General features: G+C 42.6%; 2 protein-coding genes across 7 annotated transcripts; both read right to left on the bottom strand.

Annotated features, from left to right (window-relative positions):
- Positions 1-38,837: 38,837 nt before the first annotated feature.
- On the bottom strand, positions 38,838-327,969 carry ERG (ETS transcription factor ERG). 6 transcript variants are annotated; one of them, XM_075593742.1, is made up of 12 exons: positions 327,593-327,969; positions 271,628-271,787; positions 218,921-219,009; positions 83,448-83,665; positions 68,966-69,117; positions 61,790-61,993; positions 59,722-59,802; positions 58,287-58,358; positions 55,768-55,830; positions 54,740-54,793; positions 52,665-52,712; positions 38,838-43,379 (listed from the first exon to the last, which is right to left on the bottom strand). In XM_075593742.1, exons 3-12 carry the CDS (start codon positions 218,957-218,959, stop codon positions 42,859-42,861), a joined length of 1,452 nt encoding a protein of 483 aa, XP_075449857.1. In that variant the 5' UTR covers positions 218,960-219,009; positions 271,628-271,787; positions 327,593-327,969; the 3' UTR covers positions 38,838-42,858. The 6 variants fall into 6 exon arrangements, with proteins under 6 accessions (XP_075449857.1, XP_075449856.1, XP_075449858.1 ...); XM_075593741.1 differs by lacking the exon at positions 271,628-271,787; XM_075593743.1 differs by lacking the exons at positions 218,921-219,009; positions 271,628-271,787; positions 327,593-327,969 and adding an exon at positions 129,631-129,860.
- A 119,081-nt stretch (positions 327,970-447,050) lies between these two features.
- LOC142490621 (uncharacterized) lies at positions 447,051-474,781 on the bottom strand. The gene is made up of 4 exons (XM_075593038.1): positions 474,645-474,781; positions 473,954-474,099; positions 448,466-448,543; positions 447,051-448,102 (listed from the first exon to the last, which is right to left on the bottom strand). Exons 1-4 carry the CDS (start codon positions 474,779-474,781, stop codon positions 447,051-447,053), a joined length of 1,413 nt encoding a protein of 470 aa, XP_075449153.1.
- Positions 474,782-523,998: the final 49,217 nt, after the last annotated feature.

Genomic DNA, 523,998 nt, shown 5'->3' with positions numbered 1-523,998 from the left:
GAGAGCAGCACGGGGCATGTGGAGGGGGGGAGAGCAGCACGGGGCATGTGGAGGGGGGGAGAGCAGCACGGGGCATGTGGAGGGGGGAGGGGGGAGAGCAGCATGGGGCATGTGGAGGGGGGAGAGCAGCACGGGGCATGTGGAGGGGGGAGGGGGGAGAGCAGCACGGGGCATGTGGAGGGGGGAGGGGGGAGAGCAGCACGGGGCATGTGGAGGGGGGAGAGCAGCACGGGGCATGTGGAGGGGGGAGGGGGAGAGCAGCACGGGGCATGTGGAGGGGGGAGGGGGGAGAGCAGCACGGGGCATGTGGAGGGGGGGAGAGCAGCACGGGGCATGTGGAGGGGGGGAGAGCAGCACGGGGCATGTGGAGGGGGGGAGAGCAGCACGGGGCATGTGGAGGGGGGGAGAGCAGCACGGGGCATGTGGAGGGGGGGAGAGCAGCACGGGGCATGTGGAGGGGGGGAGAGCAGCACGGGGCATGTGGGGGGGGTGAGCAGCACGGGGCATGTGGGGGGGGGTGAGCAGCACGGGGCATGTGGAGGGGGGTGAGCAGCACGGGGCATGTGGAGGGTCCCTCCTGCAAGGCTGGCGGGAGCCCCCCCCGCTGGCCTCCGCCTCGAGGTGAGGCAGCGGTGCCGAGGAGCGTTGCAGGCGGCGCCGGGTAGGCTGGGCTTTGCTGTGAGGGGGGGTGGGAGAGGTGAGGCGGTGCTGAGGGGGCCGAAGGGCAGGGCCGGGGGGGAAGGGCATGCCTGAGGGGGGTGGGGGGTGAAGGGCATGGCCAGGGGGGGTGAAGGGCATGGCCGGGGGGGGGGGGTGAAGGGCATGGCCAGGGGGGGGGTGAAGGGCATGGCTGGGGGGGGGGTGAAAGGCATGGCTGGGGGGGGGTGAAGGGCATGGCTGGGGGGGGGGTGAAGGGCATGGCTGGGGGGGGGGGGTGAAGGGCATGGCTGGGGGGGTGAAGGGCATGGCTGGGGGGGGGGTGAAGGGCATTGCTGGGGTGGGGGGGGGGGTGAAGGGCATGGCCGGGGGGGGGGGGGTGAAGGGCATGGCCAGGGGGGGTGAAGGGCATGGCCGGGGGGGGGGTGAAGGGCATGCCCGGGGGGGGGGTGAAGGGCATGGCCAGGGGGGGGGGTGAAGGGCATGGCCGGGGGGGGGGGGTGAAGGGCATGGCCAGGGGGGGGGGGTGAAGGGCATGGCTGGGGGGGGGTGAAGGGCATGGCCGGGGGGGGGGGGTGAAGGGCATGGCCGGGGGGGGGGGGTGAAGGGCATGGCTGGGGGGGGGTGAAGGGCATGGGTGGGGGGTGGGGGATGAAGGGCATGGCCAGGGGGGGGTGAAGGGCATGGCCAGGGGGGGGGGGGTGAAGGGCATGGCAGGGGGGGGGGGGTGAAGGGCATGGCCAGGGGGGGGGGTGAAGGGCATGGCCAGGGGGGGGGGGTGAAGGGCATGGCCAGGGGGGGGAGGGTGAAGGGCATGGCCAGGGGGGGGGGTGAAGGGCATGGCCAGGGGGGGGGTGAAGGGCATGGCCAGGGGGGGGTGTGAAGGGCCTGGCCAGGGGGGGGGTGAAGGGCCTGGCCGGGGGGGGGGGTGAAGGGCCGGGCCGGGTCAGGTGAAGGGCCAGGCCGGGGGGGGTGAATCGCTGGTCCGGGTGAAGCGCCAGGCTGGGGGGGGGGGTGAAGGACCGGGCCGGGTGAAGGACCGGGCCGGGTGAAGGGCCGGGGGGGGTGAAGGGCCGGGCCGGGGTGAAAGATCCCTTCCCCTGCGGTTACTTACCTCGCACCGGGCCGCGCTCCTCCTCCTCCTCCTCGGGTTCCTCGGCGGTCTCCGTTCCCCCCGGCGAGGCGGAGCTGAGACGCTCAGGTGAGGGGGGTGTATGGGCCGCGGCCCGTGCAGCTCCCGACAGAGACAGCTAGGCCTGAGAGAGCCGGAGCAGCGCGCGCGGGGATGGGGAGCTGGGGGCGCTGCCTCTAGGCCTGAAGGTGAGAGCGTGCTCTGCGGGGGGGGGGGAGCACCGGGGGAGAGAGGGAGCACCGGGAGAGAGGGTGATGTTGAGGTCCCGCGGAGTGGTGATAGGGGGGGTTCCGTTGTTGCGGGCCAGCCGCCGGGAAAGGCGGGGGGGTCAAGGTCGGGCAGCCGTTAGGAGGGTGGAGTGTGTGTGTGTGTGTGTGTTGAGGAGGGTGGAGTGTGTGTGTGTTGAGGAGGGTGTGTGTGTGTGTGTGTGTGTGTGTGTGTGTGTGTGTGTGTGTGTGTGTGTCCGTTGAGGTGTGTGTGTGTGTGTTGAGGAGTGTGTGTGTGTGTGTGTGTGTGTTGAGGAGTGTGTGTGTGTGCGTTGAGGAGTGTGTGTGTGTGTGTGTGCGCGTTGAGGAGTGTGTGTGTGTGTGTCCGCCCCTTTGGCCCGTCACTCCGCCTCAGGCCAATGAGAAGTGTGCGGGGGCGGCCCAAGGGACCAATGAGATTTCCCCTAGGGACACCGGACATCCAGGCAGGCAGGCAGGCATGCATGCAGGCAGGCAGGCAGGTATACAGTGCTTTCACTAATATAGTATAAGATATATTTATATATATATATATATATTGTTTTTTTGTGCATGTTTTGTCAAATATAATTCATGTTTAATGAGTCTGGTCCAAACCCTTAATTATACCTTCATGCAAGAAAATTCATTATTTAAAATTAATTATACATATTCTATAAGAAATAATATGAATTATGAATTCGTTCTTTGGGATTTTAAATTGATATACAATACAATATTGTGCAGTGTTCCTGATTAGTCAGAAATATGTATAAAAACATACAGTAACTGAGGCCACTTTCAGTAGCATGGAGTGAGATTGGTAACTTATTATCTACTGAACCAGAGTTTAGTACAGCTGGAAGGTTGCACGTTATAGATGTCATTAGAATGAGAGACGTGTCAATCTGTCCCAGTTTGGTGCATAAATGATTCTGTGAATTATTTATAAATGTATTCAAAGGAGAAAAGTTTAGGCAGATTTGTACAGTCGCAAAAGCTTACTTTGGATTTTTTTTTCTTGTCCGCATAAACACTTTCAGAGAATTATTGAATTTTATCAAAAATTTCGTGAAAATGTATAAATATGTATTTGCAACCATTTCTAATGATTACATGTCTCCTTATCACCAGCGAAAACCAAAGGTACATGCTGCACACCTCTATAAACAGAAAAAAGGGTTTGATACAATTACCGGTGCTCCATGCGAGTAGATGATAGCCTGCAGCATACCCAGGAACATGTAAAAGGAAGAAATCGCAGAGCACTGACAGATTTTCTCATTCTGATTTATTAAAGCCAAAAACAAACAACATTTCAACCTAGTTGTCTTTCTCAAGTGATATTGTGGCAGCTTATCACCAGCTACAGTACTACAGCTTCACTTTCTTGGGAAAATAAATTAAATATTGCATGAAACATCCTTTAACCAGCGGTGCGCAAAGTGGGGGGCACTAGATTTTTTATGGGGGGGGCGCGGGTGCTTGCAGAGGCCCTACGCTGTTCTCCGAGGCTTTTAAATTAAATGCCGGGAGATCGAAGAATAAACTTACCTTGATTGTGACGCTGTGACCCGTTGCCATGGCAACGCAGCTTCAAATGACGCCGGAGTGTCATGCGGAGTGACGTCACACGCCCGGCTCCATGGTAGTGAGCTCACGTCACCCCGCGGCATCATTTAACGCCGCCAACGAAGGTAAGGGTGGCGTGATACGGAGGGGGAGCAGGCAGGGGGGCGCTGCTCAAAAAGTTTGCACTCCCCTGCTTTAACCAGTCTCTTCATCTACTGATATTTTCTGACCACTATTTTTGGCTAACTATTATAGTTCTCTATTCATTATTTCTTGCTCATATTTAGCATTATTGTCACCCCTGTTGGTAACTAATTACATTATATGTGACATGCCACCAAGTGGAAAAAATGGACCACTCGCTTCTCCCAGGTTCTGAGCAGCACCTTCTCCTGGAGATGATCACGTTTATTTCCGAGGGCATACTGTAGGTTCTTTGCTTCTGTGTGTAATCCCCTGTGTAACACACTGTCATGCTGCCCCCTGGAGGTTTCTCTCCAATGTGCTCAGGACATGTGACTGTGATGGACATGAGAGCAGCCAATAATAACAGCTGTGGAAGAGGAGGGACTATGAGGGAGGAAAGCCTTGCGGAAGAGGGGCGGCCATGTTTGATCAGATCTGTGCGGAACTAATTGCTATCAGGTCTGATCAAGGTCTGCAGAGCGTGCACGTGGAAGCTGGAGAGAGAGAGAGAGCTACAGTTCCAAACATGCAGTTTTCCCTTTATCTTTGTGTCAAATAAACCCACCATGTCTGTGGTGGCTAAAAGGTAAGAAACGAGATTAACACATACAGTAGGGACATGCAAACAGTTTTCACAGGTTCACAAATCTGACAAAATGGCAACATTTTGCTCATTTTTTAACCAATGTGAGTTTTTCAAAAACTTTTTAACTTTCAAAAAAAAAAAAAGGGAAATTCTGGTAAAATTAACTAAAATGTGTGCAAACTACAGTACAATTGCTAACATTCCTACATTTATATTAACAAAATTAATGCACATGCTGCTTTTGGATAGAAATGCTTGCTCTGTATTTTGGATGCAAGTTGCAAGTTACTTTCTGATAAATATCCTACTAGGGTTCAAAGGAAAACTTCCAAAGGATTAAAAGGCATTCCTGCGCAGTGTAGTATTGTATGGCCCTTATTTTCTAAAATATCAAGCGTGATGCACAAAAAGCCCCTAAGTCAGGGCTATCACGATTTATAGAATAAAAATGTGTCTGAATGGCACCTTCCTGATTACTAATCCAACACCCACTTGTGTCTGGAAAAAAAAACCCAGGAGTGTTGAAGTTTCAATTTGATGCTGTTTTTTTCTGCTATTTCCCAGTTATCAAAAAAACACTGGAATTATTTTCTGTGTGCTTTAAAAAACTAGGAACGTGACACATAGCATGAAGCCATCCACTGCAAAACACTTGGATAAAAAACAATGAAGACAAAAATGGGTTATATACTCAGCATCCCGTAAATTGAATGATGGAGGGTTCAGGACCCCTGAATCTCCAAAAACCAGATGTTCCAAACCTGATCTGTCCGGGACACTCATAGCTCCAGACTGTGCAGCATCACCCCTGGCCAGTCCAGATGTCGGGTTCAACTTATGCATCCTCCCACAGGATCAACTGGGCACTGGAAGCATCCCCACCAAGGTAAAATTTGTGTTGGTGGTATTGGGTGTGAGGAGGGGTATTGAGCATGAGGAATCGGGAGGGGAAATTGAGTGATGGGAAGGGGGGATTGAGTGTAAGGAAGGAAGGAAGCAGCAGCAGCAAGTGAATCTAGGTCTTTAAGTTAGGGTACCTGGTCTCAACATGTTTCTTAAATTCTTTACATTTTAACATGGAGGGTAAGGATTAGAGCTGGGTGAACCACTCAAAGTCCGTTCCCCGGAATGTGGATTTGGTACTAAAAAAGCCAGGTGGATTCATTCAAATCAGTCATTGAATACAATCCAGAGGCTTTCAATTTAGTTTTGCCTCCAGGTGTATGTAAAGTATATACTCCCAAACCCAGCTGGGAGATATGCTAATATATATTCAAAGTATATTTAAATGTCCCATCCCTTACTTCCTAAAAGGATTTCCATAACTATATAGAGTTGATAAGCATAAAGTAATGACCTAATAATTGAAATGGTCTACTGGTGTCAGACCCAACAGGATTAAAACCCACAACTGCTGCTTTTCTATGCACACACAGCTCTAGCAGTGTGAGCTAAACCAGCTGATGTTTAGCACCACTATCTACTACTAGCATACATCCAAGGTATATCGATGTCACTCTCTGTCTTTGGAAAAAAACTACAAAAAGGGGGATTGGCGTTTTTGAGGCTGATCAGCGGACCAAAGTAACCGGCCAAATATAGAAAACATTTTCTCTCAACTCTACTGAGGATGAGGGTGCAGTCAAATTTTTGTTGTTGCTGTTGCTGTGCCATTGTGAGGCCTCCCGGGACCACCTAATATTAACCTGGATTGTGTGAGTGCCCTATTTCCACTCTCTGCCTGCCTCCCTGTCCTCTTCTCACTCTTCTCCCCTCCATCTCTTCTGCCCCCTTGACTCTTCTGTCCCCTTGACTCTTCTGCCCCTGACTCTTCTGCCCCTGACTCTTCTGCCCCCCGACTCTTCTGCCCTCCGACTCTTCTGCTCCCCGACTCTTCTGCCCTCCGTCTCGTCTGACCTATGTCTCATTTGACCTCTGACCTCCTCTCCCCTCCGTCTCCTCTCCCCTCCGTCTCCTCTCCCCTCTGTCTCCTCTCCCCTCCCCTCGTCTCTCCTCCCCTCCATCTCTTCAGTACATTAAAAAAATATATATGGGGGGCGCATGCGCGAAGGATCGGAGTATGGAGGCATAAAAGACTAGCTCCGTCCCGCGCGATCAAAAGAGAACGTATAACACTACCTCAAAATAAAATCGGAGTTTCAAACACCTAACCGGAGCACTACTAACATCCCAGGATGGCGCCGAAGAAATCAGGAGGGCAAAAAAAAAAAAAACTGGCAGATGTAAGGACATATTTCGGTGGAGCAGCTGAAAGTGCCCCAACAAGAGAAATGGCCGACACGGACACCGAAATGGAAGGGGATGATGAGGATACAAATAATCAATCCCAACTCCCAGTCAGACGCTGTGACTTTGAGCGACTTTATATGGACCTAAAAAAACTGCTCCAAGCAGATATTAAAGAGCTCAAACGTGAACATACAAAACTGGGGACACGCACAGACGATCTGGAAACTAAGGTGGATCTTACGATTAAAGCAGGGAGAAAAACAGATAAAAAAATGACTGACTTACAACAACAGATTGACGACCTCAAAGAAAGACAAGAAGATGCAGAAAACCGCGATAGAAGGAACAACATTAGGATCCGCGGAGTCCCAGAAGAGGTAGGAGACTGTGAGGCCTTTACCGAAAGATGGTTGGAGTCCCTCATGCCGGACAGCCCAAAGGAAAAACTTCTAATGGACCGATGTCACCGGGCCCTACGATCGCGTCCGACACAGAACGAGCAGCCGAGGGGTATAATTCTCAGGCTGCACTATTACTCTACCCGTGAAGCGATACTGCGGTTAACAAGAGGAATGCCAGTAGTAGAATTTGAGGCCATTAAACTGCAAATCTTTCAAGACCTATCTCCCCTTACCTTAGCGAGGCGTCGCACCCTGTTCCCTGTTACTAAAGTGCTCCGGGAATCAAACACACGCTACCGTTGGATGTTCCCGTTTGGACTCCAAGTTACGCAAAACGGGAGATCCCTTGTGCTAAAAAATATTGGAGAGGGCCCAGGGTTTCTGAAAGCACTAGGCCTCCACAGCCCCCCGCTGGGAGCAGCAGAGGAAGAATCAGCCCTGGAACCGGAATGGTCCGGCGGACCTTCCACTCCAAAACCACAGCGCACGAAATGATGCCCGGAATAAAACACAAGTGTATGTCACTTAGAATACATTGTTCAGAGTTCTCCCAAGTTTACTGTTAAAATACCACGTTGTGCCAAGGGTGGTACTGAATAGAAGCAGACCTACACCCACACAGTGACTGCGGACCCCAAGCAGAGTACCTCCAACAAACCCTTGGAATAAAATCTAAGTCTTCTCGTCATATCCGCCCAAGAAAGAGCCAAGTTCCAGTGAAAAAAACCAAGATACTCACTTTTTGGCGTCCGCCATGCGGGCAGGAGAAGATGGCTGTCATGCTGGAGCTTCTTGCACCCCACCGTGAAGCGCAAGGGTAGGAAATGGCCGGCGCGCGGGAGCAGCGATCAGCACATCCTACACGAACCAGCCAAGGATCCAAAATGGCCGCCGCCGGAAACCGGAAGCGGATGACACCACACGGAAGACACCCACGCCATTTTGGAGGTGGCAGAGCTGCCCGGAACGACCACAAGCCGCGAAAGCCCCCGCAGGCAGGAGAGGACACCTAAAGGGCACCGACTCATATGCCCGATGAGAGTCGGGGATCCGACAGGTCCCGAACTAAAACACTGTACACAGTGCGGAGGCAGAGAGACACGGGCACTTAACATAACAAAAGAAATAGCACCATGCCCACACACACTTAGATAAAGATACAAGAGGGAGTAGACGGAAAGGGCTACCATTAAGCTACAGATAGTCACTTCTGAGATGTCACCCACACGAGGCCCCGCAGCACTGCTCATAAGAGGGATATAGAGAGAAGGAAGCTAAGGGAGAGCCACAGATACACCTATGAGAATAGTTAAAAGAACACCACGGGTCTGCAAAATAAGCTATAAGAGGGAAAAAGGCACAACATGAGTTACAATTATAGGTTAATGTTACAGGGCCTCATGCAGAGAGCATAGAATTTTAAAAATGGCGAATTTCATAAAAAGTAGCTTTTTTGGAGAGTTTTATTCTCCATATGCAGAAAAGTGCGAATTCTGCTATGTTTAACATGGATGCGTGTGGCGAGTTTAAATTGGCGAGATGCGCGCTTCAGAAACGTGTAAAAACAAATTCGCGCCTTTTTTTTCCCCTTTACTATAGGCGGCGAGCGCCATCTTGCCATATTTTCGTGGCGCGGCAAAAATGCGAGAATCGCGCCTTTTTTTGGCGCGAACAGCCGCAACTTGCCGTTCGCACCTCTCTGCATTTGGAGAGTTTTAAAAATGGCGCGATGGAGGTTCTCGCCAGCCGCGAGGCGAGTTTTAAACATAGAAATAAAAAAATGGCGCGTTTTTCGCAACTCGCCATTTTATGCCGTTTTCTGAGGGAAATTGAACAAAAAATGGCGAGTTTTGAAATAACGATGCTCTCTGCATGAGGCCCACAGTTACTTACAGCTACACAGAAGTTAAAGTTATGGTCTAGATAGACCTTCAGTTGGTAGTTAGCAAAAGAGCGCGGGCCGGAGGGTAGGAGGGAGCTCTATACCCCGAGGTAGGCATGTGCCTTGGACAGGACCTGGGATGGAGGATCTCCCAGAACCCTGTCAAAGTCCTTTGGGGAGGGAAGGAGGGTAGAGGCCCTAAGGGAATGGGGCCACACTCCCCGAAGGCGCTGGACTCTATATCAGGACTGGGGAGTCTTGATGGGGAGCCCATGCTGTTTGAATATGTTCATTTAAACAGTGTTTTTTTTGTCATGTTATGTCTGTACCTACCCTCTCGTGTCTTGCCCTCCTCCCCCCCCCCCCCCACCTCACATCCCAGCGACTGCGGTCATCAACGAGGCGGAAGACTCGGCCCTACCAGACCGAAAAAGGAGAAGGACTTCGCAGAAGGAGCCCAACCAGATGTTACAAGCCACTGGGAAGAAGCCACCAGACGCTGATCCAAATGGGTAGAGAGATATGTTGCCTTTCCCATAATGTAAAGAGACTGAATCACCCAGCTAAACGTAAGTTAGCCTTTAAAGACTATAAGAGACATAGAGCTGACATCCTCTTCCTTCAAGAGACCCATTTCTCCAAAAAAAGCTACCCCAAATATATAGACAAAGAGTATCCCACAATATATCTAGCCTCCGCCCCAACAAAAAAGAGGGGGGTGGCCATTATATTCCACAAGAACATACTGTTCGAACTAGAAAAGAAAGTTATAGATCCTGAGGGCAGATACATTATCTTAATAGGCTCCATCCAGGGTCAAGCTATCACATTAGTCTCGCTGTACGCCCCATGCGAACAAGCAACAGAATTCTTTACTCTTTTTTTTAGGCGCGTACAGAGGGAAGCAAAGGGCCAAATCATATTAGCAGGCGACCTGAACAGAGCGTTAAACTCAAAGCTGGATAGATGTACAGCCCCTAATCAGTCCAACAAACGAGACATACTAACAATCTCCCACGGACTTCGGGACTGTCAGTTAGTAGACATCTGGAGGGAGCAACATCCACAGACCAAGGACTATACTTTTTACTCCCACCCACATGACAGATATAGCCGGATAGATTACTTCCTTGTATCCAACAGACTGGTCCCAATGGTCTCCCACACGGGCATACACGACATTTCGTGGTCAGACCATGCACCGATAGAGCTGCGGTGCGAGCTACAGTTGCGGGATAGACCGGGAGCGAATTGGAGAATAAATGAACTACTGCTAAAAATCCCTAAATTTGATTTCGAAATTGCAGACAAAATCAGAGAATACTTTAAAGAGAACGAGGGAAGTGTATCCTCACCTGCCACTTTATGGGAGGCCCATCAAGCTACCCTCTGCGGATCTCTCATGTGCCTAGCTGCTAGACGCAAGAGAGAACAAGAGAGTCAGATCAAGGAACTGAAGGGGAAACTGGCCTCCCTGACAGCAATACATAAAACCTCAAAAAGCGAGGCAATCTTGACTCAGATCCAAGATACCAAAAAACAACTAAATCTAAAACTGACTTCTCACGCTGAAAAAGAAATGAGCTGGACGAAACGCCGATTCTTCGAGAAAGCGAACAAGCCAGACACGCTTTTAGCGACTAAACTTCGAAACAAACAACCAAATTACCAAATACAATCAATTCGCACGCAGGGAGGGGAACTTACCTCTAATCCTACGCGAATCGTAGAGGAATTTAAGCGCTACTACGAGTCGCTGTACGATGGGGGTAAGGTTATCCATAATCAAAAAACAAACAAAAATCTCCGAGAATTCCTGACAGAGGCAAATTTGCCCAAATTGAGTAGAGTGGAAAGAGAGGCACTACAGGCAGACTTCTCTTCCGATGAGTTGACGGATGTCGTAAAGTCTCTTAAGCCAGCCAAGGCGCCTGGCCCAGATGGGTACTCCAACCTCTATTACAAAAAATACATAAAACTTCTAGCCCCATACTTATTGAAACTCTTTAATTCGGTATTGCAAGGAGCTTCCTTCCCGGCGCAGATGCTCCAGGCGTCTATTTCACTGATCTACAAAGCTGGAAAGGACCCGGCAGACTGTAAGAGCTACCGGCCCATCTCTTTAATCAATACAGACATTAAAATTTTCTCAAAACTCATAGCTAATAGAGTGGGTATCGTCCTTCCAAAGCTGATACATCCAGATCAGGTGGGGTTCATTAGTGGCAGAAAGGTGGCAGACAACACCAGACGAATAATTGACGTTATCGATCTGGCCCAAAAGCAAAATATTCCTTCGATGGTGCTTAGTCTGGACGCTGAAAAAGCGTTTGATCGGATTGATTGGCCCTACCTGAAAGAGACGCTGGGGGCGTTTGGCTTCGGAGGAGGCTTATTGGAGGCCATCATGGCACTGTACGAGGGGCCGGCAGCTAGAGTGAGACATCAGGGATTCCCTTCAGAGCTTTTTCAGATTCATAGTGGCACGAGACAGGGATGCCCGTTGTCCCCCTTGCTGTTCGCTCTATGTATAGAACCCTTGGCGGCACAAATTAGGTCTAGCCCGGATGTCAAGGGCATAACTTTTAAAGAGCAATCACATAAGGTTGCCCTGTACACAGATGATGTGATCCTGACATTATCGCAGCCTCTTACCTCTCTGCCCAATGTGTTCTCAATTCTGGGGAGATTCCATCAAATCTCGGGTTTCAAAATTAATCAGGCCAAATCAGAAGCTCTCAATCTCAATCTGCCTAAATCAACCGAAAAACTAATTGGACTCAATTTCAATTTTAAATGGCAGCCCTCTACGATTAAATATTTAGGGGTTAACCTCACCAAAGATTATAAAACCTTATATAAGGCAAATTACCCACAGTTGTTCAAGACACTAAAGGAGGATCTACGGAGATGGGCAGAATATAGCATCTCGTGGATAGGCAGGATACAAAGCGTAAAAATGAATCTTCTCCCACGAGTGCTATATCTCTTTCAGACCCTCCCGATTCCCCTGCCAAGAGAAGAGATCCTCTCTTTACAGTCCGCGATAACAAAATTCATTTGGAATAAAAAAAGGCCCAGAATTAAACAAGATATCTTGAGGAGGCCGACCTCAAGAGGGGGGCTGGGCGTGCCGTGCTTGTTTGCTTACTACGAAGCAGCTCAATTAACGCAGATTCTGCAGTGGCACACAGACCCAACCCTTAGGAGATGGGTGGCACTGGAGAGGGAGTGCTGCGCCCCGGTGGATCTGAAGAACCTGATATGGCTACCCAAGAGTAGTCATGTACGGATGTCCACACCACTGCAGGCCATGAGAAATTCCCTGAAGGTATGGGGGGCCACTAAATTTAGATGTTCTCTTACATCACAGCAGTCATTGATGACCCCCATATGGGGCAACCCGGATTTCGCTCCTGGTTTAGACAGCGCTCAGTTCACAAAGTGGATCCTAGCAGGCTACCTCCGATTGTATGATCTTGGCAGCAAGGGTGTAATTAAATCCTTCGCTCATGTAAAAGAGGAAAAAAACATTCCGAATACTGAATTATTTAGATACTTACAGATCAGGGCCTTCTATACCAAGACCCCAATTCGGCCACGGAGAACAAATTTTGAGCAGCTGTGCGCCAGACAAACGGACACACGGGGACTAACCTCTCGAATGTACAGGGAAGTGATTTGTCCGGAGACAACTGACACACCTAGACTTAATTATATGAGGCAATGGGAAGCTGACTTAGGGGACACACTAGAGGACGACGACTGGGATAGGATCCTACAGGCAGCAGCAAAGAGCTCTATCTGTACCACGCTAAAGGAGAACGCCTATAAGGTCCTCATACGTTGGTACTATACCCCAACAAAACTCTCGAAATTTGTCAGAGGCTACTCCCCGCTCTGCCCCAAACAGTGCGGGGAGAGAGCGGACATGCTCCACATGCTGTGGTCGTGCACAAAAGTGGCCCCGATTTGGGAGGAGGTACAGGAGTGGCTACAACGACTGTTGGGGATCGGGGTCCCCTTGGATCCGTGGCTGTTCCTGTTAGGCCGGCGGGTTCAGGGGTTCTCGAATGCAACACACAGACTAGTGGCACATTTTGCCACTGCCACCAGATGCGAGATCGCAGCACTGTGGAAGCAACCACAGATTCCAATTATACCCAAAATCAGAAATCGAATTTGGTTCGTCTGCCGGATGGAACAGTTGACAAGTCTGGTCAACGACACCGGCACAAATTTTCTAAAAGTGTGGTCACCTTGGCTGACACAGACAGACATCCCGGGGGTTGACCATACCAACATACTGCAATGATAGCTAGCAAAGGCGTTCTCCGGTAGCGAAATGGATCCTAGACACTAGGCCCTGAGATAAGCGACGTAAAAAGGGGAGATTTAGTTAAAGGATATCCCGAACCGATAGAGGAAAGTAGGCCCACAGCCACATACAGAGTTGCGATCCCGGACCTATTTGGGAAAGCCTAAACTAGCACGGCCCAAAAACCGCCAGTGTCGCTCACCACCCCCCCCACCCCCTTCCTCCCCCCCCCTTCTTTCCTTTCCCCGGTTCCTTTGTCCGTCCGGTATGCCATGTTTTGTATGTTGTTTGGAGAAGAAGTATGAAAACAAAGTGACGCATTGTAAGCCAATGGATGGTGTTAACATGTCTGTATTGCCTCACCTAATAAAATGAAAGTTAAAAAAAAAAAATATATATATGAAAGGAGCTAAAACTGTACAGATAATTAGAAAAAAAAATTATACAATTAAAACAAAACTAACATAAAAAAAACCTTCTAATTACTACTAGCAAAAAAAAAGACAAAACATCTCTGACGGAGCAATGTTATAGGTAATGAGGGTGTGCATAATAAGATGTTCCTTAAAGCCATGGGGCATTCAAAGGGTTATTTATTTTTTATTTTTAAGAGAAAGGGAGGGTACATTCCTCTGCTAATTTGAAGTTATTGGAAATCCAGCTCAAAATGAAATGCCGTGCACGTACTAATCAATGCCAAAAGAGCTAAAGGGGTTCTCATACCCGACCAGGTTTTCAAACTAAACAATTGATATAATAACACCAGTTGGAGGACCTAATTTTTCTAAGGATAGCATATTGATTTGACGCCCAAGAAACTTGGCCTGGATCAGGGCGCTTAGATTTGAGAACCACTGAGCTAAGAAAAGGGACTTCCTCGAATTAGTGAGTTTGTAAAACCCGATGCTACCAGCAGCATTGGAATTGTAAACAGGCCTTTTGGCAGCAAGTGAGTTAAAGCCACGTAGTACAGTACATATGAGAGAAAAATGGCCCTCGGCTATTTTTCCAGCAATAAAATCATCCTAACTGCAAATAGATTCATGTAAACAGCATTTTTGTTTTATGTTACAAAGTCAATATTTCATAAACTGCAAAAATGTCTTTGAAATATGAGATGTAGGGAAATAACAGGATTCCTTCAAATATTTCAGTGGAAATGTAAATAAACAACATCTCAAAATGTTGCTTCACTGCAGTGATCATGAAACATCAAAAAATAAATGTAACGCTCTGTAAAATGCACGCAGCACTCACTCACACTGCCCCTGTCAGACTCCTCTCCAGTGTGCACTGAGCATGAGACTCTTGATGGACATAGCAGCAGCCAATGACAAAGGATATTAGAGAGGAGGGACTAATGAGAGAGAAGTCTTTAAGAGGGGCTGGCGAAGCATGCAGGGGCAGAACCGCTACAGTCTGAGGGATCTCAGTGTTGACGGTTGGTGACCGAAAGCCAGCAATCTGCTAGAGTTAGCGGACGCTGGCTGGAGAGAGTGCGGGCAACCACACGACGGGGCCCAGTGGAGCACCCAACGGAGAGCAGTCAGTGGAACGGACACTATAAGAGGGGATCCTCCATGGAAGCAAAGCTTAGGGGGTACCAAAGCGTTTTGCGAAATACAGGCCTACTTGCTACAATCACTACACTGTTATAGTAGATAACAGCTCCAACTGTGTCCGGCACCATTAGACAGGCCTACAGACCCCGGATTGTGTGGCCATAGGGAAAGACAATGCTATACACCCATGCAGCATTTATTGGGGAGTGTTAGGTTTTCTATGTAATGTGATTGCTTTTAATGATCCTTCTGTTGAAGATCATAAGGTACCTGAGTATCCATTTCTATTTACTTTATAAGCACCCTTGAAATATAAACATTGCTGTAGTCTGCCCCCATTTTTGTTTAACCTAGGACCACAGGGGGGAATAACATTTAGAAGGAGAAGCACTCAGGCCCCCAACTCAGCAGTAGGTGTCAGTCTGAGGCAAATAAGAGGGGTTACATAAATATAAATGATATTGTAACACGTGCTAAATGCCCTTTCTTATGACATCACTTGGTTGGTAAATAAACCTTTTGCCACTAAACTCCAATATCTAGAGATATCGGACTACCACCCAAAAATATGGCCAAATGTGATCACTTAATTCGGGCTGTTGTTATGCCTACCTATGCATTTAATAGCACCTAGCATTAGATAAAACAGGATTAGCCAACTGAGAAGGCAGCCCAGTATTGCCAGGTATCGGAGTTTAGTGAGAAGCATGCAAATTTATTAGCCAATTATTACTCATTAAAATAAAACTGGCATATCGCTGCAGTACAAATCCCTTTATTGCTGCTTTAACACTTGTGATATGGCTTTAGTGAATAGGACGATAAATTGGCAATACATACAGATAACGCAACTTTTTCTTCATTTATTGACCTTTAGTGTATTTCCCGTATTTAGATATCTGTGGGAAAAGTTCTCCCAAAGTGATATGTGAGCTGCCAAGAAATGTTACTTGCAAATAAGGCCTTCCCAGCAATCAACAATATACTCTGATTAATTTAGGCACACCCTACCTGGAAGTAATGTTCCCATTTCATCAACAATGGGCCAGGTGCACTAAGAAGGGGGTTGGGGGGGACAGGGAGAGAGGGACATAAGGTGTCTCTCAGCACTGGTACTGGTGTGGTGCTGCTTAGTAAATATGGGCCTGGGGAAAAAGAGCAGCTGTCTATCCAGTCCTGGAAGTCAGGAGAATCACCTACTGTAGCTTGACAGAAAGGAGATGTATTCAAAGATCTGCAGCATATGTCCCTCCAACATGCCTTACCCTACCGGTGATAAAAATATTTACACAGAGATGGGCAAAACTGGGTGTGGGAAATCAGAACTTACCAGAACCTTACATTCCAAGACCAAAAGGAAAATCAAAAACTTTAGGATATTTACAACCAAAACGGAAAAAAAATCCTCAAATTATTTGGAACCAAAACCAGAAACACCAGGCAAAGTGGCCATCTCTAAGTGGAAAATGTTGGTGCCATAGCAATAAAAGATAGTAATAATAATAAAGTGCCCACACTTCGTTGACACTATAGAAGGCCACAAGCAAATGTGCTACAGATGTAACAAACCTTAAAGTTTGTGCGTCTTCGGCCCCTCACGCGTACGCGACGGTTGCGACCTGGATGGATTAATGCTGCAGGGGGGTCCGATCCGAAAGTATGGACCCCCCCACTGCGTGACCGCGGCAGACGCTCTTCCCAGAGCTTTGACTGTTTGCTTTTTTGGCCATGATGTTGGGGGCAGTAAGGTTTGCTACATCTGCAGTGTCAAGCTTCTTTAAATACAACTTTAGTTTTTTGAAAGATCATGTTTCATAAGCCTTTTATTAACTACATTGCCTGCTAATGAAAAACTACTACAGGCACGTGACATATGACATATTCATAGCCAACTGAGAAGGTAGCCCAATATTGCCAGGTATTGGAGTTTAGTGAAAAGCATGTGAATTTATTAGCCAATTATTACTCATTAAAATAACACTGGCATTATTGCTGCAGTAAAAATCCCTTTTTTGCTGCTTTAACGCTTGTGATATGGCTTTAGTGAATATGATGATTGTAAGAGATGTGTGCAGAGGCACATATAATGGAGAATGGAGAAAGGGACTGCCTAACTGCATTCTCTTTTGATGTCAGAGGGATACTGTTTATGATCTCAGGTGCTCAGGGGGGGTCTGCCTCTCTGTGCCAAGGGTACTGCATCCTACACTGGGTGAGAGGGCCTTTTCATGTGCAGCTTCAGAGGTCTGGAACTCACTACCGCCAGAGCTCAGGTGTATATCAATTTTACCACTGTTTTGGGCATGCTGTAAGACTTAGTTCTTCCTTCTGGCTTTTCCCGTGTAACAAAATTAATTGCATATAATTTGAGTTTGTTCTTAAACTGACTGTAAAGTATTACGGTGCTCCCTTAAGTGGAGACGTGCTCTAGACCCCCAGCTAGTTGAGCTAAACTTCTGATGATGGTGGGAGAGACCACATAGTAGAAGGAGCAGATGCATGGCCATGCTCAGAGACAGAGGGCAATGAGGAATGGCAACAAGTGCTAGTACAACCAGTTCTATTCTTCATGCCCTAAAAAGAGATTAGGCCATCCATGAGATTAAAATATGATTCTCCCGGGGTATCAACTGAAGTCCCAGTGACTAGTATAGATAAAGGAGTGATCCCCATGACGATTGACCAGGGTGAACCTTTTAGATATGGTACCTGGTGATCTCGCTATTTTGACATTGCCAGTATATACCATCACCTGCTTCTATGTTTGATTACCTAGATAGGAAATAGACGTTAAAAACAAATGTTTGTCTCTTATTATGTTGTTATTGCTATGTATGACACCACTGTGGAATTGATGATCACATCAACATTTCTAGCAGGGGTAGAGCGTAACACCCTTAAGTATACATCATGCCCTGTCCCCTCCTCAAAGGGGATTTAAGGAGATAACCTGCTCTGCATACCACAGTGTTGTGTATTGATGGCCATACTCTCCGGCCAATGGCTAAAAGAAGAAAGGAAAAAGTCAATTGGATCATGAGGACCTGAGATGTCATGGCATGGGAGTGTGGATATATACAGGTAGAGAGGAGTGAGCCGAGAGGGAGACCCACATGAGAAATAAGAGAGAGGACCCATCTTGAGGAGCCCAGTGGACAAGACAGCGAGGTTGCAGAGCCTAAAAGAACAGCAGGGACAGCAACAAGAGATAAAGAGAACCTGTGCAAGCTGTGGTTCAAGCTGTGGTTCAAAAGTTGTGTCATAAAGCCAGAAAGCAGCTAGGAGATCGCTCCTACAAACACACTAGTATCCTTTCTAAGGGGCCTAGATATGATACCTATTGTAAATTAACAGACCTGCAACCATTTCAACTACAGTATATAACACTACACCTGCTCCAACGCTGCGCCGGCACCTCCAGTGGCCCTATTAGATAGCACAGAGGCCACCGGGTGAACAAGTGACTGTGGGACATTTGCACAGTCAGGTTGTTACTATATTGTATGTAACTTGCCTTGAACGTTGTCTGTGGTCTCCTGATTTTGAAGACCACTGCATGTGATTTCTGTGTTCCCTACCTATCAAGTACTATTATTTATAAGCTATATTTCCCACTATGTTGTCTGACCCAGCCTGGTTCTTTGCAGGCTGAATACTTTCTCTAACGAATAGGGGATTTGGACTCAGGACCCCACCCTAGTATATATATATATATATATATATATATATATATATATATATATATATATATATATATATTCATGCATACTGTACAGGGAAACAAAGAGAGGTTACACAAATCAGGAGGAGATGGACCCAGCCGCAAACAAGGAGCAGCACTGCTCTGTTGCTAGCTTCATCAGACACTACAGCGGCACCACAGGAGAGAGCCCACATGTTACCCACTAAATCCTATGTGACCTACTCAATCCTATGTCACCCAATCCTTCCCATGTTATCCACTTGTTTCCACGATACCCACTTCTTCCCATGTCACTTACTCCCCACCCCCATGTCACTCTCTCACTTTCCCCCTCCTGTCACTCTCTCCCTCTATGTCAGCCAATCTCTCTCTTCCTTATGTCACTCTCCCCCTATGTCTCCCACTCTATCTAATGTCACTTTCTCCTCTGCCAAGTCACTAACTCCCGGCCCCTAAGTCCCTCATTCTCTCCCCCAATCACCCACTCTGCAGGGAGGAATGTCTTTGGTTGGCCTTTTTGCAGAGGAGGATGCTTCCTCCCCCAATGACCACCACATACCTCCTACCTTATCTTCCCTCCCAAGTCACAGGGAGGCATTGGATGTCAGTGGTGGGTGGAGACGACTGGAACAAAATCTAGAGGCAGAAACAACATTTTTGTTTAGAAACATCCTCCGGTTTGGATTTATAGATCTGAGCTGCGGTTTGGATTAAACTGAACTGCAAAAGCCTCAAACTATCGGACTTGGGCAATCCGACTCCCCAGTTCTGCGGGTTTGAATTTCAGAGCTCTCAAACTGCCTATCCTAAATTACAGCAAATAAAAATACCACTTGTGGTACATTTGCATGTTAGAAAGTTAGAAAGCAAAATGTATACATGTGCATGCTTACAGTGAGGTTGTTCAATGTTTTACATTCAGGTACAATACTAAAAAAAAGTGAAAGTGTCAGTGACAGACATTGTAAATGATTAAGCAACTTATCAACACAAATGGCTTATGTAGAATATTTAATGACCTCTAAAATAAAACATGTACTTGTAGATATAGGTACAAGAGTTTACAAACAATCTTATCAGGACAGAGAGAAAGTACAGATCATAAAACCCTCTCAAGCTATTCGTTACTATAATTATATGTTATGCAATTACATGTCAGTCCTGACCACAGGCACTTAATGGTATCTTTTCCATGTCTGCCTTCTCTCCATGCAAGGTAGACATACAGAAGGTACAGTATAAGGAGTAATGCAGCCTATTGGTAAAGGTACAAAATTACTTCTTTATAAATAAAAACAGGGGTATAACTCACAAAACTGTTAGTTCATTGAAATTCAGAGCCAGCTAGAGAAGATCTCTGGAATATAAAGAGAGAAAAAACACATATAAGGAAAATACCGTCTCGTTTATAACCCAATATAATACCGTAAATAAGAAAACGGAGAAAACTCTGAGAAAATATCATCATATTTTACAACAGGATCCCTTTCTAAAGGATCATATTACAGATAAACCAAGAATAATATATACAAGAGTGGAGAATGTAAAAAACATGGATAGCACCTACTATTCCACATGTTAAGGAACCAGGTGGTAACTGGATAACAAATAAGGTACCAGTGGGGTTCTTTAAATGTGGGAAATGTACATACTGTAAATATAGATTAACAGTTAAAGAATTTAAATCCCATTTTACAGGAGAAAATTTCAATATAAAAAAAGTTTAGCAATTGTAACAGCAAAGGTGTTATTTATTTGATATCCTGCCCGTGCGGCCTACAATATGTGTGCGGCACCAAAAGGTGCTTAAAACAGTGAATTAGTGAACATTGCAGAAACATTTTAAATGGGTTGGAGACACATACAGTAGCGTCTCCAATTATTTTAAGAGGTTCCATAGCGTGAAACGCGTTGAGGGGGAGATCGTGGTGTAGCCTTGTGTGTGTAATGTAAAAACAACAAAGAAAGGTAGCGCTAACCAATAAATGATGATAATAATAACACAATGTGTAGTACCCTATGTATAGACAATAAATCACACATAGGGGGCTGCCTGGTGATACAAAAAACTGACCCCCTGGTCAGAACTAGTGCATGGAAGGAAATATGTATCTGGTGGCACCTAAGATGACAATAAATAATAAAGGATATATAAAAACCAAGCCTGTTGGAAGGTCGAACGTGGCTCCTCACGGTGTGCTTAAAAAAAAGGAGAAAGCACAACACATAGCATAATACTGTTGGTGAATAGACAAACAACACTAAAGACAACATATATCAGCTGAGAATTAGAAGGTGAAAATTAACAATAAAAGCATTTAATAACAATTCATAGCATACATAGACATAACAACAATATGGACAGAATAAAATAGATAATGATTGAAGCACTCTGCAGCACCGGTGGTATCAGATGCAATGCCCACTCACCAGATGGAAAAAGTAAGCAGGCAGCGGATATATTAGAGAGTATCCCCTCTCGATGCTGTGAGCTGCTTCCTGCTCGCGGGCGTCTCCATTGATGCGTGCACATCAGCCGGCGTGCAGAATCTCACACGGCACACTGGAGGGGACGCCCAGATGGTCTGGGACGGCAGAAGCTGATTCGGCTCCCCGTCACGAGCGGCAAGTTAACTGGATAGCAGCAAACGCAGATTCATCAAATTCGTGGAGGGAAATCGCCAAAACACAGCGGTGCTGAGGTGCTAGAATCGCCACCCTACGCGTTTCGAAAGCTCTCTGCTTTCTTCCTCAGGGGTATATGATGTAAAAGTCCATCAGAGTCCCTTAAATAGAGCGTTTGTAATTACTTGAAATAATTTCACCTGCAGTCTGATGCACATGCGCAATGGGCAAATGAAGTAGTTCTTGGGCATAGTTATGCGATCAGGCACATGCGCAGTAAGATGGTTCATGTTGGTATTGCATTGTGCTGCTGCAAGTCTGTATACTCAGCTGATACACGAACAAAACATACAAAAGACTAAAACATGACTAACTGATACTAAACAACAATGAACTATAAGAATCTAGTGACTAGAACATAGATATTTAATATTAGTATAATGTGGCTATTTAAAAATAAATAATCAACCTATAAGTGTGTCTACTTAAATTAAACAGTGCTTAACACTTTAGATACTCTAAGTGTTAAATGAAACATGGGCTATGCAATAGCTAATAAACTTAGTGTACTTATATATTCACATTATTTTGCATTCATCTTGGTATTGCTCGCGCATGCGCAGTACAGTCGCGCATGTGCAGGGCAGTGTTTTCTGTTGTGGCGGCCATCTTGGGACTCCTCGTGCATCCGCAGTGCAAACGCAAATGGCAGCAATTACAGAAGGACTCCGCAGGGGACTACAACCCCCAGCATCCCCAAGGGCTTCAGCCATCTGATCCCAAACAGCCAATCGGACTGCTGCATTCCCCTGCAGCCAGGAATTTATACTTTTGGCGCATCTGGGACCACGCCAGTTGGAAGAGGGACACGACAGGCTGAAGGCTCCCCACGTAGCGATTAAGAGTGGGTAAGCGAGGCTCGGAGGACACAGTCGGAACCACCGGCAGAGGAGTAGGTGGAGTGGGAGCAGCGGTAGCGGTGCAGAAGTGGGAAGGAGGGTCTTTAATTGGTCGGAGATGGTGCGTTGGAGCAGTTCCATTTGCTGATTGTTTTGGTAGAGACAAGCCTCTACTTGTTTGAACAAGCCGTCATGTTCGTGTAAGCGACGACCCACCTCAGCGTGGTCCAGGTTTGTTGGGCTGAGCATAATGTCACGCGTGCTCACCACGAACCGGACTGGACTGCGAGGCCGAGGTGGGGATGTATGAAAACCACCACCATACAGCCGCGATGGCGGGTCCGGTAAGCAGAGTCGGTGTGGGTAGCCGGGTCAAGGTAGGAGAGAGTGGGATCGTAGAGGTACTTAGCCAAGTCAGGATTGGAGAGGTCAAGAGTGGTCAGAGTCCAAAGCCGAGGTCCTCCCCACTGGAGGGGCGCGTGAGAGCTCCAACGGCTTGCAGGAGGTAAGGGACCCCTTACACATACTGCTCCATGCAGACAGTGGACATAATCATGGTCTATTCAAAGGTATACCTCATTGGCAGTATATCCGTTTACGCTGCAATTGTTCCAATTTAGAAGATTTCCATTCAAGAGCGATGGAGCTGACCGATCGCTTTATATCTAGAGGATACAATCGAAAGATTTTACTAGAAGCATTTCAGAATGCTCTGAATCAGAATAGAGTTGAATTGATATTCAGACCTCCGAGTCTAAGGGACATAGGAGAGCCGGACAAAGTGTATATACAGTATGTCTGATCTAGACCCTCCATATTTTATCACACAATTTAGCAACCAAGCCTATGCCATAAAAAAAGATCATAAATAAACATTGGTCAATCCTTTCAATTGATCCTTTGCTAAGAGACATCACTGAAGTCAATCCCAAATTTCTATTTAGGAAATCTCAGACTCTAGGAAATATTATCTGTCCTAGCATGATCAAAAGTGACAAAAGTCACATCAAGAGAGAATTTTTTCCTAAACTAATTGGATGTTATTCCTGCGGTCGCTGTAAGATCTACAAATATGTGCTTAAGGCAAAAACTTTTTTCTAATATGGAGAGTAGCAGATCATACAATATTGTTACATTCATAGATTGCAATACTGAATTTGTTATCTATATGCTGATATGTGGGTGTAATAAAAGATACATCGGTTTGACCACTAGAATGTTTAAACTCCGTATCATGGAGCATATGAGACTAATTTTGAAAAAAGACCTTATGCATCCAGTCTCTAAGCATTTCAGTGAATGCCAAGATGGATCTCTTGTTAACGTTAAATGTATAGCTATTGCACACATCCAGGTCCATATCAGAGAAGGTGATAGAACGAATGCTTTGTACAAGAGAAAAGCTCATTGGATCTTCTCTTTTGATACCTTGATCCCCAAAGGGTTAAACACTGAGTGGGATCTTAAACACTTCCTCTGATTATATTGCTCATAACTCATGATCATTTCCATTTGTGTCAGGACATTCATAGATCTGTGAAATCTTCATTTTGGACGCTTAAGTTTAATATCTTTAGTATATGCTGGTTAATTCTGCTATATCTGATGTAACACATTGGATATTTCAACATGTGGATTTGGTTGTGTGTGGGTGTATGTATAGATGTACTCAATATGATGTTGATGCCCTTGTTACATTCTAGAGGCTTAGGTTCACTAGAGTGATTTGTTCATGTACATATACACACACACTCTTTCCCAATATGTCGTCTTTGCAGCTTATAGAATATCTGATATATGTATTTATTTGATATATCCATTGCTATGATGATATATTACTTTTTCAAGTAATTTAGTTTTACATTGTGATTGGAAATCAGTCGTGTTTGTAATGCTAACTATTATGTTGACTAATGTCTTTATTTAGATCAGTGTAGGTCCATCTATGTTATGTAAACATCTAATGATACGTGATATCAGTATAGCCTAGGCTTTATTTGTTAGAAACTATATCGACACATATAGATATCATCTTTATATGAACTACTACTATTTTTACTAAAAATATGTCTAACAAAATGGAAATCAATAAGATAATTAACTCATGATTTAGACATACAATAATATTTTTAGGTTTACTCAATATCAATAACCAAGCATTTGGGTTCATTCATATTTTTTAGAATCCAATATAATGTTTGGTTTATATATACATTATCCAATGCTCATTTTACTTTACAATGAAATTGCGTTGACAGAGTTTAATATAACAAGTGATATTCTCACTAGAATTAAAGTCTACGCTATACTGATTGATGCCATGACTGGATAATTGTAGTCAAGTACTTTCAGATGTGTTTGAGTTCAAAGGAGGGGCTATATAATTTACCTTTAATCTTGCCCCATTATACTCCTTGAGAAAGGGCTGCATAGCCTGAAACGCGTGGGAGAATTCCCTTGTTTTGTCCTTAGTTTGCTTTTTTTAACCCTGTAGTCCAATAAAAGTTTTTTATTTTTTCATCTACCCGGTGAGTTGATTTGTGCCTTCCACTGGGTTTTGCTGTTTCAACCAATCTTTTGTTGCATATCCTTCTCTGCTGATTGGAGTGACGCACAACTGCTGTGCAGGTTTGCCTTGCTGGATTTCCACCTATGATCACTAGAGAACGCCATCACACGGTGAGCAGTTCCACACTGAACCAGGAAATCCAGGTGATGGATGGAGCGTTCCCGGACGGACCGGAGCTTCGCGGCAGTTTTGCTAGCTTCGGCACTCGGGAGCTCCACATTTCAGCGATCAGGAGGACGGCATTTCTTCCGAAGAGCAAAAGGCAGCAACGGGACATTGCAGTGACGGATAGAGAACTTCTCGTTTTGAACGAGGATACAGATGTAAACTATCTGTTCTCTGTATTATATATCCCCACAAGTTCTCATATATATAGTCCGCCTTCTCTAACCCTGCCTGTCTACACCTCACTATCCAGTGTGGGTCCCACGTTTCATCGATTTCTATATCTGCTATAACACAGCGACTGTATACCCAGATTTAATGACCATTTACTATGGACACAAAACATGAAACATGGGACTACTGTATGTGAAGTTCCAGTTTTCCCACGTGTGCTATTTTTTCTGCAGCTATAAGTAGTCCAATTTTGACAGATCTGTGAACACCTGAAGGGGGGCGTTTTCAAAACTTAATTGGTTGGGGCTCCTCGTGGCAGTTGTAAAAACTTCCTTCGTCTCAAAATAGTGGGACCTGGTGGTCTAATCCTTAGCGCCCTGTGGCACCTGTCTAGTCGAAGGGATTCTGTATTGGCTGTTTTAAATGGATAATATTTGTTTAGATTATTTTTGGATTATAATCCCAACTAGAGAACCGGTGGGGTATCCTAAAGTCTGTACACAGATTTCCAAAAACTGGGGGAATGTAGCTTGATGCATTGATATAATATAGCTATATTTGCATTCAAATGACTTGATACATATAAACTTCATCCCCACTATATGCTAAATAAAGTATACAAACCAGTTTTGGAGCTACGGCTCATAAAACTTGTCTTTTGTACAGTAGATATTACTGCCACCTGGCAAAAATTCAAGACACGTGCAGAGATGTTTAGATGCTGGCGACAGAGATCATGATGAGCTTGCTCTAATGAAAATACAAAACAATACTGTATTGCGCTGAAGGTTTTACTGATGGATTGCTGTACCTGTAATCTCTTTGATCTGTGATTTGACTCAGAATGGGATGTCATACTAATGTACTGGCCAATGGGTGTGGTGATACTAGTCACTTGGCAGAGGTTAGCTAGTTGTTGAAATATTTTCTCAGGAGAAATACTAAATTGGCTACAGGCTTTTGGAGCCTGGTGGCGAGCAGAGGAGGAAAAATGGGCGCCAGGGACACTTGTTAAAAATAAAAAATTATATTCTTTATTGTGGAATTTTAAAAGCAACAATGATTTCTTAAGGCAGCATTAACTTCTCCCAGCGGGTGAGAACCAGGACTCAACCAGAGGTGGCAATTTACTTAAGGAGCTTAGAAGGTCTATACCAGAAGTGGTTTCTGCTAGGCTTGGACCAGGGTGTACCTCTTCAGTTGAGATAAGGAGACCTCTTAGAATCCTCAGAGTCCTGTTGCCAATCCTCTCAATGCTCTTGTTGTCTTCTGGCTACTTGCACTAACTAGCCCACAAGGGAAATTATCTAGAAGCTCATGCCCAGGGCCACCAACAGGGGGGGACAAAGGGCACTGGTGTCCTGGGCCCCGTGGGTCAGGGGGTCCCGGCCACGGCGATTCCCTGCGGTCCCGGCACGCATGCGCAGGGCAAGCAGGGCCCGCTCCCCCCCTCGCTCCCAATGCGCATGTGCAGGGCAAGCAGGGCCCGCCCCCCCCATCCCAGCTCCCAATGTGGGACGGAGGGGGAAGTACCGGCAGCCAGCTCCTCCTGCGACCCGCTCCCCCCCCTCCCACGCTCGCAAAATGGGACGGAGGGGGAAGTACTGGCAGCCAGCTCCCCCTGCGGCCCGCTCCCCCCCCCACGCTCCCCCCCCCCACGCTCCCAACGTGGGACGGAGGGGGAAGTACCGGCAGCCATCTCCCCCTGCGGCCCGCTCCCCCCACACTCCAACGTGTGATGGAGGGGGAAGTACCGGCAAGCTCCTCCTGCGGCCCGCAACCCCCCCATGGCCAGCTTCCCGCGCACCCCCGCGCACCCACCTCCCGTGCCCCGCCCGAGTCCACCTTCCGTGCCCCCCCTCCCGAGTCCACCTCCCACGCCCCCTCCCCCAAGCCCACCTCCCGTCCCGGGCAGCTGCCGCGGGGATATTGGGGGCAGGAGGGGCAAGCGTCTGGCGGCAAGCTGCACCCACCCTGTCATGGTAAGTTACCCCACCCAGTCACTGTCACCCACTGTCACTGTCACCCACCTAGTCACTGTCCCCCACCTAGTCACTGTCTCCCACTGTCACTTTCACCCACTGTCACTGTCACCCACCGTCACTGTCACCCACCGTCACTGTCACCCACCATCACTGTCACCCACCCAGTCACTGTCTCCCACTGTCACTGTCTCCCACCCACCCAGTCACTGTCTCCCACTGTCACTGTCTCCCACCCACCCAGTCACTGTCACCCACCCAGTCACTGTCAAGTCACTGTCACCCACCCACCCTGTCACTGTCATTCACCCACCCACTGTCATTCACCCACCCACCCACTATCATTCACCCAACCACCCACTGTCATTCACCCACCCACCCACTGTCATTCACCCACCCACCCTCACACCCACCCACTGTCATTCACTCAACAGTCATACACCCACCCATAGTCATTGTGCGCTAAAATATATTTTTTCGTGGTAGGTGCGCTATGGGTTTAGGGGGGGGGTGCGCTATGGGTTCGGGGGGGGGCTGCTCCTTTCATTTGTCCCGGGCCCAATGATTTCTGTTGGCAGCCCTGCTCATGTCACCGGTTTTACCGTCAAAGATCCGGATACGTCGAACTCTGATAGATAAAATTGCGTTAATAACGCACCTGGTTAAAAAAAAAAGCATCTTAGTACCGCAATTTTAAGATGGTATACGTCAGTATTGCGGTAAGAATTTACCAGGTGCGATATTTTTCCAAAAGTCGCGATGCTGGAATTAATGTGACTGTTAATAATGTGGTAATTAACACATCACGCTCACTTTCATAATATTTCTATCATAAGTTTCAGTAATAACTATTATTACAGAACCCTTTGGTAGGAATAACATTATCCCCTTTGAGACGAAGCGCCAGCAGAGCGTGAAACGCGTAGAGGAGGACGCTGTGCTGCAGCCTGCTGTTTTACCCGTGTGTGTTCAATAAAGCTACTGTGTTCAACCTTGGATCTGATGTAATTTGGCTGTTTGCTGTCGCACCCGATCCTTCCTTTCATTTCCCCTTTGATGCCTGAGGTTACCAAGGTATACCACAGGTGTGATAGAGGTAATTACAATTAAAAAAAACCTATACTACCTACATCCTTGGCTCCATAGTGGCTAATAAAGTATTGTCATGCCACGCTTTATTGACTGCTAAGGTAGCCCAGGGGTTAACCCCTACTGCCACCCCCTGGGAGGCCTCACCACCCTCCAAAAATTGGATTGCTTACCCTAGCCGGGATGATGGCCATCCTCATCTTCATGGCTGAAGCCACCAGGAACAAATCGAATAAAAGGGCCACTGTCCAACCATAAAAAAAAAAACCCAAACACAACCCCAAGCCCGATGGCTTTAGCAAAAAAAACAACCAAAACCCATACAAAAGAAATCCAGACCTGATACCTATTCTTATTTCATAGCCATTATGGTTCAACGACGTTGCACTCTCAACTTGCCACGAATTTCTCGATCCTCAATTCTACAAGAGTCTTGGCTGAGTATTTATTTCTTGGGTATGTAGTATAATTTTATATTAACACTTTTTTTTAGCCGTTTGTGCTCAGCTAGCCCGGGAAAACCATGACTAGTAGCCTCACTTGGGCTACAAAGGGGTTAATATTTACTGTAATGTTTTGAAGTAATATTTTATCACCTATGCCATACTGGTTTATCTTATCTTACCTATGTACTGTATATAATGGGCAATAATTATATTGTCCATTATATACATTGGCAGGGTAGGGCTAATGTCAGCTTCTGGTACTGTAGGTGATAAAAAAAACTGCAATATTTCTGCCGTTAATATAAATATCGAATAAATAAATATCGAAATGTGATGTACTGTATGGGCGATAATGCCAAAATATGCGATATAGACCTATTTTTTACCGGATCTGATCACATCAATCTTTAATTTTTGCGGTGCTGCAATGATCTACTGCACTATAACAATAACATATTCTTTGCTTATCGCAGCTTGATTTATCAGGTCCAAATATTTAAGGTTCCTATAGGACAGTTACAGGGCTGACTAGTTACGATACATAATAGCAGCAGAACTGAGACTACTGAGGGAACTGGACTTTACTGTATATACCATGGGATCTAAACTACTACTATGCTACAGTGCATACAGGGAGAAGCAATGTCCCTATTTATTTGTTTAACCCCTTAGTAGCCAGCACAGGGGGCTACATATATTGCTTGATGTTTCCTCTTGCTTTATTAAGCGGACGTGATGACACGGTTGGGCGCCAAAACTCTAATCAAAGAAAAAATGATTTCTATTTAAATTATGGTTAATAATCCGGGTTTGAATGAGGAAATTTAGTAGGGGAACCATTTGTCCTCTACAAGTCAGTATTCTGGCAGCATTTCTAAGAAATAGCCTTGATTTTGCATATTGGTGATTGTTAAAGAAAATTATTGGGATCATCTTTGGAATTTTAGCACCATCTTGTGGCAAGAACAAGTATTATTTAGTACATTGTGCACATTTGGACACTATACAGGAGGGGGCAGTGTTGTAACATTCCACTATGTATTAAATTGAACATATCAACTAACCTTGGATGAATATATTTTGATTATAAGAAATATCAAATGTGCATTCCGAGAAAAACGACTCTAAGTTATTCTTTGTATTATTTACACTAGAAGTGGTTTCTACCATTAACAAATATGGCAACATTTTTGCACTAGTGAGTGAATATTTCATCATGTTTTGACACCCAATCTCATATTTAAAAAAAAAAAAATCAAATGTCATATTATGCAATTCTGACAAAAGAGTGTCAGGTTGTGACACATTTTCCAGATATGTAAGCTCTTCGGAGCAGGGACTCAACTTCCACAATGTTACTCTTATGTCTGAAGCAGGTATTCCCATGATCTGTTATTTGTATTATTTGTTATTTATGATTGTCACGTGTTTTACTACTGTGACGCGCTATGTACATTAACGGCGCTATATAAATAAAGACATTCATACATTCATACATACATACATACTTACATACATACATACATACTTACATACATTCATACATATATACATACTTACTTACATACTTACATACATTCATACATACATACATACTTACATACATATGTTTTATTGACAAAAAATAAGCACGACAAATGACTACTGAAAATGCCTTTGTTTCATAATGTGATATTTAACCAACATTGGGTTACACAAATACAGTATTGTATAATAAATCTATGTTTGTTCTACAGAAAGGAATAATTTGATCATTTCTAGGGTACACTAAATTGCAGTTTAGTGAGTCACTTCTCCAGAATTCCCAAACAGAAGATCATATAATTTGTGTGTCGCTTTGTCTGCTTACTGTAGATTTCTCTGCAATTCTACATGACAAAATACCACTTGTGAGCACATTCACGTTTCAGAGAGGTCTGCAACCCTGTCTTTCCCCTATTATCTCTTAGTGCTTCCACTGCAGCAAGGGATTCTGGGTAATGACATGCAAATGGGCACTCAGTTTGTCACCTTTTGCTTCTTACCCATTTTAACATGGAGCCCTATAAGCTTATGCCTGCCGCATTACACAGCTTTTCAGCACAGCCTGGGTTAAAGAAGTGCATAGCCAGTAACCTTGCTCACAGACAGCTGTTTCGACCTTTTGGGTCTCATCAGTGTGAAGCTGTTTCTTCACCTCTGCAATTCTAAGAATTGAAAACTATCCCAGCGACATGGCCGCTCGTGCCTTTCTGGTTATTTGATGTGGAACAGACAACCATATTGAGAATGATGTACTGTAACAAGCATTCAATTTGCTCTGTTATTTGAAGCCGACTAAAAAATCCAATGGAAGTTTGTATTTTTGCAGTCCCAGCCTGTTCAACAATGTGTATAGAATTTAAGCGCTTTCAGCCATGCTACATTGAAAGGGGCAGTCACTCCTATGAGCAAAGTTACAAATGGCAATTACATGTTTAAGGGGTTACTTCAGCATGATGGATGCTAAAATCTAATACCTATAAGTATTATTTGAATCATTTTTAAAGATGGTTTGTAAACATGGTTAGCTGGGAATTGGGAGGGGTGTGATTTCACCTGGCTGCTCCCTTTTGGTAGATGTCATTCTGTTTCCAACAAGAGTTTGCATAGGCTAACTACCACTCCTCCCCCGCCCCCTTATCAGCCCTCTGATAACGACAGGGTGTGATAAGAGTAAAGAAAAACTTGCTTGACAAACGCTCTCCTATTCAGAGGTCCCTAACATAGGCAATTGGAATTAATTTCCAAAGAACAGAAGCAGAGAAATAATTTTTATAAGCATGATTGCATTTGTGTATGGAGGCTGATTACATTGTTACATTGTTAACAAAGGGTTGTTTTTTTTTTAGTGGGATTGCATCTTCAATCCACAATTAATTCCATTTTTTTATTATTCAAAAACACCCTCTGTTAAGGGCAGAACCAAAAGGGTTAGAACTTAGAACCACTTAGAACAAAGTCTATCTTCTAGTGTTGCATTTTGGCATCTGTGGAAGTCGCCAGTGCAGATACAAGGTGTGGGAATGCAATTTTGGTGAGAAGAATTGGTAGTAGCTGTCTTCTGACATGCAGTATTTTCCCGAAACCAAGCAGCTGACTTGGAAGAGCAAGGCTTTGGGAGTATCTCCAGGAGCAGATTTAAAGGACTATCTATCTATCTATCTATCTATCTATCTATCTATCTATCTATCTATCTATCTATCTATCATCTATCTATCTATCTATCTATCTATCTATCTATCTATCTATCTATCTATCTCAATGTCTTGTACAACACATACACAGATCGAACCCTGCTCCAATTCGCTTTTTAAAAACCCCAAAGGTGGAGCGAATAATCAACCGAGGTTCGGAAAGGATACTTCAAAGAGCCACGTCTTGATCTGTTTTCTGGTAAGTTGGATGGTCTTTGATGTTTCTCATGGATATGGGGAGGGCATTCTATTCCATGGCTTCCTGTACATAGGGGCACGGCCAGCTCGTCTACTGCATTTGAATCTTGGGACTTTTATAAGTTGAAGATTTTGGCATCATAGATTCAAGGTGGGTCTGTGGAACTTACATTTCTTAGAGGGGCCCTGGGTCATGGAGCACCCAGTGTACCTTAGTGAGGATACATACAGAAAGCCAGTTCGAGCTCTAGGACAGACACTAATGTAGTGACTATTACAATGTCCAAAATTGTGGTATATATATATAAAGATCGGGTACTATCCGGAAGTGTAAATACTGCGTAGATCTGTTGTACTGTTGTATGTAAGTATATGGCCAAGTATGTTGAATGATGGAGAGAAAAGAAAAGCTGTACACTCAAGGGGTAACGTATACAGACAGTATTGGTAGTCGAGAGAGAATAAATACGTTACCTCTGTGTCCAAACCGGGTTTGGAATTTGATCCCCGTGCCTCCTTTCATCACGGTGAAGAGTTTCTCCTACTCCTTGAGAAAGTGCCTTTCTGGAGTGAAACGCGTGGGAGGAGATTTTTGTCCTGTTTGTATTTTTGTTTTGTGTTTTTTTAACACGGAATTAATAAATCTTTTTTCTTTTTCCAACACCCCGGTGAGTTTCCGATATTTTTTCATGAGTTCGCAGTCCCACTAATCTCTTGCTTTTTTGTTCTACCTTAGTGAGGAGTTTAAATGTTGCTCTTTGCTTCTTGAGCAACTAGTGAAGTTTTCTCAAATCAGGAGAGATATGGTTGAACTGCCTGGTTCTACTTATGTCTGGCTGCGGAGTTCAGGATCACTTAGAGAGTAGAGAAAAGATAGGTTGGCATTCCTACGTAGAGAGTTATTACTGTCCAGTCCAGAAAGGACCAGGGTGACTGTGGATAACTACTACATCTCGTAGTTGTTTTTTTGTAATGCAATGTTGTTACCTATCGAAGGGTGGAGTCCCTGAGCTCTTGCAATTTGTCCATTGGTAGGGTGGCCCTTTGCTTGTAGATTCATTATTTCAGTCTCATCAGGGTTAAGTTGAAGTAGGTTAGAAATCATCCATTCTTGGATGTCATCGAGTAAGCAAATTGGCTTGTTCCCTATGATTATTGGATGCTCCAATGTATATCTGTGTCATCGGCATAAAGATGGGATCTATGTTCTTTTGTTCTAATGCGGTCTGCCATACATTGTCTCTCTCACACATGGTTATGAGAGAGACAGTGTATGTAGCTATAGACAGTCCCAGCAGTGGAACCAATCTGTCATACTCCCCCCCCCCCAATATACTGTAGACTTAGGCAGGAGGTATGTAAAACAGGGGCTTCTTTACTATAGCCACTGCAGATGGTATTACAGCGGATACATTCTTCTGTATCAGGTCCCAGACCTCTAGATGGTACCTAGACCCGCTATCAGACTTGAGGCCTTTCAAGCTACCTGGTTTTTATCATAGCCCTCTAAGGGGCTGAAGGAGACGTCTCAAGCCCAAGAGGGCGAGACTCAGAATGACTACATTTAGATCTGCCTCTTCCTTAGTGCAGAAGCGGAGGGCACCAGGTCTTCACCCAGGATTGGGTAATCACAGGCCAAGTCCCACCTCCACTCCTACCACTCATGGAAGCTGCATGAGATGGGGTAAACCTAAGATGGGGGCCTGACACAGCCTGCAGCTACCAAGATTTATGTGACAGGGGGTGGGGAGCAGAAGGATAGCCAGATTAGCCATGCTACACCTATAATAGTAATAATCCCTTCAGAACAGGGCATTATTGGCCAGTAATATCCTGTTCTTTGAGATTATTACGTAAATAATAGAAAAAACAGCATCATAAGAAAAAGTGAATTGACACAAAATTCCTACAGCAAATGGCATCACAACGTTGGCGTTCAGTACCCCTGTCAATTCACTTTTTTCTGTTGAAGGTATTTTTGTATTATTATTGAATTTAGCATACATTTACTTGTTGATTTTTACATTTTTGAGTGCCGATCCAACACACTTCTTGTAATAATTAGAAAGTATCAAATACTGTTGATTGAGAAAATAATTAAATAAATATCAAACCCAAACTGGTGGTGTCTAGAGTTTAATTACACCTATGAAAAACCTTTAAAAAAAACCTCTGGAAAACTTTAAAAAAAAAACTTAAAACCGCATTAGTAGCTCTGATAAGTTTTATGAGTATCAGGAAAAACGTGTGGACAGGCAAATTAATAAGAAGTAGAGAGGAAAAAGGGAGAATAATTAGCACATGTTAGATCAGCCAACCAAGAACCATGATGAAATGTCTAAATATCTGGTCCCTCCCACAGAAGTCAATTCTTCAAATAAAAGTGCCATTCAGCATGCTGCGAACTGTCTTCTTCAACAAAAAAAAAATTAGATTTGAAATTTGGAAGAAAAGGTGTTTGCATCATTATAAACTCCTGTATCCTCAATATATGCCAAATAACTAGAACTCACCAACATGATGGTGTAATCATTCAATTGTCAATGTGGGTGCTCTTGGCTATACACCTGCAGGGTGTAAAACAACATATGGATCCCAGGAAATTGGTGGTAAAAATACGACGATGATGACGACTTGTAGTTTAGAAGTGTCTCCAGTTGTATATATCCCTTCAGACGTTTCTCCAAATAAAGTAGGGAGACATGCCTGCGCTGAAAAAGGAGCACTCCTGAGGTACCTGGCTGCGAGATATTTAAATATACTTTGTATAGACATTAAAATGAGTCTCATCCCACACTTCCTAAAAGGGTTTCCATATCAACATAGTGTTGATAAGTCTAAGATAGCAACCTAATGACTGGAATGGTGTCAGACCCGAAAGGACTAGAACTAACAACCAATGCTTGTCTAAGCCACAGCTCTAGCCGTGTGAGCTAAACCAGCTGATGGGTAGTATCACCATCACATCCTACTTTTGAGCTGCTCACTGCTCATGCTCACACATGTAGCTAATCTACTGTAGCTATGCGCATATCTTACAGGTACTGTGTTGTACTATTTATAATTGCTCAAAGAATGCAATCCTTCCGAAACATATATGACTTCTCTGCAGGTGGGTTTAATAACTGATGTAAACTTCTGGAATTCAGGAATCTTCCCATTTGATAGTAGACACGTGGATTTCCCCAGGCTCGGACAAAATAGACAAGAAACTGAAAACATGGTGAAACCTGAAATGGATTTCACTAGGCCAATATCTAGAAACTGGCTGTGAAGGATGTCTATATTTTTGTGAATGTAATTTTAAACTCACTTGTTTTTTTCCTGCAGCACATGAAAAAACAGTTATTTTGGTAGATATTGCACCTATAAAAGGTTACTTATTTAAATTACAATTATAATTCACCTTCAGATTTCCCTAAATTTAAACTTCCGACATACTGTACTTATCTTCAAACTATAAATTCACTGTCTCAAATACAAGTACTCAGTGCAATAGAAAAAAAAGTGAATTGACACAAAATTCCTACAGCAAATGGCATCACAACGTTGGCGTTCAGTACCCCTGTCAATTCACTTTTTTCTGTTGAAGGTATTTTTGTATTATTATTGAATTTAGCATACATTTACTTGTTGATTTTTACATTTTTGAGTGCCGATCCAACACACTTCTTGTAATAATTAGAAAGTATCAAATACTGTTGATTGAGAAAATAATTAAATAAATATCAAACCCAAACTGGTGGTGTCTAGAGTTTAATTACACCTATGAAAAACCTTTAAAAAAAACCTCTGAAAAACTTTTAAAAAAAAACTTAAAACCGCATTAGTAGCTCTGATAAGTTTTATGAGTATCAGGAAAAACGTGTGGACAGGCAAATTAATAAGAAGTAGAGAGGAAAAAGGGAGAATAATTAGCACATGTTAGATCAGCCAACCAAGAACCATGATGAAATGTCTAAATATCTGGTCCCTCCCACAGAAGTCAATTCTTCAAATAAAAGTGCCATTCAGCATGCTGCGAACTGTCTTCTTCAACAAAAAAAAAATTAGATTTGAAATTTGGAAGAAAAGGTGTTTGCATCATTATAAACTCCTGTATCCTCAATATATGCCAAATAACTAGAACTCACCAACATGATGGTGTAATCATTCAATTGTCAATGTGGGTGCTCTTGGCTATACACCTGCAGGGTGTAAAACAACATATGGATCCCAGGAAATTGGTGGTAAAAATACGACGATGATGACGACTTGTAGTTTAGAAGTGTCTCCAGTTGTATATATCCCTTCAGACGTTTCTCCAAATAAATTAGGGAGACATGCCTGCGCTGAAAAAGGAGCACTCCTGAGGTACCTGGCTGCGAGATATTTAAATATACTTTGTATAGACATTAAAATGAGTCTCATCCCACACTTCCTAAAAGGGTTTCCATATCAACATAGTGTTGATAAGTCTAAGATAGCAACCTAATGACTGGAATGGTGTCAGACCCGAAAGGACTAGAACTAACAACCAATGCTTGTCTAAGCCACAGCTCTAGCCGTGTGAGCTAAACCAGCTGATGGGTAGTATCACCATCACATCCTACTTTTGAGCTGCTCACTGCTCATGCTCACACATGTAGCTAATCTACTGTAGCTATGCGCATATCTTACAGGTACTGTGTTGTACTATTTATAATTGCTCAAAGAATGCAATCCTTCCGAAACATATATGACTTCTCTGCAGGTGGGTTTAATAACTGATGTAAACTTCTGGAATTCAGGAATCTTCCCATTTGATAGTAGACACGTGGATTTCCCCAGGCTCGGACAAAATAGACAAGAAACTGAAAACATGGTGAAACCTGAAATGGATTTCACTAGGCCAATATCTAGAAACTGGCTGTGAAGGATGTCTATATTTTTGTGAATGTAATTTTAAACTCACTTGTTTTTTTCCTGCAGCACATGAAAAAACAGTTATTTTGGTAGATATTGCACCAATAAAAGGTTACTTATTTAAATTACAATTATAATTCACCTTCAGATTTCCCTAAATTTAAACTTCCGACATACTGTACTTATCTTCAAACTATAAATTCACTGTCTCAAATACAAGTACTCAGTGCAATAGAAAATCATGTGATTTGTATAAACCATAGAAAGATATCTACTCACAAAGGTTACCAACTTGATGTTATGTGAATTATTCACTGTGTTTGGCATTGGAGTCATTTTACAATCACAATTCAGCAATTAAAATTGACATTGCCTCTCTGTAAAGGTGCATGCCTTCATTCTACCCTTAAATGAATAACATCACGTGTACTCAATACACCAACATGCAATACCATAGAATAGCATAGAACGTAATAGAATAGAATAAGGAAACAGAGAAAAAAAGCTACTCTCTCGCTCCATTTAAAAGACAATACAAAAGAAAGCCCTGACATATATAGGGGAAGGGTGGCAGTATTGCAGTTTCAAGCTCCCCCTCCTTCTCTTTCTCCCCCTTCTCCCAATGGGGCCATACTCTCCCCCTCCTTACTGGGTCACTGCCCCTGGTACCTGGTATTGCTAGGGCCCCATTTATCTGGCCTGAGGGGGTATGAATGGGTTAATATCCTGCAAGTGAGGTTGCTGGTGGTAGGCTGTCGAGGGGGCAGGGGCAGGGGCAGGGGCTGTGGAGGGGATAGGAGGAGGAAGTGTCCGGGGAGCTCAGCCACCTGCTCCCAGGCTAGTCAGACTTTCCCACCCACTCATGCCTTTTGGACAAAAGTAGTTTGGTATCAGTTAAAAAAAAAAGAAACAAAAAAATAGTAAAAGAATGTTATAATGCTTTGAAATGGTTTTATTTGTATTGTCACAGCGGCCATGTTTTAGTACATCATGTGGGATAAAATCCTATCAGAGTTAGAAAGAGGAGAAATATGATAGAAACTTTCAACTATATCAAGGGTTTAACAAGGTACAGGAGGGAAGATATTTGAGAAAAACAAGAGGTTGTACTCTGAAGCTGGATGGTGGCAGGCTCTGGGGAAAAGTGAGGAAGTACTTCTTCACTGAAAAGGTCTAATACAGTAAGGGAAGTCACATAAGGCTTTCCCAATTATAAAATATAGCAAATAAAAATATCGCTTGTGCGCACATTCATATGCTCAGCTCAAAAGTATGATGGGACAGTGGTGCTACCCATCAGCTGGTTTAGCTCACACTGCTAGAGCTGTTGCCTAGAAAAGCAGTTGTTGTGGGGTCTGCCACCATTGCAGTCACTAGGTGCCATACGCTTGTCAACTCTATATAGTTGGCATGGAAATCCTTTTAGGAAGTGTGGGGATGGGACTAATTTAAATCTTCTTTTGATAGGCATTAGCGTATCTCCCAGGGTACCTCTGGTGTACTCCTTTATCAGCAGAGGCATCTCTCCCTAATTTATTTGAAGGGAGGTTTGAGGGGCTATATATACAACTGAAGACACTACTAAATTTAAGGTCCCCTCTCTCCCTCCCTCTCATGTAGCTTTTGGATTTAATATGTAGTTCAGAGTCTTCTAAATCTGTCTGGGTTGTAGCTAATGGCAGATTCAGATTAATCTGCTTGAATTTTTAGTACCCAATCTGCAGACAGATTTTCGTGTAGGGAATGGATTTGGTCTAAAAATTCCAGAAACTAATTTTGACCGGTTCGCCCCTCTCTAGTAATAACGTCTGCTACATCTGTATAAAAAAGGAAGGTATAGGGTTGTTAATGTGCAGGTATAGTGAATGTAGAGCAACTGCATGTTCCAATATCAGCATTGCTCCTGGAGAAATGTACTTTGTATTTGTTGTAGGTTATGAAACCTTTTAAGGAACCAACATGAACATTCTTCATAGATGAACTTTCTTTTGAAAGACCAAAGTTGGCTTCTACAAGTGCTCTGCGCACAGTGAAAGCTAAACATCAAACCTGGGAAGCCTTCTGGCCTACCCTATCCCACATGGACTGTATTTTGAAATAAAATGAACACAAAGCAGAAAAGGTTATGCTGATGATTTTATTGGTTTACATATTTCAATTACTTAAATAATAATTAGTACTGCTGCTTTAGACAAACTTTTCGCTGAAACGTCTAACAAGCCGCCTTGGATGCAACAATTCTCAGATTAGTGTTAGGTTTCAGTTAAAAAAAAAATTAACTAAACCATGTTACATAGTAAGTACAAATGTAGTGGTCTATAAAAACAGAGAAGGTACACTTTGTTTCTTGCACATACTTAATCCAGAGGACAGTGATGTTCTACTGTACCTGTGCACATTTTTCTTCAATTACACCAACATGTATCTTTTAGCTGAAATTATAAACTACAACTGTAAAAAATTTTGCCTACTGGAATAGGAAGCCAGATATGTTTTTTTTTTACTTCATTAAAAAATGTCATACATTCCAGGCATGCATATATGGAAAGCTGATGTCGCCAATGGAACTGCCTAGACATTATTCGGGGAATCATAGGGGTTCATCTTTAAAAAAAAACAATGAATCTCTCACCATTAATAGGATTATATTTGGCTAACACTAATAGGCAGTTATTGAAGTACATTGTTATAAGGCTGGTATTATAATTGGCTCTTGTTATGAAAGAATATTTTGAACTAAAACCTTCACCCAGACTCCTCCAGAAAAAGCGTGATTGTTATTTTGGAATTACTTCTACGATTAACTCCATCTCGTGGTTACAGTACTAAACTCCGAAGCCAGAATTTTTAACTGATACTTTGCTCACTTTGGCCCAGGTGTAAGCGAGAGATAAAGCTTAGCACCCTTTTATGGATCGGAGTCTTTATTTACTAAGGATAAAAAAGCTTTTTGGACAGAATTGTTTTTGAGTTTATATTTTTTTAATGTAATATATGCAAATTTATTTAAACACATTGTGGCTGTATTCCCTAAACTTTGCTTATTCTCTTGTTGGTAAGAAAGAAAGCTTGTGATTTATTGGTGCAATTACTTGCACAAAATGTGCACTTTGATTGCCATATCTTCTACTCTTTTTATACGTGTTAAATTAGACTTTTGCTTCGTGCATTATGATTGCCTGGTACAAATCTGAACAGTACAGCATACAGTACACATTAAAGTAACTATTTCTACTGTGGATGCAAAGCAAAAAAAAAAACCATGGGAATGACTGAACTGAGATAAGAACATAAATTGGAATCTTTTCAGATCTAGATTAAAGTTTACAGTATGTAATAAATTGAGAAACGGATGAATGTATCTTCCAAAGTTTTGTTTTCATTATTACATTGTGACTGCCTGAATACATCATGTATTTCAACAATGAATAACTACATGACTGCCAGATTTTAGCATTTGGGGGATTTCTTATATTTTGTGTTGTCTATCACATAAAAAAAAAGGATACAAATTATTTTCATTAAATACAATGATATTTGCTGGGGAAAAAAATACTGGCCTTTATCATAAGAACACGTTGAACAATAGTTTGAAAGAGATATACAGGCATACCCCGGTTTAAGGACACTCACTTTAAGTACACTCGTGAGTAAGGACATAGCGCCAAATAGGCAAACGGCAGCTCACGCATGCGCCGGTCAGCACGTCCTGAACAGCAATATCGGCTCCCTACCTGTACCGAAGCTGTGCGCAAGCGGGAAGACTATACAGGCTGTTACAAATGCGTTATTTACATCAGTTCTGCACGTATATGACGTATATGACGTATATGACGATGCAGTACAGTACATGCATTGATAAGTGGGGAAAAAGGCAGTACTTAACTTTAAGTACATTTTCACTTTACATACATGCTCTGGACCCATTGCGTACGTTAATGTGGGGTATGTCTGTACATGTTTAGTGAATATAGCCATTTGGTTGATTCATTTGCACACAATGTTTTGTTTTGAAAACGTTTGTTGTGTCATATTAGGAGCCGTAGGGTGAAGCGTTTTGTCCTTATAGGCAGCTTATGTGGAGTTGTGAAAAATATCTATTTTTTACAGTTTGGAGAGCAAAAATGTGATCAGAAATACCCAAATGCCACAGATATATGTTTTAAAAAAAAATTGAGGTGGGCACCTTGTTCACTGATAAATGTATAATGCAGACTACGCTCTAAATCTGAATTGCCCTGCGAGGCCAAGCTTATTGTATTGCATACAAACTGCATCCTAAGTACTAATAGTTCATATTGTAAACATTAAGCATACAGAGTTTAAATTCAAGGCCACAATGTTTTTGATTGTCCCTTCTTTGTTTCTTTGGCTGGCCGAGCTCAACTCGTAGTGTATAAATGCATAACTTATATAATTATATAAAAAAAGAAAAATACCATTGACTTGTATACTTCAATCTGACGAACGCACAGCGTTCGCGGCTCAAATAAAACTGGCGCCTGTTTATAAACAACAACAAAAAAAACACATATGACAAGAATTCAGGTTTTTATCAGGGAGGAAGCTTATTTTAAGGTCAATCCAAACTCCCTCTAATACAAGGGTGACAAACTCCAGTCCTCAAGGGCCACGCGCAGGTCAGGTTTTAAGAATATTATTGCTTCAGCACAGATGGCGCAATCAGTGGCTCAGTCAATGACTGATTGAGCCACCTGTGCTGAAGCAGGGACATCCTTAAAACCTGACCTGTTGGCAGCACTTGAGGACTGGAGTTTGTCACCCTCGCTCTAATAGAAAAAAAGCATCACATACAAATTCCACCCTGAGAGCATTGGCAGTGAAAATGGAGAAGGCCTCAATTGGTTCTCACCGATATTTTTATTGCTGCAACCATCGGTATCAGTGCTGTATTAATTTAATCTGATGCCTCGGACAACACATATTTAAAATATGACATGTCTGTTATATTGAGGGCTGCAATACAGGCAGCATGATTATTCCACTGCACCCACATGGTATCAAAGTACCATTCTGTGTCCTAAGAATAAAAATACTAGAATGTACAGTATGAAAGTACTTGGTCCCAAACATTACTAAATATGTGTACAAAAATGTGAGATTAGAGGTTTTTTTTCTCCTTCTCTCACGCAAGCCATGCTTCAATTTGAAGAAAGTGTAGGATACTGCATGTTTTATAAATGAGGCCCTGAATGTTCATTTTAAATATCAGACAATTCCAGTTTCATAATATCCTTATAGAAACATATTCTAAGCTATACTATTTTCCCTTTCTTCACTTTTTTTTTTCTTCCAGGTGAAGGATCATTCCTTTTATAACACTGATTGTGGTCCTGCATAATACTGTTGCAATATTTCTCGAACAAATCTCACAAACAATTCTTCATAATCCCCTTGTCGCCAAGTCTTCCATCTCTTCAATAGCTTTCAGTAAAAAAAAAAGTCTCTTTTCTGTATTTTTCACTTTTTGCCTTTTCGCATTCTGTATTTGTGTCCAAACCTTTTATTATACACATCCGTTTAAGCACATTCTTATTTCCATGTATGGCTCATAGTTCTTATTCTGTTATATCAAGAATTGTGGGTAGTCTTCACAGTTTGAAAAGATCTGATACTTTTCTATTAAGTAAAAATTTTTTGTAAGAAGTTAGCCATGATAATGTGTGATGCACATTAGCTTTTAATGAAATGAGTATTTTTATATTTTTTCCTTTTTAAATACAGGTAGTTTTTTTGCTCAGGAATGCAAATACTTGTGGTTTATGTGGTAATTGTTGTATATTGTTTCAATTGTTGACATATTTGCAAGGGTGGACAACTGCTAATATTCATTTTAACACAATTTACAGAAAATCCTTTACAGTCTTCTACTAATAACAGTCTTAAACTTATTGGTCCAAAGCCTTGATGCCATCCTATATTACATCTTTAGCATCTGAACTTCGTTAGTAATAAATTCTTTTCATCCCTACGCTACAATAAGTCTATTTGGTATATGTTCCCCTTTTTCATGCACCTACTATAGAAGGCACTTGTAACTAATCATGATCTCTAATCAGAGTAGTTTTCAATGTATAGGGGACTGTATTCCACTGTTAAGTCTTTTTAATCACTTGATTTAGTAGTAGCTTCCAAGATGAGAAGACATATGGCTAGCCGGAAGCCTGGTGTTTGGATAAATACTTCCAGTTGGTGAATTCCAGTATGGGTTTGGAGCTGCAAAGAAACTGGATGATGTCACAGGTAAAGCTGGAGGATGAGGAGAAACAAAGTTCATCTTCTGAGGGTGTGCATGGTATGAGCTCATATAGGGAAGTTCTGATGGGTACTTGTACATAGTTGATTCTGGGGGATGAGGCTGAAGGGCTTGAGCAATTCCATGAAAGTCAAACTTGTAGGCATAGCGCTTGCCATGTACTTTAGTCATAATATTTTTGTCATAGTAGTAACGGAGTGCCCGACTGAGCTTGTCATAGTTCATGTTGGGTTTGCTTTTCCTTTCCCCCCAACGCCTTGCCACCTCATCTGGGTCAGTCATCTTAAATTCTCCATTGGTACCTTCCCAGGTAATACAGTTGGAGTTTGAGCTGTCCGATAGGAGCTCCAAAAGAAATTGCCAGAGCTGAATTTGTCCACTGCCTAAAAAAGGAGAGTAAAATAAAACATTAGTGGAGGATACCGAGACTGAAAGTCAGTACTTTTATGAATACAAAAACAATCTGGAATTCCATATTTATCAAAGATTCCATCGCATGCCATGGTTTATATGCAAAGATGGTAACTCTAATCCCTGGTACATTATTAAAAGTGGTGATAAGAGACCGGCGAAACTGTCAAAATCCGTTTCCCAGAATTTCCATTCAATACTGTTCCGCGGTGTAAAATCCATCAATGGATTGTTCAAGTTTCTATCCGTGTGGATCAAAAACTACAATTCAATACAATCCGCACGGATTTTTAAGAATCCAAGCCGCGAATTCCGCAATCCGTTTGCGGATTGTTAGCAATTCGCCAACAGATTCCTGAATCCGTGGATTGGATTCTTAAATCTCCGCCAACGGATTGTGGGATAAGACATGTGGATTGTCAGGGATTAAAAAAAATCCGGACAAGATGAATCGCCCTTTTTGAGACTGATTCACAGAAATCCGCGAACCAAAGGAACCCGCCAAATCTGAGGCAGATCCAAATCATTTTTGCCCATCTCTAATGTTGATATACTATTTAACAGGGAAGCATGACTATTGCACACATGATAAAAATAGAAACCCAATACCAAATGTCTGTCCAGTGATATCTTAGAAGGTGATATCTTCATGACTTAAAATAGCAGTATTAATCATTTGCAGTATATACAGGGTTAATTGTCCTTGTTGATTATTCTTATTTATGTAGAGAATTGCTCAAGAGTAAAAGATGTTCATTCTTATTTGTATGGTGGCCAACATACAATATACTGCAGCGCTGTACAATGTGGATGGGAGTGTCACTGTAGACCAAGACAATATAAACAGGGTCACAAACACCAGACAAAATCAAGACGTTAACTAAAACAAGTTTATTTCGACCGTAGTCAACAGGCACAACACAGTACAAGGTTAAAGGCACAAACAGCAAAAATTGGGGTTACCGGGGAATCCTAACTTGCTAGATACTGGGCCCACCTTCGGTAGGTTTACCCAGGATGTCTTCCACACGCCGTGAGTCTCTAGGCACCACAATATCATAGGGATGCTAGTTGCATCCTTGCAAGTTTAAACGTCCCACATCTATGCAGTCGAATCTTGTTCTGGATCTGTGTGTGTTTCCGGCAAAAACTTTGGAGTAACACACAAACTGTGTCCCAGACTATGAGTCTGGATCTAGTCTAACTAACTGTGATTGACAGGGGATTACATAGTTTACCGGTCTCCATCTAAAAGCATGGAGGATGACCGGGTGCGACCAATCAGAGTACAGATTCTACGTGCTTGTCAATCACAGCACAGATGCTTTGTCGGCCAATCACAGCACGGATGCAATGTTGGCCAATTACAAAGTGAGGGCTAAACTGTGATGGGCCAACCAGGGCTGTGGGGGTGAGAATACTTAGGAACATCCCATAGAGGTGGGCTTAATGATAGTGGGAAATTCAAACTCACCACTGGGACCACCCATATTTACATTGCAGGTCCTGATTCCTTTCACAAAGAAGTCCTTCGAATAGATGACATTATATATGCATGGAAGAGGAAGCTGTTACAGGGCACACAGTATCACACATGTCAGTCATTTTGGCAAAAATAAGATGGTACAATATGCCAGAAGATGGTACAATATGCCAGAAACTTGGTATCCGTCTTGAGTGGTAGGAGCAATGGCTGGGCTTAACCTCTAATATGCTGGCCACATTGTTCCTACCATCAAACCTCCCCCTCAAGATGAGAGCTCTGGAGTATAGACCCCTATGGTTGATCACCGAGATTGAGGACAGTCTTAGCTCTTGTCCAGGCTGGGATCATTCTCTCCCGACATCCAGATCAGGGGGCTGTGATCAGTGACCACCGAAAATGTCCCACTATACACATAGGCTCGTAGCCTTCTCAATGCCCACACACCCTTTCCTGGTATAGGCGGCCCCCTGGAAAATCTCAGCACTGATGCCATAGATAGAGGCATGAGGCTGCACCATGAACCACTCCATGCAGTCAGGGCCCACCAGGATCGGAGTGCTGGCTAAGTATCTTTTAGGGCTGAGAATGCAGTCATACATTCGGGGTACCAGATCAGCAAGCAGGAAGCTGATTAGTCAGTCGGTCGGTGGTTGGGCCAGGGCACTGTAGCGTGCAACGAAACTTTGGTAATACTGGGCTGTCCCTTAAAAAGCTAACACTTGCTTCTGGATCTGTTGGATCTGTCCACTGCAGGATAGCTTCCACCTTGACCGGCTCAGGTTTGAGCGACTCACCACCTACCCTGATCTGGTCTATTACCGCCGTTATAGGGGTCAGAGGGGACCCCTAGGAATGGCCAATAACAGCCAGATCGCCTAGGCAAGCCCTATTCATAACCCTGAACTCCCTCCAGAAACCGGCCAACCAGGTGCCAGATGGTAGGTGGTGCCATGGCGACGCGTCTAAGAAGCCGCCGGAGGTAAGTGAGGTTTACAGAGGCCTTCGCCGCTTCCCCGGTACTTAATTTAAGTGCCTTCGGGAAGCATGCGGGACCTCTGTAAACCCAGCGCCCCCCGCATACAGTCTCGCGCCCCCCAGTTTACGCACCGCTGATCTATGGGGTGGAGTCGAGCCATCATGAATTCGTTTACCATCTTGGCGGCCTGCTTGTAAGTGATCGGTTTGCGGCCCATGACTGGGCTTAACATGAGTGGGATATGAAAACTGACCACTGGGAATTAAGTCAGTTGGGGCCTCAGATTCCAGTTTCAGCCTGATCCTCCCAGCAGAGGTAGATGCCTCAAAGTCTGGGGTTAACAATAGCTCCTCTCTTAGAGTCACGGTTCCACAGACCTGAGTAAACATCCCCCCCACTCTAACAGTGTCCTAAGCACTTCACTCACCCACATTTATACAGCAGGACCTTATTCCTTTGTGTGCTGGCTGGCTAAGTGAAGTATTCGCCTCAGCACAGAAAGGAGTGATTTGAATACATTACATTATATATGCATGGAAGAAGAAGCTGTCACAGGACACACAGTATCACACATGTTAGCCATTTTGGTCCCAATAAGATGTACAATATGCCAGAAACTTGGCATCCATCCTGACTGGTAGGAGCAATGGCTGGGCTTAACCTCGAATATGCTGGCCACATTACTCCTACCACCAGAGGGAGGGCAATAACATTGTATTACGAAAGAGTAAAAATGGGGGACAAACGGAGACAATAGGAAGGAGATCCCAACCCCAAGTAAAAAAAGTTGAAAATACCAACCTACAATGCATAAAACAGAAACGTAAGAACAGGGAGATACACCCAAACAGACACAGAAAAACTAATGTATCATTGTTGGTACACTAGGAATGAATCTCATTAATTATCTACCTCACTCCAGGACTAGTAAGGCTTCAGGAACATTGGACTAATTTTTAAAGATGTTTAATGATACTGTATATTACTACAGTATGCATGCATTACATTTTATTTTAACAATCATTATTTTTAATCAAATCTGCAATGCAAGTGTTAACTAGCAACTAACCAACTTTACTTTGAGATAATAGCCAATAATTTTGTGTGCAGATGTGAGCCGGCTTTCATTTTAATGAATACCAATTCTTTTCAAACTGTCACATCAGGTTAAAGTTACACATGCAATGCATTAAGAATTGCTGTGCTTTGGCACATCTGATATCTTTATTGTTTCAAATGACATTCCTTAAAACTGCTTTTAATAAATGCCTTCTGTTGTAGATAATTTTGGTATTAATTAAGCAAAAAGGAGCAAGAGGAAAAAGTGGAAATACCTATGGCAATATATATAGTTTACATAGGCATGATCAACATAGTAATAACAAAGAATCGATATCTATGGGCGCCAAGCATATATTTGTAGCCAGGTCCCTTTTTCCTACCTGCTGCCCCGCGACCCCTACCTCGGTTCTTCCGCTGCCGCGGGTCACTCGATGGACCCGCCGGCACGTCTGGAAGGTGGGGGCCAGTGCAGGGAGCGCTTTGGCGCTTCGGCGGTCCCCGGCGGCTCCCGAGCAGGGCGCCGCCATCTTACTATAGATCGCGAATGCGCAGTGAGTCCCGACGGCGCTGCCGAGTTGCGCATGCGCGAGGATAGCGCGAGGGGAGCCCGCGAAACCCTAGCCTACCAGGGAAGGCTCTTGGAAGGGACTACAAGTCCCGTGAGCCTCAGCAGCGCCCCATGTGATGCCAGGGAGACAACAGGGCTGGAGGGTGGCCCTGCAGGAGAGAAGAGATACAGTTCACGGGCTTGGAGCACGTTTGTCAGTTGGAGCCTGGAGAAGCTAGGGGAAGGAGGTAGGGTGCAGGAGTCAGTGACTCCCTGCACTAGGCCAGCAGCCCCCAAGGCCCCAGCTAGCCCTGAGTCACCCTGAAGTGTAAGTTGTGTCAGGGACAGCCCCCAGGTTAGGGACCCTGCCACTTATTATCTAGAGCTAGTTAGGGACACAGCAGAAGCTGCGCTTCCGTTCCGAGGTTTGGGCTCAGACCCTTGCTGTTGCTGCATCAGCCATCCGGGTGGGATCGCCCCGGACGGTAGTTCCGGTGTACAGTTGACGTCGGGATCCATTGTGAAGTTCCTTGGCAGGTCCGGGCACCGGAGTGCCCGGCAGGAATCCTACAAGTGCACCAACGATTACTATCATATTCACAAGGGACATAGTGGCTGCGCAGTCACACATATCATTCTCACTTGAGGGTGGGGGTAATACAGTGTGGGGTTAAGGGACACTGGGTGGGATCATCCAGTGGAGGTGGAGGTAGCGTCCTGCGCAATGCCGTGTATAAGTCTCCTCTAGGGAGGGACACCGGTTGATATATATATGTGTATATGCTCAAGGTTATTCATGCAAGTAAAGTCATTGAATGTTTTACCTACGTTGTGGAGTGATATATGTATATTTCCTGCGAGGAACCACTCCCCCTCTGGTGGGAACCATCACAGGTGGAGGTGCTGCACCCAATATAGTATTGCGCGAGTAACCCCAGGCTCTCCGTGGCAGAGACTTAGGCCCTGTGAGCCTACAGGTGACACAGCACAGCGATAGGAAGCAGGGTTACATATTAACAAGAAAAAAGGATATATATAACCAGGACTGGTAGATGTGCAGATCCCAGGATATCTCCAAATGGTGAAATAGGTGCTTAAAGATAACAAATGAAATACATAGCATAATACTGTAAGGTGAACATGACACACAAAACAGCTGAGATGTCAGACAGGTGAACAAATTACATAAACATTTAATTAAAGGACATTAAAAAATTACACAGAATATGACGTGAAATAAGTCAGACTGAAGGTATAGCCGCAATGGTTAAAGTGCCCACTCACCAGACGGATGGTAAGGGCAGGCAGTGGATAATTCTGAGAGTATCCCCTCTCATCTGTGGCCTGGAACCGCTGGTTGCGGTGATCCTGTTTGTGGTCAGCGTCCCACGCATCGGCTGATGTTTTCGGGAGGAGCGCCCCCCATGACACGTTACTCCGGATGCGTTCTTAGCCAGGGATCCACAGCAGCAGATTCGCCAAAGATGGAATGAAAAATCATGCGAACTGCAACAGCAGATTCGTACTCAGCAAGCCACGATGGGGATAGGTAAAAACGGCAGTACAAACAGTAAGACCACCCTACGCGTTTCAGAAGCGCTGCTTCCTTCTTCAGGGGTATAGGCATAGTGTCCCGAATTGTCCCTTATATAGGTAGTGAATTAAAAATCATTGTTACACCTGAATAAAGTCTTTGACATGCGCAGTCGCACGTAGACAAATCCTGCACATGCGCAATCGCAGATTTATGACTGTTGGTAAATCTCAACTGGTCAAACATACATAGAAAATACAACGTAAAAACAATCACATTTAGACAAAAAATACATAGTGAATATAAAGGTATTATAGGTGTGTGGTGTACCTTGACTAATTGATAATATATAATTCTAGCGTTAAGAGGATTAAATACTTCCTATAACTACTTAGGACTTTTTGACCTATATTTAACTTCGTGTGAACATAAGTGTGTGATTAACTAAGCTATATAGTGAATATCCAATTGTGACTGACCTAAGATATCTAGGTATATTTATATATATATATTTTATTTAATTCTACATATACATATTTATATCGTACCCTGGTGATAGAGCTTAAATATGCAAACATTATTATTACCAAAATATATATTAAAGTGTTATTATACAATATGTATCTATCATAATTTTGGAAAAACCACCTAAGAGAAAAATGATCAACGTTTAGAACCAAACTGTACCCAATATAAATTTTAGTGCACCGTTTATGTGCCAACCAAAAAGGATTTCAAGTCAAATTCAAAATTGAGACCTTGTGGGGATAGGGTACGAAGTTCGTAAATCCAAAAGGATTCTCTCCTCCCCAAAAGGCCTACAACATTGCCCCCTCTCCAATGAGGAGTAAGGGCCTCTATGGCCATACAGGTGAGTCCTATGGGATTCTGCTCGTGCACTTGAAGAAAGTGATTGGATACACTATGGGTAGTTAGACCTTTCTTTATATTGTATATATGTTCATAAAGGCGTCGTTTAACTGTTCTGGTGGTCATACCCACATACTTCAGACCACAGGGACATTCAAGGAGATATATGACATGCGTGCTATTACAATTAATATTTTTTAATGATGTAGGATTTAGATGTGTTATTAGACTGAAACGAAAGACTTTTTAGACTGTATTTACAGGCAGTACATCTATTGCAAGGGTAATATCCCTTGCACATGATGTTAGTATTACGAAGAGGTCGCATCAAAGGACAGCTTGGAGCCAGTCTTTGTCTTATGTTTGAGGCTCTAGTAAATATGATTTTGGGGTTAACTGGTAGTATATCCACCAGTTCCTTGTCTTTTCTAAGAATGGGCCAGTATTTGTTAATGGTCTTACGTATACGTATGATATTACCCTTGCAATAGATGTACTGCCTGTAAATACAGTCTAAAAAGTCTTTCGTTTCAGTCTAATAACACATCTAAATCCTACGTCATTAAACAACATATTAATTGTAATAAGCCTGACACCATTTCCACGTATTTAAAAATGCAACAAAAAAAAATCTATGTAGATCACAGCTCCACCTTTTATGTATCCAGGACAAAAAAAACTACAGTACATCACTTTCATTAAATTATATGACGCATGTCATATATCTCCTTGAATGTCCCTGTGATCTGCAGTATGTGGGTATGACCACCAGAACAGTTAAACGACGCCTTTATGAACATATATACAATATAAAGAAAGGTCTAACTACCCATAGTGTATCCAATCACTTTCCTCAAGAGCACAAGCAGAATCCCATAGGACTAACCTGTATGGCCATAGAGGCCCTTACTCCTCATTTGAGGGGTGGGGGGAAATGTTGTAGGCCTTTTGGGGAGGAGAGAATCCTTTTGGATTTACGAACTTCGTACCCTATCCCCACAAGGTCTCAATATTGAATTTGACTTGAAATCCTTTTTGGTTGGCACATAAACTGTGCACTAATATTTATATTGGGTACAGTTTGGTTCTAAACGTTGATCATTTTTCTTAGGTGGTTTTTCCAAAATGATGATATATACATGTTGTATAATAACACTTTAATATATATTTTGGTAATAATAATGTTTGCATATTTAAGCTCTATCACCAGGGTACGATATAAATATGTATATGTAGAATTAAATAAAATATATATACTATAAATGTACCTAGATATCTTAGGTCAGTCACAATTGGATATTCACTATATAGCTTAGTTAATCACAAACTTATGTTCACACGAAGTTAAATATAGGTTAAAGAGTCCTAAGTAGTTATAGGAAGTATTTAATCCTCTTAACACTAGAATTATATATTATCAAATAGTCAAGGTACACCACACACCTATAATACCTTTATATTCACTATGTATTTTTTGTCTAAATGTGTTTGTTTTTACGTTGTATTTTCTATGTATGTTTGACCAGTTGAGATTTACCAACAGTCATAAATCTGCGATTGCGCATGTGCAGGATTTGTCTACGTGCGACTGCGCATGTCAAAGACTTTATTCAGGTGCAATGATGATTTTTCATTCACTACCTATATGAGGGACAATTCGGGACACTATCCCTATATATCCCTGAAGAAGGAAGCAGTGCTTCTGAAACGCGTAGGGTGGTCTTACTGTTTGTACTGCCGTTTTTACCTATCCCCATCGTGGCTTGCTGAGCTTCCATCTTTGGCGAATCTGCTGCTGTGGATCCCTGGCTAAGAACGCATCCGGAGTAACGTGTAAAGGGGGGCGCTCCGCCCGAAAACACCAGCCGATGCGTGGGACGCTGACCACAAACAGGATCACCGCAACCAGCGATTCCAGGCCACAGATGAGAGGGGATACTCTCTGAATTATCCACTGCCTGCCCTTACCATCCGTCTGGTGAGTGGGCACTATAACCATTGCGGCTAAACTTTCGGTTTGACTTATTTATTCCATGTCAAATTCTGTGTAATTTTTTTAATGTCCTTTAATTAAATGTTTATGTAATTTGTTCACCTGTCTGACATCTCAGCTGTTTGTTATATGTTTTGTGTGTCATGTTCACCTTACAGCATTATGCTATGTATTTAATTTGTTTTCTTTAAGCACCTATTTCACCATTTGGAGATATCCTGGGATCTGCACATCTACCACTCCTGGTTATATATATCCTTTTTTCTTGTTAATATATGCTTGGCGCCGTAGATATCGATTCTTTGTTATTACAGTGTTTTTCTGACCAGGGGCTCAGAGTGATATCATAGGCAGCCACCTATATCTTTTCTCACGCAAGATATTGGGTTATTGTATTATATTATATATATTTATACAGCAAGTTCAGTTAGCGCTACCTATCCTGTTTTTTCATGATCAACATAGACATTACTAGAATGTATGATTACACTATTCGGCATATGTTTTAATGTAAGAACATCTGTTATTTCCAATACAATATATGTGCATATACAAATACATAATGGAAGTCAACATGTTTTTAATGGAAGAATGATAACAATATTATTTAAATACAGTATGTAAAATGTGTGAAAGATTCGCATTTGGAAGACTTCAGGATTGCTTCATATTTGTACCGTATGTATGTGTGATCTATACTATCTTCTATATGAAGAGATTAAAAAAACATCCGAAACATTGGTACTTAATTCTGGACAACAAATCCTCTAATAATGTTTAGTATTTTACCTGGATTTGCAAGACGGCTGCTGGTTGGCCCAAGAATCTGATACGGATCTAAAAACAATCATAATAAAAATATTGAACATATCTCTATCAATTATTGTTCCAAAAATAATAATTTTATGTACTGAATCCATTTGTCTGCTCAACTTTGCTAATGTATCATCTCCCGAAACTAGACAGGTACAGTACATTGTAAAAACAAAATATTGTACTATTTAAAATATGTGATATCAAAAAGAAGGCGTCGATATGGAAAATATACTTCACAAAATAACCTGGAAAATATCTATAATTATAGAGAGGTTTTATAAACCTGGCGAAAGATCGAGAAGTAGAAAGAGGATTTTTTTTTACCGTCCCTCAAGGGACCTTATTCAGGAGATAGTGATATCATTATCATCATTTATGTTTGACGCGCCAATAGATTCCGCACTGCGGTACAAAGGAGTACAGTTATGTATATTACAAAAACATAAACAGTTACATACAGGTGAGGACAAACATGCACAAACAGATACAAAGAGGTAATGGGGTCCCTGATCATGAGAGTTTACAATCTAAAGGGAATGAAGGACAATGTTGAAACAAGGAGGTAAGGTGGCTGCTCATTCTAGCATGTGTTGCTCAGATACAAATATGGCCCAGGCTGAAGCCATTAAGGTTTTTTTTTGGGGGGGGGGAGGTGAGGGGGGAGATGTTACATAGAGAAGATTGGTCCAGCTACACAGATGGTCCCAATGGGGTTGGAAGGGGAGTTGGATGTTAGAGGTATGACGAGTTGGCTTTCTTGAAAAGGTGATTTTTCAAAGAGTTTTTAAAAAACACCTGAAAGCTGTGGGAGAGACCTATTTGTTACTACATAGGGAATTCCAGAGAGTGGTGGCAGCACGGGAGACGTCTTGCAGGTGGGAGTAAGAGGAGGTAATAAAGTGGGCGAAAGGCAGATATCATGGGCAGAACGAATGGATGAGGGCTGAGATGTACTAAATGGTTGGGCAGTGTTGTTGGAACCTTTGTAAACCCGTACTAAGGTTTTAAATGTTTCTAGTGGCTATGGAGAGCCACTGTAAGGGGCATAGTGGAGCACTAGAAATGGAGCGGTGAGTGAGGTAGGTGAGACTAGCGGCAGCATTTTGGATGGACTGATGTTGAGAGAGGCGGACCAAGGGAATGCCTGTAATCGAGGGAGAGTATTGGCATAGCTGTGGCAGTGGAAAAGGGAAAGAATATGATTTCTGTTTTGGAGATGTTAGCTTCAGGTAGCGGTGAGACATCCAAGAGGAGATTGCAAAGAAAGACAGGGGCATAAAGATTATATTGAAATCCAAAAGATTGTACTAGTTCACCAAGAGAAGAGGTGTGAATGAATACAAGGGGTGAATTAGACACAGTATGTGTAGCTAATACCCAGCATGGAAAGGCACTGGCAGGAGATTGGCTAATTCAGAAAACCTCTGCAGTGCACTTGTGGTATTAGGGCCTTAATTATATAGTTCAATGAGGCGTTCTGACAGTTTTCAGCCCCAAATCTCCCTTGAAGTCAATAGGGATTTTCGTCTGAGTATTGCCCCAATGGATGCGTTGGATTATATGGAATTACTCCCTTAGATCGACTTTCAGCCTACTCTGCCAGATTAACAAAACCATTCAAGCAGTGTCGCTCGCACACTTGCGATTGCAGTAGAAAAGAAGATGCAGGTTAGAGAGTGTTGCTGATTGTGTTTGCCAAAGAGAAAAAGGACTGCTTATTACATTTCCTGTAGAGAAATATGTTAGAATGGTGTAGTTTGTGGTTATTAAGGTCGAGTAGGTTTTTGTTTTTAAAGAAACACAAACCGTAACTTCTGTTACCCAAACTAGTCTTCACAGACAAGTTGACCCTATATGTTTTCGATATCCTATGTGTGAGTCAGATAGCAGATAAAAAAAAGAAGTACCAGGTGTCATGAGCACCCTATACAGGTACAACATTGAATAAAGCCTTTGGCTAATGCCATGGACTTGAACGATAAACCTATTAAAATATTTTAGATAAGTACCATTTGAAAACGTAACAATTAAGACAATTAAAATGTTACCTAGCTGGGGTCGTGGATCCTCTGTTTTGGGCACTGTTGTAGGTGGCTGAGATGCTGAAATAAGACAGTGAGTTATTTGTAACATGCTTTACAAGTAGGGAAATACACTTACAGCTAACACTAACAAACTAAAATTGATGATACCAACATCAGGGAAGAAAGCTTGTTAGGAAACAATCAGTGTATAATATTTGAGTTGCTCATAAAAGGAGCCATTTATAAGGAAGAAGTGATGCAAATACAGATTTGATACAATTTGTGCCATGTCAAATTATACAGCTAACATTTCATCATTTTTGGATACGCTACATAGAATTAACCCTTTATGAAATATCTATGCAGAAATCACAACACTTTGCAACGTACTGTAAATATAGTAAAAGCAAAGCAAACTGGCATACATTGTCAAGCCAAATACCATCACCCCATAATATTTCCAGTTTCGAAGGTCTTGAGGAAAGGACCATGTTTGGGCTAGTGACTTAATAGCATTACCAATTCTTCTATCTCTTGTACTCCAAAAAGTGTTATTGTATTTCTAAGGCAGTGTTTCCCAACTCCAGTCCTCGGGGAACCCCAGCAGGTCAGGTCTTAAGGATAATCCCTGCTCCAGCACAGGATGTGATTGACCCACCTGCGCTGGAGCAGGGATACCCTTAAGACCTGACCTGTTGGGGTTCCCTGAGGACTGGAGTTGGGAAACACTGTTCTAAGGTAATGATAGCATGTCCATGTTACTAAAGAAACTATCAACATTACTTAAAATACCCTATTTTATTTTTAGATTCTCAAACAATTCGCCTAGTTGAATTGTCAGCGATATGAACTTCCAATTTACTATTATTTGGACCTTTGAGTAATGCAGGAGTCACGGTGCATGTATTGTTATCATTATTATGTAATAATGGATGTTAATTAATTGAAATGAAAACAAGACGGAATCTGAAATCTGCAGTTGAAGAATAGAATACAACACTTCTCATTATTCTTATCAGTTCAGTATAGAATTAAATGTGCTGGAACAATACCTTTAGATTGGGGTGCCGGGTGGTTTGTCCAAGCAGACCTTCTTGATGGCTCATATGGTAAATCTGTAGGGAAATATGAATTTGCCAGTGTCACACTCACCTCACAAAGTCAAAACCAAATCAGACATCCTGTAAAATGTGTTCAGACATAAAAGACATTTGAATATACATTTATTTCTGAATTAACTCTTAGATCTGCTGTCCTGTCTTAGGAGAAGCTGATGACACCGGTCATGAAAATAGTAGCAGATTATTGTGTGTGCGTGTGCATGTGCAGATACCTTGCATCTGAACGCTATATTCATTGGTTATTATATAAGCCTGTCAGGCTCAGGATCACCTGGAATAGGTTTTGGGATACTTGGTAAAAAGAACATATGATCTATCAGAAAACATTAGATGTTTCCTCAAGATGTAATGGCACACTTTGTTATTGCAATTTCTTGGGCGAGTGGTAACTTCTCATATTCCCTTTCACGTTTATCCAATGAAAAGATTAGAATTTTCAACTTTTAAACAGACGCATTTATGTCATTATGTTTTAAATACTTATAAATAGTTAAGAGTCTAATTATTAGAGAGGGGCGAATCCGCCCCAAATCCATTTCCCGGATTTTCTGTCATTTTCCCCCCCAAATCCATTTCACGGTGTAAAATTGGCAAACGGATTTGGCCGGTTTTAATCTGTGCGGATTCATTAAAAACCGCCATTGGATACAACCCTCTCAAAAATCCACCAGCAGATCGCCGAATCCGCGGATTGAATTCTACAAATCGGTCAGTGGGTTTGCGGAATCCGCGGAGTGTATTGGCAATAATAATACAAAAAAATCCGCCAAACGCCAGTTCCCTTTGTGAGATTGATCCTCTGAAATCCACGAATCAAAGGAACTGGACGATCCCCTGCGAATACATATCCGCCAAACAAAGTCGTTCATCTCTACTGATTATCTGAGGACCCCGAGAGTTTGTCAGGCTTCACCCCCGGATGACATCCATGTGTAAGATCAGCAACAGAAATGTTTGGACCTGGGTTAACTGTAAAGAACAAGAGTGTCAATGTCCCTTTTGTGGGGGGGGGGGTTGGAGACTTGGGCAGGCCAATGTTTCAAACACCTACAGTATGAACACTGATAGATGAGTATAGAGAAAAGGAAAAGGGCGAAAAGAAGTGGGGACTTAGAATGAAGGAAAATGTCAGTGAGGGGGGAAAGAAATGGAATAGGCTAAAGGGGAAGAAGCGTACATTGTTATAGTTGAAGGGTGCTGGGTAGAGAGAGTAAGTGTTAAAGAGAAATGGGAAATTGTTAAGAAGGATGGGGAAGAGTTTATGGGTAAAGAGGAAGCTTGACAAAGAAAGAGTGAGAAGGGTTGAAAGTGAAGGGGAATTGGACAAATAAAATGGTTAAAGGGTCTCTAATTCAGTGGAAAGTGGTTTGTGATTCATTTCTAGACCAGGAGTAGCCAACTCCAGTCCTCAAGGGCCACCTAAAAGGTCAGGTTTTAAGGATTTCCCTGCTTCAGCACAGGTGACTTAATCAGTGGCCCAGTCATCAACTATGCCACTGCTTGAGTCACATGTGCCGACGCAGATATATTCTTAAAACCTGACCTGTTAGTGGCCCTTAAGGACTGAAGTTGGCTACTCCTGTTCTAGGCGATAAGAGTCACTGGTGTCATGAAAGCCTCATGATTCTCTCCTGACATGTCAAAGAAACAAAGACGGGGCAAACTTGGACACTGAATAAATGCCTCCCCGATGCTGCTGTCCTGGGCCCGAGACCCTTGGTTCATCATGTCACTACAGCAGCTCCAGTCATACTTCACTGTTAGTGGCTCTGTCCACTGGGGACAGAATCCAAACTTCCAAATGTCTCGGATGAATGATCTCATCAGAATTGGCCACTCTCTTACACTTCTGTGTTCTATTCTGAATTGGCATAGTACCCACAAGTTGTTTCATGCAGGTACTTTTTTTTCTCACAATGTGCCAGAAGTATACTGTATCATTAGTTCAGTTAGCTATCTGTGTTTATATTATAATCCTAACTGCCCTCCTTTGTACAATGTCTAATTTCATCCACAAATAATAATAATAATAATAATAATAATAATAATAATAATAATAGCATGTTCTTGTATAGCGCTGCTAGCTATACGCAGCGCTTTACAGAGATATTTTGCAGGCACAGGTCCCTGCCCTGTGGAGCTGACAATCTATGTTTTTGGTGCCTGAGGCACAAGGAGATAAAGTGACTTGCCCAAGGTCACAAGGAGCCGACACCGGGAATTGAACCAAGCTCCCCTGCTGGTGCCAGTCAGTGTCGTTACTCACTCAGCCACTCCATCTATCTCATTAAGACTAATGGGAACACATATTGTAAAGACACAAAACAATCATTTTTTTAACACCTCTGCTGCCACAGGGTGTTTATAACCTACAGTATTACTAGCCCCTGTGGCAGTAAAAGGGAGAGAAATATGTAAAAGGAAATAATATGAAAATAGTGAATTCATACCTGGCCTGTTCGAAATTCTTTGAGTTGTTTCAGGATATACAGATGTATTTGGAAAAATAAACGTTGCACCTCCTATATACAAAGAAAAAATGAATAACATGTTTTTCATATCATTTGTCATTTATGTCCCCATACTTTAGATAATTGATCAAATAACCAACTGAAGGTGGAAGTCTTGCACAATCACATATTAGGATTTGCCATTATAAGACACACATGCTCTTAAAATTTGAAATGGCTATTTGTTTCAATGTCTCAGCTGAAAGGATCTGAAATGTATTCCAATAGTTGGAATGCTAAACCTGAATTTACACTGCAATATGTTTACTCTAAGGGCAGATTAGCACCTTGTAAAGACATGCATGTTAGACTGGCTCAAAAACACTTCATTAACAACGTTGCTAGAAAGGCTACCGCTGACGGATGGTAGGAGCGCTCTCTAGCAACAAAAAGGTTAAACAGATATCCAGACCAAGAGTAGCCAACTCAAGTCCTCAAGGCCCCCAACAGGACAGGTTTTCAGGCTATACCTGCTTCAGCACAGGTGCCTCAATCAGTGGCTCAAAGACTGAGCCACTGATTGAGCCACCTATGCTGAAGCAGGGATATCCTGAAAACCTGACCTGTTGGGGGGCAAGGACTGGAGTTGGCTACCCCTGATCCAGACCATCAAGTAAATCTTTTCTTTATGTATCTGATCTGAACAGATAAATGGGAACACTAAGGACAATAAGTATCGGATACGATTGGAGTTACATATTACCTGGTGAAATAACATATTTTTTTTCACAGGAGACAAATAAGTACGAAATGCACATTAAGGGTGGCTGCATCTTACTAAAGGAACCAGTTAAATATTGTCAGACCACGCAACATGCTCAATGCCCTTTACTTAAAATATTCAGCATACTCAATCCCAGAAGTACAAATTTACCTCCCATCATTAGGGAGTTAAAACCATGTCCTTGCTAAGTATAGTACGTCCTGCAATTTGTCACGTTTACATCGAAATCACTGATGTTTAATTGAAAGTTATAAAATGGCTGGGAGAAATCCAAGTGCAAATTTCAGTTTGTGAAGTTGATGGCGTAATTAAGACTTAATTACTGGGTGCATGCCTATTCATACACAGCATATGTTGATTGTTGAGGCATTAAACAATGGCAACTCTTTTCAGAACATTTCTCCTAACTGGAAGTATGTATCTTTTCTGTCAACATTGTTAAACATGGCGTGAAGCGTTAGAGGTATAAATAAATGCAGTACGTTTTTATTACATTAAAAATGACTGAATGTAATTAAACTAATTGCCTTGGTAAGTGTGGCTATAAATCAAATTCTTTGTGCAACTAATGCACCATTCAAAAGTAGCTATTTTTTTTTTAAACTTCAGTATTGTTGAGTCTTGAAGAGATGGGAGTAGTGCCAGCATTACCTGTGTTTCTAGCATGCATTAACCGTGGAGAGTTTTGTAAGGCCTTATCAACATCATCTGAAGTCAAATGTGGAAGAGGAGCTACAAAACAAAACAAAGCAACAACCAAATTGAAAAAAGAAAATCTTGAAAGAGTCTTGTTGTCTTTAAAGAAATTGATTTTGTAGAGGGTCAAAATCACTATGTTTCATAAACTAAATACCAGAGGATAGATGGCAGCAAAGCATTTGCCGGTAAATGGGAAATGCTAAAAGGCCATTCGATCTAGCTGATTTTGGAAAGTTTGCAGAAAATCTGCAAAAGAGAAAAAAAAATTGTTTAAACCAACCCAAGTTATGCTATAACATAAATTCATGAAAGAAGCACTAGAAGATCATCAGGAATTACCAATGAAAAAATCCCATATTCAATTGGAAACCAACAGTGGTTTGCATATCTTTTATAGACGCAGAGTTTTGGTCACCCAATTAGTAGGGTAGCAAATGCGATATGTTTTTCATCTGGACAATTTAGGGCTGGAGTAGTTCAGTGGTAATGTCTTTGAAGCAGGTGAGCCTACTTGGAATCCCAATGTCAGAAACTTCTTGTGACCTTGGACAAGTCACTTTAACCTCTGTGTCTTAGGGGAATTACATTTTAAGATCTTTGGGATGACTCATTGTGCTGGAAAAATGATATGTGCAGTGCTGTGTACATCAGTGCTATATTAAAATAACATATTATATATTGTTGACTATGGGTATATGTGTGAGTTAGTGCAGTACTCCCAAGTGGTGCTGTGATTAATCTTTTACTTATTTTTTCGTTCATTGTATTTAATGTACTAAAAAGAATGCCAATAGAAATGAATAGGACGCCCAGTGGGATTATTCAGATTACTATGCATACGTGGTCTTTGGAGATCCCAAAGATCCTTTCTTTGCATAATTATCTGAATTGTAAATATAAAGAAGAGATTTATTGGTGTCTATTGGAAATTATCTTGTTGATCCAATAATACAATCAGAAGCTAAAAAATATATATCTTTTTTGTAATTTTTTAATAAGAAATCCCTTTTAGGTTTCATTAAAAGATCCCAATATGGGACGAGTCAAGCACCAGAAGGGTTACAATAAAAAAGGTGTTCTCCCATTTTAGAGCCATTTTAGTTACATGGTTTTGTGTGTGGTTCATGCATGGAATTTAACAAGTGAAGCCAAAGCAACATACAGTACTGTGGTAGGAAATGCAGTAAAGTGACAGCTGTAAGTCATGAGATACATTCTCTATGATTGGTAATGTTTGTTTTATTATTTTAAATATGTCAACTAGTTCTGCAAGCTGAGGCAGAATGGCTGGGAAGAGTACAATCATACATTTCCCATAACATACAATACATGTTGATTTTATGAGGGATAATTGGCGACTCACGTCTAAGAAAATTAAGTGGTCATGAAGTGTACAATTCCAAAGTTACACCGGCAAATTATTTATTCGTGGGATTTATTTATTTCAAAAACGTTTGTCAGCACGAGTGAGATAATAATCTATTGTTTTTAAGATTCATTTTCTGGGACAAAAGCTGAGTTACAAATCTGAAATATGTATTCAGGGTGGAAAAGGCTAAAAGTAATATGTATGATTATTTATGGACCAAGCAAAAAAAAAAATACTTTTTAAATACTAATACATGTGCAGCTGGGAAGGCACCAGATAAAGGTAAAAGAAAAAGTGTTCTAAATCTGATCAGTGATTAGCGATAAATTTGCCATTGGTTTATGTATGCAGCTCCTCCTCAATCATTTAACAATAGGGCAATTGTTCAGACATAACATTAAATATGTATATTCTATATAAAATGACTTGCACTGTTGCATGAGAATTGTGTAAAACATGCTATTAAACAAAGAACTGAAAACTATTAATAGCAAACAATCTATACAATAACATACTGAAATATATAAATGTTTCTCAACAATTAAAAAAAGGTGATAAGGACATTTTCCCCATTCCCATGTGCAATCACGGAAATGATGGGACAATAACTAATGTAGATGGAACAGTTATTTGAAAAGGTCATTGTCTTACTTTCTCTGAGGTAGTGAAGATGTGAGAGGAGGATATCCGCATTATAACTTGGGGTAAGTCTGTGGAAGTCTTCTTTGGTCATTTTGCATAGTTCCTTCCCATCAATGTTTTGAAACAGCAGAATGTCAACATCTGGCAGGCCATATTCTTTCACTGCCCACTCCAACCACTGTCGTACATGGTCTGTGCTCCATAAGGTAGGATCTGAAATAGCCAGAATGTTATTGGCTTCAATGATACAGGCAGCCGGAAGACACGCAATTAAAAACCGTGTTACAAGTAACGATTTTAGTATATTCACAAGTATAGCGAGCTGAATATTAGGGGACAAATGCAGATATTCTGCCCCAATTACAATTTAATTATAATCTAGGAATCAGATTTGGCAAATGTCTCAGAAAGCAAGAAAGCCTCTGTATGACACGTAGTCCCCTCTCCTTAAATAACAGCAAAAATAGTTATCTTATTCAACATGTGGTAACAAGCAAATACGGTCATATCTCACACAGACCATTTCTTCCCCAAAAATGCATGCAAATGTTTGTTTTTCTTGCAATATATTTATGTAAATCATTCTTCTTGAATACTACAGCTCCAGATTTGTATTACTACTAACAATTTCTCTCATAGTTATAACATATATTCTCCCTCTCCCTCTCCCTCTCTCTCTCTCCAACATGAGCTAATCTATTCTACTTTTTTCATTTTTATACTAGATTACCTTATTGCACTGACTTGCAAAGAAGAAAAGAAACTGTCACCAAATAAAACACCTTTTCAACAATCTATAAATCTGACTCTCGTACTATTATATAAAAAAAATACTTTTAAAAACATTTGCATGTTATAAAATAGTGCCGAATAATACACAATACTACTTCCACGTTATACACACACATATAAAAAAAAAGAATTTGATGCGCAAAACTATACACCTCCCAATTACATGTAGATGTATGTACAGTATCATGTAATGTGTTCCTATAAATAGCAGCTATCATTTCTCTGGTCCCACACAAAAACCACAGGGAAAGCTAGAAGAGAAAAATGACATAAGCGCAGATAAAGGAAAACATATATCAAATTCAAATATATCAATGTGGCTAGATCTAATATGGCTAACTAGACACTGCACAAATAGTTTGCAAATTGAGTTAAGTGGGTAACCTGCTGAGCTGCCTGATGGACGCTATTGATACTATTCAGCTACTAGTATCCAAGAACTAGCAACCGCGAACACACACTCATTCGTGCAGTTTTTTCACCTGAGTATACATCCCATGTCCCTGACGATATCGGCTGGTGACGAGTGAGCGGGTTGGATCTCCGGAGTCTGCTGAACAGCTGGTACAGTTGTCCTCAAGCGTGGGGGTCTCAGACGCCCAGCTTCACAGTGATTGTGGTGCGGGGCTATCATCCCACAATGCTGGTTTACATTGCCATATTGTAAGTGGCTTGTCACCAGTTTACGTTGATAAACCTTTTATACAGCACTTCACTATTTTGTGATCCCTCCCCCCCCCCCCAACGTTGCAGGATCGTACTCTTCATCAACATTCACATGGGACATTTAGAAGTATATGTTACAATTTGCAAACTATTTGTGATGTGTTTAGTTAGCCATATTGATATATTTGAATTTGATATATTAGTTCCTTTGTCTGCGCTTATGTCATTTTTCTCATATATATATATATATATATACACACACACACACACACACACACACACACACACACACATCCAAAGTAGGCTCTAGCACACTATAATAGATAGAAACACGTAGATAGTTTCAGAATAAGCCACAAATTTAATAGCGTAAATAATATAAATGTACTAAATTGGAACTGCTCACTGATTCATTTAGCAAAGTATACAGCTCTAATTATCAGACTATGGGGGGGGGGGGGGAGGGGGGAGGGGAGATACAAAGGGAAAGGAAGTGTGGGGTACAAATGAGGGTATGGGGAACAGAAAAACATAAAGACACTGGGGTAGGGTAAGAGGGGCAACGTTTCAGGGTAGGAACCCTTTCTTCTGGCCCATTCCCTTGGGTCCACAGGAACCTCAAGGTACTTCCCTTGACCCCTATCCCCCCTCTAGGACACAAGAATGAAAGCTTAAGCAAACTAGCTCTGTCGTGAACAACCACCCGCAATAAAGGTAAGTATATCAGAGTAAAGCAAACCGTCCTTATTCTCCGTGTTCACAGGCAACTAACAAGGGCTTCAGGTACTTTTCTACTCTCTAACTGAAGCTATATATATATGTACACACACACACACACACACACACACACACACACACACACACACGCGCGCTATATATCTTTATATACTGTCTATACTTGATATATAAGGTAAATAATATTGTAATTTTAAAATCATGTATGAATATGCTGACCCCACTTTCCACCTTCTCTAATCCATCCAAACACCAACAGAATGATGTATCGTGCAGAAAATGGTCAAATCTAACTTTCATCTAGTTTGATGCTCTAGAAACCATCTATGAAAGGCTGGGAGTGGCCATAAAATACTAAGCATTATCATACCAAGAATTTCCAGGAGAACGAGGGTACAAACTTTTCCTTACATATATATAGCATCATTTTATCTCTACATTGAAAAAATTCCATCTGGAGCTCATAACCACACAGATACAAAAACTGAACCATGATGCTGATAGCTATTGTAGTCTGCAACTGTAGCCCACTTTTGACCCTGCTTTGCAACTACCAACGACCTGCTGCTACAGTCTTGAAAAGATTAGTAAAATGCACAGCTCAGAAACTCTAAAGACAATCTGGACAATTAGCTATTCAGGAAAATATGTGCTTGGCTTTGCTTGCAACACCATCCTGTGCTGAACAAGCAGAATGCAGCAGTTAAGTCGAGTTAAAAACACCTGGAAATCAGACAGCTGAGTTCTGCCCAAGTATTTCTAAAACATTTATAACAAAATGTCTGTTTGTCATTAGGAGCAAAAATATATCTAACATGTTGTTTAAAACCCTCAAAAGAAAACACATTAACTTATTTTATGGTAATGACACTGGGATTCATATGCTTCATTGTGTCTTTTTCTTGACGTGACAATGAACCCTTGATATACTTAATCAATGTAATGTAATGCTTGCTGGCCAAGCATTTCACTTTTCACTACCTGGACAATATACTACTGTAACAGTAGTAGTAGCTGGCATCACAAAACTGGGGTGAATCCCAGCTAGCTACCCCCAAATCCATGTAACTTGGCCATGTAAGGCTTATTTCGGCTAAATGTACTTTGTCTGGGGAAGAAACAAGGAGTATAACCAATATATGACATACAATGTCTTATGTCTGTAAATATTCTATGTAAAGCACTTTATTCCCTCTTAATGCAATCCCCCAGTCTAGTGAGCAAGCAATATGAAGTAAAGTGTTTTTTAATCTATATGTAAGCACTACAATGTATTTGTGAGGGTCAGCCCTGTACATGTGGATTGTATGTAATAATTTCTAAGCTAGCAGACTTGTAATGTGATTTGCGTTTGTACATTTTTATGGAGGGGACTCTGTGATTTAATTAGCCGAAGTACCTGCATAGAAATATGGATTGAGACAAAGGTGTCAAGACATTTGGTGAGTGTTAAAGAGTTGACAATCAGGTCTGGGGATGGGCTCTCAGGAAGCAGAGCCTTTGTTCCATGCAGACTCTGTGGCTTCTATCCAGTGGGAGGTCTTGTGTGCCTTAGCATGCCCCCTCCTCTGGCTGTGGTGTCACCAACTCAATCCGTGCTCTGGTTGGCCAGCAGCCCCTGTCCCATGTAAAGGATAGCCACTGAGGGCTATATAAGGGGTGCTGCTGATCAGAGCACTAGACTATCCGAGAGACATTCTGTGAAGGGGTTTGGATCTTGACTGTGACCAGCTAAAGATACATGTCAGAGTGGCTACTGTGAATCAGCACTCTGATATCCTGGATGACAAGCAGACAGGGCAAGCCTACTGGAAGCAGGCCCCTGCACCTAGCGAGGCTAGAGACTACTCCCCAGGTCCCCAGTTGGTATAGTATCTTGTTTTGTGCATCTTTGTTTTGTCTGCTGGCTTGCTAGAATAAACCAAATCTTATACAACAACTTTGTCCTGTCTGGTGCTAGTGATCCTGGTGGTTTTGGTGTAAAAGTACTGGTCTCCAGTGACAACTACTAATTTATCAGACAGAAGGGCATGGCATGGGAACTAAAATACATCAGTATTTTGGACCCAGCACATGTTCACGGAAGGGGTCTACAACCTAATTCACCCCTCCATCTGCACACCTCACACTAATACTTAAGGCAATATCCCTGTCTCAGAATACTTATCCTTTCATCACTTTATCCATGGTTAAACACAGCAGAGGACCATGCCTCTAACCTCTACAGTATACTAAACTTCTGAACATCTCACTCACAGAAGAAGACCCTTGCTGTGATTAACCTAATGCGCTATATATTTAAGTCTCTCCTCTTTAGTTTAGAGATCACATCTGATGGAGACATCTACAGCTGGAGTATCCAAACAGTGAAGCCAAGTATATGTGACATACCCAACACCCATAATCATATGACTTAAAAAAATAAGAATTGATGACATATAAATAAATTAGGATTTTTTTTCTGTCAAAGTATCTGCAAACTAATTGACCCTAAAGTAAATGTATCCTAAAATGTTATATAGTCAGCTTTCCTTTTACATATGCACATACCTGTAGCATGTCTATTGCATACAGTATGTATATTCTCTGGGTTTCTTTACCATTGGAAAGGGGTTCCTGGGTCTCAGCAGGTCGTTTGGGTCAGGCAGACATGCAAGTGAATAATGAACAATTCCACGATATTGTGTAATTGACAAATGTAAGAAATGTAGCTTGTTTTTTTGATGCAAAGATGAATACGCGGGCATAAGCAGGCTTAGGTGGGCACCCATATCTAAATATTTTTTCACATTTAAAAAAATAACAATAAAGTGACCTCTTTCTGGTACCTGTAAATGTGTCTCTTCTACCAAGTGACTCTGCGCCACTCAAAGGATTAATCGTAAATATACTTATTTTTTTTAGTGTAGGTTAATACCACACCTACAGTATATCATTCATAGGAGTGGAAATGTAAATTTACCAAACCATATTTTATCTTAATTTGGTCAAAAATGTTAATAGCCTTTGTGTTAACACCCATAAAGATGTTATATTATGTGTACTCCCTTTTCTCCCATATGTAGAAGTTTTTACTCTCAGAACCTGGAGTGGATTCTGGATTTCTTTGAAAAAAGGTAAGTATTTTGCATATCTTTGAACTTCCTCCAAAAGTTTTACAAATACATTTTCCAGCCCGGAATGTGTCTTTAAACATTATATTCTCTTTCAACGGGTCATATGGATTAAACAGTTCCTTTTCCAACCAAAGGTTTGTAAACATGCCCTTTTCAGGAGATGTGGATGTAAATAATGAAACCATAGTGAATATTTTGGAAAAGTTATTCCCCCAAACTGTTTGGAAAGACATATTCTATCTGTGTGTAGTCTGTGTTTTCTACTGTGTCAAACACAATGTGCACTTTCTCCCTATAATTTTGTGTATGTCACGCTCCGACAGTGTGAAAGGAGACTTTGCATAGGCAGGCCGGACTTTGACCTTCTCAGACCCAAAGCCAGGGGCGCACAAACTTTTTTGTTTGCGCCCCCTGCCTGCTCTGTCCGCCTGCTCGCCCCTCCCCCCTACCTTCTCTCCGGCGTCACGTGATGTTACAATGTCACGTTGCTTTTGACCCAGCGGCATCATGGCAATGCAGCGCCAGAACCCGCCGGAGAGCAGGTAAGAGGCTGTTGCAGAGGCCTTGCGCACTCCACTGGCATTTTATTTAAATGCTGTGGGGAAGGTCACGGGGCCTCTGTAAGCGCCACCCCCCCCCCCCCTAGTTTGCACACCCCTGCCCTAAGCTATGTCAAGTTTAAGAGGCCTCAAAAATGAGAAATAGATGTATTATTCTGACCGAAGGCACCATTGAAAATATAAACATGAAACTGAAATGAATGAAAGCATTATACTAGCATTGTTATATACATAGAAGACGGTGTAAAGCTAAAATGAAAAGTGTTTGCACATCACATTAATTTTATTAGTAAAACATTTTCTTTCGTGATTTTTGGAGAGCAAAGTCATCGTCTCTATTTGTCATCCGATTTTGAGAAAACTTGAAATGCATTAACTTTTTTCTATTTTTGAGGATACCCATATTGTGAGGCCCTTAACTGCAGCTTAGTGAGTTAATACATACTGTAAATCCGGCATTGTGCATAGGATATATAAACATAGGAAATATTATGGCCTTAATTACTGCACATCTACCTAAGTTAAGATTTCCCCAAATTGTAAGATCTTTCTGGACTTTATCCATCTTTCATCTACAGTTCAGAAACTCCTTGTGACTGTGGTCAAGTCCCTCTATCTCAGACCCTAAAATTAGATTGTAAGTTTTATGTGGCCAGGGCTCATTGCGCCTGCAAAATGTTCTGTACAGTGCTGTGTACGCTGTCAGCACTGTGGGTCTTATTCTATGTCTGCCAAAGTGGCGGATCAGGCAATTTTCAGATCAAATTCCATATATTAGAGTCGATGGAGAATTTCTGCTAAAAACGACCTGATTGGCAACTGGGGTGGATCTAGAATAAGCCACTGTGTAAGAAAAAATAGTATTACTAAGTCCAAAAAGCTTGTCTGGTTCTGGGCCCTGTTTGAGAGAATTTAACTATAGAATTTCTTCCTAGATGTCACTGTAGCCCACAAACTGATGCAGATCATGTTTTCAGACTGGTAACACATTTCCCCACAGTACTCATAAGATATGCTTATGATATGAAATCATCTGCAGACTACCCTACCTACAGTGCAGAAAGCAGACAAGGACTATACGGCATACCCTAGCAAAACTGGAAGTATACAGCAAGCCAAGTTCTACCATCCAACTGGACGTACTTCAGATTCCTATATTCTATGAATAAAAGCTTGTTGTAGAAAACAATTAACAGCCGCCTTTTTGTTGATGTCAATAATTTATTTAAATAATGGGTAGGCTTAAAAAAAAAACCCAATTCTTTTGGAAGCTCTTGACAATCTCTTGGCCGACTTCTAGTTGTAAATGATCTTACCGGCAGGGACAATGACTCTTCGTTCATTGGTTGTCATATTTGGAGGAGGAATGTGTTTCTCTTCTATGTAGCTGCCATAATTCATGCCGACATTCTCTGGTCCTCCACCCATCTTCCCTCCTTTTGCAATACTGCAGTCATCCGGGGAATTCCTAGGAGAAGAAGAGGCTATTGTCTGATAAATGCTTTAGCTACAGTAGTGCCGGATAAAGAATATACTGTTAAAGAATACATGTGTTCTACAGTAGAGATGGGTGAGGTTTTTTTTTAGCAGATTTGAATCCTCAGCGGATCGGCCGGTTCCTGTGGTCTGCGGATTTCGGCGGATCAATGTTAAAAAGGGCGATTCGCCGTTTGCTAATTTTTTTAGTATTATTACCAAAACACTTCGCGGCTTCCACAGCCTGGGGACGGATCTGTAGAATCCAATCTGCGGATTCAGGAAACCGTTTGACGGATTCTTAAAAGTCTGCCAACGGATCGCTGAATCCGCAGATTGGATTATTCTAATTCGTCCCCGGGTTGTTTTGGATGAATCCGCGCGGATTAAAGCCGTGTGCGGATTTTACAATGCAAAATGGATTTTGGGTTGAAAATGAAAATCCAGGAAACGGATTTTGGGCGAATTTGCCCATCTTTATTCTACAGTAGGTTACGTTTCTGTACGGGATAAAATGTTTCACAGCCTTCACAGTGTACACATTTTAAACAGGATGTCAGCTTTAGAAGAATTCATGCAGATTCATCCTAGAAGTAATTATTTTAACTAAAAGACCAGTCATTTAAAAAAAAAAAAAAATAACTATACAAGTATTGAAGTTATCACGCATGAAGTGTTTTTATGAATATATTTGAGCAAGTTTGGAATTAATAATACCAATAATTAAATGCTGCAAGATATCAGTGTCACATTGAACTGCGCTAGGCTTCCAGATGTTAATGGTATGTACTGTAAAGAATGTTCCTCTGTGCCAAAAAAATTAGAAAGTGTGTAAAGGTCAGCCGCCAACTTCAACTAGGCGTAACCCCTAAAGAGTCTCCTAATAGTGTTCACGCATAATTAAGTTACTAGGTGCCATTAAATAATATTACACTCAATGGATATTGACTAATAATAGCTTAAAAAAAATATATATACATAATTCTGTTTTAGTTTATATTGTATCAATCAGGTATTAAGCATGATGCAATGTGTCAAAATGTATTTAAAACAACACATTATATGTTTGAAGCCTCCCTACAAAGTACGCACATTTTATGAAAGTTTGTCCTACTTATTAGCATTAAAATATACACACTTTTCTGTCTGGAGGACGCTCCGACGTCTTGGTGCGTGGTGAGACAGGCAGATCCTGCTGGTTTACACCCTGACCTGAAGGAATAGGTAACCTTGCCCGAGGTAACTACAGTCTGCTCCCCTCTGCCTAAGCAGGTCTGATCACACCTTTGTATGGAATGTATTCTGTATATACCGTGTTCGTTCTCTATTGGAGCCAAAAAACTCCATCTTTACTGTACATTCAGTACCAGTTCCTGCGTCCTGTCCGTCCTTCACCCGCTTACAATCTTTCATCAAATAAGATGTGAAACACAGGTGGTGTTAATATTATAATATTAATATGAATTGTCCATAAATTGTCTGTAAATATTTACAAAGCAGTCTTCTGCCATAAGACATCCTCTTGTGCTTGAGGATACTGTACCTTACGGCCCATTCAAGAGCTGTAAGTTATTTTCCAGTGTCGAAAAGTGCCTTATGGCAGAAGACTGTGAAGTAAAAAAGGGCCAAAGTGCTTTATTGCGTCATTTATTAAATCCGGGCCAAAGTATTTTCAGGTGCATGTTAGTAGTTCAAAGTTAGGCTGAGTCCCCGGTGGTCACTGCGGCGCACGCTACAGCGTGCGCGCCACACACCACAGCCACAGCCTATGGGGCAGGCCCCCATTGGTTGTGTGTGTGTGGGCGCGCAGAGCGCTGTGATGCGTACGCTAGCAGGGAAGACAAGAATTTTGTCTTCACGTACCGGAACGCGGTCACATGGTCAGCGCGCAGCCAATGGCAGGGCAGATATGCCCCATCACGGCCGCACCCCCATCATAGCCCCGCCCCACGCACTCCCCTACAGACCGCCGATCGTGGCTGTAGTCTCTTGCACGCGCTGCCATGCCGCCAGGCGCGCGTGCAGCAGGGAGGACTGGGGCCGTAGCCAATAGTAGATGTAATGGTTGTGAAGAAGGTCATTTAATTGTAAGTTGTGATAACTTGCAGGGGATTCACACGAGAGCTCTTCATACTAAAGATGAAATTACGGTCTTATGTGGGTCTCTGGCAACCTACATCAGGTATATTTAAAAGCAGGCGTTAGCGAGGAGAGACAACGTTTGTGAGAAATAATTAATTTCAGTCCAATAATCTGGGCATCAAACATATTCTCCCTACTGCTTACACATGAAGTTTCACCTCCACCTGTTACTCTGAGCCCCGGACCACAAACTATAACATTATTTGTAGTATCTGCATTTGTCCCGTAGACTTTGAATCTTCCTGTTCTTTCCAGCATAGTAAATCTTGTCATAGACTACTGTACATACAGTATCTTTTTGAAAATATGGATAAAACGCCCTTCTCCTCTGTATGAAGTGTACATTAAATTACAAGTTCTGCAGAAGAAATAACAGTTTGAGGGCAAGCATACCGTGCCCTAAATAGATGGAGCACAGTAAGCTACTTTTTGATCGCCACCAATTGTATCCAAACGAAGGAATGTAATATCATAGACAGTAGCAAAGGTATTAACCTCTGGTCACCGCCCAGTTTTAATGCAAGGGATTTGCCTCACTGAAGTCAAAATAAAATGTAAATATAGATCGCAAAGGGAAAGTACAACCGGCGGTTTAATGTGGAAAAAAGCTGTCTGCAGATTAGGATATTTTTTTCCATTTGGCAAATTGTTCTGAAATGCAACATCAATGTTCACTGGTGTTTCATTTTTCCATATTGTTTTTTTTAAAATAACACATTTATTTGTGTGTGTGTGTGTGTGTGTGTGTGTGTGTGTGTGTGTGTGTGTGTGTGTGTATATGTATATATGTATATATATTATTATGTATATTATGTATATATATATTACTCTGTGCCCTAGAAATTGATCTATGAAAAACGCTGATGTGGGTTTGATAATAGGTATCACACCCAACATGTAATCTGTAAAAGTGCCGAACCATTTGGAAATTTCAGTTATAAAATTAACCATGTATTAATAATTATTACATAGTAAATATGAGCCGCTATACCAGGATTATGAAACATTATGCCTATGCAGGCAAATACAGATCATTTTTCACACATCATAACATACAGTATACATAGAGAAGATGAATATGATTGACATTTTCAAAACTAGATTAAACGTTGTCAGGATGCTATCCCGTCATCTTTGGGTTCATAATCCTAAATCCTTTTATGAAATCCCTAGGACTGTAAGATTCAGGAATTCTGTAGGTAAAAGGATTTGTCTCTTAGTCTAGTTGGCTCTCAATTTCACAATATGCTGATCACACGCCAACCTACTGTATGAGAGTCTTATTGTAGAAGTGCCTTGGAGATGCAGCACAATTTAGCCAACCTTACCCTTTTGTATATACAGTAGATCACATACTTGTATGTACGTATTTTGTATGTATGTATGTCTTTATTTATATAGCACTATTAATGTACATAGCGCTTCACAGCAGTAATACGTGACAATCATATAAATAATAAATTATATAAATAACACATAGGGTAGAAGTGCTTCAGACATAAAAGTAACATTTAGGAAAAGGAGTCCCTTTAGAGCTAAAGTAAGCTCCTTAGAGCTTACACTCTAATTTTGTTCGTAGGAAGAACGTACAGAGAAAGTAGGAGGGCAATGTACTTCAATGTGAAATTCTCAAATAGCTTTCTATTTCAGATAAATATGGCTTAAACACATTTTTTGTATCAATTTCAATCATATATTATTACAATTTATGAACTATGCAAATGCTGCTACATTCTTTCCCTGGTATTGTAGAATGACTTAATATTACTTTCTATATTCCATGCCCTTCTCCTCAGTACTCGACTAGCACCCTCTCTATCCACCTTTAACACCCACCTTAAGACACACTTGCTTAAAGAAGCATATGAATAGCACTGTGGATATTGTGAACACATGATACATAAAGCTTGGCCCCCTGCAGATGCACTTACCAGAACTCCCTCCTACTGTCTCTGCACATTCTCCCTACCTACCAATTAGACTGTAAGCTCCTCGGGGCAGGGACTCCTCTTCCTTAATGTTACTTTTATGTCTAAAGCACTTATTCCCATGATCTGTTATTTATATTATCTGTTATTTATTTGATTACCACATGTATTACTACTGTGAAGCGCTATGTACATTAATGGCGCTATATAAATAAAGACATACAATACAATACAGTAAGTCTGTGCTCCTTCAGCTATTTTATCTTTAACAAGAAGATACAGTAGTAATAACTTATATTTGTATAGTGCCTTTCCATTTCAGAGCATGTTATAGTTCTTCTTCAGAGATTTTGTTGAAAAAAAATTGATTGTAGTTGAACAGACCTTTATCCAGCAACTATTTGGGGAATCCTCAAAAGACAAGGGGTCGTGTTTACTACGCAGACTTCTGCCATGAAGCACGTTCTGCTGCTGGAAAACACTTGACAGCCCACTGCTTAGTAAACATGGAGCAAAGGGTTATATTTACCAAAAAGCGCTACTTCATAAGGCATATTCCATGGTCAAAGACACCTCATGGCCCCATTCAAGTAAATAAGCCATAAAGGGCCATATTTACTCAGTTCTCTCTGTAAGACACATTGCAGGTTGGAAGACAGCTTACGGCCTATTCACTTTAACTACTTCGTAAATATGTCCGTTTCAGTGCTACGCCATAAGGTCCCCAGCACAGCGGAGTGAAGACGACCATTTGCATCCCATTTAAGTGAATGGGGTGTAAGGTGTCTACTAGCCCTTGAAGATACCTTAAGTTACACTGCTTTGTAAATATGTCCCTTTCTGACTCACTTGAATGGGGCCATACGGTGTCTTCCAGAATGAAAGGCGTCTTATGGCGTAGCACTTCTTAGTACACATGGCCCTAAATCTACCTGTGTCTAAGGCACCGCAAATGAGATTGTAAGCTCTTTGTGGCTGTGACTTCCAAGAGCGTAGGACGGCATAAAAAACAAGAGACAAAATACCATACAAAAAATAGTGCAATACTGTGAGGACACGCTGGTTGAGTATATCACTATCTTGTGGGGTGACTACTCACATTGTCAAAAATAAAATCAGGCATATCACAGGTTCCAGATTCTTCCTTATTAACACAACCAAGTGGATAGGGAGAACCTCCAGAGAGATGGAAGAAGAGGCACAATAGTGTAGAGGGTTACACAAATCTTTATAGTAATCCCAATAAAACCTTAAGATGTTGTACTTACAACAAGCACATTCTTTCGGTGCATGTATAAAAACTATAAAACAATTGGAGTCTAATCCTACATCAATTCTTTTTCCAGCCTCACCACCTCCGCGGACACTGGGGACTCACTATGAAACAGGACTGGTGTCCCAATGTGCGCAAGCAACACTATCTATATCATAGCAGGCCTATTATTATGTCCCTGGTACATTCTCTTTCTCTGTGATAGTAAATGTACTTGTGCTTCAGATTGTAGTGTGAGTAATAGTAATAATCAGGAAAAAAAGTAGAATATGAAAATAATGATAATAATAGTTTAAAAGATTATATAATGCGCCTTCTCCTGTTGACTAAACGTTTCACCGGAACATTGCAGCTCCATGAAGCTCGGTCCGTAAGCCCCTTCTTTTGCTGGACATGCCACTGTGTGCAGATATTGGTATGAGAGTTGCAGGCAGGCGAGTGAGTTTAAATATATGTAAGTTGGACATGTGTCAAGACAAGCTTATTTATATAAGAGCTTGACATTAGTGTCTCTTTATGTATTACTTCTTTATATATCAAGTAACATACTGGTGGAGACAGACTGGTTTTTCTTTTTCCTTTGCAAATATTTTTATTGGTGTAGTTTCAACATGTTTCATGTTGAGCATAGTGCTTATCTGTAGCACATTAAGGGATGAGGTACACGCCTACAAAATGTTACAGCTTTACTATAATACAAAATACTTGAAATAACTTTGTTGCCCAAAATAGATGTATATTAAGATATGTTTATGTATATCTTTATTTATATAGTGCCATCCAGGTACATAGTCTGTCACAGCAGTAATACACGTGACATAATAATATAACACAAAGGGAATCCGCGCTTCAAACATGACAGTAACAATGGGAAAGGGAGTCTACTGCCCCAAAGAGCTTACAATCTAAGTGGCACTTAGGGAGAACTTACAGGGACAGTAGGAGGGTGTTCTGGTAAGTGTGTCCGAGATGTATAGTATCAGCCAGTGGAGATACCCACGTGCTTCGTTAAAGAGGTGTGTTTTTATATAGGTTATGTAAATAAACAGCAACAATGTAGCACTTTTTATACTATGAGGACATTTTTCGCAATAGTGAACAAATTAGAATAATACAGAGCTAATGAAATCACTGCTCCTATAGCATAGTTACAGGGTTACATAGTAGATTAGGTTGAGAAAACACATATGCCCATCAAGTTTAACCTATGTAAAATGTAACTACAATTCCTTCCCGACTCCAGTAACGGCAATCAGATTTCTCTCCGGATCATTTCAACTTCTTTTCTAAGTTTACTTATTCTTTATCCCTGTATAACATTCTTTTTGAAAAAAAAATAAAATTATATATATATATATATATATATATATATATATATATATATATATAATATCTCATGTCTATATAGGAGCTGTCTTGTCCTTTAATAACTGTCCATTAATAAATGTATTCTTCGTGTCTCCTTATCACACAGCACAGTCACTCACCGCGCAGCATCTGCTTTTCCCTGTTCCCTATTGTTTGTTACAGTGTAATATTTTGCCCAGAGGTTGTGAATGACATAACTGAGGTTGTCCATGTGAGGACATCACCTACTAAGTGGCAACTCTAGAAGGCTGAAAACCCAGAAATGCATGACTTTCCCAGCAAATACAAATACCACTCATGGGTACATTTGCATGTCTCAGATAGGTCTGCAACCCTGCCTCTCAACATTATCTTTTAGCATAAGTGCTTCCACGGCAACCAGGGATTCTGGGTAATGGCATGCAAATGAGCACTCACAGTGAGTCACTCTTGACTTCTTATCCAGTTTAGCATGGACCCCTGTAAGTTTATGCCAGCCATATTACCCAGCTTTTCAGCACAGCCTGGGTTAAGGCAGTGCATATTCAAATGTTTCTCGAAATCTACAGTATCTTACATATAGCGTATATATGCTGTAATAACATACAGTAGACAAGCACTTTCTACAGCAGGTTATCACATTTCAATAAACCGTTGTCCTCATACAACATGATCAAAACAAACGAAAATCGCCTTCTGCATTTGCATTTGGTCAGTGATGAATAAATCATAAAGTAAATAGGGACATTTGTAAATGACTATAGTAAAGACAGTGAACAAGCTGCAACAATTAGTAACTAGCCAATTCATCACAAGGATATTCCTGTAACCTGCTGACTCGAGATATGGTTTAGGGAATCTTAACTGTAATGGAAAAGTTCCAATTTAGTTCCTGCCTGACACAGAGAATAAGAAAGACATTCTTAGCAACAAAGGGATTGCCATCAGTTATTTGTATACCAGTAATGTAAATACTATACCAAACTAATGAAGGAAGAGCCACTCAATTATGCCCCAATGGCCCACTTCCCAGAAATGTATTAGGTACAAGTAATTGGCCATATGGCTGCCCACCTTCCTCTGAATACATTCTGATTTTTGGAGCTGTCATTGGGTCTAGATAAAATGAACTTTATGTCTCCATGGCCAAAAGTGTGTGTGTATGTATGTATTTATGTATGTACTGTATCCCCCCCCCCCCCCCCTGAAGAAGTCACATGGTAGTGACGAAACTAGTTGTGACGAGGTGGTGACGTCAGCGCGCGACGGAGAGAGGAGGTGTCTTCTGCCTGTGTGGGGCCCTGTTATTCATGCTGCACACGCGGCTAGCAGCCGGAATCTCCATTGACTGAAGGATTTATACTGCATGTGGATATCAGGCTGATCTACACAGCACAGCGGTGTGTGTCAGGAGCTCCAACAACTGCAACCTACTCAGGCAGAGTATTTACACTGGACCCCGCCCACTCAGCTGACGAACCCATAGAGATTATTCTCTTACATGCTTGTTGTTTTTTAAATCTTGTAAGTGCGATTCCTTGGGACCGCGTGTCATTAAATGGACTCTATTTTGTATACAGTATAACACTAAGGTGCCTGCGCTTCTCTTTGTAGGTACTTTGTGGGTGGCTATACCACATCAAAGGAGCTGCATGAACCATTAGTATCTGGGGTCTGGATATCACCCTAATTTTTACTATCCTCAGTGGACCTGATGGACTACACCTGTGTGAACTTTGAGTGACTTTTTTTATGATTTATGAACACCACTTATAATTAGTTATAACACTAACAACTATTAATAGCACTAGTCTAAATCACTATTATTATAATTAAGTATTCACCTAATTTTTATAGATGTAAGCACGTTTATATTCACACAATTAATTATTAAGCGTTGCTGTCTGTTTGTGTATATATATATATATATATATACCATGCAGCAAGCTTAAGCCTATAGGGAACCATGTTAAAAATGGTTTTTGAAGCAAAAAGTGGCACTGTGTGCTCATTTGCATGTCATTTCCCAGAATCCCTTACTGCAGTGGAAGTGCTGTGTGCTGGGTGATAATGGGGAAAGGCGGGTTGCAGACCTGCCTAAGACATGCAGATGAGCATACAGTTGTATTTACATTTGTGAGTGCTCATTTGCATGTCATTTCCCAGAATCTCTTGCTGCAGTGGAAGCGCTGTATGCTGGGTGACAATGGGGAAAGACAGGGTTGCAGACCTGTCTAAGACATGCAAATGAACATACAGTAATATTTACAGTTGCTATATATATATATATATACATAACTTCAGTATTAGGTGATACCTTTTTTATTTGGACTAACAATGTATGACGTGAGGAAGAGAGGAGAACTCTTGAAAGCTTGTCCTATGACATCAATTGTTAGTCCAAATAATAATAGCATGTTCTTCTATTCAGGCATACCCCGGTTTAAGGACACTCACTTTAAGTACACTCGCAAGTAAGTACATCTCGCTCAATAGGCAAAAGGTAGCTCACGCATGCGCCTGTCGGCACGTCCTGAACAGCAATACCGGCTCCCTACCTGTACCGAAGCTGTGCGCAAGCGGGGAGACTATAGAGCCTGTTAAACATGCGTTCTTTACAACAGTTATACACGTATATGACGATTGCAGTACAGTACATGCATCGATAAGTGGGAAAAAGGCAGTGCTTCACTTTAAGTACATTTTCGCTTTACATACATGCTCCGGTCCCATTGCGTATGTTAATGCGGTGTATGCCTGTATTGCTGCTAGTTTTACAAAGCGCTTTACAGAGGCATTTTACAGGTGTAGGTCCCTGCCCTGTGAAGCTTACAATCTATGTTTTTGGTGCCTGGGGCACAGTGAGATAGGGTAACTTGACCAGGGTCACAAAGAGCCGACACCAGGAATTGAGCCAGGTTCCCCTGCTTCAAACTCAGTGCCAGTCAGTGTCTTTACTCACTGAGCCACTCATGTAGGTACAATGTATGTTTAATGATTGGAAGAGTCCAAAACAAATTGCAGTGTGTTGACCCATCCAAAAACAAAACAAGACACTTAAACATTGCATTATATTATTTGGAATAACAATAACAAGCAATCACCATATGTCTTCTTATACGGTAATACACAAGTGCACATGGCTTCAAATTAATAAATGTTATTTTTTTTCTTGGATCTATAATTCAGGAGAGATGAAGGATCGGGGAGGAACAGAAAAGGACAAGGAAAGAGAATGAGTGAAGGGTTAAAATGGAGAAGAACATGAAGGCTAAGGCATGTACATAGTAGGCGCATAGTAGGCGCGCGCGCTGGAGCACGTGACGTCATGCGCGCCTGTACTTCAAAATATTTGTTGCTCTTCATGTTTTCAGCGATGGGGGCATGGCGAATGTGTGTCGGGGGAGGGGCGAGGGTGTGCCGGTGGGAGCCCTTATTGGCTGAACCGCGCACGTGACCGGCTGTCACGCCGAAAAATCACATTTATTTTGTCTGCCCAAGTTTCTGCAGCGCCATCGCCTAAGTGCACCCGCGCACTATGGCCGTGAACATTGACCGCAGGTACTTTGAATTAGACGCGAGCGCAGTCGCTCGCTCCGTCTCCCCTACTATGGCCGCAGCCTAAGAAGAGTGAAAGATGCACAAGGATAAAGGGTAAAGCTTGCTAACTAAGGAGAGTGATTGAATAAAAAAGATAAAGGCCAAACAATGTTAGGGAACAGAGTTTGAATGAAGTTTTCATCTAATGAATGGAGCATTCTTTTTTTTTTAAATATATGCTGCCTTTGATTACCTTTATTGAAAACTAATTACCTAAACTGCCGATCGATTCATTCTCCTGTGATCGATCAGCAAAGATCCTGCTTCCCAGGGGTTCACTAAATGGCTGCATTTTTGTTTCAATCAATCCTTCAGTCAGTGTAACTGAGCAGCTACAATGTATTCGTATATTACTACGGTAGCATTATCTATTCTTACAGTTTGCAGCTCAAACTGCTGGGAATATCGGCAACAAATGATCACACACTGCAAAGTGTTACAAAGATCTTGCACTGCTGGGGAGGTGGGCTAAAACCTGCTATAGAAATCAAAAGATGCTCAACATATTACAACTCATTTTAATGGCATTAAGAGGTGAATTAAAAAAAATATGTAGAAAGGATTATCTGATTTATTGAAAAAAAATGTAGCATATTGCTTGGATGGCTCCTTTAAGAGCTAGTCAAAGCATGTCATGGTTATTCCAATACACACATTGGTCTCCAGGTTTTTGCAATTACATTTTTGGTCCATTTTCAAATAGAAAAACAACATATTTTAGCGGTACTGATTTCTGGCTTTATTCCGACTCTGACGGGCACATCCATGGATCTTATTTTTACCTGTTTGCCAACCCGACCACCACATCAAACCCCCTGTGAGTGCCAAGGGCAGTAACGCAGCTGAATTCGTTGCTATTTAAAGCTGCTAAAAACCACATGAAAGCTGAGTATGTTTGTGCATTGAGCGCTTTCTCCGCTGTGTATTTATGTTACTGTAGTTCAGCAAATTGGGGGGAGAAAAACAGTCATCTAATAAATGTGTGTACTAACAATACACAATGAGGCAGAGGCAGAGTAACAATACGATAGTACAGCGTATTTGCTTTCAAGCAGACAACCATTAGCAATAAGCTAGGATATGTAAAGATACTTAAAGGGAATCAGACCACAACGACATAGCTCATGTTACACGAACCTCCAGCTCTCAGCTGTGCTCGTTTAAAGCAGCAAGTCGTTCTGCTCATTTAAAAAAAATGTAATCACCTGAACCCGGGGATTCCTTGCTGCCGAACCGCAGGGACACTCCCGCTCTGGAAGGATCTTATGGTATAGCACTGCTTAGGAAATATGGGCCTGGATGCCCGACAAATGTTCCAAACGTTGCATTTCACATTTTTCTTGAGCCTTGTAATACATTTTAATTATTTATTTTTTGCAGCTGAATGAAATAGTTCTGTTGTTGTTTAGCTTCTAGATGCATGGTAGACAATGGAATGACTAGAATAGCCTCAATCTGCTTCTGTTCCCTTGTTGCGTTTAAAGCTGTAAAACATGTAGCACTGGGCAATTGTTATTTTTGAGGATTAAAGCAGGGGGTCTCCTAAGCTGAACCCCATTAATTTCAGCTCCAGCCCCCCCCCCCCCCCTGCTTCCAGAAACACCTCTGTAGCGGGTGCCAGTATCTCTGCTGTCAGGGTGTTTGTGTGCTTAACGGAAATGGCGGTTTAAATATCCCGCATCACGGGCCAATAAGAAGCGGTGACATCATACCTTGCGGCTTCCCTATTGGCCCGCGTGACCTGGACATTAAAACATGATGGAGACACCGGCAGGAGGGGTCTCCCGAGCTGAAATTAACACTGTTCAGCTCAGGAGACCCCCTGCTCCAATCCTTTAAAAAACAAATTGCTCCATGCTACATGTTTTGCTGCTTTAAATAGAGCAACAGCAATGGGCTGATGGGGAGCCAATGAATAAAGATTCTGTCTCTGACTCAGTGTCAGCACCTTGGGCAAGTCACTTTATCTCCCTGTGCCTCAGGTACCAACAAAGTGTGTGTTATCTCCACAGGGCAGGGAGTCAGGACTGCAAACGTTTACAACTCTGCAAACACTGCCAGCGCTATACAATAAAAACACCTTTATTATTAGGGTGCGCTTTTCTGAATTTCAAGGGATCTAAATTCTCATCACAGATTTACGCATCATTTAGCGCCAAAGACAAGGGAAGGAGGGGGGCGTGACCAGGGGGGGACAGGGGGGAAAGTTTGCGCACCGCTGCTGTAGACGGTAATAACTTTGTGTGTTTAATATATCAACAATTTCCAAATAACAGCAACAATCAAACTACCACCTATGGAAAGGGCAAAGTTATGCCTATGACACCTGAAACATTCTGTACCATGAACAGTATTGCCAATGTATCTATAGGGCAGATCCCAGATCTACCCTATAGGATGAATGTCCTCCCTACTGTACGTTCCTACACATGCTCTAGTCCTGAGTTTCTTGGTGAGTGGCGCCTTAGAAAAAATGTGAAATAAATCCCTGTTTTACTTTTTAAATGTTCAAAAACCTTTGCAAAAAAACAGGGGGAAAAACCCAATAAACATTTAAAAAAAAAAAAAGAAGTATACTTAAAATGTGGGGAGTGTTGCCTGCCTTTAAGATGGGGAGGGGTCTTTGCCTTTTATAGAGGATGTCCATGTTATTAGTTACCATTACGAGATCCTTAGCCATAGGATACAGAGCATTCTGTTTTTCTAGAAATACTTTCTCAGATAGTATTATTATTATTATCGTTTTCTTGTAAATCGCCAACATATTCCGCAGCGCGGTACAATGAGGTACAGCGTTATGTATATTACAAAAACTGTTACATATAAGTGAGGACAAACATGCACAAACAGATCCAAACAGGTAGTGAGGGCCCTGCTCGTGTGAGCTTACATCCTAGAGAGAAAATGTTGAAACAAGAAGGTAAGGTGGCTGCTCATTGTAGGGTGGTGTCTATCTCAGGTTGGAATATGGCCCAGTCTGACAGCTGATTTAATGAACGTGTGTGGGAGGGGGTGTTTTATAGGGTGGGGATTGATCCAGCAACACAGCTGGTCCCGATGGGGTTGGAAGGGGTTGGATGTTAGAGGTATGGCAAGTAGGCTCCCTTGAAAAGGTGAGTTTTAAGGGAGTTTTTAAACATCTGAAAGCCGGGGGAGAGTCTGATGGTGCGTGGTAGGGTATTCCGGAAAGAGGGGGCAGCACGGGAGGAAGCCTTGCAGGCGGGAGTGAGAGGCGGTAATAAGGTGGGAGGACAGGCAGATGTCGTGGGCAGAATGTAGGGGGCATTTGTATATGTTTTTGGGGATGAAGGCTGAGATGTAAAGAGGGCAGCGTCGTTGAAACTACAGTAATCTTATATTTATATAGCATGTTTAGAAGTTTCCCTCTTTAATTAAGCTAACATTTTATTCGTTTATTATGATAGTATATTAATGATATCATCATTATAAATGAAAGAAAGGCTCAGAAAGGTAAACCAAGAAATGTTAAAAAAATGAAGATATCCCGATGCTTATGTTACCATTAAGTCATTCCTATACATTAACAATAAGAAAAACAGAGCCCAGGTGTGAATGCTCTTGTACTAGATAGACATTGTAAATTGTTGTTTTTTCCATTGTACATTGTTGTGTTACTTAATCCCATTTTGTATATATACTGTAGGGCTTGTAAAAGTTTCACAACAAGAAACAAGAGGAAATTATATTCTCCGTATAACCATAATTCAGGTACTGAGTGAAGATTAGAATCATGTTGACACTCTAATTAAATACATTTGTTGAAGGTAAACAAGTACTTTTGTCTCAATGTTTACCTATGTTTATTTATTATTATACAAGAATATACTAAAACATGCCAATATAAGAATGTATTCACAGGAAAAGGTTTTAAGAAATCACCTACAGCTTTGGTGTTTGCAAGACTTGATTCCAACGTTGTCTATAATGTTAAGAATAAACGGCATTAATACATGAAGCATATATACCAGAGGGTCTACTTCTTGTAGTAAAGACAGAAACATCTCGCTTTACCTGGATCCGTTCACCTGATTTGGGTTACATTCCATCTTGATGGTTACTCGAGATGACGGCTGTGATAACCAGTCTTGTTGAGGGACGCGCGGACTCATTTTCGAAGTTTGCCCATATTCACTGGAGGACGATGCAGTCATCTCTGTCTTAGCGAGGTGCGGAGTCCCGTAGGCACACTCAAACAAGGACTGATCTTCACTCACCACTGATAATGCTTCCTGCAACCAAAAGGGGAAATACAAAAAGATTACATTAAGTTAAGCGTACATGTACTGTAAAGTTAAACTGTACAGAAATTCTACTGATATGTCCCATACAGGCCATTGAATTATTATTAATTTTGTTATTATCATTTATTTATAAACTGCCAACATATTCTGTAGTATAGTACAGTGGGGAAGAGTATTTAAATTAATTAGAATGACAAAAAAAATAAGAACAAAGAAAAGCAAAACAATAAAAAAGTTATGGTGGGCCCTGCTCGTGAGAGCTTACAATATAGAGGAAATAAGGCCCAACGTTGAAACAAAGGGCTGTTCATTGTAAGACTGAGTTTGCCTGAAGGTGGAGTCTGGTCCAGCTGCAGAGTTGGTCCTGTTTGGGGAGTGTGAATGTGAGGGGGCTTCCTTTGATGGTTACTTTTCATGGAGCTTTTAAAGCTGGGGAAAGTCTGATGGTGAGTGGAAGGGAACTCAAGCGAAATGCTGCAGGGATGTTGTGTACTGTATAAAGGAATGAACGAGAGGAGGTAATAACTGATCACAAGAGGTGTAGGTCATGGGTAGAATGGAGGGGGTATTTAGGAGAGTATTTGGAGATGAAGGCAAAGATGTAAGAGGGTGCACATCATTGAGGAATTTGTATGTCGGAGCTAGGATATTGACTTACATTATAGAGGACATGGGATGTCATAGTGCAGGGGTGGCGAACACCAGTCCTCAAGGGCCACTAACAAGTCTGGTTTGAAGGATATCCCTGCTTCAGCACAAGTGGCTCAATCTAGATTGCTGTTAAATGTTATACTATGGCCACTGACAGATACATTCTTGCATTTATAATGTAATGAAGGTAACTCCATGTTTATTATAAGTTACGAATATTGGCCTGCATATTATAGTATGTGATATATTTCCATTTATGCCGAGTGCTTGTTTATCTTTATCAAAGGACATTGCCTTGTTGAAATGACGTTAAAATGCATCAGAATAGCCATGCTAATTACTTTACAAAAGAGGAAGCCTATTTGCATGCATCAAGGCAATCTGGTGGTTTAAAGAAGCAATCCAAGCATTATAAAAAACACATTTAATTAAAAAACTAATTACTTAAGCTGCAGATCGATTGGTTCTCCAGTGAGCGATCAGCAAAATCCTGTTTCCCAGGGTTCACTAAATGGCTTCCTATCAGTTTCAAATTAATCCTTCAGTCAGTGTAACTCAGCAGCTACCATGTATTCTTATATTACTAAAGTAACATTACCCATTATTACAGTTTGCAGCTGAAACTGCTGGGAAAGTATTACAAAGATCTTCTACTGCTGGGGAGGTGTACTAATGCCTGCTATAGAAATATAAAGATGCTCAGTATATTAAAATTCATTAAAAATGGCATTGAGTTGAATTTTAAAATAAAGAAAAGGTAGTAAGTATCATCTCATACTACAGAACTGAAACCCCACGTGTAGGATGTTGCATGGTTTGCCCCATTAACATATTGCAAACTATTTCACACTGCTACATTTAAGGTGGTTTGTACTGCTGAAGTAGTAACTTCTCTCTTTTGTATCAGCTTTCACAAGTTGGCACAGTAACATGTTGCAATTGCATCACTTACTGGAAAGTGTTATTATTAGACAACTTATATAGTGCAATAGAAGGAGTTACTTGATACATATACTTGCTACATATAATAACGCCACATGTGCACTTTCTACCTCTCTGTGAGTCATATAGTTCATTACAACAATGAGTCTGTTTTAACCTCCTTTAAGATTGATGCAAACGCAACCGGAAGGTATTATTAGGGGTGCAGCTATAGCCCGGGTAAAGCCCGTGCTCATGGGGGCCCACTATCCCCCCCCCGCTGTCCGTGGCCCTGTTGACCATCTCCCTCTCTTCTCCCCCAGATAGAGGCAGGCGGGGGGAGATGATGGTATGCGGCGGCGGGCCGCCAGAGTGAAGCAGAGGAGCAGCCGGCGAGGAGTTATGGAGTTGCACGGAGGCAGAGCAGGACGGCCTTGGAGGAGCGCAACTCCTAACTCCTCTGCCGCTTGCTCCTCTGCTTAACTCTGGCGGCCAACCGCATACCATCATCTCCCCTTGCCTGCCTCTATTACCAACATGTCCCACAGGTAGGTATGAAGGAGGAGAGAGCTGGAGGAGGGGGAGAGAGATGAGGAGGGATGCTGAGGAGGGATAATGAGCAGAGATATCCTCCAATTTAAAATCGAGCCAAATTTGTCTCTTGAATCTACAGAATACCTTCACTTATAATGGGGTCCAGAATCTTTTTTTGACCCGGGACCCACGCATGTCTAGCTATTCCAATGGGTTATATATAATTTACACTTAACTTACAGATGTTGCAGGGGTTATTGCACCCGTGGGCGCGTTATGGTGAAATATTCTGCATGACCAATGCCATTGAATCCTACGGAAAATCTGAGACATTCTGCGATATAACGCAATATTCTGCATCAGGAACGAGCGCAATAACCCTTCTTCTGGAAATCTCCTAGTGGGGGCAATATTGTCCTTGATTTTTTTTTTAAGAAAATGAATATCCTTGAAAGCAATAGGCGTTTCCTTTGATTAATCAGTCACAATTATTTTGCACAAGACTGCCACAGTTTTGCAGTTTATGAGATTTTGATAAATTAACCTCTTCACGTTTTATCCATACAGTTTTAGCAATATGTTGCAATCCTAAGTGTGAATCTTCCACAAGAAGTACAGACAGCTTCAATCCATCAGTCCAACAGTTTGCAGCCAACGATATCAACCCCAGTAGAATGAAGCAAAGCAATAGTTGACTTTTTCACAGGTATTGTAGAAATCCCATAGACCAGTGGTTCCCAACTCCAGTCCTCAAGGACCACTAACAGTGTAGGTTTTAAGGCAATCCTCTCATTAGCACAGGTGGCCCAATCGTGACTGATTGCTCAAGCTGGGGTATCCTTAAAACCTGGACTGTTACTGGTCCTTGAGGACTGGGGTTGGGAACCACTGCCGTAGACCAAGGGTTCTCAACACCAGTCCTTAGCATCCCCACCCCCCAACAGTTCATGTTTTAAGGATATCCCTGCTTCTGCACAGGTGGCTCCACCAGATTCAGCCAGCTGTGCTAAAGCAGGGATATCCTAAAAACCTGACCTGTTGGAGAGGTCTTGAGTACTGCAGTTGAGAACCCCTGCCATAGACTGATAATTCACATTACTGACATTGAACATAGTTGCTCAAAGAATGAACCCTCTTATTCAGATGTAGTCAAAAGTAAACTGGAGATCACTTGCTATTTATGTAACATTACCGTTCTAAATCAGCTATAAAAATAGGGAGTTGGAAACATTTTCCTGAAAAATCACCTTAATTAAAAAGAATTGAAGTATGGAATCTTTTGAATGTCATGAAGTGGAAACAGCATATCTGTTTCATATAAACATATAACATGCCATCTATGTACCACGTATGTCACATAAGGTATTTCAGAGCGTGTGCATTCTACATGCGGTAACATATATTATGTTAAATGATATATATATATATATATATACTGTGTGCTCATTTGCATATCATTTCCCAGAATCCCTTGCTGCAGTGGAAGTGCTGTATGCTGGGTGATAATGGTGAACGGTGGGGTTGCAGACCTGCCTAAGACATGCAGATGAGCATACAGTTGTATTTGCATATTTGCTTTCCTGTGGAGGGTTTTTGTCACTTTTTTTACTCACCATAACTTAACTCAGTATGATGGTATACCCTATCCCATAGCTTCTTTGCATACCCAGTTAATCAACCCCACACTGATGAGACCCATTAAGGTCGAAACAGCTGTCTGTGGGTGGTTTTCTGGGTATGCACCTTAACCCTGGCTGTGCTCAAAGCTGTGACCATGCAGCAAGCTTAAGCCTATAGGGAACCATGTTAAAAATGGTTTTTGAAGCAAAAAGTGGCACTGCATGCTCATTTGCATGTCATTTCCCAGAATCCCTTGCTGCAGTGGAAGTGCTATATGCTGGGTGATAATGGTGAAAGGTGGGGTTGCAGACCTGCCTAAGACATGCAGATGAGCATACAGTTGTATTTGCATATATATATATATATAAATATATATATATATATGGGAACAAAAAGAAAAATATAAAGTAGCGCCAATAAATGATGTTAAACTATGTGGATGACAACTAGGAAAATTAAAAGATTATTCTTATAAAAATTGTATAAATATACTGTGATTATGTGCTCAATAGTGAACAATTTAAACTATACAACACATCAAATTAAAAATGCGGCCCGTCATGCACATGCGTGGTGACGCAATACCGCTCCCTTAGGTCTGCATCGAGCGCAGATCAACATTGCGGACAGCTGCTATAGGAGACACTGGTTGTACTCCAAAAGACTGGATTTGTTTGCCGAAAGGAGCCTCCGGAGTCCTGCACCAGTTACCATCTTCCTGCAGCTTCAAGTGAGAGTTGTACTGCGGATCCTGGATGCTGACTGACCAGAGTGGCGGTGATATATATCACAAATTGCCTGTTTTATATTTACCTTTGTGAGTGAATTTTCACCCCCCCCTCCCTCCCCTTTCCCCTCCTTTCCAATAAATGTACTATTTTACGCCATGGGGCGTGCGCTCTCTCTTCTTTTTTCTATATTATATATATATATATATATATATATATATGGGAGGAGTGGCTCAGTGAGTAAAGACACTGACTGACACTGAGATTGCTGCAGGGGATAACAAAAGAGGGAACCCCCGCAACTGTCTAAATGTAAATGTGTCGGTGCTCCCTAGGTAAGTGCATATAACAACAGACCGGAGAGAAAGAACCTAGTAAGGGCACTCTAAACACATAGGTGGTATGGTGAACTCTTTAAAACATAGAATTTATTCAAATAATTTTAAAATAATGGGTGATAAAATAAGAATTAAACGTTTAGATCCTTCATATGAACAATGAATGGGGTGTTCTGGATCAATGAATGCTGACTGCAAATATCCTCTATTCATGTATGTTGCAGTTTGGACCAGTGAGTATGGTGAGTCACTGTCCAGATGAACCAAAGCACCCTAAATGTCGCTGCTGTAGCAGTATGTGCCAGTATAAACAAACCCTAATACGCAGAATATACAGCACTCTAGCATACAAAAGGAACCCTAGGCAGGTCTGCCGAAAAAACAGTGAGGTAGTGTGACTGGCTGAATGAGTGGGATCCTGGCTAATAATATATCTAGTACAGAGTTAGGAATACTGTAGATAGATGATAGAATATAGAGTTTGTATATAATCAGCTCAATATCACTGGCTATGAATATAACCCTAGGAGAAGTGATTATGAGTCTAGGGAGCAAAGCAATAAGTCCCTAACCACAGTGTGGGTATAACATACTAGGCTCACATACATAGTAACAACGGTAGGGCTGACTCAGATCAGGTAGGTATAAAGTCTGTTCAGCGTCTCTCAGGTAGGTGGTGTGTATGATAACCAATCTATCTATAAGGTGGTAAACAGTACTGACCCAACACCAACTCTGTTGTCAGAGTTGATCTCTAAAGGATCAGTACTCAGTGAGAGGTAGGAGATACATACATGGTAATGCTGAAATAAATAAACAGATTACTGCTACCGTGTGACAGCAGGGAGAAGGGATCGTGGTTCGTGTGGGCTCCCTATAGATCATCCGATCGCAGGGAAGCACCTCATTTGAAAAATAGCGCGCTGCAGTTGTTGACGAACACTGCCGTCAGCTGACTCATGTGTGTGAAGGTGTCCTGCGCGTGCACCCATCTACCTCATTGTTTTTTGGCAGACCTGGCTAGGGTTCCTTATGTATGCTAGAGTGCTGTATATTCTGCGTATTAGGGTTTGTTTATACTGGCACATACTGTTACAACAGTGACATTTAGGGTGCCTTGGTTCATCTGGACAGTGACTCACCATACTCACTGGTCCAAACTGCAACATACATTAATAGAGGATATTTGCAGTCAGCATTCATTGATCCAGAACACCACATTCAGTGTTCATATGAAGGATCTAAACGTTTAATTCTTATTTTATCACCCATTATTTTAAAATTATTTGAATAAAGTGTATGTTTTAAAGTGTTCACCATACCACCTGTGTGTTTAGAGTGCCATTACTGCAAGGGAGCCTGGTTCAATTCCCGGTGTTGGCTCCTTGTGACCTTGGGCAAGTCACTTTATCTCCCTGTGTCTCGGGCACCAAAAAATAGATTGTAAGCTCCACGGGGCAGGGACCTGTGCCTGCAAAATGTCTCTGTAAAGCGTTGCGTACAATTAGCAGCGCTATACAAGAACATGCTATTATTATTATTATTATTATTATATACAGACAATGTAATAAAAACGATTGCTTACATTACATTAATGGCATACATTTTATATATACTGTCATCTCACATTGATCACGTGAAGCAGCAATACTTCTCCCCCACCCCTTTTTATTTTTTGCTTTTTTCCCCCTTATTTTTATACGTTAAACATGTGACAATGTATAATTCTACATTGTTACCTAAACTGACAAGCAATAAATCTGTACAAATCCTTCTTGTGTGCCTAATGGAATGGCCGCCTTTCAGTTTCAACCAATCCTTCAGTCAGTGTAACTCGGCAGCTACAGTACAATGTATCCTTATGTTACTAAGTGAACATTATCTATTGTTACAGTTTGCAGCTCCAACTGCTGGGAACATTTGCAACATATGATCACAAACAGGAAAGTGTTGCAAAGATGCTTGGGACCGGAGGTGGGCTAAAACCTGATTTAGAAATCAAAGGATACTTTAAAACCCATTAAAAGTTGAATAAAAAATAAAAAAAACAGTGACTATTATCTAATACTACAAAACTGATTTAAAAAAAATATAAGATTTTACGTTTTGCTACATTAACCCAAATCTTAGCACTTTCATCAAACCTCAATTTTACAATATAACCCAAAAATTGCCAAATTGTGTGATTGAACTAAACAATAAGGGACAGATGCATAAGATGATGTAATTAGCAATTACTTTATGAATTTGTTTAATACCTTCTGTGCCAAAAGGTCCTACTGAATGTTTATGTATCAATGTTTTAATTTTTCCCACGGAGGTTAAAATGTGTTATTAAAGTGCTTGAAAATATTACTTTTTCTGTAAGGGGAGACAAGATTTCTATATTTAATGACATCCCAGGTGAACGTTCTTTGCAGGAAATGTGAGAAAACGGCTGCCAAGAAAATATAAAAAATAGTAACATACTAAATGATCAGATGATTGCTGACATACAGTATATTGCATTACAGTCACATACTCTATAAGAAGTGAAATGGTGCACGCTAAGGTTTGATTCACATGTACGCTGTTGATACGGATATTGACATTTATTGAAATTCCCTAAAGCAGGAGCGGCCAACTCCAGCCCTCAAGGGCCAGCAACGGGCCAGTTTTTACAGAAATCCCTGCTTCAGCACAGGTGGATGGACTTTTTTTTTTTTTTTTTTTTGAGGCGGTTGCATTCTGGCCCCGTAAGTCCGAGCAGTATGATAGAAACAGCTCAAACTCGCAATTTTGAGGGTCCCTGTTAAAATGGATAAGAAGTAAAGAGTGACACGCTGTGTTCATTTGCATGTCATTACCCAGAATCCCTGGCTGCAGTCGAAGCACTGTTCGCTAAGCGATAATAGAGAGAGCCAGGGATGCAGGCCTGTCAGACACGCAAATGCATCCACAAGTGGTACTTTTATTCACAGACAAACTCGCTGGAATCTGCTAACTCAAAAAGGTTAAACTGCTTCAAATAAATTGCAGGTTTTGTCTCTGCTGAGCATGCACTTACTGTACTTTGTTTATATGCCTAAATAACTATTATATCCTAATTGCTGCCCTTCTACACTACTGTCTAACACATACCAGTAATGTACATTGGTGCAAACATTTTTACCCGTATATAAATATAATTGCACACACAAATCTATACTGATTAAAAGGCACCGTGCCTAACTAGCTGACTGTTTAAATTAAACCATCATTTATTAAACAAAGCTAGGAAGCACTTTCTGTTGTTGCACATTTTTTTTACAAAACAAAATAGTTTTTTGCAAATTATAAAACAAACGCAGATTATTTTCTGAAATATTTATTTCAAACGTGCTATTTACAGTCTTTACATATTTATTTGTAACCCCTTTTGGGTTGACGTTGGCAACGTTATGTTAATTCTGCTTCAAAACACAGCAGCGCAAGTCGTGCGGATTGGCTGTCTCACCACACGGAATGTCTATTTTACCGCGGTGTAAATGATACCATTTGTGCAACGGAATATGGCTGGTTGTCCATTGTTATTCCGCTGCTTATGACCATGTCAAACCGTGCGGTATGACAATGAGAAACTGGCAGCTGCGAGAATATCCCCCGATACTCACTATGCCGGGAGTTCTCAACACCAGTCCTCAAGACCCCCCAAAAGGTCAGATTTTAAGGAAAAACCTGGTTCAGCACAAGTGGCTCAATCAGTGGCTCAGTCGAAGCCGGGATATCCTGAAAACCTGATGTGTTGGGGGGTTTTGAGGATTGATGTTGAGAACCCCTAAACGGAGCAGTTCTGCCTTAAGACACCTTCTTGCGCTGGAAGACCCCTTGCTTAAGGTATCATCCAGTATCAGAAGAGCATTTAACAATTACGACCTCCTATGCCACTGAGATTTCACATTTGAAAATTGTTGATAACAATGGCAGACTATCAAATTGACCCGATGCCAGGTAGAAATTAAGCCGCAAGCAAGTTCCCCAGCATGTTGGAAAGGAAAGATTACTATAATATTTACAGTACTTTAAGTAAACGGCTGCAAACCTGCTCCGAAAACTAACTGATAACAACACAAGGGGGAAAAAATGACAGATTACTAATTACTTTTACAGCAATGTGTAATCTACAGGGCCTGCAATGGAACAGATAGCATTAGTGGTAGGAGTAAGAGCTGGAAAAGTTAGCTCTAGAGGTTGAGTTCCCATGAGGCTAAAAAAAAAAAAAATCTCTCTCTCATGAGCTTTCCATGAGACCAATAAATATTTTCCGTTCAATCATGTAGGGCTGTTTTATTGTAGTTGTATCTCCACTGATTCATCGTAACCCCCAATGTGTGAGAACTGAGGATTTCCCATACACAGTATTCAGAGGCAGACTAATGTTGCGTTTAATGGAGAAGACCGATTATTGTAATCTAATTTAGAAAAAAAAAATAACTGACCGTCTACAAAAAATAATAATGCTGTTCCATGCTTTCCCTTTTGCTGGCAGGAGGGACAGCCACGTATTGTGCTGCAATGGGTAAGCAGGGGTGGCCAACTCCAGTTCTTAAGGGCCCCCAACGGGTCAGGTTTTCAGGATATCCCTGCTTCAGCACAGATGGCTCAATCAGTGGCTCAGTCATAGACTGAGCCATTGATTGAGCCACCTGTGCTGAAGCTGGAATATCCTTAAAACCTGACTTGTTGGGGGTCTCGAGTACTGGAGTTGAGAACCCCTGGAATAACGTATAACAGAAAGAAATAACTCACATGGGTAAACGATTCCGTTCTGCCGAATTTCAATTGCTGCATCTTTCCAGAAACCGTTACACAGAGATTCTCATGCTTTTTGTTCTCTCCTTTTCCAAAAGAATCCCGCCCGAGTTGTAAGATCACATTTAGCAGCAGAATCAATTAACAGATTGAGTTGCTTATGCTTCCTATGGACCAATTTATGGCTAGACAATAGAAATAAATACGACTTCTACAAGTTGCTCAAACAGACCTTCGAGATATATCTTTCTTGATCTTCTATCACTCTTTTCCTGGCCTGAAGAATGACAGTTTAGCTCTCAAAAGGTTGCCAAAAATTAATTGAGTCCAACCTGGCTTGGCGAACAGAGCGAAAATGTGTTGATTTGCATTTTTTTGAGTACACTACGTATTTTGTGAAACAGGGTTTGCTTTCCGACAAAACATGAAGGTTCTTTCATGCCTTCAGTAGCCGATCCTTTGCAGCTATTGCATGAAGAGGATATTGTGAAACTCCACTGGGAAGTGTATATCTTCCAGTGATTGAAGTGTCCGCATCAGGAACTTACACAATTTGCCTCTTGGTTTCTTTAACCTAAGATACTGCATCTCAAATTCCTGTTTTGTTTCCTCTGCCCTTTGACACTACATTGTATTGTCAAACAAACCCATTCATAAAACAAGGGCCAGGAGAATTTGTTTAAATTTTAATATGTGACCGCCCCCCACAGAACACTATAATTACCAGAGCTTTTTCTTGGACATTTATATATAAGTTAGCTCAGTGGTGGGAACATTTCATCTCTAAAAAGACCCTTTCAGCTGCAGCCGGGGCATTGGATGTGAAGAAACAAGTCAACAAATTGATCACTGCAAATTGCATATTATGCAATACTTTGTATGCTCATTACTGCTCACAATACCTAATGAGTAAATAAACCACCAAAAAATAGCTTGGAGATATTTTACCAGACGAGTGGACTAATATATTTCCTGTTGAGGTGTAACTACAACATAGCAAATCTTCTTAAAAGATCAGGCTCTTTGGGATATGTTTGGTAAGCTATATATATCTCAATAAGAGAACTAAAGATATGCATGACTCCACTGGTATCCATTGCATTGAATATTCTGTTTTAATACACTTCACTTACATGGCAGTTTAATGTTATTTATTGTGGGACATTCAGCTAATGGTTTTCACATTGCTTTGAAAGTTTAGTCTTTCTGCTTTTACTTGCATATTTTAACATAAGCCAACTGGAACTAAAAGACAGAATCTGCCTTGGAAAGTTCTCAATTAACTCATGGGCACTATGAGTGCTTTGTGTATGGTTTTTGGCTTCCTTTTAAAAATATTTTAAGTTTATTTTGTTCTTCGATTTCTTCTCTTAAATCCAGCCTTGGCATCAATTAGGCAATTGGCATATTATATTGGCATACACGGAAAAATAATAATCAGGTTAGTCCTTGATGTAGTGTAGTTCTAACAGTTCTATTTAGTGTTTTAAAAGAGAGTAATCCAATATGGTTTCACTAAACCAAATAAGTCCTGTGAAACTTAAATATTTCACTACACCTTTTACTAAAAATGTGAACAACACTTGACTTAATGATATATTTAAACATATATTAAGGCCGAGATCCACAAATCTCTGTTAAGTCAGGGCTCACAACGTCATGTTAACAAAATCTGTAAGGAACGTTACGTTCCCTGAGGTTAATAGGTATCCACAAAGCTAAATATATGCAAAAACCACAGTTGTTAGTTATCTCATTGGCATACGCTTAACGCCATGTGAAGTTAGTGCCGCCTTGCGTTAGCTTCAAATAACATTGCGTTGAGCCTGGCTTACCTCAAGGTGGCGTTACTTCCATCAGGTCCCTGAATAGGTGTTTAATTAAAGTTGAAAAAGAGGAGAGCCCTATAAATAACAATATGATAGTTAAATCAGACCTATCTGTGGTCTTACACTCATCGAGAGCCTGTAACAGACCTAGCTCAGGGTCTGGATGTGAGTAACGCCACCTTTAGCTCTGTCCTAACTAATGTAGCGATTAATCCCTGGGTCACTATAACAGAGCTCTGAGGATCTGCAATGTTAGAGGGAACAGCTCTTTGACATATAATTAGCACCAAAGTCTGTTATAGTAACACGAGGGCTCGTTACTGCTGAAAACAGCACTTAACGTATCGTTACTGAGCTTGGAAGATACTCGTTAGGATTTAACAATGTGTTAACGTAAATTAGTGCATAGTTAATACTTAGTTTTTCACACATGGCTTTATTTTTGTTAAATAAATCATGACACGGTGTAATATGTCGTGTTGTTGTACATCTGAGGTTGTATTTACCTAATTTTAAGACCTGCTAAGGAACAGATGAGTGTTATTATTATGTCCTGATATGTAAAACCATAGAATTCAAAGAGGGTGTACTTTCTTTTTCACACCACTGTGTGGAGCAGTTGCAACCTGATACAAATTGAATTTTTGCTCCGTTAAGATGGAGCAAACGTCTCAATCATTGCCAGGGTGCACATTTTCACACTCAGAGCACCACTCCTTTTTAATGTACACATTTATCATTTAATTTTCTCTTTAAAGAAAATGGCTTTATTTTGGAAAGATTCCCCCTTTGTAAAGCCTACATATTGCCAGGATGTTTTTCAAATACAGATGAAGGAGCTGTGCCCCAATGTTTAAGATTTGTGGATATTGTTATATTAGAGAAGCAGGTAGGGGTGCTAGGTGTCCAGTACTGAAACAAACTGTCCTGCATTTAGACGCTCTGTCCAGTAAAAAATGAGAGGTAATACTGGGCGTGTATTTGTCCGGTATTACCTTTCTGAACATACTGATGCAGTGGCCGTTATGTGAGCACTTCATGCGTCACGTACATCGGAAAACCGTGGGATGAATTCCAGCCTTTCTGCATTAAGATGCGAGCGCGGCGAGAGCAGAAAAACGAATTTTAGTGTTCTGGCTTTTAAAAACATGAAATTGACACAGTAGCACAGTAGAACAGTACTGTACACATTACAATTGATCTATTTTATTGCAAACGAAGAAACAGAATCCATGAAATTCAAACAAAACATCCGCAATAAGCGCGGGTGCCTGGGGCGATTGCCGCGTTCATGCTGCGTGGGGAACAGCAGAGAACTCAAAATCGGCGCAGAGATGTGTTCTAATAATGGCCTCTTTATCAGTAGTGCCCTGACTTGCTTGGGGGCCGCGGGATTTCCCCGAGCAGGGCTGTTGCTAGGAGGCTGGGCAGCTTCCTGATTAGTTGCTGCTGGGTAATACAGCCAATCAGGAGGAGGTGTCAGGAGCCTGAGCGTTCGGCCAAGGAGAGGAGGAAACAGCATGGAATGGAGAGAGGTAAGATGTGTGTGTTTTCCCCTTTGTGCCCAGTATTTTTGCAGAAGCCACCTGGCAACTCTAGAAGCAGGTTGGGGATCTGTGCACTTAATCAAAACATGGCGGCTCAAAAAGTTGCTGGGTGTTTTACAGACACAGTCACTGCATCTGTGTGCAATCCACAAAATAAAAATGGAAGACTCCAGTTCTAAAAATAAAGGCGGAATGTATTAAAGCTGCAACAAACTGACACAGTTATAATACATTTGGCATTTTATTTTTGTGATTGGAGTGCCACTGCATTTTTCATTTCTTTTTATATTAGACACAGTGTGGCACTACTTTTTTTAAGCCACCTTGACCATTAGTTATAGAGCATTAGACATAATATAAAATAAGATCACAGCTTACTCTGTATTACAAATGTTTAAGAAATCCGCCAATGTATATATATCACCAAGAAAAGAAAAACAATTAGAAGTGATTCTTTGATTGTTTTCTTCTACATAGCCCCTTTCTCACATGCTATTCCCATATCTCCCGTGCCCTGTCCAACTTCCCAGAATAACAACAGGAAAACAAAGTGCGAACTCAGGACGACCATTTCCATAGAACAATACACTCAGCTAGAAGACGAAAAACAAATGAGAAGGTATTGCCAAGGGGATTTGAGGAATAAAGGAAGGATCAACTTAAGAAGCCGCTTTCAGGAAAGTTTTCTAACTGTACATATAACACGGGCAAAAATCCAACTATTTCACTGTAGTGAAGACTTGAACAGTAGTTGGAAGTCATAGCTGAGGTTCACTGTGGTTTTTTTGAAGTCTCTGGTAGAACGAGTACAGATTAAATTTAAACCTGTGTAATGGTGCGTGTACAAATGAGATTACTCTGCACAGCAGTGCAGTCTCACATGGCGACATATACTTGACAGTGAAAGCACTTGCACATGCAGCACCACTGCTAACATTTTCAACCATTGTTTCATTTTTTTAAGATACAGAATATAATAGCATAGCAACAGAATGATCTCGCTCTCTTGCACAATCTACCCCACACCCACCCTCTTCAGAACCCTCTGCTGACTTCCCTATTAAATAATGGACTTTTCTTCAAAGAATATCAATATCACCCAAACTCCCACCGGACCAATCCCCACATTCTAATGGTCATTAAACCATCCAGTGTTAGGGGGGCTCTGCAACCCATAGCTGAGTAGAGTGTTGCAGCCTTTGTGGGAGCAAAGAGGTTAGATAAAATACAAATTATTGATTACAATAATTGTACAAACTAAGTGTCCTGTGTCTGTTTATGTGTATCCATCAGCAGAACTTACTGCCAACAATACGCCGGTCCTTAGAGGTCTGTTAAATCTGAGCTACTAACGGGATGTTACCTAATTAGGCAACATCCATTATTTGTCCTCAGTTTGATGGGTATCCACAAAGCAAAAACAACGTCCGTTCGGCACACTAGCATCGTTACGTTTAGCTGTATTAACGGGGATTTTTGTTGTGCCGAGACGCATTAACCAATACACTGCACATGCGCATTAGTAAAAAATATAACGTGTGTTCGCACTTAACGCGCAGGCGTTACAGACACGTTACTAGGGGGCTTAGTGAGCCTCGCAGTCCTGCTCCAAAAAAGGAGGAGGAGATCATTTCTGGTAAATAGTTTTGATGATATTTTCCCGGTTAATTATTTCTGAATTTATTTTTCACACACATTAAAGTAACTTATGTGTGAATAAAAGTTTTGTTCCCAACTTCTGTCTCTTGGTAATTATTGTTATAATATGTAGACACATTGTACACCCATACATAATGCAGTAAAGATGATATACCATATTAGGTCAGACAAACATATCCTACAGATGCAGCCACGAGTATCTGAACACTTGCCGTTTAGAGGTGGCCGAATCCCCCGAAATCCGTTTCCCGGATTTTCGCTGATGCTACCCCTAAAATCCGATTGGTGGTGTAAAATCCACGAATGGATTTGGTCGGTTTCAATCCGCGCGGTTTCATCAACATCCGCCATTGGATACAAACCCCGTGGTCGGATTTGTAGAATCCAAACCGCGGATTCAGCAATCCGTTGGCAGATTTTTAAGAATCCAACATTGGTTCCTACAAACGACGGGTTGCGGAATCCGCAGAGTATTTTGGTAATAATAATTTAAAAAACAGCAAAACGCGAATCACCCTTTTTTACATCGATCTGCTGAAATCTGCGGTTCCAAATTTGCAAAAATAATTCACCCATCTCTACATATATTCACTTTAATCACTGGAAACCATAGTATGGTTTATTACATGAACTTCATGATACAGTATCAGATGCATCTCATTTATATGATCCATATATGACACATGTAATGAAAGGGTTAAGTCCTATACTCAGAACAATCATTTGGGTACCACTTTAGACCTGCCCTTTTTGGCTTGTAGGCTATTCCCAGAAATAACGCTATGACGATCATGGTCAGGATGTGAGTAATGGCAGGTTCTGGGGTGACCTCATTATCGCAACCTTCTATCCTTGCACTAATATTAATGGAGGTTTATGGTTATGCGACATCTGTTAAACGTTAGCATCTCAATATTTTATCTGCTTAACCTGAGGGAACCGTCATGCTAATCATCTTTGTGGATAGGCATTACGACTATCGATACATTCAATTAGTGTAACGTCACTAAAAATATTTAACGGGCCTCTGATGATCTACCCCTGAGAATTTGTTCTAAATTTAACCCAAAATAAGTTACAGTGAGTAAAAAAAGTGAAAACAACCCTCTCTGTGTACAGCAAATAGAAATACCACGTGTGAGCACATTGACATGTCTGAGACAGGGCGGCAACCCTGCTTTTCCCCATTATCTCTTGGCATACCATGCTTCAACTGCAGCCAGGGATTCTGGGAAAGGACATGCAAATGAGCACTCAGTGTGTCAACTTTTTGCTTCTTGTCCATTTTAACGCGAATCACTATGTGCTTTTACCTGCCCCATTACACAGCTTTTCAGCACAGCCTGGTTTAAAGAAGAGATATAAGTACAGTATATAGCAGGGGCGTAGCTATAGCCCGGCAAAGCCTCTCCTTAGCATTGCAAAGCCCGGCCTTGTCCCCCCTGCCCCCCTGTCGGCAGCCCATCTGTCTCTCTTCAGATAGAGACAGGCTTGGATGGGTAAGAGGAGAACGGAGCTGATCACATAACAGCTGTAGGGAGGAGGGAGGTCTTCCTGCTTAACCACTTCCAGGCAGCAGGTGGCACTGCAGAGCACTCCACAGCTGCTCCACTCTGCATCTCCCGGTTCCGTGTGTCTGTTGGTAAGTGTGTATCTGTGTGCCTGTAGTGGTAAGTGTGTGTGTGTGTGTGTGTGTGTGTGTGTTTGTGTGTGTGTGTGTGTGTGTGTGTGTGTGTGTGTGTGTGTGTGTGTGTGTGTGTGTGTGTGTGTGTGTGTGTGTGTGTGTGTGTGTGTTGGTGAATGTGTGTGTCTGTGTTAGTAAGTGGGTGTGTTTATAAGTGTGTGTTGGTGTGTTTGTATTTGTAATGCATATGTGTGTTTCATGCATTATGTGCATGTATATGTTGTATATTTAGTGGTATTTTTATATGTTGAATATAAATGTGTATTTGTATATGGTATGTGTGTATACGGTATAGTGTTTGTGTGTATATATGGGAGGGGAGGGAGGAGAGATAGGATGGGGGGAGGAGGGAGTAGAGATGATAATGATGATGAGGGGGGAGAAATGAGGGGGAGAGGAGATGATGATGAGGGGGAGAGATGATGAGGGATGATGATAAGGAGGGATGGGGAGAGATGAGGGATGATGAGAGCAGGGAAGCACAATCTTTTTCTCCTGCACCCCCGTGCTGACTGTCCCCCTCACAACGTGCCACCCCCCCCTTACCTTGGTTCTGGGCGTCATGACGTCACGTTGTCATAGAAATGTGACGTTACATTGCCATGGCGACGTGTCTCCAGAACCAAGGTAAGTGAAGTTTACAGAGGCACAGGGCCTCTGTAAACCCCGCGCCCCCCACAGATAATCTCGCGCACCCCCCAGTTTGCGCACCCCTGAGATAGATGACCAGGGAAAGGATGGGAGGGGGAAAAAATTCTAGTCAGTATTAATTTTAATGGGGCCCTGAATTTTTTTTTGCCCGGGCTCACGAATGTCTAACTACGCCACTGGTACATAGCATGATTTAATTTAAAACCCAATTACTTGGATATCTGCCTTATTTGTGGCTAAATATTTTGGCGAAATGAATTAAATTCTTTAAAAGTTGCTAACTTCCTTTTTTAATGTTGCAAAATAGCCAGATTTTCAATATCTTTTCCTAGAAGTTCAATCAAACCAGGCTGCAGCAGCTCCACCCTGTCAGCGCTGTTTGAGAGAGGGAGGGAGCAGGGTAGCCAGCTAGCTGGGTGTTGGAAGGGAGGCACAGGCAGGGTGACAGGAAGGAAGCCAGAGGGAGAGAGAGAGAGAGAGAGCAAGATTGTATTTTTTTGTCATTTTTATTATAATGGAGAGGTGTTCTAGCTGGGGCTTGGAGGATTATTACCCTCCTGTGACACTGAGGAGGGATTTTCCAGCACTGGAAGCTCCATTAGTGCAACAAGGACAACAGCCTCAGCAGCAGTAGATGTACCAGAATCAGCAGCAGTGGTACTGTGGCCGGACCCCTGTTGCCCCAGGAACCTGCAGCTGCTGTTCTGCCCATCTTAGGGGTATAGGTTGTGGCTGAATAGAGTACGGTGGAAATAATAATTCCACCTTCTCCAACCTCACTCTTTGGACGTAGCTCTGTATTAGAGGAAGCAGACTTGCTGGTTTCCTCCATGTTCGAGACTGAGATCTTGCTAGGGCCACGTTTGGCAGCATCAGTCTCATCTATGTCATCATACTCAACTGATTCTGTCACTGTATAATAAGCGTTGATGCTTCCTCGGCCCAAGCACATCTGTTGTTTGGACAGATGTGTTAGCAGGAAATGCAACAACATATGTTTCAGGCGGATGCAGGTCCAGGTGGAGATAGGGATGCTGGATCAGGGCCCAGTTCTATCCTGTTGTGGAACCCCCATAAAAGGTTTTGAATCTGTATCCCTTTCAGCTGCATCACCTGACTCTGCTACTGCTCTAGCTTTGCCTGACAAACCATCTACTGGAAGATGCGACCGCTGGATCGGGTGTGCTAGTTCTTCCTGGAGAAGGTAAGGGATAGAAATGTTGAAGAGCATCCTGGGGAAGGTGACAAAGGAGTGCGGTGGTGCCTCTCCAAACATAACTGTGGTAGGTTCCAGGCTGGTATTCCATCCTGCTCCTAAACCCACAGAAACCATCTCTTTGCCATGCAAATTCTTTGACTCTGTGGTGGTCTATTTTATCCCATGTCATGCAGCAGTGAGTAGGGACAGGAGCGGGTGCCATCTGGGGTGACGACTGCAGTGCAACATCCTTTTCATCGTCACCCTGTAAGCAATTGGCGCAGTTCCAATTTAATTTTCTCTGGCCTACTCTTGTCCTACTCTCACCGCATGTCCCTTACTGTCGGGGCACGGTCACTAGAAAGAACACAGAATTATGTTGACGATCATGATGTGAAGGTGTGTGCTTTTACTGATCCTGGTTGCATCCTGGACATTTTTCAGTTTGTGATTGTGGCCTGATGCATTTATGAATTCATTCTCCAACATACAAATTCTCATGGTTCTTACTTCTGCTGCTTCCTCCATGGCCCCATCCTCTGACATACAGTAGTTAGAACACAGCTGCTTCTGCTGTGTTGCTATTACTGGGCCACTACCCTCCTTTTAGTTTTTTGTCATTTTTGTTTGCTTATTGTTTTAATGATTTTTTTTTGTTTTCTTTTATATATTACATATTCCATTTGATATATTAAATATTACATTTTATATATTACACATTACACTTTATATATTACATCTTGCTATTTTTGCTAAGAGCTAGAAGTATTTTTTTTAATAAACACTTAATTCCAGTTCTTGTCTATGCATTCCAATGCTAGCAGTGAACTAGTTTTCTACTTTCTATGAGGTACAGTAAATCTCATACCATATCTATCCCCCTCTCTCAGCATGTTCTCTATCTCCCTGCCTGCCTGTTTGCTGTGAAAGCACTGACCTGGTGACACACATCTAGCCAGTTACCTTCCTCCCTGCTCCCGTTACCAAACACAGAAGCAGCTTTCTCAGGCTATATCAGGCGTACAGTATGTGTGATGCAGGGCCGTATTAAAAATATTATTGATGAGTCTCAGTGTTTTACAATTATTTATCCCTTGTTATTGCAATAGTATGCACACATCATTTCGCGACCTATTGTGCAACATATTAAAAAGGCAATCAATGCGGGCATTTTTTTCTTTTTTAACATAGGATTAGAGCAGGGGGTGTCTGTAGCTGAACCCCATTCATTTGAGCTATGGGGACTCCCAGCTTCCTGAGATACTTACCTTTGTACGGGGTTGCCAGTACCCACTTAACTTGGCTAGCAGAGTTCCTGTGATGGCGGAATCGGAAAGCTCCCATGCCCTGCGGGCCAATAGGAAGCTGTGACGTCATCAGGTGCGGTTTCCTCTTGGCCTATGTGACGCGGGAGCTTTAAACTTTGCCGAGATACCGGCACCCAATTTGGAGGTACGTATCTCGAAAAAGCAGGGGGTCCCGGGAGCTGAAATTAATAGGGTTCAGCTCTGAAGACCCCCCTGCTTCAATCCTGTGTTAAAAAATAATAATAATTATTATTATTAATTATTATTAATAAAGCATGAATTGCTCCATTAGAGGCAAATACAGTATATGGCCACTAGCACTATCCTTTTTTCAAGTTGTTACTCACAACTTTGATTTTGTTTCACTAAACCCTGCAGCTTCACACGTGTGTTGTGTTTAGGGCCTGTGACAATATAATCTAGAATATATCTTTTTTTTCTAATGCAATGAAATGTTGGTAGAAAGTGTATATACAGAAAGGCTTTAGCAACAGTAAAAATGAAAAGGCTACTATGAAACAAACAAATAAAATACAATAAAGTAAAAGTTAAATACAATTAAAATAAAATTGCACCATCTACTTCCCTCCTCCATTCCATAACTCGCTGGGACCCGAAGGTGTGGTCCAGATATCTAAAGGCTGTGTCCCATGGGGAACACAAAGGGAATTGTGCTCCAGTCCCGGATTTAGAGCTATGTTCTGCTAAGCTTGGTCATGGCTGTCTACTGTACAGGGCTCTGTTATCCCAAGTCCTGCACTCATAACTTGCCGGGGCCCAGGAGTTACTGTACAATGATTCATTCAAGTTTGCCTCAAGCAGCCACAGAGTCTAGTTCACAAGATGTGGACTAGCAATCAGAAGGCTCCGTTCCATTAACGATGCAAAGGGAAGCCACCGGCACCCAGTGGTGATGGAGCCAGCCAAGACTGCGTCCTGGGCCCTGCAATATTAAACAACTCCACTCGTCGGGGCCCAGGCTAAGAACCCGTCACTCCTCAAAAACGGAATTATCACACATGGTAAACAGCGGCACTTACAGATGAAAATTGAGTTACATTATAATATTACACCAAGCTATCCCTCCTCTATCTACTCCAACAACAAGTCCGGTTGCAGTATAAGAGCTAGAAGCTATTCAGCATCCACCTCTCCATGTAAAGTGAAGTATTATGTATATCTAGTACTGGAAGCACTTCCAATGCACAAACACATCACTATCTGTCCCCACACGGTGAGTGTATTTATATTCTCTTTCTGAATCGAATATAGGGAAATGATAACATTTTGAAAGCAAGATTCATCGAAATCAGTATTAGATCGAAGTACTGTAAACTGTTTCGCCAAATCAAAAAGGGGTAAATTTGCAGGTTACTTACGCATGCAAAAATGTCACACGCCAGTGTACAGTATTGCCCAGGTTGGCTAGATAATGACCCCTACATTCTTTAAATCGTAATACAGAACACCCCAAAAATCTGACTGACGACAAGAATTGCAATGAGAGACATGGAAGAATTTGTCAGTGAACGTAGGTAAGGTGAATTTTATGACTTGTGGTCAGTAATTCATTTGTGGTTCCTTTAACATTTATTTATTATAAAATATTTTACCAGGAAGTAATACATTGAGAGTTACCTCTCGTTTTCAAGTATGTCCTGGGCACAGAGATATGATGACAAATAATACATGGTTACATAAGTAAACGGTGTATACATTATATACAAGACATTGCATGCACAGTTAAAGATAATATATATTATGGGCGTATGTAACAGTTACAGACCAGATTAAAATGTGACAGCTTTGGTTTTGAAAGAACTTAAACTGGTGGTGGATGTGAGAGTCTCCGGTAGGTTGTTCCAGTTTTGGGGTGCACGGTAAGAGAAGGAGGAGCGGCCGGATACTTTGCTAAGCCTTGGGACCATGAATAGTCTTTTGGAGTCAGATCTCAGATTTAGACCTAAAACAACCACATATGGAATTTAAATATGGACTAATTGATGCTAATTTCACCAGAACTCGTCAAAAAGTTGCATGATCCATAATCCTATAGTTATCTGCAACCCTAACATCACTAGAATATTTCCTTAACATCACCAGGTAATTAAGTTTGAAAGCCTATTGTGTGTATGTGAATGTAGTTGAAATTCACAATGGGCAGGATTGTTGCTTTAAGCGCGCGTTCTCTGTATATATGTCAATAAAGTGTAATAAACAAGATAATCACATGTCATGCTTCATTGTGTCCCTGCTATATTTTGTCTGTACATCCTGTCTATTAAGAATACAAAGAGAGAAAATGTGCAGCAAGGATTCAGCCCTTCCGGAGTTTGCTTATTAAATACAACTATCTTGGAAGAAACTTGCACGACAAGCTAATGTTTTCTTTGTTTGGGAGGAAATAACATCCTGCACATTTCTACAAATATTTTCATAATTCTTAGTCAAGAGTCAAAACACATCAATAAAAAAAGTGAATAATTTATTGCTAAAAGTTTATTTAAAAATGCAATCCTAACCCAACAATGTTTGTTTTGTTTTTTTACATTTTAAAACTTTCTTGGGTTCCAGGATGATCTCCATTATTTAGAGTAAGGCTTCTAAATTGCTGTCTACCGGGGATAAAACAAGATGGTTGCCAGTGACACTGCTTTCGGGTGAACACTGAATGCATGGACCTTTTCTCTGTAACCTAGCATGTCAACCGTAAGTAGTCAGAAGGTCTAACATTTTATTTCAAATAATTATTTACTCTTTAAAATAAAATGTTTGAAAGGTGAACTTTGTTTTTGATAACGGAGACCACCCTAAAGCTGTGGTCTCTTTTTATCCCAAAATGTCTAAATGTTAAAAGGATTGCACCCTTTAGGGGGAAATATGTCACCGTAAAGAAGTGCGCATAGAAGTTTGTTTTGATGCATTGATCCATTCTCTGCTTGCGTTTCGCGTCAAATATTAGCAATGGTTCCTTACATTTCACACTTTTTTTTAAATGCAAATCCAAGATACAAAGTGATGCTCAGAGACACAGAGACACAGAGACACAGAGTATGATACATCTCATTATAATATAGTATGTGCATCATGTAACTCCTTCCCAATTCCTCCTATTGTCACTTCTGAAATCGCCAGGTGACACAAACAGCGCAAAACATGGGGAAAAAGACCTTGATACTTTGATGGAAAGAGACAAAAGATGGGAAATGATGTAATTAGCCCCATTTGCCTTGATACATCCCCCCCACAGAGTGCAGCAAATGACTGGGCTAAATCCGAGATGATTCCTTTCTAAGTTGCCTTTCAGGGTTGCCAGCCTTAGGCCATGGTGACTCCAGACGTGCAGAGGCGCGCTGAGGCTGAGGGAAAGTGGGTGCTTTCCCGCGTGCCGTCTGGGGGCGTGTCGGGGGGCGGGCCAGTGACGTCACGGAGCTGGTTCGCCCTCATTGGGCGAACCACTCACGTGACCGGCCCTGCTCTCTCGTGAGCAGAGAAACGAAAAAAAATTTAAGAGCCTAAGCGCTGACCATGGACTCAGCCTTATTCTCAAGTGGTTGAAGACATACCAAGTTAAAAAGTTTCTTTATTCCTGTCAGTCTCTGGATTGACACAGTTGTCATAAGATTCTTTGTTACAGAGTCCATTCACGTTCAGCTGTTTTCTCTATCCCAGAAAAAAAAGCCAGCTTTGTAAAAAAAAGTCATTTTTTTTGCAATATTTGCCCTCAAAATCTACAGCCCCGACTTGCAATATTTTATGTTAATTCTAAGATATTGCACCATGAAATACACACTTTGTGATCCGTACAACTTGTTTTCAACAACATCCTTGGAAGTCACAAGAAGCCCCAGCAACTTGCCCAAAAACCCGTGTGTAAGATCCCATAGGTAGGAACTAAACCCACAATCCTTCACATTCAAGACCAATACTTTATTCAACACACCCCCTCCCATTGGCGCCAATAATAAAACTACCACCAAGCCTGACAATTTTTAGGCCATACCCCTTTGCACATAAGAATACAAACTTTTCATTGACCAAGAGCAACACATAACAATAAATTATAAGATCTCATCGTTTAATAATATATGTCACGGCTGCAATATTTATGGAGCATGGTTCAATTCAAAACAGAGCCGTGTACAAAGCATCTGGCCTCAGCCACGTTTGAAAAGCCACAAATGACATGTGTCTTGCAAACCACAATCCAACAATCCCAAACATCAATTCACTCCAAGCACCTGCCACCAACTGTACACAGATATTTCAATAACAGTACAGAACATTTCAATTTCTCAGGTAACAGTGTGAGAAACTGATATCAGCATGGGTCTGTGTGGTATTACTGTATGCCTCTCTCACCTACAAAGTAGAAACATTCTTTATTTTACTAATTACCTACACTATTTTTTTTCTTTCCAAAGTACATACAATACCTCACTGTCAAATATTCCATTACTTTCAGTTACAGAGGAATTTCTATGTGAAAATATTTTTTCAGACATTTTTGTTACACTGTATGTGCTCCATTGTGAATTTTTCTAAGGAATGCCTTATAACTCAGCAACTAATTGAAACGATGCAATAAGCATTGGAGATGTGATACTAGCTGCAAGTTACAAGCCAGAGTGCTTTCACTGTTTCTAATTCAGTATATACATACTGTATTATTCTAAATGATACTGGGACTTTAAAGCAACAGTTCAATGGAAAATGTTTTAACCCACACTGATAGACACACTGAAATCTGTTTTCAGTTTAAAACTATCTGTACTTTTCCAGCCTCAAACAGCTTCTACTCTCTAGAGATATATATATATATCTATATATCTATATATATCTATTATATATATATATATATATATATATATATATATATATATCTTTATATATATATAATCTCAATTCTATAGGGCAAGAATTGACAATTAGGGGAAAAGTTACCAAATGGTGTTAAGTGTTAAACTGCGTTATAATAACTGTAGAACACTTATGTCTCATGCGAAATTTAGTCAGTGGTTTCCAACATTTTTTGTTAAAGGAAAGATTTGCAAAAAAAGATCAGACATGAAAAAAGTTATAGTGAGTAAATAACGGTATAGGACAATTGGCCATGACCAAATCGCCGCCGGCGCTCTACCGATAGTACGACTTACCGTCGGAAATTAAAAATGTGTCCTGTCTGTTGGCAGCCGCCCAGAGTGCCCATGCACGGGCGCACTCACAAATGCTGTCAGAGCAGCGGCCACGTGAAGTGCTGTGGCTGGGGAGGACATTTAAAGATGGTGGCCGTGCGATGTGCCTTGCGGCTGGCCATGAGGACATGTAAAGATGGCGGGCGGGAGGACATGTTAAGATGGTAGCTAGGTGACTGGTGAAAAGACAACCTGCGATGAGTCGGCCGCTCCAGAAAAGGTAAAACACACACTCCCCCACCTCCCTTTCTCTGCTGATCTGGGGGCCTTGCTTCTTGTCTATTTTAACATGGACCAATATCAGCTTAAGCCTGGCGCATTACATGGCTTTTTTAGAAAAAGATCCAAGTACAAAAAATAAAAAAAGGTTTTCATCTAGGTACGAGGAGAATTGGTGTTACAAAACATCAAAACAATTATTTCTAAAGTGACATTATTACACAACTGCTCATTGTTATTGGAATATTCAGGAAATCATAGAACAGTATGTACCCAGCGCAAATTATTGGGACATATCTTCAGAACACTATGCAATCAGCAAATTAACTCTTGAACCAAGGAACCTCATTCACATTCTGACACTGAAACATATTGACCATACTCCTGTCTATCCGTCTATCCCGGCCAGATTTCTTTATTTTAAGAATATCTCAAAGTAAAATCACGCTAGTAAAATGTAACAATGTTTGACCTCTGTCTAATTTCTGAAGGATAATGAATCTGCCACGAAGATTTGCAGAAGATTTACCACTGCACGAATGGGATTGAAAAACATGGATAAATCCACATGAGATTTAGGGGTGAACTTGATGTACTCCAGAGTCAAGGATAATTTTCAGTCGAAAACGTCCTGAAGGACCCTGCTTCAGACAATATAAAATGTACCCTTTAGGACTGATCACGGGAAGTAACATTCAACGCAACAAATACATTATCATGTACTATGCCGCACTCAATATGTCGAGAAGCCATTGGAATTCTCTTCATTCAGGTCAGTATTCCTAAGCAAGGGAAGATAGCTTGAAGGCAAATTGTATAGGGCCCTACAATTCACTGGAGATAGACCATGATGAGGAAAACATACCTGGGACTATTTCATATCAGATGACCGTAGATTAGCCAAACAATCTGAAAAGGATGTAGAGGGAGGATGGTACAATGTATGATACGGGAAGATGTATAACTAGTACTACAGGGGTGGCCAACACCAATCCTCAAGAGCCACCAACAGGTCAGGCTGTAAGGATATCCCTGCTTCAGCACAAGTGGCTCAATCAGTGGCTCAGTCATTGACAGCCACTGATTGAGCCACCTGTGCTGAAGCAGGGTTATCCTTAAGACCTGACCTGTTGGTGGCCCTTGAGGACTGGAGTTGGCCACTCCTGAACTAGTACATCTAAATTTGGGGTAGTTACACAGTAAAGGTCATTGATAAGCTCTAATATTAAGTACGTTGTACAGTTCGGCATGCCACATCCACAGAAGGATATAGGCAGATTAAAGTAAGGCACCTCAATCCTGGAAGGCAGAGATCGATAAGCTACTGGTCCTTCCTACTTGCAAACCAGTGAAGAGCAGCTAAAGAATATGCACTGATGATAATATATTTCTCATTCTGTATATGCTGTATGTTACATTTTCATATTTGTCAAAATAAAATAAAAAAGGTATTGTCACCAGCAAATAATACATGTATACATTCTTACCTACACCTCCTCATTTAGGGGTCATGTTTTAACATATCGACGCTGCTTGTGTTCGTTTGAAACAAGAGCTTTGCACAGGTGAGAAGAAGGGAGCCTGGGTCTCAGTGGGAAATATTTTGCTGTCTCCGTTCTATTTTTCAATACTTATTCATGATATGATGATGTAAAGTCCAGGGAATCTTAAGCGCCTGACATAACACTTACATAATAAAAACAGCACAAATGTATTTCTTAATATTGTAGCCACTAATCATTAAGCAGGTTAATATTTCTAGCAGTATGGTAACCACAGAGTAATCCTGTTGCCTGTGGGGCTACATTTTAAAAAGGGTGCCCCGTCTTTAATGAACATCCCAACATATAAATATGCAGGCAAAAAAGTGTACATTAAAACTTATAGTACTTCATATTAAGATAAAAACAACTCCATCCTGGCGCCTATCTCACATATCAGCATCCATTCAAAGGTTAGTTTTGTAAGTGTTCTATTTATTTTAAACCCATTTGAGGAAACCGTATGCAAGGTGCTATAACACTTCCTGCATCTCATTCAGTGTGGGAAACGGCCCAGTGTTTTTCCCACTAATCAGGTTCTAGCAATTGCATGCACAGACTTTTTACTCTCAGTATGCATTGTTTTATTTTGTTTGAGATTTGTAAGGACGAGAACATGTATAGAAATGCTCCTGGATAAATATAAAACAGAAATAAATAACAGTGGTAGAAATCTACTATTATTTGTTGTCTGCAAATATCCAACAACAAAAGTTTGTGAAATGTCCACAAAGTACAGTAACAAACCACGTTTTGCACCAAAGTTTTATTTAGCCACAGATTATCCAAAGATATAATATTTCATTGTATTCATAGAACATTAACTTTAATATGTTCCCTTTAAGACCTTTGACCCCACAATGCTATGTGTAGTGGGTGCTCTAGTTAAGCCAGTGTGGCATCATGGGCATGATACATTTGTGTTGGGACATTTCTTATATCATATTACAGAATAATGTGCTGCACACGTCTACGGCAACAAATAGTGTCTATGTAAAAAGCATCAACTGCGCTACTGGCTTTATACTGACACTAAGGGACCCGTTCAATATACTCCAAAGTGTGTGTTTTGGCCATTCCTCACGCCCCAAAAATCCCAAAAATGGCTAAATCCCTCTTAACCCGATTTAATCATTGTAAAAAGGTAAAAAGGTAGCTCTAAGAAAAAAAATGAGCATGCCAATTAGTAATTTCCCCGAAATAACTCATTCACATACGGCAATCACAGCCCTCATGGTTGTCATTTTCATTTCCCCAGCGTGGTGATCCGGCCAATTCAGAAATCTACATGGAGTTCTTCATATAGAAAACCTAATTGGACAGTCTGGACTAGGCCATGCAAATGTTCACACATACCGTATGAAATCCTGATACTATAAACACCTTAGTAACCATAGTGGTCACAAGAAGGCATGCATCAAAGCCACTATGGTAACTAAAGAGTTAGAAATCCTGATACCACAACCTCCTCCTATCTACATATTGCATGCCATAGAGGCTTGTAAGGCATTGCCATGCAATGTCTTATTAACCACCAAGCATACACAGGGTTCACTTCTCCCACCTTCCCATCCCCCCCCCCCCCATGGGTACAAAAGAAAAGTGATCCGAGATTGGTTTGCTGCAAATTACATCTCAATGTAAGGACAGAAATAAGAACGGATGACAAAGCAAGCAGCATCAAGAACCTCACGCAGAACAGCAGGGAATTCCACTGAGAGCTGAAAACACTCGTTCGTTGGCTCGAGATGCATGGAGATACCTTCACCAACAAAAGAGGTAAAGAAAAAAGAAAAACAGTTATTGAGTAGAGATGGGCACATTTTTTGAGCGGATTTGGATCCGGCACCGGATCGGCTGCTTCCTTTGGTCCACGGATTTCCACGAATCAAACTCAAAAAGGGTGATCGGCATTTTGCGGATTTTTGTATTATTATTGCCAACACGCTCCGCGATTCGGCAATCCGTTGGCGGATTCTTAGGAATCTTAGGAATTCTAAGGAATCCGCCAATGGATTGTTGGTTCCGCGGAATGGATTAGACAAATGTGTCAATGGATTGCATCCAATGGTGGATTTTGTTTAATCCGCGTCGATTAAAACCAACCAAATCCGTCTGCAAATTTTACACCGCAAAACTAATTTTGGGGGGGGGGGGGGGGAATGTGAAAAAAAACCCGGGAAACGGATTTGGCCGGATTCGCCATCTTTATTATTGAGGAAACAGCAAGAAATGAAGCGACCCCAAGATGCAGGAGTAAAAATTGAATACACAGTATAGAGCTCTGCCAGACGAGGCTCAAGCATGTTACGGAAATTCAAGAAAATGTAAGTAGATGAAGAAGGCTAATAAGATAACAGAAGGTAAAAGAAGCCGTGACTTATGATTGGAAATAAATCACACTCACACACATCACACTCAAACAAGACGATGGATCAAAAATAAAAGACCATGCACATATCATAAAGGAGGTTGAGGACTCGTGTAAGAAATTGTATGAGAACACGTAACACAGCACATAATCAAGCATATGAAGAGCAAGATGAAACCACCACCATCCGCCCTTCCAGAAGAAGTAGCAAAAGCAACACAACCCATTAATTATGGAATAACTACTCAAATCTTGGGAACAAGTAGAGACATTCTTTGCAATTCTTTGTATTGCTTAAAGAACAGGAAAATTCCAGAGCAATGGAGCAATGTAATTGTTATTTTAATCCATAAGAAAGGAGACAAAGAGGAACCCAAGAACTACAGTACAGACCAAGCAATCTACTTCCAATCACTTCCAAGATTTTTACGAAGATACTCACTTATTGACATTGAACTTTGCCCAGCCTACAGAACAAGTGGGATGTTGCAGTGGATTCACTTGATCTCCCTGTGTCTCAGGCCCCAAAAACATAGATTGTAAGCTCCTCTGGGCAGGGACCGTGTCTGTAAAAATTCCTATGTGCTGCGTACCACACGCTATATTGTAATTGTGAAGGGCTTTGAGTCCCATTGGGAGAAAAACGCTATATGAAATAAAGTTATGATTTTTTTATTTCTATACAGCACTTTGTGTTTAATGATCAATCTAGGGAGATAGGAGAGATATGAAGAGTTATGAAGGATGTATCCTTAAAAAGATGTACATTATCCATCCTGTGCCTCTTTTATTCATTTTGAACCATGGTTTGGGCATATATTCATTACAGCCAGGGTTGAGGTGAAACACTTGAGTCCAAAGTATGACATTTGTGAAATGACTTTCATTGGATGCCGATGCTAATGGCATGAATCGAGTTCTCATTGCACCATGCACTTCTGCACCCTAGCATAGGGACCTTGAGGGCACTTAATTCCTCAATGATATCAGGAGAACTATTGGAGCCAGCCAGCTGTCTCAAAGTCCCCATACTGTATGTACAGTATCAAATGGGAATCATGATATTAAGTGAATGCTACAAACATCATGTTCATGTTGCTCTTACTGTACATGTGCCAATGTAAACGGGCCATTTTTTTTGTCACTTTTTTTTCATGTTTTAATATAGGATTGAAGTAGGGGGTATCCGGAGTTGGACCCCATTCATTTCAGCTCTGGGGACCCCCTGCTTCCAGAAATACAGACCTCTGATTGGGGTGCCGGTATCTCCTGCAAGTTAAAAGCCCCTGCGTCACGTGGGCCAATAGCTAGCTAGCTGAGCAGAGTGGCTACCGGCACCTAGTATGGAGCTTAGTATCTCTGGAAAAAGGGGGGACCTCAGAGCTGAAATTAATGGGGTTCAGCTCTGGAGACCCCCTTCATTCCTATGTTACAAAAAAAGTGCCTGCTTGGACTGCCTCTTTTGCACCAAATGCTCTCCACTAGTACATTGGGAGTACATTTAGATGTACCTCAGTCAGAGAAACGTTGCTTGCGGCTGTATTATAGTGGTATGTATAACAGTTATCACCTGTAAATGGGGCAGCTTTCCTTTCTCATTTGCTTATTGAAATCCACCATGTCTAATGTAATATTAACCACTTTGCTGAAAAGATTAGTGTCAGGCGCGTGAAACTCAAATACGTTTCTTACTGCAACACAAATGTGTGCAAATGAAAAACGTTTGTTCCACATTGGTCAGCAACATAACATTATGTTCTTACATCTCCCCTTTCTTTCATGTTCACAGCTATTGGCGTCCACGTGTTGTTGGATTTATAGTCAAATGCAGTTACAGTATAAAGATAATCTACATCCTGATGTTTATGTGATGGTAACTTACACCTGTAGTGCTTTACTGCAACCTGCAACTGAATACAATTATAAATATTATAGACAGAATACAACAAGAATAACGACTACGTGAGGAAGTTGTCTATATTGAGTTATAAACTTGTTAGTGTGAGTGCGGGGAATTTCTTTGTGTCTTTAGTATTTGTAGGAATTTTCAGGGATTCTTTTATTCCCAGCAGCACTGCTTAGAGATTCTGTATATAGATTATACATTGGTGGTGCTGTTTGCAACTGATATAATTGACAAAAAAAAAAACAGTGGTTGTACAGCAATTACAGTATATTAAAATCCTCCATATTACAAAAATTAGGCATAAAAAGCAATTGCTATAGATTTTTATTATTATTAGTGTTGAACTGGATAGGGGCAATTCAAACAATATCATAGATATATATATTTTTTTAATAAATCAGTTCTGTAGTATTAGATGATACTTACTACATTTTGTTACATTTAACTCTTAATGCTATTTTAATGAGTTTTAATTTCCTGTGCATCCTTTGATTTCTATAGAAGTTTTTATCCCACCTCCCAAGCAAAGTTAGATCTTTGCAACACTTTCCTGATTGTGACAATTTGTTGCCAATATTCCCAGCCGTTTCAGCTGCAAATTGTAACAATAGATAATGACCTTAATAAGCATAAGGATACATTGTAGCTGCTGAGTTACACTGACGTAAGGGTTGATTGAAACTGAAAGGCGGCCATTAAGTGAACCGCAAGAAGCAGGATCTTTGCTGTTGATCACCGGAGAATTAATTGAACGGCAGTTTAAGTAATACTTTTTCAATAAAGAGAATCAAAGACTGCATATATTAAAACAAAATATATATAGTCCTTCTTTTAATGTTTATTAGAAGAAGGCACTCAGTGGATTTAATGTATGCACAACCAAAATATTAGGTCCCCCCCACATGAAGCTAACTTATGACTTCAGAAGTTACTGCAAAAAGGAAAATATTTTTCAAAGACAAGAAAACACAAGGAAAATGCATTAAGTTCCCTTTAACTGACTCCCGATTGTTTTAGTTGTTTATCAATCACAGCTTTTCAAATGGCACTGAAATTTACTCTATTCTAAAGATGTTCCCTTGCGATATGATAAACTCTCTTCATTGTTTCACAGAGCAAAAAGGCATTAATAGGCCCTAGGTAATCCACCCTGCTCTTAACGGCTGATGACAGGTCAAATGGCTGAGCAAAAATCAGTTGAAGGAAAGGGAAGTCTTGTCGGAAATGAGATTAATCTTGTAACGAGTGTTCAGGGCTGATAACCCATCCGTGCCTGGAACTGCTTTAACTGGAGAGCAATTAACCTTCACCTGACAAGCTGTGTCCAACCGTTATAAACAACGTTAAAGGTGCAGAATCCTTTTTTCCATGTAGACTAAACATTCACGTTTGAATTCCATGTTGAGTAGACCGTATGCAGTTTGGAGATTATAGTTGGCACATTCCATGTATGTAATTGACAAAGTCGCAGAAAAACAAATTTACGAAAGGAAAACGCAGATGGCTGTTCTAGTGTGGTGTAACTATAACTGCTCTGCCAAATATTAGTATAAGTGACACGGCTATGCAAATATGTAGTAGGTTTGAACCAACATTTTATCAGCTCTTATAATCAGACTCCACAATATATATATATAAATATAATCAAAAACGAATAGACGATACCGTTCTGTGGCTAACTAAATGGTTTTATTTCTCTGAACTTTCGAGATACACTGATCTCTTCTTCCGGCTATGTTATAATGGATAAAGCAAGAAAGGTTTTTACTTAACAACAGTGCAGCCTGGACTGTATCTGACTAAAGCCTATCCCCTCCCCCCTGTGCAGTATGCCATTTATGACTTAAGGTGTTAAATGGTCCCTGAATGTTAGTGATGTAAGAGTATGTGTGTGCAGTATTTGTGTGTGTATGTATGTGTGTAAATATACATTTATAAAGCGCCCACAGTGTATCACAGCTCAGCTAACATGGTACAGATACCTCTACATATATATATATATATATATATATATATATATATATATATATATATATATATATTGCTGTATAAGCACTTCATGAGTTATTGGCATCTATCATATGATGTAGACGTACTCCGCGCTGCGGAATATGTTTACACTTTACAAATAAATGGTAATAATGTGTTTCTGATATCATTTGGAAGATTTGTACCACTTGTGTACTTGCTGTGCCAGATTAAGACTTTGCGAAGCCCTAAACTATGATAAAGCTGAGGCCCCTATAAAAACATAAATATTGTGGGCAGGGCAACTACCGTAAACTGTTTGGAGTACTCCTCACAATTGAAAGGTAATGTGAGAGTCCATTCCTAGAGCTTAAACAGAGGCTGTGGATATGAAGTCGAAGGAAAGAACTAACTAAACCATTATGGTCTTCTGCGAAATGTTGTAGCGTCATGGTGGTCCATCTTTTTTTTTACATGACATAGGTTGAATTTTAACGTACATTCAACTTACTAAAGATTCAAATCACTATTGATTTTATTCTAATTTATTTTTAGTGTGAAGATACTCTATGGATATACAGGACCCCTTAAATATATTATAGGTATTTGGAGAGAAAGAAAAAAATCGTAGTATTTGGAGGTTCCCTCAAATTGCGAGGCCCTAAGCTGAAGCTTATTTAGCTTATACGTAAATCCACCACTGTGTACCTGTGATCTTTTCCCAGGCGTTTGGTGAAAGGGCATTATATACTTTTTGATATACGTAATTCTGAAAAACTCTGTCAACAAATAACCCCACCAAAAACAACTTAATAATTATAGTAACAAAAATATTAACAACATTGAGAAAATGTTGTGGTTTACACCATGTTCACTTTCCTTGGTTAAAAACCAACTGATTCTCATTCATTCTCTCACGTCCATTTATGCTTTGAAGATTTTTTGAAACAATCCTTCAAGAAAAAGCTGCGGATCAAGCTCAGAGTCGTCTTTTATCTACTGTAGCTCATTTATAACCTACCTCCTATCTGCAGTCTCAATCTTAGTGGTTAGATTGTTTGTAATATGAGGGCAACGCTGAAAAGGGCTGAGCCAAAATACTTCCATGTATAATGTTGTTTTCCTATGAAAGGTTAGACCAGGGGTAGCCAACTCCAGTCCAACAGGTCAGGTTGTAAGGATATCTAAATTGCTAGTGCGGGGGTGCTCAGATTCTGTCCTCAGAGCTAGGTTTTCAGGGCATGTATACTGTGCACAGCTAAGTAAGCTGATTCATGTTAGTTATGATAAGGTTTGTGCTAATTGGAGAACCTTGAAAACTTGTCCCTTTGGTTCTCCCACAGCATCAACTCGAGCAAGTTATGAAGAATAGGAATTCTTGACCAAACGATATGTTAAATTAGCCTGGATTTCCCACGTGCAGAATGGACACTGAGGAAAACAATACCAATTGATAATACAGATGAAAATAACAGGGATGTAAATTGATAAGAAGCAGGCGATAGTTGAGGGGATATCACAAGATGCAGTAGGACACTTGTTTTTGTTGTACTGAAAAACCAACACAAATGGACCATAGATTAATTCTGTGCATGATCAATTGATCCCACTACCTTATGCAGGCTCCAATATTAGCAAAGTGCTATTTACAGTAGCCTTTGCAAAGTCGGGACATATACTCAGAGATAAAAAAGAGGCCAAAGCCAATTTGAGCACATTTTTCAGCACATAAGAATAGCTTTAAAAATACACGTACATTTCAACAAGTCAGTCTGAAACTAGGGATTGAAATGCTTTAAACACAAGGGCAGAACATAATAACTCTCATTCTGCGGACTTAAGATAATGAAATAAAAATATTTTGTCCAGCATCGCACAATTGGTTGTTTTACCCACTCTTATGTAGCACATAATTACAACAAACTCTGGTCCAAGTTAAATATATTAAAAAGCTCTGAGCCAAGATGGGATTGGTAAAGAGCCAGACTAAAGACTTGCGGAGCGCCCCCAACCACACACAGGTCCACAGCATTGTCCAAGTGCCACTATCAGTTACACAATGTCTTTGTCTACAAAAGTTCATGTATTTTTCTACACAATAACAAATTCAGCAATGAATCGCCCAATTTTTCAACTACTGTGCAACACATCTTCCCTTTGTGTCTTACTGTGCAACACATCTTTAAATGAGCGCTCTAACAAGTATAATTTTTATATTTTGCATAACTTTAGCTTTGTTTCACCTCTTATTTGGATGCCTTCAAATTAACATCGTTAATTAACACAACAGTTTTAATGACTTTGAATATGTTTTGTCACAATTCAGTGAAAGTAGACATAACTCGCGGGATGTGAGTAAGAAATAGGTTCTTGCGAGATACTGTTCCAGATGAAGAATGTAAACATAATTGATAAAAAGTAGAATTTAATCATTAAGAAAAATCTCATATATATTATTGATTTCACAAATCCAAATATATAGAAATTCTAACAATTAAATCTTTCCAAGTGTGAATATCAGGAGCAGAGAAGAAACGGTATATTTTCATATTCTATTCACTTACTGTAGCTTGGGTAATGAGTTCTACCTACAGGATCCCCCAAAACACAAACCAATGTCCACAAAGTAGGCTGTTCCATGTGTTCTAAATGGGTCTGAATGCAATTATCCCTCACTATTCTTAATTATCTGTACCAACAAGAAATAATGGGATATTACTTATACCTTAGTAAGGTACAGTACTAGAAGAAGTCAATTCTGAACCTGCCAGGCAATACATACACAGTCAGAGCGATCTACTACCTAATGCTCAAGACGAAGCACAATCCAGGAAGAAGATAAGAAAAGGATGCATGAGAGTGCAGGAAAGGAATGTAAAGGCCCAGCAGTGTTTCTAACAATGCAGGAAGCATTAGTACTCAGTCCCTGCAGGATGATAACCATGTTGCACATGGCGCACACAGGAAGGGTGTAAAAGTGTATGGAATTTGGATAGGTACCACTAGTCTTCTATTGGATGTGCCTAATTGGAGAGCATGTCTGTTTTACAAACTTTTAGTGCTAGCAAAAGAACTATAATATAGAGTGTACATAAAACCTAGTTGATTCAATGCCACAAGCACTGATACATTGAACTCTGGGGTTTTCCTACTGTTATAATCAGTCACACTTCTTAGCTGCATGAAGAAGTGCTACACACATCACTAGGGTTCTGTGTGCTATGGAAAGAGTCCCATCATGCATATAAACTCAGCTTTGTTATCACTACTCCATACACATTGGTGAATGAAGACATGAGTGATACCTGGGGGTCCAACATTACATGGATGTAATCCTTCATTCACAGTGATGGGTTATCTATACAAAATAGAGTGGATCAAGCAATAGAGCCAACTGAATAAGTACTTCATATAATGTCTCACGGCGGCCCACTAAAGTTACAAATGGTGATGCTGAATGTGAGGTGTCTTGTTCTAAGCAAGGTTATACTTTGTGTTTGGTAGAGTTGGGCACATTGTTTTGGCCGATTTGGACCCGCTGCGCATCGCCCGGTTTCTTTGATCCGCGGATTTCAGAGGATCTGATAAATGGCCATTCGCGCTTTGCAGATTTTTTTTTTTTAACACCGACAATTCATCCGCATGGATTGCTGAATCCACGGATTGCTGAATCCACGGATTGCTGAATCCACAAATTGCTGAATCTACAGATTGCTGAATCCACAGATTGCTGAATCCACAGATTGCTCAATCCACAGATTGCTCAATCCACGGATTGTATCCAATGGCAATTTTGGATTGATCTGCACGGATATAAACTGTAACAATCCATCTGAGGATTTTACATCGCGGAACAGATTTTGATTGGGAAAATCCGGGGAACGGATTCGGACTGGTCTCACCCATCTCTAGCATTGGGATTATTTATTTTTTATTTATTTTTTTACACTGTAAGACTTGTGTTTTTCTTTTATAGAAAAGATTGTAACTTTAACGTTAGGAAGAACATACAGAATGAACAGTTCTAAACTTCTATTTGTGAGAACAATACTAGTAGCTACTGTAGGAATGTATGTGTGTGTGTGTGTGTGTGTGTGTGTATATATATATATATATATATATATATATATATATACTGTATAACAATCTGTTTCAGTACAATTGTTAAAAGATTCTTAAGTAAAGTAGACATTTAAATGCATAAAAAGAAAGGAAACAGCGCTCCTTAGGAAAAATAACTAAAATGAATATAAATTAAAGGTGCAGAGGAACAGGGGGTGAAAAGGTACTGTAAATAGAAGAAAAAGTTACAGTACGCAAATGAAAAAATATGAGCAAAGACACATAAGATGTGGAAAAATTATAAAACTGTATTAATCAAAAAAACAAAAGACATTTAAAGCAGCAAAATTTGAAAAATCCAATATTTTTTACAACGCTACTGGTCATCCTTTTGTTGCTAAAACAACCATTTAGAAAGTCATATCCACTTCCTCTTTTGAATCAGGCTGGCACACACCTTTTTAAGCTCTGCCCTTTGGCAATAAAGTATCACAAACCGATCTGTTACTTTGTTCCAAACAGCAGACTGTCTAGTACTCTGAAAGCTGTTGCATTTAGTAATATAAAGTTACATATCAGCATTTCACAGACTGCAGCAAAAAGTTAGAAGGCGGCCATTTCGTTACCTAAGAAATATAAGGATACATTGTAGCTGCTGAATTACACTGACTGAATCAAGCATTATGTTAGGCACACAATTAAGATTTTGACAGATTTATTAACAGGAGCACCAAACGATTGCCAGCTTAGACAAGAATGTAGCATTACACATTGTCACATGCTTTACTTATAAAAAGAAGAAGAAAAAAGGGGGGACATAGAATTGCTGCTTTAAATTCAGATATTAAAATCTAATTAATACAAAACTGGGGCAACATTAGGGCAAAAGTTTTCAGTATCAGATTTATCAAGGGAAAACACTGATATTCCCTATAACTGCTTTTTATTTCTCCCTTAGATAAATTCAGGGCTGTTTTTGCAGCAGCCATACACCAATTATGCAATTGGGAAACTTTGAGAACAAACCCCACGTTTTTGTGTCTGCTAACAGAAAACTGAGCCCAAGCGCTAGTCTCCAACAATTAAAACGGAGTTCAGTTTTATGATTTATAGGAAACATGAGGGGTTTTGTGCACTGAAACAGATAACCTTCTTGGACACCAGTCAAACATATGGTTATAAAAGATAAAGGAGTATATGCATGAATCAGGCTGTATCAATGCTGGGCTACATGTGAGTGAAGTCAAGTCGGGCACATTTTACTGTTCTGGTATTATTTAGCCCCAAAACAGGGTTCTTTGATGCTTAATAGTCTATTACAGGGGTGGTCAACTCCAGTTCTGAAGGGCCACCAACAGGCCGGGTATTAGGCATATCCCTGCTTCAGCACAGGTGACTCAATCAGTGGCTCAGTGTGTGTCTTTGACTGAGCCACTGATTGAGCCACCTGTGCTGAAGCAGGGATATCCCTAATACCTGGCCTGTTGGTGGCACTTGAGGACTGGAGTTGACCACTCCTGGCCTATAATGATGCAAAAAGCACTATTTTATTGTGACTTCACTCTGATAATTGATTCTGAAAAGAACCTTAAATCTACCAGAATGTTGGCAATATATCAAAGTTTCTCAGCTGTGGAAAAAAAAGCACCAGGTTTATCAAAGAGAAAAGGAAACATTGCTTCCAAGTGCCTCCTTCTTCCAGAATAGATGTTTTGCTGATTTATACTGCGCTGATGGATCGGTTTTGCTGTCAGGACACTTTGATAAATAGACAAGTGTTGATGCATTTCACTGTGGGTGATTAGCATTATTAGCACCGTGTATGGGAAGCTACAGGAAACCTTAATAGAATTATTATAAACATGAACAATAGTTGGGTTTTAACTGCCTTCACTTTTATTATTGATTTGGACTGGGATCAGCCCTGAAGAAGCCCCAGAGAGATGAGTCAAAACGTTGTGTGTCTGCGAATTGGATACATTCTATTTTTAATTCTATTCCATTTCTCTAAGCAAGTCAGCCACTGTATGTTGTACCTGGTAGGCTATGTATCTGACATGTGACATCATACTGGTGACCTCCTAGTGCACATAGCCTGGTGGCAGATAAGGAGAGTCAGATAGCTACACAGTTTACACAGAAAGCAGACAAAAGCTAGAGAGGAAGTCAGTGGACACGTGAGGAGAAAGTAAGAAAGCTGGAGAACGAGAGAGAGGCGGAAAGAATTGGGGACATTGTAAGGTATTAAAGGAAAAGTGATGGGAGGGAGAGAGAGAGGGGGAAGGCAAGAGATGAGGGGGATGAGATAGAAGAGGGGGAGAGAGAGAAGGTGGTGGTGGGGTGGAGGGGGGATGAGATGGTGGAGGTTGGTGTCTTATATTTCCCAAGTCGGGTACTTTCAGCTTGTTTATTATATGTGGAGTGCGGCTGCATTTTCTGTTTACCTATCCTTATGTGATCCAGTTGTGGTACCTTTAAAACAGATAATCAACAGAATAGTATTAGACAGGAAGTTGCTATTGAAAGAGCTTCCTTTATTGGTCCTCCCTGATTTGGATAGTTATCAGTATGGGAAATTCACAAAGGAAGTATCTGTCTACAGACTTATTATCAGTAAGGTTTATGCTGTGGCAGCACTGTGCTGTGATCAAGGCAGCGAGCACAGCACCACTGCATACATTTGCAAACATTTCAAATATATAGATTATTAGCTTTAGGTATATATAGATTATTAGCTTTAGGTAAGGAATTTATTAGTGATGCTAATTACATTTTGTTTGCTTTTGTCTAATACAATTCTCTGGCAGTTATTTTACAGATACCAATGGGGATTTCGCTCATAGGTTCTAGACCTATGAAAGAAAACATCCTCAATGGAGACTATGGCATTTTGTTCTTTGATCAATCTGATGCCATTTCCAAAAGTTGCCCCTGTCTGCAACTTGGTGACTTTGATAAATAACCCCTTATAGTGCAGAGAAGGCTGGCACAACACTAAGGCCTCGGCCATGTTTGGCGCTTGCTGGCGGAAGCGTGCTGAGGCGCGCTCCCGCTCAGCACTGAGCCCCTACAGCCTCAATTAGAGCTAAGCGCAGGTCTTAGGGGAATTTTAAATTCCCCAGCTTGCCGGCGAGACAGGCCGGTCACGTGAGCGGTTCGCCCAATGAGGGCGAATAAGCTACGTGACGTCACTGGCCCCGCGCCCGCCCCCGGCCCGCCCCCTGACGGTCTGTCCCCCTTCTGCCCCGATCCATGTCTCCTGTGTGTGTGTGTGTCTGTGTGTGCGTGCATGTGTGTGTGTGTGTGTGTGTGTGTGTGTGTGTGTGTGTATGTATATGTGTGTGCATGTGTGTGTGCAATGTGTGTGTGTGTATGTGTATGCATGTGTGTGTGTGTGTATGCATGTGTGTGTGTGTGTGTGTATTCATGTGTGTGTGTATGCATGTGTGTGTATGTATGTGTATGCGTGTGTGTGTGTGTGTGTGTGTGTGTGTGTGTGTGTGTGTGTGTGTGTGTGTGTGTGTGTGTGTGTGTGTGTGTGTGTGTGTGTGTGTGTGTGTGTGTGAGTGTGTGTGTGTGTGTGTGTGTGTGTGTGTGTGTATGCATGTGTATGTGTATGTGTATGCATGTGCACGTGCGTTTGTGCGCGCGTGTGCGTGCGTGAATATATTTATCAAAGTTGCACAATGTTAATAAATAATTTATTCTCACAACATGTCTTTATTTTTAATTTTTAAAATATCATATAATACACACACACACACACACACACACACACACACACACACACACACACACACACACACACACACACACACACACACACACACACACACACACATACACACACACACACACACACACACACACATACACACACACACACAGGTTCCCCAGTGACACACAAACACACAGACCACTTCAAAGTGACACACACACACTGACAGCTACCAAGTGACACACACACACAGTGATACCTGCCTCCCAAGCGCTTGCTGTCTCCTCTGTCAGGACAGCAAAAAGCTCCTGGTAGAGCGAGCGGCAGCAAGCAAGAGCGAGCAGCAGCACCTAAGCGCTTACTATGTCCCAGGCCTAAGAACTACTGTAACAATCATTTCAGGAGTAGGGGTTTTGGGTGGACAGATGTAACTCATATTTAAATGCAATACATTCATTTTCACAGATGGCTGTTACTATCTACGCTACAGTACAAACAAAAGATCATTTAAAATCTTATAGCAATTGGTATACTCATTTGAAAAATCTAGAATAGAAAACCAACATTTCACTTCAGGTTTAAAATCAACATACAGTCATTCAATTCAGTAAAACAAATGAATATGATTCTCCCTCTTCAAAATTTGAAACAAAGAGCAGATCATGCAACAGATTGCAAATGTCCCTTTTATTAAGAGTTTTATTTTTAAATGACAAAATATGCCTTGTACATTTCAATGACGCAATTTCAAGATCTGTCTGGCCTTTCAGATTACCGTTGTTTGTAAGGGAGACATATTTATTTGAAACAAAATATATCTGCACATCAAATACCTCAGTTAACAACCTATTTATTTTTTTAAAGAATTTTGCAATGTGTTTAATTTGCTGAAGCAATAGTTGCATTTGTTCAACTATTTTTCCACTGAAAAATTACAAATAATATGGTTTAGAATATTTATTAGATATATATGGAATGCTAATATAATCTTTTCCTACTTTCCTATTACCCAATATACTGTAGTAAGGAATTGCAACAGGCAGGCTGGGTGACTGAATAATCTTTAGAGCACTTTGCATGGATCCTCAGGTTAGATTCCTCCCTCTCACTGTATTCACGTGTTCACAGAACATCAGTAATTACTGTATCCTTGAGTGAAAGCTGAAGCCCATACTGTATTTACTAAGCAGTCTTCTCCATAAGAGAACTTCCACTCGAAGACACCTTACAGCCCGTGGACTTGAAAGACTTGTGAGGTGTCTTCAAGCTCCAGAAGGCGTCTTTGGGCAGAAAACTGCTTATCTCTTCCTGACCTCTACGGACAGATTTCCTTTGAGAGGAATGAATGCATGACGCGCTGCATCCTAGTATAATTTCCATGATGTGGTATGCACTTCTATCCATTTGTCATTATTGTGGTTACGGTTACATGTACCAGTTACAGCACTCGTATTAATTGCCCCCTCCCCCCCCCCCCCCACACACACACACAGAAAAGGCAGTCTCCAACATGACCAAGCTTTGTAATAACCACAAACCTCAAAATGTCACTTGCACATGAGTTAGCACGCTGAAAGTACACCATCTGTTTAACAGAAAACAGGCGGTTTGCACTGCGCAATATTCGGTCTTTAGTGCCCTCTTGGTGTTAACCTTTTTGCCGCCAGATGAGTGTGAAAACGCATTCGCTGGCAGCGAAAGGGTTAAGCGATGGATATTTTGATTAACTCTTTTCACCTTACATATTCCCCCTATATGACATTGTTCATATACATCAGGGGTGGCCATCTCCACTCCTCAAGGGCCACCAACAGTTCAGGTTTGCAGGATATCACTGCTTCAGCACACGTGGAGCAATCATTAACTCTGTGCCCAGGACATATTTGAAAACGAGAGGTAACTCTCAATGTATTACTTCTTGGTAAAATATTTTATAAATAAATAAATCAGTGGCTCAGTCAACGACTGATCCACTGATTGAGCCACCTGTGCTGAATCAGGGATATCGTGCAAAACCTGACCTGTTGGTGGCCCTTGAGGACTGAAGTTGGCCGCCCCTGATACACATCTTAGTTAGAGACGTGCAAATGTCTTCAAATATGCTTTGTCAAAGTGCTTGTTTGTATGTTACATTTTTGGAAAATTGCTCAACAATGTTGCCAATCTCACTGACTTTCATGGTTGGCACATTTTTTTTTTGGGGGGGGGGGGAGTTTAAAAATATCCATAATTTTATTTTACAAAAAAAGGGGGGCACATTTCATCTGGTCCGCAAATTTTAGTGAAAATTTAGCACTGGTGGTTTCTGGAAGGTTTAAATCCCATATGCAACAAATACATACAGGTAAAGCATACAGTGTAGCCAATGCTAATGCTAATGCCGTTTTATTCATGTTGAAAATAATGTCATTAAAACAAGCAGTCACAGTGTAATGGTCCCAGGCAATAGAATATCACTACTTTTTTTAATCTACAACCCCAGATTACCATTACTGTAATATGTTTAACACCCTCACAACTCCACTGTATTTCTAAAAAAAAATGGCTTTCTCCTTTTCTATTTTTCTAGCATTAATATACTGCATACAGGTTTCTAACATACCGTCCAAAAACTGTTGCCCCAATGTTTCTAGCAGCAAAACATGTGAAATCGTATATATGTTTTGTTTTTAAATAAATCCATTCTGTAGTATTAGATAATATTTTTTTCTTAATTTTTTGTTTTTATTCAACTCCTAAATCCATTTTAATGAGTTGTAAAGCATCCATTGATTTCTAAAGCTGGTTTTATCCCTCCTCCCCAGCAGTGCAAGATCTTTGCAACACTTTCCTGTTTGGGATAATTTGTTGCAAATGTTCCCAGCTGTTTGAGCTGCAAACTGTAACAATAAAGTATATTACCTTAGTAATATAAGGATACATTGTAGATGCTGAGTTACACTGTCTGAAGCAGCCATTATGTTAGGCACAAAATCAGGATTTTAACAGATTTATAACAGGAGCACCAAACAATTGCCAGTTTAGGTAAGAATGTAGAATTATACATTGTCACATGCTTTACATATAAAAATAAAAAAAAATTAAGTTGGAAAGTAGTATTCATCCGTACAGGTTGGGGTTTTTATTTTCCAATCTGACACAGCAACCCTACTAATTAAACCAGCAATGTTGATTGTCAGCAGATGCATTTTAGATCTTGGGAGACCCTGTGGGCCATAATGCCCAGGATTATTTGAAAAACAAAAAAACAAAAACGAATTACTTCCATTTGTTAACAATATTTTGGGTTTCTTATGATGGAACCCGCTGCAATCCAAATATTAGTCATGTGTCTGCATATACTGTGGGAACACAAAACCTTGAAAGCAAAGTGGCATTCCATTTATCACCTAAATATAAAACATTAGCTATGGAAATCGGTTTAGAGACTGGAAATGTTCAGTTGTAATGATGTTACCGCTCCAATTAGCGCTCTGCGCTGCGTTATTGTGAGTGCATTATTTCACCGGAACACCATGGAAAACAATTACAATATACTCATAGGCTTGAGTTACTGAGCACATATTTGCTTCAAGGCCTCACTGTCCAAAAGCTTCTGTTAAGTCAGAACAATAAAAATCTTATCATGACCGGCCAGGCATTGCCAGTAGATATAAATATTATGTTTGCTGGTTTCATTGTTCCCCAGCAGTATACTTTCCATGAACAAACCAACTTACAGTACAAACTATTCATTTATAAGTTGCTTAATGTCCCAAAGTATTGTATGTTTATATTTCAGTACTTTACTTACTTTTCCAACTTTTAAATCACAATGTACATTTGTCTTTCATGGTTATTTTTTTATTTTTTATTGTTTGGCTTTTTTTTTTTACTTTTAAAATGAGCTCACTGTGCATTGGATTCATTTCTTAACCTTTTACGCAACAGTTCTACATTTGTGTCAACGATCTTACTTATGGATGCTAATAATAAAGGAAGCAACACAATCTCTCCCACATACATCAATTTACAGCTCTTCTCTTAAAATTAATTAGAGAAGTAAGAACTTGCAGAGAATCGCTTTGCCTCTGTTTCGCTCAAACGTTTAAGAAGGTAGAAAATTCAAAAAAGTTCCCTCGAACTTTTTGGATCAAAGAATTCTGAAAATCGGGCTGGAATTTGTATAAGTTCTAAAGAAATTGGCTGGAATTTATCTAAGTTTTAGAGAAATAAGGCTTTCTCTCTCTCGCAAAAAAGGTGATGGATTGAGTTGGTCTTTTACTGGGTGAACTACTTTTAAACTTTTAAACTTGTGCACATTTTTCTTGGGCAAAAGAAGAGCAGATTTCGCTTGGTTCACAGCTTGGGCGACAAGCTCACCCAGCTCTGCATACTTTTTATTCTGTTATCCTTTATTCCCCGATTACCACACACTCCATGTGTGCTGGAAATAATGTGATATCCACAAAAAAATGTTCCCACTCCTAATTCAGCAACAGCATGAGCTGCAGCATTACAACAAAGCACTTGATGACATTTTTTTCTTTGGAGGAGGACTGAACAAGTCTCTATAATTTATATAACTATTTTTAAAAAATGGTTTAATTCATCACATTTTGCTTTAACAACAGCAATCCAGCTATGTATCCATAATATCACATATATTATGCATAGATCATGCGTATGCATTAATATCATAATGTTATTATGACAATTGTTACTAAAGATATGTTCATCGTATTTGCCGTTTCCAATCCAGATTATAACATGCCACTTTCTGAAAAATAGATCACAATCATAAATGCAAAGCAAGACAAATGATGAACTTTTCATTGCGTTTCAACCTGCTTTCCAAAATGTTACTTTTCTTCCTCAATAATAAAAAACTGGATCCAACAATGATCAATTAAGCTCATTTACCTGCCAACTCGTATAATAATACATGTGAAAACAGAACATATGTAGCATTATATAACATTCGCAGAACACTTTTTAAGTAACCAAGTCACTGCATCTTTCTCATCGCTCCCATATAATAACCAGCAGATATTGCAAGCACCCTTTGTCTTGTAAAACCTTCCGAACATAGTCCATCTTCAACAAGCAAACGGTCAAGGTACAGCAGATGTGTCGCGAGGGTAATTATTTTCAGCGATGGCTCGTTGTATAAAAACGTCCATGGGACAGTCCAATTTACCGCACCACTCACATCTTAGCGCAGCGTTAAAAGTTTTGGTTTAAAAAATAAAAACGCAAGCAAAACAAAAAATTACATCATTGCATATAAAGTGCACAACATGTACAAGGAATGTCAAAAGAAATACTTTTTTTTTTTTTTTTGCAGAGATTCACGTTTTTAAAGGTGGCGGGGTGGTTGGGATAGGAAAAAGGAAACTTACTAAGCAGTGCAAAGGAAATCTTGTTACCTTCTATTGTTGGCAGCCGGGGGGTGTTGCCCAGCTCAAACTTATCTCTCTAGATTTAAAAAAATGTCAAGAAGAAGTTGAAGTTGAAAGTTTTTCGAAGCACGCAGAACGGATCACCTAAGCCTTACCTTGATGGTGCTTGCCATGATTCCAATCAGGTTTAATCGATGGTTAATTATTGGTATAATAATAATTATAGCTTCGCTCTGACCAGAAAGTAGATTTGATGGGGTTGCTCGAAGCGGATGAGATTGTGCTAACTCTGGGAAATGAAGTCAGCCAATGACAGGAAGAGGCTTCTATTGGTCCTGGCTGCAGCAGCTCGAAGAAACAGGATATTTGGGAGCACTGAGATAAGAGGGCTCAAAAACAATGATGTTTTTCTTGATGATACGTGCTAGGAGATATTGTACTTTTTTTTTGGTGTGTGTGTGTGTGTGTGTGTGTGTGTGTGTGTGTCAAATGCCCATGTCTGCTTGGGCAGGTGTGACAGAATGTAGAGTATAAGTGATATGCAAGTTCAAGCAGGATGCAGATGTCAGGAATAATGGGCCAAATTCTGCCTCGGTTCATTGTAGGGTGTCCCTTGAGAATTTGAGCTTGTTTTGTATTTAACAGAGCAACATTTAATACACTATGTCCATTTTTAAGTATTGTACTTAAACCTCAATTGATCATGACAAAACGCTAACGTCTAGAAATGTTATTGGAAAAAAAAAAAAAAATAACATCCGGATTGTTTTATTCAAGCTGATGATTATGTTTTAATTTCCAAAAGATCTATAATGTATGTGCCAATAATTACAATATTGACATCGCGTCAGTTGAAGACACTTTGGTGGTGTATGTTAAGCATTATTTGTGACTGTGTACGGACCATTCTTCATCTGTCGGAATACTGTACATGCAAAAAGGAATTGAAATACTGTGTTTTCCTTTTACTTTGCCGCCTTCTGACACATCACATATTGTCAGATATGAAATATGATGTAGCTAATCTGATGGCAGATATGAATTACCAATAAGTGCTAATCTTAGAAACGATAAAGTCCAAAAATAAATTGAAAAACAAAAAGTCTAACCGTCTGTTCATTAAAAGCTTCTCTTCCTCGAAAATAGCAATAGTGGAATTTACCCACGAAGAAGAAAAGGCGGAATTACCTTGTGTAAAACATATTTTACCAGAACGATAAACTTAAATGTAAAGCTGAAAGAGAAACTTTTGTAAATTTCCGTTTCCGTCAAGTTCGATTTTTCCGCTTGTAGCAGAAAATAAGATATTACAAATTAAGCAGTTCTGTAACTTCTATTTTTATATAGAAGTATTATTTATTTTGTATGTTGAATAATGCATATCTCACTTTGGAGGGTCACACTGGCATAATCGGAATGGATGGAAATTCACTACTTTTTAATTTAGTTCTGTCCCCCACGTATGGCATCTATTGGGAATTAGAAGCCAGACTAGAGTTTCCTCTCACCATTGAACTAACTGTGACCGACACTGGTCAATGGAAAAGTGCCCCTAGAAAGGCTGGCCAGGTTCTTGGTGGATTAGGTAATGTAATATCCAGTTATGATTCAGAGGGTGGAGTGGATTCTGTGCATTTTATATTTCCACTGAGTAAAGGCTTCGTAGACACAGAAAGATCGAAATCCATGTAATTCAGCCCCTCCCAGAGTTTCACTCAGCTGAGAGCTACTGTATGTAGCCATGCAACGTGGGCATGACATGAACCATGATTGACAACCTCATTCATTATAGCCTAGCTGTGCTCCCTATCCCACCGGCTGTGAAGCTATCAGTTTCAATAGATCTTAAACTTCCCTTCCAAACATTATATCTTATGTATATTTTTATTGAATAGGAACCTGGGTATCAATTATGGGTGGGCACTTTCACTTGTGCTAGGTTTTGGTTCTAAAAAATATTTGTGTTTTGTCTTTGGCTCAATCTGTTTTATATATCAAATTCTGGTAAAAACTTAAAATAAGTGGGATATATGCAGAAATAGCACAATAGAGCCATGAAAAATGCTTAAAATAAGTATAAAACCATATCGACAATTAGGAAACTAAAATAATATAGCTAAAAGCCTTAACATTATTTTACAAAATACCTGACAAGAAACACCTAAATATGTGCACTTAGTTTGGTGTTTTCAGTCTGGTGTCCCGGTCTGGTGTCCGGGTCCGGTGTTCTGGTGTTTGTTTCGGTCTGGTGCTCTGGCCTGGTGTCCCGGTCTGGTGTCCCAGTCTGGTGTTTATTTCGGTCTGGTGCTCTGGCCTGGTGCTCTGGCCTGATGTCCCGGTCTGGTGTCCCGGTCTGGTGTCCCGGGCTGATGTCCCGGTCTGGTGTCCCGGTCTGGTGTCCCGGTCTGGCACTCTGGCCTGGTGCTCTGGCCTGGTGTCCCGGTCGGGTGTCCCGGTCTGGTTTTTGTTTCGGTCTGGTGCTCTAGCCTGGTGTAGGTGTAGAATAAAGTCTTGTCGAGGAGTTAAAGACTAGTGCAGGAGTGGCCAACTCCAGTCCTGACGCAGGGATATCCCTAATACCCGGCCTTTTGGGGGCCCTTCATGACTGGAGTTGACCACACCTTTTATAGACTATTAAGCATCAAAGAACCCTGTTTTGGGGCTACATAATACCAGAACAGTAACATGTGTCCGACTTGTCTTCACTCACATGCATCACAGCATTGATATAGTCTGATTAAGAAGGAGAGGTGTGGATAGGTTCCACTCTGCCCTTAAAATAATCAATAAAGACTTGTCAAGGATTTCAAGGAGTAGTGTAGGGGTGGCCAACTCCAGTCCTCAAGGGCCTCAACAGGTCAGGTTTTAAAGCTATCCCTGACTGAGAAACCTGTGCTGACGCAGGGATATCCTTAAAACCTGACCTGTTGGTGGCCCTCGAGGAGTGGGGTTTGGCCACTCCAGGAGTAGTGCATATTGTAGAGGGAGAAGGAGAAAAACTGGAAGAGCACTACTACCTTGAGAAAGCGCTCTGTGAAGCGTGAAACGTTGGTACGGCTCTCCATTGCCCTGTTTTTTCCATGACCAATAAATAATCTTTTTATGGGATACGCACCCTCTTTTCTACTTTTTTGATACCTACAGTAGTGCTCTTCCAGTTTTTCTCCTTCTCTACTAGCCTACCTCTTGGACGGAAGCACACCTGGGGACCCCTCACCTTTGGATCGCATGGACTGTGCAGCACTCAGAGTGAGTCAATCACTTGCTACATGTTTTCCTGTCCAGGATTTTATTTAGACAATTGGTACGTTATAGTGTGTTATTATGCTCAATCTTCCTGGTGTTATTGTTAACAACAGCGTCACATATATGTGAGCTTACCATCCAGGACTGCAACCCAGTACCTGTCTTCTATCAAGTTTATGTTTAGGGGTCCCCCCTACAAGTATCTGGTTATTCATTCATTCATTTATCCTACTGTTGGGGTCTTTAGCATTACGCAGTCACATGGTCTGCATATTGTAGAGGGAGGCTGAACAAGGGAGTCTAAACCATTGGACACCAAATAATCTCATGGGAGTGTTTATTTTTTAATGTGAAGCGCCACACGTCAGTTTTCTGTACCCAAGCCCCGTGACAGTCATGCATAACAGATGTGTAAACTACAGACTTGTGGCTGCTGGTAGGGAAATAGTTATGATTTATACTCCTGGATGGGTAAATTTGTATTCTTTCGTCTTAAAAGACGCAGTAAGGTTGTATGAATAATCGCACTCTTTCTAGATCTGGGAGGTGCATAATCCAATGCGGAAGGCAGGGCATCCTGTTAAGAAATATATTTTTAATCTAACTGTAAGGCATCATTCTGTTGTTGTTGTTTCTCTAATATTTCAAGATGGAAAAATGTTCATCTTATAGCCAAATGAAATATATTTGATAATTATCCCCTTTTTTACTAGATGAGTCCGATTTCAAAGTAATATTTTAAGCTCCTCTGGCAACAAAAAGGAATATAGCTACTTGCAGGTAACATCAATGCTCAGACAATTATTACATACTCAGACATAGCTATTCTGGTCCTACAATTGTCATTAAAAATATATATATTTTTTAAAGCTTTCGAAACCCACATTGACTTGGCCTAAACATACTGGTAACATCTTGATCGAAGTAATAATAAGAATTCTCACTGATAGGAAAGCTGTTAAAAATATATATCTCTGGACTTTCTGCATGGTTCTCAATTAGTCTCCATTTAGTGATAATGAGGTAAGTGAATCCTAAAATTGGGGTGCAGAATGTAGCTGTTTATACTGTAGTCTCTTAAAGGGAAGATAAGATGTGCATACTGTATGCCCAGTAACATTTAGAATTTTACATTAACATTAGGGATCAGGGCCCCGCAGACAGATTTCCCGGGGCCCAGGACTAGAGTTACGACTGCCCCCCCCCTCCCCCCCATGCCAGCGGTCTTGCGGGCCTTCCCATTTCACATCTCATGAGCCCCTTCCTCTATTCCCCCCCTCTTCCCATGTATTTCTCTCCCTCCGTCTCACTCTTACCCCCTCTTTTCCTCACTCATTACCCCCCTCATCCCCACTCTTACACCCCCCCTCACTCTCCTCCCCCCTCCATCAATTACCCCACTCTCACTAAATCACCCTTCCTCATATTCATTCCCTCCCCACCCACTGGCCCCACACACACAATCTAAATGTAAATACAACTGTATGCTCATCTGCATGTCTTAGGCTAAGGCCCCGCTCCCTCAGTCAGCGCGCCCGCACTGCAGACAGGCGGGGCGCTGGCAGACACAGACCGCGATATGCGGTCTGTAGGGAGCCGGGAGCCGAGGGAGAGGGGCGGGCTCCGATCGTGGTGCCGTCCACCCCCCCACACACATACATATATACACACACACACACTTTGATAACACACAGCTCTTTCCCTGCTCCCCGCCCAAGGCACCTCCCACCTAGCTCCTTCCCTCCCCTCCTCCCCATTGGCTGACTCGCGTACCACGTGATGCGTCAACGACCGAAATTCACAAGATTCTTGCAGCATCGGCCGGCTGACGCGTCACAGTACGTAGCCAGCCCTGTCGGAAGGAGGCAGCGGGGGCAGCCTTAGGCAGGTCTGCAACCCCGCCTTTCACCATTATCACCCAGCACACAGCACATATATATATATATATTCATAAAGCTCTGATGTAGGGCCTGGCATTACCTGCCATTGACTTGAATGGCAGTTCATGCGGGATCAGGTGGGAAACCCCACATTTTTGTATGTATTCGGGGGTGGAGGGGTTTGTATGTATTTGGGGGGTGGGAGGTTGTATGTATTGGGGAATGGGAGGAGTTGTATGTACAGGCAGTCCTTGTTTTACAACGCTTCGTTTTACAAGGAATGGCTTATCCAACGCTGTGCAATGCATACCTATGTTCATTTTTACAACGCCAAAACGGCTTATCCAACGCTCTTACGACGCTTTGCAAAGTTGTTTATGTGTATATAATATATATAATATATTATACTATATAATATGTTTTATTATATATATAATACAGTATATACACTATATCATTTATGTGTGTGCTGCATATCTTATTGCCTGCGTAAAATATTTGGTGTATTTTAGTGTTAAAAATGCCTTCAGGAACGGAACCTTTCATTTAAACAGTGTTCCTATGGGAAAACGTGTTTCGCTTTAAGACGTTTCGCTATCCAATGCCATTTTAAGTAACGCATTGTGTCGGATAACTGAGGACTGCCTATATTTGGGGGGTTGTATGTATTTGGGAGATGGGGGGGTTGTATGTATTTGGGGGTGTTTTTAAATGCATTTGGTTTTTTTATGTATTTGGGAATGAGGGGGGTTGTATGTATTTGGGGGTGTTTTTAAATGCATTTGTTTTTTTTATGTATTTGGGAATGAGGGGGGTTGTATGTATTTGGGGGTGTTATATATATATATATATATATATATATATATATATATAAAAATATATATATATAAACACCCCAAATACATACAGCCCCATATATATATATATATATATATATATATATATATATATATATATATATATATATATATATATGGGGCTGTATGTATTTGGGGTGTTTATATATATATATTTATATATATATATATATATATATATATATATATATATATAACACCCCCAAATACATACAACCCCCTCATTCCCAAATACATAAAAAAAACAAATGCATTTAAAAACACCCCCAAATACATACAACCCCCCCATCTCCCAAATACATACAACCCCCCAAATATAGGCAGTCCTCAGTTATCCGACACAATGCGTTACTTAAAATGGCATTGGATAGCGAAACGTCTTAAAGCGAAACACGTTTTCCCATAGGAACACTGTTTAAATGAAAGGTTCCGTTCCTGAAGGCATTTTTAACACTAAAATACACCAAATATTTTACGCAGGCAATAAGATATGCAGCACACACATAAATGATATAGTGTATACAGGCATACCCCGCTTTAAGTACACTCACTTTAAGTACACTCGCGAGTAAGTACATATCGCCCAATAGGCGAACGGCAGCTCACGCATGCGCCTGTCATCACGTCCTGAACAGCAATACCGTCTCCCTACCTGTACCGAAGCTGTGCGCAAGCAGGGAGACTATAGAGACTGTTACAAATGCGTTATTTACATCAGTTATGCACGTATATAACGATTGCAGTACAGTACATGCATCGATAAGTGGGAAAAGGTACTGCTTCACTTTAAGTACATTTTCGCTTTACATACATGCTCCGGTTCCATTGCGTACGTTAATGCGGGGTATGCCTGTATACTGTATTATATATATAATAAAACATATTATATAGTATAATATATTATATATATTATATACACATAAACAACTTTGCAAAGCGTCGTAAGAGCGTTGGATAAGCCGTTTTGGCGTTGTAAAAATGAACATAGGTATGCATTGCACAGTGTTGGATAAGCCATTCCTTGTAAAACGAAGCGTTGTAAAACAAGGACTGCCTGTACATACAACTCCTCCCATTCCCCAATACATACAACCTCCCACCCCCCAAATACATACAAACCCCTCCACCCCCGAATACATACAAAAATGTGGGGTTTCCCACCTGATCCCGCATGAACTGCCATTCAAGTCAATGGCAGGTAATGCCAGGCCCTACATCAGAGCTTGATGAATCTGCCCCTATGTGTTAGTCACAACCCTATAGATAACATAGCACAGTAGAAGAAGCTCCCCAGGGCTCCATGTAGTCTGTGTCCTGATTCCTCTCACTCTCCTACGGTATTGGCATGGCATCATGGCGCCATGTCCAGCGCTAGACATACAGTAGAGGCAACTCTTATTCGAACAAAAACCAGTGGCAATTCCCCAAAAAACCCAGGAAACACCCAGGTACATTCTGAATACATGCCTTAAACTTTCCTTAAACTAGCCCCAGCATTTCTGCATTGATTAATGGCCTATCAGATTAACAGCGGGGGTCCCTGGCAGTCCCATTCAAACTGAATTGGACTGCCAGGGATCCCTGCTGTGTTAATCCTATGGGTCGTTAGTCAATGCAGAAATGCCTTAAATGTGCCTCAAACTAGCCCAGAACATACCCAGCACATACCCAGCACATACCCAGCACATACCCAGCACATACCCAGCACATACCCAGAATGTAACCCGGTTAGTTTACAGCAAATGTTAGAATAAACGTTGCCTCTACTGTACAAGCTACAGGGTGATTCTACATGTGACGAAACGGCCAATCGGGTCATTTTCAGATGACATTTCTGATTAACTTAAATGGGTAATTTTGTCCGACAACGGCCCGATCGCTGATTCGGCAAAAATAGAATCGGCCCCAATGTATCCAGCGTGTAAAGGTATTTTAAGATAATCTGTTCCATGAAATAATATGCCTTCAATACCCATTTTGTTTCTTTACTAAAGAATGGTCAGATAAGGCAGTTGGCACTTCAATAGGTGCTGGTAAGCCACAGGTGCACGTCCCATATAGAGAATGCACGTCCCATATAGAGAATCCGTTCCAAGGATTGGTAAACAAGAGACAGCACTCAATGTTGAAGATCAAAGTGTATTAGTGAAAGCAAAAATACATCCAGAAACCCAACGTTTCGGTCCTACAGAATGGGACCTTCCTCAGGGGGATACTAAAGAATGAATATGCTTAATAACAGTCCTGTGCTTGGACTTGCACATATTTAATACATTCTTAGGCCTCGGCCAAGCTTCCCGCTAGCGTGCTGAGGCGCGCTGAGGCTCAGGGAAAGCGGGTGCTTTCCCTGGCCTTAGACAGCATGCCGTCAGGGGGCGGGCCAGTGACATCACGGAGCTGGTTCGCCTTCATTGGGCAAACCGTTCACGTGACCGGCCCTGCGCTCCGGCGAGCGCTGAAATTTAAAATTCAGCTACGACCTACGCTTCCGCGCGCTTGCGGAGGCGTAGGCGAGCCCCTACTAAAGCCGCTCTAATTGAGACTGTAGGGGCTCAGTGCTGAGCAGAAGCGCGCCTCCGCCAGCAAGCAATAACCTTGGCCGAGGCCTTACTTCGAAGTGCTATAGTCGTAATAACACATGTTCATAGCACATGAGATAAAGGCCTGGTGATTTGTTTGGGCCTACTGTATATTTCCAAAAAAAGTCAAAAGAAATATAAATACAAGCTGATAAGAGCTTACAGAATAAGTAGTGAATGCATATTTATTTGGACACCGTTTATATTTCAGTAGTCGGACAAAACAGCCACAAGATGCGAGGGAAGGTGTTCATCTGCAGGGTGGGACAAAGTACTCTACCTCTCTTGCGTGGGAGATGGAATCTGCTGGCCTGTCAATAAGTGGTACAACGTTCCCTGTCTAATTACTGGAAAGAGGTTCCTGTGGGGTCACTCTCTGCCCCTGGCAGATCCCTGCAGGACTGAGGTGCTGCACCAGATGAGTTCCCTTGCCTTTCCCCATACCAACGCGGAACCTCAGGCTTCCTGACAGACAACAGGTGAGCCCGTACAGCACCGAGTACACCCATAACAGCCAGATCTCTCTCAGCAGGGGGGCGGGGGGAAGGGGGGTGAAGAAGAGGTGTTACACGGTTAATGTAGCGACTTAACATGATGTTATTTAATGTTAACGGTGCTCAACTCTACTCCCTAAATCCCCCTTCCCCAAATCAGTCCCTGCTTCAGCACAGCTGGCTCACTCAGAGGCAGTGCCACCTGTACGGAAGCTGGGATATCCTGAAAACCTGACCTGTTGGGGGGGGGGGGGGCGGAGGGCTTTAGGACTGGAGTTGAGCACCCCTGATTTAAATCATTGCTAAACGTGATGTTACTCCCATCCAGACCCTGAGATAGGGACTCTGCAGCGTGCAGAAGGGTGTAACAGCACAGTCAGGCATGAGTTAAATAATATAGCATTATTTCCCTCTCCTCTTTCTCTCCACTCAACCAAAATACCTATTTCAGTGTCTGGAAAAAAAGAGTAATGCTAAGACAGGGGAAAATAAAAGTCACGTTATTGGAAGATAATGCAACATTATATATCCTACAACCCTATGCTAATGAGATGTATTTGACATGTTGATTTTGGATCTAATTAACTCTGGGGATACCTTGTTAACTCAGGCAACATAATATCCATTTCTATTTTAAGTAACGTCACGTCCCTTAACAGAGTTTAGAGAATCTGGCCCTAAACCTGCTAAATGGAACCTTATATTATATTACACATACATAGTTTAAAAAAAAAAAAACATCCACAAGTTTATGTAGTAAAATATAAAGCTGTGCGTATATGAAAGCAAAACGGGCATGTTATATTTAAAAAAAATAAGGCGTAAAATACTAGCAGCAATATTATTATTAATTATAATTAATAAATAATAATAATAACTATTATTATTAATGAAATAATGATATTCCCATATTACCCTTGTATGGGTCTTTTTCTAATGTTTGTATATTTGAATAGAGGAGCTATAGGTACACGAGTGCAACACAAGAAATAATCAGCAGTTATGCCGTTTATATTGCCATTCTTGTATTTACTTTGCCAAGTAGCCTTTATCTACAAGATTTAAATAGCAAACCAGAGGATGTGCATGCAGAGGACACATCCTGTCATCTGGGACCAGGACGCAGTGGGGCGAGATAACATCGTATTGTTTTGTCATCATTTCCCTCAACAATAAAAAAAGATGATAATATTGTTTTGCGGCATTTAACCCCTGCCGCACGGGACACAACCCTCTCAGGGGTGCGTGGCGTTAAATGCCACATGAAAAGCCACGCGGAATCACGCAGCAATATTCCTGCGAAGCATGGAAACGCAGAAAAGAAAGCGCAGAGCCATAAGCGGCGTGCGGCATGACCGCAAGGTCCCGGCTCTCCCCTTACCGTGTGAGTGCTAGAGGGGGGGGGGGGGGGGGGTGGTCCGGCTGGGGGTTAGGGGACATAGGCACGCGCTGAGGGGCAGGAAATCCTTCCGTGCCACTCACTGAGTTTTCCCGACCGACGCTTGTTTTAAAAAATAAATAAAAATAAATGTATATTTAATAAAGATTGATTCTATTCCTATTTTGAGGTGTCTGTGGGGGCATTACGTTGCCCCTGTCACGACGGCTGTTTGGGGGGGGGGTGGTGTAAGTGCGGGGTAACCTTGCCAGATGGGGCTCTGTGGTATTGTAATGCCTGGTGGTGGCATGGATTGGTGAGTGGGCAGGGCTCTGTGTGCTTTGGGTACCTGGGGCCCATCTCCCAGCTGACGAGGAGTCGGCTGAGCTGCAGGGACTGTGGACGGTGCCTGGCTTGAGGGGTTTGCGGGCCATGGTTTGAGTGCCATTGGCCTTACCAGTAGGTGGAGCACTCTGGCAGGGTTAGCACTCCTGTTTTGCTGTATTTTAATAAAAGCCCCAATCAGTCTACCTCCAGACCTTAGCAAGAGAAGGTAACCTCGTGAGACCTTTGTGTGTGCTTTATTTATGGGTATGTTTGGGGTGAGGGGCTGGGGGAGCAGCCTCGCGGCCTCTGAGGTCAAGCAAAACAATGCTAAAATGGTATACACCATTACTCTCTTATTTATTTGTGTCTACTACTCTATTTAGCATTGAACAGTCTGAACCAGGGAGTCAGAAACCCTGACTGCAGAAATTCACTGTTATGTAGAGTGCTTGGGCCCAGATTCACAGAGCTCTGCTAATAATGGATGTTATGTGCCCTGAAGTAAACGCAAGTCCACAAAGCTAATTATATTAAAAAAACAACAGCCGTAAGTTATTTAATCATTAGCATTGGCTTCACACCACGTTAACTTAGAACTACCTCATGTTAAGTTAGCACTGGAACGTGTTCAATTAGCACTACCACGTTTTAGCTTCAAATAACATGACTTGCATTAAAGCTGCAGTTCAAGCAATTTCCTACATGTGTGTTTTTTTTTTAATATATCAGTTCTGTACTATGAGAAAATACGTGTAGCATTTAAAATTTAAAAAAAAAAATGTTTTAAAGACATTTTTAATGTTTCTAATGTAGGAAGCATTTCCAAAGTGACAGCCCCCTTCCCCTTCTGATAGGCTCTGGCTCTTGAGCCCCGTCCTCTCTCTAGCAGTGCACCAATTGTACCTAGTAACTGCCCAGTCAATCATATTCCAGAACTACATTACCCACAATACTGTGCAAGAACTGAATTACATAACCTGGAGCAAGCGATCGATTACAGGAGAACGGATCGATCTGCAACTTAGCTAATCACTTGTCAGTGTACAGATTGTATTGATGCACATATTGAATGGGGAAAAAATATTTATATATATATTTTAACTGCAGCTTTAAGTATATCTTACTTAATAGTGGCGTTGGCACCCTCCAAATCCTGAAATATAGGTTAGAGAGAGTGTTTGGAAGGAGCTATGCCACGTTTAGTTATGACCTAACGAACACATTGTTAAAACCCTGCATTAACTATAACGGAGCTCTGTGGAGAGGGGTTGTTAGAGGGAACACATATTTTGCATAACATTAGCACGAATGTCCTGTAGAGTTAACGCAAGGCCCTTTACTGCTGAAAACAGCACTTAACACTGCATTAGTGAGCTGTGAAGATTCCTGTTAGCATTTAACAAGGCATTAACTTCGATTAATCAATCACAGACCTCTGTGGATCTGGGCCATAGACAGCAAATTAGCCTCTTCACGGCCAATGAGAAGCAATGCATTGCCGGTCTCTCTGGTGGGGTCAAGGTGAAAATGACTGATCATTTCACTGGCACGGAGGTTGTTGGTGGTCTTTCTTCGCCATACCAGGGAACACCTACACACAATTAGGTTAACATGGGTAAAAAAAATAACTAATAAAAGCCCCTCCACCATACAAAATGCAACAGACAAAAGCTCTACAGCCCATGTATAATATATAAGAAGCTACAAAAGTGACATGAAATAACAATGGGATACGGTGAATGTAGCCGGTTTCAGGAGCTTGTGGAAGACCGGTAGATACCCTCATGTGTTCTCTGCCTTCTTTGAAATTACACCTTGTAAGTAGACATGGACAACATTTTCAACGGAAGTCAAATCCAATGCGGATCGGCCAGTTCCTTTCATCCACGGATTCCACAAAAGGCAAATTCGGGTTTTTATTCCTATTACTTAAAATCCATCCAACAGATTCGGGATCCGAACCTCCAAACGGAATTCAAATCCATCGCCGGAATTATTATGGGAGGAGGAGTATATAAATATTAATGTGAAGACGTTCCACGGATTCGGATTTTAGTTGAATCAATCAACGGATTCTTTAACATCCGTGCGCCCGACACGCAACGTTGGATTTTGAAGAATCCAGGCGGTCTTTTGATGAAGGAATCTGACAATGGATTTCATTCCGCCGATCGGATTAGTCCTGGCAAGCCCGGGGAAATGCACGGAACAGATCCAGACATGTCCGACCATTTCTACTAGTAAGGACAACATTTATCACATATATCTCTAGACTTACAGGGGACTCGACTCTCCGTGTTCTGTGCTGAAGATGAGATTTTCTACTTTACAATTATTTTTTAATAAATTCATTTGACATAACATGCATTTATTCAGTAAACTGCAAAATTATTACTTGCAATGAGAGAAAGGCTGCAGTTACTGTATTTTACTATTTCAAGAGAGCATCAGCATAAGAAAGGAATGGAAGAATCAGAGTTCAGAACATAAGTAGGATTGATAAATGACTAGGAAAATATGCGCTGAGAATCATGGGTTGCATTTTTAAAAGACTGGATTTCAGACCCTGTACTTACTTAGCAATTCTTGGCTTTAAAAAATATGGCAAAATGCCATTCACTCACCACTGCTGACAAATCAACATTGGAGGTTTCATCAATATTTAGTTAACACCATACACGAGTAGGACTTGACTTACTTTCTACAAATAAGCATGACTAACGCATATCTGTGTTGCTGGATGGAGTTCTATATCTCTGCATGAATATACCCATTACTTGGTGCCTGCAAAACACCTTTAATATTCTCTCCTGTAGTTGAACGCACAATGGAAGTAATACTTATGGGCTGATTCAATAACTTCTGAAGCGGACTGTGAGTAAAGACACTGAATCTTAAATAACGACACTGAGTTTGAATCACGGGAACTGGGTTGAATTCCCGGTATCAGCTCCTTGTGACCTTGGGTAAGTCACTTTATCTCACTGTACACAAAGCCACAGTGAGATAGAGATCGTAAACTCACCTGGGCAGGGATTGTGTCTGGGAAAATACCAAATTTAATGATTCCGCATCACGTGACCGGGACTATTAAACGTGCAGAAGACACCGGCACCCCACCGGGGCCTGTAACTCGGGAAGCAGTGGATCCCCACAGCTGAAATGAATGCGGTTCAGCTGCGGAGACCCCCTGCTTCAATCTTGTAATTAAAATAAAAGCAGGGCGATCGCCTGTTAGAGATGTGCAGAGAGAGTGCCTGATTCTGTCTGCTCTCACTGTGCAGCTCTTCCAGACTGATGCAGCCCGGTAGGATTCAAACAGCGGGAGTCCCAATCAAAAGCAGGGACCCGCACTGTGTTAATCCTGATGGGTTATTAGTCTGGTCGCGGGGATTCCACGAGCAAGCGGGTGTCACGCAGCTGCCGCCTGCGGTTTCCTGGCTGACTACGCCACAAACCAACTGACTGTATCTGTGTGTACTGAGCACTATACTGTAATTGTGAAGCGGTAGGAGTCCCATGGGGAGAAAAGCGCTATATTAAATAAAAGTATTATTGTAATGATTATTAATGTAATTATGAAAATCTGAACCTTTCCATTAAAATGCCAACTTTTGGCAACCTCACTAGTAGAGATGAACGAAACTTTTGCACAAGTTTGCAAACTTTGCACATTTTGGACAGTCACAACTAGCTATTTTTTTAAAAATTTTATTAAAAGAGCATCTTGACACTAACTTAATACCCTTTGCTCGATTGTTTCACCAATTTGCAAATGAAATAGAAAATTGCAGGAACTTTTTCAAAGCAGATTCACACATCTCTGCTCACTGGTATCAGTGCATGGAGATCAATATCTCTGGAACCAGGTTGATATAGTGAGACACCCCCTTCGTTTGTTCCTCACACAATAGCTTATACTGTATGTTACAAGCTGGATGTCTGTGATTTAATATGCAAGTAAAAGTATTCTTTTAGGCAACATTCCTGTGCAAATGTAAGCTGTAAATACACTGACTGTGCATGTGTATCCAACTAATCAGATTCCAGTTTTATGATATTCTTGTTAGACACAGAAAAGGAAACCCTGATCTGATCATACAGTATTATAACAATTCCTTAGTTTTGTCAAGACGGCTGAAAATCCACCCTCCATATAACACTATATATATACCTCCAAATGCTGGGAGAAGAGAATATAGGGTAACATGCTCCATAGGGGCTTGTTTTTTATACTCCAAAAGACAGGATAAAGTGACTGATGGATCATTTGGTCTGATTTGACATAGTCAATTTGTATGCTCTGGCTTTACATCTCAATCCATTAACAACAACAACTCCAAACTCCTAACATTTTATGGAGTGTTTAAAGGTCAAGAACATTGCTTGATTTTCCAGAGCAAACTGGCATCAAAGTGAAGGACTCAAGAGAGAGAACAAAGCTTTTCTTGGCACGTAAGTAATCTCATATGGGAGCGGAGAGTCGAGGAAGCACATTTATGTAAAACCATGCTTATTTTAATACCCTGACATCCTGGCAGTATTTAAAGGGCAATGGTTACATATCACCTCAACAATGCTATGTGTAACCCCTCTTTACCCAGCTTAAAGAGTGTCCCATCAAAGTGTATTTACATTATGTGCAGGCGGTGCTCAGTGTCTCTCATACCTTCTCAGGCTGCTGGCATCCGGGCTGGCTGGTGTAAGCGGTTGGTCGAATACAAGGCGCCAGGAACTTTATTTAGACAAACAGGATTTCTTTATTCTACATCTTGGACATCATACACTCTTCCTCCCTGGGTGCTCATGCAGCTTCCCAGGGAGGCACATGGCTTGTAACCTTTCCATACATTTTGGGTGGATAATTGGCAATCCCATGCAATATTAAACATGAGGCTTTCCAGCCACCTACCGGGACTCAGTGCATGGGTGCAAATTCTATCCAGGATCCCATCTTCCTATCACCCTGCGTATATCCCAGCGAGTCCCTACTTGGGCTGGTGTGCTTGTTGTAGGCAAAGCCCAGGTATGGTCCTCTCTGGGACCCTGATGAAGGAATTCCCTGGCAGGAGTGCCACGCACATCATCTTTAAGGAAGATAGGATGCTCCCAGTCATCATTATTGGCCCGTCCTAGATGAGGGACACTTTTCCCTAATCTGAAAACAATAGAGGTGACCATGCTCACTACATAGAGTTACACATTAACGGCAGACACTATGTACATGAGGCTCCTCCTCTTATCCTTCAGGAACCTCAAGGGACTAGAAGCTTCTGCAGGCGTATTTATACCCCTTCTGTGATGTCACCATCCCTACCCCTGTAACTGGGAAGAATAAAGGTGGGTTTAGCCTATGCTGAGCCACACTAGATCAGGTGACCCTTCCACCCTTCCTATTCTGGAAGCAAGGAGTGGCCAAGCACCTGCCTATACACTTTGTAACATTTACATCCTGACTAACAAGCAACATTTATAAAGGGGCCTTACTGGGATTAACCCCCAAACTCCCTGTTAACCCTTTTAAGTGAAAATAGTAATCCAAAAGAGGGGGGGGGTTACATATAGTATTGGGTATTTACCTAGAAACAGGAGGAAAACATTATTAATATGTCATGTGATTAGTTTTACAAAGAAAACTTTCAGAGAAGAGTATTTGAAGGTACATTAAGTACATAGTCCATTCATATGTTGTACATGTGCAGTATGCAGAAATTAGAAGTGGACGTGTGCACGTACCAGTGACTGACCTTAAACTGGGGGTAATAGAAGATTTTAATCCCTTTCATTTGAATGGAGTTGAATCTGCTTCAGATTTTCCATGGTTTTACTAGTTGGTTTGGTTATTAGTGGACTGCTTTTTTAGCCAATAAATGTTATATGTTTTTTTTTGTACTGTATGTATATATAAACGTATGTACCTCATGTCCTAATATTATGCATAAAGGCATTTTAATATATTTGTATAATAATTATTTTCAGATTTTCATGCATACAATTTAGTGACGGACTCAAGAGAGCAGACAAAGCTTATCATGGCACGTATAGTACGTAAGTAATCTTATATTACACATGTAACATTTTATATGCGGTTGTAATATGTCAGTTCACAATTCCAGTAGCTATATTGGTCCTGAAGAAATACAGATCCCTTGTAGGTTGTGATACCTTTTAGCGCACAAACAGGATTTTTTTTTTATATATGTACTTGAGACCCCATTTTCTCCCCCAATTGTTGTTGTGGGGTGGGAGATGTTGCACCAAGGGAACGCTCCAATAACGGAGGTTCCGCGTAGAGGGAGCCGCCATGTTTAGGTTGGCGCCGGCGCAGACTTGGTCCGGCAGGAGGTTGCGCATGCGCAGAGCAGGGTAACAAAGCCCGTGAAGGGGGAGAGCTCGGGGAGGAGGGGAGTTAGGGGACTACGGGTTCCAGCAGCCCTCGTGGTCCCCCGTGACGCGCCAGAACCAATCAGGTACACGTAGAGGGAGGAAAAGGAAGTGGGGGGGCGCACGAGGAGTCAGAGCTAGCTGTCGGAGGAAGGAGATGGAGCTCCGGTGTAGGGAGGCAGTCCGCCCCTACCTAGGCCGCATGCCCCAGGCCCAGTTAGGCCCTGAACCCCAGTAGTGTGCAGCTGAGCTAGGGACTGGCCATAGTCAGGTTCCGGACCCCCTTCTGTGATACGATCGCTATCGGGACAGTTCTACATAAGCGGGAGGCCTGGGATCAGGCCCCGCCACTAAGCCGCAGCGTGTCTGGGTGGGATCGCCCCGGACACTCACGGGTGACGTCATCTACGCCCACGACGATCCTTTGTGAAGATAGTTGCAGAACCGGGTACAGGAGGGCCCGGCAGGTAAACTCCAAGTGCACCAACGGTACCATTATTCACTCCGGGACACGGTGGCTGCGCAGTCACACACTTATACATCCACTGACTCACAAAGGGTGGGGGAACGTATTCCAAGAGGGAACTGGACACAGGGTGGGATCACCCAGTGAAGGGAGAGGGAGAGTGAGCGTTCGGCAGGACGCTGGTAGTAGTGTCTCCTCTAGGGAGGGACACCTGTTGACTAAACTGATGGTTGCTATAAGTAAAGCATATTGGTTAAGGTATATTGCTGTGTGTGTATGTTCATGTACATAAGTTCCTGCGAAGACCCACTTCCCCTCGGGCGGAAGCTGTCGCAGGTGGAGGGCTGCACCAAGTTATCCGTATTGTGAGCACCCCAGGCTCTCCGTGGCAGAGGCTTAGGCCCTGTGAGCCTAAAGGTTATACAGCACATGGTAGTGGCCTGTGTTCGATAGGAACCAGGGCTACATATACATTGAATTATAGTGTACTTCAGGGTAATTTAATTTATGAATTAATATGTTGGTCCACTAAAAGGTGTGTACTACCTAAAACAAATTAGTCAATGTAAAAAGTGCACAAAATCCAAAATCCACAGTAACACCATTATAGTGATCAACAATCTGTCATTGGCTATTGACACTTTTTCCCTACCCGCTGACACAGTTAATCTGCTAATCATTCGTAGGCATAGCATTCAGGGACATTTCCAGAACTGCTCGGGTAATAGGCAAGTTTAATAGAAAACAGCTACAGATGTAGCAAGACTTACTGTCCCCGGCACCGCAGAGCAAGATGCCGAAATCCGCGGCACCGAAAACAGTACATTTTGCGGGCCGGGAGGATTAAAGCGGGATCCCGCAGCATTAATCCTTCGGGCCAGCCAGTCTGTTAGAGCTGCGCAGAGGAGTCCCAGAGAGAAGAAGTCTCTCTCTGTGTCTCCCAGAGCAGCTTTGAAGTAGTCTCCGTATCTGTCCTGCTCCTTGATGACGTAGATGAAAGAATATGGATATCCACGTCATGAGGGTGGGGGATACTATAGGACCATATTTGGTCATCTATGTCGTCAAAGGGGTTGGACAAGACATTTAAATAATTTAAACGTCCTGTCCAAACCCCTTGATGAAGCAGATACCGATATTCAGTTATCTACGTCAGGGGTGTGCAAACTGGGGGGTGCGGGATTTCTAGGGGGGGGCACGGCGGTTCCAGAGGCCCCGTGCTCTTCCCCCAGGCATGTGGCGTGTGGCCTCTGCAACTTCCCTTACCTCCCTTACCTGCTCTCTTACCAGCTCTTCTGCAACGCGTCGCCATGACAATGCAGGGTCAAATGGCATCACGTGACGTTGTGACATCATGCGACGCCATGAAACCCGAGATCAGGTAAGGAGGGGGGTGCAGGCCAGGGGGAGCGTAGACAGGGGGGCGCGAAAGTTTGCGCACCCCTGATCTACGTCATCAACGGGCAGAACAGACCAGACTAAACTATATTCCCCCTTCACTCACCCCAACAAAACTCCCTCTCCCCCACCTGGACTAATGTCCAATATTCCAAGGTTTGTTTTTTAAACAAAGGAACATATCATACTGTATACTGTAGATGTGTATGTACTGTTTTACCTGCCAGATCAACTTGTTTTATTACATGCAGTGACACTAGAGGGCGCTGTATGCACTTGGAATGCAATTGCAGGGTTCTTGTCAACTTGTCATAAGGCATCTTATGCAAAAGTACTTAATAGGATACAGACAAATGCAATATATTTCATCAGCCTAGATGAAAAAGGCACCTGAGCAGTGGCAGAATGTTCCTCCAAAACTATTAATGTATCTATCCCTCTGTCTCTTTCATCTTGCTGCCAGAAACCAACTAAAAGAATTTTCTGTAATCCACAATCTAACCTAATACTGGACTTTAGAATGAGTAATTCTGCAGATGCCACTGACACAGCAACTAAGATCTCCCCGGTCTTATCAAAGATTTCTCTCCCATATTGAACAAAGCTGTTTTACATTTTCATCACTTTTCACAATGCATGAAAAGCATTAAAGTGTTTTATGCATTAGTCTATTTTACGGCAATATGTTATCAGCATGATGACAACATCTGCACAGCATCCTCTATGCACAGTGTTTCCAAATGTTCATTCTGGATCCATGGTTCTCTTCTCAACCCAACCCGTAGTGAACTCTATCCAGATTATATTTGGGGAATATGACAATGTGTTGTTAATGTGTCAAGAACATACATCCCATTGAATTTGATAATTAATTAGCTATTACTAATCTTGGTTGCTCTTGCCTGCATACACCTACTCAGATTAATGTGCAGTAAATAACACCCATTTATAGAGTTCTTCTTTTCACAGTGTGGAATGGTGCTTCAGGAGAGAAGGAAGGTCTATTTTGTTCTGGTTTTTCTGATTGGCCGAGATTCAAAGACAATCCTACTTGGTTGGAACCAAATAGGACAAAAGAAACCAGACAAACAAATATCAAAATAAACCAATAGCAAGTTTACTGTTAAAGAAAATAAAGTGCACTAAAAATGGAGGGTTAATATACAGAAATCCATATGAGGGGTTACCGACTGAGCAGAGCACCCCGCCTGACACTCACTGGGAGGCAAATTCTGGAACCAACCCAGAGGACTCGGCGTGAATGTACGGAGGAGGAGGAGTAGCGGCTTAGTGAGTAAAGACACTGACTACCTGTTCAATTCCCGGTGTCGGCTCCTTGTGACCTTGAGCAAGTTACTTTTCTCCTGGTGCCTCAGGCACCAAGAACATAGATTGTAAGCTCACCTGGGCAGGGGCTATGTCTGTAAAAATGCATGTGTGCTGCGTACAGAGCACTGTATGTTAATTACAAATTGCTTTGAGTCCCACTGGGAGAAAAGTGCTATAGTATTTGAAATAAAGTTATTATTATTATTATTATTATTTTAGTAAGGTGTGGAATATAATAATACTTTGGCTGGATAATTAAAGAGTATAATCATTTTCCACTGATCTGCATATGGTTAAAGGGATTTATTTATTTTTATCAAGGAAAAAATATAATAAATGATGCATTGTAATGTTGTCAACTTTACTGTGACCAGGACATACTTGAAAACGAGAAATAACTCTCAATATATATCCTGGTAAAAAAAAAAAATATATATATATATATATATATATATATATATATTTATATACAGTCGTGTGAAAAAGAAAGTACACCCTCTTTGAATTCTATGGTTTTACATATTAGGACATAATAGCAATCATGGCTTTATTTTTGTTAAATAAATCATGACACGGTGTAATATGTCATGTGTTGTTATTCATCTGAGGTTGTATTTACCTAATTTTAAGACCTGCTAAGGAACAGATGATTGTTATTATGCCCTGATATGTAAAACCATAGAATTCAAAGAGGGTGTACTTTCTTTTTCACACCACTGTATATATATAAATATAAATAAATAAACATTGTTCAGGTAATAATAAGGAAGTATGTGTAGGAATGATTTACAAGTATGATGGCATTATGGGTTCAATTAATGCCTAGGCCAGCGGTGCGCAAACGGAGGGCACGCCGAGATTGTCTGCGTCGGACGCGGGGTTTACAGAGGCCCCGCGCGCTTCCTGAAGGCACTTTAATTAAGTGCCAGGAAGTGGTGAAAGCCTCTGTAAACTGCACTTACATTGGCTCCGGCTGCTGCTGGAGATGCGTTGACATAGCAACGGCATCAAATGACACCGCAAGGTCATGTGACGTCACGTTGCCACGGCAACGTGATGTCATGACGTAGACGCCAGAGCCGAGGTAAGAGGGGAGGGGGCACGGAGAGAGGGGAACAGCCGGCAGGGGGGCGCAGGGAAAAAAGATTGCGCTGCCCTGACCTAGGCAATACATATTGGGGCAAATGTGATAACTGAGTAAAAGAATGCCTAGGGCAAGCATAACGTGAGACAATGAAGCAAGATAATCAAATAAAATATCATGTACTGAAGGATATAGAGCTTCAGATGATGTTTCAAATAATTATATTTATATACACTACCATAAACATTTATTATACAAATATTGGGCACCATTTAGCACAAATTTCCAGCACACCATCCCGATGAACATTCCCGGGTTCCAAATGTTGATAGATTTGGGGATTTAATATACTTGTATCATGCGTGATGGCTGTGTTATACTAGTGAGTCCTCATTCTATTCAAACAGTAAACTTTTACAAATGTTGGCTTCCCAATCAAAGCCTCACACTCTCTACACTCTCCGAATGCCTTCGGAAACAGAGACAGTGCTTTGTGTGTTTCACCATTCTGCCAAGAAAAGTTAAGTGTTTTATTTAGGACATTTTTTTTAGGACCTTATAATTAAAGCAGAAACCCATAAAATGCATTGCAATTCCCATTGATGGTGATTTCATCAATTGCCGAGGATAAAACACCAGCCATACATTAAGCAGTAACCCCCATACATTCTTAACCTACACAACTTGCTTCAATCAAAGAGACTGACTTTCAGTCCATACAAGAAATACATTCTGTTAATATATATATCTATATATATATATATATATATATACAGTGCTCGACAAATAATGATAACCATTCGCCCGTTGCGAGTGGATTTAGGCCGCTGGCGAGCCGTGCTGCAGCTCTATGAATTCCCCTGCTCCTGCCAAATTTTTTTTTTTTTTTTTTTTTTAATAAATAAATAATCTCCCTCCCTGATTGGGTTAACGCGGGGAAGAGCTCCTTCCCCTGATCTCCTCCCCCTCCTGATCTCCTCCCGTGAGTCAGGGGGAGCCCGGCCGGGTGCCTGTTCATTACATTTTAAAAAAAAGTTAAAAAAAAAATGGCGGCGATTTCCTTGGTCCCGGCGCGCATGCACAGGGCAAGCAGGGTGTCCTGCCCTCTGTGCTGCCTGTGGGCCCTCTGTGCTGCCTGTGGGCCCTCTGTGCTGCCTGTGGGCCCACTGCCTGCCCCCCCCCAGCAACCCAGAATCCCCCGCACCCTCACCCCCCCCCCCCCCGCTCCCCACGTGGGACGGAGGGGGAAGCCCAAAACAAGCGCCGTGCGCAATCTAGACCCCTCCGCTCCCTCCCCCCTCCGCTCCCTACGTGGGACGGAGGGGGAAGCCCAAAGCAAGCGCCGCGCGCAATCTAGCCCCCTCCGCTCCCTACGTGGGACGGAGGGGGAAGCCCAAAGCAAGCCCCGCGCGCAACCCACGTGGGACGGAGGGGGAAGCCCAAAGCAAGCCCCGCGCGCAACCCACGTGGGACGGAGGGGGAAGCCCAAAGCAAGCCCTGCGCGCAACCCACGTGGGACGGAGGGGGAAGCGCCAACCCAGCTTCCCCCGTGCGCGCCTCCTGCGCATGATCTCCCCCTAATCACCTGCCCCCGATCCCCGCTTGGTGTTCGGGGAGCGTGCTTCGGGGGGGGGGGGGAGCGTGCTTCGGGGGGGGGGAGCGTGCTTCGGGGGGGGAGGGGCCTGCTGCCGTGCGGAGGGGCCTGCTGCCTTAAGGAGGGGCCTGCTGCCGTGCGGAGGGGCCTGCTGCCTTAAGGAGGGGCCTGCTGCCGTGCGGAGGGGCCTGCTGCAGTGCGGAGGGGCCTGCTGCCGCGTGCGACCCGGTGAGTGTGTGTGTGAGTGACAGAGTGAGTGTCTGTGAGTGAGTGTCTGTGAGTGAGTGTCTGTGAGTGAGTGTGTCTGTGAGTGAGTGTGTGTGTGCCTGTGTGTGTGTGCCTGTGTGTGTGTGTGTGTCTGTGTGTGTGTGTGTGTGTCAGAGTGAGTGTGTGTCTCTGAGTGAGTGTGTCTCTGAGTGAGTGTGTCTCTGAGTGAGTGTGTCTCTGAGTGAGTGTGTCTCTGCGTGTGTGTGTGTCTGCGTGTGTGTGTCTGAGTGTGTGTCTCTGAGTGTGTCTCTGCGTGAGTGTGTCTCTGCGTGAGTGTGTCTCTGCGTGTCTGTGAGTGTGTGTGTCTGTGAGTGTCACCCTCTCCCTGTGTCGCCCTCGCCTTCTCCCTGTGTCGCCCTCGCCCTCGCATTCTCGCCCTCGCACTCTCTCTGTCTTTGTCTCACATTCTCTCTGTGTGTCTCTCTTTTTCTGTGTGTCTCTCTTTTTCTGTGTGTCTCTCTTTTTCTGTGTCTCTTTCTTTTTCTGTGTCTCTCTCTTTTTCTGTGTCTCTCTCTTTTTCTGTGTCTCTCTCTTTTTCTGTGTCTCTCTCTTTTTCTGTGTCTCTCTCTTTTTCTATGTCTCTCTCTCTCTGGCTCTCTGGCCGAGTCCATAGAAGGACAGGCCGCGCTGAGCCGTGCGGACGCTCCGTGCTGAGCCCCTGCATCCTCAATGAGGATGCCTTGAGAGGGGGCTAACGCGAGCGTCCGCAGGCGTGCTGAGGCGCTGGATTTTTCAGCCGACAGCAAAACTGTTTTTCAGAGCACTGTCGGCTGAAAACATCCAATCAGCGCGGAGCAGCGTCAACGTCACGGCGCCATGACGTTGACGTCGGTGCGTCGCGGGGGATTGGCCCAGCGACGTCACTGCCCCGCCTCCGTCAGTCTCCCCCCGTCTCCCGATCGCGCCCGCTGGCTCGCCTGCATGGGCATGAAATCGCGCAGATTTCAGCAGGCGAGCCTCAGCGTCAGCGCGGTTCCGAACTGCTCACCCCTCTATGGCCCCAGCCTTAGTCTCTCTCTCTCCGTCTCTCTGTCTCTCTGTCTCTCTCTATCCGTCTCTCTGTCTCTCTTTATCCGTCTCTCTGTCTCTCTCTATCCGTCTCTCTGTCTCTCTTTATCCGTCTCTCTGTCTCTCTCTATCCGTCTCTCTGTCTCTCTCTATCCGTCTCTGTCTCTCTATCTGTCTCTCTATCTGTCTCTCTATCTGTCTCTCTCTCCCACCCTCTCTTTCTCTCTCCCACTCCCTCTCTCTCACTCTCTCTCTCCCACTCTCTCTCTCCCACTCTCTCTCTCTCTCCCACTCTCTCTCTCTCTCCCACTCTCTCTCTCCCACTCTCTCTCTCTCTCCCACTCTCTCTCTCTCTCCCACTCTCTCTCTCTCTCCCACTCTCTCTCCCACTCTCTCTCTCTCTCTCCCACTCTCTCTCTCTCTCCCACTCTCTCTCTCTCCCACTCTCTCTCTCTCCCACTCTCCCACTCTCTCTCTCCCACTCTCTCTCTCCCACTCTCTCTCTCCCACTCTCCCACTCTCTCTCTCCCACTCTCTCTCTCCCACTCTCTCTCCCACTCTCTCTCTCCCTCTCCCACTCCCCCTCTCTCTCTCTCTCTCTCTCTCTCTCTCTCTCTCTCTCTCTCTCTCTCCCCCACTCTCTCTCTCTCCCACTCTCTCTCCCCCACTCTCTCTCTCCCACTCTCTCTCTCTCTCCCCACTCTCTCTCTCTCTCTCTCTCTCTCTCCCCCACTCTCTCTCTCTCTCCCCCACTCTCTCTTTCTCTCTCTCCCCCACTCTCTCTCTCTCTCTCCCCCCCACTCTCTCTCTCTCCCCCCCACTCTCTCTCTCTCCCCCCCACTCTCTCTCTCTCTCTCTCCCCCACTCTCTCTCTCTCTCTCCCCCACACTCTCTCTCTCTCCCCCACTCTCTCTCTCTCTCCCCCACTCTCTCTCTCTCCCCCACTCTCTCTCTCTCTCCCCCACACTCTCTCTCTCTCCCCCACACTCTCTCTCTCCCCCACACTCTCTCACACTCGGGATCTGGATATCTTATTTACCCTATATATCTTAACTGCTCTATACTACACTGAAATAACCTATACTGCTTACTTCCAGATCTGACTCAAGCTTCACACTGAAGACATCGGAACTCCCCCCCCCCCCACTCCCCTCCCCTAACCCAGAAGACAGGTAGGGAACACATCCCCTCCAATGTATAACATTGCCGGAATGAGGGTACCTGGACATTGAGGAACTGCGGATCAGGTAAGATCCCAGGCGGGATTGCTGCTTTAAATATTCTGGCTTTTATTTCTAGATTCGACATTTATACACACACACACACACACACACACACACGACTAATTGTAGTATAATGTAATACAATAAATAAACTAATGTCAAAAACGAATGTTCTTACTAGGAATTTGTTTTTTTAAAAATGAGGGACTGGGGGCGGGATTAGAGGCGGGGTTGGGGGCGGGATTAGAGGCGGGACTAGGTGGCGAGTAGATTTTTTGGTTCGGCGAGTAGATTTTTGGGTGATTTGTCAAGCACTGTATATATATATATATATATATATATATCTCTTGAGAAAATACCTTGTGGTCTGAAACGTACGTCGTTCTGGAGCTTGTGTGATTGCCTGATGATTTATTGGTATTAAATTTCCTTTTATCTATTGAGAGTGCTGCAGACTTCCTATTTTTGTGTATCTATTGGATTGGTTGGTGTTCCCCGTCCAACTGCAAGCACCAGGACTACAAATAAGTATATTTTTCATTTTGAAGTATAGTTCTTGTTTGAGTGCACCCAGCATTCTTTTTGTTTACCTACATACACCATTAGCAACCAATAACCTGTACTTATATTTTATATGGGGTGTTTGTTATTAAGAGGTACAGTCTGTAGCTACACCATCATTTTTTCGTCTTCCCATCCCATGTATATTTCTATTTCTGTTACAAATAAGATCCTCTATGTAAAAATGTTGAAACAAATGATTACATATTATGGTATTTTTCCACTTTTTTCTACCAGTCATTTAATTTTTCCTTTTGTTTCACTTTGTTTTTATGGATAATTAAGTAACGAGTTGTTTTGTTTTATTTCAACATTGAGTGGTCATTTAATAAGGAGACTTTATTTATGAGGCTCATCATGTTATTTGTGTAATCTGTTTTTTTAACACACTCTTTAATTATTATAATATTCAGGGCATTCTATCTATATGTGTATGTCAGTCTTGTAAAGATGCTAAGTTTTAGCTTACCATCTTAACTAAACAGCAATAATGATGCAATTATATAAGTCTATGCACATTTGAAGGGTCAAACCCCACAAATTCCTCACACTCCTAACCATCTGATGCCCCCCTGTGTCTTAGGAAGCCATCACAGGTCAGACGAGGGTGAGGAGACCCTTCCCTTCAAATACTGCTCCCCAAACATTTCCCCTCAAGAGTCCCTAGGCATCTAATGACAGAACTGGTGTCAGACCCAACAGGACTAGAACCCACAAGCACTGTTCTGGGAATCAGCTCTTGTAGTATGAGCTAATCCATCTGCTAGGTAGCACCACTGTAACGTCTATAAGCATGTATCGAAAGGACTTCTCGCACAAAATGATATGTACTGAGGCCTATGAGTTACTGAGGCCAGGTGAGATTAAATAAAACACAGGTTTTCTGCCACACAGACATAAAAAGAAGGTATAGCACAGCAAATAAAGCAGATGTAGAGATTCAGTTATATAACAAAGTGATCTGGTGACACAAGTTATAAAGGATAGAGGCAGTGGGGCATATTTACAAAGCAGTGTTCTGCCATAAGACACCTTTGGTCCTGGAATAAATTGCAGCCTATTCAAATAAATGGACTGTAAGACGTCTCATGGCAGAAGATTGCTTATTTGATATGGTTCTCTATCCCAAAAGGGGGTACAATGCTTTGTATAGATATGAGCACTCCGTGAGAAGTAGAGCTCAAACATACTGTATGCCATGACAGTGGTGCTAGCCATCAACTGGTTTAACTCACACTGGTTGAGCTGATACCCAGAATAGCAGAGGTTTTGTGTCTGACACAAGTTCTGTCATTAGATGCCTTAGGCTTGTCAATTTAGTATACTCTAGTTCTTATGGACCGCCTTTTGGGACGTGTGGGATTGGACATTTAAATATACTATGCATAGCCAATAGCATAATTCCCAGAGTACCTCAGGTGTGTTGCTTTTTCAGCACAAGTATCTCTTCCTAATTTATTTGAGGAGATATATATATACAGTACAACTCGAGATGCTACTAATATGGAACTCCCCCACCCGGATTTTTAGTGATCGAGGTAAGGGGCTGATTTTACTTTTTGAGAATGATCTGTGGAATTCCGCAGCTGAATGGAATCCCTACAAGTGGACAGACTGTGATCCTTAATCTAATGGCAGCGTTTAAATGTCCCGCGTCACTGTAGTTCTTATGGACCGCCTTTTAGGAAGTGTGGGATGGGACTCATTTAAATATACTTTGCATAGCCATTAGCTTATCTCCCAGGGTACCTCTGCTGTGCTCCTTTTTCAGAACAGGTATCTCTTCTTAATTTCTTTGGAGGGAGGTTTGAGGGGATAGACATACAACTGGCGACACTACTAGAATGGAACTCTTCCTCCATCATCCTCCGAGTTCGGATTCTTAAATATCCAACCATGGATTGTGAATCCGTTCCGCGGATATGTTAAAATCCAGATTCTGCAGGACGGATTTTCAGCAATATAAAAAAAATCTGGGCGGAATAGATATAATGGTGAATTCATGTGCACCCCCTTGGATTTTTTGGAACCCATTCTGCAGACGGGTTTTGGTGTGGGGAATCGGGTTTGGTCTAAAAAATCCAAGACAATCCGGGAAGGGGTTTCGGACCAGCCAGCCCATCCCAACTCTTTGCTCTCACTATTCCCTGACCTGCAGAACCCGCAGCAAAGCAAAAAAGCATCCCTGAGATACATCTGCATGCCTGGTTGCCTCATACTACTGCTTACACTATGTATGGCCCCTAGGCCGGATTAAAGGGGTACATAAGATCTGATCACCTATCCATTCTCTTAATATTTAAGGACAGTAACTAACATAAAATGGAAAAAGTTGGAGTACCGAAGAAAATACTGACCTGTACTTGATGGAATCAGTGGCTGGATGTGCTGTTAATCCCTATCCCTTTCACAGCTGAAATGTCCTCTAATTAAATGCCAAGACCTCATTCAGCAGCAGAGAGGTTAAAGACCCAATTCTCTCTGAAAATAGCTTTACTTAAGAAGGACGGTTCAAAGTTTTGCAGCTGCACACGTCTTCAAAATAAAAAGGAATTTGGAATCCTTTTGACCTAGGACCCATTGTAATTACAGTGACAGAATTCTTCCGTGTGTTAAGTGCCAAAAAATATGACTTTCTGACATCAGTGTCTAAATCTACAAATAAATATATTCAAAGGTTACAGCTAGGGCTTTACCAAACCACCACGATAAGAAGCTATGTAACAAAAACACTGATGATACATGAGAAATATCTATGTATCAATGCCATTATTCCTGAGAAATTGGTCATCCCAAGCATTTTGCCTCTAGCAACCAGTAGCTCCGTCTCACACATGCAAATAATTGTGTTTGCCATGGCTTGAGTTATTCAGAATTCTCTAAACCATGGCAAACAAAGCTGCCAATTCTTTGGTTGCAACATTTAGTACATTCTCTATTAAAAGCAGATGGTTAACAAGTAGTTGTATGGTATGTAGTGTAGACCTAACATTTTCACCCCACCTTCACAATTGTTAAAAATACATTAAAATACTTGTAAACCTCTTAGGACCTTTTGAAAAATTCATATTAAAATACTCTAAGAAAGTGACAGGTAAAATAGGTCTAATTTCTTTGATAAAGAAGCAAGCTGTAGGTTTTGAGATACAGTAATATCAATGCTGTATTTGTAGGAAATAAACAAAGTTTATTAGGATCAATAGTCATACTGCACGTTATGTTGATTCAGAGGAAAGCAGCAAGTTAAAATTTGTTGTAAAGAATAGATAAATCAAAATATATCTCTCGTATATATCTCCCCCACTGCAATCATATTCTCTAAGCATACAGGAACATTGTATCCACCTTTAGGACCCACCTTAAAACACACCTGCTTAAGGAAGCATATGAGTAGCTCCGTGGCTGATACTTTACACCTCATACATAAACCTTGGCCCCTTGCAGACACACTTACCAGAACGCCCTCCTACTGTCTCTGTACGTTCTTCATACCTAACAATTAGATTGTCAGCACTTCAAAGCAGGGACTCCTTTTCCTGAATGTTACTTTTATGTCTGAAGCGCTTCTTCCCATTATGTGTTATTTGTATTATTTATATGATTGTCACGTGTATTACTGCTGTGAAGCGCTATGTACATTAATGGGGTTATATAAATAAAGATATAATACATACATACATATTGTACATAGATATATTGCATACATACAGTACATACATTGTAATCTCTAACCCGACATTACGAATCTTCCACATCCAGCATTTGGTCTCTATCTACTATGAAATACTTGGTTATTGCAGCTATTGTATTTTGGCCTTTGGATCAAAAATAGTTCAATTGGGTGTTTTTCCCAACTCCCTCAGCACCAGGTTAAATAAGCTATTCAATTCCTGCACAATCATTCTCTGGCTTAAACAAAGTCTGAAAACGATTTACTGTCAAAAGTGAAACAAACAAATGTTCCATTTTGCATGATAGTGTATTTATTTCCCTAGTATACATTTGTTCTGGTGATGATTGATGAAGTCATTTGGTTGTGGAAGAGAAGCAGGTGCTGTTCGGGTTCAGTCATCGCCTCCCCTGCACCCAGAATAAGCCTGTAGTATGTCTCGATTCATACAGTATATCATATTCTTGGATTTGTAACCACACGTTCTTATTGAGAAAACCTCCACCATCAACTTCAATAAAGATCAGTGAGTATGTCAATAAAACTTGGAGCTACATGGCCCTCTTACTCCTATCTGCTGTAAGAAGGCCAGCACTTCCCCATATTCAGAGCATCAATAGATCCATTACTTATTTGGTTTTGTGATTTCTTCGTCTGTGGGTTATATATGATTCACTTTAGAATTGGCTGACTGGAGTTGCTATGATGCCATGTTGACCCACTAGATGTGGCACGCAGGAACCCCCAGGCATAACATGATTGCCATCACCATCACCAGTGTAAAAATCGTTAGTGTCCGGCTTTTACTAATTAATAATAAAGTACTTATCAAAGATTAATGCAATTAAAAAAACAATCAGACGGTAGCAAATGTAAGTTGTTGTTCACGTTGTACCCTTATGGGCTTTTCAAATGTGCACTCTCCCATCTAACCACAAGGCCAAAGGGCTTTCTTAATGTGGGCACCATGAGCTTCTTCCCTACATGTCTTCATAGACTGGCAGCATCTTCTAGTTCCGTACACACCCCACCTGGCTATCATAAGTTAGAGACGTTAACTCGTTTAGGTCATCTTCCCAGCCCTGAATATACTAAAGTGGGTAAGGGAAACATCCAAGCTCTTTAAACCAATCAACTGTTTACTAAACGGACCCCGCTTAATGTATATTAACCCTTTCCCCCCACCCTAAGGGAGATTCGGTTACCATGGTAGTGCTGCTCACCTGTTAGGCTTATAGAATTCTGATTGTCCGCCGGTGTTAGTGGGGATAGACAGGACAGGCTTTCGGATATGTAGCTCTCATCTTTGGTGCAGGGCCTCCATTACAACAGGGCCTATCAGAGATAGGTGCAGTCCCTGCAGGAAAACGTCTTCCCTCCCCCTGAAAGTCTGCAGCCTCAGGCAGGAGTAAAAACATAACGGTGGTCTTTATTCTTGCAGTACACCTCATACAGCAATATTCTTCTCGATGTCCCTGGAGCCAACCCCAAGGGCTTGGGGCCCCAGGAGTCTCTCCTTGTCTCCCACACTCCCTGAGAGAGTATGGGGTATAGCCTCCTTCTACCCTAAGGGGGGATAGAAGGTGAACCAGAGCCCTGGCTCCACACTTCTAACACACAAGAACCTAAATTTGGAAATGCAGACCCTGTTTGTTAACAAGGGAGGGTCCCCAGGTTAGCAAAAGGGAAACCATGGGCGATTACGCGTGCTGCTGTTACCTGTGAGGCTCACAGAAGGCCAAAGCCTCCGCTGGGAACCTGGGACATTATACCGCGCAGTGCAGTGCCTCCACCTATGAGGATCCCAGCATGAGTGGGATGACTCCTCATAGGAACCAATACAAAGCAATTACCACAGCACACACAGCAATAGTAATAACAATATCTTTTACCAGCAGGTCCCTGCTCATAAACACAATTAACAATGAACATACAATAGCAATAGTACCCGTGTGGTAACCAAGTGTCCCTCCTCCAGTCCCAGGGGCAAATCCCACGCCAAAGTATGCAAAGGTAGCGCTACACTCCCTGAAGTGTGGTGGTGCACGGTGGGTACCTTCCTGGCGAACACCTGGGAAATAGAGGGATCCTCCGTTAGCAGAGACGCAACAATGGTCCTATGATGCGGGATCTGCAAAACTCCCCTCATGCCTTACTGCTGGTTGCCAAGTGCGGTCTTGTCGGAAGGCCGCATGTTGCTGCACGGACGTCCGTCCGACTGCGCAGTGGTGTGGGTCATCAGTCTCTACTAGGGAGGGTCCCTATTTAGGGCCTTCGCTACAATACTGGTCTCAGTAGAGATCGGGGCCTAACTGGGGCCAAAGGGCAAAGTCTGGCCTAGTCCAGGGACTTACTCGCTCCCTGGACACGTCTGTCCTCTTTGCTGGCTCCGTGACGACTGACACGCAGGCTCCAAGTCTGCGGAAGGAACATAGACATGCAGTGCCAATCCCAAGAAGGCCGCCGCAACTTCAACCCGATCCTCTTGAACAACAGAGCAGTTTCCCCCTTATAGGAGGTAAGTAGGGGATCCTGCTACATCTAGATAAAATAGTCAATTGCACCTTGATGAAGCATTGTAGTTCTTCACTTTTCTGTATGCATTTGGCTTAACCATTCACAGTCCACACACACACAGTACATGAAATTTACACATTATATACTCGTATGATAAAATGTTGTTTCTCTATCTTTACTAAATAGGGCATAACGTGAAGTGGGTATTTCAGAATCAACTCCTGTACTTGTTTTTTGCTAAAATAATTGCATGCTTTTCATGCCTATACTGCAGTGGTTTTCAATCACTGTCAAATTCTGAAGAACCCCAACCCTCTCTAATAGAGTGTCTGAGATCAGATGTATTGTAAGGAACCCTAAACATCTCTAATAGCGCATCTGAGCTCAGATGCATTGTAAGGAACCCCAACCCTCTCTAATAGTAGTAGTGCGTCTGAGATCAGATACATTGTAAAGTTTCTGTATTTGGTACAATTTTCAAATTACACGTAGCAGGGTCCCCCCTGGCCCTCCTCACCTGTGCAGAGTAGCGGGTACCACCGCACCATGTCAGGCAGTTGCAGGGGCGATCGCGGCTCCCGGCGACATCCGTGATAGGGCGCCACCATCTTGTGCGCGTTCGCGCATGCGCGGTGCGTGTTTGCAGTCGTGGCGGCCATTGCACATAATGCGGGAAAGTGTAGGGAAGCAGGAAGGCCCCCTAGATGTTGCGCATGTGCAGGAAAGTGCACGGCGGCCATTAGTCTAGCGTATTTTCCTGTATGCTGTGTTGCTGATCCAGAGTCTGTCCTTACGGTGGGATGTCTGACTGGACCACATCCCACACAGAGGTACAGATCAGCGCTGGACCAAGCGGCGCCGGTAGACCCATTGCAAAGACACCCAGGTACAGGGACACCTGGGCAGGTATTTACAACCTTCCGCACGTGCACCAACTTTACCTTGCTCCTCACATGTGACAAGCCTGTTCACACACTTGGGTGGGCTTGGACTCTCTGGACACGGGGTTGGAAAGGGGGTGTAAGGATATAGCCCAGTAGGGGCTAAGATGGGTATAGCCCAGTTAGAAGACAGGTAGTTGTGCTTATGAGTGTCATAGGACACTGCCACTGTTATTATTGCTAATGTGTATTGTGTTATGTTTGATGCTGCATATAGTAAAATGTTATACTTATACTTCTGAGTATGTGGTTACTATATGTGGGTCCTGTGTAGGGTACATTCTACACTCCTAGAATCCTACATAGGTGGAGGCGCTGTAAGGAAGATCGTTCCAGAAGATTCACCCCAGGCTCTCACTAGCAGAGGCTCGGGCCTCCTGTGAGCCTGACAGGTATAAAGCACCACACACCTGGTAACACATAGGTTCCCCCTCACATGCACTCTATCTGCGATTGGGGTATACCCGTTACATACATGAACATTTCAAGGAAGCCTTTAGGAATACCAGGGAACCCCCGTTGAAAAGCACTGCTACACTGAATTAATTAACCATTCGTCTTCTAAACCATAACAAATATGTTGGAGGACTTCCTTCACAGTTGAACAATAAAAAAAAGTTAAAGTACTCATCAGAACCAAGTTATATAATATACCACACTGGATACTCCCCAAAAATGCACACTGAAGATAAGGATCATGCAAATCATCTGATCAGAATCCTCTCAAACATACAAAAGGGTTTGAAGATGCTTGCCAGGAGAACATTGTGCCTCAAAGCTATAGTATCAGAAAAAAACACATTCAGTTTAAATTAATATACTTGGCCAGACAACTGTATTAAAATTCTTGAGTTATTTTCTCCCATGATGGTAGCTTGTGGTATGATAGCAAGTCCTCTTCAAAAATCTGTGTAGTTATTGCCTTTCTCTTGCCTTGGGTGCATCATATGTTTCAAATTTTCAGCAAGCTGTATTTGTGCCCTCTTATTAAAAACACTTATGCAAAGTGAAGGACTTCACATGACACAGGGAATTTATAGCTATGGCAAAGGTTATATTCAGTAATAGAATTGAAACCCCATCCACTGCCAGAGAGGCCGGCAAACACATTTACTTTGTGTCCAAAGGATGCAAAGTAAAAATGACTAATTAACACGATTCTTTAGGAGCTCGTAGATTGTCTAGAAGCGTGTAAATCAAATCACAATTCATTGCTTCAGCTAGCCACAATGGAACCACAGTGAATAGCATTATCTGAGTCACATTTAGAGTCACATTTAAATTTAATTGCAAAGACATTAGCAGGTAACTTCTGTAACCACATCTACTGTATAACTAAGGGGACTTTGAAGGGTAGATCCTCAGTGCTCCAGTAATTTTGACCTAATAATGTTACGTTCATGAAATAGGGACCGGACGTTATTTTTCTTATTAACGGGGATCCTCAAAGCGAATGAGATGCAAAAGTAACGTCAGTTCTTTAAAGCAGCTGCGCTATTAACAGTGTGTCTCAGAGACGCGTTCTATAAAACACTGTGCATGCGCATGCGTCAAACTTTAAGCTGCGTTATTAAGGCTGCGCTATTCACGGAGGTTTTCATGTGCGTTACCAAAAGATAATGCAAATCTTGTTATAATATTGAGAAATGTATCATTTTTACTCTTAACTTTTTCACTTAATTATATGGTATAACATGTAATAATGACTATATCATGTATAGGTGTAAAATAATGTATATCCATACATATCCCAACGATATTAATTAATATTTAATTTTTATTAATGTACAATTAAAATGAATGAAGGAAAATCCTCCTTAATTTATTTTAATTGTACATTAATAAAAAATGAAATATTAATTAATATTGTTGAGGTATGTATGGATATACATTATTGTACAACCATACGTTATAGTAATTATTACATTATATACCATTTAGGGTATTCCCAGAAATAATGTAATGATAATCAGGGTCGGGATATGAGTAAGGGCGACTTTTGGAAGGTGCTAAATATGGTAGCGTTATTCCCATGCGCTAACAGTTACGGAGGTCTGAGGGTCTGCGTTGTGAGGTAAACTGCTAATTGCCATAGGATTCGCATATGATGAAGCCTAACGTCCATTAAAATGTATTGAGCTGTTATTTAAAAAAAAACAATATCTGAGCACCTTTGGGGATATGCGTTGCGGATATGGATACGTTAAACTGACATTAACGAAATGTTAAAAAGTTAGCGACCTTCGGAGGATCAATCCCCTCCTCAGATGTTATAATTAAGCAGCATGTAGTTTGGATAATGTCTTACTCTGCATCTCCTCTGTATACTGTATCAGCAGCGTGTAGGTCCTTGTAAGTTACTTTAAGTTGCATAGTTTGTATCTACAGTTCTTTAGCTAGATGTTTATATAATAGACATACTGTTTGGCACGTTAAATTTTTCACTTTTATGTAGGGTGACCATATTTGTCCCGGGACAAATTTTCACGCATGCGCAATCGACGCTTGCCGGGCCGCACAAGCGCGATCGTCGCTTGACGGCCACTCATGCGCATCCACATTCTGCACTTGAGACCTGCGCAAGTGCTGATCGCAAATGCGCAGCCGGCAAGCGAGAAACTATGCCCTGAATACCTAATACTTCAATGGGATTCTTTGCGCATGCGCGGCCAGATCGATCCCAATAAAACAGTTGGGACAGTTACCCAAAAAGTCAGGACCCGGGACACAGTATGAAAAACCGGGACTGTCCTGGCTTAACCAAAACATCTGGTCACCTTACTTTTATGACGTGTAAAGGATGATAAAATCAAGCATTGGCTTTCACCAGCATTGTTATAATGGTATCTATCTCAGATTTGTTTGTAAATGCTGTTATCATTTGTAAAACAGAGAATGCAAGTTCCACAATTCCACAATTCCCATTGAAGTATTATAAAAAAAAATACACGGTAGGTGTACAGTATTCAGGGCATATTTTCTGTATTTTCAATACCTGAAAATGGTTCTGACATTTGTTCAAGGACAATTCACCTTTCTTGAGTTGAGTGAAACTTTACATGTAAATCATAATGGGACTTTTCGGGGAAACATCGAGCCTCTACTGGCTAACTGTCATATTTTCTCAGGTCAAGAAATACTTATTAAGAGGCATAACACAGAAAAAAACGAGAGGCATTTGATGACTGATTTTGCCGTTTGAAAGGTGATCGTTGGTCTCTCGACACAGTCTGAAACAAAGAGGCTCTTGTGTGCAGTTCAGCAAAGTCGTTCTGAAAATAATTGCAGCCTGCAAGCCACATTCTCGGTGCCTGATTTGTTTTTCTCTCTTTTTTTCCACACTCTTCTGGAAATTTGGTTATTTTAAGGATTCTGCACCTGTGCCTCAGTAAATGCAGGAGTTTTGTAATCTTCCATGTATGTTGATTGTTTGGGATGTGTAGAGGAAAGGCAGATATTTTGCCATATACAAAGCTACTGTCTTCAGTTACTTACAACCACGTTGAGTGTGAGATGGAGAGAGAAAATGTTCATTCAAGCCAAATAAGTCACACTTCTGGCTGCCAACCAAGTTTCTTGTGGTTCGAAAGCCAAAATAACCACTGCAAGCAGGAGGCAGCAACTAAGCAATGGAAGCCTTAGTTTTTAATTAATCAGTGCTTTTATCACAGAACAGCAATGGATCAACAGACCCAAATCGAGCCATATGTCTCCAATATTAGCCCACCCTCTGTGTTAATAATATTAATATTCTATGCATGTTATGTGACTTCAACTGCAAAACTTTTGCATATCCAATTTGTGGCAGTTGATCACTTGACTTCTATGAACAACCTCTATGAATGACCACAACTTACATCAACAATATAGTAATAATATTTGTTATATAGCATTGTATCTCTACCTAGAATATTTGGGGGCATACTTAATCCCTTACAATCTCACTTTGGTGCCTGTCACACGGGGAGATACATTGACTTGCCCAAAGTCACAAGGAAAGACCTGATACTGGGATTGTAACTGGGTTTGTCTCTTTCAGTTGTAGAGACATTTCCACTGAGATACACCTTGGGCCAAATATAAAGATATGTTTAACACCACTGTCAGACAGGGCGGCAACACATTGAAGCATGTGCTCTGGGGCAAGTACGGTTACTGGGAATCAAGCAGATGTAGGCTGAGCTACTGGATAGTATTATCAAAACATATTACAGTATTGCTACGTATATTCACCATATGATGCATAGATATTACATATTACTGCAGAATAGCCAGCTGTGCTAGCTATATCTCTATATAAAATAATAGAAAAGGTCGAATACAAGTTCAGGGGAAATGTATCTGCTGGCTACATTCTAGTCTTAAGTACAGTGCAGTGTTTTTCTTATTGCAGTTTGGTCCCTTATTGTCCGGTTTAAGAGAGTCAATTATTCTTTAAGAGAATTAAAAGGTAACACCTACAGTCCTAAGCTATATAGTATGATATATGCAACAGACATATGTATGGAAATACAGTATAGACAACTGTCACGTTCATCAATCACCATCACAGCAGCCCAATTTAGTCAAATGTTTAAGAAATGGCAAAAATATAAATCATTTTTTTTTTTTTTTTGCTATATTTTAACCTTCACCTAGCTGTTTTTGTAGGCCTTTAAATCATACACAAGACTGCATCATGATGAAATCCTATGCCATTTATAACGCCTACATTGGTTCTGCGCATAACTTACTGGAAGGGAGAATGAGAGAAAATTCATTATGGTTGCATTATGGTTGCATTATGGTTGCATTATGGTTGCATTATGGTTGCATTATGGTTGCCGTACATCACTTTGCCTGCAACATACAACAGCAACACATTATTAAACGACAGAATATGTTAGCAGGTTGATGAAGGTGAAACAATGGTCATTTGTACACAAACTCTACTATTTAGACCTTTAAGCAAGACTAACAATGTGTTTGTGAATTTTGATTGGTAAACAATTGTTTGGACGTCTGTGTTCCCTCCTCCCTCATTCCAAGCTTGCCCTGCCCACCTTTAAAGCAGCAGTCCAAGCTGCCGGGTTTTATTTTTTATTTATTTTTCCTGTGATCGATCGGCGAAGATTCGGCTCGGTGGGTTCACTAAATCGCTGTCAGTGCAGCAGAAGAGGACCCAAGATGCAAAGTTCTGTGGGGAAGATCATGCGACCAGACAGTCAAAAGATACAATTGGTGCGCTGCTAGAAAGAGGGTAGGGCTCAAAAAGGGGTGTGCCAGAGCCTGTTTCAGAAGAGGAAGGGGATGTGACTTTGTAAATGGTTGTATTGTATTGTATTGTATGTCTTTATTTATATAGCACCATTAATGTACATAGCGCTTCACAGTAGTAATACATGTGGTAATCGAATAAATAACAGATAATATAAATAACAGATCATGGGAATAAGTGCTTTAGACAAACATAACATTAAGGAAGAGGAGTCCCTGCCCCGAGGAGCTTACAATCTAATTGGTAGGTAGGGAGAACGTACAGAGACAGGAGGAGGGAGTTCTGGTAAGTGCGTCTGCAGGGGGCCAAGCTTTATGTATCATGTGTTCAGAATGTTCACAGTGCTATTCGTATGCTTCTTTAAGCAAGTGTGTCTTAAGGTGGGTCTTAAAGGTGGATAGAGAGGGTGCTAGTCGGGTACTGAGGGGAAGGGCATTCCAGAGGTGTGGGGCAGTCAGTGAAAAAGGTTTAAGGCGGGAGAGGGCTTTAGATAAAAAGGGGGTAGAAAGAAGACATCCTTGAGCAGAACGCAAGAGTCGGGGTGGTGCATAGCGAGAAATTAGGGCTGAGATGTAAGGAGGGGCAGAAGAGTGTAAAGCTTTAAAAGTGAGGAGAAGAATGGAGTGTGAGATGCGGGATTTGATTGGAAGCCAGGAGAGGGATTTCAAGAGGGGAGATGCTGAGACAGATCTAGGAAAGAGTAGAGTGATTCTGGCAGCAGCATTTAGGATAGATTGTAGGGGAGACAGGTGAGATGCAGGAAGGCCGGACAGCAGGAGGTTACAGTAATCAAGACGGTGAGAGAATGAGGGCCTGAGTCAGAGTTTTAGCAGTCGAGCAACAGAGGAAAGGGCGTATCTTTGTTATATTGCGGAGGAAAAAGCGACAAGTTTTAGAAATGTTTTGAATGTGAGGGGCGAATGTGAGAGAGGAGTCGGGTGTGACCCCTAGGCAGCGTGCTTGGGCTACTGGGTGGATGATCGTAGTTCCAACAGTAATGTGGAAGGAGGTAGTAGGGCCAGGTTTGGGAGGAAGTATGAGGAGCTCTGTTTTAGCCATGTTGAGTTTAAGGCGACGGAGGGCCATCCAGGATGATATAGCAGAGAGACATTCAGAAACTTTGGTCTGTATAGCAGGTGTAAGGTCAGGTGTTGAATAGTATATTTGTGTGTCGTCAGCATAGAGGTGATATTTAAACCCAAAAGATGTTATTAGGTCACCAAGAGAGAGTGTGTACAGAGGAAAGAGAAGAGGTCCCAGGACAGAGCCCTGGGGTACCCCTGGGGTACCCCCACAGAGAGATCAATAGAGGAGGAGGAGGTGTTAGCAGAAGAGACACTGAAAGTACGATGGGAGAGGTAGGATGAGATCCAGGATAGAGCTTTGTTCTGAATACTAAGAGTATGGAGAATGTGAAGGAGAAGAGGGTGGTCCACGGTGTCAAATGCTGCAGAGAGGTCGAGTAATATGAGCAGAGTGTAATGACCTCTGTCTTTGGCAGCATGGAGGTCATCAGTTATTTTAGTGAGGGCTGTTTCCGTGGAGTGAGCAGTGCGGAAGCCAGATTGTAGAGGGTCTAGGAGAGAATAGGTGTTGAGAAAAGGGAGCAAGCGAGAGAATACAAGACGTTCAAGGAGTTTAGAGGCAAAAGGCAGGAGGGAGACAGGTCGATAGTTAGAAAGACAGGTAGGGTCAAGCTTGCTGTTTTTGAGTAATGGTGTGACTGTTGCATGTTTGAAGGAGGATGGAAAGGTTCCAGAGCAGAGTGAGGAGTTAAAAATGTGTGTGAGCGTAGGGATTATAGTAGGAGCAAGAGGTTTTAGGAGATGGGAGGGAATGGGGTCAAGAGGGCAAGTGGTAGAGGGAGAAGTGGCGATCAACAGCGACACATCCTCCTCTGAGACAGTGGAAAAAGAGTCAAGGAAGGCAGGAGGAGAGTTAGGAAGAGGTGTAGGATGGGAAGAAGAAACAGAGGGGATGTTCTGACGTATGGATTCCACCTTTTCCTTAAAATAGTCAGCAAAGTCCTGAGCGGAGATGGAGGAAGGAGAGGCAGCTGAGGGTGGTTTGAGTAGAGTATCAAAGACAGAGAACAGTCGGCGTGGGTTAGACCTGTGCATGTTGATTAGTGCAGAAAAGTAGGCTTGTTTAGCTTGCGAGAGGGCAGAGTTGAAGCAGGATAGCATAAATTTGTAGTGAATGAAGTCTGCGAGAGTGTGAGACTTCCTCCAGAGGCGTTCAGAGGAACGAGTGGAGGAATGCAGCATGCGTGTGTGGGAATTTAGCCAGGGTCTAGGGTTAGAAGGGCGAGTGCGGCAGAGAGAAAGTGGGGCATGTAGATCAAGAGAGGAGGACAAGACAGAGTTGTAGTTCCTGACCAGGTTGTCGGGGTCTGTAGCAGAGCTGAGCTGAGAGGGAGGAGCGTAAAGTGGACTCAAAGTCAGGTAAGTGAATAGAGCGCAGGTTTCTGCAGAACCGGAGTGTAGATGGAGGTGGAGAAGGGGAGAAGCGAGATAGAGAGAATGAGATGAGATGATGGTCAGAGAGAGGAAAAGGGGAAATGGAGAAATCGGAGAGAGAGAAGTTCTTAGTGAAAACCAGGTCTAAGTAGTGGCCATCCTTGTGGGTGCTGGCTGCAGTCCACTGTTGAAGGCCAAAAGAAGAGGTTAGAGAAAGAAAGCGGGAAGCCCAAGGGAGAGAGGGGTCATCAATGTGGCAATTGAAGTCCCCAAGGAGAAGAACAGGGGAGTCTGAGGAGAGGAAGAAAGAGAGCCAGGATTCAAAGTGAGAGAGAAAGGCAGAAGGGGGATGAGTAGAGGTAGGTGGGCGATAGATGACCGCCACATGAACAGGGAGAGGAGAGAAAATCTGGACAGTGTGAGCCTCAAAGGAGGGAAAAGCAAGAGAGGGAGGAATAGTAAGGGTTCGGTAACGACAGAGAGAGGAGAGCAGGAGCCCCACGCCTCCACCCCTGCCATCAGTGCGCGGAGTGTGGGAGAAGGAAAGGCCACCGTAGGAGAGGCCAGCTTCCAGAGCAGAGTCAGACTGAGTGAGCCAGGTCTCAGTTATAGCAAAGAGAAGCAGGGAGTGAGAGAGAAAGAAGTCATGCACAGAGAGGAACTTGTTAGAGAGGGAGCGAGCATTCCAAAGGGCACAGGAGAAAGTGAGAGAGGAGGGAGGGTGGCAGGGGATGGGTATGAGGTTGGAGGGGTTGACACCAGAAGGAGTAGAGGTTGCAGTTGGCAGGCGAGGACGAGCACATGTAGGAATAAGACAGGGACCAGGATTGGGAGAGATATCCCCAGAATCAAGGAGGAGAAGCATGGATAGAAAGAGAATGTGTGAGGAGGATTTGTAGGGGTGTGTTTTAGTGCAGGGGATATAGCTGTGTGGTGTCAGAGGACGCAGGTAAGAAAGGAGTTCATGTGAACAGAGAAGTGGTGAAGGAAGGAGAGATGGAGATATATGAATGGAGTTAGAGACATAGTGAGGCTGGTAAAAAGAAGTGCATAATTTGAGAAGAAGTGAAGTCACAGCACATATAAATGGTAAAGGCAGCATCACAGCAGTAATAATGGTTGCTACATAAACAAATAATGCTTGTTACATAATAATACATTCAAAATTTAATTCAGAGGACATCACAGGAATAAAAATCAGTATTATTTCCACTCATTGTATTCCTTCTAGACAAAGCAACAGATCAATTTGATCAAATAATACAAATATTCATCGAATTCATATATCTAATATCGATGATATCTAATTCATTACAAATTAATGACAAATAAGTAACATGCGACGTAACTCCCCTACTTAGGAGAAACATGTATCAACCGCTGCGCACAGTACAATCGTCTAGAGGTTCTAAAAGTCTGTAAATGGCTTTATAATACCAAGGGCTTTCTTTCAGGTCTAACCTGAATGAGGTTGTTGTGGTCTCAACTTCAACTGGGCTATCTGCCTATTATACAAATAATGAGATTCTAGTATCTAGTAAAATGACGTACAGCGTGTTTCATAACACCTGCTCTTAAATGTTGAGTCAAGATTACATACTTACTGTAGTTCACACTTTGTTTGTAACTATTTAATGCCTGAAGGCAGGTGATTATTTTACACTTTAATCAGATTGATACATTAGAGTTCTAGAATCTTTCAGTTCACAAAGATTCCAAATAGCCAGAGTTGGAACAATGCCTAGTTCTGCGTGCTTATCACGTAATTATGGAAAGCCCTTATAATAATAGACAGACATCAGGAATTGCCTTTAAGGAAAAGCCAAGAAATTTCACAATCCATGTTTGTCAGATAGCTTTAGCAGCAATGAAAAAATAACAGTCTGTTAAAATTGATTGAATAACAAGTATGGGGCCAATTACCAGTACTTTTTGATAATGCGGACAAAATGTAAAAGACTCTCTTTGAATTTCACACACATTTCCTTTTAAGTTGTGGGATTCAATAAAATAAATCCATGGTTAAAATACAACACGAGATTGAATATCGTATAGACTAAATATCGTCTCTCTTTCTTGCACTTAAAGAAGCATTTCCTTTTAAGAAAAAAATAATAATTCCCCCCAGCTGAGAAGCAGGGGGTCTCTGGAGCAGAATCGGGTGAATTTTAGCACTGAGTACCCCCTACTTCTGATATACTTACTTACAGTGACAAGAAAAAGTTTGTGAACCAAATGATAATTATGGAAATTGCATAGTTTTTCCGTGATAACCTTCTTGAATCAAAACCAGTTTTTTTTTAAATATCCAATAGAATTATATTGACCAATTCCATGTCTTTTGAAACAAAAGGATGTATGAATTAGACAAACAATGAGTAATTAAGAGTCAGGGTATGTGCAAAAGTAAGTGAAACCCTGGTTTTATCAGCTAAATTAAAGGGATAATTAGAATCAGGTGTTTAAATAATTAGGTAGATCTTGAAGGGTGAATTTGGGAGGCCCCAGCCTATATTAAGATCAGAAACTTTGTGCGTTTGGTCTTCACTATACAGGTGTGGAAACACGTCATGCCACGATCAAAATAAATCTCCGAGGACATCAGAAAAGCTGTTATTGATGCTCATCAGTCTAGAAAGGGTTATACAACCATTTCTAAGGATGTGGGGCTCCACCAAACCACTGTCAGATAGATAGTGTACAAATGGAGAAAGTTAAAGACCACAGTCATTCCACCCAGGAGCGGTCATCCTACCAAAATCTCTCCAAAAGAAAACTGGCAAATCCTCCAGGAAGTCACAAAAACTCCCAGAGTAACATCCAAAGATCTGCAGGCCACTCTCGGCTTTGCTAATGTGAGTATTCATGACTCAACTATCAGGAAAATACTGAACAAAAATAATGTTCATAGAAGGATAGCCAGGAGGAAACAACTGCACTTTAAAAAGAAGATTGGTGCCTGTCTGAAGATCGCCAAAGAGCACCTAGATGATCCACATAACTTCTGGAACAATATTCTCTGGACAGACGAGTCAAAGGTAGAACTTTTTGGCTTCAATGAGAAACGTTATTTTTGGCAAAAAAACAAATGCTTTCGAAGAGAAGAACCTCATCCCAACCGTCAAGCATGGTGGTGGCAGTATGATGGTTTGGTGCTGCTTTGCTATATCACTACCTGGACAGCTTGTCATCATTGACACAACCATGAATTCTGCATTGTATCAAAACTTTCTAGAGGAGAATGTCAGGCCAAGCTGCAGCGAAAGTGGATCATGCAGCAAGACAAAATTCCTAAACATACAAGCAGATCTACAAAAGAATGGATATAGAAGAAGAAATTTCATGTTTTAGTCAAAATCCGGACCTAAACCGCATCAAAATGTTGTGGCAGGATCTGAATCGAGCTGTCCTTGCAAGGAAACCCTCAAATGTCACTGAGTTTAAACAGTTCTGCAAGGAGGAATGGGCCAAAATGCCTCAAATCCGAGGTGAGAGACTGACCAGCAGTTACAGTCATTGCTGCTCAACGGGATGTCACCAGGTAGTAAATCAAAAGGTTTGCATAGTTTTCCACACATGGATATTGAATGTTGAATCATTTGTGGGTAAATAAATGCTGAAAAAGTATCATGTTTTTGTGCCATTTGTTTGATCAGGTTCTGTATCTATTAGAAAAGGAAAAGGAAATCAAAGGATCAAAACATGTGGCTAAATGAACAAGGCCTGTTAACCCCATGAAGGATAGACACCACCTCCATGGGATAACTGCAGCTTGATGTAACCCCTGTCTACTTGGGTCAGGTGTGGAGCAACGCCAGTACTCGCGATTAATCACCGTTTGAACTTTTCAGCCTAAATGCAGCTTGTGATGAACCCGAACTGAAAGGGTAATCCGTGTTCTCCCTATGGCGTCTCTCCGATCCTGGAATGCAGAGCGAAAAAGGTAGTGGATCCGTGAAACTGCCGCCACACATTTTCTGTTTTGAAGATATGTTGAGACACAAACAGTTTTGTTTTCAGGCTGGAAGCGATCAGGCAGGGACTCCTATCAGCAATATAGTGGAAATATGCTGGGCAACTCCAGTGTTTTATTGCATCAACGGTTCTACCCCCCAAATGCAAAATATGTGTGTAAGCACAGATACATTTTAAGGAACCCCAACCCTCTCTAATAGCACGTCTGTGATCAGATGCATTGTAAAGAACCCCAACCCTCTCGAATACCATGTCTGGGATCAGATACTGTTGCGGCAGCTTTTATTCTAACAAATCACCGGTTTTTACCTGGCTTGTTCCTGGAATGTGACGCTCTTCACCTGGCACATGCCGCGTTCATTTTGCGTTCCCAGCCACGGGTCATGCTCGGCTGACGCGTGGTTGATGGGTTTATTGATAATGGTTCGGATTTAATAGGCTGCAATGCTTCGCGTGTCCGCCAGATGGCAGATATTCATGAATTGTAATGCGCATGCGCTTTAGTAATGTGTCGGCTTGCAGGTGTTTCGTTTAAAAAAGATACTGTACCACAGTGTGCCATTGTAACTTGGCCTTGAGGCTGAAGGAAGAGGTTGCAAAAATGTATCAATTTAGGCTTTTCATATTAAAGAAAGACAAAGACCAGTTTCGGTTACAGTATTCTCCCGCCATGAGTGTTCAAGTGCAGCCCGCTTTCCAAAAACCCGACAGAAGTTACGCGTATTTGATATGGGCCGCGATTAATGCAACAGAGGATAAGATGGCAACAGTTGTTCAAATTTATCAGTATTTTATCGAAAACTATGACTTTTACAAATTTTCGCCAACTCCTCATACGTGGAAGCATGCAATAAGGAAAAGGTTATGTAGCGATCCCTGTTTTCATCGTATTGAGCCACAATTTGTTGGAGGGTATTGGTGTGTATCACCGGATTGTTCCGATATCTATGATCATGAAGGCAGCAAAAGGCGAAGGGTCGTGTTAAAAAAACTAAGAAACGACAGTCGCTGCCAAGCAATGCACCAGCAACGGCTTCCAATGACGGTCCCGCCGTCAGTGACAACCCTGAGCCTGAGCCTGAGGCTGAGACGGATTTCGCGTGCAGTTTTGATGAAGCTTGCATGTACCTAAGCAATTGCCAGCCTCACCAGCTGACTACAGGTGGACTAGTCCCGCTGCAAACTATCGACGTGGATGATCAAGAAAGCTGGACTGGCAGTGGACCGGCGCCAGCTGAATGGGAAATTCTATGGTGAGTATTGTTGCCGTATTATTTTCTGTGTATTTTTTATTTTGACAATACTGTATAAATATCGGTGCGATTCCAAAGTCAAGCGATTCTCCTGTAAGCAATATCATTGGCTGAGCGGCTTCTACAGTACTGTACTGCAGATACTGAACAATTGGTGGAACGCTAGGCGCATGCGCATGTGAACAGGAGAAAATTATTGGTGGGGCTGGCTGGGTACTTCTTTAGGGGGCTGACCATTACTGTAAATTAAAACTTTTCTTTTTGTTTTTCCTCAGAAAAGAAAACGGCTAATGGGGGGATTTCGATTGATAATATCGCGTTGTGTGACAATGCCTGCACATTGCTGAATTGGATTTAAAACCCCACGTCTACATTTTTTTTGCCCTTGTTCCGGCCGTACAGTATACTGTGTAATAAACCCGAAAAAATAAAACTATGCATTTATTCTACATGTACAGTATCATTTACATTATGTGTGTTCTACAGTATACAGTGCCAGGTTCCTAACATCTATGTGCAAAATGAATTTTATTTCTAGGTGCCCTAGAACAGAAGTTCCCATGCCAATTGGCCGTGAACTTGACCGAGGCCCTAGTTCCCATGCCAATTGCGCGATTACCCTGACTCCGTTCTGTTGCCACGAGAGGGTCGCTATTTGCCATGTAAGCCTTCCTGAACTAGGACTACATGGTGACCGAATCTGAGCCCTCTAGGTTGAACAGAACCGGAGTTATAGGTTCCAGGTTTCTGCTCATTCTGACTTAGCCGTTTCAAAGCAGCACGGCTTTCTCCGCCATTACGGTCAATGATAGGACCCTCCTCGCCGGCGTGACCCTTTCTCATCGCCATTACTGGTCGGTCCCTGTTGGGGTCAAGTGAGGGGGTTCCTAACATCTATAGGCATCTGAATTTTATTTCTAGGTGCCCTAGAACAGAAGTTCCCATGCCAATTGCCCTAGTTCCCACGCCAATTGCGCGATCATTGCTCTTTTTTGACAATGTTGCCGATCTTGCGGCTTTGCGGTCTGGCAGTAAAAAAACAGTACAGTAAGCCTCGACATTTGTTACACTGTCAAAGGAGCAAATGGAAACAATGTAAGACAAATCAACATGTTCTTTTATTGGTGGATTCAGTACAAAAACATTTATTTACAAATACTGTACAATGTTGAAACATTTTAAGTGCACAGCAATTCAAAACATCAACAGGTGTATGGTTTACTGCTACAGTACATGTGTGAAAACATTTGTCAGTCAGTATGGTTTACAGTCACATGTTTTAAATACAATACAGTACATTATTTTATATGTTTAAAATATAAATATATAAATATATAAATATTATTTAAAATAATCCGTTCTGTGGGTTGAAATTGCACTAGTACAGTCCTAGGGGGCAGAAAACAGGGCAGGTTTTCAGGGCAACCTTGAAAACCGTGCCTGTTTGCGGCCCTCAGGGACTGGAGTCATGCATGTCCTGTGTAAAAAACCACACAACAACGCTTTGCTCATTTTCTACAGTTACTGTAGTCATTGTGTTTTTAATCCGTCCCTAGCCAAGCGTCAATCGGCTGACTGCGCCTGCGTGTACTCTAATCCTTTTAGAGATGGGAGCTTGCTGCTTACAGCGCATGAGTCACCCTACCCTACCAACCCCCTCTCTCCACAGAGTCGTTAATCTTCTGAATATTGCCATTGTGTTCTTAATCCGTCCATAGCCGAGCTACAAAGCCTCAGTGCGCCTGCGTGTAATCACACCATCCCCCCCCAACCCTGGGCCTGGACCACTCTTTTGATTTTGTTTGCGTCCCGTATCATGGGGTACGCTCTGTAATGACAAGGACCCTCTCACTTGACCCCAACAGGGTCCAACCAGTAATGGCGATGAGAAAGGGTCACGCCAGCGAGGAGGGTCCTATCATTGACCGTAATGGCGGAGAAAGCCGTTTCTAACCAGCGCGCTAAGTCAGAATGAGCAGAAGGTATTAGACTTCAAAGACAACAGCTCGCAAACACCCCCATGAGTTTTTACACGGCATTGCAGTATTGCAGACAGCGAGAATAAAATGCTTAAATCACGGCCGTGAAAATAACGCAATTCACTCCGGGCGAAAACGACACAAAACCGCACATAACCGGGATAATCTGAAATTCGCGGAGCTAGCCGAGTTAGAATAAAAGGTGCCGCCACTGTACATTGTAAGGAACCCCAACCCTCTCTAATAGCGCGTCTGAGATCAAATGCATTGTAAGGAACCCCAACCCTCTCTAATAGCGCGTCTGAGATCAAATGCATTGTAAGGAACCCCAACCCTCTCTAATAGCGCGTCTAAGATCAGATACATTGTAAGGAACACCAACCCTCTCTAATAGCGCGTCTGAGTTCAGATGCATTGTAAGGAACCCCAACCCTCTCTAATAGCGCTTCTGAGATCAGATTAATTGTAAATTCTTCTGTATTTGGTACAATTTTCAAATGAGAAAAAGAAGAGAGAGCGCACGCCCCATAGCGTAAAAAAGTACATTTAATGGTAAAAAAGGGGGAGGGAGGGGAAGGAAATTCACTCACAAGGGTAAATTAAAATCAGGCAATTTGTGACTTATATCACCACCAATCTGGTCACTCTGCATCTGTACAGTATTCCACAATCCAATGAACCCTCAGGGCTGTAGAGATGGGGTGGCTGATGCAGGATCCAGAGGTGCCTCAGAGGTGCGCTCCCTCACGTCATTACGTCACTACTACACTACGCATGCGCAAGATGAGGCTGCATCAAGCGCGAAATACTACTGCAGCCAGCTAATGCAGGATACAGTCTCTGGGACTTCAAATAGACTGCTTTTAATCCTTTGAAGGCACCTCTGGATCCCTGCATCAGCCACCCCACTCCTACAGCCCTGAGGGTACATTGGATTGTTTAATTCAGACGCAGAGTGACCAGATTGGTGATCATATATGTCACAAATTGCCTGATTTTAATTTACCCTTGTGAGGTAATTTCCTTCCCCTCCCTCCCCCTTTTTTACCATTAAATGTACTTTTTTACGCTATGGGGCGTGCACTCTCTCCTTTTACTCCTCTAGGTTTCCATTGGATGTGGTTCATCCATTTTGAGAGCAGCCGGAGACCCTCATACCAGCATCAATTGTCGAGCACTTTATGGGCTAATACAAAAGGACTGGTTCTATAACTTTTTTTCTTTAAGTTTTCATTGATTGCACATTCAGCACTATATATATATATATATATATATATATATATATATATATATATATATATATAATCAAAAAATAAATAGATGATACTGTTCTGTGGCTAACGAAATGCTTTTATTTGTGCGAGCTTTCGAGATACACTGATCTCTTCTTCCGGCGATGTTACAATGAATGAAACAAGCAAAAGGTATACTTAAAAACAGTGTCTCTTGGAATGCTATCTGTGCTAGTCCTTCCCCCGGTATGGATGTGTAACCTGCGCAATGCTCTACACAGCGGACACAATACAAATACCACACAGGAATCGGGAATACAAAATCAGAGGAAGGTTCACCTGTTCCTCCAGCAATGTCATGTACCTCATCATGTGCATGAAATGCCCAGGGGGCTGCTACTACATAGGTGAGACAGGGCAGGGACTAAACAAGAGAATGAACCTGCATCGCCACAGCATCATGCGCGGAACAAGAGACAGTCCTGTCGGCGAACATTTCTCTGACTCTGGCCATAAGATGAACGATCTGAGGGTTGCCATACTCAAAGGTAATCTTAAAACACCGAAAGAGAGACGGTTGCATGAATACAAATTTATGCAACTGTTCGGGACACTTAGCGGGGCCTAAACAGAGATCGAAATTTTATGAGTCATTACTGACACAAGTGAACTCTCTTCCCATGAGCGCTATAGGCCATGTCTGTACATACTGTGCTATATGTATGCACACACAGCTGTATCTTACACATATTAATACTCCTTGTTTTTCCATCCCTATATACCTATAGGGACCACATAGTATCCACACACACTTTTAATTGTGCTACAATCTCTCACATTTCCACACCTACCCACACCATTTATATCCACTCCCACTCCACACACACCTTTTTGTAAAGCACTGTATATACTGTGGGCTCTCCATTCATTTATATTCACACAGATACACACACACACACTCTTACATCACTTTCTTTCAGGAACCGTTTAACACCTCTAGCCATAAATCTCATCCACACCGGGGGAAGGACAAGCACAGATAACATTCCAAGAGACACTGTATTTAAGTATTCCCTTTGCTTGCTTCATTCATTGTAACATCGCCGGAAGAAGAGATCAGTGTATCTCAAAAGCTCGCACAAATAAAAGCATTTCGTTAGCCACAGAACGGTATCATCTATTTATTTTTTGATTATTGAAGCCCAGCTAACATGGTACTGATACCTCTACATATATATATATTAGCAACATGGTATACAACAAAGGCTGCCAAATAAACATATACTAATAATAATATGTTGCTGAAGCTAGCAATGGTATCCGGGAAAGTAACAAATACGAACTCCCCCTTCTTACCTCAGAGTTTTGTTCGGTACGCCCGGGCCGTGCTTTCCATCATAGTGCTATGTACTTATGGTATTCGTTACTTTTTCAGATCCCATTGGCATGTTCAGCATCATACCATTGTGATAATATTTACACTGTAGCCAACGTCTATGCTTGTTATCAATGTCTCCATTTGAAAGCCTTTTTCGGATTACGTGTGTGTGTGTACGTTGTCGCAAAAGGTTTGTTAGTTATGGCTCCATTTGTCAACCTTTGTGGCACATGTTAATGATTGAAACAAATGTATGCCTCGTTTACAATATGTTGCTTCTATTTTGATATTTCTCTTTATATTTATTATAAGTGCACATCTGGAAAAACACTACCCACATAGCATTCTGAGGTAGTGGCCATGTCACGACGAGGGGTTGGACAAAATATTTTTTCGTGCCGCTATGCACCTACTGTGGGTTGTGATGATATATATATATATATATATATATATATATATATATATATATATATATATATATATATATATATATATACACATATATATATATGTATATTTGTTGTCCACTATTGTTGTTTATCCTGATGAAAGGTGCTGCAGCAGTACCGAAACATTGATGCAATAAATTATTGCCCAGCAGATATCTACGCTGTACATATACAGTGATACAGACAGCCCACTGAGCTGCCAGCACCTACACAGAGACTGTACAGTATAAACTTACCAGGATTGCGTTCCCACATACCCTGATCACCTATCAGCAACCCAATAAAAGCAGCATATAATGCTTATGTTAGAAAGGGGCACGTTCGGAGGAAAAATCCAATCCCCCCACCCCAGAACTTCCCCCGTTTCAGCCTCCAGTGCAAGAACACACAGAGTCACTTTAACTTCAGGCTCAGAGGAAATACAGAGTCCTGCCTTTCCTCCCAGGTCCTCAGCTGCCTCTCCCCACCCTTCCTGATCACCCAGGAGCTTCTCTCCCACTCCTGATCCCCAGCAGACTACTCCTCCCTCCAGCCAGATCCCAAGCTTCTGCTGCCCAGCAACTTCTCTCCCATCCTGATCACAAGTTTCTCCTCCCCAGAACCCTCACTTCCAGATCTCCATGTCCCCTACTAGACCTGCAAGCTTCGCCCCAAAACCGTGAAGTCTTGCCCCCAGACCGGTAAGCTCTGTTTGCCCAATCCCCCCCCCCATTTGTCCTTCTCTTCACATCACCCGCACATTCATTCCATATCCTCCCCACCAACCTCTTCACGTCACCTCCAATCACCCCAATCCACCATTTAGACATAACCTCATAATCCCTTACACATCCAATCATCACCCCCTGCACATATAATGTGAATATAAAATTATAGAAAAATAAATATATCTTACCTCCACGAGGCCTATCTTAACAGAAGTCAGTGATTAAAGGGAACATTACATTGCCCATCATAGTGACATTGTCATTCATTGACTCACTAGCAGCAATGATTCTGCGGATGAGTATTTTTCACAGAGAAGAATATTTCCCTTGCCAGGGTTACCTCTATACCCCTATTCAATATATCATATAAACTAGTGATGCCAAACGCACACAACTACTCATATGCTTTGTTAAGCAGGTGTGTTTTCAGGTGGGTCTTAAAGGTGGATAGAGAGGGTGCTAGTCCTAGGTATTGAGGCATTCCAGAGGTGTGGGGCATACAGTGAGAAAGGTTTAAGGCGGGAGAGGGCTTTAGATACAAAGGGGGTAGAGAGAAGACATCCTTGAGCGGAATGCCAGAGTCGGGATGGTGCATAGTGAGAAATTAGGGCTGAGATGTAAGGAGGGGCTGAAAAGTGTAAAGCTTTAAAAGTGAGGAGGAGAGTTGAATGTGTGATACAGGATTTGATAGGAAGCCAGGATATGGATTTCAGCAGGGGAGGCGCTGGGACAGATTTAGGAAAGAGTTGAGTGATTCTGGCAGCAGTGTTTAGGATAGATTGTAGGGGAGACAGGTGAGAGGCAGGAAGGCCGGACAGCAGGAGGTTACAGTAATCAAGACGGGAGAGAATGAGGGTCTGTGTCAGAGTTTTAGCAGTCAAGCAACAGAGGAAAGGGAGTATATTTGTGATATTGCAGAGGAAAAAGCGACAGGTTTTAGAGACATTTTGAATGTGAGAGGAGAAAGTGAGAGAGGAGTCGAGTCTGACCCCTAGGCAGTGTGCTTGCGCTACTGGGTGTATGACTGAACTTCCAACAGTAATGTGGAAGGAGGTAGTGGGGCCAGGTTTGGGAGGAAGTATAAGGAGCTCTGTTTATGCCATGTTAAGTTTAAGTCGGCGGAGGGACATCCAGGATGTCATTTGTGATGTCATATGTGATGTGTTCATTTGTGACTTGTTTCCAAACATAGAAACCTGCTCCTTGATCTCAGGAATCATCATGCAAAATAAGGTTATGATATCTTAAGAGGTATCCAAATGCATACTGTAGAATACAAATTAACAGACAAACAACTTTAAAAAAGATGTAGTACAAAAATGGCCCCCTGGGACCCTTGGCATAATGTGTGCGTTCACTAGTTATGTAATATAATGTTTGTGGCAGTTTTCTGAGTATCCCGTCTGTAAGAAGACTGCACAGCACCATCAAAATGACTAGAGGACACAATGGAAATGGAAGAAGTGCAGGGAGTGTAAGTACAATGTCCCCCCCTATTCAATATGTGAGTAGTGGGATCATGCACAGCTAACGCTGCATCGCCTTCCATTTACTTGATGACACAGTCTTAGATCCTACTCAATATAGTGAGAATCTGGGTAATGATGAACAGTTAATGATGCATCAAATCCTATTCACATGAATATACAGTACGCTAATGCACCCCAATACACTATTCACCTGAATGGAAGTTGATGATGGTGGCAGTGAAAGTGCTGCTCTGGTGGCAACTATTTGGAAAAGTACAAAAAATATATATATAATCCAATGCAGGGAGTAGAAATGGGGACATTTTTCTGCCAAAGTTCAAATTTGTAGTCAAAACACCACATTTTCAAATACTTGAAATATCATCTGAGTTCAAAAATAGTTGTCATTGTTGTTTTTATTTGTTTATTTATTTTAAAGCACAAAATAACATTTTGGGAAATGAATGAAACTTTGCTTTTGCTAAATTGCTGATGATACGTGATGTAATAAAGTGTGCACCCTCCTATCAGTTATATTTGGGCTTCCAAAGTATCAGCCACAAAAATACATTTAGCAAAAGTTTTAAAACCCAAAATGTACACTACCAGGACATATAGTGAGAAGGTGTCTGAATATTGCTGTCTAATGCGATTTTTTTTTCATGGACATAGTTAGATCAGGAATACATCCTATTTCCCATTCAAGTGAAAGGGCCTTAAAGCAGCCGTCCAAGATGGTGTTTTTTTTAACCTTTGATATGTGCATCAATACAATCTACACAATGATAAGTAAGTAGCTCAGTTGCTGATAGATCCGTTCTCCTGTGATCGTTTGGCGAAGATTTGGCTCGGGGGTTCACTGAATCGCTGTCAGTGCAGCAGAAGAGGACCTAAGATACAAAGTTCTGTGGGGACGATCATGTGACCAGGCAGTCACTAGATATCATTGGTGTACAGCTAGAGAGGGGGCAGAGCTCAAAAAGGGGTGTGCCAGAGTGTGTTTCAGAAGAGTAAGGGGATGTGACTTTGTAAATGGTTGCTATAGAAACCAAAAATGCTTGCTACATTATAATACATTCAAAAAATGTAACTCAGAGTTGTTTAAAAAAAATGTTACAAGTAGTTTCTCATAGTACAGAATGGATTTAAAACACACGTGCGATATTGCTTGGTTTACAGTTTTATGATGTCTCCCATAGTAGATAAGGTCCTAAGTAAGCTTCATAAACAAAGATAAGACACAGACCCACGCATGTCCTTCCTCACAGAAAGCACCTTTAGAATTACAGGTTGGTCACTATTTTGTGACTGCCAGTAAGCAGTTCTTAATTGGACTACACTTTTAATGGTACCTACTGTACAGATGATGCTTATTAGGTTATTTTTTTCATAGCCGCTGCAGCACTTTTAAAAGTGCAGGAATTTACTCACACCGGCTCAAAGACTAGTGCTTGGGAATACTTGTTATACATAAAAAGTCTGAATGCTGCTTTAAAATGCAATAAGACTGAATCAACCCAAGAATAGAAGGAATATTGACTTATTTGCACAGAGATTAGGAGAGTTTTCTCTGTGAATTCCTACAAAGACGTTCATCAAATGTCCAGACCGTCCAGAGGTGTGCCCAGTAAACGAAATGTCAACGTGTAAATGTGCTCTTAAACAAACTTAAACAGCACAGGGGCCAACTTCAATATATCACCTTTTATGCCGCTTGGCTACAAAACAATGTTTCAGAGTTTCCATACACTTTAAAGAGGCAATCCAAGAGCTTTTATTTTTGTAATACAGGTTCAAGCAATTGGTCTCCGGATTTAAACCCCATTCATTTCCACTAGAGGGACCCCCTGCTTCCAGAGGTACTTACCTCCGTAGTAGGAGCCGGTAGTCACTCCAGGGTTCACATTATGGCTGCTTTTCAAAGCGCCCGAGCCGTGTGGGCCAATAGGAAGACATGATGTCACCCGGTGCAGCTTCCTATTGGCCAGCATGACGCGGGAGCTTTAAACTGCAGAAAACTGCAGGAGGTACCTATCCCCTAAGTATCTCCAGAAGCAGGGGGTCCCCGGAGCTAAGATTAATGAGGTTCAGCTTCGGAGACCCCATGCTTCCATCCTGTATTTAAAAAATGAAGAAAAAAACTACAAGGATAGCTCCTTTAAAGGTTGTCAGTGTCCTGATAGATAAATGGCCCTGGGTGACTGTTCCAAATGTTTCATGTAGCCCTCATTATTCAATTGAGTTAATTCACTAAAGTGCGATAGGGCCGTTTTGGCGCTACTGCACGGATAGTCCCACTGATTTGAATTAGGGCCTTTCATGCGGTATAGGAAGAGAAGATCGATATCGCAGCCATCCAGACACAGGGACTCACCAGGGAAAAAATTAAAATGATGTATTTATTGAAGTTACATTAAAAAAGAGAAGACCCTCAGGACGGACAAAAATAGAAGGACCTCCTCCTAGGTGTTTCGAGCATTTACTGCCCTTTCTCAAGGCGTATAAGGTAAGCCGTGGGAGGGAGTTATTTAAACCTCTCACCGGCTAATGAAATAGATGATTAATACCTTCATGCGGTAGCACAGAAACTGCACTATTGCACTTTACTAGATAAGCCCCAAGGCCACCCAGCTACAAAACTAGGGTAATACTGGTGCAAAAAAGTATCAAACAAAAAGGGTGTGGTAGATATTCCTGGTCTGATTTAGAGTTGGCTAAGAACAGGGGAGAAGTAGCGCTAACTCGCTGCACTAAATGGAGCTTTGTGTCTCGTAAAGAAAGAAAAAAAGGAACCTGATTTAGAGTTGCCTAAAAATAAGCACAAAACACTGTTTACGTTAATCTATCGACTCACCGGGTGAATCGGAAACATGTCTATGCGTAATGTACTGTATTTAAATGAGCTCAAGGTGGGTGTTTACACTTGCACCTATCTTAAATTAGCAGTCAATTTAGAGTTGGCTTAATGGCTGTTCTTAATTTAAGAACACTTCTTACATATACACGGATCGAGACCAAGTTCAAACCTTGCTACACTATTATAACCCACAATTATCAGCTGTGGCTGCAATTGCAGCTTTTCAACCACTGGGACTACTTGGTACTACTTGGTAATGCTTGCTCTTCAGAAAAAAAGACCTACCTGTAGATCAGGGGTGGGTAAATCCAGCCCTCATGGGCCACCAACATGTCAGGATATCCCTGCTTTAGCACAGGTGGCTCAAACAGTGACTCAAACTGAGCCACCTGTGCTGAAGCAGGGATATCCAGAAAACCTGAAGTGTTAGTGGACCTTGAGGACTGTAGTTGTCCACCCCTGCTGTAAATCTGCAGAAGAAGAGAAAGAAAGTTCCTCGACTTCTAAGTAAGGGGCAGCATGACTTAAGGCCGAGGGGCCCCACACCTAAGGTGCTGTGATGTCAGGTCAGGAGGTTAAGTACGGGGTACTTAGGGCAAAGGGGAGGGATCCTAGCTTCCTCTTTCTTCTAGGATCAACTGGAGCGAATTTCAAACCACCCACCCTGTTTTTCAGCAGGAGGGATGTCAGCATTGGAATGAAAGATCAGAATTATGCTATGTTTTTGTCACAACTTGGGGTATGTGTTGGTGGAAGTAATGTTACTCTGGGAGGGGGGCTCAGTATTGTCTCCTGGAGGGAGGTCTCAGATCTTGGAAGTATTTTAGTTGGGGATGGCAGTACCATTCCAGGCTGGGCGGACGGAATGGGGGTGACCTTCCGGATGGAATTTGTGGAAGGCGGTACCATGCCAGACTAGGCTTGGTTGGTGTGGTAGAGACCTTCTGATGTGGGCTCTGTGCGTTCAGACTAAGGTACTGAATGGCTAGATGAGCGTGAAATGAGGGTATCCCTCGAGCTTTGGTAGATGCGAGCGGAGCAATCTGGCTGTGTCCCTAGTTGGGGATAAAGGAGAAATGTATCTGTTCTAATAAATTAAGCTGTGGCCATTAATTTCTTCCAAGAAGTTGTATGGTGTGTTTATTGGGGATGGGAGAGGGGTCCAGCTCGAGGCGTGTGGGTCATGTAGAGTTAGACTTCATGTACTTGACAGGCCTGATGTACTCAATGAGCACTTTGTCTTCCTCTCAATTAAATTAGTGCTTTCCTTTCCTCAGCTACGCAGACTTTTTGCAGATTAAAGGGAGGCCCCCAAAAGTAACATTTTAGAGAGAATTATTTGGTACAAACCCAATGTTTACACACAAGACGTACAATTAATACTTTCTGAAACAGCGATGCCGTGTCACTGCATTCTTTATGACAACACTATATATTTTTTTGCGACTACGCCTAAACTCAAGGGCTATTTTTTCACTCATTTTGTACCAGTTTTGTAATAGGTAGAAATATAATAGTATCATGTCCTAGGCCCCATGAGTTCTGTTGGCGGCCCTGCACCATAGTATTACTGTATGTCCTGAGCCCCATGATTTCTGTTGGCGGCCCTGCACCATAGTATATGCTAACGCTTTATGAACCAAATGGGTCTTCAATGCATTGCTGTACGGGAGCTTATTTACATTTCATCATTTTTTTTCCAGGTACTATGTCCCAAAATGGACATTTACTTTCATGTCAGGTATGTTTTTCCCATTTTTAATGGACGTAATAACTGATCCAAAATCACTCTTTTACAAAATATTAGAATGATTTGTTTCTTAATCGAAGACATGGTTGATACGTTGTCATATTTATGCCAGAGCGTTCAAAAGAGCAGATACAATATGTAATACATTATATGCTCCTTTCAATGAGAGATAGCAATATGTTCAACAGTGACCTTCACAGCCCCCCGAATCTAATTTTTTAATAATTTTGGTGAAAAGTGAAGGCAATTCGAATATTTGGGGTGGATAAGTGTTGCTGTACCTTTAGAGTGTTAGAGTTGTAAGCAGTGAAATCCATTCAACTGCCTTTAGATATTTGGTACAAAATGTGAAGTATGCTTCAAAAATATATTTGCCTTTAAAAAAACAAAAATCGCTTAGATCTTACATTTTGGATAGCACTTTCCAATGCACAAAATATGAGTAATGTCTGATACGTTTAATTTTCCAGTTCATATGCCCTGAAATATTGGAATACAGATTATTCATGGAAAACTCTTTCTCCAGGTTCTGAACGGTGACATTCAGACCCAGATGGCTCAAACACGGGTTGTTTGTCAAATTGTTACAACTATTCTAAAAGCCAAGTTGCTATAAATATGCATAATTATTTATGCCCATGAGCTCCACTTTACAGCAGAACCGTCAGAGCAGAGAGAAGTAAAAGTTAAGTCTGTTGTGCATCATGGAAGCATTTTTATTGATCACACCACTCGATGCTGAATTTGTCTGGTATCTTTAGATCATCATTTCCCTACCTAATAAAATCATATTTTCCTCTAAGTCCCTGCTTCAGGGTTCATCTCAACATCTGGATAACAGAATCAGCTGAGGAACAGATGAGCAACGAATGGAGATGGTATGCCTGCAAAACTCTTAGTTCTACAGAATGACATACCCACTTTCTCGTTTGTATCAATATATAAGCAAGATCTCAGGAAATGGTGTGGTTTCCACATATTTTTGCCCTTTAGCTCTTGGCTTTGACCAGTATGTTCATCAACATTCAAAGTGTGGTTTTCATGATACCGGCACAGCAGGTTCACAATCTGAAAACCGTTCTGAAACATCTGCCATTTTCTGTTGAGAGAAGCTACAGTACCCATGGGCCCAGATACACAAAGCTCTGTTGAGTGGATTAACGTGACAATAATGTCAGGTGAAGCCTAACCATGTATCTTCAAAGGCCCTTAACATTGGTAATAATTGCATGCAAAGTATAGGCAGATGAGGCTAGTCTTGGCATGACTCTGAGACCCTGACAAAGATGTTTAGTGCAAGTTGAGGAGGATAGGGAAATAACATTGGAAATAATGCCATGTTAATTAACTGAGGCTTTACACCCATTCAGACCATGTAAAAGCCTTATTTCAGGGTCTGGATGTGAACAATGCCAAGTTTAGAAATGATATAACCAACGTAGGGTTACAGTAAGTCCCTTTGTTAACCTTAATGAACTATTGTGGATATGCACTGTTATAAAATAAAATCCTCCCACATTGGAGTCAAAACTCAGCCATACCTCACTTTATCTCTGTGAATGATTGCAATCATATGCAGTTGTATCATTCTTTTTTGTATGTGTGGACATTGGTTATCCTATTTTTAATAAATTGACAATATTATTTACACGCATTAGGAGCGTGCGCTCTTTCATTTTCGCCTACAATTGTTATTGGATTAGGTTAATCCTTTCAAGAGCTGCCCATTGCTCCCCAGCTGCTAACACTCCTTCATTCATGGTCTATGTATTTTATATACAGTATTGATACTGGTACAATTGGAACATATTGGTTTGATTTAAAATCACAAATAATTGTTTCCTACACCTTAGCTTAGCACACTTTATAAGCACATACACATTTATTTATTTGGTGTTTATATTTGAACGCTGGTCTTTTTTATATTTGAGCGCTGGTCTTTTTTGTGTATATATATATATATATATATATATATATATATATATATATATATATATAATGATGATACGAACCAATCCAAAGACCAGTAAAGAGACAGCAGACCGCACGGGGTTAATCCAAAAATCTATATTCACAACATGAAATACACGTAAGCCAACGTTTCGGTTCCACAGAGAGACCTTCCTCAGGGCCCTGAGGAAGGTCTCTCTGTGGGACCGAAACGTTGGCTTACGTGTATTTCATGTTGTGAATATAGATTTTTGGATTAACCCCGTGCGGTCTGCTGTCTCTTTACTGGTCTTTGGATTGGTTCGTATCATACTTATTCTCTATGGGACTAGCATCTGCTATTACAACCTTTTCTACTACAGTGTGCTGACTGACCTTCATGTGTATATATATATATATATATATATATATATATATAAAAAATAATGTGTACTTATTTTGAAATGTACTAAAATAGCAAATAGGTAAAAATGTATCAAAAATTCTGGTGCTATCATTAATGGATATTCACATTACATTATAATTGCGCGGTCTTTATCATTTCTTTCAGCTACCATACTGCATTATCTCTGGAAGAGAGTGTTTTAAAGTACACACCTGCTTTGTATTATTTTAATTGTGTATGCAACCAACAGTAGACAGAGGAGGAATGAGACAATGGGAATAGACTTTGGCCTGGGGGCACGTACAGTATGGACTAGGTCTGGAAGAAGTCCCTCCCGAGGCTACAGATGATAGAATATGGAGATGGGGAGGGTGGAGGACACTGACGCAGCAAACAGGTGGAGGTGAGGAGAAGGGAGGTATTTCAAGTGATGGGAGCGGGGGCCTGAGGCCGCCCCCATAATCACAGCCATTTAGCCTCAGAAATATCATGAAAAAGTAGATAACAATATATTTGTGAACTTTTATATACAAATTATTTGTAATATTATGTTATTTTATTTTAAGTCTAAAAATGCTACAGTTGTATTTTTGTCTATTGTTTTTAAAAAAAAAACATAACTAAAAAAGTTAGCCGAGTGGGTTATACAGTTTAGAAAAATATATGACCAGAATAAAACATGCAGTAAAATAAAGATTTTGTTTCAACACACCGTCATAAATACACATAAATATCTAAATGAACTTAATTGAGTAATCTTCAGGTTATATGTAACCAATGCCAAATGGAAAATAAGAAAACTAAACTAAAACACTTTATAATGGAATCCACATACTGCAGCTTGTCAACACTGCAATAGCTCGCACATTAAGCACAATGAACAATGCTGCATAATAATTCAATTCATGTAAGATTATGTGTGCATACACTTTATTTTCCATAATTAAGTTATTAGTCCCAAACATTACAACCAAAAAAAGAAATGCGCTATGTTTGGTCATGTTGTAGGCACAGAGGCGCTGCTTATTTACTTGTGCTGATTATGGAAGCAGTGAGAGACCTGCAGAGTGACATCATCACTGCTCAAGAGATACTTTTCAAGCATGCGTTTGTCTCAGTGCTGAATAGGGGTACAGGTGAAAACACACTCAGACTGTGTACTATATATTCTAAGTGCTGAACTCTCGAATAATATAGAAGGGGGCTCTGTATAAAGATTTTTTTATTTTTTTTAATGAATTGAAAGAGAACATTGCGTTAAAAAAAAAAGACATTTCTCACCTAAAATGATTATTGGCATAGGGTATGTTGGTAGGTAATTCCTCGTGTTCTTATTTTTGCCGCCCATTCTCTTAATCTTTGTATGGTGTGTGTCACGTTCGTACATATAAATACATTAAGAATTGTTTGTTTCCATCTGCTTTTGTCTTTTCCGCCAAGAAAATGTTGACGCAGTTATGTTGCTCAAATACAGTACACTAATTAGGTGTATATGTATGTATGTGTGCATGCATGATGTGTATGTGTGTATATATGTGTGAGCCACTGATTTAACCACCTGTGCTGAAGCAGGGATACCCTTAAAACCTAACCTGTTGGTGGCCCTTGAGGACTGGAGTTGGCCACACCTGGTGAAACGGAAAGAAAAAGATACTGCTTCTAAAAATCTGATTAAGATTGTTTTTTATTAGATTTACTGCCTCTCCCCATACATTTAGCACCCCACAAATTGCTCACTAATACAGCAGACAAAATGACACTGATACAGTACATTGATGCTAAAAGATACAAATTCCAACTGCCCCTAATGTATTGGTGACATAAATCAATGTTGATACACATTCGCCCACATATCTTTTGTTCCAATAGAAATGTATCCTTAGCAGCCTAAACTTCCTGTTCATAAAGTACTTTTACATGTGTATTTTGTGGTTGCTGCTATGTCTCTGAGCTATTATGTTCTTGAAAAAGATAGTTTTCAGCAAATAGATGTAAATGATCTTTTAAGCAGTTAATACGTTTGTCTGAAAGGATTTGTCAGCAGATACTGTGCACCCCATCTGAGGCTGTTAACTTCACATTCCGTCACTGACGCTGTACAGTACTTCCACGCACTCAGACACTTTAAATCTACATACAGATGTGGCAAGACTTAGGCCTCGTCCAGGGTGGCGCTGAGCGGGTGCGCTCACGGTGGCCGCGATGAAACACATTGCGGCAATGTGTGTGGCCAGCGTGAGCAAGCGTCTGCTCGGCGCTCAGAGCAAGCAAATTTGAATTTGCCGCTCGGAAGTGCGTCACGTGAGCGGTTCTCCCAATGAAGGCGAACAGCTCTGTGACATCGTGGCCGCACCCCCAGGCGAGCGCGCGCCTAGCCAGCCACGAATCGCCCGGCCGAGCAGGGCGCAGCACACGAGCGCCAGCGCGCCCGCTCCCTGCCTGGCCGCAGCCTTATTGTCCTCAGTAACAATAAGGCGCGAGATTCCACCCGCTGCGGGGACACTTTGTGCATCGCGTTCCGACTGCGGTACTACTGCGGACAGTCAACGGAATCACATCCCGTGGTTTTGTGGGCTTTATTAATTTAATTGCAATCCAGTATGTGTCCGGCAGATGGCACAGTGACGGTCCATGCCCATGGTGACACTATTGACTATTTCAGTGAGCCTGCTGGGACCCCTCGGAGCATGCCCACATTCCACGGACCGGCAGTTCCCTCGGGAATATTGGGACATGATGGACTGCATATGGATGGTAGTTTTCACTACTAGAGTCAGTGTGAATATGGTACGTGTAGAGCGTTGACCGTTTTACTGCTTCATACTGTATGTACAAAAAAAGATGGTGTGTGCATTAAATTACCTTTGTTTTATTTTAAAGTCGCAGCCACAATTCCGTATTTTACTCCTCCATCGTGAGTAGGTGGAGGAATCCAATTCACCTTATAAGGATCTCCCAACATGGCCACCGAGGCAGGACGTTTGCTTCTACCAACATCGCTGCCGAGGCAGAAAGTCAGCCTCATTCTGGATCTATAAGGATCTCCCAACATGGCCGCCGAGGCAGGGCACCTGCCTCTACCAACATGGCCACCGAGGCAGGACACCTGCCTCTACCAACATGGCCGCCAAGGCAGGAAGTCAGCCTCCTTCTGGATCTATTGCCTGCACCTGTCTGCTCCATTTCTAAGGCTTCATCTCCTCTCTTCCTTGCCTGTGCAAGGTTCTTTTTACCTTGACTCCTGCTGGAAGCGGTGTCCTGCCTGTCTTGTTCCTTGACTGTTGCCGAAATACCAAGCCTTGATGATTCTTCCTTCGGCAGCACTGACGTCGGAACTGTGGCCCGTATACTCTGCCTAGCGGGTCTGTCTCCTGGACAGTACACAGCGACGTAAACGACCGTAACACACCTACCATGTGAAGCCTGACTCTGACCCGTCCTCCAGCTCTGACAAAAGGAAGAGGTACCCACTCAGTCTAGCAAGTCTGCCAGCCAAGAAGAGGGCCCTGTAGTTTAGAGGGAAAGAGGGAGTAAAGGGTAGGTGTGAGTTATGTTTCTAAAATATATTTTGTATAATAAGTAAATATATATATATTTCCTTTGAAAAAGCATAATGCTGAAGTTGTTATGAATAACAAGTAGTAAAACCATAATTTATTGAGTGGGGAATATGTTTTTGTGGAGTGGGGGTGGGGCTAAGGGTGCTGTTGGGGAGGTTGTGAGGGTAAGGGTGGAGTGTGATGTAGCAGGCTGTATTTGTGTGGTTGGGTTGTGGTGGCGTTATTTTTTAATATAATAAAAAATTTATATTTTTGTAATCTGTCTTTTTTTTTAATCTTTTTTTTGGAACATACAATTAATTGAGTGTTCAAGTGTTTACTTGAATTTTCACTATAAAGAAATGTGTTTATAGTATACTAGTCACACAATGCAGTTACTTAGTCTGGAGGTGTTCTGACCTAGTTGATCTCACTGTCTTTAATGTATGTCACAGGTGCACTGTGTTTTGGGTTGTTACCTTGGAAGAACCTGTGACCCGATGTGAAGTATTCTGAAATGTATGGTGCTACTGTCTGTGAAACAATGACCTCCTGGAAGAACTCTTCTGCATCGCTCTTCATCTTTTGCTTCAACGATAGATCAATCCAGCTTCTATGGATGCAATAACCTGCTTAGTGCTGTACCAGTTCCAGCACCAAGGAACCTAAGAACGCACAGGATACTTGCTGAAAATACCAGGTGACCCATAACCCAGCAAAACTTGAGAAAGAACAGAAAACCCAAAACTCCAAAGGGCAAGACTCTAGAACTAATCTGCAAGAAGAAGCAAGTGAGAACCATAGCCATTACACTTCCAAGGAAAGCTGGTTCTGCACAAGGTACCTCAATCACCAATCCACCACTGGCACCCCACTCCAGACCACTCTCACCTCACTTCGGAACCATTGCACCTCACTCCAGACTCAGCTCACCTGCTCATGGACCACAACCCACGGTGGACCCATACCACAGCAATTCAGAGCCAGAACACCCCACTAAGGAGTGAGCTCCAGTCTAAGTTTAACTTATGACTTGCTCAGGGATAGCATGGCATTGTGATGCCGGTATACCTTGCACACCTGTGGCCAGACCTGCTATTGATCCTGCACAGGTACCAGAGGAGGAGCAGAAACTTGACTTAATGGAAAAAATAAATTGACCTTCTGCTAGAGAGGATGGACCATATGGTGAGGCCCATGGATGGTATAAATTCTATTGTGGATAGACTGCTGCAAGAGAGGCCATGACATCTGGAGGAATCCTCTTCTCCCCCGCATGTGTTTCCAAGCAACACCCAGATAGTGGAAGCCCATTAGGTCCGCACATACCATCCTGCTAATTGTGCAATTATTAAATTGTGATGCCCCATGTTACTGAGACTGACCTGCAAGAAATTGGCATCCTGGAGAAGTTACCTGTGCCTATTTGCCACTGAACCAAGGGGGCATAAATGCACCTGTATCCCAGTCAGTGCGGATCCAGTGGATGATATCCCTCTTTCCATAATACCTATGGAAACTTTGGAAAGATATGGTACATGCTGCAGGGGACAGCCACATCGATCTGCCCAAGTAATCTTCCAATATCATGTGCATTTTCAACTTTATGTGGAGTAGACCAGAAATGTGAACTTTGATGGCTCCGTGGTGAGAAGGCTTTACCTAACAATTTGAGGAGAGCTATTTTAGATGCCCTTAGGGAGCAGTATAAATACAATACTTCAGAATTCAAGAACATGAAAGACACAATTAATGAACTATTACAGCATCTGAGGACTGCGAGCTGGAGTAATTAGAGACTGAAACGGATTGAAACATTATTTTTTTAAATAAATATAGTTTATTGTTTAATTACGCCGGGGGTGCAACACAGTATTGTTCAAGTGGAGTAGTTTGCATGTGCTCATTTTAAAATAATGTTGTCGATTTCATGCAATGCTTCACTGATGCCTTTGTTTTAATCCTTGCTTTGCAGATTCTGAAGGTTTCTCAATGTCAACACATTGTTTGTGTCGAAACCCCATCCAGCAATACAGAGCATCAATATTGGCTAATTAAGGTAACAACTGCCTTTTCGGCATCTCTTTGCATTGTACAGCTCCTGCACACATGCACATTAGTTTGATGAAACACACACAGTATGCGTTCTATCCAGTAGGTGTAGAGTGCACATGCGCAGTAATTGAATGGAATGCATACTGTATGCATTCCATTCAATTGGCATATAGCTGTACCACGTATGCGGATATGCATTCCATACAGTATACATAGAGAGCGCATGTGCAGTGGTGTTCTGACAAAGCAGCACAGTGTTTAATGAATGCATCTATTTCTCGATTATCTTACAGGTGAAGCTGTACGAGACAGCCAGAGCATGTTGGTGGAATTAGATTGTATTTGTTCCCCAAGTCTTTGTTTTTTCTGTTATTGTATAAAGCAATAAATATATTAATAAATATTACACCAATGTATAGTACAATATGTTTCTCTAATTTACTTGAACAAATATGTCAGGATTTATAAATGCTGACTGTTTGTTATCTGAAGTTCCCTAGCATTGAAAGAGCGTATAGGAATAAGGGGTGGGTTACATTACAGAGAACAGTACAAAACGTGCATTACTACAGCAATAGCCTTGTAATCCTGTGCATTGGATTTAGGTTAAAGACACACTAGCACCATCTATTTTTACTGCAAAGTACTACTGCAGCCACAAAACACCATTTGGTAGCTGCGTTCACCGGGTCACGACATGCAAAGAAGTGCCAGGAAATGTAACTTGGTTTTGCTCGGTCACGAGAACAGTAAGTCTTGACACATCTGTAAGTGGCCGGGCCTTTGCCCGGAAGAAACACCTCTTCCCAAAATGTGTATTTCCTTAATCTTGCATCTCTGTGCAAGCTTTTTGGCTACATTTTGCAGCTAGAATATCACAATCTTGGTCATTTTCAGTTCGCTTATAATTACTGACTGCTCAGCAAAATATATTGCAGATTTAAACTTTTCACTACATATTCCCGATAGAAGCAAAAGGGTTAACACCTAGAAAAGTTGCTGTCCAGCCAATGGAGATCTTGATAGTCAGATTTGAATGTCTGTGTCTGAACACATAATGGCTGGGACCACACCACTTCATAGCTGGGGCCCTTTGCTGTAAAGCATCAGTTCTATAGTTTAAACCTGACTACTGTACGCCTGTCACAGTATGGAAAAACCGCTATCAACTAATCTAGCAGGACCCTGGCACTGTAAGTACATTTTGAGAAGAGGGATTTCTTTTTGAGCTACAGTATAGAACAGCTACTTGTGCAGATTTTAACTGAAAGGCACTTTGGACTGTATATGAATTTCTAATTGTCACACCTCCAGCCATAGCTTTATTAACTGCATCTGCCTGATAGCTTTTTTTCTCCTTTAATCTGTTTTATCAGTGAATTTCATCCAAAGCATTGTGCTTACAATATGAGGGGGGATATAGTTTGATTTGAAACAAGATGTCCTCAGAAATTCATTATCAGAAGAGGTTTACACTAACAGAAGAGGTGAATAATTCCATGGAAATAGACATTAGTAGCTATAGTTACAGACAGGTTACTTGTTTCTGAAGAGCTTAAGAAACATGTCTGCAAGCAAACAGAAGTTACTAATTGCCAATTAGTTTAGCCTTTGCACCTTTTTAATTCAAGCCTTTGGCTTTCCTCAGATTTATTTACAATGAATAGCCTCGCTTCATTTCAAAATGTATTTTTTTTCCCCACCTTGCTTGGTATTATGCGCCCACCGATGTGTCTGGGAACCAACAATCACTCCTTTCCGAAGACAAGTATTGCCGCCCAGAGCACACTGCTGTCTATGAACAGCCATTCACAATATAATGTATGGCATCTGAAATCTCATGTCAAGTCTTTTAGCAATACATGGTATTTTGTTAGAAAGGACATATGACTATTAAATATGCCGCTAAGGTGATGAAGCTGCGTGTAAATGTATTTGTATTACATAGGATTGAAGCAGGGGGTCTCCGGAGCTGGTATTAATGCGGTTCAGCTCCGGAGACTCCTGGTTTCAATCCAATGCAGTAAAAAATAATAATTTCTTCTAAGTCACATCGCGGATCCCGTCTCCCCGCCCTGGAGGTGGTGAGATCAGAACCTGCGAGTTGCAGCCACGATGTGAATATCGAAGCTACCTGAATAGTGTGATATCTCAAAAAATGCGCGTGTGAGCCTTTTTGGAGGTGCCGCTTGGTTTGAGATTGGGAGAGTGCTACCGCTCGGGGAGGAGCACTTCTCGAGCCAGTTTGGCATGCTATCGAAGCTTTCTGAATAGCTACATATGCCAACTCGTTCGAGCAGTGCTCAAAATGTTCGATAAATTAGTCAACGAACCTACTAGAATAGGCCCCATAGAGTTACAGATGCAGCGGCCGTTATCCGAACATCTCACGGAGCCGTTTTCGTGAACTCTGCTGTGTATTTAAAGATAACTTTCTCAACTTATAAGACTAAACCAGATAACCTGCAGGCCAATATCCTACTACCTCTACAGACAACTGAAATGGCTCCCTTGACAAATCCTTCTAGTCATTTGGGGGATTTTAGTGTCACTTTGTCAGATATTTTTTCACGTGTCAACATTTGTACTCGCATTAGTGGCCTTAAGAAATGTGGCATTCTATTATATATACACAGTACTTAAACTTTCCATGGGAGGCATTCTTAATGCAGAGGTGTGCAACGTGGGGGGCGCGGCACGGCCGTTACAGAGGTCCCGCGCTTCCCCAAAGGCATTTACACTGTAAATTAAATGCCGGGGATCGCACGAGGCCTCTGTAAAGCTCCCCTACCTTCCAACGATGCGTCGTCATGGCAAATAACCCCGCTGCGTCATTTGACGCCGGAGCCATGCAGGGGGAGGGGGGGTGCGATCAGGGGGGGAGACCAGGCAGGGACTGCAGGAAGAAAACTGTGCGCACCCCTGCCTTAATGTACTCTTAGGCCTCGGACATGGTGCAGAGAGTGGCGCTGACCCGTGCTGAGGCGCGCGCATGCTTACCAGTGAGCCCCTGCAGCCGCAATGAGAGTGGCTTTAGCAGGGGCTCGCGCACGCTTACGCACGCTTGCGTAAGCGTGTGTCTTACAAAATCTTTCGTTTCGGTGCTCACGGGAGCGCAGGGCCGGTCACGTGAGCGGTTCGCCCAATGAGGGCGAACCAGCTCTGTGACGTCACTAGCCCGCCCCCCCCAGACACGCACATGGACGGCTCGCGCTCTAAGGCCAGGGAAACTGTGCTTTCCCTCAGCCTCAGCGCGCCTCCACACGGCTTCAGTGTCTATGGACTAAGCCTTATGTTACAAATCCCTCCTACTCACATTTTTTTTTGTTACAGAATCAGATCCGCGGTCGTTTTCTGAAGCTCATCGACCCGATATTTTTATCTCTGTGTCCCCCAAGTTCCTGAGACATTTACCTTTTTTATGTCCTAGTGTTTCAGATCACTTTTGGAAATCGATATGACTACCATTCAAGCCTCACTCAACAGTGCATGATACCGCCGCTTCTAACTAAACAACCCCAGCAGTCATGTCTGATTTTACTTTCATTTAACTGGCATAGAGACAAAAAGAGAACAGCGCAAAAAACCCATTGTGTAGTATATTTAAATAATTTTATAAAGGGTAAGGTGAGTATTGCACGTACATCAAAAAGAAGGGTTAAAAGCAAGACATGTTAGGGACATGTTACCACTCGGCAGGCACAACGGGATACAGGCACCAGGAATTGGACGTCCTCCCTCAGAATGCTGATATCTGGATGCAGAGTATACAGCTCAGCTCGGTTCACAGCGTTGGGGAACCTTCCCGCGCCTTCACGGAACTCGCAGCAGTTGATTTCGGGGGTAGATCACCGCGTCTCTTCCTGCTTAGTCCACGTTGGCGTGTGACGTCATCCGGCAGCGTCTCTCAGCCGGTCGCGTCTTTAGTGCGTCACTCCTTGGCGATTTGCAGTCGGGCAGTATACAGAGTCCCATACAGGTCCCGCAATGGAATAAATATCCCAATATAATGCCGCAATGGGAGTATATGTAAAGAATAAAGGAACGCGCCCTCTCCTACGCGTTTCGTACTTTCGTACTTCGTCAGGGAATTTAACTGGCATGTATAAAAAAGGTAAGTATCTTAGGATCCAGTGGGTTCCGGAATATCGTTATTCATCTCTGGAAGAAACACATGTCCCAATTCTGTAATAAAAATACATTCCAAATATGGGTGGGATGTTGCTTTAAGGGGTTAAAGAAGAGAAACCCCATAAAGCTGGAGCAGACAGTTAAAATATTGGACCAGCATTTCTGAGACAAAGCAAAGATGTATGTAGGTGCTTGCAAACTTCCTAATGGAGCATTGTCACACAGAGCACATGTAGCAGTTGTAACATACGTTTGTGTTGTGAAAACACTCAGCCATACCAATGCATTCTTTACCATTTGTAGCATGCCTGTTATCATTTTCTGTATGTCGTTTCCAGAGGTGGCCAACTCCAGTCCTCAAGGGCCACCAACATGTCAGGTTTTAAGGATATCCCTGCTCCAGCACAGGTGGCTCAGTAAATGACCTTTGCTGAAGCAGGGATATCTTTTAAACCTGATCTGTTGCTGGTCCTTGAGTTGGCCACACCTGGCCTATTCATTTGTATATAAAGGCTTGAAAACCAACAAACGGGAAAATAAATAGAATAATGCCATTATTGTTAATCGCAATTCGTAAAAAAAAAAAATATATACTGTTTATACTGTGGGCTCACCATTCATTCTTATTCACACTGATACACATACACACTCTTTCTTCACTTGCTTTCAGTTACCCTTTGACACCTCTAGCCATAAAACACATCCACACCGGGGGAAGGACAAGCACAGATAACATTCCAAGAGACACTGTTTTTACGTTATCCTTGCTTCATTCATTGTAACATCGCCGGAAGAAGAGATCAGTGTATCTCGAAAGCTCGCACAAATAAAAGCATTTCGTTAGCCACAGAACGGTATCATCTATTTATTTTTTGATTATTGAAGCTCGGCTAACACGGTACTGATACCACTACATGTGTATATATATATATGGATATGGAATTGGAATTGGAATCTATGGGTAATGTTGTTCTGTTTATGATTAAGATCTGTCAGATCTGAATTCATTGTTTTAATTAATGCAATCTTGCTTTTACATGTTGATCATGTTGTGCAATGTATGGTATAGTTATCCACACTTATGTAGAGTGTGAAAACTAATTTTGCTTATATCTTGTAAAATATTTATCTTGTGGATTTTCCTAATGGGAAACCATCAAATACAGTTTGAGAATAATGTTTGGAAATATACATTGCAGTACAATGATTGATGAATTTATGTGGTGTCAAAATGTTTAAATTTTATTGTTAGTGTTAAAAATAATGTCATGATATCCTTTCTGTTCCCATACTATTGTTCATTATTGTTTATTATTGTGTTTTAATCGCACATTTGTAATTATTGTATGTTTATTCCTTAAGTGCATTAGTCCCTATCAGCCCTTAGAAAACCAGTCCCCAATATGATTAGCATCTATGGTATATATTAGCTTTATCTAATACCACTCAGGTTTTATTAATCACCCGATCACGGGTTGCCTGGCAACGGACTGGCTATAAGAGGGCTGGACTTGATTCCTTTCGACATCAGCCCTTTGAGAAAGTTACCGGTCAGGTGACGAAACGCGTTAGGGTACTGAGAGCGCGATCACGTCATCACGACGCCGCCGCGCACGCGCAGCAGCCTACACCAAGCGCGGGAATACGATCGGCGGCCATTGAAAGTGTGAGCTGGAGCTTTGGACTCTGTACAGAGAGCGAACGGAGCCTTCATCATCAGGTCCCTGGTTATCGTGTCTGGCAGCCCTGAAGGAGTCCACGGAGACGTGTTCCAGTATCCAGAACCGGATGGTGGTGATATTATCACAAATTGTCTTTTAACTATTTGCATCCTGTGAGTGCGATTCCTACCCCCCCCACCCTCCATCCCCTTTCCTTGTTTTAATAAATTTTATGCAATATTATGCTATGGGGCGTGCGCTCTCTCTCTTTTTCTGTCTGTAGATATCTGTGGAGGTGGTTTACCCCGTGTGAGAGCAGCCTAAAGACCCCTTTCAACATCAGAAACCTCATCATTATGGACTAACTATTGAAGGACTGGTTGGAGTTTTTTGATTTTTGTGTCTTTCTTTTTCTCTTTTTTTAGTACGTTTATGCACTGTTTTGTTCACTTTTATTGGTTGTGTTATAATAGAATGCACTTAGGTCACATTAGTTGAAGAGATATACTAATATTTTCAAACATTGTTCACTTTACACAACTCTTTATTTATTAATTATAGTTACATTTAATTTAATATATCACAGTTATATTTTTATTTTTTGGCGCCACACTTTTTTGTTTTATATATATATATATATATATATATAAATATTTGACCTGGGCATTAGGTTGCTGACAATATGCTACATTAACATGAACTCCTGCACAGGGTTCACAGGAAATTGCTGGTATTGAACTAATTTCACACTTTCTTTTAGTGCTAAGCAAATACTTTGGCTTAAAAACAGATCCAAATCTTTTATTCTTCATTTGTTTTAAGTTACTCCAGATTTTTGGTCTGAAATCTAACAGATGCTCACTTTCAAATATGACCATTTCTATGCATGCCTGTTCATCTGTGCCATGGAATTAAAGCAACACAGAACTATTGTATATTTGTACAATATGACTTTTTGGAGTTGAACGATGCAAATGTAACCGATTTCAAATGTACTTGGAAACAGATAACATTAATAAGTAATATTAGTATTTTGCTGTCTGCATACTTCTACATCATCAGGCTTAAATCCAGGATTCTGCAAAAAAAAAAAAAAAAAACAACTTTCCAAAAGAACAAGTTCAAGAGAAAATTAATTAGTTTGGTCCTATGGTGTAGGGAAATGTGTGCTCTGACAGACAGATAACTATAAAACAATTCTGCTTGTGGTTGCATCAGATCTGAGAAGCGGCCATATTTGTAGTTTTCGATGTCAAAACCGGCACACAAAAAAACTACAAATATCTCGGGTACTGGAAGGTCCCTGGAGGTCGGGGGAGCATAGGTCACTTCCTGTGGACCCCCAAGTTCAGTTAAGCTAAAACATAATGTTATTGCTGATTTAACTTCTTATCTCCTCCTGCTGGCACTTCCCAAATCACAAGCGGATACACTTTTGCTACAATCGATACTTTTTATGTACAGTATGTATGATACATGCAGAATGAAAATTCTTCTATTTTCAGTTCAATGGAACAAACATAGCTACATAGACACACAGGCACTTACAGTATAATTGTTACCACCGTGAGACAGCAAACATAACTAAACCACTAACAAATGGTTAATAAACTGTTCCTGTTTAGAGGAGCAAACCAAGTGGGCCGTTTCACTTTTTAATTTGCGTTGGGTTGAAGCAGGGGGTCTGTGAGTAGCTGAACCCCATTATTTTCAGCACGGGGGACCCACTCCTTTAAAAGATACGTACCTCCAAGTGGGTGCCTGTATCTCTTGCAAATTTAAAGTCTCATGTCACGTGGACCAATAGGAAGCCACACCGGATGACATCACAGCTTCCTATAGGCCCGCAACACGCAGGTGCTTTGAAAAGCGACCATTACGTGAGCCTCAGCTAGAACGGCGAAGTGTCTACAGGCACCACCTACGGAGGTGAGTATTTCCGGAAGCGGGGGGGTCCCCAGAGTGGAAATTAATGAGGTTCACCTCCGGAGACCCCGTACCTCAATCCTATGTTTTAAAAAAAAAGCCAACTTGAATTGCTGCTTTAACAAATCTGTGAAATTGTATTTTCTTGGCCCTATGGTGATATTACACCAGGTCATTCAGCTGTTAGGTGCGCCATAACTCACAAGGATAAGCCATTTGTAAGTCGGGTCACATTTAGGAAATATTACTTTCCAGGGATCAAACTGACCTTCAAGATTAGTGCAATTTTAAAATGACACCATTCCAGAGTAAATGAAGCCCTTTGCTGCCAGACCGCACGGTACTGCTCGTGGCGGTCTGTTCGATCAAAATATGTAAGAAAACAAAGCTAGAGCAAACAGTATTCCCCATTTAAATAAACTGTTCTGAGTCCTTTGAACGGGTTGGTGGACATTTTAAAAAGGGCATCCCACAAAGTCAATTTGCTACCAGCCCTTGTGACGGCCTGAAACGGCGAGAAGCAGAGCACAGAACAGTGTACAGGCATACCCCGATTTAAGGACACTCACTTTAATTACACTCGCGAGTAAGGACATATCGCCCAATAGGCAAACGGCAGCTCACGCATGCGCCTGTCAGCACGTCCTGAACAGCAACACCAGCTCCCTACCTGTACCGAAGCTGTGTGCAAGCGGGGAGACTATAGAGCCTGTTACACATGTGTTATTTACATCAGTTATGCACGTATATGACGATTGCAGTACAGTACATGCATCGATAAGTGCAGAAAAGGTAGTGCTTCACTTTAAGTACATTTTCGCTTTAAATACATGCTCCGGTCCCATTGCGTACGTTAATGCGGGGTATGCCTGTACGTGTAAATAACATATACAGTAGCAAGCCCAGTGCACTCAATGACAAGATGGAGAAAAGTTGATTGAAAGTAGATACATTAATCATGTTCAGTACTCATAATAACCACAAAATTCAGCATTAAAGTTTTTACCTAATACTCAAACATGAACTGTTTCACTTAAACCAATATAATTACTAAAAACCATGAAGTATTATGCAATGTTGATATACTTTTAAGATGTGTGTGAAATCAGAACCTACCAAAACCGTGCATTCCAAAACCCAATTCAAAACCAAGACCCTTAAAGGAGCAATCTAAGCCATTGACTTTTTGTTTTTTTGTTGCAGAGGATTGAAGCAGAGGGTTTCCGGAGCTGAACCCTGTTAATTTCAGCTCCGGTGACCCCCTGCTTCCCGAGATACAGACCTACGAAGGAAGTGACGGTGCCCCTCTGCTTTTTAAAGCCCCTGCGTCACATGAGCTAACAGGAAGCCGCACTGATGACATCACGGTTTCAAATTGTCCTGCAGGGCGCGGGAGCTTTGAAAAGAGGCCATTACGTGATCCCTGCTAGCCGGGCAGAGTGGCTACCAGCCATTACAGAGGTAATTATTTGTAGAAGCATGGGGTCCCTGGAGCTTAAATGAATGGGGTTCAGCTCTGGAGACCCCTGCTTCAATATAATGTAAAACAAAATTGAAAAAAAAAAAAATCTCCGGCTTCGATTGCCGCTTTAACTTTAATACACAAAATATTTTATGCAAATTATGACAAAAACATTTTACTACGGATAAGTAAAGCAGCTCTTTTCATTAGCTGACACTTTATCTGCAAGGTGCGTAATCAGCAAAAGCCATCCCGGCTAGTACAAAGAAGCAATGTATTAGAATATTTGAGAGAGTGAGCAAGGATGATTCGCATCTACCAATAATTTATGCTGCTCACTATGTAAAAATAACATTAGAACTAAACAAAAGGAGAGTCTGTTGCAAATAAAACCCTGTAGTCTTCAAAGCTGTAGTTTGCATATCAAAGGAAGTGTCCAATTTCATGTTCTAGAGTAAAATGTTTAAATATGGAATCATCAACCAGGGGCTCTGCTTTCCCAGTATCAGTACTGCAGGACTGTATGTAATGAGATGCTGCCAACAGGTTCAATGGAAGAAACCATAATGCAGATTTGAGCCTTTTTGGCCTCCTGACGTTGTAAACAAACATAAATATCTTGGGCGCTGGCACGCTTGCTTTCTTGGAAACTAACCGCTCCAAGAAAACCCATTAGGAGCTAATCTGGAATCTCTAGTCCTCTAAGTTAAGTTCTTAAACTCTTTCCTAACTAAATCTCTTGGAATGATACAGTAATAATAGTGCAGAAATATGTGGGAAAACGCACCAGAATGGGTTGCTGACAGGTGGTGGTTGTATTTTTGCTCAACTACTTGAATTTTTCAGCTAGTGATTTTTTGAAGTCAATAACTAACTTTAGGTTTTAAACCGTTGTTATGTAAATATTATCTGTCCTACAGTGAGGGTGGAATGAGAGAAACGCATAATATCAAAAATCAGATGTGCAGTAAGTAACTCTGCAATTCAGCTGCATAAGAAAATGAACTGCACGGTATTATGTATTTCTGGATCATACAATGTGTGCTTTGTATTTCCTAGGCAAAGTGGATTCACTTACACTGAAAAACGTCCAAGACCTAAATCAGCGTATACAATAGTTGTACAGTTAGTAATAGTCTTGACTTATTTTCATATGTATATTTGTGCCAGTGATAAGTTTATCTGTACTGTGTTATTGTAACGTTTACTTCCAACAGAGCAACCATTTAAAAAACTATTATCATTAACAATAATCACTACCTGGTGTTAAATCTTATATTATACGACACTGGTATTTGTAACATTTACTCCCGTAGTTTATTGGAACATTCCGAACTCGTGACAAAAAAAAATGTTTCTTTCCACTTTAGAAAAAAAACACCACAATTTCTACTATAAACGGCCACTGTGGTCAGGGTAAAAATAATGTCCAAATAACGTATTCTTGGTGGTGAAGGCAATTTACCCCCAGGATGTGCCCAGCGCAGAATTCTCTGTTAGTATAGAGCAGTTTCAGAAAAACACATTGTTGGTAGAGTTACAATTCTATTCACTGAAAATACTGGGAATATAAATCCATCGGGAATGTACACAAGAATATTTTGCTCAATGCATGGGGCACTGGCTTTGATATATATATATATAAATATATACAGCTCAACCCCGTTATAGCGCGGTCCTCTGGGACCATCCGATCCGACCGCGCTATAACCGGGGTCACAATATTTTTTTTTTAAATGGCCGCCGCACGTCCGATCGGGTGGAGGGGGGTGCAGGTAGAGTGAGGTGCTGGCAGCCCTACATGATCTCGAAGCAGCCACCGTACTTCCCCCAGCAGCCCCAGCTACCCCCCAGCAGCCTCACTTCCCCCAGCAGCCGCACTTCCCCCAGCAGCCGCACTTCCCCCAGCAGCCGCACTTCCCCCAGCAGCCACACTTCCCCCAGCAGCCACACTTCTCTCCCAGCAGCTGCACTTCTACCCCAGCAGCCGCATGCCCCCCCAGCTGTCGCACTTCCCCCCCATCAGCCGCACTTCTCCCCCCCAGCAGCAGCCCCGCACCGATCCCCCCCAGCAGCTTCGCACCAATCCCCCCAAGCACCACTGCACCAATTCCCCCCAGCAGCAGCCCCGCACCGATCCCCCCCAGCACCCCTGCACCGATCCCCCCCAGCAGCAGCCCCGAACCGATCCCCCCCCAGCACCCCTGCACCGATCCCCCCCCAGCAGCCCCACGATGCCCCCAGCAGCCATGACTCTAGAGGTAGAGGGATAGGGGAGGGGGCTGTGTGTGTGCTGTGTTTGTGCAGTGTGCTGGTGCTGTGTGTGCAGTGTGCTGTGTGCAGTGTGTGCTGTCTGTGTGCACAGTGTGAAGTGTGTGTGCAGTGTGTGCTGTCTGTGTGCACAGTGTGCAGTGTGTGTGCAGTGTGCAGTGTGTGTGCAAAAAAAAAATATTCGGCGTCCACGCTCAAACCACGTTATAAGCGGATCCGCATTATAGCGGATCGCGCTATAACGGGGTTGAGCTGTAAATATATATAATCACAGACTACTCTTTCTATGCACCTGCAAATACTCTACTGTTTATTTACAATCGATATTTTCCAAACATTCCTTTATAACAGATGTAAATGTACAAAAAATCCATACCTGCAATGAATCCTCAGAGAGACCTTCCATACCCCTGTCTATTCATATTACAACTCCTGCTTCACTTTGCACTATATAGTACTGTACATTGGATGTGCGATGATTAAGGGAAATGAATTTACTCAACATGTAAATCCATTTATAACATTTTGATGTTCAGGTTATAGTCGCCAATCTGTTTCACTGCATTTTAAACTTAATTCCAATTCTGTAACTGTATCAAGCACTTTACAAAATTCCACACAGCACATTGTGGGTTATGTACTTTACCAAGGCAAGTTTGCAGCACAATTGATGCCAACGGGGTAAATTTAATGTACATCTATAACGTACTGTAGTTCGATGTATCCAGAACTTTGCTCCACTTTTTGCCCATATACCCTATATCAGCTTGCTATTTGGGTATGGTTAAAACAAAGTGTTAGGAAGTAGTAACAATTTGCACAGATTACAATGTGATGCATGAAACTGCCCATCTCTATGCGTCTCTCTTTCTCCCATCAATGTGCCTTAAAAATCCAGTACAAAGAAGAAGAAGCAGGCACACGGTCTTACTCAAAAGGAGGTTTAATATGCCATAAAGTCCAACGTTTCGGCAGTCAAATACTGCCTCTCTCAAGGTGAAACTGCCCATCTCTATGCGTCTCTCTTTCTGCCTTAAAAATCCACCAAGTTTAAGGTTGTACAGTACAGTATATAATTTCTGAGTTTTAATAGTCTGTACTGTTTTTTCAAAAACTAGTGCAATGAACACTCTCCTTGCTCCAAAATCCCCTTTATACATAGCCCTTATTAGCCATGTCCAGTTGCTCAGGGGTTGTGGCGCCTGCATCGATGTTAGGAGAGTGCTTCTATATACGGTCCAGCTCTGCTTGTGAGCGAGATTCTGCTTCTTATTTCTCATTAAACAGTATCATGCTTTAGTGCTGCCCTGTGCGCATTTAGTTTCTTCCTTTCATAATTCGTTTATTGCTAAACTTGATTGATACAATTAGATTGTAATTACTTTCAAACAAACTTCGGATAGAAATTTGAATGAGGCAAATAATTGGGCTAAAGGTACAATCCCACTCATTGGTACATTGTTTTTGTTTTATAAACCATTGTTTTACGGTGATACTTTTTCAAATGAAATCCCTCCGCAAGTTTGCTCACTATGAGAAATATGGATACAAAAAACATTTTTACATAAACCTTTAAAATGTTAGAAATATAAAATAAATAGTTAGTCCCCACTGGCCACTGCAGCGCAGGGACAAGATCCGCCCCACAATGGGGCCAGGCCCGCTGCGCTGACAGAAACTCCTGCTCTCAAGAAAATAGAGTCATATGTAGAAGCACATGCACACCGCTGGTAGGTGCTGGAGGGGGGTACTTATCTGCCGGTGCGCTGTATCCAGGGAGGTCCAGACATCCCAGAGGTACTTGAGCAAAGGAATGGAAGCAGGCACACGGTCTTTCTAAAGGTGCAGTTTATTGTGCCACCACAGGTCCAACGTTTCGGCAAATAGATTGCCTTGATAAAGGCAATCTATTTGCCGAAACGTTGGACCTGTGGTGGCACAATAAACTGCACCTTTAGAAAGACCGTGTGCCTGCTTCCATTCCTTTGCTCAAGAAAATAGAGAGAGGAGTCGCAACGGAGCGCTGGGCCAAGCCCCCCGGGCGGTTCAGCCAATGAGGGCGAACCTGCCGGGTGACATCACGGCCGTGCACCCATCACGCCCTCCCCTGTCTTTCCCCCTGCGGCTCTCTGCAGACCGGGGAATTCAGCTGCAGACTCAGATCTACAGAAGGGTGCTAAGCTTTAATAACATGCCTTTACTCCCACATGAACGGGAGCGGAGGCACGGTGAAGCTTAGCACCCTTGTGGGTATCTGGGCCTGAGTGATCACCTGATTTTGTTCTGTTGTGATGCAGGCGCAGCTGTACAAACTGATTAATAAAGCAGCTCTAGGATGTCCATGTTATAAAACGAATAGAAACACACAATTGGACGGGAGATAAGAACCACATGGCCCCACCTTGTCTGCCCAGTAGGAAGCTAAAAGTGACACACAAATTGGGAGCTCATTTGCATATTACTACCCAGAATTCTTGTCTGCAGCTTAACCACATATCACAGTGGCATGAATAAAGCAGGTTTAAAAGCAGATAGAAGACATGCAAACATACTCATGGGTAATCTATCTGTGCCTAAATGATGACAAATTGGAAATACATTATATAGAGAAGGCTATAGAAATTCTGATTGAAATTCTTCTACTGTATATGATTAAGCCAGGCTTGACTTAACCCCTTTCATGCACCACAGCATTGCAGGTCTATGTGACACAGAAGAGGAAGGGATGCTCTCGCCAAGGATATTATATATAGCCAACATGATGGGTAAGATCACACTGCTACTGTATCTGCTAATCACTGTTCTGAAGCCACCACCATTTATACTCCTCAGATGCTTTAGCAAAGAACCAGAAACATGTGCATTGCTAGCAGCCATCCTTATTACATTAGTTTATTGTTTTTGTTTGTGGAAGAAGATGCAAGTCCACTTCTGACTATGATTTTATCAGGTCTGCATTTGCATACAGATGTACAAAATGTGAGTCTTCAGATCTTTTTTGCAATAACAAATGGCCATTCGGAACTTATATACTGTATGTTGCCTTGTCTGGTTCATGTATGCGTAGTATAAGGACACAAATAATAGAAAACAGTAGGACATGAAAAGAATGTCAATCGTGAGTTACTGATCTTCATTTTTGCACATGGTGTATATCAGTGAAAATGATACTTCCATCAAGACAGTATCACTTGCAAAAGATTTACATTGAATGCTAAAATAATGGAGTTCATAAATATTATCACATCACTCCTAGCAAGAGAAAAAGGTAATGTAAGAGTTTGGAGGTCAGGACAAGGTATGCTTCCTATCCAAACTTTCCAGGTTATACGCCAGTTACATTGAATGTGTTGTGATTTTTATTTGTTCAGACATTAGAGGGGGCTGAACCCCCAAATCCGCGCAAACATTGTGTTATTAAAAATTAATGCGAAAACATGCAATTCTGCTGGGACTAAATATTTTATTTATCCAGGTATCTCAGGTGTGCTCCTTTATGTGTGCAGGTGTCTCCCCCCCCCCCCCCCATGTTGTATAAAGCTCTGTTTGGGGTGGTATATAGGTAAGTGTGAATTCTCGAATATTCCCACTTGCGAATAAATGTTTATATATTTGCGGCGAATACTAATTTGAATGAATAATTTGCCCATCTCTCACAGACATGGCATGAAAAAAAGATGAGCATACAATGTTATTGCACCCATTAACGCAATGGTATACATTAAAGCGGATGTGTAATTTAATGTGAGAATTGACTTGGCACCATTGAAAACAATGTAGAGGCGCCACTGGGCCTCATTTAACGCATTTTTATTACATCGTTAACATGTGCAATAATGTGTGATACCTCTGTACGTTATTCTTTATTAATAAAAGACAAAAAGGCCCAGGGCTACATCTATCTTGACATATTATATAGTTACATACTTATCTGTTTATCTTCTCATAAGCAAGGGTCAGTTAGTTCAATTCTTTGGCCAAAGTATTTTAAGCCTACAACCAAGTCACGGAATGGCCCATGTGTAGGTCCTAACAATGCTGCACCGGCAAAAAGCTCCCAGAACCTCTCTAATGGAGGGAGAGCTGTCTTTAATAAACGGTGGGATAAGGGAGCTTGGGAAATGAAAATATATATATAATATACCTATTGCTGGATTTCTTAACCTCTGAAGTGTGGCCTATATTTCTCATAATCTAGTACAGTAATTGGTAAGATTTATACTGTAGTGCTATGGCGACAGATAGCAAATTAAGTTCAAAATCCTCTCTGCAATCTACAAGGCCATTCATGGCCTAGCACTATGTTACTGTACATCTAGGAACGCATCATTCCTTATATCAGCCAACCAGATTACTCAGATCAACAAACAACTCAGTGTTCCTCGATGCAAAACCACCAAAATTGGAAAAAGAGACTCATGCTCTGTAATAACTTCCCTATCGAGGTCTCAATTTCCTACCAGATTGACCCATACTGCAAAACCTCTGGGTAGTCGGCACGTAATAAAAAAACATTGATTGGTTGATGTTGGTCATAAAAAAAGGTGCAACAGGACTTTGAAAATATTCTAAGCTCTGACAACACTGATATATTGAATGCAACATGGCTATGGAGTTATTTTTTATTCAAAAGACTGGCACAGAATGGATACACCTTGGTTTCAATTTTTTTTTTGCATATTAGCACATAATGGATACACTTTTAATAGATGCAGTGGGATTTAAAACGTATTTTGTAATAAGACAATTATCACGTTCTCATAATGAATACTAAAATAGGACAAAGAAGCAGAGCACTACTTCTATGCGGATTAGGAATGATTAGAGAGAAATCTTTCTCATAGCTAAAACAATAACAAATGTATTGGATCATGTAGACAAACAAGGGCAAACAGTCCACACCTACGCGTTTCACGCCGAGGAGCTTTATCAAGAAGATGGTGACATAACAATGTCGACTGGTGAAGGATAATTCCACATACAGGTACATATTTATTTGTGATCGTTAATAAAATAACACTAACATTGCAGTCTTTTATGCCAATATCTCTGATAAATATTGAATAACCTTAATTTCCGATCCTTCACCAACTAACACAGGCATGCACTGGATTGATAGAACTTATTTTGTGGGACAAAACGAAAAACAAATCATATGTTTTTGTTATAGATGGTAGAGTTTGTCAGAATGGTTAGGGATATTTAATGCATTAGGTTCAACAAACAAATCTAAACCTCTAATGCAAAAACATGGAAGTAAACAAATATATACGTATTTCCCAAGGTGCAGACAACATTATAGCTTAACAATAATTGTTTGAAATAGTCAGTATAATAAGCAAATTACTCAGTTCACCATAAAAAATAATTCCTAAGTATTTCAAGACAAACAGTGAGACAAAAACACATAGGGGCCTATGCAGAGAGCAGCGCTATTTCGAAATTCGCCATTTTTTGGAGAAAATCGCGCTGAAAGCAGCAGAAAATGGCGAGTTCCGAAAAACGCGCCAATTTTTCTTTTCTATTTGTAAAACTCGCCTCGCGGCTGGCGAGAACCTCAATCTCGACAGTTTTAAAAATATCCGTATGCAGAGAGGCGCGAACGGCATCTAGCGGCTGTTCGCGCCAATAAAATGGCGCGATTGTCTCCGTTTTGCCTCGCCAAAAAAAACTGCCGCTCGCGGCCATTGCAAAGGGGAAAAAAAAGGCGCGAATTTGTTTTAACACATTTCTGAAGCGCGCATCTCGCCAATTTAAACTCGCCACACGCATCCATGTTAAACATAGCAGAATTCGCACTTTTCTGCATATGGAGATTAAAACTCTCCAAAAAAGCTACTTTTTAATAAATTCGCCAATTTTAAAATTCGCTGCTCTCTGCATAGGCCCCATAGGGACTTATTACATACCCCCCGAAGTGGCTAATATGGTCTTTTTGGCTGAAAATCCCAATGATTTCAGTGGAGAATCTTGGTTGAAAACATCCCAATCAGCAGCTTTGGAGGATATAGAATAAGTCCCTTTGTGTTTTGAACTATAGATTAAGCCTCTGGTTGCTAATTGTACTGACATATAAGAATGAAGATCCATTACTGCCAAATATACATTCTATTCAAAGTACAATAACACTATTACACGCTATACACTGATATGTTTCAGAAGTACTTGGAATCCAAGTAGGGTTGGTTTGGACAAATATTTTTAAACATGCACAGCAAACCCAAAAGTAAATTTTGGATGATTAGAAATTCAGAGTTGTATCCAAAAAAATGAAGAAAAAAAAAGAGGATAGCTTCTAGCAAACTTGATAAAATCCAAAACATTTCCCGTCTGAATTCAAAAAAAGCAAAAGTAGTTCATGGTAGCATTGCCTGTAGATGTGGGGTTTGGCTATTATTGTATGGACTCAAGTTCAAATCCTGCCTCGGGACTGATAATGGAGGAGACAGGTTTATGTAGCAGTTTGATAACAATCACAGTACACCACCCTACTGTATGGTTCAATGACACTTCATAACAAACATTTCCGCAAGCTAATTCAAAAGTAGTACTACAGTCGATCAGGGGAATTTAACTTTTGGAATATACTGTGTGTGTGTGTATGTATATGTGTATATATATATTTATCCTAGCAACAATTCACAAACAGATTATTGAAAACGAATAAACGAATCCAATCAGTTGTACTATATATTATTTTTTTATTGTATGAGTGTTTTGGGTGTTCTTAGAAATAAACTAAATTTCTAAACCACACATTGATTACATATTTTAAAACAACAGACGCAGAACAATGCACTATAAGATAATGGAAAGTACAAATGAGGTATCAATATGTGTTAAGGGTATAGGTCAGGGGGTGGGCAACTCCAGTCTTCAAGGGCCACCAAGTCAGGTTTTCCGGATATCTCTGCTTCAGCACTGGTGGCTCAATCAGTGGCTCAATCACAGACTGATTGAGCCACCTGTGCTGAAGCAGGGATATCCTTAAAACCTGACCTGTTGGTGGCTCTTGAGGACTGGAGTTGCCCGCCTCTGTATAGGTAATTCCTAATTATGTGGACAATGGGGACTGACCACAACAGTGAAGTCTTGGTAAGAAGGGCAGAATGGGAGTAACAAGGAGTAAATAGAGATTTGGGAAATATTTGTGCAAGTTCGTCAGCTTAGCTGCATTGTCCTCTCTGGCGCTTTACGGTAGGGTATGTTGTGTAATTCTGCACCAACACTGCCATTGAAACTTTGTTATATGTTAATTGTTATACATTTCATCCAAGTATACAAACCATGCACCGTTTGCCCTTTTTTGCCCCAAGATTAGCAGTTGTGAAAGTTTGCAAGCAGCTCATCTAGTAAAAGAGGAGCATCATATTCACAACGTTCACAAAAATTTAGAATATTTACTAAGACCCAGAACTATTGGAGAATTTTGCTAATATTTGCATTACAAGCAGTATACATACTTGACCCTGCAAATTGACAATTGCTCTTACTAAAGGTTTTTGTCGGTGCTCTAAATTCTTTCAACAACAACAAAAAAGCAAAAGGAAATCAGGACAGTTTCACACATTGATGATCATAAATATTATTTATAATAGTCGTACTGTAAAATTAGTACATTTGCGCTGTGTCAAATATATGTGTAGGTGTATACATAGCAAGTTCATTCTATACTACCACTATTAGCAGTCGTTTGTATGGTTTAAACCAAGTTAAACTTGCAGGGTGATTTTGACGCACTTTCTCCTTTTTCTGGCACACAGAAACATTCCTTCAGTATGGACATCTGTCAGAACAATGGCGCAGACGGAGACATGTCAGGTTAGTACGGTTCATGGGCACACACAAGCCCATTTTAAGTTGAGATTTCTATGCGCCACAAAAAGCAGTTTGCAACGCTCAGTATATACGCCCCTATGCCTTGGTAATCCATTTAAAATTGAATTCCAATGGTATGGGAGACAGCATAAATGCATGTATATCTTTGTTTAATGTATTTATGGTTGGTCAGTGCTCGGAATGTTTGTGTAGCCCACTCATGGCCGGCTAATATGGGGTTAATTGGTCAGTAATTGGGTAGTAATAGAAGCGGTTCAATTGTGGAGTCCTCAGATACTGCCCCACCTATCAGCTTAGTGATGTCATTATGGAGAGGGAGTTAGTATAAATAGTTGCATCTTTATTCCCATTGTGGTTGTTCGGAGTTATTATGTGTGGATAGTTCTAGACGTTTAAGTGTTTGTTGCTCTGTGAGTTGGCCACCGCAGCATTTTTTAACATTTTTTAGTTCTAGTAATGAAATCCTTTAAGCAGTCAGCACCTTTAGGAAAGCTAACTACTGCAAGCTAGTGCAGGGGATACCTGGACAGAGTAGCAGTATATCCCATAGGCTCCTAAAGGATGGAACTGGTTATATAGGGCGCCACAGAGGGAGGCTCCTGATTCCAAGGAACTCCTCTACCCTAATCAATCGTGGCAAAGATAAGTACCTCCTCTGGGTGATGCCTGTGGATTGGGCCGTCGGGACACTGGGCAAATGCCCATTGGACCGGTGGGTTCATGGGCCGATGCCACAGTGTACCCGCAGCACGTCCGTGGGCATGATGTGGGCCTATGCTGCGCTATGCATCACGTTTACAGAGACCCCGCGCAATTCCCCACAGCAAGGAAACTGATTGTCGGAGGAGGGAGGGAGCGGGCCTCTATAAGAGAGCAGCTCTCCTCCATGGACGTCGCAGTAAGTGAGATGCTTGGCCACCTTTCACTTCCAATCGACCCCTACCTGGAACCCCTAGAAAGCGATTCACCACATTTAGGTTTTATTTTTGCTACGTGTCTTTTTTTTTTAATGTGAGGACTATTTTAATAAACCCTGATTTGTAAAAGTTCCTGGTGAACCTGCTCTTTCATACACGCCTGGCCTCGCAAGAAAAAAAACCACAATCAATTTCTTGCACCTTAGAGACTGAGCATTTTCATAATGTATCTGAGGTGGAGCTGGGATTTAGGGGGTTACACTTCAAATATATAAGATGTTAAAGAGGATGTGTGAATGGACTCCTAAATATTTTTCGATCTTAATTTTCTAAATGGGGAATTGGTTTCTAACTATATATTGTAGGGAAACTTAAAACATCCAGGCAATTCACCAATTTTCTTATACCGTAGCTAGAAAATATTTATCATTATGTGGTTAACTAAAGAAAACAATGTTATTTCTTACCAGTAAAAACATGTGTTGCTACCACCTCAGATTCAAGTTGACGGAGAACTCACTTTGCTAAATGTTTACGGAGGACTGAAATGTAGCAACAAATACTTTCTACTGGCTTTCAAGTTGATGGATGCCAGATACACATTTTCATTGCACCAAAACTCTACAATGCAGGGTTTACAATTTGTACAAGATGTTCTGCTATATACTAATATAGGCTAAAGCTGTTAAATTCCGGGCTCTCTGAATGGATAATGCCCGGAATTTTAACCAATCAGTAATGGCCCGGAATTTTTGGCACCCTGCCAAGTTTTTCAGCCAATCAGCTTTCAGTTCTCATTCACAAAGAGTGAGATCAGCTCTCAGACAGGGGAGGTAATTGGACAGGAGGCACCAGCCAGGCACGACTCCTCCCCCACCCTGCCTGCAGAGAGCTCCGCACAGGAGAGTGAGGGGAAAGGTTTATGTGTCTGTTGTGTGTGTTTTGTGGGTGCAAAGGGGGCAGCAGAGTGTTTTATTGGTGTGTGTGTGTGTGTCTTCTGTTGGTGTGTGTTTTGTGGGTGTAGAGGGGGAGCAGAGTCTGTTTTGTTGATGTGTGTCTGCTGTGTGTGTTATGTGGGTGTAGGAGGGGTGCAGAGTGTTTTCTTGGTGTGTGTGTGTGTGTGTGTGTGTGTGTATGGGTTTACAGGGGGGCTGCAGTGGGTATATGGAGGGGGCTGCTGGTGTGTTTTTTGTGGATGTAGAGGTGGCAGAGTACCATCTGTCAGCGGCCTATCTAGCAACGTTGTTCATAAAGTGTTTTTCAGCCAGTCTAACATGCATGTCTTTACAAGGTGCTAATCTGCCCTTAGAGTAAACATATTGCAGTGTAAATTCAGGTTTAGCATTCCAACTATTGGAATACATTTCAGATCCTTTCAGCTGAGACATTGAAACAAATAGCCATTTCAAATGTTAAGAGCATGGGTGTCTTATAATGGCAAATCCTAATATGTGATTGTGCAAGACTTCCACCTTCAGTCGGTTATTGGATCAATTATCTAAAGTATGGGGACATAAATGACAAATGATATGAAAAACATGTTATTAATTTTTTCTTTGTATATAGGAGGTACAACGTTTATTTTTCCAAATACATCTGTATATCCAGAGTCTGTTTTGTTGTTTTTTGTGTCTCTCTGCAGTGTGTGTTTTGTGAGTGCAAAGGGGGGGCTGCAGTGTGTTTTGTGTGTGTGCCCGGGTTTACAGGGGGCTGCAGTGGGAGTGTCTGCTGGTGTGTGTTTTGTGGAGGTAGAGGGGGGCAGCAGTCTGTTTTGTTAGTGTGTGTGTGTCTGCAGTTTGTGTTGTGGGTGTAGAGGGGGGCTGCAGTATGTGTGTGGGTGGGTGTAGAGGGTGGAGGAGGGCTGCAGAGTGTGTTTTGTGTGTGTGTGTGTGTCTGCAGTTGTGTGTTTGTGGGTGTTGTGAGGGGGCTGCGGTGTGTGTATGTTTTGTGAAGGTGGAGGGGGCTGCAGGGTGTATTGTGGGTGTAGATGAGGGGGGCTGCATGTTGTAGGTGGGACTGCAGAGTGTGTTTGTGTATATAGGGGGGTGCAGAGTGTGTTTGTGTGTTTAGAGGGGGGAGGCTGCATTTTTTTGTGTGTGTGTGTGTGTGTGTACATTTATGGAGGAGGCCGTGTATGTACAATTTCCTTTTAATAAACTTGCAGCAAAAGCATAGGAATGTAGACAATCATGCTGATAAAAATCAATATGACTACAAAAGTGTATCTTTTTTATGAAAATGTTTACAAAAGCCTACATTTAGCCTATAATAGTAATAATCCCCTCAGAACAGGGCATTACTGGCCAATTATGCCCTGGCTGGGTTAAAGTCCCTCGGCTTCGCCTTAGGCCTTCAACTCTTCCAGCCAGGGCATTATTGGCCAGTCTGTAAAAAATCCAGTTCAGTGATAATAACTATATTGTAATATGTATGAATCTGTTATGAAGATAAAATATCAAAGTATACAGTATATTGTCTGATGGTTCTTTCTTTACATACATATTATAGTGAATATTCTTAATTTGGTATATTCTGATAGAATTCAGTTATATTTAGTCATATTGGGAGTGCAGCTGTTCAATATCTCTATAGATTAGCCCTGTTTATGTGACAATTGAGTGATTATGGATGACTGTAGTTAGAGCTGATGCAACTGAAAGAGATTATGACAGAAGCTCCGAGATCTTTCTAGAAGATATGCTATATTAGGTTATTCTCTGTATGGAGGCGTGGGCAGTTCCTTATCAGATTACGTCAATTTAGCTGAAGGACCAAATATGGGAATAGAATTAGATAGCAAGAGCTGACCAAGGGATATTATCTGAATAACTATTTGGCGGGGGGATAGCTGAAGAGAGCGAGAGGCACAGAAGGATTGATTTGAGCAGGAGCGAGAGGCACAGAAGGATTTATTTGACCAGGAGCGAGAGGCACAGAAGGATTAATTTGACCAGGAGCGAGAGGCACAGAAGGATTGATTCCACCAGGGGCGAGACTAACAGAAGGACTCCACCATGGGGAGAGAGACAGGATAACCTCAGAAGATGGAGACAAGTTTTATCATGATATTAAATACAAGGATCCCACTCAGAAACAGGAAACTATGCAATTATCTTTACGAATACCATAACTTCTTTGGAACGTCCTCGCCATTTTGTGCTATTTTTGTATGTGAGTATTTATCTTCAAAATAACCGTTTCTTTTTATGTGATGTGACCAGAATTACTGAGGTCTGTTATGCTGGAATAATTATCACAGAGACGTAAAGGACATTTTACACCATCTAACGTACATACTGTATCTTGCAAAACAGCATAAATATAAGAACACTGCAACTTACTTTGATATAAGCTGATGGATCTGGAACAGTCTGAATCATGTCCTTCCTGCAGTCCAATTTATATGACAGACATTCAATCCCGGGGACCGCTGTATAGCAAAAAAAAATATGCATAAGCATTCTCTGCATTTTTACAAAGAAACAAAAAAACAAACTCTAGAAGAAGCAAAAACATTGCATCACATTCTTTTCTGAAATAAATAGGTTGTTTTTCAGAGAGTAAAAAATGTCAAATCGAAGCACGTCCAAAATATTTCCCTTGGAAGACTGTGCTTGTTAACATTGGATCTGAAATTATTTTAAAGCCCAGTATTAGAGAGGGCATGTTAAGTATTAGATATTGCTCAAAAAAATTCTCTATAAATACTGTAAATGTCATATTTTTGCAAGAAACTAAAATATAAAAATAGAGATAGGATAGGTATATTATTTTTGTTATGGATTGTACAGAGTGACGCATTGGAGAGGGTATCGGAATTTCAGGCAGGTATCATACACATTACATCATTAGTCTTCCATTAAATCATCAAACTAGAGACCTACCGTACTGTATGGCTGTTGATTTTTATATATATATATATATATATATATATATATATATATATATATATATATATATGAGAGAGATGAGAAATGTTACTGTCATCCATAGGTTTTGCAGACAAATAAAGAAAAATGTTTCTTTCCTCTCCCAGTGACCCTTTTCAAGATACAGAGCACAACAAAAAACACACCTGTATATACCCTATGAACACCAAAAAAGGCACAAGAGAACCAGAGGGGAGACTGTGGTGACAGCTATATGGTTGCCAAGCGACCATAGTAAATAGTCACTGCTGCTGCGGACATGAGGTGAGCAGATAATGAAGAAAAACACCAAAAGAAAAAGTGTTAAAGACAATAATAGATAAAATAAAGAAACAGTCACTTTGTATCAAGTAAATTGAACACCATAGCAGACCATTCATTAATCCAGCCCAAATAGATAGTTGTGTCAAACTCTTTTGAAGCTAATGAAACATTTGTATCCACATACAGTAGCAGAGGAAAAAAGTTATGTGTATCAGGCTAAGAGGTAGTGTGGCTGTACCAAATCTAGGGCTTAAAGCTAATGATGTTACATTATCTTGAATCACCGTCTCATTCTAAAGCTTTTCCATAGGTACTGTACGTTATAGCACGGCACAGTAATATGATTGATAATAATAAGAAATTGAATAACAAGTTGTGTTATGTTATTACTACTTTACACCATAGTAGTATTTATACAACAATTGGTTATGTAGTTCTGCTTTGATAACACTTGGATGGTATGCACATCTACATCTACAATCATTTGAGTGCCCGATCTCTGGATATATATATATGCCATTCGCACAAGGGGAGGGCAAAGCATGAACAACGGCGGTTTTAGGAGCATTTGCCCTGATATTTTTACTGGAAAATTTGCCTGGGAAAATCATACTGCAAATAGATTTTTGTTCAAAATACCGTAAATAATTTGTGGCTCGAATTTTGACGCATTCACTCATCTCTACGTGCAACGTTACTAAAGCATAGTGTCAAACATAAAACCATATCTAAAAAATGAAAACAACTGATCAACCTTTTTCTAACAGTTCTAAATCTAAATTCCCTCTGATATACAAATGGGACGGAGCAAGTAGACTGTACAGAGAAGTGCATTAGTAGACAAAACTTAAACAAACAGGTACTGTGCAAGAAATACAGTAACTAAATAAGTTCACAGTGTTTGCGTAACAAAACGGTAATACATCAACTTGCAGATGTTCTCCAACCAGTTTTCCGAAACGGGTGAATGTGCATTTAATGTGTCTCTGACCTTCTTTCCATTCAGAGCTGTCGGTTTCTTTTTCCAGATACTCTAAATTCACTTGATGGTGGAGGACCATGCTCTTTTTTCCAGACACTCTAATTGCACATGACAGTGACATGACAGTGTATTTAATAGTCAGAAGTATAGCTATCTTACCTCTTCAACTATCATAGTTTACATTGTTAGCCCACTGCGAATATGTCTCATGTGAAACATGATGCGGGAAAATGAACTGGACAAACTAACTCTGTATCACTTACAAAATTCTCCTCTGTTTTAAACCAATACACTCTTCTCAGCCCTAATTTCTCGCTACATGCCTGCTAGATTCCTGCGTTCTGCTCAAGGATGTCTTCTGTCTACCTGTGACAAACTTTCCCTAGTTTGTTCAATAATTAAATTCACATGCCAATTTGAAGTTGCCAGTATGTTATTGTTTAGCCAGTATATACCTTTTAACAGGCTTAGGAGTAGAGATGGGTGAATTGTTTTTTTGCGAATTTGGATTCACCTCGAATCCGGATGTTCATTTGATCCGCAGATCACTCTCTAAAAGTGAAATCCACTTTCTAAAAGGATTTCCATATCAACTATATATCGTTGACAATAAGCCTAAGGCATCAACCTAATGACTGGAATCATGTCAGAACCAACAGGACTAGAACGCACAACCACTACTATTCTAGACCTCAGCACTAGCATTGTCAGCTAAACCAGCTGATAGGGAGTATTGTTGTCACATCCTACTTTTGAGTTGCTCACTGCTCATACATGTAGCTAATGTAGCTATTAACGTATCTCAGGTGTGCTCCACAAGGAAGATTAAACTGTCAACCAGTTGATGCCCATATCTAATTAGGAAAAACCCTCCTGCCACAAGGCTAAGGACAAAAAACAAATAATACTAAACAGAAATACATAAATACATTTCTCTTAAGGATTTCTAATAACGTGTCTCCTTGGCTCCTGTCTCTTCCCTGGCTGAGACCAAAATGAGCCTCCTTGTGTTCTCAGAAGCCTATCTATATAGCTCCGGGTGGCTGCAGGTGCTAGCCCTCTGTCTTAATTAGTTGTCTGTAATTTGAAAAGGGGAGTTTCCAGCAGTCAGGCATTATGCCTGACAAACCTTTGTTGTTAGTGATGGGTCTGTAAACTCCATCACATACCTTCCCTCTTAGGGTGTACCTCTGGGACAACTCTACTACATTCACTCCCCTGCCTTCTCTTGACACAAAATCTGCATTCTTATCTTCAACCACTGAGTGATGTTTAACCTCAAAATAATAGGTTTGTAGCTCTAAGTACCATCTTATTTCTAACATTTTTTTACTTTATGGTATTAAGCCACTTTAGGGGGAAATGGTCAGTTATGTGGGTAAAGTGCTATCCCAACAAATAATAACGTAGGGCATCAATAGCCCACTTTATTGCCAAACATTCCTTCTCTATGACTGCATAATCCTTCTCCCTAGGAAGCAACTTCCGACTCCAATATAAAACAGGGTGTTCCTCGCCCTTTATAATTTGAAAAAGAACTACCCCCAGACCTACTTGTGAAGTATCTGTATATATAAAAAAATCTTCTTCAAAATCTGGGCTATGCAGTACTGGCTGACTGCAGAATATAGACTTTTTAAAAAGGCCTTTGTACTGCACATGTTGGTGTCCAAACCACCTGGTTAGGAGCAGCCTTTTTGTGAGGTCAGTTAATGGGGCCGCCAAAGTGGAAAACTGGGGTATAAACTTTCTATAGTAACCTGCCAAACCTCTAACCTGTTTTTGTCTCTGGGGAATTGGGGAGTTAACCAGAGATTGGGACTTTTCTACCAAGTTTTTTACTACTCCATTTCCAAAAATATACACCAGGTACCATGTCTCAGATTTACCCATTGCACATTTTGTGGGATTTGCTGTGAGACCCGCCTCCCTTAGTGACTTTAGTACTGCTGCTGCTCTGTTCAGATGCTCTTCCCATTTAACGCTGTATATGCCCACATTATCTACATACACAGGTACATATTTCCTGTAGGGTTGTAAAACATGGTCCATGAGCCTTTGAAAATTTGCCGGGGTGCCATGCAGACCAAAAGGTAAAGTCCAAAACTGATATAAACCCATGGGTGTGGCAAACAGGTTTTTTTCTCTTGAGGACAGAGTAAGTGGTATTTGCCAATATCCTTTTGTTAAATCTAGAGTTGTAATATACTTGGCTTTACCCAACATGTTCAATAGCTCGTCCATTCTCGGCATGGGATAAGCATCGAACTTTAAAACGGCATTGACTTTCCGAAACTCAATGCAAAACATTCCTGAACCATCCGGTTTTTGCACCAGAACTGGGCTGCACCATTCACTTCATGATGGCTCTATCACTCCTAACTTGAGCATTTTTTTCTACATCATCTTGGACAACCTTTCTCATATTTTCTGGGATAGGGTAGGATCTTTGTCTTACAATTTCATCCTTCTTAGTTTTTATATGATGGGCCAGAAAATGTGTCCTGCCAGGTACTCCTGAGAAAATGTCACTAAAGGTCTCCAACAGCTTTTCTACCTCTTTGACTTGGGGAGGACTTAACTGTTCTCCCAAAAGCACATCTCTCTTTCTCGTGACGTTCCCAGCCTCTGGACCTTAATCAAAGTCCTCTATTCTAGGAGAAATGCACACATTCTCCCCATATTTCCAAAGCTTCAACAAGTTAACATGATACATTTGTTTCTCTTTTCTCCGCCAAGGCTGAACGATTCCATAATCTACATCACCTATTCTTCTTACAACTTCGTATGGACTCTGCTATTTAGTCAATAACTTGCTTTCTGTACTGGGTCAGAGTAACAGTACTTGGTCACCTTGCTGAAACTCCTTAGATCGTGCACCTAGGTTGTAATAGTATGCTTGGGACTATTTGGCCTTATCTACATTTTCCCACAACCTCCAGTCACTCCCTCAACTATATCACATACTGTAGGATGTTTTCATTTGGGTGAGATTGCTCTTCCCAATTTTCTTTCAGCAAATCGAGTGTTCCCCTGGGTTGTCTCCCATATAATAACTCAAAGAGAGAATCCTGTAGAGGATTGGGGTAATTCCCAAATGGAAAATAGCAAATAGGGTAGCATTTTATTCCAATTGTGTTTTTCTGTTACAAATTTATGCAGCATTTGTTTGAGGTTACAGTAGTATTGAACCGTTGCACCAGGTCATCTGTTTGCGGATGGTAAACAGACTTTCTGAGTGACTGTACTTTTAAAAGTGTACAGACTTCCCTCATAAGTCTCGACATAAAACTGGTTCCTTGATCTGTTAACATTTCCTTGATACGGTATACCAACACGTACCAATACCTTAATAAGCTCTATAGCAACTGTTGCTGGAGATGTAAACTCTTAGCCACCCCTACTACTATCAGTGAACTATATCCCTCCATTTCCAGGTTTTCTGTGGCAGTATACCATGGTTTCACATCCCCATGTACACACGTTATGAAAATGGGATCTTGATTACTTAGGTCTCTCTTGTAATAAGATCCTACCGAAGCAGGGTTTTGCAACAACCTGAGTCAACAAAAGCCTTAACCTCCTTACCCTCTATAACTGCAATGGACAAGAAAATCTCATGTGTGTCATTTCCCCTTCATTGCATGTACAACATGTGCCCACATAGCTGCAGTCGTAAAGGTACAGGTTTTTGCTACATGGCCTGCTTCACCACACTTAAAACAAACCATGGTCTTATCTCTTAGCTGGTTTGTATTAACACCTTCCTGACCAGTTTCCTGTCTACTTAACCCCTGATGAAGTCTAGAAAAGATCGGAGCTTTTGGAGGCCTGACATAAAAACCTCCTTTCTTTTCTCATGGGGAAGGAGTCAAGCCTGAACCGGTGTCTGACCATGTCCTCTCTTTTTCCTGTCCTAGTTTGGGAAACCACAGCCACACTACTTTGTACACTTAGGGAAACGTGCAGGTCCTCTGCTTGTAAAAACTCTTGAGCAATGTGTGCAGTGCAATCTAAGTAACTACGTTTATGTCTGCACACCCACATTTCCCTTGGAAGTTTAGTAACAAACTGTTCTAGTATCACCATGTCTAATATTTCAGTTATTGAGTGAACTGTGTGCTTCAGCCACCTATAAGCCAAGTCCTTAAGCTGTTGAGCAAAGGTGTGAGGACGAGTCTTTACTTCAAATTCTTTGGTCCGAAACCTCTTCCTATAACTTTCGGCAGAAATCCCCATACAGGGAAGAATGTCCACTTTCAACATATCATAGTCTATGTAGTCCCCCTCCTCCAAGGCACGATAAGCTGCTTGGGCTTCCCCGTCAGAAATGGAGCTATTCTTACAACCCAGGTACCTTTCACCCACTGGGCCACTGTAGCCAGTCGTTCAAATGTAAACAAGTATGTCTCTGGATCGTCTTCCTGTCCCATCTTGGTCAGCGAGCTCATAAAGGTCTCAGGTACTGTAGACCCCCCTTGGGCTATGGCTGCCTGTTCATCTGTTTGCTTCAAAAGCTGGTCTGAAACTTCTGTTGCATCTGAGCTTGCACTTATGGATTTTGGAGTTGGATCTTTTGTAACAGTTGAGCTTGCTGCTCGCACATCCATTTCACCAGCCGCTCCACAAACATTTTTCTTTGGATAGAGAGGAGGAAGGGGGGGGGAAACCCTAGTGCACACTGATTGTAAACAGGAATCCACCTTGCAGGCCACTATTTGTACCTTACCAACAGTATAAGGAGAACCTGTAGTGTCCACAGATAATATCCACTTGGTATGCTGAGGTACCCACCCCAGCTTTCGAAATGTTAAAGGCATTTTTCCACTCTACGATGCTCAGCCACTTTGGAAGTTTCTGCCAAGGTTGCCTCACTTGTCCAGTGCATGGTTTAGAGTACCCCTGCCACCATATGGGACAAACTTTGCCTAGTTTGTTCAATAATTAAATTCACATGCCAATATGAAGTGGCCAATATTTTATTGTTTAGCTAGCCAATACCTTTTAACAGGCTTAGGAGAAACCCTCCGGCCACAAGCCTAACAAGGAAGAAAAAAAATAATACTAAACAGAAATACATAGAACAAATTTCTCTTAATGATTTCTAATAACTTGCCTCCCTGGCTCCTGTCTGTTCCCTGGCTGAGACCAGAATGAGCCTCCTTGTGCTCTCAGAAGCCTATCTATATAGCTCTTGAGATTGGCTGTAGGTGCTAGCACTGTCTTAATTAGTTGTCTGTCTATTGAAAAGGGGAGTTTCCAGCAGTCAGGCAGCTGCCTGACACCTTTGTTTGTACTGCGTGTTTGTTAGTGATAGGTCTGTAAACCCAATCATACTACCCTTATTCTATCTAAAACCCTCTCCCACCTAAAACCTTTCTCACACTGCCCCACACCTCTGGAATGCCTTTCTCCTCAATATCGGACTGGCACACTCTCTCTCCACCTTTAGGACCTTTCTTAAAACACACCCCTTTAACGAAGCAGGTGGGTAGCTCCACTGTCTGATACTATACATCTCGGATGCACTGACCTTGACCCCTTGCAGATGCACTTACCAGAACACCCTCGTACTGTCTCTGAAAGTTTTTCCCACGTCCCACTTGGATTGTAAGCTCTTCGGGACAGGGACTCCTTTTCCTATTGTTTTATGTCTGTAGCGCTTATTCCCATTATGTGTTATATTATTACCCTATTTCCTCAATTCTAAGACGCACCTTTTTCCCGATTTTCACATGTCTGAAATCGGGGTGCGTCTTAGAATCGATGTATTAAAATAAAATAATAATAAAAACAAGTGTCTTTAGCACTAACCCCCTTATTTTAACTTATGTTTCAGGAGAGGTCCCATGTCAGTGGAGGACGAAGCGGCGGCGGGAATGCGTCGGGTGTGTGGCGGGAGTGGTCCCAAGTCTGCAGGTGAATGAAGATAAGACAGAGGGCGGGTGGTGGCAGGAGATCATAATAGCAGGAGAGCCAAGCAGGAGCAGAGCGGCATGGGGGAACGGCTTGGGAGGTGCACACTGTAACCGGAAGTCAGACACCTAGAAACTTCCGGTGTTACAGTGTGCACCTCCTATGCCGCTCAGCTCCTGCTCAGCTCTCCTGCTATTATGTTCTGCTTCCGCCTCCGCCACCGCACGCCATCCACTGTCTTTTTATCTTCATTCACCTGCAGAATTGGACTTCTCCCGCCGCACTCCAGCCCACTATCCATCTTCAACCATCTGCAGGCGTGGGACCTCTCCATCCGCCACCGCCCGCTTCATCCTCCGCTGACATGGGACCTCTCCTGAAACATGGTAAGTGAAAAAGTAATTTTCCTCGATTGTAAGGGCCAAATCGATGGTGCGTCTTACAATAGATGGTGTCTTACAATCGAGGAAATACGGTATGTCTCATATATTACTGCTGTAAAGCGCTATGTACCTGTTTGGCACAATATAAATAAAGATATACTGTACATACATACAATGTGGTTCTCTCTGACAATACCTGGCAATTTCATTGATTGTATCATCAAAGCAGATAGCTAATGGAATGTCAGATCTAGCTTTTCCAATTATTTACTGTATTTTCCCTAAGATGTTTCCGTTGATGCGTCTGGTACTGTATATATTATACAGTGTATATACACAGTATATTCATTTATGCCTCCACTCATTTACTGATCTGTCTTCACAGAGTATGAGATGTTCCAGCTTAATTACACTGGAAGTCTTCTTTTCAGGCAAAACTACAGAAAAAGATAAAGACCACCTAGACATGTACTAATAGGCTTCAGTGCCGCTTTCATATGGTAATGATTGGTGTCATTACCCCTGGGTGCCAGATGTACCAAATAAAATTGGATCATTTTATATTTTTGGCACTCTCTATTTTCTAACTTTTTAACTTTACACATTTTTCTTGCCAAATTCCAAGTAATATAGCAAAGGAATGTCGTAAAAATTCTACGCGTCTTTCAATTTATTTCTGCGATAGAGTAAGATAGAGACAATATTCCTTATAAAAGAGAATATGTCATCAAGATGGCATTAAATCACTAACTACACTGCAAACCTCATTCTGGACTTGAAGTCTAATGAACGATATTTGTAGTTCTTAAAATATTAACGCCGCCGGTGCTAAAGAGACCTGCAGAGCATTGCAAAGCAGCGTTACAGTCCCATGTCACAGTGATGGGCGTCAGATCCTCAGACGTCCGTTAAATCTGGGCTGCTAAATTTGGGCTGCCTACCTCAATAGGTAACGTCCGGTTGTTGTCCTCAGTTTAACAGGTATCTATAAAGCTAATGATACTCAAAAACAACGTATGCGGAAGAGATCCACCAGTTAGACTATAATAAGAGTCTCAGGAAAACAAGGAAACAGAAACACACATATTGTATAACATACACCTATGCAGGAGATCCATAAACAACTATAGCACCCGAAAGGCAAGAGCGGTAATAGAGATTATGTAAAGGCAATATACACAAAGTAGAGGCAAAAAGATCCAGACTCGTAAACATGACCCAGAGAGTGGAGAACGATATAGGAAAAGGGGACATAACAAACAATACAAACACACAAGGACTAGGTACTGGGGGGGACGGAGGAGATAGGAGAAAGTCGCCGGTGGCGTGACGGTGATAACGCGGTCACAGGAGTTGCTATTAATAACTAACTATTCATTGAATTTACCTTGTATTTCTTGTACAAGTTCTAGGAAGGGAATTGTATTGCAGAGAACGAAATGTTACATTGAAACAATGCTTTGACCAAAGTTTCATAGTTTAGCTTTATATATAATAAAAAGACGAAAGTCATACAAACCTGTAAATGGAAAATAACCTGTTATGACCATGAAATATTGACCATTTATGATCTTAACAAATGTTGATAAATATATGTAATGCAAGGTTTGCAATAAAAAATACTATACAAAAAAAACAACAACGTATGTTCGGCAAACTAGCGTCGTTACATTAGCTGTATTAACATCCGTTCTAATTCACGCACATGCATTACAGCCACGTTATCCAGGGGGCCTAGTGAGCCTGGCAGTTCTGCCACACAGAGAGAGGAGGAGAGGATTCTGTGTACATAGTTTTGTAGTTATGTTCCCTGTGTACATAGTTTTGTAGTTATGTTCCCTGTGTACATTAGTTTTGTAGTTATGTTCCCTGTGTACATAGTTTGTTGTCATTTTCCCAGTTCATTTGTTCTTAATTTATTTTTCACACTCAGTGAAATAACTATGTGTGATTAAAAGCTTTGTTCCCAACTTCTGTCTCTTGGTCATTATTAAAATACGGTTAAACATTATAGTACACCCATACTTAATACAGTCAAGATTATATACTGTACCATGTTAGGCCCGTCAAACATATCCTACATTCACTTTAATCACTAAAAACCATATGATAGTTTATTACATGAACTTTGACACATTATGAGATTTTATTGACAAGATCTCTTGATGTGTTTCCGACATTTATATGATCCACAATATATATCTTTGTATGACATGTAACAAAAGGGTTAATTCCTATACTCAGTGCAATTATTTGGGTACCACTTTAGATGTGGCCTTTTTCCTTGTAGGATATCCCCCAGAAATAACGCTATGATAATCATGGTCTGTTGTAATGGCATGTTTTGATGTGACTTAATTATTGTAATGGTATTTCCATGAGCTAAAAGGAACGGAGGTTTGTGGATATGCGATATTAGGTTAATGTCTAATTAACACACGATTTGCATATGAGTAAGCCAGACGTCCGTTAAAAGTTAGCGGTCCGATATTTCTCTATCGATACGTTAAATGGGTGTAACGTCACGATGAAACATTGAACAGACCTCTGAGGATCTACCTTAGAGATGTCAACCTCGAAGGACCAGAATAAGTGTGATTTGGGTTTTTTGGAACAAAACATTGGATGTTTTTGTTGTATTCAGATTTCATTAAAAGAGTTTTGAGCAAAGTACAATAGCGGTTATGGGTTGCAACATTTATTCAATTACATAGAGATATTGAAAAACATCAATGACCAAACAGTATACAACAGTTGGCGTATGAGGGAGAAAGAAGAGGGGGGGTAAAAATGATGGTCACATTCCAGCGTTTTATTTTAAGTGTAGTATATCCCACTTCACATAAGATTGCACGAGTGAGTCACCTTGAATTCATTTTGTAAGAATAATATCACCCAGAACCACATCTGTTATACAGTCTCCCGCTAGTCATCATGATAAGGTGACCATGTTTTAAGACGGTGGTCTCCAAACTTTTCCATACGAGGGACACATTGTATATTCTACACATTTTCGTGGGTCAAAGGAAAAACATTTATATATATATATATATATATATATATATATATATATATATATATATATATTGTGACAAACGGCTTACTCCGGGGCTCCGCCGTCTGTCCGGGACTGTTAGAACACGGTCTTTTAGGGTAGGTTAAATGATGAGACGTCACGTACTGTTCCTTTAAACAGGCTATGCCTGGTTTATTCAGTCCCAGGCACTGAGACTGCCACAGTTTAAACAGAAAACAAAGCCAAACAAAAAGCTGCTCGTCTGAGCGATAACTTAAACTTAGATGTCCCTGACTCAGAGTTGGAAGTGGCTTGTCCACTTCCACCAACAAAATAAGTACCTTTGCAGTCTTTAGACAAACTAACAGAATGAATGAAGCGATTTGGGAAAGAGGCTTTCTCACCCCTCTGCAGTTCAGCAGCCTTCCAGGCTCTTGGGCGGGGCCCAGAGGAAACAGGTCTTATATACCTGAACTCTAATCAGCATGACAGGTGACAGAAAACAGGCAGCAGACAAACTGTGGAATGGAGTGCCTGTACCACGAGGCTGCCCTGTTCAGCTTAGACAGGACAGAAACTGTTCAGTATCCTGGGAGCCCTGTATATGGAGTTTATTACCAACCCCTGGTTTCTGTCACATATCCTCCCCCCCAGCTCAGACCTCGAGGGGTGAGCGACCATGGATATTAGGGAGTGCATCCTTGACAACCCGTCGGCATTGCCATGTTTGTGCCCCGACCTGTGTTCCACAGAAAATTTAAAGGGCTGTAGGCTTAGGAACCACCTGGTCACCCTAGCGTTCTTCTCCCTATTTTGACACATCCAGGTAAGGGGTGCATGATCTGTGACCAATCGGAACTTTCTCCCCAACAGATAATACTTGAGTGTCTCTACAGCCCACTTTATTGCGAGACACTCTTTCTCGACTATGGAGTAATTTTTCTCCTGGGGATTTAGTTTCCTACTTAAATAAAGGATGGGGTGCTCCTCCCCTTGAGACTCCTGGGAGAGTACCGCCCCCAGCCCTACCTCAGATGCGTCGGTTTGGACTACGAACTCTTTGGAGAAGTCAGGTGTGACCAACACTGGTTGGGCACAGAGAGCTTCTTTCAGGCTTCTAAAGGCCTGTTCGGCTTCGGGGGACCACTTTACCATTAGCGGTCCTCTTGCTTTTGTGAGGTCGGTTAGTGGGGTTGCCTTAGTTGCAAAATTGGGAATAAACCTCCTATAGTAGCCAATTAACCCCAAAAAGGTCCTTACTTGTTTTTTTGTGACTGGCCTTGGCCAATTTTGTATCGCCTCTACTTTGAGTGTTTGTGGTTTGAGTAACCCTCTACCAATAGAATACCCCAGATACTTGGCCTCCTCCAGACCAATAGTGCATTTAGCGGGGTTAGCAGTTAGTCCAGCAGACCGAACTGCGTCGAGCACAGCTTGGACCTTTGGAAGGTGGGACTGCCAATCTTCACTATGGATTACCACATCATCCAGGTAGGCGGCAGCGTACCGAACATGTGGTTTTAAAATTTTATCCATCATTCTTTGGAATGTGGCGGGAGCTCCATGTAAGCCAAAAGGCAGCACCTTATATTGAAAGAGGCCGTCTGGGGTTGAGAAGGCTGTTTTTTCTTTTGCCCTTTCTGTGAGGGGAACCTGCCAGTACCCTTTTGTTAGGTCTAGGGTTGTGAGATATCGGGCTTTGCCCAGTCTCTCTACAAGTTCATCCACCCTGGGCATAGGATAAGTATCAAATTTTGACACCGCGTTTAGTTTCCGGTAGTCATTACAAAACCTTGTTGTACCGTCTGGCTTTGGGACTAAAACTATAGGGCTGTTCCACCCACTTTGGGATTCCTCAATTACGCCTAGTTTTAGCATTTTTTTAACCTCTAAACGTATAGCCTCTCTCTTGGCCTCTGGGATTCGGTACGGTTTAAGGTTAACTCGGACCCCCGGTTCAGAGACTATGTCATGTTTAATTACGTTAGTTTTACCTGGCTGTGTAGAGAAGATTTCTTTGTTCCTTCTCACTAAACAATGGACCTCTCGTTTCTGATGCATGGACAGTGTTTCAGCTATGCTAACCTCTGGGTCAGTTTCTTGATTCTCTGACGGACCCGGGGGTACTAGGGTTAACAAGACCTCTCTATCTTTCCAGGGCTTGAGTAGGTTTATATGGTAAATTTGCTCAGGTTTCCTCCTACCTGGCTGCCTTACCCTATAATTTACTTCTCCCACTCTTTCCAAGACCTCATATGGCCCATGCCATTTAGCAAGGAATTTACTCTCCACGGTGGGAACCAGAACTAGTACCCTATCACCTGGAAAAAAAATTCTGACCCTAGCACCCTTATTATACGTATTCCTTTGTGCTTCTTGAGCTTTCTCCATGTGTTCCCTCACTATGGGTAGGACTGCAGCAATGCGGTCCTGCATTTGGGCAACATGCTCTATTACACTTCTGTAAGGGGTAACCTCGTGTTCCCAAGTTTCTTTGGCTATATCCAGTAAGCCCCTTGGATGTCGGCCATACAATAGTTCAAACGGGGAGAAGCCTGTGGATGACTGGGGAACTTCCCTAATGGCAAATAACAGGTATGGTAACAAACAGTCCCAGTTTTTCCCATCCTTATCGACCGCCCGGCGTAACATGCTCTTTAAGGTTTTATTGAACCTCTCCACTAAACCATCTGTTTGTGGATGATAGACTGAGGTTCTGAGATGCTTGATTTTTAGGAGTTTACATAGCTCTTTTGTTACTTGGGACATAAATGGTGTTCCCTGGTCAGATAAGATCTCTTTAGGAATTCCGACCCGGGAAAACAGAAGTACTAACTCTTTTGCTATGTTTTTAGCAGAGGTGCTACGTAGGGGAACTGCCTCCGGATATCGGGTAGCATAATCTAATATTACCAATATATGCTGATGTCCCCTAGCAGACTTTATTAGGGGTCCTACTAGATCCATAGCAATCCGGTCAAATGGTACCTCTATTATGGGAAGGGGTACCAATGGGCTGTGGTATGCTTTGAACGGGGCGGTGATCTGACATTCTGGGCATGAGGAACAATAGTTTGTAATTTCTGCTAGAACCCCAGGCCAATAAAAGCTTCGGAGAACCTTTTCTTTTGTCTTTTCCACCCCTAGGTGTCCCCCCAATGGATGACTATGTGCGAGGTGTAATACTACGTTACGGAATGTCCGTGGTACCAACAATTGTTTAGTTGTAACTGATTTTCTTTTATCAATCCGATATACTAGGTCGTTCTCTACCTCGAAGTAGGGGTAAGCAAGTGACCTATCTGGTTGGCCATGAGTACTATTCTGGTCCCGTATATTTCCCCTTGCTACCGCTAATGTGGGGTCCTCCCACTGGGCCTTCTTAAAACTCCCAGGACTGACCTCTAGGTCAGCGAGGGTCTTATCCTGTACTGGGGTGGTAAGTGCCTGATCAACATCTTGATTTGGGGTATTCCCTACCAAAGTAGTGATGGGGAAGGGAATTTCACAGCACTCCTCCTTTTCCCCTTTCTTATTTGGGCCCTCGTCAACCTCCATTTCTGAAAAAGGGAAAGGATTTGTTTCTTCTAACACTTCGTTATGGTCTGCTATTGAACTCTGGGCGCTATTCTGAGCTGGGGACCACATTTTTAGAAAATGGGGAAAGTCGGTCCCTATTAACACATCATGTGCCAGTTTGGGTACAACACCCACCTTGAAATCTAAAGAACCAAATTCTGTTTCAAAAAAAACATCAACAGTGGAATATTCATGATTATCCCCATGTATACAACAAATTGCCACTCTTTGTGAACTGTTTACCTGTTTCTTCTTAATGGGCAATAGGTATTCGGACACTAGTGTGACCATACTCCCAGAGTCAAGAAGTGCCCGAACCCTCTTACCATTAACCTTTACAAATGCCCACAGATGGTTATTCAAGGGGTCCTCTGGGCTAGGGCCCATACATTGGGACAACAGCGAATAAGGTTCCACGCTGTTGCATTGCATGGGCTCATCATTTAGTGGGCAGATTTTTGCTGTGTGGCCCCTCTCATGACAATTTACACATTTAGGTACATAGTCTGTGTCCCACTTAGAGCCTTTTCCCGGCTCCCCATGTTGGCTATTGCCCTTAGTGTGCGAACCACTGTTGCTGGTGCTGCGTGAAGGTGGTCGCCGCTCTTCAGCTCCCCTTAACCCCGGTACCCTTTTACCGTCTCTGGAAGAGTCCTGGAACCTCGGGTAGTGGGGTTGCTCCACGACTGTGGGTTGCGGGTGCTCTCCTGCTGCATTGTACCTTTCTACGAGGGCCACAAGCTCATCCGCATTGTGGGGGTCACTCCGACTGACCCAATGGCGTAAGGCAGAGGGAAGTTTCCTCAAGAACTGGTCCATGACCAACCGTTCCACGATGTGGCTTGCTGAGTTGATCTCGGGTTGTAGCCACTTCCGGGCGAGGTGGATGAGGTCATACATCTGGCTTCGGGTGGCTTTATCCATCGTGAAGGACCATGCGTGAAACCTTTGGGCGCGAACAGCCGTGGTTACGCCGAGGCGGGCGAGGATCTCGAACTTCAATTTTGCATAGACGTTAGCTTCGGCTGGCTCTAGATCAAAGTAAGCCTTCTGGGGTTCGCCGCTTAGGAAGGGTGCGATTAGACCAGCCCACTCAGCTTCTGGCCATCCCTCTCTCTGTGCCGTGCGTTCAAACGTGAGAAGATAGGCTTCCACATCATCCGAGGGTCCCATCTTCTGAAGGTAGTGGCTTGCCCTGGTCATTTTCGGAACTGGGGCTGCCGCTGCCAGTGGAAGGTTACTGATAGTCTCCCTCAGGATCTCGAGTTCCTGCTGTAAGCCCTGAGCGAACCGCTGTTGCTCCTCTTTCAGCAAGCGGTTTGTCTCTTGCTGGTTTGCATTTGCCTGTTGCAGGGCTTCATTCGCGTCTCTCTGGACAGCGACATTGCGTACCAGCGCACTCACCACGTCTTCCATCTTGTTTGGAGAGAGAGAAAAAAAAACCTTTTTTTTTTTTTTTCTTTAAAGTTCTTTAACCCCCAGACCTTTTAGTGTTCTGCCCGCATTCTCCACCATATGTGACAAACGGCTTACTCCGGGGCTCCGCCGTCTGTCCGGGACTGTTAGAACACGGTCTTTTAGGGTAGGTTAAATGATGAGACGTCACGTACTGTTCCTTTAAACAGGCTATGCCTGGTTTATTCAGTCCCAGGCACTGAGACTGCCACAGTTTAAACAGAAAACAAAGCCAAACAAAAAGCTGCTCGTCTGAGCGATAACTTAAACTTAGATGTCCCTGACTCAGAGTTGGAAGTGGCTTGTCCACTTCCACCAACAAAATAAGTACCTTTGCAGTCTTTAGACAAACTAACAGAATGAATGAAGCGATTTGGGAAAGAGGCTTTCTCACCCCTCTGCAGTTCAGCAGCCTTCCAGGCTCTTGGGCGGGGCCCAGAGGAAACAGGTCTTATATACCTGAACTCTAATCAGCATGACAGGTGACAGAAAACAGGCAGCAGACAAACTGTGGAATGGAGTGCCTGTACCACGAGGCTGCCCTGTTCAGCTTAGACAGGACAGAAACTGTTCAGTATCCTGGGAGCCCTGTATATGGAGTTTATTACCAACCCCTGGTTTCTGTCACAATATATATATTATAAACGAATGAATAAGTTTGATTTTGATTTTTTGGGGGATAATCAGCATGATATGATTCAGAACAAAAGAGAAATGGGACAATTACAAAGAAAGGACGCCGTGCTTACACTGGGAAATTATATATAATGAGCAAAAATATATATATTTCAAGTTGCTGTGGGCTGGATTAAATCTTGTGTCGGGCCTGATTAAATCTTGTATCGGGCCTGATTAAATCTTGTATCGGGCCTGATTAAATCTTGTATCGGGCCTGATTAAATCTTGTGTCGGGCCTGATTAAATCTTGTGTCGGGCCGGATTAAATCTTGTGTCGGGCCGGATTAAATCTTGTGGCGGGCCTGATTAAATCTTGTGTCGGGCCGGATTAAATCTTGTGTCGGGCCTGATTAAATCTTGTGTCGGGCCGGATTAAATCTTGTATCGGGCCGGATTAAATCTTGTATCGGGCCTGATTAAATCTTGTGTCGGGCCTGATTAAATCTTGTGTCGGGCCGGATTAAATCTTGTGTCGGGCCGGATTAAATCTTGTGGCGGGCCGGATTAAATCTTGTATCGGGCCTGATTAAATCTTGTGTCGGGCCTGATTAAATCTTGTATCGGGCCTGATTAAATCTTGTATCGGGCCTGATTAAATCTTGTGTCGGGCCTGATTAAATCTTGTGTCGGGCCGGATTAAATCTTGTGGCGGGCCTGATTAAATCTTGTATCGGGCCTGATTAAATCTTGTATCGGGCCTGATTAAATCTTGTGTCGGGCCTGATTAAATCTTGTGGCGGGCCGGATGTGGCCCCCGGGCCATAGTTTCGAGACCTCTGTTTTAAGAGATTGCAAAAAACGGGTGTATGAAACCAGAACCTACCACAACCTTACAATCCAAACCCAAAACTATTATTTAGAACTAGAACCAGAACACCAGGCCAGGTGCCCATCTCCACAATGGATTTGAGAACCTGGTGGGGTTATGCTCGATAGTACATCAATTGAATCGAATGGGTGATTCTGTGCATCAGTGTCAGACCGCCACTAATGAGCTTTAGAGCATAACTCCCTTGGAGTGTTTCTCGCCATATATATATATTTTAATTATTTTAGTTTTTTCAGTTACATTATTTTATTTTCCTAATTGTTTTTACGATTTTACACTTGGCATAATAAAGACTTAAAAATGCTTAAACTATTTTAGTATTTTTCTGCTCATTGTTTTTTTTTGCATAATTTGGTTCCAAACCAAAATTTAAAAAAACGGCGTTTTGGCAAATGGTTAGACACAAGTGAAAGGGCCCATCCTTACAAATGTTATAGTATTTTGGGATTTGTTTGTTTTTTTAAGGAGTGGGTACATTTCTCCATTGACCTTATAACATGTCCCATGCCAGCCATTTATCTGTAGCTGTTGGAGAGCCGCGTTTACACGTTTTAGCCAAAATAAAAAAAGATACCAAATGAAAACTGTAGTATACCTTTGGATCTCAGCATCAACAACCAAAGGATGGCCCACTCAGGAAGAAAAGGGACATGGATACCGGAAAGATCTCTGATTTCCCTGAAGATAAAACATTGTAATCAGTGAAACTCCATTGGAGTCTACGAGACTATTGATACTAAAAATAAACAAGACTCCCTCCATATCTATGAGAGTTACAGAGTAACCAAGTCCATTACCAATGCCATTTTTATTTATAAAGCGTCAGCCATGTGCGCAGAGCTTTGCATATATTAGCAAATAAAACATAACATAGGGGAATATAATGCACAGCTGCAGTAGTTTCTGTACATGAAATGTAAAAGGGAACGTGGGCAAATTATTCACCCGAATTTGTATTCGTCGCGAACATGGCCTTTTTTTCCATGTGCGAATATTTGGGAATTAGTCCAGAAAATTTATCCAGAGAGAGATTCTATTTTACCTGTCCAAAAAAAGGAGCACACCTGAGATATCACGTGTGCTCCATTTTGTGCACAGGTGTCTCCCCGCGTGTTGCACAAAGGTGTTTCTGCTGTGGTATTTAAGCTACTTCATACTCTAGATTTTGGACATTATTTAGCAATATACTACATTTGTGGGAGTGTGAATATAACCAATCCATCTTAATTGTCTACAAATACTTCCTCCCCTGTCTGCATTCTAGTTTTGAAAGCCTTCCCTAGCAGTCACCCTTGCATTGGTCCTCATTATTTAGACCTAGAGCTACCTAAGGTCCTGAAAGATAGGCCAATAATAACGGCCGCAGAAATATTTTAGCGCAACCTGTACTCTATTTCCAGTATATTGCTGTTTCATGTCTGTGAGTCTTCCAGATACATTTAGGCCCTAAATCCACCGACAGGAAAACTCATCCTAAATACTGTCACTTCCTTACACTATGAAAACGCGCACAACTCAACAGGCTAAACGTTAGATTTTTTTTTTTTTTTTAGTGGCTGTGGTTTTTTGAAATGACAGAATAGCCAACAATGTTTTTTTTTTTTTTTTAACATTATTTAGACCCAGTACATTTGGCACATTTGCTTAGATCTGTCATCAAAACACAGAATTTGCCTCCTGATCCCATTTGCAGGTCAAAAGTTATAAGCTTCTTAAGTTGTGTGTTTTAATAAAATGCTAGGTTGACAGGTAACGAACACAAAGGGGCCTACGCAATAAGCTTCGATAAGCCACTTATCGCCGCCTTATCGTCAAAAAAGTCTACTGTGATTCGGTATGCCCTGATAAGTCATCGATAAGAGACCTTTTCGGCATATTTTTCCCCGATTAAAAAAGAAATCGCCAAACGAGCGGTGATAAGCCACTTATTGGCAGGTTTTCAAACTTGTGCAAATCTAGTAGCACCGATTAGCTTATCGGGGCTAATCGCGGCTCTAGAATTGAGATTTCCTCTCAAAATCATCCAGCCCGGAAAAGTTGGCAAGAAGGGGGTGAGAATCTGCCGATAAGCGCCGAGACGGGACTTAGGGAAAAAAAAGCATTTCTGCTGCATTGAATTGATGCCGGGAGTCTCCAGAGCTGATATCCCTTAATATCAGCACCGGAGACCCCTGGCTTGAATCCCATGCAATAAAAATGCATTTACAGGCAACTTCATTATTCTAATGGCAAACCGCTAAGGCAATCAAGGGGTTAAGGAACAACAGCAGCTTTATTGGGGGCAGAGATGGTGAGTGAAGTGGCTACTTGGCCCTTCATTCACCCCCTCTGCCCACAATAAACATTACAATATGTACTAACCACCAATACACAACCCACCCCCTGTGCTGTACCCCAACATAAAACCATCATTTATTTTTTAATACACATGATTGATACGAGAGGCCGGGTGGTTCCCGCAGGTGTCCATGGGCCTCCAGGTGGTCCCTGTAGGTGTCTGGGGGCCCTCAAGTGGTCCCCACAGGTGTCAGTGGGCCCTCAGGTGGTCCCGTGGGTGTTTCCTGCGGGTGTCTGGGGGTCCTCAAGTGGGCCCTGTGGGTGTCTGGGGGCCCGAAGGTGGTCCCCATGGGGGTCTGGGGGCCCTCGTGTGGTCCGCCCGGGTGTCCGGGGGTCCTCGGGTAAACCTTTCTACTTTCCCCTGCCATCATGAAGGACGCCCTCATCAGCATACTGCAGGTGCATGTCATCCAATGCCAGCAAGAATAGATTAAAAAATACCATCTAATGGCCCCTAACCTCTTAATCACCTTCGCGGATAATAACCGGATAATAAAGCCCTAGCCAACCAATTAAATACATAAAAGCACAAGACAACCAATCAATGAAATAAATAAAAGCACTAACAAACAAAACAATTAATTGATTTTAACCAATAGCCAACAAATCAATTAATTATTAAACCACTAGGCAACACATTAATTAAAACCATTAACCAACAAAATAAATCATTAAATAAAAACGCTAAACAATTGGAAATGTAAATAAAAACAAGCCATCAAAATTGCAAACAATGTAAGCCAAACAATAAACAGAAAACTAAAATAAAACAAACAATATAAAACAAGAATTTGCCAAAAAATGCATTGGCTATCACTGTATTGATCTGTACCCTAAACGGGCACAGATGAATACATTATCAGGCAATGGGCAATGAAAAACATGAAAATACAAAAATACAATTAAAAAACCTGTAAAAATAACATTACATACATTCAATATTTTTCTTACCTTTAGAAGTGTTGACCCTCCGAATCCCGGCCTCAGGAAGCTCTCGTACCGTGACGTCATCAAAGTCAATCCAACGCCATCCACCTTGAAAATCCGGAACAGTTAACAAACTTCTTTCTTTTATCTTCATCTGTCATTATTTCTTTCTTTTCTGTAATATTCTATCTTCATCTGTTAATCCATAGCCACATGTTAAATCCACAACACGATGTTGTCTCGTCGGCTTCTTGATGTAAAATGAGACGTCAAGGCCTTATATATGGCATGTGATGTCATATTTTTCAGTCAGATGGTACAGCTCCAATCGTATTGGACGCTGTATCATGTGCCCGCCTCTTTTTTTTAATGATGAATGATGTGATGTCATCTCCAAGGGAGGTACGTAATTTTCTCCAAAACACATGGCTATATCACATGGTATTACTGCCAATGGGATTGAAGACAATCCCATTGATTGCTGTACCATGTGATAGGTTACATTAGTTCAAAAGGATGTGACGTCACTTAAAGGGATGATGTCACATCCTTTTGAACTATGCTGATTAAGGGGTTAGGGGCCATTAGATTGTATTTTTTTATGTATTCTTGCTGGCATCGGAGGACATGGACCTGCAGAATGCTGACGAGGACGCTCTTCATGATGGCCGGGGAAAGTAGAAAGGTTTATTTACTTTACATAAGCTGGCTGGCTAATATTTGATATAATAATAGGCAAATTATCTATTATCCATATACGGATAATAGTTATTTTGCCCATTACTGTACTGTATGTGTTGGGAGGTTTGGGGGGGGGTATATTTATTGAAATGTATTCCAAATGTAATTTTTTTTGCAAAAGGATTGGTACCACAGGCCTGCGGGGACCCCCAGACACCACTTGAGGGCCCCCAGACACCCACGGTGACCACCCGTGGACCCCCGGACAACATGGGGACCACCAAAGGACCCCCACCGGTCTCTGGTATCAATCCTATATATCAAAAAATAAATTATGGTTTTATGCGGGGGCACAGCACAGGGGTGGGTGGGTTGTGTATTGGTGGCTAGTACATATTGTAATGTTAATTGGGGGCAGAGGGGGTGAATGAAGGGCCAAGTACCAGCTTCACTCACCCCCTCTGCCCTCAATAAACCTGCTATTGTGCCTTAGCGGCTATCTGCTAAGGTAATGAAACTTCTTTAATGTAATTCTTATGAATAATGTGCAGAAGCAGGGGGTCTCCTGAGAGGAACCGCATTGATTTCAGCCTCAGGGACCCTCAGCTTCCTCAGTTACAGGCCCAAATATGGGGTGCCGGTATCTCCTTCATTATTTAAATCCCCGGTCACGTGATGCAGACGATTTAAATATGGTGGCGATACCGATACTCGATGCCCCATACCAGGGCCTGTAAAACGAGAAGCAGGGGGTCCCTAAGGCAGAAATCAAAGCGGTTCAGCTCACTAGACCCCCTGCTCCCGCACACTATTCATAAAAATTACATTAAAGCAGCTTAATTACCGGGAAAAGGGAGTGGTCAGCTTCATTATCATAGCAGAGAGCCGCTACGGTACCGAATTTGTTTTATTTTTTTATTTGGGTTTTAATACTAGTGTAGATGTGTAGGGGGTCTCCAGAGCAGAACCGAGTTGATTTGAGGTCCGGGGACCCCCTGCTTCCCGAGATACAGGGTTCTGCTCCGGAGACCCCCTGCAACAATACACGAGTATTACATTTTATATTAAAAATGTTTGATCTCTGGTGAAATTTGCGCAGGGACTCACCCTGCAGCAGAAAAAAAATCGCCAGGTGAGCCTTTTCAGAGAGGGGATCAGCACGTCCCCGGCTACTCGTCAGTTGAGCAAATGTTGCTATCACAGGTATTCCGGGCTTTAAGCACACCGTGATAGCAACGCTGTAAAAAAATGCCAATTTAAACCGGGTGGCGATTTTTTTTATCGGTGCTGAGTGCAAAAGCCCCACAGTCTGTTTTATTTTAAATCATTAAGATCCTCATTAAATATTTTCCTTAACTGGATGAGTACATGGGTTGATTCTATGGCTGTTCAATTTTTTCAGATTCAGTGGCAATTTACAACAGGTGATTTTGCTAAAGTATACATTTTTCTATGTAATTCAGTAGTTCAAATGTAGGTATATTTAATCTGTTAACCACTAATGTCCCTTAGACAGCTGCAGGGCATGTTTCAGTGAAAGGGCTGATATATTTGTTGAACAGTAATTGTAGTGTTTTTATTGGAAAATCCAGTGCGTAGTGAAAGATACAGTAGAATAGCCGATGAATTATCCATTGCCGGCATGTTCCAAAACTTGGATTAGCTCAAGAAACTTAACAGTGCAGACGTGGTAATTTTCTTTATTTTTATAAGTTCAGAGCGGGCGATACCCAGCAAAAGTCAGCCACTAGAATTTCATAACTTTAATATATATATATGTATATCTTTTTCATTTAAGGCCATCCGCCAACTCAAAGCTGTTAGCCAGATATATAACACAGTCCCCAGTCATAGATGTAGCATTTTCTCCTTTCCAACAAATAATGTGCGAAACACACTTGAGAACTCTGCATGGAACTGTTAAAATATAAACAAGATTTTGCTGCATGCTAGCAGCTCGCCCACCCAAATTGCCTTTATGTACTTATGATTAAATAGCTCTACATGCAGTAAAAGGGATACAATTGTGGCCCGGTTGCAAAAAATTAATTGGGGTTTCCAGAGCCAAGTTGCTGATATATTAGATCTGACAGACTTTTGGCTTGGCGTGACCTGTCCAGCTACCCATATATCCATTATCACAAGCAGCTTTGTCCTCCTAGCTCAGCTGGAAATGATGACAAAGGATGGTTCAGGTCTATTCCATCCCAAGAAAAGAAGAGAAAAAAAATGTGGACCTCTTTAACTGATTGGCTTCCTTAAAGAATGCGTATTAAAGTGTACATTTGATTAAACAAGTCACTCTGTAAAGTCACAGACACTACATAAATCGGTTTCTTCTGTGTCATGTGCCATGTGTGCTTATTCACGTGCCAGATTAAATGTTAGTTTCTTTTCTCCTAAACCAGACAGCCAAGAAAAATCAAGCAGTGTCCTTCACCTCTCTGCACACGTCATCAAACTATCTTTAAGAACTTTTACAAATCAAATGTCTTCATCTTCAAAGAATGCGGTCCTCCGGGTACCTATTTCGGAATGGTTGTGGGTGTGAAGAGGTTAGGATATAATGCTATGCAAACCTATACTCTATCAGCGGCGGATATAAAAATGCACGGCCCATAGGCACTTAACTTGGTGTCGCACGGGGCCGCCTCATCCTGCAGCGATGCCCTCCTTCTTGACACTGTGACATCACATGATGCCGTGTTTCCATGACAACGCAACACTATGTGATGTCACAGCGTCATTTGATGAGGGTGGCACGAAGGAGAAGGTAAGAACTTTAGAGGCACCACGATCTACCCCGGCAATCTGTGGGGAAGAGAGCGGGGCCTCTGTATATGCGGAAAAAATGGGAAATTTGCAACCCCAAAGTTTTGCCACCCTAGGCCTATTCCCTAAATGGGAAATCCGTCACCTTATTGCTCTACAGCTGTTATCAAAATCATTATTATTTTATCATCAGAATTAGATACAATGTGCCAACCTAGTGTTGCTCCTGTTCCCCCCTCCCACGGGAGATCTGACCACTACATGGGTGATTCTCTGGTGCTGTAGCTCACCTGCGGTTCCAGAAGGTCTGAGTTGCTCCGCATATGTTGTGTGGGAGCGGCAACAAGGCAGGCATTTACTCCTTGGGTACAGTGCCTCCATCCCATGAGGATCCTTCTAGAAGCAGGATGGTCCACACAGGCAATTCTCCTTCACAATGACCACACATTATTGCTGGTGCAATGGGATGTGCATTTGGCATACAGCACGGCATCCTCCAATTCTCCCTGGAGCAGACCCCAGGGGCTTGAGGCCCCAAGAGTCCCTCCTCAGATTCTTTACCCTCTTGCAGGGTATTACACCATACCAAACCTAACACAGTTAGCCTCCTCAATTTGGTGGTGTCAGCTTTTATACCTGTGGGGAAGGGCTTGTAACCCCACCCCATAACAGGGCAGGCATCACACCATATACATGTGACCCAGTCAGTACCCTCCCCAGGTATGACACTCTAACTGCCGGTTTAGGCCTGCCCTGGATATGGCAACATAGTACCCATCCAGACTGCAACTGCAGGCTAGGCCCTGCGCAGGAGTTTAAGCCCAATCCGGGCCGCCAACAGAAATCTTGGGGCCCAGGACAAATGCAAGGAGCAGTCCCTCTTCCCCCCCCATAGCACGCTACCATGAAATTTATTTTTTAGGGTGCAACTTTTACTTAAATGGCAGCGTTGCAAGCCCTATTTCACACCTCGCTAGCCCCCATTTTACACCTCGCGAGCCCCCTCTATTTCCCTCCCTTTTCCCATGTGTTTCTCTCCCCTCTGTCTCACCTCTCGCTCTTCCACCCTCCAGAAATTACCCCACTCTCCCTCAATCCCTGCTCCCCCGCCTCACATGTATTTCTCTCCCCTACTCCCTATTTTCCTCACTTCCTCTCCCCCTCTCTCCTCTTCCCCTTTCGTCAATAACACCACCCTCACTCAATTCCCTCCCCCTCACATAACTCCCTCCACAAAATATATACCAAAAAAACCCCCAAATACATACAAAAAAATCTGCAACCCCCAAATATATACAACTCTCCACCTCCCCAAATATATACAAACCCCCCAAATACATACAAAAAAATCCGCAACCCCCAAATATATACAACTCTCCACCTCCCCAAATATATACAAACCCCCCAAATACATACAAAAAAATCCGCAACCCCCAAATATATACAACACTCCACCTCCCCAAATATATACAAACCCCCCAAATACATACAAAAAAACCACCTCCCCAATACATACTGTATAAAAAAGATAGCCAATGCATATGTAGCCAGGGCTCCCTTAGGTGTCAGCACCCCCCTCACCCGAGCACGATTGTGGGTACCGCCGAGTCTCAGGTCGGCCCCGCGAGCCGATCGCAGGGGTGAGGGCGGTCAGGCTCCGGCTCGGGGGTTGCCGGGGACGCGTGCGGCCGGTTGCCAAGGCCGCGATCGCGTCACCGGGCTCCCGGCGCTCCCGGAGCCGGGCGGTGAGGGCGCTGCCATTGAATGGTGACTCGCGCATGCGCAGTGATCGTGCATGCACAGGTAGGGTCCTAGAGCTAGGGAGAAGTCGCGCGAGCGTAGGAACAGCCCAGGAAAGGTTGCGGCAGCCCCAGATAGCTTGCGCAGGTGCAGGATAGTGGAGAGAAAGCCCGCAAAGCCCTAGCCTACCAGGGAAGGCTCTAGATAGGGACTACGAGTCCCAGGAGCCTTTGCACGGACCACGTGATGCCAGGGAGCCAATAGGGCTTAGGATCTCCAGGCAGGCAAGTAGATACATTTTCGCGGGTTTGCAGCACGCTTGGCAGTTGGAGCCGGGGAGCTGTGAGGGAAGGAAGGGTGCTGGGAGCGAGTGCAGCTCCTGAACCCAGATAGGTACCCACACCCCAGGTAGGCCCCAACTCCACACCAGGTTAGTGGGTAATTGAATAGGGACGGCCCAAGATAGGGACGCGGCCCTTAGTGTCAGTGTGCTGTCTTGTCAGGGTCACGGCTGTCAGTGCTGTGAGGTCTGACAGGCAGGCACAGTGTTAGTGCAGTACATTAGCTGCAGGTAGCGAGTAGGTTGTAGCGCGTTACTGCAAGTGCTGCAAGTGCTAGTAGTTAGTTAGAGTCAGGACCGGGAAGAGCTAGGGGGACGGGATAGGCCATTAACCCCTTAGGTCCCAAGTAGGTCCTCATTCCCCAGCTTGTGGTTCTACAGGGACAGGCCGTAGGTTAGGGACCGTGTCACGTAGTGCCAGTGATAGACAGGGACACAGCGAATGCTGCGCTCCACGAGAGACGACTTGGGCTCAAGTCGGTACCCAGAGACAAGAGACTATCTCCAGGGTAGGATCGCCCCTGGGGGACCCCAAGCAAGGATTCATCGGACCAGATCAGATGGGATCCCAGAACGACTGATCCTTTGCGAAGCTGTTGCAGCTCTGAGCACCGGAGTGCTTGGCAGGTACTATACATACACAAGTGCACCAACGGGCCCTTAGTATAATAGTGACTGCGCAGTCACCCATTGCCTCTCTCTGCCAGAGTGCGGGACATTGGGTGGGGATTCTATGGACACTATGTGGGATCACCTGGTGTTGGGAAAGCGTCCTGCGCGACGCAGTAGTTAGTGTCTCCTCTAGAGAGGGACACCTGTTATTGTGGTATTGATGTTACATGTTTGCTTTGCACGTTAGTAAAAGGTATTGGTTATTATACATACGTGTATGTGATTATTGTATTTGTCCTGCGAGGAACTACTCCCCCTCTGGTGGGAGCCATCGCAGGTGGAGGCGCTGGACCGAGTAAGTGGTTACTCATTATATCATAATTGCCCCAGGTTCCCCATCAGCGGAAGCTCATCCCTCCTGTGAGCCAAAAGGTAACGCACCACACGCTAGTAACACTGTACGTTCTCCGCACCCACACTATAATCTGCGATTGGGTGGGGGAATACCAGTTACATTTGGAGGCGCTGCTGAGATAGACCTGGGGTGCCCTGTTCCATTTTTTTCCAAATTGTCCAATTCATATTTTTCACCATGTCCGTGCCGTCACAGCAAGATGTCAATGACTGGGCCTTAGTGCGACAAGTATCCCCAAGGCGTGTGGTTGCAGTGGCGGGAGTATCCCATGATACGTACTTATCCACACTGCACGCACAAGTAAGAACTTGCCCGGGATTGACCACCGCCCGGGTGATAGACTATAAACTGGATGCTGACGGCCGCGGGGTTACCTTTCTCCTGGTCACCCTGTGTGACATAGGCTTAGAGACTGTTTCCCATGTAATAACTCTACCCGAGCACTCCGCACAGGACTGTCTCATGATCTATTCTGACACACCGGCTTCCGAAAAAGTGTCCACCATGTCTGTAAAATCTGGACACGAGGTCCTCGCCTGGGCCTGAGGATAAATGTTAGCCCCCGTCGTGTGGTGGCCGTAGAAGGCCTCCCCGCCAATATATCAGACAAGGAGGTCGGTGATCACTTGCATAAAATCCCCGGGTGGCAGTACCCCCTTATTCTAGATGTAGATAAAGACCCCACGTCACCAGGGAGCTCGATGCTTTTTGTGGTGACCTACACGTATGATATATGCCCGTCCGAATCACCGTCCACGTTATTTATGCCCGGGTGCCCCCCTGAGGGCTACCCTTTAGTATACGCTGACCCAGCGCCCTGGCAACTTTCCACAAGTGAACAGAGTGCACGTGATACCGCGCTGAAGGCGCAGAATGACTTTGCAGAAAACCGTCCGGGACTGGCGGGAAACCCTAAGCCCAGAGAGTCAGACATAAAATGGCATCTCCCGCCAAAGCAGGAGAGCACACGTGCTGCTGACTGCAAGCCTGCACTAACCTGTGTTGCAGAAATCTGCCCAGGACTGGCGGGAAAACCAGAGCTCCGCCCCCGCAATGTGAGTGACTCAGTGCAGAGCCAGACCCACTCAGTGATAGAGCAAGCCCCTCCTTTAAATTCCACCAGGGGGAGCAAGCACAGTGAACAGCAATCAGCAACCGCTGTTCCCACTAAAGACAGTACAGAATGCAGAGAAACACACCCGCAGTTGTATGGAGCATGGCGGACAAAAGGAGGGAAAATACCCTTTCTTGTGTGCCCGTGCCTACAAAAGGATTTGAGTCTATCTGGTGGTATGGACTTTAACCCCTTTAGGCTACCAATAGAATACCGGGTGGCTGTGGTGGCTGATGATGGATGCATAAGATGTGTTTGTGACCAGTGTGACTTCCCAGGTGGCAAACAGACTTGGGGTCCCAAGTGTACCTGCTGCGGGGCACAGTTTCTAACGCCAGTGCTGCTGTGTGCTACGGAATCCGCAGACAAAGATGCGGCTAACCAACCAAGCGAACCATCGAAGGAGAAGAGCGCGACCGCAGTGGAGGTACCGGAGCATGCCAGCTTCGTACCAACAACCACTGGTTGTATCACAGAAGACCCCGGTGACTCCCTTGTGGAGGATCCGATCGTAATACTCTCCGAGGAAGTCCCATCGGTGGAGATGCGCCTACCGGCGAACCACCCCAGCGGTGACCCAGAGGGGACAGAGGAATCACAGGTTGCAGTGAATCCTGATATGGGCCCGTGTGCCCTACACCGGCCAGTCCGGCCTACAGAGGTACCATCGGTCCCAGGCGTGGGATCAGTACCTGCTAACGAAGACAAGGGTGAGTTGACTGCCCCAGGGGTGTCGGGTGTGAGCCTCCAGGTGACCGCGGAGCACGGTAGCTCCTTAAGTCTGGCCACCCGGGCGAATGGCTTCACTCGACATCGCGTCCTGGCGGAGGTGTCTCTCCTAGAAGGTAGCTGTCCAGTGGTGTGAGTGGACCAGTACCTGTCTGATCGTGTTCCAGATGAAGAGAAGCCCATTGCAAGCCAGCGGAGTGGTGAGGAACCTACTAACTCCCCTCAGGCTCCGATGGAGGTGACCGTGAAAAAGGCCAGAATAAAAGTTCCAGATCTGAGTGAGAGCCCGTGCGCTCCACCCCAAATGGTCTCAGGACTGGGATCCCACGCTCCCGAGTTTCAAGACAGTGAGTGGACTGTCCCAGAAGTGTTGTGGACAGGTCCCAAGACAGCCAAGGTGGGAACTGACAGCGTCCCCGAGGACCTGTTGGCCACCGCGAATCACCGCAGTGGTAAGGTATCTACCCTTTACCCCCTGCAGGGTGAAACAGAGACATTGCCAGTTGCTTGCTTCCCAAGGGAAGATTCACAAGTAAGTAGGGACAAGGACTGTATGGAGAAGGATTTAGGGAAATTTGCCTCCTTTCAGGCCAAAAAGGAGCGGCCCATTCGCCAAGTAGTGGACCGCGGGAAAGGTCCTGGCCTCCTGGTCTACCGCATCCATGCCGCGGATGACCGGGAAAGGCCCGGTTAAAAGACATGCTACTATTCCATCCACCAGGGGGAGGGAATAGCAAGAATCCTGTGACTGTAACCCTCGAGCGTGCTCCCCAAGAAATTTTTCTGGGGGAGGCTCACGGACGCAAAAGTGAGGTACCCCCATCTGATCCGTTAGGGGCACTCCACAAATGGTCTCAGCTAGCGCCGGGTATTATTGGGTGTGATATGTCATGTTTCAGTGAGGTTAAAGTCACCCTGCTGAGTGTACCGTTTATTCAATGCAATTTTTCATTGTGTAAAATTATGTCGCGTAATGTCGTTCCCCAAGCGAGGGTGTTGGGTTTTTCACCAGGGGGAGGATGTAGCCAGGGCTCCCTTAGGTGTCAGCACCCCCCTCACCTCGAGCGCGATTGTGGGTACCGCCGAGTCTCAGGGCGGCCCCGCGAGCTGATCGCAGGGGTGAGGGCGGTCAGGCTCCGGCTCGGTGGTTGCCGGGGACGCGTGTGGCCGGTTGCGTCACCGGGCTCCCGGCTCTCCTGGAGCTGGGCGGTGAGGGCGCCGCCATTGAATGGTGACTCGCACATGCGCAGGTAGGGTCCTAGAGCTAGGGAGAAGTCGCGCGAGCGTAGGAACAGCCCAGGAAAGGTTGAGGCAGCCCCAGATAGCTTGCGTAGGCGCAGGACAGTGGAGAGAAAGCCCGCGAAGCCCTAGCCTACCAGGGAAGGCTCTAGATAGGGACTACGAGTCCCAGGAGCCTTTGCACAGCCCACGTGATGCCAGGGAGCCAAAAGGGCTTAGGATCTCCAGGCAGGCAAGTAGATACATTTTCACGGGTTTGCAGCACGCTTGGCAGTTGGAGCCGGGGAGCTGTGAGGGAAGGAAGGGTGCTGGGAGCGAGTGCAGCTCCTGCACCCAGATAGGTACCCACACCCCAGGTAGGCCCAAACTCCCCATCAGGTTAGTGGGTAATTGAATAGGGACGGCCAAAGATAGGGACGCGGCCCTTAGTGTCAGTGTGCTGTCTTGTCAGGGTCACAGCTGTCAGTGCCGTGAGGTCTGACTGGCAGGCACAGTGTTAGTGCAGTACGCTAGCAAGTAGGTTGTAGCGCGTTACTGCAAGTGCTGCGAGTGCTAGTAGTTAGTTAGAGTCAGGACCGGGAAGAGCTAGGGGGACGGGATAGGCCATTAACCCCTTAGGTCCCAGGTAGGTCCTCATTCCCCAGCTTGTGGTTCTACAGGGACATGCCCTAGGTTAGGGACCATGTCATGTAGTGCCAGTGATAGACAGGGACACAGCGAATGCTGCGCTCCATGAGAGACGACTTGGGCTCAAGTCGGTACCCAGAGACAAGAGACTATCTCGAGGGTGGGATCGCCCCTGGGGGACCCCAAGCAAGGATTCACCGGACCGGATCAGACGGGATCCCAGAACGACTGATCCTTTGCGAAGCTGTTGCGGCTCCGAGCACCGGAGTGCTCGGCAGGTACTATACATACACAAGTGCACCAACGGGCCCTTAGTATAATAGTGACTGCGCAGTCACCCATTGCCTCTCTCTGCCAGAGTGCGGGACATTGGGTGGGGATTCTATGGACACTATGTGGGATCACCTGGTGTTGGGAAAGCGTCCTGCGCGACGCAGTAGTTAGTGTCTCCTCTAGAGAGGGACACCTGTTATTGTGGTATTGATGTTACATGTTTGCTTTGCACGTTAGTAAAAGGTATTGGTTATTATACATACAGTGTATGTGATTATTGTATTTGTCCTGCGAGGAACTACTCCCCCTCTGGTGGGAGCCCCCTCTGGTGGGAGCCACCGCAGGTGGAGGCGCTGCACCGAGTAAGTGGTTACTCATAATATCATAATTGCCCCAGGTTCCCCATCAGCGGAAGCTCAGCCCTCCTGTGAGCCAACAGGTAACGCACCACACACTGGTAACACTGTACGTTCTCCGCACCCACACTATAATCTGCGATTGGGTGGGGGAATACCCGTTACACATATTTAAAAACAAAACAATACATATAAAAACTCCAATGCATGTTAAAAACTCCAATGCATGTTAAAAAAAACAACGCATATAAAAAAAGCCCCAAGACATATAAAAAAAACAATCCCCCCAACACATATAAAAAGACCCCCCAATACATATAAAAAGACCCCCCAATACATATAAAAAGACCCCACTGCCCCCAAATACATATAAAAGACCCCCACTCCCCCAATACATATTAAAAATAAAAACACTCCCCCCAATATATATAAAAAAAAAACACTCAGGGGAAGCTCGGTGTGAGACAGGAAGGTCTGCATCTAATGGAGAGACGGTCGCAGCCGGGCCTGGCCAGAGGTCGGGGCCAATTGCAGCACCGGACGCCGGGCCCCCGCCCCCGCTGAAAGGCAGCCATTTAGTGAACCCTGGGAAACAGGATTTTGCTGATCGATCACGGGAGAACCATTTGATCGGCCACTTAGGTAATTAGCTTTCAATAAAGGTAATCACATGCTGCATATATTAAAACAAAAAAAATATTTTAATATAGCTTTTTTGCTTAATTTTGACAAAAGTTAGTGACGTGTGTGAATTTCGTGGAAACTGGAGAAAATGTTGCGTTTTGGGTGACTTTCTGCAAATAACAAAGAAGTCCAGAGCAACATCCAATGAGACAAAAATACACAGTGAAATACCTATATATCTCTTGTAAAAGGGTAATTAAGTTAGCCCTTTGGCCAAAGCCTATAAGCCTGCGAGCCACTTACAAGCATGACCAGTTCGCAGGTCCTAACACTAACTGATTAAAATCCTTATTTACCTCTAGTGCAGCAGCACTCTTTTTGACACTTATACAGTATACATAAATATGTTGTGGTAATTTTGGGGGGTTTCTGAGAGCTTGCTGGGTATCTGTGTGTTTGTTGACTTTCTGCAAATGCCAGAACTGCATGACTTCTATGAAACTTGCAAGAAAAAGTCACAACAGGGTTAGCGGACAAAACTACAAGAGATACAGTATTGTTCCCCTCTCTAACCAACATTTCAGTGGCAAGCTTCCCTTGTGTTTGGTGAATTGCCTGTTTTTTCATTCTGTGAAGATGTCTTGGCAGAAGCATGAGTTGGGCAGCATAACATGCAAATATTTGAGGTCAGTGATTTTTAAAAAATTGTTTTATCCATCTAAATGCAAATAAAAGAATTTAAATCTCTGTGTGCCTTTACTTTAACCCTTTTAGTACCCCCAAGACGTAGTCTCTATTACATGGCGACCGGTCGCCCCTGGATGTAGTGACTACTGAAAAGGGGTTCCGTTTCCTGCTTTGATCGCGTCTCAAGTTTCCATGGAGCAAAGGACACGATCTTCCAAGGAGTGAAGCGTTTCCCAGGAAATGGTCCCGTGACCGCACTGAGCGCGAAGGGGCCGGGGGCACTCAAGCACCTCCATTCCTCCAGCACTCAAAGGGTTAAGCCAAAATATTGAAGGACCCATCATTAAAATCATGTAAATAGCAATACTGCTAATAACAAACACTTTGGGGCCTATGCAGAGAGCAGCGAATTTTAAAATTGGCGAATTTATTAAAAAGTAGCTTTTTTGGAGAGTTTTAATCTCCATATGCAGAAAAGTGCGAATTCTGCTATGTTTAACATGGATGCGTGTGGCGAGTTTAAATTGGCGAGATGCGCGCTTCAGAAATGTGTTAAAACAAATTCGCGGCTTTTTTTTTCCCTTTGCAATGGTTGCGAGCGGCAGTTTTTTCTGGCGAGTTAAAACTGAGACAATCGCGCCATTTTATTGGCGCGAACAGCCGCTAGATGCCGTTCGCGCCTCTCTGCATACGGATATTTTTAAAACTGGCGAGATTGAGGTTCTCGCCAGCCGCGAGGCGAGTTTTATAACTAGAAAAGAAAAATTGGCGCGTTTTTCGGAACTCGCCATTTTCTGCTGCTTTCTGCGCGATTTTCTCCAAAAAATGGCGAATTTCGAAATAGCGCTGCTCTCTGCATAGGCCCCTTTATTGCATATAGCGCCTTTTTCTCCCAGTGGGTCACAAGAGCGCTTCACAATTACAATGCAGCACGCGGCACACAGCGCTGCACGAATCTTTTTACAGGCGGCGTAAAATATTAAGGAAAAACAGTTCTACAAAGAGGTATTCAATGAATAGCTATATAGTAGATGTAATAGATGGATACTATTGCCGTGGAGTAGGAAAAGTTTATTTTTCTCATTTCTGAAACGTTCTTATGCTTACAGGTGATAAAGCGAGCCAGTGTAAATAGCCTCAGCTCAGGCAATTCACAAGGGTTGGGAGGAATTTATTGAAAGGAGAGTTTAAAATAGAAAGAGATAAATAAAGCGTTCAAAGTGGGAACATATTTTGCGGCTCTCTGAGAAGTCTATATAGCCACATTAACCCTTTGTGTTAGACATTACAGCTCCAGGACCGTATGATTGCCTGTACATTAATCGCATGGTCACTATCTGGTCCCTGAAGTTGGCAATAGAAGAGGAAGTCATCTTCTTCCATTTTGACAATGGCCCACTGAGATCTGTGGTCATTATCTCCTCCACAACTGAGAAAAACTACATAATTCTGGGGAATCACCTACAGACCAAAGTGGAGATGTTTGGCCATAATGCACAGCGCCACGTTTACCGAAAACCAAACACAGCATATCAGCACAAACACCTCATACCAACTGTCAAGCATGGTGGTGGAGGGGTGATGATTTGTGCTTGTTGTTGCAGCCACAGGACCTGGGAACCTTGCAGTCATTGAGTAGACCATGAAAACCTCTGTATACCAAAGTATTCTAGAGTCAAATGTGAGACCATCTGTCCGACAGCTAAAGCTTGGACGAAATTGGGTCATACAACAGGACAAAGATCCCAATCACACCAGCTAATCTACAACAGAATGGCTGAAAAAGAAAAGAATCAAGGTGTTGCAATGGCCCAGTCAAAGTCCAGACCTCAACCCAATTGAAATGCTGCAACGGGACATTAAGAGAGCTGTGCATAAAAAAATGCCCACAAACCTCAATGAACTGAAGCAACGTTGTAAAGAAGAGTGGGACAAAATTCCTCCACAACGATGTGAGAGACTGATAAAGTCATACAGAAAACAATTACTTCAAGTTATTGCTGCTAAAGGTGGTTCAACAAGCTATTGAATCATAAGGTATACTTCGTTTTTCACACATACTGTAGCTTCTCCATTTTGGCTTTATTTTTGTTAAATAAATCATGACACAGAGTAATATGTGATGTGTTGTTGTTCATCTGAGGTTGTATTTACCTAATTTTAAGACCTGCTAAGCAACAGATGATTGTTATTATGTCCTGATATGTAAAACCATAGAATTCGAAGAGGGTGTACTTTCTTTTTCATGTGACTGTATATTAGCTGAGAGCTTGGTTGTTGCTGTCGTTTTTATTGCTCTACGGCTGTCTGCTGCCTTTTTCTCTAAAGAATTAATGTGCTGGTGAGCGCAGAGAGAGGCAGTGTCCCTGTGAGCCGGCCGGGAAGGATTGGAGAGCGGAGGAGAACCAGGAAGAGCTTTCCCCTGATGACACTGTGGTACACAGACTACACGTGGACGCCGACGGGACCATCAGCTGGAGCCCTGCGGCAGAAGCCCAACCAGAGAAACTGGAGACCGGAGGAATTCAACTCAAGGGACTATCCAGACAACCTACAACCAGGTTCCTTATTATACAAAGCGTTTAAAGGATGAATTACATTGTGAGTGGCACTGCTGGTGTCCGTTTTATATGTTTTATTAAATTTTAGTTATCTTGTGAATCTGAACTATGTTTTTCTTTTCTCTCTCTCTTATCATATTGAGACAAATTCCTATTAACTGTATCAACTCACCACCAACTAATGACTACGACAAAGAATATCAGTGCAGTGTGAGTTTTTTTTTTAATCCCAATCAATGTTTGCATTCATGTACACTGAATAAAGGGTGACATTATTTACTAATCACACTGATGGTGATCTTCCCCAATAATCGATACCCAAGTTCATCTCTCCTGTTTGGTGTCTTCAACCAACTGTAGTCTGATTTTTAGCATTTGTCTACTGTCATTCTCTTGTGTAATCGGTGGGTTATCTATCCACCCAAGGAAAATATTGAACAAGTATACAGTATGTTACTATTCACTGTTTTCTTTTCTTTGTTATATATTACACTGGGCACCAATCTAGGAAGAACAGCGCCGAGGAGGACAATTTGTCTCTTTAATCACCAACAAAGGATCTGGACAATCCTTGTGACCTCCTGGCTGCAGGTCTTCCGAATTTTTAAAAAGTGATCGCTGATCACACCAACATTTACTCACGCATTATCATTTGTATATGTGTTGGTTTAATATCACTATTATACGCACGTTTTTATCACAGTATTAGGGATATAGCTCTGAGGTTGTGCTTTTTTCCCCATTTATTCAATACATAAAACACCAAGCATCCCGACGTTTCGGTCCCCAAAGGGACCTTCCTCGAAGAAGGCTCATGTGGGGACCAAAACGCCTGGATACTTGGCGTTTTGTGGATTGAATAAACACAACTTTATTTTCTTCAACATTTGTCAGTGCTGGTACTTAGTGTATATTTTGTTATGCACTTACACCTCTCTGTGCATTACCAGTTTACCTGACACAACAGGTCAGCCTTTAAAGGGAGTTTTTTCTGGATTTTTAAATCTGTCCATAATCTTATGTACAGTGGATCAGACATGGGTTTTGTTGTAGTGGTACTGTATGTGTAATGTAGTGGCTGTGCCTTATGAGGAAGGGTCTTCTGTAATTATGGTTGTATGCTTATTTTAAAAAATGTTCATGCTTTACTTTGGTATTTTTAGCATTTCCTTGCTTATGTTTATTTTTTTCTAGAATTTGGTTAAAAATACAAAACCAAACAAAATTGAGTTTTGCCAAAACTAAAACCATGAACAAAAACACCATTTTTTTTTTAAACCAAAGCCGTGTTTAAAACCAAAACAACTATGAAAGGGCTTACCCTTCATATAAATATTTAAAATGTGCATTACGGGACACAGTTGTGATGATTAAAACGGATTATAGTTTTTACAGTTAATATTATCGTTTATTTGTGAAGCGCTAACATATTCCGTAGCGCGGTACAATGAGGTGCAGTATATTTAAAAAACAGTTAAATAAAAGTGAGGCCAGACATGCACAGACACAAACAGGTAATGAGCGCCCTGCCCGTGAGAGCTAACACTCTAATGGATTACAGTTGAGTTACTCGGATCTAATTCTCCTCCTGCCACAGAATTTATGTAGATCAACTATGTATAATTGTATGTTTTTTGTGATGAAGAATTTATGTAATACAATTAGGAATCAATAAAGGTAAAATAAATATTTTAAAGGAAAGTTAGTGTTAAAGATGAACAATTTTATTACACAACAGATCTACAGTGAAAAATGTATTCTGGCAAATTGCAATAATTCAAATTCAGCTGAACCCTTAGATGTCTGTTTAAAAATAAACATGGTTCCTCTTTTCCTATTTTCTATACAAAAATCTCCTGCAGACAGAGAACAGGACTTCAGTGTGCCGTAAGTCTGCCATGCACAAACTGGGGGGGGGGGGGGGCTGCTGGGGGGGGGCGGGGGCGCAACACAGGATGTTTGCCCACCCCTGCCGTAAGGTGTCTCATGGCAGATACGGCTTAGTAAACATGGCCTCCATGGAGTACAATTTTGGGCACCACTGCTTAGAAAAGACATTCTGGAACTAGAGAGAGTGCAGAGAAGAGCTACCAAATTAATAAAGGGGATGGACATTCTAATTTATGAGGAGAGGCTAGCTAAATTAGATTTATTAACATTAGAAAAGAGCCATCTACGAGGGGATATGATAACTACATACAAATACAAGCTGATAGACCCGGCGTTGCCCGGGATGTAAATGGATAAAATAAATGTATGTTGTTTAAAAGAAAAAAGTACAGTAATTAAATATTATTGTGGTGGAGTGTGGGTAGGGTGGAGTGTGGGTAGGGTGGAGTGTGTGTAGGGTGGAGTGTGTGTAGGGTGGAGTGTAGATTGAGGGGGGAGGTTGTAGGTTGTGTAGTGAAAGGGGAGTGTGGAGGGGAGGGGTAGGGGAGTGTAGAGGGAAGGGGTAGGGTAGTGTAGGGGGATTGGGGGGAGAGGAGGGGGAGGGTGTAGTGTGGGGAGGGTGTAGTGTGTAGAGTGGGTGGAGGTAGGAGGTGTTGTGTGTGAATGCGTAGATGGATGGTATAGAGTTACCGTTTATCCGTGACACGTGAGAGGTGTTGATGTGTGTGACCTGTGAAATTGTGTTAAATTGATTAATTGTGTGGGTGGGAAAGAGTGGGGCGAGGGGAGGGGTGAGGGTTGAGGGGAGGGGGTAGGGTATGGTTGAGTGGAGGGGGGAAGGGGGAGGTGAGGGAGGGGAGAGTGGAGGAGGGGGTGGGTGGGGGGAGGGGAGGAGAGTGGGGGAGGGTGGGGGGGGAGAGTTGGGAGGGTGGAGGGAGAGTGGAGGGGGGTGGGGGGAAAGTGGAGGAGGGGGTGGGGGGAGGGGTGAGAGAGTGGAGGAGAGGGTGGGGGGTGGGGGGAGGGGGAGGAGAGTGGAGGAGGTTGTGGGTGGTGGGGGGAGGGGGGAGAGTAGGGGGGTTGGGTGGAAAGAGTAGGGGGTTGGGGGAAAGAGTAGGGAGGTGGGGGGGTGGAGGAAATAGTAGGGGGTAGGGGAAGGTGGGGGAAAGAGTAGGGGTGGGGGAAAGAGTAGGGGGGTGGAGGAAAGAGTAGGCGGGAAGGGGGGAGGTGGGGGAAAGATTAGGGGGTGGGGGAAAGAGTAGTGGTGGGGGTAGGGGGGAGGTGGGGGAAAGGAAAAGCACCATTTCCCTTTTAAACCATATTTACCTTGTATGGATTATTTTGGGGTGATGTGTATTGTCATTGTGGGGGAAAGAGTAGTGGTGGGGGGTGGGGGGTAAGAGTGGGGGGTGGGGGGTAAGAGTAGGGGGAGGGGGGACTGAGTAAGGAGTCTGAGGAGTAAGAGTAGGGGGTGGGGGAGTAAGAGTAAGGGTGTGGGGGAGAAAGAGTAGGGGGGTGGGGGAAAGAGTAGTGGTGGAGGGGTGGGGGAAAGAGTAGTGGTGGAGGGGTGGGGGAAAGAGTAGTGGTGGGGGGGTGGGGGGAAAGAGTAGTGTTGGGGGGGTGGGGGAAAAGAGTAGGGGGTTTGGGGGGACTGAGTTGGGGGTGTGGGGGAGTAAGAGTAGGGGGGTGGGGGAGTAAGAGTAGGGGGTGTTGGGGGGAAAGAATAAGGGGGGTGGGTGGAAAGGGTAGGGGGTGGGGGAAAGAGTAGGGGGGAAGTAGGGGGGAAGAGTAGGGGGGGAGAGTAGAGGGTGGGGGGAAAGAGTAGGGGAGTGGGGGTGGGGGGAGGGGGGGAGAGTGGAGGAGGGGGTGGGGGTGGGGGGAGGGGGGAGAGTGGAGGGGGAGGCTGGGAGAGTGGAGGAGGGGGGAGGAAGGGGGGGTGGGGAGAAAGTAAAGTGGAGGAGGGGGTGGGGGGAGGGGGGGGAGAGTGGAGGAGGGGGGTGGGGGGAGAGTGGAAAGTGGAGGGTGGAGGGAGGGGGGTGGGGGGAGGCTGGGAGAGTGGAGGAGGGGGGAGGGGGGAGAGTGGAGGAGGGGGGAGGGGGGAGAGTGGAGGAGGGGGGAGGGGGGGAGAGTGGAAGATGTGGGGGGAGGGGGGAGTGGAGAAGGGGGGGTGGGGGGAAAGTGGAGGAGTGGGGGTGGGGGGAAAGTGGAGGGGGGTGGGGGGAAAGTGGAGGGGGGTGGGGGGAAAGTGGAGAAGGGGGGTGGGGGAAAAGTGGATGAGGGGGGTGGGGAAAAGTGGAGGAGGGGGGTGGGGAAAAGTGGAGGAGGGGGGGTGGGGGGAAAGTGGAGGGGGGTGGGGGGAAAGTGGAGAAGGGGGGGTGGGGGGAAAGTGGAGAAGGGGGGGTGGGGGGACAGTGGATGAGGGGGGATGGGGTGAAAGTGAATGAGGGGGGTGGATAGAAAAAGAGGAGGAGGGGTGTGGGGGGAACAAGATGAGGAGGGGTGGGGGGAAAAAGAAGAGGAGGGGGTGGGGGAAAAAGAGGAGATGGGGTGGGGGGAAACAGGAGGGGTGGGGGGAAAGACTGGGGGGTAAGAGTAGGGAGGGGGTGGGGGGTAAAAGTGGGGGGTGGGGGAAAGAGGTGGGGGTGGGGGGAAAGAGTAGGGGGGTAAGAGTAGGGAGGGGGTGGGGGGGTAAGTGTATGGGGGTGGGGGGAAAGAATAGGGGGGGGGAGAAAGAGTAGGGGGTGGAGGGGGTAAGAGTAGGGGGTAGGGGGAAAGAGTAGGGGGTGGGAGGAAAGAGTAGGGAAGGGTAAGAGTAGGGGTGGTGGGGAAAAAGAGTAGGGGGGTTGAGGGTGTAAGAGTGGGGGGTGGGTGGAAGAGTAGGGGGGTGGGGGAAAGAGTAGGGGGGGTGGGGGGAAAGAGTAGGGGGGAGTGGGGGGAAAGAGTAGGGGAGTGGGGGGAAAGAGATGGGGGGGAGTGGGGGGAAAGAGTAGGGGGGGAGTGGGGGGAAAGAGTAGGGGGGGAGTGGGGGGAAAGAGTAGGGGGGAGTGGGGGGAAAGAGTAGGGGGGGTGGGGGAAAGAGTAGGATGGTGGGGGGAACGAGTAAGGGGGGTGGGGGAAAGAGTAGGGGGAGGGTGGGGGGAAAGAGTAGGGGGTTGGGAGAAAGAGTAGGGGGAGGGTGGGGGAAAGAGATGGGGGGGAGAGTAGGGGGGGTGGGGGGAAAGATTAGGGGTGGTGGGGGAAAGAGTAGGGGGTGGGGGAAAGAGTAGGGGGATCGGGGGAAAGAGTAGGGTGGTGGGGGAAAGAGTAGGGGGGTGGGGGAAAATATTAGGGGGGTAGAGGGGTGGGGGAAAGAGTAAGTGGGTGGAGGAAAGAGTAGGGGGGGTAGGGGTGGGGTGGGGAAAGAGTAGGGGGGGTTGGGGAAAGAGTAGTGGTGGGCGGGTGGGGGGAAAGAGTTGGGGGGTGGGGGAGCGAGTAGGGGGCGGTGGGGGAATAAGAGTAGGGGGTTTGGGAGTAAGAGTTGGGGGGGGATTGGGGGGAAAGAGTTGGGGGGAAAGAGTAGGGGGGTGGGTGGAAAGAGTAGGGTGGGTGGGGGGAGTAGGGGGGGGAAAGAGTAGGGGGGGAAGAGTAGGGGGTAGGGGGGAAAGAGTAGGGGGGGTGGGGGGAAAGAGTAGGGGTATAAAAGGTTGTGGGGGTAAAAGTTGTGTGTGTGCTAAAAGGGTGGTGTGTGAAAGAGGATAAAAGGCAGTTGAGGTGAATGGCAGAGGAGGGTATATTTATTATGGGGTAAGAGGGGTGTTCAGTGTGACTGAAATATTTGTGCACAGTTTTACAAAGATTATCCAAGGATGGCAGCGGAGCACAGCTGAAGGATGGGGTCAACACCAGCAATGAAGGGGTAAAAGTATTTCTTTAATGAAACATGGTGCACAACGGGGGGAGACAACAAAAACTCTAACGCGTTTCAGGCTATGCAGCCCTTTTTCAAAGAGTGAAATCGCGTCTCCACTACTCGCAGTTATGAAGGGGAAACCCCGCCCACTTTTCCCAGAGATGCCGTGCGGTTTTCGCGCGGATGCTAGTAGCTCTCTCATTGGTTAAAATAGACCTCCAACTAGGAGCTGAATCGGAGAGGCGTCTCTGGTAGCTGTAAATATCAGCTAGCGTTCTAATTGGTCAGGATTAGTCTCCAATCAGATTACTGATTCGGAGATGCGTCTCTGGTAGTCAGGGTTACCCGTTCGGCCGCGAGAGTGGGAGAAATAACAGAGGGTATAACATACAATTGTGAGTGAAAACAAAAATGTAATAAAATAAAAATCAATGAATACGCAATCAGTTTCCTCATATGGATAGACTCAGGATATGAAATAGCCTATGGCTTATTATTAGTACACAGTGTATGGTTATATCAGAAAAATATACTTAAATCTAGCCCCTAGTTTGTTTAAAATCGATATACAGGGCAAAGAATTATTCATGATAACATTTGGTGATGAACAGATTGTTCCTATTGTATGCAGAGCAATAGATATATGCTAGATCCATAGGGAATGAATACACAAATGTTAGGAAAAGAAAACAGGAGAAGGTGGAAAAATGAATAAGAGGGGGGGGAGGGGGGGGGTTATGGGGGAAACTGGAGAACAAGGGAAAAAAGAATTAGAACATAATGTGCATAAAGAAAACAAATCATTATAATAAATCATTATAATAAATATAATCCATTTTAAACATAGAACATAAGCAAATCAAGTAAGAAAGTGTTTTAATTCCCAGTCCTGGTTCATGCCCCTGGGTGCCATTGTCCCAAGGGCATAAATCCAGAACATCTCTCTGCGGTTGAGCAAAGCTTCTCTATTGCCTCCCCTGACATGAGTCTGAATGTGCTCAAGAGCACTATATGTAAAAGATCTTAATGTTCCTAGAGGGCAGTGATTAAAGTGGCGTGCGACCGGGTATCTGTCATCACGTTTCTTAATACTCCTGATGTGTTCATTAATTCGGACTTTTAACGGTCTTATTGTACGGCCCACATAATAACTCCCACAGGGACAGTTAAGTAGATATATTACAAAGTTGGTGTTACATGTAAGAAATTTCTCAATACGATACAGCTGATTGGTATATATATTTTTGATAGATTTAAGTTCTTTAGCGTATCTACATGTGTTGCAGTTCCCACACTTGAAAAATCCCTTTGGTGTTGTGGGGGTGGGTTCTTTGGTAGAGCAGAACAGACTAGGTGATATATAATTCCCAATGGTCTTGGCCTTTTTAAAGACTATTTTGGGGTTGGATTTAACTAAGCTCTCTAGGTCTCTATCCAATTTTAGGATAGACCAATGTTTTTGAAGAATACACCTAATCTGTTCTGCCTGTTTGGAATAGGTGGTTATGAAGAGTGGTACCTGAGGGGTTGTGTCTCCCTTAATGTTAGTTTCTCCTCTTTTCTTTCTAGTATTTTTTCTATTTTTGTTTAGGAGCTCTGCTCTATCCATTTTGAGTGCGTTATCAAACGCGATCTCTAGGTCCTTCTCTCCATAACCCCGACTCAAAAATCTTTTTTTGAGTTCCTCAGCCTGAAGGAGAAAGGATTGTTCCGTAGAACAAATCCTCCTTAGTCTGAGGAACTGTCCCTTTGGAATACCCCGAATGAGGGATCTCGGGTGAGCACTGTTGGACCTGAGCAGCGAATTTCTAGAATTTGTTTTTCTAAATACATTTGTCTGTATACTTAGATCCGTGTCTATGTATAGGTGTAAATCAAGATAGTCGATCTTAGTTTCATGATAGTTATGAGAAAATTTCAAATTATAAGTATTTGCTTCCAGATATTCAAAAAAGGAGTGTAACGTGTCAATATCACCGTTCCAAATTAATATGAAGTCATCTATAAATCTACGGTAAAACATAATATTGTGCCTAAAAGGATTCCTATCGCCGAAAATGTGAGTGTTCTCCCAGAAGCCCATGAATAGATTCGCGTACGAGGGTGCAAATGATGTGCCCATTGCTGTGCCTTGTGACTGTAAATAATATTGTTTGTCAAACATAAAATAATTATGTTGTAACAAAAACATAAGTGCATCTAGTAAAAAAGTGCTCTGTGCTAGGTTAAGGTTAGAGTGATTAAGGAAGTGACTTATAGCTTTAGTGCCCAAAGTGTGATCAATTATGGTGTACAGTGAGGTCACATCCAATGTGACCCACATGAAAGTATTAGACCATTTTATGTTTTGAATATCTAGAAGCAAATCGGAAGAATCCCTTAGGTAAGAGGGGAGTTCTTTTACAAATGTCTGCAAAAAATAATCAACGTACCTAGATAAACCATCTCCCAAAGATCCAATAATAGAAATAATAGGTCTGCCAGGAGGGCTAACCAAAGATTTATGGATCTTTGGGAGATGGTGAAAAATAGGCACGTTGGGAAATGGGTTGTATAAATAGGCGACTTCTTGTTTTGTGAGAACACCTAATACGCTGCCCAGGTCCAACAGGTCACGAACTTCCACCAAAAAGGCTTGTGTGGGATCTTTATCCAACTTACAATATGATTTAACATCACTAAGCTGTCTGAGGGCTTCTAAATGATAAGCCTCTGAGTGCATCACAATCACTGCACCCCCTTTATCCGCACTCTTTATAACTATATTTGATCTTTTTTTGAGTGTGGAAAGATGTAAATGTTCCTCTTTTGTCATGTTATTAAAGGGGGGTGTGGTAAATGAGTAACCCTTGGCCATAAGTTGTAGGTCTTTCTCAATCAATTTCTCAAATGTCTCTAAATGAGGGCCTTTAGTAAAGTTCGGGCAGAAGATTGACTTATTTCTAAAGGAAGTGTGCTTGGTTCCCATAAGGAATGCCAGTTGTTCTTCCTTATCTATACAGTCTGCAATTTCTTCTTCACCTATAAGGTCAGTAAGATCCTGGATCGCGCCAAACTCTTTGAAAGATAGTCTTTCCCCCCGTGTGTCATCAAACACATGGTGGGGATCAGTAATGGGCACATCATTTGCACCCTCGTACGCGAATCTATTCATGGGCTTCTGGGAGAACACTCACATTTTCGGCGATAGGAATCCTTTTAGGCACAATATTATGTTTTACCGTAGATTTATAGATGACTTAATATTAATTTGGAACGGTGATATTGATACGTTACACTCCTTTTTTGAATATCTGGAAGCAAATACTTATAATTTGAAATTTTCTCATAACTATCATGAAACTAAGATCGACTATCTTGATTTACACCTATACATAGACACGGATCTAAGTATACAGACAAATGTATTTAGAAAAACAAATTCTAGAAATTCGCTGCTCAGGTCCAACAGTGCTCACCCGAGATCCCTCATTCGGGGTATTCCAAAGGGACAGTTCCTCAGACTAAGGAGGATTTGTTCTACGGAACAATCCTTTCTCCTTCAGGCTGAGGAACTCAAAAAAAGATTTTTGAGTCGGGGTTATGGAGAGAAGGACCTAGAGATCGCATTTGATAACGCACTCAAAATGGATAGAGCAGAGCTCCTAAACAAAAATAGAAAAAATACTAGAAAGAAAAGAGGAGAAACTAACATTAAGGGAGACACAACCCCTCAGGTACCACTCTTCATAACCACCTATTCCAAACAGGCAGAACAGATTAGGTGTATTCTTCAAAAACATTGGTCTATCCTAAAATTGGATAGAGACCTAGAGAGCTTAGTTAAATCCAACCCCAAAATAGTCTTTAAAAAGGCCAAGACCATTGGGAATTATATATCACCTAGTCTGTTCTGCTCTACCAAAGAACCCACCCCCACAACACCAAAGGGATTTTTCAAGTGTGGGAACTGCAACACATGTAGATACGCTAAAGAACTTAAATCTATCAAAAATATATATACCAATCAGATGTATCGTATTGAGAAATTTCTTACATGTAACACCAACTTTGTAATATATCTACTTAACTGTCCCTGTGGGAGTAATTATGTGGGCCGTACAATAAGACCGTTAAAAGTCCGAATTAATGAACACATCAGGAGTATTAAGAAACGTGATGACAGATACCCGGTCGCACGCCACTTTAATCATTGCCCTCTAGGAACATTAAGATCTTTTACATATAGTGCTCTTGAGCACATTCAGACTCATGTCAGGGGACGCAATAGAGAAGCTTTGCTCAACCGCAGAGAGATGTTCTGGATTTATGCCCTTGGGACAATGGCACCCAGGGGCATGAACCAGGACTGGGAATTAAAACACTTTCTTACTTGATTTGCTTATGTTCTATGTTTAAAATGGATTATATTTATTATAATGATTTATTATAATGATTTGTTTTCTTTATGCACATTATGTTCTAATTCTTTTTTCCCTTGTTCTCCAGTTTCCCCCATAACCCCACCCCCCCCTCCCCCCCCCCCTCTTATTCATTTTTCCACCTTCTCCTGTTTTCTTTTCCTAACATTTGTGTATTCATTCCCTATGGATCTAGCATATATCTATTGCTCTGCATACAATAGGAACAATCTGTTCATCACCAAATGTTATCATGAATAATTCTTTGCCCTGTATATCGATTTTAAACAAACTAGGGGCTAGATTTAAGTATATTTTTCTGATATAACCATACACTGTGTACTAATAATAAGCCATAGGCTATTTCATATCCTGAGTCTATCCATATGAGGAAACTGATTGCGTATTCATTGATTTTTATTTTATTACATTTTTGTTTTCACTCACAATTGTATGTTATACCCTCTGTTATTTCTCCCACTCTCGCGGCCGAATGGGTAACCCTGACTACCAGAGACGCATCTCCGAATCAGTAATCTGATTGGAGACTAATCCTGACCAATTAGAACGCTAGCTGATATTTACAGCTACCAGAGACGCCTCTCCGATTCAGCTCCTATTTGGAGGTCTATTTTAACCAATGAGAGAGCTACTAGCATCCGCGCGAAAACCGCACGGCATCTCTGGGAAAAGTGGGCGGGGTTTCCCCTTCATAACTGCGAGTAGTGGAGACGCGATTTCACTCTTTGAAAAAGGGCTGCATAGCCTGAAACGCGTTAGAGTTTTTGTTGTCTCCCTCCGTTGTGCACCATGTTTCATTAAAGAAATACTTTTACCCCTTCATTGCTGGTGTTGACCCCATCCTTCAGCTGTGCTCCGCTGCCATCCTTGGATAATCTTTGTATATACTGACTCAGCGTGATGCACGCACAACATGGATCAAGGTTTCCAAGAAGAGTTTTGTTTCTCCCCACCTATGGAGTTGCTGACCAGTAACAGTGCCGCAGGTAAGAGAGTTTTTTTCTAGTCTGGTGATGTGCTTTTCGAGCATTACAAATATACCCTCACCAAAGACAGATTACTCTACCATACCACTTCCTGCTTTATGATGCACTGGGTCCAATACTCTTTATTACTAATTCAAACCTTGTCCCAACTTATTTATTTACATTTTTGAGCAACAATTGCCATTGTACCCCTTTTTTTGCTGTAGCACTGTTTATAGGGAATCTTTCCCTTACCTTCTACTGTGCACAGTTTTAAGCGTGCGGGAAGGCTGAGGGAGTGTTGAGCGCAATTTTAATCGTGTAGCGGCCGACAAGGTGATAATTAGGGAAGGCTGACATTTTGACTGCGGAGCCGCGGCAGTGTGATGATGACGGTAATGATGAAATTTTTAGTGCGGAGCGGGCGGGAAGTGACTGTTGAGAGAGCAGGAAGGGGGACATTTTCAGGCTTGTGATAATGACGGTAATGATGACATTTTCAGTCGGAGCGGGCGGGAAGTGAGTGTTGAGCAGGCGGGAAGGTGTACATTTTCAGGCTGATGATGAGGTGAAGGCGGACATTGTGTGTGGGTAGCGGCGAGAGGGTGGAATTTTTCAGTGGTGAGCGGCCGGGAAGGGAGTGTGTAGCGGGTTGGAAGGTTGCAATTTTCAGGGGGTAGGGTTTGCACAGTTTTAAGCCGGTCAGGAAGTTTGAGGGAGTGTGGAGCGGCATTTGATCGTGTATCGTTTGACATGGTGATGATGAGGGGAAGGGTGACATTTTGAGTGCGGAGCACCGACAGGATGATTATGACGGTAATGCGGACATTTTGAGTGGGAGCTTTCAAAAGAACTATACATCCCACGGGCAGTACAATGGACTCGGGGCATCCCTTAAGTTTGGAGGAAAGGAGATTTCACCAACGACAAAGGAAAGGGTTCTTTACAGTAAGAGCAGTTAAAATGTGGAATTCATTACCCATGGAGACTGTGATGGCAGATACAATAGATTTGTTCAAAAAAAGGTTGGTCATCTTTTTAGAAAGGAAAAGTATACAGGGATATACCAAATAAGTAAACATGGGAAGAATGTTGATCCAGGGAGAAATCCGATTGCCAATTCTTGGAGTCAGGAAGGAATTTATTTTTCCCCTTATGAGATATTATTGGTTGATACAGTATGACACTGGGGTTTTTTGTTTGCCTTCCTCTGGATTAATAAGGAAGTATAAATATAGGATAAAGTATCTGTTGTCTAAATTTAGCATAGGTTCAACTTGATGGGCGTATGTTTTTTCAACCTCATCTACTATGTAACTATCTAAATAAGGGCTTGTCTGAAATATACAGTAAGTGACAGTTTTAGGGCTTGAATGAAACCAACACTGCGGAATACTGTATATCCGGTTTAAAATATAAAGAAATCAAAAGTTGGGGTAATTAAGTAAACCAATTATCTCTTGATTGGGTCCTGTGTGCATGCAATTTTTATAAATAATTCAGTAACGGGCAACTCTCAACTTTTTTGTTTCATTTTGACTTGTGATCGCATGTTTTTTTTATTTTCTCCTCTGCAGATTGCCATATGCCTAGATGAAGTATATCTTGGATTATTTAGCAGAATGGAATGTAATGGAACTATTCCTGATGCTGACATCTGTTTATAAAGGAGCCTAGAATTCCCCAAACAGAGTCTTTACAATCAAAGTCATTTACAAATGTGGTTAGAATAAACAAAATAATTCCTATAGAAGTTTAGGAGACGTGAGTCATGTCTGACACATTTCTAGAAAGAAACTTTTCTTCCCCTTAGTTTCAGTGGCTAGGCACTTTTTACATGTCTTTTTTTTTACTAGTGAGTACAGCAAGCAGTTGGCAAATGGAATAGTGACATTTATGTATGCAAATTCACTCACTTGTATGTATGTTTGTATGTATGTCTGTATGTCTTTATTTATATAGAGCCATTCATGTACATAGTGCTTCACAGCAGTGATACACGTGATAATCATATAAATATCAAATAACACACAATGGGAATAAGCAGTTCATACATAAAAGTGACATTTAGGAAAAGGGGTCCCTGCCCCGAAGAGCTTACAATCTAATTGGTTGGAGGAGCATACAGAGACAGTAGGAGTAGGATAAGTGTGTGTGCAAGGGGCCAAGGTCGATGTTTGAGGTGTATAGTATCAGCCACGGAGCTACTCATATGCTTAGTTAAATAGGTGGGTTTTAAGATGGGTCTTAAAGGTAGACCTACCTAACTTACTCACTTAGATTGTAAGCTCTTTGGGGGCTGGGTCTCCTTTAGCCTTATGTTGTCATTTACCTGTTGCACTTATTTCCATTGTTTGTATGGTATTTACCTCCCATCGTAATGTTTTAAAGTGCAGCGTGCTTTGTTGGCGCCATATAAATACAATTATACATACTTAGTCAGTGCAAAAGCAGATGATTTGTATCCCCAGGGTATGATAAATTGCCCAATTTATTAACATTTTTAGAAATAGGAACAAAGAAATGGTGTTAACATAAAACATCAATTTTCCTTCACTTTTCTAAAGTAATTGGAAATGATGTATACTCCCAGTGACGTACAGTACTGTACATACTAGGGATGTGCTGACCTGACGAGATTTGCTTTGCCGCAGCTAGGATCTTTTGGAGTTTTCCCCTCAGAATCTCCAACGGTGGCAGCAAAAGTTCTATTGAAACGGCCACAAATTGTTCAAATGTCACTAATTAGCTTATTTAAAGTGGCGAAATAGCAGCAAATAGACATCCACAAATATAGATAAACTGTAATGTATTATTAGTAGAGTAAAAAACTCAGAGAGAATAACCAAATAAGTAAAACCTAAAAGAGCAGCGAACTGTAACTAAAGGGGTGGGATCATGACCACAGGGGCCAGGTACAGTGCAAGGTGTGCATGTGTTAAACGTGGAGGTGTAACGTGAAAATAATTAAGGAGGATCCTTGTGGAATAGAGTGATAAGTACTAAGAGCTCAAGTGAAATTGGTGAGTACTGTAGGTGTAAACCACCAAACCATAAAACGTGAAGTCCAAAAAACTCATTCAAACATGAAAACAACACAGTGCTAATGCACCTATCCTACTCAGAAGAGTATAGGTGAAAAGAAGGCAACCTCTGTACTAACCTGTGTAGGATAGATGTATATGGGCTATCTTAGACTAGTGGCTACACCTTAGGGTCCACATCATGGTTATAATAATCTATCTTAGAGTTAGATAAAGATGTTGTCTAAGCCCCATTATGAGTTTCCCACACACTGTGTTCGGTAGCTACAGTACTGAGACCTGCATCTCAGTCGCACTCATGACATCATCACTAACCGACGTGCGTTTCATTCTGCTGAACCCCTGAAGAACGTCTGTTTCCTACTTACGTAACATCACTTTATTTGCCCTGGTTTAGTGTAGCTCTGGATCTGCCACGAAGAATATTAAAAAAAAAACTTCTTACTTTTTCCATTACTTAGTGGGATTTGTATGAAAGTCTCCTGCCTACAAAACTGGAGCAAATAAATACTTCACCAGACTGAAAAAAAGTTAGACGTTGATGCATATCTCCCTTAATACTTCTATTAATCCAAAAGAAGACAGAATAATGTTCTCAGGTCTAATAAAGAGGCTTTTTAATGGGACCATCCTTTTTAATTTGTTTCTCAATCTAAGGATTCGACTCAGCTTTAGAATTTGATAAACCCCTAGCATATTTGCTGTGCATGTTTGTACAGTAAGTATATTTCACAATTTTCTAATGTTACATGCACAAACATGGTGATAAACCATATTTCATTCATTTGAAAGATTTTAGGGGCCATATTTATTATGTGGTGCTACTCTATAAGACAACATCTGGAAGACACCTTACAAACCATTCAAGGGAATGGGCCGGCACACGAAGGTGTCTCATGGGAAGCACCACTTGCTAAATATGAGCGTACGTCTAATACAGTAGCTCCAAATATTATGGCAGTAAGGGACTCTTTGGCCCCTATTACCCTCTAAATACTCTGCCTTTCTACACTTGGATGTGATGGGAAGCAGAATGCAATGTTATTTGGTTCCAATGGCCAAATACTGTAGCTGTTTTTGACCACCCTTGCTTGGGATTCTCTGATAAAAGTCCAAAAAAACCTTCACATAGAGGCCACAGATAGGAAACTCCTCACCTGGATCATCATTTTCAACCTGAAGGTCTCCAAATGTAATTGAAGAATTTGTTGATGTCTAAACCTCTCTGTCAGGATCGGATAAAGGTCCAGCACAGGGGACTTTATTTCAGTATGTTTGTTGTTTGCCCATGAGACCTTGTCCACCGTGTTTTGTATATATGATTTACATTACAGCACATAAGGTCATATGCCCAATTGTTTTCTCTGTGCCCTTTCACCATCACCACCGACATTTACAGTGCTTGTTAAAGCTGTGCCATCCTGAAAGTCAGAGGGACAAGTTATATGTCTTCATTAGAGATGAGCGAATTTTTGGGGCGAATTTGGATCGGCAGTGGATTGTCCGGTTCCTTTGGTCTGCGGATTTGAGTGGATCAATCTCCAAAAGGGCAATTTACGTTTTGCGGATTTTTTTATTATTATTCCTAATACACTCCACGGATTCCACAACCCCTTGGACGGATTTGTAGAGTCCAATCCACAAATTCGGCCAACGGATTGCTGAATCCATGGATTGGATTCTACAAATCTGTCCACGGGTTGTACCTAATGGCGTTTTTTGATGAATTCGCACGGATTAAAACCGCCCAAATCCATTAGTGGATTTTACACTGTGAAACGAATTTTGGTGGGAAAAGGCGAGAAAATTTGGGATACGGATTTTGGCGGATTCGCCTATCTCTAGTCTTCACCTATTTGATAGAGTCTATAAGAGTTTCTGTGTGAAAGTGACCCGATCAGCACTATCTCGCATCCTTTGTTTTCTGCTTATTTAATACCAGGTCCTTCTCAATTGTTCTTATTCTTTCTTCACTTGGATCTCCATTTCTGCATTAAAATCAGATTTTGGCTCTAGAATATTTGTAACTTTTTTTTTAAATTTCCCTAAATCTTTAGATGATTCATTCCTAAAATTAATTAATATTTTCATATGCTCAAATGAGCAATTATCAAGAATTTGATTCCGTCTTAAAAATAAATTCTTCATTTTGTAACCCTAATTTCAAACTTCTTGATACTCTTTCTACCTCTAGATATTTATCTAAACTTGCCGCATTACACCAACGCTTAGCTTCTATCTACACGTTTCTCTCATCTCTTCATTGTATCAAATAAAAATATCACATTCACGTCTGCAACCCTGCTATTCCCCATTATCCCTTGGCAAACAATGCTTCCACTGCAGCCAGGGATTCTGGGTAATGACATGCAAATGAGCACACAGTGTCACCTTTTGCTTCTTATCCATTGTAACATTGACCCCTATAAACTTAAGCCTCCCATATTACATAGCTTTACTGCATAGTCAGTAAACCGATTTTCAAACAGCTGTTTCAGGTCTCATCAGTATGAGAATGATTATACTGGCTATGCAATGTGAAGCTCAAATAGGTTTCAACCACACTTTTAAAAAAAGTTCCAAAACCCCTCTACCATACAGTGTACAGTAAATAAAAATATCACTTGTGAGCACATTCATGTCTCAGACAGGTCTGCAACTCTGTATTTCCTCATTATCTCTTAGCATACAGTGCTTCCACTGCAGCCAGGGATTCTGGGAAATGACCTGCAAATAAGCACAAAGCGTCGCCATTGTATAATACAAAAGTATCTTACCCGTGTCCAAAATACACTAACCGTTTGAGTGCCGGGGGGGCTGCGGTACTATGGTGCAACAGCCCCTCTGACATCACTGATGACGCAAACGAAAGACGAGTTGTCTCCTCTTCCGTTCCTCGCCCGGTCAGATCACGTTCAGCGCTCCACATGATCTGCCCTGGAAAACGAGCAAAAATGACGTCATGAGGCCCCTGGAGTTCCGGACGTCACGACGTGCTTGTTACGTCATGGGGCCCCCATGGGGTTAACCAAAACAAACAAAAACTTCTACATCTTGGCAGCAACGTCAATCAAACTACAAATAGCATACAGCAAATGCCATAAAACGATACACCCGAATATACCAGGGTTCTCACCACTCCGGGCTTGACCTGGAGACTACGCGTTTCGCTAACCAATCTCAGAGCTATGGGTTTACATTTAAAATCTCCAGGGAGAGGTGCGCAAACTGGGGGGGCGGTGGTGGGAGAAGGGGACAGAGGCAGCCATAGGAGTTGGACAGCGGGAGCAAATCATGGCAGCAGAGCAGAGCAGAAGAGGAGGAAGGCCAGGGAGGAGCGCGGCCCAGCGTTCTGACCCGAAAGCCTTTACTGACTTCTCGTGCGGCATCTGCGCCTGCATGCTACCGTCAAAATGGGGGTCACATTGCCATGACAACGGGACGCCACTGCGCCACGCTTCATCACGTTGCCATGACAACGGGACGCGCCTGTGGCGCCGCATTGCTATGACAACATGACGTCTCATGACACAGTGATATCACGTGATATCCCATTGTCATGGCAATGCAATGCCATCTCACGTCGTGGAGCCAATTTGGCGGGAGCATGCAGGGGGAGATGCCGACACCAGAGAAGGTATTGATTCTGAGCTAATTCTTATTTGGCTACTTTGTGTCATGTAGGGGGGGTTAGGGTTAAGGGAAGTACCTTGTGGTTCCATAGGACCCAAGAGGAAAGGGTTGTTACCCTGAAACGTTGCCCCTCTTACCCTCCCCCATTGTCTTATTCTATGTTTATTTGTTTGCAGTTTTTCCTTTAGTGTTTTATCCCCCACTCCCCTTCCCTGTGTCTCTCCCCCCTACTCTTGTGCTTTTTAAGATCCATATATTCTGCATTTATAGTCGTGTAGCATTTCCATATTTGTGTGATACCTATTGTTCTATTATTACCGCTATGACATTTTTGGCTTATTCCGTGACTCTTTCGTTTTCTCTGTTAATCAGTGTGTGCTGGAGCCCTTGTTTTGGTTTATATGATCTTCAGTGGGGTTGTTTGGGCCCACTTTGTTCCGTTTGCACCCTGTACTTCATGATTTTTTATTCATTATTTAGAGTGCTGTCTATAATTGTTTATATATAATTATTTACCCTTTACCATGCACCACACTTGCCTCTGCTAAGGCTTTATTTTCAGTGTGTGCTGCCATTCTGTATGTATGTATATGTATATGTATATATATATATAGGAACAAAAAAACAGAGAGCGCACGCCCCATAGTGTAACACTGTAACATTTAATATGGGGAGGGAATGGTGGAGGGACGTACCTGGCGACATCGCGTCATCACGCTGCGTGCACTCTTTACGGCCGGAGAGTGCAGGATGTAATATCGAGGCCTGCTAAGATACCACATTATATGGAGGACTTTGAGTGATCTTTAACGCTGTCGGGTGCCCTGTTCCAGTTGGTGTTGGACTGCATACCGGTCATCAGATGTTACCTGCCTCGGTGGTGATTATATATCACATATTGCCTTAATTTCACTTATATATTGTGAGTGTTTTTAATCCCCCCACCATTCCCTCCCCATATTAAATGTTACAGTGTTACACTATGGGGCGTGCGCTCTCTGTCTCTTTGTTCTTATAGATTTCACATTGGAACTGGTTCTTCCATTTGAGAGCTGCTGTGGTCCCTTGGATCCTGTACATCATCCTGTTGTCACCTTTTCAGGACTTACCTTAGGGTTTTGGACATTTGCACTTGGACTATTTATTTTTATTTTTATATGTACACATTTTTTGTATTAGAGTGTATATTCTAGTTTGTTATCAATTTATAATTTTTGGGATTATTATTATTTAACTTTTTAGGTTTTTTGAATCAATTTGATATTATCTTATATTTATTATTGTTTCACGATTGGCGCTACTTTTCATATAATATATATATATATATATATATATATATATATATATATATATATATATATATATATATATATAACCCATTAAGGTCGAAACAGCTGTCTGTGGGTGGGTTTACTGGCTATGCATCTTAACCCTGGCTGTGCTTAAAGCTGTGACCATGCAGCAAGCTTAAGCCTATAGGGAACCATGTTTAAAATGGTTTTGAAGCAAAAAGTGGCACTGTGTGCTCATTTGCATGTAATTTCCCAGAATCCCTTGCTGCAGTGGAAGTGCTGTGTGCTGGGTGATAATGGTGAAAGGTGGGGTTGCAGACCTGCCTAAGACATGCAAATGAGCATACAGTAATATTTCCATTTGATATATATATATATATATTATATATATATATATATATATATATATATATATATATAATATTATATATATATATTTAAATAAAATCTGTTTGATTTACTAACATTCACAACACAGTCTATTAATATTCCTTGTTCTCTCACTACATTCATTATCATTAAACAGTATGTCACAAAATACAATTAAGATGGCATTTACTAGTCTATTTGTAAATTTGATACAAGCACAGGGCATTTTCCTATGTACCACAGAACATGCCTTGGCTAAAGCTGTGAATGCTAAAACTCCATATAAATAGCCCCCTATGGACCTTGATCCACAGACCTGCAAAAGCCTCACATCTCTACAGCAGTCCAGAAATCACAAATGACTCATATGTGGTCATATCACCGGAGACACTGTTTCCGTGGGCTGCAGCATATTGTATGAAAGACCAAAACAATAATATTTTTGGTTCATTTTGCAGAATATTTTCTTACATACTGTATGTTAAGAAGCAGCGCAGAAATAGAGGTGCAGGTTCCCAGGGGGGGAAAACCTTTTACTCTAATATTTAATGCTAATATTTACTCAAATATTTTACTCTAATATTTATTTAATATTTGACTATTTCTGTAGTTTCACTGTAACTTTGTGAACCATACTATTTGCAGTATTTCTCAGTAACAAAAATATAGCATACTATAACTGTTGGATCTAAACTATATTTTTACTGTGAAAGTTTTGCTTCACTCTACTTAAGTATAACTCACTACTATAGTATCTGTTCACATGGCCAAGTACCTTTCATCAAATACTTCATCTTACATTTGATGCTATAAGTAGAAAACCCCCGAAACACACACAAAAATAGAAATACAAATGATGCGTCAGTTAAGTAAAACACGGCCACAGGATATAAGTCATACTTCAGAAAGCTTTGATTTCTGACCTTCAGCGTTTGGTTTTAAGAGCATTGGACTAACACCAGATGAGTAATTTAAAAAGTGTCTCTGCGTTTAGCAAGAGCAATTTGTGGGAGGAAATACTTATACATTGCTCCTGCAAAACAAATTCGGAAGAAAGAAAAATGATGGATCATAGTTTACTCATAAGCAGGGGAAAGTACTTCAATGAGAATAGCAACTAATACAGAGGTTCTTTATTTGTAAGATAAACAATTATCATTTATCAGATACAGCACACGGAGGTATGAAGAATTCATTTAAGCCAGTATATAGTGTAATAAGGTGCCCAAATCAGAGCAAATTGACACTACTGTCACTATTGACACCAAAGTTCCGTGCCAATCCATTGCCATCACTAGCTTGTCTAGCAGTGCAGGGGAACGTCCGTTCAGTCCTGACCACAATTCTCAAAATGGAGAACTATGTGCAGGTGTCCTACGCATTTCGTGACGTCACATATATACAGGCATACCCCACATTAACATACGCAATGGGACCAGAGCTTGTATGTAAAGCGAAAATGTACTTAAAGTGAAGCACTACCCATTTCCCACTTATCGATGCATGTACTGTACTACAATCGTCATATATGTGCATAACTGATGTAAATAACGCGTTTGTAACAGGCTCTATAGCCTCCCCGCTTGCATACAGCTTCGGTACAGGTAGGGAGCCGGTATTGCTGTTCAGGACGTGCTGACAGGTGCATGCGCGAGCTGCTGTTTGCCTACTGGGCGATATGTCCTTACTTGCGAGTGTACTTAAAGTGAGTGTCCTTAAAGCGGGGTATGCCTGTATATATATACACACACACACACACACACAATGGGTCCTACTGTACATGTTCCTCGTGCAGTATTTGTACAGCGTTTGTAATACACGTTACATTTGTAAAAACACGTGTATCGCATCAAATATACACACGCACAAAAGTGTCAAATATATGATTCTTACAATAGTCACACAGTTGTTCCCTGTCTAACAAGGTTCATTAAAATAATTGGTGCATTAACCCTTTGCGTGCAACATGACGTAGCCACCACATCATGTGGTCTTGCTCACCAGGGGACACATGATGCAGTGGCTACATCAGGTGGGGGGAGGGAGCAGTTTCTGTCTCCGTTGAAAAAAATTCTTGTTTATCAATAGAGCTTCTGCCCAGTTTACTTCAATCTTGGCTACCTGGTGTTCTTTGGGGGTATGGATGGTTGCTTGGAGGCTCAAAAGTCAGGCGGGTTATATCCAAGTGGAATATTTAATCTTTTGAAGGATGGAAGGCTGCTCGCCTGAAATCTCATTTTTCCATTTTCAGACAGATTATACATTTAATGCTATGTACAGGGCCGCCAACAGCGGGGGACAAAGGGCACTGGCATCCTGGGCCCCGGGCGCCAGTTATTTAAATAAATTTGAAAAAAAAGTTTTAAAAAATGGCGGCGATTCCCCCACGGTTCCGGCGCGCATGCGCAGGGCAAGCAGGGCCCGCTCACCCCTCCCCCCCCGCTCCCAACGTGGGACGGAGGGGGAAGTACCTGTCCTCCTGCGGCCTGCTTCCCCCCTCCCCCCGTGGCCATCTTCCTGTGCGCCCCCCGAGTCCACCTCCCACGCGCCCCCTGAGCCCACCTTCCGTGCCCCCACCCAGGCCCACCCCCTGTGCCCGCCCCCCCCAAGCCCACCTCCCGTCCCGGGCAGCTGCCAGGGGGATATCGGGGGCAGGAGGGGGAAGCGTCCGGCGGCAAACTGCACCCACCTGGTCAAGGTAAGTCACCCCACCCACTGTCACTGTCACCCACTGTCACTGTCACCCACTGTCACCCACTGTCACTGTCACCCACTGTCACTGTCACCCACTGTCACCCACTGTCACTGTCACCCCCTGTCACTGTCACCCCCTGTCACCCACCCAGTCACTGACTGTCACCCACCCATTCACTGACTGTCACCCACCCAGTCACTGTCACCCAGTTTCTCTCTCCCACCCAGTCACTGTCTCCCACCCACCCAGTCACTGTCTCCCACCCACCCAGTCACTGTCTCCCACCCACCGTCATTCACCCACCCACCCACGTCATTCACCCAACGTCATTCACCCACCCACGTCATTCACCCACCCACCCACGTCATTCAACGTCATTCACCCACCCACGTCATTCACCCACCCACCCACGTCATTCACCCACCCACGTCATTCAACGTCATTCACCCACCCACGTTATTCACCCACCCACGTCATTCAACGTCATTCACCCACCCACCCACCGTCATTCATTCACGCACCCACCCACGTCATTCACCCACCCACCCACGTCATTCACCCAACCACCCACGTCATTCAATGTCATTCACCCACTGTCATTCATCCATTCACCCACCCACCCACTATCATTCATTCACCCACCCACTGTCATTCATTCATTCACCCACCCACTGTCATTCATTCACCCACCCACTGTCATTCATTCATTCACCCACCCACCCACTGTCATTCAACCCACCCACCGTCATTCACCCACCCACCCACCGTCATTCACCCACCCACCGTCATTCACCCACCCACCGTCATTCACCCACCCACCATCATTCACCCACCCACCCACCGTCATTCAAACTGTCATTCACCCACCCACTTCAACCACCCACCCACTTTCACCCGCCCATTGTCATTCACCCACCCACCCACTGTCATTCAACCCACCCTCCGTCATTCACCCACCCACCGTCATTCACCCACCCACCGTCATTCACCCACCCACCGTCATTCACCCACCCACCGTCATTCACCCACCCACCCACCGTCATTCAAACTGTCATTCACCCACCCACTTCAACCACCCACCCACTTTCACCCGCCCATTGTCATTCACCCACCCACCCACTGTCATTCAACCCACCCTCCGTCATTCACCCACCCACCGTCATTCACCCACCCACCGTCATTCACCCACCCACCCACCCAACCGTCATTCACCCACCCACCCACTGTCATTCACCCACCCACTTCAACCACCCACCCACTTTCACCCACCCACTGTCATTCACCCACCCAGTCACTGTCATTCACCCACCCACTCACCCACCCAGGCACGCAGTCACATGTCTTTTGTTGAAAATATAAAAATAAACAGGTTGCATTGTAATGTTTTTTTTCTGTATCACAATAAGAAAACAGTAAAGTAAAAGTTGCGCGCTAAAAAATATTTTTTCGTGGTAGTTGCGCTATGGGTTCGGGGGGGGGGCTGCTCCTTTCATTTGTCCCGGGCCCCATGATTTCTGTTGGCGGCCCTGGCTATGTACAACGCACATATTATTTTTGAGACACTGTGTAGCCTAACAGTTATTTAATATCCTCTCCAGGCATGTACATTAAATGTAATAAATGTTTATTATCATTTTGTTACATATGTAGCCAATTATAATTGGCTACTATTGGGGTAAATGGGTCTCAAGTAGTATAAAAAGTTAAAATATTGCAATCATTACTTCCCGTCCCTTCAACCATAAATGTTCTTGAAGAGCGATAAAGGTATAAAAAATCCTGTAATAGGAGAAAATGACAGGTGTATTTAGAGTTCAGTTATAGTGTGTATATATATATTATATATATATATATATATATATATATATATATATATATATATATATATATATAAATGTAGTGGTGTTCCATTACCCCCCCCCCCCCCTCTGTACCTCCGCTGCAGGGGTGATGGTGGGGGCTGAGCAGGGAGCGTTCCGGAGGTTTCGCGGTGGCCCGATAGTACAGGGCGCCGCCATGTTGTGTCTCGCACATGCGCCGTACCAATGCGCGACGGGAGGCCCTGAGGAAGTTCGCGCATGCGCAGTGAATAGCGCGCGAATGCTGGCCAATAGAAGAGAGGCTCTGAGCTGGGACTACAATTCCCATGAGCCTCAGCAGAGACACGTGATGCCGGAGAGCGAATAGGAGAGGAGGATTGTGAGCAGGCAGGAAAGGGAAGCGTGGGGGAGAGACCACGCTAGCAGTGCGCCCCGGGGAAGCAAGGGGAGAGGAAGTGTGTGTTGCAGGGGGTCAGTGACCCACTGCATAGGCCAGAGATTTCCCTTAGGCCCCAGTGCAGACCCTGAGTCACCACCAGCTTGTGGTACTGCAGGGAACAGCCATAGATAGGGACAGCATACCCTTTACTGTACTAGCAGACAGGGACACAGTATTCTTTCTGCGCTGCTGTGCGGTCAGTGGTTTGGGAGCAAGCTGCTGGAGACAAGCAACTACTCGTAGGAGACTACGCTGGATCGCCGGATCCTTTCGAGGCTCATTTACCGACTACGGACGCGATCGGAAGGTATTATAAATAAGTGCACCAACACCGGTGCCTGCAGGCGCTGATCCCTGATTCTTTGGGGACACTGGGTTGAGTGACCAAGGGACTGGTCCAGTACATTGGACACGGTGTGGGGTACACGCGGTGGTGGGAGAAGGGGGATATTGCTCCAGTTGAAGTGTGGCAAGGCCACAGGTGTCTGATTGCTACGTACCAGCTATTCACGCACTGTGTTATATGTGTGATATGTGTATGTTTAGGTTTTGCATTCACTTACTAGTAAAAGGTTACAACGTTGTTGCTTATTATCATTATTCTTGCCAAGGGGAATCTTACTTATTGGGGATCCTGGGCAAGTGGAGGTGCTGCCAAGTACATATTGTTACCCCAGGCTCCCAGTTAGCGGAGGCCCAGATCTCGCTGAGCCAGCAGGTACATACAGCATTAGTAGTCTTTCTATATCAGCAGGAAAGAGGGCTATATATATATATATATATATATATATATATATATATATATATATACGAGCTTGAGACAAAAGGTGGCAATGAGTGCTCATTTGCATGTAATTTCCCAGAATCCTTTGCTGCAGTGGAAGCGCTGTATGCTGGGCGATAATGGGGAAAGACAGGGTTGCAGACCTGTCTAAGACATGCAAATGAACATACAGTAATATTTACAGTTGCTATATATATATATATATATATATATATATATATATATATATATATAGTTCTTAGTTTAAATCCATGGGGTTTATTTCATTAGCTTATTATTTTTTACTTGCTACGTATTTCATGAGTTACAGTATCAGGGATCTGGATGAAGTCTAGCCTACTTAGGTTAGAGCAGGGAGTGCAGACTTTTCCCTCGGCACCCCCTGGGATGCTCTTGTCCCCTGCTAGTTCCCCCTCCTTACCTTGTCTTCGGCGTCTAATGACGCCGCAGGGTTACGTGATGTCGAAACAAGATATGTATGTTATGTCTTTATTTATATAGCGACATTAATGTACATAGCGCTTCACAGCAATAATAGACGTGGCTATCATTAAAAAAAACAAATAATATAAATAACACATAAAGGGGAGAAGTGCTTCAGACATAAAAGTAGCATTTAAGCTTCAGCCATGGAGCTACTCATATGCTTCCTTAAGCAGGTGTGTTTTGAAGTGGGTCTTAAAGGTGGATAGAGAGGGTGCTAGTCAGATATTCAGGGAAAGGGAATTCCAGAGGTATGGGGCAGTCAGTGAGCAAGGTTTAAGGTAGTAGAGGGCTTTAGATACAAAAGGGGTAGAGAGCAGACATCCATGAACAGAATGCAAGAGTCGGGATGGTGTATAGTGAGAAATTAGGGCTTAGATGTAAGGAGGAGCAGAAAAGTGTAAAGCTTTAAAAGTGAGGATGAGAATTGAGTGTGTAATATGGGATTTGAGCTTGGGAGACGCTGAGACAGATTTTGGAAATAGTAGAGTGATTCTGGCAGCAACATTTAGGATATATTGTAGGGGAGATAGGTGAGAGGCAGGGAGGCCAGACAGCAGAAGGTTACAGTAGTCGAGACAGGAGAGAATGAGGGTCTGTGAGTTTTTGCAGTCAAGCAACAGAGAAAAGGGTGTATCTTGGTAATATTGCGGAGGAAAAGAGATGTGAGAAATGTGAGAAGAGAATGTGAGAGTTTGACCCTTAGGCAGCGTGTTTGGGCTACTGGGTGAATGATAGTACTTCCAATAATAATGTGGAAGGAGGTAGAAGGGCCAGGTTTGGGAGGAATTAAGTCGGCGTTTAAGTTTAAGTCGGCGGAGGGCCATCCAAGATGAGACATTCAGAAACTGTGGTGTGTATAGCAGGTGTAAGGTCAGGGGTAGAAAAGTACATTTGTGTGTCATCAGCATAGAAGTGATATTTGAACTCAAGAGATGTGATTAGGTCACCTAGACAGAGTGTGTAAAGAGAAAAGAAAAGAGGTCCCAGGACAGAGCCCTGGGGTACCCCACAGAGAGATCGATAGAGGAGGAGGTGTTAGGAAAAGAGATACCGAAAGTACGATGGGAGAGGTAAGAGGAGATCCAGCATAGAGCTTTGTTACGAATGCCAAGAGTATGGAGAATGTGAAGGAGAAGAGGGCGGTCCACAGTATCAAATAATGCAGAGAGGTCAAGTAATATGAGCAGAGTATAAGCAGAGTATAAGTCTTCTGTCTTTGGCAGCATGGAGGTCATTAGTTATTTTCATTAGTTATTTTAGTGAGGGCTGTTTCAGTCAAGTGAGCAGTGCAGAAGCCAGATTGTAAAGGTTTTAGGAGAGAATAGGTGTTGAGAAAATGGAGCAAGTGAGAAAATACAAGATGTTCAAGGAGTTTAGAGGCAAAAGGCAGGAGGGAACAGGACGATATTTAGAAAGCCAGGTAGGGTCAAGTTTGCTGTTTTTGAGTAATGTATAACTATTGCATGTTTGAAGGAAGAGGGAAAGGTACCAGAGTAGAGGGAGGAGTAAACAATTTGTGTGAGCATTGGGATTATAATAGGTGTAAAAGGTTTTAGGAGATGGGAGGGAATGGAGTCAAGAGGGCAGGTGGTAGAGGGAGAAGAGGAGATATGCAACAACACATCCTCCTCTGTGACAGTGAAAAAAGGGTCAAGGAAGGCAGGAGGAGAATTAGGAAGATGTGTAGGATGGGAAGGGGATACAAAGGGGATGTACTGACGTATAGAGTCCACCTTTTCCTTGAAATAGTCATCAAAGTCCTGAGGTGAGATGGAGGAAGAAGAACAGGCAGCAGAGGGTGGTCTGAATAGGGAGTCAAAGACAGAGCAGAGTCTGCGTGGATTAGACTTGTGCAGGATTGATTATTGAAGAAAAGTAGGTATATTTAGCTTGAGAGAGGTTAGAGTTGAAACAGGATAGCATACATTTGTAGTGAAGGAAGTCTGCGAGAGTGTGAGAGGCGTTCAGAAGAACAAGTGCTTAGAACGCAGCATGCGCATTTGGGAATTTAGCCAGGGTCTGGGGTTAGAAGGGCGAGACTGGCATGTAGTTTAAGAGAGGAGGATAGGGCACATTGTCAGGGTCTGTAGCAGAACTGAGAGAGGAGAGGGAGGAGCGTAAAGTGGAATCAAAACCTGGTACTGTAGATTAATAGAGCACAGGTCTCTGCAGAAACGGGGGTAGATGGAGGTGGAGAAGGGGAGAAGCGAGAGAGAGAAAATGAGATGAGATGATGGTCAAGGAGAGGAAGGGGGGCAATGGAGAAGTCAGAGAGAGAAACTTTTTTAGTGTAAACCAGGTCAAGGTAGTGGCCATCCTTGTGGGTGCTGGCTGCAGTCCTCAGTTGAAGGCCAAAAGAAGAGGTTTGAGAGAGAAAGCGGGAAGCTCTAGGGAGAGATGGTAATCAATGTGGCAGTTGAAGTCCTCAAGGAGAAGAACAGTGGAGTCGGAGGAGAGAAAGAAAGAGAGCCAGGATTCAAGTGAGAGAGAAAGACAGAAAGGGGACTAGTAGAGGTAGGTGAGTGATAGATAACCATCACGTGGACAGAGAGAGGAGAGAAAACCTGGATAGTGGCCTCAAAGGAGGGAAAAGTAAGAGAGGGAGGAATAGGAAGGATACAGTAGCATCAGATAGAGGAGAGCAGGAGCCCCATGCCTCCACCCCTGCCATCAGAGTGCAGAGTGTGGGAGAAAGAAAGGCCACCATAAGAGAGGGCAGCTTCCAGAGCAGTCAGACTGAGTGAGCATCTCAGTTATAGAAAAGAGGAGCAGAGAGTGCGAGAAAAAGAAGTCATACACAGAGATGAACTTGTTAGAAAGGGAGCGTGCATTCCAAAGGGCACAGGAGAAAGGGAGAGAGGAGGGAGGGTGACAGAGGATGGGTATGAGGTTAGAGGGATTGACACTAGAAGGAGTAGAAGTTGCATGTGGAAGGCGAGGACGAGAGCATATAGAAATAAGGCAGGGACTCTAGAGGCCTGGTCAAGATATCAGATATCCTGGTCGGGCAAGATTATATCAGTAAAAATTAACTTACTACCCAGAATACTCTACTTATTCCAAGTGCTTCCAGTAACCGTCCCAATCTATGTAATAAGAGACCTGGATAGAGCGATCACTAAATTCATCTGGAATGGGAGAAAACCCAGAATCAAGAAAAAATTGATGGTCCTCCCCTTGACCCGGGGAAGCCTGGATCAACCAGACATAGCTAAATACTACGAAGCAGCCAGACTAAGCCCACTAATCTATTGGTCCTCAGCCCCAGGAAAACACTGTGGGTGGACATAGAGAGGTCGGAAGCTGGGTGTGAGGAACTCGCATCTCTCCTATGGGTAAATAAGGCAAATAGGCACCCAAACTATAGAAATCATCCAGTCTTACTACACTCCTTGTATATCTGGGATAAAAACTGCAAACACAAGCTAATCTCCTCCATCCCATCGCCCCTAACACCAATCAGATCTAACCCTGACTTCACCCCAGCACATAACTCCAACATCTTTAAACAATGGGATGAGAAAGGACTATCCAAGCTAGGAGACATGCAAAGAGGAGGCAAGATCAAATCATTTATGGGGATAAGAGAAGAATACAATATTTCAAGTACACAAACATTCCAATATATGCAGTTAGCCCACTTTGTCACCTCGATACAGCCCGGAGACACATGGAACAGACCACTCACCAACTTTGAGAGTCTGTTCCAAAGGGGACACAGCAATAGGGGGACGATTGCCCAATTTTACCAAACACTATTGAAACAAAATGAAGGCCAAACAAGCAAAAACATATCGGACTGGGAACACGATATTGGGAACCCCTTAGAAGAAGAACACTGGGAAGAAATATACAAAAGGTTAGCCAGGGCCTCTCGGTGCTCAACAATCTTCGAAACAAATCTGAAGGGCTTACACAGATGGTAATATACCCCAGCGCGCCTCCACTCTTTTTTCCCACTAACCTCCCCCATGTGTTGGCATAACTGTGGCCAAATAGGCACATTTAAGCACATATGGTGGTCTTGCCCTAAGATAATCCTTTTTTGGGGGAGAATCAGGCGGCTAATAGAAGGGGTAACAGGCCTGGACCTACCCTGGAACATAGAAACAGTGCTCCTACTAAAACCCAACGAGGGCCTAGAGAGAAAAATAGACTATTTGATAACACAGATCCTATTAGCAGCCAAAACACTAATAGCAAAACACTGTAAGCAGAACGACCCCCCCTCTATCACCGAGGTTTCACACAAGATAAACTATATAATGACAATGGAGAGACTCACAAGCCTGATTCATGACCGGCACCACACCTTCCTGACAACATGGGATCCGTGGGAGACATACATTTGGAAAAACCCAATAGGACCGATGACATAAGGAAATCGTTATTGGGTAAACTGACTTTGTTCTGATTAAAGATGTTTCAAGTGTAATTGTATCCACGCTTCCTGCGAGGAGCATATGATAGATGATACCCTACCACCCCCTCCCCCCACACCTTCTTACTTTCTGTACCCGCTCCCCACCCCTCCCCCCTCTCTATTGTTTTCCCCTTTGTTTTCAGTTTGGAAAAACAATAAAAAAATACAAGTTAAAAAAAAAAAGAAATAAGGCAGGGACCAGGATTGGGAGAGATATCCCCAGAAGCAAGGAGGAGAAGCATGAGAACGAGAAAGAGAACGCGTGAGGATGATTTGTAGGGGTGTGTTTTAATGCAGGGGCTATAGCTGCGTAGTGTCAGAGGGCACAGGTAAGAAAGTTCATGTGAACTGAGAAGTGGTGAAGGAAGGAGAGATGCAGATATATTAATAGAGTTAGATACATAATGAGACTGGTAGAAAGAAGCACGTATTTTGAAAAGGCGAGGTCAAAGCAAATAGAAACAGGGTAAGAGAATTTGCAGAGGCATCACGCGATCCCCCGGCATTTAATTAAAATGCCTTGGGGAAGAGTGCAGGGCCTCTGCACACGCCCGCACCCCCTGGAAAATCTTGTTCCCACCCTGGGGTGCCCCCCTCAGTTTGCACACCCCTGGGTTAGAGTATTGTAGAATAAAAATTACTAAGAGTTCAAGCAAGATCCTTGTGCAAAGGAACCAGGAAGATGTATGATATCCTAGAAGCTCCCGAAAAGGAATCTATAAGAATTATCATAGCCACAAAGTTCTTTGCCCAAAGAAACCGGATTGTTATCGGGGTGATCTGCAGGGATAGGCCTTTACAGAATATAGCTACATTAGTGCATAGCACATTCTGATGTCTCGTCTCAAGCATGTGCCTTCTCTGAGCGAGGCCTGTAATCTACCAAATAATTAATTTATTTCCCATAATGTATATATTTTTATTTGTTCCACCTGCTCTGTAACTGATTTCATTATTATTGAATACATGTTTGTATGTTGTCTCGCAGCTTTCATACACGCCCGGCCATTGCAGCAACCTATGATGTACGTGTCCCTGCCACGCTGAGCAAGTATTCTTAGAGATTGTTTTGACGTGACCCCTGGAACCTGGATAAGAGAGGTCACACATACATACGTTTGTCACTAGCATGTTAGACCTAGGGTCGCAACTATATAAAGGAAGAAAAATTATTTTAGGTAGTGTAAAATTGTATACAAACTTACTACATGTCTGTATGTGTGACCCTTGGGTCATTATAAAAGAGCCACATATCTCACACACAAGATGCCTAAGGCTGCGCTTATAGTGCCTTGCGACGGCGACGCGTCGGCGCTCCGAAACAAATACATGGACTCCGTCGCAAGCGCTATAGCGCTTATAGTAGTCAGAGCGACGTCACGAACAAAAATTTTGAAGCCGGGTAAATTTGATTTCAAATTGCGCGCCTCGCCCCTTTTAGTGACGTCACTGGCCTTGTCGCCAGCGACGTCGCTAAAAATCAAATTACAACTTTCGCCAATGGCAACGGCGATGGGTGACGACATCGGTCGCGTCACCGGCACTATAAGCGCTGCCTAAGAGGTACAGTGTGTGAGTAGAAAAGTAGAGATATGTTTTTCTCTTCCATGGCATGTACCACCTCATAAATTCAGCTCCTTTCCATCAGCTCTTTTGATTCTAGCAAATGGAAATTTGTCCACAATAAACAATGGAGAGATGGTTTCTGGATAGGTGTGGAGAGATCATTTCCCTGGCCTTCATTGCTATAATAATATTAAACAGCTTTTATACTAGAATGGTTGTATTTTACATAATGTTTGCACAGTATTCTGTCGGCCATAATTTAGGCTTTTTGTGAGTTTTTATTGTTCATTTAATTTGCAGGAACATTTTAATTTTTTTTTTTGCTTAGCCCACATGGGCTTTTATTAGCATTTAAAAAGCAATGTTATTCTTTTGGATGAAGGAAATCACAGAGGAATCAAAAATGGCTTGAAATTCAGATTTATTTTGCCAAACATCGCCCCACTGTTAGTGGTTTCTCAAATTGTTTATTATATTATTTTGTCCTCTGAAGAATCCCATCAGAGCCAACACAAGAAAAACTTTTCAAACAGGCTTCAGTGTGGCCATTAATGTGCTTACACAAAACACCTCAGGCAAATGTATAGTTCTTTTTACTAATGACTTTTCTGAAATGAAGCATATGATATTACTGCTCATTACAATAAAATATATACAGTACAAGTAACACGTATTAAATTATATCATATTGACTTTAAGGTACCTACTCAATCTTGCCTGGATTTCTTCCTACTTTCTCCCTGACTCATTTGTCTGGTTACATATTAGCTCAGTTTGTATCAATTAATCACCCCTCTTAAAAATGTTTTTTTGATTGATGATGCTTGTCCTCTGGAGGTCATTGCTAAATGGTCTGATCAAGTTACAAGCTTCTTTTTAAAACCGTTCATGAAAAGGTGTTATATTACAATTGCTTTGTGGGGCAATTATTTAAGGAAATATTGTATTTGCCCATGTACGGGTAAACATAGTGGAATCATGGTGAGGGGATAATAATCAAGGAGTCTCGTGGGAAGTTATGTTATTTTAATAGCTCCTTAATGTGCCTTTTCTATTACCAAAAAAAACAAACAAAAAAAACAAACAAAAAAAACTTTGGGGTCTTTTTATCAATGACTTCTGGGTGCAAAAGTAGGGCAAAACTGGTGTAAAAAAACTGCACTAGATTAATCCAAGAAAAATGATTCAGTGGAAAGCAATGGCATTTTTTTATTTAATAAATCAAGTGCAATTTATTTCTCTGGATTTGCCCTCGTTTTGCAGCCGGGAGACTTTGAGAAACGAACCCCTTAATATTAGGAAGTGGGATAGCTGTAGGGTAGCAATAAAAGGTGATTTATTTACATAGTTCTGTTTATCCGTTATGTTTCTTCACCAACCTGGGGCTGGCCACCCAAGGTGGTCCATAATACTTAAAAGGGGAGAGGGGAGGACGGTGTACAGAGTCATAGGAGATACACAAAGTATCAAGGAGATAGCTGAACAAAGAGTGACAAGGAGACAGTGTGAGGGGGTTGGATCATAGATAGGAGAAAGGAGGCAGTTTTATTGTTTCAAATGGGATAAAGTAATTGGTCATTTAAATTGTGCACCAAATACAGAAGGAGGTTCCAAAGGCAAAACAGATGCTTTTGTGAGGCCTAGTTTAAACAGATTATGAAAAACATTAGGGGATGTATTATTTATTTATTTATAAAATGTTTAGGAAGTAATACATTGAGCGTTACCTCTCGTTTTCAAGTATTTCCTGGGCATAGAGTTATGATGACAAATAATACATGGTTACAAATATAGTTACATAAGTGAACAGGATAATTATTAATTATATACAAGACACAGCCTGCACAGCTAAAGATAATATATACTATAGGCGTATGTGACAGTTACAGACCAGATTAAAATGTGAGACAGCTTAAGTTTTGAAAGAACATAGACTGGTGGCGGCTGTGAGAGTCTCTGGTAGATTGTTCCAGTTGTGGGGTGCACGGAAAGAGAAGGTGGAGCGGCCGGGTATATTGCTGAACCTTGGGACCATGAACAGTCTTTTGGAGTCAGATCTCAGTTAATAAGTGCTGCATGTGGTAGGGGTGAGGAGCTTGTTCAGATAGATGGGTAGCTTGCCCAGAAAGTATTTGAAGGCAAGACAGGAAAGGTGAACTTTGCGCCTAGACTCAAGTGATGGCCAACCTAGTTTTTGAGCATTTCACAGTGATGTGTGATGTAGTTGCTTTGGAGAACAAAACGACAAATTGAATGTAGAGGGTATCAAGTTTGCTAAGGTGAGGTTGGGGTGTCGAGCCATATACTATGTCCCCATAGTCGATAATTGGAATTAGCATCTGCTGTGCGATATACTTTCCGACCAGCAGACTTAGGGGCCTATGCAGAGAGCAGCGAATTTTAAAATTGGCGAATTTATTAAAAAGTAGCTTTTTTGGAGAGTTTTAATCTCCATATGCAGAAAAGTGCGAATTCTGCTATGTTTAACATGGATGCGTGTGGCGAGTTTAAATTGGCGAGATGCGCGTTTCAGAAATGTGTTAAAACAAATTCGCGCCTTTTTTTTTCCCTTTGCAATGGCCGCGAGCGGCAGTTTTTTTTGGCGAGGCAAAACGGAGACAATCGCGCCATTTTATTGGCGCGAACAGCCGCTAGATGCCGTTCGCGCCTCTCTGCATACGGATATTTTTTAAACTGGCGAGATTGCGGTTCTCGCCAGCCGCGAGGCGAGTTTTACAAATAGAAAAGAAAAATTGGCGCGTTTTTCGGAAATCTCCATTTTCTGCTGTTTTCTGCGCGATTATCTCCAAAAAATGGCGTATTTCGAAAATTCGCTGCTCTCTGCATAGGCCCCTTAGAGAGGATTTGTTCCTATAAAGTACACCTAGTTTGGCATAGGTTTTGGATGTCAGGGTATCAATGTGCATACCAAAAGTTAAATGGGAGTTAAAGTATATTGTATGCCCAAGTATTTAAAACTAGTAACAGGGCTAGGGTGGTATTAACGTTGGTTCTGATCTGGAGCTCAGTCATTGGAAGCATATGTAAACATACAGTATTTGTGCTCATGGTCATTTCAGAAATGCATAAACATGGTCAACTCACGACTCGCCCTCACTCTAGCCTTTTTTATATTATTGCTGTATTATTTATTCTTTAGGTAGGTAAATATTGTACATGTGGCATCTACTGACTGGTCATTTTTAATCAATTATTCAGGTGACCTGTGTTTATATTGGGGATAGCTGAACATAGTTCATTTAAAGGGGTGAACGTTGAACATTGAGTACAACCATTCAGGCTAGATGCTGCAGAAGGCTGCCAAGGGACCACAAAAGTGGCAATGGCATTATTTTGTTTCTGCTGAACTTGTTAATTTAATTATTTTAATGGTTATTAAATGTTAGATGTTTTATACCATATTCAAAGTCGTTTATTCTAATATATATATATATATATATATATATAGCACATAGGCAGACTGGCGTTCCACAGAACTAATGGTTTTCATAGAGATTTATATATAAAGCAAGATAGTGAGAATGATTATAAAAAATGATAAATGTGCATGTCACCGATAGCATACGTGTAAAGAATATATTTCCAAATTACTTGATGGCACAAAGGGAAACTGTATGTACTGTACTTATACCTGTAAACAATTGGGATTTTTAACTGCATCCATTATTTGTAGGTTTACACATGAAGAAAGACTTGTACGGTCTCATGTATAGTGATCATGTTGGTATTCCAACCTGAAATAAACATACAGTATGTTCCCTTAGATCAGTGAGGCTAATAAAAATCTCACTGTACTGTAACTCGCTTCCTAATTGATGTTCATATTGAAATGGCAATGAGCTATACACAGGGAAAGATGTAAAACTACAGAAGTGGTTGTGACTGCTGTTGGTATCAAGGAGTTATTGGTATAAAACAACAAAGATTCTCCTTGTATTGTGGACTTTGGTACAAAACAAAAATATATTTCATTCAGAACTCTTCTTTCAGACAACTGAGGTCATTCATACTTTTCGTATGTTTAGTACAAAACTATAGCCAAACATAATGCTTTTCATAGCAACAGGAAGTAGCCAGTGTGAATAGAAATGAGCCTGGCATTGGTTTACCAAAGATAGAGTGATCCCTAAAGACTGCACGTTTTCCTTCTTGAATGCTTAAAACCGAATGATCTGCATAGCTCATCTCCCTAGATGCTCCGAGTCAGCCAGGTTCCAACATAGCCAACCCACAGTACTTCACTTATAAATAACGTTTATTTGGACTCAGTGTTCTGTGCAAACGTTACAATATATGGATTTGCTGTTTTCATTGGGTATTCTTATTTAAAATATAACATTAAAGAATGTGATCCCATCCTCTATTTTATTTTTCTAATACTTTCATAATACTGTGTGTGTGTATGTTTTCTCATGTAACTCTCTGAGACACTGTAATCAATTACCTATTACTTTTGAGCTACTTTATGTTAAATTCAAGAAAGGGTTTTAGCAATTGCCAGATGTTTACTGTGTTCATAAGCCTCTGTTTCAAATTTCAATAATGGAACGATTCTGTGTTTGAAACATTTGGGAATAACACCCAATGCTTTCAGCCTATCAGATTAGATGGAGTCAAACAAAAACCTGCAGTTTTAACTTGTAATGCTTTTCCTCAGGATGGAAAGTATAGAGGAGTGTGTTTCCTTTATCTACTCTTTTCAATGAAACATGAGCTACTGTTCCCTGAAAAGCATGACGAAAATGTGTTACATGATTCCCTCTACTCTTCTACTATAGATTTGTGGCTATTTGAGATTCTAAAAAATTCTATAGAATTGTTATAGTATTGGTAGAACTAATGTCATATTCTTATATATATATATATATATATATATATATATATATATATATATATATATATATATATATATATATATAAATGTAGCCAGGTCCCCTTTGGCTCCCCGGTTCCCCAGTTCCCCGTTCCTCTTCCCCTTACCTTCCCCAGTGAGAAGGCAGTTGCGGGGGCGAGCGCGTCTCCCGGTGGCGTCGCCATCTTTGTTATGTCCGTGCGGGCACAGAGGCTTGCGCATGCGCAGAAGCGACGCGGTGGCCATTTTAGTGTGGGAGAACTGGAACAAGAGGCGTTCCGTAGTGCAGGGACCCCTAGAAGTCGCGCATGCGCAGTTAGGGCGATGCGGCAGTCATTACAGAATTGCGCATGCTCAGTGGAGAGTAGCGGCGGCCATTACAGTTCGCGCACATGGCCTCAATGTTAAAGAGGGCCATAAAAGACTACAATTCCCAGCAGCCTCTGGGGACTGCCCTTTCACCCCTATCACCTGCTGCATTGAAGCCAATAGGGTTTTCAGATTCTCCTGCAGCAAAGGAGATACAATGTTGCGTGCTGGAGTCAGGAAGCTGACAGTGGAGCACGAGTGTGAGAGTGTCAGTTGATGCTGGGATAAGGTAGGGGAAGGTGTGTGTTGGGAGCAGTGCTTCTACACTAGGCCAGGTTACCCCCTAGGTCCCAGCTAGGCCCAACTCCCCTTCAGTTTGTGGCTGCTTTAGGGAAGGCCCCTTAGGTAGAGACCTTGCCCTGTTAGCAGTCAGCTTAGTTAGGGACACATCTTCAGTGCTGTGTACTCTGACAAGAAGGGTCAGTGTTGCAGTGGATCATTCTCTGCAGAGCAGAGACAGAGACTGTCTGAGCGGTTAGCTTGCTCAGAAGGAGACCCCCATCACTGAGGCTACGGCGCTGGACACAGACGGGTCCATTTCCACAGTTCTGCGGTACCCGGTTGCAAGAGAGCCTGGCAGATATTATTCAAGTCAAGCCAAGTGCACCACCTATACATTTCATCTTAGTGGGCAGCGCTGTCCCACACGTGGGTGGTTGCGGGACTCTTGGGACTTTTGGGTACAAGGACTTTGGGTATACAGATTGGGGTTAAGACACGGTGAGAAGACAGGTAGTTGTGCTTATGAGTGTCACAGAAGGACACTGCCACTGTTATTATTGCTGATGTGTATTGTGTTATGCTTGATGCTGCATATAGTAAACTGTTATACTTATACTACTGTGTATGTGGTTACTAGATGTGGGTCCTGTGTGGGGTACATTCTACACTCCTAGAATCCCACATAGGTGGAGACGCTGTAAGGAAGATCGTTCCAGAGGATTCTCCCCAGGCTCTCACTAGCGGAGGCTCAGGCCTCCTGTGAGCCTGACAGGTATAAAGCACCACACACCTGGTAACACATAGGTTCCCCCTCACATGCACTCTATCTGCGATTGGGGTAGGGGGAATACCCGTTACATATATATATATATATATATATATATATATATATATATATATATATATATATATATATATATATAAAAATAAATAGCAATTAAAAAGATAACTTGTGAGCACTTTCACATGTCTTAGACAGGTCTGCAACCCTGCCTTTCACCATTATACCCAGTATACAGTGCTTCCACTGCAGCAAGGGATTCTGGGAAATTACATGCAAATGAGCACACAATGTGTCACCTTTTGTCTGAAAAACCATTGTTACATGGAGCCCATATAAGCTAATGCTCGCTTTTTTTTCAGACCACAAGGTTCTCTCTCTCTCTCTCTCTCTCTCTCTCTCTCTCTCTCTCTCTCTCTCTCTCTCTCTCTCTCTCTCTCTCTCTCTCTCTTCTCTCTCCTCTCTCTCTTCTCTCTCTCCAAACTTTCCATATTTGAAGGCCCTGGTAAGGTCATATTTCTAAGGATATTGCAAATTCTTCTGCTCAAATGTTTCCCCTCCCCTCTATGTAAAATATATTCTAGTAAAGCACTTGAAGCAATAACCAGGATTTTTTTTTTTTTAAGTGGCCCAAATAATTGTATTGCCATTTTTACCAGGGTGCTCCAAACATGCTCAAAAGTACTCAATCATGTTCACTTCCAAACCTTGCACTGCGTTTGTGCAGCAGCTTAACCCTTTTGCTGCCAGAAAGTCAGACATACATTGTGCTGGAAGGAAATGTGAGGACTATTGTTGAATGACATCGCGATAATCTGCTTGTCTGCAACAATTGCATCATTGGTAACTGTGAGGTTGAGTCTCTGACTTTTTATTTTTACCTAGAACTATAATTTTAGGAGCTAATTATGAAAATAGATGACAGATTCATGTTTCATTGACCCATCCTGTTATTTCCATTGTATATTTCTGTTCTCTTCCAAATTCTTATCTGCCCCCCATTTTTTAACTGATAGAATCAGCAAAGCAGTAATGACAGGAGTACAGCATTCAAGTGTAAGGAACAGGGCCGTCAACAGGGGCACAGATATGGGACAAGTGACTCCGGCCTTCCACAAATGTCCCCTACAGCTCCTGGGTGGGCCTTCCTCACCCTCTAGCTCCTCGGTGGGCCTTCCTCTCCCTGGAGCTCTTGGGTTGACCCCTTCTCCTTCCACCTCACACCTGGCCCATACTTCAAGCCTCAATACCCCATTCCCTCTGTCTGTGACCGCAGGTGTAGGACCCTCCCCTCTGCCGATCGTTGCCCCTCCTCGGGCCTTTGGCAGGCTCCTCTGTGAGCCTCTGCTCCTTCCTTTTGTTCTGGGCCTCAAGATTTCTGTTAGCAGCCCTGGTGAGGAAAGCAGGATACATTGAGCACAACGGATTACAGAAAGGAGCTGGTAGAGCAAAGAGATACAGAAAATACTGTAGTGTGAATGAGTGTAATATACTTGTACAGGATGAACCATAGACAAGGTATCTGGTTCAGAAGCTTGGTCCAAAATGCTTGGAGAAGAAAATGTGGCAAAAAGGAAGGTGTTATTGTAGAATGTAATGTTGGTATAATGCGCAGCACGATGGGTAAGATGCAAAATATACTTGAAACCAAGCATATTACTAGGTCCCTTTATGATTACAAAGTGGGACATATATTTAAGAACAGCCACCACTGTAATCTATGGTACCTTCCAATGTCAAAATGTACCCAAATGCAGACTACTGTATTCACCCGACACTACATTGGATCAATCTGATATGTGTCATTGTTGCGGAATTATGTGACATATTTTAAATCCTAATCATGTGTCTTTATTCTTGTGGTTTCCATGATACTGCCAAATAGTTTATGGAATATACCCCTTTTTCTGCTTCCTTCCAAACTCTCATCCACTCCACATTCTCCACATTCTTTGTTGTTGACTGATCTAAATCAACAAAGCAATAAAAAGGAGGACTTCAGGAGAGAGATGGGATTTGCTGTACAGAAAGGAGAACCAACGAGAGCCAAAGACTAGTATTTGCACAAAGTAATACCCAATATATACTGTATAGATATAGACCATGGGTAACCAATGCCAGTCCTCGAGAGCTGCCACCAGCCCAGGTTTTCAGGATATCTCTGCTTCAGAACAGGATGCTCAATCAGTGGCTCAGTCAAAAACTGAGCCACTGTGCTGAAGCAGGGATATCCTTAAAACCTGACCTGCTGGTAGCTCTTGAGGACTGGAGCTGGCTACCCCTGATATAGACCACAGGGTTTATTTGTCACATGTCTTTAGACTGAAAGACTTAATTTTTATATGCAAAAACAGTGTGTGTGTGTGTGTGTGTGTGTGTGTGTGTGTGTGTGTGTGTGTGTGTGTGTGTGTGTGTGTGTGTGTGTGTGTGTGTGTGTGTGTGTGTATATAATTTATTTTTTTCGATTATCAGTTATCAGTGTTAATATATTTATATGCTACAAATAAATTATTGATTCTCTGGTAATCATGGAATAAATAATACTGATTTTTTTAATCGTTTTATGCATAATCTGCATTCTTTTTTTATACAGGGAACTGAAAGTTGTTAAACAAATACATGGCTAATACGTTTAGATCATAACTTAATTGATACATATCACAAAGGATTGTTGTTCTGTCACCTGTTCTGTTCTCTTCCTGTTCCCTTAGCAACCCCCTCTCTGTAGCCCTCTTGCTTGGGCCATTCCTTCCCCCTGTGACTTGGTTCAGGCCAAACTGTTTCCTTGTAGCTTTGTGTTGCAGTTATTTCTTTTTTAGAGATTGCTGCCTCTGCTAAAGGTTCACCCACTGCTCTCCCTGTGAGAGAGCTTGGTTTCTTACCTATTCCTTATTTTTATTCATCCCCAAAACGCTTTCCCCCTTTTATTTCTGTTTGTTATTATAATAAACTAGCTGATATACCCGGCGTTGCCCGTGATGTAATGTTCTGCCTCCCCCATCCTCCCTCTCAACTCTCTTACCCCCCTCTTCACAGCTGTTCAGGCTATTCCCCCCCTTCTCTCCTGACTCCCTTCCCCCCTCTCCCCCCCCTCTACTGACTCCCTCTCCCCCCCCTCTCTCCTGACTCCCCTCTCTCCCCCCCCTCTCTCCTGACTAACTCCCCCCCCCCTCTCTCCTGACTGAATACCACCCCCCCCCCCCCGCCTGTCCGCTGTGCGCCGCCATCTTACCGGGGGCAGCTGCAGGAGGAAGGGGGTCCTTCCGGAGGCTGCCTGCCCACTGCCTGTCCCCCCGCCGGGGAGGGAAGTGAGCGTTGGCGGCTGGGGCAGGAGGGCCGCGCCGCGCTTCCCCTCCGTCCGGGAGCCGGTGGGGGGAGGAAGAGGGAGAGAGAGAGAGAGAGAGCGAGAGAGAGAGAGAGCGAGAGAGAGAGTTGGGTGACGTTATAGAGCCGGGTGACGTCATAGAGCCACCAATCTGATTGGCCAGAGGCTGAGGACCAATCAGATTCACCGCAGCTAGTACCAACCTTTCGATTTTATATATTAAGATACTTCAAACATTGAGAAGACTCAATTTTTGTATAGAAGAAAGAATTAGAGTAAACTGCCTGTCTCAACTCATTAGCCACAGTGAGCCTGGGACAGAACAATAGTTTACAGTCAATTTATGAGATGCTATGATGGGGAAAGCTTACTGTATGATTAACAGTTTCGGTGTCAAGGTTGCTGTATTCAAAAGCATTAAAGAGAATATTTCCTATTATTAGCCTTTGCTGTGTTAAAAGGAACAAGCCATGGTCCCTTATGATTTTGTTTTTTCAACTAGTATCATCCAACCTCACAATAAATATTCTGCCAACCTGCTTATTACTCTCTACTTCTGGAAAATTATTCCCAAAACTCCATTGATTATTATAAATGTGACATGGTTTTGTAGACCTGCTGCTTAACTTGCGGTTATACCCGATACACAGCAGAGCAATATGATTCTAATGGATCAAGCAATTACCAATTGTTAGGCTACACGGCTCTTATATTTTTTGTTATGTAAAGTACATTACTTGATCTGCCGAGACTCAGAGCAGAACTCCTCTATTTTACCTCTGAGAGCACCATGGCTACCTAGCTAAAAATGAGTGGAACGTCTTTGTGAGGCAAAGTATTGAATATAAGAAATAAAATGTAACATCACAGAGTTCCCTACAGGCAAGGTGACGGAACAAATCTAGAAAATAATTCAATGTATAAATAATGAACTATTGCTCAAGATGGTATCTAATTGCCACCCTAAAATAATATAAATAAGGAAGAATGAGCAATAAACAGTCCCCCCAAAAAATACCAAGACACAAAATAAATGTTCAAAAGGTATGTCAAATCCAATACAGCTTTGCAATGAGATCAAGAGTCTGATAAAGGGCAGTTTTTGACCCGAGACGTTGAGTCTCTTTCACCAGGTCATCACCCTGTCATTCCTTCACTATTTGTGGTAAGGTTGTGTACCTTTATATTGCATTTTGATATAATATGTGTAGCACCCTGCTAAAATATTCCCCTTGTCCTGCATGTCAGCCCTGGTAGCTGCAGGCAGTGCCAGGGTTAACATATCACCAGGCTAGGCAAGTGAGTTAGTTCTCTATATTGTGTCTAAAATGTTGCCCTTCCAGGCACATGATTGGCCTAGTGATGTCTGGAAAGTGCTGGAGGGTCACATCTCAGGATGGGTGACATGTAGTTTATCTTTTATCCGCCCAATGACTGGAAGCAGAATTAATGCCACTCCCTAGATATAAAAAGTGGGGATCCACCTTCTTTTATTCAGACCCCCAGTAGGATTTTACCATCAAAGATCAGCTTCCAAGGATCCTATCATCGTCCACACCCCAACTTAATACTCATCAAGAGGGGTCTCCATGTCCACCTGGCCTATGGGGTAAGAAGCAGCCAATTTGATTATTTTACAGACAGGGATAGTATTTTATCAAGAATAGGGCCCTAGAGTAACAGGAATAGGGGGTATTCTGTCACAGAAGGGTGAAGGAGGAGAGCCTCTATACAGTATACAGTACATCCTTCATGGTGAAGAATGCCTAATATGTGATTCCTGCTAAGGCCTATGCTGAAAGAAGTCTCCATTGATGTAGAAAGCTATCCCGTCACAGGGTTAAGCAGGGTCCTGGGAGTGGGTTGACCCCTGTCCAGTCGCAGGTGTAGGGTCCTGAGGTGGATCTATTCTGGGTTCCATTTCCAGATTTAAGTTGGGATCAGAAATAGACTTCTACCAATGGGAGATTATGAAAGCTGCAAATGAGTAAATGCTGAAAACCTGTCCTGATGACTACTGCTGCTACTGACAATAGAGATACAGTTAAAAGTTCCTGGCGCCTTTTATTTTTTATTTGATCACTCCTCAACTACATCCAAGGCACAGATACCATCAAGGATACCCTGAGAAGACAGGTAACCGCTGAGCTAACACACACCTTGGTACACGTACAAAAATCTGTCAAAGGCAAAAGACCTCAATTATTATTAGTACACCCTAATCTTGCAGCAGGGTGGCGGGGGGGAGGGATAGGGGTGTTACATTTTTTTTCTATATACACGTTGTATATATACTATTGTGATCATTTGAGTCTTGTACTATGGTATGATCTCACTGCAAAGCTGTATTGGATGCAATGTACATCTAGAACATTTATTTAGTGTCTTGATATTTTTTGGACTGCTTATTGCTCACTCTTACTACAGTAATTTGAGGCAAAGTATTGATCACCTTATTCATTGGCTTTCTGGGAGGGACTGTGTTTAAAGAAAGAATAATTTGTTCCCATTACTACAGTAGCTCTGCAACACGGATATAAAAAAGGAGATTCACTGCAACTTCTGCGATTCATTGCCACCGTCCTCAGGAAACGCACAAAAAGACATCGTCGAAACCCCTGAATTGTACTGTGTTTTTGTCACTGTGTTTCTCTCTGTAATTTATATTTCTGCACTTGGTTTGCAGCCACGACCAGCTTGGCAAAGCAAGGCCAGTACCCGCCCTCACACGGAGATCCAAAAGGTGGAAGCCGCTGTCTGTGAGTAGGTTTGCTGTGAGAGCTGTGTGCAATAGCAGGAATAAAATGAAAGGGGCACATGTTAAAGTGGTTAAGAAGTAAAGTGATGCGCTATGAGTTTGACATGCATGTCATTACCAAGAATCCCAGGTGTATGGTGTATGGTTATATGGGGTTAGGCAGGTTTGTCACCTGTCTGAGATATGCAAATGTCCTCATAAGAGCTATGTATTATTGCTGTACGGTGAAGGTTTTTGTCACTTTTTTACTCGCCATAACTTATTTCTGTACCTAGTTTATAGCCATGCCCAACTTAATGCTGCATAGCCAATAATTACCTCACAGTGATGAGACTGAAGTGGTCAAAACAGCTGGTAATGAGTCGGTTTGCTGTAAAAGCTGTTATGCCAGACACCTTCTCACCCCATCTTTAATAAAAACTTTAGAACTCACCTCTTAAATGAAGCATTTCAATAGCCCAGACTAATGACTACTGTCCCACACCCACAGTCGCTCCTACCAACCATTGTGGCCAAGCACTGCCACCTACTGCACTTATTCTCTCACCTGCTGTCTCTGTAACTCTCCCAACATACCACGTAGGCCGAGTTCAGGATGGCTGCTACGGACGCTTGTGTCCGTGTGTCCCTCCCCCGCGTGCCCAGCGATCTGTGTTCAGACTCCAGGAGTTGGGTCGGGGTGTTTGGGGGACATGGCGAGGGGCGGGGGTGAATGTGTCACGGAGCTGGATTCGCTGAACCAGCTCACGTGACGCGACTGCAGCCCCAAATAAAATTTTTGGTTGTAGCGGCAAAATGTAGCAGCGTCAACGCTGCACTTTGCCGCCGGTGGAGTTTTCAGTTTGAACACTCCCACCGAACAACCTGAAATTGCGACGGACATGCGCGCGCGCGCGTGTCGCGTACCAGCCACCCTGAACTCGGCCTTAGATTGTAAGCTCTCTGGGGCAGGGATTTCCTTTCCAATTGTCCGGTTTTCAGATATCCTCAGTGCTAATGAAAAGCAACAATAACGGCCGTTAGTAAAAGTAGCAGAGCTATTTACAGGTATTTTCATTGCGTAAAGACGCATTAACCAATACACTATACGTGTGCATTGGCAACTTTAACGCACGTTACAATTAACGCTTGTTAAAGATGTGTTACGCGTGTGTTAACTAAAGCTAATGGTATTATTGATATAATATGGATAACTTCACCTTTTTAACTGTTTAACTTTTTTTATTACTTATAGTATCCTTCCTTCATGGATTTAATTAAAAAAATTAATTATTAGTTATTATTGTAGAGGCTCATCAAGAGTGCTTATAACCGGGGTTCTTTTGTATCCCAGTTCTTTATAACATGGATAAACATTTTTGTACACTCATACGTAATACAGTCAAGTTTATATACCATAAAGATATCCTACATTCACTGTAATAACTTAAAACTATACAATAGTTTATAATGTGTTTCAGACAAGTACTGTAAATGATCCCTAATATATATATTTGCATGTAGAAATCCCTGGTTGCAGGGGAAACACCGTACACAGCATAATGTGAGGTTATGGCGTCAGGCAGGTTTGTGGACAAGTGAATGCGCTCATATAGGTTCTTTCTCTTTGCTGTGAATGGCGTGTATGATTTATAACTCGGCAAACTGGTGGCGTACAGTAGGTCTTAGGCCGCGTTTATAGTGCCGGCGACGCGACCGATGACGCCACCCGCCGCCGTCGCCACTGGCGATAGTTAAACTTTAGTTTTAAGCGACGTCGCTGGCGACAAGGCCAGTGACGTCACCAAGGAGGAGGGCAGCGCTCTGCGATTGGTTTGGAGACAGTCACATGCGGCGACTGTCTCTAAAAAAAATTAAATTGAACTGGCTTCAACATTTTTGGTCGCTCCGTCGCCGTCGCGCTTACTATAAGCGCATGCGACGGATTAAATTGATTTGTTTTGGAGCGACGTCGCGTCGCCAGGCACTATAAGCGCAGCCTTACAAAGAAATAAGCAACCAAAACCAATACTATGCAATAATTACAACTCGATAGCTATTTTTGGTTGGTTTTTTTTTTGCTAACATTTTTATTGCAACTGCATCATGAAGTCTGGCTTCTCATCAAGATAACTACACTTTAAGTTTAGAACAGAGGCTCTCAAGTCAGAGAACAGCAGAAAACAAAATGACAAACCAAACTCAAACAGGCATTTTGCCAAGGTAAATACAAAGTGCATAAGAATAGGAATTGTGTTCTCAAAAGGGTCTCTATCAGAATGTACACACATCACAAGGCATCATTTCTTGTTTGTCACTGTTTTTTACTCGCCATAAAGTATTTTGTATCTGGTTGTAGCCACAGTTGTAGCCATATTGCAAGACTGGCAGCCATTCTCACACTGGTGCGGTGGTGTTTGTGAGTGGGTTTGTTGGCCATGCACGGTTTTAACCCAGACTGTGCTGAAAAAGCCGTGTAACACGGTGAGCATAAGCTTTAAGGGATCCGTGTTAAAATGAATAAGAAGCAGTAGGTGACACGCTGTGAGTGCTCATTTGCATTTCATTACCCAGAATCCATTGCGGCAGCGAAAGAATTGTATGCTAAGATATAATGGGGAAAGGCAGGTTTGTAGACCTGTCCGAGACATGTGAACATGCTCACAAATCACAAGTGATACTTTTATTTTCTGCACACTAGGGTGGAGGGCTTTTGTCACTTTTTTTACTCACCATGACTCTCTTTATGTCTTTGTATATATAAACTTAGAAGAAAGAGAGCACGTCTAGCTTTCCTGAGACACAAGCTTCTCTCCATATGAGTAAACATACAGGATTATGTAATTGGACGCAACATGCAAAAAGCCTAACACGGCAATCCTAAAATAATCAAAAAGCAGAATTTATTTTGTGCTGAAAACTCCCCTCCTACTTCCCAGATATACTGGGACAAAGAAATCATCAGTTGCTCCCCATTCTGAAAGCTTCCAAAATAAGTTATTGGCCGTAATGCCGGCTCTGTGACAGATTACTCTATCATCAACTGAAACGTTTGTACAGGACATCTGTGTATCAGTTAATACAGGGGTCCCAGTTCTCAAGACCCCCAACAGGTCGAAGGCTGAGCCACTGATTGTGCCTCTGGTGCTGAAGCAGGGATATCCTGAATACCTGAACTGTTGGGCGGTCTTGAGGAATGGAGTAAAGAACCCCTTATTTAATACAATGATTGATTGCTGATAGATAGATAGATAGATGTAATTGCAGAAGCTGTTTTGTTTACACGAGGTTAAAATATTATTAATAATGGAGTAGTAGAGAAGGTTTAGTGCCTTAATCCCCCCTTATCCTATGCACCTGTTGGGGGTGTTCATAATCCATCTTACCTGATTACTGTCATGGAGTAAACCCAACTGACGAGCTAAAAGTAACAAATTGAACCCACCACTTCCATTTATTCACTTAAATCCTCTACCCAGAACTACATGAAAGTATTTACAAATCCTGGAAGAAGACGAAGATGACGACGACTATGGAACTGTAGGAGTGGGGGGCGGGGAGGAAGCGAAATCATAGAAAACGGTCTAAAAATCCTAGAATAGTTTGAGCGGGAGCGGGAGTCGCGATCCTAGCCATATTAAGGTATTTATCAAAGGAAAAAAGGGGCGTGTTTAATGTTGTGTCTACAGTTTTGCCATCGCACAATTAAAAAGCCCATAGTAAATTGTTACATAACTAATTAAAGTTCACACCTAATATCAGCACGTTTTGCTGGCCGCCCCCTCACAGATGGTGATAGGTGGTCATTATTCTCCAATGTGTTAGATTAGCCCCATACATTCCTGGCAACAATTAAAAGTAGGATTGCATTTATAAGTTGAAACACAAATTAGAGACAAGGGCTCTGCTTATGTTATGTAACATAGGAGCAAGAGTCAGCGTGTAGGTGTGAACTCTAAAACTGTCTCTGAGTAAATAACAGAATAACAAGGGTTTTTGACACTCTGAGAACTCCATACCAGCCAGCTAGCCTGACTCCATTAGGACACCGTACTGTTGTGCGTGTGCAGACGCGGAAGTACCCATACCGGCAAATACATTGCCCACACGAGGAGTGGAGCGGGACATCTGTGGCTTTTACGCTGTGGTTTTGGGACAATCCTAAGTGGCTAGTGTGCCCTTAACACACTCATTGCGCCAAACAGACTGGGAAAATGTGAGTGCATCCCCCCCTTCCCTGTTCTGTCACTGCATATTAAATGTTATGATGCTGTGTTCTTCTTATGTTTTATCATTTGAGGAGAACTTCATCTAAAACAGCATTTTGGTTATCTGACCACTACTGACCAGTTGTGAGTGCTTCACTTATTGGGCACTGCACACGATCACGTTTTTGTTATTACACTTATTTGCACCTTCATTTTCATGTATCATCTGAGTAAATAACCCCCCGCTGTATTTTACAGCTTTTCACCTGTTTTGGATTCACTGGAATCAGATGTTTAGAGATCTCGGAAGAGTTTTGTTTCTCAAAAATGTTTGCGGAGTTCACTTTTTTCTCTGGCGAAATGTATTTGTTTTGAGAAAATGATGACAAGTCATTTTCTCTTACTCTCTCTCTCTGAACAGACCAGGTGACATTTAGCAAGTTAATATACATATTTACAGCAACAAAAGTCCAATATTTGCCTGATTTTGCAAATGTATGCAAAATATTCCCGCATCTCTGAAGGGGCTCCAGCTTTGTTAAAGCAACGGTTTGAATCTCTCTCACATAAGAAAAAGTTTGTTAATGCAAAGGACGACCAGCAGCATAGTATACTGTATATCTGGGGGTTTTGCTTTCGCACTCTTTTCTTTCTCCATGGTAAAATACTCTAATCTAAGCCATGAAAGATTAACAGATCTCCCTCATTCCAACTCCGATCTCTCTCATAAGAGCTTTTATGCGTGTACAGTATATGGAATGATAGATGATCCGGTTTCAGGTTCTGACATTTTAGTTGGTTGAACTATTTACCCTCTTTCCTCCTATTCTCCAAAATATGTACACAGAGACCTGATTATCAAAGTGCGTAGCGCAGTAAAAAACAAAGCCCGTGGGGTTTAGCATGGCCTCTGGCCAGCACACACAAAGGATGAAAACATATCAAAACAATAAGAAAACATAAAACATTGCTCAATGCTCAATAAAAACACTGCTCAATGCTTCATCAGGATGGCCATGTAGAAACTGTTGAATACATTTGGTTATGTTGTCACTTGACCTCAGAGCCTGCAAAGCTACTTCCCCAACTCCTGCCCCGAAACATCACACAAATAAAGCACACACACCAAGGTCTGGAGGTACCATTGCTTTTATTCAAATACAGCAAGGGAGGAGGCTAACCCTGCCAGATTTCTCCACCCACAGGTGAGGCCAATGATGCTTAAATCATGGCCCGCCAGCCCGGATCACCCAAAGTCCCAGCTGTTCAGATGACCCCCCCATCAGCCACGAGATTGACCCCAGGTACTCAAAGCACAATGAGCCCTGCCAACTCCGCCAACCATGCCACCCCCATGCATTACCATAACTGAGCCCCGTCTGGCATGGTTACCCTGTACATACTCCCCAACCAGTCGGCAACATACTGCAATCCTCAAATATAAATATATTCAGTACAAGTACAATGCACACAAACAGGGGAGGGTGGGAAAAACACAGTAATGGTCGTAGAATTATCTCTGGCCTCTCACTGCCTGCATATATTTCCTACCGCCCCCATCCCCCCCAGCTGGACCCCTCCCACCTCCAGAGGGTCACTGGTGATCAAGAGGTGGGAGGGAATGGAGCCTGGGCATTGCGGTCATGCCGCACCTCACATAGGGCACGGCGCTCTCTTTTTCTGTGCCCTAGACATGCTGCACCCCATGTTTTTGACTAGATTTCACACTTGGTCCGATGTTCTACAATTGCATTTTCAATGTTTTTCGTGCATCAAAAATTCACCTTGAAAAAGTACAATACAAACCTTCCGAAAGTGTGCATTGTGCATGTGTATGAAGACTTCATACAGTACTAAGCATCATTTGTTGTTTCAAATGATTTTTACTCATCACTTTATGTTAAATACCTGATTGTTCCAATTTAAATTAAAACAGAATGAGGTGAATATTTGATTTAAAACTAGTATTAGTAAATATCAATTATTAGTGTAATATTATATATAATAGCCGTACTGTGGAAATAATAAATGTTGTTAACTTATGTAACGAAACATTCCTGCTGAATCAAAACACATTTTTGGCTTGATTATAGCACACTTCCTTCTGCGTTATTAACACTTAGTAGGGTTTGTGCCTAGTTGAACGTTGGCATTTGATTTTGACTCACTTTCTCCTTTTGGTGCACCGAAATATTAGTATTTATCGCGTACCATTAATATCTATATGCCGAGCGTAGTCCATTCCTGTATGCCAAAAAATAAAAAAACTGGATTCACCATGATAATGGCATTTTTGAATATTCATAAATTCGTCGGAGTTCCAAAAGAAATGCACTATACATATTTTTTTTTTAAATTGGGGGGCATATTTGAAAATGAAAAAAAGTATATATTTGTTTGAAAAATCGGAAGACAAAATGAGAAAATAGAAATTAGTGAGTAATAGGACATGCAAAATTAAAAACAGTGATAAACAAAAAATATCAGAAGAAAAAAATTGTGTGTGTGTATATATATATATATATATATATTTATATTTATATAGTTTTTGTATGTAGAGATGGGTGAAACTGTCCCCATTTTGCGGAATTTCTTATGCTTTCCATTAAAAATCCGTTGGCGGATTGTTTTCATTTCAATCCGGGCGGATTAATTAAAAACCGCCATTGGGTACAATCTACTGATTCTCATAATCCAATCTGCGGACAAAAATTTTAACCCACCAGCGGTTTGTGGAATCCGCAGTTTGGATTGTCGGTGATAAAATAAAAAATCCGAAAACCACAAATTGCCCTTGTTGAGAATTGACTCGCGGAAATCCGTGGACCAAAGGAATCCACGGCGGATCCAAATCCGCACCAAAAAGTTGCCCAACTCTACAGTATTTGAATGGCAAAGTGGGACAATTTCCCTCACATTTTTAATCCTGAAAGTTTCTTTAAAATATTCGTACATTTTCAAAAAAATTTCAGGAAAAGAACCCCAAAATGAATTTCGGCATATTCGTCCAAAATGTATTTTTTATTCATTCGATATTTAAAAAAAAATCTGGTCAGACTAGGGTGTCAAGGAGAGGGTTAAGAAACTGGTTTAACCTTTTCGATGCATTGCTGGACTCTATGGAAGCAAAGGGCCCTTAAAATACATTAAAAACTGATTGAGAGCGAGAACCGCCGCTCGGAAATAAATTACAAGTCTCTTCTGCACTGAAAGGGTTAAATGTGCACACATGCTAAAATCTACATCAACCAGCCGAAAATCTCCGGAGCTGTCAGTTTAGTTAGACACATTTCATCCACATGGTATTTGCATACGCCGGCCAAAACAAAAAAATAAAAACAACTGATTAATAAGCAACAAATGCCTGACTCGTAGACCAAACGTATTTAGGATTCCGCAACTGAGAGGTGAAAGTAGTTAAAAAGAAATACAACCAAATCTGCTATATTAAAAACAGGAGGTCTAACATGTGGCATTCTAAAGAGCATTCAGCGTACCCTGATTGTCCCCTGACGGGTTTAGCCACCATGCAACTGGTAGCAATCAGGCAAGACACTGCAGTGGGCAGGAAACCTAAAATTAGCTTTTACTACCTATAATGGAGGATTTATGGGATGGTTTAATTGGCAGTCTTGGGACTTAAACCTTTGCTGGGGAACAAAAACATCTTTCTGGACATGTTATATGAACCTTTCCTTTAGTGGTCTGAAAAAAAAAAGCAAGCATGGGGAATGAACTTTAACGATGTAATATCCCTTTTCTGAAAGGTTTCGCAGAGCAGTCAAAGCTCTTAAGATGTGTATTTTTGTTCTTTTTTTTTTCTCTCCTAGAAACCATTCAATTATTTTCATCTTTTTATTCCGTTGTGAGTTTTTCACTTATAAAAACATTTTTCACTTTGATAAATATGGAATTAATAACTACTGTGTGTGTGTGTGTATATATATATATATATATATATATATATATATATATATATATATATACGTAGCCCCCTTTCACTATGCCTAAGGGAGTTACGCGGGCAACTACGTGTGCTGCTGTACCTGTCTGCTCACAGGAGGCCTTGCGGGCAGCTCCTCCACCTATGAGGGATCCCAACGTTGGAGGGATAACCCCTCACAGGAACCAATAACAGTAAAGAATAATACACCACACAATGTATGTAACTAAGGTTTACTGTAGACACCTACTAACACATACACACATACAATAACGGTAATAACTGTACCCACAGGGTACACCCAATGACCCAACACGTAGTGGTTCCCCCAAAGTACTGAGGGTGCTATGGCACCAATACCCCTAGTGTCCTGTCCCAGCAATTCTCACTCAAGTGTGAGGTAGCGCTACCTCCTGTGGATGTAGGTGCACGTTGGGTACCTGCCTGGGTACTTCAGTACCCAGGTGCTGCTTGGCGTGGTGGGCTGGAGTGGGTCCCATGTAGCAGGGCCTCCAACACAAATCCCCTCTTTCCTAAAGGGTCCTGATCCTCCTCGCAGTGTGAGCTCCAGCCGGAGGGTCTCACACAATGTCTCTGGGTCCTGTGGCCTTGTCCCAGGCCGCAGGGCACCGCATGGCCATCTGGTCACCGGTGCAAGAATAACAATAAGGGGAAGAGTCCCTATCTGGGGCCTTCCCTACAACACTCCGCTATTATGGCTCAGGGCCTAACTGGGGCCCGGGGCAAGATCTAGGCCTAGGCCAAGAAGCACTGCTCCCTGGACACTACCTTCTTCTTTGCCTCCACCACCCGGACTGACTTGCGGGCTTTCCGCGTGCAGAGGATATCCTGTTCCTCACAGTGCTCGCATCCCATTGGCTGGTACTGTCCCATGTGCTATAGTCCCTCCCTCTAGGGATTCTGGGACTTGTAGACCTGCGTCTGCAGAGCCGTCCTAATATTGGCGCCGCACTCGTCACACTGTGCATGCGCGCCTCGCCGCATTCGCAATTACTAAAATGGCCGCCCCCACACTCCCGATCGCACGGAGCTCCAGCCAACTACTTGACAGCTTCCCCACACCGGAGGCAGGATTGGGGACACTATATATATAATGTGTGTACACATGAATTTGATCTTATGTTCTTGTCAATATTATCAAGGATGAGATAACTGCTCATAGATGGTGCTTGATAATGGACCTTTATTTCAGAAAACAAAAACGCAATTACAAGACACACCAAAAAATATTATTTCCTTAATGTCAATGTATAAAATGAAACACTACAAGCGAGTGTTTAAGAGCTTATCTGTATGCTGTCCTGTTTCATAACTGCCCTCCGCTGACTATAGAATGTAAAAAATCAGCAAATCAGCAAATCATCAACTGGGGCGGCCCCTCCCCTCCCTCCCCTGTACAGTGTCAGTGTCCTCCTACACTGCTGGTGGTTGATGGTTTAAGGAGCTCAATAGTAGCGGTGAGACATCCGGCTGGACAATAGGTGTCCTCCACCTTTTAGTGTCGCTGTCGATAGCCTGACGACGTCACTATGAGTGCCCGAATAAGGGTGTACCATGTAATTGTGCTTCTTTTCTCAACAACATTTTTACTAATTCCCTTTGAGGTGACATAAGTTCCCTCTACAAAGAAGGTGCAGCCAGACACCAGGAGATCCTCCACCCCATTTCACTACTCTATGGATTTGAGTACCTACTGTAACTTTTAACTTAGACTATTTTTATACTTCACAGAAGTGCTATCATATCTTATTTTATATATATATATATATATATATATATATATATATATATATATATATAAATATATATATATATATACACAGTATATTGTGTGTGTGTGTGTACAAGTATGCATTTGATCTTCTGTTATTGTCCATATTATCGAGGATGAAATCACTGCTCATGTAAACGTATGGTGATTGATAATGGACCTTTATTTCCTTTACGATTTGACCTAATTGTTTTGCTTCCACTCACCAAAGCAAAGTTGAATAAGGGGTTATTAGGGTCAATTTTCATTAGAGCTGGTAAAGGTCATTCCCTGTTTCATTAGGCTGTGGCTACATCTACATGGGTTTCTTTCGAGCCGTCCTTGTCCCTCCCCCTTAATTATGCATGTTAACAGTGCAAGACAATAAGATCAATATTCCACAAACGAGGTACTGTGGGCTTTTAAAAGTTATTATTATTTGTTATTCAACGAACACACAGCAGAAAATAGATGCAAAAAACCTGTGTGCACACAAAAAGTAAGAAATAATGAATACAGGTAAATTGCAGTGAAATGATGAAGAGGGGTGATGCCCTTCTTCAGGATTTGGGCAATTAGCAGCTCACCTTTCCCATACAAGCGCACACCATCCGATAATGATTTGATACCTGGTTAATGTCCCAGACTAATGTAGAGACTTTGAAATTTGTATGTTTATCAAAGTCAATGCAAAACTGGGACAGAAAAACTGCAGAAACTGCAGCAGACTACAGTATCAAATACAAATTCATCTGTATGAAAGCAATGGTACTACAGTACTTCCTTGTACATGTGGCTCACTTGGCAGCCCCAGTTTTGCAGTCGAGATACTTTGATAGAAGACCCCTTATTGTTATGTGAAATCTAGAGATGTGTGAACTGTTCGATCTGCCAGTGTTTAGTTTGCATTATTTTTGTGTGCTAATCTTCACAAACGTTTGGTGCATTGTTTTACAAACTTTCACAAAATGTCATCCCTTGTTAACAAAAATATTCCTGTGCTCTGTGCCTAAATATAGAAAATTATTAAAGCAGCAATATAGGTTTCATTTATTGTGGGGTTTTTCTTTCTTTTTTGAAGAAGGGGGTCTCCGGAACTGAACTGTTAATTTCAGCCCTGTGGACCACCTGCTTCCAGAGATACTTACCTCCGTAGCGGGTGCTGGTATCTGCAGCCAGGGAACTGTGTACCTAACATAATGGCGACATTTAAATGTCCTGCGTTACGAGGGCCAATAGGAAGCCGTGATGTCATCCGGAGTGAGGCCTCCTATTGGCCGGCAGGACCGGGACATTTAAAATCCACAGAGATACTGGCACCGCTACCAGAGGTAAGTATCTCTGGAAGTAGATGGTCCCGGAGCTGAAATTAACACAGTTCAAGTCCGGGGACCCACTACTTCAATCCTGTAATAAAATGTAAAAAAATTAAATTAAACCTGTATTGCTGCTTTAATCCCACTTTACATTACATTACAGCCCAGTATACGTTAAGTGGGACTGAGGCTCTACATGACACACTTGAGCATGGCTAATCTACATGCAAACGCAATGCAATAGATGTGATGGGTGTTTACTATTAATAATATCTTGATATAAGATAGGGGGATTTAAGCTGCATCTATATGAAATTGCTCATTGCCAGTTTTAACAGATATATATTCATTATTTTAGTGCATACTGCTCTCAAATGAAACGCTGCTGAAAGTGTCTTACGCACAGATACATTGATGTATAAATATGTGCTGAGGTGCTTAGCATGTTCATGTACAGTATGGGGCAGAGTAATATGTCTGTGTACACTGTGATGGCATCAGTAACATGCGGAGGGTGTTGAGGTGTATTCAAGAGGAGTGCAACAAAACAAATAATTGACAAATCCTGACAAATAAAACTTGTTTGTGTATATGAGCACTTTAGAAATTTTTATAAATACTTTTATTTATATTCTTTAAATTAGCACCAATATGCAGCTAACACTAGTTAGCTAACCGACATCTAACAAAAGCTGTTACTGTATAATGTAACACTCACGTTATGTAATAAAATGTCACAGTTTAGCAAGATGGTCTGATGTGTTGTGGCTAGTTTAAAAGTCTGGGATGTTCCCACACTTCCTTGGAAGATGAACGTAATACATATTGTCAAAGATCTTTTCAAAAATATGTATGCAGCCAACACAGCAATGGAATTCAGTGTTTTTCATAACCACAGAAGCAGGGTTTGCTCAGACTGAATAAGAAGTAAAGACACTACTGAAGCTAATGAGCTATCAATTGAAAGAGCCCAGTACAAATCGAATTGACAACTCAGTGTGACGTTGAACATGTTAAAGGTACCAAACCCTATATGCAAGTCTTTCAGGGTAGGGACTCATCATGGTAAGAACAAAACAAAAAAAGCAGCGCTCAGCCAAGGGAGTAGCGTCAAAAAGATAAAATGTATTTATTGTAAACGTAACTAAAAAGGAGGTACTAAGCTCTCCTACACGTTTCTTATGCCAAAGTACTTTATCAAGGAGTAAAAAACAAACTTCCCGGAAGTCTTTTTAAAATCTGAGTACGTGTGAAATTTTTCGCACCAAAACGTCAAGACGTCGCGGGCGCACACACCACGCACCCACACACGTGCGTGCGCACGCCCCCCCAAACCCCGACTCCAGACGCCTATTTTTATCTACTGCTAGGGACTCATCATGACTGTAAATTGTACGGTGTATATTGCTGCACAGGATAGATGATTGAATCATTAACCCCTTCCTGTGAAGTTCAATGAAAATCTCAATGTGTTGGTATTTATTTTGTACGGCATGACGTTGCAGGGGGCTAGGCATAGGTTGGGCACAACTTCTGTATTAAGGACATTTTAGAGGCGTGATTATAACACTACATTTATCATTTGGATCTATAAAGAAGGAATCTATGTCTTTTAGATTTTTGCATTATAGACATGATTGCTGATACTGTAATGTAAAATACTTTTCATTGTTAGTTTTTTTGTAACAGTGTTGCTTCCTCCTATACAGGCATACCCCGGTTTAAGTACACTCACTTTAAGTACACTCACGAGTAAGTACATCTCGCTCAATAGGCAAACGGCAGCTCACGCATGCGCCAGTCAGCACGTCCTGAACAGCAATACCGGCTCCCTACCTGTACCGAAGCTGTGCGCAAGCGGGGAGACTATAGAGCCTGTTACAAATGCGTTATTTACATCAGTTCTGCACGTATATGACGATTGCAGTACAGTACATGCATCGATAAGTGGAGAAAAGGTAGTGCTTCACTTTAAGTACATTTTCGCTTTACATACATGCTCCGGTCCCATTGCGTACGTTAATGTGGGGTATGCCTGTAACTAATACAATGGGCTAATTTAAACAAATTAAGACAATCTCTGTCCCTCCCCCCCAAAAGTTTTGTTTAATTGCCCAAACCAGGAGTTTCCTAGAGTTTCTGTGTTACAACCTGTTGTTCCCCAGCAGCATATCTGATACCAGCCCCCAACCGACCAGGCATCTTCTGTAAAATGGAAAAGGGGATAGTGAATCAGGGCACTTTGGATTTCAAATAAGTGAATTTATTGAGCCAAAAAAAATCGCAGTTTCGGCCAGTGCAATGGCCTTTTTCAAGTGCTTGTGGCTTACGGCACCGGCCGAAACGTCGGAAAAATATTTTTTGCCACATAAATTCACTTACAGTATTTGTAATCCAAAGTGTCCTGATTCACTATCCCTTTTCTGGATGCATTTGGATTACCAACAGGTTTTTCCTGGACCAGGAGCACCGGTAATTTTATTGTTAATATTATTTAATTCATGGTGTGCAGCATCCACTAGTTTTCCATATCTTCTGTAAAATAACATGACCAAACCTATAAAGAAGAAAAACACGGTGCATTATAGCCGCGTCCGCTTTATACATTGCTCGTCAATAGAGATGGGAGAAACCGTCCAAATTAGCTTCCTAGAATTTCCCAGATTTTTAGACCAAATCCGCCCCCCCCCTCGCCGCCGGAAAAAAATCCATTTGCGTATTGGGCACTAAAAAAAAATCTGTGTGGATCACTCCAAAATCCGTGGATTCCACAACCCGTGACCGGATTGTTAAAATCACGGTGAGAGAGATACCCCTCCCCACCTCGTGGATTAATCAGTGTCCACGTTTTTAACAATCCGGCCACGGATTATGGATTGCTCTCTAAAATACGAAACAGACTGATCCGCGGAAATCCAGGAAGCAAATAAAATCTGCCAAACAAAAATCACCCGTCTCTACTCGTCGACAGTGGAGAACGTGAGCAAATTTCCGTCGTGCTACAGAAGACCTTTCAGTTCATGATTTAAATCTAAAAAGAAAACAAAGCTCAAGCAGCTCAAATGTCTCTTTTTAAACACGGTCCTTGAATAGGTACAGTATTTTAGTGAATGCTCTGAATCTCCACATGTGGAACCAAAAGTCAGCCTCGCCTGTCTGATCCGGAGTGAATTTGGATAGGGAAAGAAACGAGAAGAGGCAGAGAGAAGCATGGCTGTAAATACATTTGGCACAAATGTATGAACAGGTCCCCAGATGCTAAAACCCAATGAACATGCAATGTGTTTGTAATGGGCAGTGTCCTGTGTGTTTTCACCTCTACTGTCGCAAGTTTCTCCTCAAGGATAAAGCGAACAAGGGACATGAAAACATGCCATAATGCAGGGGTGCACAAACTATTGGAGCTGCGCCCCCTTACCTCGTTTTCTAGCGTCAAATGGCGCCATGAGGTCATGTGACGGGTTATGTGACGTAACGTGGTCCCGCGGTGTTGGCATGTTGACGCTTCACACCACGCATCTGAATCCCGGTGAGTTACAGAGGCCTCGTGCGATCCCCGGCATTTAATTTAAATGCCTTGGGGAAGAGTACGGGGCTTCTGCACCCGCCCGCACCCCCCAGGAAAATCTCGCACCCCCCGGTTTGCTCACCCCTGTATAATCAATGCATATGACAAATCTTGCCTTATTCCTCAGAAACCAGGGCAAGTAATCCTACAGTATGTGGTTACAAAAGACTTGCTTCAACCACAGAGTAACCATGTCACTTCAAATATTTTTTTCCATTCAAAAACCCTCCCAGATGGATATTTGTTTCTTGCCCAAATATATGGCTTGCACAGTTGGCTTCAAGTTTGCACTGGATACAGTGGTTCTTTTTTTAAGTAATCCAGATTTCATATGGTCATATTGATCTAATTTGGGTGTCTATTGCTGTAAGGGGAGGTTAATAAGCAATCACAATATTTTTTATAAGTGCCAAATAACATACTGTATAGCAGTTATAATGAAGTATACCATAATACAGCTAATGTACCTTACAATAAATACTTAAAAATCTTTCCACTTTTGGAAATTGACGTCTGAAGTGTTCACTCAATATCTGTTACTCTAACGAAGGGTTGGGGGGGAGGTAGGGGGGCACTGGGAATAGTATTGGATTGTTCACACTAGAATATAGGTTTAAATCAGCATTTCATGTTACAGGCCTGTCTCATTAATCCTTAGTCTGCCCTTATGTTACACCAGGGGTAGCCAACTCCAGTCCTCGACTGAGCCTCTGATTGAGCCACATATGCTGAAGCTGGGATATCCTGAAAACCTGACCTGTTGGTAGCCCTTGCGGACTGGAGTTGACCGCCCCTGTGTTATACATTGTAATGCCCTGTAATGTACAGGGTGTGTCCTGGTATGTGTGCTTGTTTGCTAAGGGGAGATTGCGGTCACTGCAGCACCGGAGTGCTGAGCTGCACGCGATGTGAAGGGAAGAGGAGCCCCCTGCATTTCTCTTCGTGTCATTGGGGGCGCTGTTTGTGACCCCGTGATCACTACCCAACGCAATCTGGTGCGCTGCCCCTGGCAGCGAAAAGGTTAATAATAGCAAGCTGCAATATACTGTACTAGTATTACTCCGCATTACCTATAATTAGAGAACAGTTATAATTGATCTTTTAAGTAATTATTGACCCTGCGGCACATGCCTCTTCTCCACATTGCTAATGAGTTGATCATGCTGCATGGTATAATTCTCCTGCATATTTCTTTATGTACTTCCAGCGTCTCCATAAAGAAAATATAATTTAAAGGTGCTTTACCACTTTGGGATCTCCCACTCGCAGTAAATCTTACCTTACTGTACTAAGTATGCCTAAGCAACTAACCATAGAGAATATGTAATATTAAATACATCTGCATTTAAAAGATACAGAGACTGTGTCGAAAATGTATGGAAAAGGATAATGCCACCATTTTAAGGGGACAGATGGGCAGCCCCCTATGACATTCATGAGAACCCACTCCAAACACAGCTGCCTATGTTTCTGATCCAGCATCCTATGATGCATGAGGGATGTGAGGGCAAAGCTAGTTAGGTGGGGGGAATACCTAGGTGACGCTTATTGCCACATGTTTGATTTCCTTCCAAGTCAGGACCTCTTAGTTATTTTTACCACCTAGCAAGGTATGACCATGCTGAGTTACCCAACTAGGGTGAAGGGGGCGTTACATGAGATGAAGACCCCAATAACGATTGGGTAAAAAAAAATAAAAAAATAGCTCATACTGCGAGGAAGGAATTACTCTGGGATACAGTGAAGGGGGCGAATGTCCTAGTTTCTTTGCGGATGGTTCATTGAATGTCGATGCAGGGAAAAGCTCCCTATCCAGCGATTATTGCTATTGACTTGAATGATAGTTACCGCTGGATCGAGGTGCGATACCCTGTATTAGCGTTTAATAAACCCCAGCCTTAGCCCCTTATTCAATGTACAGGGAAGTGGCTTCTCCATGGCAGAGAAGCCTCTGAGTTTCATTGGAAAGAATAGAGGCATCTCTGCAATGGAGAAGCCGCTTGACCACATTCAGGAATGGATTAGAGCAGGGGTGCGCAAACTTTGGGGCGGGAGATTTTCCTGGGGGGGGGGGTGCAGCAGTTAAATTAAATGCTGGAGGATCGCGTGAGGCCTTTGCAACTCTTAACTTACCTTGATTCTGCCGGCTTCAGGTCTCGTCTCCATCCAACACACAGATTTAGTTGAATATCAGTTTCTCATTTCACTTAAAGCAGCAGTCCAAGCTACTGTTTTTTGTTTTACAATTAATTTATTTTTCCCCTTGTAATATGTGCATCAATACAATCCACACAATTATAAATAATTGGCTACGTTGCTGATTGATCCGTTCTCCAATGATCGTTCAGAGAAGATTTGGCTCGGGGGGTTCACTAAATGACTGTCAGTGCATCAGACACTGACAGTCAAAAGTTCTGTGGGGAAAATCATGTGACCAGGCAGTCACTAGATACAATTGGTGCACTGCTAGAGAGAGGGTAGGGCTCAAAAAGGGGTGTACCAGAGTCTGTTTATGAAGAGGAAGGGGATGTGACTTTGTAAATAGTTGCTATTGAACAAAAAATGCTTGTTACATTATAATACATTAAAAATGTAATTCAGATTTTTTTTTTTAAATGCTACAAGTATTTTCTCATAATACAGAACTGATTTGAAGAAAAAAAACACACATGTAGGATATTGTTTGGACTACAGCTTTAAATAGAATGGGCCATGGATACACGTGGATTGTATTTGTATTTCTGCATGTAGGATGTTTGCAAAGCTGCTTCCACTTTGAATGTGGGATGAATGCACTTTGATGTCATCAGGTGTCTGATATGCATATCCTTTCACTACAGCTCGTCTATTTTCTATTTCTTGCCTGCTAATTTATACATTGTTGTTAAGAGCATACGATATAGATGTACAAAAGGTAATGGCCGTGTCTCTTTCATCATTATTTTAAACATAGCCACATTAATTGTGAAACATACACATCTCTGCAACCTGTTCTCACGCGTGACTGAAAGCAGTAGACCATTGGTTTCCATTCTTTTTTTGGATAAGAAACCCTATAATTATATTGTGAAATTCTGCGGAACTCCAACCCTCTCTAAAAGTGTGCTTGAGATCCGATGCATTGTAAGGAACCCCAACCCTCTCTAATAGCGTGTCTGAGATCAGATGCATTGTAAGGAACCCCAACCCTCTAATAGCGCGTCTGAGATCAGATGCATTTTAAGGAACCCAAACCCTCTCTAATAGCGTGTCTGAGATAAGATGCATTGTAAGGAACCCCAACCCTCTAATAGTGTGCCTGAGATCCGATGCATTGTATGGAACCCCAACCCTCTTTAATAGTGTGCCTGAGATCAGATGCATTGTAAGGAACCCCAACCCTATTTAATAGTGTGCCTGAGATCAGATGCATTGTAAGGAACCCCAACCCTCTCTAATAGCGCGTCTGAGATCAGATGCATTGTAAGGAACCCCAACCCTCTCTAATAGCGCGTCTGAGATCATATGCATTGTAAGGAACCCCAAGCCTCACTGGTGATCAGATGCATGGTAACTTCTTCTGTATTTGGTACAATTATGAAATGTACTGTATAACAAGGGGGGTGGGGGGAGGGGAAAGATCCTTTTGTACGGTGCACTCCTAAATAAACTCAAATGCACGGGTAGAAAATAAGGTACTGTGCTATTAATTATACCGGTTGGTATCTCTCTTGGTACAAATAAATCCTTGTCCTGAAATCTAACGATGGTCTAGAAATTAGTAAGTTGGTTTGTGTACAAGACAAATACCTTGATGTATAGGATATTTGTAGCATCGCCAAGGTAATGTTAAAGCCCAAACAATTATAAAATGACCTGAAAATTGACGGGAACCCTTTAGGGTTGCCCACAAACAGAACCCACAAGGTACCTAGGAACCATGGTTGAAAAACACTGCAGTAGACCATCATACTGTATGTTGAAATATAATCAATAGGAGGAGAGGAGATTTCGCAAAAATAATGCAATCTTTAATAATTACTGTGCACGAATCTCACCGTGAATTTGTGGATTTGTTATTGCAACTTTACGATATAAAGATTGATCTTTAACTCTTTGAGTTCCCCATTAAATAAACAAACACACAACCCCAGCAAGGTCTGGGGGCCACTACTTCATGGGCTTTTTGCTAGTGTATACCTAAGGGAACTATGTGTGCTGCTGTACCTGTCTGCTCACAGGAGGCCTAAGCCTCGGTCTCCGGGAGCCTGGGGTGAGCTCTTTCTCCTTGCAGTGCAGCGCCTCCACCCATAAGGGATCCCAGCGTTGGCGGGATAACCCCTCACAGGAACCCACACAGTAATAAGTAATACACCACACAAAGTATATACAGTAACTAAGCTTTAATGTACACACAAACTAACATACAATAACCTATACCCACAGTATAAACAGTGACCCAACACCTGGTGGTTGCTCCAAAGTACTGAGGGTGCTGTGGCACCAATAACCCCTGGTGTCCTGTCCCACCAAGTCCCACCCAAATGTGAGGTAGCGCTACCCCCTGTAGATGTAGGTGCACGTTGGGTACCTGCCTGGTTACTCCAGTACCCAGGTGCTACTTGGCGCGGTGTGTTGAGGCGGGTCCCACATAACGGGTCCTCCAACACAAATCCTCTCTCCTTAGGGTTCTGATCGTCCTTGCAGTCTAAGCTCCAGACGGAGTGTCTCACACAATGTCTCTGGGTCCTGTGACCTGCTCCCAGGCCGCAGGGCGCCGCGTGGCCGTCCGGTCACCAGCGCAGAAATAAAGAGTCCCTAACTGGTGCCTTCCCTACAACACTCTGCTACTACGGCTCAGGGCCTAACTGATTACCAAAAGGGCCACACTACATCCCGATCCTGCGGAGCTCTGGCCAACTAACTAACAGCTCCCCCGCACCGGAGGCAGGGTAAGGGGACTCGGCTACACTAGTTTTCTAGCCAAGATGACATTCTGCTTTCCTGTGACGCCACGATCACGTGATCTCTCCGAAGAGCAGCTCGTGATCGCGGTGTACAGGGCCCTCCTGTAATCAGAGGGTCAATTGGGTTCAAACACATATATAATGATTATGACACAAACAACTTTCCTGTTAAGGCTGTCAATCTCACTATAAATATCCCTTAAACAAGGGGTGGGCAACTCCAGTCCTCAAGGGTTAGGTTTTAAGGATATCCCTGCTTCAGCACAAGGGGCTCAATCAGTGGCTCAGTCAAAGACTGAGCCACTAATTGAGCCACTTATGCTGAAGAAAGCACAGATTGAGCTACCTGTGCTGAAGCAGGGATATCCTGAATACCTGACCGGTTGGTGGCCGTTGAGACCCCATGCCTTAAACAATGTAGTAAAAATAGAGTATATATGTAATTGTGCACCTGCACCATATCCTTTGCATGAAGTGGATTTCACAAACTATTCCAGTTTCTCAGACGTGAAATTAGTGAAACTGTGGATACAAGCGCCGGGAATGTTTCGTGTCAAACGGAGAAATGATCCAGTGCATAAAGTTGATTATTTTTCATCAGATTTTATCCGCGTACGCTTAAATTTACCAAGACATATTGTTTGTGTGTCTTTATATTACAGTTGGCGAACTCAACTTAAAATGACTCGTATGGTATTATGAGGTATGTACAAATCATATAAACAAGTTCAATTTTCCCATGCCTCCGTCTCTTATACAGAATTGAGACACGTGTGATGGAATGCAGATCATGTAACTGCAAACAATCTGTTTTCCTTTGTGGATGCTTTCTGCCGTCATTCTTTCCTTTCTATGTAATCCTTTAGCAATACGATTTCATCTTTTGAACGAGGCAGAGTGTATACAATGGCTGGTAATGGAAGTAATATCACTTTTGTATCTACATTTTACATGAGTATAAGGATTTCTAAGAGGCAATTTGAAAGAGTTGTCCACATATATACACATGTAAAGAAGTATAAATGTAATGTTGAAAATTCATGACAATACTGGATTATTTTTTTTTATACATAGATGCAATATGCAATTTGCATTTTGTTTCCCTGTAGTTTCCCTTTTTATGGGGAACACACAAGTTATTTTAAAATTCTCCAGTAGCTTTCTTTTTTAAAGACATGTTCATATACCGTATTTCCTTGATTCTAAGACGCCATCGATTGCAAGACGCACCATTGATTTAATCACAGGTTTTCAGGAAATAAAGAAACCCCTACATAAAATGTGCAGAATTGTTTTTTACTAGCAGACAATGACATACATATATCTATACATTACAGGCATACCCCGCATTAACGTACGCAATGGGACCGGAGCATGTATGTAAAGCGAAAATGTACTTAAAGTGAAGCACTACCTTTTTCCACTTATCGATGCATGTACTGTACTGCAATCGTCATATACTGTACGTGCATAACTGATGTAAATAACGCATTTGTAACAGGCTCTATAGTCTCCCCGCTTGTGCACAGCTTCGGTACAGGTAGGGAGCTGGTATTGCTGTTCAGGACGTGCTGACAGGCGCATGCGCGAGCTGCTGTTTGCCTATTGGGCAATATGTACTTACTCGCGAGTGTACTTAAAGTGAGTGACCTTAAACCGGGGTATGCCTGTACATATCACTTTCTTCTTCAGTATCAAACAGCAAACAAAGCGAAAAAAGCATCACCCTGTCCGGGGAGCCAGGGGGTAAATATAAAGATTTATTCAATAATAAACATTACCAAAAGGAGGTGTTGAGCCTCCTATGCGTTTCGCAAAATGAATGTGCTTTTTCTTCAGTATCACATTGAAAGTTTCAATTGCTGCATAATAGTGAAGTCTTTTTTATGACATTTTAAGGGACAATTAGGGATCCAATTTACCATTGCAAATACGGTAACGCAACTGTGGTGATAATCGGATACCTTCTACGCATCGCTAAGTTTGCACATGCGCAGTCAATGACAACTCCGTCACAACTTACTCCTCTTCCTAGCGGCTGGCAAGTCTCTTGATATCGATTGTAAGACGCATCCCGATTTCAGAAACGTTCAAATGTGAAAAAAAGTGTGTCTAAGAATCGAGGAAATATGGTAAAACATTATGGCCAAAACTTACACGCGGGGTTCTACTCCATTAAGACACCTTCCAGTGCCAGACGACACCTTGTGGCCAATATATGTGAATGGGTTGGCAGGTGTCTTCCAATCCTGGAATGTGTGGTAAGGAAAAGCACTTCTTAGTTAATATGGGCCTATAAATATATATCATCATCTTGAGCCCTTGTTGATCCACTCCTGGATGAAGGCTTCCCCAAAGATCTCCCAGGTACTGCAGTTGCAAGCCTCTCATCTCCACGTTACTCCAACAAATGTTTTTATTTTATCTTCCCATCTTTCGGTCTTTTAATTTCTCGTCGAATCTAGTCGAGTACCATCTTTTTACAACGATGGTAATTTCCTCTTGCGATATACTGTATCCGGCCCCTGCAATTTTCATCTACAGGGATTACGCCGAACAGCTTATCCGACGCTATTCAATGCATCCCTATTGTCGTATTTACGACGCCTGAACGGCTTATCCGACACACTTATGACGCTTTGCAAAATTGCTACAATTCCCCAATCAGAAGGCTGCGGGTCAGGGAAATCATTCTGAACAGTTTGTGTGAAGGTTTAGTGGTTTATTTTAGGCCCTTAACCATGTCTGATAAAAGCAAAAAGCAAAGTGGTGTTTCTCCAAAAAGGATTAGAAAATCTATTACTTTAGAGACCAAACAAAACATAATAAAGCGCTCTGAGAAAGGAGAGACGAACACAGAAATTGGACGTGCCATGGATATACCTCGCACAACTATTGTGACAATAATAAAAGATATGGCAATAATCTTGGAATACATTAAGGGCTCAGCTCCTATGCAAGGTACAACAATAAGGCAACGTGTTGGGCATATTGCTGAGGTAGAAAAACTCCTCATCATATGGCTGGAAGATCAATCCCAGCATCATGTGCCCATTAGTTTAGCCTTAATTCAGGTGAACGCTTTGAGTCTTTATGAGGTCATTAAGCACCAGCATGGGGAAGGGTCCACTGATGACACGTTCACTGCCAGTAGGGGCTGGTTTATGCGGTTTAAAGACAGGGCAAACTTGCATAACATTAAAGTGACCGGTGAAGCTGCTAGTGCTGATGAGGAGGCAGCTAAAACCTTCCCTGTTACATTAGCCAAAATTATAGAGGATGGTGGCTATTGCGCTCATCAGGAATTCAATGCAGACGAGACTGGCTCTACTGGAAGAAAATGCCCAGTAGAAGCTACATTGCAAAAGAGGAAAAATCTATGCCTGGTTTTAAAGTTGCAAAGGACAGGCTGACTCTTCTGCTTGGATCAAATGCTGCAGGTGATTTCAAGCTAAAACCTTTGCTTGTTTATCATGCAGAAAACCCTAGGGCATTCAAGGGCTATGCAAAGAGCACACTTCCAGTGATTTGGAATTCCAGCCGTAAGGCATGGGTAACAGGGAGCCTTTTTGAGGACTGGTTCCAGCATCATTTTATTCCAGCTGTGCAATTATATTGCACAAGGCAGAACCTTGATTGTAAAGCATTGCTGCTCCTGGACAATGCTCCTGGCCATCCCGTGTACCTTGATGACCACCATCCAAATGTCATGGTGGTGGTCATGCCCCCAACACCACCTCATTGATACAGCCGATGGACCAGGGGGTTATCGCTTCCTTCAAGGCCTACTATCTTAGGCGAACATTTGCCCAGGCCATCAGAGCAACTGATGTGGAAGGAGGTCCAACCTTGAAAGAATTTTGGAAGGGTTACAACATTCTCCATGCAGTGCGAAACATCGAAGAGGCATGGAATGAGGTCAAACAATCCAATTTAAATAGAGTTTGGCGTAATTTGTGCCCTGATTGTGTCAGATGTCCAAGGCATTACAGAGACTGTTGCAGAGGTTACAGAAACTTGTGCAAATGGCCAAAGATCTCAACTTGGAGGTGGAAACCGAGGATATTGAGGAGTTTCTCGCCTCACATTCTAACGAGTTGAGCAATAAAGACCTGATGCAATTAGAAGAGCAAAAAATTAATGAAGAGGAGGCCCACCAATCTGCTCAAGTGGCACAGCCACGTAAATCTTTGTCAACCAAAATGTTGACTGCGGCATTCAAGCACATTTATAGTGCACTGGCCATATTTGAGGAAAATGACCCCAACATTAAACGGAGTTCAACAGTCAGTCGCGGGGTGTCCAACCAAATCAGCTGCTATAAAGAGATCTAAAGACAGAAAAGGAAAGGATCCACCCCTTCAAGTCCACCTACATCACCTCCAAGAAGTCCATTATCAGTTGAAGATCCCCCCCCAATCATCTTCCTCCAATAATTGATGGGGGTTTTTTGTGCTAATAATGTACATTACTGTACAAAATATAGTTTTATTATACAGTTCTGGAATCAATAAATACAATGTTTACATCATAATCTATGAGTGTGCTGCATATCTTATTGCCTGCGTAAAATATGTTGTGTATTTTAGCATTAAAAATGCCTTCAGGAACAGAACGTTTGATTTAAACAGTGTTCCTATGGGAAAATGTGATTCGCTTTGCGACGCTTCGCTATCTGACGCCATTTTGAGTAACGCATTGCGTCGGATAACGAGGACCGCCTTTATTCACTTTTGTAACGTTAAAGACTTTTGTGTGGTTTCGAACACATTCATTCTTTTTCCCGGTCTCGTCGGGTAATACCCAGCGTACAGCTCTCCATACATCCTTGAGTTGTCTGAAGATTTTGAATTATCTTCTTATTAGGGTCCAAGTTTCACACGCATACAGTATGTGAGCATGGAAACTTTCCTCTCTCGGCACAGTTGAAGATTTACTTGAAAGATTGTCTTGTTTCTTCCAAATGTGTTCCATCGCATCTTCATTGTCCTGTTGATTTCATTCAAAAGGTTCCCCTCCATTGTTACTTGCCGGCTAAGGTAGACATAGTCTTCCAGTTCTATTCCATGTATTTCAATCTTTGCAGAGTTGACACATTTGTTGAACGTCACTTTGACCGTGCTGAGATTCATATGTGGACCCACTTCTCTATTTGCTTTTGCCAGTTCTCTGATTTGTTGCTGGAGGTCTTCCGGACTTGTGGCAAAGATAACAATGACATCTGCAAATCGTAGGTGAATCAAGTATTCACTGTTGATTTTGATTTCTTTATCTTCCCAATTCAAGGTCTTCCACAATTCTTCAATTTTTGCAGTGAAAAGCTTTGGTGACATGGTGTCTCCCTGCCGCACTCCTTGCTGATCCATATCTTGCTTGTATTTTCATGTAATCTAATAGTTGATGTAGCATTCTTGTAAGTGTTCTTTTGTGCATTTAGAACTGCTGAGGTGTAGACAGAATCAAAAGTGTGTGTTTGTGTGTTTGTGTGTGTGTGTATCTGTACCGTGTTAGCCAAGCTTAATAATCAAAAACACATACTTCCAGGCTGTTTTAAAGTAAAACTTTTCTTGCTTTATTCATTGTAACATCGCCCGAAGAAGAGATCAGTGTATCTCAAAAGCTCGCACAAATAAAAGCATTTAGTTAGCCACAGAACGGTACTGAGTATTGTTTTTTTATTTTATATATATATATATATATATATATATATATATATATATATCTTCAAAAGCTCCAACTGAATTAGTATTTTTCTTGTGCTTCTAGTACCTGTAGCTTTGAAATTTTACCCGAATCGGACTGAATATTTATATTTGTATAGCAGATAAATGCTTGTATGAGAGGAATATATATATATATATATGCGTAAAAACAACGTTATTGTAGGATGTTATCAAATATAACAAACACTTGGAAAGCAGAAACAGGATACACTGAAATAGGAATCCACATGTCAGGTTTCCAAATCTTTTCCATTTTCAAAAATGTCATACAGTACCGTGACTATATATGTTTCAGATAATTAATAAGGTACTACATACAGATATGAAAACTTTGGATGTGTCACAAAGATTTAGTTTTTTTTTTACTGGGAGTTTCTCTAAAGCCTTTGCCTGATTCATATAGCAGCTTTTACAGTTAAGCTCCAGTTAGGAAAGCACAGAGCCAGTGAATCTTTTGATACCTCAGCTAGTACTAATCAAGTGGAGGCATATCAACTTACATTATAATAGTCAGCCAGAGCTTGGCTCCTGTAAAGCAGGCAGTACGCTACAATGTATACACAGGGTCAAGATGGGAAACCAGTGACAAATCCCCTCTCTTTGTTTGACAATGTAGAGTTACTGTACAGTATTGTCTCCATTTGATTTACTTGACAATTATGAGCTTGTCATTAAATAGAGAGATAGACCCCAATGCAGTACAGTTTTAGGCCTATGGATTTTATATTATGCTATATGGGCAGATAGCCTGAATTAATCAACAGCGAGTTTTGCATCATCAACAAGTTGGGAGATTTCCGGCAGAGCACAATGCAACGCTTTGCACACAACGCTTCTGCATTATGGATTCACGGATATATTATGTCCCCGAATCTGAAATTGTGCTGCATTCACGTTTCCGAAAAACGTTCTTATTGAGTATAATGTAAAGGTGCTCTTTCCATTTTGGAGAAGTTTAAGAAAGCAAAGCTTTGCCAAACCCTTCACATCATTGATGTTCAGATAAACGTTGCCCAAAAACATTATTTAGCACATGTAGGTAGGATTGTGGATAACCAGCTGAAAAGTGTTGAACATCTCTAGTTTAGCATAATACCCAGGAATGTACGTTTGCGGTAAGACTTTTCAGGTAGCTTTTCTATGAAGGAGGTAGAAATGTACATTATTGTATCTCTCATGGCTCCTAATACATAACAAAAAGTTTGAAATATTTAAAAAAATCATGTTTTCACGGGATACCAGGTGAACACTTATTGGTGCGCGAATGCGTGTTATTGAAATTAATTTCTTAAAATGAAATTGCTGCACATCATTTGGTTTTACAAAGTGATAAACAACTAAAATGTATCCATATAACAGTTCTGAGCGCGCAGTACAAATAGACCTGGAGTATGGTCCCAAACCTAAAAGATGAAACACTAAACAAAATATGGCTTAATAATAGTATACATTTTACTTTAAACTAAATATTTATTTTTAATAATTAATTTTTATATATATATATATATATATATATATATATATATATAAAAATAGTGGTAACCTATAAATACTTAGTTTTGCAGATGCATCATGTAGATGCATTTATTCAAATTTTTCAACCACCATAAATTGGAGTAAGCATGTACATAAATGTAATTTGCTAGTTTAATACAACTGGACATTTTACATATTTAAGTAGTTTGAGGACAACGCTTTCTTTTTTTAAATTTAGGGATTTGTAAATAATCAATTAGAATAAGATGCATTTTCTGTGGACCTATATTAAGCTGTTCAGTGTTTATCATGAACATGTCCATTATTTATAGCTTTGAGTTTCAAAACAAAATATGTAAAAAAAAAAATATATATATATATATATATACTTCTTGTAAATAATAACTTGTAGAAGAAAGTAGAAAGGAAAAAATAAAACTTGACAGATTTTGAAAACTTGAATTACAATTGGTGGCGTGTTAGCAAAAATGGGTGATGGTATGAAGTAAGGAAATCCATTTATTGCTACTGCATGAATAAATGTACAAAGCAAATCGAACGTGTAACACCAGATATAGCATTATACACCTATGTGAGACAGACTAATGAATACAAACAGTAGATGTGTACAGCAATTTATGCAGAAATGCATCTGCAACAAGTTAAGTTTTCCAGCCCCTGCAGTGAGTTTCTTGTTATAGATTTCAACAAGGCACAAATATAAGAGAACGCTGAACTTCTCTCCCTAGTGACTGAGCTGCATGTTTTCTTAATAAACCAACTCTGAATGTGACCTTCCTGTGTTTCTCCTCTGGCAAAAAAATCTTACTGCCCTATCTTCTTTCATATGCTCCTTACGAGACTTCAGCAATCCCAAAAGGTGTGAAATACACAGTACATGGGCAGCCACTTAATAAAACCTGCCGATCGGTGAAGAAAACCTGGGAGACGTTTGCACCGCCACAAACACAACTTCAAGGCTGATCCATACAATAGGTAACGTGAAGTAATAACTGTAAATATGTTCCAATCGGATAATCTGGCAGGCACTGTGAGCGAGATCAGTTGGCTTTTTTTTTTCCGCCAATGACCACTGTGTTATTAATGAAAGGTTGAGCAATTCATGCTTAAGTCATAAGATAAACATCTATTAGCAAACCAACGCAGGAGTTGCCCTGAAACATTCGCTGCCCAGCCTATGTAGAATAAACCTCGGAGTCACGAGTTGTGCATCGTCTGTGATATGATCACATACTTCCCCCCTTTCTGCTTTACACATCACCATTCATCCCGATCATTGACCTCATGTTCAAAAAAAACATGCGTAAAAAAAAAAAAAACTGTCAACCCCATCTGGATAATACAAGTAAGAGTCATTCACCAACCATCACATGCTGCTTCCTCCCTGAAAAGTGCCTTGTTAAACCAAGGGACAGGCTATCATCTGTCAAAGAAAAGTGCTCTGAAACTTTCCCAAGAAAGCGATTTGGGTTTCTGGTCACCTCCTTGCTTTTCAGCGGCAGTAAATATTAATAATTAAAATAGCTCCCTGAATTCTGGGAATACGGCTGATAATGACAGCAGCACCTTCGCTGTAATGCTCCTACACATAACAGAAAGGCAAGAGCAGAAACAATGACATAAACAGGGAAACCGTGATGTCTTTGTGACATGTAGCTATGGCACAAAGTATGAAAATAGTAAGGCCTCCAATACACTGTTGGTCTACATGGCACTTTATGCGTTCTATGCAGCTTGGGCAACATGTGTCTTAAATAAAGCTATTTTGGGATTGCCAGCCGTACTGCACCTATCCGTCTGCTCTTCCTTAGCAAACAATCATTTCTTCCACTCGAAACACCCCTTTAGTTTCAGGTAAAGTCTCACTGAAACGGTGTTTCTAACCTTGGCAGCAGTGAGCAACTTCATCATATACCAACACCCAAAAAAAAGTAGGAGAAAGTACTAAGAACTTACCGAGCCAGCGGAATAGAGGAGATCACAGATCCGTGGATGGAGACTATTACACTGCAGCAGGAGAAGGAGGAGGGTGGACACAGGGAGGCTGGACTGGATGCTGTGGTGGCTGCAGCAGCAGCAGCCAGTCTGAGTGTGTATGTGTAATCTATTCGTGTGAGTGAGCGAGTAATGTGTACAGTGTGTGTACTGTGCCTGTGGACGGAGCAAGATGCACTGACTCACAGGCACTGGCAATGGGCTCAACCCAGAGTGTGTAGATCTGAATGAGTCTCTTTCTTTCTCCAATCATGGATCAGTGAAACTTAACTGCAGTTTTCCCAGACTTCTACTTCAACTGCATGTGCATCCCAGGGCACAGCACACAGACACAAACTTAGGAAACACACCAAGTGACAGAGAAGTGACGTTTGGAAGGATCGGAGAGAGTGTTAGGTGAAGTAAGGAGGCTGGGAGAAAGGAAAGCAAAAAAAAAAAAGAAGATAAATGAGATGAAAAGAAGCAATAACTTTGGAAAAAGTGAAAGAATAACAGATGCAAACTGCTGTGAATATTTTATCCATCACTTCATTGATGAGTAATGCGTCTTAACATATATTACTCAATTGAGGAGATTTTTTTACATCAGGATTATTTAGTGCAGATTAAACTGTAATGTAATTAAAGGGGGGCGAGGGGGGGGGAATGGAAAATATTACAGTGAATAAAAGTAGTGACAATTACAGCAACAAATCTGCTCCGTGAATATGAACCCAGATCCAGGGGAAAAGTGTCCGGAAAAGAGCAAAACAATACCCACAGTAATTATAAGTTTTAATTTGAACGCCATGAGTAATATTGCATATGTTTAACTGCCAAACAAAACCACTGATTCATTTAGAAATCCTTCGAATTGTAAACTGAATTACCAGATTCGAGAACTGTAGTATTATAAACGTATTGGGTTACTTATCCTGTAGCCTCTTGCTCTAATCCACAATGTTTACATGTCCAATGTTTTCTGTAATTTAAGTACAAAATACAAAAAGCCCCCGCCGTGCTGTACTAAAAGAAAATAATGGGAGCAGCTTTCAGTTCTGAAATCCCAACTGCATAATCTATTAATTGGTTGCTATTAAGGTGCCATTTCACTGTGCGAAGCACACAGAAGTCTGATTGTGAGTGAGGAGTGTTTTCAATGAAAGTGGAGTTATTTTAGCTGCAGACATGTTTACATTTCTGTGGTTTAGTCTATAACTTTCCCTTTTTCTTGCTTCAGAATTCTGCTCCATGAAGCAAAGCCCTCAGCTCCCAGACATTCCAAAAAGTCTGCCAAAATAATAGAAAAAAAAAGAGAAAAAAATATATAGAAAAAAAACATGCAGAGACCCCCAAGTCTGGGTCAGCCTGGGGGCTGTGTGGATAGTGTTAGTGTCCATACCCTGTACTTAAATTCTCGTTACCATCCCCCCCAACTCTCTCTCTTTCTTTCTTCCCTTCACTCTTTCTTTTCAGGATGAAATCCTTCAGGGCTCCATTTCCTGTTTGTAAGAGAGAGAGAATAAAACTGGTCCCAATACAAAAATTGGAACTTATCTTTTTCAGGTGCTTTGGCGACATCGTTTGTTTGGTTTTCAGCAAAGAAATGGAAACGTGGAGTACGATTATAGAAATATAATTTTTGAGAACTGTGTGTAAAAATAATCTGTATGTGAGTGTGTGTGTGTGTGTATATATATATATATATATTTATATATATATATACACAGTATATATACCAGTATATATATATATATATATATATATATATATATATATATATATATATATATATATATATATATATATATATATATACCAGTATATATATATATATATATATATATAGCCCTTGTTGGTTTGGGCTATGTCTGCCCTCCTCCTGGGAATAATCCCTAGTAAGGGTAGGTTTGCCAGGAGTAATCATGGGTTTTCCCACACCTGGCAGCTCAGCGAGTCAGAGAAGGTAGTGCAATCAGGCCTGTGGTCAATTAGAGGCAAGGGGCTGGTTCTTACTGGAACTGACTTAAGGAGCTTCACTTCCTCTATTTAGCCAGTTGTCTCTACCATTGAGAGATACAGGTTTACTCTAACCAAGCTGTCAGGGCTCTGGCAGTTTGAGGCCCTTCCTTAGGGGAGAGGAGAGAAACCATTTCCTCTTATTCCATCAGAGGGTAAGGGAAGAGCAAGGACTGCTCATGGTGGCAGGTGGCCGGGAGTGTAGGCCTAGGGACATCCTAAAGGTGAAGACCTGAGTGGTAAAGAATGGATTCGGTGTAAGCTGTACACTGCATTGATTGAGAGAATAAAGATCATCTGTTCACAAGATCCTTGCCTGAGACTGAAATCTATCAGGAAGGGGAAGAGGTAGTGCTCCTGCAGAGATTTCTCCCCACATCTCTGGGGGCTGCAAGAGATGGAGGCGCTGTCACCGTGAGTATGATTCGGGCAAGACCCCAGAAGCCTGTCCTGACCTCCCCCATAACACAGACGGGAGACCCAAGGCCCCTGTTACCAGCAGGTATGCACCACACGACCATGAGTAACCAGAGCAGCTTTCCCCAGGATAGACCCTATATGAGATTGGGTGGGGGAAACAGGGTTACATTTGGAGGCGCTGGTGAGATGAAATCAGGACAGGTTTTCAGCGAAGCAGAACAGAAAGTTTGGATGTATGCTTTCAGAGCAAGTGCTGAGGAAGGAGGGAGTCTAGGTGCAGTTTGGGGGCATGTAAACCTTGCAAAGTACGAACTAAGACTGGCCTAAAGAGGTACATAGAGCTGGCAACAGGGCTATAGCTGTTCTAGTCCCCTGAGGCGGGTAGTCGTATGATGATTAAAGGGGGTAAACTGGTAACATAGAGCAGGAAACTTCTGGAGAGGGTCTGCGATACTGGCAGCCAAGAGGGGGTGACGCCCGAGTGTTGCAGGGAAAATCCCAAAAGCACTACTAGCCAGTGGCCAGACAATAACCGTTGAGCACTTGTACTAGACTGTCATTGTGTGCAGTGTACATAAAAAAGAGTTTTGCCAAGCCTGGGGTATGCTGAATTACCACTGAGCAGAGGCTACTATAGATTGCAGTGTTATCAGGAGAGCGAGCCCCCTACCAAATCGTGAGGGACGTGCTGTGTGGAAACACATTTGTTCACCCAAAATGGCGGCTGCCCAGCAAGGGAGTACATGGCGTGGAAGAAGTAAGTTAAAATGGCGGTTCCCGCCGAGTCTGGATGGTGCACGTGCTACATGCAAACAGGTTGTGAGAAAGTTAATTGCAAAGATCTGGCCGGGTCTGGTGTGAAAGTCAGTGCCCTGCTTACGTGAGGGGAGTGGCGCGAAAGTTGAGGCCGCACCTACCTGCTGCGTGACTGGCTCAGAGAAGAGTCAGAGCCAACCCCTGGTGCCGAGTGCCCCTCATCTAATCTCCACCAGAGGGAGGGGGCACGATGAGAGCCAATCCCCGAGTGCGGGACAAGTTGAAGGAGGAGCCGGATGTGAGCTGCCGCGTCCGCAGTCTTGCCGAGCTGGCGACAGAGAAGGAGTGAATTGTCGAGCTAGTGGACTAAATACACTAAACACGGCAAGCAATATGGCTGCATGCCACATTTCTAGGTACCAACTCCCAGGAGGCTGTTTGTTGAAGTAGAAGGCCGGGAATTCCTTAGGTGTCTGAGCCTACAATGCAGACTACCTGGGGCTGAGCCCATTACCACTGCACGATGCCCGCCATGTGGGATCTATTACCTTTGGCCAGTAGATCCATTCCATACCATCGTTGCCTAGCCTGAGGGACCTCAAGCGACGCTGATGGAGGTGGACAACCTTGACGTGGCTGCGAGTCCGGGCGTGTGCCCTACCGAGTGATCCGGTTGTCGACTTGGTTCCCTATGTGGGTCCAGCGGCAGAACCAGAGCAAGATACGGGGACTGCCAGGGATCGCTAGCATTGCCCATTACTGCCAGTGACTGCGGGGGCCCCGTTGTCGTTCCCCTGTGGAGTTGTCCCTGCCGTCTTTGTCGGACGACGAGAAGGATAGTGTTTCATCGGTGGTAATGCGCCGGCCGGCGAACCACCCTAGAGGTACAGTCCAGTCGAGCCCACTTACCTGTGAGAAGGAGCGTGTGAGCCCGGAGATTCCCCGACAGCAGGCGCTGATGTGGCCTGAGCCGCGTAGAAGTCCCACGGCTGTGGAAACTTCCAGTGTGGCAGAGGAGGAACCGGAGACTGCTCCTGAGGATCAGAGGATCATCGCGAGTCAGCGGAGCGGTTAGACAACACCACCTTACTCCCGACAGGCGAAGACCAAGGAGACCAGAGAGAAGGCCCAGCCTGGTGCATACTCATGCGTCCGAGACCACGTTGAACTTCCGAACTACCGGGGGCTAGCTTTATTCTATTGAGAGCAGGTGAAACTCTTGGCGCCGCGCGGCGGCCCCCCCTCGCAGCGGGCTCAGCCCCATTGAGGGGAGGGCTCTTGTCCCTGCAGCGACCGCCACAGCAGATGCTGCAGTAGCCAGCGGGGACCTGGCCTAACACTCTTTAGGGGTTTATTGAATACAGGGTGAAGAGATCATTTAGTAAAGCCAATCTCACTGAATAGTAATGTTGAGTACCATCTTTGTACCGGTACAATTTAGTCATGGAGGCCTGGGACTGGCTCCAGCATTTTGCATAAATAAGTCTTTTTGAGATGGTTACCGTTTTCGCCGCTATTTCTCCCTCCAGGGTCCCCAACCAGGATGTGACGTCAAGGCCATGCCTAACCGTTCTCATCAGCCACGCGCATCTGTCACTCAGAGCACTGAAGTCTATACACACAAAAAATGGGCTTCATGTGCATGAGCATTTGCGTGCACCAACTATAAATCAAGCCTTACTAAGCGTCTCTTAGGCTTGTTCTATAGTAGGTGTGGGCACGCGTGCGCTCGCACCTACACGAACGTGCGTGCACGTGACACACACTTTTTGTATATATGTGTGTGTGTGTGTGTGTGTGTGTGTGTGTGTGTGTGTGTGTGTGTACATGTAGATTGTGTGTTATTATTTTATTATAGATTTTTAAAATAAAAAAGACACGTTGAGAATAAATTATTTATTAACATTGTACACACACACACACATACATACATACATACATACATACATACATACATACATACATACATACACACATACATGCATTACAGCGGCGGTAGCGGCGTGAATACTTAGTTTTCTGAATATTCCGCTCTATCGCCCGGCTCCACGCTCACTGCCGTGTGCGGGAGCGGCCCTAGCATACAATGGCTGGCTAACCACAGCCAACTATAACTGCCGCGCGCATGGCGCAGCGCGCGTCCCACTATATTACGGGCCTTACAGACAGGTGAAGTCAAGTAGGATTCACACAGCACGAGTCATATTCAAACGCATGGACCCCCGCTTTGTTAATCCAATGGGCCATTACAGCCTGCTATGCACTGACCGCAGTGAGTTGCCTAGTGTTTGGGTTACTTCCCGCAATGGCTAGCAACTAAAGTCAAGACTGCATCTATAGCACACCAGTCTTCTATAAACAAATATAAAAAAATGTATTATATAGTTAACGTTTCGGTGTAGAAAAAGCCAGTCATCAGAACATAACAGAATACCGTACAGGTGTTTTTCTACTGTATGTTTCTATATGTTTTCCTATTTTTGTCATTTGGCCTGGTGCTTTCAAGAGAATTCTAAAGACAACTGAAGAAGCAACAGCAACTGGCAAGGTGACTCTACTGGCCAATAACTTGGTATCATTACCAAGAGAAATGATGGTTATGAACCAGTTTAATTTCTATGCACAGCTCTCCGTTGGCACACAAGGCACAAGAGAGCAGACTACAGTGAAGCTTGTGGAATGTAAGTGCGTGTTTAATATGACAAACATACACATCTTTCTAACTACCCCATACAAATAAGGCAATACACACTTCAGGATGTGCTAACTTTAAGGTCAGATGACACACCATTTGCTGTCCTGGCTACCTTTCTACATTGCAGCTGCATTCGACCATGGCATCCTTGACAGGATCAGTGGAGGAAGTCATCCAAACCAGTCACAGTGGCAATATATTTGTATAATATGAATAATCTAAGTGTTTCATTGTCATGCTGCTATCCCTTCTCTTTGGTAGTAATTATAAGGCCATGTGCTTGCAAACTTTTCAAATGAACTTATGAATGTTATTCATGATTAGAAATGTATGACTTTTGCGATATCTACATTTATTCTTTTTAAAAATATCTATTCCAGCTTTCAGAAGGAATATTATCTACAAGCTCTCATCTCCTTCTGCCATCACTATTCTTTTTTTTTTTTTTTTGAAACCCAAATTGATGTTATTGATGTTCAGGAAATACATAAATACACATGTCATCCATTATGTTCAGTAACATCCATACAAATCATAAAAACGTATATTCCTAAATCTAGGGGGGAGGGAGGGTGTAGGGGAAGCTCTTTCCCTTGCTTTGTGAGTGTATCGGGTGCTCACCACAAACAGGACAGATCCATGAGGCTGAGGTGGGGATTTGAGTATACACCAACCTGCAGCCTCAAGACTGCGTCCGGTGTGCAAATTCGTAGTCGGGTGGCCGAGTCAGGGTAGGAGAAGTAGAATGTTAATGATACTCGCCGTGGTCTAGGGTTGGAGAGGTAGAATGGTTTTAGTGCGTAGCCGGGGTCCAGAAGTAGAGATAGTGAGAGTCCAGGTACAAGCCGAGGTCGTGGATAGGAGACGGCGGAGGTCAAGATACAAGCTGAGGTCGAGGTGCTAAGAAGCAAGACAGGTTAGGCAGAATGCACAAAGCAAAACAGGACAAGATAGGCTGGGTGCTTGTGGGTAGCACTTTGTCTCAGGTAAGAACTACTATGCTCAGCCGATTTGCAGCAGGGATCGGTGAGCATATAAAGGGCTGTAAGCCAATCAGCTGAAAGGCACAAGGCTGCCTGTGATGATCGTCATGGAGTAGAGTAAGCACCACAGGTGAAGGAGATAAGAAGGAATCTTGCTGTCAGTGTTAACTCCTTGTTGGATTGCTTTGCCTGACAATGGTAGCACGGCGCTTTCGCATGATCCTGTCAGTGTGACCCAGTAGTCACAGTAGTAGTGTCACAGGGCACGTCATGGGTGTGGAGCCTACGGACGATCCTCACAGTGAGATCCTATGTCTTGATCCTACACTACCTCTCAGCTCCCCATGCGGTCCAGTCCACCTCTAATTGTCTACTCATCCCCGCTTGTCATCTGCTGTCGAGGTTGCCCCGCTGTCAGCTGAGAATGCACCTATGGCTATCATAGCATAATTGTGGTACCATTCACTCCTGGGATGTCTGTCTTAGCCAACCATGGTAGCCAGACCATTTAGAATTTGATGCCAGTGTCGTTAACTAAAATTGTCAACTTCTCCATCTGCCAGACATACCAAATTCTGTTCCAAATTTTAGATTGTTGGAATTTCATTTTGTTTTCACAATGCTGCAATCTCGCATCTCGTTGCTATTGCAAAATGAGCAACAATTTACTCTCGACCCTGGCCAGGCCTGGTGTTGGTCTGTGTAAGAGATGTGTGCAGAGGTACGCAATGGAGACTGGTTTTAAGGTGAAATTAAATAAGGCTTTATTGCGCCTGTTGCTTTAAACAAAGCAAACATGTGAAAATCCACAAACAAAATCTGCTCCACGTTGGAGTATATTTACACTTGTAGTCCAGCGATTCACCAGCCCAAATCATAGAGACATTTAGATATATATAGACAGACATAGATAATCAGTCTTATAAGAAAAGTCTTATCTGTCTCGTAGTTGTAGGGGGAAGGCTTCTCTCTTTCCTGGGTTGCTGCCTTTTCCTCAGGTTATCTCAGCATTCAGGTGTAGAAGTCCTGTGAGCTCCAGATATCTGTGATCCCTCTATCAGTCTCATCTGTGAGACTCAGGAACCTCTGCTCTGTCTGTTTCCTTGGTCAGCACAGTTGTGGACTAAGGAATCTCCCTTCCTGTCTCAAAGGCAGGCTTTTCTAACCAACCTCTAATCAGCCAGGTGTTGTTGGTTAATTGACTACCAGCAGTTAACCACCACACTGCTGGATAAGAGGCACCTTTTTGGACACGGACAAATCCCCTGTTAAAGTCTCTTTATGTCGTCTTCCAGGTACGGGGAGCGCTGGTGGATCACGTGATGAAATATATAAAAAAACAAACTGACAAGCGAGTGGGGTTGTTATTATGGACTGCAGTTGTTATGTACTGTAGGTGAAGCTAACAGGGTTCTTGATGATACTGACACATCAGGTATTAGATCATAATCCCACCATGAGATTTTTTACGAACTGAAAACTTCATTATTGAAAGGCAAAAATTTGGGGATAATGAACAAAGATGAGTTCAAATATCTGTATAGAGAGAAAGCTAAGTTGCCACTGTTCTACGTTCTCTCCAAAATTCATAAAAGTATTGTAAACCCACCAGGGAGACCGATAATATCAGGTATTGAATCACTAACTAGCAACTTGTCTCATTACAGAGATTATTTTCTACAGAAATATGTGAGCTCTCTTAGTAAAGGACACTACAGACATAATTAGAATTTTAGAAAATATTGAATGGTGTGATCCATAAAGATGGGTTGAAAGCGGTAAGAGAATATTAAAAGGAGACAGTGAATTAAAAGATGAACAGGTACAGTTCCTCATTGAGTCAATGGTTTTTATTTTAGAGAAGAACTATTTTTGGTCAAGGATAGCTTTTATCTACAAAAGTGCGGAACAGCCATGGGGACCAGGTTTGCACCGAGTTATGTCAATATCATTATGGGCACATTGGAGGAAGACCGTATTTGGTCTAACAATGAACTCGGTGCGAACCTGGTCACCTGGTGGAGATTCATAGATGACATCCTGTTCATCTGGCGGGGCAGTGTATAAGAGCTAGAGACTTTCTTTGTATACATGGGAGACAACGATCTCAATTTGAAATTCACAACAAATTGGAGTTAAAGAGAACTAGAATTCCTCGATCTTGTTATCTATGTAGAGAAAGTGTACTTAAAACTAGAACTTTAAAAAAAAAAGTTGATAGAAACAATTTTATTATGGAAAGCAGCTGCCATAAACCAGACTGGATCAGAAACATCCCATATGGACAGCTTCGCAGACTAAAGAGAAACTGCACTAAGGAACATACTTACCGCCAGCACTCAGAAGTCTTAGTGAACAAATTTAAGGATAGAAATTACAGCTCCATCACAATAGAGAAAGCCATCAATAAGATTGACAATGTCCAGAGAGAGGATTTAATAATGGATAAGAATAAATTAATTAATATTAACAAACATTTTAACATGTCTTTTTAAACCCAATATAACAGAGCAGCACCAAAAATAAAAAATATATTATGCAATCACTGGCATAGCTTAAAGAATGATGCCATCCTTAAAGAACATATACCTGATAGACCTCACGTAATTTTTAGAAAAGCCCCCAATCTTAAAAGCAGACTAGCCCAAACCACTTGAAAAGAAACCTACATGGCTTGACAAACCCAAAGGGTTTTATGTGTGTATTATGTGCAAAGCTGGTACATACAAAGACAAGGACAAACTACATTTTGTTTCAAAAAGTACTGATGAATCTTTTAACATAGAAGGATACATTAATTGCAAAACTGAATTTGTGATATACATCCTAGAGTGTCCCTGTGGTCTTCAATACATAGGGCACATCTTTAGACCCCTAAGAGTGCGAATTTTAGAGAACCTGGGAAATATAAAAAAAGGTGTTGTATCAAACAATGGGCCTCATGCAGTAAGCTCCGATAGATAAAATCCCAAGGGTTTTTAAATCACCATTTTTACAGCGTTGCTATCACGGTATGCAGAAAGCCCCGAATACCAGTGATAGCAACATTTCAACAAATGGTGATTAGCCTGCGGCAAGATGATCGGCCCTCTGAAAAGGGCTTACCCGGAAAATGTCACCGGAAAAAAAATATTTTTAATTTACATTTTATGACTAGTGTAGATGAGCAAGGGGTCTCCGGAGCAGAACCGCATTGATTTCAGGTCCGGGGACCCCCTGCTTCCCAAGATACAGGCCCCGTTATGGGGTGCCGGTATCTCCTATGCATGGAAATGTCTCGCGTCACATGATCGGAGACCCCCTGCTACAATACACTAGTAATAACATTTATATATGTAATAACCACCAAAACACAAACCACCCCCTGTACCCCCACATGAAACCATATTTTATTTTTTTACACACAGGATTAATACCACAGACTGGTGGGGGTCCCTGAGTGGTCCCCACGGGTGTCGGCAGGCCCTACAGTGCACCCCAAGGGGTTCCTATGGGTGTCTGTGGGTCCTCAGGTGGTCCATGCTTGGCTCTGTGGGCCTCCAGGTGTCCCCGTGGGTCCCTGCAGGCCCCAATAGGGTCCACAATGGTCCCGTGGATGTCTGGGGGTCCCCGGGTCATCCCCATGGGTGTCTGGGGGTCCTCGGTGGGTCCCCGTGGGGCCCCATAGGGGACCCCAGTTCCTCCCCAGTGTGTCCATGGGTCCTCAGGTGGTCCCCGTTGGCGTCCAGGGGTCCTCGGGTGGTCCCTGTGAGTCCCAGCTTGCCTGCGATACCATTCCAATATTTAAAAAAATAAAAACATGGCCATCATTTTAATAAATACACCTCCCCCCCTCAAACACGTACAGTACAGGCATACCCCACATTAACGTACGCAATGGGACCGGAGCATGTATGTAAAGCGAAAATGTACTTAAAGTGAAGCACTACCTTTTCCCCACTTATCGATGCATGTACTGTACGGCAATCGTCATATACGTGCATAACTGATGTAAAAAAGGCATTTTGTAACATGCTCTATAGTCTCCCTGCTTGCGCACACCTTCGTTACAGGTAGGGAGCCGGTATTGCTGTTCAGGACGTGCTGACTGGCGCATGCGTGAGCTGCCGTTTGCCTATTGAGCGAGATGTACTTACTCGCGAGTGTACTTAAAGTGAGTGTACTTAAACCGGGGTATGCCTGTACAGTAATGTGCAAAATAACTTTTATCCAGATATGGATAATAGATTATTTGCCCATTATTAAACAACATTAGCCATGCAGCATAAATAAAGTAACCACAGGGGTTGTTCACCACAGTCAATGTGTATACTGTATGTTCCAATGGAAGAAAGGTAATAGAAGAAAGGTAATGGAGAGAGGGGTCTCAGTAATACATAATAAACAATCTTACACGGCCATGTGTATGTGATACACACATAAGAGGTTTCTTTGTTTCTTCTCCCCCTTTTTAAATCCAAGACTTCCGAATAGTTCTCCCTTGAATCCTAGTGGATGTAGACACTGGGACCCCTTCATCTTGGGGTAGACCCCTAACATCAAATAGCGAGGCCAGAGATGAGTGTTATGTCAAAATTTAGGCTTTTAATAATGCAATAAATAATTCACACTTATGTAAAAAAGGACAGCGACCGCAATGAGTCCATGCCTGCTGTGGCACTGCAGCGTCCCTGCTCCTGCGTCTGGTTTACAGCTCTGGGACACAGCTGAGACGCATTCAGGACAGACTGCTACATGGCCTCTTTTTTTTTGGCCTTAGGAGGCCACCGTAAGGACAAAAGTTGGACTTTGAAAAATTCCCTGAAAAAAGGCAGTTTTAAAACATAAAGTGCCTGTTTGCGTGGCTCTTTAAATCGCGTTCGGCGGAACATCACGTTCTAAGAGTACTTTGCGTTCTTAAAACGACTTATATCTTAGTGCATAGCCCCCACTGTATTTTGGGTGACACACATTTTCTTTATTGGTTCACCTGACACAGATTTACAACATTCATATAGAAGCGCCCGGTTCCAGTTTCTCTTTTGTTGGCCTGTTTAATAGGAACAGCCAAGGGTCAAGTGGAATTGTGAGGTCCAAAATCCTTTGAAGCTAATCCTAATTTTCTCCCATAATGGTGTAATCCGAGGACAAGACCACAGCATATGTACCACATCAGCTGATTCTTCACATTGTCTCGGTGTCACGTGACTATAGGAGTGCTCACCAAAAACCAGACTGGACCGCAAGGCCCAGGTGGGGATACAGGAAAACCACCGCCCTACAGCCGCGTGAGTGGGTCCGGTAAGCAGAGTAGTGTGGATAGCCTGGGTCGGGGCAGGAGAGTGTAGAATTGTAGAGGTACTTGCCAGATTCGGGGTCGGAGAGATCAAGAGTAGTCGTAGTCCAAGCCAAGGTCGAGGAGAGGAGAAGGTAGAAGTCCGTAGGGCGAGCCGGGGTTCGAGGGTGCCAGAGGTCGGGAATCCAGATTCAAGCAAGGGTCTGTAATGGAATTCAAGAGCAGACTGCGAAGAAGCTTGTAGCAAGCACAACCAGAGACTGACTATGCTCAGCAATCAGCTCTGGGCTGGTAGCACTATATACTGATAGGAACCAATGAGAACCACCAGCGGTGATGTCAGATGAAGGTAGAGCGCTGATAGGCTGAGGCAGGATGCAGGGCAGGTATGGGAGGAACAAGTACATTGGCGGCAGTAGAGATGGACATAGTGGCGTGCGCGCGATGCGTGCGACGGAAGGGGAAGCGGGAGTACGCCAGGAAGGAAAGAAGAAGCCGTCGATGCGTGCGGGGGTCTGCCCCAGCGGCACATATGTGCAGAAGCAGATGTAGGGAGAGAGGAGAGGCCACAGGACCGGACGCCGCGCGCCCCGGCGGCGGAGGTAAGAGCCGAAGCGGGCGCCGTGGGTGGCGGCCTTACAGTACCCCCCTTTCAGGGTCGGACCCCGGACGATCCATACCAGGCTTAAGCGGAAATTTGAGATGAAATGCCTGGACCAGCCTGGGAGCGTGAACCTGGACTTGCGGAATCCATGCCCTCTCTTCGGGTCCAAAACCCCTCCAATGTACAAAATATTGGAGACCTCCTCTTGAGATACGAGAATCCAGGATGGACTGTACTTGAAACTCTTCTTGTCCATTGACCAGTCTGGGACGAGGTGCGTTGTGTTGGATCTGAGGATTGGGTATGAATGGTTTTAATAGAGAGCAATGAAAGGTAGAGGGAATCTTCATAGTTGCAGGTAGTTTCAGTCGGTAGGTAACCGGATTAATCTTCTCCAATATAGAGAATGGACCGATAAATCGGGGTGCCAGCTTCAGGGGATGTTCTTAACCATATGTTCTTTGTGGATAGCCAACCTTCTGACCCGGGGCATTATTGGGTTGTTTCTGACGATGGCGATCAGCTTGTCTCTTCTGCATAGCCATGGCCCGTCTGAGATTCTCCTGAATCCTAGACCAGGAAGCTTGAAGATCCCGAATCCTCTCTTCTGCGGCCGGAACTCCTGTACTAGGTCCAGACTGAGGAAGGGTGGAGGGATGAAAGCCAAAATTAGAAAAGAATGGAGACTGTAGTGTGGACTCATTCCTGAGATTATTATGAGCGAATTCTGCCCACAGGAGTAGGTCGAGCCAATTGTCCTGAGAGTTAGATATGAAACAACGAAGGAACTGCTCCAGAGACTGATTGATTCATTCAGTTTGACCATTGGTCTGTGGGTGGTATCCAGAGGAGAAGTGAAGCGTCACGTTAATTTTTTACAGAAGGCCCTCCAGAATCTCGAGACAAATTGCGACCCACGATCAGAGACTATGGTTTGGGGTGACCCATGGAGCCTAAAGACTTCCCTCACAAATACCTCGGCAAGTTTAGGGGCGCTGGGTAGGCCTTTGATTGGGATAAAGTGCGCTTGTTTAGAAAAGCGGTCGACCACTACTAGTATCGTGACCATATCCTTAGATTTGGGGAGGTCGACAATAAAGTCCATCGAGAGGTGTTCCCATGGTCGATCGGGAATGGGAAGGGGTTGCAGGAGTCCTGGAGGTTTATTCCATGGTATCTTGTTTTGTGTGCAGGTGGGACATGCTGAGACGAAATGCTGTATGTCTTTGCGCATGCCTGGCCACCAGAAGGTTCGTTGCAAGAGGTCGATAGTCCTTTTGATCCCTGGGTGACCTGCCGTCTTGGCCGCGTGCCCCCATTGCATTACCTTCTGGCGGATGGTAGGGGGTGTGAAGAGTCGTCCAACTGGCACCCTGAGACCCTGAGGAATCTGATCTTGAACCTTGGTGATCTATGTCAGTGCGTCAAAGGTATTGGCTGACAGGACACATTTAGGAGGAAGGATAGTCACTTGAAGGTCCTCGGTTTTATCTTCTATTGAGAATTGACGAGACAGTGCATCCGCTTTAACATTTTTAGAACCAGGGAGGTATGAAATAAGGAAGTTGAACCGGGTGAAGAAGAGGGACCAACGTGCCTGCCGGGCACTCAGACGGCGGGCAGTCTCGATATATAAGAGGTTTTTATGGTCCATAAGGATGGTGACGGGGTAATCGGCGCCCTCCAGCAGGTGACGCCACTCCTCCAAGGCCATCTTGATCACAAGGAGCTCACGGTTACCCACGTCATAATTCCGTTCTGCTGCGGAGAACTTCTTAGAAAAGAATGCACAAGGATGCAATCTGGCCTGTGGGTTCTTCCTTTAGGATAAGATCGCCCCTGCCCCTATGTCCGAAGAATCCACCTCGAGAGTGAAGGGTTGTGCCGGATCAGGATGCACCAAGATAGGTGCTGTGACAAAGGCTTCCTTGAGAACCTGAAAAGCCATGATGGCCTCGGGGGACCACAGTGCGGGATTGGCGCTCTTCTGAGTGAGGACTGTGATGGGTGCGATCAAAGTGGAAAAATTCTTTATGAACCTGCGGTAATAATTGGCAAAGCCTAAGAACCTCTGTGCCGCTTCAAGGATAGGGGTCGGGGCCAATCCAAGACAGCTTTCACCTTGGTAGGGTCAATCGCGAGTCCAGTGTCTGAGATTATGTAACCCATAAATGACGTGATGACTGGTGGAACTGGCATTTTTCAAGTTTGGCGAACAGACTGTTCTCCCACAACCTCTGAAGTACTTGTTTGACGTGTCGAGTATGTTCCAGCGGATTGTGGGAGAATATAAGGATGTCGTCTAGGTAGACCACCACATGTTGATCCAGAAGATCTCTGAAGACGTTGTTAACGAAATCCTAGAAGACGGCTGGCGCGTTGCAGAGACCGAAGGGCATCACGAGGTACTCATAGTGCTCATCTCGCGTGTTGAAGGCCATCTTCCACTCATCTCCCTTACGAATCCAAACCAAGTTATAGGCTCCCTGGAGATCCAGCTTGGAGAAGATAGTGGCGCCTTGTAACCTGTCGAAAAGTTCGGCAATCAAGGGAATCAAGGGAAGTGGATACCAATTCTTGACAGTCACCTTGTTGAGGCCACGATAATCAATGCAAGGGCGAAGTGTGCCATCCTTTTTCTTTACAAAAAAGAATATATATTCACTTTGTGGTGGTTGTGGGAGTTTGAGCTTGCTGGGTATCTGTGTTAACCTATGTCTCTTTGGAGGCTGTGGCACCTCCCCCCAGAGCTCACTCCTCCTCCTTCACCCTTTTAACTTGGAAGGTCATTTCACTTGCTGCAGGAACAAGACCCATTATGGTTTTTTCCCCTCTCACAGAGGTAAAAGGAAAGGTTTCACAGTGTAGTGTAGGACCTGCATTATTTTGGTTATACCTTGACGTTGGTATGCAGGCTTATGACGCCTTTGGCCAAAGGGTTAACTAAATAACCAATTATTATTATTGAAGTATTTTACTTTATATGTTTTGTCAATTGGATGCAGCATTGGGCACCCCCTGTCTCTTGTTATATACAATTGCCACGCTCAGTAGCTCTCTGGTTGACATCAATATATATTCACTTTGTGGTGGTTGTGGGAGTTTGAGCTTGCTGGGTATCTGTGTTAACCTATGTCTCTTTGGAGGCTGTGGCACCTCCCCCCAGAGCTCACTCCTCCTCCTTCACCCTTTTAACTTGGAAGGTCATTTCACTTGCTGCAGGAACAAGACCCATTATGGTTTTTTCCCCTCTCACAGAGGTAAAAGGAAAGGTTTCACAGTGTAGTGTAGGACCTGCATTATTTTGGTTATACCTTGACGTTGGTATGCAGGCTTATGACGCCTTTGGCCAAAGGGTTAACTAAATAACCAATTATTATTATTGAAGTATTTTACTTTATATGTTTTGTCAATTGGATGCAGCATTGGGCACCCCCTGTCTCTTGTTATATACAATTGCCACGCTCAGTAGCTCTCTGGTTGACATAATATATATTCACTTTGTGGTGGTTGTGGGAGTTTGAGCTTGCTGGGTATCTGTGTTAACCTATGTCTCTTTGGAGGCTGTGGCACCTCCCCCCAGAGCTCACTCCTCCTCCTTCACCCTTTTAACTTGGAAGGTCATTTCACTTGCTGCAGGAACAAGACCCATTATGGTTTTTTCCCCTCTCACAGAGGTAAAAGGAAAGGTTTCACAGTGTAGTGTAGGACCTGCATTATTTTGGTTATACCTTGACGTTGGTATGCAGGCTTATGACGCCTTTGGCCAAAGGGTTAACTAAATAACCAATTATTATTATTGAAGTATTTTACTTTATATGTTTTGTCAATTGGATGCAGCATTGGGCACCCCCTGTCTCTTGTTATATACAATTGCCACGCTCAGTAGCTCTCTGGTTGACATCAATATATATTCACTTTGTGGTGGTTGTGGGAGTTTGAGCTTGCTGGGTATCTGTGTTAACCTATGTCTCTTTGGAGGCTGTGGCACCTCCCCCCAGAGCTCACTCCTCCTCCTTCACCCTTTTAACTTGGAAGGTCATTTCACTTGCTGCAGGAACAAGACCCATTATGGTTTTTTCCCCTCTCACAGAGGTAAAAGGAAAGGTTTCACAGTGTAGTGTAGGACCTGCATTATTTTGGTTATACCTTGACGTTGGTATGCAGGCTTATGACGCCTTTGGCCAAAGGGTTAACTAAATAACCAATTATTATTATTGAAGTATTTTACTTTATATGTTTTGTCAATTGGATGCAGCATTGGGCACCCCCTGTCTCTTGTTATATACAATTGCCACGCTCAGTAGCTCTCTGGTTGACATAAATATATATTCACTTTGTGGTGGTTGTGGGAGTTTGAGCTTGCTGGGTATCTGTGTTTACAAAAAAGAAGCCTGCTCCTGCCGGAGAAGAAAACTTACGAATGAAGCCTCTATGGAGGTTCTCCTGTATATAAAGTTTCATCGCCTTGGTATCGGGGGGGGGGAAAGCGGGTAGGTACAACCTATGGGGGGAATCGCGCCAGGAAGAAGATCGATCGGGGAATCGTAGGCGCGATAGGGTGGTAATTCCTCCGCCTGAATCTTGTTGAAGACGTCTCTGAACTCCCAGTAGGCGTCCGGAAGGTGGGGATTCTTAGATTCCGAATGTGTGGCACCTACTAGAGCCTTAGGCGAATCCAGACAAATGTCTTGACACCGGCCTCTCCAGGTAATGGGTTGTGACCGGAGCCAGTCGATCTGGGGGTTATGGTGCTGGAGCCAGGGAAGACCCAATATCACGTCTACAGCCGGCGTGTGGATGGCATCCAACTGAATATGTTCGGAATGGTGACCAGTCATCTTGAGACTGAGGGGAATGGTCTGCTGTAAAATGAATGTGGGCTGCAAAGGCCTACCGTCGATGGCTTCAAGGCCCACGGGCCAATCCTTGGCTACCAGAGGAATCTGGTTCTTCTCAGCAAAAATCTGATCGACAAAGTTTCCACCAGAACCAGAGTCTAGGAAGGCCTATGTGGTGATGTCCCCAAAGCCTCCTGATAGGGTTATAGGAAGGAGTATCTTGGATGGTACTTTGGTAGAGTAGTTCTCCCAGTACTCACTGGGGGCTGGCGTTTTCCGACTTGGACGGACAGGTACTCACCAGGTGTCCACTATTTCCGCAGTAAATGCAGAGGCTCGCCCGATGCCGGCGTAGTTTTTCTGTCAACGAAAGACTAGTCCCACCCAGCTGCATGGGTTCTTCGGTAGATACGGCAGCGGACTCCCCTGGAGCTGTATGTGGGAAGGAAGTGGGTTGGATACCTTTTTGACGCTTTCCTTTCTCTGCTCTTCGCTCCTGGAGCCGCTGATCCATACGGATACAGAGCACGGTGAGTTCCTCCAATGATGTAGGTCGCTCCAGGGCGGCCAGTTCATCCTTGAGGGAGTAATTTAAGCCCTGCCAGAACACTGCGGCGAGCACTTCGTCATTCCACCTTGTTTCTGCCGCGATAGTGCGAAATTCAAGTGCGTAGCGAGCCACAAAGCGATTTCCCTGCATTACATTGAGGAGAGAAGATGCGGCTGTTACCCTCCTACCCGGTGTATCGAACACCCTCCGGAATTCAGCACAGAATCGGTCCAGGTTGGAAGTGAGATCTGGCCGTTGCTACCATATGGGTGTAGCCCAGGCCAAGGCATCATCGGTCAACAGCGAGATAATGTACGCGACCTTGGAACAGGGAGAAGGAAAATGAGAGGGTAGAAGCTCAAATTGGATGGAACACTGCCCCAGGAAGCCACGACATGCTGAAGCCTCTCCCGCATAGCGATTGGGAGTGGGTAGGTGAGGTTCAGAAGGGGGAGTTTGAGGTACCGGCGGGGAGAAGATAGGAGCCGGAGGAGCGGCAGTGGTATCGGGAGAGGACAGAAGGGATTTGAGTTGTTCCGAAATGGTACCTAAGGAGCTTTGGAGCAGTTCCATACGCTGGTTATTTTGAGAGAGACAAGTCTCTCCTTCTTTGAACAGGCCATCGTGTTCGCTTAAGCGTCGACCCACCTCGGCGGAGTCCAGGTCTGTTGGGCTGAGCATAATGTCACGGGACTATAGGAGTGCTCACCACAAACCGGACTGGACCGCGAGGCTGAGGTGGGGATACAGAAAAAACACCGCCCCACAGCTGCGTGAGTGGGTCCGGTAAGCAGAGTAGTGTGGATAGCCTGGGTCGGGGCAGGAGAGTGTAGAATCGTAGAGGTACTTGCCAGAGTTGGGGTCGGAGAGATCAAGAGTAGTCGAAGTCCAAGCCAAGGTCGAGGAGAAGGTAGAAGTCAGTAAGGCGAGCCGGGGTTCGAGGGTGCCAGATTTCGGGAATCCAGATTCAAGCAAGGGTCTGTAACGGAATACAAGAGCAGACTGCGAAGTAGCTTGTAGCAAGCACAACCAGAGACTGACTATGCTCAGCAATCAGCTCTGGGCTGGTAGCACTATATACTGATAGGAACCAATGAGAACCACCAGTGGTGATGTCAGATGAAGGTAGAGTGCTGATAGGCTGAGGCAGGATGCAGGGCAGGTGTGGGAGGAACAAGTACATTGGCAGCAGTGGAGATGGACATAGTGGCGTTCGCGCGTGCGCGCGACGCGCGCGACGGAAGGGGAAGCGGGAGTACGCCAGGAAGGAAAGAAGCCGTAGACGCGCGCGGGGGTCTGCCCCAGCGGCGCGTATGTGCAGAAGCCGGTGCAGGGAGAGAGGAGATGCCACAGGACCTGACGCCGCACGCCCCGGCGGCGGAGGTAAGAGCCGAAGCGAGCGCCGCGGGTGGCGGCCTTACACTCGGGCACATTGGGGAGTATCCTGGAAAGAATCTGGATAATTTTACCAACGCATTAGTACTTTATATGCGTGGTGTATATCGAACTTTTGGCTGCCGATACAAATATCTTGTCCCACTCTTCACCCTCCAGTACCTCTCCTAGATCTGCTTCCCACTGGGACATGTAGCTTAGCTTTTGGGCAAAGTCGGGGCCTGAACAGGTCACTTCCCCATACATTTGCGATGTGAGTCCACATGTATTTGTTGCTAATAAACAGACCTTTTCGAAGTTTGTCAATGCTGGGCGGGAAACATGTTTGTTGTAGAACGCTCTGATCTGGAGGTATCTGTAGAATTCTGAATGGGGAATATTTTTTTTCGCATCTAATTTGCTAAAATGTTTTGTTATTTCTATTTTTATATCTATCTGGCATCACAGTTTGAATTTCTTTAATCATACTGACCTAGGATAAATAAAAATATCACTTGTGAGGAAGTTCACGTCTCAGAAAGATCTGTAACCCTGCTTTTCAACATAATCTTTTTTTCTACTGCAGCCAGGGATTTTGTGAAATTACCTGCAAACGAGCACACAGTGACCTACAATATAAATCTCAAAATTATTTGTCAATTCTAAAAAGTAATCGCAGGGAGATAGGCGTTTTTCTTCAACGATAGAAGAATAGCTTCCAAAACGACATTAATGTACCAAGCCGCCTCCACAACTCACCCCGGGGCACGTCACTGCTTGAACTTTGGCCAAGCTGGACATTTAAAGATGGTGCATAGGAGCAGCCGGCGTGTGGGACATTTAAAGATGGTGCATAGGAGCAGCCGGCGTGTGGGACATTTAAAGATGGCTTCAGCATCGTGGCCAAGTGTCTGGGGTTGAGTTGTGGTGGTGGTGGAATGCCAGGGGCAGTTTGTTGGTGGCCAAACTTCTCATTCCGCCCTTCACGAGCCTAGTGTGGAAATCATTGGAGAGACCAAGGTACTGAATAGGCTCTAATCTTTCCTTGAGCCCTCTTCAATATACTCTACAAAAGCTCTCACTTGAATCCTGGCTCTTCTTCTTTCTCTCCTTGTCAGGAAATACAACTCTAGTTAGAATTGTCTACAATTGTCTAAAAGTCAGGAAACCAGTCTACTAGTGTGTTGTATTGATTTTATTACATACTGTAATTCGAACCGAGGGTCATGAAGTGGACAGTGCTATATTTAGGTACGGGATCCAATGGTTTCCCACGATACTTACTAGTTTAGTTGCCGAAACCTCAGAATTTTGACCTGGAGCTATTTCTTGTCCCTTTATTGTGTAGGGTGAAACTGGCTATGGCCCATTTTTGTATTGGGGGGAGGGACAAAAAAAAAAAAACCACCCGAGGCTGCCATATTAAATATGGGCTTGTTCAAAATCTGCCAAAAGTGGTCGATCAGTCAGATATAGAGTACTTTAATGTAATGTATAAACAGCCTGTTCACTGCTTTACCATTGGCGATCTGGTTTTACTGAATAGGTCTTTTAAAAAATGTATTATGTCTCCTGATATCTCAAGTTTTTCCAGTATTGTCCTTTGGTGAATCTAGCCCATTATTACGTTCTACAACGACAAACATACATATTTTCTTTACAAATATGCCATACAAATAAGGCCGCGTCCATGATGGGTGGCTTCACGTGCGCCTCTAGCTGGAGCGATTTGTGCCCTCTAGTTAGACGCGGCGGGGGAGGGGTGTCGGAGACGTGGCTGCGACGTCACAGAGCTGGTTCGCCCTCATTAAGCCAACCACTCACGTGACCCGGCCTTCGCGTGGCAGTAACAAATGTATTTGTTTCCTGGCGCATCGCGAGCGCCGGCGCTCTGTATCATGCGCATGGTCACGCGCTCTGGCCTGCCTCATAGAGGCACAGCGTTTTGATCGCATCCAAAGCACGCGCAGTCACGCTCGCCATGGACACGGCCTAAGTCTATTCACACTTCAGACATTGCTTTCTTTGAACACATCATATGCTGGCCTGACTACCTTTCTACACTGCAGCTCGGTAGAATCAACCCACTTGGCTCCTCTGAAATCTGTTGCAACATCTTGTTTTCTGTTCTTGTGTCTCCTGCTCCTCTTTGCTTAGTTTCAAAATGTAATTTTCTCCCTCCTTTTTCTCCCCCCAAAAAACAAGATTGTTACTGGTCCACCCTAAATAGCATTTTTTTTTTTTTTTAATTACAATGGTCGCTTCCGGGTGATTTGATGTATTCAATAAGAAAAAAGGAACATGTTATAATTTGCACATGCTCACAATTATAACATGAAACTGATAACTTACCAGTATACGAGGTGCATTTAGCCAACACACTCATAAGTCTCAGATGTAAGGATGGGGGGTGGGGGGGGGGGAGGGGGTGTATTACTTTTCGATATGCGCATGTTATAACGCACCAAGGTTTTCTTATTATTTATTACGGCCCTCAGCAAAGTTTAAGAAACTTGCTAATCAAGTTTCCACCAAAGCAGACCTGGTGGATTATGTTGACATAGAAAAAGAACTACAAATGGTGTAGAAATGAATATGCTGTATCACTTTGTAAAACACAGAACCCCAGCAAGCTCTTTTTGGGAACCCCTGAACCCCCACAAAATATATATATGTATACAGTATGTGTCAAAATGGAGTGCTATTGAGCGTGGCATATGTATACAACAGACGACAGAGAAGCCCAATGCTACATCCAACATGACAGAAATACACAGTAAAATACTTATATATTCTCTTGAAATAGGGTCATTTAGTTTAGTTTATCTGCTGGATATAGACCCACTGTGGTCTTTCTCCCTCCTAATAGAGGTAAATGAGAATTTTAATCCTAATAGAGGTATATTAGTATTTTATCTGGTAGTGTTAGGACTTGCGAACAGGTGTCTTGATGTGGCTCGCAAGCTTACAACGCTTTGGCCAAAGGGTTAAACTAAATGACCCTATTTCAAGAGAATATATAAGTATTTTAGTGTGTATTTCTGTCATGTTGGATGAATGTCTGTCGTCTGTTGTATCACTTTGTAATGCATGCCATCCTATCTACTGTGCTAGTATTGTGTCATGCGACAGCTCCACACATTGCTCAGTGTAAGGCAATGCATGCTGTAATGGAACATTCTATTGCTACAGTAGCTGTAACTATAAGTATATGTCTTTTTTTACAAATACTTAATTGACTCGTGGAAGGAGTGTTTATTTCTGCTTAAATCTACAACCATGACACAAGTGGAGCATGATGAGGACAAATATATGATAAGCTGACATGCAATCTATACACTACAAATGATTCTCCTAGAGTTCATGTCACAAAGCTTTACCAACTTTAGGGTGCATGGCAATTCTTTCCCTTCAATGGATAATACTCTGCCACTTCGTGAATAAATGGGATGTTTTTGAAGCTTGATACACAGCTAAAAGTATTTCACATGGTACTGTATATACAACAACCCACAACAATAATGGATTTTTGATACTAAGTTTGAACATAGTTTACCTTTATACTTTTCTCCAATTAAATATGTATTAAAGTGAAACTGTTTCTATAGACAGATCATTCTTGATCATGCGTCTTTTTACAATATTGCCTAATGAAAATCAAATATTTTAATAGACCGTGGTGTGTGTAATTACCTATAATTACTGCACATAGTTGTTTCTGTTTAAACTTTTTCCCCCTTATATTCATTTCTGTAGCATATTTTCGACTGCCATTTAACAGCAACTGAAACATATACAATCAGTGAGGACATTTATACAGGAGTAGAAGAATATTTACAGCAGCCATAAGTATCGTCTTAGTCTCTTGGCCATGACGAGGCAGTAGCACATACTATGCCATTTCTGAATCTTGAATTACAAATTTACTGGGCAGAAAACAATTCCACACATTCAACGTCTGAAATTAAAGTTTCTAATGCTTTCCATTAATAATCCTATTGGGCTATACATCAAAATTCATAGACTGGTGCACACTTCCAAAACTGATGTAACATTAATTGTGTATGAGTGCGCATACTACACAGTAGTATGTCACGGTTCTACTGTATATAAGCTTCTTAGAATCAGCAAGACATATTGGGAGTCGAGGTGTTGAGCAGTAGGAGGAGTCAAAGGGGAGTAACTGGAAACATTTAGAGATAATTGTAAGCATCAATTCACAATTTGCGTTGTCAATGATCTATTTTGTTAGCATCATTTAAGCTGCCAATTACTGTTAACCTTGCTTCTCTCAAATCATGGGTCACATCCTTTAAACAATTAATGCATTTTGAACAAAGAAAGAAAAACAGAATACCAGTTCACATGCTGACCCTGATGAGACCTGCAATGTAAGGCAGAAATGAAGCCTTCCTGATTCTTTATACATAATATGAGGGCTTCACAATTGACTATATTATGGCCAAAAAAATGAGATGCTGACCAAACACTTTAGTAAACCCAATAGGTCGGTTCTATGCTAAAAGTATAAATCCTTAAGTGTCCCATGAGTTGAATGACCTTTAGTTTTATTGCGTGGAACCAAACCTTCTAGCTGCAAAACCAAAAACTGCAGAATGGGACGTTTGGCTGCGACCAGACTGCTGCCGGCGCTGCTGCGCCATGTATGTCACCGCTGGGAGAATTCACTGCTGGCATATCTCGCAATCTCGACAATGCCATCTTTAAATCTCCCACGCTGCTGTTACGGCCGCGAGGGACTGCGCTGCTCTGAGGACATTTAAAGATGTTGTGTTAGAGCGGCGTTTTTTTGGCGATTTGCCCTCGCAGTATTCAGTAAGGGCCGAATCCATGCGATCCATGCCGAATCACTGCGAAAGCAAAACTGCCGATGATCTGTGCCGATACAGCCTGGCTCCAGATAAGCCTGCCGATAGGCCTTTTCTGCCGATAGGTGTTTGCAGCAGAGAGAGACCAGCCGCTTTCTCTGCACAAACATCGGCAAAATATAAAGTATTTATAGAGGAGGGGGGAGACAAGGACATTGGAGCACAGCAAAAAGACAGGCTGGCGGCAGTGACTGCGTGCAAAAGCTTTATTCCGGCAACATTGCCATTAAAAACAGGACAGGTTCTCTGACGCGTTTCGTCTAAGAGACTTTTTCAAAGAGTGCTATACTGCAGCCAGGGATGTTCCCTAAATACCCACAGACACCCACGTGATCAATTTGAAATCCCCGCCCCTGGCCGGTAATTTACAGGCCACTGGATAATTATGTAAATTAGAAGGGCGCTGCCCATCAAATCCAATGGAGGGGAGTTTTATCCATATGGTTCCTGAATACATTATGGGAAACTAATACTGTAAGGGTAGCAGGTTTATCCTCTGGCTGCCATAGCAAACTGATATGTGGAGAACATAACACAACATGACATTTAATCTTAATTAAAATATATACATGTAGCCATGTCTAGGATTGGTGTACATATCTCTTTCTCTTGTTGGCAGTAAACCTGGTAAGTATGCAGGATTGCCAGCAACAGATCAATGAGGTTTGCCCTCACACCCTGGTGAGGTGTCATGTGTCCCCAAGGGAAGTGACAGCATGCAGTGTGTTCCCACTTAGGATACAGGGCATGTTTGTTCTCCGGGGGGTGATATAAGACACAGCACTGCCTAAAGTTAGGAGTTCAGTTTCCTGTTGTTGTGCTGCTCAGTTCAGTGAGAGGCACGTGAAGGTCTGCAACATTGTTGCAGTGTCTCCTGCTAGCTGTGGGTCAGTGAGCATACGCAGCAGAGTTAGAGGAGCTGAGAGAGACAAAGCAGCTCAAGAGAGGAGCTTATAGCAGCCAGAGAAGCTGGGGAATCTCTTTAAGAGTAGAGGTGGAAAGCAGATCTATTAGGGTAAGGGACCTTCCTAATGGAGTGCTGCAAGGAGATGAGTGGCTGAGCTGCTAGCTGTGAGGGGCAGCTTGCCCATACCAACCATCAATAAAGATGCCCTGTTCGAATATACCTCCACTGTGTGAGTGTGAAGTTACTCAGCAGTGGATGGCACCACCAAGAAGGAGTTCCTCACCAGGACCATCTCCCTGTGGAAGCATAGATCCTGATGAGGTGGAGGCGCTGCACATGAAGTAAGTTGGACTCGCACACACTACCTCAGCTGCCTGTCTGGATGACATCCCCTAATACCATCAAGCGGGAGACTCAGGAGCCCTGTTGCCTACAGGTGCACCACCAGACACGAACATGTAATGGGGACTGGTTAGATTACCCGGGCCAATATGAGATTGGGGGGGGGAATACCCGTGACAATTGGAGGCGCTGCTGAGAGGCTGTTAACAGGACAGGCTTTTGCTAGGCACACAACAGGAAACAGGGAGAGTGTTTGCTGCCACTCTGTGCTGGAAAGGGAAAATCTAGGGGTAGTCAGGAGAACGGTAAACCTCGCAAAGCACGCCCTAGACTGACCTAAGGGGTTAGTGAGTCTGGAGCCGGGGGCTATAGCTGTCCTAGTCACCTTGAGGTAGCGCTAGGGGTAGGATGCCTGAAGGGATAGCCTGTTAACGTGGTCAGGAATTCTGGAGAGGATCTGCACTAGGCTAGCCAACAGTAGGTAGACGCCCAAGTACTGCATGGAAGAGTACTCTAGTCCATTCCAGATCACTTACCGAAGGAAGCACAGACTGGGAGGAAGGAGTTACAGCAGACACAGCAAGAGTGAGCCTAGCCTGAGGTAGTGCAAACACGAGTCAGATCTACGTTAGGTACACAAGGTGGTGCACAAGGCATGTTTGTTGTACGGATGTGGTAGCTGCCCCGCAGAGCGGAGCTCCACGTACAGGAAATCAGTGTTCAACGATCAAGAGAGACCTGTCGGAATGGAGGATCTGCACAGAGCAGAAGGTCCAGGATGGCGGGGAGAGAGAACCGTAGGAATGGAGGATCTGCATAGAGCAGAAGGTCCAGGATTGCGGTCAGACGAAGAACAAGCTACAGAAGAGACTTTTGTGAGTTTGTTGTGGAATGGCGTGAAAGCCGTGGCTGAGCCGTGTTTATCATGTTTTTGTTCTCGGGATGATACCCCTGAGAATAATGAGCATGACAGTGTTATCCGATGGGAGGAACAAAATGGACTTTGCTATACTCCAATTGACAAACAGCCAGACGTTGCCTCAATTGGGAAAAAGGACAATCCTTACCAAAATGGCGGTTCCCGCTTCTCTGGGAGACCGCGTGGGCCAGTTGCAGAAAATGCTGCAAATGCTAAGATTGCAGAAAGTTGGCCGGGATTGGCGCCAAAGGAAAAACCCCACCCTGCGGGGAAGTTTGGCGCGAAAGCTGGAGCCGCGCCCTCAGGGACTGTGACGGACTCAGAGCCCCTCCCCGGTGATGTGAGTGACTCAGCGCAGAGCCAGAACCACTCCCTTATAGAGCATGCCCCTCCTTTACAGTCCACCAGGGGGAGCAAGCGCAGTGAACAGCGATCAGCAACCGCTGTTCATACTAAAGACAGTACAGAATGCAGAGAAGCACACCCGCAGTTGTATGGAGCCTGGCGATACAAAGGGGGGAAAATATCCTTTCTGGTGTGCCCATGTCTACAAAAGAAATTGAACCTGACTGGTGGTATGGACTTTAACCATGTTGTGTTACCCATAAAATACCGGGTGGCCTGGGTGGATGGAGAGGGGTGCATAAGATGTGCTTGTGACCAGTGTGAATTCCCAGGTGACAAACCGACCTGGGGTCCCAAGTGTGCCTGCTGTGGGGCACAGTTCCTAGAGCCTGTGCTGCTGCAGGCTAAGGAACAGAAAGAACCAACGGCGGAGAAGAGCGCGACCGCAGTAGAGGTACCGGAGCACTCCAGCTTCGTACCAGCAACCACTGGTTGTATCGCAGAAGAACCCGGTGACTACCTTGCGGAGGATCCGATCGTGATATCCTCCGAGGAAGAGGTGGAAGTCTCGTCGGTGGTGATGCGCCTACCGGCGGACCACTACAGCGGTGCGGTGAAAGAACCGGCATTTACCTGTGTCGCGGCGGAGCAGAGTCTCGTGTTGCCGGTGCAGAACCAACCCGAGAGGCGGAGTCCCACGGCCGTGGTGACTTACAGCGCGGAAGGAGGAGAAGATTCCATCCCGAGCCGACGGAGCGGTGAGATACATCCTTACCCTCCACAGGCGCCGGTGGTGGCAACGGTGGAGACGGGCCTAGTCCAGGCCCGAACGGAGCAGAGAGCAGAACCATCACTTACGGCGGTGGATGTCGTTCTGGAGGAAGAGGTTCCGGTTGGGAACCCAACGCAAGATGGCGGCGAGTCCAGCGAGAGGGCCGTGTCCTTTCGGCCAAGCAGCTGTACCAGGTTGCCTGGGTCCGAGAAGAGCCAGCAGGCCCTGCGGAAGCCTGGAAGTAAGGAGGCGAGTGAACCGGAGTGCCAGTCCGATGGTACCGGGCAAGGTAGCGAGAAGTTGCGGGTCGTAGCCCCGCGTATGCCGGCAGTGTTTCCCTATGCCCAACCCCCGGCCATAGTTAAAATCCCTGCCCCTGTCACTTTTTCCTACGGATCCCAGTCTAGCCAAGGGTTGTCTGGGGAGTCCCGAGCCACTTTTGAAGAATGGACTGTGGAAAATCTGGACTGTGGTGACTGTTTTACCTCTGATGAGGGATCGGGGAGGAAAATGGCTATGCAAAGAATGTTGTACTGCACTAATGATGACAATCGTACTGTTATGGTGGGGTGTGATTCTAAGAGCATTGGGTCAAATTTTGGGTCTCCAGGAACTTTGGGAGTTTCATCTGGGGATTTGGGTAATGTTGCTCATATTGTGCCTATTGCCCAGGGAACCCCCTATGTGCCCCCACTGTCAGAAAGAGTTATTAGGGATCGCCAAAAGTGGTTACTTTATTTTCACCATCCATGGGAGGGAGAAAGTAAGTTCGAAATGGGGTCCCCTGATGAAGATAGGGGATATGGCACTGATGAAGAGGAAGGATTAGGAGAAGAAAATTGGGATCCTGGCGGGTTAGATGAGAAGTGGTGTAGTCAAGAGGGGATAGTCTACATCTCCAGGAGATGCCTGAGGGAGGTGTATGGGCATGATCCTTTCATTCCATTAGCATCCATGCCAGAATTATGGGCTGATTGTGGGTGTCCAGTATGTCACCCAGAGTGTTACCGCATTGATACTCTAAGCCCAGTGGACCATGCTGTGCGCAAGCCACCTTGAGAGGGTATGGGGGTACCAGTCATGGGTTCTACAGAAGGGAATAATTCTGGGTGTTACACATCTACGTTGGGATGTGTCTGTTATTATGGTTATAAGAAAAGATATGTACTGTAATGTGTTGTTATGTTTTGCAGTGCTACCTGAAGGAAGGTTCCACAAATTTAGGTCCCAAGCGAGGACGTTGGGGTTCCACCAGGGGGAGAATGTAGCCATGTCTAGGATTGGTGTACATATCTCTTTCTCTTGTTGGCAGTAAACCTGGTAAGTATGCAGGATTGCCAGCAACAGATCAATGAGGTTTGCCCTCACACCCTGGTGAGGTGTCATGTGTCCCCAAGGGAAGTGACAGCATGCAGTGTGTTCCCACTTAGGATACAGGGCATGTTTGTTCTCCGGGGGGTGATATAAGACACAGCACTGCCTAAAGTTAGGAGTTCAGTTTCCTGTTGTTGTGCTGCTCAGTTCAGTGAGAGGCACGTGAAGGTCTGCAACATTGTTGCAGTGTCTCCTGCTAGCTGTGGGTCAGTGAGCATACGCAGCAGAGTTAGAGGAGCTGAGAGAGACAAAGCAGCTCAAGAGAGGAGCTTATAGCAGCCAGAGAAGCTGGGGAATCTCTTTAAGAGTAGAGGTGGAAAGCAGATCTATTAGGGTAAGGGACCTTCCTAATGGAGTGCTGCAAGGAGATGAGTGGCTGAGCTGCTAGCTGTGAGGGGCAGCTTGCCCATACCAACCATCAATAAAGATGCCCTGTTCGAATATACCTCCACTGTGTGAGTGTGAAGTTACTCAGCAGTGGATGGCACCACCAAGAAGGAGTTCCTCACCAGGACCATCTCCCTGCGGAAGCATAGATCCTGATGAGGTGGAGGCGCTGCACATGAAGTAAGTTGGACTCGCACACACTACCTCAGCTGCCTGTCTGGATGACATCCCCTAATACCATCAAGCGGGAGACTCAGGAGCCCTGTTGCCTACAGGTGCACCACCAGACACGAACATGTAATGGGGACTGGTTAGATTACCCGGGCCAATATGAGATTGGGGGGGGGAATACCCGTTACATACATATTAATATACATTAATAGGTAATGCATCATCTGATAATATTAAGCATATTAGAATGACCATTTAGCTTGCAAGAGATTATCCTAGAGAGCTAGATGTACTTAATTCACCTATTATGCATAAAAATAATAAAGAACAAAAAACATGTTTAAGACATGTCACAAATCTAAACATTAAAAAATAAATAATAAAATAAGAACAGCCACACAGAGAGAATATATAAATTGTCACATAATCCTAGTTGAAAGTTCAGGCAGCAGACAATGAGGGATACATAAAAGACTGACATTATTGCATTCTATTTTGCATTCTATTTTGTATCGTAGCAACAGACCACCCAATAATTTTGGGCATAACCTCATATTATTGTGATACAGAAGATTATATTAGTACATCCAAAGTTATAACAATAATTTTGAAGCCTCTAAAACCAATAATGGCAAGAAAGCAAAAGAGCAGCAGAACAATGGCAGAGAAATAACATAAGTACCGGTCTTGTATTCAAACACCTAATATATAATTTTCAGTTTTTAGTTTCAATATTTCAGATTTTAGTATTTTAGTATTTTAGTAGACCCTAGGTACATCAACCAGGGGACAAGCAGTTCACCAGACCATATATACATATATCTCTCTCTATTCAGCAAACAGTTGACTGTGATACACAGGGCTAGCAGTCTATAAAAAATGGGACAGCTCCCAGTCCACATTTAGACCTTGTGGGTGGAGACTGTCCATACAAAAGATCCATGACATCTCTTTTTGGTTCATTATCTTAAGTCTATTACCACCCCTTATCATATTAGGGACATGTTCAAGTCCCAAAAAGGAAAAGCCATGTAGGCCACCTTGTCGACAGGAGGAAAAGTGTCGAGAGACCGGGTGCAACAAGTCCTTTTTCTTAATTAGCCGTACATGTTCCTGTATACTCATTTTTAGCGCTCTAATTGTACGGCCAATATAGGTCTTGTTGCATCCGCATTTAATCATGTAGACCACATGACTACTGTTGCAGTTGATGAACGTATGTATGGGTTTTTTAATCTTTGGTTTGAGACAATCGATTACCTTAGTTGGTCTAGCAAACTGGCACACATTACACCGTTCACATGGGAAGAACCCTTTAGGTATATTACTAATTTTTTTCACACTTTGGGATGAAAAGAGACTGGGTGACAAATAAGATGATAAAGGTTTTGCTCTACGAAAGACCAATTTGGGCCTTTCCTTTGTGATGTTTCCTAGGTCACAGTCTAGTTTAAGTGTTTCCCAGTGTCTGGCTATAATGGACCTAATGTCATTTGATTGACGGCTCTGTCTGGTGATAAACAGGGGTGCATTTTGGGTGCGATCTCCCTTTTTCCCTTTTGTTCTTGACAGAAGCTCTTCCCTTGACATTGCTTTAACTATAGTAAATGTTTTCACTAGATCCTCTTCAGGATACCCTCTGTCCTTGAATCTATTAATCATTAGATTTGCCTGGTTGATGAAATTTTCATCGGTTGAACACAACCTTCTGAGGCGCATAAGTTGCCCCTTTGGTATACCTTTCTTGAGGGGCAATGGGTGATTACTATTCGCCATAAGGTAAGTGTTCCTGGAGTTGGGCTTCCTGTACACGTCAGTCTGAATCTCTCCCATTAGATCAACATAAATAAGGATATCCAAGAAGTGTATTTGATTACTACTGTGCTCATATGTGAAGTGCAGGTTATAATTGTTAGAATTTAAAGACTGGATAAAAAGCTCCAGAGTGTGAGTGTCACCCTCCCAAATCAAAAACAGATCGTCGATATAGCGGCGATAAAACAAAATGTGTTTCCTAAATAAATTTAAATCGCTATAAATAAATAGTGATTCCCAAAACCCCATGAAAAGATTCGCATAAGAGGGTGCAAAAGACGTACCCATTGCAGTGCCAGTGAGTTGCAAATAAAATTGTGAATCATAGCTAAAGTAGTTGTGCGTGAGCAAAAATGTGATAGATTCAATTAAAAAAATACAAAGTGCAGGGGAGAGATCAGATTTGTTAAGAAAGTGCTGTACAGCCTCTATGCCCTGCCTGTGGTCTATGATGGAGTACAATGACTTCTCATCTCAAACATGGCAAATCTGCCCTACCACTGCTACACTGAGGATTAAACAGTCCTCAATACCGACAGCAATTTGAAGCACCACTTTAGGGGTTTATTCCCTTATCTACCTATAAAGTATTTATAAACAACTTTTACTGATAATGTACATGTGCAGGGGGTCTCCGGAGCTGAACCGCATTGGTTTCAGGTCCGGGGACCCCCTGCTTCCCGAGATACAGGCCCCTTTATGAGGTGCCGGTATCCCTCTGCATTTAAAGGTCCTGATCACGTGACCGCGGAATGTAAACAAAGCAGAGGGATACCGGCACCCCCTAAAGGGGCCTGTATCTCGGGAAGCAGGGGGTCCCCGGACCTAAAACCAAAGCGGTTCAGCTCCGGAGACCCTCTGCACATCTACACTATCAGTAAAACACACATATCAATAAAGACTCGTTCCTTACGTTTGCGGCTATGTGCTACGGTAACGAAGCAGCATGAATGTATTTTTAATAATATTGTACAGTGAGCAGGGGGTCCCCTGAGCTGAACCGCATTGCTTTGTGGACCAGGGACCCCCTGCTTCCCGAGTTACAGGCACTGGAATGTGTCATCGGGTGGCAGTGTCACCGCCATCTTTATAGCACCCTATTCGCGCGTGTCCGCTATAAATATGGTGGCGACACTGGCACCGGTGCCCCAAACCGGGGCCTGTAACTCGGGAAGCAGGGGGTCTCTGAGCCACAAATCAATGCGGTTCAGCTCAGGGGACCCCCTGCTTCCGCACAATATTATTAAAAATACATAAATGCTGCTTCATTACCATAGCGGATAGCCGCTAAGGCAATGAAGGGGTTAAGGCAGAATAGCATGTTTATTGGGGACAATTGCCCCCAATAAACATAGCAATAAACAACATACACCCACTGTGTATTTGAAATACATAAACAACAATAAATACATTAAATACATATAGTACTCACCACCCATTTCCGGCTGCCACGATGAAGGCCATCCTCTTCATCCTGCCCATGCCCCCTCCGCTGCTGCATAACAGACACAAGATTGAAAACATCCAATGTAATGTCCCCTAACCCCTTAATCCCCATAGCAGTTATTAACCGCTACAGTCATTAAGGGGTTAACCCACCCTCACCCACCACTCGTGACGCCTACATACCCTCCCCCACTAACCCCCCCTCACCCCGTGAGGCCTAACCACCCTCACCCACTACCCACAAGGGAGGCCTACCCACATACCGTTGGGGAACCCCCCCCCCAGTACCCACAATAAAAACAATACAGTGACACACAATAAACATCATTATATTTATTAAATACATTACCCACCCCCTGTGCCCCCCCCATAAATACAAGATTTATCCTTTTACAAACAGGGTTCATAACACAGCCCCACGCGAGTCCCCGGTGGGCTGGCGGGCACCTGACAGACATACAGGGTACAAGCAACTCGTTTCAAACAGGTTCTGGAGGCCTGTTGGTGGGTCCCGCCAAGCGCCATGGCCCCCAGGTGGTCTCCTTGGGTCACCGTGGGCCACAATTGGGTCCCCACGGTAGGCCCACGGATGTCTGGGAGCCCTGGGTCAGACCCACAGGTGTCTGCGGGGCCTCGGGTGGTTCCCACTGGGGTCTGGGGAACTCACGAGTGCTCACTACGGGTCCGCGGTGCCCCCACGGATGTGGGACCACCGCTTCATCCCCAAACCTATGGGTCGGCGGTGCCCCCACGAATGTGGGACCACCGCTTCATCCCTGCAGACTACGGATCCGCGGTGCCCCCACAGATGTGAGGCCACCGCTTCATCCCCGCATGTGTCACCCGTGGAACCACCAGCCTGATACCCGTGAGATACCCAGAGGTCTCACGCAGAACCACGGAACAAACCCTGAATGTAAAAAAAATAAACCTGGCCTATACATTCAATACATACACTACCCCCCCCCCCCAACACCTACAGTACAATAATGTGCAAAATAACTATTATCCAGATAGGGATAATAGATTATTTGCCCATTATTAAAAACATTTACTAGCATATTCAAATAAATAAAGTGCTACTGACCTCATCAATAAGAAGTCTCCGTCGCCAGCAACATCCTTGTCTTGCCCACAAAATACATAGCCAAAATAAAGCCAATACATTGCAATTACATTCAGATATCAATTAACCCCTTAAACACCTTATTGGATAATGACCTGTGGTCTCCTCGGGTATCTCACGGGTATCAGGCTGGTGGTTCCACGGGTGACACATGCGGGGATGAAGCGGTGGCCTCACATCTGTGGGGGCACCGCGGACCCGTAGTCTGCGGGGATGAAGCGGTGGTCCCACATCCGTTGGGGCACCGTGGACCCATAGGTGTGGGGATGAAGCAGTGGTCCCACATCCATGGGGGCACCGCGGACCCGTAGTGAGCACTCGTGAGTTCCCCAGACCCCAGTGGGAACCACCCGAGGCCCCGCAGACACCTGTGGGTCTGACCCGGGGCTCCCAGACATCCGTGGGCCTACCGTGGGGACCCAATTGTGGCCCACGGTGACCAAGGAGACCACCTGGGGGCCATGGCGCTTGGCGGGACCCACCAACAGGCCTCCAGAACCAGTTTGAAACGAGCTGCTTGTACCCTGTATGTCTGTCAGGTGCCTGCCAGCCCACCGGGGACTCGCGTGGGGCTGTGTTATGAACCCTGTTTGTAAAAGGATAAATCTTGTATTTATGGGGGGGCACAGGGGGTGGGTAATGTATTTAATAAATATAATGATGTTTATTGTGTGTCACTGTATTGTTTTTATTGTGGGTACTGGGGGGGCAGGGTTCCCCAACGGTATGTGGGTAGGCCTTCCTTGTGGGTAGTGGGTGAGGGTGGTTAGGCCTCACGGGGTGAGGGGTTAGTGGGGGAGGGTATGTAGGCGTCACGAGTGGTGGGTGAGGGTGGGTTAACCCCTTAATGACTGTAGCGGTTAACCGCTAAGGTGATTAAGGGGTTAGGGGACATTACATTGGATGTTTTCATTCTTGTGTCTGTTTTGCAGCAGCGGAGGGGGCATGGGCAGGATGAAGAGGAGGATGGCCTTCATCGTGGCAGCCGGACATGGGTGAGTGCTATATGTATTTAATGTATTTATTGCTGTTTATGTATTTAAAATGGGCACATTCACTATTATCCCTTTGTGGACAATAGTAATTGTGGCCATTACTATACTGTATGTGTTAAGGGGGGGGGGTTATTTCTTTATAAGTATGTATGTGTTTAGACATTAATTTTGGGGGGGGGCACATAATTGGTACTGCAGGCCTGCGGGTAACACCCGAGGGCCCCCGCCGGCCTATAGTATCATTGATGTGCATATATGTGTATGTTAGGGGTTGTTTGGGTTATATATATATATATATATATATATATATATATATATATATATATAAATATATATTTATTTATTTAGATTTATTTATTTATTTAGTGTGGGACTGCTGTGTGTGATTATTTTTTATTGTGGGTAGTGGGGGTTGGTGAAGGGGTATTAGCCCCAACGGTGGATGTTTAGGGCTTGCGGGTGGGTATCGGGAGGGCTTAACCCCTTCGTGACCGTAACGGTATTAACTGCTACGGTCGTGAAGGGGTTAAGTGCACCCGCAACCCCCCTGCAAGCCCTAAACAAACAACAAGGGCCAAATATCCCTTTCACCCACACCCGCTACCCACAATAAACCTGGTACGGTGGGTTAACCCCTTCATTGACTTAGCGGTTAGCCGCTACGGTAATGAAGTGGCCTTAGATGCATTTTTCCTGCCTCGGATGCATGCCGGGGGCCTCCGGTGCGGGTATCAGCACTGGAGACCCCCGGCATCAGTCACAGACAGGAAAAAGGGCTGTGTCACTCTTGCTGATGCTTCTCCTCCACCAAGTTGCCAACTTTAGTTGGCGGGCTGGATTCCCGATAAACTCTCCATTCTGGAGTGCCGATCAGCACCGAAAAGCTGATCGGGGCTACCTGAATTCCACCGAGTTCAAAAAGTGCCGATAAGTGGCCGGCTGCCGATAATTTTTTTATCGGGAAGAAAAGTTGCCGATAATTCCCACTTATCGGCGCTTACTGAATGCCGAAATAAGCCTTATCGGCACTTACTGCATAAGGCCCATAAAAACGAGTTGGAATTTATTTTCATTTAACACCCCCCTTTGTCCACATTTTACCACTTACCAAAGGTCCATAAGGGTGTCTACCCACCACCGGTAGACCGATAGTGTCTGGCGTGGGTAATCTTACATCCCACGCCAGTATCTACCTTGATACATTCCTACGCCCCTTTGTGGAAACTCTTCCCTCGTATCTTAAAGATACTAAAGCAGCTCTGCTGAGGGTAGAGGACATTATAGTGGACAATAACACCTTACTTGTGGGGATTGATGTTGAGACCTGGTATACAAGTATTGCTCATTCCTCAGGACTACAAGCTGCCCAACATTTCCTTCGGGCAAGAGATACTCACTCAAGGGTACACAATGACTTTGTTTTAAAGTTATTGAACTTTGTGTTGACCAGGAATTTCTTTTTATTCAATCAAAAAAATCTATCATCAAATTCAAGGTACCACCATGGGCACCACGTGTGCTCCCACCTATGCTAATTTATATCTGGGCAGGTGGGAGGAAACCGTGGTGTTCATGGAGGATAACACTCAGTATACTGACCATATCGATGTCTGGTCACGGAACATCGATGATGTGCTTCTCCTATGGAGTGGCACCAAGGAACTCCTGGTCGAGTTTATTGATAAGCTGAATGATAACACACACAATCTCAGACTTACCTTTGAAATCCAAACTGAGAGTATCAATTTCCTTGATATCACCATAAACAAAAAACAAGATGGCAAATTAGAGACAACTATATACCGCAAACCCACCGCGACGAATAGTCTCCTTGCAGCAGATAGCCACCACCCAAGACACCTTATTTCCAACATCCCTACTGGGCAGTTCTTACGCCTCAAACGCAATTGTACGACCATAACAGAGTTTAAAATTCAAGCTAAAGACCTCACCAGACGTTTCATAGATAGAGGGTACTCTAAGACATCAGTCAAAAAAGCCTATCACAGGTCACTTATCACACCTAGACCTAGTCTCCTTACTGACCACCCGAGAGTTACTGATAATGAGATGCAGACAATTCAGTTCGTTGGTACTTATTGTAACCAGTGGTCAACCATTCGCAGGATTCTGAGCAGACACTGGCATATACTACTCCAGGATCAGGACCTGGCGGAAATTTTGCAGTCTACACCAAATATTGTTAGCCGCTGAGCGGTTATTCTACGTGACCGTTTGGTTAAAAGCCATTTTCAGACCAAACCATCACGTACATGGTTGGACCACAAACCTAATGGTACATACACCTGTGGACGCTGTAAGGCCTGCCCTTCAGTCAAGGTTACTAAGACTTTTACAGACTCTACTGGCGTGCACACTTATACCATCAAAGACTTTATTAATTGTTTGACCACAGGTGTGGTGTACCTCATTCAGTGCGCATGCGGAAAGCAGTATGTTGGTGAAACCCACAGGGCATTCAAAATACGCATTTTGGAGCACCTCGGGTCAGTGCGTAACAAATTAGACACACCCGTGGCTAGACATATTAATGATGCACATCATGGGGATCCCTCCAACTTGCGATTCATGGGCATAGCTCATATATCCTGGGGCCCATGCAAGGGTAACTGGGATATTAGGCTACGTCAGCACGAATGCCGTTGGATTTATCACCTCAACACACTGGCACCAAATGGTTTGAACCAGGGTTTTATTTTCTCGCCATTCCTCACATAGGGTTAGAGGGATCCAGGTATATAGATCTATTACTTTTAGCGTAGAAGGAGCCGTTTTGACTTTTTAGGCGGCTCCGCCTAGTGTAGTTCACTCATACACCTTCTACTCTGGTCCTCCTTCTGCCCTTTGTGCATCATTTATATGTCTTTTGTGACCATCTGTGGAATCACCTCATATCACATACCCTGGCCCTTTGCACCCATGCTCCTTTTCCATTTGCATGCTTGCTGCCATGTTACCAATTGGGCATTTGTCTGCCTTTATTAGGATTCATTTGATTCTCCATGTTGGAGCTCCATATATAAGTAGTCACACGATTATGTCTCTGCTCTATTAATCAGTCCCACCTCTGCCTCCTTGGTTCTCCCTTTCCCCTTACCTCGTCTCCTCTCCCCCCCACCATCCCCTACCCGATTCCTTTATGTTATGCGATGGTTACATGTGTAACTGCTATGCTAGTATCTAGCATACGTCATTCGCCCCTCCCCTCCAGGGAGTGTACAAAAGGTTCCACTATACGATGTTACATGCTACCTACTCCTCCCCCTTGAGAAAGCGCGTGGTGACGAGTGAAACGTACATCGGGGAACGCCGTGACATCATCACGTTGACACATGCGTGGCTTGTGTTTGGAGTAACGGCTGCTCCTGCTCCTGAGAATACACGGAGCAAAACGGCTGCTTATTGCTTTCAGATATCAGGTCGTATACTATCCTCTTGGGCCCTGCTTTACTCATACTCTCTGGGGGCTTGTATTTGCGCACTTTGCAGTGTGCGCTATCCAGAGTTTATTATTGACAACGATTGTATGTGATGGTTTACTCTGTGCATTGGTCTTAACCAAGCTGCTCTAGGGCCTTCATAGAGACCAAGGTATAGATCATACTGAGTTTACTGATTACCCTACACAGAGGATTTGCTGGTTATATTACCTATCACATAGTGGTTACATTGAGCCCACTACTATCTTCCTTTAACCCTGCAATATCCATTTATTATTCACCATATCTGTGTATGCAATAGTGCAGCTTTATATATAGCGTTTGATTCATTACTAGCTATATGCTTGGAACACAATTTGTTCATATGGTTACCGTGACCAAACACATTTGGGGATTTTATCTATGCACTGTTGTGCATTTTTATAGTGTTTTGTCGTTTTTTACAGTATAACTATTAAAGTCTTTTTTAATTTTTGAGTGTGACCTTTTGGCGGTGTATCCTATGCTAGGATTTGGCTAATATCCAGCCAGTTATCAGTAGACATTATATACGATTTCTGTCACCTACCTTGAGTGCAATTATAGGGGGCTGTTGATAATCTTTTGATTATTTGTGTGTATTGATTTGTGCTTTCTCCCTTGCACCAGGTAGATTTTTTCTTGTCAAAGTGTATGTGTGTGTGGTGTAGCGACGTGCTCTTTGTGTATATTCTTTTAAGGCCCACAGTCCCAATAGGAGGAGTATTAGTGGGATTTTGATAGTATTTCCCATCTACACCACCTACCAGGGCTCATACATGTGTCTCATTGCATGATTATACGTGCGTTCATCAGCAGTCACTAACTCTCTGGTCACCCACATCATGAACTTTCTTCAATCAATCAAGCATATTCATTTAGTAAATATGCTATCAATAATCTGACTCATTTGAGCACTGTATATTACAGAACTTTGTTCTATATATATGTCGCTAATTGCATTGGACAATGCAAACTGTGGAATTTAAAATGGGAAGCTAAATGGATCCATAACTGAAAATACATATTTGCCATCATCTCATCCAAGGACTTTTCATCTACAGACCTTACTGTTAAAAAAAAAAAAACCTTATTTAGACTGATCATTATAGTAAAAAAAATTCCACACCTCATCAATGCAGTGTTTCCAGAAAGGTGAAACGTGTGACATATTCATAATGCAATGAGGATATTGCAGAACTAGAATTTCTTCCGGGCCCATAAATTCCCCGTTCCGTTGTTAATCCGCGTTTCCTTTCTCTATTTTTCTTATATTTGACTAGACTATAACTTTTTACCCCACAATCAAAGATAGATTTCTAACTAACTGTAGAAAGTATTATTAATATGTCCCGGGCATCAGCATTCATTTCCTGTTTGTTACTGTATGTACTCTTACATTTTGACAATGTTATTATTATTCTCACATTTTGAAAATGTTTTTATTTAATCCATTGACAGTGAACCCAAAATGTATACGGATTAATTATTTTGTTTCTTCCAAGCTTTTCTGTTATTAGTTGATTTGTGAGAAGAAGGGATGCTTCTAAGGAGGTATATATATCTTGCTTGATAAACCTTTCCAGGATCTTGAGTAGAGATGGGAGAATTATTTTTGTGGATTTGGATCCACATCGGATCGGACGGTTCCTTTGGTCCACGGATTTCTGCGGATCAGTCTCAAAAATGGCGATTCGCCTTTTGCGGATTTTCTTTTTTACACCGACAATTTAATCCGCGGATTCTGCAATCCACACACGGATTGTATCCAATGGCGGCTCTGTATTTATCCGTGCGGATTGAAACTGTAACAATCCATTGGCGGATTTTACACCGCGGAATGGATTTTGAATGGAAAACATGGAAGAATTCGGGAAATGGATTGGAGTGGTCTGCCGACCCATAGTCCTGCGTTAAAAGAATATTAGGGTGGAACTCCCTCCCCTTGACCTTAGAGCCCCAGGTGGAGCAGTAGCCTAGTGATAATATCACTATTCCTGAAGTGAGTATGTATGTATGTATGTATGTCTTTATTTGTATAGCGCCATAAATGTACATAGCGCTTCACAGTAGTAATACATGTCATATAAATAACAAATATAAATAACAGATCATGGGAATAAGTGCTTCAGACATATTGTGAAAGTAACATTACGGAAGGAGTCCCTGCTCCGAGGAGCTTACAATCTAATTGGTAGGTAGGGAGAACGTACAGAGACAGTAGGAGGGTTTGGGTCACTGCGATGTTTGGCCAATCACTTGACGCCTAAGTCTCAGGATTCAAAAATGATATTGTAGTAACATCTGCCTGAAGAAATATCCTCTTTTTCTGGGGTGTGCAAACTGGGGGGTGCGCCCCCAAGTGGGGGCGGGAGATTTTTCTAGGGGGGCGCGGTGGTTGCAGAGGTCCCGCGCTCTTCCCCACAGCATTTAAATTAAATGCCAGAAGATCGCGTGAGGCCTATGCAACCTATTACTTAGCGAGATTAAGACGGCTGTTGACGCGTCGCCATGGCGACCCCATGGTGTCATTTGACGCCCATCGCCATGGCAAACCGTGACGTGACATCACATGACCCCGCGGCATCATTTGACACCGGGAACTGAGGCAAGGGGGGCGCGAGCACCGAGGGCAGAAGGCAGGGGGGGGGGCGCAGCTGCAAAAGTTTGTGCACCCCTGTATTTAATGCTTCATATACTGCAACACCATACAAGAAAAGAAAGATGGTGCAGTTGTAGAGATAAACTGTCATTTAAGTAATATTAAATATAAAGTCCCTCCTACTGCCATCTACTGCACTTATTACTTCACCTGCGGTCTCTGTAAATCTCCCAAAATACCACTTAGATTGTAAGCTCTCCGGGGCAGGGATTTCCTTTCCTATTGTCATGCTTTGTTGCACCAAATGTAGTATAATTCCCTGTACTGTATTGTCTCTCTTGTATAGCGGTGGGCACTATATACTGTAAATAAAGATATGTATACATACAGTAAGTAAAAAAAAGTCCAGTCCATTATTAGTATGAGCAGTAGGTATGTGTGAATCTCCTGTAGTTTTTTTTTCTTCAGATTTTGTGTTTTGTGAAAAAAGATGATACACCCTGTTTTTCACATTGACAAAGATTTTTCACCAGTTTCCACAACTGTCTGCAAGAAAATTACTCAAAAATGCCTGTATTTAAAGGGTCATGCCATTCTCTCAGCTAGTAACATTTAACCCAGACTGTGCTAAAAAAGTTGTGTGATGTGGAAGACATACGCTTAAAGGGATCCATGTTAAAATGTACAAGAAGCAAAAGGTGACAGTTTGCTCTTTTGCGTGTCATTTCCCAGAATCCCTGGCTGCAGTGGAAGCACTGTGTGCTAAGAGATAATGGCGAAAGATAGGGTTGCAGACCTATCTGAGACGTGTTTGTCTTCCCAAGTGATATTTGTATTTGCTATAAGCAAATGCTAGTATGGCAGTGATTTTGCTGCTGCATTTCCAATGTATCATGAGCTGCCAGGGCTTGGGTGAATGTGCAAAAGTTTTGTACATTTGAATAAACAAGTCAGATAAAACTTTGAAAAGGGGCAATAACCACATCATAGATTATTAGAAGAAAGCAGTTTGGAACATATACTGTAAGTAGGTGATAAGGCTGCTTGCCCAGGTACTAAGGATCTTACTCTTGTATTTATGTCAGTTGATGTGTCAAATTCCATTTTATATCAAAATAAGTTTACTACTGTATACATTTAAGAAATGATGTTACTGCCACCCAGCAAGAACTTAGATATTTCCTGGATATTTCAATTCTTGAGCATCACTAAAAAAACACACATTTGTAACAAGGTTGAAAACAACTCTTTTCTGATTCTTGGAACTAGACTTATTCACATGAATAATAATAATAATGTATGTGCTTGTATAGCGCTGCTAGTTTTACGCAGCGCTTTACAGAGACATTTTGCAGGCACAGGTCCCTGCCCCGTGGAAATTACAACCTATGTTTTTGGTGCCTAAGGCACAGGGAGATAAAGTGACTTGCCCAAGGTCACAGGGAGCCAGCACAGGAATTGAACCAGGCTCCCCTGCTTCAAACTCAGTGCCAGTCAGTGTCTTTACTCCTTCTCTCTATGGACATTCTTATGTTATAGAGCACTATGTATCAAAGATTATATGATGTCAAATCTGCTCATAACTGGAACACAATACAGTATACTGTAGCACTAGATTGGTCAATAAAAAATCCCATGAAAAGCAAGATTATTAATGGGCTTCATTTGCTCAGGTTTGCATAGGTTTTTGCAGCATAGAATAATTGTTACGATCCCATTATTTGTACAAGTCCTGTACTGGAATAAATGTGTATCAAACATAGTTATATACTGTAAGTAGCAAAGCGTTTACACTTGTCAGTCATCTCAGCATTTGCTCCTGCAGCTATGCTGAGATATTGTGCCCCAAATGTGCCTTAAATCACCATGAAACTGCCAACGTTTGTGAAACCAATATATAGAGTTTGAGTTACTAAATTCTTTCTCTACAATAGACTTTCTTTTTATTTGAAAAAACCTTGTAGAAAAAAAATCTGAATAACTACAATGCTCTTACATTTCATCTAGATGTGACTATGTTTACATATTAACGAAGTTTGGGGGGGGGAATACTTGGGTAACTATAATATTAATACCCACACCTTACTCCTCATCTTCCTGTAGAATGAGAAATTGAGCATAATTCATGTTTTTTTCATTATGTAGTTATTTTAACAGAATAATATTTCTACAAAATAAATCATATTCTGTAGTAAATAACATGGGGAGATAGACACCAGAATTATGTAGAAATATTATAAACACGTGAACAAAAATCCATTTGCCAATATAAAGCCATCATGCTATTGAAGCTTTAACAGACCACTTTAGAGTCTTTGTATTAATAACTTAAGTTAAGTACTAACCATGGTTAACATCAAACTCAGATATCAGGAGTTTACTGTATGTTTTGTCACACCTGTTAACCATCTATTGTTCCTTTATTCTGTCCAGAGCCTGTTTGCGTTTACATCATTCAATTTAAGAAACAAAAGACCCTCAATGTCCAAGTGAAAAGGGATAATGCAATATAAAGAATATCTCACTATTCGTTCCAATGTGATACTTTTGCAAGTAATAAACTTCCCAATCTCAGCTTTCCTTTCTTTCTTGCCAGTGGAGATATTCTGTGTTACTCGTTTTATGACCTGCTGGTTGTGAGAGTTACATGGGAAAGTAGCCGCCTGTCTCCCTTTGGTAAATGCACACTAGGGAGGAAGTCACAGATTCTGTTTTATATAAGGTAATGGAGTGGGATTATCCACACTAATATAGTTAAATCTTCAAAGGGTATAAATCTAGCAGAAGGTAGAGCACGGCTAAAATAAATCTCATCGGAGGAAATTAAAGACACAAAAATATGACCATGTTATGACAGATTGCATCTTCATGTTAACCCCGTGCTGGCAGAGAGGACTGGGTTAAGACTCTTGGCTAAAAGGATCTGAAAGTCTAGCTAAGAGATTGGAAACACACCCAAATAATGACTTGGTAATATGCAGAAATGTCACATGATTAATTAAACCGTGTGCTAGATTATTAATGTGGTTATTTTCCAGGCCCAGACAGCAGTAGTAGAATACCACAGTAAACAAGCCATTGCGATACAAACTTTTATTCAATTAAGTACTTTTCAGTAATTTGCTTCTTCTCTACACGCAGCGGTTTTTAATAACATATGGTAACCACAGAACGCTCTGTAAAATTGCATAATGTATAATTCCTATCAGCTTGGATAGCACACACACAATAGGATGATGTGAAACACATTGCACAATACATCTGTCAGAGAGTTTAAGTGACGGACGATAAAGAAATGCTGAGTAAGGACACAAACATTTTTAAGTAGTCATGTAAATATTTGCTTAATCTTTCAGGGTCCACATTGATAGTGGCTTTGTTTAGAAATATTGTGTATAATTTATCAACAAGCAAAATGTATACAGTGTTCAGCTTTACGACGGTTACATTATGTGTCATGTGAAAAATGTAAGTCGTGCAAAAGATTAAATGGCTTTGCCTGCATTTTTAAAGTGATTTTCCTTCTCTCAGCACATTGCCAGCAAATGCATTAGTTCATATGAAAAATAATAAGTTTAAATCGGCGTTGTTTCACTTGTTTGCTGCGTTTACATTCACTTACCTATCCGGATGAGTTTACTCTGTCCAAAATGTGGCTGCAAATCCATTACGGTCACTGACGTCTTATTGAAAAACTTCAGAATATCAATTTTATCTTTAACTTCCCAATACATATACTGCGCTTGATAAAAGGAGCAGTTCCCCTTGGACCCTTTTTCTTTTTATATATAGGTTGGAAGCAAGGAAGGGGAATATAAGTGACATAACTTGGCACTTCATTGAATGTGGTGGCCCTGTGACAGTGGCTCCGCTGTGGCTGACCTGGGGTGTTTTGAGGCTTCCATAGTTCTTTGAATCAATGATAGGTGATGCTGGTAACCTCAATTCAATGGGGCATATTCTAGTAGCTTCGATAACCCAAGCTTTTTGAGCACGTCCCGTACGATTTGGCACGGATGCTATTCAAAAAGCACAGCTGACCTGTCAAACTCATACTGGAAGTGCATCTCCCCTGAGCGGTAGCGCTGCGAGCCAAACACATCGAGCGGGAGCTGAAAAACAGCTCCAACTCACATGTTTGATAAAATCACGCTATTCTTGTAGCTCCGATGAGATCATCGAGGCTCTGAACTAGCGAGCTCTTTGCACATTTCATCTCGCCACCCCAAGAGATTGACACTCAAATGTGATGTCGCATCTCAATTGAGCTTAAGGGCGTGGGCATGGTCAGCACTTAGGCGCTGACCCGCGCTGATCCGCGCTCACGCTTGGCAGTGAGCCCCTGCAGCCTCAGTGAGAGCGGCTTTAGCAGGGGCTCACGCACACTTCCGCAGGCGTGCGGAAGCGTAGCCAACATTTCTTTTTTAGTTTTAGCGCTCACGGGAGCGCAGGCACGGTCACGTGAGCGGTTCGCCCAATGTGGGCGAATCAGCTCCGTGATGTCACTGGCCCGCCCCCCGACACGCCCCCGGACGGCGCGCAAACTAAGGCCAGGGAAAGCACCCGCTTTCCCTCAGCCTCCGCACGGCTGAAGTCTCTATGGACTCAGCCTAAGAAGCCGACGGGACAACATCCACCCCATTGGATTACAAAGCAAAAAGAGAAGCTTGAAAACAAGAAAAGAAAGAAGAAAATAATGAAGAACTTACATGGGAGACTTCTCTTTAACCAAGATTTGATCATGGACATGTGCGCATCGGCTGTTGAGGATCATTGCGTCGAGGGTCAAGAGTTGGTGCTTGCGTAGGACAAGGGTGAAAACATCAAAGGTAAGAAAAACATTGATTGTATTTTATTTCATTGTGGGTTTTTTTATGTTGCCTATTGACAACCAATGTGTTTATCTATGCCCCTTTTGGGGTATACTGTAGATAAGCAATGTATTTTTTTGCAAATGCCTGTTTTTATTTAATTGTTATGTTTCGTATTTTTGGTTCTTGTTTTTTTTTTAATTGTTTTCTATTTTTAGGGCTTCTTTTTATTCAATTGTTATGTATTGTATTTTTTTAATTATTTACGCTGCCCATTCATTGTCAGTGTGGCAATCCATGCCCGTATATTGTGGGCATGGTTTACCACTGTCACAATCAATGTCTTTATTGTGAAATGCTTGTGTTTTTTTTAAATGTCATGTGTGTTTTTTTGTGCCTGTTTGTTTTTAGCTTGCCCATTCATTGCTATAGTGGCAAACCATACCCATATTATATTGGCATGGTGTACCACTGTGTCAATCAATGAGTAGCGGGGGTGGGGGTAGTTGCCCTGGGGAGGGTGGTTTGGCGTCCCGGGTTGGGTAGCATGGGAAGGGGGGTTAACTCCTTAATTACTATAGCGGTTACTAACTAAAGGTGATTAAGGCGTAAGTGGCTATTAGTTTGTTTTTTTATTGTAATGTTACTGCCCATGGAGGACATGGACATGGAGGATGGTGATGAGGATGGCTTTCACACTGGCAGGGGCAAGTAGAACTTGTGTTTACTTTATGCTGGCTGGATAATTTTTAATTTTGATGGGCAAATAAGCTATTATCCAGATCTGGATAATAGTTATTTTGCCCCATTACTGTACTGTATGTGTTGGGGGGGGGAGGGGGTTGTTGGGTTAGAGAGGGTGGTTATTAGGGTGTCCATTCATTGCTATTGGGGTTCTATTTGCTCCCATTGAGGGCATATGTAACCACACTGGCAATCAATGAGTGTATTAGCTAGTATTGTGTTTTAATGTTTATTGTGGGTAGCGGCGGTGGGTGAAGGGGTTATTTGGCCCATGATGGGTGTTTGTGCCTACTGGGTGGGTAGCGGGAGGGGTTAACCCCTTCATAACCTTAGCGGTAGTAAACGTCTTTCTTTCAACACTTAGGGCCTTATGCAGTAAGCGCCGATAAGGCTTTTTTCGGCATTTTTTGCCCTCCCGATTCAGTAAGCGCCGATAAGTGGGAATTATCGGCAACTTTTCTTCCCGATATCGGCACTTTTTGAACTCGGTGGAATTCAGGTAGCCCCGATCAGCTTTTCGGTGCTGATCGGCACTCCAGAATGGAGAGTTTATCGGGAATCCAGCCGCCAACTAAAGTTGGCAACTTGGTGGAGGAGAAGCATCGGCAAGGGCGACACTTAGAAAAAATCTGGCCTTTTTCCTGTCTGTGATTGATGCCGGGGGTCTCCGGAGCTGATACCCGCACCGGAGGCCCCCGGCATGCATCCGAGGCAGGAAAAATGCATTTAAAGGCCACTTTATTACCTTAGCGGCTAACCACTAAGGCAATGAAGGGGTTAACCCACCGTGACAGCTTTATTGTGGGTAGCGGGGGTGGGTGAAGGTTTTTTTTTGACCCTTGTTGTTTGTTTAGGGCTTGCGGGAGGATTGCGGGTGCACTTAACCCTTCACGACCGTAGCAGTTAATACAGCTACGGTCATGAAGGGGTTAAGCCCTCCCGCTACCCACCCGCAAGCCCTAAACAACCACCGTTGGGGATAATACCCCCTTCTCCCACCCCCACTACCCACAATAAAAAATAATCACATACAGCAGCCCCACACTAAATAAATAGAGAAATCTAAATAAATAAATATCTCTATATAAATAAATAAATATCTCTATATAAATAAATAAATATATATATATATATATATATATATTTATATATTTATATATATATAACCCCAACAACCCCTAACATACACATATATGCACATCAATGATACTATAGGCCGGCGGGGGACCTCGGGTGTTACCCGCAGGCCTGCAATACCAATTATGTGCCCCCCCAAATTAATGTCTAAACACATACATACTTATAAAGAAATAACCCCCCCCCCCTTAACACATACAGTATAGTAATGGCCACAATTACTATTATCCACAAAGGGATAATAGTGAATGTGCCCATTTTAAATACATAAACAGAAATAAATACATTAAATACATATAGCACTCACCCATGTCCGGCTGCCACACGATGAAGGCCATCCTCCTCTTCATCCTGCCCATGCCCCCTCCGTTGCTGCAAAACAGACACAAAAATGAAAACATCCAATGTAATGTCCCCTAACCCCTTAATCACCATAGCGGCTAATAACCTCTACAGTCATTAAGGGGTTAAACCACCCTCACCCACCACTCGGGATGCCTACATACCCTCCCACACTAACAGCCCACCCCGTGAGGCCTAACCACCTTCACCCACTACCCACAAGGGAGGCCTACCCACATACCGTTGGGGAACCCCCCCCCCCCCACCCCCAGTACCAACAAAAAAAACAATACAGTGACACACAATAAACATCATTATATTTATTAAATACATTACCCACCCCCTGTGCCCCCCCATAAATATAAGATTTATCCTTTTACAAACAGGGTTTATAACACAGCCCCACGCGAGTCCCCGGTGGGCTGTCGGGGCACCTGACAGACATACAGGGTACCAGCAGCTCGTTTCAAACAGGTTCTGGAGGCCTGTTGGTGGGTCCCGCCAAGCGCCATGGCCCCCAGGTGGTCTCCTTGGACACCGTGGGCCACAATTGGGTCCCCACGGTAGGCCCGCGGATGTCTGGGAGCCCCGAGTCAGACTCACAGGTGTCTGCGGGGCCTCGGGTGGTTCCCACGGGGGTCTGGGAAACTCACGAGTGTTCACTATGGGTCTGCGGTGCCCCCACAGATGTGGGACCATCGCTTCATCCCCGCACCTATGGGTCGGCGGTGCCCCCACGGATGTGAGGCCACCGCTTCATCCCCACAGGGGTCACCCGTGGAACCACCAGCCTGATACCCGTGAGATACTCGAGGAGACCACAGGTGGTCCCCCAGAGGTCTCACGCAGAACCACGGAACAAACCCTGAATGTAAAAAAATAAACCTGGCCTATACATTCAATACATACACCCCCACCCCCCCCCCCCCAACACCTACAGTATAATAATGTGCAAAATAACTATTATCCAGATAGGGATAATAGATTATTTGCCCATTATTAAACACATTAACTAGCATATTCCAATAAATAAAGTACTACTGGCCTCATCAATAAGAAGTCCCCATCGCCAGCAACATCCTGGTCTTTCGTTGCCCACAAAATACATAGCCAAAACAAAGACAATACATTGCAATTACATACAGATATCAATTAACCCCTTAAACACCTTATCAGATAATAACCGCAAAGGTAATTAAGGGGTTAAGCCACACTGGCCCGATACCCACCCTTCACCCATGAATTTGTACAGTGGCTTCATCATGCAAATATATATACAGTATATATATATATATATATATATATATATATATATATATATATATATATATATAAAACATAATACTGAGTTAAGTTATGGTGAGTAAAAAAAGTGACAAAAACCCTCCACAGGAAAGCAAATATGCAAATATAGCTGTATGCTCATCTGCATGTCTTAGGCAGGTCTGCAACCCCACCTTTCCCCATTATCACCCAGCATACAGCACTTCCACTGCAGCAAGGGATTCTGGGAAATGACATGCAAATGAGCACACAGTGTCACTTTTTGCCTCAATAACCATTTTTAACATGGTTCCCTATAGGCTTAAGCTTGCTGCATGGTCACAGCTTTGAGCACAGCCAGGGTTAAGGTGCATACCCAGAAAACCACCCACAGACAGCTGTTTCGACCTTGATGGGTCTCATCAGTGTGGGGTTGATTTTACTGGGAATGCAAGAGAGGCTATGGGATAGGCTAAACCATAATACTGAGTTAAGTTATGGTGAGTAAAAAAACATGCATGTCATTTCCCAGAATCCCTTGCTGCAGTGGAAGTGCTGTATGCTGGGTGATAATGGGGAAAGGTGGGGTTGCAGACCTGCCTAAGACATGCAGATGAGCATACAGCTATATTTGCATATTTGCTTTCCTGTGGAGGGTTTTTGTCACTTTTTTTACTCACCATAACTTAACTCAGTATTATGGTTTAGCCTATCCCATAGCCTCTCTTACATTCCCAGTAAAATCAACCCCACACTGATGAGACCCATCAAGGTCGAAACAGCTGTCTGTGGGTGGTTTTCTGGGTATGCACCTTAACCCTGGCTGTGCTCAAAGCTGTGACCATGCAGCAAGCTTAAGCCTATAGGGAACCATGTTAAAAATGGTTATTGAGGCAAAAAGTGACACTGTGTGCTCATTTGCATGTCATTTCCCAGAATCCCTTGCTGCAGTGGAAGTGCTGTATGCTGGGTGATAATGGGGAAAGGTGGGGTTGCAGACCTGCCTAAGACATGCAGATGAGCATACAGCTATATTTGCTTTCCTGTGGAGGGTTTTTGTCACTTTTTTTACTCACCATAACTTAACTCAGTATTATGGTTTAGCCTATCCCATAGCCTCTCTTGCATTCCCAGTAAAATCAACCCCACACTGATGAGACCCATCAAGGTCGAAACAGCTGTCTGTGGGTGGTTTTCTGGGTATGCACCTTAACCCTGGCTGTGCTCAAAGCTGTGACCATGCAGCAAGCTTAAGCCTATAGGGAACCATGTTAAAAATGGTTATTGAGGCAAAAAGTGACACTGTGTGCTCATTTGCATGTCATTTCCCAGAATCCCTTGCTGCAGTGGAAGTGCTCTATGCTGGGTGATAATGGGGAAAGGTGGGGTTGCAGACCTGCCTAAGACATGCAGATGAGCATACAGCTATATTTGCATATATATATATATATATATATATATATATATATATATATATATAAATATATATATATATATATATATATATATATATATATATATATATACAGAGAGAGAGAGAGAGATACACACACACATGATGAACCAATATACAAATAAATGTAGAAGGGTTATCAAAAACATGCTGTACTCCAAATAACACTTCTCCATACAGACACACTACAATAAACATAAATTCCTTTAATAATCCTAACTGAACTTACAATCACAATCATCAACTGCCAAACAAATACCTCAAATGCCAATCAACACATAGCATTTACATTGTATATATGATGCATACAATCTATGCACCATATACATTCTGCAAATGAATGTTAACAATAACATTGCAAGCAAAATACAAATATCTCCCAACAAGTATACTATTTTAACCAAACTAGTAAACATAAATCAATTAGCATTCATTAATGACATCCCTAAACAATTTACATTCCATCACTAACAATTAAACAATTAACTAATTCAAGCCTTTAACATAACAATTTAGCCTCTGAAAAAATATAAGTACCAACAACAATACAAAATTGAAAACCAAGGCTAACCCTGACCTCAAGTACACCATACAATATCAACAATTACATCTATCTAATTTTAACATACATTATACACACATTTATGCATAGCATCATTGACAAATTAATTTAAAACACATCAAATCAAGCTTTTAAAACAACATCATTTCATACCCTGTATGTATATATCTCTCTAGACATACATACATACATACATACATACATTGGCAAGAAATGATATACCACAAATAAATAAAAACACATGTTAAAAAAGCATTAAAAAAATTAACATGTTCAATTAAATACATTTCTTTAGTTCACTTACCATTACTTGACCCCACCGACTCCCGTTGAGCAGCTTACTCACGAAAAACCACCAGGCACAGGAACCCATAAAATAAAAAACATAAAAAAATAAACATTAAACTAAAAATCCAAATCAATCCACGGGTCTTCTATTTGTAATCCATCTTCATCTATATTTTTCTTTCTTCTATCTTCTTCCGGGGTCTTCTTCCCGTATTCGGCCACGCCCTGGTCTTCTTTCTTCTGTAGGAGGTCCTTCCTCCTCGGCGCCTGGCTTCAAAATGAGACGACATAGGCTTTTAAAGGCCTATGACGTCACATTTTCGTCATGATTCCCACGGTCCTGATTGGGCCATGAAAACCATGTGTTTTGGGCGATAAAAAAAAAAAAAAAGATGACGTCACTTAAAGGCAATGAAAGCACAGCCAATCAGAATGGCTTTGCTTCAATTGCCTTTAAGATGACGTCATGAAAAGAAACATGGCCGGCCTCACATGGTACGGTAGCCAATCAGAGCGTGGGAAGTCTATCCCTACTCTGATTGGCTCTAGTACCATGTGACAGGCTTTCAATGACGTCACATCCGTTCTCCCCCAAGCCTCTGTCACATGGTATACTAGAGCCAATCAAAGTTGAGATGGAGTTCCCACGCTCTGATTGGCTACCGTACCATGTGAGGATGGCCATGTTTCTTTTCATGGCGTTATCTTAAAGGCAATTGAAGCAAAGCCATTCTGATTGACTGTGCTTTCATTGTCTTTAAGTGACGCCATCAATTTTTTTTTCTTGGCCAAAACACATGGTTTTCACGGCCCAATCAGGGCCGTGGGAACCATGATGAAAATGTGACGTCATAGGCCTTTAAAAGCCTATGTCATCTCATTTTGAAGCCAGGCGCCGAGGAGGAAGGACCTCCTACAGAAGAAGAAGACCAGGGCGTGGCAGCAGACGGGAAGAAGACCCCGGAAGAAGATAGAAGAAAGAAAAATACAGATGAAGATTGATTACAAATAGAAGACCCGTGGATTGATTTGGATTTTTAATTTAATGTTTATTTTTTTATGGTTTTTTATTTTATGGGTTCCTGTGCCTGGTGGATTGGTTCGTGAGTAAGCTGTTCAACGGGAGTCGGTGGGGTCAAGTAATGGTAAGTGAACTAAAGAAATGTATTTAATTGAACTTGTTAATTTTTTTAAATGCTTTTTTAACATGTGTATTTATTTTTTTGTGGTATATCATTTCTTGCCACTGTATGTATGTATGTATGTATGTCTAGAGAGATATATACATACAGGGTATGAAATGATGTTGTTCTAAAAGCTTGATGTGATGTGTTTTAAATTAATTTGTCTATGCTGCTATGCATAAATGTGTGTATAATGTATTTTAAAATGAGATAGATGTAATTGTTGATATTGTATGGTGTACTTGAGGTCAGGGTTAGCCTTGGTTTTCAATTTTGTATTCTTGTTGGTACTTATATTTTTTCACAGGCTAAATTGTTATGTTAAAGGCTTGAATTAGTTAATTGTTTAATTGTTAGTGATGGAATGTAAATTGTTTAGGGATGTCATTAATGAATGCTAATTGATTTATGTTTACTGGATTGGTTAAAATAGTATACTTGTTGGGAGATATTTGTATTTTGCTTGCAATGTTATTGTTAACATTCATTTGCAGAATGTATATGGTGCATAGATTGTATGCATCATATATACAATGTAAATGCTATGTGTTGATTGGCATTTGAGGTATTTGTTTGGCAGTTGATGATTGTGATTGTAAGTTCAGTTAGGATTATTAAAGGAATTTATGTTTATTGTAGTGTGTCTGTATGGAGAAGTGTTATTTGGAGTACAGCATATTTTTGATAACCCTTCTACATTTATTTGTATATTGGTTCATCATGTGTGTGTGTATATATAAATATCTCTCTCTCTCTCTCTGTGTATATATATATATATATATATATATATATATATATATATATATATATATATATATATATATATATTTGCATGATGAAGCCACTGTACAAATTCATGGGTGAAGGGTGGGTGTCGGGCCAGTGTGGCTTAACCCCTTAATTACCTTTGCGGTTATTATCTGATAATGTGTTTAAGGGGTTAATTGATATCTGAATGTAATTGCAATGTATTGTCTTTGTTTTGGCTATGTATTTTGTGGGCAACGAAAGACCAGGATGTTGCTGGCGACGGGGGCTTCTTATTGATGAGGTCAGTAGTACTTTATTTATTTGAATATGCTAGTTAATGTGTTTAATAATGGGCAAATAATCTATTATCCCTATCTGGATAATAGTTATTTTGCACATTATTGTACTGTAGGTGTTGGGGGGGGGGGTGTATGTATTGAATGTATAGCCAGGTTTATTTTTTTACATTCAGGGTTTGTTCCGTGGTTCTGCGTGAGACCTCTGGAGACCACCTGTGGTCTCCTCGGGTATCTCACGGGTATCAGGCTGGTGGTTCCACGGGTGACACCTGCGGGGATTAAGCGGTGGCCTCACATCTGTGGGGGCACCGCGGACCCGTAGTCTGCGGGGATGAAGCGGTGGTCCCACATCCGTGGGGGCACCGCGGACCCGTAGTGAGCACTCGTGAGTTCCCCAGACCCCCGTGGGAACCACCCGAGGCCCCGCAGACACCTGTGGGTCTGACCCAGGGCTCCAGACATCCTTGGGCCTACCGTGGGCACCCAATTGTGGCCCACAGTGACCCAAGGAGACCACCTGGGGGCCATGGCGCTTGGCGGGACCCACCAACAGGCCTCCAGAACCTGTTTGAAACGAGCTGCTGGTACCCTGTATGTCTGTCAGGTGCCCCGCCAACCCACCGGGGACTCGCGTGGGGCAGTGTTATGAACCCTGTTTGTAAAAGGATAAATCTTATATTTATGGGGGGGGCACAGAGGGTGTGTAATGTATTTAATAAATATAATGATGTTTATTGTGTGTCACTGTATTGTTTTTATTGTGGGTACTGGGGGTGTGGGGGGGGGGGTTCCCCAACGGTATGTGGGTAGGCCTCCCTTGTGGGTAGTGGGTGAGGGTGGTTAGGCCTCACGGGGTGGGGGGTTAGTGGGGGAGGGTATGTAGGCGCCCCGAGTGGTGGGTGAGGGTGGGTTAACCCCTTAATGACTGTAGCGGTTATTAACCGCTATGGTGATTAAGGGGTTAGGGGACATTACATTGGATGTTTTCATTTTTGTGTCTGTTTTGCAGCAGCGGAGGGGGCATGGGCAGGATGAAGAGGAGGATGGCCTTCATCGTGGCAGCCAGAAATGGGTGAGTGCTTTATGTATTTAATGTATTTATTGTTGTTTATATATTTCAAATACACATTGGGTGTATGTTGTTTATTGGGGGCAAATGTCCCCAATAATCATGCTATTCTGCCTTAACCCCTTCATTGCCTTAGCGGCTATCCGCTATGGTAATGAAGCAGCATTTATGTATTTTTAATAATATTGTGCGGAAGCAGGGGGTCCCCTGAGCTGAACCGCATTGATTTGTGGCTCAGAGACCCCCTGCTTCCCGGTGCCAGTGTCGCCGCCATATTTATAGCGGACACGGCGCGAATGGGGTGCTATAAAGATGAAGGCGACACTGCCACCCGATGACACATTCCGGGACCTGTAACTCAGGAAGCAGGGGGTCCCTGGTCCACAAAGCAATGCGGTTCAGGTCAGGGGACCCCCTGCTCACTGTACACTATTATTAAAAATACATTCATGCTGCTTCGTTACCGTAGCACATAACCGCAAAGGTAAGGAACAAGTGTTTATTGATATGTGTGTTTTACTGATAGTGTACATGTGCAGAGGGTCTCCTGAGCTGATACGCTTTTGTTTTAGGTCCGGGGACCCGCTACTTCCCGAGATACAGGCCCCTTTATGGGGTGCCGGTATCCCTCTGCTTTGTTTACATTCCGCGGTCACTTGATCGGGACCTTTAAATGCAGAGGGATACCGGCACTTCATAAAGGGGTCTGTATCTCGGAAAGCAGGGGGTCCCCGGACCTAAAACCAATGCGGTTCAGCTCCGGAGACCCCCTGCACATGTACAATATGAGCAAAAGTTGTTTATAAATACTTTCTTTTTTGCCGATGTTTGCGCTGAGAGAGCGACTTGTCTCTCTCTGCTGCAAACACCTATAGGCAGAAACAGCCTATCGGAAGGCTTATCGAGAGCCAGGCTGTATCGGCACAGGCTCATCGGCAGTTTTGCTTTCGCAGTGATTCGGCAGGGATCGGCATGGATTCAGCCCTTACTGAATACTGCGAGGGCAAATCGCCAAAAAAAGGCCTATCGGCAACACTTGCCGAAGAGATTTTATCGGGGCTTACTGCATGAGGCCCTTAGATCCTCTGTTTTACTTTACGCTTGCTGTCTGCCCAGTGCATCTTAAGCATGTTTATGCTGTGGGCTGAGGTGAACCTCACTTTGGTCTTTCTGAGATTCATTAAGAGGTCCGCATTCTTACTTTCTTCAGCGAGTTCTTCAATTTGTTGCTGGGGGTCTTCTGGACTTGTGACAAAAACCATGTCAACTACAAATCGTAGGTGACTAAAATATTCACCGTTTATATTGTTTCCTTTTTCTTCCCAATCTAATGTCTTGACTAATTATGGCAGTGAAAAGCTTTGGGGATATGGTCTCTCTCTGTCACACTCCCTTGATGATCCTTATCCAACTTATATCTTCGTGTAATGTAATTGCTGATGTGGCATCCACATCCATCTGTAGATTACATGAAAATACAAACTGTAAAGTAAATGTTCTTTATAATATCAAGGTACACTTCTTCAACATTTTGTCTTCTTAATACATCTAGGACTACTGAGGTGTAGACAGAATCAAATGCTTTTTAATAATCTATTAATCATAAGCTGAGTGGTACTGTAGATCATATACATTACTTCGGGAAATAACTTCTTGTGTGATTTGGATGTGGTCCATTGTGTTGTAAATATATATTGCCTTCCTCACCCCAGTTCATTCCAATTCAATCACCGATTGTACCCATAGCCCCTAGCAACTATATAAAAAAATTGTGACCCACTATGTACTATAGTTCTTTGTAAAGTAAACAAATACATACACTTTGCGCTCCTCAGTTTATGGAGTATGCAACTAGTAAAAAGATTGTCTTTACATTTAAAGGAAACAAATTTACAATTCCAGTGTTCCTCCCAAAATGGCTTGCAATGTATTGGTGAAATGTTTCATTTTGAACATAAGTCTAGTAACAAAATAGCCATTTACAGTAGTTGCATCTTTTGATCAAAAAATGATTCCAGCCTGCAAACATGTCAAGTAAACTTTAAATATAGCAGGTATAAATACTAAATTAATACCATTTCTTATTGTCCTATGGAATAAACTTGGTAAAAGATGTGAAAGTGGCCAAAACGTTAAAAGAAATGAAGCCTAATGCTTTCTATAATTTAGTGGAATTAAAAACTGACATAAGACAGTAACAAAGTTCCCTTAAAAATTATGAAGGAAAACTGAGTGCACAAGTTCCTTAGCAAAACACAACCAGGTGAGCTAAGGCCCCCCACGAAATGTATCAGTGACACTATAATTCAATACCTTGATGGAGTATGCAGCTAGGAATAAAATTGGCCTGACATTTATGGAAAACAAATATATAGAACTTGCCCTTCTCCCTTTATGGAGTATGCAGCTGGTAAAAAGATTGGCCTTACATTTATGGAAAACAAATATACAAGTCAATTAGGTGCCATCTTTATGCTGGGGATGGATTGCACCTCTATGAAGAGGGATCTTCTGTGCTAGGGGGGAGAATGTTAAAAAGGTTGGAGGAGATTTTAAACTAGGATGGTGGGAGGAAAATGAAACAGATAACAAACTAAATAGAATAGATGAGGAACAAGGGGTTATGGAGGTAGAATGGGGGCAAGTGCAAGTTTGATAAGCAGCAAGACACCCAGAGTAAATACAGATAATACTAGTAAACTTCTAAAGACTAAACCAAATTGGCGCAGAAATGAAGAGCAGATAAGATAATAATGCAGGCTGAAAAAAACTTAAATGCATGCTTGCTAATGCAAGAAGCCTGACAGATAAAATGGGGGAGCTTGAATTAATAGCTGAAAAGGAGCAGTATGATATCATAGGCATTACTGAAACATGGTGGGATGAATATCATCAGTGGAAATGGAGGGTTGGTCAGCGCACGGGATTTTGCTCAGAGATTGAGATAAAACAATGGGAAACACGGAATTAGTGTTTTGAGTAGGCAAACAGAACAATGAAGGGTTAAAGAATTTTTCTTTAAAAATTAAAAAATTAAAAAAATTAAAAAATTAAAAAATAGAATTGTGTGGTTATTGAACAGTTCGTGTGCAATGCGACAGTGCTGTTTGAGATAAATGCGAGAATGCTAATATCAATTGTGTATATACAAGACTGGAACTAAAGAGCGTGTAATTCGACTTGGGGGTAAGTGAAATAAATGAATATGTGTGATATATATGTGAGTGGCTAGCGGGCTTCTATATACACGGATAGCCTGCTGTTGATCAGGGGTTAATGGGGTAATGCAGCTGGCTTGCAAAGTCTAATATGCAGTCTTTCCCTCAGGGAGTACTGCCAGAAGAGGTAGATAAATTAGCTTTCTCACCCTCCCAGTGGAGGCAGTACGTGAGTTGCTTCTCTCCCAGGTGCCCAAATTAGAAACTCATGACTGGGCAGTTAATTTAGAGGGTTATTCTCTTTTTCGGAAGGATCGAGCAAATAGAAGGGGAGGTGGAGTATGCGTATATGTTAAACCGGATCTAAAACCTATTATAAGGGAAGATGTTTACGAAGGGAATGATGAAAATGTAAAGACCTTGTGGATAGAAATTAGTAGTGGAGGTAAAAGTATAAAGAAAATGTTTGTAGGGATGTGCTATCAAATAAATATCTGTGAGACTGAGGAAGCTAAAATACTTTTGCAAATAGAGAAGGCATGAAAACTAGATCATGTTTGCATAATGGGTGATTTTAATTGTAACGGCGTTTCCCTGGCCCAATCTCATATTGACCTCCTTCTGTGGAAACTGACCCATGTTACATGTGGTGTACTGCTGGCTTACAGGACTCCTGAGTCTCCTGCGATGGTATGGGGGATATCATCAGGACTGGCTTGTGAGGTATAGCTGAGAGTTCATACTCACTCATGGTACAGCGCCTCAATCTCTTCCAGACCCCCAGTGTTGTAGGGAGGAGTCCCTGAAAGAGAACCTCTTTGTGCACCTTCTTCCCAAGTGACTCCACACACAGGACAGAAGCAATCTTTATCTTTGGCATCCTTTATTAACATCCGCACTGGCAGACTGCCCATCATAACGGCCGGTCTTCAGCCGCTCATTATAAGTTGCCAACCCAAAGAAAGTCCCTGGACACCACTCCTAGTCAGGGCCCTAGAAGCTGTCCTTGCTCTTCCCTTACTCCCTGATGGAGTAATGGGAATAGTCGCCCACACCTCTCCCCTAAGGGAGTGCCACAAAACCTGCCAGAGCCTTGGCAGTTTGCTGGGTTTGACTAGTCTCACTCATGAGGGGTGAGACACTCCTACATACAGAAAGTGCTGTGCACTTAATAGCTCCAATAGGCACCACCCCTGTGTCACAGTAATTGGACACAGAGTCTGATGACATTACCTTCACTACCTACACAGCACAGGAATGTGAGGGAGTGTGAGGGAAAACCCCATGATTACTCCTGGCAAACCAGCCCTTAACAGGAATTATTGCACAGGAGGAGAAAGACATATAACCCCAAAACTACACAGGGCTACATAATTATCCAGACATAGACTGGGGTAATGAGATTAGCATTACAACAAAAGGAACCAGGTTTTTGGGGGTGCTTAAGACAATTATATGACCCAAATTATTGAGAAACCAAACAGGAGAGGGGCAATACTGGATATGGTAATATCAAACAATGTAAAAGTAATAACAAATATTAAAGCCTTGGAACATTTGGGTAACAGTGATCATAACATGGTCTCATTTGAAATACATTTTCAAAAAACAGATTACTTGGGTTCAACAAAGACCTTAAACTTTAAAAAGGCAGCTTTTAATAAACTGAGGTCTAATCTACAAGTAATACATTGGGATGATGTTTTTGCAGGGGAAAATGTAGAAGATAAATGGGCAGTCTTTAAAACATTGTTAGAAAAGCACACTTAAAAGTGTATACCCTTGGGTAATAAGTATAAAAGAAATAAGTCAAAACCAATGTGGCTAAATAAACAGGTAGGGGAGGAAATGAAAAAGAAGGGGCAGGAGTTTAGATTCGACCTGCAAGGCTCTCTTTAGCCAGCACACACTAACTCATATAGATCACGGCCTGGCTCTTAACCACCACCACTCAATCATGAGATCCCTCAGGATCAAGCAGCTCTGCCCCTGCATGCTTTGTTATGGACTCTTAAAGATCACTCTTAGTCCCGCCACTCCAGAGACCAATATCATTGGCTGAGGCCCTGTCCATCACAAGTCACATCCTTCTGCAGCGGAAGTTGCTCCCTGTTGAAGTACAGCATGCTGGAAGTTGTAGTTTCCTATTGCAGGTAGGGTGCAGTGTATGTGTGTCAGCTGCATACATTTTAATGATTTATTTATTTAATGCAGATGTTAAACAGGAGGGGGGAAAGCGATAAATGGTACTTCACATGTAACCGTGGTATATGGTGCCATATATCGTCCCATATGGGTGAATAGCGTGCAGACTTTCAAGAATGAGATGATCCAGTCAAGCGCATTGCCTCTGAGGCCAGACACTTCCTTCATTCTAGTAGCGATCATGTTATGTTTAAGAGTGTCAAATGCAGCCGACAGATTGAGAAGTACAGTATGAGGGCCGTCATGTCCTTTATTGGGTAGGTGTAGTATATTCTCCAATATAGTGAGGAGGGTCGATTCAGTGCTATGTTGGGATCTGAATCCTGACGGGTTAGCATCAAGTATATTATGAGTTTCAAGGCGGTATTGGAGTTGGTAAGTAACAGTTTCCTAGATTATAGAATGGAAAACTTGCTATGGGTCGATAGCTGGCAAGATCTTGAGGGACGAGAGAGGTTTTTTTTAGCAGAGGTTTTCTGATGGTCCATTTACGGCTGGTTGCGACAATTCCAGGTTTAAGAGATGCATCGACGATGGTGTGGATAGGATTAATGACGATGGGAATGCATTGTTTTCTAGACTTGTGGGGCAAGGGTTCAATTTACAGTTAGCTGGACTTAGCTTACAAATGATATTGGTAAGGTCTTCAGTGGATGGTGTAATAAAGTGAGTAAATAGATGAGTGGAGTGGGTGGGTGAAGGGGGGTTCATTAATCTTTATTGCAGTGAGGTTATTGTAGATAGTGTTTATGTTATTAGAAAAGTGTTCTTGAATCACTATGTATTTTTCTTTGGATGTTGGATAGTATTGTGAAAGCAATCTGGGTTGGTCAGTTCTTGTATAACTTAAAAAAGTTCTCCAGGTTTATTCTGGGCCTGTTCTATTCTTCTGGAATACGAATTCCTTCTGTGCGGTGGTGATTTAGGTTCAATATTTTCTTACAATAGATTGGCATTAAGTCTTAGCTTCATTTGATCTTGATTTAAGCCAACACCTTTCAGCTGTTCTGACCTCATTTAGAATCTAGTAGACTTTGCAGGGATCAATTGCGTCGGGGACTCGATTAATTGCCTTGTGAAGAGAAGCAATGGTATCCATAATAGTGGTAAGAGTGGAGATCAGGGAATTGATGTTCATGGTACTGTCTTGAGTGAAGGGTCTAAATTGGAGCTCACTTCTGGTTTATTAATTATTGTCAATTTAGATGTGCTGGTACGATTAAGGGTAAATGAAGCAAGATGATGATCAGTCCACGGTAACACAGTATTAGAGTAAGGGGTGTCGATATTGATATTGTGAATATATATGTGATAGAGGATGTGTCCAAGGTCATGATTTGAATAAAGCTTAGGTCCTTCATTGCACAGGTGAGAGCTGTAGCATTGGCGTTGTTAAGTTGATCTATCAAGGAGTTGAGTTGATCTACCCAGGAGTTTTCTCCAAAATCCTATAAAACCTAGCCTCCCATCTTCACACAAATTCATGCTACAATTATTGATAAAAAACTCCATTGTGAAACAAATGGGATAGCATGGTAGCCAAAGTAATAAAAGAGATGCCAGAGATGGCCAACACCACCCCGAGAAGATGCTAGAATTGAGTGAAACGTACGTCACATTCCACGATTAGCTGCCTTGAGACAGAGAGGCACAGTAGTCTGCAATCTGGGCTCTTGGACTGCGATACTATTTGATTTAGAGGTATATCTAGTATAAGAGTATAATAGTTTACTAAATACTGTAACCGAATCACTAATAGTTGCAATTAAACCTCAATCAATTTTTAGTACCTCCTAGTCTAATATGTTGCTGGACTACTTAATATTTACTAACTACTGTACTACTATAGTTTGCTCTTTCCTTGAAAGTCACTGCCAGGAAATCTCTCTCCTACACTTTTTCTAAACTGTACAGTACCTACCAACTCCTTATTGTATTCTATCTGCTTTCCATACTTCCAAAACTATGCTACTATCGCAACTATATTAGGAAGATACCTGAATAGAGAATTTAGGACTGCTTTGTGCTCCATATAAAGGATAAGCAATATAAATGGATTAGGTGTGTCTCTGATTTATGTATTCAGAACAAAACTTTGACATATACTATTCACTAAACTTTGATAAAATCAGTGCATTGGCGATCGACTTTGCATTGTTTTACCGCGCTCTAAAACATGTGTCAAAACGATATTCACTAAGAAAAAAAACGTTTTTCTAAGTTTTGTCATGCTATGTGTTTGTTTAAACTGTAGCCTGTAAGAGCTGCACAAAGACTCTGCGATTCCATGCATGGCTCTTACAGGCGATCGTGCAGATTAAATATACATTTTAATACTAGTATACGGGAGCAGGGGATCTCCTGAGCTGAACCGCATTGATTTTAGCCTTGGGGACCTCCTGTTTCCCGAGATACAGGCCACTTAGGTAAGACATGAACACTATGGTGTGATGCCTGTCAGTACCAAACCTGCCCTGTTATGGGGCGGGGTTAGAAGCCCTTCCCCCCGGGTATAAAACCTGACACTCCACCAAATTGAGGTGATTGATTATGGGACCCTTTTCCGTACAAGAGGGTCAAGGAGATTGGGAGGGGCACTTGGGGCCTCAAGCCCCTGGGTCTGCTCAGGGCTGGAGAACTATCATGCTGTTATGCAATAAACCTGCCGTTGAACCAACTATGGTGTGTGATTATTGGAAAGGAGGGGACCTGTGTGGACCATCCTGCATCCAGCAGGCTCTTCAATGGATGGAGGCGCTGCACAGTAAAGAGATGGAGAAAGCCTGCCCTGTTGCTGCTCCCAAAATACAGCGGCAGAGCCACTCAGAACTTCTGAACCAGCAGGTGAGCTACTGTACAGCACCGGGGACAATATCCATGTAGTGGCCGGAACTTCCGTGGCAGGGGGGGTGGGGGGACATGTGCTACCTAGACAGCAAAAAGCATGTATACAATTGTCCAATATACCTTTTTGGACCGCATATAGTGCTATGTTTTTTTCCTAAAAATGTCCTTTCGAAAACTGTCCTCGTATTATATGCGCAGCCTAACACCTTTTATTTTTCATGTAGAACACCTTGAAAACTTTAAGGTCGTATTATGTGCGAGGCCATACTATATTCGGGCCAATACGGTATATATAAATCAAACCTGCTGCCCCAATAATTTTATTTGAAATGTGAAATATCGCGATTAAAACCAAATCAAAGCATTTGTAAATTTAGAACAAAATATCTATATTGATCTTCACATTTTATTACATTAAAGATACATTATTTGCTTCAATTGTTATTAATGTGAGAATTGAGGCTGCTTTCTTGCCGCAAACTTTTGGATTCTGAGCAAGAAAGCAATAGATCCTGTATAATTGTTTATTTTTTTTTTCCGTTTTCCAAATAAAAAAGTAGTTTTTTCAAACTACACACGCCCCCTGAAATCCTGGTACGCTCCCCTGGGGAGGCGCGCCCTACCAGACGAGAATCACTGATCTAATCCATAATGGGACATGTTTGGTGAAATGAGCAAATGTGTCAGAAAACACTTTTTCCCACTAACACAATCCCCAAAATAAGTTAGAAAGGACGGGGCACATGTGGCCCCCATCGCAGTGTCGCTAACTTGCAAGAACAGTTTATCATGAAAACGAAAAAAAAAAATTGTCGAAATAAATGTTAATAGCCTCAATTCCCATTTATCCCTAGAAATTGTATCCTACATATAGAGAAAATATTTGGCTGCATGGCGTTCTGTATGTAGCACCTTTTCCCCCACCCTAAGTGAGATCATATAGCTACCGATGTATCTGGTGCTTGTGTATATCTGTTAGGTAGAACAGAAGGCCTGAGAACTCATCGATGGTACGGGGAGACATCAGGTCATTCTCTCAGTGATGATCCATGTAGCGCAGCGCGTTCAGCCGGTGAGGATCCTGGTGCAGCCAGGATGGTGCGCACTGGCAACTCAGATAGTGGCCTAGTCAAATAGCCACGACAGATGGGTTCACTGGATCTTTATTATCAGCATACACGTAGTTATAACAGGCACATTCCCTGAAGTAGTACCCACAGGGCTTGAGGCCTGCAGGCCCCATCTCAGCTCCTTTACCCCTAATGGGATAAAGGGTAAGTGCTTCCTCTCCACAGGGGGAGGGAAGAGAGCCTTCTGATTTCTGGGATAGTGTCATCTTATGTACCACAAGGGAGGGGCATGTAACCCTGCCCCATGACACGGCAGGTCCGATACTGACAGGCATCATATCATGGGCATGTGACCCAGTCAATACCCTCCCCAGAGATGACACTCTCTGGTTGTTGTTAGGCCAGCCCCTGGATACAGCAATAGTGTATCCAGGCTGCAACAACAAACTAGGCCTCCATGAGAGAGCTTATCCCCCACAGAGCCTGTGTCTAATAGGACATACTGTTGGACATACTGTTAGGGCCACAGAAAGATGATAGCCAGGGGACTAGGCTACATGTATATGAGAGATATTGGAATAGAGGGACTCTACATCACATGTAACCAGAAGTTTTCCAGGTTACACCGTAATATCTTGCAATTTAACATCTTACAGTATGTATCTCTAGTATATGACAATAAGGTTCAGCATGAGGTCTCAAATATACATCATCAATAAATTGACATATAGGTTCACATAATCCCCCTATCCCTGAAACAACATCTTGGCCAGGTGGGGATTGGAGGCTCTTATGAACCTTGGGCAAAAGGTAGAAAGTGTGAATCTTAGAATAGTTGACTGACAAGAATAACTCCTCTTTCTAAGGGATAATTCTACATTTAGATGCATCATCTAATTGTTGTTTAAAGATCTTAGTGTGCTTATTACATAGCCTTTTATACAGTAGTTATTGATATTAAATAATTCTGTATAAACCTCCTTAAGGTACATATCCATAGGCCAAAGAGCAACATTTCCCCCTTTATCTGAGGGCTTATGCACCATTTTATCTATTTTTCCAATTGTTTAAGAGCGATATGTTCATTCTTAGTGAGATTTACGTCAAAGGATTCTAAAATCCGCATATCAAAAATATATCGTTTTACCAGATTAAAGAACATTTCTGCCGAGGGACATGTCTGGAATAATGGGGTGAAAGTAGACTAAATTTAGAGATGGATATATTTTCCTTTTCTGTTCTGTCAATCTGCACAAAATTGTGGTCATGTCATCTAGTGCAGCGGTTCCTCCAGTCCTCAAGTACCCCCAACCGGTCAGGTTTTAAGGATATCCCTGCTTCATCACTTGTGCCTTTCCCCTTATTGGCTTACAGTCCTTTATATGCTCACCGATCCCTGCTCCTAATCGGCTGAGCATTGTAGTCCTTACCTGCGATGAAGTGCACAACCACAAGCACCCAGCTTGCTGTGTCCTGCTTTGCCTTGTGCAATTCTGCTAACCTTGTCTTGTCGCCTAGTATCCTCGACCTCGGCTTGTACCTGGACCCCCGCCTTCTCTTATCCATGACCTTCGCTTGTACCTGGACCCCGCCTTCTCTTATCCACGACCTCGGCTTGTACCTGGACCCCCGCCTTCTCTTATCCACGACCTCGGCTTGTACCTGGACACCCGCCTTCTCTTATCCTCGACCTCGGCTTGTACCTGGAACCCCGCCATCTCCTATCCTCGACCTCGGCTTGTACCTGGAACCCGCGCCTTCTCTTATCCTCGACCTCGGCTTGTACCTGGAACCCCGCCTTCTCCTATCCTCGACCTCGGCTTGTACCTGGACCCCCGCCTTCTCTTATCCTCGACCTCGGCTTGTACCTGGACCCCCGCCTTCTCTTATCCACGACCTCGGCTTGTACCTGGACCCCCACCTTCTCTTATCCACGACCTTGGCTTGTACCTGGACCCCCGCCTTCTCTTATCCACGACCTCGGCTTGTACCTGGAACCCGCGCCTTCTCTTATCCTCGACCTCGGCTTGTACCTGGAACCCCGCCTTCTCTTATCCACGACCTCGGCTTGTACCTGGAACCCCGCCTTCTCTTATCCACGACCTCGGCTTGTACCTGGACCCCCGCCTTCTCTTATCCTCGACCTCGGCTTGTACCTGGACCCCCGCCTTCTCTTATCCACGACCTCGGCTTGTACCTGGACCCCCGCCTTCTCTTATCCACGACCTTGGCTTGTACCTGGACCCCCGCCTTCTCTTATCCACGACCTCGGCTTGTACCTGGAACCCGCGCCTTCTCTTATCCTCGACCTCGGCTTGTACCTGGAACCCCGCCTTCTCTTATCCATGACCTCTGCTTGTACCTGGAACCCCGCCTTCTCTTATCCACGACCTCGGCTTGTACCTGGACAACACTATCCTACTTCTCCTATCCTGTCCCGGCCACACGACTGCGGATCTGCACACAGGACGCAGTCTCACGGCTGCAGGTTGGTGTATTCTAAATCCCCAACTCAGCCTCCCGGTTCTGTCCTGTGTGTGGCGAGCACCCATTACAGGCGGCACATCAGGACTAAATACCTTTCCTCTTCAGATGTCTCCTGAGCTCCCTTCAGTAAGAAATAATGCTGTCAGAATCCCACTGGGGTTGGGCTTCAGGTGCTTACAGTTTGTTAATGACATTGTATAATTTACATGTAAAGCATTGTACATGTCTCAGGTGCGTTAAACTTAATGGAGCTTAGTGAATATGTGATGAATGTAATCTAGGCTGTAATGAGCTAATTTGCATGTCATTTATAATAAAGGCCATGACAAATCACATTATTTGCTTTAGTTAACACTATTAGGATTAACGGGAGTTAACTTAGGTTAGCGCCACACTGAAACGGTTAACAGAACTTGGGCCACATAACTTAAATAAACTACTCAAAAATAATATAGCTTTCAGAGTAAATGGAACAAAGAAAAGACCAGAGTAACTGCTGCTCCAAAACGGAAAAAAACGGGGAAATTCACAGCAAAAAATCGTTAAAAACAATTTATTGGGCTCAAGCACTCCTTGAGAAAGCGCCACAGGGGGCGTGAAACGCGTGGGAGAGTTTGTCACTGTTTGCACATGTTTTTTATGTAGCCCAATAAATAGTTTTTAACGATTTTTTGCTGATGAGTTTCCCCATTTTTTACTGTTTTGGAACAGTAGTTTCCTTGGTCTTTTCTTTGTTCATTCACCTGCCTGATTGAGGAAACGCTATCGTTGGCAAATCGGAGGAAGCACACAGCAAAGTAAAGCAGCGTTCATGCAGGTAGCATCTATCTGAAGGAGTTTCAGGACGGTGATTAATTGTGAGCTGCTGCTCCACACTGGTTCAACCGGAGACTTAAGCATTTTGCAGTCTTCTAATTGCTCATTATATTGCCTTCTAATGTCTCCTCCTGCTCTCCCATACAATTATATTTGATATAGCTGGAGCAGACACTTTCCCAACCTGATTGACATTGCTCCGTTTACTATATTCTTTATTTACCTTATTGGTTGGTCGTTAAACCTTTGGGCTTGACCACCTGGAGCTTGAATTCGGTCACCTTCCAGTTCTAGCTCTCAGAGTAACCCCTTCTATATGTCCATAGCACTAGATCACTTTGGTCCTACGAGGGATTGCCCCTATGAACTATTGAACTTATGGCAAGAACCAAGTTTTATCTGCTACTGTAAACCAAAATGTTATCTAATTAGATACAGTTACAACATCAACTGACATCGCGGTCAGAGTATCTTTACATATCTGCTTTTAAATATAAATATATCATCTGAAAGAAACATCTAAATTCAAAGACATTGGCATGGTCCACAGCACAGCCCACAATAAATATTATTAATGCTCCTCTTAATATGATCTACAATAATATTATAGTATAGCATAAAGTGTAGCTATGTGTAAAGTTCTTCAACAATTCTCCATACCTGGATTTTTTCAACTGGAGTTCTTAACTGCAAGTGGTTACACACATTGTCAAAATAACCAAATGAAATAGATTTTTCTGGAAGATTTCCAATATCTGCAAAACACCAGTACACATGCCTGAAAATGCAGAAAATATTCTTCAAGTAAGGATTGATTTAACCACCCGTACGTGATTTAGGTAGAGCAAGGGAGTTACTTTCTAAAGTCTTCCGGCTGCAGAACTGTTGCAAGGTCTGTGCAAAAGAATTGCAGCAGATTTATCAGAAATAACACTTCCATTGCTTTTAATGGGGCTCCTTTTCTTTTGAAGAATATGGCTCTGTTTTTTTGCATTGGTTTTGTCCTACTTTTGCAACTGGGAAACTTTAGTAAATAGACCTCTTACAATCTCCCTATGGCCAATATTCACATGAATTGGACAAAGTCCACATGAATTGGTGTAAGACGTGCTAACGCTTAATACCCTGTAGGGAATATGGGCCTAGGTGGCTTATTCTGTAAGCTGTGATATCGCTGTTTTGTCGATCTCACACAGAAAGCCCCATTGACTTGAATGTGACTTTCCATGCAAGACCGTCAAAACGGTGATCCTGCAGCTTACAGAATAAAACCCTAAGAGTCAAATGATTTGTCATCAGTCCCTCTTCAGTACTACAGCAGAAGGGTAGAGCCATGCACCTCATGACTAGCTGTGTGATAATGGAATAGTGATCTAACTCCAGTTGTTTAACAGATGGCAATTTCAAAGTGCAGCCACACAAATAAAATAGAAAACAACATTTCAGTGAGGTTTTGTTGGTGCTTATTTTAGCTCAACCTGCTGGAAAAATGAAACACTTGCACAATATTTACTGTCAGCTAAATTGAGGATTATCAGTGTCATGAACAGGGCTGGAACCCAGCTCTTGCGTGCACTTGAAAGAGCACTCACACATCTCTATGAGAGAGAGGCACAAAAACTTCTGTTTCTGGCATCTCATGTTGGAGACTGTTTTAAGCTTGGAGGGGGAAAAAAAACAGCAACGTAGAGTCTAGACAGAGGAGATTGGATTGAAATCTGGAAGTCATTCAGAGAGACTGCGGCACATGGCAGCCTGACTGCAGCAAGAGATCACGTTACATTGCCTAATTACACATGAAAAATGTACACATCACTTTGCTTAAATGCTTGGAAAAATAGATGCTCACATGGCAATTGTGAACTTCAGTAATTCAGCCATTTAAAAATAAGCCTCCAGCACTGTGATTGCCCTCTATGTATTTATAATAATCTTGAAAGTAGTATGACTGTGTGAAAGACTTAATTTAATTAAGCTATATCTAATGTATCCAAGCACAACAATTGCTAGGTTGCTTATAGTACCCATTTTTTTTTTGTAATATACAGTAGATGCATCAGTTAATTGTATTGAATTTTGGTGTTTATCGGCTTGGACAGTTCATTGACAAAAATAACATGAAACTCATAAATACTGTGAACCTGCATATTTCTTTTACAATTTTGCTTAGCATAATTTGCTTGCCAAAGAAAATTTTGGTATTTTGGTATGGTGGAAAGATTAAATGAGTTTGCCTATGCCATTTGTAATTTTACTAAATATAACTATGCTGTGAGGTCCGGGTTTTACAAATGCTCTACTGTGTTTAAGAGGAGTCAAATGATGCCTATAATTTTACATAGCATTTTTTATTAACTATTGCCTTTGAAAGGGTGCCGAAACTTAAGCAGCATTGTAAGGGTTGTATTTATATTTTCGAGGACTTAATCAAGGTGAACATTCTACTGAGTTATTGTGGTTCATTCACTTTCAAAGCTATACAAGCTGATTCTTAAGAACTATTTGCCTTATAAAGGGGGCATAATTGGTTAGTTATGTTATGCCTACATTTGTAGAAGCAATCTATATGTTCTTAAACGCTCGTGAGAAATAATGTGTGTATAAGTGTTAGATCAGTCCAGCAACACATCAAAGCCAATAGAATAAGCACATTTTAAATGAAATCAAATATTGTCTGGTAACTGTGGTTCTACAGATAATTCTTCCTTTATATGGTTATTAATCAGAACCTTTCAGATTAAAAAAAAAACTGGTGTGGAAACAGAAATAGCAATAGATTTAACAAAGATTTTTTTTTTCTTTGATTATTTTTTTCTTCTTTGATTATTTTTCCCCCCATTGATTATTATTATTATTATTATTATTATATCTTGATAAACCTGATGCCGTTTTGCAGCCAGGAGGATGTGGCAAATAATATTGGTTTGAATCACACAAAAATGGTGAGTTAGAACTGAGCAGTAATTCCACATAAAGTAATGCATACATTTTTATGAGGTATACATTTGATAGATGTGAATGTGAGGGTCTGAGATTACATGCATATTTGTCTTTGTATATATAACTTTTACTTCAGGTGGCTAATTGGGAAGATCCAAGTCATGTCTGATCAGGAGTCAGATAATCGAAGCAGCACTGCCTCAATTCCCAATTGAGTGTGCAACCTGGAAGTGATTAAAAACATCACGCACAAGTCATTAGGTGCCTTATTTCAACAGACAGAAAGGATATAACATCATGCAGACATCAAGGATGAGTAGAAAGGTAGGACATATAATTGCCTTTTTTCCTAATTGGTTTCTGTGTAATCTGTAGTCTACCCCAAACCACCTGCATTCGCCGCAGATCTTTTGCAGAAGAATGGATGAATCACACAAATTAAACGTTTTTGCACCATATATTGGAATATCAAATAGTCAGGATCGTCAAAACGAAAGAGCACCACACGAGGCGAGTGAAAGAATAATAAGGATGTTCTTACATGAAATCTAGTGATCATTTTCTCTCATGGGTGGAGATGGGTGAACCTTTCGCCGACAATCGACTTTTCGTTGAATATGGTGATTCTTCGCCGCTGCGGATATTCCCAGCTCAGTCTCAAAAATGCACATTCGCTTTTTTTATACTTTAGTTTTGGGCAGAGTATTTATAGGGGGTGCAGCCTCGGGTCTAAGCCTTTGTGTTCTTGGATTTGGTTTGGTGCAGGTTACTGGGTGGCTACTGCTGTTGTAATAGTGCGGATGGCTTAAATATTGGATTATATAATATTTACTTAATAAAACTAGTAGCATTTAATGTGACTGGGCTAACCTGTGTCCATTCCGTGTGCTGGGCTCTGCTGTGTCTGTGTCCATTATCTGCAATATTTTAACAGAATATTAATAATATAATAACCCAAAATAACAGTCAATTCAGTTCAAGGAGGCTTTAACGTATTTATATTTACTTTTGCACCCAGTGTGATAGGCCAGCGACCACCGCCAGAGTGGCATGGCCAGTGCCAAAAGCAACAACAGCAGCACACCCAGGAATCTAGGAGGAACACTGTGTAAAAGCAGCGAGAGTGACATATATTATTCACCTCACTTTGCTCACTATCTCTAGACTCTCTCTGTCTCCTCTCTTTCTCTCTATAGATACATTTAATACCAGGTTATGTAGCCATGTGTCCCCATGGCTAGTAATCTGCACTGCCTAACACATAGTAGTTACTTGGATACGAGTGTGTATCCTATCAGGTGCATCAGAAACAGTAGATAACCCTTGCACAGTATAGATGAATGAAGGTATAAATGTCAATCAGCAATTGGCCCAGCTGTGGGCACCAAGAGTTGCTATAAGGATTCACGGTTTGAGGAGGGTATGTCGCCTCTGAAAGGTCGTCAATGGTGATGCCGCAATGTTGCACCGCCAACCCCACCGTGACTCCCGTGTCACGTGGGGCGGTCAAATGCTGGCGGTGATCGCCTTCAGTGTCGGTGAGGTGGGGGAGAAATGCCCCGGTCTGCGCCTCAGCTAGGCTCTTGTGTGCGGAAGGCACCGCTGCTCCCGGCGTGTAGATAGTCTCACGCACGGCCGTCACGTGACCTGCGGTCTCCTCCTCTGTGAGCAGGGTAATCCGGCGTGCATAGCAGCAGGGAAAGGCAGGAGAATCATCCAGCGAAGCAGGAGAAATGGCGCTGCACAGCCATAAAACACAGGGTATACACAGGGGTGGTGACTACAAAAAGGTTTAATGAACAGACATAGGTAGCTGGTGGATCCTCTGACGCGTTTCAGCCCTCAGGCCTTCGTCAAAGAGTGATCCATCAGCTGTGAGATACAGAGATATAGGCAGACATTAACACAAAACACCTCTGCCTGAAACAAATCAGGTCAGGTGGGTAATACTCCTAACATCAATGTAGCAAGTTAAAAAACAATTAAAAAATGTGCCATCAATAGATGATAATAGAAAGGTAATTACACATGTATAACACACATAAAGATATATGCAGGCATGGTAAAAAACAGGCACATTGTAGAATAACAATATATAAGATACATAGGTCTGTTGGAAATGATTAAAAGACAGTATTTATAAAATACGTGCATCTCCACTGTGGATAATATATAAATGAGTATAACAGAAACACTAGCTGAGTTCATGATAGGATGGACAAGAAAAATGGCCAGGGAAAGGAGAGAGGGTGGGGTGAGAGAAGGAGGGTGGGGAGGGGAGGGGGGGGGTGGTTGGGTGTGGGGGTAGAGTGGGAGGGGAGGGGGGGTTTTTGAGGGGAGCGGGGTGAGGGGGGACGTGGGGAGGGGTGGGGGGAAGGGGGGAAAAAGGAAGGGGAAAGGGGGGGAGGGGTAAACTGGAGGTAAAACATGTGAATCAGATATGATATTCATGTTTATCATTCATGCAAAAAGTGTTGCAATTCCCAATCCACATTTAGGCCGCGGGGTGCAGGGTATCTAGTTGGAAGATCCACTGCATCTCTGTTTTATTTAATTTATTAAGTCGGTTGCCCCCTCTAATATGTGTGGGAGTATGTGCAACACCAAAAAAACTAAAGTTTTCTAGGCCGCCATTTGAACACATAGTAAAATGTTTAGAAACAGGGTGTAGTAGGTCTTTACTCCTGATAAGTCTTACATGTTCAGAAATTCTAGTGTGTAACGGTCGAATGGTCCTACCTACATATTTGGCGTTACAGCCGCATGATATCACATAGACCACAAAGCTGGTGTGACAGTTAATGAATGAGGAAATTCGGAATTTCTTCCCTGTAGACACAGTAGTCACTCTTTTAGTGGGTGCTGCGTACTGGGGGGGGGGGGCAGAGGAGACAAGGGGGACTAGGGGAGGCCATAGGAGGGCGTGGGGAGACCAGAGGAGGCCATGGGGGGGGGGGGGCAGAGGAGACCAGTGGTGGACCAGGGGAGAGGCATGGGACATTGCTTACCTGCTCTGTGCTGGATAGAAGAAATGGCAGCTTCACTGCTCAGAGCCTGGCTGCGAGCCCAAAAAAAAGAAATCCTGGCAACGCGCCAGCCAATCAGGTTGGGGGGTGGGTGCCGGCAGGGGAATTGTAGGGATCGCCCAGTGGGCACAATTTGGTTGCCAGGGTCGACTGGAAGGCCAGATTTGTCAGCACTGCGCACAGGGATTTTTTTATTTGACACTGCATTTAAAAAAAAATTTTTTAGACGGGCACGGCTGTGCAGTGGGCCTGGGCGTGCCAAGGTGTGACCTACTCTCCCCCCGACACACAATACACACACATGTACTACCCACCCTACACACACACACACACACACACACACACACACAATACACAAACACTGCCCCCGCACAGTACACACACACACATACACTACCCCTTATAGTAAACACACACACTACTCCCCTCACACAATACACACATACACTACCCCCCACACAATACACACACACACACACACCCCACCACACACAATATACACACACTACCCTCCTCACACAATATATACACACACACCTCCTACACTACTCCCTCCCACACACTACACACTTACCTTGGGAGTGTAACTCAGGCCTCCAGTGCCACGCGGGTCCTACGTACGGATGTGGAAGTTACTTTCAGCACAGAATGGCGGAGGAGAGAGGCAGGCCTGTCAGGGGAGAGAGGCAGGTCCGGCAGGGGAAAGTGGCAGGCTCGGTGTGGGAAGAGAGGCCCGCAGCAGCTGGGGCCTGGCAGCAACTAGAGGCGCTGAAGTAGTAGTTGGGCCTGACCTCTTGCCAGTCCCAACTTTCAGCTCCGGCCAGGCCCTCCGCAGCTGCAGGGCCCAGGACAGTTGTCCCGGCTCTCCCAACTGTCGGCATCCCTGCATACACTGAGACATGCAGGAATTCAGATAGACACATACATACACTAAGAGACACTTAGCAGGCTGACTGTCGCTGCAGTGGCACTCACTGCCACTCACTGTCACTCTGCTGCCATAGATATTTCTCATTGACTTCTCCCAAGTCTACTAGTCTTTCATACACGCAATATAGTCCCATCATCCTGTGTAGCCTAATCTCTCTTCCTCAATTGGAAGATGAGTCCAATCAGTTTTAATTAATCGGTCTAATCCATTACGGCACATGCAAAAGGTTGCTGTGGTACAGATGCAGCCACCGGTTTTAGACCACGTGCCTTGGAATATCTGTGGCTATCTCGCAGCAACTCGTGAGATGGTCCAGAGCAGGCTGAACTGGCCCATCAGATTAACGCATCGGCGGTCCCTGCGTTTGAATGGGACTCGCAGCCCGGTAGGATTTACACAGCGTGAATCCCATTCAAAAGCAGGGACCCCCCGCTGTGTTAACCTGATGGGCCATTAGCCTGGCTGCCGAAATTTTGCAGCGTTACTGCGAGATAGCCACAGATTTCCCCATGCAAATGGTCTAAAACCGTCAGCTGCAGCTGTATGTTAGCTGCCTTTACAACCCTGCCTGTTTATGCAACCGTCTCTTACCACAGTTACTTAACTTTTCATCTACTTGAGTAGACTCCTGGGCTTGACTATCATCTTACTCCTGACCTCAGTCCTACTCCTCATGCCTGAAATGTGACTTGTTGTGCTCATTAATTCTTGCTTACTCTATTGTAATGTGCTCCAGCGATCCTTTCCAGTCCTTATCTGTATTCACATCTTGGCGGACCCTTGTATGAACACCTGACAAATAATTTCATTGATAAAATACAGCATTATCTTTTCGCGTTTAAAAACATATATATTTGCTGGTGCTCTATGTTAATTTTTTTGTTTTGTTTTGTTGTTGAATTCACCAAAGTTTATTGGTCAAAAATGCTCGGTAGCCTTTGGTAAGTGAAACAACATCCATTGAGTGAGTGCAATCTTTACATCCCTCTACATTGCTTACTTATGAGCAATAATGATCTATTATGAGTAAAACTTCCTTTCTATGAGTCTTTTTTTTTTGCAAAGTCTGAGACGCCATTAATATTAGTGGAGCAGCCTTCCAATGAAAGAGACCTACCTTAAATGACTATATATTACCCCACCTTTAAATTGGGGTAAGATGACTCTGCCCATACCAAACTGGTGAACTGAGTATCACCCCACTGTGCCAGTTGTCCATTTAGGCTGATATTGTCTGATTATAACCCAATTGTAGAATACCCTCTGACCATAATGGCTTATTAGTTCTCCTTGGACAACATTGGTTTTAGGGACTCCAATTCTGGGATTGCAATTTCCACAGAGAGGGGATTTGTAACTTAGATTAAGTATTTAAAACAGATTATAACTTCTGTGGTATGGAAATATACTTGCATGCAGTAAATAAAGTTGAGTGTTTTATAGGTTTTTATAAATTATTATAACATTTTGGGTTGATAGTGATGACAAATCATTGTTTATATTATTTGTTTTTTTAATAAAAAATACAAATTAAACATGGTGGTCAAATCATGTAAATAACGTGTTAAAGGTTAGTAATAGTAGTTCACCAGTGTGTTTTATTTACTTTTGCATATCAAATGCACGGAGCAATATGAAATGTAATGTGTCGTACAGCCTACGAATACATATTTCTCAATGTAACCACAAGATGGTGCAACTGTAAGGGAAACATCTAATGTTCAGCAGCAACAATGAGCTCGAGCGTTTTAAACAAAAGTAGTATATTTGTAGCTCTGCCCGAGTAATGCATAACAGGATTGTGACGGCAGGGGCAGCATGAAACCCTAAATAAAGGTTTAATCCACTTACTGTCACTGCCAGTAAAGATAGAGACCCACTGCAAGGGTTAATGTGCCATCCAGGGTTGGAAAATGTCCTCCAACCCTGGTAATATTTAACCTGTAATTATTTATTTATTTTATTTATAAAAATATTTTACCAGGAAGTAATACATTGAGAGTTACCTCTCGTTTTCAAGTATGTCCTGGGCACAGAGTTAAGACAAATAATACATGGTTACAAATACAGTTACATAAATGAACAGGGTATACATTATATAAAAACATTGCATGCACAGTTAAAAAAAATATATATTATAGGATTATGAAACAGTTACAGACCAGATTAAAATGTAATTGTATGTTACTGTGTGACAATGGTTGAGAAGCAAGCTTACAGTGAGTCAGAGGGCTGTCTTTGTATGGGGCCAAGTGCTGTGCTTATTGACAATGGGAAACTAGGGAAGATGTTCTCGCTTGCTAGGAGAGTACATACTCTAAAGTTGGAGCATTGTTCTCTCCCCGGTACCGAGGCTTCTAACACTGCGGGAGGCCTAGAGCGGACTTTGGGGACTAGCATGCGGGTCCTATCCGTGTCAGCGAGGTTCCCATTAGTAAGTTCCAATTTCCCATGATCCCAGGTACCCAGATGGGCTTGTGTGTGATTACTCCGCCCCGGTAACCCGAAGTTAAACTCGGGCTGCTGCCAGCCAGGAGGCTCTTGCTGCCAATCTATATATGAGAGCGAGGAAGCTCCCAGGGTTACTGAGCAACCCCAACCTGATGTGCTGGAGCAGACCAGGGAGATAAGCCGGTGAGAGTCTGACTTGATTAACACCTCCCCCCCACTATCCCTAACTGTGTTCAGGCATACCCCGCATTAACATACGCAATGGGACCGGAGCATGTATGTAAAGCGAAAATGTACTTAAAGTGAAGCAGTACCTTTTTCCCACTTATTGATGCATGTACTGTACGGCAATCGTCATATACGTGCATAACTGATGTAAATAACGCATTTGTAACAGGCTCTGGATATAGACTGCTGGATATAGACCCACTGTGACGATAGCTTTGTTACAGGCTATTAATAATACACACCAAATATCACTGGGTTGAACTGAACGAGGCTTAGATATGATAAAATATCATTCATTCCTTGAAAAAGGTGAACACACGAGATTATACAAATAACAGACAAAATATGGACACTCACTTAAGATGGAAATGATGAAATAGTCAGAAATCGTGACTAGCAGTTCATACAGCAATCTTGAAAATCACAAGACACGAAAGACAATAGCCATAGGCTGAGCCTGGTTCTTAAACAATTATTTCCCATTGAACACAACCTAAACCCAGCCCCTCTCATAAATCAGGGGTGAGGTTGACAGTTTTCCTCGGAGTAAAACTCCTCCAACCCAAGGACGTTTAAAAACTGCTTTTCCTATCTAAATAACTTCATAACTTCAGTTCATTAATACTTACTGGCACGCGAGACATATTAATACATTCCGGCACGCATGACGCTCCCAATAAGACTAAATATTACCGTGTAATATTAAAATTAAGAGAGATATTAATATCTGTCTCTTAGCACCTGCTAGACATCATGGGTCTGTAATCCTTATGTGCGAATTAGTCCCACGAATACACATATGTAGCTTTTAGCACGTTCAGCCGAGGACATCTCATAGTATTCTTATATTTAATAAGGTCACTCATTCTGATATCTCCTTGAGTAACCGCACCCCTGGCCCCCATAACCCCTGGTCAATAAATCCTTTGAAGCAGGGACTCGTGTGTAGAGAACATTTGTCACAGGTGCTAGATTTCACACCCAATGCCCCAAACAAGTGCCTAGCTGTCTCTACCAGTAATATGTGTTAACATACACCAAACCCCCTCTGTACTTTTCACACCCAACTTCAATCAAGCCTGTTGAAGCCCAGATATTTCTGAAAAGACCCCACACATTTGTATTTTCCTAAACTGTAGCTCATTAACCCCTTAAGCCTCCCGCATCAATCCCAGTGTATGTGTTGCTGCAACACTGGAACAGAAACAATACATTTTTACAGGGGAATATACATTAGGATGCTGAAGCAAGGTAAAAACACATTACTGGACCCCAGTCCAGTTAACCCCTTGCTTCCGAGGTGAGAGTAGAGGGTGGCCAAATGGGGTGTAACCCCTTTAATCCCGGGCCAAATCCCCTCTCTCTTGACACCCACTGTGGTCTTTCTCCCTCCTAATAGAGGTAAATGAGAATCTTAATCCTAATAGAGGTATATTAGTATTTTATCTGGTAGTGTTCGGACTTGCGAATGGGTGTCTGCCTTGTCGTGGCTCGCAAGCTTACAACGCTTTAGCCAAAGTGTTAAACTAAATAACCCTATTTCAAGAGAATATATAAGTATTTTACTGTGTGTTTCTGTCATGTTGGATGTAGCATTGGGCTTCTCTGTCGTCTGTTGTATACATATGCCACGCTCAATAGCACTCCATTTTGACACATATACATATATATATATTTTGTGGGGGCTCAGGGGTTCCCAAAAAGAGCTTGCTGGGGTTCTGTGTTTTGTTTACAAATACAGTTACATAAATGAACAGGGTATACATTATATACAAAACATTGCATGCACAGTTAAAGAAAATATATATTTTAGGATTATGAAACAGTTACAGACCAGATTAAAATGTAATTGTATGTTACTGTGTGACAATGGTTGAGAAGCAAGTTTACAGTGAGTCAGAGGGCTGACTTTGTATGGGGCCAAGTGCTGTGCTTATGGACAATGGGAAACTAGGGAAGGATGTTCTCGCTTGCTAGGAGAGTACATACTCCAAAGTTGGAGCATTGTTCTCTCCCCGGTACCGAGGCTTCTAACACTACGGGAGGCCTAGAGCGGACTTTGGGGACTAGCATGTGGGTCCTATCCGTGTCAGCGAGGTTCCCATTAGTAAGTTCCAATTTCCCATGATCCCAGGTACCCAGATGGGCTTGTGTGTGATTACTCCGCCCCGGTCACCCGAAGTTAAACTCGGGCTGCTGCCAGCCAGGAGGCTCTTGCTGCCAATCTATATATGAGAGCGAGGAAGCTCCCAGGGTTACTGAGTGACCCCAACCTGATGTGCCGGAGCAGACCAGGGAGGTAAGCCGGTGAGAGTCGACTTGATTAACACCTCCCTCCCCACTATCCCTAACTGTGTTCAGGCATACCCCGCATTAACGTACGCAATGGGACCGGAGCATGTATGTAAAGCGATAATGTACTTAAAGTGAAGCACTACCTTTTTCCCACGTATCGATGCATGTTCTGTACTGCAATCGTCGTATACGTGCAGAACTGATGTAAATAACGCATGTGTAACAGGCTCTATAGTCTCCCCGCTTGCGCACAGCTTCGGTACAGGTAGGGAGACGGTATTGCTGTTAAGGACGTGCTGACCGGCGCATGCGTGAGCTGCCGTTTGCCTATTGGGCGATATGTCCTTACTTGCGAGTGTACTTAAAGTGAGTGTCCCTAAACCGGGGTATGCCTGTATATTATTTATACATAAGTAAGCATATATTATTTAGGCCTGTGTTTATAAATATATATATTTACAGTGGCGGATTTAAATATCCGCCGCCCATAGGCACTTACCTTGGGGCTGCCACTGATTGTCGGAGTAGAGCGTGGGGGCCTCTGTAAAGTTCTAACTTTCTCCGCGCCGACCTCCTTCAGCATTGCGGCGTCAAATGACGCACTGACATGATGCTGGGTTTCCATGATAACACAGCACCGTGATGTCACTTGTCCATAGCAACGCGTTGTTGAATGAGGATGGCGGCACGAAGAAGGTTAGAACTTTACAGAGGTCCCCATGCTCTCCCCCGGCAATCAGTGGGGAAGAGAGCAGAGCCTCTGTATATGGTCTAGGACGTTTGGCCATGTCTAAAACGCAGCCGGAACAATTTGCCGCGATGTCTGTCGCGCCCAACCGCCTGCTCCGACAAGCAAGGTCTGATAAATGCAAGTTTAAATGTCCCGCGTGAGACTGCTACACTGCCTAGACCTGCCGCTCCGACGTGCCATCTTTAAATGTCCCATGCGGACATGCACTTATCAGACCTGGCTATTCAGGTGCGGCAGACCTGGCTTGTCCAGCGGTCAGCTGCCTTGCAAATTTGCTAATTTAAATCATTTATTATATAATGAACGTGACATTCACTTACCACTTGTATACAATGTGTGTTATCATAACAAGACATATACAGTACTAATTGCACTTGAAAGGATAGTGTTTCATTATTCAGAAAGGATGGAACATTTTTATCTTTTATGGAATAACCTTTAGGAATACCCAACCATGGTCAATGTTCCTTTAAAAAAATTAGTGATTTTCTGGTGCGCCTTCTTAGAAAGGCTTATCCAATCTACTCTAGAACATAAATGGAGAGAGACTTGGTAATGGAAAGGAAGGCTGATACTTTGTACCCTCAGTACCATCACACATTGACCACTGTAGACACCGTCACTTACAGTGATGGAACTGAAGAATTTGCAATAATAATACACAACTATCTGCACTGATTACACACCGTTATTTCATACATGCCAACATCTACCTTTTGGTGGTCAGGAGAATTTGACTCTGTCCCAAGAGTGCAGCTTCCACCTTTTCTCACCCCTCTCCCGTGGAGATCTTCAGACTTTAGTGATTGGAAATTAACTGGCCTTTCCTGGCAACCTCAGAGAGGAGTGTTGAGGTGGAGATTTATTGGGGGGGTCTCTGGTCCTGCTCAGTCTGCTCTTTGTAGAGGCATGACTGACAGAATGAGAGGCGGGAGGCTCACCCCAAAATCCTTAGTCTCCCACCCAAAATGGGAGTGTTGGCATGTATGCTATTTTCAAGTCTCACCTGCGAGGAATACTCTAGGAAAAAGCACAACATTATTTTAAATATGTTTTTGGCTTATGGTGTGACTGCCCCTTTAAAGATCAGTGTATCCACAACACACAGCACGCTTTGCCTTATAAATGTGAAAGAGCTAAAGGAGGTCACATCAGTGTGACTATATACATTGGCAGTGCTCAGTCTCTCAGGCCTTTGCAGGGTGCAGGGTGCAGGGTACAGTAAGTGCCAGCTGGGTGTGAATGCTTGAAAATGAAAAGGACGGATGCCAGGAACTTTTATAAACAAAAAGGTACTTTATTTGACAGCCGTCAATAATGCTTCACAGACATTGACATACTGGTTCCGATATAATTCTGGAATTCATCCCCGGGTGCCTCTCACTGCTACGCCGGAGATGTACTTGTTACCCATAGTAAAGGATAAATTGGCAGACTCTTGCATGGGGTTAATAATGCTCCACCACTTAAGCACATGTTAGGCTCCTTGGTTAGCCACTCGTTATTATGTATTGCATACTTTCTTCATACAGTACCTATGTGATCAAGAATGCACGGGGAGCCTTCTGGTTGGGCCAGTACAAACACTCCTGTGTTACTGTAGTTACATAGTCACATAGTAGATGAGGTTGAAAAAAGACATAGGTCCATCAAGTTCAACCTATGCTAAATTTAAATGACAGATACTTATCCTGTATTTGTATTTACAGTATATTGATCCAGAGGAAGGCAAACAAAAAACTCTATGTGAAATATCATCTAATGATGTCTCATAAGGGGGGAAATAAATTGCTTCCTGACTCCAAACTCAGATTACTCCCTAGATAAAAAATAATCCTTCCCCTGTTAATTTATTTGGTATATCCCTGTATACCTTTCCTTTCTAAAAAGATGTCCAGCCTTTTTTTAAATATATCTATTGTGTCTGCCATCACAGTCTCTGTGGGTAATGAATTACACATAGTAAATGCCCTTATTGTAAAGAACCCTTTCCTTTGCTGTGGTGAAATCTCATTTCCTCCAACGTTATGGTATGACCCTATGTCCTTTGTACTGCCCGTGGGATGAACAGTTATTTTGAAAGCACCTTGTATTGTTTCCAAATATATTTGTATATAGATATTATATCCCCTCTTAGACTCCTCTTTTCTAATGTAAACAAATCTAATTTAGCTAGCTTCTCCTCATAAGTCAGAATTTCAATTCCCTTTATTAATTTGGTGTCTCTTCTCTGCACTTTTCCTAGTTCCATAATGTCTTTTTTTTATGGAGTGGTGCCCCAAACTGTACTCCATATTCAAGGTGTGATCTTACTTACTGCTTTATACAGTGGCATAATTATGTTTACTTCCCTTTCATCCAAAATGGAATTCAATCCAGACTATGCAGAGAACTCCTATCAAAAGCATGCTGCGTCCTTTTAATAGCGAGAACAATTGAGGGCCTTTACTAAGGGTGGGCACTTACAATGGTATTTAGAAGTCATCTGTGCAAGTGAACATAATTATGCACCAGTGGTTCATTTATAACACAGAGCCAGATTCCTCACTCCTAGTCCTGCCCTGAGCATTATCTGCGTACCAATGAATATCACATTGTTGGCATGAAAACAGATGCGAAATGAAATTCCACTTTAAAGAACTGAAATCCCCGGATTATGGCAATAGGTGCAGTATATCCTACTCCTATTAAATGCAGTAGACAAGAACTCTACCGCAAAGAAAATGCAAAAAGTGTTGTTTTTGTAACTAAATGAAATTGTATTTTATCCTTTATGATGCAAGGAAAAGGGCTGATTCATAGTGCAATACAGAAAAAAAGTATTTGAAAAGAAATTAAGGTATCTACAGTGCTATATGCGCATTATCTCTTATTACAGTTTGCAGCTAAAATTGCTGGGAATTTTGGCAACAAATAATCACAGACAGAAAAGTGTTGCAAAGATCTTGCACTGCTGGGGAAGTGTTTTAAAACCTGCTATAGAAACCAAAGGATACAATGAATTAATTTAAAACGCTAACCAATCCTAAAATATACTAAAAACAAGCCATCCAAATTCCAAACAATTTAATCCAAACAATAAACAAAATAGAAAAAATCACAATTGTAAACATGCATATGCCCAAAATAGCAGTGCCTGTCACTGTATTTATCTGTACCCTAAAGAGGCAGTCAATGGGCAATCACAAACATAAAAACAAATAAAATCAAACAACCTGAAAAAAGACATTTACATACATTCAATATTTTACTTACCTAGAGATGTCTTCACCCTCTGAATCCCAGCATATCTGCAAGCTCTCAGCCCGCAACGTCATCACCCGCAATCCGTCTCCATCCTCCATGAAGAACAGCATCAGGTCAAACAAATCATCTTTCATTGATCTTCTGACACCTTCTTCTATCTTCAACTGTCATTATTTTCTTCTTTTCTTTCATTATTATATAATCTGGATAAAAGTGATTTTGCCCATTAATGTACTGTATGTGTTGGAGGGGTTGTTGGGGGTAGAGGAGGTGGGCAGTAGGATTGTTGTGTTTATTTTTGTTTCTTGGTGGTAGAGGGATTGGGTGAAGGGGGTTAGTAGCCCCAAGGGTGGGTGTTTAGGCCTTCCGGGGGGTAGCAGGACTGGTTAACCCAATCAGTACCTTAGCGGTTCCTACCGCTATGGTAGTGAAGGGGTTAAATCCCCCGCAACCTTCCAGGCAGACCTAATCACCTACCCTGGGACTACTACCCACTTCATCCACCCCCTCTGCCCCAAGAAACAGGCTATTGGGGTTTAACTCCTTCGTTGCCTTAGCGGCTAGCCGCTTAGGTAATGAAGCTGTTTTAATATTAATGTTAATACTAGTGTAGATGAGCAGGGGGTCTCCGGAGCGGAACCACATTGCTTTGAGGTCTGGGGACCCCCTGCTTGCTGAGATACAGGCTCCGTTATGGGGTGCCGGTATTTCCTATGCATTTTATTCACACGGTCATGTGACACAAGACATTTAAATGCATGGGAGATACCGGGACCCCATAACGGGGCCTATATCTCGGGAGCAGGTGATCCCCTTACCTAAAATCAATGCTTTCTGCTCCAGAGACCCCCTGCTCATGTACACTAGTATTACATTTTATATTAAAATATTTTGATCGCTGGCGAGATATGCGCAGGGAGAGGCGGCTCTCTGTGCAGCTCTCTCTGCAGCTGGAACAAATCACCGGGTAAACCCTTTTGAGAGAGGCGATCATCACGTTGCCGGCTATTTGCCTTTTTTGGGAATTTTGCTATCAAAGGTATTTCTGAATACCATGATACCGAGGAGGGAGGACCTCCTCCAATAGGATTACAAGGGTGTGCCTGCTGAAGATGGATGAAGAAGATACAGAAGAAGAAGATAGAAGACACACCGAAAGAGCCAAAATTGGATTACAATTTACAGATGAAGAAAAGGACCTGTGGCCCGTTGCTGTTTGTGATCGTGGATTTGTTCGAGAGCTTGCTGAGACCACGGGAATCGGAGGGTGAAGACATATAAAGGTATGGAAAAAAATAGAATGTATGTTATTTTTCTTCTACAAGTTTTTGTAATTTTATTATTGTGATTGCATTTTTTTTTCACACATTCATTGCAAATGTATTTATGTGTGGCCCATTAGGGCTATACATACAGTAAGAAGCAATGGTTGTTTTGGCAAATGCTTGCTTGTGTCTATTTTAAATGTATATTGGTTCTTTGTTTTAAAATTTGTATGCTATTTATATTGCATAATGATGTAGTGTTCTGGATTTTTTGGTGGTGTTTATAATTGTTTATTTCTGGCTTTTGATTGTTGTTTTCTTTTCAATGTTGGATTATTTTTTGACTTTTGATTTTGAATGATGCAGTTTATTTGATATTTATTTCATTTATTCATGGTTTTGTTTTGGTGTTTTAATTGTTTATCCTGGTCTTTATTTTGGATTTGATTAATTGATTGGTGGTAATTTTGTTTTGTTTACTTCTTTATTTGTTTTTATTTTGTGATTGTTTTGAATGCATTGGATCTTGTTTGTGATTGTTTTGTTTAGGTTGACCATTGACTGGCATAGTGTTAAATCATGCCCATATTATATGGGCATGATGTACCCACTGTGCCATTCAATTGTTTTATTGGCATTAGTAATGTGTTGATTTTGCAATGTAATGTGTTTTTATTTGGGACAGTTTTTTTTATTCCTTTACCATTTCTTGTTATAGTGGTAAATCTTGCCCATATTATATGAGCATGATGTACCCACTGTACCAATGAATGTGTGAACGGTGGAGGTAGTTGCCTGAGGAGGGTGGTTAGGCCTCCTGGGTGGGTAGTGGGAGAGGGTGGGTTAACCCCTTAATTACTATAGTTGTTACTAACCGCTAAGTTAATTAAGGGGTTAGGAGACATTAGATTGTATTTTTGATTGTATTGTATTGGTTGTAGCAATAGAGGACATGGACGGTGATGCGGATGAGGTCGGCCTTCATTATGGCAGCCTGGCAGGGGTGAGTGCAAGTTTTATTTACTTTATATTTGCAGCTTAATGTTTTATTTTAAATGGGCAAATGCACTATTATTCATATCTAGATAATAGTAATTTTGCCCATTACTATACTGTATCTGTTATGAGAGAAGGGTTTTATTTTTTAAGCGCATGATTGGTACCACACGCCAGTGGGGACCACCCGAGGGCCCCCGGCCTATAGTAACATTCCTATGCTTAAATTTTTTTTTAATGTATACTAGGGGATTATAGGGGTTGTTGTTGGTAGCACATATTGCAAGGTTTATTGGGGGCAATTGCCGCCAATAAATCAATAAAGCCCGAGTTACAGGCCCCAGTATTGGGCATCGGATACCAGTGTTGCTGCCATTATAAAGCGTTCGCGTCACATGATGTGGGACATTTAAATAATCGAGGAGATACCAGTACCCCATTTCTGGGCCTGTACCTTGGGAAGCAGGGGGGTCCCCGAGGCTGAAATTAATGCGGTTCATCTCGGGAGACCCCCTACTCCCGCACACTATTAATACAAATTACATTAATGCAGCTTCATTACCATAGCGTATAGCCGCTAAGGTAATGAATTATTTTTTATTGATATGTGTGGGGGAAAAAAACAGCTTGTGCGTTTAGGCATGTTTTTGCCTGCAAGGACCAACATGCGCTTCACTTCTTGTGAACTAATAACCCCTTGGGACTGGTTTTCTCTCTCCAATACCCTGTTTTAAGGGGAGACTCTATTTCTCCAATAAGGTTTAAAGAATTAATTATTTTTGAATAATATCTATGTATGTATCTTCCCCCTTATTCACGGCATTTCATGCTGTTGCTTTTTGTTTCTTATGTAGATTCTCCTGGCAGCCATTATGTGTTTTACATAGGTATCGGTTTGTTATATATATTTTTAACATTTATGTATTATGTCATATCTGTGACTGCTTTTTATGTTATTGTAGCCGCTTGTGTGGTTGTTCTGTTGGTTTTAGTATTGTAAGTTGTGTTGTTTGGGGGGGGGGAGGTTCTGAGAGCTTGCTGGGTATCTGTGCTTTTGTTTACTTTGTCCAGCTGGTCTCAGCTGTTTTGGAGGTTAGTGGCTCCTCCCACCTAGGGTTTAAAGCTCTCCTCTCCCCACTGTTCAGGTAAGCAGGTTTTCTTTTCATACAGCTGGTTGCGACAAGTTCAATGCCAGGACCATCCTTCCTCTAATTGTAGAGGTAAATAAGGATTTTAATCCGTTAGTGTTAGAACCTGCGATATTATGTTCATGCCTTGAAAGTGGCTCGCAAGCTTATACGCTTTGGCCAAAGGTCATTCTAAATTACCCTTTTTTCAAGAGATATATAGGTAATTCACTGTGTATTTTTGTCACATTGGATGTTGCTCTGGACTTCTTTGTTTCTTGTTTTATACAATTAGCCACGCCCAGTAGAACTCCTATTGACAATTATATACATATATATATATTGTGGTAATTTGTGGGGGTTTCTGAGAGCTTGCTGGGTATCTGTGTGTTTGTTATTGTTTGTGAGCTGTATTTTTATTTGTAGCTGATTGGTTAAAATTGAAACAATCATAGCCGTTGGATGGGTATTTCGACCTATCATACACCATTATACCCCTGAGGAAGTGACGTAAAATGAAACGCGTTGGGTCGGAGGTCAAGGCTATCTCGGAGAGGCGTATGTTCAGTGTTTCAAGCGTGGTGCATATTTCCAATTATTGTGCAAGTGCCTTCTTTCCGCGACAAGCGCATCCGGTGTTTGGAAACTATGGAGTGCATTGGCAGTATTGGGACGGATCTACAGACGTCCCTAGCCGACGGAGGAGAGATTGGTGGCTGTTTGCCACAGTTGTAATTGTTGTAATTGCTGTGTTGTAAGTAGGATTCTGGTTTTATCACCAGATCTTCTTCAACAAGCCATCTCCATTTTTATGGAACTTTGTTGTTCTTTTATATAGATTTTAATAAATTAGCTTAACTGTTTTTACAGCTTGTGTTTGTTTTTGTGTTATATGTTGTGTAGTTTTTTGTTTGTTTGTTTTTGTGTGTTTGTCCTTGGTAGTGTTTGATGTGTGTTGGCTTTTATTAGCAGTATACACTATGATTTCTCTATGTTTGATTTCACATATCACGTGACATCATCCACAGAGCTCCCAAGCTGATCCAGGTGTGCAGGATTCGATTACCTTGCAAGGATTTTATGGCATCCATCTACTAGCACATTTGGACATTTGTTGGACTTTTCTCTCAAGGCACCAGTCTGTATCTATTTTTGTAATTTTTTTTAATGTATTGCACTACAAAAAAATAATTTGAATGGGTAAAAGCGCTATTACAGTAGCTCTCTTTGGTTAATAGCACTTTTACCCATTCCTGTTGATGGTACAGGTGGTCGGTAAAGTTAGTAGGTCCCACAGGGTTGGTGTTTAGGTCTTGCGGGAGGGTAGCAAAAGGGGTAACCCCTTCATTACCTTAGCGGTTGTAACCGATAAGGTAATGCAGGGGTTAACCTCAACTGCCACCCTCCCACAATACCTAAACACCAACCCTGAGGCAACTACAAGCTTCACCCACCCCCTGTACTAACAACAAATCAGTGCCTGCTTTTTAACCCTTTCATTACTTTAGCGGTTAGCCACTAAGGTAATTAAACTGGCTGCAATTTTTTGGATTGATTCCGGACACCCACGGGGACCCCCTGGGTACCCGCGGGGACTCTCCAGACTCCCACATGGACCCACGGAGATTCCTGGACGCCATCTGGAGACCCCCGGACACACCCTGAGACCCGCAGGGACCCCCCAGGGACCTGTGGAGATCCCCACAGGTCTCCAGGGGTTCCCCGATGGCCTCCAGTATCATTCCTGTGCAGAAAAAAAGAAAAGGCTTTTATGCATTTTGCAATATCTTTAGCGCCAACCTTTAGCTGTCGACAAAATATTGTAAGATTTTAAAGTTCGATATGCTTACCACTGTTTAGTAAATTGTAATTACTGGCAAAAAAAAAGCGATTTCTGGCTTTTTTGCCTTGTCGGGCGGCTTGTTTGCTTCAGAGTGTTAAAGGTCGTTAAAAAGCCATTATAACGCGATTCTGCACTGTTATCACTGCTTAATGAATAGCAAAGCAGGCAGTATCGCGCTAAAAGGGCATTAACCCACTTATCACTATTTTGTGAATAGGCCCCTTAGAATTCTGATTGTAGCTCTCTCATTGGTAGCTTTAGAAATGTAGTCTTGGTCGTATATACCATTGTTACAGTCTTGTCAGTGTTTATAAACAGTTTGTTTTTGGAAATCAAGTTTTCAAGTCTTGAATAATCCGATTGACGTACATGTCCAAGGTCAGTGAGACTAGGACTGTGTGCATATAAGATTGTGTCATCCACATCTTTACAAGCTGTAGGTAGATCATTAATGAAGACTGAGAAGAGTAGGGGCCCCAGAACAGAGTCTTCTGGGACACCACAGGTGATATCTAAATGGTTAGAGCCTGAGATAGACATGTTGTGATCTACCTGAAAGGTAGGAGTGAAACCAGTGTAGCTTGGTGCCCCTGGCTATGTGTTTCCCGGCCATGACATGTAAGTCCAGGCAGTGTCAGGGTTAAATCCCTCCACATGGCCAGGGTCTGAGTCCTTTGACACACTAGCAAGATTGTTGCCATAGCCAGGTGCAGTTGGGAGCATCATGCCTGGGGGAACGGGGGGTGTGTTTAGGGGTCACACGTAGTATGGTGTGACACCAGGACCTCCTCTAACACCTGCCCAGTTTTGGGCAGGGTCACTACTCAACTACTACTACTACTACTATATAAGAGGCTCCTAACCCAAATGTAGAGGAGAACAATTCCAGGATATAGCCCGCTCCCAAGTGAGTGAGGCGGGTTTTGCCTTACCCCATGAGGGGGTAAGGGGGTGGCGACGAGCCTCAAGGGCCTGAAGCCCTTTTGGGGCCTAGTCAGGGAATGACGGCAATGTAAGATGCAAGGGAAGATATGATATGGTGGTCATGTGAGAAGTACCTCTCTTGCAAGAGATGGAATCGGGTCCTAGCCCACCAAATAAAAGGTGAACAGTTCCACGTCTCTGTGTCCTTACTAAAACCGGCGGTTCCTGTGGGGAATATCATCTGCCTCTGGCAGCTACCCTACAGGATGGAGGCTCTGCACCGAAGAAGTGTCGACATGTCCCGTTGCTATTCCCACTACCACCGCAGAGACTCAGGCTTTCTGGCCAACAGCAGGTGAGCTACTCAGCACCAGAGTACATGTAACATGGCAAATCTTCCGTAAGGGGGGGAAAGGGTGTTACACCAGTTTAAAACATGTACCCCTATTCCAGAGCACTGAAGCTTGTTCAGCAAGATAACATGATCAACAGTATCAAAAGCCTTTGAAAAATCTAGGAATATTGCACCAATAACTTGTATATACTGGGCTTGCCTTAAAATTAAGCCTCTTTCAGACCAACATTTTTTTATATAATTGCTCAGCTTCTTAATGTTCCTAGAAATCCTTGGATTGTTCTATTGGACAAGCCCCCCTTCAGACGCGCATATAAGAGCATGTAACTTGATCACCCACATATTAAATGCAGTTAAATGCGCAATTGAGACTGAAAACAACCTAGCCCCCATACCATTTAGCAAATTGAAAACATACACTGGGAAATAATCTCGTTTAAGAAACTTACAGCCTTTCTCAATGAATTAGTGAATAAGTTCCGAAAGTCCTTGGCTCTCAATTCCGTAGTGATATCTCCTCGTTGCTGAAACAACCATTTTTCCTTCACTGGTTTGTCATTTTTCTATGTAATTTCGGACTCAGATTACTTATATATATTTTGTTCCATATTGTAAGTGTATACTACTATATTTTCTTCACCTCATTGTAAAACTCTGGCTTACCTTTGATAAAGTGACAAGTTAAAAAGAAAAACATGTCAAATTTCATTACATGGCGTCTTAAAAGTTATAAGTATCTGAAAATATGGATATTAAAGAAATGTAAGGTCAGCTGTGCAGATGTTGCATTTTACTGCAGATTCCTTAATAATAGGGATATATTTTATTATATTACATTAAAGATATATATATATATATATATATATATATATATATATATATATATATATATATATATATATATATATATATTTCAGTCCATCTGTCTGAGATGTTGTGTGTGTGTGTGTGTGTATATATATATGTATATGTATATATATATATATATATATATATATATATATATATATATATATATTCAGCCTCACGACATATTTAGAATAATTTATTTCTAAGCCATAACTGTGATTACAAAAATGATGGCGAACGACGGCTGACCTATGGATAACTACAGCAATTTCAACAGGGAATGCACATGGGAAAGAATGGTGGTTCCTCTATGTCGGAGACAATATTCAAATTGAGCCAGTTACCAGCCAAAATCTGATGTAAAAAAATGTAATCTAACCTCAAATACATGATGTAAATTAATTCCCTTTGGTTTGGCTAATGCACAGATTTGTAAACCTTCAAGGCCTTATTGTTTTTTCAGTGATGACTAATGATTTTGGACCAGTGAAGTAACAATTAACATTTTCCCTCCAGCACTTGGAGAGGGTAAAGATACAGTAACAATGTAATTTCCAGATGGAGTACAGCGTGAGGAATTGTAAGAGAAGGTGAATCCCTGTTAAGTTGAAGTTACAGCAATATGTGCTGTGTCTGTCTTTGCGTCCTTATATGAAGATGGTATGTGTAAAATGTGCTCCGTTTGTGTCAGTGGGACATTTATGGGGTGTGTGACAGGGCAGAACCCATGTTTAAAAGGGCAGAACCCATGTTTAAAAGGGCTTCAGTAGAAAGTCTGTATTGGGCTGAGGAATCCAGCAAGGAAATGGTTAATTGCAGCTACAGACAATTAACCAGTCTCCACCTGGCTCATCAGCAGGTAGAAAAGCCTCCTGCTTGAACTGCAGGAGATATCTCTTGAGCACAGAGGGACTGTGGTGCCTGCAAGACACCTTGAAACTAGACCCTCTACATCTCTCTACGTCACAGTGGACCCAGGAATCTGCCAGAGGGTGGCTCCCCAGAGACTGACAGAAAGAGCCACCTGCTTACAGGTACCTCTTCGGAATTTGGGGTCATAGGTTGGCAAGAGGCCTATTCTCCCAGCCCTGCAGATAGGGACTGGGAAAGTGAGTTAGCCCTTAGGATGTGTGTTTATTTGTGTACTTCCTTAAACTGTATTGCTTAAAGCTACAAGCTGAATAAAAGCACGGTGTAACGCTTGACTGCCCGCAGACCTGGCCAGTCCCCAAAACTGAGCTGGGTAAGGGTATAACATGCACCCACAGCAGTGAAGGCGTGCCCGGAGTGTGGTATGATGCGTTGCCGGGCCTGGTGAGAAAGGGTTAGCCTGATACTTGCTGCGTCCGGAATGCCAGAGGTCCGAGGGTAAAGATCCGAAAGCCGTTGGTCAGGGGCAGAAGAGAGCAGTGTAGTGAGGTCCAAAGCCGAATCCAGGGAGTAGAGAGGTACACGAAGTCTAACGAGAGCCGAGATCAAATCCAAGGGTAACAAATGAGGGCAGGGACTGGAGCGAGAGCTGCAATACAAAAAAGAGCCAGGCATAGACCTCTGTACAACAAGAGCCACGGGAAAACTATGCAGAGCGAGGAAGAAGAGGGCAGACAGGAACTATAAATGCCGGAGAACCAATGGGAGCAAGAGGCAATGCGGGGGCTTGACTGAGCCGTCCCAGGGATAGGTTAGGATGCCTGGTGTGGTGTTCCCTAGTGGGAATAACCTCCACCTTCTGGGAGGTGGAGCCAAGTCTGCAGGAGGAGTGTAGAAGAGGACGGGTGCGCGCGCGCCCTGTAACACTGCTGCGCGCGCGCCCCTGCAGCGTGTGGGCGGAGGCAGCGTGTGCCGTGGTGGAGCGGCGTGGCGTCCAACCAGAGCGGGTAAGGAGCAGACGGGGAGAGGGCCAGGGACGAGCGGCAGTACTGGATGACGGGGATCCGCTGTAAGGCGCGTGTCCCCCGATCCCTTACACATGGTTTATTTTTCCCAAATATGTCTCGCTGGTTATAGCTCTGCACATGTTTCTTACAGGGTGGTTATTGGAATATGTATAACTTGTGGTATACCACTCGCCAATATATTAATGAATAAAGTAAATAATCAAAGCAGCCGGTGCAAAGGAATGGTAATGACAGACACAAACAAATATGGAGACAAAGATAGTCTCCCAGAGATCCCTATTAACTGCACAACAAGGCTGCTATATTCAATAGGGGTTTAATACTCCCTAACAGATAGTATATGTAAGCTGTATGGGGTACAAATAAGTAACCGCTCCCAGCACTGTGGGAGGACAGTTACCAGTAAAAGCCTAATACAGGCCAAAATAATAAAGTTTTATTGGTACACCAAACAACGACGCATACTCAACGAAGCATACTCTAATCATCATAAAAACAATTAAAACAACAGGGTGATGGGTGACACCAAAAGGGAGTAGGGTGGATAATCCAAAGGTAAGTAATCAAATGTTCCCTAATATAGGTGACTAGCTCTAGGTGTGGGGTAGAGTAGGGAGATATCTATCTGAGTCAGGATGGGTAGGTATATATAAATATAACCAGTGCCCATATGCCTAAATATGCTCTGGGACACCAGTGTGATATATAACCTGATAATATATCCTTAGGTAGAGCCTCCTCTCAATGGTTATGGCGCGGATGTGTGGCTAGGGTAAGTATCAGCACAGTCACAATGACTCGGTGGTAGTAGTGTACAAATAACACAAAAAGGTGGATAGTGTAGCGGTCAACCTCAAACTGTGGCCTATATATCAAGATAGCTAGTGTTAACCGTGGTGCAGGTGTAACACTCTAATAATCTATTCAGGCTCAAGGTCTACTTACAGTTAACATTGCGCATGCTGTATACCAAATACACATCCTACCACTTGCCAGAACAACCCGCCCCCCCAATGCACCAGAGAGATCTCACCCGTGACCTCCGCGACGTCAACGCGATGACGTCATCCTGACGTACGTTTCGCGCTCGGGGCTAGAGCTTTCCTTGAGAATAGGGATTCTATTGTTACAAACAAGGAACCTAAAAACCGTTTCAAATGAGTAAACCAGTCATACTGTACTACAAAATGCCATTAAACTCTGGAAAGCAGCCATAATAACAATATTGGATCATTTAATTACAAACATGAAGGCATTACTATAAAATATTAATCCTTTTATGGATAACAAAACAGTATTCTTTATCACAATCCCTAAACTATTGTAAATGTCTGAATAATGACCAGCTAACATTATTAGGGAAAAACAGATTAGATTACTTATTTTTTAACAGACGAACAGAAGCCAGGTTTATAAAACCACTATATCTTACAATGTAAGAACCAAAGTATATATAAGTATACCAAAATCAATCAAGAATATATAAACTAACTCAATCGGATGTATGGGCAGAAATACAGTTTAAATTATTGCACTGAGCCTATCTAGGTTGTAATATACATGTTAAGAACACCAAAGCTAAGGACAATAAATATCCTAAATGCCAAAGTCAAAAAGCAGACCTAAAACTTTTTTTAATGGGATTGTCCCAAAATAAACAGGTTTTGGAAAATGGAAGCTCAATTTATAGCTGAAACAGGAAAAATGAACACCATTAGCCCTGCTGTTTGGTAGCCAAGTACCATGGAAGAATTCAATGGAAAAAAAATCTCCAAATTGTAGAACTTTTCCTATTAGTAACAAGACAAAAATTTTACACCCACGGATAAAGGAAAACCCCTTCACATTCTCCATGTAAACATCCCACACTTAATGCAATTGCACGATGACAACAATAAATAAACAAGATCTCGTTATTAAAACAATGCCAACACAAGAGAAAATGTAAACTATATGTATACACAATCTATGGAATTCCAACAGCATACAGTACTCCATGGCCCTAGAAAAGATTTTTTTTAAAAACATCTAGACAGGACATTATACAGCTCAACCCCCTTATAATGCTGTGCTTGGTGTCCAAAGAATCACAGTGCGTTATAAGCGGATCGTGTTAGAAATAATGTACAATTGTATGCATTCTACAATGAAGTATTTAAGATACTAATTATCGTGATCAAAGTATTCATTAATATGAAAATTGGGAGCCACGTTTGCATCGCGCTATAAGCAGATTCGCGTTGTAACGGATCACGTTATAACGGGATTGAGCTGTAGTTGCACTACTAAAGGAGGAACATTCCATAAACTCTCAATATCTACAGTATATACTTTAAAAGATTCAAAATCCACCTCAGGACCTGCAGAGTTCTATATATACTAAATTAGCACATTTGAGATCCAGTTCTAGGACTAAAATATGGTTGTTATTGAAGAGGCGTCACTCATATGAAATGTTTAAATTATGAGTAAATATTTAACAATCTGTTTTTTTCTTTGCATAAAAATAGTAACCCCAAATAAAAAGACTTACTGTAAAAAAAAATTGTTTCCAGTAATGACCTGTCCATCATGAGCAGATGGAGTGATGTTCCCATTTCTCTTTATCACTGAGAAAGGGCTTGGGTAAAAACTGAAAATGAGATAATGTTTTCTTGGTTCCCCATTGCTGGAGAAGGACAGTGGCTCCTTGTCAGTGTGTGGACATTAGGGCTCGTCTCTTGTGATCTGTATAGGTTTTCATGTTGTGTGTTTGAATTGTATCACTTACATGAAGCTGAGCAATATTTTTGCATTGATATATAGAAGTTTTTGGTAGGCACATTCTAATAGGTCATGAGCAGCGCAGACATTGGTGGTAGAGTGTGGCAGATTGTGATAGGTTAGAAGAAACTGATATAGTTCTTGTTCTGGTGACTTTTACATTTGTTACCCTTTTACCCAATGTCTGTACAAATGGCTCCAACATACTATTTGCTTGCAGCAAGCATAGCAAATTTCCTATAAAGGACTATTGTCTGCTTTAATGACTTTACGAATCCCATAGGTTAAAAAGATTTTGCCAAGTGCACTAGCAGCTGAAGAGAAGATTAACTTAATATTTGGATATCATTAATAATTTTCCATGACAACAAAGACATATTGTCCTATTGAAAGAGGCCCATACATATCCAAACCAGAGAACCCCACAGAGCATCTGGCAGGTCTGAGGTTTTCTCTCAGTAGTCCTTTTGTTAAGGATTGGCAATTTAACTCAGGTTTTAGTTTTACATTCTAAAAATCTTTTGTGTTTTGGTTGTTTTAATTCTAAGTTTTTGGGGGAGTTTTTGTTCTGATTTTTTTTTATTTTGCCTAAACTCTATTTGGTTTGTAAATTTTTACCAAATTATGGGGGGGTGTCAAATAAAGCAGTAAAATGCTAAAATAGCATAATAATGCACGAAGAAAATTCTCAAAAAAAAGTATACAATTAAAAAAATGTTTAGCATAATATAACGGAAATACATCACATAATTTAAAAAGATATGGTAAGAAACACCACAAGTTTTCAACTTCAATGTAGAGATAGGCACTTGGCAAGGTGTTCTGCTATTGGTTCTAAATAATTTGGGGGGTCTGTTTTGCCCATCCATACTACATAAGGTATTCCAAATGTACAATTTCAATCACCTAATCTCTTAGAAATAATAAGTGCCCCTCAGTACAGTATAAAGGGATGGAACTGATTCATTTTGCACTGGAGCTAAATACTGTAGTTCATCTAAGTCCACTGCTGAATCCGGAAATCGTCTCCTAGCTATTCAGTGCCATTTTCGTGTATTTATAAGAGTAATTAGGGCCAGAAGGGGTTTATTTGTTTGTGGGGCCAACTCAATATCTTATAATGTTATTGCTTTTGGCACAGCAGTAACAACCACAAAGTTGACATATTCATCTGAAATAGAATATGAAACCCTTTGAAGATGCAAAGGGTGAGGAATGGGGTTGTTTTCTTTTTTTCAGGCTTATGCATGATTTTGAAATGGAAGTCTTAATTACATACGCCTCATCTTTCTGTGAGCCAGCATCTTGGATTACCACAGATGGGTATGAGTGCTTGATGATCAGTAACAGTGGAAGGTGCCCTGTGGATATATAGATGATAGTGTATACAAACCCAGACAAGCCTATGGCCAGGATTTATATTCTCAGGCTGTGACTATATTTTGCCTGTGGTCGGCATAGGGCACAATTTCGTTCGGAGTCAGGACCAGGTTTGTACAGTGCTAAATGATGCCCGGTTCATTACTGGAATAAGAGTAGGCCATTGCTAACTCTGTCAACAGAAATGAAGTCTTCAGTTTGTTGAAATAATTTGTGGCCAGCAGAAAACCATGGAAAGATATCCCCTTGTTTTGTTAGCTCTTTTGTGAGTGATGCATTTACAGCAGAAAAAAATCTTTATATACAGCGGCCTCCCTAGCCATAGGCGGGGGGGGCTTCATGACCAGGGGGTCTGGCCTTCCCCTCGCTGGCCCGCCCCCACACCTCCCAACCCCAGCACAGGGGAGGAGTTCCCAGAAGGCCTACTTAAGGCCAGGCTGGCGGGCAGCACGTCCTCTTTTGCTGCCCGCCAGACGATTTCCCACCCACCCACCCACCCACCCATCCCCTTAGGTAGTGATTGCAATCATGTAATGAACGGCAGCAGAAGGTTGAGCAGGGCAGGGTATTCCCAGGAATGTGGACATATGCATTGTATGCTGTGTTAATGGTTCTTTGTTCCGTTGCAGCACGAACAGCTGATACTGTGCTGAGTGAAAGGACGAGGTTCCGAGCAGGAGGGGTCATTGTCCAGTTTTGCCTTTGTCGCGGCGGCTCTTGGGGGGAAGGTGCTTGTTCTTGCCAGACTGGGAGCTGGGCCGTTTGAGCCCGGGGGGAGTATGAGTGGGCAAGGTCAGTTATCCATGACCTCGAGAGCCCGCTCGCATAGGGGACACGAGGTCAGCGGTTCGAGGGCCGGCTGACCGTCCCCTCCCCCTCCTGTCAAAGGAGCACACTGGCAGGGAGTGCATTTACCCCATTAGGTTTTCTGTATAAATAAATAGCCGCGGCCATTTTACCTCCAACTCCCGTTTTCTGTCTTTATTTGTACGTTGCATGTGGGTACAAGGCGGGGGGAGAGGGGAACCGCCTGGAACCTCCCTGGTCATGTATCTTACATAGTAACTGATCATGCCTATAAGTACATGTAATTCACTGACATCTTTTGTCACCTGTATCAACTTAATTGCCGCTGCCTTTTTGGGAATGGGTTGCACGCCTTCTGCAAAAAAAACATGGCCATAGAATTCAAGAGTATTTTTGTTAAATTCCCATTGAGTGCTAGATGGTGCGTGGCAAGATATTCTCACACTTGTTTAAAGGAGCAATCCAAGCGTTTTTTTTCCTTCAAACATATATATATATATTTTTTTACAGGATTGATAGCAGGGGGTCTCCGAAGCTGAATCCCATTCATTTCAGCTCCGGGGAACCCCTACTTCCAGAGATACTTACCTCCATATGGGATGCTGGTAGCCATTCCGGCTAAACTAGCTTAGGTTTATAGTTTAAAGCTTCCTAATGGCCCGCAGAGCACGGGAGCTTGGATACGCCACCATAATGTGAATCCTGGTAGCCTAGTGGAGCGGCTACCGGCACCCCCTGTGGAGGTAAGTAACTCTGGAAGCAGGGGGTTTCAGAGCTGAAATTAATGTTTTAAAAAAAGCACCTGGATTGTCGCTTTAGGTGCTATGTCATGTTCCATTTGTAACTTAGCCAAGGGTATCATCACTGTACTTAAATATATTTGGAATATGATTAGTTATTCTTTTTATGGGCCCTGACATATTTCATTAGCTGAGCACAAACCAGAGGTCAGTTACTAATATCTTCAAAGACCAATATGAGTTGAGAATGTTATTAACCATTTCAGTGCTCTAGGTCAGGTATTTGCGGCCATGTGATTGCTTCAGCAGTGATCCCCTGACCATCGTTCTTCTCCCGTACACGAAAGTAGAGGGGGCTCCACCTATGTTTTGATCAGGCCAGAAGACTCTGTTGGAACAGTCTGCTGGATCAGCCCATGTAAATCTACAGTAGCATTTCCCCATTACAGTACCTGGTACATCAATAGAGCCACTGGCATGCCAGGGACCATGTCACACCAGGTACATTATTAGGGCACTGAAAAGGTTATCTGTCGAGATTCTGTGGCAGTGCTAGTTGATGATATCCTTGTTGAGATCCAACTTGCCCCATTTAAGGCAAGTATCATATAACTCACAATTAGTGATAGGCCTCTCAAAGTGTGTAGTGGTAATTGGTATTTGAACTGCTAATAAGTGCAACACCCATGGTGTGGCTCCATATACCAGCTCAATAAAGTCTAGATTCTTCAATTCATCCTCCACTTGTTTCATTAAGTAAAATGGAATATGCCCAAGTAGAAATTAGCTTTATTGATTCGCTAGGAATCGGAATTTGTGAAAAAAACTGTGTACATCTCTAATCCAGACTCCAAAGTAGGGCTTGAGAGGAAGAACGGTATATATCAGTAAATAGGCAATGGGTGCACTACTAAAAAGTTTCCACTCTATCTTATGGACGTTCCCCCTGGCTTCCTTCAGAAGCAGACCACTTCTTAGTTGCCAGATCAATGTGTTTTTCCCATTGCATCCAGCCTTGCCTACCATCTAATTCATCTGACTTACTTCCTGTTTAAACATCCGCCTGTCTGACTATGTTCTTGACCTCTGACTGTCCTGCCCCAAACTGCCAGACTTCTCTGTTGCTTTCCACCTGCCCTGACCCCAGTCTATTGAAACCTTTTAGGTAAAGGAATTGGGGTGCTCAAACCCGCAGCAACTCCATCCGAAGGCATAAGTATTAATAACCCCTGGAGATACCAATGGGAGTGGGTAGGCAGAATAAAGACATGTAGGTATAATATTGACTTTGTGCGGTCAAACCCAACTATAATAGTCTGAGCCAGTAAACCCTACTCACGTCATCTCCAGGTTTTTTCTGCCAGCGTGCAAGCCAGAGAGGATCCAGAATCCAGAGACATCCAGTAGAAAAAAACGAATGGCGCACAGCCAGGGAGCCAGGTGTGGAGTAAAAAACTTTTCTTTATTGCAGCATGGTGAGAGACAAATTCACCCCCTTGGGGGACACAGATTGAGTCCTCCTACGCGTTTCAGACCAACAGGTCCTTTATCAAGGAGTATGGGGTATGTTCAGGATGGGCACCTTATATATCTGATGTTTAATTGTTAAATTAAAAAAATCTGTGGATAGTTGCGTCGCGGACCCACCGCGCATGCGCGTGACGTCACACGGAGCGTCACTCCAACAACCCATGGGATTGTGGGTAAATACCGCCCCCAAATGACGCCCGCGCATGCTCCTGGTGCTCCGTGAGGGCAAGCAGGTGTTCCCTTACTCTCAGCCATCTCTCCCTCCCCGAGTGACGTCACGAAGTGATCCGATTGGATGAAGCTCACCGCTGTGCCACCAATGACTGTGTGGGGCAGACGGAGCAGCTCCAATCACGCGGAGCCCCGCACGACCACACTGTAGCTGGAAGGGACAGGCAGAGAGGACAAATTTATGTTAACTGAGATTACAATAGGAGCAGACTAAAAAATAAAATAAACAAAATCCTTTTAAGCTCCTATTGGAAATGGTGCCCATTCTAAAGTCAGATCCCACTTAAACTAAGACATACAAGTGAATACATATCAAGGATCTAAGATCCTTATCAGCACAAGTGCTGGCAAAATTAACATACAAGTATAAAATTGATTAAAAACAAAAATGAATCAGATCAGCAAGACTTGAATATAATGTCTTGTTTTTCTGAGTCTTCCAAAGGGGAAGAGGAATCAGTTATGCTATTCCTGTGATTACTCAATTATCTACTACAAATCATGACTTTAGAATAATCAATGACTCTTGAAGGTAATCACTACGATAGCCCTAAACAATAAGCTCGGGTATTAATCTGTGGCAATGCCACCTCTGTTGTAAGGGCTCAACCCGTATGTCCGGGTCTAGTACAATACACAATATGTTGAAGAAACTGACATAGAATATTGTCAAAAGCGTAGTGCTAAGTAATGGGATAATTCATGCAATTTTTGTTTTACATCTGCGTGGAGATCTCCTAATTATGTCAAAAAATAATAATAATGACCATAGGATAAGTATTAACATTGTGATTTTACACAGCATTTACAGATATAATGAGTTTTTAATTACTTAAGAAAATGACTCAAATTCCACTCTACATTCAGACCGCAGGGGGTTCTAGTCTGAAGCATAAATATCCAATATGCCTCCCTGCGGTCCAGAAGGTTGAGTGAGTCACCTCCCCTTTCATTTAGAAAGATCTGTTCAATAACTTGAACTTTTAGCCTATTTAGGCTCCCTTTTGGGCATTGTGAAAAATGCTTTGAGACCGGGTGGGAAGTGTCTCCTTTTCTGATTAACCTGATATGTTCAAGGATTCTGTTTTTTAGCGGTCTAATTGTCCTACCCACGTAGTTTATCCCACACCCACATGTTAAGAGGTACACTACGTTGCTAGTATCACAATTTATAAATGATTTTATGCGAAATTCTTGTTTAGAATTTAAACCCCTAAAGCATTGTGAGGGTGTAAATTAAACATCAGATATATAAGGTGCCCATCCTGAACATACCCCATACTCCTTGATAAAGGACCTGTTGGTCTGAAACGCGTAGGAGGACTCTATCTGTGTCCCCCAAGGGGGTGAATTTGTCTCTCACCATGCTGCAATAAAGAAAAGTTTTTTACTCCACACCTGGCTCCCTGGCTGTGCGCCATTCGTTTTTTTCTACTGGATGTCTCTGGATTCTGGATCCTCTCTGGCTTGCACGCTGGCAGAAAAAACCTGGAGATGACGTGAGTAGGGTTTACTGGCTCAGACTATTATAGTTGGGTTTGACCGCACAAAGTCAATATTATACCTACAGTACATGTCTTTATTCTGCCTACCCACTCCCATTGGTATCTCCAGGGGTTATTAATACTTATGCCTTCGGATGGAGTTGCTGCGGGTTTGAGCACCCCAATTCCTTTACCTGTTTAGCTTCCCCATATCTGGGGGTAGCTCACCACGGTTGACTTCTCAATCTACAAGCAAGTTTATTTGTGAGCAGGTGTGTGAACCAGTCCCCTTTTTTTCACCATCAGTACATGGTTTTTTCCTCTGGGATTATTTATTAACAGTGGTGTATCAACATTTCCCTAAGCATTATGACTGAAATGGAGGATGTAGAGACAATTGAAGAGGAATCAGGAATGTATGCTCTGAACTGCTGTGATGATTCTGTTAGAAGAAAAAGGGCAAAACAAGTCTTTGAACGGGTAGTAGACGCTGACACTAAGGACATTTCAGATCTTAAAACACATTTTCAGCGATTGGAGAGACTTCTAATTCTGAATATTAGAGCCTGGTGGGACATTATCTCTCTGGAGAACTATACACTTAATAAAAGGATTCCCAGGGGTTTGCGGGTTAAAAAAGTCCCAACATTTGGGTTCACAACTCCCCAGTTTGAACAGCAATGGGTTCAGACTTTGGACCAGTGCAGTTTCAAACTTATGGAACTCATTATGGAACAAAAAGTAAATGACCGGAAAAACCTGCAAACTCAAATTAAGGATCTCCAATCACAGTTACAGAAATTTAAAGATCTAGAGGGTTTTAAGAATTATGACAGGATACTGTCAGAAACCGTGTTGAAAGCTGAGGAAGAAATTACAGCAAAAAAACAAGTCAAATATGACAGGGACCGCACCGACTATGAAAAGAAACAAGTGTATAGTTGGCAGCGGGTTAACCCCAACAGAGAGAGAGGGAATCAGGGCCCCCAAAGGATGAATCAACAGAGGGACAAAGTGATGCGGTCAACTCCGCGTAAATCCATATTGAAATCAAAGAATAGTGATCAAACCAGTGGAGATTCGGATTTCTTTGATGTTGATAACCTCTGGCACTCAGTCTCCTTTTTCCAGACAGAAAGATCCAGACAGCATCCAGATGGCCCAGATGAATCCTCCAGATCAAGATCCACAGGAGCGGATCACGCAAGAAGTTATCATGACGGCGATCCGGAGCACCAATCTTCCTCCAGACAGCAACAGCAGCAAAAAAATTTCCCTGTCTTCCAGAAAAATCAAAAAGAACCCGAAGAGGAAAGAAGAAGAGAGGGCGGCAGATGGCCAGCCAAAAGGAAGAAGTGAGTAATAACCAAGAAATAGATGTTATTAACATATCTGGGGAAGATTTATCATCTGCGGAAATATCACTCTTACAAAAGGGGCTTAAATATGCACCTACAATGGACTTTGACCTGTTTAACACTGCTATAGATGTTTACAAATTCGTGAGGAAACTGACTTTAAAATCATTTTTCAAAAAACGTGCACAGTCCTCATGGCAGCAGGACAATAGGTCATTGGACGTTATGGAGGAGGTTGATCCATCTGGTGTATTACCTACACCCCACCCAAATGTTGCAGAGGCGCCACCAAGTGATCCAGCTGCCTCTATTCCAACCTTTAGAGAGGCATGCGACCTCCAAGACATTTTGGACCTTGAAGAACTATTAGAGGATAATGAGGCCTTATCTGAGCAAGTTAACCTCCCAGAATTTGGTACCTGGAGGTCAAGCCTTAAGAAGGGTTCAGTATTTGATCCTCAGTTCTCCAAGGGCCCCTTCCTGACCACTTTTGAAAACTTGGTCATTAGGGATCTGCGCATTTTGTCAGAAGGTTATTCCATTAATACAGGCAGGCATAATTTAAACTTGGAGGAAAAGCAGGCACTTTTTTCCTTACAGAAAAACACTAAAATTGTCATAAAGAATGCTGACAAGGGAGGAGCGGTGGTGGTGCAGAGTAGGGCTTGCTACCTCAAGGAGGCCTATAGGCAACTTGGGGATGTGACAACCTACTCTGCACTACCAGATGACCCTACAGCAAAGTTTTTGAAGTCATACAAAGAACTATTAGAACTAGGGGTTATTACACAAGTATTAAATAAAGCGGAAAGTGCATTCCTGTGGAACCCTAACCCTATCATTCCAGTGTTTTACCATCTCCCAAAGGTCCATAAGACATTGGTCGACCCTCCGGGCAGACCAATCATTTCATCTATTGGATCTTTGGGAGATGGCTTGTCAAAATACATAGATCAGTACCTACAGCCCTATGTTAGGGACCTACCCTCTTTCCTGTTGGACTCATGGGATCTAATCACAAAGCTAAAAGATGTAATATGGAACCCACAATGCATGTGGGTATCTATGGACGTTACGTCCCTTTATTCAGTTATTAGACATGACCAGGGGGTGGCAGCGGTCGATCATTTCATCGGAGGTCCAGATAGTAATCAATTTAACACAGCATTTATTTTGGATGCCATAAAATTTCTGTTAACGCACAATTATTTTTTATTTGATAGCACTTTCTATTTACAACAAAGGGGCACAGCAATGGGCATGAGCTTTGCACCAGTGTATGCGAACTTATTTATGGGGTGGTGGGAGTCACTGTTTATGTTTTCTAGCACAAATCCATTTCGTAAACACATCACATTTTACAAAAGGTTTATTGATGACCTGATTATGGTTTGGGAAGGGGATTTGGACACTCTGCACAATTTATTTAAATATGTTAATTCTAATCACCTTAACTTAGTGTTCACGTATCATTTTAACACACAGCACATTGACTATCTGGACCTCCGTTTGTTTATTGACATTAAAGGCCGAATCCAAACGGAAACATTCAGGAAACCGAATGCCAGGAATATGCTATTACGAGCTGACAGCTGCCACCCCCCTGCGGTCATTAGGGGTATCCCCAAGGGCCAGTTCCTCAGACTGAGGAGGAATTGCTCCACCGAGGAGGCTTTTTCTCGTCAGTCTGAGGAACTGTGCCTTCGTTTCCATCAGAGGGGCTATGATATGGAGGGCCTGATTGACACCTCCAAAGAAATTGCACTGACAAATAGAGAGGATTTATTCAAAAAGACCAAGGGTGATCCTGACAAGGATAAAATAACATTGAGATATAATAAAAAAGACACTGGGTTTTCAAAAGGGGATGTTCCACTTATGATTTCACAATACAACAGATGTAGTCATAAAGTACAAAACATTATACGCAAACATTGGAATATTCTCCAAATGGATAGCAGCCTTAGGGAATGCGTTAAACAAGGCCCCCGTTTTGTGTACCGTAAGGCAAAAACTATTGCAAGTTATGTGTCGCCCAGTTATGTTGCATCCTCCACCTTATCTACCAGGAAATTTGTAACTAAGGGCTCATACAGATGTGGAGGCTGCAAGATCTGCCAATTTGTGACACCCTCACAATGCTTTAGGGGTTTAAATTCTAAACAAGAATTTCGCATAAAATCATTTATAAATTGTGATACTAGCAACGTAGTGTACCTCTTAACATGTGGGTGTGGGATAAACTACGTGGGTAGGACAATTAGACCGCTAAAAAACAGAATCCTTGAACATATCAGGTTAATCAGAAAAGGAGACACTTCCCACCCGGTCTCAAAGCATTTTTCACAATGCCCAAAAGGGAGCCTAAATAGGCTAAAAGTTCAAGGTATTGAACAGATCTTTCTAAATGAAAGGGGAGGTGACTCACTCAACCTTCTGGACCGCAGGGAGGCATATTGGATATTTATGCTTCAGACTAGAACCCCCTGCGGTCTGAATGTAGAGTGGAATTTGAGTCATTTTCTTAAGTAATTAAAAACTCATTATATCTGTACAGTAAATGCTGTGTAAAATCACAATGTTAATACTTATCCTATGGTCATTATTATTATTTTTTGACATAATTATGAGATCTCCACGCAGATATAAAACAAAAATTGCATGAATTATCCCATTACTTAGCACTACGCTTTTGACAATATTCTATGTCAGTTTCTTCAACATATTGTGTACTGTACTAGACCCGGACATACGGGTTGAGCCCTTACAACAGAGGTGGCATTGCCACAGATTAATACCCGAGCTTATTGTTTAGGGCTATCGTAGTGATTACCTTCAAGAGTCATTGATTATTCTAAAGTCATGATTTGTAGTAGATAATTGAGTAATCACAGGAATAGCATAACTGATTCCTCTTCCCCTTTGGAAGACTCAGAAAAACAAGACATTATATTCAAGTCTTGCTGATCTGATTCATTTTTGTTTTTAATCAATTTTATACTTGTATGTTAATTTTGCCAGCACTTGTGCTGATAAGGATCTTAGATCCTTGATATGTATTCACTTGTATGTCTTAGTTTAAGTGGGATCTGACTTTAGAATGGGCACCATTTCCAATAGGAGCTTAAAAGGATTTTGTTTATTTTATTTTTTAGTCTGCTCCTATTGTAATCTCAGTTAACATAAATTTGTCCTCTCTGCCTGTCCCTTCCAGCTACAGTGTGGTCGTGCGGGGCTCCGCGTGATTGGAGCTGCTCCGTCTGCCCCACACAGTCATTGGTGGCACAGCGGTGAGCTTCATCCAATCGGATCACTTCGTGACGTCACTCGGGGAGGGAGAGATGGCTGAGAGTAAGGGAACACCTGCTTGCCCTCACGGAGCACCAGGAGCATGCGCGGGCGTCATTTGGGGGCGGTATTTACCCACAATCCCATGGGTTGTTGGAGTGACGCTCCGTGTGACGTCACGCGCATGCGCGGTGGGTCCGCGACGCAACTATCCACAGATTTTTTTAATTTAACAATTAAACATCAGATATATAAGGTGCCCATCCTGAACATACCCCATACTCCTTGATAAAGGACCTGTTGGTCTGAAACGCGTAGGAGGACTCTATCTGTGTCCCCCAAGGGGGTGAATTTGTCTCTCACCATGCTGCAATAAAGAAAAGTTTTTTACTCCACACCTGGCTCCCTGGCTGTGCGCCATTCGTTTTTTTCTATTGAAACCTTTTATCCTGCTTGCCCTGACCTCAACCTGCCTGACCTTCGCTTCTCTCTCATCCTTTGTACTGTATTTGCCGGTCGATCCTGCCCCTCACCAACTCTGTAACGCACAGTCTGTCTCTGTGGCCATGCTCTGGGCTACATTGAGTCCCACCTATTGGAGTCTGCTCTGTCATTGAGCCCACCATCATTGGTGCCTAACTATATGTATACATTGGAAAAAAAGGTTATATATGCCAGACTTGTGCCAGACTTGCACATCTGTGGCCCATAGCTGGACATTCAACTTTATGGGGATACTCTTTCCAAACCACTAACACACGACAACATTTGCAATGCACATCATGGCCAGTTTAGTGTTTTTGTTAATGGATTTGATAGATAGGACTGTGCCTTGTTAAATCTTTACAGATGTGCCCGTAGTTACAATCTGTATTTACTGCATTTTCAGCCTCAGCGTCATGTTATTGACAAATATGAACTTTTGGCATATACATTAGAATTTTATTGAGGCATTTGCTTGAACGTGCAAAATTTGTACTTTTCATATGCAACATTTCGCAGGGGAGTGGGGTTTCAATAAATTACGTTAGTGACAATCAGAGGGCTACCGCATGGAAACTCAAGTGAAGGTGTTTTAGATAAAGTTGATGGTGAGATCAGTTTAATTTGAAGCATGGACTCTAGAGACCTCAAACACAAGGAGGGGAAAAGGGGAAGTGGAGGGGGAAGGAATACCCTCGCTACTGCTTGCTGGATGTGGCAATGTGGAGGTGCTACTATCAGGGGTAATGTCAAATAGAAAAAACAGAGAGAGGTAGAACCCCAAGGAGAGCACTCTACCAATGTGTAGCCAAAATGTATCAGAACCTAGTAAGGTGGGTGAGTAATGAATTAATTAAAACCAGAAACTTTAATTGAGTCTTAACTCTAAATATAAAATAATATAGGGAACACTATAGGTCAAGTAATATACTAATGATAGCCAGTGTACAGTGAATTAATATTAAAAATGAGCAAAGCAGACCACAATAAACTCTGTACTGTAAACCCAGAGTCTGGGATATGGCCGCACGATAACACTAGTGGTGTAGAGTAGATCCAAAGGATGGTTATAGGTCAAAACAGGTAACGGTAAGTGTCTAGTTTGTACTATGTCGTATGGCATAAATCAGCATGTCGATATCAACGTTGACTGTAGCAGTATACAGGTATAGCTGGTTACTTGTACAGGTTAGTGGTATTGTACCTATATCAGTAACACAGCACACAGAGTCAGTTATCTGTGTAAATAATGCCAAAAGCCGTGCCTGTTGGTGGTGGATCTCTATGTACAAAAGCCACTTGATGTTACTATGGTGCGTGAGTATTGTACACACAAGTTAGTGGTATTGTACCTATATCGCTAGCACAGCCCACAGAGTCAGTTATCTGTGTAAACAATGCCAAAAAGCCGTGCCTGTTTATGGTGGTTCTCTGTAAGTATAAGCCACCTGGTGTTAGTGCGGTGCGTGAGTGTTGTACACACACATACACGTAGCAGTATACAGGTATAGCTGGTTACTTGTACAGGTTGGTGGTATTGTACCTATATCAGTAACACAGCACACAGAGTCAGTTTATCTGTGTAATTAATGCCAAAAGCCATGCCTGTTGGTGGTGGATCTCTATGTACAAAAACCACTGATGTTAGTATGGTGCGTGAGTATTGTACACACAAGTTAGTGGTATTGTGCCTATATCGGTAACACAGCCCACAGAGTCAGTTATCTGTGTAAACAATGCCAAAAGCCGTGCCTGTTCTTGGTGGTTCTCTATATGTATAAGCCACTTGGTGTTAGTGCGGTGCGTGAGTGTTGTACACACACATACACACCATATCAGTGTCAGTATTAATCTAAAACAGTGCACAAGTAGTGTCTGTTAACATGGATTGTGGTAGATTTGCGAAAATTTAGAGTTAAGACTCAATTAAAGTTTCTGGTTTTAATTAATTCATTACTCACCCACCTTACTAGGTTCTGATACATTTTGGCTACACATTGGTAGAGTGCTCTCCTTGGGGTTCTACCTCTCTCTGTTTTTACTCTAGAGACCTCCACTGAGAGTGTGTCATAAATCTCACATACATATTTGCCTGTATAGTAACATAACAGTGCTTGCTTTCATTTATCATTTTTAACGGCAGTCATGTTGTCTTCAAATCTGTGTTGCCAGGTCTTCCAATTCTAAGCAACATTATTGACACCACTAACTTCAAATTTAGGGAACACATCTGGCAGTTCATCCATATTTAACTAGAGCCATGGTGGGCAATTCCAGTCCTCAAGGGCCACCACCTGAAGGTCAGGTTTTCAGGATATACTGCTTCTGAACAGGAGGCTCAATCAGTGCTCACTCGAAGACCTGTTGGTCGTCCTTGAGGACTGGAGTTGCCCACCCCTGAACTAGGGCATGCTAAGTTTTTTTTAAACAGCAAATAAGAGTTGTACAGCAGGTTTCTTACTAAAACTCCACAAAAGAGTTGTTCCTTCTGTGTTTCAGGGATGAGGTATCAAGGCAAATTTGGAGAAAAATTCTGGCAAATTGCATCATTTTAAACTTGCGGCTTTTTCCGTCAATGTATCAACATCTTTGCTTGAAGTTTTGCGAGGTGTGCATCAGCTTGCGATATGAGGCGTGTCCCTAGGAGGAGGTTTAAAAGAATTAAATTATGCATATGGTACAGTAGCTTGGAATGAGATGTATCAAATTCTGTCTCCATGTGTCTTATTTGTATCTTGTATTTGCGTCAAATTTGACCAGGTCTGAGAAGGCGCATGCGTCTCTGGATAACAACTTGTGTAAAATGTGAAAAACATTCTTACACACAGATGCAAACAGAAAATGGAACAATGCATGAAAATACACTTCTATTGGCACTCTTTTATGTTGATACAGTACATCTCTCCCTTATTAATTGTAGTGAGTATAGTGGTTTAATACAGAGCAAACCCCCCCGTTCCATCTGGCTATCACATGCTGTTTGACGATGGGGTACCACAGTGTAATTTAAGGTGATACGCTCTCATCCCACAAAAATGGTGCAATTCTGGGTCGAAATAAACTGCACCAGATCTATCCAAGACAAAATCCTTTTGATTTCAATTGGACTTTTTTTCCTTGATACATATGCCTCAATATAATTTTGAGAATGCTACCCAAAGGCAAGTCACAGTACATCAAATACATTTCACTAATGAATCACATTGCGAAATACTATACAATAAATGTTCCAGTCCAAGTGACAGCTGTCTGGGATGTTGGGGAAGTCACTTTATCCTTTTGTACCTCATGGATTAATGTGTTTCTAAAAGCAGCCACAATATTTAATGCTCCTTATTCCAATTGAGCCAATCATGGAAGCTAGAAACCTTCTATTCTGGGATAAAGCAAATTTTCTACAAAATACATTGCAAAAAAAATAATCAATCTTTTTGGTTTTGGTCATTCTGTGTACAACATACATTCATTGGTTTCCTGGTCCTTTTATCAATACATGTTTTATTTCTGCTGAAAAAGCATTTCATTATTTGCAGTGAAAGTTATGCAAACTCCTACTGTATATGAGGCAGGTATATATTTTTTATTTTGACGATCCTAAAGGGAGTAAAATGTTTTGTACAGATACCATGCTACAGTTACCATGTGTAAGATAACATGGTGTACATCATCTGGTGCAATAAAGTTGCTACTGTATTTACATTTGCAACATTTTGAAGCTGATCTCTGAGGTCGAGTCAACACTACCTCAAATCTGGTATATTTAATTGTTTGAAGACATTGGTATATCCAGAGCCTATTTTGTGATGGTACGTGCCGGTACGGTGTTTGTTTTCTGAGTGCAACTTACCTGCTCCTCATCTCCGGCATCTTCTCCAGCTCCTCATATAGCCATTCCTAGATTGGCACTTGGGGTGATATTCACTAACCTCCACTACTGGGTAACACTGCGATACATTGTTAACGGCCATTTATAGGAGCAATCCAAGAGGCCCTTCTTTTCTTCTTTTTTTGTACATTGAATTGAAGCAGGGGGTATCCGGAGCTGAACCTCATTACTTACAGCTCTGGGGACCCCCTGCTTCCGTAAATACTTACCCCAGTACGGGGTGCCGGTATCTCCTGCAGAATTAAATCCCAGATTCGTGTGGCCCAAAAGGAGGTCGCACCAGTTGACGTTACAGCTTCCTGTTGGCTCGCAGGACATGGGAGGTTTGAACGCCAACATTATGTGTACCACAGATATCCTAGCCTAGTCTATTAACCCATAGCAGAAATGAGTGACTCTCCCACTAGGAGAGGCAACTTTAAAAAAAAAATCTAATTTCCACATCATCTTAACAGGAAGGCCGGCATTTGCCGCACTTTATACCTAGCCCTTCTTCTGTTAGTGCCTCTCTCAGACATCACAATCCACACAACCTCACCACTCAATTCCGTTTTGATTTCCCCCATATGTGTAGCAGGCAGCACAGATGTCATATCATTTCAAATATTTGCCGGCTAACATTCTCTCCTGAAGGCAGAAATAAGAAAAAGATTAGTGACCTCACAGAGACCTCAACTGATGTGTACCAAATGTTCTAAAAGAATACTGAAGGAATCCTAACACATGAGAGGTTCTAACATATGTCCAGCCGGTGGCAGTAAAAACCAATTTATTTAAGAAATGGCAGTAAGCAGAAGCAACTGAATTTCTACAATGTAACAATAGAGTGTAGTATGTCAGAGGAATCCAAGGCACAGACCTATTGGTCTGAAATCTGGAAAGTTGAAATGTCTCCAATGTTATGAGTTACATAGTAGATGAGGTTGAAAAAAAACATATGTCCATCATGTTCAACCTATGCTAAATTTAGACGACAGATACTTATCCTGTATTTGTATTTACAGTATACTGAACAGAGGCAAACAAAAAAATCCCAGTGAAATAATCCATATTCCAATTATGGGCCTCATGCAGTAAGCGTTGATAAGGGAAATATGGCCATGTTATAGCCAAAATTGGGTTTGAGATTCAGTAAGCGCCGATAAGTGCTTCATATCGCCAGGTTTCGGAGCCGATAATTTGGTTATGGCCAGTCGCCTGCCGATAAGCCTGTTTTCGACACTGATCGCCACTTTTTTAAATCGGCTGGATTCAACAAAAAAAAACAGCTTATCGGGGCTGATCGGCACTACGAAATTGAGATGTTATGGCCGATTTCTCCCGCCAACTAAAGTTGGCATTTTGGATGGGAGAACGATCGCTAAGGCTGCCGGAACGGCACTTAGAAAAAAAAAATCTTCTGTACATCAATGGAAGTCAATGGAGCGGGGACGTATAACAGTATAGTACTGTTTACGTTTCATTGCTCACAATACAAGGGGGATTTGCATTACAGTGTGGGGGCATTCCCTGCATTGTGTCACAGCTGATGTGTCTTATTTGCATAACATTCGACTTTTACATGTTTGCAGCATTTGCGGGTCACATTACTCATCATGTGATGATGTGGCAAGGGAAAATACTATACTACACTCTTAAAGGAGAACCTCACATCATATCACACATTTTACTCAACTCAGCGACAATTATTTACATGATGTCACACATGTCACACATGTCACTCATACACAGTATATTCATCTTCCTTTACATTACACAATGCTTGTAATGTGACACGCATCTTTAAACGTTCATGTACATCTGTCTTCTCATGTTTACATATACTTTTGGGTCCTCCCTATTTTCATGACGTCACTTATTGGACGCTCAATCACATTGCATGTTTACATTGTAACCGTTGCATTACAAGCACTTCAACCTAACTTATACACACATGTACAGTAATTCATCATTGGGACACCTTGTAAACTCATTCTATACCAACTATCCTCCTTACACAAATGCATGCATATGCACACGACTATTCATTGTTGCCAACATGTCACAATAACATGGATAATTACACATGTTACACAAAACTTTTCCCACGTCAATCTCAGCCTTTTTGTCTCATTACATGACTGACTCTTGCGTTCACAAGTGTTACATGCATTGCACATGCAACTATTTATTTGCAAGCAATCTTTGTACAAAGCTTCACGTCACATCATTGCCAAATATCATCATTCCCTGCAGAATACACACAACAAATACTTAGAACAACAAGTGCACACAGCTTGCCACAGAAGTACTTTATTATGTTAATGTAACACCTTGCATTTTACTATGTCACCTGACATCATCACATACCTATTTAAAGGACGCACATTACCTGCTCATTCACAGCTACTCATTTCAAAATGTTGCGAATGTTTAGGAGACGGAGGAACATTCTTTTCTATGACATGCTTGATGATGAAGACAATCATATAGGGCAAGGGAGGGACACACCGAGGGACAGTGACAGTGACGCGGATACGACAGGGACAGGGAGAGGGACAGGCCGAGGGACAGGTAGAGGGACAGGAGATCAGAGGAGAAGACAGAGGAGACAACTTGTGCCTCGTCCGCGTCTGTACAGGGAGAGAACCCTGTTAGATGGGATGAGTGAGGAGGAGATTGTAAGTCGCTATCGTTTGAGTTCAGCAGCAATCTTAGCTCTTTATGAGGAGATAAGGGGGGATTTAGATTTTTTCACAGCCAGAGGTCGTGCAGTCCCTGGGCTTGTTAAAATGCTGTGCTCATTACATTATCTTGCTTCCGCGTCATACCAGACAACTGTGGGCATAGTGGGCGGGGTCTCGCAATCTACATTCTCGCGGGCCTTGACCCAGTTTCTCTATGCACTCAATAGACGCGCTAGGAATTATATTCATTTTCCTACAGAGGCGACAGAGTGGCTGGAAGTCAGGACTGGCTTTTATAATATAGCAGGGATACCATGTGTGCTGGGTGCAATCGATTGCACACATGTTGCTTTGATTGCACCTAGTCAGAGTGAGCATGTGTACCGCAATCGGAAGCACTACCATTCACTCAATGTACAGGTGGTATGTGATGCCACGATGAGGATAATGCATGTGGTACCCAAGTTCCCTGGTTCCAGTCACGATTCCTCTATCCTGAGGAACTCTTCAGTCTTCCATGCGTTCGAAGAGGGACATTTTGAACCTGGTTGGCTGCTGGGTGAGTACATATTTACATGTTCTAACACAAAACACATGTTGATTTAGGAATGTTGGCATTGTACAATTTGATCACTAATGTCAGCTTATGTGTGCTCCATTCATTATAGGTGACTCAGGATACGGAATTAGGCCGTGGCTCTTGACTCCGGTGCTAAACCCTCAAACTGAAGCAGAGGACAGGTACAATGCAGCCCATATATCTACAAGATCTGTTATAGAGAGGACATTTGGCCTACTCAAGACCAGGTTTAGGTGTCTGGACAGAACTGGTGGGGCTCTTCTATACAAGCCTCAAAAAGTGTCTGATATTATCCTTGCCTGTTGCATTTTGCACAATGTTGCACTCAGGCACAATGTACAGTCAGACCTAGCTGAGGCTTTGGTAGACGAGCATCCCACCCATGTAGCTGCTGAAAATGAACAAACAGCCAGTGGTGGCCAGACACGACAGAATCTCATCAATTCATTTTTTTCTTGTAAGTACAAACTCATATGTTCCTAGTACTACTTTTATAGTTTAATTATGTTATATTAACAATAATGTTTCTTTATATAACCTTCTGTTAGGACACAGATGAATATGGGTTGCACACCTTTCTTTTCTCTGCTGTGTGCACAAAGGGATGTGGCACCGGTATGTTATTGTTGCACAGGTTATATAATCCCTCTTCAATTGTACTTTAGTTGTGTGTATGTGAATACAACTTGGGTAACAAAGCAATAATATTTTAGCATTGTGTTATTCCTTATGCTAAGACAAAACACATATTATGCCCATAATCATTCATGCTTCTAGTATGCTTACATACAATGTTATTGGTGCAGTGTAACATGTACATCCATATGATGTGTACACCAGGCTGATTTACATTTTGAATGTCATGAAATATACATGGTGTTGTACATTTAACACCAAATACACACTTTGCTGTGTTGTTTACGGTACTGAAGATGGCATGTCAATGTTTGCAATTTATATATTGTTCCTTTGCATTATAGGTATATCTCCAGTATGACTGATCATGGTATGTATATTTGCTGACATCTCTCATAAGATGTGGCTACCTCAATCTTCCTATAATTATTGGAACTAAAAACCCAACATATTGGTTTAAACACAAATGTTACATATATGTACTTTCTGTATCATGTATATGCATTTAGCTACTCTTGAGCTTTCATGTGCATTGTATTACAAAATGATTACTCACATTTCATCACATTTTATGTATGTTTCCTTATAATTTCCATTAATGTAATATAGAGGTGGTTGGAGAAAAGGGGATAACTGTACTTATTTGTTTACTTACGGGAGCACATTCATCACTAGCATAGACACACTTTTTAAGACAACTGTTTGTGTCTCTATCAATTGGTGTAGGATCCATGTATAACACCGACAAATGATAACACCAGCTTTATTATGGTAGCTTATATCATCATATTGACTATACTATGTATTTCTAAACGATTAATAAACACAGTAAACTATAGTTAGTTAGGTTAATGAAATATACACAGAAACGTACTTCATAACATGATGGTGATGTCATATTCAGAACATCATGCATTGGAGGGGACCATAACATCTGGCCAGTAACATTATTTGCTACAGTCCCAAACCATTTTATCTACATACCCATGTAACAAGAGATTTTAAAAATAAATGGCTACTTGGTTGTAAGTGTCCTTTACATTGGGAGAAGGAGTGGCTCACTGAGTAAAGACACACACTGGCACTGATAGTTTGAAGCAGGGGAGTCTGGTTCAATTCCCGGTGTGGGCTCCTTGTGACCTTGGCCAAGTCACTTTATCTCCCTGTGCCTCATGCGGCAAAAAAACATTTGTACGTTCCACGGGCCAGGGACCTCAGGCTGAAACATGTGTCTGTAAATCGCTGCGTACAACTAGCAGCCCTATACATGAACATGCTCATATTATTATTATTATTGTTACATAGTTTCGACAGTCATACGTTCCATTACATATTAGAATACACAAATGTGTTAGCAGAGTGGGAATGGTTGTTATATATAAAACACACCATGTCATAAAATGTTAGTAGTCATTAAAGAACACTCAATAAAAATTCATGAGGCACTCTTTTGCAACATCATTATGTTAATTAAGTGCTTATGCAATATAGGCATAAGGGTATCACATTTTTAATTGTTTGTTAATAAGCGCTGCAAGCAATATAAAATTAGTTCCATATGTAGTATAGTAGTCGGTGGCTCCTCCTCACAATCATCTCATATAAAGGTAGACTCTTCTGAAATCATACATTGATCCGATTGTATCTTCCCCGACATCTCTGAAATACAGCAAACACATGATGGTCAAAGATGGCACCTTACTAGATATGCATCCGTGACAACGCGTTACGCAGCTCTATATGATTGTGTAGATACACACGTCAGTCACTTATATGTTAGAAGTAAAACTGTTCATCAGTATGTAATGTTTCTTTAAATTTGTAGCAGGCATAACTATGTATAAGAAGTGAACGTTGCCTGTATACTGAAAGATGTGCGCGCACATCTTTGTGTGCGCACGCACTTCACGCTTGGCTCCACTAACTGTTAGCGCATGCGCAAAACAAAGCGTACGTTGTGCGTTCAATACATGTTGAAAATACCAGTAAACATAACATCTTTATTTCAAATACAATGAAGACGAAACTACATTCGTTCTAAACGAGTACATCTGTATTCTTTTTAAACAGACGTGTTTGAACAGAAAGCACGGCCGATAACACAATGCGCAAATGCAATACGTGTGACGTCATGTTAAGCCAGCGTGAAACGCACGCTAACACTCCTCCCACTCAATTAACATTCGGCTAACGCCCAGGGTACGCCTACAAACACTGAGCCGCACGCATCACACACTGCAGTTACCGTTACTATAACAAAACATGACAGCCAATAGGCTTTGAGGCGCGCACGTCGCTTGGGGGCGGGACTTACATCACTAATCCTTTTTAAGGACGCCTTGGCCCATGACAAGGGTCCCACGTCATACGTGGTGGACCCGGTTTTCAATGTTGTAGATGTTGCATGATAACAAAACAGGTATGTGTTAGAGTAATGGAAAAATGTTGCTAATATGTTTAAAGGGATAGGAAAGTACGTATATTTATTCCGTCAGCAATGTGTACTACTCTTTCAGGTCCTACTATATTGTATTAGGAAACAATTTGTTTGTGATCGCTACATGTTATGCAGTCTGCAATGTTACGCTGTATCCACGCATTGAAAGTGAAAATGGTGGTTACAAAAAAAAAAAAAATTTAAACGCAGAGTCAACGCATAACGATTGTTATATTTACCATTCTTCTAGAATTAACTCTTCGCCTGGCTGCAACTGGTCGCTCCAGAAATGCAAGCCATTTTCATCCACGCTTAACCCAACCGCTGAATCCAGTATGGCACATATCTCCTCCAGGATGCGCTCATAGGAATCGCCACTGCTTTCTTCAAATAATTGGTCGGGAGGTAGGTTCATTTCTTCCGGTTCCCATTCCAATGCAATTTCAGCTGAAAGGCTTGGTACATAATCATAGTACTTTTGTTCTTGTACAATGTGGGTTTCAGGAATGGAGGCTGCAGATATTGCAGCACGTATCGATTCAAACGGATCAGTAGTAGCGGATACATTGCTATTGCCATTAGGAATAAATATGCCTTTCACGACAATATAAGTGCCGTCTTTCAGGATAAATTGTTTTTCCGGGGCAATCTTCCAGAAACCATAGGTGTGTTGTAGCTTATCCTGGTCACGTTCAAAAAAGTCATTACTTGATAAAGTGAATCTTATTGAGGAATTAAAATTCCGTGCATGCTTACGGTCTTGGTAATAAGGATATTTTGCTCGAATGAAATCATCGATTTGGCGTGTGCTTGCTTTCTGTCCGCGACTGTTCAAGATGGCTTCACAGATCATGTACTTATACCCTAAAAGGGGATTAATATTGTTAACGAATTCATCAGCCATGTCTGAGTAGCACAAAAGCTGTGTGCAGGTCTGTGTTATTTGCTCATCAAAATGAATGTGCTGAATGGCTAACAAACTCCTGTTTTTCCTTGTCAAGGTCAACAAAACTAACTACTTTGACTCCTTATTTCAAACGCCAATTGGATTTGTTTGTCTAATTGGGTTAACAGTTGTGGTTCGTGATATGGGACTGTGGGAGAAACATTTCTCCTTCTTTTATCTCGTTTGTGAAAAACATCCCTAGACTGTGAATGCGTTCACATAGTGTTTTTTTGAAAACTAACAAAGACCAGTGTGTGAAAATATTTCTTAGCCAGGCATATCAGTAAAAACACACCTGCAAAAAGAAATGTTTTTTCCCCGCTTACATTTCTGTGTGTATGTGAAAGTCTGGTTAACTCCCTGTCTGCATGAGTTTAAATACGTGTGTATATATATATATATATATATATATATATATATATATAAATATATCTCTTATAAAAATATATATATATTTATATATAATATTTTTTTTTTTTTATATTGCAGGAGTACACACAACATTGATGGCATTAAGTATACCTTGTATGAAACCTATTTAAATGGTGAGAAACATGATTGAATTAAGTAATAAACATTTGTTTAAGCACAATACTGTTAGAGTCTCATACTTAGGATATTTCTCAAACATTAGGCCTGTATTATTAAAATAGTGTGCTTTCACAAGGAAGCATGAAGTGTATTAGTTTGTGTATACCAGTTTATATAGTACTATATATATATATATATATATATATATATATATATATATATATATATATATATATATATATATATATATATATATATATATATACATATATACACACACATATATACATATATATACACACATATATACATATATATACACACATATATACATATATATATATATATATACACATATATACATATATATATACACATATATACATATATATATACACATATATACATATATATATACACATATATACATATATATATATATACACACTCACACACTCACACTCACACTCACACTCAGTGTGTGTGTGTGTGTGTGTGTGTGTGTGTGTGTGTGTGTGTATATATATTATTATACATTCTGAGATGTTATAGAAACGAACACACAACTGATTAAAGGACAAAATTACAATGGCCAAGCAAGGCAAAGGTAAGTAATAATTTACACATAATCCTGCTGTACACGTACAAGAAAGATGTTTGCACTTACTTAGGTGTTTTAATAATTGCATGTGACTAATATGCATATGCAATTCTTACATCAATTAACACACCCAAATGCAATGTTTTGCTGCAAAGTCAATGGCAGCTTCTCTAAACTTAGCAACTGGCTCCTGGTGGACCATTACTGAACAGACGATTACAACATAAATATTTATAACACAATTAATTATGAGTGTTAACATTTCCAAAACTTCACGTGTACAAGAACATAGTTGAAAGTTTGGAAACAACACAGTCTTCAGCATACATACAATAGTAATTAGATAATCTGAAGTCAACAAAACAAGGCCAAACACATATTTTCTGAATTATAACATTTATTTTTTTTGTTCCTTTTGCGAGCGAGTAACAGGCCTGCTTGTTGTCTCTTGAATTTTCCTTTTTCTTTTGCCACCAACTTTAGGCACAACAGAGCCACTTTGAGTGGCCTCTGGCACTTCACGGGCAGGGCTTGTGGCCAGTGACTGTTCACCTACGGGGCTTGTGGCCAGTGACTCACCTACAGGGCTTGTGGCCAGTGACTCACCTACAGGGCTTGTGGGCAGTGATTCACCTACAGGGCTTTTGGGCAGCGATTCACCTACAGGGCTTTTGGGCAGCGATTCACCTACAGGGCTTTTGGGCAGCGACTCACCTACAGGGCTTTTGGGCAGCGATTCACCTACAGGGCTTTTGGGCAGCGACTCACCTACAGGGCTTTTGGGTAGTGACTGTTCACGGACAGGGCTTGTGCCCAGTGACACATGTGAGCAAGTTGGTAGACACTGCACAAGTGATGGTTGGTCTGTTTCATGTGTGTCTTGTTTTGTTTTTGTCGCCTCCTTTGTAGGTGTCTGCTGCTGAATTTGTACAGATGGCAGCGGTAGGATGTCATCAGGAACCTGCACAGCAATGTCTGCTACTTGACCGGTAACATTTGGGCCTGGTGAATGAATATCAGATGAATGTGGTGAAAACTGACCTGCATGAACAGATCCTGGCTGGGAGGTGTTGAATTGTGGTACATTAGTCATTCTCCAGTAATTAGCTTGTGTTTGCTGAACAACTAATGCTTCGAATGAGGTGTTGATTTTTTGCAACTGTTTAGGCACTTCAATGAAGACTCTGTGGAGATGTGCCAATTGTGATACTGTTTCTTCCTGCAGTCCAATCATCCTTTCCAGCACTGTCATCATGTCTGAATGGCGACGATTTTCTGCGTCCACTATTTTTCCCTCTGAAGCTACAATTGCATCGTATGTGGAAGTTGATGGACGATTTGGCGGTACAACAGTTTCTATTGGCACCTCTTCATGGTCACATGATTGTATTTCAGTCTCTTCTGTGGCGTCATCCTCATCATACTCATCATCCTCATCACCATGATGTTCTAAAAAGAAATGTACACATTATTAAATGGCATGTTAATGTATGCTGTGTTACTATGTAATTGTACTGTGTCCTAAGTAACACCTAACATGTTAGCATACGTTTTATAACCTCATTAAAAACTACCTTGACTTACGAATAATGTTTGGACTCAGTATGAAATATGAATGAATGAAAAGTTGCTCTAAACTCAGAAGTCCTACATGATAATTAACATCACTAACACAATACATGTTGCCTTACACTTAATTTTCACTGACACTAAGTAATCCTATTTAAAGAAGATGTGCAAAACAAATAATGCACATGACAACATAACATATAGAAGAGCACATATTATATGGCCAGCAAATGATACACTCACCTTCTAGTAGTGTTGAGCTGGCTGACCCAGGTGAAGACACTTGTTCCATCTCAGGTGACACATGTCCTCCAGGGGCAACTATATATAACAATAACATAAGTTTTACATTTACATGTGTAAATATTGAACAAACACTTATTGTATGTTCTGTATTTATGATTAACTAACAACATCAGTTCCTTAACCGAAAATGTGTGTGAAAGTGAACATAAATAGTTGTAATAACACTGTACATGCCTGTGTACTTAGAATTTTTGAGTTCCCTAACATACAACATACTATGTTTCTGCAGTAATGCGTGAGGATAAATAGATTAAATGAGTACATAAAAATCATATGTTGTGTAGTGATATCAGTATCATAATGTACATAACTATCATGAGATGACCATTCACAATGGTTATCATGAAGGTGGTCATATTGCAAAAAGTGTTGTTTTTGGTAGAGGATATGTGTGGTACATTAATCGAAGATGTGGCACACCTGAATGTGGCTGTGACTCAACAAGACAACACATGCAGTGTGTGATAATGTGTCTTTCATAGTAGTTCAACTATAGATATGAGTGAACTAATGTGTGACGTACGCTTTGATAAGTAATGAGTTGTTGGGGCATTTAGTAGCTAGAGTTAAGCTTTCAAATGAGTGTGATTAACTTCAGTTGTGCTATTCAGGTTGTAAGAAAGGTATTCCCTTCCCCAAAAAGCCTAATCAGCCACACCTTTCAATGACTTGAAACAGGTGCAAATGGTGTGAACTAAGTTGACCGTGAAATGAGGCTGTAATTAGTGTGTGTGCTGAACCCCACCCCCTCTGTTGAAGTGTATGCTGTGATGAGATATTAATTGCAGCTGCTTTAACACAATGGTAGATGAGCTAAGTAGTCATCTGCAGTGTTTAAGTTATGAAAACAATGACATAACATATGCTACGTGTGCCTCATTATGCTGTCTGTATATGACATAAAGCAAAAATGGACCTTTTCATAAGCAACTATAGATGTGTTAGTGCCAGTGATGTTTGTAGGCCGTTACATGCAATTTCTTTGATGCATGCTTAAAATAGGCAGTAATGTCATGTTTGTCGGAGTAAAATCAATAAAATACACAATAACATGATACATATTTCTGTTCTGTACCTGTAGCTACTAATAATTTCTCATGAACATGTGTTACACATGTGTACTACCCTGTTGTTCCCCATCTTCGCCCACCATCAATTGCTTCCACTGCAGCTATGCATTTTGGGAATTCACATGTAAATGAGCACGCAATGGCACGTGCTATATTAGTTACTGCTTTTAGTAGGACTACTACATATATGTCTATTTTGAGATATATATATACAGAATCAGACATATACATATATAGATGCAGGTATGCTTATATTGTGAAGACAGTATAAAAAGCAGTGTAACTATGCAAAATAACTGTAAGCAACGACACGCCTAGTACAGTAATATTTATCACCTGCTGGAAATTGTGACGGATAAATTCCAATGTCACGGTCACCAGCCAAGCCTTCCACGACGACGGTAAGTAATTTTGGCCGAAGCAGCTCCTCCAATGGAGTCAATATGAGACGTTGTGGTGTGGGCCCACCTCCAGTGCCAGTAGCATGCACGCGTTGGTCTTGTATTTTCTTTTTCAATTTGGACCTAATATCATCAAATCTTTTCCGACAATGATACTTGTCCCTGACACTATTCCCACAGGCATTGACACCAATGACTATTGTGTCCCACATTTCTTTTTTGCTTGCTGCACTTGTCCGCCCTTGAAAAACATATAAAAGATATGAGGTAAATGAATAATAATATAAGCACCAGTTTCCTACACTGCTAGCTGTTCCAAGTGATAGCAAACATGCTGTTTTATGTGTAATATGTGCAGCACATGAGCATTCACTACTAAACCTATACATGTAAGCAAGGTTGCATTCATATTGTATGCAGTTCTGGCAAATTGACCGCCTGTGTTTATTTGTCCTTGTAAGGCATGATAAAAAGCTGTGTTTCCACACTAATGAACATAGAAAGATATTGTGTACCCATATTTGCATATGAACAAAACTCAGATGACCTAGGATCACATGTATTTGAATAATAAATGTAAAGTTACACTTACCTACTAAATGTCCATATATACTGTCATAGTGCTCCAGAATGCCAGTGACAAGAGCCCTATTTTCCTGGTCATTGAAGCGAGGATTACGTGGCTTCTCCACACGTTTTTTCCGAGCAGGTTTAGGGTCAGAGCTTGGCTGGTGCTGACTGGACTCTCCTTCTTCCAATGGAAGAGCCTCCAAAAGCTGGCCACCAGCAAGCACGCCACCACCAGACACCCCATCAGCAACTGCGCCACCAGCAGCACTCCCAGCACCAGCACTCCCACTCCTAGCACCAGCACTCACACTCCTAGCACCAGCACTCCCACTCCTAGCACCAGCACTCACACTCCTAGCACCAGCACTCCCACTCCCAGCAACAGCACTCCCACTCCCAGCAACAGCACTCCCACTCCCAGCAACAGCACTCCCACTCCCAGCAACAGCACTCCCACTCCCAGCAACAGCACTCCCACTCCCAGCAACAGCACTCCCAGCAACAGCACTCCCACTCCCAGCAACAGCACTCCCACTCCCAGCAACAGCACTCCCACTCCCAGCAACACCACTCGGTGCACCAGCAACATCACTCCCCTGAACAGTACGTTCACTCCGACGCGTACTCCCACGAGTAGCACTCCCACTCCCACCAGCATCACTCTTCCCACGCTTTGCGGGCATACTTCCAGCACTCACAAAAAACAGACAAGAAATGTACAGGCAATCACACGAAACACTTCCACATATAAAACAAGACAAAGATGTAAACAAAACAACAAAGGACAAAGCTCACCCAATACACAACAAGTCTCTCAGTCAATATGCAAATGTTCAATCGTCCAGCTCTGTGCGTCTCTCTCTCTCTCTCACTCCCAACAACACAGAGAATGATTAGCAGTACACGTTGCCTTTAAATATGGCGCGCAATCAAAAACATGCTTGTTTCGCCTGATTCAGCAAGATTTGTGATTGTGCAACCTAACAGCACCCCGCCACGCACGCCGATACACCTGTGTGTGATCGGCTCATCATCGTGAGAGTGGGCGGATTTGTTTTCTGGTTGATTTTGAATGTATTCGGCACTTACTGCATACGGAGAGGGAAAAACGCCAATAACATGACTAATCGATAAGCTTGCCGATTTCACATAATCGTCGCTTACTGCATGAGGCCCTATGTCTCATAAGGGGAAAATTAAATTCCTTCCTGACTCCAAATAACGTCAATCAGATTTCTCCCTGGATCAACTTACTTCCCATGGTTAATTATTTGGTATATTCCTGTATACCTTTCCATTCTAAAATGATGTCTAACTTTGTTTTTAAGGTATCTATTGTATGTGCCATCACAGTCTCCATGGGTAATGAATTACACATTTTAACTGCCCTTACTGTAAAGAACCCTTTCCTTTGTTGCTGGTGAAATCTCCTTTCCTCCCACTTTAAGGGATGACCCTGTGTCGTTTGTACTGCCCTTGGGATGAATAGTTCTTTTGAAAGCTCCATGTATTATCCCTGAATATACAGTATGTGTATATATTTATCACATCCCCTCTTAGATGTCTCTTTTCTAATGTAAACAAATCTAAAGTAGCTAGCCTCTCATCAGAAATCAGATTTTCAATCCCCTTTATTAATTTGGTGGCTCTTCTTCACACTTTTTCTTGTTCCATAATGTCTTTTTTATGGAGTGGTGCACACAACTGTACGGATCCGTGAGGGTCGGGGGCTCGCACCTAGCTGGGCAACCCTACCATAACCCGTGATCAAGTACCTTGTCGAACCCTCTCTCCCTGGCACCTCCAGCAGCGTTGCAGATCCCGTCCATCGTCCTCACCCCACGCGCAGGCACGGCTGGAGAGACTTCCGCCGCTGGTCCGGTCTCCGCTCCCGTGATGGCGTTGGCGGTGCGCATTGCGCATGGACTGCGTGGGCAGCGGGCGCATGTAGGTAAACAGAACCTGGCTTCTCTGCATCACACCACGGCCATTGCGGACTCCTCCCTCACCTATCACAAATCTACTTACTGCTGAGTCCTTCTCCCTGCAGGCTTCCTATTGGCTCCTGGTAATATATATGCTCAGTCAGCCCCTTGGCAAGATAACTGAGCATGACTTCATTCCATGCGAAGTGCTTACTGCAATCCCTGCCTCCTTGTCTTGTACCTTGCATTCTAGTTCCTGTGTTTCTCCGTGTCTGACCTTGGCTAGTATCTGGTCTCCTTACTTCTCCACTCCTGACCACGGCATGTACCTAGGACAATCCGTACCTCTCCAACCCCAACCACAGCAAGTACCTACGACGATCCGCACTTCTCCAACCCTGAACACGGCAAGTACCTACGACAATCCCGACATCTCCAACCCTGACCCGGCTACCCACTACCAATCTACACTCTGAACGTGCTCTCGCGGCTGGAGGTTGGTGTCTTCACAATCCCCACCTCGGGTCGCCCCTTCTTGTGGTGAGCACTCGGTCACAATACTCAAGGTGTGGTCTTACTAATGCTTTAGAGAGGAGCATAATTGTATTTACTTCCCTTGCATCGATTCCCCGTTTAATGCAAGATAAGATCAGCACTACTGATCAGCAGCTACTGCATGACATTGGGCACTATTGTTAAGCCTGCTGTCTATAAGCACTCCTAAATCCTTCTCTATCAAGGATTCACCTAAATTTCCCCATCTCGATGCCAACCTCAAGGTCATTGATAAACAAGTTAAAAAGCAGGAGTCCCAGTACCGATCCTTGAAGTACTTCACTTACAACTTTATCCCAACATGACAAGGTTCTATTTATGACAACTCTCTGTTGTCCATCGTTCAACCAGTTTTCAATCCAGGTGCAAATATTTTGACTGCCCATTTATCTTCCACATTTTTCCCTGCAAGAACATCATCCGAATGTATTCCTTGTAGATTATTCCACAGTTTATTAAAATCTGCCTTTCTAAAATTTAAAGTCTTTGTTGAACTCATATAACATGCTTTTTGATCTTTTCTTTCAAATGAGACCATGCTATGATCACTGTTTCCCAAATGTTCCCGGACTTGAATATTTGTTATTACTTCTACATTTTTTTATTTGACCAAATCCAGTAATGTCCCTCTCCTAGTTGGTTCGCCAATAATTTGGAACATGTAATTGTCTTTTAGCACCCCCCAAAAACCTGTTTCCTTTTGTACTAATGTTAATCTCATTGCTCCAGTCTATGTCTGGATAATTAAAAACACCTATTATGACAACATTACCTCGTTTTGATGCCTTCTCCAATTGCATAAGTAGTTTCACTTCCTCAATCTCAGAGATATTTGTTGGTTTTTAGCATATCCCTACAAACATTTTCTTTGTACTTTTACCTCCCCTGCTAATTTCTATCCACAAGGTCTCTACATTTTCATAATTCCCTTCATAAACATCATCCCTAATAATAGGTTTTAGATCCAGTTTAACATATAAACATCTTCCATCGCCTTTTATTTGCTTACTCCCTCCGAAAAAGGGAATAACTCTCTAAATTAGCTGCCGAGTCATGAGTTTTATCCCACCATGTTTCAGTAATGCCTATGATATCATTCTGCTGCCTTGTAGCTATTCATTTGAGCTAATCCCCCTTTTTATTTGTCACAGAAACTAGTATAAACAAAAATGCATTTATTTAACATTTACAATTTTAAAACTCAAGTTCAAACTGATGAGCCCAAAAGAGAGAAACCGCTGTCTCGGACTTGATCTGCAGATTCTGCATCTTCATTAAACTGGGCTTGGCTACACATGCTTTAAAAAACAATTTCCGTTTTTTAAAAGTGGTCACTGAGCGTACTAATTTTGCAAGTCAAGGGCCAGAATGCATGGCGGCTGGAAATAGGAGGATGAGGAAGCATGCTGCAGCCAGTCTTTCTTAGATTTCAAGCGAATGGGGATCCCTCCCCTCTCCCTCCTCTATACTTTTTCAATTGGCAAAGAGGTCAATTGACTTGTGATGGTGTTCCTTGGCTGGTATTTTCCATTAAAGATCGATGACATCAGCAAGTGGTACAAAACAAAACCTATTTACACCATGTAGGAGCGGTCCTAAGAGAATCCCTTGATCCTTTGTCAGGTTTCCAAGTTAGTCCCCCAACTTGCTATGTAAACCCTAGTACGGAGTGTGGTCCTCCTTCAGTACACAATAGCTCCAAAGCACTGCCAGAATTGGAATATCTGCAGTTTACAACTGTTACAGGTTTGAGGAGATATTTTTGTAAAAGTTTTACCAACAATCAATCACCATGTGGTAAAATTAACCCCTTCAGTGCTGCCTGACGTAATAGTTCCTTTCCATCATAGGAGGGCTTTGGAGCATCTTCCAACATATTGAAAGTTTACAGAGGGATGCCTCTATTTGAAACGTAAAGGAATAAATCAGCTATTAGATGCTGGGAAAGGTAGTCGCTTTGTGAAATCCCACAAATCCCTGTTGTCTGTCTGTTTCTCCGTGACCTATAAATCTCAATTTATGGCATTAACCTTTTACCGTTGGGTGTTTGTCACTGTTTCCAGTGCTTCTATACTGCAGAAGCACTTCTCAACAAATAATATGCTTAGATGTTCTGGTAACTTTAAGACTGCTTGCTAGAGAACATAATGATATATAGATTGTGTAAGAGTATATCTCCATTCGCTGTGCCATGCATGACAATCAAGTTTTGTATTTCACCCTGGTATATAGGTCGCCTGGACATTGGGGAGATTTTGTGTCTCAGCTGTCGGATTTTTTCACTCCCACATTACTGGAGTTCCCTCGGTCTGTGGTGATGGGCAACCTCAATATATGTGTTGATGACCAAGGCAATGCTTAGGTTATGGATATTTTAGAGAATACGGGATCCATGGGATTTAGTTTAATTTGTGCATGGCCCGACACATGGATCATGATCATACACTTGATTTGATCTTCGCGCAGGAGCTATCGATTGGAGAGGTGAAGTTTTCCTCCACCTATAGATGGATCATAGGGTGATCCAGGCTCAAATTGCAAGCACCCTACCACCCCTTAAATAGAGTGGTGTGCCTGAGACAGCTTGGGTATTTGCTAGGAGGCTACTTGAGCCCATTAAGTTTAGGGCCCCCTTGGGGCCCATTTATCCTAATATTTTCCAGGTGACAGCATCTGTCTGCTTTGAGAAGTACAACTTGGTTCTCCATGCAGCCATGGACAAAGTGGCCCTTCTTCAGAGATGCCTGCTCGCAGATCCATAAGTGCACAGTAGTATTCTCGCAACCTCTGGGACCTGCGGCATGCTCTCCAAAGGAAAGAGCGCCGGTGGTTGAGTTCTTGTCAGGATGTTGACCAGATAGCCTTGGAGGTATGTCAATGGGGGTATAAGTGTGCGGTCTTCAGGTGAAGAAATCCTACGTGGCCCTGAGAATCGACTCCACAAGAAATCATCCACTGGACCACATCAGGATGGTGAGCAACCTGGTTTATCCAGCCTGCTTCTCCATCATGATTTGTCTAACTGAGGAGTTATGTAATACATTTCTGCAATTCTTCGAAGATAAGATCGCTCGCATACGTGCAGCTATTCGTCCCCCAATGGATCCCGTTATCCGCCTTGGCCTGTAGACAAACCTTGTCTAGGAAGAGATCAGCATCATCTCAATCCCAAATTTCCTCTCAGTCACAGCTGCGATGCACTGGACCATTTGTGGCTTGGATCCCTGTCCATCATGGCTTCTAATAGAGACCAGATGCAGTGACTGTGTCATCAATCGATCCCTCGAATCAGCCTTTCACATGATTGATCATGGGGTGCTGCTGCACCGCCTGAGGGATTTAGCTGGTATTGGTGGGACAGCACTACAATTGGTTGCCTCATTCCTGCACGGCCGGACCCAGAAGGTGGCTGTGGGGTCTCATGTGTCACTGGTGCGGCCTGTCCCATTTGGGGTCCCTCAAAGGTCGGTGCTGTCACCGCTCCTGTTCTTAAATTGAGTGGAGGCATGCTTTCACTTAAAAAATGCATTATTATGATGATGATGATGATGATAAGGAGGATGTAAGTGGGACATATTCGCCTGACTTCATAAAAAAATGTCTGTAATATGCGAGAAAATAACATTAAAACATGGAGACATAGATTATAATCTACAGTTTTTTCTGAAAAAGCACGTATGCTTTGTCTAAGTTGAAGAACATTATTGTTATTGTTGCATGAATATTGCTAGCACCAAAAACTCCCAAATTTCTTTGGATCTCAGTCGTAGAAATAGAACTCCAGGAATTATTCTGTTGGTAAAAAACATGTTATTGAGTAAAACAACATGTCAACTGTAGACAGACGCAGAACAATTTATGGTCCAGAGAACAAAAACTGCTTTAAATATTAATGTTAAAGTGCACATTATTGCTAGACATAGTGACCCATATGTATTTTGCAAGCATTAACTTATACTTATTAGCAATCCGTAATGTATATTTATTGATTACAGTATAAACCATTTCCTATACTAAGTGCAGGTTTAATATGTTACTGTATATGATTGACATATTTGTATGGTTGACATAGAAAAAATATTTCACTGGTCACTGTTTGGTCAGATAATGTACAAATACATGTACACACATATAGGTATCTGTACCATGTTAGCCGAGCTTAATAATCAAAAACGAATAGCGATACCGTTCTGTGGCTAACTAAATACTTTTACTGTATTTGTGCGAGCTTTCGAGATACACTTATCTCTTCTTCCGGCAATGTTACAATGGATAAAGCAAAAAAGGGTTTTATTAAAAACATCTTGGAATATATCTAACGGAAGCCTATCCCTCCCCCCTGTGCAGTATGCGATTTATGACTTAACGTATTAGATAGTCCCTGAATGTTAGTGATGTAAGAGTGTGTGTGTACACTGGCGACACACTTTATTCGAGCTCGGCTAGTCCCACGAATTCGGGTATACTCGGGTGTATTGAGGTTTGTGACTGTTTTCTGCCCGAGTGCATTGAGATATTTTTCAGGCAGGGATTGAAGCATTTTATTCCCGCTGGCTGCAATACTGCACAGTATATATATATATACTGCATTACAATTCATGAATTTATGCCATCTGGTAGACACGCGAAGCATTGCAGCCTATTAAATCCTAATCATTATCATTTAACAGATCAGCCGCCCGTCAGCCAGGCATGAACCCAGGCTGGGAAGGCAAACGCAACGGGGCTTGTCAGAGGTGAGGAGCGGCGCATTCCAGGTATCTGCCAGGTACATACTGGGTATTTGCTCGAATAAAGTGTGTCGGTGCAGTATGTGTGTAAATATACATTTATAAAGTGCCCACAGTGTATACAGCGCTTTACAAAAGGCGTGTGTGGGAGTGTATCCCAATGGTGTGGGTAGGTGTAGAAATGTAAGAGGGTGTTGCATTATTATTAATGTGTGTAGATACTATGTGGTCCCTATTGGTATATAGGGATGGAATTACATTGTGAATATGTATGTGTAAGAGACAGTTGTGTGTGCATTCCTATAGCGCAGTATGTATAGACATGGCCTTTAGCACTAATGGGAAGAGAGTTCTCTTATGTCAGCATTGACTCATGAAACTGCGGTCTCGGTTTAGGCCGCCGCTAAGTGTCCCGAACAGTTGCATAAATTTGTATTCATGCAACCGTCTCTCTTTCGGTGTTCTTCAGATCGCCTTCAGATCGTTCATCTTATGACCCGAGTCAGAGAAATGTTCGCTGACAGGACTGTCACTTGTTCCGCGTGTGATGCTGTGGCGATGCAGATTAATTCTCTAGTTTAGCCCCTGTCCCGTCTCACTTATGTCGTAGCTGCCCCCTGGGCATTTCATGCACATGATGAGGTACACGACATTGCTGGAGGAACAGGTGAACCTTCCTCTGATTTTGTAGTCCAGATTCCTGTGTGGTACAAATACAAGTACCACATACTGTATAGTGAAGACAACGCTGTTGTGATAACCAAAGTCTCCTTTGGAATCCTCACATTTTGCCCTGCACATAAGCAACCTCATCAAGTTGCATGTCTCACCAAAATCCCATGAGAAACATTATCTTAGCTAGTACACCCGAGATCCTCCAGTAAAACTCCTGAGGTATCTAAAAAAATGCCGTGAATCAAAATATAAATAAAAGCGTCTAGGATCTTGTTGATAACAACCCCAGATGTACTGTAGAATTCTTGTCTACTTTTCCACATAAAGACTTTTCGTGCTCTAAAAGAAGAATGACACAAGTACTCGTTTGTAAAGAATGTGGGTGATTTTCAACAGCACTAAGGTTTGTTCACTTAACTCCATTAGGTCACTTAACGTGGCTTTAACATCAAGTTAAAAGAGCAATCCAAGTGGCCCCCTGCATCCCCAGATACGTACCTCTGAGGGTATCCCTCTGCTTTTTAAAGCTCTTGCATCATGTGGGCCAAGAGAAAGCCGCACCGGATTACGTCTCGGCTTCCTATTGGCCCGGTGTGCTGGGGCTTTGAAAAGCGGCCATTACGAGATCCCTGCTAGCTGAGCGAAGTGGCTACCGGCACTCCCTATGGAGGCAAGTATCTCTTGCAGCAGGGGTTCCATGGAGCTAAAATTGAAGGGTTTCAGCTCCGAAGACCCCCTGCTTCAATCCTATGTAAAAAAAAAAAAAGAAATTGCTAAAAAATGTGTCCGCTTATATTGCCTCTTTAATAGTATAGCTGTACCAACCCAGCACAGTAATGTGCTGGCAAGCCTGGGATTTCTCCCGTAAAGAGTGCTAACTAAGAGAGATGGTAATAATAATGAGAAGCAGATGAGTTTCTACCATATTGTCCCCTGTTCAATAATCTCCGTTAAGGTTAACGCAGGCTGTAACATTATGTTAATTCAGAGCCCCTTCTAGGGTAAGTTTTATTACTGTTAACGGTACGGGGTTAATTTAAGGGGTTTTAACGGTAGGGAAGAGGGTTGATTTAAGGGGTATTAGCGGTTAGGGTAGGGTTTTTTAGGGTAAGGACTTAGAGTAGGGGGGTCTGGGTAAGGGCATAGGGTAGAGGGTTTTAGAGTAAGGTTTTAGGATAGGGGATTTAGGGTAAGGCTTTAGAGTAGGGGATTTTAGAGTAAGGGTGTAGGGTATGGGTTTTTAGAGTAAGGGCGTAGGGTAAGGGGTTTTAGAGTAAGGGCGTAAGGTAGGGAGTTTTAGAGTAAGGGCATAGGGTAGGGTTTTTTTAGAGTAAGGGCATAGGGTATGGGTTTTTAGAGTAAAGGCATAGGTTAGGGGTTTTTAGAGTAAGGGCGTAGGTTAGGGGGTTTTAGAGTAAGGGCGTAGGGTAGGGTTTTTTAGAGTGCGTGCTTAGAGTAGGGGGTTTAGAGTAGGGGATTTTAGAGTGCGTGCTTAGAGTAGGGGGTTTTAGAGTACAGACTTAGAGTAGGGGATTTTAGAATAAGGGCGTAGGGTAGGGGGTTTTAGAGTAAGGGCGTAGGGTAGGGGGTTTTAGAGTAAGGGAGGAGGGTAGGGGGTTTTAGAGTAAGGACTTAAGGTTGGGATTTTTAGGCGGTGTTGTCAGTCGCGGCAAATTGGCCCTGACCAAACGTACTGGACCGGACAGCGGATATACACACTCACTGACATAAAACACTACAATTCTCTTGCTGAGGGATAACTTGCATTTATCAATGCAGCAACCCAAGGTTACATAAGCAATGTCCTCGCACAGTATTGCACTGAGTAATCAGTTACTTGGGCAATCTATTTTACAATCATAAATTTCTCAGAAACAGGGCACCTGGCACATTAATAATTTGAAGCCGTGAGGCGATGTGTAATTAATAATCCTTTAATGAATTAATTAACTGCCCTGCATGCCAATTATATTCAACCCTCCAATAAATAAAGGAATTAGTCAGTGGAAAATCTTTTCTGACTCTGAATGTTCTCTTATTATTTTTTTTAATACATTATTACTTGATAGTCTGGAAATTCCTTCTCCTGTTTCAGCCGGACAGTATGACTGTCAGATGGTAGGCAGAATATTTTATGGACATGAAAATACAGGAAACCCAACAACAAAATGTTTCCAAAAAAACCTCAAAAGTGGAGTACAGTAGAGACCAAAAAACAATCCATGTACCAATTATATATATATATATATATATATATATATATATATATATATATATGTAACGGGTATTCCACCCCACCCAATCTCATATATAGTGTGGGTGAGTAGAACATGTGGTGTTACCGGTGTGGTGCGTATACCTGCAGGCTCACAGGAGGTCTGAGCCTCCGCTAGTGAGAGCCTGGGGTGAATCCTCTGGAACGTTTCTTCCTTCAGCGCCTCCACCTATGTAGGATTCTATGGAAATGTAGAATGACCCTAACATAGGAACCCACTCAGAAACCACATACACCAGTATTATGGATAACAGGTTTACTGAATGAACAAACACTTTACTAACGCACATATAAGACATTACACAACATCACAACCTTATGCTATATCCGTATCACCTTCTGCCCAATGTCTGGTGTTCCCACCCAGTGTCCTGTAATCCCCCACACCCAATGTCCCGTACTCCTACGGAGGTCGTGGGTGACTGCGCAGTCACTATGAACTAATAGGCCTGTTGGTGCACATATAATACAGAGGTACCTTCCGAGCACTCCGATGCTCGGGCCTGCAACACTCTTCTCAAAGGGTCAGACGTGCGATGCATCCGTCTGATCCTATCCAGGTACTTCTCCAGGAACCCCAATGAGGGTCCCACCGCTTCACGGGAACACAACCGAATCACGGCAACACCAACCGCATCACGGGAACAGCAACCGCCGCTATCCCTATCTATCCCTAAAGTGACCGGAACCCTAACCTAGGGCCTGTCCCTGATGAACCGCAACCTGGGTTGGCTTGGGGAAAACTCCTAGGGCCTGCGGAGTAATAACCTGCCCCACTCCCCTAGCTACCCAAGTCCCTAATCCTCCCTAACATATAGATACTCGCTACTCCTAGATACTAACAGCCTGCAGCAGACACACCGCTCTCACCGTCAGCCTGCAGACATCCACACACGCTGCACACACTGCGCCTAGCACATGCAGCGACACACACACAGCTGGCAATCGTACACAGCCACCTGGATACCCGCAGCAATAATCCACTGCACACACTCTGTGCCTATTTGCCAGTGCGCACAGCACTACCCGCTGTGGCACTGCCAAACCTGCACCTTTCACACCTGAGGGTGACCTCCTTATCTAGGGCCGTCCCTCTTCAGTTACCCCCTGCCCTTACCGGGAATTGGGGCCTGCCTGGGGACCTAAGGAGAACCCTTACCTGGTGCAGGAGCCACGCGCTCCCTACACCCTTCCTACTCCTTCCTCTGCCTCTTCCTGACTGACTCATGCAAAGCCCGGGAAATGTATCTCTTTTCCCGGGCTGAGCTTCCTCCAGCCCTATTGGCCACTATCAGGCACCTGGTGCCTGTCTCGCTATGACCCATGGGAGTTGTAGTCCCATGGAGCCTAAAAGCACATAGGGACCGCGTGCGCGCCTCTCCTGCGCATGCGCAAGCAGCTAATGGCCGCCTCACTGTTTCCCTACCTATTCTCCCGCTCGTGCGACTCTTCCCTGCCCTCGCGCGATCTTCTGCGCATGCGCGACTATCTCGGGCCGCCGGGGACTCTCTGCGCATGCGCGAACCGGCGCAACATGGCGGCGCCCTGTGCAAGAGCCGCCGGAGATCTCCTGCACTCCGCCGAGCTCCCTCCTTGGCCTCCACCCTCCTGAATGGCCGTCGGGTCTGCCGCTTGCCTCTGGCAGTACCCGACAGCGTCCGTGGCCACGGAGGCTCCCTGGGGGGTCGAGGGGAGAAAAAGGTAACCTGGCTACACTCTCCCCTTGGTGAAACACCCAACGCCCTCGCTTGGGGAACAACATAGCATGGCACAATTTTACACACGGAAAAATGGCATGGCATAACCCGTGTACTTAACAGATCGGCTGCAACATCCATGAAACCTGACACATCACACTCAATAATCGAGACCAGCTGAGACCAGTTGTGGGGTGCCCCTGACTGATCATGTGGGGGTACCTCACATTTGCGTCCGTGAGCCTCCCCCAGAAAAATCTCCTGTTGAGCACGCTCTGGGGAAACAGTCACCGGTTCTGTACCACTTCCTCCCCCTGGTGGAAGGAATAGCACAGTGTCTCTTAATTGGGCCTCTACCCGGTCATCCACGGCAGGGATGCGGTATACCAGGAGGCCAGGACCTTTCCCGCGGTCCACTACCTGGGGAATGGGGCGCTCCTTTTTGGGCTTAAAGGAGGCAGCTTTCCCTGAATCTCTCTCCTCACAGTCTTTGTCCCCATATTTTTGCGAGGCTTCCACTGAGAAGCGAACACTGAACAATGTCTCTGTTTCACCTGGCAGGGGGTAAAGAGTAGACACCTTACCACTGCGGTGATTCACGGTGGCCAACAGGTACTCGGGGACGCTGTCAGTTCCCACCTTGGCGGTATCGGGGCCTGTCCCCAACCCTTCTGGGACAGTCCACTCACTGACTCGAACTTCGGGAGCGTTGGATCCCAGTCCTGGGACCACTTGTGTCGGAGCGCACGGGCTCACACTCCGCTCAGGAACCGTAACTTTGGCCTTCTTCCCGGCCACCTCCATCGGAGTCTGTGGGGAACAAGGGGGTTCCTTACCACTCGGCTGGCTGACGATGGGCTTCTCTTCTTCCGGAAGGATCGGCGGTAGACACTGGTCCACTCTCTTCTCTGGACAGCTACCTTCTAATGAGGACACCTCCACCAGGACGCGATGCAGGGGGGAGCCCTTCGCCCGGGCAACCAGACTTAAGGAGCCATCGTGCTCCGCGGTCACCTGGAGGCTCACCCCCAACACCCCTGGGGCAGTCGACTCACCCTTGTCATCTGTAGGTACTGGTCCCATGCCTAGGACCGATGGTACCTCTGTAGTAGGTCGGACTGACCATTGTAGGGCACACGGGCCCACAGCAGGGTCCGCAACATCGGGATACACCTTTTCCAGGGTACACGGACCCACAGCAGACTCTGTATCCTCTGCATCACCGCTGGGGTGGTTCGCCGGTAGGCGCATCGCCACCGATGGGACATCCACCTTTTCCCCGGAAGATATCATGATCGAATCCTCCGCAAGGTAGTCACCAGATTCTTCTGAAATACAGCCAGTGGTGGTTGGTACGAAGCTGGCGTGCTCCGGTACCTCCACTGCGGCCGCGCTCTTCTCCGCCAAGGGTTCACTTAGCTCCTTAGCTGGCTCTGTAGGCTGGGGTACAATAGGTGTCAAGAAAATTGCACCGCAGCAATCACATCTGGGCTCCCACGCCAGTGCGCCTCTAGAACAGTCACAGGTGGGGCTAAAGCATTGTGTACACGGCTCCCCATCCACCTCGGTGATCCTGAAGTCTAGTGGTAACTGGGACATGTCGGCTCCATCGTCATAGGCTTCTTGCAAGCAGGGGCACAGTAGCATAAGGAGATCTATTCCTGGCGCTCGCCAGGGCACATACACATTAGGGTGTATCCCTTGACAGTCTATCTCATCCTCATCCTCATAGATCAAAGAGTCTATCACAGCTTCATCCTTAGAGAGCAAAGAATCTATTACGGCGTCAACGTATGGTTGAAGATAACCGTGCTTACTCCCCCTGGTGGAATCTGAAGGAAGGGTACTTTCTACAGGGGAGTGGTTTTGGCTCTGCTCTGAGTCACTCACATCACAGGGGAGGAGCTCTGATTTTCGCGCCAAACCCGGACAGATTGTTGCAACATCTTTCTGTGCAGGCTGGCAGCCAGCAGCACGTGCGCTCTCCTGCTTTGGCGGGAGATGCCATTTTACTGGGTCTGCGTAGACTAGGGGGTACCCCTCAGACGGGGCCCCGGGCATAAATAGTGCAGACGGTGCCTCTGCCAGGCATATATCCTTAGTGGGGATTGCCACAAAAAGTATGGTTTTCTATGTGGACGTGGGATCGTGTTCTTCATCTAAGAAACATGCACACGACCACCCAGGAATTCTACGCATATAGTACTGGACCCCAACCGCGGATATAGTTGCGGGAAGGCCTCCTACCGCCACCACCTGGCCAGGTTCCATATACTGCCTCAAAGCCCAGGCAAGGACCTCGTGTCCGGACTTTACAAACATGGTGCCAAAAATAGGAATGGGACAAGGCACCCCAGGTGCTATCTCAGCAGCGCCTCCAAATGTAACGGGTATTCCACCCCACCCAATCTCATATATAGTGTGGGTGAGTAGAACATGTGGTGTTACCGGTGTGGTGCGTATACCTGCAGGCTCACAGGAGGTCTGAGCCTCCGCTAGTGAGAGCCTGGGGTGAATCCTCTGGAACGTTTCTTCCTTCAGCGCATCCACCTATGTAGGATTCTATGGAAATGTAGAATGACCCTAACATAGGAACCCACTCAGAAACCACATACACCAGTATTATGGATAACAGTTTTACTGAATGAACAAACACTTTACTAACGCACATATAAGACATTACACAACATCACAACCTTATGCTATATCCGTATCACCTTCTGCCCAATGTCTGGTGTTCCCACCCAGTGTCCTGTAATCCCCCACACCCAATGTCCTGTACTCCTACGGAGGTCGTGGGTGACTGCGCAGTCACTATGAACTAATAGGCCTGTTGGTGCACATATAATACAGAGGTACCTTCCGAGCACTCCGATGCTCGGGCCTGCAACACTCTTCTCAAAGGGTCAGACGTGCGATGCATCCGTCTGATCCTATCCAGGTACTTCTCCAGGAACCCCAATGAGGGTCCCACCGCTTCACGGGAACACAACCGAATCACGGCAACACCAACCGCATCACGGGAACAGCAACCGCCGCTATCCCTATCTATCCCTAAAGTGACCGGAACCCTAACCTAGGGCCTGTCCCTGATGAACCGCAACCTGGGTTGGCTTGGGGAAAACTCCTAGGGCCTGCGGAGTAATAACCTGCCCCACTCCCCTAGCTACCCAAGTCCCTAATCCTCCCTAACATATAGCTACTCGCTACTCCTAGATACTAACAGCCTGCAGCAGACACACCGCTCTCACCGTCAGCCTGCAGACATCCACACACGCTGCACACACTGCGCCTAGCACATGCAGCGACACACACACAGCTGGCAATCGTACACAGCCACCTGGATACCCGCAGCAATAATCCACTGCACACACTCTGTGCCTATTTGCCAGTGCGCACAGCACTACCCGCTGTGGCACTGCCAAACCTGCACCTTTCACACCTGAGGGTGACCTCCTTATCTAGGGCCGTCCCTCTTCAGTTACCCCCTGCCCTTACTGGGAATTGGGGCCTGCCTGGGGACCTAAGGAGAACCCTTACCTGGTGCAGGAGCCACGCGCTCCCTACACCCTTCCTACTCCTTCCTCTGCCTCTTCCTGACTGACTCATGCAAAGCCCGGGAAATGTATCTCTTTTCCCGGGCTGAGCTTCCTCCAGCCCTATTGGCCACTATCAGGCACCTGGTGCCTGTCTCGCTATGACCCATGGGAGTTGTAGTCCCATGGAGCCTAAAAGCACATAGGGACCGCGTGCGCGCCTCTCCTGCGCATGCGCGAGCAGCTAATGGCCGCCTCACTGTTTCCCTACCTATTCTCCCGCTCGTGCGACTCTTCCCTGCCCTCGCGCGATCTTCTGCGCGACTATCTCGGGCCGCCAGGGACTCTCTGCGCATGCGCGAACCGGCGCAACATGGCGGCGCCCTGTGCAAGAGCCGCCGGAGATCTCCTGCACTCCGCCGAGCTCCCTCCTCGGCCCCCACCCTCCTGAATGGCCGTCGGGTCTGCCGCTTGCCTCTGGCAGTACCCGACAGCGTCCGTGGCCACGGAGGCTCCCTTGGGGGTCGAGGGGAGAAAAAGGTAACCTGGCTACATATATATGATTGGTACATGGATTGTTTTTTGGTTTATATATATTGGTATATATATATTATATAGTGGTCGACAAATCACCAAAAAAGCTACTCGCCGAACAAAAAAATCTACTCGCCACCTAGTACCACACGTGTGCTGCTTGGGCCAATAGGAGCTTGCCACGATGTTAAATGCACTCGCCCGGGGCGTACAAATGTATAGGTTTGTCGAACACTGTATATATATATGTAACCCTGCTTCCCCCCTTCCCCCAGACTCTGCGGTGGTGTCTAGGGTGCATGAGGGCAGATTACATGCGGTGTGGTGCATACCTGTGAGGAACAGGAGGGCCTGAGCTTCCCGCGATGTTATTGGGGAGCCAGGACCGGGCTTCTGGGGTGGTAGCCTCCATGATCTCTTAGTGGTGCAGCGCCTCCATCTTCTATACTCCCAGGAATATGGGACAGGACCTGAATAGAAGAACCCCTTCGGTCCCAGGGTAATAGCTTCCAACTCACACACAGTCTTTGGTACAAAGGATAGTCTCTTTATTGACAGATCAGCAACTCCCAACGGTAGGGGCGTCCAGCAGCCGCAACAACAACAGCAAAGCCTTGCTAATTACGCCGCTATCCTCCCACACAGATAATTCCTCCTCTCCTTACCTCCAAGTCTCTCCTCCGACAGGATGGTCTGGGCTGGGGCTTCAATACCCCATGGCCCACCCCCGAGGTTATCCTCGCGGTGGGGTTTGGATTCTCCCCATCACCCCAGGCAGGGGGGTGAGGGGCATTGGTCCACCAGGTCTATAACGCTATCAGCTCTACTCAAGGTGGCTGAGTCTCTCCACTCCTCCCTCTGCTCCTGCACGGCTGCGCAGGTGAGACCTCGGTCTCCTCCAACTCCTTGGACCGATCCGCAGGACTCACTACTCAGACATGTCCCACTGCAGACTCTCGGCATCCTAACTCTAACTCTTACTTACAGGAGTTGGCTGCTAAATATAGAGCTAGCCCCACCTCTCGTGATGTCAGCAGAACCTCCCCTCTTGCTCACGCCTGCAGCAGAGTCCAGGCCTGCATCTACCACTCAGGGCAGAAATATGAAGGGGGAAAACCCATGATTGATTACTGGTGCCTGATCTTAACAGGACTTACCACAGTAGAAGGGAGATAGGTATAGCCTGTGCTGTTTACAGGGGGCTACATATATATATATATATATATATATATATATATATATATATATATATAGTAATTGGTATGGAGATTTGCACTCACGTTTGTCAGAAGGCAGATGCTTGTCCCATAGTGAAGGTATAGACATGTAGTGACCAGGGAAATCCTGATAACAGATGACAGCACACTGCAATACAGTAGTAGTCCATAAAAATGTGTATTGTGAACACAGGGCCCTGTGTTCACAATACACATTTTTTTGGACTACTATTGCGGTGTGCACATGTATATATATATAAAATCTGAATGCTTCACACAATGTTTAAAGTACAGATATTAAGGCAGCAATCCTGCCTGCCCCATTTAGCTACTAATTTTGTTTTGTTTATAGATTTCAATCTGGGAGTTATTCTGGAGCTGAACTTTGCTATTCTTAGCTCCAGGAACCACCCAGTTCCAGAGATACTTACTGGTTTAAGTACTGGTATTCCCTCATGGACATTTACATGAGAATGGGAAGTCATCCCTCTCCAAAAATGTTGCGTGCTTGCGGCTTCCTTTTGGCTGGCAAAAATAAAACAATATTACACTTCTCGAAAGAGGAGGACACTATTTGTAACTAAACTGGTAAGTACACTCCCATTCGCTCATATCGATCTGCAGATCTAGCAGTTCCCAGAATCTCTCTGACTTCCTTTGGGACCTGAGCTATTAGTCACGCTGCTCCTACTCTGCCTCGTACGGTACGAGAGGCCCTGTCTCTGGAAATCTATAAAAACAGGCTCAAGACCTACCTATTTACCCAGGCATTTAAACAATGAACTATAACCTGGCCGGCATTTAATAACTACAGTACCGTCACATCCTGTATTGTAGCTATCTTTGTGTTTCGTCTCGTTTATTACCCTAAATGTTTTCTTCTTTTTTCCTTTTGTTACTGTAAAGGGCGTTAGGTCTCGTTGGGAGAAAAGCGCTATATAAATAAAGTTGTTATTATTATTACTATTATTATTATCATTATGCAGGAGAAACTTCAGTTCAAATTCTGTAACAAAAACATCCATAGCTATAAAAAAAAAAGCTAGGTAGGATTGCTGTTGTAGGATTTCAGCAATGGACATGTAAACAAGTATATTCAGTCACCTTTGTAGTGTTTATGATTTCAATGGTCTTTGAGGTGGAGGGTGTTGTCCCTGTTAAGTATTAATGTTTGTGAAAGTTACTTCTGGTATGTCTTGTTTACACTGTTTATGAATTTCTGGGAGAGAGGGAGAAGTATTTGGGACACCTTTACATCTCATGATTGCACAGGTGAGATTTTTTTTTTTTATCAGACTTGTTTGCCGCTTGGAGCAAGTTTCCTGTCATGAACGATATATGTGGGACATCATGCCACAAGCTACTGTAAAAGAGGAGATATTCATCATACCTCATACCACAAGACACCTATGAAATGTTCTACTGTCCAACTGGGGGAGGCTTATTTAAAAACCTTTATCCTGGTAACTCATGTATTGTCATAATAACTCATAGTTCGGTCTAAAACATTAGTGGTATAAAGAAATGAACTTGTCTGCAGGATTTGAACTTCCATTTTATTTAACTATTTGACATATATAGCCCCATATTCAATAAGCAGTGCTATGCAATAGGATACCTTCCAGTACCAGCCCATTCGAGTAGCACCACTTTGTACATATTGTAGCCCATTCATGTGGCACAACAGTCTTAGGATCAATAACCTGCGCAGGAACCAGATCTTTGTGACCAAATATTTGGTCGTGTCCAGTGTATATTAATCCAGAAATACCCCGCTCTTTCATGTAGAAAGAGACTAGTTTTGGTGATCAGGGTGATGATTGTCAAATTATGTGCAGCCCCCATTCAATGCTGACATCTATTACTGTGAAGTTAACCTCCTGATGTCCAAACTCTGAGTACTTCTAGCAGCCACGTCCATGGGAAACTGGATTCTTTGTCAGCTGTGAGGTCCTTTCTGACTGCCTTCTCAGGCACTTGCAGAATAGGACCAGATGGACTTTTTTTCCCACAGCTTCTGCCCCCCATTGGTTGTATCTCCTGTGACAAAAACATTGGACCAAGGTCTCCCTTTTTCTCCCCTCACCATGCAGTTTCATGGCCATGTTGTCTGGGAGCTTAGGGTCTGCGATTCCCAATCTGAATCTCCAGGCACAGGCTGGGTTGATGATCGTCTAAGCTTAGACTTATGTTGCTGGTCTGGATCTCTTGGCGTTGATTTTCACAGAGCGTCAATAGCTTCATATCGTTTTTATCAGGGTTGCCCCGTCTGCAATGTTGGTTGGATTACCTTGGCTGGCATAGTGCTGCATGCCTCAGCATATACCCCAGATGAACCAGTCAATTTCCAGCAGATACACTACTTGCACAGCAGAATTGACTTCTGGTTGTAGACACTTGGGATCTTCACTATGTGTACCAGGTCATCCCTTTGCTTGTAAGGGCCCCGGACAAGTTGAAATGCCCAACCTTTCTGCTTTGCTCTTCTCCTTTCAAGTAGTGATACGTTTTCTCCTCGTCACCCACTAGTAATGGAGCTAATATACCTGCCCATTGCTCTTGCTCTGCAGTTCAATCAAATATCAGTAGAAAACCTTCAACATCATCTTCTTCCTTCATCCACTGTAACCCAGGTGTATGGTGTTCTGTCTGTGTAACTGGAAACTTGAACTGCTACACAACCTTCTGGATCTGTTCATGTAGCAGTCTTTTTGTGGTTTGCTACACTTCTCTGGCTCTCTGCTGCAATACAGTGGCATTAATTAGTACCTTAACAAGTGGATCTTGCCATGTCCTCATCCTGCAGTGCTTCACATGTTGCAGAAAACAAAAAAGAATGGCTACCTTTTACTATCAGGGGTGCTATCCCACTCTACCACCAACTGGAAAAGGGGTGTTTTTAGGGCTATGTTGTAAATACAGACACTCACACAGAGACGTATAATCATTAGCTCTTCAGAGCAGCATTTATTGCAGCACAAACATATCCTCAAAATTCAAGAACTACAACAAAATTAAAGCAGCTGGTGCAACTTTGCATATTCCACCTAAATGCTCTGTATCACGTACGGCACACCTGTGAGCACTTGAATTGTGTATGGAACAAGGGTTAATACACAGCTATATTGCTGACCCACTTTTCAGCTTCCACAAAGGTCCCTCAAGTGAATAATATCTCCCCTTACTGTGTCCCAATATACCATCTGTCACAGACAGCACACTTGTGAGAAAGTGACTTATACGTGCAGCCAGGGTAATACACAAGACTAAACTAGCCAACTCACCTTTCACCTTTGCAAGGCACATCAAGTGAGTTAATATTTACCCTTACTCAGTTGCAATCTATCTATCCATTAATACGCTTCCATCACCAAAAGAAATATCATATATGTAATTTGCAGTCTAATGGTCCCTCATTATTAAGAAAAAACAGTGCACTTGACAGACAAAAATCTGTTGAAGCAAAATGTCTGGGAATGTAAAGAGAGGGAAAATGCTTGTCGAGACTAGAAGAAGAAGCCCCTTATAGCAGTAGCACTCAATTCAAGGTCAGTAGGGGTAATGAATTAAAAATTAAACTTTATTAGTATTAATATAAAATAATAGTGGACATACTAACATAAAACTTGCTTGACACAGCACAATAAAAAGCTGGAATATGGTCAAGAGCTTAGGTCCTAGTGGCAGGTGAATAGTGTGATAGACAGCCCTATTGTCTAGAGGCTCAGCTCGTTTACACTGGAAATTGAACCTGATCACCAGGATTTGGTGAAGAGGAATCCTAGTGTAAACTGGGATCCAAAAGGCTGATGACCGTGTAGCAGGGTATCCCCCACCCCCCCCTTGCCTCCTCCCTTGCCTCCTCCCTGGAAGTGGTTCAGTCGCTCGGGAGGGTTTGTGTGAGTTGCGTCGGCCATGTTGTGGTTGGCGCAGCCACATACATAATGGACTATGTGTAAAGCGTCGGCCATCATGTGGTTGCGCTACCGGAATAGAAGGTCCTGGCTTTTCATGATTTCCTCCATGGACTGGAGGCGGCGTGCTTAGGCCTGCAAAAGGAGAGAGTGTCCAGGGAGCTAGTCAAGCTCCTGGACTAGGCCAGACCAAACGCCTAGGCCTTCATTCTAGCAGAGTCTTGTAGGGCCTGCCCCAGTGGGTGGATCACCGCACATCGTGTCAGACATGAGGCGAGAGGGGCTGTTGTCGGACACCCTGCAGTGTGGGACCCCACTGTTTCCTTTCTGCTGAAAATATCCCCTGGTTACAGGCTTTTAACCAGGAATATATAAGTGCTCCAACATTGCCAAGGGGAGGGTAGCACTGCCCTCATCTGTACACTCGGGAAGGGGTTGTTCTGCCTGACAACGGGCTCTAGGTGCCCAGGGCACCATCAGTAGTGTGGGGGACAATTTCTGTTGTTATTGTTACCTGCTGGTTTATTATTGAGTCTGTGCTGTTATTGTGAGGAATACTGTGAGGACCACAGTGCAGACTGTTGCATATACCTTGTTTTTTGTTGTGATTATTTGGGGTATACCATATAGGTATAGTGGTTCCCGTGAGGGGCTATCCCGCCTATGCTGGGATCCTCACGGGTGGAGGCGCTGCACCAGCCACCCCAGGCTCCCCAGGAGCGGAGACTTAGGCCTTCTGTAAGCCTAACAGGTTAGCACCGTAACACTATTATCTGCTGTTTCCCTCGGGGGTAGGGAAAGTGTGTTAGAACCAGTAGAATACACAGCCCAATTGTATATAATGACCTAGTTACTCAGGATAATAGTACACCATACTCTTCTTAACATTACAGGAATTAAGCAGTACCTCATAGGTAGTGGAACACTGTACTGTAATATATTCAACTGTTTGTAAATGATAGGCGATGATAGCCCATCATTATGTTGAAATTACATGTCAACTCACAATGATGGGCTATCATCACCTATCATTTACAAACAGTTGAGTTGCACTGCGACTATTACGAGTATCTATTCGTTATTCTTCAGAATAGATTACAGGGCCATGATATCATCATATTTAATACATTTCCTCTTTTTGGAATACGATCTTAGCCACGCCCCCTGAATCCTCCAAAGAATGTCTTTGAAGGTACATTTAAAAGCATCTTGCTAACTCTAGTGTCAGGGAAACCATACAGTATTTCAATCTCATCTCTGGCAATGTTGACTTGCGATAACCTAAGTAGAGGCGCGCAAACTTTTTTTGCTGCGCCCCCTCTGCCTGTTCTTCTCCGGTGGTGTGCCCCCCTCCCCTTACCTCACGCGGTGTCATTTGACGCCACGTTGCCATGGACACGAGTCCTGACACCGGCAGAGTGTAGGTGAGTTTAGAGTTGCAGGCCTCACGCGATCCCTGGCATTTCATTAAAATGCCTTGGGGGAAGAGCGTGGGGACCCTGCAACGCCGCATGCCCCCCCTCCCCCCAGAAAAATCTTGTGCCCCCCACTTTGCGCACCACTGAACTAAGTCCTATGCAACACAGATCTGGCTTGACAGGCCATAAAAACAAGTCTTGTGTTCTTTGACAAATTGTAACCAACGTTAAGCCCTTGTGTGCCAGATTGATTAAAATACCCAATATCTTCTGTCCCACTCATTACACTCAGCCTGACCCTTACTCTCATTAGTGGCTTCCAGCGCTCTGTAGATCTAGAATCTGTCCAACAGAGTTTCCCCTGGCATTCTGGCTGTAGGATTGAGCCCCCAGTGCGGTTCTTATCAGCCTTTTGCTGTAGTGCCAGCAGCCCAGCACCACTTTAATCCCCTCACCGCACAGGTTGGTTGAGGATTTACGTCTTTCATCCATGGATCCAACGCATAGCTAAAATTAGGTATAATGGGTGTTACATTTGTGTGCTAATTTTAGCTAAGTAATATTAATTGTTTTTTACAACCACAAATGCATTCTTTTTGCTTGCCAATGGTAATGACTCTGTTACAGAGATGTCACTGCACACCACATAACGATCTGCAGCGTAGACACTGAAGTGCATTTACTGCAATTATCTGGGGGTACAAAACCATCACGGCCACTCTTAGCAATCAATCATGCTAACCGACCACAAGCAAGGAGACAACAGTATAACACAGGAGAGTCAGTAGACTGGTTAAAATAAGGGGTTGCAAATACATTTACAGCGTTTACTGTAATTCAATGTACAGATGCATTAACCATGCAGTGTAATTTAGCACAAGAAGATTAAGCTAGGTGCAGTCAATTACCGAGATCCGAGATTGCCCCAAGAGAAAAATTGAAAGGGCTGATCCCAACTATAGTGACCAAGAGGATCAGAAATGGAGGAGCCTTTTCTCTGCTCAATTGCCGGTACCCAAGTGTGGTAGTTTCTGCACCAAAGGGATCCATTCTCCTAAACAAAGAATAGAAAATCATTGAAATCCTAAAACACAAAAGAGCTTTAATCATACTGCTCACATTTGATCTCCTTTTCTGATTATTTAAAATATTACAAAATATTACAAAATTGCACATTTCCAGTATAACCCTTGTTTCTTATAACTTTGGATGTTGTAGGGTTTTGTAGTGATAAAAATACATGTTAATACCACAAAGTGGGACAATGGGCACAATTGTTTGCAGTCTTCTATGGCAATGAATAGGTCATGGTGACATAGTACATTAAATTAAAATAAAATGGTTCGTAACCTAACACTTTTGACCTAGTGAAGTGCTGGTGTTGCTTAGCAATGTAATGAAGGATTAAGAGAAGAAAATAACCAATCCTTAGCCACAGTGTGTTCTGTTCAGGAAAAACACTCTATTACTCCATGGCTGCAGGACTGTAGAGGATTTATATTGTATTAATGAATTTTTTTTCTCAGCACCCACTGATCATTTAACACATTTGTTTCTTGAATAGGCTGATCCTCTGCTCGCGATACACTGCAGACCCACCTATCTGCATTCATGTCTTGCATGATCGCTGCTACTTCATTGGTGTCAAAACCAGGTATCATACAGTATATCAATATTTCCAAACTTGTTCTCGAGGACCACTGGCCACATCGGATTTTGCACATAGGTGAATGCATGCGATTTGCATATGAATATAATGTTGAGTGCCTCAGAAACCTGGTCAAGAACTTGAATCAGTGAGTTATATGATATCCAGTATGAATGAGTATCTCCAGTGGTTAAAAGCTTTTACCTTCAGTTAACAACAATAGGAATGATGTATCTATTATCCCCGTATTAAAAAGTAATTGTCTTGATGATTTCACCCTTACACAACAGTGGTGAACTTCTGTGCTACATCACATTCTGTTATCTAGCATACATCAAGGGGAGGGGTCCTCAGTGGAATTGATATGCTGTCAAAAGCCATGTGCTGGTGTAAAACCAATTCTACTTGTTGGATACATTTGCATAATGTAACTCTCCTTGCCCGGCTCTAAAGGAGTTTCCATTCAGTTGGATATATACAGTGGCTGTACTCAATCTCTCTGCCTATACCTTTTCAGGGTGCGGGTCTGTGCAGGCTGGCGTAGATATGCATATAGAATAATGATTGGCGCCAGGAACTGTTATAGTACAAGCAAAAGCTTTTTTTCACAGCAGTTGATAATGCTCGCCATATAAAAACAGACTTTACTTCAGACATTAACTGGTAGCAAATAATAAGGTTACTCTGTGCTTCTTCCCATGGTAACTCTTACTCCTACGCTATGGAGGTACTTATGCTTGTTTCCTTAGTAATAGTTAGATTGGCAATATCCTGCATAGTGTCAATAGTGCCCCATTCCAAGTGGGCATATGCAGGGAATAGACACTATCCTCGGGGATCAGTATTCTATCACTCTGTATCCTGCCTACCTTATCCATGCATATTGGATCAGTAGTGTACATGACCTTCCTCTGTGGCTGATCCGATTATGCTCTGGGGCGACTACTCTGAGAACTCCTATTAAACAATGTTCACTCCCCTTCCCAAATGAGAACAATCTTGGGCCATTACTACAGTATAGGCGCTAACTAAATAGGGCATGTTCATTAAAAGGAAAACAATAAATGGTGACAGGACATCCTTAATACATGTAACTATAACACAAACCTATTTACAGGACTCATGTGAGCCTTCAGTATGAACTCTGAGGAACCCGTTTGTAGAACATCAGGCAGATCTATATATACTCTTCTATTTCCCCATAGTGACATTACAGAAGCAAACCATACAGTTATCTCCTGAGTGGCACTCTGCTGGGTATCAGCTAAATGACTTCTCACATTGGACTTTTGGGAGGATCTCTTTCTGCATAGTCATCCTCCATCACATACACCTTTCCTCCCACCTTATTACTTCCTCTCACTGCCACCTGCAAGACTTCTACTGTGCTGTCCTCTCTCTGGAATTCCCTACCACGCACCATAAAGCTCTCCCCAGCTATCAGATGTTTTAAAACTCCTCGAAAATTCACCTTTTCAATTAAGCCTGCTCACCTTACCCCTAACCTTCAACTTCCCTCCCTCTCCAACCCAGTTAGGATCAGCGGGACAAATCTCCACCCTGTGTAACTCCACCACTATAAATGAAGGTAACTATACCTCATATACACAGTAGTTATTTCTCATATACAAAAACAAGGAAGAGAATGGTCACTTCCAAGAGCGTCCACATATTTGGAGATAAAATTATAGACCATGCTAGGAAATTATTTGGACCAATAGCATTCCAGTCCTTTCCTGCATACTATAGAAGGTTGCTATCTGGCAGTGAAATATGGACAAAGTACTGTAAATGCTCTAGCCATGGCAATTATCATAGGCTGAGAAGTGCAAACAAAACATGAAATAATATTTGACTGCAAGGATATAGTCATTCATAGAGATGTTTTTAGTGTTTCTACCTGGAAACTGGCAATGGAACCCAGGACATTTCTGAACATCCAGAGTTGGTAGCACAGAGTAAGTCGAAAAAATTATCTTTTGCCAAAAAAGCTGTTTTTTTCTAAGACACCAAGGAAAATTATCCTGTTGTAAACTCTGCACAACTCTTCTTGTATTTACATCACATATGTATCTCTTTGTCCTGCATAAACTCGTGCTAATGTAACCCCCATGTGTCTGCAAGCATCACAGGAGACTGCCCCCTAGCAGGTTCCTCTCAATAGGACATGTGACTGTGGTAAGCCAGTAGGAAGGCTGGTGAAGGAGGAGGGACCGAGAGAGAGAGGTAGTTAAGAGGGGACAGCCATGACAGAGTGAGTCAGTTCCTGTAGGACTCTGGAGGAGTTTGGGGAGCTGTTTGGAGAGGCTGCACAGCTGTACCAGTTCATGCAGCAGAGCCCAGCAGATTAAGACCTGACTACCTAGAGTAAAGCAGACAAAGAGACCACTGCATAAGGGAGCCCAGTGGAGCAGGACTGCGCAGCAGGTTGTGAGTGGGTGAGCTACACCTCAGAGGATATCTCCTGCTGCCAGCAGCTATACTGGTACCGAAGTTCCTTTTGTGAAGCCCAGGCCTGCAACATACATACTATCTAATGAGCTCCAATGGGTGTTCCGGCACCCCTAACATATAGGCCAGTACCCCCAGGACTGGGAGGCCTGACAGTGATAGACTCTACAATTCACTTGCGCAGTGATCCGATGGTTACTGTACCTTTCATATGTGTAATAGTGTATACGGCGATCCTGCAGTTAAGGGTCACAGTGTCAGGTTATATAAAACGTGCACGTTCATATATATAAAGCCCGTTATAATTCATTACGGCCCCACGTGTATTGCAGATTGTAATATATATATCCACAGGACTCAGGCCCCCACATCAGCGACAGACCCTATAGTCTGAGGGAAAGAGGGGTTACACTAAAAAAAACATAGGGCCTCATGCAGTAAGCGCCGATAAGGCTTTTATCGGCATTTTCCCGCCAAAATTGCATTTGAGATTCAGTAAGCGCCGATAAGTGATCAAAATCGGCAGTTTTTGTTGCCGAAAAAAATGTATCGGCATGCGGCTGCCGATAAACCACTTATCGGGACTTTTCGCCACATTTTGAATTCGGCTGTATTCAAAAAGCCCCGATCAGCTTTTCGGTGCTTATCGGCACTCAGAAATGGAGATTTCATCGGCAATTGGTCCCGACAACTAAAGTTGGCAAGTTGGAGGGGAGAACGATCGGCAAGGTTGCCGGAACGGCACTTAGAAAAAAAACCTCATCTCTACATCAATGGAGTCAATGGAGTGGGCACTTATAACATTATAGTAGTCTTTACGTTCTATTGCTCATAATACAAATGTGCTTGTAATTACAGTGTCGAGGTCATTCACTTCATCGTGTCAGCCCTAACGTTTATTATTTGCAGAACATTGTACTTTTATATGTTATGATGATTTGCGTGTCACATTACTCTTCATGTTATGATGTGTCAATGGAAAATCCTATACTCAACTCTTAAAGGAGCAGCTCACATCATATCCAACATGTAACTTAAGTGTGCTTAAATGTATTATATGATGTAACACATTTCACACATGTAACACAACCAGCGTATAGTCATGTTGCTATACTTTAGAGAATGCTTTGAATGTGTAACGCGTGATCAAACGTAAATGCAGTTTTTTTTTTCATGTTTACATGTAATTTGTGACCTCCCTCTTTTTATGACGGCCGGAATTGGACACTCAATAACATTGCATGTTTACATTGTACACGAAGCAGTACAATCACTTCATGCTAACTTATACACACATGTAGAATAGTTACTCATTTGTACACAATTGAAACTGAATCAATAGCAACTATCCTGATGCCATTAAATGATGCATATTATTTATTTATAAAATATTTTACCAGGAAGTAATACATTGAGAGTTACCTCTCATTTTCAAGTATGTCCTGGGCACAGAGTAAAACAAATAGTACATGGTTACAAGTACAGTTACATAAATGAACAGGGTATACATTATATACAAGACATTGCGTGCACAGTTAAAGAAAATATATATTATGAGCGTATGAAACAGTTACAGACCAGGTTAAAATGTGAGACAGCCTTAGATTTGAAAGAACTTAAACTGGTGGTGGATGTGAGAGTCTCTGGTAGGTTTTTTCCAGTTTTGGGGTGCACGGAAGGAGAAGGAGGAACGTCCGGATACTTTGTTGAGCCTTGGGACCATGAATAGTCTTTTGGAGTCTGATCACAGGTGATAAGTGCTGCAGGTGGTAGGGGTGAGGAGCTTGTTCAGGTAGCTGGGTAGCTTGCCCATGAAAAATTTAAAGGCAAGACAGGAAAGGTGAACTTTGCGCCTAGACGCTAGTGTTGACCAATCTAGTTCTTTGAGCATTTCGCAGTGATGTGTGTTGTAGTTGCATTGGAGAACAAAACGACAAATTGAATTGTAGAGGGTGTCAAGTTTGCTAAGGTGGGTTTGAGGAGCCGAGCCATATACTATGTCTCCATAGTCAATAATTGGCATTAGCATCTGCTGTGCGATGCGCTTTCTGACCAGGAGACTTAGGGAGGATTTGTTCCTGTAAAGTACCCCTAGTTTGGCACAGGTCTTGGTTGTCAGGATATCAATGTGCATCCCGAATGTTAAGTGGGAGTCAAACCATAAGCCCAGGTATTTAAAACTAGTGACAGGTGTTAGGGTGGTGTTAGCATTGGTTCTAATCAGGAGCTCAGTCACTGGAAGCTTTACAAATTTAGTCTTGGTCCCAAATACCATTGTTACAGTCTTGTCAGTGTTTAAAAACAGTTTGTTTTGGGAAATCCAGTTTTCGAGTCTCAAAAAGTCAGACTGAGGTATGTGTTGAAGGTCAGAGAGGCTATGACTGTGTGCATATAGGATTGTGTCATCTGCATACATGTGTATTGAGGCTTCCTTACAAGCTGTGGGAAGATCATTAATGAACACTGAGAAGAGTAGGGGCCCCAGAACAGAGCCTTGCGGGACACCACAGGTGATATCCAGGGGGTTGGAGTTAGAGTCTGAGATGGACACATGTTGGGATCTTCCTGATAGGTAGGACTGAAACCAGTTTAAAGCATGTTTCCTTATTCCAGAGCTCTGGAGTTTGTTGAGCAGGATAGCATGATCGACTGTGTCAAAAGCCTTTGCAAAATCTAGGAATACTGCACCAATGAGTTGTCCCCGTTCCATTCCACACTGGATTTCATTGCAAACTTTTAGCAGGGTAGTTACGGTGGAGTGTTTGGGGCGAAATCCAGATTGGATTTGGCTAGGGAAATTTGTCTTGGTGTAGAAATCGCTTAATTGGGAGTGGACACATTTTTCCATGACTTTGGATAGAATTGGGAGAAGTGAGATTGGCCTGTAGTTTGAGACAGTGTTTTTGTCCCCACTTTTGAAGATTGGGACAACTCTGGCAGTTTTCCAGGTCTTAGGGATATGGCCTGCAGACAGGATAGAGTTGACTATGGACGCAATTGGTTTGGCAATGGCTGGGGCACCAAGTCGTAGGAACCTAGATTGTAGTAAGTCGGGTCCACATTGGCTGCTTAGTTTTAGTTTGAGGAGCGCTTGTATTATCTCCTCTTCAGATACTGGGCCAAATTGAAAATTGTGGGCAGTGTTGGGAGGGGGTGGGATTGTAGGGATACTCCCAGGATGAGATTCATGTTTGGGGTTTGTGCTGCGTTTCGCTAATAAGTTAGTGGCACACCCCACAAAGTAATCATTGAATGCATTTGCGATGTCAGTGGGGTTTGTCAGAGTAATATCCCCCTTAGTGATATTACTTGGTTGTTGATGGTTAGGAGGCTGGAATATATGGTTAATAACCTTCCAGAAGTTAGCTGGGTTTGATGTATTCTGGTGGAGATTGTCAGAGTAATATTGTGCTTTTGCATGCCTTGTTTGCCTTGTGTACATGTTCCGCATGCATCTGTAGTGATTGAGATCCTTGGTAGTGCCAGTTACTTTGTAGCTTTTCCACAAGGCATCCCTGAACTGGTAGAGTGCTATAAGGTCAGGTGTAACCCATGGAAGGTGGGCCCCCCGTACCCTTATTTTGCGTAGTGGAGCATGGGTATCGCAGAGTTTTAAGAACTCGGATTGGAAATAGTTGAGCGCAGAATCAGGGTCGGAAATTAAATCGATTCTGTGCCATGGGCAGTTGGTAAGGTCATCCAGAAACTGTTGTGGGTTAAAGTTTTTAAATGTTCTAGTGAGGAGAACTTTAGGGCTTGAATGGGGCGGTTTAATTTTCCTTACACAGTACATTATTGCATGGTCACTGAAAATATCAGGAAGGATGCCAGAGGATTGGATTCTGCTGGGGTTTGAGGAGAGAATCCAGTCTAGCAAGGAATGGTTATGCGATTTCAGGTTTATCCGTGTGGGTTGGGAAATGAGTTGCGATAGGTTAAGTGACTTGAGTTGTGCATATGCACAGTAGAATTACTTCATGTGAACATGTGACAATAACATGCCAAATTAGACATGTAGCAACAAAGTTTTTCAACGTCAATGTAATGGTTGTATACTAATTAGATGACTGAGTGTTGCGTTCATAAGTGGTACATGCATTACACATTCCACAAATACTTCCCAATAAATGCTTGTACAAAGTTTCACGTTACATCAATCCCAGATATCATGATTGCCTGCTGAACACACATAAATAATACTTGTGATTGCAAATGGATACACGTTGCAAGTTAACTACTTGGATATGTTAATGTAACACCTTGCACTTTAGCAAGACACCTGACATCATCACACAGGTATTTAAAGGAGGACAATTACCTGCGCATTCACCGCTACAGACCTGAAAATGATGCGAATGTTTATGAGACGGAGGAACATTCTATTGCACGAGAGGCTTGCTGATGGAGAGGATGTCACAGGCCAAGGAAGGGACAGAGGCAGGAACAGTGACAGGGACAGGCACGCGGACAGGAGAGGGTGAGGTCGCGGGAGAGTGAGAGGAGAAGAGAGAGGAGAGAAGTTGTGCCTCGTGCTCGTTTGTACAGGGAGAGAACCCTGTTAGATGGGATGAGTGAGGATGAGATTGTAAGTCGCTATCGTTTGAGTTCAGCAGCAATCTTAGCTCTTTATGAAGAGATACGGGGATATTTAGAATTTGTGACAGCCAGAGGTCGTGCAGTCCCTGGGCTTGTTAAAATGCTGTGCTCATTACATTATCTTGTTCAGCGTCATTCCAGACAACTGTGGGCATAGTGGGCGGGGTCTCGCAATCTACATTCTTTACCCAGTTTCTATGTGCACTCAATAGACGCGCTAGGAATTATATTCATTTTCCTACAGAGCACACAGAGTGGCTGGAAGTCAGGAATGGCTTTTATACCATAGCCGGGATACCATGTGTGATGGGTGCAATCGATTGCACCCATGTTGCTTTGATCCCGCCTAGTCAGAGTGAGCATGCTTACCGCAACCGTAAGCACTACCATTCCCTGAATGTACAGGTGGTATGCGATGCCACGATGAAGATTATGCATGTGGTAGCCAAATTCCCTGGTTCCAGTCACGATTCCTCTATCCTGAGAAACTCATCAGTCTTCCATGCTTTCGAACAAGGCTATTTTGGATCTGGTTGGCTGGTGGGTGAGTACATATGATGATGTGTAAAAATGAACTATTGTTTTTATAATAAATGTTGTATTTAACACTAATTGTTTCATATGTGTGCACCATGGATTATAGGTGACTCAGGATACGGAATTAGGCCGTGGCTGTTGACCCCGGTGCAAAACCCTCAAAGTGAAGCAGAGGAGAGGTACAATGTTGCCCATATATCAACGCGATCCGGCATAGAGAGTTCATTTGGGCTTCTCAAAACAAGATTTAGGTGTCTCGATAGAACTGGTGGGGCACTTCAATATAAGCCTGATAAAGTGTATGATATTATAATTGCATGTTGCATTTTACACAACGTGGCACTCAGAAATAATGTTCGAACTGACATACGTCAGGGTTTGGAGGAGGAGCATCCCGTCAATTTACCAGCTGACACAGAGCAAACAGCCAGTGGTGTTGAGACACGTCAGAATGTCATTAACACATTTTTTTCATGTAAGCAAATACTGTACATATATGTTCATGGTACTACATAGATGTATTCATTCTTTGTTATGATAAATACATTTGTCCAAATACCATTCACTTAGGAAACAGATGAATATGGTTCGCACACCTTTCTCTTCTCTGCTGTGTGGACAAATGCATGTGGCATCGGTATGTCATTCATCCACAGGTTGTATTATACTTCTTTTCAATAACAGTTGTTGTGTGTACAGTACGTGATGAAAAATTGTGTACTAAAGTTATACTTTATGTACATGCTCTTTTTGGTTATGCATACACAATAAACCTACTATGTCCATAGACATTAGTTAGTGCAGTATAGTGAAAGGAAATATGTATCTATAGGCGCCTAATAACAATAAAAAGGATATAAAAACCAAGCCTGTTGGACGATCAGGAAATGGCTCCAACTGATGTGGATGTGCTTAAAAAAAAAAGGAAAAGCACAATACATAGCGTAATACTGTATGGTATAAGAACAAACAACATACAAGACAAACCACATAAATTACAAGTAACAATCAGCTGAGAGATCAAAAAGGGTGAAAAATTATAATTAAAAACATTTAATAAAACATATCATAAAACATGGAACATAAGAAAAATAAAAAAAGATTAGGACAATGAAGTTATGTCAGGTCGACACACTGCAACAATGGTAGAGATAGTTGAAATGCCCACTCACCAGATAGATGATACAGGCAAGCGGTGGATAAATTTGAGAGTATCCCCTCTCTAGAGTTAAAACTGCCACTGCTCCGGGACTTCTCCAAACGTGGGGGGTGCGCTCGCCAGCCGGCGTGTGGGCAGAAAGCCTCACTCAGCACTCCAGGGAGATCGTGCAGCTACTTCCGGATCAGTTACGGCAGATTCGTCTGGCACTTCAATGTGTAATTCAGCTTGCAAACGCTGATTCGCCACCAATGTCGTGGAGGGGGATAGATACCGACCATATGAAACAGTTATGTCTCCTTTGCCGCCCTATGCGTTTCGAAAGTGGCTGCTTTCTTCTTCAGGGGTTAACCTTCATGGTGCACCGGTATGTCATTCAACAGGTTGTATTATACTTCTTACCAATAAAAGGTGTTGTGTGTACGTGAAGAAATAATGTGTACTAAATCTATATTTTATGTACATGCTCTTTTTGGTTATGCATAAACAATAAACCTACTATGTCCATAGTCAATAGCTAGTGCAATATGGTTACATACAATGTTATTTGTGCAGTGTGACATGTGAGTCACAATGATGTGTACACCAGTGTGTATTTCATATCATATGTAACGAATTATACATGGTGTTTCATATGTAAAACAAAATGGTACATTTTGTGTGTTGATAACCTTCATGAACATGTCATGACAATGATTTATATTCATTCATGTTTTCTTTTTCTAGGTATATCACTTCAATGACTGCTCATGGTATGTATTTCAATTCACATCTGTTATAAGATGTGACAACCTCAATACAGGTATAGTTACAGGATGTATAAACAGAACGTATCGAAAAATAAGTGACTATTGAAACATGTCGTTTCTGTATAGTGTAGGTGCGTTTAGCTACACTTGGTGGTTAATGTGCAGTGTATGTTAAAATCATTAGGGACATTACATAACAAGTAATGTATCAAGCGCTAAAAATTTCATTCATTTAATATAGGGGTAGGGGGAGATAAGGTGGTAAACCCTGCTCAACTATTGATTATGTGAGGACAACATCCACTGATGCTTATGATTGATCTTAACACTCAATGCATGTTTGCCTGAAAACACAGCAATGTTTTCTCCATCATTTACATTGCAATGTATGTGATTAGTCGTTGTATCACTGCATCTTCATGTTGATTACTACATTGTCACCTGTGTATGTATAAGTCAAAGATGTATGTTGATTTGACGTACATGTAACATGTGTCAAAATGTTAACACCATTCCAAATTATAGCTCTTTGTATTCTCAACATTTCCTAATTCTTTCGACAATATGACAATGTAGTTAATATAATTTTAATTTCATTCACGTTAGTTATTCATAATGATCATGATCCTTTACAACTAATGTCAACATATGAACGTAAATGACGTGGACATTTGCATACGCACACATTTCAGCAACAGTTTTTGTGTTTGTAGCAGTTTTTGTGTGATGCATGATTTTCAACGTCAAATAATATGAACAAACATACTAATGTTGATTGTATCATTGGACTCACTTCGCTATGTATGTGTTTAACGTTTACTAAAAACACTAATCTATAGTTAGTCGTGAGAAACAAATTTACACACAAATGTTAACCTTTTCATGATCTTTAACTAACATTCAGAAGCTCATGCATCTTAGGTTAGCACTACAACTTAGGTGAAAAATAACATTTAACACCACTAAACACTTTCTATAACCTCCCTATTGTTATTGTCTACGTTCAGATAGAATGTATACGAGTTGTTATGTAGCATTTACATTCTTTGTCAAGTCACACGTCAGATTATACAATATAGTAGACAAATTTGTTTATCATATATCACAGAGCAAGACATATAATGTTAGTAGAAAAGAACCAAAAAAATGAAATTTCTACATTTAGTGCTTAGCAACATCATTATGTTAATTAAGTGCATAGTAAATATTGGCATAACATGATAACATTATGTATTTCTTGTTAATCTGCGCACCAAGCATTGAAAGCATTGTTACATATGTATTATAATAGTTGTTCGGTCATCGTCACAATCATGTAATATAACGATTGGCTCATCTGAATTCATACATTGTTCCCATGTATTCATCCGCGACATCTGTAAAATACAGCAAACACATGATGTTCAAAGATGGCACATTTATATATGTCTCAGCATGACAACGCGTAACACATCTCTATATGATTGTGGATATTCACGCATAAGTAACGTATATGTTGAAAGTGCAAGGTTAAAACCACACATACTGAACTGTCATAATTATAATTGCGTTGCTGGCATTACTACGGATATGATTTTTCCGATGCCTGTATATATAATAATTTGCACGCACAACGTGTGTTGCGCGCGCACTTCAAGATTGTGTGGACTAAGTCTTAGCGCATGCGCTAAACGATGTGTACACTGTGCGTTCTATACATGTCCCTCCATGGTGCTGCTACCAGTAAGCATTTCATGGGTGGAAGTTATGATATGGAAGTTAAACTAATTCACTTTTACACACGTACATATCTAAACATTTTAAACGGACGTGTGTCCACGGAAACAACGGACGATCAGCCAATGATCGAACAAAATACGTGTGACGTCATGTTAAGGCACCGTGAAATGCACGCAAACACTCCTCCCACTGAATGAACATTGGCCTCCAGCGCTGTGCACGCACCGCCCCCCCGACGCGCGCGCATGACACACTGCACTGACCGTAACAATAAGTAACGGGCACAGCCAATACGGTTTAAGGTGCGCATGTCGGTTGGGGGTGGGGCTTGCATCCGTAAACCTTTTTAAGGACGCCTTGGGACATGACAACGGTCCCACGTCATATGTGGGCGACACTTTGTTTTTCTATGTTGCATACTAAACTATGAGGTGTGTGTGTGTGTTACAGTTAGTGTAACATAAGTGTGTAATGAAAAAAGTCCCAAATGAATATGTGATAAAGTGATAGTTCCAATTTTACAACCTTGAGTGGCCGGTGAGAAACGAACCCAGTTCACAGTTCATAGGGGCAACAAGCAGTTCTTCTCATGGGATGGACTTGATCCTGCATTTGTGAAATATCAAGCAGAGAGAACAAACATTGCGCAGTATATTTGAACAAACAATGGTTATTTCAAAAGCTGAGTTATCTGAAATGCCTACTTACTAGAAGTGGCTAGATCACATGCAGGGGAGAGAAACTGTTCTTTGTGCCTTCTTGATCCTGGAAGCCTCGGTTATAGCACGAACCCCTCGTGGTATCCGGTGTCTCCGTGGATCCTGAAAAGCTGTCTCTTCGAATCCTGTCTTTAAGGAATCCTGCACCTTTTTCTTCGTTAAGGAACAGAAAAAGGACAGAGGATTGCGCAGCACAGTAAAAACTTTTAATGACGCCTTCCTAAAAACATAGATAAAAAATACTCACAAGAGAAGGTGAGTATGCATACAATACAGAAGTGCTTGGCCCAGCACACACAAACACAGCCGCCTCAGTCACTGAGAGTCCGTTCAGGTACCGCGTGTACCTCGCGTGTATCCGGCGCACACACATATGTACCAGACCAACAGGTTCAAAGGTAAATGAACCTAGAGGTCTGTTATGTTTAGCAGAACAGCTATTTCAAGATCACAAAGTATGTGTCTTGTACTCAGAACCATGACAAATAGGAAAGTAGTCAGAGTGTTGTGCTTCCTTTAGAAGGCTCCGAAACACTCTAACGATATAGCCAGCGCACTAGGTGGTGACGCTTAGCCTGCCCAAAACTGTATTGGTATAACTACCACTGTTAGTATAATTATATAGCAGTGGGACATTCTAAAATAGTTATTCCTAGCATACACTGTTAGTTTGAATTAGGCATACAGTTACCTCCTCCGTTTTTTAATTTATTTTAATCACTTTGGTTCACGTTAGCTTTTTGCTGCAATAAATATATTTTAATCATTTATTAATAAATAGTAATTTTTAACATAGGTATAGGTGTTCTGTTGTGCGGCTATTAGGGAGCTTTCTTTCTTTTCTTTGCTTAAGGTTACAATATAACCTCACAGTTACACGCCTATGTGTTCTCCAACTATAAATGTGTTACAATTATGGGCAGAAATTCTTTGTCTAAGATACTCTTTTCACAGTAAACGAAACTTTTATTTCGCCTTAGTCAATCAACATGTGCAAATCAAGTTTAGGATTTTAATTTCAATAACAATGTGTGTGAAATCTTCTACAGTGGTAGAATGAACAGATTTCTGCTTACACTTGGCTATAATGACCCACACACACACATCTGTTGGTCTGTTTTTCTCTCTCTCTGTTTCTCTATGTTTCTCTATGTGTTTGTCTCTCTCTTTCTCTCTCTGGTTGTCTCTCTCTCTCTTTGACTGTCTCTGTTACTGTCTCTTGATATATACATAGATATGAATATAGAAAAATATATATATATATAATTAAATAGATATAGAATTAAATGTGTGTGTGTGTGTGTGTGTGTGTGTGTGTGTGTGTGTGTGTGTGTGTGTGTGTGTGTGTGTGTGTGTGTGTGTGTGTGTGTGTGTGTGTATATGTGTATATATATATATATATCTCTATATATATCTCTCTATATATATATATCTATATATATCTATCTATATATATCTATCTACAGTATATTATGTATATATGTATGTATATATATATATATGTTTATGTATGGAAAAAAGAACAAAAAAGAAACAGGCGCACACCTAGTGCATTACATCAATAAAAATGTATTGAATGAACATAAAATCTGACAAATGGCCACTCACAAGGATACAGCAAATAAAAGCGTTTATGAGATAGGCTCTCATGTGCCTTGCAGCTCAATCACCAGCATCCGTCCGCAGTCAGTGGCGTCGTCACGTGGATCACCTTCGTGAACCGGAACCGGAAGAGGGATCTTTCACCTTTAGTGCTCCATACCATTCGTCCCTCCGGGAAACAGGCACCTCAGATATAATATGTATAAGGTAGCAGGCGGGGAGAGCAGCACACGGGAGCCAAAAGTTCTCAGTCAGTCTGCATCAATGTTTGTGGGCAAATGGCGGCCGGATTCTAGCCACGCCCTACGCGTTTCGTCATCAAATGGCGACTTCTTCAAAGTCAGAAGTCGCCATTTGATGACGAAACGCGTAGGGCGTGGCTAGAATCCGGCCGCCATTTGCCCACAAACATTGATGCAGATTGACTGAGAACTTTTGGCTCCCGTGTGCTGCTCTCCCGGCCTGCTACCTTATACATATTATATCTGAGGTGCCTGTTTCCCGGAGGGACGAATGGTATGGAGCACTAAAGGTGAAAGATCCCTCTTCCGGTTCCGGTTCACGAAGGTGATCCACGTGACGACGCCACTGACTGCGGACGGATGCTGGTGATTGAGCTGCAAGGCACATGAGAGCCTATCTCATAAACGCTTTTATTTGCTGTATCCTTGTGAGTGGCCATTTGTCAGATTTTATGTTCATTCAATACATTTTTATTGTGGTAATGCACTAGGTGTGCGCCTGTTTCTTTTTTGTTCTTTTTTCCAGATATCACTAGGGACTGGTGATCCCTTTGGAACGGGCTGCAAGAAACCAAAAACATTTCCACTGGAACAGGACTTTATGTATTGAAGGTTTTTTATTATATATCTTTTGACAATTTTTTCTATACAATTTTTTATTAATAAATACATTTTTTAGATTTTTTACATTTTTTCCTTTAGGGTTTTGTCAGGAGATTGTATTGCTATTTGTATTTTTATAAAGTTTTATCATAGTGTATTAGCCCTATCTAGCTGCCCCTTCAAGCCTATCCAATCAGCTATTGTCTCTCCTACTAATATCTATAATTAACTGGTTATTTAGCGGCGCTACTTCATATTGTTTTTTTGTTATATGTTTATGTATGTATATGTTTATATATATATGTATATATATATATGTATGTGTATATATATATATATATATATATATATATATATAGTGTACATTGAAGGCCTTCTATGCAAACAGGCATTGTTGTAATTATCTTCACAGTTCATTACAGTATGTAACATTACTGGGTGAGTATGTTTGAGGGCCTATTTGAGTCAGCTGTAGCAGTTAACAGCAAACAAGGCCTCTTTTGAGCCATGAAGGCCTGTACTGTTAAGTCTGATAATATATATATTTTATAGAGTGGTAAACTGAAGCCATTGATGTGTGTAAGTATGCCTTGTTGTAATCATAATGAAAGTTTAATACAGGTGAGTGAATTATGGGCTGAATCATACTGATCCCATAATGTAATCAATTGTCCTAACATGTATATCTCATTAACACAAGGCCTGTTTGCTGACAACATTGGCAGAGTCAAATATATATATATATATATATATTACATATACACACACACACACACAGTGTGTGTGTGTGTGTGTGTGTGTGTGTGTGTGTGTGTGTGTGTGTGTGTGTGTGTGTGTGTGTGTGTGTGTGTGTGTGTGTGTGTGTGTGTGTGTGTGTGTGTGTGTGTGTGTGTGTGTGTGTGTGTGTGTGTGTGTGTGTGTGTGTGTGTGTGTGTGTGTGTGTGTGTGTGCATATATCCATACAGACTACACATATATTAATACACTAAGAGATCTGTTATTCTAACCACAACTCATACATGATGACATGCCAACATTATGAAGTATGAAAGAAGATTAAGTTAAGTAATGTGTTACAGACTTCATACACCAGAAAACAAAAATTAAACATGTATGCTGTTATATAGATAGTTATTTAAAGTTGCCTGAAAATAATATTACCATGCAATGACTATCTACATTAACAAACAAACCCACATACATAAAATGTTGAACTAAAGCTAAGTGAATGTCAGCATCTATAAACATGGCAACTGTGTAATGTTCTACCATTAATCAACTGATGATTAATACATAATCATATGTTATAAAAGATGCCTTAATTCAGACAGTGAACATATATAAACCTTCATGTGTAAAAGGACAAATTAGAATTTTTTGAAGCATCTGTACATGATCATACATACAGTGTGCATGAAATATTATGCAGTAAACACCACCAGGACAACAGCACATTTAGTGAATGTGATTATTTAATTTTGTTTATCCTTTTGAGAGCGAGTCACAGGCCTGGTTGTTGGCTGTTGTGTTTTCCTTTTCCTTTTACCAACAACTTTGGCCTTAACTGTAAGACTTATACTGGCCTGTGGCAGTTCTGTGCCACTGGGTGTGGGCTGTGACACTTCAGGGGCACTGGGTGTGGGCTGTGACACTTCAGGGGCACTGGGTGTGGGCTGTGACACTTCAGGGGCACTGGGTGTGGCCTGTGGCAGTTGTGAACTAGTTGGTAAACATTGCACGACTGATGGTGGAGCCGTTTCCTGTTTTGGTGTTTTAACCTTGTTCCAAAAGCTGGTTAGTAGTAATTGTTGGGCTAACTTTGTTTTTCGTGTCTCATTTGTAGGTGTCCCTTCCAGAATTTGAACAGATGTAAGCGGTTGGATGTTGACAGGGACCTGCACAGAACTTGCACCTACTGTACCGGTATTATCCAGAACTGGGGAATGAAGAACTGATGACTCTGGAGAAAAACTAGCAGCATGTAAAGATCCATCCTCAGATGGGGTAAATTTGAATTGTTGTTCTCTTGCACTCATTCTCAACTGATTAGCTTGGCTTAGATTCACAACTATTGCTTGTAATGTCCTATTTACATTTTGTATTTCTTTAGGAACTTGGATGATGACTCTTTCTAGTTGTGACATTTGTGATATTGTCCTTTCCTGCTGTGATATCATCCTTTCAAGCACTGACATCATTTCTGAATAGCGAAGATTTTCTTCAACCAAAATTCTTTCTTCAGAAGCTGCAATAGCTGAGTAGGTGTCACGAGCAGGAGAACTTGAATGGTGGGTTAATGGACGACTGGGAACATCTTCATGGTCACTTGAGTGAATTTGTCCTTCAGTGGCAACATCTGCTTCTACAAATAAATGAAGACATTATGAACTGGCATGGAACTTTATGTTGTTTATCAATATAATGAGAGTTGTTCTCACAGTGTAACACATAACATGTTTCCATAATTTTTCATTTGTGTCAAATTAAAAGTTTATGCTTGAAGTAACAATGATGTTTCGACTCAGTGTGAAAAAAGAATGAATGAAAGTTTGTTGTAACCTCACAACTCCTAGCTGATAGTTTACAACACACACAATACATGTTGTCAGGAAACACTACATCTTCTGTAACAATAACTGATGTGAAGTTAATTACATGTGCAAGGCATTTATTTAGCATGGCAAATTAACATCTACAAATGTACACATTAGATGTGCTGCACCTCATACCTTCCATGCTGTTACGCCGATGCTCGCCACAAACCGGGACCGGACCGCGGGGCTGAGGTGGGGTTATATAATCACCGACCTGAGTCCACGCAGACTGATCCGGAGTGCGCAGTTCGTAGTCGTACATCGCAGGGTCAGGATTGGAGAAGGCAGCATCGTCGTTAATGAAGCAGGAGTTCGGCAACAGGAAATCAGGAGTACCCCGCTTCAGCTTAGGAGCGTGAGCGCGGGGGTGGCTTCTGCGCGAGGAGCGGCCTCGGCCCATGACGCCGATCTCAGCAGGAGGAGACAGCAGGCTGGCCGAAGTTCACCGCAGGGCAGCGTCGGGAAGAACCAACGCTTCAGCGCAGAAGTCCAAGGCAGGTCACTGCAAGAGAATAGCAGCAGGCCGCAGGACAGGAAGGGTAGCCACTGCTAGGAGGGAATGCAGCAGTTACCAGTGCTGGCATCAACGCTTCAGCACAGGCGTCCAGGATAGGCCACTGCAGGAGAATAGCAGCAGGCCGCAGGACAGGAAGGGTAGCCACTGCTAGGAGGGAATGCAGCAGTTACCAGTGCTGGCATCAACGCTTCAGCACAGGCGTCCAGGATAGGCCACTACAGGAGAATAGCGGCAGGCCACTGGACAGGAAGGGTAGCCACTGCTAGGAGGGAATGCAGCAGTTACCAGTGCTGGCATCAACGCTTCAGCACAGACGTCCGGGGTAGGCCACTGCAAGGAGATAGCAGCAGGCCAGTGCTGGCAACAACGCTTCAGCACAGACGTCCAGGACCAGGCCTCTGGATACTCAGGAACTTGGAAGGTAAGAACGCTAGGAGAGAGGCCTGGGGTGGTTTGTGGCAGAGACAGTAACATAGAGGTAGGAATAGTTATGCTCGGCGCTGGTTCAGAGCCAACGCCTAGAATATAAAGGGCGGAGATCCAATCACAGGAGGAGGGTGTGTGAGAATTCCTCCAATGAAGTAGCACAGGGCAGAAGCTGCAATGAGAGGCAGCACCTGTGCCATAGATTGCCAGAGGAAACCTGCAACTGCACAAGTCTGCAAGGCAATAGTCAAAGCCAGTAGTGGATTCCTTACAGTACCCCCCCCCCCCTTCAGGTGAGACCTCCGGACGAACAAGATCCATCACAGATTTGGGGGACATGGAATTGTTCCTAAACCTCCTTAGGCGAGAGGTGGCGTTGAAAGCCAATAGTTTGTTGGGATTCCTTACAGTACCCTCACCACTGGATGAGAAGCCTGGGTGAACAGGACCATTCATAGGTCTGGGAGACATTGAGTTGTTCCTGAAGTGTCTCCGGCGAGAATTAGGTCCACAATCCAGATGTACATTGGCGAGTGTCATGAAAGACAGCGGTGGTACTGCAATTCTTGGTACATGGACAATGGGACCTGAGGGCTCCGGAATGGGAACATCGGAAGGACAGTAGCCAGGTGTCCGGTGCATAGTAATAGTCCAAGAGTACGGGACACAGGACACAGATTGTCGGACAAAAATGGCAGAGGGACCTTCAGAGAAGGCAATGTCTTTGGTGAAATCAGCACAGAGGAAGTTGCGAGAGTCTTTAGCTTCCAAGGAATTCCGGGTAGTGGTTAGCAAGGGAATGGGGCGGGAGGGTTCACTACACACTATTGCAGCGGTACTTTTGATACCAAGCAGGGTTGCTACACTGGCGACACAGTTTATCACACTGCGGCCAGATCCGCAAGCCGGGAGATTTCCCGGCTTGCTAGTGGCCGCCCCTCGGCGTGCGCGCGGTCACGCGTCTTCGGGAGCGTGCGCCCCCTGCACGCGCGTCCAGGGGCTCCCCGAGGGAGCCCTGGTGTCCCGCGATCGCGGGACAGCGGCAGGGGGTTCCGGGGGACCCGGCGGACCCGGCAGCGGTAGGGAGAGCGCCCCGATCGGAGGGCGCTCTTCCGCTGCTTCGGCGCGCGCCCGTCACTCTCGGGCGCGCGCCAGGCTACTGCTGCGGCACAGAACGGGCAAATGCTCGAATAAACTGTGCCGCAGCAGTATCCCAAGCAATTTGCGAGAGTCTGTAGCAGTGTGTATGCAACTCTTGGTCATGGTACTGGCAGTTGAAGAAGGATCCGCTTCCTTTGGTTTGTGATCTTTAGAGAGAATGAAATCCGAATTTGTGGCCTTGGCGAAGGACATACTGTAATAAGCATGTCTATACCCATAGTGGACCCATAGAGAACAGGAACGGACGCTTCAGGTAAAGCGACGAGGTCCAGTAAGGGTGTCTTCGTCTTAGGGAGAGGCCAATTGCCATACAGAACGGGCACTTTGGGCACCGCACAGAGACCTGCGAGTAAGGAGTCTGTTTGAAAGGTGAGAAAACAGATTTTATCCAAAAAACAAGGCAGGCGGTTAAGCGGTGCATCAACCTTAGGGAAAAAAAGTCTTGGGGTTAAAGCTGGGTGCCTCCAACACAGAGAAAGAAGACAGAGAACTAGAGCTTTGCTTCGGAGTGGAGGTCCCAGGTACCCAGGTCTCACATGATACTGTGGGAGAAGCAATGCAAATTGTTACTGTTTTAAACATAGGGTCTTTAACATCGGTAGCTCCAGGCACCTTTTTGAGAGGTAACCCTAGTCTTGGGACAGGACAGTCAATAGCAAGTACCCCAAGTATTGTGGAAGACACAGAGAAAAATAAGTCCATTTTAAAGACGGGATCTTCTGAAAAAAGGGAACGTTCCAAATGCGATACCCCTGAGTTTGTGGTAGTAGACATACAGTCAGTAGAGGATACCCCGAATACTGTGGGCGAATCAGCGTGAAACAGTATTATTACAGGAATGGGCATCCCAGACTTAAAGTCATTTTTAATCATCCCGGAGGCTGTGGCATGATCCGTGAGAGAAACTGGGGTAAACTCTCCAACAGACACAAGGGACATCTTGCTTGTTACAGAATTGGGTCCCTGAGAATCCCTAGTGAGGGCATCAGACTCCATGGGAGACTTAGTGACAGGGGGTTTAGAACTGATTAAAGGAATTGCAGGTATCACAGATTTACTAGGAGAAATACCTTGGAAAACAGAAATTTTAGTAAAGGTGATAGGCATCACAGATAGGACAGACAGAAGTAAGCTAGGCAAGGTTGCTTCTATAACAGAAGATTTGGCAGCGGCAAAGCTTAACTCAGCGGCTGCTGGAGAACTTTTAACTACAGTGAGAAGGGACTGCAGATTTACAAAGTCAGGGATAAAGGGAGTCTCAAACTTGAAAGCCTGATCCTTCAAAAAGAAGGGCCCTAACTTTAATGGTACTGAGGGAGCAACAGCAGATACGCTGATCTCAGAAGGGGTCACTTGGAAAGGAGCATAATATGTACTGTTCGCTTTAAACCCTAGGATTTGAGAAAAGGAGAACTCAGACAGTGCAAGTGGGGCAACCACGCCTGTACTGGTCTCTGAAGTGGGTATTTGGGAAAGAGTGTCTGGGACATCAGAAACGACAACAGATTCCACGAAAAGGGGTCTATGCTCAGAAGCAGGGGTTTCAGCTCTCTGAGTGACAGACGGGGTGAGTGAAATACCTAGGAGTAGGGATTCTGCGAACAGGTTTAGAGAAACAAACGGCTCCAGAGTACTTTTTACTGGAGCCAGTATTATTGCCGAAAGTTCAGGGGGCATAACCCCGAGAATTTTAGCTGAGTCAGAGGACAAAAGGGGTTGATCCTCTGAGGCTAAGGAGGTGTCCCTGACTGACGAACTAAAGGGATCTACCAAGGAAGGTTCACAGGGCTGACCTGCAGGGGTTAACATAGGAAAAACCCCAAGGGTTAAATTACTCTGTACCTGAGAATCAGAGAAATAGAAGCTAGTCTCCGAGAGTGGGGTCATAGGGGGTTCTGCCTCTTGCCCTAGGGACCTATCATTAGACTGCGGAATACTAGGGTTAGCAGTAGGGACCTCACAGAGCAGAGTAGCAGGGGTTAATACAGAAAAAACCTCGGAAACAGAGCTTAGAATTTTTGGTTTAGGAAAAGAGGGCAAACAGGATTCATTCTCTGGTGCTAGGGAAGACACACTGACCTGGGGACTGCAGGGATTTACAGTGGGGGACGCATAAGCCTGACTAGCAGGGGTTAAGACCGAAATAACCTCAGGGACAGAATTTAGGGAGGTTAACTCAGGATTAGGGAGCGTGGCAGCTTCTTCCTTAGCGGGCAGCGACAGAGAAATGGTTTGACCATTCTTAGGAGAGAGAGGTACCCCCACAGGTTTAGCAACAGGACTGGCAGCATAGAGAATCTGCCAAGCAGCAGCGTCGCTGGCAAGGAGGGGATCCTGTTCTATTATGTGAATATCTAGTGTTGAGGAAAGTACATGGAGTGTATCTTGAGACTGAGCCAACATGAGGAGGGCGCTCTGTTGTACTAGGGGAATGTCCAGTGATGAGGCCAGGAGGTAGAGTGCCTCTTGGGCGTCGGACAGTTCCATAGGGTACACGTTATCCCAGGTTATAGGGGAATCAGGAGAGCGAATACAAGCGGCCAGAGACTGTTTTAAGTTCAGGATGCAGTAAGCCTTAATAAAGAGATCACAACGGCATTGTCTTTGCAAAGGGGTTAAACCTTCATAGGTAAACATTTCATCCATCACGGGTATTACTTCACACAAATACTGGCATTCATAGTGGGACTGATACGCAGGCCGGGACATAACTTCAGTTGGTAAATTGCCATCCCCCGCCACGGCGCGGTCCGGTTTTAATGGGCCGAGCATACTGTTACGCCGATGCTCGCCACAAAACAGGACCGGACCGCGGGGCTGAGGTGGGGTTATATAATCACCGACCTGAGTCCACGCAGACTGATCCGGAGTGCGCAGTTCGTAGTCGTACATCGCAGGGTCAGGATTGGAGAAGGCAGCATCGTCGTTAATGAAGCAGGAGTTCGGCAACAGGAAATCAGGAGTACCCCGCTTCAGCTTAGGAGCGTGAGCGCGGGGGTGGCTTCTGCGCGAGGAGCGGCCTCGGCCCATGACGCCGATCTCAGCAGGAGGAGACAGCAGGCTGGCCGAAGTTCACCGCAGGGCAGCGTCGGGAAGAACCAACGCTTCAGCGCAGAAGTCCAAGGCAGGTCACTGCAAGAGGATCGCAGCAAGCCGCAGGACAGGAATGGTAGCCACTGCTAGGAGGGAATGCAGCAGTTACCAGTGCTGGCATCAACGCTTCAGCACAGGCGTCCAGGATAGGCCACTGCAGGAGAATAGCAGCAGGCCGCAGGACAGGAAGGGTAGCCACTGCTAGGAGGGAATGCAGCAGTTACCAGTGCTGGCATCAATGCTTCAGCACAGGCGTCTAGGATAGGCCACTACAGGAGAATAGCGGCAGGCCACTGGATAGGAAGGGTAGCCACTGCTAGGAGGGAATGCAGCAGTTACCAGTGCTGGCATCAACGCTTCAGCACAGACGTCCGGGGTAGGCCACTGCAAGGAGATAGCAGCAGGCCAGTGCTGGCAACAACGCTTCAGCACAGACGTCCAGGACCAGGCCTCTGGATACTCAGGAACTTGGAAGGTAAGAATGCTAGGAGAGAGGCCTGGGGTGGTTTGTGGCAGAGACAGTAACATAGAGGTAGGAATAGTTATGCTCGGCGCTGGTTCAGAGCCAACGCCTAGAATATAAAGGGCGGAGATCCAATCACAGGAGGAGGGTGTGTGAGAATTCCTCCAATGAAGTAGCACAGGGCAGAAGCTGCAATGAGAGGCAGCACCTGTGCCATAGATTGCCAGAGGAAACCTGCAACTGCACAAGTCTGCAAGGCAATAGTCAAAGCCAGTAGTGGATTCCTTACACATGCTTAATGATGAGATGGATGAGCCAGGTGATGAGATATGTTCAGTATCAGGTGACACATGAGCTTCAGGAGCAACTATATATAAGAATAACATAAGAATTTTATTGACATGTGTACATAATTAACATAAAGTATGTGTAGTTGGAGTACTTATGGCTAAATATCAGCATCACTTAATGAAATGACAAGATGTTTCTGGCAAAATGTTCAGTATCCATCTTAACATCAAGGTACATGTGAACCTAATTGGCACATTTTTAGTAAAAACCATACACCATACAACATACAATGTTCATGCAGGAAATATAGATAAGAACTGTAACCTACGACACGCCTAGTACAGTAACATTTGTCACCTGGTGGAAATGGAGCCGAATAAATTCCAATATCTCTGTCCCCGGCCAAACCCTCCATGACTACAGGAAGAAATTTTTCCTGCATCTGCTCCTCCAATGGTGTTAAGATTAGAACTTGTGCTGGTGGCCCACCTCCAGTGCCAGAAGCATGCATCCGTTGTGCTTGTATTTTTTTCTTTAAGTTTGCCCTGATATCATCGAAACTCTTCCGACAATTCATCCGGTCCCTGACATGATTCCCACACGCAGACACAGCCAATGTTATTTGATTCCACATTTCTTTTTTTGATGCTGAACTTGTCCGCCCTTGAAATACATAAAATATATATGACGTAAATTATTATTATAAAAACGTTCAGTTTCCTAAACTGCTACATGTCCCAAGAGATACCAAACATGCTGGTTTACGTGTAATATGTGTACCACATGATCATTTACGTGTAAACATAGAAATGTAAGGAAGCTTGCATGAATATTGTATGAACTTTGGCAACATTTTTAGACCGATTGTTATGGTCGTCCTAAAGCATGAAGGAATATGTGTGTAACAAATAACTTTTAATGATAGATATTATTGAGTAATATTTTGATATTAATACATCTCACATGACGTAGGATAACATGTCTTTGAAGAATTAAATCGAAGATAGTCTTACCTAGTAAATGGCCATACAGACAGTCATAGTGCTCCAGAATCCCTGTGACAAGAACTGTGTTTTCTTGTTCATTGAACCGAGGATTACGTGGCCGCTCCACACGTTTCTTCCGAATACGTGCAGGCCCAGAGCTTGCCTGCTGCTGACTGGACTCTCCTTCTTCCAATGGAAGAGACTCCAAAAGCGGCCCAGCAGCAACCACCCCACCACCAGACACCCCAGCAGCACCAGCAACAGAGCCACCAGCAGCACTCGCACTCCAAGCAACACCAGTCACACTCACAACAACACCACTCGCACTCACAGCAACACCATTCGCACTCACAGCAACAGCACTCCCATGAATCCTACGATCACTCAGACGCGTACTCGCACGACTACCAGTACCACTCACACCAACATCACTCTTCCCACGCCTTGCGGCCATACCTCTAGCACTCACAAAGAACAGAAAAGAAATTTCAAACTAATTGCACTGAACACTTACAAATTGACAACAAGACAAAGATGTAAACAAAACAACACAGGACAAACCTCCACAATACACCACTACTGTCTCAGTCAATATGAAATATGCAAATCGCCCAGCTCTGTGTGTCTATCTCTCTCTCTCCCAACAACACAGAGAATGAATACAAATACACGCTGCCTTTAAATGGGCCGCTCAATCCAAAACATGCTTGCTTCGGCAGATTCAGCAAGAAGTTTAATTGGGGAAACTAACACCACCCTGTCATGCACGCCGATACACCTGTGTGTGATCGGCAAATCATCGGCAGAGTGGGAGCAAATGTTTTCGGCTTGATTCGGAAGGGATTCGTCACTTATTGCATACGGAGAGGGAAAATCGGCAGAATCATGCCGATAAGGTACCCTTGGCGATTGCACTTTTTCGGCGCTTACTGCATAGAGCCCATAATCTCTTCAGTGTTAATAGCAATAGTGTCAAGTGTCCAAGTTGTTGGTCAATGCTACAATATAAAATTATAGTGCAATTGAATTAATTTACTACTTGTTATTTACAAAGGAAATGTCATGGTTAGCCTTGTATACAAACTTACCTACAGTGCTTTCGTGTAATGATCTTGAAAAGCATTTCCTTTTATGTGACAACACAACTATCACTATATAATACAGATTTATGACTGAGATGAAGGGTGACTTATGAGTCTGATTTATTGTGATTTGTTTCAGGAAAAGGAAACCTGGCTCAATTTGAAGTCTCTAGTCAAGAAAAGCAAATGTTGGCGTCTTTAATGAAGAAGCGTTGTTGCTCACCATGCAAAAAAAACAGCTGCTGCAAATACTTTGTCCAGGGACAATGTTAAGCATTTGCATTAGGTAGAAAAGCTCAGCAAGTTTTTTTTTTGATGAGCTAGATGCTGGTTAAACTACAACAGCTATACCGAGACTTTAGCAACACTTTCAAGGTGTGGTGGTGTACATGTAACTAATTTGAAATAAAAGGAAGTAACAACAGCCCACAGCTCTTCCCAAAGTCATTTTTTTGTATTTTATATTCAATAAGTAACAGATTAAACTTACATTTTGACCCAAATGTATTAAACAGTGCAGCTTAGTCAAAGTGCATTATGACTTTGCACCATTTATTAAATCATTGCCTTGGTGTCTACACTATTTTGGCGTCTGCATTAATCAAACTGGATGTTCCAGTGTACGAAAAAGGTCTTGATATTTTGTCAAAACGTCCTGATTGTGACAAATGTATATAATGGCTGAGAAACTGGCGACTATGTTCAAAGCGTCGCTAATGGCTTCGGCACAAACATTGCTGCATGTTAATCTCATTTTAAATTGTGCTTGTGGGCGCAATATAACAATCTGACAGCTCTCTCTCAATCCATCAAAATCATTTCAAACAATGAATAATGTGTAATGTATGAGAACCCTCATACGTACAACACACAATACATGACGTTTTGTATGACTTTTTAGCACCCCAAAAAATTGAAATATGATGCAAATACATAGGCCCCACTGACGTGACGTGTAGCATTCTAAAGGTAGCATGTTATGCAAGTAGTGAGAGCAGCTAGTGCTGCTTCAGTTGTCAATCACGATAATCCTCTTGCTGGGAGTTCAGAATCTAGATGTATTATAAGTGGAAACAACCGTGCTTGAGGTTCAATTCCACTCAATCACTTCTGCACTCTTTCTTTATTCTACCAGATTATGGTGCAGGAAACAAATAACACAATGTTTCGGGGGGCAGTCCCGCCCTTTGTCAGGTGTGTAATTAATTGCGGTACCCTATGTCTTATATATACCTCAAAAAAAAATTGCCACATAGGGTCCTGAACCCAGAAGTCAAATGCAAAGGAGCTGTGTCATCATGGGTGGATTACCATGTTTAATTCTGCATGCAAGTTTCACCTTGCATTGCGGGAGCTACCTGGAGGAGACTCTGCTTCGTACCCAATGACACTGCACCTCCTCCGTCTTGGTAGTGCTCCAGCTGAGACTCCCACAAATGTGGTAGCTTGATGTTGTGCTGTAATATGATACATACTTTCCCTTCCTATTGCAGATGTGCCTATTCGACTTGTTAAATTCCTTGTGACATGATACAGGACAATAGCTTCCGTGAATGCTATTTTATTGCAGAAATGAATCCCACCAGCTTCTTTACCAGGGAATATATCATCTATTCTATCAGTGATTTTACATAAGAATGAAAACATGACATGAAAAAGGTCTGAGATGGGACTATTTTTGTTCCCAAATTCCCTACAAAATTCAATGGAATTTGTTTTCAAAGTTTGAATAATTAATCGCAGTTCAGATACAAATACTGTACATTTTCTGTTTAATGTTCTTTTTTTCCCTACCAAAAAACATCACTGGTTTCAGACGTGGAACTTTGTTTAAATATTGCAAAAAAAAGTTGTGTTATGTGATCGAGTTTTCTAAATTTCTGGTATAGTGGAGGATGGACGCTACCTCTCTCCAAATGGAGTTGGACACAATCAACACACGGAGGAGGAGTAGAAGTTTAACAACACAAGACCACATTAGGAAAACTGGATCACTGTTTTACTTTGTGATCGTCTCCCTCAGGGTACTGTCTTTAAACCCTAACTCCCACCACTTATTAGACATATTTTCTAGTCTCCGGAGTCCAGATATTTACATTTTTTCCATCGGTTCTTTATTTAGTTATTATTATTCCACAACACTGGTGCTCGTTAATTCTTTAGAGGAACTTTTTGAACTGCTTTTTTGATACATTAAAAAAGAAACTTGGTGAGACCAAAAGCAAAACGTAAATCTTTCAGTGTTATGTTTGAGTACTGATCCAGTTTGGTTTGTGTATAGTTGCATGCATTTTGCGGTGTGGATGCAGGATCATAGCACCTCCAGCTGAGTTGTGTTAGACAGGGTGAGTGCTAGTTCATTCTACTTTTTAATTGAGCCATACCTAGACGCTCCCTTTTTTGTAGAACTTTTATACTGTTACAATAAAACAATAGGAATTTTCCAATGCCCTCTAGGAACAAACTATGGTGAGTCATTTAACACCTCATAGTCCAGAACAATAAGGAAACTTACCATGCTTACACAAAAAATAAGTTAGCACCCTTGACATCTAAGTTGTACCTCTAAGTGGCATATTCTGTATAGTCTGAAGCAGTAATTCAAACAATTTACAGGCAAATATTCCTGTTGATTGCAATAGGGATTTATATGGGATAAGTCTCTCACAACCTTAAGGCTTCACAGGCTCACACAAGATTTCTAGGCTTAACACACCCTTCTAAGCAGTGCAACCACGCTAAAATGTGCTTTACTAATACTGACACATGCTTAAAAAACCTAAACTGTCTATCATAATAAATTAACCCTTTGTCTGCTAAAATATTCAATGACACTATAACTAATGGATCTTTACAAAAGATCAATTAAAGTACCATGGAAACACAATCAGTATCATTGATGTCTTCGTGTACAGGATTGGTTTAATTTATATAAAGGCATTTCCAATATACTGTAATAATATTCTAACCAGGCACACAATCGTGTCTTTCAGGTAGTAGAAAGTTATATTAGCTTGTGATATACATTTTATTATATTGTGATATACATATATTAGCTTGTGATATACATTTTAATGGACTTACTTGAGAGCTCTTGATATGTAATTGTGTGCACTCTTTTTGCTGCATGATGTTTGTAGCTACAGTATGTCAGAGAATTGTCATGTCTTTGTTACTGTTGCAGGTAATAACAATGCAAACACACATAGCTCACCCTGCACAAAATGAAGGATTGTCTATTTTTGCTTATTACATAGTTACATAGATGAGGTTAAAAAAAAGACATGCGTCCATCAAGTTCAACCTATGCTAAATTTAGTCGACAAATACTTTATCCTATATCCGTACTTATAGTATATTGATCCAGAGGAAGGCAAACAAAAAACCCTAGTGACACATTATCTAATGAGATCTCATAAGGGGGAAAATAAATTCCTTCCTGACTCCAAGAATTGGCAATCGGATTAATCCCTGGATCAACATCCTTCCCATGTATACTTATTTGGTATATCCCTGTATACATTTCCTTTCTAAAAAGATGTCCAACCTTTTTTTGAACATATCTATTGTAAGTGCCATCACAGTCTCCATGGGTAATGAATTCCACATTCTAGCTGCCCTTACTGTAAAGAACCCTTTCCTTTGTTGCTGGTGAAATCTCCCTTCCTCCAACCTTAAGGGATGACCCCGTGTCCTTTGTACTGCCCTTGGGATGTATAGTTCTTTTGAAAGCTCCTTGTACTGTCCCCGAATATCTTTGTATATAGTTATATCCCCTTAGACGCCACTTTTCTAATGTAAATAAATGTTATTTAGCTAGCCTTTCCTCATAAGTTAGATCGTCCATCCCCTTTATTAATTTGGTAGCTCTTCTATGCACTCTACATAATGTATTTTCTAAAGAGTGGTGCCCAAAATTGTACTTCATATTCAAGGTGTGGTCTTACTAATGCTTTATAAAGGGGCAATAATTATGTTTACTTCCCTTCCATCCATTGCCCATTTAATGCAAGATAAAATCTTGTTTGCCTTTGCAGCTACTGCATGACTTTGGGCACTATTGCTAAGCCTGCTGTGTTCTCCCATCAAGGAATCCCCTAATTTATCCCATTTAGTTTGTAAATCGCTTGCTTATTCTTGCTTCCTACATGCATAATTTTACATGTATCTGAATTAAACCTCATCTGCCATTTACCTGCCCACGTTTCCAGTCTCTCCAAGTCCTTCTGGAGAGAAATTACATCCTGCTCTGATTCTACTACCTTACACAATTTAGTGTCATCAGCAAAGATTGAGACTTTGCTCTCTATGCCAACTTCAAGGTCATTAATAAACAAGTTAAAAAGCAGGGGTCCCATTACCGACCCCCTGAGGAACTCCACTCACGACTTTGTCCCAATCTGAAGATTTGTATGACTTTTTAGCACCCAAACAAATTCAAATATGATGCAAGTACACAGGCCCCACTGACGTGACGTGTAGCATTCTAAAGACAGAATGTTATGCAAGTAGTGAGAGCAGCTAGTGCTTCTTCAGTTGTCAATCACGATAATCCTCTTGCTGGGAGTTTGAAATATGGATGTAATACAAGTGGAAACAACCGTGTTAGAGGTTCAATTCCACTCAATCACTTCTGTGCTTTTTCTTTATTCTACCAGATTATGGTGCAGGAAACAACACAATGTTTCAGGGGTAGTCCCGCCCTTTGTCAGGTGTGTAATAAATTGAGATACCCTATGTCATATATACCTCAAATTTTTTTGCCACATACAGTCCTGAACCCAGAAGTCAAATGCAAAGGAGCTGTATCATCACAGCCTTGTCAATAGGAGAAGGGTGATCTGGCACACAATCAATACATCAATCAAGAAATAACCTGCAGGTGCCCACGGGCCAAGGGGGATCGTCCTGCCAAGTCCCCAAGGAATCACATAGGGAAGGAAAAGGTCCAGGCACACGGTCTTTGCACAAAAAGCGATATTTAATCCAGCAAAATATCCAACGTTTCGACTGCGTAAAAAGCAGTCTTTGTCAAGATGAGAGCTCTCACCTTGACAAAGATTGCTTTTTACGCAGTCGAAACATTGGATATTTTGCTGGATTAAATATTGCTTTTTGTGCAAAGACCATGTGCCTGGACCTTTTCCTTTCCAATGTCATCACAGCCTTGTGACATGATACAGGACAATAGCTTCCGTGAAGGCTATTTTATTCCAGAAATGAATCCCACCAGCTTCTTTACCAGGGAATATATCATCTATTCTATCAGTGATTTTACATAAGAATGAAAACATGACATGAAAAAAGGTCTGAGGTGGGACCATTTTTGTTCCCAAGATCCCTAAAAAATCCAATAGAATTTTTTTTCAAAGTTTGGATAATTAAGCGCAGTTCAGATACAAATACTGTACATTTTCTGTTTAATGCTCTTTTTTTCCCTACCAAAAAATATCACTGGTTGCAGACGTGGAACTTTGTTTAAATATTGCAAAAAAGTTGTGTTATGTGATAGAGTTTTGCAAAATTTGTGGTAGAGTGGAGGATGGACGCTACCTCTCTCCAAATGGAGTTGGAAACAATCAACACACGGAGGAGGAGTAGAAGTTTAACAACACAAGACCACATTAAGAAAACTGGATGACTGTTTTACTTCGTCATCGTCTCCCTCAGGGTACTGTCGTTAAACCCTAACTCCCACTACTTTTTAGACATATTCTCTAGTCTCTGGAGTCCAGATATTTAAATTGTTTCCATCGGTTCTTTATTTAGTTATTATTACTCCACATCACTGGTGGTTGTTAATTCTTTAGAGGAACTTTTTGAACTGCTTTTTTGATACATTAAAAAAGAAACTTGGTGAGACCAAAAGCAAAACGTAAATCTTTCAGTGTTATGTTTGAGTACTGATCCAGTTTGGTTTGTGTATAGTTGCAGGCATCTTGCGGTGTGGATGCAGGATCATAGCACCTCCAGCTGAGTTGTGTTAGACAGGGTGAGTGCTAGTTCATTCTACTTTTTGATTGAGCCATACCTAGACGCTCCCTTTTTTGTAGAACTTTTATACTGTTACAATAAAACAATAGGAATTTTCCAATGCCCTCTAGGAACAAACTATAGTGAGTCATTTAACCCCTCATATTACAGAACAATAAGGAAACTAACCACGCTTACACAAAAAATAAGGTAGCACCCTTGACATCTAAGTTGTACCTCTAAGGAGCATATTCTATATAGTCTGAAGCAGCAATTCAAACCATTTACAGGCAAATATTCCTATTGATTGCAATAGGCATTTATATGGGATAAGTCTCACAACCTTCAGGCTTCACAGGCCCACACAAGATTTTTAGGCTTAACACACCCTTCTAAGCAGTGCAACCACGCTAAAATGTGCTTTACTAATACTGACACATGCTAAAAAAAAACTAAACTGTCTATCATAATAAATTAACCCTTTGTCTGCTAAAATCTTTAATTACACTATAACTGATGAATCTTTACAAAAGATCAATTAAAGTACAATGGAAACACAATCAGTATCATTGATGTCTTTATGTACAGGATTGGTTTAATTATTATAAAGGAATTTCCAAATATAATAATATTCTAACCAGGCACACAATCGTGTCTTTCAGGTAGTAGAAAGTTATATTAGCTTGTGATACATTTTAATGGACTTGCTTGAGAGCTCTTGATATGTAATTGTGTGCACTCTTTTTGCTTCATGATGTTTGTAGCTACAGTATGTCAGAGAATTGTCGGCGTGAGGAGACAGCCTGTGGTTTACCCTTGGCATGTCCGCGATCCCAAAACACCACCGCCGCCACTTCCGGTGTTAAGAGCTACTGACGACGCCCTTTCGGTGTGGGACTTGGACCTGTTCCGGGACTCCACGACGTCGACGGATGATGACATCACATCCGGTTTCCCCCGGAAGAGTGCAGCTCCGGATGTCGTCCGCCCTGACCCAACGGAGGAAGGACAAGATAAAACCATGGACGCTGTACTAGGCAGAGGGAAGCGGAAGTCTGAAGATGTGATATCTCCTTCATTATGGCATAGCCAGATTAAGAGACTGTGTCAAGGACTGTGTTGTTCCCCCGCCACCTGCCCCTGCCCCATCACTTTTCAGTTCAACGGGTCCTAGTAGGGTTAAGAAAGAAAAAGTTCACCATTTATCCACGGACTGGAGGGATTGGGTGACCAGTGATGAAGGGTCCGATGGGGAGCTACCTTGGAGTAGTAGGATTCCTGTGGATAATCCTGCTGTTTTTAAGCCTACATCCAGAGGTAAAACAAGGGGAACCATGTCTTCTGTAAGGGAGGGTTCCACACGTACAAAGTCACCTGTAATGAACCCCACGGTGTGTAAATATGCTAATCGAGAGAAGGGTAAAGGTTTACTGTCTAGTGGTACCTCAGGTATATCATCACGAGGAGATACAGAGGAATCAGTATCCTCATCTGGGGTAGAGGATCATAGCACCAAATGGTGGGCTCCTGTTTAAGGGCTATTCAGATTTTATGGACCGTACTAGGTTCATCATATTACAAGATGATTTGGTAGATCATTGGTGGGGTAAGGGCACCTACTCTGAGAAGGAGGCTGCTGACGAGTTAACAAGGAGGTTGAGAGGAATTAAACGGGGCATAATAATTCCCCAAGGTCCCTCCATTCTCTACAATGAGATTGCCCCTGAAGAACCATTGTCTTGGGTCTTGCCAGGTACAGCTGGGGACCGTAAGTTGATTAAACTAAGCAGAGCTGATAGAGCTATAGTGGCCCGCTATAGACAGGGTTCAATTATCCATACGTGCATGAGTCTATAATGCTCGAGATAGAGGAGCAGCGTGAATTCTGGCTCCGAGAAGCCATACAGGAGTACTTAATGTCTAAGTGTAGTAACTCTGTATACCATTCTGAGGAGAATATTTGTTATCTGATGAGGGTTTGGAGTGTGGGGAGAGGGATTTATATGCACAAAGTGGTGTATCGCCCTGAGAATTGCCCTCTGCAATGTTTTTCCATAAAGGTAGTGGATCATAATGGGAGGGAGGTGCGTAAGCCAGACCCCCGGCACTACTACTAGTTATGGGTCCTCCATGTTCGGAGTTCCCCTGTGTTATTTCACCGCCCTGGGTGTGTGGGTGTTCAGCCACATGTACACTGTGTATGACTTATCAACTGTTATTTTTGTATTTGTACAGGTTGTTCGCCTGCAGGATGGCCCAGCAAATTTGGTCCAAGTGGGGACCATTGAATTCCACCAGAGGGAGAGTATAGCCCTGGTAGGTTTGGGTTCTGTCCTTCTCCTGTGTAGTAATACCTGGTAAGAGCAGGTCTGCCAGGAGTAAATATGGGTTTTCCCCACACACTGTAATTCAGTTGGTCAGAGAAGGTAGTACTCAGACCTTGTGTCAATCAGAGGCACAGGGGTGGGTCTACTGGATCTGTACTAAATGAACTGCAACTTCCTGATTGAGTGAGTTCCTCTCCACCTTTGAGAGAGGATACTCTATTCCAGCAAGCTGCCAGGGCTCTGGTACGCTTGAGGCCCTCCCTCTGGGAAAGGGGAGAGATATTCGTCTTACTCCACAAGGGATAAGAGAAGAGCAAGGACAGCTCCTAGGACCCTGACTAGGAATGGTGTCCAGGAACATCCTGAAGGTGACAACCTTTGAGTGCTGTGTGCTGTGACAGAGACTGTGCTGAATCAAGAAGGACCAATAAAGACCATCTGCTTTTATCTATACCTCCTGCCTGAGAGTGGAGTACAGTATATTGGGAGGAGGGGGACATAACTCTTTTGCAGATACTCCACCCCACACAACTGGGGGCTGCACAAGATGGAGGCGCTGCACCAGTAAGAAGAATCTGGGCACAGCCCCAGAAGCCTGTCCTGTTATCCCTTATCCCCCATGTCGTCACTGGAGACTCAGGGCCCCCTGTTACCAGCAGGTATGCACCAACAAGAGCCATGTAACCAGAGAGCTGGTTCCCTTGGGAGATCTTATGTGAGATTGGGTAGGGGAAACAGGGTTACAAATGTTTTAAAGACTGTCCATTTATATTGTATTGTAATCTATGTCTTTATTTATATAGCGCCATTAATTTACGTAGCGCTTCACAATAGTAATACACGTGACAATCATATAAATAACAAATACAGATAACGGGTCATGGGAATAAGTGCTTTAGACATAAAATGTAACATATAGGAAAAGAAGTCCCTGCTCCGAGGAGCTTACAATCTAATTGATATGTAGGAGGAACGTATAGAGACAATAAGAGGGCATTTTGGTAAGTGCTTCTGCAGGGGGCCAAGCTTTATGTATCATGTGTCTAATAATATCTAAGGTGCCACTCATATGCTTCTTTAAGCAAGTGTGTCTTAAGGTGGGTCTTAAAGGAGGTTAGAGAGGGTGCTAGTCGGGTATTGATGGGAAGGGCATTCCAGAGGTGCGGGGCAGTCAGTAAGAAAGGTTTAAGGTGGGATAGGGCTTTAGATACAAAGGGGTAGAGAGAAGACATCCTATTGTTTCCTGCAAAAACATCATCCCAATGTATTCCTTGTAGATTATACTCCAGTTTATTAAAATCTGCCTTTCTAAAGTTTAAGGTCTTGGTTGAACCCAATTAATCTGTTTTCTGATAATTTATTTCAAAAGTGACCATGTTATGATCACTGTTACCCAAATGTTCCAGGACTTGAATATTTGTTATTACGTCTACATTTTTGATATTACCAAATCCAGTATTGCCCCTCTCCTGGTTGGTTCCTCAATAATTTGAGTCATGCAATTGTCTTCAAGCACCCCAAAAACCTTTTTCCTTTTGTTGTAATGCTAATCTGGTGGTTTATAGCATATCCCTACAAACATTTTCTTTATATTTTTACCTCCACTGCTAATTTCTATCCACAAGGTCTCTACATTTTCATAATTCTCTTCATAAACATCTTCCTTTATAATAGGTTTTAGATCAGTTTTCACATATAAGTGTAGCCATGCATGTAAAATGGTCTGCAGTTGTCTCCCTTGCTGGTAGTAAACCTGGTAGGTTACAGGGATACCAGCAGTAATCATGGAGGTTTGCCCTCACACCCTGGTGAGGTGCCCTATGTATGGATGGGAGTGGCTACATGCTCTGAGTCCACAGTTAGTGACATCAGAGCTGTGACAGTTCCTGAAGTATATAAGGCACAGCACTGCCCAAAGTTAGTGTGTGTGTTGGAGGGAGAGCGGTGGAGAGAGTTAAAGGAATAAGTCTGTGTTGAGACTTGGGAAATGGAGGGCCCACTAGTGCAGTAACTAGTGGCCCATTTCTACATTAAGTAGCGTCAAGCCTGACAAGGCCACACTGTGTCCAGGGACCTGGCACAGGGGTGATCTCCCTGCGGGGAGAGGGGATCACACTCCATTGGAGGACGTACCTTTTCAAGGGACAGTACGGCGAGATGTGCGGCTGAGCGGTTCGCTTAAGGGGGCAGTTTGCTTCATCATCAATAAAGATGCCCTGTTCAAAGACAACCCCACTGTGTGAGTGTGAAGTTACTCTCCAGTGGTAGTCACCACCAAGAAGGAGTTCCTCATCAGGACCCTCTCCCTGCGGGCGCATAGACCCTGATGAGGTGGAGGCGCTGCACGTGATATAGGTAGGACTCGAACACACTACCTCAGCTGCCTGTCTGGGTTGACCATCCCCGAATACGATCATGCGGGAGACTCAGGAGTCCTGTTGCCTACAGGTGCACCACCAGACACGACCATGTAATGGGGGCTGGTTAGACCACAGGGGCCAATATGAGATTGGGTGGTTCAGGCCAGAGGGAATACCCGTTATATAAGCATACTCCACCTATTTGCTCGATCCTTCCGAAAAAGGGAAGAACCCTCTAAATTAACTGCCCAGTCATTAGTTTCATCCCACCATGTTTCAGTAATGCCTATGATACCATACTGCTCACTTGCAGCTATTAATTCAAGCTCCCCCATTTTATCTGTCAGGCTTCTTGCATTAGCAAGCATGCATTTGGTTTTTTTCAGTCTGTACTATTATCTTATCTGCTCCTTCTTTTCTGCACCAATTGGGTTTAGTCTTTAGACGTTTTCTAGTATTATCTGTATTTACTATGGGTGTCTCACTGCTTGCCAAATTTGCACTTGTTGCCCCCATTCTAGCTCCATAATCCCTTGCTATTTCCCCATCTATTTTATTTAGTTCGTTATCTGTCTCTTTCCCCTCCCTCCTCCATCCTAGTGTAAAATCTCCTCCAACCTTTTGGTTCATGCAGTCATGGCAAGAGATTGCCCTACAGTATATTCCTTCATGATTCCCCTCTGTGCTGGAGGAACTATTTCCCTGGCTGCTTGAGGAATCGGTCTCCCCCAGTCTTGCCATTTCTGCCCTGACACTTCCAATATCTTCACTTAATATGGCAAATCTATTGGGATGGGTCAGCTCAGAACTGGCCTGCCTCTTCCCCCTGCTTCCCCTTCTGTCACCCAGCTACCTACCTGCTCCTCACTAACAGCACCACCATCTGTACCACTAGTCCCAGCAAGGCCCTGCTCAGTAAGCACTAAACTCCTTTCAAGATTGTCAATGTCCCTCAATATTGCAAGTTTCCTCTTCAGATCAGCAATCTCTGACTCCGAAGAGACAACCTGTTCACACATCTGACAGTGGTATGCTCCAAGTGCACATACATGTGACAAGATGTGCATTGAGTGTCTTTCTCAATACTGCTCATTATTGCAACTATGAAGTTATAAGTACCAACAATAATCTGCACTTCAATATACTATACCTTTTTTAACCCCGTCCTTGTTCAAACTCATTCTGGTTCTAACTGCACACTTAATACAACCAACACTTTAAATCAACCAGTCACACGGGTCAGCACACGCAAGCTGTGTTATTGAGAACAGAGATCAGACTGATTGACCAGTGGGAAAGTGGGGAGTAGAAAAGTCGTGGGGACTAGTAATCAAAGTCTCCCAACTGGGAAACAGCATCAGATTTATCAGAATAAATTGATTTTTTTTAAATCAGGTGTTGTAACATGTGCACACCACAGACTGAACTGAACCATAAGGTTGAGGTGGGGGATATAGATATACCGACCTGGGGCCACGAAGTAGCATCCGGAATGCAGATGCATGGTCGTGGGGGACGGGTCGGGTTGGAGAGGTGAGAGTTGTAAGGGTCACGTAGCCGAGGTCGAGGGTAGGAGAAGGCAGCATAGTGTATCTGTAGCAGAGTTTGAGGGCAGGAAACAAGCGGGTAGTCGGTATCCGTAGCAAGTGTCTTGGTATAGCTGCAAGGAAAGAAAGATGGCAAGGCAAGGAATAAATAACAGTGTGCTTGCGACCAGCACACATCACATGGAACAACTGTTATGCTCAGCCAAATTGTAGATGCAAAGGCTGAGCATATAAAGGGTGATTCAGCCAATCAGGGAACTATTGGTCAGCAGAGGCTAAAAGCGAAACCAGAGTGCTAATTTGTTGCTGTGCAGAGTGCACACAGCATGAGCTGATGAGGAAGCCTGCAGCAAGTCAGAATCAAACTCTGGAGCGGAGCTTGCGCCGATCCTCACAGGTGCTGAGTTTTGCGCCAATTTATAGGTTAAATACAATAATTAATTCAAATTAACTGATCTCGATAATTCCAAATACAGGCACAAAGGCAAATAAGACTAACAAAAGCTCAATATTACTCTGGCAATTTTTACTAAAACACATCACTTCCTACAACATTTTGGGAGGTCATTGATAATAAATTTGAGCCCTTCAATTATCAGGAAACTTTTAGTTTCAAAAAGATGATGCAATTTTGGCTAATCTCCAAGCCATTGCTAACACATTTATGAATTCTTTGGGGATGCTCTACTTCCGTATTATAAAGACACAATTGTGACCACAACTCTGAAGCATAGATTGAGTGCACCCTAATACCAGTTCCCATTCTGGGCTCAAAATGTCAATTTATTTCAGTGTCTGGATATGAGGTTGTACATTAGCTGCACCAATTGCCTCCTTAATCAACTCTATTTTGTTTTCTTACCATATTCCCTAGTCTAAACCCAAAAGAAAAAAAGCAAAGAAAGTGTGAGATATGTTTTAAAAAGGACATCCGGAATACAAGTGAATTCACCACCAGAAGAAGCCCATGGTCATCCGGAGGTGGGGAGGAATGCTCAGCATCGGGATGTATTCAGCTACAGCACCACCTGGGTATCTAAGGAAGAGGTGCAAATGTTCCACATGGTCATCAAGTCCGAACTACGGGACTGTTGTTCATGCTAAGCCTAAAGGGCTTATTTAATATGCGCCAAAGAAGTTCAATTGGCCGTTTTCAACCAAAATTCACCAATGACTAAGCATGTAATGACCAATGGTGTAAGACTAAAGCCTTATGTATACAGTCAGACCATATGGCAGTTTTTCATGTTATACAACGTTAGTTATCTATTCATCTCTATATAATCTATATTTTATATATTTTTGTCTCATTAAACAATTATAAGTAGTAATAGATATGGGTCACAAGATGTGTCCCAATTGTTGCAGTGATTTAACTTTGAATATTGTAGTTATCTTATATATATATATATATATATATATATATATATATATTCATTCGTTTTATACAAAAATACATTGATTCATTTCAGCAGATAGACTGATTCTTTTTGACAGTATTTTAACGACGGCATATATGTTGTCGGGAGGGGAGTATGTAAGATAACCTCCAACTCTCTGTTGTTACTCCTTGAGAAAGCGACGTTTTGTGCAAAACGCATTGGAGGATTTTTTTGTCTTTTTTTGTATTCTAATGTTCTGAATAAAGTTTTTTTTTTTAAATACTTTTTTCATTCGATTGAGTTCCTGTGATGTTTGTTCCCAGCTGTGACTCTACATGCCTTCGATTCTCTGCTTAAATTACTGAGTCTTTAGAAACATGCTGCTAGGATTCATGCAGCAGTTATACTGTCACAGTACTACTGCAACACTGTGATATCGCGATGAAACTGGGATGGACACATTTCAATACTGAACAAGAACATTATCTTTACAACCACCCACAACCCCAAGTTCTTCACAGGAGGTAAGTTGGTTACCTCTGTTATACGGCCAGGGTAGGTGAGTCGATCGTATGTGACCCCCAACTCATGCTATCTCATATGGAAGCAACTTTATCATTTATTTGAACGCTGTGTTACGCTTCTTTACTGAAGCATTAGACAGTCTCTGGTTACTTTGATATTCTATACAATTCAATATTTTATCTCATTAGGTAATGGCAACCCTCATTATTGCGATATGTTAATGAGACTAGGTTGGCTGTACCTGGAGTCCAGATCTAGGGTACCTTTTCCTGCCTAATATTCAATTACTTTCTGTACAAGTTAGGTACCCAATATTCTGATCAGGCTTCTCACCCCTCCTGTACAAAGCACTTATTACCTAAGATCTGCCTTCAAAAGCATGTTTATAGTTCCAAGGTTCAATAAGGAGTCCTGGCTCTTCCTTTTCCTATTGGGCACCATATTTCTGGAACAATTTACCTGAGTGTCTGAAAACCGCCAAACATGTTTGTAAATGTAATATAAAGATGTAGCAGACATTATTGTAGCCACACCCCTTTATCATGAACCTAATGCTACTTAATTGCATCTGCTCCCACTGGCTGGTTGTGTGTGTATTGGTGGAGCGTGTCAGTAGGAGAAATAATGTTATCATCCTAATATTCTGAACCCAGGACATATATCTCAATGTATTTTTTTCCTAGTAAAATATTTTACAAATAAATAGTAAGGGTGTACACTTTAAGTGGTGTGGTGTGTTGGTTTTGTTTAATAACAATAATATTTTTGGGGGGTTTAAAAGAAATGATCTGGTTGTACTCCATTTGTTTTGGTTTAGGAATTTAGGTAATTATGGCAAATTATGGCAAATTATGGCAAATGCTCAAATAACATTATAAAGGATGAAACAATGATTTCAAAAAGTATAAAATCATGAAAACAATTAGATAACTTAACTGAAATTATTTAACTGGAGGAACTATGTTAAAAATAAAATAAAAAAGGATGTGTTTAGCTAACCTATACTGTACATCCAACACAGGTTACCTAGTAGTGTTATCCAACTGGAATTGACTGACTAGTATACTGGTAGAGAGTAGACTGATAGAGAGGAAGAAAACTGGAAGAGCACTACTATAAGTATCCATGCATTACGCATTCACATGGTCTGGTAGAGAGTAGAGACAGGTCAGGTGAATAAATGGGCAAATTATTCGCCAACATTAGATTTTGCCTAAATATGGCATTTATTTGCAGATTGATTTAAAAAAAAAAAAGAAATGAAATTCGTCTACTTTCGTTTGAATGTTTGCAATAACGCCGGTGGCCACTATTCGCACATTCGATTCACCCAGAACCTGAAATATGGGTTGAGAGAGTGAGATGATATGCTAATGACTCCTATTAACATATTTCCCAGGTATCACAGGTGTGCCAATTTTTTGTGCACAGGTATCACTCCGCGTGTTGTATAACGATGCGCTTGAGGGGATATATATAGCACTTGGGACTCCAAGAATTCTCTCTCTATCATCCCATATTTCAGGTTCTGTATGAATAGCATACGTTTAATGTGTAATTGCATACATTTGCTCACATTTTTTTTAACAGCTGTGCATGCCAATTGAAAATTAAATAAATCACCAATTAATAAATTGCAGGCTGAATTTTGACACATTCATCATCTCTAGTCAGATGGTAATTTAACTATGCCAACCTAGTTTACTAAATATACAGATCACACACAGGCAATCTAATGGTGTTTGTCACGGGAGACCAGATGATTACACCGGGATTGAGGCACCAGATAGAACAGAGGAGGTAAATAAACAAGGTTTATTTTGATCATAGCCAACTGGAACACCACAGTACACAAATTCAGTCTCAACCAAAACAGGGAGTTACATGGTACTCCTAGTTTACTAGATGTTGGGTGCTGCCACAGGTGGCTTACCTAGGATGTGAACAGGTGAAGAAATCAGTGCGCAACTAAATGAAATTCGTGAAATATAAAATATAATATGTAAAATTACGTGACCTTTATGGAGCATCTGCAGCTATGGTTATAGGGATGGCTCAAGGACCCCCAGGAACTAACAGATAAAAACACAAAAAACACAGCGCAAGACGCTCATAGTGCGATTAAAAGTTGTATTAACAATAGCAGTGAATAAGATAAGTAATGTGCGTACATCAAATTGATTTTAAACAAGCATTTCTGGGTTATTTTACCCAAACACCACGTGAAAGCCGGATATGATGTCGTCACAGGTATAGGAAGATTTTCCTCGTGGCCACCGGTTCCTCTTTGGGTAAAGAATGGGGTCTTTTATCAGTCCCTGCTCCCACAAAGCGTCCAGCACGTTTTCAGCCCACACGGGACAGCTGTTTCAAAGGGGGACGCACGCCAACAAGCTTCCGCTCTCCCTCCTCCGTTCAGGCACTTCCTGGTTGGTGACGTCACCGGAAGATTTTCGCCGATAATAGCGCAAGTTTGCTGGGTCAGTTCACAACAGTGGGGCAGTGTATATCGTATTAATACACTATCCAACGCGTTTCGAAACCCGCAGGTTTCTTCATCAGGGAATAAATAAAGGTGGAAATAATCGAAATTAAATACCCCGCGCCAGTGTCCCATTGGTTCATCAATCACTCGCCTCAACCAATGGGAGAGAGGCGGGGAGGAGTCGACGGCTCGATCTATACACACTAGCTGTTGCTAGAGGCAACCTAACACAAACAGTTCTAACTTTATTAACACTCGAGAAGACAAACAATTAAAAAAAAAAATTTAATACGCGCGATGGTTGATTCTAAAATAAAGAGAGGGATGTTAGTGCATAGGCAGGAAAGAACAAATAGCATACCCGAAAGGCTCAATAAGCTATACTGCTCCTGCTCCTGCTCATATACCCCTGAACCACTGGAGACCACATATCTCCATAGAAAATGCAAAAAGTATATATATATACATAGCAGACCAACCTTAACAATTTTTAAAATAAAGGTCTAAAGTGCAAATGACCACTAATGGGATTTGAAAATACATATTCATTTAATAGGATATTCTAAAATGAGAGATAAAAAGGACAGCGGAGTATCTGAGTCTATAGAAGAATATATAAAAATGAATATAAGTATAAATATAAATTTTAATGAATTAATCTTTTACCCAAAGAGGAACCGGTGGCCACGAGGAAAATCTTCCTATACCTGTGACGACATCATATCCGGCTTTCACGTGGTGTTTGGGTAAAATATCCCAGAAATGCTTGTTTAAAATCAATTTGATGTACGCACATTACTTATCTTATTCACTGCTATTGTTAATACAACTTTTAATCGCATTATGAGCGTCTTGCGCTGTGTTTTTTGTGTTTTTATCGGCTTACCTAGGATGTCTCCACGATCTGTCCGCTTCAGAATATCCCAGGGACTCAGGATGATCGCCTCTTGGTTCTCCGTCCATATTTCCAGTTAGTCTCTGACACTGAGACTAACCACGGACAACTATATGGAGCTCTGATCTGCGACAGCTTACATATTTTCCCTGCTTCCATCTGAAAACATGGAAAACCGGTTGCCGACCAATCGGCAAAGAGATCATCATCGCTGAACCAGTTGGAGGCCAATGGCTAATCCGACAAAGACTAATCAGGGCCGTGGGCGGTGACAGCACTTTAAGACAGCCCACAGGAGCGGGCTTAAGGGGAGTGGAAAAATCAAACTGACTAATGGGAATCAAGCCAATGTGGCCCAGGCTTTTGTTCCCAGTTCCAGCTCGATACCTCCCACATCATTGTCAGAGATGAACAATGCCTCCACTCTTGGAGTACGTGCTCCTCTGATAGGAGTCTACATCATTCCCCAGTCTTCCCAAGCACCAAAGATAGCCCAGAACAAAGACTAGTCTAGGAGTTGAATGTGTGCTAGCCTCGCTAACTGAATTATGGGTCCAACATACAAGGAAGCCTACAAATTACACATCATAAAACAGTTTTTTACATGGGGACAGAACAATGTGGAGCCATTTTGGCTACATAAGATGGACAACTTGACCGGTACCTCGGTCGCCTTCTGTGATGGGTAGAGGCAACCAGCAGGCTTAACCTTTATTATAAACTGCTGGGCTGCACCTACCATCACAGTGTTAGCTGAAACTGAATCGACTAGTATACTGGTAGATAGTAGAGACAGGTCAGATGGTAGTATACAGCCTAGTATACTATATAGAAAACACACACACTGGTAACCTAAAGACAGTAATCCAACTGTACAATTTAAATTGTCACAAATTGTTAAATTGTTATTGACATAGAAGGGAGTCATATAGGTGGCAGAGTGACATGGGGAGAGGGGCGTGGGGAGAAGAGAGTGACATTGAAGGGGAGAACAGTGACATGGGAGGGAGAAGAGAGTAACATGGGAGGAAAAGAGTGACATGGAGACAAGAGTGACATGGGAGAGAGAGAATGAAATCAGGAACAAGAGAATTACATCAGGGGAGAAGACAGCAACATGAGTTAGAGATTGGCATGGGGGAGTATGACATGGGGAGAAGAAAGTGACCATTGGTGAGTGACATGGGGGAGAAGAGAGTGACAGGATGGAAAGAGTGACATGGAGAGGAGAGTGAGAAGGTGGAGTGTCATGGAGGGAGAAGAGCGTGACATGGGGATAGAGTGACGTGACATCTGGCGGAGAATGACAGAGAGGGAACGTCATGGGTGGAAATTGATATGGGAGAGATAATGGCATGGGCCGGAGTGACAGTGGAAGAAGAGAGTGAAAGTGGTGAGTGAAATGTGAAATGGGTGGGATGGAGTGAGAAGGGGAAAGTGATATGGGGTTGAGTGACATTGAGGGGAAGAAAAGTAACATGGGAGGGAGAAGAGAGTAATATGGGAACGAGAGTGACATGGGGGACGAGAGTGAAATTGGGACAAGAGAGGGACATGGACGACAAGAGAGTGACATAGGGGACAAGAGAGTGACATGGGGGAGAGAGAATGAAATCGGGATCAAGAGAGAGACATTGGGGATAAGACAGCAACATGAGTTAGAGATGACATGGGGGGAGTATAACATGGGGAGCAGAAAGTGAGAATTGGGGAGTGACACGCGGGAAGAGAGTGAGAAAGGGAGCATCATGGAGGGAGAAGAAAGTGATGTGAGGAAAGTGACATCTGGCGGAGAGTGACAGAGGGAAAGTCATGGGTGGAAATAATGGCATAAGCGTGAGTGACAGTGGAAGAAGGGAGTGAAATGTGGGTAGAAGAGTGAAATGGGGATGGCGTGAGAAGGGGAAAGTGATATAGTGGAGAGAGAATGACATGGGCTGACTGACAGAGGAGAAGAGAGTAACATGCAGAGAGAATGATGGGGGAATGACAAGGGAGGAGAGTGATATGAGGGACAGTGACATGGGAAGAGTGACACAGGGGGAGAAGAGAGTGGCATGGGGGGGGGAGAGAGTGGTGTGGGGGAGAGAGGGAACAACATGGGAGAGTGAAATGAAGCAGAGCGTAACAATGAAGGGAATGACATGGGGGAGGAGTGTTGCTGTTGGGTATGAAAGTGTTACCTGCAGCTCCCAGGCTCCCTGTGCCTCCTGACAGCCCCACCTCATCTGATAACTGGATCCCAGGTATCAGAGGAGCCAAGGTCAGCAGCAGAGACAGAGACCCATGGGCCGAGCTTCACTTAATGTTTGGGAGCCAATATTTGAAGGTGAGGGTCTCTTTTGACATACCAGTTCTTCATGGGGAAAATACTAATTTTCCAGGGGCTGACTTTGCTGATAAATTACAAATAACCCATATGGGGCGTCTGTGCGTGGGATACAAACATGCATATTTTCACTAGTGACAAATAAAGATAGGATCCCACAAACACATCATTACTATCTGTAGCAATATGCACAACAGCATGTTCTTTCCCAGGGAAGAGCTTTTTCCCGAAATGTTGCCCTTCTTTTGCTGGATACGTAGAGCCCCTGAGTTCCCAGGCATATTTCTCAGATGTATTATAGCTTGATAAGTGGCATCCGTTCCTATTTAATCAGAGAATATGTAAGTTAGTTTGTATACAGTATATAACTTGTGAAGGAGCGGAAGGAGTGGAGACTGGCTTCAATGTATTTGGCAGCTACTGAAAATAAAGTCTTGCATTACCGCCCTTGTGACAAATTGATAATACTACTAAAACACTATTTGATTCTTTTTTAAATTAAGAATTAGGAATCAAGATGCAGAAGGATAGAGACCATGTGAAACTGAATGACGTGTCAGAGCAACATGCGAGCTAAATACCTTGGATTAGATCTATTTCAATGTACTGATTTTTTTTTAGCTTGAGTTCTCTTTATTGTGCTTAGATTTTGTCTCTATTCTAAATAAAAACACACAAAATATGTATTGCTTGACAAAATAGCAACCCACGCGTTCTTATCTGATACGTGTATTTTTCCTTCAGGCAAGATGACATTTTAGACCTTGACTTATTTCACTGTTTACTTGTTTTGCTTTCTTTTAAAGTTTACATATTATGTAGTCATGGGCTTGACTGCTAAGAATCATCTACTGTTTCTTCTGAAAAAGCAAATTTGCACACCCACGCAAGTCAAACCGTGGCACTGGATACATTATTCATTCACACTTAACGACCATTTCAGAGATGTTGGTAGAGAAGTTGGCAAGATATCGCTGTTGTTTAGAGAGAAAATCCTTGATCTCTGGACTATAATTTTCATTTTGCGAGAGCAGCAAATCACCTCATGGTTTTAACTCCTTAAAACGAAGAACTCATTGCAAAGATCCAATTAAACGCATAGCACAACACTGCAGTGGACAGTAGCTCAGCAACGTCAAATCTGTGTCATATTATGTCCTTCAAGAAAGTATAAACTTAGATCATGGTGCAATCTTTTGTGGAAGGTATGAGATGTATTGTAGACTTGTGAACATGCTTTCATGCTGGAGAATCAGCAATTATTTCAACTCTGTTTTAGTTCATTTGAAAAGGTTTGCTATGCTTTGATTTATATTGAAGTGTTCATTTTAGGGTACATGGTGCATTATGTTGGCTGACACTTAAAAGGAGCATTTAACATTTGCCTTCAAAAATGATTTTTCTGGTTCATAAATGGACATGATGAATTGTACAATGGGAATCCTTGAACTGGTATACTAAAAAGTATCACAACTACAAAGCTAAACTTCTCCAGGTCCAATACTGCCACTTGAACTTTGAACTGCTGCCAACGCCCCCAAAGTTAGCAAGATGTACCGCATGGAGACTTTAACCGTTCCCTGCTAATTACTGTGGCAACAAATTGTTATGTAGTAGCCCCTGAAGTCAATAAGTATCCCCTGAAATTGGAAATAGAGATTGTTTGGGGATGATTGAAATGAAGAAAGTTCTGATTAAACGGAGTGTGGGACAGAAAGATAGAATTATGTTAGGCTTTGCAAGGAGGCACTTAGACCCATATTTATTTATTTATCAAATATTTTACCAGGAAGTAATGCATTGCGAGTTACCTCTCATTTTCAAGTATGTCCTGGGCACAGAGTTATGGTGACAAATAATACATGGTTACAAATGCATAGTTACATAATTGAACAGGGTATACATTATATACAAGACATTGCATGCACAGTTGAAGATAATATATAGTATTACCCTGAGACAATAGGTACCAACCGAACTACACAAAATAGGAGCAGGTATAAACTCGGTCATATAGATATATAAAGACTGTAATTCATGAACACCCTATCTCTATACAGCTGGGTGGGATAGGGGTGTTACATATGCAAAAGAGGTGTTCCCTCTAGCAGCGCATATCCTCAGAGCTCTGTTATAGTGACCGCAGGGATTTATTGCAACGTAAATTGGTCAGGGTTTGCGCAAAATTTTCATTTTGCGTCCCCCTGTCTGCTCTCCGCCGCTGCTCACGCCCCCCCCCCCCTCCCGGCCGCCTCTTACCTGCTCTCTTGCATGGGTGGCGTCACATGACGTCGCTTTGCCACGGCTGCGAATTGCCATTTGACCTCATGTCGAGTTGTTATGGCGATGCATCGCCGGAGAGCAGGTAAGGGAGAGTTACAGGGGCCTCACACGTTCCACCGACATTTAATTCAAATGTTGTGGGAAAGAGCGCAGAGCCTCTGTGAGCGCCATGTCCGTCCCCCCAAAAATCTTACGCCCCCAGTTTGCGCACCCCTGAGTTAGGTCATAGCTAAACTTGGTGTTACTCACATCCAGACCCTAAAATAGGTTTGTTACAGGGTCTGGATAAGTGTAAGACCACCGTTAGGTCTGATTTAACTATCATAGTGTTATTTACAGGGCTCTTTTCCTCTGCTATCTTCTCTTTTTTAACTTTAATTAAAACACTATTCAGGGACCTGATAGAACTAACACCATCTTTGGGTAAGACAGGCTTAACACCGTGTTATTTGAAGCTAACGCAAGTCAGTACCAACTTGACATGGCGTTAAGCGTGTATGCCAATGAGATCATTGATGACCATTTTGCATGTATTTAGCTTTGAGGATACCCGTTAAACCCAGACAACCTAACAGACGTTACCTATCTAGGCAACGTCACATTAGTATCCCAGATTTAGCAGACTTCTGAGGATAGGCCCCTAGTCTTTCAGTTTTGTAGCTTTTACATTTCTACATTTTGCGGAAATATTGAAAAAATGGCTTTTACTTATTTTTTTTAACACTGATTTGATCTTAAGTTGTTTGCATATCATTACCCAGAATTCCTGGCTGCAGTGGAAGCACTGCAGGCTAAGACAGTGGTGCGCAAACTGGGGGGGCAAGAGATTAACTGCGTGGGGGCGTGGGGTTTACAGAGGCCCCGCGTGCTTCCCGAAGGCACATAAATTAAGTGCCGGGGAAGCAACGAAGGCCCCTGTAAACTTTACTTACCGTGGTTCAGCTGGCATCTGGAGACACGTCGCCATGGCAATGCGGTGTCAAATGACACCACGGGGTCATGTGACGTCGCGTTGCTATGGCAATGTGACGTCATGACGCCCAGACGCCTGGAACCATGGTAAGGAGGAGGGAGAGAGGGGGGTGCGCGGAAAACAGGATAGGCCTCGGGGGGGCTCAGGGGAAAAAGTTTGCGCTCCCCTGGGCTAAGAGATAATGGAGACAGGCAGGCCTGTGGACATGTATGAGACTTGTGAATGTGCTCACAAGTGCTATTTTTAATTTGCTATAAAAAAAAAACAAATGCACCTTTAAGTCTTTAATGACAGAGCAGCCTGTCAAACATTACACAGGTTTGCATTGCATATTTTCCTAGCGTTGAACAGTTTAAATGAGATTTGCAGTTCAATTCCACGAAGTATTGTTTGCCTCTGCGCTGAATCAGCAAACCTAAAATATCTCACTGAGCAACTATTATTTGTATGAACAAAAAGTACTTAAACTAGGAAGGAAGTTTAACAATCACTTCTCTTGCTTAATGTACCCGCTGATGTCATTCATTTCGCTGAAAATGCAGTCAGGTTTCCCCGCATCCCCTTGAGATCTCAGTTCCTATTTTCTAAGTAATTGCATGAAATGTATTTTAAGTAATATGTTCCTGAGCTCTAAAAATATTTCTCAATGGGCGAGCAAAGTCGTTAGACAATAGCAGAGCAAAAATCAAGATCTAGGAAATCACAGCCCATTTTAGCCCCACACATCGGGATATAGGGCCTCATGCAGTAAGCGTCGATTATGTGAAATCGGCAATCTTACCGATTAGTCATGTTATTGGCGTTTTTTCCTCTCCGTATGCAGTAAGTGCCGAATACATTCAAAATCAACCCGAAAACAAATCCGCCCACTCTCACGATGATTAGCCGATCACACACAGGTGTATCGGCGTGCGTGGCGGGGTGCTGTTAGGTTGCCCAATCACAAATCTTGCTGAATCAGGCGAAACAAGCATGTTTTGGATTGCGCGCCATATTTAAAGGCAACGTGTACTGCTATTCATTCTCTGTGTTGTTGGGAGTGAGAGAGAGAGAGACGCACAGAGCTGGCTGTTTGAACATTTGCATATTGACTGAGAGACTTGTTGTGTATTGGGTGAGCTTTGTCCATTGTTGTTTTGTTTACATCTTTGTCTTGTTTTATATGTGGAAGTGTTTCGTGTGATTGCCTGTACATTTCTTGTCTGTTTTTTGTGAGTGCTGGAAGTATGCCCGCAA

The sequence above is a fragment of the Ascaphus truei genome, chromosome 3 (assembly GCF_040206685.1).
Source record: "Ascaphus truei isolate aAscTru1 chromosome 3, aAscTru1.hap1, whole genome shotgun sequence".
NCBI classification, from domain to species: Eukaryota; Metazoa; Chordata; class Amphibia; order Anura; family Ascaphidae; genus Ascaphus; species Ascaphus truei.
The sequence above is the reverse complement of the archived record's forward strand: the minus strand, read 5'-3'. Positions and strand labels throughout refer to the sequence as shown.

Bases quoted from the DNA above. Each gene is read 5' to 3' on its own strand.
- ERG (XM_075593740.1), bottom strand. From the start codon at position 93,278: ATGCAGCAATTGAAATTCGGCAGAACGGAATCGTTTACCCAT. The intron at 59,803-61,789 runs GTAAGACAATGA...TTTGTTTTGTAG, and splicing joins TCTTCACTACCTCAGAGAAA to CTCCTCTTCCACATTTGACT. The intron at 58,359-59,721 runs GTAATGCTGGCA...CTTTGTATATAG, and splicing joins AATGCATGCTAGAAACACAG to GAGGTGCAACGTTTATTTTT.
- LOC142490621 (XM_075593038.1), bottom strand. From the start codon at position 474,781: ATGCATTCACCTATGTGCAAAATCCGATGTGGCCAGTGGTCCTCGAGA. The intron at 448,544-473,953 runs GTAATTGACTGC...TGTTATATATAG, and splicing joins TGGGGCAATCTCGGATCTCG to TTGCCCCTGGAGGACATGTG. The intron at 448,103-448,465 runs GTGAGTGTATCA...ATTTCTTTTTAG, and splicing joins CAGCTCAACACTACTAGAAG to AACATCATGGTGATGAGGAT.